The sequence below is a fragment of the Podarcis tiliguerta genome (genome assembly GCF_965153285.1).
Source record: "Podarcis tiliguerta genome assembly, chromosome: Z".
NCBI lineage: Eukaryota > Metazoa > Chordata > Lepidosauria > Squamata > Lacertidae > Podarcis > Podarcis tiliguerta.
This window is the reverse complement of record NC_139553.1, coordinates 29,949,955-30,458,291: the sequence shown is the minus strand read 5'-3', so window position 1 is coordinate 30,458,291 and position 508,337 is coordinate 29,949,955. Positions and strand designations below refer to the sequence as shown.

The 508,337-nt window shown below is 42.5% G+C and overlaps 2 protein-coding genes and 2 long non-coding RNA genes across 14 annotated transcripts; 2 read left to right on the top strand and 2 right to left on the bottom strand.

The window, feature by feature from the left end:
* The first annotated feature begins 96,083 nt into the window (after positions 1-96,083).
* Positions 96,084-142,586, top strand: LOC310669859. 3 transcript variants are annotated; one of them, XR_014507427.1, is made up of 5 exons: positions 96,084-97,072; positions 100,216-100,281; positions 133,004-133,282; positions 136,993-137,137; positions 142,258-142,586. It is a non-coding gene; the product is annotated as an uncharacterized lncRNA (long non-coding RNA). The 3 variants fall into 3 exon arrangements; XR_014507428.1 differs by lacking the exon at positions 142,258-142,586 and having other exon boundaries at positions 133,004-133,128; positions 136,993-137,312; XR_014507429.1 differs by lacking the exon at positions 142,258-142,586 and having other exon boundaries at positions 136,993-137,312.
* Positions 107,800-422,412, bottom strand: DACH2 (dachshund family transcription factor 2). Of its 9 annotated transcripts, none has more exons than XM_083424218.1 (14): positions 422,255-422,412; positions 255,149-255,264; positions 243,570-243,641; positions 213,633-213,764; positions 182,798-182,953; positions 177,953-178,125; positions 165,281-165,416; positions 162,505-162,585; positions 124,171-124,316; positions 122,220-122,367; positions 120,098-120,241; positions 118,627-118,692; positions 118,398-118,495; positions 107,800-108,754 (listed from the first exon to the last, which is right to left on the bottom strand). In XM_083424218.1, the coding sequence occupies exons 1-14, from the start codon at positions 422,284-422,286 to the stop codon at positions 108,653-108,655; spliced, it is 1,602 nt and encodes a 533-aa protein (XP_083280344.1). In that variant the 5' UTR covers positions 422,287-422,412; the 3' UTR covers positions 107,800-108,652. The 9 variants fall into 9 exon arrangements, with proteins under 9 accessions (XP_083280344.1, XP_083280338.1, XP_083280345.1 ...); XM_083424212.1 differs by lacking the exon at positions 422,255-422,412 and adding an exon at positions 406,064-406,883; XM_083424219.1 differs by lacking the exon at positions 422,255-422,412 and adding an exon at positions 265,092-265,114.
* LOC310669862 lies at positions 344,543-351,833 on the bottom strand. The gene is made up of 3 exons (XR_014507432.1): positions 351,576-351,833; positions 347,066-347,197; positions 344,543-344,775 (listed from the first exon to the last, which is right to left on the bottom strand). It is a non-coding gene; the product is annotated as an uncharacterized lncRNA (long non-coding RNA).
* Positions 422,413-437,220: 14,808 nt separating the features above from the next.
* Positions 437,221-506,747, top strand: CHM (CHM Rab escort protein). The gene is made up of 15 exons (XM_083424225.1): positions 437,221-437,370; positions 447,830-447,896; positions 454,189-454,261; positions 454,881-455,005; positions 458,663-459,065; positions 462,988-463,104; positions 465,025-465,145; positions 466,443-466,668; positions 480,290-480,367; positions 487,959-488,063; positions 492,297-492,360; positions 493,766-493,862; positions 498,850-498,942; positions 501,345-501,514; positions 504,505-506,747. Exons 1-15 carry the CDS (start codon positions 437,322-437,324, stop codon positions 504,694-504,696), a joined length of 1,980 nt encoding a protein of 659 aa, XP_083280351.1. The 5' UTR covers positions 437,221-437,321; the 3' UTR covers positions 504,697-506,747.
* Positions 506,748-508,337: the final 1,590 nt, after the last annotated feature.

Genomic DNA, 508,337 nt, shown 5'->3' with positions numbered 1-508,337 from the left:
ATGAAAAAAATCAGCAGACCATAAAGGGTGTATGTGTGTGTGTTTGTAATTTACAATTCTCCTATGGAAATGAAAAATTTAACCTCAGCACTCTGGATATCAGGAGACTGAAGCTACAGCCAGGATATTTATCAGCAAAACAGAGATTTATGCTCTTGCTTTTATGGGTTTAAATCAAATGCCCCACCACTCCTGTCACCTCAGGGTCACACTCCTGATCAGTTCCACCAAAGAGGCACCCCTATTTCATTTTTTGGGTACTCATGGGCCACAGGTCAAAGCCAGATATAACTACACGCAGTGCTGAATCCCCATCTCATTTGTTGCGGCTCTAATAGAAATCTCATTAGAATACATACATGTTGCAGTGTGTCCAGATGCAAGAAAATTGGGAACTAAATGAATTAAGGAGGGTGACAGGACTTGAGGGACCTAGGCAGCTTTTCTAATGAAGATTGTTACAAAAACACCGAAAGTAAAAACTCCTTAATCCATTTGTTAGGGCATGTGTGCAAGACGTCATTCAAAAGACCAAACCTACCATTTTCAGTGAGATATCTAGTGATGATGATGATGATTTATACCCCAATCATCTGGCTGGGTGACTTTCAGCAAAATATTAAAAATAATAAAATATCAAACACTAAAAACTTCCCAATACAGGGCTGCCTTCTGATGTCTTCCAAAAGTTGTGTAGTTCTTTATCTCCTTGAAATCTGATGGGAGAGCATTTCATAGGGAGGGCGCCACTGCTAAGAAGGCCCTCTGCCTGATTCCCAGCAACCTCACTTTTTGCAACCTCCAGAAGATCCTTGGAAGTGAACCTCAGTGTCCAGGCTGAATGATTTGGGTTGTGATACTCCTTCAGGTATCTAGTGAGGGTACCCAACCCAAACACACAACCTGAACTTGATTCACTTTTCAAAACATTGCATAGCATGAACTGTCAAAAGCTGTCAGCTCAGGAGTAAACTGCATGAAACGACAAGTCCCTACTCTGTAATGGTGATTATCTGCTAACTCTGCTCTCGTGCAGCTAATTCCCTTATTTTCTGAGAAACCACACAAAATAACCTGTAGGGGTGGTCACAATCACAGCTAGCGTGCTAGAAGCGACATGTCAACATACTGACTAGGCATTCATATATCCCATTTCTGTGGGACATTCTGACCCATTATACTGAATGGGAAGCTCTTAATGAAACCACAACTCATGTTTCAGAAATTAATTGTAAACAATAATATCTTTCTGTTGGTGTTGACTTTGAGGGAAATCAAGTGTTTTTATAAGACAACTTTACACCGTATAGAAATCCCAAAGCAGTTTAACAATAAATCGCTCTTTCCTTGGACCTGAGAATTGTAGTTCTGTGGTGGGAACAGATGTCACCTAACAACTCTTAGCACTCCTAACAGTTCCCGATTCTTTGGGGAAAGCCATGCCCTTTAAAAGTGGTATGATACTGCTTTAAATGAATAGTGCAGATAAAACATTTATAACATGCTTCTTAAAGAAGAAATTCACAAAGGGTATACAAATAACCAGTACAAAATCATTAAGAATAACCACAATTCAAAATTATATTTAAAAACAATCCAGCACAGCAACACAATAAGTCTTCCCAAGCCACCAGGCATGTCAAAAAGTAGGAACAGTATATTTCCAAGGACACAGACTTCAGTTAGGGCTGGGCGATGTCTGGTTTTCAACATTGTGACATATCACCAGCTAAACATTGTGATATATCAATATATCACGATGTCTGAAATAAGGATGGAACTATGAAGAGGCAACGGGACGCAGGTGGCGCTGTGAGTTAAACCACAGAGCCTGGGACTTGCCAATCAGAAGGTTGGCGGTTTGAATCCCCACGATGGGGTGAGCTCCTGTTGCTTGGTCCCTGCTCCTGTCAACCTAGCAGTTCAAAAGCACATCAAAGTGCAAGGAGATAAATAGGTACTGCTCTGGCAGGAAGGTAAACAGTGTTTCCATGTGCTGCTCTGGTTCGCCAGAAGCGGCTTAGTCATGCTGGCCACATGACCCGGAAGCTGTACACCAGCTCCCCGGGCCAATAAAGCAAGATGAGCACCGCAACCCCAGAGTTGGCTACGACTGGACCTAATGGTCAGGGGTCCCTTTACCTTTGCCTTGTGTAGAGGCAAACACTTTCCTCTGTGTTTGAGTCTCCCCCCACCAAAACCAATAATATTTTAAAGTTAATAGAAAAAAAGAGTCATTTCTATACATTATTGATCAATGGAGATTAATAAAACACATTTCCAAATGAAACTTTTACCAATTTATTATTTCCCCTCTTCTGGTCTGTTTCAAGCTATGCCGCTAGGGGGTATCAAAATATTTTTTGTGGGAAAAGAAAGCCTGTTTAGTAAGTATTTTCATTGCATGTCTGCTCTTCTAACAAGTAAAGTTGAAATCATGCTACTAAATGTTATTCTTCCTTCCTTTCTTTCCTCCCAAACCAAACCATTTCATCCTTTGTTTCCCATGCCATCAGCAATTTATACATTTTAAAAATTAATTTCTCATCATATTCACATAAACCTACTTCAAAGTTTGACTTTTGCTCTGTAAATCTATTCTTTAAATCCTTTTTATAGATTTTGTTTAATTGATGATATTGGAACCAGTTACCCACTAGGTTTTGTATTTCATTGAACTTTTGAAGCTTACATTCATTATCCTGAAAACTCAATAAATCTCTATAGCCCATAAACATCTGGCTGGACATTGTGAGAACACGATGCTAGCCTAGATGGGCCACTAGCCTGGTCCGGAAGCTTCTTCTTATGTTCTGAGAAAGTCAGTAATGGAAAAGTGTTACAAAATTTTGCATTTCCGAAAGAAAGATCAGAAATCAATACAGAAATGGCTTATAACCAGAGTATCTGAAGGACCATATTCTCCAATACAAATCCTACTCATTTATTCATATCCACAGCATAGTCTCTGACAGGGTCTTCTCAATGATTGTGCCCCATTTCAAAGTGTTCTGTCTGGCATCCACACTTTAAATTTTCTTTTTTTAAAAAACCACACACCTGCCTTTCCCCTTAAATCATGTGGATGTCTTTTGTTATCATTTCTGCTTCCTTTTGTTATGCCTCTGTTTTTATTGGTTTACCAGCTTTGAAATACATTGTATTAAATTGAGGGTTGGGGTGTTAATTAAAAAATCAAGTTGCTTTGAACGTGGAAAGTGGAAAAGTAGGTAGAAGTGTGTAGAACAAACACTCAAGTTAATAAAGCAAGCTGAAAAATCTGCAGCATGGACTCGCTTCTCCTAAGCTGGAGGTGCACTGGGTGTTAATTTGTTTCAAATCTCTGCATATATTTTGCATCTCATAGAATTTTTTTAAAATATTATTTGTCAAGTGGGACCTCTAGCAAAATGCTGCAGTGTGAAGTGCCTTCCCAAACTGGTCTGTTTTATGTCTGCAGTTTTTAATCCTTGCTGGCCTTTTAAAATCATTTTTAACACTGTTTTATGATTGGTTTTCTGTTCTATTTTATTTACCGTACGTACACTGCTCAGGGATTCCCTACAGTGTAGAGCAGTTTATAATTGTGCTCCTGTTCAGGGTGCCAGTCAGCCATGCGTTTTTCCGTGATGCTCCATTTCATACTACCAGGTTTCGAGATCACTATCACCACCTCTTGCAATAACCTGAGCATCCTCAGTCCTCACGGAACTGTTTTTGCTTCTTCCAATACCCTTGTCCCACCCTAATTTCCCCTCTTGGTATGATTTGTCCTTCTGCAAATCTTGGGGTTCCTCTCCATGCCTGCTGATATCTCTTTTATGTATGGATTATGTCATTTAGGGAGAGAGAAGAATTTGCCTTTAGTGTTGTTAAACACCACCTCAATCTGCACAAGATTCCAGGCACTCACCGAGGGTTGTGTTTCCACTGCAAAATCAAGGCACAGTGGAGTTTGCTGTGTCTTAGAAATGTGGTTTGTTCACACACATTTACACTTAAAGCCTTTGACAGAAGGGGTGCAGAACATGACACCCCAAGAGTGTCTCTTGTTACTCCTCTCGTGGCTTCAACAAGCTTGGGTCCAAAACAGCAGCCAGCCATGGCCCCCAGCCTCTCAGAGCAGCCTCTCCCAGCCAGCATGCATGGAGTTCTGCCCACTTCAGGCTGCAGAAAACAATTCTTCCCCTTCTGCTTCCAGCATCCCCTCTGTCACCCTGGCAACCTCCATTTCAAAAGCCTCCTGCAAAAAGCACTTTTTTTTACTGTGGTGACATCTTGCCCCCTGTAACCCTGGCAGCCTCCTCCTTTCTTATCCAATGCTGAATGCCTCACCTTTTGTCAGGATAGTGACTCTGCTATCACCCCTCTAAAGAAGCCTAGCTCCTGAGGAAGCTGGCTTGACTTCAAACCCCATATTTACTAATTTCAGAAAATATGGGGAGAACCTCGCACCCAGGAATTTTAAGGGATCCTTGCCCCCTGCAAACCCACAACAATATATTGGATTAGATGTTAGATAACAACTTGCATGATTGCTACTGTTCTGTTAGACAGGATTTCTTCCATTTTTAAGTTTTCTGTTAAATTTTCATTATATTGCAGACCATTGCACCTATTTTATGACTGCTGTGTTACCTAGTTTTTTGCATGTGTGTGTGTGTGCGTGTCTGTGTGTAAATTACAGACTAGTTGTATTTAATCAATCTTACAAACAGTATTCAAAGCATTTAACAACAGACAAAATATTTTCACAGAATCACAGACTTGTATAGTTGGAAGGGACGATGAGGGTCATTTTGTCCAACCCCCTGGAATGCAGGGATCTTTTGCCCAACATGAGACTCGAACTCACAACCCTAAGAGTCTCATGCTCTACCAAATGAGCCAGGGGTCAGCAAACTTTTTCAAGAGAGGGCCAGTGCACTGTCCCTCAGACCTTGTGGGGGGCCAGACTATATTTTGAAAAAAGAAGAATGAATTCCTATGTCCCACAAATAACCCATAGATGCGTTTTAAATACAGTGGTACCTCGGTTTAAGTACTTAATTCGTTCCAGAGGTCCGTACTTAACCTGAAACTGTACTTAACCTGAAGCACCACTTTAGCTAATGGGGCTTCCTGCTGCCGCTGCACCGCCAGAGCACGAATTCTGTTCTTATCCTGAAGCAAAGTTCTTAACCTGAAGCACTATTTCTGGGTTAGCGGAGTCTGTAACCTGAAGCGTATGTAACCTGAAGCATATGTAACCCGAGGTACCACTGTTTTTTGAAGCCTCTTCTGTCAGAACTCAGTGTTGTTAGCAGAGTACCAATGTAAAAGGACACATTCTACTCATGTAAAAACACGCTGATTCCCGGACCGTCCGTGGGCTGGATTTAGAAGGCGATTGGGCCGGATCCGGCCCCCGGGCCTTTGTTTGCCTACCCATGATTATTGAGCTATCTTAGCTCAACTTTTCTTGCCCCATTAACATTTGGTGCACTTTCTACAGTCATTTAGGAAACATATGTATCTATCAATATAAGGAAATTGAGAACATGTCTACAATTGTGCAAGTAAGTCCCATTGAACTCCACAGGTTTTACTTCTGAGTAGGCATGCATAGGCTTGCACTGCAAGTCTTGAAGTCCTTTAGCACTATAATGCAACCTCTTTACCCTTTTTAACCTTCACATATTTTATTTCACTTAGCAGCATCTCACATTGTTGTTCAACTGATGTGTGTGTGTGTGTTCTAATCTTTGAAGTATTTAGATCTTTTGAATTATTTTGGGAAGCTTTCTTGACTGCTTTATCTCCCATTTCATTTCCTTTAATACCCGCACAAGCTGAGATCTATACAAAAATGTCATTGTTGCTGTGACATATTACCATATTAGGGACATCAATAATTTCCAAAGCCAGACCCTCTTTGGTGATTGAAATTTCCAGGATGATATCAATGGCACTTAAAAGATCTGGAAAAGTGACAGATTGTAAAGGTTGCACTTTAGCAATCTAATTCAGTGCCATCAGAACGTCAAATAACTCAGCACTGAAACCTGATAAGTAATCTAACAGCCCAACTGCCTGAATTGAAATTTATACATACAGGGTAGGTGAATTGTTCCAAATCCAGGACACACACACACACACACACAGAGAGAGAGAGAGAGAGAGAGAGAGAGAGAGAGAGAGAGAGAGACTGGTTCACATGTATGTAGATTCAACACTTGGTAATTGCAGTTTTAAGTGTCCAACTCAAGTGTGTGAACAATTCACACATGCAACAGGATGAGCTGCCAGAATAGACTGTACCACTTCAAATGCCAATGGCGTAGTCACTTTTCTGAATACTCCCACTTAAAAACTTTCTGCAAGTATAAACAGTGGCGTAGCGTGGATTGTCAGCACCCGGGGCAAGGCATGTAATTTGCACCCCCCAACCCGTGGATTTGCGCCCCCTAACCCTAACCCTCAGATGTTGCGCCCGGTGCGGCTGGCCCCCCCCTGCACCCCCCACGCTACGCCACTGAGTATAAAATAACATTCTTGGGACTGGGTTGAGTTAGGGCCTTTTCCCTTGCTGTGATAGGTTGTTTTTGTTTTGTTTTTTCTTTGAAGTACGGTAGTTTGGTATTTTAAACTGGAATGGGGAGAGCATACGATATTGGCACACCCCCAGTCCTTCAGTGAGAAGTGGTATGATCCACTTTGTCTCTTTAAGGAGTCACAAAGCACTTTCATACAAGGTGTTTGTTGAGGTCTGTGTACACACTAGGGCTGGGCAATATATCAATATATCATCCAAAACTGGTTTGAAGTCCATATTGCAATATCAGTTTCATAATTTTTGACCTCACAGTATATAGTGAATTGTGTGTGTGTGTGCTATGCAAAAAAACACAATGTGGAGGAAATCTGTGAAGCCAGCCAATGCCTTGACATAGCTCCATCCTTATTTCAGATTTTGTGATTGATACATTGGTATATCATGATGTTTAGCTGGTGATATATCCCGATGTTGAAAACCAGATATCACAGGGCCTAGTACACACCATACATTTGAAGCACACAATTTCCCCCAAATAAACCTGAAAACCATTGCTTAAGGGTGCTTGGAATTGTAGCTTTATAAGGGGTAAAGTATAGCTCCTAAGATTCTTCAGCAGATGCCATGTCCTTTAAATATATGGACTGCATGCAGCCCTAGTTTTAAATGGGTTCAGTTTTCACAGTTGCAAGCTGTCCAGAGTAGGAGGGGGCAGAAATGCATTTGACATAATATATCATTTGGACCAGCTTGCCAGTAGTTTCCAAGGTATTAGAGAAAACCTGCAATTGACCCTGTAACCTTTTACAATCAAGATACCAGGAAAGTAACTTTAGACCAGGGGTGGGAACATTTGGCCCTCGAGATGTTCATATCCAGCCATTGGCCATGCTTGCTGGTCCTGATGGGAGTTGCAGTTCAGCAACATCTGGAGGGCCAAAGTTCCCCTACTCCTGCTTTAGAACTTGGGACTGGCGCTTTCTCAGTTGTATGACCATCCCCACTCATTTCAATGGGGATTTTATTTTGCAGGCGGACCTGCTCCTTCATTCTAGAATGGTTGCTTGAGATGAAGGGTACAATGGCATCCCCCTCCCTCCCAAATACTGGAGTAGCAGCTGAATCTAATCTAGTTTAGGAAGAGGCCTTATACTGAATCAGGCCATTGGTCCTTCTAGTTTATCTGCACTGACTGGCAGCATATCTCCAGGAATTCAAGCACGATAGTCTCCCAGCCTGTTGAGATGCCGGGGATTAAACCTGGGACCTTCATGCAAAGCAGATGCTCTATCACTGAGCTACAGTCCTTTCCCAAATATTGATGATGGAACAAGCATCTTCCATCCAACAACAGCAAGATGAGTTGAGGGTGGAGGGCAGACTGAGTAGAACACACAGCTTTGTCCTCTTAACATTCCACTTTCTAAATCCCCCAAGCATCTACCACCTAAGGTAGTCATCTCACTCTGCATATTTGTAGGACCAAACCAGCCAGCATATTCAAGAAGTTTGGATCAGGGCAAAGACCTTCAGTTTCTGCCTCTGTGTTGAGCATTCAGTATTATATTAGCATTTGTTAACCACAGTAGAACTGCCAACATTGGGTGCACATTCTCGTCCTTAACTAGAGTATTATACACTCAACGCTGTAAAATTCTGAGTCACAATGATCTAACTACTTCAAGCTTTATTTTTCAGAGGCCATCAGTTAAAACTAAAGTATGTTCGAGTTTTTTCCCTACTGTCTATAAATACAACACATAAAAAGTCCTTATTACAGAATGCTTTATTAACATCAGCAGACAGTCTTACAGCGTGATCTATGGATGATCGATTTGCCTGAAAGCCACTTTAATATGGAGGAAGAAGATTGTTCTTCTCCAGAAAGAATGACAGCCGGCAATAAATCATCTCCTCCATCATCTTATATAGCAATGAAGTTGGGGGACAACAGATCATAAGGACCTAAATCAGAATATGATCCTATTTTCTTTTTGAAATTGAAAAATGAAAAAAGATCTTTCAACCATTCTTGAGACTACCAAAACTACAAATATAATTATTACAAAGAGCTGAGCCGAAACTTCGCCCAGTTTCCCACCGATGTATTCAGTAGGTTAAAAAAAAAAGCCTATCTTTTTGACGATTCTTGACTTTCCTTGTGAAAATGGAGGCATATTTGTTTCCATTGCCTTCACTTGCTCTTGTGCAAATTGCTTTCATTTGCTGTCTGTTTTTGGCACTCCTTCTGATAATGGTCAACAATTCATTTGCATTGTTTTCACTCTGTTATTGTCACTTGCCCTCATTGACATCGTGACACAGTCAAACTTGATCTTCATAGCAATCAATTATCTCATTCACCACATTATCCCCGATTCTATCCGATCACCCATGTGACTATTCCAGGAAGGAGTAAGCTGTACTATTGGAAGGTGACATCACTGAATATGTACTTTCCAAAGAAAGCCATAACACCAAATGCCATTTTAAAAAGTAAGGTAAAGGTAAAGGGTAAAGGGACCCCTGACCATTAGGTCCAGTCGTGACTGACTCTGGCATTGCAGCGCTCATCTTGCTTTATTGGCCGAGGGAGCCGGCGTACAGCTTCAGGGTCATGTGGCCAGCATGAATAAGCCGCTTCTGGCGAACCAGAGCAGCGCACGGAAACGCCGTTTACCTTCCGCCAGAGCGGTACCTATTTATCTACTTGCACTTTGACGTGCTTTTGAACTGCTAGGTTGGCAGGAGCAGGGACCGAGCAACGGGAGCTCACTCCGTTGCGGGGATTCGAACAGCCGACCTTCTGATCGGCAAGTCCTAGGCTCTGTGGTTTAACCCACAGCGCCACCCGTGTCCCTTATTTTAAAAAGTAAATGTTCACAAAATCAAAGTGTACACTGAGATAAGCATTTCTAACCCACCAAAACCACTAGTTTCTACTGGAAAATCGCAGTGAGTCAAGGGTAATGAGTGTTGTGCCTTCCAAGTGCTGCTGGTCTCCAGTTCCCATCATCTCTGACCATTGACCAACAACATCTGGAGGGCATTGGGCTGCCAACTCAGCTTAAGTTATTACTCATATGTTGAGCTACGCAGAAATTGCCAAAGTAAAGCAGCATTCAAGCCATGTTCCCTTAGCTTGCCTGATTCTCTCTCAAATATTCCCAGTTCAGTTTAGGAAATAATTTTCTGGGCTATGTCTTAGAACCTCGTTGGAACACCTGGGGAGATGTTCCCTCGTTAAATCTGCAGGAAGGAATACCAGGCTCTTTTGTGACAAAAAGGCACTCCCTACTGTTTTGCTGAAGTTCTATAATAAGCAATATATTTAGGTTCTGTTTAAGGCTTTTAAAAAACAACAACACCCTTTTACTAGATTTATCACACTAAAAAGCGTTATTGAGATTTTGATTTTCTTCATATCTTAATGCAATAAAGCCACTTAGCATTGCCTTATCAAGTGCAACTAATTAACAACAAAACAGATATTGTTAGCTATAATCATCCTATGATCAGCTATATGAATGCTGAATTGGCTTTTCCAAGTCTCATTCAATACTCTCACTTTAAGTACCATATAGATTTTCCTGCCTTCAATAGCATCGTACAGTTATACAAGTTAATAATGCATATGCATTTGACTGGAAAATTACCTCTTCCTGAAGAACCATCAAACCTGTCTATTGACATTTTATAGAAATTAAAAGTAACACATACTTCTCGGCTAAACGGCAAGCTCAGTCAACCCATTCCTTTCCATCTGTGAGATGATAGAATGGGTATACATACGCTCACTGTACCATTGTTATTTTTTATCTGTTTTGACATTTATATCCCACTTTTCTATGATAATTCACATTCAATACCACTTACCAAAAAAAATGAAACATGTAAAAAACAGTACTAAAAAACAAACAACACAGTCAGGCATAGAAACTTTCAAAATGAAAGCTTAAATTCTTAGACTGAAACCCTTCCACCCAGCCCAGAGGCATTATGGGAATGACTTCCCAATTTCCAGCACACTACAGCTGCCCCACACCATCAGAAAATTTGGTCAACGGGCTGGCAGGCTAGATCACGCCTGCAGGCTTGCAGTTCAACATTCGTGCCTGAAATATACTCGGAGCCGAGAGTGGATTTCATGCTCTTTATTCAGCTCATAGTGGTGAGGAGGAATGGAAGCTCCCGCAGAATGTGTGCTTTAGATGCATTATTTACACAATGGGCCCCTCGTGATTGGCTAATTCCGGGATTCTCCTATAGGCCAATCAGGTTGCGGATTCACTTCCACCTGGAGCTGGATTGGGGGGCTCCTGTGGACCAATCAGACTGCTGCATTCTGGATCCTATTGTTCTAGGACCAATCAGACTGCTGCATTCTGAATCCTATTGTTCTAGGACCAATCAGACTGCTGCATTTTGGATCCTATTCATCTCAGTACATAACAGTGCCTTAGAATTTTGCAGTGTCATGTTTGGATCCTGCCTTATACCGAATCAGGCCATTGTTCTATCTAGCTCAGTATCATCTATAGTAGTGGGCAGCGATGCTTAATGGTTTCAAGCAGGGGGACATTCTCAGTCCTACCGAGAGACACTAAAGGTTGCACCTGGGACCCTCTGCATGCAAAACAAATGCTCTTTACTAGTGAGCTACAGCCCTCTCCACATTTCCTAATAGTACACCAACCAAGCATTTTTACTAGGGCACTTGCTGCTCTGCAAACCTAATGTCACATTGCTATCACAACGGTCACCTTGCGGGGTGATGGAATTCTTGGCACCGATTCCATAGAATGATGGCAGTGGTATAAACTAGCACCATCTATACTTAAAAGTGAAGTACAACGATTTCTACTTTTAAAAGTAGACTACCCACCATATGTCACTACTGTCACTTTTGAAAAGCACAGTAAAATAGAGCGATAGTCAAAAAGACCACTGTCAATTAAGCAGAGAATGGCTTTGTCACTGACATTCCAAGTGCACTGCTTCTTCCAGCACTTCAGGAAACTGGGTTTCTTAACCATTTCCCCTCTTTAACAAGGCTACGTATCCATTAGTCACCTCCCCACCCAGCTCAACTGCTTCCCTGTGCTCTGTTAACAGGGATATTGCTGCCCCCTGTGAATAGGAATGTACAAATCTATCGATTCTTGTTTGTTCCAGTTTCCCACTTTTCCAATGTAAAGTTCATTTCTCTGTATTCTATATCATTTTGTGGTGGTGATGATGATGATGTTCTTGAAGAGTCATCAGTGTATTTCCCCTACATGGAACTTTTATCAATCCACATTTTTGCAATGCCATTTCTGCTAAAAAATAATGCATTTTAGAATATTATTTTCACAAATATATGTATTGTTATGCACACTTTAGCATATGCATTTTTATACACAGTACTTAGGTGCAGAATTGCATTGAAAAATTACGAGAAGTACAAATTTTGAAGCATGGCTGTGTTTTGGTTTGTGTATTGTTTCAGGAAGTGCAGAATAAGTAGGTTTGCCTTTAAATGAGAATTGATCCAAATTCTCTCCCCTCCTCATAACCTATAAGTTAGCTGCACTTAGATCCCATTGAAATAAATGTGTAACTTAGTTACTTAACTTAAAGATAAATCCTTCTGATTTCAATGAGATCTGGATGAAACTACTTGAGTTTAGATCCAACCCAAACTCAATAGTCTCATCTTTAGCTCACCAGTAGGGATCTTGGGGAATTCTGATGTAAAGCAAAATGGGAGTGGAAATTGCTGGTGTTTATTTATCCCATGTCTGGGGTGGAAATCAATCCAGCAAATACAACTGGTATTTGCTATGGTTGTTGCTTTCAGTCTACAAACATTACATAACTGATTATGTGCTGTCTCTCTTCCCAGCTCCCGCCCCATAGTTCCATTGTCTTTCCTTTGCATTGAAATGAATGAGGTGGAACAATGTAATGATAATGTAGCCATGCAATTTATGCAATTACTTAAGTTATGAAATTTTTCCCCACAGTGGCAGTAGGACAAATAATGACCTTTTGGGCAGCAGACAAACTGCAGCAAAAGGAAAACAATGCTGCATGCAAGCAATACAAGTTGAAATGAAAAATGTGCTATTTTACATAGCTAATTAGTGTGATTCCAATATGGTAAACTGAAAATAATTTTTAAAAAGAGATTGACATTCAAAATCACTAAGACTAAAGCCCAGAGCTTCCATTCTTCCAGTGGAGGAACGGAATGATCAGTGATATTAAAATGGGGGTGACTTTTAAGAAAGGGATACATCCTCTGGGTCACCTTTTGTGAGACCATTACGGTTTTATGGCTCCTCTGGAGTTCCTTGAGAAATGCACAGAGCTGAGGCCAGAGCATCTGACAAGTTTTAATGTTTTGCATCAATTCTCAGCCATTATATATTTTTGGGGAAATAAAAAAGTCCCATCTTGAAGAAACACATAAAGGTCAGGACGTAAAGAAGATACATTTCCCCAAAGAGGAGGAAAGGTCAGCATGGTGTGTGTTTGTGTGTGTGTGTGTTTAAGTGTATCAAGACTAGTGTGCAGATGCCTTTTCAGCATACAATGATGATCACCTTGTAAGAAGTATATAAAACATGAATTAATGTGACAGAGCAGACACAGAATACACACTCCTGTTCCTTGCACTATAAAAGAAAGTATACTCTCTGGGAAGTGTGGGTGGAGGGAATGACAGGGATATGTGTATGCTGCAGAACAAATATCCCAGGACTAGTCCTGCAGTGCACCAGGGGTTAAATGACCCCCTTGAGTGGCACCATAAAGGAGTGGTAGCAGTGGAAACAGATGAAGACAGGCACTGCCTCAGGATTCAAAATGTCTTGCACAGTCTGCTATGGAGCAGTAGGGGCCAGCAGGGGAGGCAGAATCAGTAAATACAGAGAGGACCTGTGAGGCTGAAAGGACACCGGAACCAGAGCCACGACTGAGAGAGCCGGTTGCACCAGACCAAACAGCCCCATCGCAGCCAACATCCTCGGAACACAAGCCAGAACCCCTGGCAAGGGAACGCCCCAGGCCGCAACGCATATGTAGGCGGCCACGTACCTTGAGGACTATGAATGCAACCTCGCGGGAAGGACTGGAACTCAGAGGGGAGGGGTGTTATGTACTGAGTTGAATAGGATCCAAAAGGCAGCAGTTTGATTGGTCCTAGAACAATAGGATCCAGAATGCAGCAGTCTGATTGGTCCACAGGAGCCACCCAATCCAGCCCCAGGTGGAAGTGAATCCGTAACCTGATTGGCCTACAGGAGAATTCTGTAATTAGCCAATCACGTGGGGCCCATTGTGCAAATAATGTATATAAAGCAGACATTCTGGGGGAACTTCCATTCCTCCTCACCACTATGAGCTGAATGAAGAGCATGAAATCCACTCTTGACTCTGAGTATGTTTCACAGTCACTGGAAAACTCTTGCATAAAATATTATTTTGAGTAAAATGTCAAAAACCTCTTAATAACAGAGAATGTGCCATGTCTTGTTATCTATCTAATTTGTGTGCTATCCTGAATGTCATATGGCAAAAGCAGGGGTGTCAGGAAAAATCATTTTGTGTTCCACTCTATTCATTGCATGCAACCCTGTTTCCGCTCTGCTGCAGCGCTCCTTCTGCAAAAAGCTATGCTACTTTTCTCGCTGTCTGCTGTAGCAAAATCATGTGACCTACATAATCCACATGTAAGTTCAATTGTGCAACATTCCATAATTTACATAATTCTTTATTTGTAGACTGAAGTAGCTTAGAAATCCTAAAACTACAATTAAACAATAAGAATATCTGCTACCTAGGTGTTAATCTTTGATGGGCAGCATCAAGGGTTCTGTAGCTCTCCCTCCCTAAGGCTCTTTTATCTTGAAGCCAGACTTGGACAGCACTTCAAATACAGGGCACCTTCCAATAAAAGGACCGTCTTCTGGAAATTGGGCACAACCTCACTTTACCCCTCCACCCACCCCAGGGGGAGGTGTCCCCATGCCCATTTGCAACAGATGAAAAATGGAAGTTGATGCCTTTAATACAAATGCCATCACGGTGTTTAAAGATGAACTTGAGCTCTGATAATTCTATTAATCTGCCAGATGGCAATGAGTAATACAGTACAATTAATCATTCTGTCAGCTCCAGCTATCCAAAGCAAGCTGGTGTACATTTGAATATATACAAAAGCTGTTGACCAAGGACCTTACAAATTTTTCATGTAAATGCAAAGGGTGTTTATCCTTATCATGGTCCTTGCATATCATTTTTTTTTCCATGAATCCTTTCCTCTCTCTTTCCAAGGGAAAAAATATCTTCCAAAAGTGACACGATGAGAAAGAACATTTCTACTTGCGCTCACAAAAGTTGATCAAAAGTTTTCTAGGAAGTGCCAAAATATTATCACAGTATTTCTTTATTTTAAAAAGGGTTTATATGGAGTTAAACACTGTAATAGCAAAATTATCAAACAGCAGTACAGTACACAAATAATAATTTTACACAAATGATATAATTTATACAAGTGCCATGAGATTAATGTAATACAGCACCATCTTCTAAAAGTTCTGTTTTTCAGGCTGTGTTACCACAAAACTCCTTTCCTGAAGCTTGGCCTTCAATGTTGCTGGAGGGAAAATGGCCTCCTCTTGTCCACCTCGGCTCCACAGTGGTTCTCTCAAATGGGTTGGCACTTGGAAACTGAAACTTACAACCCATTACAGTGGTACCTGGGGTTACATACGCTTCAGGTTACATACGCTTCAGGTTACATACACTTCAGGTTACAGATTCTGCTAACCCAGAAATATTACCTCGGGTTAAGAACTTTGCTTCAGGATGAGAACAGAAATCGTGCTCCGGCAGCGCAGCAGCAGCAGGAGGCCCCATTAGCTAAAGTGGTGCTTCAGGTTAACAACAGTTTCAGGTTAAGAACGGACCTCTGGAATGAATTAAGTACTTAACCCGAGGTACCACTGTATAAGAAAAAAAAATCAGCTGAATGCCTTGAGGTCAGGATGGAATACATCTTCCAGCAGGATCTGGCCCCTGTGCTGGGCCCCACTTGTCTATCTACCTGGGAGTGGCATCAGCAAACAACCATTTACATTTCCCACAATGCCCTGAAGCAACTGTGTCATAACATTGTGAGGAATAAAATAGCCACTTCTCACTGACATTACTAAAGGCCCACCAACTTAGGAGAGGGTCTCCTCAGATCTGAAGCTGGTCTTGGACCAGAGAGCACAACCAAGTCCTCTTTTTTTCCTGTGTTCAGTCTACATACAGTTCATGCCAGTGTGGTGTTGTGGTTAGGGTGTGAGACCTGGGATTATCAGAGCGGTAGGTCAGTCACACTGTCAACCTAATTTACCTCACAAGGTTGCTATGGAGAAATGATATGGGGGAGGAAGCCATGTATAGCACCCTGAGCTCTTTGGAGGATGGGTGGGGTATAAATGCAATTATTATTATTAAACAATTATGATAATGTAACCAGCATTTCCCAATAGGGTTGCCTGCCCTGCAGAAATTGCTGGACACCATCCAGAGTGTCCAACAGTTAGAGATGATGAGAGTTGAAGCCAAATAACATATTAGAGGGCACCAGCTTGAGAAGGTTGGTGTAACCAAACTTTGAGAGCTGGTTTTGACACATATAGACCTCTGGCAAAGTTTTGATGAAATAAAACAATAAAGCTTTCCTAGAGACAAGGCAAAATGTAATAACCGTTTCTTGAGGAAGTCAACCTATTTAGTCAAATTTTGTAGCTGACGGTGCAACTGTGTCTGTCAAGTCAGGTTGCATCAAGGCACCAGGTGATGAAAAGGTAATGAAATGTGACTGATAGTACTTTGGGGGAAATGGTTACATATAGTAAGGGGGACGTGTCAGCATTTTTGCTGGAGTCAGGGAGGAATGCTGGCTTTGGGGCAAGATACCTTCAAAATTAAAGTACTCTCCACCAGCAGCAGTCCACTCCTGCTTAGCACTGATTTAGGTGCCTTGTCTGCCCATAGCTGTCAACTTTCAGATTTGAAAATAAGGGATCAGCAGCCTCAAAAATAAGGGATCAACAGCCAAAATAAGGGATCAGCAGCCTCACCTGTCCCAGGCACTCCTGTCTCCCACTGCCTCCCACAGTTTGGTCAAACTCATGCTGGTAGCTTCAAGAACACTGTCCAACCATCTCGTCCTCATGGTTCAATGTTACTAGTGAGCAAAGTTACCCAGTCAGGATTTGAATCTTGGTCCTAACTTTTGGGGTAAAGTTTCTATTTAGCTGTCCATTGATACTGACAAACTGTATCTCCCAGATCCCCTTGTAAATCTAAAGTAAATCTAAAGTACTGACCTCACCACATCCTACGGTAAAAAAATTCCCCAAGTTAATTACACACTGTGTGAAGGTAAGTGTGTGAAGCTACAGCGTTCCTACTATCAGCTTAAGTGACACATTCACTCTCACTCTCTCACACACATGCACACACACACACGCACACACAAACACAGAGTAGAGCCCCTCTGAGCCAAAGGCCCAAATGCAGAAAGCCCAGCCAGCAGCCAAACGAAGCCTCAAGCGGTGGTTCCCACAACGCAGCAACCCGGCAAAGGGATACAGCAGGGAAGCACTGAGCAAAGGCGAGTCCCCAGGCAACAGAGCCAATTTGATCGGCACAAGGCATGCAAGCTCCACCCCCCAGTCATTCTCACACTCCTTACTGGGCAGTTGAGCAATGCAGTTGAGGAGCCTCCCTGGCCAGCTGGGAGGGAGAGGAGCTGCTTCCTTTGAAATCCGGGAAATTTACGGGATATCAACAATCCGGGATAGCAGCAGGAAACGGCGCTGGAATAAGGTTGTTTCCTGCCAAATAAGGGAAGGTTGACAGCTATGTGTCTGTCTGTCTGTGTTTGTTTCTAATAAAAAGCACAGTCTGCTGGTAGCATTCAAACACTTCCATCTGATTGCCTTGAGGTCCATTTCACAAGGCATGCAGATCTTCTGCTTGGAATGAAATAGTTTGATTCAGTGCCTAGATTCATTAAAAGCACAGAGAACTGGAATCTTATCAAGACTATATGTGTGCCTGCACACAAACATATACCCGTAACCAGAAAATGCTTGTTATGGGACAGTTATAGAAATGCCATCAACATGCACACAAACATGGAAGCAAAGTGAGGCATGGCAAAATGTTGCTGTAAATTCTACTGGAGAAAAATTAACACGTGAACATTGTATACGTGAACACTGAGCACGAAAGCTTAATATGTTAATTTTGTGACAGGGAATCTTTATGGCCTGGTGGGCCGGATCGTTATCTGTTCCCACCTATGCAGGCTGACTTGAGTAGGACAGCCCAATCTGTCAATCGCCTAGGGGTCATTGTGACATCAAATGATTGACAGGTGGGTGGTCCTGTTCTCCTGTCAAAGTCCCCAGCACAGTGCTTACCAAGCACTATGGTTGTCAGGCACTTGGGAACTGTATTATAATTTATTAAATTTATATACCAACCTTCATCCAAAGATCTCAGGGCAGTTCACAATATAAAAATACATGATAAATAGAAACAAATAGAGCCAAAGACTTTGCCAGCCCTACGTTCAGCAAAGCTCTGAGCATAAGCCTGGGAAAGCTGTTTTCCACAGAAGAACTTGATTGAGCACCCTCTCCAGCAGGGTTGAACACACACCCCTCAGCTGATGCACAGTAGCTTCAACCCTTCAGGAATCTGAATGGCAAACCAGAACACTCACTATCTATGCAGCCTTTATTGGCATGATTTTTTAGACAATAAAATCATAAAAGAGAGGGGGGACCATGCATAAAACATTGGCAATCCAGAAATATTAAACACATAAAACATATAAAAGACTCAGTAGCCACCATTCAGTAAAATTGTTGTTGTTGTTTAGTCATTTAGTCGTGTCTGACTCTTTGTGACCCCATGGACCAGAGAACGCCAGGCACTCCTATCTTCCACTGCTTCCTGCAGTTTGGTCAAACTCATGCTGGTAGCTTTGAGAACATTGTCCAACCATCTTGTCCTCTGTTGTCCCCTTCTCCTTGTGCCCTCCATCTTTCCCAACATCAGGGTCTTTTCCAGGGAGTCTTCTCATGAGGTGGTCAAAGTATTGGAGCCTCAGCTTCACGATCTGTCCTTCCAGTGAGTACTCAGGGCTGATTTCCTTCAGAGTGGATAGGTTTGATCTTCTTGCAGCCCATAGGACTCTCAAGAGTCTCCTCCAGCACCATAATTCAAAAGCATCAATTCTTTGGCGATCAGCCTTCTTTATGGTCCAGCTCTCACTTCCATGCATCACTATTGGGAAAACCATGGCTTTAACTATACGGACCTTTGTTGGCAAGGTGATGTTTCTGCTTTTTAAGATGCTGTCTAGGTTTGTCATTGCTTTTCTCCCAAGAAGCAGGCGTCTTTTAATTTCATGACTGCTGTCACCATCTGCAGTGATCATGGAGCCCAATTAAGTAGTTTTAAATTTGACTTTTAAAATATTGGCTAAATATCCTGAAACAATCTCAGTAGTTTTGGGTATATCATCTTTCATAGGGTATATCATGGATTATGACTCTTTGCAAGTAGATACTCCTAAGCTTCAAAGGAGTCACCAGTAGGTCTCTCTGAAGAGAGGGCAGTCCACAAATCATATGGTGTATTGTATCTGTTTTATTCATACCACAAAAGCAAAGTCTATTCTGGAAGGGTATTTCTGGGAACCTTCCAGACAGTACAAATGAGGGGAATGCATTTAAATGGGCTAACATAAAAACTCTGTGATACAAAGGGGTATCTAAATTATATTTTTTAAAAAAATAGTTGGGTGTCATTCCATGATGAGGCTGCAAACCTAAATTCCCTTGTATAGTCAAGTAAAGCAGTCAGCATTTGGGGCCACAAAGGACTTTTGACTGTTTCCAGTGGTAGGCCCAAAGAGCTGGTTCCTGTGCCTGGAGGCTGATTGGATGCACATGACCGCCAAAGGTGGAAGCAGCTGGGAAGACAAAATGGACATGAGTCATCCCCCGTCCTCTCATTGAAGCCACCTATCATGCATCCAGATGGTCATGTGAAGAAGCTTTGGAACTTGAGGAGAGCGGTGTTGTGTGAAGGATGAGACGTATTAAACCCTATTGCCACCCCCATCCTTCCTTGGTGGATGAAAGACAGTCAGCTGTTGGTCTCGGGCAGATTAACAAGGAAGGTTGTTTTTTGTTTATCTGCCTGGTCAAGGACAATTTACAGTTCAGTTACTCTGAAGCAAGGACTTGTTGATCCGAGCACGCTCCTGTTATAGCTCCAGGTGGAGGGTGATAGATCGAGCCGTCAGTGTGATAAAGTGCAGCCTATAGGCAGGCAATACACAATATAAATAAAACACCCGTAGATCTGTTGGGTTCAGCTATTTAACAACTAGCAGTGGTATGTAGGCGCAAGCATCCGTGGAGGAAGTGTTGAGGCTTGAAAGCCCACAGCCCTACAGGCTTTTTTCATTCAATGAATAAAAAGAAAAAGCATTTCGGGATATTGCAGCCTTGCTCCTAAGCAAGCTTAAACACACACACACCTTTGCACAAAGTGCAAGTTCCATGGTGTTCACTGGGACTTAAGGGAAGGTCTGCAGTAGCAGAGCGGGTGCCTTACATGCAAAAGCCCCCAGACTCAGTTCAGGGCACAGTTCCACCAATCTCTGTCTGCCCCCAGCCGGCTACCCAGCCCACCTGTATACCTTCTTTCTTACAACCAGTCCAGAAGGTAGCACTGCCAGTTGCCAGAATCCTTCTCCTTAGCTCCAGCGTTGCCCTTGCAGAGCTCAGCAGAGAGGACAAAACTAGAATTAGTTTCCATCATCATCATCATCATCATCATTAATTTTAATTTTATTGGAATTTTATTTACAACATAACACAAACCCCCCACCCCCATTACACAAATCTACCCTCATTAAACGTGAACATAACATACAGTGAGCATAACATACAATAAAGGTAAAGGTAAAGGGACCCCTGACCATTAGGTCCAGTCGTGACCAACTCTGGGGTTGCGGCGGTCATCTCACTTTATTGGCCGAGGGAGCCGGGGTACAGCTTCCGGGTCATGTGGCCAGCATGACTAAGCTGCTTCTGGCAAACCAGAGCAGCGCATGGAAATGCCATTTACCTTCCCGCCGGAGTGGTACCTATTTATCTACTTGCACTTTGACATGCTTTCGAACTGCTAGGTTGGCAGGAGCAGGGACCGAGCAACAGGAGCTCACCCCGTCGCGGGGATTTGAATCACTGACCTTCTGATCGGCAAGTCCTAGGCTCTGTGGTTTAACCCACAGCGCCACCCGTGTCCCATAACTTACAATAAAAAGGTAAAGGTAAAGGTACCCCTGCCCGTACGGGCCAGTCTTGCCAGACTCTAGGGTTGTGCGCTCATCTCACTCTATAGGCCGGGAGCCAGCGCTGTCTGCAGACACTTCCGGGTCACGCGGCCAGCGTGACAAGCTGCATCTGGCGAGCCAGCGCAGCACACGGAACGCCGTTTACCTTCCCTCTGGTAAGCGGTCCCTATTTATCTACTTGCACCCGGGGGTGCTTTCGAACTGCTAGGTTGGCAGGCGCTGGGACCGAACGATGGGAGCGCACCCCGCTGCGGGGATTCGAACTGCCGACCATGCGATCGGCAAGTCCTAGGCGCTGAGGTTTTACCCACAGCGCCACCCGCATCCCATAACATACAATACAAACAACCAAATAAAATACTTCCTTTATCCTGTATCTGGCCTCCTTATTTACTTCATAGAATCATAGAATAGAATCATAGAATCATAGAATCATAGAATCATAGAATCATAGAGTTGGAAGAGACCACAAGGGTCATCGAGTCCAACCCCCTGCCAAGCAGGAAACACCATCAGAGCACTCCTGACATATGGCTGTCAAGCCTCTGCTTAAAGACCTCCAAAGAAGGAGACTCCACCACACTCCTTGGCAGCAAATTCCACTGTCGAACAGCTCTTACTGTCAGGAAGTTCTTCCTAAGGTTTAGGTGGAATCTTCTTTCTTGTAGTTTGGATCCATTGCTCCGTGTCCGCTTCTCTGGAGCAGCAGAAAACAACCTTTCTCCCTCCTCTATGTGACATCCTTTTATATATTTGAACATGGCTATCATATCACCCCTTAACCTCCTCTTCTCCAGGCTAAACATGCCCAGCTCCCTTAGCCGATCCTCATAAGGCATTGTTTCCAGGCCTTTGACCATTTTGGTTGCCCTCCTCTGTACATGTTCTAGTTTGTCAGTGTCCTTCTTGAACTGTGGTGCCCAGAACTGGACACAGTACTCCAGGTGAGGTCTGACCAGAGCAGAATACAGTGGCACTATAACTTCCCTTGATCTAGATGCTATACTCCTATTGATGCAGCCCAGAATTGCATTGGCTTTTTTAGCTGCCGCGTCACACTGTTGGCTCATGTTAAGTTTGTGGTCAACCAAGACTCCTAGATCCTTTTCACATGTACTGCTCTCAAGCCAGGTGTCACCCATCTTGTATTTGTGCCTCTCATTTTTTTTGCCCAAGTGCAATACTTTACATTTCTCCCTGTTAAAATTCATCTTGTTTGTTTTGGCCCAGTTCTCTAATCTGTCAAGGTCGTTTTGAAGTGTGATCCTGTCTTCTGGGGTGTTAGCCACCCCTCCCAGTTTGGTGTCATCTGCAAATTTGATCAGGATGCCCTTGAGTCCATCATCCAAGTCGTTGATAAAGATGTTGAATAAGACCGGGCCCAAGACAGAACCCTGTGGCACCCCACTAGTCACTCTTCTCCAGGATGAAGAGGAACCATTGATGAGCACCCTTTGGGTCCGGTCAGTCAGCCAGTTACAAATCCACAGAGTGGTAGCATAGTCAAGACCGCATTTTACCAGCTTCTTTACAAGAATATCATGGGGCACCTTGTCAAATGCCTTGCTGAAATCAAGGTAGACTACATCCACTGCGTTCCCTTCATCTACCAGGCTTGTAATTCTGTCAAAAAATGAGATCAGGTTAGTCTGACATGACTTATTTTTCAGAAATCCATGCTGACTATTGGTGATCACAGCATTCCTTTCTAGGTGCTCACAGATTGTTTGCTTAATGATCTGCTCCAGAATCTTCCCTGGTATTGATGTTAGACTGACTGGGCGGTAATTATTTGGGTCCTCTCTTTTCCCCTTTTTGAAAATAGGGACAACATTTGCCCTCCTCCAGTCTGCCGGGACTTCGCCTGTTCTCCAGGAATTCTCAAAGATGACTGCCAGTGGTTCTGAGATCACATCTGCCAGTTCTTTTAATACTCTTGGATGCAGTTCATCTGGCCCTGGAGACTTGAATACATCTAAACTAGCCAAGTATTCTTGTACTATCTCCTTAGTTATTCTGGGCTGTGTTTCCTCTGCTGAATCATTTCCTCCAAATTCTTCAGGTCGGGCTTTGTTTTCTTTATCGGAGAAGACTGAGGCAAAGAAGGCATTGAGGAGTTCAGCCCTTTCTGTGTCCCCTGTTTGCATTTCACCATCTTCTCCTCTGAGTGACCCCACTGTTTCTTTGTTCTTCCTTTTGCTACGAACATACCTATAAAAGCCTTTTTTGTTGCTTTTAACCTCTCTAGCAAGCCTGAGTTCATTCTGTGCTTTAGCTTTTCTGACTTTGTGTCTACACGTGCTGGCTATTTGTTTGAATTCCTCTTTGGTGGTTTCCCCCCTTTTCCATTTTTTGTACACATCCTTTTTTAATCTTAACTCAGTTAAAAGTTATTTAGATAGCCACCCTGGCTTCTTTAGGCACCTTCCATGTTTCCGTCTCATTGGTATTGCCTGAAGTTGTGCTTTTACTATCTCCCTCTTAACAAACTCCCAGCCATCATGAACTCCCTTTCCTTTTAGTATTACTGTCCATGGGATCTCACCCAGCACTTCCCTAAGTTTTATGAAGTCGGCTTTCTTAAAGTCAAGAAATTGAGTCCTAGTATGCTTGGCTGCTCCTTTCCGTTGTATAGTAAACTTCAGAAGAGCATGATCACTTGCGCCTAATGATCCTTCCACTTCTACCCCATTAACCAGGTCATCGACATTGGTTAGGACCAGATCTAAAATGGCTGTTCCTCTTGTTGCTTCTCCCACTTTCTGGACAATGAAGTTGTCTGCAAGGCCAGTGAGGAATCTGTTTGACCTTATGCTCTTGGCTGAGTTTGACATCCAACAAATATCTGGGTAATTGAAGTCCCCCATTACTACTATCTCCCTTCCTTTTGCATGCTTGGCCATCTGTTCCAGGAAGGCATCATCTATGTCCTCCGTTTGGCTTGGGGATCTATAGTAAACTCCCACAATGAGGTCACTATTATTCTTCTCTCCCTTAATTTTGACCCAAATGCTCTCACTTTGGCTTTGAGGTTCTAAATCTTGGATCTCTTCACAGGTATACACATCCCTGACATATAACGCCACTCCTCCTCCTTTCTTGTCTGGTCTGTTTCTCTGAAATAGATTGTATCCCTCCATTTTTACATTCCAATCGTGGGACTTATCCCACCAGGTTTCAGTGATGCCTATTATGTCATATTTAGTTTGCTGTACCAAGAGCTCAAGCTCATCTTGCTTATTTCCCATGCTTTGTGCATTAGTGTACAGACATTGAAGTCCATTAGTCATTCCCCCGTGTCTCTTATTTAAGGATTTTTTCCTCCCACCACTAGGTCTGCTTGCTGTTTGCTCCATTTGGTCTATGACATTTGGATGATCATCTTCATCAATTAATAGACTCCTTCCTTCAGGAGCACTGTCTCCCTCCCCCGCATTAGTCAGTTTAAAGCCCTCCTGATGAGGTTTCTTAGTTTTTTGGCAAAAACATTCCTCCCAACCTTTGTGAGGTGCAGCCCATCGCTTGCCAGAAGTCCATCCTCAAGAAACTGCAGTCCGTGATCTAAGAATCCAAACCGTTCCTGTTTACACCATTTGCGAAGCCAGCTGTTTACTTCCACTATTTTCCTCTCTCTCCCTGGGCCACGTCGTTCAACTGGGAGGACAGATGAGATGACAATTTGTGCATTTAATTGCTTCAATTTCCTGCCCAGAGCCTCGTAGTCTCTTTTGATCTTCTGGAGGCTATTGCTTGCAGTGTCATTGGTTCCCACATGAACCAAGAGGAAGGGGTATTTGTCAGTGGGTTTTATGATTCCTTGCAGTCGTTCAGTTACATCTTGGATCTTAGCCCCGGGGAGACAGCACACTTCCCGAGACATCTTGTCAGGCCCACAGATCACTGCTTCTGTTCCCCTCAGTAGGGAATCCCCTATCACCACTACACGCCTTCTCTTAGGTTTGGTCAGGGTTCTTCCGTGAGCGGTCCGTTCCAAGGTCGCCTGCACATTCCCTGAGGACTGACTTTGCTGCTCATCTTCATATACGTGATCGACTGTAATGAGGGAGAGATCCTCAAATGGAGCCTGCTCTTCGTCTTCCATGCTAGGGGAGAGGACCTCAAAGCGATTGTGTATTTCTAGACAATCAGAGCGAACCCTGGGCCTCCTACTTCTTTGAGTCACGTTTCTCCACATATAGGGGTCCTGTGTTGGTGAACTAGCCTCCTTCTCAGGGGAGTCCCCTGTCTCCTCCTTGGTGGAGACGGTGTGCTCTGATGCTTCCAAGAAGAGCTCCAGCTCTCTAATTCTTTGGAGCGTAGCTACACGTTCCTCCAGTTGCTGGATTTTGTCTTTTAGGAGGGCAATCAACATGCAATTGCTGCACGTAAAGCTGCCTGCAACCTTTGGCAAGATGGCAAACATTGTGCAGGAACCGCAGGCGACTGCAGCTGTTCCCTCCCCCTCCATCTTGAGAATGTGTCGTTGGGCTTGAGACTAGCTCCCCTAAATCTAAAAGATGGTTCAAACTGAATTCTTCTTATAAACTGTTTCCTTTATTACTAATTATTAAGATTTTTCTAATTATAACTTAAATATCCAGAAAGTCTCCTGCAAACATTAATGGAAACAAGTCCAGGTATGTATTTTAGGGCACTGTTTTGTGAAGTATTCCATGCATTTCCCCCATGCTTTTTGAAACTAGAATTAGTTTCCTTTTCATGGTAGTGGCTCCACCTGCCCAACTACCATTTATTTATTTGCAAAATTGTTTTCTATACTACCATATCCCGAAATATCAGGGTGGAGTACAGCAATAAAACATAAAACGCCATCCAAAATATATGAAGTATCATTAAAACGACTGGCTGATCAAATGGCTTGGGGTTTGGGGGGGAGAGGGTTTATGTTGCCCTTCCTGCATTCTATTCCAGGCATCCTAAGCAGCACCAGCTACCATGGTCTGTGCAGAAGCTTGTCAAGGTTTTAAATAAGTCCTTTCTAGCCCTGCCTGGAGATGCTGTGGGGCTGGCGGTGTGGGGTGAACCTGGGACTTCCTGCATTCAAAGCTTGAGCTCTGCCACTGAAGTCCTTTCCAAGATCATAGAATCATAGAGTTGGAAGAGACCACAAGGGCCATCGAGTCCAACCCCCTGCCAAGCAGGAAACACCATCAGAGCACTCCTGACATATGGTTGTCAAGCCTCTGCTTTAAGACCTCCATGGGGAGAAAACCATGCAAAAATAATTGCGGTGTATGATTGAATGAAGCGCATTAGGTAGAAGAAGAAGAGTTTGGATTTGATATCCCGCTTTATCACTACCCGAAGGAGTCTCAAAGCGGCTAACATTCTCCTTTCCCTTCCTCTCCCACAACAAACACTCTGTGAGGTGAGTGGGGCTGAGAGACTTCAAAGAAGTGTGACTGGCCCAAGGTCACCCAGCAGCTGCATGCGGAGGAGCGGAGACACGAACCCGGTTCACCAGATTACGAGACTGCTGCTCTTAACCACTACATCACACTGGCTCTCCACACTGGTAGCAGCAGTGGAGAGGGTGGCATCCTGTCTATGGAATGCTCAGCCTCAAGATGGTTCAGAAACTTTGGCTGGTGCAGAAATTGGTGGCCAGGTTGCTCACCAGGGCAAGACAGTTTGAGCATATTGCAGACTGTGATGGCATTCTTATCTATATTGTTTGCTTGGGCATTTTTAGGGTTTAATGGTTTGGTCCACTCTGCTGCTGTTTTATTTTTTAGTTGCCTCTATTTATTCTGATGTGGGGTTCTATTGTGTTGTGATTTTAACTATTTTTTAAAACAAAGGATATAAATAAAGAACTGTAGGGTTTTTAAATCGACGCACACATGAACAATGACAATGTGGGTGCATACCATACCATACCATACCATACCATACCATACCATACCAACAGCATACCATAAAAATATGACAATATGGGATTCCTAGTGCATCGGTCCTGCTTTGAAAACAAGACCTGTTAATTCAAAATTCCAAAACCTGTGGAGAAATTTGGGTACAGATGATTTCAGATCCTTCCTTAGCTTCAGGCTGGCATTTTGGAGCAAGATATCTATAAAATATCTAATGCCTCCAGGCTGCCAATATTTTGCAATTGATTAAAGTGCTTTGTAACCCCGTGCAACAAATCCATTCACAAACAAAACCTTGCATTCTTGTAGTTAGATGTAGGATGAATGAATGATTAATGTAAAGATGTATAATCAACATCTAAGCAAATCAGGGTGAATGCAGGATGAATGTTCATTGTGATTTAACCTTCCTGACAACAAATCGGAACAAATGGCTGTTGAAAACTGGACATAGTCTAACCTATACATAAGCTTTATGCAAGTAACTCAGGATGAAGGCTCAATAAGCAGGTCATTTGGAGGAATCCTCACATTAGTTCACTCTTTCCTCTTAAAAAAAAAAAAAAGGACCAAACTTGGATGAAATATTTAACTGCAAAAACTGAGTGAACTGCCAACCAGAGATGGAGAGAAACTTGACTCGCTTTGCATCTAAAGGTGAACCCATCTAACCCACCCTTTCTGAAGCAATATGCAAACCAAAACACAGACATCCTTTGGCATTCACACCTCTCTGAATTTTGCAATCCTGTTCTCCAACTAAGTAATGTGTACAAAATGTACATACCAGGGTAAAGTGTACATAAAAATGCTTATATTCAAGTAACATACAAAAGTGTTTTATGACAGAGGAAATTGATTGCCAGAAATGTGCATACTGTGAAAAAGTTGCATACAAAATTGTGTACATTAGGAGAAATTCACGTGACTCAGCTTGTGAATTTTCACAAGGACTTTAAAAGAGTATGAAACTGATGTGGAAAAGTGGAGAACTGATTTTCAAAACTGGGGAAAAATGAGAAACTAAAAGATATTGAAATGCTAATAGCATTGAGTTGTTGTTTTAAATAGAGATGGATTCCTTAATAGATTAATTAACTGCCAACACTGAGATTTTTAAAAATACAGCAAATTCCTTAACAGATGCATTAAGTAAAAATGCAAATATATCCTTGTTGGCTGTAGTAACAGCACAGGCTTGTGTGTGATGGATTGCACCTTTTCCATATGATTATGTGGAGGAAAACAAACACAAACAGATCCATGTTTGCACTCGAGAAAATTAAGGAATCAATGTGGAGGAAAGGAGAATAAATAAAGACAAAACCCAAATAGGCAAATATTCATGTATACAAAGATATGCAGATTTAGTGACGGAGGAGCAGGGGAGAGAAATTTCCCTCTGGTTCTACTTGGATATTTTATTCATCAGTACACACTTTTAAAGCTTTTGGGTGCCTGAACTCCACAGCATGATTTGATCAAGACCGCATCCATACTATACATCTAAGTGATTTTTAAAGCACAAGGCTTTCCCCCAAAGAATCCTGGGAACTGTAGTTGGGAGTGCTGGGAACTATAGCTTGGTGAGATGGTGCTCTTCAAAAAGGAAAATACTATCCAAATACTCAAAGGCTTTCTGGCTGCACATCATTTGTAGTTGTTTTCTATCAGAAGTATATTAAAAAAAGATTCTGCACACATTCAACAACATTTGGAGTTGTACCCATTTTTAGTTCAACTCAGAGTAGATCCACCAAAATTAAGAAACATCTTAGGTCTGTCAATTTCAGTGGGTTGACTCTGAGTAGAATTTAGTTACAGCCACATCATCTTTAATTTGTTTTCTTTTCACATACAAAAAGCCTGCACAGAAGAAACATGTTTTGTGCATGCTCAAGCACTCGTTCTAAAGTACAAACACTTTTTTGGGAGTTTTATTTATTTATTATTTTAAAATGAAGAAAACGAAGAAAACAAATAGTTAACACACAAACGAAAGAGCAATGAAAAGACTATAGAAAGAACAGAACACCAGGTGCAGCAAAGCTCAGTTGGTAAGAGCATGAGACTCTTAACCTTAGGGTTGTGGGTTTCGAGCCCCACATAGGGCAAAAGATTCCTGCATTGCAGGGGGTTGGACTAGGTAACCCATGGGGTCTCTTCCACCTCTACAGTTCTATGATCAATGGCATTTTTGTTAGGTAAACAGAGATGGGATATGTGGTATTAGAGGCTGTCTGATCCAATGTAGCACTGAGTCGAAGTCACTGAGCAGTATATGTGTTCTTCTGGCAAATTGTTTTGCCACAGACGCAATGGGGTGTTGTTGCACAAGAGAACACAGAAGCAAGTTACCAGTAGCTATGCTGTGCAACAGAATGAGCAATTCTGCTATGCACCGAGTTCCCACCAGCATAGCTATTGCCTTGGATTCCTTGGCCATGCAATATACAAATCACCTATCTGCTAAAACAGGAGAACTTGTGCTGGAGAATAGAGACTGCAGGATACAGCCCTAGGTCATTCCAGAATGATTATGTTGGATTGATGGGCACTGTACTGAGGGGCTGGATGTTTGCTATGGAATGGAATCACTGGTCAACAAAGTTAAGTGGGTGGGAATTATTATTGATGGCCATTTTTCTGATCAAGTTAAGTTCCCCCAAAATGTGGGAGACCCACATTTTCAAAAACAATGCCTTGCAGCTCTATAGGTGGTAGAAGCTGCCAACTGGTCATTAAAACAAGGTCCTTCTGTTCACACTACTTTCTTTGCACGTGTGTGTTTTATTTAACCATGCAGACTGGAAAAAGAATTCTTCGCCTTCTTGCCCACGTATGTCCAGTAGGGGGCAGCAAATGACACTGAAACAGCCCTCCTTCCCCCAAGTCTTTGCTTCTCTAACCCATTAGAAATTAACAACACAGGTTGAATGCAGAAAACAAAGTTGAATGAAGGTTATTTTAATTAAAGAAATTGGCAAAGCTAGCACAATTCCATCCACTTCCCTACCACCACCCTGTCAATTTCATAATGCTTTTAAAAATTCACAGCAGCCTCTCTCTAGCCAAACCAGCTTCTCCTTCTTCCCTAAGTACAGTGCTTATCTGTTAAAAGAAAACAACACAAAACACCTCCATGTACACACACAAAAACCCTTGACATTTTCTTGTTCGATGGTCATGCAAGGAGATGATTTATGGGTTAATGGCAAGAAAAGGGGTTAGTTATATGATCCCCAAGTACAGGAAACTTTTTAAATAACTTGAACCTGTTGAAATGCAGTGGCACGCATATAGCCTTGTATTAGAATCCAGGAAAATTAGCAGAAACACTAGTCTTCTGGGGGCTGTTGGAGCATTATACGGTGGTACCTCAGGTTAAGTACTTAATTCGTTTCAGAGGTCCGTTCTTAACCTGAAACTGTTCTTAACCTGAAGCACCACTTTAGCTAATGGGGCCTCCCACTGCTGCCGCACCGCCGGAGCACGATTTCTGTTCTCATCCTGAAGCAAAGTTCTTAACCCAAGGTAGTATTTCTGGATTAGCGGAGTCTGTAACCTGAAGCGTATGTAACCTGAAGCGTATGTAACCCGAGGTACCACAGTATTCTGATAGTGGTTGCCAACCACTGAGGGGAGGGGAGTCAGTCCCTGCCGATCGAAAGGTCGGCGGTTCGAATCCCCACGGCGGGGTGCGCTCTGGTTGTTCGGTCCCAGCACCCGCCAACCTAGCAGTTCAAAAGCACTCTCGGGTGCAAGTAGATAAATAGGGACCGCTTACTAGCGGGAAGGTAAACGGCGTTTCCGTGTGCGGCTCTGGCTCACCAGAGCAGCGATGTCATGCTGGTTACGTGACCCGGAAGTGTCTCCGGACAGCGCTGGCTCCCGGCCTATAGAGTGAGATGGGCGTACAACCCTAGAGTCTGTCAAGACTGGCCCGAACGGGCAGGGGTACCTTTACCTTTACCTTAAAGTCATCACACTTTAGCAGTCCCAATGAAACCACAGATTCATAGAGATGGAAAGGGAACTTCAAAGGGCATTTGGTCCATTCCCCCTACCACCACCCCCCCACTGATGCAGGGAAACCAATGCTACAACATCCCCAAAACATGGCCATCTGGTCATTCACACATCATATCCAACTAGCATACAGTCCACACACCCATGTATACAATAGTTGACCTGTACATACCATTCTTTCATACAAACATCTGGCGGCAGCCTTATATCTATGTTGAGTGTAATGTGTGAACAAACCCATAGAAACCTGAAGGATAACACACCACTTTCCAAGGCAATCCTTTCTGCTGTTGTGCAATCTGGAAGTTCTTCCAGGTGAGCTAACTTGTTGCATTGATTTCAATGGGAATAAAACGTGCCTTAACTCAAGCTGCAGTTCTAGACACACTTACTTCAGGGTACGTCCCGTTGCATTCAATGGGGAATTGGGACACTTTCTGAGTAGACCTGCACAGACAGCCTAGACTGAACCAAGGAGCATTAACTAGCCCCTTGAGATGTGCCCATAACTGTAAAGAAAGGGCCATCTTAACAGAACATTGTGATGTCATCTTATGCTTATTATGTACTTATTCCCAGATTAGTGAGTATAAGATTGCAGTCCCAATGAAGTAATGCCCTCATGAGAACACACCAGCATTTTAGTGTGAACTTCTTCTGATACACACATTTTTGTATGCACTTTTCTCGAATATACACGTTTTCCCAAAGCATACAGTATTTCCCCATATGTTTATATTTTTCACGATATGGTACACTTCTATATTCTATTTTCACTAACATATGCATTTATATATGCACACTCTACTTTCGCATACATTTCTGCACACATTACTTGACTGCTTTGCAAAAGTTGGATAAATGCAAGTTTCAAAGGATGACTGTCCAAAAGATGGTTCACGTACAGTTTCAGAAAGAACAAACTTGATAGCTTTGCCTTTAGATGAGTGCTGAATTGAATTTGACTTGAACCCCTACTTCCCAAAACCAAAATGTGCTTCATTTGAAAGAAGATCCAATATTGTGTTTCGTTTCCCTCCTTGTTTTGGGAAGGGGTAAGCAGAGATTGTGGGACGCGGGTGGCGCTGTGGGTAAAAGCCTCAGCGCCTAGGGCTTGCCGATCGAAAGGTCGGTGGTTCGAATCCCCGCGGCGGGGTGCGCTCCCGCTGTTCGGTCCCAGCGCCTGCCAACCTAGCAGTTCAAAAGCACTCTCGGGTGCAAGTAGATAAATAGGGACCGCTTACTAGCGGGAAGGTAAACGGCGTTTCCGTGTGCAGCTCTGGCTCGCCAGAGCAGCGATGTCACGCTGGCCACGTGACCCGGAAGTGTCTCCGGACAGCGCTGGCCCCTGGCCTCTTGAGTGAGATGGGCGCACAACCCTAGAGTCTGTCAAGACTGGCCCGTACGGGCAGGGGTACCTTTACCTTTACCTTTTTAAGCAGAGATTGACAACACATTCCTTTGCATGCCAAATTGCTGTACACCACACTGGAGCCGTAACAGACTAAAACAAGGTTAGATGTTCCAAAAAATAATAATAACCTGAAACCCCATTGAGTTCAATGGAACTTACTCCGGACTAAACATGCTGACAAAACAGCAAAATGAATCTGCAAAACAAAGTGATTCAGGGATTGGGGGCAGTTTATGAATCTATTTCTCTTCAATGGCATTTCCATGATTTTTTAAAATTTTTACTTAAGAGAATTTATGCCCTGCTCTTCTGTCAAAAAGTCTCCCAGAGCGGCTTACATTCCATCAATTAAAACAAGATGGCCCATAGTGGGCTTGCAATCTAAAATAACAACACATTAGGGAAAAGGGACAGAGAGAATAAAGGGGAGGGGAGTAAACTCACGCATCATTTCTGCTTAAGAACTGGTGCCTGGTTTTACTGTTTTCCTCTTCCTTCTCTGTTGCAAACGGCATAGAGACAGTCCAGGGGTAACAGGTGCTTGTTGGGGCTGGTCTTTTAGCAAACCTGATGCGATGAACCTGGCATCTATTTCTGGGTTAGTGGAGTCTGTAACCTGAAGCGTCTGTAACTCAAGGTACCACAGTACCGTCTTCTTCTTTCAAGGAGCTCAAGGTAGTGTACATGGTTCCCCTCCTCTCTATTTCATCCTCTCAACAACCCTATGAAGTAGGTTAAGCTAAGACATACGAGCCACCTCTCAGGGCCCATGGGGGCTTAGGCCCCCACAATAAAACATTTGAGGGCACCAGGCCTCCACAAAGTCAACACACACACAGACACACACACACACACCGCGTCATGTGATTGATTATGCAGGGCGGGGCTTACCTGGGCCCCCACAATATTTTATTCAAGTTGGCACCCCTGAGCTAAGAGATAGCAGCTGGCCCAAGGTGACCGAGTGAGGTTTATTGGCTGAGTGGGGGAATCGAACCCTGGTTTCCAAGATCCTAGTCCAACACTCTAACCATTATGCTACATTGGCTCCTGCCAAGTGACAGCTGAGAAATAGGAGTCCTGGTGGAGCTGAGACTAGATTGATGAATGGAAAGATGCACACACATGATGGAGCGGATAGAACAATACAGTGGTACCTCGGGTTACAGGCGCTTCAGGTTACAGACTCCGCTAACCCAGAAATAGTACCTCAGGTTAAGAACTTTGCTTCAGGATGAGAACAGAAATCGTGCGGCGGCAGCGGGAGGCCCCATTAGCTAAAGTGGTGCTTCAGGTTAAGAACAGTTTCAGGTTAAGAACGGACCCCTAGAATGAATTAGGTTCTTAACCTGAGGTACTACTGCATTCTATTTTCTGTTCAAAAGCCAGCTGGACAGCCAATTTAAACTTGATTCAACACAACAGCATCTACCACAGCTGAAGCCAACAAGCTGGCATAGGAGGTGTATGACAGTTCTGGAAGGCGATAGCTCAGTGGGAGAACATCCCTTTGGCATGCAGAACTTCCCAGGTTCAATCCCTGGCATCTCTAGGTAGAGCTGGGAATTTCCCCTCTGTGGAGGGCCACTACTAGTCAGTGCAGAAAATACTGAGCTAGATAGACTAATGGTCAACCTCCTACATTCCTGTGTTTGCTGTTGCAGTTGCACTCAGGTCCTACTTGTGGGCTTCCTGAAGGCCACCTGGTTGGCCACCATGAGAACAAGATGCTGGACTAGATGGGCCTTTGGTGGCCTGGTCAACTCGGGCTCTGGTTGAATGGTGAATGGTGGTGATGGGACTGCCACTGCCATCCACAGCATCTGCCTAATGGTACTTGGGCTGAGTCACTAGTTGATTGGATGGGTCCTTACTGATGTGGACCTCCCAAATGAACCCTGGAACTGCTCATCTTGAATAGCGAACACAGAGATCAAACTGTGGCAAAGAAAGTATTTGTGTGTGTGTGTGTGTGTGTGTGTGTGTGTGTGTGTGTGTGATTGTTTGTTTCAGGGCTTCTTTAAATGGAGGCGGCACTGCCTTTGGCAGAAAAATTTGCTGATGCCTACAGCTGGCCTTGAGAGTTTGGAAGGATTTATGTTCATCATTCTTAAGTAGTAATCAGTTTTCTTACAACTGTTCCCTCCGATTTCCAAGATTATTTAGTGTCAGCAGCCTTCCATCCTCATGATTTGCTTTCCTTAGTAAAACTTCGGCTAGAAATAAATTACTCAATAACCAATACAGCTTGAATATTTTAGCAGTGCTCCTTCAGCCGTTTGTTTGCTCTGAACTGTAATTTTTCCTCGTTAGCAGCCCACACAGCATGGCCGGTTAACAATCTGTTTATTGAAAAGTTGTTCCACCCATCATGCCGACGCAATGGACAAGGGCTTCTCTCTTTTTAAAGTAAGGACACGGAACATTGCTCCTTATGAAATGGCCATATTGAAATGATCAAGTGCCATTTGGTAATGCCAGAAGGTGATGCTTAAGGGCACCAACCACATTATTTGGGGAATGGTGCTTTGGATATGAGAAAGGAATGAAATGGAGTTTCTTTAACTGGGCCCAAAATTAGGAGAAACCAAGGTTGTATGATGTTGGGGCAGTTGTGATGAGAAGCTGAAGCACAAATTGAGAACTTCACTGGTCTATATATATGACTGCTATGTGTGGGGAGTCATTAAATTTTGGCTGCAGAATCTGCCTGGGCTGCTTAGTATCCTATAGGCCAGGGCAGTGTGTACCTGGTAACTAAACAAGGTGGATGGCTACCCATTGAAAGGTGATAGTGAAAAGTGCTCAAATGACTCAGGGTGGAGGGGCGAAGCATGTTGTTGTTTAGTTGTTTAGTCGTGTCTGACTCTTCGTGATCCCATGGACCAGAGTAAACCAGGCACTCCTTTCTTCCACTGCCTCCCACAGTTTGGTCAAACTCATGCTGGTAGCTTCGAGAACGCTGTCCAACCATCTCGTCCTCTGTCGTCCCCTTCTCCTTGTGCCCTCCATCTTTCCCAACATCAGGGTCTTTTCCAGGGAGTCTTCTCTTCTCATGAGGTGGCCAAAGTATTGGAGCCTCAGCTTCAGGATTTGTCCTTCCAGTGGGCACTCAGGGCTGATTTCCTTCAGAATGGATAGGTTTGATCTTTTTGCAGTCCATGGGACTCTCCAGAGTCTCCTCCAGCACCATAATTCAAAAGGGGGGAAGCACAGAGGGTGATGAATGGCGGTATGGCAGGGCCAGGCCAGTGGGGGTCCTGTTTAAAGCCCCGGGGCCTACAATCAATGCTAAACCAACCACTGGCACTGGCCCTGTTGAACAGCCAGGTCTTCCTGAACTTTAGTGTGTTCCCATTCACAAGGAAACCAAAATGCTCATTTACAAAGCCATTGTACTACCAACTTTATTGTACGCTTGCGAAACATGGAGCACTTATAAACGCCATCTCCAACTCCTCGAAAGATTCCAGCAAGGGCGTCTCCAAGAAAAATTACATATCACTTGGAAAGACAGGCAAACGAAAGCCAATATACTGGAAGAAGCAAACCTCGCCAGTGTCGAAGTAATGAGTCTTCATTGGACTGACTGGTCATGTTGTTCCAGTGCCTGATTATTGTCTTCCAAAGCAACTACTCCATTCCAAACTTAAAAATAGAAAGCATAATGCTGGTGGTCAACAAAAGAGGCTTAAAGACTGTGAGGCAGGGGAAGGTGGGGAATTTCCTGACACGTTCCTCTCCTGAACTGTCCTATCTTCCTTCAGCACCTCCTCCATGCCTTCCTCCACTTCAGACTGCCCTGACTCTCCCTTCTCCCCTGTCCCCTGCCTTGTGGGTGGAATAACATCCCACAAATCACTACTTCCTGCTCCTGGGTCACTCCCCTGGTCCCAGACCTCCACCACACAGACTGCAGGGCTCTGCCAGTCCCTGACAGGTTGCCTCCATGGTTTGAAATGAACCTGTGTTGGCATGGGGGCGGGCAAAGGCATATCCTTGTGTTCTGTGAGCCTGATTGTCACACCTCCACATCCCCACACAAAGACACTTTGCAACAACCAGCAGCTGATGGGAAAGAACTCTGCCAGAGATCTCAGAGAGCAGCAATACCTGGAAGGCCACAGATTAGCCACCCCTGTCTTAGTATAAAATGTGCACAATTTACATGCAGATTTTTAATTTTTCAATTTGCAAAAATCGCTAGGATGAATGTGCATGTTGGAGCGCATGCAAAACTGTCATGGAATGTCAATAGGCTGGTCCTTCTATTCCCTCAAAGTGTTTCTGCTTTCACTCTTCTTTCCTATACAGAGAATTTTACAGCAACTTGTTACAGACATAGTCATGGAATTTCCCCTACAGAAAAGCATGAATACACACACACACACACACACACAGTAATGAACATCTGGAGACAAAATGCTTTTTAGTACCAACTGAACAAAATAGAAAAGTAATTGTGTGGGTGAAAGAGGCAATAAAATCTTTTTGGCTGCTTGTTACTTTTGTAACTTCAAAATAGTTTTCCTCCCAATCAATATTATTCAAGGAAACTTTTCAAATGGTAACAATCATTAAAAAAAAAAAAACAAGGAGAGGGGTGGCGAAGGAAACCCACACAGACTAAACTACTCCTAAATCTGGATGTATTAATTGTGAAGCTTAATGGAACATTTTATGCGTCTGAACAACTGGTTTGCATAATTAAAATCTCCTTTGATCTGTGAGTGAATGATTTAATCATAATGCTCATTAGGCTAAACGGGTCTTCCATTTGATTGTATCAAGATGGCATGGAAAATTTTCAGGCCTTTTAGAGATTATTTGTGTTGTTATTAAGAAAGCATGGAAGCCTATTTGAAAGCTTTTCTTTTATTCTGATGAATGTAATTGATTCTGAAATCATTCAGATTAAAGCATTGTTTTTCTTTATCTGATTTTGTTTCGCTCCCCCCGCTCCGACGCCCAGCAAAAGCATTTCAGTGAAGTAAGTAGTTTCTCAGTCAATTTATGTTCCTTAAACACTTTGCTACAGGAATGACACATGGATAAAGCAATCTGATTGCTCTGCTCTTCAGAGAAAGCTGCTGTATTTCCCTGTTAAGAAAATGTGATTATTGACCCTTTGAAGTAGAAAAGTGATATATTAAATGGATGGCCGGGATTGTTAAATAGTGTGTGTGTGTGTGTGTGTGTGTGTGTGTGTGTGTAGTGGGGCTTGTGTGCATTGTCAATTTATTTATTATTCATAATGAGCTTGCGATAGGAGATTGATAATGAGTTCCGTAAGCCCTAAACCTTAAGACAATTGACTGGTTCAGACAAGGTCCTTGTTGTACATTATGTTTGTAATGCAAAGAGAGGGGGAGGCAAAGAGAGCCTGTTTATGCCCTTCCTTGCACAACTGCCTTGCAATGTAGGCCAGTTGTGAGCTAAACTATCTAGTAATACTGCCACCACACCCTTTATTAACCCGTATGACCTCCAGGTGGGGTGAAGTCTGGGAGACCAAAGCAACTGCTTCCAAAGCGACTCTGAGACAGAGCACCGTCAGCCAAATCCCTCTCAATTTATCAGGAATGGCAGGGCTAGCATTCATCTTCCTTCCTCACCCTGAGGCTCACTGCAGCCTGCTCTTTCCCCCATAAATTCTCACTCTTTCACTCAGGTAGTATGTTCCCAGTGGCTCAAGTTTGGCATAAACACACTTCAGACCTCCAACAGCCAAATCATACGAAGTTTTACTAAGGATAAAAAAGAAGAGATGAAGGAAAATAGACAAAGTAGGAGGTGGAAAAGGAACCTGTTTGTTCAAATTTATCTAACCTAATTTTAACATGAGCATTTTCTTCACACCTATGTGTTCATTTTCTTGTCTATTTCGTGCTTTATATTTATTTTACGCCATGTGGACCTGCTGGTGGAGTGAATTCATTTCTATTCCACTGCAGAAGCCGATGTTTTCTTGCACACTGACTCTGAGAGGAGCTAGTACTTAGCCTACACCATACTGAATACCTAGAAACAACAACATGCTATTTTGTAGTGAGCTGAGCCTAGGAGCATACCTGTTATCTCACCCACCTTTCCAGTTGCCCAAATGAGAGGGGACATTATTTCTTTACTAACCAATGAAGTTCTCTGGGTGGGTTGCCATAACCGTGTAATAAAACAGTAAAATATAGAAGAGGGGCTAAAATCAGGTAGGCTTACCTGGCAAGACTCCATATTGGGTAGCTGGGTAAAGCTATCCTTTTAATTCTGCACAACAATCTAGAGAGAAGCTAGTTCAGAGCCTTGTCAGAAATTAGAAGTGTGACTAGATCCATCTGCTTGGCTCTACTTGGAGCGCCAGAAAAGGAAAGGAAAATTAATGGGAGTATGGCAGGCATCAGCAATGAGCAGTGCCAGGGCACTGGTAACTGCCCAAGGCTGTTGGGTGTTGGTGCCAGCCCTGCCATGTGGCACCTATGTGGCTGTTGTGGTGATGTCCACCAACTTGGATGGCAAACTCATGTTCTACCTCCACTGCTGGAGGTGTTATGCCTCTGGCAACCGGTTGCTGGGAATCGCAAGTGGGAAGAGTATTGTTGTGTTCAGTACCTGTTTGCACCTGGATTCCCACATGCACCTGATTGGCCAATTCTAGAAACAGGATGCTTCTTGCCACTTTGGCCTGACCCAGCAGAGCTTTTCTTATGTTCTTTAAAATACATAACATGTATTTCTGAGGCTAGCAAGTCCTGTGGAAGCCTTCCCCTTCCTTTAACTCTTAAGACAGCCAGAAGATGCTTAACTAGGACAACCCAGAGAATAATTTTAGGACAGAAAAACCGAGTGTCATAAATTAACCTCCTGTTTTGGTTCGCTGCCACTCCTCCACACACTTATTTCTCTTCTTCTTTTACTGTAGCATTCTTTCCAGTTCATTTCACCTGCTAATGAGGACTTAGCAGTGACATGCAGGGGAAGGAGGATACAACTACAGACATCACCAAAAGAACCTCTCCTCTCAGTTGGGAGTAGTGTTGATTTATATATTCTAAGATTAGATTCTTAAAAAAGCTGTGACCCATATGTACAGCTCTTTAGGCCAGTAGTTCCCAATCAACTAATTACTGAGGACCCCCTATTTTTAAAAAGCCAAGCCAAGGACTCCCTACTTTTGAAAATTTTGATAACTCTAAGGTTACTGCCTCAGCAAAGCCAAGCCATTTTTATGAACAAAATAATAAGCAAAGCATTTTAGGTATACAGTGGTACCTCAGGTTAAGTACTCAATTCGTTCCGGGGGTCTGTTCTTAACCTGAAACAGTTCTTAACCTGAAGCACCACTTTAGCTAATGGGGCCTCCTGCTGCTGCCATGTCGCCGAAGCCTGATTTCTGTTCTCATCCTGAAGCAAAGTTCTTAACCTGAAGCACTATTTCTGGGTTAGCGGCGTCTGTAACCTGAAGTGTATGTAACTTGAAGCGTATGTAACCCGAGGTACCACTGTACTAAAAAAAAACACCAGACCATAAAATTTGTGATATCACCATGCAAAAATGACAAAAAATGGTGCATTCCACAGACCCCACAAGGGTCCCTGCACCCCTAATTGAGAACCACTGCTTGAGGCTAATGAGTGGTGTCCAGTCATAAGGCCAGACCTGCAATAAGGTAGTGTAAGGTTAGGTTGCAGATTCTGGGACTCATTATAGCAGGGGTGGGTAATCTGCCCTCCCTCAATATATGCCCCCCCAATGGAATGTGTGTGTGCATACATATATATTGTCTTTTTAAGAGAGCCAGTGTGGTGTAGTGGTTAAGAGTGGTAGTCTCGTAATCTGGAGAACCGGGTTCGCGTCTCCGCTCCTCCACATGCAGCTGCTGGGTGACCTTGGGCCAGTCACACTTCTTTGAAGTCTCTCAGCCCCACTCACCTCACAGAGTGTTTGTTGTGGGGGAGGAAGGGAAAGGAGATTGTTAGCTGCTTTGAGACTCCTTAAAGGGAGTGAAAGGTAGGATATCAAATCCAAACTCTTCTTCTTCTCTTCTTAAAAATATAATAATAATTGACCACTCTTCTGGACCTCCTTCTCTGATGATTAAAGGGAGGCAAATGGTAAATTATTTAACTGTTGTAAATCTGGGGCAACTCCACCTAGGGTTGCCATATTTTGAAGAGCAAAAAAGAGGACACATTTGCCAACTTCTACTTTTAACTATGGATCACCATATTGCCTCTCATTTTACATAACCATGAGAAAGAGCATGAGTCCTGAAAAAAGAGGACATATGGCAACCTGATTCCCACGCCACAACTATGGTGGAAATCCTTCAGGCTGTTGGGTTCTCAAGGCTCAAGACTAAACCAGATCTGTTATAGGTTCTCCTGCAATTTTATTCTTTCCTCCTTTTATCAAATAGCTGCTGGGTTCCCCTGGTTCATGAGGCCATGAAAATGCTAGGTTGGCAGGAGCAGGGACCAAGCAACAAGAGCTCACCCCGTTGCGGGGATTCGAACCGCTGACCGTCTGATCGGCAAGTCCTCGGCTCTGTGGTTTAACCCACAGCGCCACCTGCATCCCTTTGTACTGTTGTACTGTTGCATATTTTCCCTTCCCCACCACCATCACCATTTGGGGAGCTGCCATTTGCTGTAAGAGGGTATTTACAAGCACTATATGGGGCTTATCACATCCATCTGGGCTCTCAGAGTTCTTTTTAGGAGCAAGAGATAGCACACTCAGTGAAAGGGAAAGTTTATTGTGCCACAGGGACAGGTGGCTCTACCATTAGGCTGAGAGAGGTAACTGCCTCAGGTGGCAGGTCCTGTTGGTGACAGCCCCAGAGCAACCCTTAACTGTTCCTCCTGAGCTCCTTGGCCATTTCATTCTGTTGCTATATGGTCTGTCCTAGCCTCCCCCTTCTAACTGGCCTATCGCTTCAGGTGTAAAGGAGGATAGTATCCCATCATGTGTTGAAACATGATTCAACTGCTAGTTAAGTTAGGGGGAGCAGCACCATCTTGCCCTTCACCTCAGGTACCTCAATATATTGGGCTGGCCCTGACAACAACGCAAATGGGTTCAGTGCTAAAATAGAAAACCATCCAAAACAGCAAAACCAATGCTAACCACAATAAATTAATTTAACACATGTGGCCTAAAGCCAAACAAGTCAAAGCCAACCAGCCTTCATCAAACAGAAGGACTAAAAAAAGAGAACTCTTTGAAAGATTTTAAAGATGTTCACCTGATGTCAAAGAGATGCTAGCATAGGAACCAGGTGAGTCTCTCTAGTCAGAAGTGATGCAGTTCAGTGGCAGAATATCTGCTTTGCCTGCAGAAAGCTCCAGGTTCAGTCCCTGGAATCTTCATGTAATGCTAGGAGAGACCCCTGCCTGATATCTCGGAGAGCTGCTGCCAATCAGTGTAGACACTACTAAGGTGGATAGGGCAGTGGTCTTGATTCAGTGAACAGCAGCACCCTATGTTTTGTAAGCTTCTTATCAGAGCATTCCACAACCTTCCGCATCCTTGAAAAGGTCTTCTCTCTCAGGGGGGAAAGGGACACAATGTAGGGGCCTCCATAACTTGTTAAACTGCAGTTCCTATCATCCATTTCCCATGCTTGCTGGGGCTGATGGGAGTTGTAGTCCCACAACATCTGGGGTGCATCATGTTTCCTACCCCTGACGGGACAAATAACTGGTGTGGGAGGGTTATGGTAAGCAAGGGCTTGAGCATACCAGAAAATGGGTTTTGATCTGAAAGAAAGAGAGCAGTGTGGCTCTACCTCAAGCTCTGCTTACACTACCAAAAAAAAAAAAGGAGTCAAATGATGGCTGATAATTTTCCCACACTCTTTCTCCCTAATGCGTTTTTAGAAGTCTTTAAAAAAAAAAAGTGCTCCACCAATTTTGCCCTTTTCCCCATTTGATTCAAATTGATTTGTTATCCTGTTCCTAATGGAGCTTGAAATTAACACAACTCTCTTTATTTACTCTCTTGTTTGTGCGCCCAACATCACTGGTTAAAAAGAAAAAATCACATCACAACACAAAAAAAGAAAATGCATTACCTCTACCGTCCGCAGGCAATGGTCTGCTACTACTTCATAAGTAGTGTGAATTAGTTTATTTGTACTGGGGGGGGGGGGGAATCAGCTCAGATGGTGAGGGATAGCCCATAGTCTTGCTGAATTAAAGCCACACTCCAGAAAGATAGCACAGAAAAACCCAAACGCAAAGTCATTGTTATTATTCGTTGTATCTGAGTTTAGAACATTTGCAACCATTGCTTACAATGACTGCTCTCCACATCAAACAGAGGGCGCCCTTTGTGTGCCTGCATGCAGCACCCATGATCCTACATGATTCCCAGCAGAGCGATCCAGGACCACCTCCCCAACTCACAAACCTTGAGGTTCCTGCCAAACCTCAGTTCAAATAACCAATTGTGACTGGGGAGGTGGAGACAGGGGAGTGGACCAGGTAAGAGTAGGGTCCGCTCTTTAAGCATCAAAGGGGGTGGACTGCCCAATGTACATTTCTGCTAGGGAATGTACAGAGTCATATCACTAGCAGCCATTATACAAATCCAAACCCTCTTCTCAACTCTATTTGCATGTCTAGCAACCAAGCAAGAGCATTATCAGAGTTCAAGGAACATTCAAGTCAGGCAAAACACTTTGGGTGTGAAGCAAGGCTAATAAAGGGTGTGGCCTTAGGAGATTTTGGACGGCCAGACTGAGAGAGATCTAGAGAGCCACAGGCACAGACCTGAGGTTCCCCAGACCATATATATATATATATATATATATATATATATATATATATATATTCCAAAACAAAATATTGATTTTCCAGAATGTTAAACAAACAAGCAAACATAAATCTTAGCTGTACTTACTCCAATCTTAGTAACATTGTTAAATGACTTCCTCGCATCCCCCTGGCTGGGTTACAGTGTATATCATTGTAACAGTTTTCCAAAACCAAATTTCTCAGAAAAGTTAACTTAATCACTTAACATCTTTTTTTCTTTTCATTTAAACTTTAAACATATTATTCTCTAACATCACATATTTAAATCCTAAGTCTATCAGGTATTTGCAAGTTTTTCCAATTAAGTTATTTTAGCATATTTAACTAAATAGTTTTAAAATTTCATCCATTCCTTCTGGTACTCCTCCTCTTTCTGGTCACGGACTCTTTCAGTCAGGTTGGCTAGCTCCGAAAAGTCCATCATTTTTATCTTCCATTCCTCCACTGTTGGGACTTCTTGTGTTTTCCAATTCTTAGCTAACAAAATTCTAGCTGCAGCTGTGGCATACAAAAACAATCTAACATCTTTCTTGGGGAATTCCAGACCTACTATTCCAAGAAGAAAGGCCTCTGGTTTCTTAGTAAATGTATATTTCAACATTTGTTTTCAATTCATTATAAATCTTCTCCCAGAAGTTTTTCACCTTGGGGCAGGTCCACCACATATGATAAAAGGTACCCTCTTTTTCTTTACATTTCCAGCATAGATTATCACTATTATGATATATCTTTGCTAATTTTACAGGAGTTAAGTACCATCTATACATCACTTTCACAATATTTTCCTTTAACACCTTACATGCAGTGAACTTGACCCTTTTCCTCCACAAGCTTTCCCAGTCTTCTCCCCAGACCTATTATAGACCACATATTATTATTTCTAAAGAGCAGCATTCCCAAGCCATCTTATTGACGGTCTTCTTATTGTCTTCTGAGCTCTCTTTTCTGCTTTCTAGCATACTGTAACTCCATAGCCTCCAACTCTGCTATTCTTCCTAGTAAAATCCTGTTCAAATTCTACATGGATACTGGTAACACCACAGTGCTGGTGATGTTGACCATTAAAGCTTGGGATGATTTGTCAGCTTACCTGAAGTACTGCCTTAAGCTACACAATTTATTTAAATTTAATTTCTACGGTAGGCTAGACACATTTTCAGAGTTCGGGGACATATTCCAGCCGGGCAAAAACATTTGAGGTATGGAGCAAGGCATGGGAAAGGTGTGGTCTGGGATGAGCTCCATGGGCCTGAGGTTCTCCAACCTGGTTTTAGGATATGATTCTGGATACATTTGCCTAGGATGGCATTGCATGCCTCATTTTCATGTACCCATGCACTCTTTCCATTAGGTAAGCATTTTTCTACATTTTGCATCCTTTACATGGGTAGAATTACGAAGGGTATCTCAGACTGGCCTACAGGCAGAAGCCAGAAGTCAGGACTGGAGGATGAACAAGACCAAAGAATACAGGTACACAGCAGAGCTCAGGGAGATCTTGTTGCTCAAGTAAGGCTCAGCTAGAACACAAAGCAATTCCTGTCCACAGGGTCCAATGGCAAGCCTGTGCAGGTGGAGTCAGTCCTGGACCCAAGTTACTGCCTGCAATTTGGTGGTTTACCACATGGTGGCACTGCTCACAGATCCAGCAGCTCCTGACAATTGACTTAAAAAAGAGAGAGAAGTGGCCACAGCCCATTTTGAACCTCTTAATAATGTGCAGATTGCTTTATTTATTCAAAACCTAAATGAAATATAGAAGGCGTTGTGAATATATCTGCCAACAGATATCCAAATCAAGCTGAATGACCTTATTGCTAAAGCTAGCTGCAGTAGCCTTTTTCCATCTCCCGGCACATAGGGCAGATATTTTAAGAATATGTTTTTTGTTTCTTTGGCTCTCACAGCTAAATCTTTTGATGAAAAAGATACGTTTTAAATATTACCTTGAAGCTTTACCTCCCCACTCTGAAACAGGAGCTGTGATTCAAATGAAGAGGCTTAATTTTCCAATAAGCGCTAGGTTAGTTTTATATGAGCAATTCCCATCTATCAGCACACAGGAACACGAACGAGCATGTGCCGCCGCCACCCCAATCCCTGTGACCTGTACATCTGTGCTTTATTTATTCTCGTGAAATATTTTATTTTCTAAAATGTAAGCAAACTTTGAAAACCTAATTCAATTTAGTATTAATTTTGAGATTGTGCCGTTTGGTTTACAAAAGAACCGAAAAGGGTTTGAGTTCATTGAGTGCTTGTTTATTTTAAGCCTGAAAAGTCGGCAGCTGTCAGAAAGGGCGGAGGGGTGGAGATACCATACAGTCCTAGGTTCAATTAAGAAAACAGGTCGCTTTTATTAAATGCATGGTTCTTATTCATTTGCAATGATATTGCTCAGGAGAATACTTTTGCGTTCCTTGCCATGAAGTGGTGGCTCTCCCTGTAGGGTGGGTTGGTGGGGTTGAGTTCTTGACTGGAGACAATGGCCATGGAAAGGTAATAACTGTTATTTGTCTAAAACAGGGGTCAGGAACCTTTTTCAGCCAGGGGGTCCCATTCCCTCCTGGACAACCAGCAGGGAAGAGGGGAACAAGAGGGTGGTGGGAGACGCCAAAGTGGGGGGGGGGGGAGATAGGTGGCGCAACAAAGATATCTCTTGCCTTTGTACAGTAAGGCCTCATTTGCTCCACACATTTAAAGGCCGTGTCGTACCACTTTAAACAGTCATAGCTTCCCCCAGAGAATCATGGGAAGTGTAGTTTATTGAGAGTTGCTAGGAGAACCCTTGTCCCCCTCACAGATCTACAATTCCCAGTGTTCCCTTAGAAGAGGGATTGACTGTTAAACCACTCTGAGAATTGTACCTTTGTGAGGGCAACAGAGGTTTTGTCAGAACTCTTTACAGTAAGGAACACTAAGCAAAGCCCTGCTGCTGTCAGGATTGAATGTTGAGCTGGTAAGCTGAGGGTCCAGTCCTGCTGGGTTCTGATTCCCCAGTGCCTTTCCTCAAGGGAACACTCTGGCAAAAGCAGACCTGCAGGATTGAATTCAGTTCAATTCTGCTCAGTTTGACTGCGGCCATGTGCTCCCTGCTGGGAACAGGCACCCAGCCAAACTTCCTCCTTTTCACCTGACACCCCCATCCCCTGACACCTGCAGGACATCCAACACAAACGGAGGTGTTCTGGGGTTGCCCTCTTACAACTTAGCCAAGGCCTGGTTCTGCCCTGGTAGAGTTCACAACATTCACTCAACAATCCAAATACACCCAGAGGCTAACGAATGTTGGTGGCTCCTGGGATAGGGAGTGTGCTTCCTTTTGGTGGCGGTGGCCTCAGCAGATGCTGACCCCTACTCTTGCCCATGGTGGACCAAATTATCTGCACCTAACACATGTACCACCACGACTGCCAGCCTGAGAATTTGCTCCTCTTAGCTTGGCTTCTTGTTTTAGCTCTTGGGAATCAGGTTCTGAAAATAGATTGTTCTCAGGAAACAAAAATATATGAAAATAAAATTGATTCCTTGGATTCTCGGCATTAGGGCAAATTATGAGAAGTATGTGAATGGAACATGGAGAGATATAATAGCAATGTGCTGTATATTTGGCTTACAAGGGAGTTCTGTTGAAAGGTATAAGGGATTATGGAATGTTTCTTTGTTAGAACCACACAAACTGGCCCGGTCCTTCTCATGAAAACCAAAGTGATAACTTCCATTCCCCTTCCCACCTTCTGTCGTAATCCAGGGTTGCTGGGGCATAATAAACTATTTTAAACCAGAGGATTTGGCGGAAAGCCCCGTCCTTAGCAACTCTTCCAACTGGTTCTGATGCTCAGCACCTATTAAAATAAAGACCTTTTCTGCAAACAATCCTTTCTGAGATATAATCCAAGAGGCTGGGAAATACTGAAACTCAAAAGGCGGATAAATAGTACTTTTACTTTCTATGTGTTGTCTTGATTTCATTAAGGAAGCACACAGATGTAAAACGAGAACTTAACTGGATCAGGCCAGTGACCTGTTCAGTTCCAGGCCTCTGTTCTCACAGATGACTATGGGAAGCTAACAAGAAGAACATGAGCACATCAGCTTTCTCCCCTTTCTGTAGTTTTCAACAACTGGTATTCAGAGTTGTATTGCCTCCAAAAGTGGGGTCAGAGCATAACCTTATGGGGTCCTCGCTGCAAGATCACATTCACCCGGTGCTATACCAGCTGCACTGCCTCCCGGTGGAGTACAGGATCAGGTTTAAGGTGCTGGTTTTAACCTTTAAAGCCCTATATGGCCTAGGACCCTCGTACCTATGGGACCACCTCTCCTGGTATGTCCCACAGAGAAACTTACGGTCTTCAAATAAAAACATCCAGGCCACAGAGAGGTTAGGCTGGCCAGGGCTTTTTCGGCTGTGGCTCCGATCTGGTGGAACACTCTGTCACAAGAGACTAGGGCCCTGCGGGACTTGACCTCTTTTTGCAGGGCCTGCAAGACAGAGCTGTTCCACCAGGCCTTTGGCCAGGGCACAGCCTGACTCCCTCCTTCGGCAATCTTCGCGGAGCTCTGGCACAATGGCTGCCATTGGTTTGATTGGAATTAATTTTATAATGAATGATTTTAGAGTGTTGTGTTGTACTGTTGTACTGTTTTATTGTTGTTAGCTGCCCTTAGCCCGGCTTCAGCTGGGGAGGGAGGGATATAAATAAAATTTATTATTATTATTATTATTATTATTATTATTATTATTAACCGTCATGACTGTTAGCCATTGATATCCTTCTCCTCCATGAATTTGTCTTGTTGTTGTTTAGTCATTTAGTCGTGTTCGACTCTTCGTGACCCCATGGACCAGAGCACGCCAGGCACTCCTGTCTTCCACTGCCTCCCGCAGTTTGGTCAAACTCATGCTGGTAGCTTCGAGAACACTATCCAACCATCTCGTCCTCTGTTATCCCCTTCTCCTTATGCCCTCAATCTTTCCCAACATCAGGGTCTTTTCCAGGGAGTCTTCTCTTCTCATGAGGTGGCCAAAGTACTGGAGCCTCAGCTTCAGGATCTGTCCTTCCAGTGAGCACTCAGGGCTTGTTTCCTTCAGACTGGAGAGGTTTGATCTTCTTGCAGTCCATGGGACTCTCAAGAGTCTCCTCCAGCACCATAATTCAAAAGCATCTATTCTTCGTCGATCAGCCTTCTTTATGGTCCAGCTCTCATTTCCATACATCACTACTGGGAAAACCATAGCTTTAACTATACAGACCTTTGTTGGCAAGGTGAATTTGTCTAGCCCTCTTTTAAAGTCATACAGGTTGGTGTTTAAAGGCTGAAGGGGAGCACTGTGTATCATGAAATATGTAACTCTGTAAATGAAACGGAAGCTGTTTTAACATGTAGGCTTCCAAACTTCCAGTGCGGAACTGGGAGCACAGCCTTCTTTCCCCTTGTTCCTCACACATATTTGGGCATCTCAGCCAGGACTGGAACCTTTGCTTGGAGGAAAATGAGAAATAAGTAAGCATAAGCTAGCTAAGACTGTTCAGGGCAGACATGGCAACTGTTGTCCCCAGGGGATTGGGGTGTTTGGATAGGTAGGCCAAGGGGAAGGGTAGGCTATTGTGGAAGAAGGAAGTGTTGGTGAATTTGTGGCATACATCTGGTGAGAGGAATTTGTGGCATACATCTGGTGAAATGTACCGTGATAAAGTGCTGCAAGTGGCTGTGGAGGGCAGAGATGGAACAAAGCAGCAGTGGGAGACAGGATAGCTGCAGGACACAAGGGGGATCCAGCAGCCTGCAATGCCAAAGAGAAAAGAATGGGGGTATTTTGTACCCATGGAAATGGCTTAACAAGATGATATTGTGAAGAAATATACACCATTTGCTTCAGTGAGAGATATTCAATTTATATGCAATTCCAGGTACTATAAGACCCTAGCCTTATGCAGTCCCTGATTAAAAAAGAAAGAGGACATTAAAATTAAGAAGTGTCCTTGCATCTGTTTAAAGAAGCTCAACCATCAATTAAGCTTCACCTTTCTATTTGGAAAAAAATAAATAAAATCATTTTGGCATTTCATAAAGCTCCACTGCGGTAATAATAACACCTTTTATTATTATTTCCATTTTTATGTGTATAATCACCAGTTCCTCCCTTTCTTTCCTACCTGTAAATGGATAATTGTACTTTTATGTTATATCAGCAAAAAAAGCAAACTCAAAAGTGGGAATTAATTTTGCGCCGAGTCCAGAAAGTTCATTCTCTTTTGACATCAGTCATCCGTTTTCTTTCATTACAAAATTAGTAATATTATTACTTTATTTTTTAAAAAAATTACATTGTTTCATAAATAGCAACATATAAAACACAGTGCGGCAATTTCACGTTATGGTTGCAAGTCTACAAGGAAAATAAGCATTGCTTTGGAAATCCTTTTAGTTCATTGACATATGGAGTTATTGTAAAAGAAAAGGGGGAAAGTGGGAAGGAACATAGGAAGCTGCCTTCTACTGAGTCAGACCATTGACCCATCTAGCTTAGTATTGTCCACACTGACCGGCAGCAGCACTCTAGCGTTTCAGGCTCTCCCAGACCTACCTGGAGGGGTCTCTCCCAGACCTACCTGGAGATGTTGGGGATGGAATATGGGACCTTCTGCATGCAGAGTAGATTCTAAATACTGAGCTATGTCTACTAGGCTGCTCTCAGCTATAGCACTCATTATTTATTTTACGTATTTAGTCTTTTTATATTCCCCCACATCCTGCATTCTGGAGCACAGGGCAGCAAGCACCATCAAAAAAATAAAATCAATAAAACCACCCTAAAGACATCAATTAAAACAATTAAATTACATTAAAATATAAAAGGACAGGAGTGATGAATATCTACAGGACCACACACAAGATCCGAAAGCTTGGGTAAATAAAATAATGTCTTCAGGCATCTATTGAACATTTCAACTGCAGGGCAGCTGGATGTCACTTCGTTCCATAACTGGGAATGCAGTGAATGTAAAAGAAAATATTTATTTGCACAACACAAAATTAACGGATGGAATTTGTGGCTGCCAGGTTTGTTGATGGCCACTTGCTTAGATAACTTTAAAAGTTGGAATTCGGGGTGGGGGTGGGGGAGAAAGTTAAGTCTGTCAATGGCTGTGAATCCTGATGGCTCTATACAACTTCCAGATTCACAGATAAAATGCTTGGCAGTAATGAGAGCAAAGGGCTATTGCCTTCAAGCCAAGTGTGACTTCCCAGTTATTTCATGGTTGCTTTTTTGCTATAAAGACCCTCCTCAATAGAAGGGTCAAAAGTTCAAAGGAAGTTAAACATTTGAAGGGGGGGGCGTGTTGTGTTCTGGAAGCAGACCTGTAGCCAGCCTTCCTTCTTATGAGCAGGAGTGACATCTGGGTGGCCGAGGCAGGGGCATCTTACCCATAGAGGCTAGTGTTGTGGGGCGCCGGGGCGCCAAGTTCTGGAGGGCACCAGGAAAGAGGTGGAGGCTGGACGTGGCACCTCCTGGCATCAGCTAGCAGCCCTCGCCTGCCTCCACCAAAGCAGCGGCGCATCCGGAGCCTCTGTCTGCCATGGCCACCGTGGCACAAAGCAGCCAGCTGAGCCGGGAGGTGCCGCGTTCAGCATCCGCCTCTTCCTTGCAGGAGGAGCCGCCCTCCAGCTGCTTCCCGCCTCCTCCAGTCCCGCCGGAAGTGCCATTCTCTCTAAAAAAGGGGGGGGCGTCAGAGGGAGCTTTGCACCATGGTGCTGGATATGCTTAAGACGGCCCTGGGTGGAGGGCCCCCAAACAATTTTCAAGGAGGCCTCCTTCAATATTCCACAGCCTGCCAGGCCCTACTGGATCTTCCCACAATTGCAGCAGGTCCCGCAAGCCCTACCCTCAGCTGCTGTGGGCTCCACCGGGCTTTGCTGCAGCTAGTGGAAGGCTGAACCAGCCTGTGCAATGTCAGGAGACACTGCAGGGACTGGCACATCTGGCATGAGGTTGCACCGGGGTGTGCGGCATCTCCTTATGCTGCAGGGGCCGGCACTGTCTAGCAGAAGGCTGCACCAGCCTGAACAACATTGTGATGTCATGGGGGGGTGCTCCTATGCTTTGGGGTATGAATGAAATTTAAGCTGTTTAACTGTCTCACCCATTTTTGAGATACTCCCAGGAATACCAGACTGAGAAGCTTGACTTTGCATATAACTACAGTCCTCTTTAACCAGTGGTCTGCCCGCCCCCCCACCTCCACCCTCCCATATTCTGATTGTTCATGGATTGCACTACTTTGGTAATGACAATGATCTCCTGAGCTCGGCTTTTGACGCTGGGTAAATTTCTAGGGCCTCAAGGTATCAAGTTTAAATCTCAGGGCCCTCAGCTTGTCTAAAATTATTACCTTTAGATCTTGAGTTTTACACCAGTATTATTCTGAAAAAAATTATTATTATTATTATTATTGTTGTTGTTGTTGTTATTATTATTATTATTAATACCCTGCCCATTTGGGCAGCTCCCAACAGAGGACTAAAAACACAATAAAACATCAGACATAAAAAAACTTCCCTAAGCAGGGCTGCCTTCAGATGTCTTCTAAAAGTCGGATAGTTGTTTATTTCCTTGGCATCTGATGGGAGGGCGTTCCACAGGGCGGGCGCCCTGTGCCTGGTTCCCTGTAACCTCACTTCTTGCAGTGAGGGAACTGCCAGAAGGCCCTCGGAGCTGAACCTCAGTGTCCGGGCTGGACGATGGGGGTGGAGATGCTCCAGGTATGCAGGTAAACATGATTATTAGCCTTTTAAAATAACATTTTGAAACAGAAAATGTTGCATAAGACTTACTTATTTTAAAACCACAACAAAGTGTGCTGCTTCTAAAGTTTATTTCTGGTAGTTTGTATATTTTTGGTTCAAACACACACAGCAAACACTCATGAAGAAACGATATTGGTACACCTGTTTATGCCACTTCAGAATGCAGTTTTCTACACTACATTTAATGGCTCCTTTCAAGCACCACAAAGCCAGTCCAAGATCAACCAAACAAATGTCGATATCGATGGCTGATATCATGATATGCCAAATTAGCAAACAACAGGGTATAAAAAGTGGACAGTTGGTGGGTGGGTGGGTGGCTAAGCTTTCACCAGAAATAGCAGAAAAACACTTAAGTCATCTTGCTAGTTATGTGGGTGGTTAATCATCCCACTGGAACAGGATTTAAAAGCCTGCTACCCTGGGCTCTTTGATGTCAGATGCACTTCCACATTCACCAGACCAATCAGAATTCAATCAGCTTTTACTAACTAACTCATACATTCACACATTACCATCCACTTCAGACCTAAATTTCAAAGTGACTTTCAAAAGCTCCAGTTTACATTTGTCTCTTACGCAAGTCTCTCAAGAAAGTAACATCTGATTTATCATGGCCCATGATAAAGAGACTTAGTGGTTTTTAATGGTAGGCATTGTTGTTGTGTTGTATTATACTATCAATGTACATTGATTTATTTTTTTGGAGTTAAGGTTAGGACTGGGATAAATTGTGTTCACTGAGCCCGTATTTTATACAGTCTATATATGATGTTTGTATGTTAATTTGTGGTGTGCTATGCCTAATAAAGGATTTGAATTGGAAAATTTTCTTTATTCCTTTTATTTTTGGTACTACTTGCGCCTCTGATTGTTTCAGCTATAGGTTCTGTGTATTTTGCAAGACACGTGCAACACACCTTTTCTTATGACGGTACTCTCCACTTACCTGCCTGTATCTTACCACAAAATATCCAGGTAACCAACTTTTTCTTGTGACCATCCCATCCCATGACAGCCTTGGTTTGGTTTAGTTTTTATATTTCTGTTTCATGAAGTTCTATTTTGTTAGTTGGGTTTGTGTTGTTACTGTTGGCATCCTTCTGTCTTGAGAGACATTGGAGTGCGCCTCCGGGGCTGAAGTCAAACCGCTATGTTACCAGCACCAAAGTGTCCTCCCTGGGGTTCAAGCCTGGACATTGTGTGTGGAGGTCCTGGGCTGCCCAGATGACAAGATCCTCCTCTCAACCTTACTTGGCTGGAGGAGTTGCCAGAAGGAATAAATTAAAAAATTAAAGGTAAAGGGACCCTTGACCATTAGGTCCAGTCGTAGGCGACTCTGGGGTTGCGGCGCTCATCCTGCTTTATTGGCTGAGGGAGCTGGCGTACAGCTTCCAGGTCATGTGGCCAGCATGACTAAGCCGCTTCTGGCGAGCCAGAGCAGCTCATGGAAATGCCATTTACCTTCCTGCCAGAGTGGTACCTATTTATCTACTTGCACTTTGACGTGATTTCGAGCTGCTAGGTTGGCAGGAGCAGGGACCGAGCAACAGGAGCTCACCCCATTGCGGGGATTCAAACCGCCGACCTTCTGATCGGCAAGTCCTAGGCTCTGTGGTTTAACCCACAGCGCCTTAGAGACCAACTAAGTTTGTTCTGGGTATAAGCTTTCATGTGCCATCACACTGAGCCACCTTCCCAGGTTGATGAGCCCTGTCTGCCCTTCGCTTCCTGCTACAGCACATGCAGAAACTGCCTCTTGGCCCCACTATCAATCTTGTCTGCTCAATCTGCTGGAGCAAATTTGTGTATGCAGGAGAAGTCACAAACTCACTAAAGGTTTGAGACCCATTGGTTACCCTCCCCTGGTTTAGCCAGCCAGTTGAAGCTGTTCCTGGAGTGTGGCTACTGTTGCAAGCCGACAACTTCTAGGAGCCACAGGTGAGAGTTGAGTGCAGGGTGCGGACCAGTGTGTTGTTTTATTTGGGTTATATGAAGAAAAATCATTTAAAATACCGAAAACAAACAAACCCTCTAAGGACAGAGGTAACATCCCAGAATAGCACCAAATGGGTCCTGAGTCTGTTCAGTTGCTATGGAACATTTGGTGATGGTTGGATGAGTAAACAGAAGACCAAGCTGCAAGAGGGGAGGAGAACGGAATGGAGTATCCTGTAAAACAGAACCGTTGGCAGGAGTAGTACACACCACATTGTTTTAGTTGAAAGTCCCACTTTAAAAGTATAATTATAAAGTGGATATAAATTAAAGGTTAGCAGTTTCCAGTTAAGGTGGCTACTTACGCATCTCTAAAAAGATAACAAAGGGAACACCAATTTTTGTGTCCCGTCCCCCCTCCTGTCATTTTTTATAGTGTGGGAACAGAAAAACACTGACCTCCCATCTGCTTGGGGATCTGGCAGAATGGATCTTTTCTTCCTTTTGCTCCTGATGTCCTTCCATGAGAGTTGGGTGTGGGGTTGGGGACTGATCAGTTTGTGCTCCTATTTGCTGCAGATATTGTGGCGTTTTTAAAGATAAGCCAGTTCCTGAATTTAGAAGAGTGTGTACATGATTTGAAAATAATTCTCTGTACTTACAGAATCCATCTCCCCTAGAGCACCTCTCCTTAAAACTGAAGTGGGAATCTGTGGCTCTACTCGTTTGATATTAAGGCTCCGGATTTCTCCAAGCAGAAGTGGCATCAACCCAGAAAAGTGTCTGCTAAAGATAAACTCACAAAGTTCATTTGGGGGAAAATCCAGGTACTTTAAATTCCATGTATGTAGACGCCATCCAGTGTGGCCTGCTTAAATCTGGGACAATCTTGCACAATGTGGAATAAAGTGAGGGATCTATCAGTTCATCTTTTTGCAATCTGAGCGGAAAGTCCTATTTGTTTTCAATGGATTGCACACATATCCAGCAATTATCTTGATAAGGTGACAGTAGCGGAGCCCGTCTCAGTCAGAAACCTATAACCTGCCTACCAGTATATCTTTTGCCATAGCTTTATGTTAAAGCTCTGTGGTGCATTCTTGTGTGGACAGCCACAAGTGGAATTAAAACACTGGAGAAAGTGGACCTGGGCAACTCTGTCAATTTCTTTTCTCCAAGTTTCTAATTTTGACAATCTTAAACCCAGTTTTCCACATTTTTGCAACCATTTTCCTTTCTTGAAGAAAACAAAAAGAATCCTCAAGAAAATTAGTCAGCATTGTAGAGTAAATTTCTCCTAATATATTTCCGTATGCAGTTTTGACGTATATGCACGTCAAATGTACGTCGTCAAATGCACGTCGTCAATGCACGACGTGTATGCAAGCAAATCCTCCCCTAATATAATGCTTTTAAATGCAGTTTTGACTGTTTATGCATTCTAGTATACACATTTTGTATCCATTACTTAGCTGGAGAACTACATTGCAAAGGTCAGGGATGTGTAGACTTTGGAGGATGGCTGTTTTTCAGCTTGTGTATTGTTCTGATTTGAAATGTGCGTATCTAGCAAGTTCACCTTTAAATGTGAACTGAATCAAATATTGCCCCCATCTCTTCCACAGAGGCCCTTGCCTCATCCCCATTACTATGAAGCCTGGCTCACTCATGCTCTGTGTGATGCTAACCTATGGTGCTCCCAATATTTTGGCCTTTTTATAATGTTATTTTTCAGAACCATTTTGTGATAAATATTTTTTTTAAAAAATAAATAAATTGTGATGGTCATTTTGCTAGGTTTTTTTAATGGTGTGAGCATTACACACTCAAGTTCTTACTGTTGATCGATGGGAGTTAGGAATTCACATAGTCAGCTAAAGCAGCACAAAATGAACCTAGGCGTACCAGAAGCTGCCTTCTACTGAACCATGCCATTGGTCCATCAAGCTCCACATTGTCTACACTGACTTGCAGAAGCTCTTCATGGTTTCAGGCAAGGGTCTCCCTAGCCCTACCTGGAGATGCTGGGAATTGAACTTGTTACCTTCTGCATGCAAAGCATATGCTTTAAACCTTGAGCTACGGCCCATCTCCAACCAATGGCAAATACAAATCTGAATAGGCAGCTAGATTTGCTACTGTTTGGATCTGTAACAACCTTTTTAGAACAATTGCCAAGTCTAACATGAGCCATTTTCCTCTACCATTGCAAATTGTGGGCATTTGTATACTCAGGGTTATAGTACTAGATTACAGTCAGTAATTATTCATATATTTTTCCACATTGTTTTTCCTCCTCTTTGGGGGTTGTTGGATAAGAAATCACTTTCAAAATGTGTTGTCAGAAAACCGCCCTTAATGCAATAAAAATATTTCAAATATGTGCCCAGTGTCATTCAATATGTGTTGATCTGTGTTGGCTCATTCATTGCAATCTGTTTACGAAACGAAGGGGCAAGAACATAGCAGAGCGGGTTGATGTTTCGAAAAGTGCTCTGTGGAATGCTAAATTGGTTTTGGAGGAGAAAGATGGCAAGAAACACCATGTAGCATTTCGATTCACGGGTGTGTGTGTGTAGAAAATTGTAAATTTGCAAACTGTCTGTGTGGTTCTCTTTCTGAGCATTTGGAAGAAGGCTTCTGTCCTGTAAGCTTTGGTTTCAAATATGCACTCTCACTCAAGTGGGATAGTTCGTGAGTGTAAGTGAAAGGATGAGAGTTTGTGTCTGAATGCAGCTATATTCCCTCAGGGACCAAAGAAACCATCAGCAACACCTTGTGACAGATCATGGCATTAGGAAAACTGGAATTTTGTGGTAGAATTGCTAACCTTCCTAAAACAACGTTCAGTGGTTCCCCGCAAGACGAATGCCTCACAAGACGGAAAACCCGCAAGACGAAAGGGTTTTCCATCTGCAGAGGCGCTTCGCAAGACGAATTTCCCTATGGGCTTGCTTCGCAAGACGAAAATTGACGAAAAATTTTGAGTTTTTTTTTTTTGCTCCAAAACCCCTTTTTCTGAATTGCTAAGCTGCTAAAAGCATTTTAGCAGCAAAACGCTAATCCCTTAAGCCTTAAAAAGCCGTTTTTAGCCCTTAAAGTGCCAATAGCGCTAATAGCGCTAATCCGTCAATGGACTTGCTTCGCAAGACGAAAAAACCACAAGACGAAAAGACTCGCGGAACGGATTCTTTTCGTCTTGCGAGGCACCACTGTTTCTCCAACAGCTCTCCTTTTGGATGAAATGCTTATAGTTGCCGCAGTTAAATGTTATTTGGAAACCAATAAAGATTCTATATAAATGAAAGATTTTCATAGTAAACAAAATAAGAAATTATGGCACTTTTACATTATTCTCAAGTGTTAATATGTATGTATTGGGGGGGGGCACCACCTCTGCATCACCGCTTCATTCACCTGCCTACTCACTGAAGAGCTTATTGCAACCTTGGAGACTCCCTGGGCATTTTAGAAAATCAGGGCTATGGTGGGTAGGGGCAGAGCTCACTCCCTTACATGTTTAACTTCCTTAAAAGAATCACTTTAAGAGGGCCTATTATCACATCAACTTGTGAATCAACTTGAAGGACACATCTATTATTGTTGTTGTTATCACTTACCCACCCTTCATCATGAGCTCTGGCAGCAGGTTGAAACAGTATACAGTGGTACCTCGGGTTACAGACACTTCAGGTTACAGACTCCGCTAACCCAGAAATATTACCTCGGGTTAAGAACTTTGCTTCAGGATGAGAACAGAAATCGTGCTCCGGGGGCGTGGCGGCAGCAGGAGGTCCCATTAGCTAAAGTGGTGCTTCAGGTTAAGAACAGTTTCAGGTTAAGAACAGACCTCTGAAACGAATTAAGTTCTTAACCTGAGGTACCACTGTAGATGGAAATCAGTTAAAACAATTTATAACTTACAGTAAGGTGGGTCTCACATGTCAAAAGACCAAGGCCAAAAAACTGCATCTTCAGCATATGATGAAAAATACACCTTGAAGGTGCCAGTCACACCCCTGCAGGAATGGAATTCCACAGCTAATGCCATGCAACATGGCTTGACGTTTTATATCACATACAGTGATCCCCGTTGTCTGATTGCAGGCCTTTACATATTCAAAATGGCATCATCCATGCACAAGAAGGGGAGACATTAACAGGCCTGGGATTGCAGAAATGCAGAAAACCATAGGGGGGTAACCCTTGAAGGGGAAGGAGAGCCCACCCCCAACACCCCAATGTTAAGAATGTTAAGTGGACATAGAATGAAGACTGTCTTTTGGGGGTCAGCAGAAGAGACTCGAGCTTGTTTTAACTAATTTTGGCTCATGCTGATTACTATGAAAGCTCTACCACAACCCCCTCCGCATGGACAGCAGAGCCATCCCACTCCATGCAGTATATATTTCTTCTTGTTTTTGTGCTAAGGGAGACACTCATCCAGTAGCACAGTAAGATCCCATGTGGGCAGAGCAAGTGCTGTTTCTTACACTATTTATTCTCAAAGCTGCCTGCCATTCTATATTAGCCATGCACACCCAATAGAGAAATGACAGAGAGAAGTTTGAATTCCAGTGCTAGGTCATACGGAGATCAGAAGCAGAAATAAATATACACGTTAAATCTCTGTCTTGACTGGCTGCCACAGGAGTCATGAGAACCAAAATATTGAGAAGTTGTACCGAGCACTAACTAAAATATACCCCTTAACACATATTAAATGTTTCATTATACACGCTGCACTGAAACTGATTCCCAATGGAAAGGTCCCTTTCCTGCCTCCATTCCTCACTTCCAGTTAGATTTGGGGGCACCTTTTTCTGGCTTGTAGGGATGTGGGTGGCGCTGTGGGTAAAAGCCTCAGTGCCTAGGGCTTGCCAATCGAAAGGTCGGCGGTTCGAATCCCCGCGGTGAGGTGCGCTCCTGTTGCTCAGTCCCAGCGCCTGCCAACCTAGCAGTTCGAAAGCACCCCCGGGGGCAAGTAGATAAATAGGGACCGCTTACCAGCGGGAAGGTAAACACCGTTCTGTGTGCTGCGCTGGCTCGCCAGATGCGGCTTTGTCACACTGGCCACGTGACCCGGAAGTGTCTCCAGACAGCGCTGGCCCCCGGCCTCTTGAGTGAGATGGGCGCACAACCCTAGAGTCTGTCAAGACTGGCCCGTACGGGCAGGGGTACCTTTACCTTTACCTTTACCATTTCTGGCTTGTGCTAGAGAAACTCATTTAATGCAAGGATGGAGAAATGATTAGCTCCAGAATTTGGGGTGTTTTTCATGGGTGGTATGTGAGAATGAATGTATTTTTTATCAGAAGGAATTTGACTGCCGCAGACAGGCGTGGCAGTGCCTACTTCAATGCTAAACTAAGTACCCAAGTGTGCAGAGCCAGGTGAGGCCACCTCCCTCTGCCACTCTTCCCCCCCCCCCCAATCTCATCCATTCAGCTCTCAGTTCTATACATCATGTCAGCATTCACATCCATTATCAGATCATGGATAAGGGGGACCTTAGTATTAAGACCCCACTTCTGCAAGTAGAAGCCTAGTCAGCCAAGCTGCCAGTCATCATCATCATTTATTATTTATACCCTGCCCATCTGGCTGGGTTTCCCCAGCCACTCTGGGTGGCTCCCAACAGAATTAATGATAAGAAAAAAGCAATAAAACACAAGACATTAAAAACTTCCATGAACAGGGCTGCCTTCAGATGTCTTCTAAAAGTCAGATAGTTGTTTCTTTCCTTGACATCTGATGGGAGGGCATTCCAAAGGGCGGGAGCCACTACCAAGAAGGCCTTCTGCCTGGTTCCTTGTAACCTCACTTCTTGCAGAGAAGGAACCGCCAGAAGGCCCTGAGAGCTGGACCTCAGTGTCCAGGCTGAACAATGGGGGTGGAGATGCTCCTTCAGGTATACTGGGCTGAGTCACAAAGATGGCCAGTGATGTTGCTGATGCCCTACCTCAACAGCAAGGAAACAGGAGGGCAGCAGCACTGAGCAGGGGTCAGGTGGAAGAACAGCTGCCCTGCTCCACAGATTGTTCCAACCACCATGTCTGTTGAATCCAGGGCTTAGTTAAGCCCACTGTTATATTTTGATGTAGTGTCAAACTGGGTATATTACCATTTTTATGATGTTTCCAGCATAATTGGGTAATAAGAAATTTCACTGCATCTTTGAATAATTTCGTATTACATAGATTCGTATTACATAGTCTGCAATTGTTCAAGACAGCATTGACAGCATTCCTTGTTATTTATTTTTGTCCTTGACTATCCTGGCCAGATTCCATTCTAAAAATTGTATTTACATCCAGAGATCAAATTGCTGATTCAGTAAGAACTAGCTTCTATGTTCACGCTGCATCAAAGCATGCTGTATTTCTGTATACATGTTCGGTCTTGTTAGATATACCTGCTCAATAGCTAATATGAAGCATCACCTTTTTTTGGCACTTAGATATTATTTATGAAAGTCACACTTTCCCCAAATAGTAGTATAATAGATGGCACTATATAAATTTGCCTCCTTTGGTACTGGCTGTGCTGCTGTGATGTCACAGAAGATTCACAAGCCACTGGTCATGACTGAATGGCTCACTCAAATGATCATAAGAGATCAGTCAAGAGAAAGGTTGGATTGTCATAGTAAGAACTTCAGTTTCGTGACAGGACTGCCAGGGGATTTGGGGAGCAGGGAAGAGAGCCAAGTGTGTAAGTGAGGGAAATCAACACAGGACTTCGGGATCAGAGAGCTATGTGATACAGTGGACATGGAAGTCAGGGAGCCTGCAGACTGAAATTTGGGAGTCAAAGGAGGACAGGAGGAGGTTTGTGGTAGAGGTGGGCCAATGATTCAATGTCCTTTTCATGCACTTATCCATAAATCCAGTCTGTCTTATTTTAACATCAAATTTCAGTTTTTCAAAAAAGAATATGCATGAAAATTTACACCTCAAAATGTATTTTCATTCAAAATGCACATTTCAAAATGTATTGTTTATACATTTTCTAAGCTGAGAAGTGCAGAATATGCTAGATCGCCCATCTCTATTATCACACAGGCTGGCCTGGGAATAGGGCAGGTAGAGAGCGGGGCAGGTGGCAAAATTTGGTGGATTTGGTAGTGGGAAGGCAATCTGAACACTCATGACGGGCTGCACTGGTGAAACGCCCCTGACAACAGGCCATGGTGCAGAAACCCAAAAATCACAGGTTTCTAAACACACTTCTCCACCCAGTAACCAATGGGCATTATCACAGTTGAATGGCAGGTTCTATCCAGGCAAAACCTTTCAGGAAGCAACAGAGCAGAGACAGTGCCAGGTGAGTGGAGAGGTGTGTGTCCTGGGGAGAGTCTTGAGGGCCAAACAGAGAGCCCTGGGGATCTAATTGCGTTTGAAGACCCCCAAGACCTCCCAAAGAAAGACACAGTTGACAGCAATATTAGTTTAAGGTTATTGGCATAATTTTGGCCACAACTTTATTGATTACAGAATGTGAGTGGTTTGCTTAGGCACTGGTTCGACTAGCTGCACCTACACCTCCAGCAGGGCAGCACTGACAATGGGACACCGGCAAAAGTCAGTAAAGGTAAACATACTAGGGGAGCATTGCTCCTACCACAGACGCAACCTCACCCCAAAATGCTCCCAGATGCTCTGGCGTGGCCCTAACCCCTGGAAGGGGATCAGACAAAAGCATGGCAAGCACCTGGATTCCTTTAATGGAATACCCTATCACACATTGGGAGGGGCAGGTATGACAACCTCCCCTCCACCACACCTTGAACGAATGCCTAACCATCAAACCTTACAAAGTTGTGACGATTTGCTACGCGGCAGGCAAAGCCCAAGTGGCACCTGTTATGTACTGAGGTTCTCACCCTGGGCCAGCAGGGGGATACTGTAGATAGTTTTCACTCAGGTCCACATATGCAAATAAGGGATTGAAAGTGACGTTCAGTGATTGATAGTTACAGAAAGTGGTTACTATTGCGTTGTAGTGGAGCTCTATATAAGCAGGTTGGCTGAACCCTTCAGTTCAGTTCAGTTCTGGCCTGTGAATAAACAAGAGCTGTTTGAAGAATCGCTGTGTTGTCTGATATGTTCACCCACAACTTAACAGCACCAACCAATCAGCCAAATGGGAAAATTCCTACCAGGCCCCTGTCCCCAAAACAGACGACCCACGACAGCATAGCAAGGTCACAATGAACTCTAAATATAGGGAGGGAGGGTGGGTGATCCGATGCATGAGGCGCTAAGAAGAAGCTTGACACAATGTGCAGCGGTATTAATAGGTTCCCCGGCTGTAAATTCTCTCAATCCCATTGGCCAGAATTACCCCAGCAACCGAGGGACCCAATTGGGTTGTTGTGGCTATCTAAATGATCCCACCCACACAAATGGTGAGATCAGTCTTGGTAATCTCACAGCAACACATGCCCTCCATGATGTGGACACAATTTGGCCCATGGGATCAAATTAGAAAGGGAAGTAGCAAGGATCCAGCCACTGAAATCTACAGTTGAGAGAGACAGACACTTGCCTACACTTCACAACAAAGCCCCAGAACTTTCCCATAATCTCAGAAACTGCTATTTCTCTAGACAAATAAATGCATTATGAAATGTTTATTTTTGAATTCTTTCAACTTAAATCTCTTGGTATTTTCTCCATGTTTGTGTCCTGCCAAAAGCTTTCCTTTGCTTTAGTTTTCCTTTCAGCCTTTTAAGACTCTTGCTGATTTTTTTTTATTTTTTAGACCCATAGTTTTTGTTGTTGTTGCAGCGAAACATTAAGAGGAAGGGGGAATGCTAGTGCCAGATCAAAAGACGAAAGCACCGTTCCTTTGGCTACTAAATTAATTCCCTTCAAAGGTTTCATTAACAGCAGATTTCTTATCACTGAAGTCAAGTTTTAGATTGGAAGCTGGACAAATTTCTCCTTTTATCAATAGGGAAAAGATTTCTCCCATATTCCCACCCCCCTCCTTATGTTCATTTTGGAAGTTGAAACCTGAAAGAATCATGAAGAGGTGGCCACACAGAGAGGATGCATGACAAAAACAACTTTAATGCAGAACAGTTTATGGAGGGGTTAAACCATGCCAGCAGGGTGCTGCTTGCAGTGCAGAACTGAAACTAAAAGCACAGTGCCTGAGAGTTCCTGGTATGGCAAGCCAGGAGGGCCAATACTTTACAAAGCCCACACCAAGTTATCCCTTCTTCCTTCCTTCCTGATGGAAGTAGATCTCTTTACAAAACATCATCTGGCGCATTGAGCTGAAATGTGTTGCTGCAATATAAGAGCAGGTTTCAGAAAGTTTCTGAAATATGGAAGCAGATTTCGAATAATATTTTCCTATTAATTATTATCAGTGCTCCCCCCCCCCCATGAAAAATAGGTGCTGGTACACAGGTGGCGCTGAGGGTTAAACCACAGAGCCTAGGACTTGCCGATCAGAAGGTCGGTGGTTCGAATCCCCGCGACAGGGTGAGCTCCCGTTGCTCAGCCACTGCTCCTGCCAACCTAGCAGTTCGAAACCAAGTCAAAGTACAAATAGATAAATAGGTACTGCTCCAGCGGGAAGGTAAACAGTGTTTCTGTGGGCTGCTCTGGTTCGCCAGAAGCGGCTTAGTCATGCTGGCCACATGACCTGGAAGCTGTACGCTGGCTCCCTCGGCCAATAAAGCAAGATGAGCGCCGCAACCCCAGAGCCGGCCACGACTGGACCTAATGGTCAGGGGTCCCTTTAAATTTACCTTACTCACCGTGAAGTTGTTGCAGTAAGTGCCACACTTGTTAACAACAACAAAAAGAGGTGCCAGTACTGCGTACCCTTGAGTACCTCCTAAAAACCCCAAGCCCTGATTATTATTATTACTATTATTTAATTAATTACCTGCCCTCCAATCTAAGGTCTCAAGGCAGGTCACAACAACTTAGAATTCAACATTAAAAACAGGCCCCTTGGCCTCCTATACTTCTGAAGCCAAAATGGCACTGCCATTGTGAGGTGTGCAGTGGCAGCAGAGCAGAACTGTTGCTGGGGAGCTACTCTTGCCTGTTCCCCTGTGGCTCACCTTGGCCATCACTGTCATCATGTTGCAGTTCATGTGGTTGTCTCTTGACAGCTTGGGACTGCGGTAGCAGTAGAGAGCTCTTCCAGGGGATACTTCCAACCTGTAAGGTTATGCACGCCCCAAACTCACCCTCTCAACATCCACACATATAGGTCATAGTTCCTGGGAGGGGCACCGATCATGGGGAAGGGCTGCAGCTACAGCTAAGGAACAGCTCCAAGGCAGCTTTCTGGAGACCACACACCGATAATGGGTGTGAAAGTAGGTGTGGCCAGACAGACATACTTTCTATCCTCCATTATCAGAGTTCAAGGACACATTCCAGCTGGGCAAGATCACTAAAGAAGGGCGCAGAGTGGGGCCAAAGGTGGGTGTGGCCTGAGGAGGGTGTGTGGCCTCCCCTGGGCCTGAGGTTCCCCACCTCTTAGTTACGAGGATGCAGTAGCAGGTGATGTGAAAGGCTGTTCCCTGTCTCATCCAAGCAGAGTAGACCATACTGGGCTCAATGGACAAATAGTTTGACCTGACATTAGTGTGTTGCAGCCATGTGTGCATAGATCCTGCTTTTCGGAAGTATACGTGTTGTCATTCTCCCTCTTCTGCACACTTTTATGTGTGCATGGAGAAGGATTAGAAATACGAATGACTGGGAGAGGTGTTTAGAGCTCAGATCCCTGTCTTCAGTGTTTGGTCATGTGCCTCCCAGTTGTTTGCTCTCAACATCTGAGAGTATCTGAACATGACTGTTCCATGCAGCTGTCATAACTGATAGGTGGGCTTGCAGAGGCAAGGCTGGAGGTAAAACAGTTAAGAGGAGCTTCACATGAGTGGAGCAGGGGGAAGATGGATTGGCATGATGGTGGAGTGACCAAGTGGAAGGGACCTGTAGAAATGCCAGTTTGGGGGAGGCACAGTCCACCTCTGCAGATCACATTCTGCCTTGATCTTGTTTCTGCTTTAAATGCCTTGTGTCTGTTGAATGGGTAAACATTGTGTCTGACAGATTCCTCTCATTTTGTTTTTTGAATTTGTTTAGAGAAAGCCATTGATTTTACTTACTTACCTAATTTATTGTTACATTTATATGCCTCCTCTACTCCAAGAAGTTCAACGTAGCATGTCAGGTTCTCTCTCTCCTCATTTTATCTTCGTAACCATCCTGTGAGGTAGGTTAGGCTGAGATACAGTGACTGGCCCAAGGTCACACAGTGAGTTTCATGACTAAGTGGGGATTTGAAACCTTGTTCTCCTAGTCCAACACTCTAACCATTTCACCACACTGTCTCTCATGTGGATGTTCAAACGGAATGCTGAGCTAGACGCGCCAAAGGCTGATCGTCTCAGTACAAAGCCTGCATTATGTTCTCATATAATGATCCCTTGCTGTGATAATGCTTTCAAGCCTCCTATTTATAAAGGGGGAGGAGGAAGAAAAGAAAGATTGGAAATAGATTTTTTCCAATTAATAAATTCCAATACCTGATTTATTGCATTAGAAATGGAAGGAAGTTTTAGTCTTCATAAACGGAATTCTATGCCATGGGTTTGAACTGTGAGCTGTTGTTTTTGTATTTGATGTGGCAACTTAAAAGGCTGGTTGCCATGTAAACCAGGTGTTCTGAGTTAATATTTACACATGCTGCAGTGTAAAAAAATTATACAAGGCTAATAAATAGTTGAATCCCTTAATTAAAAAATGAAAAGGAAGGCACTGTGAAATCAAAGTCTTCATGCTTACCTTAGGTCGAGTATTATGTCTAGGAATTCATCTCTGAAAGGCCTTATGGCGTCTTTCATCACTCTCGGACTTCTGGGAATTATTACCAGTAAGTGGGATGGTGATTTTACTTAATAAATGGCCTATATGTGAAGTAAGTAATAGAGGTAAAATGAAATTCTCCCTGTTGGGACCATTGCTTTACAGAGTAGCTTGAAAAGTCAACTGATAGATAGTTTAAAGTTGCTATTCTCCGTTTAAATAGCCAACAGGGAGACTGTTGGCATCTTTTCTGTGAACAAAGCTCTCTCGGCTAACATCTTCAATGCTGCAAATGAGAAATCTACTTGCTCCTGAATGGGATGTGAAGCAAAAAATGACACTAAACAGTTCCATCTCCAACTCCTCATCACTTGCAGAAGGAGACACAGCTAGCTGTAAGCAAACTCCTCCAGGTGTGAGCCAGACTGGGACTGGCAATTATGAGCACTATTGGAGGATTTTAGGCCACCACCCCCCCCCCCGGGTTTTGATTGCTCTCACCTGGTGGTTGGGGCCATGGCTACTGCAGCACCAGCAGTATGAATCTGCCCTGCGAGTTGTACAAGAGACAAGTAACGACAGCCTTGGAAATGGTAAGGAATCAGGGGATATCTGTGCTCACTTGGAACTAAGGTGCTTCTCACCTTAATGGCCAATGCCAAATGGAATGAGACTGCCCTGCTAAAAATGAACGGATCATTTTATCATTGCAAAGTTCATACTCTGCTAACAACACTGAGTTCTGACAGAAGAGGCTTCAAAAAAGCATATACAGTGGTACCTCGGGTTACATATGCTTCAGGTTACATACGCTTCAGGTTACAGACTCCGCTAACCCAGAAATAGTGCTTCAGGTTAAGAACTTTGCTTCAGGATGAGAACAGAAATTGTGCAGCAGCAGCAGGAGGCCCCATTAGCTAAAGTGGTGCTTCAGGTTAAGAACAGTTTCAGGTTAAGTACGGACCTCCGGAATGAATTAAGTGCTTAACCCGAGGTACCACTGTATGTAGGATTCAAATATTTCTTTTTCTGAAAACATAAAGGCTTAGCAGTATTATTGTGTGCTGACCCATGTATTGTTTTCTTTTCGGTAAGCAAACAAAAATAGGTGAAACGCTGGGTGTGACACACAGGAGGAAGTGATTCATTCCAATGGGACAAATTCTTAAGTGTTGGTGCTTATTAAATGACTTTTGCAGAAGTGCCGTGTTCCTTTTGTTCCTCTGGAGGATTGCAGCACATAACATATGCTGAATTTCTTTCTTTTTATTTTATTTTTTGGAAGTCTTGTGTTTACAGAAGTATTTGCACATGAAATTATTTCACATTCCCCATGAGAGGAAATACTCACAGTGTTCAACCCAAATAGGACTGTTTTCAATAAAAGCTTTTGTCATCACTGATGAGAATCGATCAAATGGTCTCTTGAGGGTTTTTTTTTACCCCAGTGCTATTTTTGGGAAGAGAAAACAAGTGGTGGTAGCACCTGAAGTATATGATGTTAATAACAGAAACATAAGGAGCTGCCTCATAACAAGTCAGACTGCTGGTTTTCTAGCTTCATACTGCACAGGATTCTTTGGGAGGAAGCCATTTGTTTTAAATACACTCTAAATACGTATGGTATGGATGTGACCTAACACTCTACACCACACAGGATTTCAAGACAGCTGTTCGCCCTTGGTGCAACCCCAAACCATTCAGGAGTGAAACTGACTTAAAAGCCCACGTGGGCAGGGAGAAGCAGGTGGATTTCTCTCCCATTCAATCATTGCCCTCCCTCCTGGCTCCCTCACTGCTGTGGGTGTTTTGTGAATAGGCTTGTTCTTCATGCCACCACAAGGCCATTACTGAAGCATGCAGACAATTAGATTTCCAGAATGGGCGGGGGAGGGAAATGAGATATGAATGTATTCTTGACGTAAGAAATGTTTGAGTCCATTGGAACCAGGCTGGTTGAAAGACTAGCTTCTCCCATACAAGAGGACCTTTTCAGTAGTGGCACCCCAGTTATGGACCTGCCTTCCCATGGAGACTTGTCTAGAGCCATTGTTATGTTATGCTATGTCATGCTTTTTGCACCAGGTAACAGCTTTTCCATCCTCCTAGACCCACCACCTGTGGGGGGGGGGGTTTACTTCAGGGTGTGTGGTGAGTTTTGTTTTGCTTTATTTATGCTGTTATTCTGTTTTATTTTTATGAGATTATGACTTATTTTGTACTTAAAAAAACACAACCTTATTTTTAAAACCTGCCAATCTTTAGTTCTCCTAGTTTTTCATCCCCCCAACTTAAATTCAGTTCTCTGCATTTCTGCAGCAATATGCATCCTCTAAAAAAAAAAAAAATCCTTATGAGATTTCATTAGCATTTGAGTGCAAATTCCTCCCAAATTTTGTCTGCAGTTTTGACATATATACATTTTTGCGAGAAATATTCCTTCATATAAGGCATTTTGTATGCTATTTTTACTAATATATGCATTTATGTGCACACTTTGCCCTACTGTGTGCTTTTTCCTACACATGAATTGGGTGGCGAACTGCACTGCAAAATTCAGAAAAAGTGTGAATTTCAAAGGATGGCTGTGTCTTGTTTCCCATATTGGTTCAGAAAGAGCAAACTTGGTAAGTTTGCCTTTCAATCTAAATGGATTCAAATTTCTCTCTCATCCTGAACTGTAAATTACCCAGAGAACTTTATTTTATGGGGCAGCATACACAACTAACTAACTAACTAACTAACTAACTAACTAACTAACTAAATGAAATAAAGAAATGAACCCATAAAAAAGAACAGTTATCTCATCTGTTATCAAATTGATTTATCGTTTTAAAATTACAGGCTGCTACCCATTAAACTTCATGCAAAGTCTTCTTTTTAAACAAACAAACAAACAAACAAACAAAATATACTTCAGGCTTCAAGTTCTCCTTCAGTGAAGGACTCGTAAGTTCTGGCCAACAGATTGTCAACTCAAAATGTTGTGTTTAGCATTTCTTTTTCCAATGTCTGAAAAGCTGAGGTGCTGATTCTTTGAACATTTCTCTTGATCTTTGCAGCCAAAGGAAGGTCAAGGCTGAAGATGCTGAAATTATACACACACACAGAGAGACAGAGAGAGCACGCTTGGCTTCTTTCCAGCCATTGTGTCTCTTTTTATATTTGACAACAGTAATTGCCTTGTAGAAATATCTCCTTTTAAAAACAAGATTTGATTTAATGTTGAGAACAGGCTAGAAGTTTTCTGCCATGGTGCTGGAGAGAATGAAAATCCAAAAGATTTAAGTTTAGGCTTGAAAGTAGCTGGTTTGGATGAAGACAAAAGGCTTCGTGTTATGTAACAGTGCTCCTCTTATATAGCCTAGCATCTTGTCTTGGATACAAGCTCCCCTGGAGAACTCACAAAAATGGCTTAAAACAGTCTTCCCCAACCTTGTGCCCTCCAGATGTTGTGGGCTACCATCCCCATCAGCACCAGCCAACACCAAATAAATAAAATAAATAGTCCAAAACATCTGGACTAATGGAGATAGCCATACCTTGCTCCTTGTATGCAGAATCTGAGAATCACATTCCCTGCGGAGATAGATGTCTCAGCCCTCACTCACATGGATAATTGCCAGTGATAGCTGTATTCAAGCCAATTGTATGAATTAAAATAAATAAGTAAGCCGTACAAGCTGCAGGATCTTGTCAGACTGTGGACTGCAAGGATGGGAAAGATTCTCTCCCTTAAATGTTCCCTGTATTAGACAGACTGACCTTCCTGTTGAGGTTATTGCTACTGCTTGGTTATCGCTACTGAATAGCTTGTGTGTCTTGGAAGACAACAAGTGGAAATCATTGTCTTTTGGGTAAATCCCAAGGGCATCCAGAAACAGATCTGTGCATCCCGACTCAGATTTTGGGGGCTTTTAAGAGGTGGAGGCCTGGGGACGCGGGTGGCGCTGTGGGTTAAAGCCTCAGTGCCTAGGGCTTGCCGATCGAAAGGTCGGCGGTTCGAATCCCCGCGGCGGGGTGCGCTCCCGTTGTTCGGTCCCAGCGCCTGCCAACCTAGCAGTTCGAAAGCACTCTCGGGTGCAAGTAGATAAATAGGGACCGCTTACTAGCGGGAAGGTAAACGGCGTTTCCGTGTGCGGCTCTGGCTCGCCAGAGCAGCGATGTCACGCTGGCCACGTGACCCGGAAGTGTCTTCGGACAGCGCTGGCCCTCGGCCTCTTTGAGTGAGATGGGCACACAACCCTAGAGTCTGTCAAGACTGGCCCATACGGGCAGGGGTACCTTTACCTTTACCTTTAAGAGGTGGAGGCAGTATTATTGGGCAGGGTTGGTTTTCCCTTGACAGTATCCTACTAAGTTGCAAAACTGGGAATTTGGCCCTGGGTAGAGGGGATTGACACACCCTCCTTCGTTACCTGTCTGACTTAGCTTCCTATATTTGGTGAAGCAGCCATATCTCGGTGCTTTGCATACAGAAGGCCCCAGGTTCCATTTCCAGGAACTCCAAGTAGGGCTGGGAAAGGCTTCCTGTTCAGCTGCTGCTGCTGCTGCTGCCAGGGAAGGCAGACAGTACTGAGCTAGGTGGACCTATGTTCTGACTCGGCACATGGCAGCTTCCTATGTTCCTGTGAAGCAGCACCATCAAAAGGCTCAAAGAATCTTCCAAAACACTGAGCTCAGAACACAAATGCAATCTGCACTGTTTGATCAATGCACCACCAATATTGGCACCATCACAAAACATTATTTGGATACAAAAGCTGTTAGGTAGCAAAAACAACATTGTCTTTATGAGGGTTTGAGGGGGGGTTTTGTTTTGTTTTTGGTCAGACTCGATTCCAGACTTATACCAACACATTTGACATTTCATACTGCTCTGCAGAAAAGCATGTAAAATGAGTCCATGTTTTAAAACAGCAGGGAAGCTTCCAGTGCTACAATTAACTGGTAACATATGCCACTGTTGCCAAGAGGATTTTTTAATCCCTTTAAACATTAATGTAGTATTTCTGCTTCTGTCGCAATACGGCAGCCATCTGCGTTTGAACCTGCTGGGAAACCAGGGATATGATAACAGAGAGAAAGACTTAGAAAGAGAGAGGGAGGGAGGGAAGCAGACAATATTGGGTTTGTTTTTCACATCCAGCATCTAAAACAACAATTTAAGTGTTTTCTAAAGTATTATTAAGGAGTCAGATGGCTGCAAGAATGAGGCACAAACTGCTCATTGTATGGTAGGATGGATCCAAAACAAATCAAAACAACAAATATGTGCTTCCCTCTTTCCACACACATACCCCCCACACATCCCATGCCAAGCACTTTTTTTGGCATACTTTTGCATAACAAATGCTAAGTTTCTAACAAAGGCATTTTCCTGCCTGGGAAAATAAATACCTTCAGTGGTTGGTGTGTGTTGGGAGGGGTTGAAATCATATAGAAAGTTTAAAAGCATTTAGCAGTCTGAAGGTGAGTCTGTAGCTTGCTTACTCTGCCTGGTTTAATGCATGGTTAACTACAGTCCGTGCCATGGAAGCCATAGGCACAAGTGCTCAATGCTGTTTTCCAGGCCTCGCTGTCTAACCTCAGGACTCTCCCTAGGCTAGACCTGCTCCCCAGGCCACACATTGTCTGCCAGACTACTCCCCTCACCTATCCTGCCCTATCCTTGAGTGTTTTTGCCTGGCTGGATTGTGTTTTTAAATCGGAATAATGCTTCTTACTTGCCTTACTTACATTACACTCTACAGTGTAATGTAGAGTGTGAGCCGTCCATCCGGGATGACACACATGCTCAGTCCAGAAGTGATGCCATGCGTACACCCTCCATATGGGATGCTACCAAGCATGAACACTCTGTATGGGTTTCCACGAGTACTGAGCCCGGAAGTGATACCGCGCGTGCACTGTCCATACGGGATGCTGTTCGTTCACCCTCCATATGGGATGCCGTGTGTGCGCAGTCCATATGTGATGCAGTGCATGCGCATTTCCACAGTATGCTGTGCATGCACAGTCCCTACAGAATGCTGCATGTGCACAGGCCATCCGGGATTCTGCACGTACACAGTCCTTACGTCCATCTGGGATGATGCACATGCTCAGTCCGGAAGTGATGCCATGCATGCACCCTTCATATGGGATGCAGCCAAGCATGAGGAGTCCGTATGGGTTGCTGCAAGTTCTCAGTCTGGAAGTGATGCTGTGCGTGCACTGTCCATTCAGGATGCTGCTCGTTCAACCTCCATACGGGATGCCGCGCTTGCTCAGTTCCAAGGTATACTGCATGTGCCCAGTTGAACGGTATGCTGCGCTTGTGCTGTCCATATGTGATGTGGCTTGTGTGCAGTCCGTTATTTATGCCATGTGTTCACCCTCCGTACGGTATGCCACGTGTGTTGAGTCCAGAAGTTATGCCGTGCATGCACCCTCCATACGGGATGCCGCTGAGCGTGAGCAGTCCGTACAAGTAGCCACGTATTCTCAGTCCGGAAGTGATCTGGTAGCGTGCACCTTGCAACCTCCATATGGAGGTATTCAGCCCTTGCAACCTCCATATGGGGTGCCTCAAATGTTCAGTGCATATGGGGTGCCGCCATGCGCAGTTCGTATGGGATGCTGGGCATGCTCAGTCTATACGGGATGCTGTTCATGCATCCTCCATAAGGAATAACACGCCTTCGCCCTCCATACGGGATGCTGCTTGTGCGTAGTCCGTACGGGATTCCATGTATGCGCCCACCGTACCAGTAGCAGTGTGTGCACAGTCCGTACGTGATGTCATACATTCGCCCTCCATATGGGATGCCGCTCATGCACCCTCTGTCCAGGATGCTGCTCGTATACACACCGTACAGGATGCCGTGTGTGCACAGTCTGTATGTGATGCTAAGTGTGCGCCCACCGTACGGGGTGGCACGTGTGCACAGTCTGTATGGGATGCCACGCATGTGCACTCCGTAAGGGTTGCCGCACGTGCGTAGTCCATACGGGGTGCCATGCATGTGTAATCCATACCTGATGCCGCATGTGCACAATCCATATGGGTGCCGCACATTCATCCTCCGTATGGGGTGCCACTCGTGCTCAGTCTGGAAGTAATGCTACGCATGCACCCTCCGTACGGGATGCCGCACTCATACTGACTGTGCGCGCACTCGGCCGCTCTACTGCTGGGGAGAGGCAGGGGCCATCTTGTCACCCTTTCCCTCAGAGTGGCACCTGGAGCTGCCCCCCCTCCGCCACCCCTCGTATGCCCCTGCATCCAGCCCGTCCATGACAATGTGCTCTTTAAAACATACTCACATTTATCCTCACAGAGAGGTGTGTGTATCTGGAAACATCCAGACACACTCGTATGGCTACTGTTGAATGGTAAGAGTGAGAGTCATTGCTCCATCTAGTTTTGTCTCTGGCCACACCCACCACTGCCATGTGGCCCCTAGAAAGTGTTCCATGAGGGAATTGGAGCCCATGGGCTGAAAGGGTTCAACACTCTATGCAACTAGTCATACAAGTATAATCACCTGGTGAACTCTGTTGGCTGTAAGGTGGTCATGTATCCTACTTTACAGATAACAGTGGTACCTCGGGTTACAGATGCTTCAGGTTACAGACACTTCAGGTTACAGACTCTGCTAACCCAGAAATAGTGTCTTGGGTTAAGAACTTTGCTACAGGATGAGAACAGAAATCGTGCAGCGGTGGCTCAGTGGCAGCAGGAGGCCCCATTAGATAAAGTGGTACCTCAGGTTAAGAACAGTTTCAGGTTAAGAACGGAACTCCGGAACAGATTAAGTTCTTAACCCAAGGTACCACTGTATTAATCCTGTTTTAGAAGGCATATGGAGGAGAGTCTTCTGTTTGTCCAGTTCAAGTCTAGTTTAAACCTGAAGGATTCTAAGAAGGGACAGTTTACAGTGGCCTTGGAGTTCTCCATCCGCTGTGAGCACCTGAACAGCAGACTAAGCAGGTACACGGGTCACAATTTCCCCCAGCATTGTGAGATATTTTGCGTTCCTATTTAATTATAGGCCTTATTTCTCAACTTTTAAAAAATGCAAATTAGCGTATGCCCGTAATGTGCAAATTTGAGTCCCCTTTTCAACTTTGTTTTTTTGTTGATGCCAAATAAGCCACCGTAGCTTAGCTCTTCCCATCATGCACTGTTGTTGAGAGCTTCCCAAGAGCACCTGACTACCCTCTATTGGAGACAAGAGTTTGGTCTAATCCAGCAAAGCAACTTTGTTGTTCCATGCCCTTATTTGCCACAGGCACTTACGTTGTACTGAGGACATTTTAAACTGCCTTGGTCAGGCAATTAGCATACTGCTGAGTAACATCATTCTTCCAGTGTCCCTGTTCACAGATTAACATTTCTCAGTAATGTGTTCCACAGATTTCATACCTATTATGCAGTTATTGTTGATGTCTGTTCCCCCTTTCCTGGTTTTATACTTTTCCCAAAGAAAAAAGGAGAGAACTTAGAATTAACAAAATGCACCATTTGTTATTTCCTAGTAACTCCGGACTCTTCAACAAAAATTAAACTGTGCCTACAGGTATTCCTCCATTCCCCTTGAATGAGGAAAACACCTGTCTCATTAGATGTGCATTATCCTAAACCAGAGGCAGCTAACCTGTGGACCTCCAGATGTTGCTGGACTATAACTCCCATCATTGGCATTCTTGGTGGATTTTGATATTGAATTTTTATTTATTTATTTATTTATTGAAATTCTTCAGCCCTCCTGATGTTGCTGAACTCCCACCAGCTGCCACCAGGAAGGCCAATGATGGGAGAAATATCAAAATTCGATAAATACTTAATACAAGAAAATTTTTAAAATATATCTAAATTGTATAATCTGATCTTAGAATGGGAAACAAAGGATGAACTGGCTAAAGCATCCATGATTAAATGGGTGCAAAATATTGGGGAAAATATTATGTTCAAACAATGGGAAAAATTGTGGAAAGAAGATATGAAATTCACCATGTGTTATATATTGAAAGAAAATTACCTCAAAATACAACATAGATGGTATTTAACACCTGAAAGAATAGCAAAAATGAATAAAAATTGCAGCGATGTCTGCTGGCGATGCAACACCGGAAAAGGTACTGTGATGCATATATGGTGGAATTGTTTAAACATCAAACAATTTTGGGAAACAATATACAATTAAATGAAAAAAATGTTCAGATATTCATTTAGGAAAATATCGGAAGGTTTGCTACTGGGAATAGTACCAGGAAGTCTATAGGAAGAAGACAAGACATTATATTTATACGCAACAGTAGCCGCAAGGCTATTGATTGCGAAAAATTGGAAAAGTGGTATTATACTGACAAAAACAGAGTGGCTTGCCAAATTATTGGAGTATTACAATGTATCCAAAACAATGGGAGAAATTTGAAGGATCTCAAAAGAGAAGATAGACAAGGACTGGAAGGTATTTAAAGGATACTTGCAAAACCATATTGAAAAATCAGAACTCCTATTAGAATAAACAAGATCCATTTTAAATACTGAAATATTAAATAAGATGGATAACAATGTGTAATACAAAAAGAAGCAGAAAATTGGTTTAAAAGTGTGTGAAAGAAAGTAATAGAAGTGGAAAGAAATTGCAATTGAGTAGATTAGAAGTCAAACACAAAGGTGGGGTGAGGGGTGAGGGATGGTGGTAGGAAAAAGAAGTATCTGTGGGATTGAGTGTGGGTATGTATGAACACATTTGCATTTTTGCAAACACAAAAATTGAGTGCGGGTATGTATGTATGAGTGTGGGACGCGGGTGGCGCTGTGGGTAAAACCTCAGCGCCTAGGACTTGCCGATCGCATGGTCGGCGGTTCGAATCCCCACGGCGGGGTGCGCTCCCGTCGTTCAGTCCCAGCGCCTGCCAACCTAGCAGTTCGAAATCACCCTTGGGTGCAAGTAGATAAATAGGGACCGCTTACCAGCGGGAAGGTAAACGGCGTTCCGTGTGCTGCGCTGGCTCGCCAGATGCAGCTTGTCACGCTGGCCACATGATCCGGAAGTGTCTGCGGACAGCGCTGGCCCCCGGCCTATAGAGTGAGATGAGCGCACAACCCTAGAGTCTGGCAAGACTGGCCCGTATGGGCAGGGGTACCTTTACCTTTACCTTTACCTATGTATGAACATTTTTAAGGATTGTATGAAATGTATGTTTGTATGTTTGTATATTCGTAACATGTGTGTATTAAAGCTGAATTATTATTTTTTTAAAAAAAGGAGGGCTGAAGAAAAGGATTTTGGCCATCAGATGTCAGTCTCCAAACATCAAAAACAACAGGAGAGGAGGCAGTAAGCCATCTCCATTTCATACATTTAAAGCACATTGCTTCCCTCAAAGGAGCCAAGGAATTGTAGTTTACCCATCACAGGGCTACAATTCCCAGCAACATTAATGAACAAGAGTTCCCAGGATCCTTTGGGGAAAGCCATGTGCTTTAAGTGTGTTTTTAATCAGCAGGTGTCAGTTCAAAATATCCACGTCTGCCTCAGTTACACAGGCATTAACACATTAGAAGCATTGAATTATATATTTATGGTTTAATTTTTTTAAAAAAACTTATAGCCCACTCTCCCACAAGAAAAGGAAAAAAGAAAGAAACCCAGGACAGCTCACAACAAATTTTCAAAAGACATTAAACCACTCCGAAAAATTACCATTATCATAAAATCCAAAATCAACAAAATCAACAAAAAGCTTGCATTTCCCCCAGGCATTCTGTAGCTGAATTGTCCTTAATTTCTAACCAATACAATCTACAAGAGTAATAATAATAATCTACAAGGGTAATAATAATAATAATAATAATAATAATAATAATAATAATAATAATTTATTTATACCCCGACCATCTGGCTGGGCTTCCCCAGCCACTCTGGGTGGCTTCCAGCAAAATATTAAAATACAGTAATGCATCAAACATTAAAAGCTTCCCTAAACTTTATTATGCTTTTAATTTTTTTATGACTGAATTCATCCGATATATTTTTATATACTCTTGTTCACCACTTAAAATATTTTGTACCAAGAGGTTTATACATTCCTGAAACAAATAATGTAGCAAACAAGCAGCAAGAGCAGCAGTTCATAAAATTCAAAAATGCAAGTGAAGTGATCAGTACTTACCTCCCAGAAGCGTATTGCTCCGAAAGGCGCAATCGGTTAGATAACAGTTAGATTGAAATGCAATATGGCATATTCTTTGAAATCCAAAGAAGCAAACGAAAGGTTAAGGTGCAACCAGGGGCTTTGGTACTATGGTTCCCTAAGCTGGGCCAAAATTACACACACACACACACACACACACAAAAACACACACACACACACACACACACACACAGTTTGTTGGCTCTCATCCAATCCATCAGTGGCGTAGCGTGGGTTGTCAGCACCCGGGGCAAGGCAAGTAATTTGCGCCCCCCGCTGCACTGTCCCTCCCCCAGATAGTCCCTCGCTCTCTCTCCGCACCGCACCGCACGCCTGGCACCCTCCCCTCCACAGTGGGCGGCGACCCGGCGGCTCGGATCAGATTTGCACAGCCAGCACTGCAGTGAGAGAGAGTGAGTGAGCCAGGTAGGGGCAGAGAGCTGCGAGTGCGAGCGCGCCCCCTAGATGTTGCATCCAGTGCGGCCGGCCCCCCTGCACCCCCCACGCTACGCCACTGCAGTCCATTACTGAGACAAAACAATGGTCAAGAACATCCACTGCCTCCCCTGCAGATGTGTGAGTAGAGCTGTGTGTCATCAGCATATTGCAGACAACATACTCTAAAGTTCTGAAGGATCCCACTTAATGGTTTCATGTAGATGTTAAACAGGATGGAGGATAAAATTGAACCCTTAAGAACCTTATGTTGAAGGCTCCACAGGGCTGAAGAGCAAGCATCACCCTGGAAACACGTAGGACCAGAACCACTGCAAAACTGCCACCCACTCCCAACTCAGATAGCCACTTGCATGTCACATTTTTCCACCCTAGAGATGGCAGCATGATTCCTGTATATGCCAATTCACAAAGTTGTATATAGAAAAAAAGTAATCAAGACTAAGGAAGGAACTTGATAGAGAAGATACAAATAAATAAAATATAAATAAAATAAAATAATAAAATAGATTGATTTTGGAGATAAACCTGCAAACTCACAATGGGCTTCTTCACACACACCACAAGCAATTGTGACTTCCTACATTGTGGTGCATACATTTATCGCATGCATGCCCTGCACATGCTTTTCAATTCAAAGAAGTGACAGATATCCAGGGAGGACAGAAATCAAGGATGGGAAAGATATCCATGTATGTGGCTTTACCTGGGAAGCCTAACAGAGCCAACTCATGCTGTCAGCAAAATCACATGATATGGCTTCTACTCAGCCTGTGCCACCACATGGCAGAATGTTTACCAATGCAAAGGAAAATACTTAGCAAAGGCAACGAGTGCAACAGGTAGAAAATGCTGTTGGGGAGGAGGAAAAATGAGAGAGAGGGGAGGGGCTTGTATGTGCTTGGTTGCAGGGCACATGTTCACAGTTGCAGCAAGTACATGGTGCCCATAACAGTTTTTCCATTTTGCAAATATGCTTGGAAGGTCCCCGGAAGGTTTGCAACCACTGAACTAATATTAGTATAAGGGAGAAAATAATTGGAAAATTCTTGTATTGACAAATTTAATGCAAAACAAGGCTGCTATGGAGTATGGACTGTGGACTGCCCCCTGGACCTGAACTTCCCCATCCCTGGACTGAGTGCTCTGTCAGGTGACTAGACTGGCACTGCAGCATGAGTTGTGCTCTTGAAAAACGGAGCTCAGCCTACAACAGCCAGCTGCCTGCCCCCTTTATAATACTGTACAAATTACTAGACTTCCATGACTATTTTAACGATTTCAATTATTTAATTTCTCCATTAGCAGTTGCAAAAAAAGGAGAAAACTCCAATAAAGCCACAAGAGATGGCTTTATGATAGGCACTTTTCTCCAAAGAGAAACCTTTTTCCCTGAGGCAATGTCATTAACATACCACCTTGTGGCTTTTGAACTCTGCTTTACTTTCAGAGCTCCACTTAAAACAAAGGATGATGGGCACCTCCCCCCAAAAACAGAATCTTGTTGGGAAAAGGCAGATGTGTTTCACTAGGGCCATTGCAACACTTTAGCAGAAGGACCTGCTGGGCAATTTTGCTCCTTTGATCAAGAAAGCATCTGTTTGAAGATTACAGAAATCCTCTTCCTTTGAGCTAAACATCTGCTCTGCTGCAGCTGATGGTTTTCTGCAACTACCTCTGAACCCTTCATTCTTCACCAAATGTATGGAGGGAGAGACAGAAAATAGGGCAGGGCAGACAGTATCTGCCTGTGGGACCCACTGATCAGTGGAAGCTACTCCATTATGGCAGATGGGGCATTGCCCCACCAATCTCAGGCTGCTTTTACCCAGCCCCCATCTGCCCACATTCTTACAATCAATCAGGGGTAGCACTGCCTATCAGGTTCCTCTTAGTCTCAGAATTATAGAACTCAGCAAAGAGGAGGAAGGGAACAAAACAAAACAAAACTAGAATTAGTTGTCTCTGCCTTTCATTGGCTTTGACTCCACCCATTGCTGGCCTTCCTACTGCCTACCCTACAGGTCCCATTCATGCTGAGTTTTCCCCACATACCATCTTTACTACTACCTACCTCTTGCTTGACCCATCCTTTCCTCTCCTGCAATGTTAAACCTCTATCCTTCCCTTGATGCTCCTGAACAGCCAAAGTGCATAAGCCAATGTGGAACTGGGAAGGCATTTTTTCTTCCATCTGCTGAAGCTGCAGAAGCAGTGCCCTCTATGAAGAGTTGGACCAAGATTTGAGACCCACTGGCTACCCTCAACTTGGTTAGCCAGCCAATTGAAGCCATTCCTGGGGTGCGGCCACTGTCACATGCTGACAGCTTCTAGAAGTCATAGATGAGAGCTGAGTGCAGGGTGGGGACCAAAGGTGGACAAACTACCCCAGAAGCAGTACACTGTGTCCCCACCAGAGGAACTACTCATCCCCTAACACCCCATACACCCCTCAGCCTATATAGAGCTTTGGTTATCTGCAGAGACATATCTGGAGCTGTCCAGTGTCCTGAATGCTCTCAGTTTGACTTGGATTTTCAAGTGGTCATTATGCCTTCTTCTTCTGTAAACCTTGGTCTGTTGTCTAAGTTTCCAGTCATTTGCACACTTACCTGGGAGTAGGGATGAACAGATCTGTCAATTTTGGTTTCAGTTTGTTGTATTTTCACATTGGTTTGCATATTCTTTCTTACAGCTTGCACAAAAAAATGCAATGCACATTACTGCATCTTTTCCTTACTCACAATCATAGAATAGTAGAATTGGAATGGACCATGAGGGTCATCTAGTCCAACCCCCCTGCAACGCAGGAATATTTTTGCCCAGTGTGAGGCTCAAACCCACACCCCTGAGATTAAGAGTCTGGTGCTCTATCAACTGAGCTATCCCAATCCTTGTCACTGTACTCACTGTGGTAACTGGATAGCTCAGTTGGTAGAGCAGGAAACTCTTAATCTTAGGGTCATGTGTTTGAGACCCACGTTGGACAAACGTTTCCTGCATTGTAGGAGGTTGGACTAGATGGCCCTCATGGTCCCTTCCAACTCAACCATTCTATGATTCTATGTATCTTGGCCGATAAACATTTTTGTAAGTATCTTTCCCATATGATGTATTTTTGTAATTTTCACTAAATAAAGCACATTGGTGTGTGCGTGTTTTTTCTCCATTGGAGAACTGCACAACTGTGCCAACTTCAAAGTGTGTCTGTGTTTCAGTTCTGGAAGAGTGAAATAGGTAGATAAAATATTAAAATGCAACCAAATTAGTATCTCCCCTATCTTGTAAGTTCAATTAAACCATGGGTAGGCAAACTAAGACCCGGGGGCTAGATCCAGCCCAATCGCCTTCTAAATCCAGCCCGCATCTCTGGGTTATTTGTGGGGCATAGGAATTCATTCATCCACACACACACGCACACAAGGTCTGGGGGACAGTGGACTGGCCTCCTGCTGAAAAGTTTGTTGGCCCCTGCTTTACCAGGTATGAATGTAAGTTAAAGGTAAAGGGACCCCTGACCATTAGGTCCGACTCTGGGGTTGTGGCACTCATCTCACTTTACTGGCCAAGGGAGCCGGCGTACAGCTTCTGGGTCATGTGGCCAGCATGACTAAGCTGCTTCTGGCGAACTAGAGCAGTGCATGGAAACGCCATTTACCTTCCCGCCGGAGCGGTACTTATTTATCTACTTGCATTTTGACGTGCTTTCAAACTGCTAGGTTGGCAGGAGCAGGGACCGAGCAATGGGAGCTCACCCCATTGTGGGGATTCGAACCTCCGACCTTCTGATCAGCAAGCCCTAGGCTCTGTGGTTTAACCCACAGCGCCACCCGCGACCGCATAAGTTAGTTGCATTTAATTCCCATTGCAAACAGCATAACTCAGGGCTCAGCTATGTTATGCATTACTAAAATAAAATAAATAAAATAAAATAAAATAAAATGTATGGTTCTATTATTTTGTAACCAATTATGTGAAATGTGAAATTTAGGGTTTTTTAATTTAAAAAATTAGAGGCACTCACAATCTGAGGTCTTAATATAGCTAACTTAGCCTGTGTGTAAATCTGGTAGTGGTGGAACTTAAGTCATGACTATCTTGTTTCGTTAATTTTGATTGGGTCTAAGTTCAACTAACTCAATCTGGATCCACCCCATTGACTGGGGATTTAGTCCGAGCTCAATCCCCACTGAAACAAACACTTAGGAACTGGCACATGGAAGAAAACAGTCTTCCACTAAGCTTTTGAAGGGAGAGGCATGAAAACGAAGGCACATCTGATTAGAAGTGTGGGAAAGTATAGAATGTCTCAATCATTCTCAGAAACTCCCTTCCTTGTTTTGTCACCAAAATAGTAATCACTTAAGCATCTCCTGCTGTCTTTTTGTTCAACATCTACTCCTGCCCATCTGCCTATCGATTGGAAGGAAACTCCAATTGGGGATTTCATCTCATTAATCATGTCTCATCACAGGGCTTGCAATGCACACAAAAACAGAAAAATCCTTTATGCTCACAGCAGTCAGCTAATACCCAGAAAGATGGGAATGAATATGATAGCGGTGGAAAGTATTCACACTAATTGAATGTCATCCACTTTAAAACAGCGTATCCTGCTTGTTTTGCCTATCCAACCAGCTAAACCTATAGCTACAGGTTTTCTATCATTTGCATTTTTCTATTTTCATTACGCACGCACACACAAATACTGAGATGTGATGGCGGTGTACCCACTTCAACATCCAGTGGTGCAGTCAGATAATTGTAGATTCTGGGCTTAATGGTTTTACAGATAATGATCTCGTGGCTAAAAGCTACTTATCTCAACACCAGCAGCTTCATACCCAGCGTTGCTCGGGAAGTTATTAAAAAACCCCTCATCATTTTAATTTTGAAATCATTGGTTAAAAACAGTGCAGTCCTGAGAGGTTTAATCTACCACCTTGATTCAAAATAGCAACCAATTATATTCTTTGGGCCCAATGGCCAGAACCAGGCAGTGGGCCCTCTCAGCAGTAGCGCCCTCCTTGTGGAATGTCCTCCCATCAGATGTCAAGGAGATGAAGAACTACAACAGATTTTAGAAGACATCTGAAGGCAGCCATGTATCGGGAAGTTTTTAATGTTTGATGTTTTATTATGTTTTTATATTCTTCTGGAAGCTGCCCAGAGTGGGTGGGGTATAAATGAATGTTGTTGTTGTTGTTGCTGCTGCTGCTGCTGTTACTCCCTTGGGCTCTATCCAAAATTGGCTTGGCAATTCTAACTTACTAACAGGATGAACCCTAAAATTGCTCTTAGAATGATGTCCCCTGCTGCACTTCCAACATTCTATGATTCGAATCCTGTGTGCATGGAGGATTCTAAACACACTCAGCTGAATGCATGAATATTTCCCCTTCAGACTGCCCCATTCAATGTACAGAAGAAAGAGTGGAGCTGACAGTAACAGGAGTATGAAGGGTGGGACTAAAATACACAGCCTTGCTCGTCCCACAATGCACTGCAGGGGAAACAGGGCTTAAGCTGAACTGCATGCAAAGCAACAGCCTGCTTAGCAAAATAGTGGCAAGATGACAATTGTAACAGCATATTAACAACATGGTCATAACCCAATGGATCTTGTTGGAGCCAACATTGATCAAGCTAGTGGGACTGCCCACTAGTTTTGTTGGAGCTAATAAGTACATAAAGACTTGTCTATATGGGAGCCTTAGGGAATCACACATAAACTCCTCTCAGTTGAGCCAACCCAAGACATTTTTGTGCTTGAGGTGAAGGGCAAGATGGTGCTTCCCTTTATTCCACATTCAGAAGTCAGCTGGACTAGCAGATTAATCTTACTTCACCACTGGCAATAGGATAGCATCCCCACCACACCTGAAGCAGCAGGCCAGATTAAGGAGCCAGGAGAGACCATGTGGCCACAGAGGAGAATACAGTGGTGACTAGTCCCCTTTGGGACTGGTAAGACAGAAAGACAGGGAGGCCAACATTAGGCGACAGGCAGAGCCAAATAACTCTTTAAGTTTGTTCCCACTCCTACAGGAGTCAAGGAGGAGGGAGCTAACAGGCAGTGCCATCTTTTGAGCTGGTTCTAGGTAAGAAGGCAGGCAACTGGGAGACTGACTGGGAGCACACTATATTTGGTGGGGCAGTGCCCTATTCAGCATAATGGAGCAGCCTCCACTGAAGGAATGGCTGGTTGGTTCAGAATGAATACCCAGGGGCTGCTACTGCATTCCCAGAGCACTGCCTCCTGAGGCCATTGTCTCACTCTGCCTAATGATAGGGCCAGTCCTGACTCAGTCTTCTGAAGGAACACTGGGATGTAAATAAAATTAAATATCTACAGATTCTCCTTATCTCTGTGTGTTTTTACTCCCCCCTCCCACCACATAACAAAATCATATTCACAGCAAGAGGCTAAGGCTTTCCCCTTCTGCTTAGTCCCTAATATGCAAAAGAGAAAGCAATTAAAATGCAGAGAGATGACAGAACAGGTGAGTCTTCCTTACCTTCTGGACATTGTGGCAGATGAGCACTATATGCGCGCGCACACACACACACACACACACATACACACAGCCTTGGAAGACAGCCAACTTATTAATGAATTTTAACCATGCAAAAACTTGTTGCTATCCCTCTAGAACTTTGAATGCTGCACAATGATGCCATTGCCTAATTCCATGAAAATAGTTTCATATGATTTGGGTTGGGGGAGGGTGTAGTTCTTTTTGAATGAAAAATGAGAAATATTTTTGCAAGTGTATCATCTTGCCTTTCAACTTGCATTTGATGAAGTGGTCTCTAGTCTGCTGGATCAACACTAACAAAATTAATTTCAATAGGGACAAATGTAAGGCTCTATACTTAGGCAGGAATAACCAGCTGCACAAATATAAGATGGGGAACACATGGATTGCCAGTAGTAGATGTGAAAAGAATACAGGGGTCTTAGTAGACCACAAACTTAACATGAGACAACAGTGTGATGCAGCAACAAAATCAGCTAATGCTAAGTCCAGATCAAGGGAAGTCATAGTCCCACTCTGTTCTGCTTTCGGTAGACCCCACCTGGAGTGATTGTGTACAGTTCTGGGCACCACAATTTAAGGAGGATATTGACAAACTGGAATGTGTGTAGAGAAGGGCAACCCAGATGACCAAGAGTCTGGAAGCCAAGCCTTATGAGGAATAGTTGAGGGAGTTGGCTAGGTTTAGCCTGGAAAAGAGGACACTGAAAAGAGATATGATAGCTAACTTCAAATGTCTAAAAGTGTTGTCACATGGAAGATGGAGCCAGCTTGTTTTCTGCTGCTTCAGAGGGTAGGACCCTAACCAATGGATTGAAGTTACAAGAAAGGATTTATGAAATAAACACCGGAAAGAACTTTCAGACTCTAACAGCTGTTTGACAGTGGGAAAGACTCCCTTGGAAGGTGATGGACTCTCCTTTGTTGGAGGTTTTTAAGCAGAGGTTGCTTTAAAACTATCCATCTATCATGGATACTTTAGTTGAGATTTAGTTTGAGCAGAGGCGTAGGAAGGGGGTGTGGACCACCCCAGGTGTCTTCGCTGAGGGGTGACATTCGGTGCCCGCCCACGACTCCCAAGCTTACCCTGAGCTGTCGATGGGGGGGGGGGGGCGGAGTTCGCACCGGGTACCACCTGGGCTTGCTACGCCTCTGCTCAAAGCTAGAACATAAGTTGCTACATAGTGTAAATGGCTGCACATAACACAGGTTCTCAACATGCATACTAATGCAATGTAACAGATCACGGTGAGAATCAACACTGAATCAGCAAAATTGCCAGTGCTTATTGCACATGTGTATTAAACATGAAATGAGGTAATGATGTACACGATTGGTGTAAATTTAAGTGCTTTGTTTGAAACTTTATAAATACCACTGCCTGAACCATCGGGCAGGGTTGCAGTTTTGCGGAACAATCTGACTGTAACCTATTGCTTTGCAATAATCAGCGATGGACTCCTAACTCCTCAAGCTTCTGGGTTTTATTGGCATAAACTCAGGAGATGAGCCATTTTTGGCTTACAACATTTGGTGCTGTGACTCTTGAACCAGGACTATTTTGGGACATTTTTTTTCTTTTCTACTACATAAGTCGAGGTTGAGAGGATTTTCTTTGAAGCACATGCCAGGGGCTTACAACACAATCAAGCACACTATTAGCTCATAGAACTTTAAATGGATTATTATGATTCCACCATGCAAAAGGGGGCAACTTGGTTCAGCCCACGTTAGAACTTTATAAGACCAGAGTGTTGTTATATGGAGTTGTTATATGGAGCACCACTGTGCGCCATGACCAATTTTGACTCCCCGGAGAGAGCGCAAAACAATATTTTATTTTATTTTTGCACAGACCCCTGTTACCCCCTATTTCTCCAAAAATAGCACTATTCTGTGGAGAACTGAGTGTAATGCACATTAAAGCCAAAGCCCTTACACTAGCGCTCCCCCCCTCTTTTTTTTTTTGGGGGGGGGGTTAAAAATTATTTTTAAGCAGGTATCAGAATCTTTCATGACAATTTCAGAAGATAAGGCTCCAAACTTGTGGAAACGTGAAGTGCAGTTTACTGCCATGAGCTTGGGACTCTCTGCCCCCTTTCTTGTGATGCAGGGTTTTTCAGAGAGCTAAAGAATTAATACTCCAAAGGTTGAGAAACACCAAGATGCAATCACCAGTGGCTGACACCAACATCTGTCAATCTAATAAACTGTATGCTTCTTTTATCCAATTGTATCTATCCCTGCCAAGATATCTGGTAGATTTACAAATTTAAAATGAGGATAGCCTTTACACAGCTAAGACTAAATGTCCTTCCATTAGCAGACCAGACGGGCCGACATTAAGGAATTCCTAAGAAGGATAGAGTTTGTGACTGCAACTCTTTATCAATAGAAGACATAACTCATGTGCTCCTTGACTGCCCTTTTTGTGACGATCTCAGAAACAATTACATCCACCCATTGCTAAGATCACAGAAGGGAAGGTCGTCTCTTGCAAATACCTTTTATTTTTTGGCTGTCTGATGTTGAGAGAGAGATATCCTTTAGAACATCTAAAATTATTTTTATGGCTTTACAGATTTGTGTAACAAAACTTGAGGGGCGCACGAGAAATGATTTATCCATAGGGGTCGGGGAGTAGAAATGTAAACCATTATTAATAGCAGTATTCCTGTTGTTGTTGTTGTTGTTGTTGTTGTTGTTGTTGTTGTTGTTGTTGTTGTTGTTGTTGTTATTATTATTATTATTATTTTATGTGTGTAATGGCTTCTTGCTAAGCGCAATGAACCAAACTGACTTCCCCAACAATGCACGAACAGTAACACAGCCAGCCTTCGAAATCGGCAGTTCTCCAAATTTTGCCATGCGGTTCTCCAGCCAAGTAATGTGCTTAATGGATAACAAAGGTAAAGTGTGCAAAAATGCATATATTAGTGGAAATAACATACAAAAATGTATTATATAAGGGGGAAAATGAATATCATATTAGGGATAATACAGTGGTACCTTGGGTTACAGACGCTTCAGGTTACAGACTCCGCTAACCCAGGAATAGTACCTCAGGTTAAGAACTTTGCTTCAGGGTGAGAATAGAAATCGTGCTCCGGTAGCGTGGTGGCAGCAGGAGGCCCCATTAGCCAAAGTGGTGCTTCAGGTGAAGAACAGTTTCAGGTTAAGAACGGACCTCCGGAACGAATTAAGTACTTAACCCGAGGTACCACTGTATAAATATTAGGACCATATGCTTTTAAAAAATGTGTCTGTTGGGCAAAATTGCATAAAAATATGTGTATTTTAAGAGAAATCCTGAGGAATGTTAATGAGGGCTTTAATTCCCCCCCCCCCCCATGCTTGGACTTTCAAAAAGCTCTTAACAAGGTACCTCACCAAAGACTCCTGAGTAAGCTTAGCTGTCATGGAATAAGATGATAGGATCAGGAAATTGTTAATTAGCAGAGAGTAGGAACAAATGAACTGAATGGAAGGAAGTCGAAAGCAGGGTCCCACAAAAATCAGTATTGGGATCTGCACTTTTTGACTTGTTTATAAATGATCTAGAGTTAAGGGTGAGCAGTGAAGTGGGGAGATTTGCTGATGATACTAAATCGTTCGGGGGGGGGAGAGAGAGAGAGAGAGAGAGAGAGAGAGATTGTGAAAAGGACCAAAATGACTTCTCCAAACTGAGTGAATGGGCAAATGCAATTCAATGTAGGCAAGTGCAAAGTGATGCATGTTGGGGGAATCCCCCCCCCCTCTTAATTTCACATATATGCTCATGGGATCGGAACTGGCTGTGACTGACCAGGAATGGGATCTAGCATTTGTAGTGGATAGGTTGATGAAGATGTCACCCCAGTGTGCAACAGCTGTGAAAAAGGCAGATTCCATGCTAGGAAATATTAGGAAATTAGGACTTCAAAGTGAAACTGCTGTTATAATGCTGTTATACAAATCTATAGTGCTCCTGCATTTGGAATATTGTGTACAGTCGTGGCACGTGTACAGGATATTGTAGAGCAGGAAAAGGTTCAGAAAATTATCAAGGGTGTTGATTGACTCAGTTATGAGTAAAGGTTGCAGCATTTGGGACTTTTTAGTTTAGAAAAAAGGGGAATAAGGGGAGACATGGTAGATGTTTATAAAAGTATGTGTGGCATTGAGAAAGTAGATAGAGAAAATGTTTGCTTCCTCTCTTGTAACACTGGAACTCTTGGACACCCAATGAAGCTGAATGTTGGAATATTCAAAACAGATTAAAAAAAAAACTTCTTCTGGAAGTACATAATGAAACTATGGATTGGCCCATGGTAACCCAATGAAGTGGGAGGTGATTTGAACCCAGCTCTCCCAGGTCCTAGGACAACACTCAAGGGACTTAGTTCTTTTCTTTGTAGAGGAAGATACCTGTGAGAATCCTGCTCTGACTCTAGGCACCTGGTGGTCCAACAGGCTCTTGCCTGCCAGCCTTAGATTTAATGGCCACTTGGTCACCAACATCACACTCAAGTACCCAGTATGACTCCTTTGTTGGTGACTTTGTAGCCTCTGACTCTGTGTCTTGATCACTGTTGGACCCAGTCTTGAGCTTGGTTCTTGGCATTTCCACGTCAGCTTGTGATGATTATTTTTTAAAGAAGTCCTCATGAAGATTCATCAGCATTTTAGTGCCCATTTCTAATATACACACTTTTTCTCCTAATACACAAAGCTATTTCTCCTAATACAATCCATTTGTATGTTATTTTCACTACTATATGCATTTATTTGCACACTTTACCCAAATATATGCTCTTCGGTACATATTACTTGGCTGGAGAACTGCCGTGCAAAGTTCAGAGGCATGCAAATTTCAAAGGATGGTAGTGTTTTGATTCAGGTATTGTTCCAGAAAGTGTGAATTAGGGAAGTTTGCCTTTAAATGCAAACTGAACCGAATTTCTTCCAGAACCCTACAGTCCACACATTTGAAGCACATCAGAAGGGGTGCAACACATATGTCAATGCCTGTATTTATAATTTTGACAGGTGATGGGAGACCTGGTGGGATATCCCCCCCCCCCAAGGCTAATTGCAACAGGGAGGCAAGATTTAAACCTCACCCCCCCACACACACATACTATGGTACTGATGAAAATCCTGATGACTTCATCAGGCAAGGCCTCCTTCCACCTGCCTTGCCCCACCTCCTGGTCCTGGGATTCTTCATAAGGAAGCTATGCCTGGAGGAAGAACTGTGAGGGGAGAGCCTCCATCAGGCAAGGCCTCCTTCCACCTGCCTTGCCCCACCCCCTGGCCCTGGGATTCTTCATAAGGAAGCTATGCCTGGAGGAAGAACTGTGAGGGGAGAGCCTCCATCAGGCAAGGCCTCCTTCCACCTGCCTTGCCCTACCCTCCAGTCTCTGCTTCTCATTTTGTATTGTATTATGTTGTGTTGTGCACTGTGGTTTGCTGTTGTTTTATTAATTGGAGTTTAGAAATTACTTATTGTAACTGTTGAGTAGATTTCTGTTTAATTTTGAAATGCTGATATTTAATATTATTCTATATTGTTTAATGAATGTTGAATGATATTTTATTTGCATATTGTATATTGTATTATGCATATTGTCTTATTTATATGATGTTAGCCGCTCTGAGCCTGGCTTTGGCAGGGGAGAGCGGGATACAAATAAAATTTATTATTATTATTATTATTATTATTATTATTTTCCTCATCTAATGAGATTATTTTACCGTGTATGTTAATTATGGGTGTTTATCTTTTAATACTTCTGCAATTGGTTATATACTAGTGAACTACTTGGATGTCTCCTTTGTAATTAAACAGTATATTTATTTATTTATTAATTAAATAATAATAACCTATAATTAAAAGGGTGGAAACAGATGTCCTGCTACCGATACAAATTTTAATGTACTGTAGCTTCGTCCTCAGATTGCCTTCCCAACGCTGACAAGAAAATGGCAAGAACACTCCAGCAGAATGTACTCTCGCACAAAAAAATAAGTGAACAAATTCCAGAATCATTGGAAATGTTGCCATTTTGCAGGGATTTGTGGTGGTTAGCTGGGTAAGCCACACCCTGCACATACACTCACATTTTCCAAAGTGTACACATTTCAGACAGAAATCAGCTTCCAAATTCTTTGTTTTTCACGCACAAGCCACAAACCTCCTTTTTATCTGTTAAGAACATAAGGGAAGCCCTGTTGGATAAGGACAAAATTCCAACTAGTCCACCAGCATATTTTCACACTGGCCAACAAGATACCCATGGAAAGCCTGCAATTAAGGTGGGAGTGCAACACCTCCTTCCACACTTGTGATTCCCAGCAACTGGTATTACTGGGCACGCTGTAAAAGTGTAAATCATCAATTGCCCTCATGGCTAATAGCCATTGATTCTGGAACCACACACAGAGAGTTTTGGGTGAGACCACTTCCACCAGGCAGTTACAGGTATGAAATCCTTGCCAAGCCATATTTTTTTAATTTTCATATAGGAGAGGAGAATGTTTAGAAGAAAAAGAGGTACATATAAAGTCTTTCTCAGCCTACATGATCTAGCTTTCTTTCTTTCTTTCTTCCTTTTCATGGTGGGCAAAAGTTTGTCAACCATAATTTTATAAAGATGACAATTGAATAGGCCATCTGGTGAGAATTAATTTATGCCTTTCTACATTTTAAACAACCTGGCTATTTTTACTCTCTCCATCCCTCTCCAAGGAAGTGAGACGTAATGAAGCATGAGCTGGAGGAGGGCCACGCCTCAGCTGGAAAACGTCAAACTCTATCACACAGCCTTCCAAAACATAAATCATTGCCAGGGCTTTTGAATAGGTACAGAAGTATCAAAAAAGACAGGGGAACAGTCACATGAACACAGGACTTCTTGCAGTAGCCCAAGAATGCTTTGATGGGGAGACTTGGTTCACAGAAACAGCTGCAAAGAATGGGTTCCTCAGAGAACACTTTTATTTATTTATTATTCATAAAAATATTTATAAACCACTGTCTCATTTGGGTGGGGGAAGCATGATGGTGTACAACAAACCATTAACATTGTTTTCAGCAGTGATGAAATATCAAAAGTGTAGGTACTTGTCTGATTTTAGTAGGAAAGGTTTCATGGCATGCTTGGTGCTTCTTCTGTTTAAGTCATTATGGAAAATTATCTTTTTTTAAAGGGTTTATTCCTTCTAATGCACACATTTTTGCAAAACAATTTCCCCCAATAAAATGTGAATTTGAATGTTATTTTCACTAATATATGCACGTGATGCAGACTTTACCTTCATATATATGCATTTTAATAAACATTTCTTGCCTTCTCCTTGGCTGCAGAAGGTGCTTTGCAAAAATGAGAGAAGTTTGAAGTTTGAAGGACAGTTGTGTTTCAGTTTGTTTTCCAGAAAGCAAGAATTGGCCAGGCTCAACTTTACAGTGGTACCTCAGGTTAATATTTTTCGCTCTATAGGACGCACCAGACCATAAGACGCACCTAGTTTTTAGAGGGGGAAATCAAGGAAAAAAATATTATCCCCCCCCAGCCCCAAAGAGCTTCTCTGGGCAGTGGGGGAAGCCCAGGTTTGCCCCCCCCCCCCAGCCACAAAGAGCAAAGAAGCCAAGACAGCGAGCGGGATCCATCCCGCTGGCTGTCTTGGCTTCTGCCATAGCCGCACAACCTCTCCAGCCAGGAGCTAAACCTCTCCAGTGTGGCTAAAGAAGCGTGGCTAAAGAAGCCAAGGCAGCAAGTGCGATCCATCCCGCTTGCTACCTTGGCTTCCTATTTAGCCTTGTGCAGCCTCTCCAGCCAGGGGAGGTTGCGCAAGGCTAAAGAGGAAGCCAAGGCAGCTTGTGTGCGGCTCTTGGGGGCTTTTCCTGCCTGCCTCCCCCCTACATTCACTCCATAGGACACACAGACTTTCCCCCTTAGTTTTTAAGAGGGGAAAATTGCGTCCTATGGAGCGAAAAATAAGGTAATTCGTTCTGGAGGTCCATTCTTAACCTGAAAGTGTTCTTAACCTGAGGTACCACTTTTGCTAATGGGGCCTCCTGCTGCTGCCACCACGTGATTTCTGTTCTCATCCTGAAGCAAAGTTCTTAACCCGAGGTACTATTTCTGGGTTAGCGGAGTCTGTAACCTGAAGCATCTGTAATCCGAGGTACCACTGTAAATGTGAACTGAATTGAATTTCTCCCTCCATTCCTACCCAGGAACATAGGAACCAGCAGCCACCACTGCATCTTGTGGTCTACAAGGAGCTCAGATACTGAAAGGACACAGGGTCCAGACCCATAACAAAAATATGCACAACATTTGCATGCACTTTATTTATAGATGCCAAGCACTACTGTGCTTTGCTGAGTCCCCAGTTGCCCTGCAAGCAAGGGAAAGGTGCAAGGCTGGAGCCTAGCAGCCCTGTGGTGGTTGCCATGTATTAATTACATACGTGCAATTTAATTCTCAGCAGACTTAAGACAGTAGCCTAGTTTTTGTTTAAGAGAAGAGGCAAGCTGTCTCATGAACTGAGAATATTTTCTTGTCCTCTACAAGTATGTAATATTGAAAACGGTAGAGCTTGCATCAAACTTAAGTTGATCACACAGTCAAGGAGAATTACTCTGAGATCTGAGCACACCAGGAGGGATCGTTGTACATTGAATTTCTCAGTGTAATATGGTATAAATCTTCGTGAGAGGCTCAACTTTTATTGGACGCACAAAAGGTGCTCTTTCCCCCCCTTATTAAATGCACGAGATGCTCCCAAGGGATGCCTAGCTTTCTAAAACATCTCTATTAATTTTTTCCTTCCTGTCTACAAACTCCAGAAGGCTGATGGGTACAGTCTGGTAAATCACTCCCTCTTGTTTATCAAATGTAAAATAAATTACTTGTTTCCTGGTCTGAAATTTGCAGAGTCCCTCTCTTTAGCAATGAATACATTTTCATTTGCTTAGTTACGGTGTGTTAGCTTCTAAGATCATTCCAGAAGAAAGTAAATCTTCTAATAGGCAATAAAACAAAGTTTGCTTTGTTCAGTTGGGTTCTTCAGACTCAGGGGTGGCCCGTCCTGTTTCGCCACCTGAGGTGAAATGAGAGACGTGCCCCCCAGCCACTGCCCCCTGCCTGCCCCACCACTTCCGCTGCCCCACCACTTCCGCTGCCCCACCACTTCCGCTGCCAAGATCAGGACTGAGGGTGTTCTGGTGCTGGCAGGGCAGGCAGGGTCCTGTCTCTTGTGCTTCTGCCACCTGAGGTGTCTTCATAACCCCACCTCATGGGTGGGCCAGCGTTGTCCAGAGTGGTCATGTAAATGGGGTCTTTAATAGGGCTGAATGTCAGCCTAGGGCAGAGATCAGCAACCTTTTTCAGCTGTGGGCCGGTCCACTGTCCCCCAGACCATGTGGTGGGCCGGACTATATTTTGGAAAAAAAATAATGAATGAATTTCTATGCCCCACAAATAACCCAGAGATGCATTTTAAATAAAGGGACACATTCTACTCATGTAAAAACATGCTGATTCCCGGACTGTCCACAGGCCGGATGTAGAAGGCGGCTGGGCTGCATCTGGCCCACAGGCCTTAGGTTGCCTACCAGTGGCTTAGGGTTGCCATTTGTACATTGCCAAAAAGAGAGGAAATTCCTCACCAAAAGAAGAGAGGAGAGAACATCGAATTACATGTGCTGATTTAAATGCATTGGCTCACATTTAATTTAAATATAAGTACCTCTTATCCTAGGGGGATAGGATACTGTGACCAGGTGTCCTGCCTGCTTAGTCTGCTGTCCGGGTACCAATGGTGGATGGGAAATGTCTGGGGTCCTGATCTCTCTTCTTTGTGTTCTTCCACAAAGCAAAAGCTTGAAGTCTGTGATTCTTCCAGCAACTTTAATTATATATGGCCTACGTGCTACCCAAATCCCCCCTCCCCACCTTGATTTTGTAACTTAGGACAGCAGCCTGGAGAAAGGTGACAGGTAAAATCTATAACCATGTTTGCCACTCCAATAAATTATCTTGCGTATGCCACTGTGGGTAAACAACTTGGGATGAAACCAGAAGTTCCACCTGGTTTGAAGCCACCTATTTTTTATAAGCCAGACATTGCCAGAATAACAAAGCTGGAAAATGTATAATGAACACACACAAATCTGTCTTCCCCTTGGAACACCTTGTCTTCGCTATATCTCAGCAACGTCATCTGCCCCTTTCAGGCTGAGCTGCTGAACCAGGACATACTATTTGTTCTATGCTGAGGAACCCTCTCTTGGTCTTTCATAAGGCTCAAGCCATCCTTAAGTGTGCCTGCTGTCCAGTGACCAACAACTTGCCCTCCTCTTACACCCACACACACCCCTCTTTGAAGTGTATTAATAGCAGCACAATAACAAAACAATTCACACTGGGCATGAAATATTGCTACATATTCCACATATCCAAGGATATGGAAGAGTAGCTGGGGTAGTGGGACTGTGTCTGCAGGGCCCACCCTTATCCACCTGTTCACCCAAAACTGTATGCCAGAGGTGGCTGGACTACAACTCCCATCATCCCTGACCTTTGGCTATGCTAGTTAGGGCAAATGGGAGCTGGAGTCCAACAACATCTGGAGGGCAACAGGTTTCCCATCTCTGCTGTAAGCAGAGTTACACAAACTATACATGTCTCAGGTCTCCATGCAGTAATCCAAGGACAGACAATGTGGCATCCTTTCATTGTTTCGGATTCCAGTCTTCATCAGTGACAGCCACTACCACCAGTTTTAGTGTACAACATTTGGAGGGTGCCACATTGACTACTCCACAGTAATCAATCGTTGTACAAAAGGCTGGTTCTCCAGCTGCAGGGAGGGATTCCACATGCAATTTTTGTTTACTTGTTGCATTTTATCCCATCCTTCAAAATACCGAGGGTTGCATAAATGATTTTCTCCATGCCCATTTTATCCTCACATTAACCCTGTGAAGTGGTTCAGTTGAGGCAGGGAATCACAAGTTGGGAGAGTGCAGCCAAGTCCTGCTTATGGGTTTCCCATGGGCATCTCATTGGCCACTGTGAGCAGTGGCGGAGCTTTATGCTCCAGCACCAGGGGGCAAAGAGCAGGTGGGGCTGGCTCATGTCCCAGGGGTGTGGTGCACTGCCTGTGGGGGCATGGTGCCCAGTGTGAGTGGGGTGGCAGCCACAATGGCACCCCACTGGGATCGTGCTGCCAGGGGCGGTGCGCTCCCCCCGTCCCCCTCTTCGTCTGCCAGTAACTGTGAGAACAGGGGCTGGACTAGATGAGCCATTGGCCTGGCCCATCAGGGCTCTACTTTCTCTTAAGAAACAGAGTAACTAGCAGCCCAAGGTCACTTACAGCACAATTCAAACCCAGCATCCACCAGGGTGAGGGAGCTTTGACAGATCTTCAGCTTTCCCAGTTGAGCATAAGTCCCTTACCATGGCTCAGCCAGCTCAGCTGGGTCTCAGGCAGTGGAACTTAATCCAGCATTCTGGGACTGTGGCAGAGATAGCACAGGACAAGGAAAGACTTTCACCTCTTCCAAACCCCTTTTGGCTTGGTCACATGACACAGCAGTCAGCCTCCTCTGTTGGTGTTATTTGGGGGAAATGGGTGAAATTGTACTAAGTGCTTGGTCCATGTCTTGAGCAGCCCACTCCCATGTCTGAATTCTGTTTGTGTAAGGCCAAAAATTGGTACCCCCAAATTGATCTTTTCAGTTATGGATCTTCTCAATTTTGCACCCCCTGAGCTTGGTGCCCTGTGCAATAGAACTGCCCACACTGCCCACTGTATTAACTTAAAAACAAACAATAAGCAGTAAAAGACTACAACAATCATGATGCCATGTCACCAGACAGCTTACAATTAATTGCACAACGTACAATCTCACAATAAATTTAAAGAGGAAAAGTGGGGAGGGGAGTAAGAAGAAAAACCAACCATTGAGAAGAGCTGTAGCTCAGTGATAGACCATCTGCTTTGCATGTAGAAGGTCCCAGGTTCATTCCTTAGTGTCTCATTAGCATCAGGTGGAAGGCATGTTCACATCTTTGCTCCCCAGCCCCTCTTCTGTCTGCCATCAGGGCTGTGGGAGACCTTACGTCAAAGAACAAGCCAGCAGTAAATCACACCATTTGAAGTTGGAGTTAACTCTTCACAGACTTGGCTCAGTGTCAACACAGCACCTCTTTCCCTATAGGTCTTACTCCATGAAACCAGTTGCTGAGACTAAAGGTCCCCACCTTCCCACAGCCATCTGTGCCTCCTCCTCCCCAGGGCTTTTCCTAAGCAATCAGAGACTGTGCCTGCACGTAGCCTGTCTTTGCTCTACCCATTTCATGCCTCTCCTGGTTCTGGAAGTCACGGGGGGGGGGGGGAGGGGAACTTGTCACAGCAGGAGGGGGAGACATCCTTAACTCTTTACTAGCCTGTCTCGTCTCTGCCTCTTGGCCTCCCTCTCCCTCTCTCCTGCTTCAGCTTCTGACTCTGATTCTGGACTTATCTCTGCCGCAGACTCTCCCAGCTCACTAAGACTTGTTAGCTCTCATCACCTCTTCCTAGTCTTTACCCTGTGACCACTCACCATTATCCCCCCACCACTTTCCAGGGTCTGAGTCTTCTTCCTTGGTGGTTTCCACAGCTGGTTCCTCCCACCATTTCTCTGCATCCAGTCAGTCCATGATACCTTAACAGCAGCCACCCAATGAGGAAGCTGGGTGTGGCAATATCTGGAGAAAGTCCTGCATGACCAGAGAGACCTGAAGGGACTCATTTGGGCCCCTGGGCCTGAGGTTCTGTATCCCTCATCTGTGTATCCCTTGTAATGAAAGAGGAATGCATCCAAGTTCTGTTTTGTTTGCCTATGTAATAAAACCCATTCAAACATCACCAAACCCCTCTGTTGCTGATATTTTCTGCATTGCCCTGACTTAATGTTGTAAGCTTCTTTTTGTTAACCTTTGTGGGATGTAAAGCTGCAGTCAAGTGCAACATTCCGACAGAGGACTAACGGCCTCCATGTTCTTACTGGTTGCTGTGACAACCAGTTTGTCGGTTGCTGGTAGTTTTGAAAGATAACTGCTCAGTTGCAGTCACCTCAGGACCGACTTCCCTCTGGTATAGTTTATTTGCTTGTTATGTAACCTAAGCCTGCCTTCAGGTTCAGTTCTGTAAACCTGAATGAATCTGAGAGTAAAATAGTTTTATATTAACATGAATCAGATTTGTGTGTGTATTCTTTAAGAGGGATTCAAAGGGATTTTTAACCAGAAAGGCATCTTTATTAGTAGAACTCAGAGGAGTCAGCAACAAGCTGGTGGCTGCATAAACTTATAAAGGGGATTGTTTAACTCTGCTAAAGTAAAACTTCCCACAACCTTGAGTTTCAGGTACATATGCGTAAGTCTGGAAGTGGTGAGGAATTAATATGCAATACTTTTCTCACTTCAAAATGTAAGTCATCCTTGCTGAATTTGGACCCCTTTTGCTCATTTTACTGAATGAGACCTCTGAACTCCTGCCCCAAATTTCCACCCTGATGGTGACACTGAATGAAGATCGACAGTTTGTTCTCCGTCACCCACGGGGCAGGGCTCGATCTGAAGGGTGGGAGGGAGGTTTGTTACACATTTGTTCCCCCCCCCCAGCACTTTCTGCATCTGCCACCAGGGCCTGGGGCTATGAGAGGCAGCAGCAGAGCCACCCAGTAAGGAAGTCTTCATGACCTGTGTGGGAGGAATTGCTTCAGTGGTCAGCCCTAGGCATTTGTTGGAACATAAGGGAACAAGGAGGAAAAACTTATACAGTGGTAGCTTGGTTTCTGAAAGTCTTGGAAGTCGAATGTTTCGGTTTTCAAACGCCGAAAACCCGGAAGTAAGTGCTTCCGTTTTTGAACATGCCTTGGAAGTTGAATGGTTTCCGCTGCGTGTTTCTCAGTTTTCTCAATTAAATTTGCAGGCTGCCCTTTGCACCTGTTTTAGGATGTTTCGGAAGTTGAATGGTCTTCCAGAATGGATTATGTTCGAAAACCGAGGTACCACTTTCCAAACCTTTGTCCTGCTTGAGTGACTATTGTATCATTGTCTGTTTTACTCTGCTTTGAATATTGCAAGCTGCCTCAAAAACTTCCAATTTGTAGGAGGGGTAGAAATACTCCTCAATCAATCAATCAATCAATCAATCAGTCTCCAAGCAGAGCTGAGAGAGCTGCTTTCAGTCAGTGTAGACAGCACTGAGCTAGCTGGACCAATGATCTGACCCTGTGTAAGGCATCCTCCAATGTCCCTGTGATAAAATAAGGCCTTATGTTGCAATCACAAATTTGTCTCTGAACATACCCATGGCCTCCCCCAACTTCAGAACAGTTGCTTTTTTCCCTCATGAGTTAATCACCTGAAACTTATGATTAACCAGCTTTCAGATTTCTTTAATCAGGTGAAGCTCCAATAAAATGTTTCTTTCGCAAGCCTATGCCACAGAGTCTGGGTTTGTATTAATAGCTTGAGGTGCCATCAGCGCCTGGATTAAGTGAAATTATGTCCAACTTAAAATTGATCAGGGTGGAAGCTACAAGTGGATTTATCTTTCCTATTGTCCTCCTGATCTTTCAAGCAGCAGTTGAAGGGCCTGGATAACTCTCCCTTGATTCCACACAAGCCTCTGTAAAACCCTGTATTAATTTATAGGACTCTTTCCCCCTCTCCGTTCCCTTCACAATATGATTCAAGCCCATGGGCCCTTCCCTTTTAATATAGTGAGCAAAAATAAACAGTAAAAGCTTCTTCCCCCACGCGCCCATGTACGTTCTAGAAACATATGACAATGACATATCCAGTAAATACTCTTCAATGTTTGCCATGTTATTTACAAGCTGTCATCATGGTCACAGGAGGGTTAAATAAATACAACAAAGAAGAAACAAACAGGGCCCTCAAATCACTGCAGTGTCCGTGATCTGGCTGATACCAATTAGATTACAAGAGGCCAAGGTGTGGTTAGCCAGCTCAATGAAAACAAGAAGAGCCTTCAGACCACCTAGACCAGCATCTTTTTCTCTCGGTAGGCTTTGGGAAGCTTGCAAGCAGGAAATGAGCACAACAGCATTAGGGCTGGGCAATATATCACCCAAAACCAGTTTGAAGTCCATATTGCGATATTGGTTGCGTAATTTTTGACTTGGCAATATAACGCGAATCATATGTGCATTAGGGCTTGGCAATATATTGTCCAAAATCAGTTTGAAGTTCAGATCATGATATCAGTTTCATGATTTTTCACCTGGCAAAATATCGTGAATCGTGGTGTGTGTGTGCTTTGCAAAAAGTTATGATGCGGGACATAATTTTTATTTTTTAATTATGATGCGGGACCCCCTTCATGGATCACTGCCTTGCCGTGGCGAAGGGGCTTGAATAACTCAGAGAAGCTAAGAGCTATGCCGTGCAGGGCCACACAAGATGGACAGGTCATAGTGGAGAGTTTTGACCAAACATGATCCACCTGGAGCAGGAACTGGCAAGCCACTCCGGTATCCCTGCCAAGAAAACTCCATGGACAAAGACAACAGGCATATTGTCCGTATAGTTAAAGCCATGGTTTTCCCAGTAGTGATGTATGGAAGTGAGAGCTGGACCATAAAGAAGGCTGATCGCCGAAGAATTGATGCTTTTGAATTATGGTGCTGGAGGAGACTCTTGAGAGTCCCATGGACTGCAAGAAGATCCAACCTATCATGATATATTAGTATGATGTTTAGCTGGTGATATATCATGAAGTTGAAAACCAGATGTCTCCCAACCCAAAACAGCACATTCCTCACCTGTGATTCCCAGCACCTGTTATTTAGAGTTAATACTGCCTCTGGTCCTAATAGGCTATCCTTGATAACCTTACCCACCCCAGATTTGTCAGATTCCCTTTCAAAGCCATTCTGTGTACAAAAATCCAGAAATGTTTTAAAAGTGAAATAATAGTGGCTTTCTGTTACACCAGTTTCAATTCAGGGTGGGGGAAAACAGAGTTGGAAACAAAACCTGTTAAAATGAAACATCAAAATCTTGTGATTCCCAACAAGTGACATTCAGAGGCATACTGCCTCCAATAGCAGAGGGGAAATGTAGACATTACAGCTATGTCTTTTTAAGCATGGATTCAACAAGTTTTCCAATAAGGGCATTTTATTTAATTTTTCTGGTTCTTCAATGCCTGGGAAGGACTGATAGAAGTGTAAATGCAAACAGCGTCCTCCTCCTCCTCCTCCTCCTCCTCCTTCTTCTTCTTCTTCTTCTTCTTCTTTTTTTGCAGAACGATATCTAGTTTCAGAAAGCGGGTGTTTATGGAAAGTAAAATGCATTATAAAATTCAGTAAATGTAAGTGTGCCTTTTTCTACTCTGGTATGAGACTCATTTCAACATATTTTTCTTTGGCCTAATTTTTTAAAAAGTTATTGAAATTATCATAAACATTCCTGGCCATCAATCAAGATAATGTAATGGAAATCTGCCTGGCATAAAAGTTTTGGGCAGCTGATTTCTCCTTTGAATATCGCTCTGTGTTCCAGTTTATGTCCAGTTTACTGAATAATTAACTGAGAGTGAGGAACTGGCCAACAATGCAATAGCACCACAGCTATTGCTTAAAGAAAGTCTTTGGATCCTTTCTAATTTATTAAGGAAAATATGTACACAGGGACAGAGGCATAGGACAGAGACGGTGGGGGTGGTTTGCCTTGGGTGTCATGACCGAGGGGGGGTGACAAAATGGCAGGCAAGTGGGCGGCACACCTCGTGTCCGGCGGCAACAGCTCTTCTGACCCAGCGGCAGAGAGCAGCCCTCAGCTGTGGCGAGGCTCACACAGCCACAGCAGCTCCAACGCCGGGTAATGACTGACCCAGCTGCGGAAAGCAGGAGAAGAGTGAGCAGCAGCTTCCCTGCCCCTCTCCTACCCTGAACTATGGGTCATGGGAGGGCACCCTCCGCGCCCCACGCCCCTTGGGAGCGCACCCTTCCTGGGAGGGGGGGCATATGCTCTGCCACTGCACAGGAATTTGAGTGAGTTGTGTTGTGTTATTATGGCCCATATACTGCTATCGCTTTTGCCGATGTGATTCTCAAAATTGTTGCTTTGTTGGTGCACTGATGGTTGCATTTTTCTTTTGACTCTGTGGAAGGAATTTAGCAGAGTGCCTAAGGAGCTCACTCCATCTGTGCAAACATTTTTGACTTCCCCTCTCCTCCTCTTTCTGCATTCTGTTCTGGGGATACTCCCAAGCCCCTGAGACAATTTTAGGGGGCAAGCAGGCACACAAGGTAGGAGAGTAGGGAGGGGAAAGCCTCATTGCGCTAGCAGAGATCCTGACATGAAGTGCTGCTGCAACAGGTCTTTGTAGACAATACTGAGCTATATGGACCAAGGAACTGACTCAGTATAGACTCATAAAATTGTAGAGTTGGAAGGGGCTCTAAGGGTCATCTAGTCCAACTCCCTGCATCTTTGCCCAATGTGGGTAGGACTACTCAAGCATTCCTGTTCTTGCCCTACCTTCTGGCTGTGTGATAATCAGGTGAGGAAAAACTGCATGATCAGTCCCACCTATGCAGTGCTAGCCTTTCAGTACAGTTGTACCTCTACTTACGTATCCCTCTGGATACAGAATCTTTGGGTTATGGCCACGGCAAACCCGGAAGTGTATACTCCCATGTTTTGCCGCGTGCGCATGCGCAGAAGTGCCCTGTGCCCCTTGCGCATGCACATAAGTGCTCAATTGCACCACACAAGTGCACAGAAGCACTCAATCGCACCATGTGCATGCGCAGAGGCGCACCTCTATTTACATAATTTTCAGGGTGTGAATGGACCCCCGGAATGAATTAAGTTCATATCCAGAGGGTCCACTGCACTAGTCAAATAGGCAGGGGTACATATTAAATACACAAGAGCTGACTGAAATCCATACGGGGGCTCTTGATAGTTGGATGTATTCTTTTCATGGAACCATTTTATAAACTGCATTCTTTAATAAGAGACTTCTCCTGTTCTTTGCTCGATCTACTATCTACCTAGCACTATGTTTTAGAGAGAGAAAATATTGTGTATGTGTGTTACATTTTTATATGTTTGGAGTTAACAGCAGAAGGTTATGGAAGTAATTTCAGAGGGTTCTCCCCCACCCCCGCCACCCGAACTGTGTGGCTCTTTTCATATGTAATTATTCTCAGAGCACATTAGATAATGCTGCTGTTCCCACAGCTGTATACACATCTATAAATCATTAATGAGGCAGTTAACTGAAAGAAAACTATAAAAGATTTGCATTACCCAGCAGAACCCAGCCTTAATTGACTTCCAGTTATTTACAATTAATTTTTCCATTTGGAATAATAACACGTAACTTTCTTTTTCTTTTAAAAATTATTTTAATGGTTTAGGAATAAGATGCTGACTTCTCATCAAAAGTTTATACATTAAGGTCCCTGCTGACATGCAGATGCTAGTTTTCTGCTTGTGCACAAAGGGCACATGCAAAAGCATTGTTTGCAAATAACAACACATGCCTTTGTTTCAGTTTATACATTACCATAGGACAGGTGTGAAGAACCTTTGGCCCTCCATATATTGCTGAACTACAGCTCCCATTATCTCTGGTCATTGGCCATGCTTGATGAGGCTGACGGGAGTTGTACTTCAGCATCATCTGGATGGCCAAAGGTTCTTCACACCTGCTGTAGGACCTTCATGTGATGGAGCAGAAGAGTAGCTTGTTCCATCCACATAAATGATGTTGATTTTCTGAACTGGGGGTCCATTATTCAAATTCCCAACCATGCAAAGGCCCCATTTGCAAGATTGGTGTCTCTCAAAAGTTTTTTTTTGGGGGGGGGATTGCATGATTCATAGTTTTAATAATCTACATTAGGTATGGGGGAATCTGTGGCTCTACAGATGTTGTTGTGTACCAACTCTCATCATCCAGCATGGTCATGGTCAGGGCTGATAGGAATTGTCCTGCAACAAACAGATCTGGGGACAGCCCTAATCTACACAAAGGAGGATAGGCACACTATGGCCCCAATCCAGCTGTATCCCCCCCCCCATTTTTGATGGGGTCTTTCCCAGTCCTTCCAGATGCCAGCAATTGAAACTGGGCACTTCAGCATGCTACAACACATGTGCTCCGGCATTGAGCCACAGCCTTTCCACAAATGGAAAAGGAACATGGGAAGTGTCCTTATTCCAACGGAGTGGATCTGCCTAACTTAGTATTGTTTACATTGACTGGCAGTAGTATTCTAAGAGTTTCCAGCCAGTCTCCTCTCCAGCATTGCCAGGAGACGCCTGCAATGGAACATGGGACATTCTGCATGCAAGGCACGCAGTACCCCACTGAGCTCTGCCCCTTCCCCTATGTGAATTCATATCCTCAACCTAATCTAAAGGGGGTATCAAATAAGTTCACTGCAGCTCAGAGGAAACAAAATGATCCAAGAGAAAGCACTCTCCCATAGAAGAGCTTTTCTGTTCTTTTAGTTTAGTTTTGGGGGTGGGGAATGAAGGGAGAGGATGGTAAAATTTTGCATGCTATGAAGGAAGTGAATGATTTCCTCAAAAACACTGAGCACACTGGGGTGTTAGGGAATGAGTAGTACCTCTGGTGGGGTACACATCATGCTCCTTCTTGGGTAGTTTGTCCACCTTTGGTTCCCACCCAGCACTCAGCTCTCGCCAGGGGCTCCTAGAAGCTGTCAGCATGTGACAGTGGCCACACCCTGGGAACAGCTTTGAGTGGCTGGCTGGACCAATAAAGGTAGCCAATGGGTCCCAAACCCTCAGTGAGTTAGGTACTTCGTCTGCATGCAAAGACAGGCTGTGGTGGATTGAGATGAGACCAATAGTGGGTCCAATGGTCAAGAAGACGGTTTCTGCATGTGCTGTAGAAGGAAGTGAGGGGCAGACAGGGCTCATCAACCTGGGAAAGTAGCCCATCTAGAAGATGGAAAACTGTGCGCCTTGTGTGCCCCCTCCTGTCACCTTCCTGCAGCCAAGATGGTGCCAAACGTATTGCTCTGCTTTCCTTTGGACCACACTAGAGAGGCCAAGAGGGGGTCTTTCTGCCTGGGCAGCCCAGGACCTCCATGCACACTGCCCAGGCTTGGGCCCTAGGGAGGACACTTCAGTGCTGCAGATGCCACAGTCTGAATTCACCCCTGGAGGTGCCGTCCATTGTCTCTCAAGACAAATGCCAACAAGAGCAGGAGATTCAAAACCAGTGGAAAAGGAAGCCATTGACTCGGAGATTGGACAAATGGAGGAGATGGTAGAAAGGCTTATCAGTGGCTGTTAGGCATGTCCATTAAATGAATGGGATTGCCATATTAAGGCAGAGGCAGTATGCTACTGAACACCTGCTGATGGAGGGCAATGAATGGGAGAAACCCTCTGCCTTCAGGTTGTGCTTGTGGTCTTCCCAGAGGCCACTCAGACCCCAAATATCTGAAAGACTGCTTGTTGCCCCACAGACTCCCTCACATGTTAACAGAGGGGGCCCTCTTGGGAGTTCCAAAAAGTTTGGGGGAAGTGGCGCAGGACAGGGCATTCTCTGTCACAGCTCCTAGGTAATGGTATTCCCTCATTACAAAGGTGCTTCTGGCAACTTCATTATACAGTTTCATCGCATAATGAAGATCCACCTCTTTGCCCTGGTCTTTACCACCTCAGATGTTTTTTGGAGACCCACCCTATTCCTGTGGCTGTGATTTGTTTCAACATTGAGTTGTGTATCACCACTCTGGAATCTGCTGGTGAAAGGCGTGAAATAAACTTGATCATCATTCTCATCTGGTTAAATACTGTGTGAAGCAAGACCCTGGAAAAGATAGGCTGGTGGCTTCATCCATCAGAGGTCTTATGTTCCTTGTTCTTACTCATGATGCAGATGTGAACACTGATAGTGTTGTCTTGTGGACATTTCTCTTGCTGGTCTTGAGAAGTGTGTGTGTGATTAAATAATGTTAAAAATTCATAATCTGGAGCCCCATGTGTGCTCTCAACCAAAACTGAAGCCCAAGAGCTAAGGAAAGAAAATAGAAGCAAGAGGGAGGCAAACTATCAGAGGCAGTATATTTCTGAATACAGTTGCTGGAGTGGAGAAAACTGTTGCACAGGTCCTGCTTGCAGGCATCAGGTTGGCCAGTGTAAGGACAGGACGTTAGACCTTTGGCTTGATCCAGTAGGACTCTTCCTATGCTCTCATATAAGGGATAAAAAATGAAGGAGGAGGAAAGGGAGGGAGGCAGTGGAAAGAGGGACAACTAAGAGAGACATGGAGTGGCAAGAGCAGTGGAGGCTGGTTCATTAGCAGAAATGGGGAACTGCCCCACCAGCCTTAACAAGATTGCAACTGCTTGCTTCTTACAGCCAGACCAGGAGCTCCTGTTTGTCTATTTCTTCCTCCTTAGTCTTAGTGTTTTCCTTGTAGAACTCAGCAGGGAGCAGAATAGGTGCAAAACTGGAATTAGTTGGCTCTGACTCCACTTAAGAGTTGGTCTCTCTGCATTCTGCCCCATCAGTCCCAATGGGCACACACACACACATGTAAAGAAGGCAGAAGCCAACACTCTTAAATAGCAGAAATAACTCAATTATACATTGCATCTCGTCTTCCCTCTGAAGAACTTAGGGCTGTGAATCCATTTTAGCCTTGCAGGTTGCAAATTTGACATTCACAACTAGTCGGTGAGGTAGAGGAGGCTGGTAAAGCATGCCTGGCTCAAGGTTAACCAATAAATAGCATGGTTGAATGGATATTTGAACTCTGGTTTCCCCAGCAGCTGAAGCTTGACTGTCTGTCCATTATGCCACACTTGCTCTGTCAATCAGTTCTGACAAAGTTGTTGTTATTGGTGAAATGCTATTTAACGACATAAAAGTTAGGAACAAAACCTTGGGCACCTATTGTTTCGAAGGAGCTCATGCCTACACCTCTCAACATGGATGGTGAACATGGTCTATGTCATGCATTGTTTTAAACTTTCCCCTTCCCTAAACCTCATTTGCCTGTGCCTGACATTTAAAACTATTATTGGCAATTGTGCTTGCCAAGCTAGTATCAACATAGACCAGTCTTTGAGTGGGAAAAGGATGCTATGATCACTTTCCTGAAGTTGCTTCAAAGGATAAATTCAGTTGTATGCTATAGCTTATTCTAATCCCCACCCCCACCCCAATCTTGGTAACACAAAAAACACAAAAGAAGCTATGCTGCATCAAACTAAAGCGCAACAGAGAACTCAGAATCCTGTTCTCAATTTGAGCATCCAGATGTGCATCAGAAGTCTGCATGTAGGATGTGAACGATGTCAGTATTCAAAAAGAGTAAATATGAATCCTCTTTAATACCGTAAGTAAATACTCAGGTAATTCAAGATCACAATCAGTATATACCATGATGACTAAGCTTGATGAAGTGGTAGAGGACCTTCTAGGTATGCTGCTTTTATTATCTGTATTTTAATAGATTTGCTTTTGTATTGCTTTAATTTTATTATAGTTTAATGACTTTTAAACCATTATAATGTAAATGTTTTTAGCTTTCTGTATTTTATCTGTGTTGTTTTAACCTTGAGTCCCAGTCTGGGTGAAAAGGCAGGATATAAATGTAACAGTAACAGCAGCAGCAGGATCCAGAAAGCCATGAATGCTATAGAAGCTATGGTACTTCAGATGTTGCTGAACTCCCTACTCCCATCATCTCTGAAATCAGTGTTAAGAAACTGAGGTATAAAACCTAGGAGCTAAATGGCATCTTAATCCTAGGTTATGGGTGCAATAATGGAATGTGTAGGTGCACTTTTTTTTATAACCAGAATGCAAAGCTGAAAATGAATGAACTGCAGCTAAAATAATATGTTCTTTTTTCACATGGTCTAGTCCTTCCCCTGCCCACCCCCCTAATATTCTTCAGAGAGTCGCTGGAAGTGGGGAGGCAGAAAAAGCTCCTCCTTTCCTTCCACTCTGCAGTCTGAAATCTTCAGCACAGTACTGCGCCCACAGCTCAGAAACTGCTTGCGCAAATGAAATTCTGTCGCAAAACGCGCCTAGAACAATCGGAGTTTTGAACACTGCCTGAAATGAGAGTTAATATTGCTGATGCTTGCTTTTTCATACGATGTCCAGAATGAAAATCAATCCAGAAAATGTGATCAGTATCCACTGCTGCTCTTGTTTTCATTCCAAAAACAATACAAATGCTATGTGACTGATGACTTCCCGTCTCCCACCAGCTGCATTGTGTTTTCTTTGCACTGAAATGAATGGTGTCAGATAATGCAATCACCGTATTTTTCGCTCTATAAGATACACCAGACCACAAGACGCACCTAGTTTTTGGAGGAGGAAAACAAGAAAATAAATATTCTGAATCTCAGAAGCCATAACAGCAAGAGGGATAGCTGCGCAGTGAAAGCAGCAATCCCTCTTGCTGTTCTGGCTTCTGGGATAGCTGCGCAGCCTGCATTCGCTCCATAAGACGCACACACATTTCCCCTTACTTTTTAGGAGGGAAAAAGTGAGTCTTATAGAGCAAAAAATACGGTAATTGCTTAAATAATTATGTGAAATTTTGCTATGGCAGACAGCAAGAAAGTAACATTTTTGACGGAAACTGAATTGCAGCAGACTAGAAACAATGCTGCAATGAATATGGGCAGAATGAAAATCAATGCTTTCTTACATCCTTACCAAACACACACACACACACACACACACACACACACACAAGCAAGCAAACAAGCAAGCAAGCAAGCAAGCAAGCAAACAAACAAACACTGTTATGGCTTCTTCTCCCTTTGGCATTTCCCCTCTCCAACACTTAAAAAAATAATTCAATCAATTTCCAAAGTCAAACAAAATGTTTTTAATACTGCTGTTTTTAGCAAGAACATTTTAACAAAGATGTGTACTTTTAACTTAATATTGTACAACAGAGAAACTATACTTTAAATTTTCTATTGTCTAATATTCTACTATATAGTCATCCTCCCCTCCCCCCATTCTTCTTGAAAGACCAAAAGCCAAGCGGAACTGAGAATAATAATAATAATAATGTAAGAATAATAATGATGATGATGCTGCATCAATTTATAATCCCCTTATTACATCAGCTATTGTGGGTTGTGTTCACACCCTCTCAGATTGCTCATCTAAGGAAAGGACAATTTTTACATCGTTATCGTAATAAAAAATGTACATACTTTTATCTTCGAAATGTATTATATATTGAGTTTCAGCTTCAGTAAACAAAGCTTAAATTTATAAACACAATTGAAACGGCTCTATGTTGAGCAGTTTCAGTGCTAACACTGGACCTGTAGGACATACAGCCAGTGAAAACCTTTGCGGCTTGTTTAATTCATTGTGCCATTGCTATACTGTAATAGCTAACTCCTTGTGGGGGGGTGGGAAGTTAGTTATTTTGGGGAATCATTCTTGTGTGTGCTTAAGAGTTCTAGTATAACTTTTACCCCCTCCCTCTCTATCCTCTGGGGCCTAAAATGAATTGCTACAACAGGTTTGGTATAGTACAGAAAGCTTGAAAGAAGTCATAATATTTCTCAATGACATTTTGGCAGTTTTCAACACAGGAACAGTAAATTGCTTCACACTGTCCACATTTCAATGCTACCAATCCTGTCCTTCGCAGAACACTGAAGGCATCAAAGGTTAGAAGGGACTTCTTTCATGAGTTATATAGTCTTCAAATAGTGATCATTATATTTTCCCCATCCCACCCCTTCATTTTTACTGTCTTCAGTACATAATGGTAGGTTTGATGTATGCTCTGTTTTCTGGAAGAAAAAAAGAAGAACACAGCATGGTAATTACATAAATCTAATATTTGCACTTTTGAAAAGGCTGAGTTAAAATCAATATTTATGAATCACACACGTTTCAAATCTGCAAATGCAGGAATATCCTGATTGGCTAGAGTAAAAGTAAGACTTTGAGTACAGCAAGAAGTGAGACATGTACCATGGCAATTCCTTCTGAGTAAATATACAAACAATTATTTGTAAGGCTCTGTACAGATGGACATAGATGGTGAGCCTGTTGTGGATCCGCCTTCACTTTGCTTGGGTTAGACATACAACCTTCCTAAAAGAACTGAGCTCAGGAACAACCAATTCCTTCCTGATTCTGGCTGTGCAAAGTGCTGATTGGCTGGCCCTTGTGGAAGTTATGAACTCACTTCCCCTCCTCTGCATGTATCAGTATAATAGTAATAGTAGTGATGATGGCGATGATAATGATGATGACAGAAAACAACGGACCGGCTTAAAAACATACCTAGGTGCAAAAATAAACATTTAACCTGCTAAACATATCCTTCACACCCATTTTTTTACAGGCAAAGAAGCTTAGCCCTATTGGGGGGGGAGGTTTACCTGTACTGGATTAAGAGTCAGGTATGCATGTCATTAGAGGAGCAGAATTAGCTCTACAGCAGAAAAGCCTTCATTGGTTCCTGACTTTATACATCTGTCTTTATGGGTTAGGCAAAAGGGCTGAATTAGCCAAATAAGAGCAAAAGAGCTATGCAGAACATTAAAAAAGAAGTTCTAGTAATAATAATAATAATTTATAATAATAATTTATTATTTATACTGCACCCATCTGGCTGGGTTTCCCCCCAGTAAGACTCTAGATCCTTTCTAAGTTAATAAAAACAAAACTTTGCTAAATCCAAGGTGCTAGATAGTTCTGGTGGGAGGTCATGCACTTAAGATTCCATGCAAGACTTCAAGACCTCATCCAGCAAACTAGGAATCAACGACTAGTTTATGACCAATTAGATTTGTTTATATTTTTGCTTTTTAAAAGGCTTAACATTTTCTTTTCTGCTTAAAAGTATGACAATAAGCAACAAGTTTAAGTCGGACCTTGATTGGGGTGGGGTGGGGTGGAGAGACTTGGGATAGGAGCCATACCTGGAAATATCTGCCTTTCCAGAGAGCCCAGGGAACCAGCACTGCCAGCATCTGCCCTGTTCTCTTTTGAGGCGCCTCCTCTTCAGAACCCTTCTCGGTGTGGGAGGGCACCCTACTACTACCACCTGTCAGAGACCGTGCTGAGGAGGGCTGCACGGAGGAGGAATGGTGGGAGCCTCCCCTCCCCCTGCTCCTGAGCTGGATCCTGAATCTTCCCAGGAGCAGGAGGACGGTATAGATTTGGAACAGTGGTTTGCAGAGGGGCATAGTTCAGCAGGCAGAAGCTGGGAAATACTGGATGGAGAACAGGTAGGAGAAGAAACACTGGGAGAGAGAGGGTTAACAGATTCACTGTCTCTGGAAAGCATTCCTCCGCTCTCCCCAAGGTCAAGAAGAGCTGAGAAAGTGGCAGAACAGAAAGCACACAAAGCGTAGAGGGTACAGGCTCAGATTTCAAGACGTAGAAGTGACGCGGATGAATAGGGATGTAGGGGGGTGAGATTCTTAATTGGGAGCAGCACCATTCCTAGGAGATGGGTTCTTTATTCTATTGCTGTGATCATTAAAGTTTCTAACTGGTAAAAAGACTCCCTTTTCCTTTGTTCTGCTTATCTACTGTCACAAGGGTGGGGTTGATTCCCTGAAGCCTGACTCCACCAGACAGGACCTCCCTCCCTACCCCAGCCAATGCCTGAGAAACAGAGTACAAGCTCAAGCTCTTTCAGTCGCAAGCTTCCTCAGAGCGGGTGGAGCAACCTCTTTGGTGCAGGACTATAAAAATCCAGTTGACTTTGGACTATTGCTGCAACAACATCCTAACGTGCTGCTTTTAATGCCTTTACAGCCAGTCCATGATACCCAATCCACACAAGAGCTGACCGTGGTCCTGGTCTCCTGCAGCTGGCCTGCCCTTTAGCCAGGCCTTGCCAGTACCAATGTGAAGTCCTAGACTGAAACAGCTTAATTTATTTTGTTTTTGCATATATTCTTGAATAAAACCTGGAATACGAAATTGAGAGACCTAAAAAGGTGTTGAGTGAATCAAGTGAATACTTCCATTAGTCTACAAAGTGAATTAAGCTCATCACATGCCCAATCCATCTGCAAGAGGGCATATTTTAAAACATAAAAGACTGCATTACAAATCAGCATGGTTAGTAAATCAATATCTTCTCCTGGGATTGGGAGGAGAAGCCACTTCTATCACCTTTGTTTTCTGCATTCCTCTTTATCTGGAAAAGCAAACAGACACCAAGCTCTTTTCTTAATGATAAGAAATATGCTGTTTTAAGTTCAGGCAGTGGTGGTGGGGGTAGGGGGGGAGTCTACGGAGAGCCAAAAGGAATGCAAATCTATATTCCTATTAGTCTTAGAATACATTTAAAGTCCAAACAGCTGCACCAGCAACTACTGCTTTTGGAGGCTGTAGGAAAATGATCAACCCAACCGGCATGTGTATAATGTTGACATATCTCCCATTACTGTTTTACATATGCCAATACCAAATCTTCATAAGGAAAGAACCTGTATTGACCGGCTAACCGACACAGATCCTTGGAGCAATCACCAAGTTTTGCTACATTTCAATTTTGAAATGCATTTCAGCTATAATATGAGTGATTTATCATTTAACGGGAGCTGTCAAAGTAAACTCCTAGATAAAACAAAAACATCTGGAACTATAAACAGCCGAGTGCAGGAGCTGAATTTTAATCCACATCCAGCATGTTCACTCTATTACAAACAGGAAACAGCTAATTAGTAATTGAATGTTTCATGTTTTTAAGAGGGCTTGTGCTTTCCAAACAGTGATGATCTAATATGGAGCTTGGACATAAACATGAATAAATACCAGGGACAAATGATTGCCAGAGGAATGTCCAGGAGCCTGGGAACCTCAAAAAGGATGCCAGGGGAACTGGGCTGTGGAGGTCTTTGTAGTGGCACAACATTATTGCCATGAGATCCACAGGGGCTTGGGCAAAGAGTAAACAACTTTCAACATTTCACATAAGTGAAGAGTGCTCCTTTCCATGCGTCACAGGGCCCAGAATGGAGTCTAGCAGCCATGGGGCAAGGTCACTTATGGTGGACAATGATAGGTCAAGGGTATGGCCTGTATAAAGTATACAGAAAGCAGATTTTACAGAAAAATAATGAACAGATGATGGTAGGCAGATAATGGATATGTTCAGATATCATGACAGACCATGGTTTATTGCTCTGGGAATGAGCCTATTCTCTGTTAATCTGGGCCCTGCTAGGCATGAGGGCACAAGCCATTTCAGCAAGCTTCACCCAACAGCAGAGTAGCCATGATGGATCAAAATGGATGACAAGGATGGGAAAGTTCAACTCTGGTCCACTCTGCGAAGGCTGCTTGGAACTGTTAGCCAGCTCTCTCAGTGACAGTCATGTGAGACCTTGGCATCTTGGAAAAGCACAATGTTAGCACAATAAGATGCTAAAGAGCACAAAAAAGAAAAGAAAAATCTAACAGTGCTTCCAAACATTATTGAAAATAGAATGTGCTGGGATGAGTTGGATAGACCATGATCTTAATTAAGCAATGCTGGACAAGAATGGAGCCCAGATACACTTTCCCCTAGTTAGATTATGGACATTCAAGGTCTACAACTCACGTAGCTTGCCTACACAAGTCAAGTAATGATGGAAAAGATGGGGAATTATGTTCCATTTCCTGATCAATGCTGCATGAGAAACTACTTTATCCCTTATATACCCAGTAGGTCACTGCAGTCTGTGGGAGAACTTCTCCTTCAAGTCCCAAGTGCACCAGAAGCCGGATCCACAGTAACTCAGAGCAGGGCTTTCACTGTGGCTGCCCCTGTTATGTGGAACAGCATTCCTGTTGAGATATGACAGGCAACCACTATCTGCATTTTCCAGAAACAATTGAAGACAGTTTTGTTCCAACAAGGTTTCTCAACCAGATGACTAGGTCTCTGCCATGGGGGTCTACTTGATATTAATTTTTAAAACAATTGCTTTTAAAGCTGTTTTAATTGCATAGAATCATAGGATTGTAGTGTTGGAAGGACCCCAGAGAGGAATCTAGTCCAACCCCCTGCAATGCAGGAATCTCAATTAAAGCATCCTTGACAGATGGCCATCCAACCTCTGCTTAAAAACCTCCAAGGAAGGAAAGCCCACCACCTCTAGTGGGAGCCTGTTGAACAGCTCTTCCTGCTGTTTAGTTGGAATCTACTTTCTTGTAACTTGAATCCTCTGGAGCAGGAGAAAACAAACTTGCTCCATCCTCCTCCACATGGCAACCCATTAGATATTTGGAAATGGCTATCATATCTCCTCTTAGTCTCCTCTTAACCAGGCTAAACATATGCAATTCCCTAAACTGTTCCTCATGTTTGGTTTCCAGACCCTTGAACATCTTGGCTGCCCTCCTCTACAGACACTTCAGCTTGTCAACATCCTTATTAAATTTTGGTGTTCACAGTATTCCAAGGCAGAATTTCTATCTTCCATACCTTATCCTCATTTCTGTGTTTCTCAGCATGCATAGCATTTGGGAATAAAGTTCATTGTTGCCCAGGCAGAGCTGAGAGGAAGCACTTAATGAAGAGCTGAATAGGTAGCAACAATGAAAGAAGGAAATGATTCTCTGCAAATCATTATTACTGATGTTATTATTAACAATATATTATAAATTGCTTTCCATACACATGTCTCAAAGTGATGTAAAAAAAACCCCAGTTAATGCTATTCTATGCTGCATCAACAGAAGTATAGTGGCCAGATCAAGGGAAGTAATAGTCCCACTCTATTCTATCTGATAACTAGGTGGGTTGAAGGATGATAGGAGGCGAAATCTTCAGTTAAGAGTCGGAAATAGCAAGCTTAAGATGCTCATTCAAATGACTCTGATTGCTTTGTCAATGTAATTATAATGCTATTATGCCATTCTCAACCCGTATTATTTTCTAAGTACCATATTGCTATCTTTCATTGCTTTATGTTGCCAAGTTCCGTTTCAAGTTCAGAGTATCATTATCTTCCATATGAAGGTAATAATATGCTTTGAACGGAGCACTGCATGTCAATAAACTGATGGATTTGTTTCAGTTATAATCTTGAGTCTGTGGTATTTATCACTGGATATGCACCATTCCCTAATTCTCTGGTTTGCCAATGTGCAACTTTGAACTCTGATCAGATCACCAAATTAGCAGCCCCCTGACCCAGTTTGTTAGGAAGTTTGGAAACTTTTGCTTCTGGTTTCATTTAACCACAGTTCAGCAGTACATTGCAAGCCCAAATTGTGATTAATCTATGGTTTGTTGAAACCACAGTTTGAAGCAAATCATAGTTAAGATCATTTGTCAGGTTTGGATAATACAGCAAGCCATAATTAACGGAAAACAGAAACAAAAGCTTCCAAATGCCTCCTTGTAGCCACACCAGCTAAGATCATTCCATTATGACAAACCATTGTTTATGGTGATGTCTAGATGCAGCCAGTCAGTGTTATGTAGTAACAATTTCACATTAGCTGATATTAAGTATACAGGCTTTGTGTCCTATTACCACTATTTACCATTGCCTTGCTTGCAGAACACGGATGACACATATCTGTGAGCAGCCCATAGAACATACAGTGGTACCTCGGGTTAAGAACTTAATTCTTTCCGGAGGTCCATTCTTAACCTGAAACTGTTCTTAACCTGAGGTACCACTTTAGCTAATGGGGCCTCCCGCTGCCGCCATGCCACCACTGCATGATTTCTGTTCTCATCCTGAAGCAAAGTTCTTAACCTGAGGTACTATTTCTGGGTTAGCAGAGTCTGTAACCTGAAGCGTCTGTAACTCGAGGTACCACTGTACATTATTAGGTGACAATGCAAATATAAAAGATGTTGATGATAATCAATGTCACTGTGTAGGGAAAGAATGATTGAGGGAGTTGGGTTTGTTTAGCCTGGATAAGAGGAGACTGAGAGAATATATGACAGCCATCTTCAAAGATCTAAAGGGCTGTCACATGGAGTAAGCTTGTTTTATTCTGCTCTGAAAGGTAGGATCTGAACCAATGGATTCAAGTTACAAGAGATTCCGACTAAATGTCAGTAAGAACATTCTGATGGTAAGAGTAGTTCAACCGTGGAACGGACTCCCTTGGGTGGTGGACTCTCCTTCATTGGAGGTTTTTAAGTGGGGTTGGATGGCCATCCATCAGGGATGCTTTAGCTGTGATTCCTGCATTGCAAGGGGGTTGGACTAGATGACCTTTGGGATCCCTTCCAACTCTACAATTCTGTGTTACTATGATTGTATGCCTTTTCATCAGGCAAATATTTTTCTTTACTTTCCCTGGGCTTTTATAACTTGAGGAGTTTTACTCCATTTGATTTTATTGCTCTTTTTGTCCTACTTATTTAATTGTGGTGAGTTTTATTGGGGCTTGTATTTTTATTGATATGAGTTTTTTGTTGTTGTTAAACCACCATGGGAGTTATTGCATTTAAGAGTTGCATAGGTGTTGACTTTGAGATACAGATGGATGTTCAATCTGAGACTCACACATTCAAGAAGTACCTTGACGCTGCACTCATTCAATAGGGTGCATGTGGGAACCAGTCCTATGATTTTATGCCTACTACCTTATTTCCCACTTCTTTCCCTTTCCCAAATCCACCAAAATCTTTTTCATTGTTCAAGCTTGGTGCAAACTGGTTGAATAAGAAAAGAAGCTAAGGTCAAAAATTCATCCTGTATGGAATGTTCAGGACCTATTGATGTTTCCATTTTATGGCATTTTTTACTGTATTACATAGTGAAGATTTTAAATAAATCTTTGGGCCATAAACGTATTATTTTATTAGGTTTATCCCATAATCAAATATTCATTTATGTGGGCTTCATTCTATTAAAAAATGAAATTAGACAAAGGTGAGCCAAACTGTGGATTTACAGTAGTTTAAAGCATAATTTAATTCTCTAGGGATAATATTGACAATATAAAAAGGGTATAAATGATATTCCCTAACACTAAAATATGCTTATGAGCCCCCAGTGCATGATAGGCTGTTTTACAACCTATCGTGAAATGCATGACTGCCTTAATAAGCAAGACATTTAGAAAGGGTTTTCAGACCCAGTACATTGTGTAACATGAATAAAGATCTCACAATTTTGCCTGTGAGCCAAATCCTATGTTAATGATGGTAATTTCCCCTTTGGATGATATTTTCTTTCCTAACAGGGTTGTTATTTCATAGTATAGATGTCTCCCTCTGTTCTATATTTGGTATCATGGAAGAAAAGGGGGGGGGGACTCAGTAATTTTGGAGGTGGGACTCTTCATAGCAATCTATATACTGAGCCAGAGCACTGGTCCATTAGCTCACTACCATCCACACTGACTGGCAGCAGCTGTCTAGGGCTTCAGGCAGGGTTTGTTCCTCAGCCTTACCTGCAGGTGCCAGGGACTGAACCTGGCACCTTCTGTGGGCAAAGTAGGTGATCTTACCACTGTGCTGCAGCATTCCCCTTAATTCTCAGTGCATGCTCATGAGAGCACAGTAATTGGCTCATTTGATGTTGCTCAATCAAATTGCTGGCATTGTGGGCACATGCACACAACAGATTTTTACATTTAGTTTCTAATTTTGTGAATCTTGCCCCAAAGCACAGCTTCTATAGGCCAGTTCTTATGCTCTCTAGGGACTTGAAAACTTCAGAGTGTAAGTGGCAGGACTGCATGTTTGAATACACTGCTGTGTGTTCAAATCTCTCCCTACATGTAGAGTTTTGGCGATTAAATGGCAAGCAAGCAAATAAATAAATGCTAGGGAGAAAAGCTCTGCTCTTGTCCTTGATAGTCCTCAGCGAGGACCAATAAAAACTGTCCAATGAGCAAACTATAATGCTAGACTGTACCATTTCTGAAGGAGGGGGTCCCACATATTTGAACTGTTCCCCTTTACTTAGGTCATACAGTAATTTAGTGAGAAGGGGGTTTAGCAAAGCATACTAGCTGATTGGTGCTCTAACTCTATTCCAGATTACATACAGTAAAAACTGGAGCTCTCAAGCTTCAGTCTCATCTTCACCCTTTTCAAGATGTACAAAACGTTCCCCCTTCCAGTGATTCTTCAGGATGGGGTGGGAACAGAGACAAATAGTTTGCCAGTTCTGTTTCTGCCACTGGCCACACTGGTGGTACCCCATGTTGATGAGAGGCACCCGTTATTTCTTTTAGCTGCATAATGCAACATGAGAGCAATGCCCTCACTCTGATTTGGTTTCATGATGAGCCAACAAAGCCAATTCAGAGTGAGGACAATAAAATGGTTTTGTGATGATATCATGAAGCCAAACCAGAGTGAGGCTCATATTTTCTGCTGCAACTAAAGCAAAACATGGATGCTGAACAGTGGCAGGGAATGTGGTTACTGCTGCTGCCAGAACTACAAAGTGGTGGCAAAGAAGGGATACCTCCCTCCTTTCTAACTTTCAATTTCAAAATATTCTATTTCAGAAGATTCTGCTCAGGCCTTCTTTTAAGGTTTCACTGATTTTGACAAGACTTTCCAAATGAAATCACTGGCCTCTAAATGTGCTCAATTTAATCACCCTACAAGTTTGCTGTTATTTTGTTTTTTTAAACGTGAAGATTTTCATGTTTTCTGTGTTAGTACATCTGTAATATTAAGGAGTATTAACTCTTATTTTTATAGAAGAAGAGAAAGATGAAACACTAGCATGGGTTATTATTTTCCTCTTTTTTGCACCTACAGGCTCTTACTAAATGAAATATAATAATATACAAAAGTTAACTAAGGTATAAACATGCAAAAGGAGAAGTCTCCCTGCGATCATAAAATGATGTTATTTTCTGTTCAGCAGTTCATGTTACTGCTGTTCATGCTAATTAATTAAAGGAGCTGTTGCTGTAATGTGCAAACAGGGAATCTGAGAAACTGAGAGGGCTTTTAGGTCTCCGAGTGAAGTTAAGTCAATCTGGGTGCGAGCAATCAAACGTAATGAAATCACATGTCAGTGCTAAGCTTGCAAAAACTGTGAAGTTTGACTGGGGAGTAAAAGGATTATAATTAGATTTCCAATAGGATAATAACTAAATGGCAGAAAGCAGTAAAGAGAAAATATTACTTTGTTAGCTAATGGTGCTGCTGTTCGAGCTTCAGTTTTTATCAGCACCGCTTGTAGTTGTGCTAATTTAATTTGCTTTTATCAGCAAAAAATGTACCACTCGAACGGTACTTGAATGTCATTTGCAAAAATCATTGATCTGAAGGTGCACTTAATGACACCCAGTATGTTTATTTTATGGGAAACGGAGATTGGTTGATAAAAATTGGTTGATGCACCATCCCTGCATTTGGCCCCGCAAGTGAGTTATGGCAACTGAAACAGAAGAACATTCAAATGTGAATCTTTTCTTCGGCTTTACAATGCAACTGCCTGCTGGACGCCCACACAAGAGTGAAGAGTTAAGACTTGCATGCTGAGGAAACAGTGGTGGTTTCCAAGGGCAAGACCGGCCTGAGAGATTTTGCTGCTTGAGACAAACGATATCTGGAGGGCCACAGGTGGAGAAATCTGTGGAGAAATCTGTATGATTAGAATTTCAGAAGCATCTTTAGGGCTGCGTAGGCTTTGTTCCCATTAATTGCTAGCTTGCTGGGTTAGAAACGGAAAAAGGATAGAAGAAGAGCTGAAACATACCATACCTTGCATTGGCGCACTGTCATGTTGGGTTCCATTGCGTTCCGCCTCCATGTCTGGAATCCCAGCATCTGCAAAGCACAATTTGTAGTTTTATGTTGTGAATTGCCCTCAGATCTATGGGTATAGGGCAAATATACACATTTAATAAATAACAACAACAACAATAATTTATGCAACTGCAATATCTGAAGAAAGTTAAGCACAGATCAAAAAAATATTTCATTATTATGTTTATACTCCACCTTCTCTCCAAGGGCTCAAGCTTCCCTCTCTGTGTCTATCCTCACAACCACCCTGTGAGGTAGGAGTTCATGACTGGCCCAGTGAATTTTCTGGTCTTTGGAGATATGCTACAGACTGGTGAAAAGTTTGGACAGGGACAACTCTGTAAGCATACTTCCTGAACTGGGATTAAAAAGGATTCTAGATTGAACTTATTTGGGAGAAGTACATTTCCAGAGCAGTTTACAGCAGCAGCCTAACATTGCTGCACCTCATTCTTAGCTGTTCCCTTGATACAGCAAGGACCACTTTTTTCCACGCAAACCTGACTGACCAGGTAACAGGATCCACATCCACATCCACATCGAGAGCCAGTGTGGTGTAGTGGTTAAGAGCGGTGGACTCGTAATCTGGTGAACCGGGTTCACATCCCTGCTCCTCCACATGCAGCTGCTGGGTGACTTTGGGCCAGTCACACTTCTCTGAAGTCTCTCAGCCTCACTCACCTCACAGAGTGTTTGTGTGGGGGAGGAGGGGGAAAAGGAGATTGTTAGCTGCTTTGAGACTCCTTAGGGTAGTGATAAAGTGGGATATCAAATCCAAACTCTTCTTCTTCTTCTTCATCAGAAGCCCAGGAAAATGGATTTAGGATTGCAGTTGTGCAGCACAATTCAAACTCAAGATGAACTGATGGCATGCCAGAATAAATCCCTCTACCTGTCTTTGCTGGCTCAGCTGTTGGAACTTAAGAAGGCCTAAGTCCTGAAAAAGCTATGTGATTGGGAATGTGATGGTGCAAGGAGACACTTAACACTTATTCCAAACCTTTTTCAGCTCATTCACATGACCCGGCAACTGTGACAAAAGGTGTGGTTTTACATTAAGCTCTTTTTTAAAGGGCTGCTTTCCTTCTGCCAGGCTTGGGCCGACTCAGCCAGCAGTGGCCACACTCCTGTATGGAGTTTGGAATGCAATTAACTTATGCCTGCTTAATTTAAGCAGGTATAAATTCTGCTGGCCTCAGATACTTAGGATTGCTCTGAAAATCTGACTGATGAAGTCATCTGGCTTTTAAAATGTTCTCCTGTTGTGATCTTCTTATGTAGTGCTGCATTAATCTTCATCGAGACTGTATCTTTTCACACTTTATAAACTGCTTTGAAAGGTTGTACTCCTGAAAAGCAGTATAATATGATTTAAATGAACGAACAAATAAATGAATTCACCAGCGATGCCCGACTATCACGTTACCATTTAGCATCCTGAGACTATCGCCTGATGTTGCCTGTTTAAGTGCCTGTTCCGCTTGCTCTCTCCTCTTTGATTCAAACTCAAGAGCTTCTTGCAATTTTCTCTTGGCTTTCTTCTCTTTCTTCAAGCGCTTTTGAATTATTGCTGAAAGATGAAAACACAATTATGAAAGCATTAATGGGGCCTTCCCTGGGAATATAAAACAAATATATTTCTCTGCTAACATTCCAGTTCTGCTTTTGGTTTACAAGACTATTACACCCTCTTTCTCCATATAAACATTCTTGAAAATTAGATAATGGTGATTCTGCTTGCTACACGTTTGGGCATCAAAATGAAAATTTATCTATATCTATCTATCTATCTATCTATCTATCTATCTATCTATCTACCATCTATTTATTTAATTATTTAAAAAAATTACATCCTGCCTTTCCATGAATCATAAGCAGAGTGTTTAGCAACAACAATAAACAACAATAGTAATAGTAATACTGCTTTTAATCATAATAATACAATTAAAACAAAGACAGAATCTGGAATGTCAAATTTCTTTCCATTTGGAAAAGGTAAGCACACCTTCAAGGTTTTTGTTCTGCTTTTGCAAAACTCAGAGGATTTGATCTACTCTAGATAATTAGAGTAGACCCACTGAAATCCATGGGACTTTCTTTGTGGAGGAAAACAAAACAATGGGTTGGATCTACACTGTCATACTTAAGAGAATAAACTATTATATTCTCAAAGTATGATAGCCTCCTCTACGTAGCGCTAAGTCTGGATCCAACCCACAGTTTTGATTCCCCACCCCACTGCCATGATGCTGAATTATTTTTTGTGACCTGAATTTCATCACAATCTCTCAATTTGCTATGAACCTCAAATATTTAGCCAGTGAAATGTGAGCTGTACATCACATCTGAAATCTAAGTCTGTGGTATTATCTTCAGATTTTAATTTTATATTCCAAATTAATTTTTAGCCTATATATCAATGGCTATCAACAATGGGCCATTATTAAGCTGTTGAATGATTATTTGCATGAATTTGTATATATAAGCAGACATAAAATCCCAGTTGTTATAGATAATAAACACCAGTTTGCTATTTACCAATTCCATGCTCTTTATAGGTAAGCGGGATGTGAGGGATTAAATATGAACAAATACTGCTGATGAATAAATGTGAACATGAATCTGGGACATATGTAGGCTATATGACCTCAGTAAAGATTGTCACCCAAGCCCAATGATTTCTTAAGGAGATGTAATGTGCAAATACTTTCACTGCTGACCAACACTGCCCCATTAACTTTGGCAGTGTTGGTTAGCAGGGACAGTGCTTCCACTAGGAGTAAGTAAGTCAATGAATAAAGATCAATTTGTGCATTGAACAGACAGGTGACCATGATCAGAGCAAGTTCTACAATCCAGTTACAGTGCAGCATTGGTTTATGGTTATATTTGCTCCCATTATACAAGGTGAGCACTACAAAGCTGCATCTGAACAGAATAGTGACATTTAGTAGTGCTGCTTGCTCTAGTCCAGAGTTTCCCAAACTTGGGTCTCCAGATGTTTTTAGACTACAGTTCCTATCATCCCTGGCCACTAGTCCTGCAAACTAGGGATGATGGGAGTTGTAGTCTAACAACAGCTGGAGACCCAAGTTTGAGAAACCCTACAGTCTACCCAAAACCAGAGCCCATCAAAGTTGCTCCAAAGCAGTGGTGGAAAGAACATCAGGAGATCTGATCACAGGTTTCCTATGTTTTGACCCAAAGATGTCATCAATGTCATAAAAATGTAAGAGGAGCCTAGCTGGATCAGTCCAAAGGCCTATCTAGTCCAGCATCCTGTTTCTCACAGTGACCAACCAGATGTCCCTGGAAAGTCCACAAACAAGATATGGAGACAATAGCTCTCTTCTCCTGTTGTTCTCAAGTTTCCCTCTGGCAGCCTCTCCCTGTTTCCTTCTGTGATATACTAAGAGCACATATAGAAGAGGTGAGGCCATGGTGATCCAAATGAATTAGGTTTAGATGAAGGCTTGGTGGGTAGGAAAAAGGAAGGCTTCTAACCATAGGGAGCAGCATGCCAGAAATCAGTTTTTCTTTTGGCTTACCTCTGTTCTGCAGCTCAGCAGTGAGTTGCCTTTCCAGACTCTCTCTCAGTTCTCTCTCCCTGCACAGCTCCATCTTCAACTCTTTCTTTTCCTGCTGGATCTGTTTCTCCTGCACTCGAGCATTATCTACAGCAACTTTCAGCAACCCCTGTTAAAATAGGTGCACACAAACCGATCCTGAAAACAACTTTTTAATGGAATGGTAGGGCTGAGCTCAGGCGAGGGAACTATAGGTGATGTTTTATTTTTTTGCCTTGTCAACATGATCACAATTCTGGTGAATCTAGTGGTTGACATTATTGTTGGATGACATCTGGATGAACAATCCCATTCAGAGTCTGCAGGACACAGACGCTTTACTACAGATCCAGACTCTGGCTAATGCACACCCCAATTTCCAGCCTCATACACCAGTGCAATACAATATAGCAGCCTTTCTCAATCTGGTGCCCTCAATATGCTTTGGTCTGAAAATCAAATCTTTCCTGACCATTGACCATGCCAGCTCAGACTGATGGAAGCCATATTCCAAAGCATATGAAGGGTTCCAGGCTTAGAAAGGCTGCACCATTAACTAACACGGATTCCAACTATTATCTTAGCACAAATTCTCCAAATTTCAGCAAGTACTGGATTCACCCAAAGATTTGTGTTACTGGAAAAATAAATATATTTTAGGACCAAATGGTTTTTGTGGGAGAAGATTTAGCAGCAACGGCTTAATCATGTTCCGTCTAATGCTCATGCATCAGTCTTTTTCCAATTTAGAGGCTTCCTCATTTATTTCAGAACTTGCATACATTGTTTTGAGTTCTCAGTCTGAAATACTTGTGGAAGATTTTGAAAGTGGCGATACTCATGTGTGCCTGAAGTCCCTTGCATGTAAGAACTCCATGGGTTGGGGCATTCAAATATAGTGGAATTGCATGTATCAGCTGAAGTCTCATTGCTAAAATCTATTGATGAATGAAGGATAAGTGGACGTTGGCAGATGATCCATAAATAATCCGGCAAACGCATTCTAAGGAGAAGAAGTATTTGTTAGTTGATTTATTTAAATGATTTCCATCAAACTTTTTGACTATAAGATCCTCAAGACAGCTAAGAAAACAAATGACAAAAAAGCAAAAGGTGAAAAGTTAGGTTGAAGTGCTTGCAAGCATATAACATTTGTAATACAATATAATATCACACACAAACTTTCTACTTTTCACAATTCACATTTAAATCACCATCCATTTTAAAAAATGTGATTCTGAAATTAACAAATAGTTGATTGAAACTGAAGCCAAATTTTCCACCATAAAACAAACTTCCCAAATCCCGACTATATTATAGATAATAGAGATTTATCCTTCCCACATATCTGACCTCCTATACATTAGCACATCTTTCATATAAGGCATATGGGTTTACTACAGCCTGTGTATTATTATTCTAATACAAAATAAACTCAGTTTCTCTGAGAACATATTATCTTGTTTGCCTCCCTTCCCTGGCCCTGATTATATTTGTTCTTTTTACATGTATACTTGTCCCCAAGTTTCCCTTATCCAAACTGCCAATTCAGGAGGGTTTTTGAACTTGACATATAGTCATCATACCGTGTAGTCATCTGGGCAGCTGTTGCCAGTTGTCCTTTGAGGACACTACTTTAATAATAATAATAATAATAATAATAATAATAATAATAATAATAATTTATACCCCGCCCATCTGGCTGGGCTTCCCCAGCCACTCTGGGCGGCTTCCAACAAAATTTTAAAATACAGTATAAAATACAGTATACAAAATACTTTAAGATAATCAGACAGACTAGAGGAACTCTTGCTAATTTATAACCAATAATTTATCTTATATCTGTTAATATTTGATATCAATATAATTTGATTTTAAGTCTCTGTCATCTCAATGCAGGGTGGGATGTGGAATAATCACTGGGGCATTTTACCTGTATGTTGGTTAATAAAGTTTCTACGGAGGACAATCCATCTGCAAAAAGAAAAGGTGCACGGAAACCAGGAGGAACACTCTGCCCAGCCAGTTGGATCTTCTCTAGGGCTGGTGCCATTATTGGGATGCCAATCTGCATCTCTTCTGTAAAGACACGACAGAGAAGGAACAGGTTGTTACTTGGGGAGCAACTGAGGCAACATCTTTAAAAATGACCTGGGTGAAAGAATTGAGGGGATGCTCGCAAACTGGGAGGGGTAGCTAGCTTATTCCACAGAAGACAGAATTAGGATTTAAGATTACCTTAACAGACTCACAAAACTAACGAAACGACTTTCAATAGGGAGAAATGTTCTAGTCCAACCCCCTGCAATGCAGGGTTGTTGTAAAAAAAAAAAGAAGTCTGCAAATAAGCATGAAGAAATTTTCTGAGAACTGATGCATGAATCTGTGGCCTTGTTCTTGTCTTTGATGCTGCTTTTGCCCTTCTTTAAAAAAAATATATATTTATTTGGTTTTCCAAATTAAGATTTTACAATCGCATATCCAACATACATCATCAAAACAAGATTCCAAAGAATCTCCTGAACTTCCCTCCTCCCCTTTGTGGGCCCTATTGTTAGCCATTTCCTCCCTTTTATAATAATCCAAATCTTTTACATCTCCATTATAATCCAAAATTCACCAAGTGTTATTCCACTCCTACTAACAATTTTAACCGTTTACAATGATATTTTTTTTCAGATAAATTATAACCCCCCCCCCCCATTCCTTATTAAAATTTTGGCTTTCTGGAAAAAAATAAATAGGGAGAAATGTTAGGCTCTGCACTTAGTGGAGCATGGAAGTTGGGGCTTAGCTACCTATCCAGACCTATGAAGAATCACTGATGGAAAGGGGGCCCAATCAAACAGCTGCCCCTCAACCATAGTTGCTCTGGAGGGACAGGATCATCTTGGACTTCCCACTCAGGTAGGGATGGATCTCATTAGGGTCACAGGGATGAGTTCTTAATCAGTGGCACCTGAGTGGGCTACTTGGAGTCAATAGTCACCTTACCATTGGCAACAGGCCCAAGAGCATCACAGTCTCCACCATGGCCCACTACCTGAGGACCTCAGCCAGTGCAGCATTTGTGTAAGCTGGTTTAGCAATGGACATCATGTGTATTTTAATGAACTGAATGGAGTGAAATATTAGGAGTTATGTAAGAGTGGAGAGAGAGTTTGTGAACTTAACAGTGTTTACCTTGTTTACTTAGCTGCTATTTTGTTGTTAACATTGTTTTACAGATTATAAATATTTGTTGAATAATACGATATATAATATGTTATGTAATATATCTGTTATGTAATATGACCTTTGTGTAATTGTGATATTTAGATTGTTTTATACACTGTAATTGTTTACTGATAATTTGCTAATTACTTTAGAAATTGCATAGAAATACAATAAATCAAATCAAAATCAAATCAAATGAGGTCATCTTGCAGTTCCAGAAAGGAACAATTAAAGGAAGGAAAGAAATGAGATAACTTTTTTTTTAAACTCGGAGACTTCTTTGTCCTAAATAAACAAAGCAACATTGGAGTAATGAGAAGTAATTTGGTTCTAACAACAGGTATAATACTAACTATAATCATGTAATGTTTAAAATACAGTCAAAACTGCTGGCTTTTACATAAAACAAAGACTGTGTACGATATTCACTGCGTTGAGAGTCATTTTTGCTTCTCGTTGGTTATATTGTTTCACTCTTGCTGATTTAAAAAGGATTAAAAGAAATCTGATTTTTGCTCCATTGCCCTTTTTGATGGATGGATGAATTCAATGCTTAATTCTTTTTAATCCCCTTTGCGATACTCAGTGATCATGTAACAATGGTAATTTGGGGCTGTGTGTATTCTGTAACCACACTGTGCAAGTTCAGAAATTAGTAATGGGTGGACAGCTCTGTGTCCTGTATGAAGATGCCATACAGCCATGTGAGGTCAGACCACTGATTCATGCATCCCCGTACGTAAATATTTTATATTTATAGGATTGCTTTATTTCATATTTTAATTCTAGATGTTATATTTTAGTGGATTAATAGGATCGCTCAGTATGCATTTTAATTATGTATCTCTGTATTTTAATGTTTGTGTAATTTGTTTTTATTCATGTAAACCAGTTAGAAGCCTATTTCGGCATTAAGTGCTACACTAACAACAACAACAAATTCTAGCAATGATTCTCCAAGATGTGAGGCAGGGTGCACAGATTTTAGGGGTGAAGTTTATAGAATCATAGAATTGAAGAGCTGGAAGGGACCCTGAGGGGGTCATCTAGTCCAACCCCCTAAAATGCAGGAATCTCAGCTAAAGCAGCTATGAGAGATGGCCATCCAACCTCTGCTTTGTCAAACAGCTCTTCCTGTCAGAAAGCTCCTTCTGATGTTAAGTCAGAATCTCTTTTCTTGTAACTTCAAGGCATTGGGTCATACCCTCTGGAGAAGGAAGAAACAAGCTTGCTCCATCTTCCATATGACAGCCCTTGAGATACTTGGAGACAGCTCTCATATCTCCTCTTAAGTCTCCTCTTTTCTAGGCACACATGTTCCAGCTTGTCAATATCCTTCTTAAATTGTGGCACCCAGAACGGGACTCAGTACTCCAGGCAGGGTCTGACCAAGGCAGAATACAACAGTACTATGACTTCCAACTATACTTCTGTTGATGCAGCCTAGAATAACAGTTGTTTTTGCTGCTGCATCACACTGTTGACACATGTTAAGCTTGTGGTTTACTAAGACCCCTAAATCCTTTCCGCATCTGCTACTGGCAACCCGTGTGTCCATCATCATATATTTGTGTAGCTGTTTCTACCTGTCTAAGTATAGAGCAAAACATTTGTCCCTATTTAAATTAATTTTGTTCGTTTTGATCCAGTTCTCTAATCTTTTCAAGTCATCCTGAATCCCAATTCTGTCTTCTGCAGTATTAGTTACCCATTCTAGTTTGGTGTCATCTGTAAACTGGATGAACATCCCCACTATTCCTTCATCCATGTTGTTTATAAAGACATTGAACAAAAGAACCCGGTGGCACCCCACTTGTCCTTTTTCCAGGATGATGAGGGACCATTAGTAAGCACTCTTTGGGTTCAATCAGTCAAACAGCTACAAATCCACCTAACAGTTACCTTGTCTAGCCCACATTTTCCCAGCTTCTCCACAAGAATATAACAAGGAACTCTGTCAAAAGTCTTACTGAAATCAAGATACACTATGTTTACAACATTCCCCCGATCCATGAAACTTGTAACTCTCTACATAAAAGAGATTCATTTGGCATGACTTGTTTTTGAGAAACCTCTTCAGGGTCTTAGTAATCACAGAATCCTTTTCTAAGTGCTCACAGACTGACTGTTTAATTATCTGTTCTAGCACCTTTCTTGGTACCAACGTCAAGCTGACTGGTTTGTAGTTATCTGGGTCTTTTCTCCCATTTCTGAAGGCGAGGATGATGTCTGCCTGCCTCCAATCCACAGGGGCCTCAGCTTTTCTCCAAGAATTCTCAAAGATTATAGAAAGAGGCTCTGAGATTACATCTGCAATTTCCTTTAGTACCCTTGGATGCAACTCATCAGGCCCTGGAGGTTTGAATTCATTGAAAGTAGCTAGGTATTCCCTTACCACCTCTTTTCCTATCTTGGGCTGCAACACCCTCCTTACAATATTTATTCTGTTATCACCAGGCTGGGCATTGCTTTCTTTTTTGATGAAGACAGAGGCAAAGTAGGTGTTGAACAGTTCCGCCTTCTCTCTGTCACCCAATAGCATTTCTCCATCTTCTCCACACAAAGGACCTACCACTTGCTTGCTCTTCCACTTGCTTCAAACATAGCAGAAGAAACCTTTTATTGTTATTTTTAACCTCTCTTGCAAGCCTGAGCTCATTCTGAGCTTTGGCCTGCCTGACCTTCTCCCCGTAACTGTTGACTACTTGTGTTATATTCTTGCTTTGTGATTTCCCATTTTCCCCATTTCTTATGCATGCCATTATTATTATTATTATTAATTATTATTATTATTATTATTATTACTACTACTACTACTACTACTACTACTACCACTGTCATTATCACTATTATTATCATCTGATTATTTCTCAGAGTTTCTAATAAGATTCTGTCTTCTCAGCACATCAGTTTGGTTAATATTTTATGAGAAGGTATGATCAATCTTTCTGCTATTCCCCCCAACCCTATCCTCTGGTTACACACTTAAAACAAGTTCTTCCCAAGTCAAAGACTACATACCATTTCTCATGCTCAAATAATTCATATGCAAGGTCAAGTCATTAAAATTAATTGTTTATGCCCAAAACCACTCCTCTGTGAAGCAAGGTAAACTAAACGCATCTTGGAGAGGTTGGAGGGAAAGACGAGGGGGAGAGTAAGCGAGCAGGCGCAATGAATGAATTGTGGATAAACTGCTTAAAACAATCTAGAAACCTCAACTGCTTGGGAAGGGGGGGCATGGGAGGGTGGGGGAAAGTAATGCTATTAAAATGGCCAAAAGGAAAATTCATATTGACTGTAGAGACAGGGCACACCGTCTATGGTTAGTAATGTTGCTGTAGAGTAGATTGAAGTTTCAAAATGGCATTAGTCTTCTTTAAAGAGATAGACACGGCTAAATTAGGTGCTGCTGGCTGCAGTGAGGATCAAATGCAAAAAGAAATCATATTTCACCCGAGCTAGTCAACAGCAGGAAAATAAATAGAAATATAAGAGCTATGCAGGCAATGATTCATTTTGATAATCTGGCCCAAGAGAGACACAGGGAGACAGCATCCAGATCTAAGCTCCCCACCAAAAGACAAATAGGAGACGGAGGGTGGAGACTGGGATGACAGCCTAGCAGAGGTCACATCGATTTCTACCAGCGGTTTTCACACAGATGAGATAACCCTGCACTCCATTTGCCCCATTGTTCATATCCTACCTGTCCCACAAGCCATAAATTTCCAAGTCCCCGAAAAAAGGGGCAGTAAAGAAGAAGGATTCTACTTATGACTTCTTATGATTAAGTTTTTGTGCTAACCAAACATGGTTTGCCAACCAAGGTCACATTGCATGTTAAAGTCCGTAATAGCTAGGAAAAGACTAGGGGAAGCATATTACGGTTTAGCGTCTATGGGTGGGAAAGGGAGAGGGGGTGGGGGAGAAAAGAACCCCTGTCAAACAATTCATCATTTTCTCCTCCTGATTGAAATCACACACTGCGAAGATGAATGATATAAGCATTAGAAATCTATTTCAATCTTGTAATAGATCTTCACATCTGAATGGTGCCCCCCTTTAGGGCTACCTTCAACAGAAGCACATGGAGGGAGTAGAGCTGTATTTGTTAATTTGTTAAAGACATAAAAATCTTAATTGGCAAAGTGATGATGCCATGACAACCACAACAGAAAGGATAAGTATGGAATGTCCCTAAACAGGTCACTCTCTTTGTGGGTGGAATACAAAGGCTTTGATGTGTGTGTTTGAATTTTAACACACACTATTCACGATGTATACATTGAAAGCTGCCACCCGTGGGGTGGCAGAATAAACAGGAAATAAAACTAGGACCTAACCAAGGGCACAAGCAACACTGCATTTATGGAGGCAAAGGGGAGACTGCTTTTATGGAGCTTGTTTGCCATACCTTGTAATAGCATCCTAGATTCTATTCAGAGGGCATGGTTTTAATTTCTAGCACTCATTCCAGATGAATAGGCATCCTGTTAGGTTGTTGTTGTTGTTTTACATGTATTGAGAAAGAGAATATAAAGCAAAATACTCAGAATGGATAGCTCAGTTGGTAGAACATGACACCCTTAATCTCAGGGTTGTTGCTTCGAGCCCCACATTGGGCAAAAGATTCCTGCACTACAGGGGGATGGACTAATTGACCTTCACGGTCCTTTTCAACTCTACAGTTCTATGATCCTAAGCCCAAAATCACACCCAAAGCTGTGAAAGCATTTACTAGGATTGGGAAAGCATGTGTAGCTTTGAGATTTATTTTTTAAGTTTTAAGTTTTGTTTTTGTTTTTTAATTGTAAAAATTTAAAAATCCTCTTCACATAAGAGGATTTTACAACCAAAATAAACCATAACACAAACAAGAACATGACTTTTCTTTTCATTTATGTTAATCTTCTTTTAACTCCTTGTTCTTAACCTCTTAAATCACATATATATCTTTAACAATTTTCCAAATGCTGCCCTACACCTCCCTTCCCCCGTTCTCATTACTTCCCTTCACCCAAGTGCGATCTTCTTAATCTAATATTGTTTCTTGTTGTGTTAACAAAAGTTTGTATTTGTTGTTCCATATATGTCATGATATCATCTTGTATCCTTGAGCATCTTACCTATTGCATGTTAAATTTAAGCTCCAAAACCAAATCTTTCCATGTATTCCTTTATGTACTCCCACTCTTTGTACATTTTTTTGGTTGGAACAGCCTCTAATTGTTGCTATTAATTTTGCCATCTCCACAAATTCTCAGATTTTAGCTCATCATTCTGATATTTCTGGTATTTTTTCTGGTTTCCAATTTTCAGCCAATAATAATCTAGCCGCTACTGTTGCTTAAAGGAATACATTCCTTTTGTCTTGGGGATGTCACTCTTATTACATGTGTAGCTTTGAGATTTGGGATACACACACACACTGGACATTATCTTTGGCAGGGCTGTGCCCCAGTAGCCCTAGTGGAAGAGTTTCCACTGGATCCAATTCATCACAGCATTTCAATTTCAGTCAACAGCTAGCTGCTTCCTATCCATTTAAAGCAGTATCAAACCAACAGTCACAGCTTCCCCCAAAGAAACCTGGGAATCGCAGTTTGTTAAGTGTGCTGAGAATTGTTAGAAAACCCCTACTCCTCTCACAGAGCTACAATTTCCAGAGTGGTATAACCACCTATCCATCTTTCATTGGTACTCTGGAAACATTAGCTCTGTGATGGAAACAGTGGTTCTCTCCCTTAACAAACTACAATTGCCGGATTTCTGTGGAAGTCATGCTAGTGCTTTAAATGGATAGCACAGATACGGCCTATGTCTAACTCATTAGTGCGCAACCTGTGTCACTACAGGTGTTGCTGGAATACTACTCCCCATCGTTCCTGATCGTTGGCCATGCTGGATAAGGCTAATGGGAGTTAAGTGTGCAACAACATTTGGAGTGCAAAAGGCTTCCCACCCCTGGTGTAACTGAACTGAACTGAGTTCTTCTGTTTAACCTCTCACCCATCTTCTTCTCATCCCTCTCTTGCTTCCCTTGCACTGGGACAGGAACATAGTCTTTTCTTATTACTCTGTAAAGTGCCATTGACCATGATGGCTCAATACTACCATGACAAATGTCCATCTTATTAAGTGTCTACACTGTCACACACAAACGCGCACACAAAGATGGGTGAATCATTCAGATTAGATCCCAGCCTCGCAAATCAGCTTAGGACTCTCATCGCTCTGGCAGTGTCAGTGGGCGAGGGCTCACACGGCAGGCTCCGTTCACCCTCTACACCCTGCCCCAAGCATGCCCCGGGCACCGGCAACCACGCTACACCAATGCTCCTCCCCCCTCCATAGTTGAACATGATAGCTTTTCTAAGATATAGATATATAGATATAGATATAGATATATAGATATAGATGATATAGGTATAATTGCATTGTAGAAACATATCTCCCATTAGGCATTGGTAGTATTCAGTGGAGACTATTCCATTAGGGCTAAGGGGGAACTGTCCCACCCACCTCAGGTTGCCTTCAGCCAGCCCCCAAGTGTCTGCCTTCTTACTTACAATCAGTCAGAGGGCAGCACTGCCTATCAGCCTCTTCCTCCTTAGCCTCAGTAAAGAACTCAGAAGGAAGGAGGACTGGGAGAAATCTAAAATTAATTGATTCTGCCTGTCACTGGCTCTAGTTCCAACTACGGTTTGATCTCCATGCTTTTACCCTATCCATCCCAATGGGCACCAGACACCACTGGTAGTACTGAAATAGAAGTTTTGATTTCTCTTTCCATAATGTCTGCTCTTAACTAATGCTCTCTTTCCATAATGTCTGCTCTTAACTAATTTGGCCAATCTGCTTAGGCAGACTGCTGACTACCTTCCCTATGTGCCAGTGCTCTTGACTGATAACTACACAGACAAAAAGAGGGCTAGATTATCTTCCATTCTGGCCACTGCACAATCTGTTCAGGCAGACAAATAACTTCCTCCCAAGCAGAACTGAATGTATCATCATCATAATCTTATATAGTATCATCACCATCATTTTATATAGCACCATCAGTGTGCATGGCACTTTACAAGAGGTACAAGATGATAAGTTCATGCCCCATGGAACTTGCAACCTAAAATTGAACAAAGTGGAAAGAACAGAAAGAAGGGGAGGCAGGGTTAAGAAGGGAAGCTATATTAAGAACACGAGGAAACCCCTGCTGGATCAGGCCAAAGACCCACCTAATTCAGCATCCTGTTAACACAGTGCCTACTGGAAGCTGGCATGTAGGACCTGAGTGCAACAGTGCTCTCCCCACTGGTAATCCCCGTGAAACTGGTATCCAGAGGCTTACTACCTCTGAGAGTGGAGGCACAACATTGCTATCATGGCTAGTAACCACTGACAGCCTTATCTTCCATCAGTTTCTCTAGCCCTCATTAAAGCCATCCACGTTGGTGGCTATCACTGCCTCTATGGGGAGTTCATTCCACAACTTAACTATGTGCTGTGTGAATAATTATTTTTCTTTTGTCTTGTCTTTAATCCGCCAGCGTGCAGCTTCATTGGATGGTCCTGAGTTTGAATATTATGAGAGACGGATTGTATTCTTTAATGTAAACTTTGCTCGTGTGCCAGGAGAATAGGAAGCATGACAAACAATCAGGGAATTCCTGAGGTGGGAAGTGGGAGACACGAGCCACCTGGATGTGATCAAGACTGCAATTGAGCAAATACATCCCATGAGAACATCACAAGATGAGTGTAATGTTTAGAGCTGGCCTGAACAAGTACTTCCCACTGAGGCCAGCTCCATTGGCTCACCTCAATGTGCACGTCACAGAACTATCCTCTTTCACAGAAATTAGTGGAGATGTTCATTTGAGTGGAGGCTGTGTGCACATTACTGATGCGTGTCTACTTGGCTTTAGATAAAACTTTGGCATGAGGGCTAAGCTATGCTTCATATGGTCAAGGCCATCAATAGAAGTGCATCACTTGTGGGGCTGCCTGCCCTTATCAGGAATCAGGGAAGGGATGTCACATTGGACCAAACCACCTGTTGGCAGAACATGGCTCCTGGTGTCTCAAACCAGAAATGTTTGTTTTGCTTGAATATTGTATAATTAACTGTAATCGGAGCTTGTGTTTGGAGAGGTGGGGCGGGGAGAGAAGAGAGATTACAATGGTACCTTGGGTTACATATGCTTAAGGTTATAGACTCTGCTAACCCAGAAATAATACCTCGGGTTAAGAACTTTGCTTCAGGATGAGAATAGAAATCACGCAGCGGCAGCACAAGGCCCCATTAGCTAAAGTGGTGCTTCAGGTTAAGAACAGTTTCATGTTAAGAACAGACCTCCAGAACAAATTAAGGTCTTAACCCGAGGTACCACTGTACTTAGAAATATAGAACTGTAGAGTTGCAAGGAACCCTGAGGATCATCTAGTCCAACCCCCTGCAATGCAGGAATATGCAGCTGTCCCATACAGGTATTGAACCTGCAACCTTGGTGTTATCAGCACCATACTCTAAGCAACTCTGCTGTCCAGCTTATTAAATACCTGGGAGTGGGGGGGGGGGGAGCTGGGAATGACAGTCAGGAAGTAACAGTTGTTATTATTAAGCATGTTCTCCTTCATGGAGAGCACGTGTTGCGGTGGGGGCCGCCAGGACACTCCAAAGTTGGGGACGGGCTAATTGATCGTTGGCCACTGATGCGACTGGGGCTTCCCTTGGTGTTGGGATGAAGTTAATGTTGCCATTTGTTGATTGACAGCCAGAAATGCTAAAACTCCTTGCACGAGGCTAGGGCTTCCTCTTCTTGCCCGTGCATCGGATTGCCCGTCCCCCCCCCCCTAGAATTAGGGTTGTTCGCTTTGACCTTGCTATGCCTGTCATGTGGTCGTCTGCTCTTGGGGCAGGGGCCCAGTAGGAATTTTGTCCATCTGGCTGATTGGCTGGGGCCATTTGGTTTTTGCCTACTGCGTAGCAAATCGTCACAACTTGTAAGGTTGCGGTTAGGCATTGGTTTATGGTTTGGTTGGTTGAGGGGCATGGATTGGCTGTGCCTGCCCCTCTAATGCTGCTGCTGCAAGGGATTCCGTTAAAGGAATTGGGGGCTAACTATTGCTTGTCCACTCTGTCAAGGGGGCTCAGGCCATAGCAATGAGTTCCTGGTTGCATTTGGGCTGAGGGCAGGTCCCCTGCTCCGTCGCTACCCCCTATTCTGACTTTCGCATCATGCGGAATGTCAGTCTGTCTCCCATGGTGGAGGCAGATAGTCGCAACCAATGCCTAAGCAACCACTCACAAATTTGTATTTTAATAAAGTTGTGGCCAAAATTATGCCAAAAATCTTAAACAAAAATTCTGTGTGGTGTGTGAGTTATTGGGGTGTCCCTGGGGACCTTGACACACAAATACTATTATTACTTAGTTGCCTTACAAAAGTGACTCAGAGACTTGCAGCACAGTATAAATGCTAAAACCAACTACAACAAATGAATAAAAAGCTTTAAGAAACGCACCTATATGAATTTTTAAAAAACCCACGTCTTACTGAACCTGGCCCACCTAAACAGGAAACAAGTACTTAAAAAGCACTTGGAACCCTTCAAATTAAGGACCAAAAGATAAAAAAGAAAGTTTTTTGCCTAGTGCATTACAATAGATGAATATATGCTTAGGAGATAACTAGCTTTGGTTGACTTCAGTCCATAAATTGCCAAACAGCACCAGCAGCAGCTAAAATACAGTTCAGATCAATTACAAACTACACCCAACCCAACCCACTTTATTATTTTCTATTTTCATTGTCTTTTATGTTAGAATAATACATTTTTTGTTGCTGTAATGGGGCCTCTTAAACATGACATAGTTGGGCATGTCTTAATCCAGCCCTGCTCATTATAGTTATCAGATCTTGCTATCATGAGACTTACTTGGGGGGAAAAAAAGTCTGATGGAAATCCACATTCCACCCTGATTCCACCTCTGTGATTCCATGAAATTTCACATCCATTTTCAAGTCTTCAAGGACAAGGCTATCTACCTTCAATGACTTACTAGCGCTGCAACCTCCTCCCTCGCCCACTGCTTCTGCTTTCATTGCCTCTCTGCCAGGAGGTGAGTCGTTCTTTTCATCAGTGAGAAAGAGGGATGCCTCCTTCTAACCTGGCAGAAGTCAAGCCACCCCAAATTTACTGCTTTAACCTTGCAATTCAAGTGCCAAATTTAAAGTCCAGGCTGTTTTTCTTAATTACACCCCCTGAATGTGCAAAGGGGTCAAAATGAATGCAATTTGAGGAGTAGCTGATTAATCTGGTTGCTGAGTGTTAAATCAAACTTTGGGATCATTTTAACGGTATGATTTATATTGCCTGGTGCCATGGTGCCTTCTACCTCTTCCAGTGGTCCGATTTGTGATAAGGTGCTTAAGGAATGTGTGCACATTTCGAGGGCATCCCAGAAGCATTGCAAAAAGCATCAAATGAAAAAGACAGCTAACTTGTAGATTACCTTATTTGCCAGTTAAGCTTAGTTGCACCGCCATCTATTATTGAAAGCCGTAGGTATGCACAACATTATTTTTTACAGACAAACAGGAAGCAAATATCTGCCCCAAGATATTTACAATCTAAAATTCTATAAAAAGGGAATGATGAGAGGAAGAAGAGGAAAGTAAACAGGATGAAGAGGTGATTTTTTTAGTTGCACATACTTGCACATAGGCCCTAATACAAGTTCTGCCCATCAAGAGTAGGGCAAAGTGACTTATCTGACTTGTCCTCTCCCACACTAGCTATTCGTTTATTTCAATTTTGTTAAAAACCCATAAGCTACACGTGTCTACCCCTTAGTTACAGTACAATATGAGGGCTAATGGGTTGTGCTAAAGACTTCATGGGAAAGGTGGGTTTTGAAGAGGGGCTTTAAGGAACAATGAGACACCAAATGGGTGTTGCAGGAGGCATGTCCAGGCATAAGAGGCAGCAAGGGAAAAACAATGGAATCATTTGAAGTGTTTGTCTATTCATTCAAATCAATAGGTTCTTTCCCGTACAGGTATCAACTGCAATTTTTAACATACTGATTGTGAGGATTTTGTTCAAACTGTATTTCAAGTGAATCTGATCTGCAGTTCTTAGCCTAATACATAGATTAGAATGCAGTTATATTTTGTTTTTCACACTTCTCCCAATGCTGCAATAGAGTTCTCTGCTAAACAAATGTACAACAAAACTGCACTTTGGGAATAAAATGTGTGGAGAAAAAATGTGTAATTTAGTATAAAGTCCACACCAATATGGGTATTTTAGATGGAGTTGGGGGGGAATTTGATGCAGCTCACATTTAAAGATGAACTTGTCTAATTTGCCTTTCCCAAAACAATTGGCAAACTGAAAGCACAGGCGCACTTTGGAATTTAAACCTCTGTGACAGATTTATTCATCCTTAATATTAGAATACAATGCATATAAAACATATGTATTTTGTAAATAATAATGTTAATTTTGCGTGTATGTTTGTTCTCTTTAGTTTCAGATTGAGAGATTGAGGCAGAAACAGGACAGAATGGCCTTATCAATGAACATAGGCAAAACTGACATGGTCTGGGAATAGACTGATGCATCCTTGCGCGCGTGTACCCACCCACCGTTTTACAGAGCTATTCTTGTCAAAGGTGTTTTAAACAAACAATCACTTAGAAAATATCAGTACAATAGCACAAAGATTACCCTGCAATGCAGAATTATGCCAATATACTTGTTAACAATGATACCTAGGTAATTTATACAGTCGTGACATTTACCTGCATGAAGCTCCCATTAATAACACTGAAGATTATACCTATTTATAACTGGGTACATATTTAAAATAAATTTTGGTGCCATAAGTTCCTGTCAACAGTTGTGTGTGTGTGTGTGTGTGTGTGTGTGTGTGTGTGTTAAAAAACTAATTTGGACTTAAATCTTCATGGCGAGAGGGAACAGAAATATATGGTGAACATGGATAAAAATTTGGGGAGAAACACGGTTAATAAGGAGCTAAGATCAGCAAAGCCACAGAAACAACCAAGTCAAAACATTCAGTCTTCAGGGACGATGGAACTATTTTAAAAACTTAAAATCATCATGCAGTACGTGGATTGAAAGCTGATGTAAATACCATAAAACCCACTGAAAAACATTTCTGGGCAACAGCTCTTCCACACACACACACCCTAATCCATCATCAATTATAACACCTCCAAGTAATCCAGAACTTACTAATAACAGAATTACAAGAGGGACTGACAGTTGCTGTTGTCCCTGCTGTAAAGGAAAAACCAACAGCCCACCAGCAAACCTGTAGCCCCCAATGACAACCTACATAGATGAGCCACAAATAAACAACAGGTGCACCAGCATTTGGGTACCTGTAGAAAAGAGTCTCTAGATTATTTCTCCAGGAAATGCTTCTGCCTGTCAGAGTAGAGAGTACTGTGGGCGGGGTGGGGGTAGCAATTGCTATGGGGCACATTCCCTCAGAGACGATCTGTCAGAGGCTACATACTAGAAGTGGCATCAGGTCACTCTTTGGGTCTCCATGTCCCTGTCACCCCCTTTCCCCCTCCCTCTTTCTGCCACTTCCCCCCTCTGCTATTTTCTCGCTGTCTTTCCCTATTGTCAACCTCTTTCCCCCCTCTCCTTCTGCTCCCTCCTCCTGCTCTCCTCCCCTCTCTCTTTCTCATTCACCCCCTTTCCACTCTCTCCTTCATCCCCTCTCCCCCTCGCCTTCTGCTTCATCTCATCCATTCCCTTCTATCTCTCTCCCCGGGTCTCCTGCTACTTCCTTCCTTCTCTGCTTCAACCACCTATTCTCCCTCTTTGTTTCTCTGTCTCATCCATCCCCTTTTCTCTCTCCTCTTTTGCCCCTTCCCTTCCCCTCCCCTTAAAATAAGGGCAGGCGGTTTAGGCTTGCAGGCTGCCCATTTATACAATATGAGTACAGAGGGACAAACTGACCTAAGGCAGATTCCTATGTGTGTATAAGCTTCGCAAACCTATTTATATGAAACTTATCCCTTTCCAATACCCAAACTTCCCATGAAGTCTCACCCCCCCACACACACATTAAATAACATTTTTGTTTGTTTGTTTCTCACTATCATGGGTAGGTGAAACTTGCCCATGCGGGGTGGGGTGGGGGTGGGGGTGGGGAGAGAATTCTAAAGAATCTTGAGTTTCCTTGGCAGATTCAACCTTTCCATATTAATGTTGAGATGATTTTTTCCCCCTAGCTATTTTGTTGCAAATATTTATGACTCCATATGGAACAACAGATGTTCAAGGAAATGCATGGCAGAGAAGACTTCATTTTCAGCAATTATCCTTCTACTTGTTGTCACACTGTAGGTGGTTTTAGTGCATCTCTCTAAAAAAAATTAAAAAATAAAGTGAAATCCACCCAGTCCCACTCACACACTGTAAGGACATCAGCAGAGATCATTATGCTATCCTCCCCCTTCCTTCCTAAATACATTGGCTTCGGGGGGAAAGTGCCATTAATTTCACTTAATCGTAAGTGTGGGGCAGGCTGATACAGTGCCAGTTCTGCAGGGGGACCAATCTCCAACCCTATTCCCTCACCTTGCTGAATTCCCTTATCTGATCTTAGAATCACAGAGCTGCAAGGGGCCTTAAAGTTCTTCTAGCCCAACCCTCTGCCAATATAAGAAATATTTTTGGGTTTTCTAGCTTGTCGGACTCTACATCCTATTTAGATAAACAGAGCACCACTACATCCACCATGTTGTCTCAGCTCCACCAGGTTTTGTTGCACCCAGTATAGATTATGCTCTCCATGTGTTTTACCTATGGCACTTTGACCTCTTTGACTTGCTGTCATGTGCTCCAGCACTTACAGTTTAATTCCTTTAATCTACCCTCAAGAGCAACAGAAGATGAATTTGTCATCTATGCGACAGCCCTTCAGGTATGTGAAGAAGGCTAAATAGTGCTTGTTAATAATCTCTTCTCCAGGCTAAATACGACCATCTCCTTCAATGTTATCTATGAATGTACTTTGATATCCATACCACATATATAGTGGGGTGGCAAAACTTTGTTAGCTGAAGGGCTACACTGCATTCTTGGCAACCCTTCGGGACCAACTGGCAGTGATGGGGAGGGCACAAGACAAGTGTTTTCCCTTTGTCCAGTAGACATACACTCTCACAGCCTTCTCTGTCCTGCTTCCAAGCAGGCCAAAGGCATTATCAGAGTTCAAGGATACACTTCCAGCCAAGAGGCTGCAAATCAGAGCTAGTAGGGGTCATGCCATGCAGAGAGGTGGGTGGCTGTGGAAAGACTAGAGGGAGTCCCGAGGCCCAGAGAAAATTCATTTCAGACTGTTCTGAAGCAGATCCCTCCATTCTGTAGGGAAAATGGGAAAGGGGAACTGAGAGACAGCCCTGTCTTCATACAATCTGAAAATTTGCGACCCAGGGACACAATCCTGCACACCACTAACTGCAATTGCTGAATTAATAAAATGCATGATCCCGTGAAACCATCCATGAAATGGCCACGGTAAAAGATCAAGTTCAGACTTATCCAACAATCTTGCAAGGTTTAATGCTATTGTAAAGCTGAAGTTCTTAACATATTAGCAATATATGGAGACAAGTTACACCCCATGAACCCTACACACACACACACACACACACACACACACCAGATAGGAAATGGTGTTTCCCACTTCCTGTTTTATTAAGGTTTATTTTACAACTGTATTAAATAGGTTATAAAGGACAATCCCGCTATTATACCCTTCCTTGCTTAGACTTAATAAATATTATATCCCCACCATCTATTAAAGCCAAGCAGTGGAGAAAATAAGTGAGGTAGTAATCTCCTCCGCAGATGTAAAATACCCTTAATAAACTTGGGGTGTATAACAGTCAGGAACGAATTACTCATGTCTGCTTTAATAAAATAGTACCCTTAAAGCAGTATTACTCTTAAGGTACTGACATTCCCACTGGCGCTACAAGCATATCCTTTCAAAGCAACACAGCTTGTTAAAAACGGCAAGATATCTTCTTGCAATAGAGAGTTTGTGTCCAAGCAAGATACAAGGTTTGTCGAGAAAGTATCCAGGGAGCAATAAAGCTGATGGGAAGCATATTTCTCGGTGGTATTTTAGCACTGTGAAAAATTCAATCACGGGGAAAAAATGTTTAGCTGTAAACATTTGAAGAGTCATATAAAAGCAATAGCTTTCCTGCAACACCTGCTTAAATAATTTTAAGAGGTGGAATGGAGCCCCCCCACACACCCCACCCCGCTCCAATCTTTGAAAAGCCATTGAGGACATTGTCTATTAATTTCCCTGGTGTCATCATGGCCGGACTCTTGAAATCAGGCAGAGTTAATAGCAGAATTCAACACAAACCAAAGGCATTTGACCAATAGGGCTAATTTTAACACACACACCCCGCCACAATACCAAATATCTGTTCAGTATTAAGATAGGAAAAACTGTCATTCTTCCATAGGTTATTTTGCAATGGCTTCAAATGTACGAGCCAGTGGTAGAGTAGTTATATTATGAGAATATTCAAGGGGAGGCCTGGGTTCAAATTCCCTCACAGCCATGAAAGCTCTTTAGGTGACCTTGGGTCACTGTTTTTCAGCCTATCCTACCTCATGAGGTTATTCCGAAGATAAAACGAGGAGAGGAGGATTAACCTAGATTTGAACAAATCTTCCATCAAGAACCAAAGTGGGGTTTGTCCAAGCTAAAGCAGGCTCTCTCCAAATCACCCTGAACCAAAACAAGGACCTCTGAGATGCTTCAGGGCACTTTGCTAACTACAGGCGCTTGGTTAGGAAATGCTGGACGTGCAGTCCTCCTGCTTCTGAGCCATATGCCCCTACACATCCACTCCTGTCAAATCAGCTTCACACTTAGTTTCCGTGACTTCTGAGTACACAGAAGCCTGACGCTGTCCCACTCCCACCCTGCAAATCATCAAAACTCCTTAGCCCAACTTTCATAAAATTTGCAGATTAGGCTAGGGATGTGTCTGGCATATGCCTGTTTGATAATAAAATCACTGCTGAGAATATCACCGAGGGGGCGGGGGGAGAGAGATATAAAATCTAATTTAAAGGTGGTCAGTGCATAATCATCTGGGGACTTACATGTCTGTAAGTCGCCAGCTTTCTTACCTGGGGATGTATGCTTTCCAAACTGCGTATCGTGACATATTAGTGTGTCGGCTGCAGTGTGTAGGTGTGTTGTGCGAATGCCACCTCCCTGCCCTGCCCCGCCCCCCGCCTGGTGCTCCTCCAAAGGCTGGAAAAGGGTTAGTTTAACCTCTGGTGTGCTAGGGAAACTGAATTATTGTGTCATGAAATGGTGCATGTCTAAAAAGTGTGTCACCAACACGAAAAGTTTGGAAAGCTCTGCTCTAGGGTATAAACTCACATGGGTGGTTAGCCATACCTGTTGGCCTTTGCATTGCCAAATATGAACTGAGAGCACACCCTAGAACTGAGTGGACACCCTAAAAGCCACCCAAAATGCCCCTGTGGCAGGTGAAGATCAGGAGTGGTTGCAAACCAGCTCTGCATAGGCAGCAAAACAAGATAAGCTGGTAGAGAGAACTGTGACCACTACAGGTTGCGGGTGGGAGGTGTTCTGATTTTGAATGCTTCCCTACATTACTTACCAAAGCAAGTTTTTAAAAAGGTAAGAACTTGGGGTGGGGAATTCTAGCAAAGCCTACTCGCTAGGCTATGTTTCTACTTGCAGGGAAATTTGATACAAGGGAGCGTTCGGAAATGTGGGTCCTCACAGGCTTCCTGAAGTGCCTACCAGAGCCCAGAGCCCAGCCTACCAGAGCAAGCCTCTACCACCTCATTGTGCTGCACGTGTGAACCAGCCTCATTGCTTTTTAGTGAATCCCTTCACTGCTCTATACCATTGTTAGCAAAGTGTAAAAAAATTGTGTTTGCAAAGGTGAAACGAGCAAATATCCCAACGAACATTCAGACAGCCAAGCAATCATAATGAACTGGAAAGTTTATCAATCTTGATCATCACCTGTACAGAGTTGTTGTAGTAGTAGTAGCTGTCCCCCACCCCCCCACCCCCAATTCCTCCCACCATTTCTTGTGAAGACTGCAGAAAAAGGGAGCCATTCAGTCTTTCAGATTAATGAAGTAGTGTATAACCTCTGTGGTTCAATTGTTCTCAAACAATAAAACATGTTCCTGCTTTTACGGCCTATTCTGTTTGGATTTATATCCTACAGTAATAGCTTTTGACTGAAATAAGCTACTTCTACTATTCCTGAAAGGGCAGGAGGGGGAGGGGGGTCCTAAGACCATGTAAATTGGACAGCGAGTCTGGGAGTAAAATAAAAATAAAGTAATGAACTATATAAAACCTTAAATTACCTAAAGAAAATGTTTCAACTGTTAAAGAGCATGCAAGAATACTCACTTGCAGCCATATCAACAGCTGCTAGCAAGCCATCGTTAATGAATGTAACTTGTAGTAGGACACGGCTGCCAGCCAGATCAGTAAAACAGTGGGTTGTTTTTCTTCTTCTTTCAAGCAACTGCAGACCCACCACCGCATCTTGCAGGCACCACTAGGGCCCATCACTGAGAGATGCCCTGTGTCCTCCTCCTCCTCCTTTGAAAGAGCACACCTGGGATGAGGAGCTACCATTTTAATTTTTCAAAATTTCATAGAATTGAAGAGTTCAAGAGTCCACGAGGGTCATCTGCTCCAGCCCCCTGCAATTTAGAAATCTTTTTGCTCAAGATGGGTCTCAAACTCATGACCAGAGATTAAAGAGTCTCATGCTCTATCAACAAAGCTATTCCAGAGTGGGGAACATCAGGCCCAGAGGCCATAGGTAACCTCTCTGACTCTTCCCAAGCCTGCTTCCCTCCCCAGTCCTACTCTGCCCTGTCCCTGGGTGGTGTTGCCTGGCTAAAACGTGTCATTGGACTCTCAATACAGATTCTTGCTTGCCTGGATGGGGGGCAGAGAAGGGAGCGAGTGTGTGTAGAAAACAAGTCTACAAAACAAAGGCAAAAATTACATCAATTGCCCCTTCCACTATTGCCTCTGGCCCCACCTACCAACATCATATTGCTCCTGAAATTGGCCTTCAGGCTCAGGGGAGAAAAAACCTTAAAACTTGAATAACTGACCTGGAAAGACCACAAAAGTATGTCTTAAAAAGGCACTGAAATACAGTAAAAAATGGTGCCTGCCAAAATTCAGGAGCAAGATGATTCCATATTAAGGGGGCCATCACAGAAAAGACATTGTGCCCTTAGTGGACATCAGCTGTGTCTCCATGGGCCATGACCCACCTTGACAGATGACTAATAATAATAATAATAATAATAATTTTTATACCCCGCCCTCCCCAGCCAAAACTGGGCTCAGAGCAGCTAACATCAAATGTATAACACATTAACATAAAATCAGGCAATCAATTGAAATACATCCTAAAATCAAATCAGGATCAGAAAAAAATCCAATCAGATGGCAACCTGCAGATTGGGGTTGGGGACCTTAAAAGCTCACCAGGCCCAACTGTTTGTGCTGAGCTTATATGAGCCTGTGAGAAAAATTGGGAGGCCACTTTCATGCAAATTCTAATGAAAGGGGAGAGGGAGTCAGACTGAACCCCGACCAAAGGCCTGGAGGAACAGCTCTGTCTTGCAGGCCCTGTGAAAAGATGTCAAATCCTGCAGGGCCCTGGTCTCTTGTGACAGAGCGTTCCACCAGGCCGGGGCCACAGCCAAAAAGGCTTGGCCCTGGTTGAGGTCAGTCTAACCTCCTTGAGGCTCGGGACCTCCAAGATATTATTATTTGCAGACTGTAAGGTCCTCCGTGGGGCATACCAGGAGAGGCAGTCCCATAGGTACTGACTATGTTGGTCAAAAAAGGGGAAGATAAAATTATAGAATCTTAGAGTTGGAAGGGACCCCAAGGGTAATCTCAGCTAAAACATAAATAGAAGACCCTACGGGTACTCTGGTCCTGAGAGGGCACTTTGCCCCAATCCCCCTCAACCTGGAAGTGCCCCTGGGTAACTGGTGCTGCAAAGTGTGCCTGTGTTGAAAATTACCATATTTTTCACCCTATAGGATGCACTTTTCCCCCTCCAAAAATGAAGGGGAAATCTGTGTGCGTCCTATGGGGCGAATGCAGGCTTTCGCTGAAGCTTGGAGAGCGAGAGGGGTTGGTGTGCACCAACCCCTCTTGCTCTCCAGGCTTCAGGAAGCTATCAGCAAGCCTGGGGAGCCCGCGGGAGTTCCTGCAGGGCTGCGGATAGCAGCCTGCTGCCCGGAGTGCGGGGCGCGCTGAAGCAAAGCGCCCTGCGCTTTGGGCAGACATATGCAGCCTAGGGAGCCCTGCGGGTGTTCCCTCAGGGCTCCCTAGGCTGCGGATAGCAGCCTGCTGCCTGGAGCGCAGGGCGTGCTGAAGCTGCGGCTGGGGGGGGGGGAATAAATTTGTTTTCCTTTATTCCCCCCCAAAAAACTAGGTGCATCCTATGGGCCGGTGTGTCCTATAGGGTGAAAAATACAGTAGGGCATGCAAGGTTCTGCCCAGGCTCTAGCATGCTTTATAGTTAGTCCAAGTAAAGTGGAACATATCATATGGTATATCTGACTGATTCAGTCTTGTGGATAATCACATTGATTGGTCTTTGTGGGTTTAGGGGTGGTTGCAAGTATCTATGCGTCTCCAACAGGAAGGCAAAGATCGAATCACACGGCTGTATGAGCTGCCTTATAGGAACTACTGGTTTGCCAAGTCCAGCGTTGTCCACTCTGAATGGCGGTATATCTCTGGCCGATTACTTTCTCTTCACCAGCTACCTGATCTTGGAAGTGGATATGCCACAGAGATTAATTTGCAAAGCATTAAGCTATGGATGGAGAACCTGTAACCTTCTAGATATTGCTGGACTAGATATTGATGGGAGTTGTGTTCCAACAATATCTAGACGGCCACAGGTATCCCACCCCTGACCCTCCCCATTATAATGGTTAAATTAGCTTCAGGTAGGCGTGTAGATTACTGGCTTTCATTCTTGGCTACAGGCCTCATATCTCTTCCCAGCTGCTGCACCAGGAGGGACCCAAGTGTTTCAACTCTGATGTCTTTTTGACAACAGACTGCTTGAGCTTCGGTTGTTCTCTCTTGAAGAATCTACTTCTGTTGCTGTAGTTTAAATTATTATTGATGCCATCTATGCTTTTAAATGCTTAAATGCTTTTTAAACAGTAAGCTTCTCTGAAAGCCTGTGGGCTGAAGAGTGGGATGTGAACATTTGCAATTAATAAACAAACCAAAGGAAAATGCAAAACAAGCAAGCAAATGGACAAAGATACTCTTCTTTGTTCCCTCATAAGCAGGAGCCCTGCTGGTCTTCAGACTCCTTATGCAAAGTAAGACCACTGGTCTATCTAGTCCAGTGCTGTTTCTACGGACTGGTAGCAGTTCTACAGGGTTGCAGAAAGGGGCAATCCCAGCCCTGCCTGGAGATGCTGGGGATCGAACCTGGGACCTCCTGAAAGAAAGGCTGCTACTCTAACCACTGAGCTACAGCCCTTCCCTTTAAGTCCTATTGCCAGGTAGGGTGGGTACACATAGCCCCTTCCTCTTGCACATGTCCTCTCGAAACCCCACCTCTCCTTCCATGTCTATAATTTCATCTTTCTCCTCCTACTTTCTCTTTTCCTCTTACGTCTTCCTTCCCTGTCTGGTGTCTCCCCTCCTCCCTGGGCTATTCCCTTCTAGGTGCCAAGGACTGTCAGTCTGCTTTTCCACTCATGGCGTGAAGATGTGCAGTTCCCCACTGTGCCCTGGTGATGTGGATCACTAGGTGTCAGCACCTACAGATCAACTGCCCTCTCTTCAGCACATAGGAGGGCAGGGCAATAGCAGTGGCTGGTGGCCAGCAGAGAGGCCAACGGTGGTTAGGGTGGACAGCAGAGAGGCCAACGGTATGTTCAGTCAGAGCCAAGTAATTCCAGTTTTGTTTCCATCCTCCCACCTGCTGAGTTCTGTGAGGGCAACATCGGGACTCAGGAGGAGGAAGCTGACACCAGGGCTGCCCTCTGGACTGGCTATGAGTAAGAAGGCAGGTAGGTGGGGGCTTTCTGGGGGATGAATGATGCTAGAAGGGCAACCTCCCCCCAACTGCTATTCTGGGCTCCACCCCTGGGCTCCTTTCCCCTCTGCAGGGTAAAAGATGCTTGTTAGTGAGGACAAACATATCTGGAAACATACAGAAAAATAGCAACACATGGGGAGACTCAGATGAGAAAGCCACAAGGGTTAAGCACTCTCCCCTGATTTTTTGTAACTCACAACTGCAGCCTACAAAAGCTGTTTTCAATTTTAAAAATATCCTATTAGGGTTTGCTTGCTCTAGTTTTGTTTTGTAGAAGATGATGTTGCAACAATTGTCAGAGTTCATTAGTGACAAGACATTCCTTCTTATTCAAAGTTCAGGACAACACACTCCTTTTCAAACAATGTCATTTGGAATGGAGAAAATTTATTTTTCATGTCTTGCAGAGTTTCTGCCAGCTTTGTCCTGATATGATCCACTTTTTAATTCTCATTACAGCACAAATATTTTAAGATCACCATGGCTGATTTTGCTTTCTTTGTCGGAATGATGACTGCCTCGTACAGTGGCTCAATTATTTATTATCATCGCCATTCATTGAGTATTTTTGTAAGGAATGTACTCAAAGAGGCTTAACCAAAGTAGAAACAAACAATCCACCCCCCCACAATTAAACAATTAAGAAGCGGACAAAAACATAAAAGCAAAGCTTATTCCCCCCCCTCAACAAAGAAGCAGAAAGAAGCAGAATGCTAAACAAAACAGAGGATTGCAGGCCATAGGGAAAGTTGGGCTTGAACTCCCTCCCTCCTAGAAAGAATAAAATAGAAAGGGGGACACTGATTCAGTCTTATGATGTGCCTTCGTGAGAGTAAATCCAAATGATAAAGCAACAAGTATTAGTAATAGCAGCAATAATAAAAGGTGAAGCAGAACAAGTGAGAATGTGGGAAAGGTGAACCTCCTTAGTCCATACTTTCTGAGACAAATTTGCGATGTAGCTTCCTAAGCCATGTGTACAAAAATGCACACCCTGAGGTAAAGTGTGAACAAAAATGCACATTTTGGGGTGAAAATATCATACGGAACATTTGGTGAAAATGGCAAACAGAAATGCAATATAGTGCGGAAAATTGCTTTGCAAAACTGCATAGGAAAATATTATATTAGGAGAAAATTCACACCAAAATGTTGATGAATTTTCATAAGGACTGATCTGGAAATGTGGAGAACTGAACTGGAGGACTAGAAAATAAGAAAACTGAGAGAAACTGAAAATAACTCTTTGACCAGTCTCTAAAGAGAACACAGTAAGTGGTGGAAGCAGGTGGTTATGCTGCTTCTATGAACTTGCAGATAAAGAAGGAAGAAAAAAAGGGGGTGAGGAAGTTGCCCTAATAGTTCATTAATATTTGGATACCAGCAAAACAATATGGGAACTGTGGCTTCCCTTCCCTTCCCAAACATTCCTCCTTTCTGTAATCACCCCTTGTTAGGGAGATGTTTGGTGGCTGCTTGTCACGGGCAGCATCCATCTTCATTTGTATCTATCAGATCCATGTATAGATGTTCCTGTGATCCTAAATACTTGAGATGGCATATTTGTCGCCAACATTACAGTGATCTAACTGAAGTGCTGGTGAGAAGCATTTGGTGCTGGGGCTGAGTTGAAACATTTTCGCTATGAAAGCGGGTTTGGAAGAGAGCACCAACAAATCATCTGAAATGTCTTTTTTGCACAGGTTTTACTGCCCCTAGGCAGCTGCTTTGGCGTTCTTCTGGATGGCTTACCAGATCCAGCCAATAAGGGAACACATAGCCAGAATGACCCAGATTTCCCCACCACCTTCATGTTGAGGACACTCAAAAGCACCCCTTGGCTACTTCAAACATAAGCACACAACCATTACCCTGGCACCCTGACTCATGAGAATCTCACTGAAACACTCTCTCCCCTTTGATTATTTTCAAATGTAATTTATTTTCTCATGAATTGATGGATAATTGTCAAAAGAAGAAGGAAAAACGAGCAAATTTTTGGCAGGGCACACTGCCATTTTGAGCAGATAAATAACAGGAGGTGTAAGAGCTAAGCAGCTCCTTCCTGAGTTTTTTGATCTATGAAAAGAATGTTTCTAGAGAGCATGTTAAACAATCCACATCAGCTTGCTAACTTTAGAGGCAAGTATTCTAAAGACACAACTTGAGACTCCAAGAAACAAATGAGGCTAAGATTGAAGAAGGTCCTATCTTCCTGCCGCAATAAATTCTTGCATGGGTTGTTAATAGACATATGCTGCTAACCCTGGAGCTCTTTGGTGTGCGATTCAAGAAATATGCCTTTATTGCCAATGTAACACCCACCTACCCCAAATATAATAGCAAGTAATGTGATCATTGCCCTTGGCGGCACCATTAAACTGGGCAGTGAACTGCTGCAAATAGCTGTGAGTATTCAGCATCAATACAGACTTAAGGAGGTTGGGTTTTAACAGCCAAATGTGCACCACAGTCTACCCAAACATAAAAAAGCACCTTTCAAACTTATTTTTTTTTTTACTGAAATGTTAATGACCAGAACAAACTATAGGAGGCTCAAAAGAAAAGAAAAAACATTTCAGCGGATGAAAGGAAACACTAAATTAAAACTCCAGCTTTTAAAAAAAGGAGGGGTGGTGGTGCTGTAATTTATCTGCTTTAAGGAAATTGTTAGCTAAGGGGATGAGGAAGATATTAATCTTTCTCTCACTCACTCCTATTCTCTGGAAGAAGTGGAAAGGTTATTTATTTACTTAAACATAAAAACCAAAAACAGTCAACAAGTGAGCCATCTCTGAAAAGCTTTGCTGGAATAATAGTAACCTAATGGTTTCCAAATATACGTTCCCTACAGCTTTGTTTTAGCAATAAATAAGAGCACATTGTCACAGTGTCGAGAGAGCGAAGTCGGAATAAAACAAGTTTCTCTTTCATGTTCTAAATGATCAGAACAGAAAAGGAGAATGACACTTATGCGGAAATGTATTGCATTTCCCAACAGAGAAATATTTACATGTCTTTTGACCGTGAAATATTTACACAAAGCCATGAGAAAGAATGAAGATGACTTGGGAAAACTGGAGAGGGGAAACAAACTTCTGTGATTAATCCTGCTACCAATAAGTGCCCCTGGATATGCAGAACTAAAGGGAGCAAGGTAAAATGAATTTACCCAGGAGACAATTCAGGCAGGATTTCCAGTGTGGTAGCCCTATAGACCAGAATGACAGTCACAACTGCATAAATGGTTTTTCGACCAACTGCCCTTTTCAATGCAAACTGGAGATGGCATGGGGATTGCGGGTGATATGGTGCAAATCATCCTGTATTCTGCACACTAGAGACTTGCTGTTTTTCAAACTTTTCTTCTTCTTGAAAGCAGAGGTGGGGATCTTTTTTCAGTTTAAGGGCTACAATGCATTGCGGGCTCCAGGAGGCCACTTGCCAGAGGCAGAAAGTGAGCAAAGAAACAGATACGACTCTTGCACTTGTACATTCCAGCCATATAAAACCCACAGATTTCTACATACACACAACCGGCATCCAAGCAAGCAACAGACACAGGTTTCAGACACAGATCTTTCTCAGATCTACCTGAAGATGCATATCAAAACTAGGATCTTAAACATGCAAAGCATGAGATTTACTGCTAAGGTACAACATCTCCTCTCCAAAATGGGAGCATCCTACAGCAACTGCTTTGTTCAGCGTCAATGGATGCTACCACCTCGGACCTCCTCCATGCAAGCAAGCTTTATTCACCACTTGTTAAAAGGGACCATCTTTGGAATCACTAACAGCACCCATAATCTAGGGAGATGGCTGCTTCAGCTTGTCTATAGCTGTCTTTAACTAGAACCTATGCAGGATATGATTATTTTTACTGGTCTGAGAACTGTATGGTTCAAAACTTCAGAAACCACCCTCCCCAGATCCATTAGGGATTACATATCATCCCAAGCAATTTCTAACCCAAAATCTGTACAAATTTGTCACCGTGCATAATAATAAAATATATAGTAAGGCAGTTGTAATGCTTCACTTGTCATTGTATTCGATAGTAAATTAGTTTGTTGCCCCACCCTTGTAAATTACTGCTATTCACTTGAGCCTTTGAGATGCAGCAGGTTAAAGATCTTAAAAAAGAAGATAATAAAAAAACACACAATAAAAGCAACTCTCAATGGGGGAAAACATGGGCACCTGCATCTGAGTAGCAGAGTTCATAATTTCGTTTGACTCTCGAAAACTGCCAGAGCAGTATCTGTTCCAAACGATAAATCCCAGTGTTGCCAAGCTGAGATTGTTTGGTTGTACTGCTAGCATGAACACATCAAAAACAACTTTGTCAGGAAAGGCAGCAGCTTTTGGCAGCCGGGAGACTAAAAATTGTAAGTTTCTGCTGTAGCCGGCAAGGTATATATTTTATTATTTTCATTATTTTTTGTGGGGGGTGGTGGAAATAAATGTGAAATTCAGTCTTCCACAAAAGAAGCAGTGTCATGAGAAAACTTGGGACTCAAAAAACTTCTGTAAACGCTGCATTTTCAATATTGGAGTGTCAGTCTTCATTCATTCCTTGACAAGGTTGTCAGTCAAACGGCAATCTAGTTTTGTTAAGACTTTAACCAAAGATCAAAGCAATGATACTGCTGAGTTCACATTATCTTCCCAGAGATAACGACTCAAACACTTTCATACACTGCATCGATATTAACTTTGCTCCGGTCCATTCTTCCCGGGCAAATAAAATGACACAACGTTTTGGCAGCCTCTGTAGGCCTCACTGCTTCCCCCCGTCAATGAATCTATTCTCTCCATGCTTTCCCCCTTTCTTTCCCCCCAACCCCTCACCCCAGCTGCTAGCTCAATACTGTGGCCGGCCAGCCCAGCATTCAAATAAATGGATGACCATTTAAAAAAAGAAAGAAAATGAAACATTCTCTCTCCCTCTCTCGTTCTGGGTCTCCTTCTTGAAATATATCAAATGTCTTTTATTCAATAACAATAGTTAGGCAATAAAAAGATGAGTGAGCAAAAATGTGGTATATCATCATTTTGCTTCTGACTTTAGCCCAATGGCAAATGAAAGGCATCCAGAATCAATTCCAAGAAGCTAATAAATTCCACCAGTGAAAGCAGGGAAAATATAACTTTTGCAACCTCATCATCCAGCTGATTTGTAAGCAAAGCTGGCCCTCGTTCCTGAACAGTATGTCACCTACAGTTTCACTTCCAAGTGGGTAATATAACATTTCTACGGAGCTTATATTCAGAGGCTAAACATATTTATATCTTCTTTCCCAAAACATACAGCCAGCTAATACCACAGTAAAAATAAAAATGTTCTGGCGACGGGAAATAATCACATTGATTGCTATCAGTTATTTCACCAAGTAATGGTGACAGAAAGGTATGTCAGCATGCAAGGCTGTACAGGCCGGGCATTTTTTAGCTTTGCAATCATTGCAAAGATCTTTAAGGGTTTTACAAGGTGCCCTAAATTGGTTCCTGTGCACTTTACAATTGCAGAATGGTGTCTCCAAGGCCCACAATTGTGCGTGTGGAAATATTAATGTCTTGGTACACCCACTGGTCCAGTTCAGATGTTACGGGACAAACTATGGTTTGACTGTTGCTATATAAAGAGCCTTGGCCTCCCTCCACCCCCAGCCTTTCACAGGTTTCGTTTCCCTCCCTCACTTCCTGGTTTGCATGAAGTATAACTGGTTGTTGCACCTGTACTGAGCAAGCTAATATTACCACTACCCATCCCTCACCTCCAACTCAAAATCGGAAGCCTTTTCAAAGCATGGTTTCTATATCTAGTTTATGAAGAAACAATGGCTTGCAGTAATCCGTTTGTGTGATTCAGATGCAAAGATCAACTAAACTTATAGCAAACCAGGAGGTAAAGAAGATGACTGGATCATGCAAATGGAGGCTAAAATTGGGCAGAGCCCATCTCCCCAGGAAGACTGAATAAACCCACTAAAAATAGATGTTGGATCCAAACTTAGGTGTGCTTAGAGCCGACTCATTGCAATAAACAGGATTTAATATAGTCTGCAGGTTCAGTTGAGTCCCATGGATTTCAATGGATTTACTCTAAGTCTGGACCCAACTGATAAGAAGTTGTGCCTATCAAGTTTTATAAGTCCTGGGCCAAGATCATATTGTTACTATTAACATATATATAGCCCTAAGCATCTTATGACCACTTTACTCGTGGGATCACCTTAGCCCGCCATATGTGCCTGCTTGACCGCTTTGATTTGCATAAGTGGTACTGTTACAAGTGCTACACAATACACATCTTGCACTTGTATGAAATCAATCTTGTATTGTGGCTTCACCTACACTTTGGAATTCTCTGCCTATTGCTGTGCAATACTCTTTTTGTCAGCTGCTTAAAACATTTTTTTTATATCGTTATATATGTTTTACCTCTTTTTAGATACTGTTGATTTTAATAATCCCTTTAAATACCTATTTTAACCGGTGTGTGTGTGTTACTGATAATTTCAATGTTTCATTCTACATTTTTGTAATCCACTTAATAGTTTTGTTTTTACAATCAAGTGGTAAAAAGATTTTGTTAATAAAATAACAGAAGGGACCAAGCAAGAGAGAAAGAATTCACATTCTAACCTGGGAATTGGGAACTGACTGCTTTTAATGAAAGGGCTGGTACCATGCTGTTTTTGTGTGATTATTTGTATGTTTTAAACATACTTTATTTACATACATACCGTAATTATAATTATATTTAATTGTTTTAAAATTATATTTAATTGTTTTAAAGTATTGTCATTGTCTATGCTTTTAGTGATTCTTGTTTGTATCTGTAAATTGCATTGGGTCCCACCAAGGAAAATAAATCTATATAACAACAATGATAATAATGATAAAGATAAAAAGATAATGATAAAATGATAAAAGATCTATAAGGCAGAATGTGGCTAGAACAGCCCTGACAGATGGCTGCCCTCTGGAGAAACAGGCTGTGTTCACACGGCAGTTTGTTCCATCCTCATGTTTCCCTAACTGTTAATTTCTGCATTTACACGATGTAAAAGCCACTTCCAGAAACATCGTGGAATGCAATTGCACAGATTTAGTGCTCATTTATATGTTACTTGCTTGCAGAAAAAAATATGTTTGCTAAACTTGCATTTTATTCCACTATGTTTCTGGAAGCTAGCTTTTTTAATGTAATGTGAAAGCTCAAATGTAATGCAGAAATTAACTGTTAGGGGCAACCAGGAAAACTGAATAAACTGCAATGTGAGCCACAGAGAATAAACGTGCTCTATCTTCTGCATGTCACCTGCCCATACATCTAAAGATGCTTATCTTGTTTCCACTTAATCTTTTCCAGGCTAAATGTACTATGTACACAACTCCTTTAACTCACAGTACTTAATTTCCCAGTCCTTTACCATCTTGATTGCCATCCTCTGCATATGCTCCTGTTTCGTCAACATCCTTCATAAAATGTGGTCCCTATGTTCCAGATGTTGGCCTGAGCAGCATAGAATAAAATGGAACTATTAACCCTGACACTATTGCTTTAGAAACAAAATAAAAAAAATCCTTCCAGTAGCACCTTAGAGACCAACTAAGTTTGTCACTGGTATGAGCTTTCGTGTGCATGCACACTTGTATCTGAAAAAGTGTGCATGCATATGAAAGCTCATACCAATGACAAACTTAGTTGGTCTCTAAGGTGCTACTGGAAGGATATTTTTTTTATTTTGTTTCGACTACGGCAGACCAACACGGCTACCTACCTGTAACTAGAACTATTGCTTTTGTTAATGCAGCCCAACACTGCATTAACCCTTTTTTAGCAGCCGCACTGCACTGCTGGCTCATGTCCTGAAATAAGAACAACTAAGATGCTGACCTGGGCCAACCATGCTAAGGGAGGCCTGCTAAAGAAAAGGACATAATAAGTGGCAGGCAGAGCTGTGTATCATGCACCACCACTGGAAGGAAGGGTATCTATGTCACTCTCAGTTTCCATCTCACCCCAATGTTGGGTACAGCAGGGCATGCTCCAACTCCCCAGAGTCTTGCTTCAGACCAAAGATCCATATAAACCAGTAACAGGTCTGTCCTGTCTTTGTATTTAGTGAGAACCCCCACATGATGCTCAAAAACAGGGCACATAGGAATAAGCCATAAAAAGGTAAAGGTACCCCTGCCCGTACGGGCCAGTCTTGACAGACTCTAGGGTTGTGCGCCCATCTCACTAAAAGAGGCCAGGGGCCAGCGCTGTCCGAAGACACTTCTGGGTCACGTGGCCAGCATGACAAAGCTGCTCTAGCAAGCCAGAGCCGCACACGGAAACACCGTTTACCTTCCCGCTAGTAAGCGGTCCCTATTTATCTACTTGCACTTTGATGTGCTTTCGAACTGCTAGGTTGGCAGGCGCTGGGACCAAACAGCGGGAGCGCACCCCGCCGTGGGGATTCGAACCGCCGACCTTTCGATCGGCAAGCCCTAGGTGCTGAGGCTTTAACCCACAGCGCCACCCGCATCCCTGGAATAAGCCATGCAACACCCAAAATCTGGTAGTCGATGTCACACCATTCTTAACGTGATTTTTACTTACCGATTCTGTATTTTGCCTTTCTGCCATGGAGCTGTAAGCAGCATATGCTGTTCTCCTCCCTATTTCAGCACCGCAAACATGTGAAACGGACTGAGTAGCAAGAGATTCCAGAGGCTCCCAGTGAGCTTCATGGCCAAGTGACTATTTGAACCTGAGCCTCCCTGGTCCTAGCCTGACACGCAAAACACTACTGGCCCTAATATATTGCCACTCTTCTTAGGTTGTGATGCTCAGAGCTTAACACAGTGCACAATGCTCCAATGTATCAGGCAAACCCAAATATTCTGTGTGAAGTTAAAAACAAATAAAACCCAAGCCTCTCAACCTCTGAGATGTGATCATTCCCAGCGATGGCATTTAATAGTCTGCTAGTTAGAAGCTTTGTATTGATTAATGAAGGCTTAGCAAAAGACAAAGAGCCTGCAATGGTCCAAGATAATTCAACATTGCTTATGACATCAAAGATGTTGCTTAGGTTTGCGTGTGAATTACGGGATCAGCCGTGTGCAAATTAGCCACCCTCCATTGTAACTGTGAATCAACATCAATATCCGCTTTCTTTCTTTCTTGATGCGTTCACTAGAAACTTGAAAGACAACCTTGAATCTCTTTATTTATATCCTTCCATGGCCCCACCAGTCAGCCTTTCATGGCTGTCCTTGTGACACTATTCTAAGAGCTGATAGCAAAAGATGCCATTAAAAATGGTCTTAGCTACAGTGCGCATTTAGCGCTGGTTAGAGGAAATAATTGCAGCCAGGGAAATGCTAGCCAGTCAATTAACCCCTAAATCACATCTCGAGCAGCACAGTAAATAAAGGGTACAGGTTCAAGTCTCAATTAGGGTGACCGTTTCCCACCCACCCCGCTCCTTTAATAATGTAGTCTTGTGGTCAATTAAATTCCTTAACACTGGATTAATTGCTAAAGGAACAACGGGCAACTTCTCATTTAAAGGTTAGTTATAGAGTGCCTTAGCCTATTAGGTTTATTGTCAACTAGTTCTGAAGCATCAGTCAATTGTGATGGGAGTGTGGGGGAGATACTTGCCAATGCCACTGAACTAATCCCGGCAGCCTATTCCTGACCCTGCCAGTACCAGCCCTTATGCTGCCCTTCTTTCAAGCTGCAATCCTCTATCTACTTACCTGTGTATAAGCTTCCATGAACTCATTGGGCCTTACATCTGTGGAAACATGTATAGGATTCTGCTGCTAGGGTCACTTCACAATAGGTACTTCACATTCATGTGTTTTGCTCCCGGTGTTGTACTGGTGCGAGTGGGAGGGAAGGGAAGGGAGCTGGTCCCTTTGAATGTTTTGATTTATACCCCACCTTTGAGGATACAGATGGGAAACCTTCAGTCAAAGTTGAGTCTTGAAGGCCTGTTTAAAAGTGTAGAGGGATGTGCCTGATCTCAAGTGGTACTGAATCCCACAATTTGGGGGGCCACCACGGAGAAGACACTATTCCACATGCCTGCCAGCACACAATGCTCCTAACATTTTGTCTGTTCCAGCAGACCACAGGGTCAGCCTATAAGAACACAAGGAGCTGCCTCACACCAAGTCAGACCATTGGTTCATCTTGCTCAGTACTGCTCACACTGACTATCAGCAGCTCTCCAGTGTTTCAGGCAGGAGTTTCTGCCAGCCCTACCTGGAGAAACCAGGAATTTACTTTGGGCTTTTCTGCACTCTACCACTGAACTGCAGCCCTTTCCCAAAGCCATTGTTTTATTGTACAAATCGCCCCCTCACCAAATGAGTGCTCCACCATAAACTCAGATCTCTTTAAAAAAAATTAAAAGACTTCAGCTTATAGCTTTAAAAGCTATAGATGCTAAGCCCATCAGCATTTTTATCAGTTTGCATGGCATATTGGTGGAAACAGCAACTCAGGATATTAGTTTGCCTTTCCATCTGCTTGCCCTCTAGATTTGTGCCATTTATGAAGCACTTCTTTGCTACTCTTTTTTGGGGAGAATAAAGCCTGGGATCACCTCATGGGAAGCGAAAGACATATGCTGATATTCTAGACTGCGACTGTTTGAGGTGTGGGGGGGGCTGATTCTTCTTGGACAGCATTCTGTTGAGTAGGTGCTGGAATCATATAAAACAAACACACCAAAAAGGCAGAGAGAGAAGGAGTGGGGGGGAAAGTCAGCTAAGTTCCTGAGCCAAATCACTGATCTTTCTTATCTTCCAACTCATTAATTTTCACCCCTTGCTCAAAAATGAAAACAGTCCATCTGAAAGACTATTATTACTGCAACCCCTCCCCTCCCCAAAACTATTTCCAAAGTTTCTGAAAGCAACAATAACAGATGCTGGAACGGTTGAAAGTATCAGAAACTGCAATGCCACGCAGAATAAAACTTCAAAACAAAAAGCAGAGGGGGAGAGAGATTTGTACATTATCCCAATAACTGGGAATGATTTCAGGGTTTAAAGACACAGGTAGACAGTATTTCACCCCTTATATAATAAAACTTACCAAATCCAACCTAGTCTCTACAAACAAATGGGAAAAGGATATGGCCCTTTCACAATATTTGTAGGCAATTGCTTTTTCAAAAAACAGTGTTACAAATTAGCTTAGATATCTATTGCTAAAACTTGAGCCGCTTGAGGAATCTGGTGTTCGTAAAAACCACTAGGAACAGACTTCAGTTGTACCTTCCATGTTTGGTTTGGAAGTTAGCTAATTCCTGAAACTTCTGGAGCAATTTTTGGCTCAAAGTATGTTTGAAAGTGCATATTTTGAGGCAAAAATGCATCTTAAAATGGATATTTAAATATGTGTTTAAATGCTAAATTTTCATGCTCATTAAAAGAACAATTTAAAATTAACAGATTGAAGCACAAATGGAATTGACTTATGATGAACACATGCAAAAATGTCATGAACTAACTTACCCATCCTCAGCTAAACAAAAGTGCCATATATTCAAAAATGTAGAAAAGCGTTGGTGTGTTGTTTCCCTTGCCTATTTTGAACAAATTCATATTTTCCAGTTTATAGAGACTACATAATACAAGGGAGAATTAAACTTAAGGCTGCCGACATGATTTTTAGGGGACCAGAACACTGCATGTGAATTGGGCTCTCCTTCTCACACTCAAAAGTGTACAAAAACTTGCACACACTTTGTGCTATAAGAACATTCATACCCTCTTTTGTAGGAGGGATAGAGTACACAAAATAAAAAGTAAGATATATGACAGACAGAATGCCATCAGGTGAAGCTTTCCCCATAGATGTAAAGGTAAAAAAAGGTAAAGGATCCCTGGATGGTTAACCCCAGTCAAAGGTGACTATGGGGTGTGGTGCTCATCTTGCTTTCAGGCCAAGGGAGCCGGCGTTTGTCCGCAGACAGCTTTCCGGGTCATGTGACCAGCATGACTTAAACCACTTCTGGCGCAACGGGACACTGTGACAGAAGCCAGAGTGCATGGAAACGCCGTTTACCTTCCTGCTGCAGCAGTACCTATTTATCTGCTTGCATTGGTATGCTTTCAAACTGCTAGGTTGGCAGGAGCTGGGACAAAGCAACAGGAGATATTTCCATAATAGAAAAGGCCTAACCTGATGGATTTCTGCCTGCCATCCAGCTCAAGAGCCCTGTTCTTCCACCTGTGCCAATCCTGAATGGTGGAAAGAACTTAAGTTTCATGAGTTGTAAACTGGTTATGTTGCTGTAGACCTTTCGTCAGTAGATCTTATGTTAGCAGTACTAGATAAGAATACATTTCGGATGGGGGTTGGGATCAAAGGAGATTGATGATTTATGGCAACTAAGCCCATGCCTGGAGAAATCAACATTAAATTCTTAAAAAGCAAGCTGCGCATTCTAAAAACATTTGTTGTGATCATTTATTTTTTCCTTAATAACTACAGCAATGTTACCAGAACAAGTCAAATAGCTACCACTTTCTTTTTCTTGTTTTGAGCAAAAAGTATTTCAGTCTTTGACATGAATCTCTCCATTTACAAGTTTTTACCACCAGCAGCAGTGAATCCCCCTATTTTTCCTCTATGGGTGCTAAAGCAATTAATCACCTGCCTTGCCCATTGCTGCTATAAGTTTAACCCCTGCCTCCACCAACTGCATTTACCTAAAAGAGACTGAATAGCAACACTGTACTACACTGCAAGCGGATCATACACTACTTGCCCCCCCCCCCCAAATAAGTATAGCATCACTGGGCTACTTTGTAGGGATGACATAGCCTACACATCGTCGAGAACAATCCTCCTGCCCCTTGCAATATATGGTAATGATTGATTTTATTTCCATTAGCAGGGCAATTACTTGATACCCACATACTGAAGAAGAAGCAGAAGCAGAAGAAGATAGCATGAAGCTTAATCTGAGTTAGAAAGAGCATGAATTCCTGTTTTTGCTGCTACTTTTGAGAGGACACACTACTGCCCTGTCACCACAACACTGCAGTTCTTGATTTCTCTGTTGTTGTTGTTGTTGTTGATGATATTATTTGGATAGCAATCACTTCTCTATGGGAAAAGATGGGGAGGCAGCATCAAAATGACACAGAAAGTCCCTTAAAAATTAACAGGGCAGCCTTTTGATATTGTCTGATTCTAGAGGAAAAACTAGTTTGACATGTGCCCCGCCATCCCTGACCTAAACATGGCTTCAAAATGGCCCAGGAAATCTCTTCTGTATTGTCTGGAGAAGGGATTTCCTTGGCCATTCGGAAGCCATGTTTGTGTCTTCTCTGGTTTGTGTGACTTTATGCTTCTCTATAGCGTTTGTCAAACAGACCTCTGACTTCACTCACTGGTGAAACACACTGAAAGGTAAGGGTAAGCTCATAACTAACAAAGCAATTGCTTCAAATGATGCCTGCGCATTTTGCTTCATAACTTTCATTCCACATGTGCTAGGGACACCTTTTTTTTTTAATGAAAGCTCACAGTTTGGCTCCCCTGCTGGATCTGGGCCTGTAACCCCTCTTCCCTGCCCCTAGGTGGTCCTGATTATTGCGGCATCCTACAGGGACACACTCTGAATTCTGCTCCCTACCTATTGACGAACAAGATCACCTTGTCAGCATTTTAGTGCTTCTTAATATGGAGTGTTAACAACTATAGCTGGATTTTGCACAAGTTGCCCTGCTAATTGTTATGGAATACCAAACTTTTGGAGTTACATTTAAGACGCGGGCAAACACCTCTCCCTCACTCCCCTGCTCCCCCCACCCTGCCCCCATTACATGCTTTTAGTAATTTGCTCAATGACTGAAAAACTCCAAGCTACAGCAAAGCTGGCATTTTATGGCCTGCAGAGCTATAAATCATTTTAAAAATCATGATGATATTACTCAAACCAGATGTGAAAACATATGTTTGCCATGCTTGTGTAAATTGCTGACTTGTCATACTTAATAAATGTTGATAATTTTGAGTTAACTACATACCACCTTAATAATAACTTTGAAAACCTTCACAGGAATAAACACTATTATTATTATTATTATTTTTCTTGGTAAAGACAAACAGTCAGGGTATGAAAAATGAGGCTCACATTTCATACAAATATACAAATATTACGGAAGGAAATGCTGTATACAAAACACAAGTAACAGAAGTATATAGGTAAGCTACACGGCACAGCCCAGATATGACTGCAGAATTTGCACTCCTGAACTGGCATTCCCTATTTAATATTCATCTGCTTGGTATAATTTTGGTGGAGTGTGAATCAAAATTTGTATAATTTTGCCATATAACTTGCAATAATCTGTAGCCACAGGCTGACTCCAAAATGGGTGTTCTAGGGGGGGGAACTGTATTCAGAAATGCAACTGTCAGCCAACTTGCTGAGTCACAGTAAGCACTCAAAATCTTTAGTCATATTCATATTTAATCTATTTTTGCATACCATATTATACTTGAATTTATTTATGTAGACATGTTCACTCTGCTTTTCCATTCATATGGTCCTTCAAAGCAACAAAAAAACAACAACCAGAAAGCTCAGACATTGCAAAACACACACATACACTCTTCAACGAATGCAGCAACCAGAAAAACTGGGAAAAAGAAGCAGCGGCAAAACCAGGACTTAACTCTGATACGATGACCATCTGTTAGGCAGAAGACTCTGGTGACAAATGCTGGGGCACATTCCCAAGAGCCACATTGCAAGGGAACAGCCATAGCTCAGAGGTAGAACATCTCCTTGACATGCAGAAGGTGCCATGTTCAACCCGTAACACCTCCAGGTGATGCTGGGGATTATTATTATTTTGCCCCCTGTCTGAAACCTCGGAGAGCTGCTGCCAGTCAGTGTAGACAATACTGAACTAGGTGGACCAAGGGCCTGGTGATTATGTCCCTTTGTGCTTTTGAACCTATGCTGCACCCTCATCAATGCAGTAGCCTCAGGTACAGTGGAGGACACTATCCTGTTACCACTATCAGAGTAAGATTCAGCTGCCAAACTAGGCAGCTTCTGTACGTGGCGTGTGTGTGTGTGTGTGTGTGTGTGTGTGTGTGTGTCCTTCACCATGGACAGCAAAAGTATACTGAAAAAACAGTGTCTTGATCTGGTGTCTGAAGGCAAGACAAGAAGGAACCAGATGGGTATTTCAATACAGGGTTTGATATATGTAGCCTTATGGAGCTCAAGACCCTAATATCTCAAGGCTACCCCTGCACTACACTTGGTCTTGGTCCTCTAGAACTATTCGGGAATAGATACCGCCACCCAAGGGCATCAACATCTATCTTTGTGTTGAAATTATGTATTATTTCCGTCAACCTGTGTAAATGCTCTCTTCCCAATGAATAAAACCTGGCTCTTTTGAACTTCACGTCTATACTTGTGGGTTGCTTTTCTGTCTGTCCCTATCACTGGTGTGTTTATTTCCATGAAGCTTGAGGCCTCAGAGGTCTGGATCAGCTGTTTTACCTCTACATGAAAGAAGCTCACCAATATCCCTAACAACTGATTGAACCGCGTAAGCAGAACTTGCAGCCTATGAACCAGACAGGGTTTGTTTGTTTGTTTGTTCTCCATGGTTAGAAGACAGAGTACAGAGGGGGCAGGGGGCTTTACAACAAATGCCATCTAATTTCAATCTAAAACCAAAGGAAAACTACACACTTAGCTACTGTGATCATTTTTCAACAGACAGGAAGAGTGCAGCAAATCCAGTCTGTGATCCTTTGTGAAGAACGAAATATTAGAGGACATTACCTTTTTCCTTCAGGAGTTTCTTTGGGTTGGGCCCAGGCTCTTGATCCACAGATTCACCCTCTCTATTAGTTGGCAGCATGCCTAAAAGAATGGGCATGACAGAGTGAAGAAGGAAAAAGAGTGAGGGTCATTGACCTGCATATTTGCCAAAATTATAAACAATATCTTCAATGCACAACAGTGAAGAGCAATTACTATATTCTTGGGGGCGCTCAGTCTTCTTGAGATTGCTATTCAGGAACTGGAAATGTATTGTGCCACATACCTGCCACCAAGGATCAGGTTTTATAATGAACACTGCTTTAGTTAGTGGGTAAGAGATTTGTGAAGCCCAAGAGCTTCAACATAGCTGGCCAATTCATACAAAGTCAGATGGGAAAGGGCCTTCAGAGCACATCCTTTTAGTTATTCGGTGTCCTTTTTCCACTGGTGGCCCCTGACTGGGCTACATTACATCCCAGCCAGAGAAATCAGAATAGTTAACTTTATGGCCACTGCAAAGAATTCACAGATGTTCTTAAAGCTTAAGCCCACCATGATTGCAGTGTGGGATTGTGTCAACTGAAGCAAGCCTTAGCAGGAGGGATACCTACTTTTCCTACTACAGATGCTTTCACATAAATATTTAGTTGTCTCCTTTATCACCACTGATGATATTCTACTAATCTGCCTGAGGAATATTCAAATGTCAATCCATTTATGCTCTCTAAAATACCAAATAATACTATTTCCTAATGTGAGAGAGGTCACATCTCTAAGTGAATTTGCAAAATACTTTTCCTCACCTATGTCAGTGATAGGTAACGTGTGGTCTTCTAGATGTTGCTGGACTTCAGATCCCATCAGCCTGAGCCAATGGCCAAGGATGATGGGAGTTGTAGTCTGACATCCAGAGGACCAAAGGTTCTCCATCCCTGCTCTATGATCAATATTGGCAACTGGAGTCTAGTAATGGATGCCAGCAAAATTGCTATGGAACGTGAAAATGCACACCAGTTAGATCATTCAAATATAAACCATCACCATTTCTAGGAATTATCTTTCACTTTTTAAAAAAAATGCCCGGTTCCCATATTTTGTACCTTGTTGGACACATTCACAAGTTCAAAAAAATCCATATGCACCATTTGCTCATGCACCTTGTATGATCAATTCTGAAGTGGTTGTGTAAGAAGGCTCCTAGTGTTAGGAACCCACATTATCCCTTCCATATAAAAGTCTAACGCGTTAAAGGTAGACTGGGCCTATGTTTTCTGCCAACAGCTGTACTCCAACACCCCTGTGTTCTGCTACAATGGCATCTACATTTTCAGTGAATATCTGAAAGGAGCAGCCAGCTATATTCCCACTGGCCCCTTCGCCACATCACTGGGGCTCCCTATTACATACAGGGGAACAGGGGGCTCTGTCTTCTGTGAGAAGGGAAGAGCCAGTTAAGCACACTTGCCATGAGCAAGACCATGATGCTTAGCTCCATGCCACCCCCCAGGGTTTTTTTCAGCAGGAACTCACCAGAACTGAGTTCCGGCACCTTTCCAGTGGGCACCATTGCCCTTATAAGAGAACGAAGGAGGTGTTAATGGTGCGTTTTGGCACCTATTTTTCTAAAAAAATAGCACTGCGCACCCTCCATCCATTAGCCATACACATGAGAAATGGGAATCTAGGGTTATGGACAAAATGAATGGATTTTTTTGGGGGGTGGGGGAGGGAGGGAATTACCAATTCTTGCAGACAGGGGAAAATAAGCCTGCAAGCACAATACAAAGAAAACTACAAAGAAAGTGAAAAACTGCAGATGAGTTGAGACATGAGTGATTTCCTCTGAAATGTTCAGATTAACTAATTAAGAAGAGTGATTCATTGAAATCATTTCGGAAGAAAAATGCTTTTAATAGACCAGAGGATTTAAGGAATTGGTAATTATCTGTAATTCCTCTCACTTAATAGACAGATATAGACAGCTAGATGGTTAACAACCCAAACTGATGGATGACAGTTCAAAGACAATAATCTTTGCCACTGAGATTTTTCTTTTAATGTAGCACCTGTAAAATCACATGGATGAGGTAACTATATGATATTTGGCTTTCTTATTTTCTTTATTGATTAAAAATTACATTTGTCATACTTAACAGAACTATTAAAATTCTATTCTAAAATATTATTATTATCAACATACTTTACATGACTCTGATGAATGTTTGTTGTCAGAGAGCAAACATTTTAAAATAAATATGGCGATTTTCAGGTTGTAATCAGATTGCAGACTGAGACTATAGGAACGTAGGTAGCCTGCCTTACACAGAGTCAGACCATTGGTCTATCCAGCTCAGTATTCTTTACTCGGACTTGCAGGAGCTCTCCTAAACTAATACAATCTGTTTCCTAATTTTTTTTTGAAACCAACCAGAGCATATTCTGTAAGGAAGTACTAGTTATAACTGTTACCTAATTAAATTGGATTCAAGCTTGTATCATATTCCTCTCTCCACTTAAAATTGGGTGTGCAATCTTCCTTGGGAATAAATCCAACTGAACTCAGTGGGATCAACTTCTCTGAGAACAATCTTAGGCTTGTGCTCTTAAGTAGCTAATCTAACTGATTAAATGTTATTGCCACCCACAGTCATTATTTCTTGTTTGCATCCTTTGGATATATGCTCACTTCCTACAATTAGCTTTCTTTCCACCTGTCTCTTGTGAGAGATCTTTGACAAAGGGCACTTCCAGACATCAGTGGCATCGGAACAGTCGCCATGAATAGGGTACCAACCAATTCTATCTGATGTGTTGTCAAGCTGCGATGGAGAACTTGAAATGCTGCTGCTCTGGTGTGAAGAGGCATGACTCCCGGGCCGCTGACCCTCTTCCATGGATGGGGCTGGTGAAGGGCTGTCATGAATTCTCTCCTTTAGAAAGAAGAAGCACATTAAAATAAAGTATTTGGAGTACACCACTGCTGCCCCAGTTCAGACTGATGGCTAGGCCATCCCCCAAACATATCAGAACACACACAAATATCTGCCAAGACAGTACTATCCTAGGTGCCTCAGCTGAAGGGGCAGAGAAGGGTAGGCAAGAGGGAGAGCAGGAATGCATGCTGGCATGGCTCTGTTGCAGTGCCTTTGAATACAACGGGGACTCAAGACCTCAAGACCACTGGGAATAGCAGGTAGGGAGAGTGCTGTAGGCAGTCAAAAGGCAGTCAGGCATCAACCAGCTCCAGAGTGCTCTGGTGAGAGAAAGTCAAAGGTGGAAAAGAGCCCAGAGAGGTGTGCGGCAGGACAGGGATGCTTTAACCCTACTCCTTAATACCTGGGGCACAAGCTAAGGCAGTGGCTGTGTGAGATGACCGTGTCATAGTAAGCAATTAAAGCAATCAAATAGTATTTAGTGTTACTTTAGAATACACTTTCAAGATCAGTTACCCAAAGGACATTCTTTTTTTTTTTTTACCCCCAATGCATTTTTGTGCTGTACACCGGGGTGGGGTAGCCAGATCTTGCTGAACTACAACTCCCATCAGCCCCAAACAGCATGGCCAATGGCCAGGAATAGTGGGAGTTGTAGTTCAGGAACATCTGGGGAGCCAAAGGCTAGCCACTCCTGCTGCACAACTTTGCTGAATTGCTTTGTGTTCTGCTCTACGGATTGGGTCCACCTACATCTGCTAGGCTCTACCTCAAGGTTTGCCAAAGTCTGAGAGGCTCTGTCCTTAGATCCATCAAAGACCTCTTTCTCACCACCTGTTGCAGCTCTGATCTCTCTCCGTGCTGATGCCAGACCCTGCCCAGTGATTTTTTATTTTAGGCTCTGGCTTCCCTAGTCAGTAAGGTATCCTACTATACGGAATACAGTTCTCTGTTTCAAGTGCTGATTGATCCAACCAATTTAAAGATAAAAAAGAAGGGAGATCATGAGTCCTGAAGCTGCCCATCAGTAGCTAGCAGCTGGACAGCAGACTAAGCAGGGACACTGGTCACAGTTTCAACCCACTATTTAAATCACAGTAATTATTTCCAATTTTCTATACCTACAAATTAACACATGCAAATTTTATGTAAATCTATCCTCTTTGTGTCCTCTGTTATTGATACATGTCCTCTTGGGAGGGGAGGGCCACTACTCAGTGGTAGAGCATCTGTTCTGCATGAATAATGCCCCAGGTTCAATTCCTGGCATCTTCAGGTAGGGCTGAGGGAAAGTCCCCTCTGTGATCTTGGAAGCTGCTGTTGGTCAGTGTAGACAACACTGAACTGGATGGCCTAATGATGTGACTCACTATAAGGAAGCTTCCTCTGTTTTGGCAATGTGTTAAGATGCCACGCTACTAATCAGGCCTCATTTTTCAAGCTCAGCTTCCAGCAGGCTGGGCAGGGGGTCCTAGAACAGAGTTTCCTGATTGTAATACTGTACGTAGCATTTGTCTATTCCAAACACACGGCGCTGAAAATGTTGCCTGAAATTCGTTTTTTTAATAGGCTAGTTATTGGACATTCAATGCCAAGTGAACCTCAAAATCATGTAACAGATGCCTATCTATTATACAGTGGTTAATCCTCAACGGACATGCTTTTTAACTCATTATCTCTTATTTAATGAACATACAATAACTAATAAAACTTAAAAGAGAAGCATTTAATTGCTGTACTATTTGTCTACTAATTAAAAATATTTGTTAACCTTAAACAGATCGTAATCTATTCAAGGCCTTTTGTGCCTCTGTATCTTGAGGGCATTTTTGATTTAAATCAGTTTGAAACAAACATTGGGTGTTTTTTCCTTCTCTCTTCCCGGGGGACCTGTAGGATATTATTGCAGAGATTATAACTATATTGGTAAGAAAAGGAGGAGAACAATAGGCACTACTACTATTTTGGGTAGTGAAAATGGCCTCTGGATTAAATTACCTAAACTGAGAAAGGACCTGAGAGAGAAACAAGGAAGTGTTGGTTCTGTTTTTTGAATTCTTCCCATCTATTGCATGCATTCGAAGAGTTTTTTCCAATCCCTTACTCGCCCCAGAGAACCCCTTTGATTCAAGACTTTAAAGCAGAACCCGTGGGCCTCCAGATGTTGTTGGACTCCAACTCCCATCAACTTCAGCCAGCATGGCCAATGGTCAGGAAAGATGGGAGTTGCAGTCTCTGGCCTAATGGAACAATGACAGAACAGCTTAACTTGCAAATAATGAACCCGTTTGGAAAGAGAAAGCAAATTTGCATCATTGCTAACTAAACATGTGGGCACATGCTTGATGTGAGAAGGATTTCCATTTCCCAGGTAGGCAGCTCCCTAGAGGTCTGGACTCTTGACAAACTACATTTAGATGGCACTTGGTGATAAATGAAGACCCAGCAATGAGAACCAGGATGTGGATTGAGACGTTCTCTATAATGGAAGGCAGTTGTGATTCTCTTTTTGCCCCTTAATATATGCGAGCAGTTTCTTCTTTGCACGTAAACAGATCCATTTTTCAGCCCCGTAATCAGTATGCATCTATTAAGCTACTTAACAGCAATGAGCTGTGGTTCATTAGGTAGCTACTGTTGTGTCTCCGTCTAGTTAAAATTTCACAGCAAGTTAATCTATTTTATTACAAATGAGAACACAAGCGATAATGTCCCCGCCATTTTCCAAACACAGGGTTAACAGTATTTGTAACAAATCAATGAGGACATTTCAATAGAAAAATTGCAAAGCTCAAAGCCTGAAATCTTTTTTTTACACCTTGATGACTTCATTCTGTCGTTTCTGAATTTTACAGCCCCGTGTCACTCTTCATGTATTTCAGTTTTGTTCTCCTGAAATAGCTGTTGTTCCGCTAGCCCTATACATTAAAGGCTTCTTTCTGAATAGCGAATTACTACTCACTCAGAGAGAAGAAAATATCAGAAAAGCACAAGGGGAACGTGTGGTGCTTGGACTCCAGCTCTTGTCAGGTCCAACCAAGCAAGCATGGCCAATGGTCAGGAGTGGTAGGAGTTGCAGGGGAACCAGAGAGCCACAGATTCCCCATTCCTGTATTAGAAGACTGCTACAACAAAACTAAAGTCTGCTGTCAATAGGATTGCACTCTACTTGAAGGACCAGGGTTGCAGTCTGCAGGTGCTCCTGGGTTGCCAGGTGGCACACGTGGCCAGGGGCACATTTGCACAGCTTTGGCTGGAGTACCAGCTGCACCCTTTCCTATATAAAGTAGACCTGCATGGAACTACTGTTGAAGAATGTTTGGAAACTTCAACTAGTGCAAAACGCAGTGGCAAGGGTACTATCTGGGATTTGGGGGGGGGGGCACATTACTTTGTCTAATCTGTGCTGGCTTCCAGTTCAATTCTGGGGACAATTCAAAGTGCTGGTCGTCATTATTATTATCATTATTAAAATTTGTATACTGCTCTATATCCATAGATCTCAGGGCGGTTAACAACATATTACCACCATCTATATCTATCATCTATCTATCTATCTATCATCTGTCTGTCTCTCTGTCCATCCATCCGTTCATCCATCGAACCATACTAAAAATCAAAACAAAGACAACCAATAACCACCTTCCCTTTGACAACACATTTAAAAAGGCATAAGATGTCAATCAGCCAAACGCCTAGTTAAACAGGAACATTTTAGCCTGGCACCTAAAGGTGTATAACGAAGGCACCAGTCAAACCACAGATAATGCCCTCTCCTCAGCTGTCACCTGAAGAACTTCTTAGAGTGGCATGAGTCTTAAGAGGGCCGCTTTTCCAATCTTAACACCTGAGACGGTTCTGTAGGGAAGGAGGTGGTATTTGAATCTTACTTCAGCACTGGCAAAGGGACAGCGTCCTTCGCTGAACAGAAGGGCATCAGGATGGCGTAAGAATGAAAGACAACTCAACTGTGCACCAACATTTTGCCACCACTCCACACCACCAGCATCTGCCACCTGATGCTCCAGTAGCCGGGTGGCAGAGCCTTGCCTTCTATGCCACCATTCTAAAAGCATTTCTCTTTACCAAAGCTTTCCAAGATTAGTCTGAGTGTCATGTCTATTGCTGGTTATTGTGGATATGTGAAATTATTGCATTTCTTATTGGTTTCATATTATTTCATTATGCACCGTTCTTCTTACTTTTGGTACATTGTTTTGCATTTTTTAAAAGTTGAACAGTTTATATACATTGTTCAAAGTAAAATAATTAATAAATAGCTCCGTCGAGAAATCACCAGTTCTCTCTGTTCCTTTCTCATTCCATACAAACTGAAACTGCTGCCAGTTTAAAATAGACAAACACATATGGGCTTACTAATAATAATAATAATAATAATAATAAATAATAATAATATCATTTACCAATAAGTGTCCTATTTCCCTTTGCATCCCCCTTCTAACACATGTACAGAAATGCAACCTGCAGGACATTTTTCTCATACCCTACTCTTCTGCAAATGAACTGCTGAACTACAGCAGACCATCCAGTCATTAAAAAGCATTCAACATTACCTTTAGTCCTACTTTAGTGCTGTTAAGTGTGCGGTTGTGTGTGTGTGTGTGCACGTGCGCACACATGTGATTTAACTGTAGGAGTTTGAATGAGAACATTGATGTTTTATTTGCATTTTTATGTTTTGGTTTTAAATTCACCCATGAATTTGTCTGGAATGCACTGGCTAAGTGTTCCCACTAGATGCCAACACCCTAAAGGGATTCATACATGTGGAAGTATTGACATTAGCGCTCCCATTTCCATGGATGGAACCCTATGCATATACACCCAAGTCTGCTTCAAATAGATAAGATCATGCATCAGCCATGGGGGAGTGGTGGTTATCAGTAGTGTGTTAGTCCATGCATTCTGCATAGCCCCTTTATAAGTTCGGTACCAATGGGTACCACATGACAGAAGATGGCTTTTGCCAGGGCCCAAACTACCCATTCACAGTGATCAAGTCAGCCAAACTCACAACAACATATACATAACACACAGATACACACACATGCAGAGCATATCTATTCTTGACATAATCAACTTGACCTTAGTACTTCCAGCAGTGATATTTCATAGTATTGATCTTCACTTGTGTGCCAAGTGTTTAGAGGAGCTGTGATGCTAAGGCTTGCTTGTTTATTTTTATTTCTAGTGCAGCTATAATTACTCATCCAAATGTTAATCTATTAATGAGTTCCTAAAGGACTTAATGGCATTTCTCTGCTGACAAGTGGGTTTTGCAGCTCTGTCTGAATACTGGAAATTTTATTCATACATTTGTCTCGATATTTCTTTTTAATTTATGCCTTTCCTCTTGTGATCTTCTGGGCAGGGCAATGTGGGAGTTAACTCGCTAATGAAACTGGAGGCAGCATAACAACATCACCCTGCTTCAGGATCTTTCTGAAAACAAAAATGAAGAAACTTCAAGATTGTGATTTTATAGGGAAAGTATGGCTTCCCGATCCACACAGAATACCTTTGGTAATGTAAATTATCTCTTCAAAGTGATGTTTTCACTGTGGTGTTTTTAATGTTATTATACCTGTTTGAGGCTGCACTTCTCAGAAGGAGCTGAAGGCTGCATCAAGGGTAGCACTTTGGGTCAATCTTTTGACAACCAAATACAGTGGTACCTCTGGTTACGAACTTAATTCGTTCTGAAGGTCCATTCTTAACCTGAAACTGTTCTTAACCTGAAGTACCACTTTAGCTAATGGGGCCTCCCGCTGCCACTGTGCAATTTCTGTTCTCATCCTGAGGTAAAGTTCTTAAGCTGAGGTACTACTTCCGGGTTAGTGGAGTCTGTAACCCAAAGTATTTGTAACCAGAAGTGTTTGTAACCCGAGGTACCACTGTATCCTTTTGAAATAGTGTTTTCAAAGAACCTCCCCATGCATTCATAGAACATGTGAGAGGGAAAGATGTTCTGTGCCTTGCCTAAAGATTGGCACATCTCTCCGGCTATGCCCCCCTCCGGCACCCACATGTTCAGCTAAATTTGTGAAAGCAACATGGGAATAGTGAGCACTTTTTTACATTTAAATGGATGCAGAGGTATCATGGGGTATGACCAAATGAGCATTTCCATGTTGGGAGTGACTGGCCATCACATTCCCACTCCCCACAAATATTCAGAAATGGTGGAGCTCTGAACTGTTTTGCCCATGTAATCCTTGTAACCACACGAGAGAATCATCCAAATGTTCCACAGAATCCCACCACCAGGAAATGGCAACCATGCCACAGGTAAAGTATAAATCAGGCTTAAATTGGATGGATGTGTTTCAATTCAGAACCTCATGTGAGCTACAACCTGCATATTTAGCTTCAGGAATGTAGACTTTCTCATTCTTTTCAACACAGGGGGCAATCCCAATGAATGAAGCTCTTATGGTGGAGTTGGGGGATCTCCATGTACACAGCAAAGCTTCTCATCCACAGCATATCCCTGGAGCAATGATCTGAACTTCACACTTTTCTAACCTACCACTTGGTTTACTAAAGGCTTACCAGACTACTGTGTAACCATGACTGTCAGGGATCTTTCCCACTACTAACCACTTCTTGCTTTTAAACTTCAAACAGAAAGCTAACCTTGGACTTTCTGAAAGTGGATCACCTGCTCCAGCATGCAAAGAACATTCTCTACCACAATGTCGTTGTCCCTCCAGAGGAAGTAACTTTGGTATCAATAAAATGAATAATGCTGTTTAGGAATTATGCCTTGGGGGTGGGGCGGGGGGAGGACTATCAACCTGAAGGCATTAACTCCACAAGCTCATCTCACCCACCATTTCCCAGCGTTACCAGTTCCACTCTCTCTGTTCCCAACCTTCTCAATACTGAACCTACATAGAACGCTCAGCATAGTTGGGAACTCTGATAATCAAGGGTGTCTAACTGTATGAATACTTCAACTCATGTCCAAGTGAATGCAATCAGAAGCCCCTTTCAGACTTTCCCCACCCAACACAAGAAGATTAGGAAATAAGTGGATAGGATGTTTGGGGCAGAGCCAGCATAGATGGCCCTGTCCCCCTGCCCCCTACAAGAAGCATTTCCTGTTCAGACCCGAACTGGACTTTTGTTTCACTATAATCTGAAAGATTACCTCCACCTTCAGCATGCATTAGCTTTTAATACCAGATGTTCACTTACTAATTTCACTGCATTGTGACCATTTCTCATCAACTCATTAATTGCCAGCTGCTCAACCAAAGGAAAAACAACAACCCAAACAAACCCATAGATAATCAGAGGATATTGGTAAATAGCCAACCAAGAACACACCACTTTGGCAATTCTCTGTGAGTCGAAGAATAGTAACAGACATTTCCTTTGCGCTATTATAACATTTCCTGGACTTGTTATCAGTATTGCTACTCCAGATAAGTGGGGGGGGGGGGAATTAATGGCCCAACAAAGATCTTTGTTAAAATAAAGGTAAGAGGACATTTAATGCAGGGATGGGGAACGTCTGGCCCTCCAGATGTTGTTGGACTACAACTCTCATCAGCTGTGGTCAGCAATTAAAATGGTTGGGAATACTGAGAGTCACAGTCCAGCAACAGCTGGAGAGCCACAGTTTCCCCACCCCTCATTTGGAGGAATAGTCAAACTACATTATATGTCAGTCAACAACATATGTGATAAAATCCCATTAAACAGACAGATGGGTTCAGCAGGGGTGGCGTGGATTAGAAAAGTGGAAACTTGAGTTGAACACCATCTTCCTTCTGCACACCTTACTGCAATTTCCTTTTGGCATCTGGTTGGTCACTGTGGAACATATGAAGCTGGAGCTTTGCTCAGGTCCAGCAGGGCACTTAGTATGTTCCAAGTTTGCTTCTGTGGCATCTGCAACCCCTTGGGGAGAAAATAATCTAGAAGATTTTCCAGCTGTCTCTGCAGAACTAGGTGCACAGTGAAGAGCAAGTATCAAAATCCCGTACATACACTATTCCCATCACACAGCTGGGAGACCTTTTTTGCTCATTTGCAAATTATAGGAATTGGGTGGGCTCCTGTCCATCAGCATTTTGAATAATTTGTAGGCTAGCAGCAGCTTTATGTTCTAATAGGCTTATTCTTGGAAAGCAATTTCATTTTGTAAGGAAGTACTGAATTCAAGGTCCTGGAACAAATGATGAACAGTTTCTTTGCTAAGACTATGGCGAGGAGGACTGGTTGATGTGAGGCAGCGTTAGTGGTTGTTTCTCTGCCCATTCCATTTTCCTTGTCAAGAGAGAGAAAGCTAGAAAGCCTCCCAGCCTCTGCAAACTCTCTTCTATGTACAAAATGCTGGTGCGGGAGAGACCTTCCAACTAATACTGAACTCAGCCAGCCTATGCCAACAGCACTATAAGCCAAAAACTGGGCTACTGAGAAACTACTGGTGAGATCTGCCTATTTGGGGGAATTCCAAGATTTGTAGAGGTGCATGAAATAATTTAAAAAATTAAAAAGGACTCCAAAATAATAGCAAGAAACGAAGAACCGGTACACATGCGATCATATAGTGAAGGAACAGCAGGGGAGGTGAATGCATACTGAGGCTGTTAGCTGAGACTCAACTGGAGCTCAAGACATGTTGCAATACCCGCACCCTGCCATGGCCACCCATCCCCAAGCTCTGCACAGAGATTCAAGAGGCCAGAAAACCCCCCCACACCCTTATAGCATTGCTTTGGAAGTCCCATTTGCCCCTGGCTGCGAGAAACACAAGAAGGAGGAGAAAGAAGAAGTGAGCTGTACCTGTTGAGATTTGAGGATTGCCTTCCTCAAATCTGCATGGGTAAACTTAGGAGGGGTGAAGCAAGCCCTTCTAGGCATCTTAAATGCACTGTCCACCCTTCTTTTTGCCTAGCTATTGTTTTCCATCATATGGTTCACTTTCTTCAAACTAATTAGGCTTTTCTCTCTCTCGAGCTCCCTGCAATCTCTTTCCTACTATGAAAACATTCCTTATTTGATGCTGTGTCTGACTGATTAAATGATGTTTCCAGGCTTAATGACGTTAATGCTATTTCCAGCCCACATTAGGGCTATATTTGTTATTAACAACAAACGCTGGCGGCTGAGCCAACATTAAAAGGACCTGAAGCACAGTAAAAGGCTAATAAGCGATTGGTCTGACAATATTCCCAGGTTAGCTTTTACAGAAAAGCATGTGGATTTGCAACTCAAAATAGCTCTCCCAACATTAAAGACAAACACAGCGCATTGGTTATTATTTACCAGAAGCTACCACAGAGCTTTGGAAGAACTGTTATCTGGCACTTATGGGTCTCAAACCTGTATCCCCGAGGAAGAAGCATCGATTCCTCCTGCTATACCATCACAATGATTGCACAGCAAACTGAATAACTGGGAGATCTGCAGTGTTCTTACCATTAGGCATATGTATCAGTAAAACTACTACTAATATATTGATGCATTTGAAGTGCCATAATATCAAAGTGCCTCCTCCCCCAGTGTTGTTTTTTTTTAAATGAACGTAGAATCAAATGATTTTCAAGATTGCAAGGGATCTTGGAGGTCAACCTCCCACTGAGTGCAGGATCTATAATGCAGTATGCAACAATGGGAACAGTCTGCACCATACAATTAAAGCACATCCAACACGCATTTACCGAACCTGGCTCCCCACCCCGAACCTCAAGAACTGTAGTTTTCCATTCACAGAGCAACAATTCAATTAGCAAACTACAGTTCCAAGCATTTTGGGAGGGGAAGACATGCGCTTTAAATGTGTGTTGGATGTACGATGGTGCAGACCCTTCCTGTTTGTATCCCTGACAGACGGGTGGCCAGCCTCTGCTTAAATATCCATAGAGAGGAAGAGCCACCACTCCCCAGGGCAGCCTGTTTCCACTGTCAAGAAGATTTCACTGCCATGACATTTCTCCTAATGTTTAGCTGAAGTGTGTTTTCTTCCAATTTCTACCCATTAATAATAATTCTAGCCCTGCCTCATGAGGTGACAGAGAAAAAGTCTGTCTGAGCCAAAAGGTTGGCCAAGCTACAAATATGGCTCTTATCTTTGCACAATAATAGGCTACATTCCAGACCATGCAAAGGATAGGGGTTTACCTCCCCTCCTCTCCCCACACTGTATCTTTCATCTAGACAAGCAGGAGTGGCTGCATGTCACAGGGTGGCATGCTCACTAGTGGACACTTTTGAGTGCTAACCATCTTCACTTTTATTGGGTGAGTGGGGATTTGGACTGGGGCTTGTGTCGAAGCTCAGATTTGGAACCTAGGGTTTCCTTAGAGGAGGAGCAGAGGGAGCATAAACTCTCCCTCAGCAGATCTCCAGGCTGCCAGCAATCCTGACAATGGAGTCACTGCATCCAGTGACTGCATCATTAATGAAAATGAATTCAGACCAATGACAATGGAGTCCTTAGATCTAGGCATCAATAACAATGGAGTCACTGGATAAGACATGCATGGCAATGGATTCAGACCAATGACAGTGGTATTACTTCACCCAGAGGGCTCCACACCAGTTACCTAAATTTCTGGCTGGCTCATTCCAACCAGAGTCATAAGGAAAATGAAGAAGGTGAGCCAGGAGCTTCAGGGCCATCTGTGAAGTGCCCAGGTAGCTTCATGCAAGGCTACTTAGCAGCAGATTACATATACAGTGGTACCTCGGGTTACATATGCTTCAGGTTATATATGCTTCAGGTTGCAGACTCCACTAACCCAGAAATAGTACCTCGGGTTAAAAACTTTGCTTCAGGATGAGAACGGCTGTGCAGCAGCAGCAGGAGGCCCCATTAGCTAAAGTGGTGCTTCAGGTTAAGAACAGTTTCAGGTTAAGAACGGACCTCCGGAATGAATTAAGTATGTAATCAGAGGTACCACTGTATGCACCTGTATGGATCAGGTTCTGGTTGAGAATTAGGAAGGGGGTGGAGTCTCTGGCTCCTATGTAACAGCTCCAGTCATAACAACACAATACATTTAAAACACTATTATACCACCTTTAACAGTCACGGTTTCCCTCAAAGAATCCTAGGAGCAGTGAGGGTACTGAGGGTTGTAAGGCGACCCCATTCCCCACACAGAGTTCCCTGGATAGAGGCATTGATTAAACCACAATGGGAAATGTATGGTGTAGAAGATGAAGCCTCCATTAGAGCTTCAAGCATCCGTGCAAAGCCTTCCTGAACTGGGGAAATGAGAAATCTTCCCATTCCTAGTCCTACGATCAACAACCAGCTTACACTCAATTCAGTTCATTCTGCACTTTTAAAAGACATGCCCTGTAGAACAGAGAGTGCTAACATTTTGTTTAAAATTCTGATCCCATGGATGACTTACGGCAAGCCAAGATTCAAAGAGAGGAAGTTTCCTCAGTGGGACTGTAAAGGCAGGGATTTACAGTAGAGTTTTTGACAAAGAGTCTTTACTACAGAAGTGCTAGTAGGACCTGCTAATCACATTAGGCTAGATTAAAGATGGCAAGGAAGGCTTTCTAAATGGGCCTACTGTAGCTCTTCCTAATGTATAGTGTTCTTGTCAAGATGAAATCAAATTTCATAGTTATGACATTTCTTTCCAGAGTACTAAATGTTAACTTTGCTGAGCAGGCACATTTTGCAGCAGGGTAGTGGCGAAGGCAGGGAGAGGCAGCTTTGTTTTAGATAAATTAAGGCAAGGAGGGAGACACACATGATAACCTCATTCAAAGATGTCCATGAAGCAGACTCTTCTGACACTACAGAGAAGCAACTAACTTATACAACAGCTTGCAATAGGGTTTGCACAATTCAGTCTATTGATTGCATTAATTCCATTTAAACATTATAATTGAAGCGACATATAGACTAATATTGGTGAACATCAGCAAGGCCCACACTGATGCAGGCTCTGGGCTGTCGTTTAACAACAACATTCTTGATTCTGGAGTCTGCCATTTTTGTTTTCAACAATGTTATGGGTGATGACTCTATTCCAGGCATTTTATGTGGTGGGGGAGAGGAAAAGGCTGCTCTCAGGAACTGATGGCTCCACCATGATTAGCACACAAATCCACGAAGGCTGAAGGAAGGAAGGTCTCAGTAATCAACACTGTGCTCTAAGTACTTGAGATGACTCCATTCATCGTTTCTATTCATTTTCCAATTGCTCCATTTTTTGCTGTTTGGGGTTCATATATGTGTAATAACTCTTAGGATCCTGGAACTTCACTTCCTACTTCCCTGAGCTGTATGATTTGCAGAGCACATTACCTATGCATGACAACTCACTCCCCTAAACCTTGCTGACCTGAGAGACATTCCCCTTGAACTAGAAACAGATCATCTCATGGGAAAACCCAGTTTTCCTATATTTATTTCCTCTGTGTGGAAAAGAGCTTGTAAATATGAGGTCCTCCCTTCTTGCTGCCAGGGTATATTCTAACAAGAGCTGCACCATGTGATTATGTTGATTGTGTAACTAAGCTTGGAGCCTTACCTTTATAACTGAAGCTCCTGCTCTTGAAAGAGGACTGTGCATCTGAGCTGCAGCTGCCATGTTAGCTATAGTGTTGAGATGGTTCATCTGATTCATAGCCATTGCCACCGAAGCAGGAGGTAGGCCAACTGGGAGAAGTGGGTGAGGCATCATCATAAAAGGCAGATCTATTCCTGTAGGGGGGAAACAGGCTGTGGATCAGTTAAATATTATTATTTTTTTTCATTCCTTAATAATCCGACATTTTACTCAAGACTGCAATTGTTCCATGGAATTAATAATCTATCAGTTCTTTTCCCCAGCAAACTGCAGGTGGGGTGATAAGAAAATCTGTGGTATCTGTGGATGTTACAAGAAAACAGATGGGGATGGGAAGCTACATAAGAGCCACAGGGCACTTTTAAAATGTTGGAAGTTTTTTCTGTCTGCACTGGAGGAGATGGAAGAAGAGGATGTAGAGGAGGAGAAGAAAGTGAGGGGACACAGAGAGACCAGAAAGATATATAGAGTTCTGTGGCTTTTTCTTTGAGGTGCTGAAAAGGAGGTATGGAATAATGCCCATTCTTTTCCCATCTGTTAATCATATAGACTTTGGTCCATTTGGACTGCCCTTGACAAGCCCTCATCTGCCTGCCTTCTTACTTGCAACCAGTTAGGGGATGGCTCCCTGTTATCTCTGGCCCCACCAACTGTTGACCCCCCTGCTTATCACTGCACTAGTCCCAATGGACATTAGCCACCACTTGACACATATCATTAATAAAATACTGTGTTTTTAAAAAATGATTTAAGAAAGCCTAAAATGATTAAGACCAACCATTACTTCCCAGCCAGGTCAAAAGTGTATAACATCTTGACCTGGAGTCCAAAATCAGATAGAGAGGGAGCCAAATAGATACTCTGCAACATAAAGCTCCGTCCAAGACCATAACCTCCAAATAGCTTCCGGAAGAACTGTATTTTCTTGTTTCAGTTGTCATGCAATGGCCTGGACTGAACAGCTATAGGATATCTTGAATTTCATTACGGTGTGTTATCTTGGTTTATTTTTTAAGTATTGCTACTTTCCTCAAGCCCTTGGGGAAAGGTGAGGAATAGACGTTGAAATAAACAAATCCACACTGCAAACAGATGGCATTTTCAAGGGGCAAAGCTTTCTTAACAAAGATGGAGATAACATTTTAAGCAGAGTGAACTTGGGCATAAAACACTGACATAAATGGTAATTACAAAAGACCAGAAACACAGACAACTCAGGTGTATAACCCAGGTTAAAAATATGCAGCTGCAAGAACACAGAGTTGGATGTCAGTGGAGAAAATTCTTCAGTCAAAAAGATTCATTGTATAACTGACCAGCAAAGCGTTGGTTGCTCTTCTTGTTAAGTTTTACTGATGGGATGGCTTGCTTTCAAATTTATAATTATTATGAACTTATTATGAACTTTTAAAGTGTTTTTGTGACTGAGGGCATTTTTAGCTACCTTTATGGTCCTACACAGATGGAAAACAGGGCAAAAACATTTTAATAACTATTAAGGGAAGGGGTGATCTCCAGGCTCATTCACATTAATCCAAATCAGCTTTCACCAACCTGGCGCCCCCCAGATATTTAGGGCCACAACTCCCATCAGCCCCAGACTTCTTGATGAAGGTGACACAAAAACATTATTCAGATATCAACTGAAATGAATCTTGAGATCAACCCCCCTGCCTCCTACGCTTTGGGCTTGCACACATGCATACCCTTCTCTTCCTGCTCATGCGATACAAGGGGAAAGGAAATGTGCATTTTAACCTTAGAACATCTAGGACATCATACTGCAGTTTGATCTGGGCTTCTGTTACTTAACTGTGGTTGGAATCAACCACAATTCGCTGAGTTCATGAGCAATGGCAGCTTACTTTGAAGGCTTAGCTTTTTCCTCTCCTCCTCTCATGTGTGAAAAAGAAATATGTGTGGGGAATCTCACAGCCTGAGGCTTATAATCATACTAATAATTTTATTATTTGTACCCCACCCACCTGGCTGGGTTGGCCCAGCCACTCTGGGTGGCTTCCAACAAATACAACATTAAACATTTAAAACTTCCAAATGCAGGGCTGCCTTCAGATGTCTTCCATAAGTTGTTATCTCCTTGACATCTGATGGGAGGGTTTTTTGCAGGGTAGGTGCCACTACAGAGAAGGCTCTTTTCTTAAACCAGCGATGAGGAACCTGTGGCCTTCCAGATATTGCTGGACTACAACTCACATCATCCCATGTTGGTTGCCCCTGACAGGAACTGGAATCCAACAACAACTGGAGGGCAGAACGTTCTCAATTCCTGTTGTATATACAGGATGGGGAACTTGCACCCCTCCCGATGTTGTTGGACTCTACCAGCCCTATCCAAAATAATTAGTGGTCAGGGATGATGGAAGTTGTCATCCAGCAACATCTGGAAGGCCAGAGGTTCCCCATCCCTAGTATAGACTGTGTTTGTCATATGGACTCAATGCATTAAAGGGTTGAGTAAAGCAAAACCAGAAGGTGTAATTGTACTTGGAAGACAAAAGGAAGCCACTGTAGATGTTGGAGCACTAGCCCTCTCACCACCACTTCCAAGCACAGACGTGAAATAATTTCCACTGTCCCTCACAGGAGTAGCAGTTATGCAAGACCTTTAAAAAAAAAAATCCTGAGAAGAAATTTTGTGCTAGAGATGGACAGGGATGTATTACACATCCATGTTTAGCCCCGACCATTTTTATATTAATTTTTTCAGCACATTAATCTGTTTAAATGTTATGTGCACCACAATCTTTGAATTTAAACACAAATTAATCTGATTCATTGTTGGTCATTTGCTCTGCATTTTATGATTTTATAATTTTTCTGGTGTTTCATTGATTTTATTGTACACTGCTGAGGTTGCCAGTTTAGAAATGTTAACAGAAAATGCTAAATAAATAAATAAATTTAATTGGTCACTTAGATGGGCTGTGGAACAGTGTGTGTGACATCTCTTTTCTTTAAGCAGTTCTACAACCTCACCCAACCCTCCAAGCTCATACAAACGTAAGTCTTTGTTTCCTCATTGATGCCCCCCACAGCAGTCTGGTAATCTTTCCTCATACTCCATGGAGTTTTCAACCCTCCCAGACACCATCTGTCCGCACTGAGTTGCGTGCCTACTTAGAGTCCAATTGACATGCAAACTAAATGCAAACTACAAACGGAATTTAACAGCACATTGCCAGTTTTAAGGGACAATACATCAAGTGCTTTCAAAAGGGGGTGTGAAGGAAATGCATCTCATGTTCACAAATCAGACATAATGCCCGATATTCAATAAACCCTTGAATTGTCTTGCGGAAGACTGCTGAGTGATCAGCAAGACAACAGGGTGATCAACAATAATAATAAAAATAGTGAAATAATCTGAAAGGAAAGAAATAAATTTCATTTGCAGACCTTGAAAAGATACTGGATACTACAAATGTGTTGAACTCCTCAGTACAGAAAATGAAATTTAGCAGTATATAGAAGTTAGCTACTGTCATTCAATGCGACACAAGAAGTCTAGGGTCTATCTTTTAGCCAAATAGGGGACTAGAGAATGCATTATTATAAGAACCTGTGCAAATTGCTCAGTGTCTTTAACTAACGTTGGGAGTAATAATCAAGATACTTTGTATGTATGCATCACATATCCACAAAGATATGTATCCTAAGTAAATTGCATAAACCTACCTTTAAAATTTCGGAACACAAATTAAAACATTACAATGCAGATCTTATTTCTGCCTCATTCATTTGCTGTCACCCTTTCACAACTCTTTTCCTCCTTGTCGATCTGGCATGCAACTTATCTACATTCCTTTCCTTCTCCTGCCTGGACAAAATATTCTTTTGTGCACCAGCAAAGAAAGAAGGCTGTATTTTCCAATGATTTCAAACCACTAAGTTTGGCAGAATTACCAATGAAACTTGTACAACAAGGAATCATTCTTTCCAGCTTTATTTAAAAAACCAAATGTCCCAATAAAATGTTGTTGTTGTTTGTTGTCCACTTCCCATTTGTTTGCACACACAAAAAAGTAAACAAACCCAAGCAAAAGTGCTTAGATTTCAGTGTAACTCATGAAAGATCTAGGACTACAAGTTATAGCTCTGGTCCTAAGTATTAGGCCTAAGTTTGAGGGGGCTAATAACACCCCCAAAGATTGGATTAATGGGGTGGGTGAATTCTAACATTTTGTTAATTGTGGTCTCACCTTTAAATAAGGGACAGTCAAGGTTCTTTCCTTTCCTTTACCAAAATGATAAAGACAAATGATTTCCAAGGACAGTGGTGGCTGGTACACATTGCAACTGGTAGGGCAGAAAGAATGGAGCTCAACAGTAGGTGGAGCCAGATCCAAAGGCAGGTTGAGCCAACACATTCTACCTTCACCTCATCCTCCTACCCCCTGGATTTGTTGTAAGCAGGAGGTAGACAGGTGGGTTAGAAAGAATCAAGACTGAGATTGGTTGGGCCATTTGCCCCAAAGAACCAGCCTCCACAGCCCAGGGAAATTATGTTCCTTGAATGTTGACTGGGCTGTTGAGAGCAGCCACGTTGGTCACCTGAAGCAGTATTAAGGTTTTCCTGACGATGTAAATACCTTGTATTTAAGAACACCATCCTGACAATTCTTAGAATCCACTTGGCCCTCAAAAAGTTTCTAAGTATCTCCACACACTTTTGCAGGGGGTGAAAGTGTGGTAGGATTTTCAGCCCAGCTTTTTAATGTTTTCAGCTTTCTTCCCACACTTCTCATGGCCATGTGGAGGATGAAAAGGGGATACCATCATACATACTGTTTGTGAGCAGATGGTTTTGCTGCAGAGGGCTGAGAGGATGAGCACTTCCCAGACTTGGCTGCCCTGCCAGAGTCGCATGGCTGACCCCGTGATGGGATCCCGGTGGGATGGGTGACTGAAGTTTCTCTTTATCCCATGAAGATTCACTTCCACCTGGAAAAGAGAGTGCAAAGATTGGGTTTTGAGCAATTATTTTTCATCACTGGCAAAGGGTCATGAAAAGATTTCTTCCCTACCCTGACAGGAAGATTTTTTTAAAAAAAATAATAATAGTTAATTAGATGAAATGTTCAATTATGCATTAAGGTGGGAGAAAAACAAAAATACATACAACAAACAAAAGAAAGGACACAAATATAAGCCCAACACAGGACGTCTGTGAGGTGAAGAGTTTACTAAGATACAATCGGGCAGAAGAAAAGAGAAAGCCCATCTGTAAGGAGAAGAAAGATCTAGCAACTTCCATATATTCTTGGCTGCTGCTGATATATAGAACTGAACATCCAACATATTGGATTACAAAATAAAGTTCCGTCAAACAGCACTGAAAGGTTTGTAACAGGTATAAGTAATGGTTTTGTTTTGTTTTGGTTTTTTACAGTGTAGAAATAGACCCCACAGGAATAAGATGTTCAGAGACAATGGCTAAATGAAGTTCCTACATAATGGATTCTAGACTTGTGCATATGACATACCCAAGGGAATGGGGGGGGGGGAATAATGATGGAGAAGACTGACTGCACCCTCTGTCCATGAGCCTGATTTCCACAAATATGACCAAAGGACTGATTAAAGACTACATACGTACAGAATATATGAGCTCTGGCCAGGAAATCCACCATCCAGAATTCCCAATTATGTGGAAAGAGCCTATGCTGTATAACAGGAAATGGGGAACCAGTGACTCTCCACTGGGGTGCCAACTTTGGCCTCAGATTATGGGTGCCCAATAGCACCCGTGACATAATGTGATATCATGGCGTTGTGATGTCATGTTACATTGGCACTTCACAGCAGCACTTCTGAGGCCCTGAAGACCTCTGATGTGACTTCTGGTTTCTACCAAAAGTTGCATCAGAGATTTCACAGGACCTTGGACATCGCCTCAGAAGTCTGGAAGTCATGTCAGAGCCCTGGGGTGTGGGCCCCCTATAGTTGGTGCCAGTGTCTCCAGATGTTGTTGAACCACAGTTTCCATCATCTCTGACCATTGTATTGGCTAGTTGTGACTGATTAGAGTCGGAGTCCAACATCATATGGAGAATCATAGGCTCCCCATCTCTGGTATATAACGCACAGAGCACGGAATCTTTTCAGCTCTTCAAGTAAACAAGCACATCTCAGAGTGGGCAGCTGAAGAGAATTTGCCTGGAAGTCAGGGCCAAGCTGTCCCTTGAAACACCATTAATAGTTGATGGCCCTTCTGGACAACTAGAAGAAGAAACAATAAAACTAAAGACAACACAAATGTGTACCCATTGGCTGAATGTTCTATAGGTCAGAGAATTCTGTTTTTGTTGGAATTATTTCCAATTCACCTCTCTATTACAGTCATAGACGAGCATAAGGAATTATTTCAGATAACCCTGGTGCAGAATGTTGTGTGTGTCAAGTGGACTGCCCTGTTCTACGTGGCACATCTTGTTCCATGTACCAGGTCATGTGCATTTCCCGTTACAAGGCAAAGACAATCAAACTGGTCCCTCCCCCTGACTACTCAACCATTTTCTGCCAGCCCAAACCTCCCCGATTTTCTAATCTGGGCTCCCCGCTAAAAAAGGAATTAAAAACCTGAAATTCTAATTAAGGAATGCATTATTAATTTTGCCCATGCACTCGGTCCTGTGCCAATGTGCCACAATAATTTTCTACAGAGCAAAGTATTATGTTAATGTTAATCAAGGTATTTTCTGTTATTTTCCCTTTTCAATGAAAGCATTCGATTAGATTTTGTATTGGTCGAAGGAGCTGGGGGTGGGGGGTGGAGGTGGGGAGGCGCCTGTCTGGGTTACTGACACTGCCAGGAATTCATTAACTTGATTTCCAATTAGAATCAGTAATACTTTGTTGGTGCGTAAGGGACAGTGGCAGGAGGAAAAATGTATCTTAATTGAAGATGAAAGTAACAGCATAGAAACACTCAACATTCTTTATGATAAGCACTTGGCTAATAAATGTGATTAATGCTATCAAACAGAACAAAAAAATTGAAAGATCAATGATTGAGCAAAAAGGGAAACACTCCATCATTTTAATACCACAGCTAAGCTATGAATTACCTTTACTATTACAGATTTGTAATTTTCAAAAATGATGAGCAATGCAGTGACAAAGAAAGATACATTTATGCCAAGCTAAATTATACCATATGTTTTAATATAATGTGGCATAATTACAGCGGTGTTCAACAGCGCTGCTATATTTGCGTTAGTTGTGTCAGCACTTCCATCGTAAATTTAACACACTGTGCACTGACTGTCCCAAATTCACATTGACTGAAATAGGGTGCATTTCAAAGCATGGCCGTATTTGCATCTTCTGAAAGGCCAGTGTTCCAGAGATTAAACACAGTTGAACTAATGAGCACAACGCTAACAATATGCATTTTGCATTCTAGAATTAAAAAGTTCCTTTTCCTTGGAAGTTGAGTTCTTGTAGGTCAGCTTGCACCCACCTGGCACTCTCCACATGCTTTAGATTACAACTCCAATCAGCTCCAGAGTGGTCAGTTATCAGTAATGATGGAAGCTGTAGACTAAAACATCTGGTGGGAACCAGGTTGTGGACATTTTTTGACATTCTTTTGTGGGGTTACCTCTTCCCCCCATGAGATTATCCTCATCACCCATGAGATTATCCTTAGGAATGATAGAATAGGTAAGTAGCTTCATCAACTGCAGTTTTTAGATTTACACCCCACATTCAAAAGGGTACACCTAACAATAAAAGTAAAATATGGTCTCATCCTTCTTCTTTAAACTATTATATGGCAAAGTCAGGGGTTGCTTTACAATATGTGTGAGAGGGGAAGGATTCAGTCCCTATAAAAGAGCTGTCTTGTTGAACCAAATCCTTTCCTTTAATCACCAATTTTGTACTCCCTTCTCAACATCCGTTAATGTCAACAGGTCTACTCTGAGTAGGAGAAGGTTAATTGCCACCCCAAGCTTTCCCCCAAATAATCTTGGGAACTGTTAATTTATAAAAGTGAGCTGAGAGTTTTTGGGAGACTGTTGTCCATTCTCCCCACAGAGCTGCAATTGCTATAGTTCTCTCTGGGAATTGTTAACTCTGTGGTAGGAATATGGGTCTCCTGTTAAAGTGATATAAGAGCCCACTAATTCTGGTTTCTAAAAGGGTTGATCTTTTTCTTTTATTCAGAATGAATATGTGAATTGCATGTGCCATTATGTAATTATACTGTGTCTACAAAAGTTAGCTAGATAAAACGCTCACAAACAACACTCAATATGGTGTCTGCATAAATTAATATATCCATTTCCTTAAAAAAAAAATCAAAAATCAAAATGTGTTCTGGATTGTGGCCAAAGTTTTCTAACTTTTTAAATAATGTTGGCAGAATCAAATTAAAGTTTTAAGGGCTTGAGAATTTGATCTCCATCACATATTGCTAAGCACATTTTGTGTCACAGTAACTTAAGGGACGCGGGTGGCGCTGTGGGTAAAAGCCTCAGCGCCTAGGGCTTGCCGATCGAAAGGTTGGCGGTTCGAATCCCCGTGGCGGGATGCGCTCCCATTGTTCGGTCCCAGCGCCTGCCAACCTAGCAGTTCGAAAGCACTCCCGGGTGCAAGTAGATAAATAGGGACTGCTTACTAGCGGGAAGGTAAACAGCGTTTCCGTGTGCGGCTCTGGCTCGCCAGAGCAGCGATGTCACGCTGGCCACGTGACCCGGAAGTGTCTCCGGACAGCGCTGGCCCCCGGCCTCTTGAGTGAGATGTGCGTACAACCCTAGACTCTGGCAAGACTGGCCCGTACGGGCAGGGGTACCTTTACCTTTACCTTTAACTTAAAAAAACAGAGAGAGGCATAAACCACCCTTCCTCCAACAATGCAGTAAAAACCTTACTTGCTTTGGCTTTCGGGAAAAAGGTTATGCTGCAATTTCGTTTATTTATTATTCCATTTATATGCCACTTTTCTCCCAAAGAGCTCAGGAAACCATAAATGGTTTTCCCCTCACAACAACCCTGTGATGTAGGCTAGGCTGAGAGATGGCGACTGGCTCTAGGTCACCCAGTAAATTTTCATGGTGCTTTGAATCTTAGTCTCCCAGGTCCTAGTCCAACACTGTAATCACTCCCCCACACTTGATTCTTTATACAGTGGTACCTCTGGTTAAGTACTTAATTTGTTCCGAAGGTCTGTTCTTAACCTGAAACTGTTCTTAACTGAAGCACCACTTTAGCTAATGGGGCCTCCTGCTGCTGCTGCGCCGCCACTGCACGATTTCTGTTCTCATCCTGAAGCAAAGTTCTTAACCTGAGGTAATATTTCTGGGTTAGCGGAGTCTGTAACCTATGTAACCTGAAGCGTATGTAACCCAAGGTACCACTGTAGTGATAAACCAAGAGAGAGAAATACACAAACAATCTGTAGTTAATGCTAAAAGTAACTCTGACTTCATATTTTTTCTGACCAAAGGTGGCTAAACAAGAGGAAGAACTTTCTGACAATAAGAGCTGTTTGGCAGTGGAATGGACTCCCTCAGAAGGTGGTGGACTCTCCTTCATTGAGGGTTTTTTAGCAGAGGCTGGATGGCCATCTGCCATGGATGCTTTAGTTGAGATTCTTGCATTGCAGGGGGTTGGACTAGATGACCCTCAGGGTCCCTTCCAACTCTACAGTTCTATGATTCCATGTTGCCTTTGAAAAAGAACAACACATTTTCTATCATAATTAAGTCTGTCGAGGTCCACATCATTTACTAAACAGTGTATGCAGTGTGTAAATTAAGAAGATGATCTGTGCCTGGGCACGTTCCAGATGTCTGAATGATAGATGCTAACCAAGAGGAAAAGGAACTGAAACGCAGGCCAACAGGGACACTACATATAAAATTTCAGTCAGAAACAGAAGCCTTCTCTGATAAACAAGTTCAGCTGAGCTGGTTTCAGAAATTGTATGGAATGAAACAATACATATTACAGAGATGCCATCCATTCAAAGAAGGTGAAGGTGACCTCTTAAGAGTACTGTTTTATAAGCTGACTACAAATGTTGTTTTCAGATGTTTTCAGATCTCCCCTTCCACATGTAGAACAAATGTCTGTAGGGGAGATGAGGATTATGGCACCAGCCCTATTCCTGACACCCCCATGCGCCACTGGCCCCAATTCTGAAAAGAGGCCTTTTAATGTAGCTAGGCACCCCTTTTCTATACTTTGGCTCTCCATACAGAGTTGTGGTGTGGCAGTATGGCCAGCACTGGAGTCCCCAGTGTGGTGCTCGTGGGCGCCATAGCACCATCAGACATCCCCTTGTTGCCAGCTTAAGGTCCACCGTCCCTCAGGGGCTTTGGGGGAATGCAGGCAGTTGCCTTTATTGTATTCTTTGGCCAAGACACTTCGCTAGGATTTTTTAAAGAGGGTTTTATTTTCAGTTTTTTCTTCTGTGAAATGGGTTCCCCATCAAAATGTTGGGGACCCCTGGGCTTTTTGTTTCCTTTATATCCCACCTTTCCTCCTAGGAGCTCAAGCACATGGCCTTTCATCCTCACAACAACTGTGTGACTTTCCCTGTGTAGGAGAATAGCCGCCTCACACCGGCAGCATTTCCACCATAAAAATCTGTTGGGACAAATTCCTCAATTGCTTTTCGAAGCCAGGTTTTCTGGGGCGAGGAAGGTTCTGAAAAGGAACTCAAGGCATAAAATCAGGTGCCCACACTCCAGGTATCGATCACTGGTTCTTCAAACTCGCATCTTTCAGGGGAAGGCGACTTTGTAAAATGCAAATTTGTTTCAAAGTTTTAGATGGACAAGAGGGAAATAAAAGTTTTCAAAAAACCAATCTAAAGTTCAATCGGCTGACAGCACTTTCTCCTTTGGTTTCAGATTCCTTCTATCTATTTTTAAAATTGTGTGGTCTGTCTAAATGAAATTCACACTGTCCACTACATCTATCTGCGTTTGACATTTGATTTGTTGCTATACAATTCAGGGAGGGGGAGGGGAAAATTGAATCCCCTAGTTGAAAGCAATAATGTCTTCAGTGTCCATGCCTGGTGAATTCTCAGAAGCTGGTGTGTGTGTGTGCACACACACGCACACACGAACATGAGCATGCTAACAGCCCAAGGTGGGAAGTTCTGAAAACCTACTTTTTTTGTTTCCCGCGGCAAAATGAAACAACAACAACAACAAATACCGGCTTGCAAAAATAAAGCAAATATTTACACTTTGTCTGCACTCTGAATCCATTCAAAACTGAGCCCAGGCAATTGTGCCTTGCCCCAGAGGACACCAGCGGGAGCTGCAGCTTGGCAACTACCAGCAACGGCTGGCTTGGCTCCATCATGGGCTGAGAGAGTTTCAGCTGCTCAGCACCACTCTCTTCCCCCGGAAGAGCCCTCCAGCAGGCTCCGCTCCTTAGGAGGCTCAGGTCAAAGGGGAAATGCCACCTGCACAATCCTGGCACAACAGGCACAACATACTCTTTACGTCATGGATACCAAACTCGAATGTGATTTTATTGTGATAATATTTTGTAGGTTTCTCTGAGCGCCTCATGGAGAAGTAAAGTAGAATATAAGTGTTCTAAATAAATAAATAACCGACAGCAGAGGCTTATCGTGGCCTTTTCTTAAAATAGCCTTCTTCTGCCATGTGGCTACAACCTTCATGTTTAGAAAGGTTTGGGGGCTATAAATGGTGATCTTTTCTTTAGCTGAATAGTTGAGTTGTTTTTGACTTCAGGAAAACAACCAGCCTACTTTGGATTTTTATCAATTCATTTATTCCACAACATTTACAGACCGCCTGGTTTTAATAAAACCTCAAAGCGCTTCACAAAAAATTGATAACTTAACATTATTTTTACATCTGAAATTGTTCTACAATTTTTTTAAAAAGAGTTATAACTGTGTTGTATGCGACATTCTATTCTGAGTAGACTCATTGAAATTAACAGGAACTAATCAATCATGTCCATTCGTTTCAGTGGGTCTACTCTTAGTAGGATTAACATTGATTGCAGTCCATTGTTTGTATACATGAAATTGTGTAATTCTTTTTTTTTTCTATTGCTGATGTAGTTATTTTGAAATCCATTTAAGGTATTTCACAGGAAACAAAGCGTAAATGGAATTAATTAAAGAATTAAATAATAGCAGCTTTGTCATTTTTGTGGAGGGACAAATAGATTCATCAGTTTTGGTTAATTCAAGTTTCTCATTTTTCCAATCTTAAATTCAGTTCTCCACATTTCTGCAGTAATTTGTGATATTCTCTATAAGCCCTCATGAATATTCTTCAGCATTTTTGTGCAGATTTCTCCTCATAAACATATTTTTGTCAGCAGTTTCACTAATGTATGCATTTTTGCAAGTATAATGTGTTTTTGTATGTTATTTTCACTAATGTTCACCTTTGTGCACATTTCCCCGCCTAATATGCCCAATATTTCAACTCTGTGCTTTTAGCTGTTACATGTGCACTTTTTAAATTAATGTTATCATTTGTAATTGCTAACTGTCAACTGTCACAAAAATGCTTTCATGGTCTGTTGACTGCAAATAAAGAAATAAAAAGAGTAATATATGCATTTTTGGTAAAGACCGGTTAGAGGGCTGCACCACAAAATTCAGGTAAGTGCTTTAAATGCAAACAGAATCAAATTCTCCCCACCACTGGTCAGGCTTATGAGGCCCTAGAGAACAGATGGGAAACCTGTGGCCCTTCAGATGTTGCTAAACTGCAACTCCTGTCAGTCCCAGTCAGAATGACCAATGGCCAGGGATGATGGGAGTTGTATGTCAGCAATATATGGAGGGCGAAAGCTTTCCTACTTCAAGCAGGGACTTTAGGAGCCATGAGAATTCCATCTTCCCATGCAGCTCTGGACACTCCCTGCAACATCTAGATCTTAATGGAGATGGCTGTTGTGAGCCCTCCTTACTAACATGCCCATTAAGTTTGGGGAAAGGGATAGAGGTCTGCAAGGGCCACACACACACACTGAGATAATTTGGTGCCTGGAAGCTGCTTTTCTCTTAAAATTATATTTGGTACAGTATGTGTGTGTGCCCACTTATCATTCATTCGTTTAAATTTATATACCTCTTGATTGTAAAAACAAAAAATACCTCAAAGCGGTTTACAAAAAGATAAATGCAGAACGGGTATTATATTATACTGCACCTACTGTAGTGCCAGTTCTGCCAATTGAAGCAGTCAAGTGGGCATCTGTTAGTCAGTTTTTGCTCTGTTTAGGACTGAGTACACTCCTCCCCCCCCCCCATAAACTCTAATCAACATCATATAAAATTTCTAAACTGTATTTTCTTTCAGGTGTGTTTGAAAGGAGAGTAAAAGGGAAAGACTTACTTACAGAACAATCCTAATATGTTTACTCAAAGGTAAGCCCCGCTGAATTCAACAGTGCTTACCATGAAGCACAGGGTGATATAATTCTAAATTGACATGCCAACAATTTCGGTGAGAAAGAAGAATTGACATCCTTCTCCCCCCACCATGAAAAAGGCACCAGACATTTTGAGGTGATGGAGAAAGGATTGAGTTTCTAAAGGGGGAGAAGGGAAAAAGAGAGACTGGAAATCCTTTGGACAAAACAATTCCCCAAAGAACTAGCCTAGTAATAATCTGAAATGATAAATGAATGACTTACAAAAGGCATTTCGACATTTCATGCACCGGTTTGTACAGCTGCGTTTAGGGTGTTCTGTACTGTGCACTCGAAGTAAGCTATAAAACCGGTTAAGTTAAAATATTAAAAATTGAGAACTCTAGCGATGGCTTTACTGGTCTACTTCCAAAAAGTTATCAAGTGGTTCAGCAGATGTAATTACTGCTCAGTCCTGCCAAGGCTTTGAAATATGCCCATTAATTCAGCAATTCCCAGTCCGTCCATCAGTCAGTCATACTTAAAAAATATGTCTGTCACAACTTAGGTGTGGTAATCTATTGATAATTATATAATAAAAAGTCACTGGGGAGGAAGGAGGGGAAAGGCACCCAGAATATCATTTTTTCTCCCCAAACTTTTTGAAAACTCTTTCTGACTTTAAAAACTATCCTGACTTTAAAAACTCTTTCTGATTTTAGAAACTCAAACTGGGGGTAGGTGGAAGAAATTGCATGTCTGTCAGGGTATTTGATGCTTGTCATTAAGCTTCTAGACCATGAGCCACAATACTACTGAGTTGCACTGGAACACAGGTTGCCGTGTGCCATCTGACCATTGACCCATCTAAATCTACCACACCAGTAGCCAACCTAGTGCTCTTTAGACGTTTTGGATTACATAGACAGGCCAAGTTCAGATGATCATCTATGCCAGGCATGGGGAACACACACACACACACACACACACACACACACACACACACACTTTTTACAACAAAACATCACATAAAAAAGAAAAACCATACATCAAAACCTTAAAAAAACTATACGTATACACTATCCATATTGAATCCAAAACATGGGACTACTAGAATTTCCTGACTCCACACCCCGCCCCCGTTCCCTTGTTCTATGTTGTTCATGCATGTCCATAAATTCTTTACCTCGTTTTACTTTCCAATTTTATACCTAACCTATAATTATTATAAGCATTTTTAAAAATCCTGCTAATGTGTTAGCTTGTATACATTGCTTTTGTATATATGCAATAAGTCAGGCATGGGGAACTTTTAACCCTCCTGATGCTGCTGAACCTACAACCTCCATTAGCCCTAGCAAGCATGGCCAATGGCCAGGGATCATGTGGAGGACCAAAGCTTCCCTGCACCTGACCTAGATCAGGTATAGAACAGGGATGGGGAACCTATCCAGACGTTGTTGAGTTCCAAGTCCCATCAACCATGGTCAGCATGGCCAAGGGTCAGGGATAATGGGATTTGTAGCCCATAACATATGGACAGCATGATGTTGGCTATTTCTGATCTACACTATCAGTAATCAATTGAGGTTTCAGATGGAGGTTATTGTAGCGATACATGAAGATGCAGTAGGGGTGGGGGGTGATCAGTGGAAGTTGGTTATTTCATTATGTGTTTTAAGCAGCAAAGAATAGTTTGGTCTCTGACAGGCTCAGTTCCTTCTTGTGACTCCTAGTGACTTGTCCTTTATCACAGGGCAGGCCCTCATAGCAGCCATTTTGTGACTTGCAAGGCTCTCACAGACACCATTTTGCTGCCGTGCCCATTACAATTTCTCCTATTTCCAAATGTGCCCATAGTTTACCTGCTCCCATATATGTTGGCAACCTCTGTGTAGCTGTGGATTTCCTGCATCAGCAGGGGTCAGAATAAATGACCCTTGAAGTTCCCTTCTATAATAGTTCAAGGCCAATACCCCTTCTAAAGGGACTCTCTGGAATATATCTGAAATCTACATCGGAACAGTTTCCAAACTTTACTAACCATCTTGGCTGGGTTACATTCTGGTGCTAAGCAAGCAGCACCTTGATGATCATTTATAAAAATATTGACAGCTTGCGTTCTCATACCAGTGCCCAGCAACACATTTCCAAATGTTTTGTCCCATTTCTTGCAAAGCAACGCCATCTGCCAGAGGTGGCATTTCATAGCTATTTACTCCGACTACCTCCAAGAAGTCATCTGCCACTATCTAATGCTGCCTGAATAAAGGGGATTAAGACTCTGATGCAACAGAGACTATTGATAATGTGGTATAATTGGGAAGAAATGAAGATAAATGAGGTTGAGGATGGAGAGGCAATTAGTTGAGGCGCCCGTACAGCTGTGCTCTCGGCCTAACTCCCATGGCCTTTTCTTTGGTGAGGTATGTGCAAATTAAACATAATGACAAATGCTCACTTCACCCAAGCTCTTCATTTTGGGAAGAAAGTTGATGTTCATTCTTGACATCCCATGCAATAAAATTTATACTTTCTTAAAAAGCTATGTATCACAATGCCTTTTGTGGAGAGTGCATTATTTTGTTGACTTTTTCCTCTTTACTTATTATCACAGTCAAGCTGTGATCTTTCTGTTGAGCTTTCAAAGCACAGTTTGTAATATTGGGAGTGAACCTCAGCTTTATGCTTATTCCCACCCCCCCACCCCCAAATCATGGTATCTGATTTCTTGTCCGACTCCCTTCTCTGGTTCAGCAAACCATCATATGCCTGCGGTTTACAAGGACCACAGGTTGCCTTCATACCAGAATTGGAAAACATAGTTTGAACCAGAGCTGAGCAGAAATTTCTCAGAAGTTGGTTTTCGGAAAAGGTTTCTGATTTTTTTCTTTTTCTCACTACCCCACCAACTTAGAAAAAGAATGTCAATTCACAAAATTTTATCCGAATATTCTTCAACACTTTTGAGGGTGATGGGTACCATTCCTCTCCTTCACCACTGAATACTGCAAAATGATGCTGGGTCTCATGCACTGGAGGTGATATCGAAATATGGCCACACTGCAAAGACAGTAATTTATGCTACCACTTGCAATGGCAGCACAAAACAAAGCCAACAAACAAACAAACATCAGAAAGGAAAAACATAAAGATGCCACACTCCTGCCACTACTCATGATGAGCCTCACCCAAAGAAGCCATTGGGGAATTTCTCTTTCCCGTGGAGACATTTGTCACTTTCTCTGCCCGCAAACAGGTTGGAGAAAATCAACAAGTCATTTTGTACTGTATACTGTTTTTAGTTGGACTTGTCTAGAGGCAAACCTTGGCTGGTTTTAACCAGGAAAAGAAAGAAGAGAGAGTGTGTGGGAACCTCTACCATTCCTCTCTGATCTTTACAATCACGGTTTGCAGGATCATCTGAATCAACTCTGTGTACACGACAAGCGCATTTCCCTGTATTCCTCCACTGAAGTACCAGTTGCTAATATTCACAGGAGGGAAGACTGCTCTCAGGTCCCATTGGCATCTAGTTGACTTCTGTGAGAACAGGATGGACCAGATGAGTCCACTGGCCTGATCCAGCAGAGCTCTTCTTATGTGGCAAAAGGCATTTCTCTCTTTAAACAATGGTGGGAATGAGAAAGTCCTTCCCCAGCAGTTTTGACACCTGCATTTTACCCTGTATGAAGCATGCAGATGTTATAACATTGTGTGCAGCAGGGGCTGCAAGAAGACATCCAGGGAAGCCTGTAAATATCTTCCTAATGACACTGGGATCTGCACTTCAAAAATATTACGTAATACAGTCATTCCCGGACTATACCACTTCATCCTGCAAGTGTGGGACTTGGTATCTGAATGCACCCCTCATGTCAGAAACTTATTACACCAAGGAAGCCAGGTGATTTAGGAGAGCTAGTCTAGTCTCTCTTTTCCAGTGCTACTTTTCTAGTGTGGCTAAGGCAGGGGGGAAATAATGTCAGAGAGAGAGAGCATTCAAGCATGTGGTCCGCTACCTCAATACCACATTATTTCTGCCTGCATAGTTCAGCTCTTACTATGTAAAACCTTGCACCTGGTCAGTTGTGCTGTGCTTGTAGGTTCCAAAGGCATCTGTTTGGCCACCACAAGAATAGAATGCTGGATTAGGCAGGCTTCTGCTCTGATCTGGCATGGCTTTTTTAATGTTCTTAGGGTGGTTTCTTCATATCAACAACAAGTTTTATATAGATTGTGTTTGCTCACTGCACAGGCATTTTCCAGGGCATTTCCCAAACAGTGGGCAAGCTAAGACATTCATAACTTCAGATGTGCAGCAAGATCACATTATCCTGATATCTGCAGAACTTCTTCCTGCGGCTTCCCGGGTCAGACCTGCTGATCCTACATTGCCAACCAAACGCAGAAGTGAGAACATAGTTAAGCGTACATTGCACAAGAATGCTGCATGCAAACCTGCATTGAATTAATGGGTGCACCTTCTGTTTGGCACCCAGTGCCAGCGGGTGTACGTTCGGACTGGTGGGGCGAAAGGCAAGGAAGCCAACAGTAGGTGGCGCCAGAGCTAATGACAGATAGAGACAAAGGCAATTGTGAGACTCAGAAGGACGAGGGTGACACGCACACACACAAACACAAACACACGGAGGGGGGCTGTAAACAAGAAGATAGGCTGGTGAGGGCTGCTGAAGGCAGACTGAGGTTGGTGTGGACCACCTCCTTTCCCCAAAAATAAATAATTAGATGGCCATCACACAAAGCATTTTATTTCCTTATTCTTTTCTTTTTTAAAAAATTGCTTCACAGCGATTTGTTTTATTTTTTCTCTCATAAAGTTACATTACCACAATATCAGATTTTATCAATCCGTTGCATTGTCAGATATGTGTCTGGGTCAATCCCTGACCAGCAGACTGCCTACTTACTCCTGTACATTTCCCCCATCATCACATTTCAAAACGTCTAGCTGTGTGTGTAATTATACTAATGAGCGTTGCAAGGGTAAATGTGACCTTTACTTCGTTTCCTCTTAGCAGTGTTTCTACTGCGCCATCCAAATTGCACCCCCCTCCCCCAAATATGTAAAATGTTGTTCATGTAAAATGAACAAGATAAATGTTTATTATGGAAAGCTTTGATTTAGATCTTGTTTCTGCTACTTTAATGTTAGTGTTTTGCCAAATGCACAGGATCCCAGTCTGATTCTGGGACCAGTTCAAAGGCTACCTGAGAGGTAGTCTGTCTCCATTTCTGCCTTTCTGTACTTTGAGAACCTCAGCAGAGGCTCTTCACAGGATCCGCACAAACAAGATGGACTGGGGAAAGGACCTTTTCAGTGGTGATGACCTGGGTTTGGAATGCTTTCCTTCTTTTATGCTACCCTGAAGAATGTTCAGATGAAGAGTAAAGATAGGCTGCCCTAATTGTGTGGCATCCACATGAGAGTTCTCAATGTGAAACGGCTCACCTTCTAACAAAAATATGTAACCTGCCCCTTGATTCAGCCTCCATACATGAGGACTGGAAAGCAGCCAATATAATGCCAATTTTTACAAAGGGTTCCAGGGAGGATCCGGGAAATCTCAGGCCAGTTAGCTTAACATCTGTCCCTGGAAAACTGGTAGAAATTATTGTTAAAGATACAATAAAACTGAGCACATAGAAGAACAAGGGGAAATCTTGCCTCACACACCTAACGTAATTCTTTGAGAGTGTCAACAAGCAAACGGATAGAGGTGATCCATTTGACATAGTGTACTTGGACTTTCAAGTACCCCCCTGAAGACTGAGTAAGCTTAGCAGTCAAGGAATAAGAGGGGAGGTCCTCTTGTAGATCAGGAATTGGTTAAATTGCAGAAAGCCAAGTGTAAAAATAAATGAACAGTTCTCCAAATGGAGAGAAGCAGAAAGTTGGGTCCCCTGAGGATCGGTATTGGGGCTTGTGTGATTTAACTTGTTCATAAATTGTTTAGCGTTAGGAGTGTGCAGTGAGGTTGCCAGCTGAAGACACTAAATTGTTCATGGTTATTAAAACAAAAGGGAATTGCAAAGAGCTCCAAAATGATCTCTCCAAACTGAGTGAATGGCCTGATCTGGTAAGACATTCTTACATTCTTATGTCATGGGGAGGTCCTCAGCAACTCCCCTGGGTTCTCCTGTCTGAGGACATAGCTCTCACAGTTTCCTCAGTCCTGAAGGACGAGTCCTCAATAATAATAATAAAAATCCATCACCTCCACAGCATATAAGTCAACACCTTTAGAACTGGATAAGGGACCTTTAAGTCAACACAGCCAGCGCCATAAGATCAGGGGTCAGCAAACTTTTTCAGCAGGGGGCTGGTCCACTGTCCCTCAGACCTTGTGGGGGGCCAGATTATATTTTTGGGGGGAGGGGAATGAATGAATTCCTATGCCCCACAAATAACCCGGGGATGCATTTTAAATAAAAGTGCACATACTACTCATATAAAAACACCAGGCAGGCCCCACAAATAACCTAGAGATGCATGTTAAATAAAAGGAAACATTCTACTCATGTAAAAACACGCTGATTCCCGGACCGTCCGTGGGCCAGATTTAGAAGGCGATTGGGCCGTATCCAGCCCCCGGGCCTTAGTTTGCCTACCCATGCCTAAGATGGTGGGGACAACTGCAGTATGGGCCAGTCTTCCCCAACCTGGTACCCTCCAAATGTTGGATTCAAACTCTCACCAGCCGTAGGTGTCTTAGCCAATGGTCAGGGATGAGGGGAACTGCACTGCAGCAACATCTGGAGGATATCATGTCTGGGAAGGCTGGTGCAGATCTCAGCTACCTATGAAAGGCCTCAGATCTTTGCTGAGACAACATCCTCCAAAGCTCAGCCAGCACAATCCACCAGCAGGTGTCCAGGGTCCACAGCTACTTGGAAGAGTTTATTGATAGTTTCTACTGCCTCTGCGAGACCCAAGTTGTAACCGAAGAAAATACTCACTGGAGAGACTCATTAGGGCCCCACTCTGGTGATTTCTGGCACCAAGCAAAGCCTTTTAGTTTTTCCCCCCTCCATGTTTTAAAAACTTTGGCTGATCTGTTTTATTTGGATGATCTATTTATAGAGCGGATGGTTTAAGCTTATTTTAAAGTATTGGTTATTTTACAGTATTTAAGATATTTTTAGTAAGCTGTCCTGATCGTGCATTTAAAATGTGAAGTATACATTTTTCAAAAAAAGCTAAGAAGTTGAGGCTATAATTGATAACCACGTGTTATCTGCTCCAAGTTTTTTAAAGGAAGAGTAGACAATATCTCTCTATCTATCTATCATCTATCTATCTATCATCTATCTATCATCTATCATCTACCTAATATAAATAAAATGTATGCCTGCAGCTGTCTTAGGGACCAAAAGATACACACAAAATAATTTCATGGAAAACAAGTTGCTGAAACAGTATACACCCTTGAAGGTGACTTGAAAATAAGTACCCTCCTATTTATAATTCCAAAGCACAGACAGATTTGTGTAACTGATGGCCCAAGGTAATGGACGTGGACTTTCAAGTGGTCTTTAGAGCGCCTTGGTATTGTGCTGAGAACAAAAATGATCTAAAAAGGTTCTTCTCTCTTGCACCGACAGTGTCAAGGTTAATGAGCTAAAACTAGTTAAATTGATATTACCAAATTAATGACTTTTTTATAGTACACTGCATGGATTTTAGCAGAAAGCTTAATGTGGAATAGTTAGTCTTAATTGAATTAGAAGGTATCACACGCATACAATTAAGCTCACTGTAGACTATGGTATTTTAAGGTAATTGCATCCAATTCTAGAGCTATCTGGGCTATCCATTTGCACAATGGATGCTCTATAACTGCCACACAGTTGCCACGATCTTTTCTGAATGCAAGAGGCCCAACAGGTACACAACCAGCAAATGTCTTAACCATTGATTTCAACAAAGTGACATGATCCAGCCTCACATTCTTCTGAGCAACAGATACATGGGCATGTCTGAATCCACACAGATCTCCTAATTGTCTCTCTGCTTTGGGCACAATAAATAAATAAATAAATAAATAAATAAATAAAAGCATTCTAATTTAATTGAGATGCAGCATGAAGTCATGGCTTAGCACACAATCTCCTCTAGCGATTTTTTTCAGAAATCCAACAGAATCAAACAGTGGCTTAAACAAACCAGAGTTCAAACTACCCAGAGTTCCCCAAGTTCTGATGCAATGAATAACTCTGGTTGGTTTTGTTTTACAATTATAATAATTACTAACATTTATTACCCGCTTTTTTTGCCATGGCAAGTCAAAGTAGCTTACAATATTTTAAGCATAAAACAAACATAAGCATACATTAAAACCAGTGTTTAAAATAATAATCTAAAATGCCATTCTGTCTTTTAAAAACTAAATTAAAACATCCTACCCATGCAAAAGGGCCACAGATAACGTACTTTTCCACCTATAAGACGCCCCCATGTATAAGATTCCCCCCTATTTTGGGGGACTCATATTTAAGAAAGTGGGGCAGGGGGGAGATGGCTAAGTTGTTGAGCTTTGGGGGGGGGGTTGCACAGAGCTGTACAGCTTTTCTGCAACCCGCATATATTAAACAAAGTAAGCAAATCTGCATGTGGTGCATCTCATGTCAAAAACGTAAAATGTGTATGTTTTCAATTAGAAAAATCCATTCAAATGAAAAGTGTCATAAAATTAGAAGGGAAAATATGTTAGGCCTGACACTTCTGTTCTTGGGACACATTTGTGTTTCCTGGAAGCAACATGGCAGCACAACTGCAATGTTAATTAATGCTGATTTGGCAAATTGCTATGGTGTAGATTGGGCCAGGTTTTTAATAGTGCCAGATTAATGGGACTCACACCAGCAACCATCACTACCTGGTATGAAAACTACGTGCCAAAATGCAGCTGGCCAGCTATTACCTTGCCTTCTCAATGCATATCATAAAATGGTGACACAGATGTATACACACAGGATGTCTTCTTTCTATTTATTTATTTATTTGGTGCATCATTTGTTTTACCAAGTTTGCTTGGCTATTACACAGAAGTATTGGAGAATAGCATCAAGCAGAGATATAGTCAGTGTGGTGTCCTGAAGATGCTGGACTTCATCACCCAACACCCAGACCTTTGGGCATGCTGGCTGGGGTTGATGGCAGTGCATTGTGTTAGCTACCCTTGGTGCATGCTGTTGTTGTTCAGTTAAGGGTGGGGAATCTTTTTAGCTCCATGTGGTGGTGGTGATGGGGGAAATCACCCACCTGCCATTTGTGTCATATGTTCAACAGGTGGGCTGTCCTGCCAACTTTTCGAAATTGCTTAAGCAATGTTCCCAAGCATCTAATAGTAAGCTGGCTGGTGGCTGGTGCTTGGGAACCAAATCATAAGGCCCATTGCTAGCCCTATGCTCAGCACATTGACAAGTGCCAATCACTTTATCACTCCTCCTGATAGAGGGAGGGAGATTGCTTTCTCTGGCTACATGTGCCTATTCCCTACTGGGAACAAGTATGTGCAGGCAAGAATTGAATCCCTTTCCATCAGTTGTTGAGAGGGGGTGAAGCCCCTGCTAAAATGGGTGGGGGGCTTTCCTGTTCTCAGGGGGTTCCCATGCAAACTTCTTCTGAATCAAGAAAGGGGGTTGCATGGAATTCTACAGCACTGAGCAAGATTTAATTCCCAGCCAACGAGTAGCAGTCAAATCCAGCTGCCTTGGCTGCTCACACTGGTTCTATGCTGGGAACAGACATGCACAGCCAATGTTGGGTTTAACCCCATCCTTTCACACATCAGCAGGCTTGGACCAAACATGTCACCTGGTAGGTGATAGGATGGAGTGACTTCTTCAGCTTTCCTCTGAAGTGCAGTGATAGAAATAGTCATCTGCCTTAGATATTTGTTGTTAACGACTGTCATTCTTTTCAAACTGAAAAAGTAGTACAAATGAGCCAAAGTCCTGTGCAAAGTAAAAAAAATGTGCTGCAGATGACTAGGGATAGTTAGTGGGGGTGTCTTTTTTCAGTTTGCAGGCCCTAGATCCCCTCCACACCTTGCTGGTTATTTGTCAAGGTCCTTTAATGGTCTCTTGCCCAGGGCCTTCCAAAAGCCTAGAACCAGCTGGGTCTATACATATACATAAAGAAGCAATCAATGAGACAATTAATGTTCATGTTGTCAGGAAACATCGCTGCCTTCTACATAAATTAGTATTTTTTTTATTGTTGCATGTGGGTTTGATAAAATCAGCTCTGATTAAAATTGGCATTTATGTGGCTCCTGCTGTTGGCAGCTGTATAGCTGGCAGAAACGTCTTGCGCTCAGCATGGGAGTTGCAAATCCAAAGAGAGAATGCTCGTTCCGGTTTCAGTTTTGCGTGTGTGGTTGATCGGATGGGATAAACTGTTTAACATTTTTTGGGTTCTGGGGAGTGTTTTATTCAGATTTCATTCTGTCTCCCTGCTTCTGATTATGAAGCTAAAGATCTGGACTGTCTCCTTTACTGCTCAGATAGAATGACAGTATCACACACACGCATTCATACAGAGTAATTTCTTAAGTTTTAGCAAAGAGCTTCCACATCAGTAGATGTTTGGAAACACTAATCATTGTCATGTGCACCTTCCCAATGCAATAATTAGGAAATGGCCAGAACCTTCTTACTGCTTAGTTATGAAGCATAAGAAACCTGGGCTACTTGTTCAGGGGGCTGAAAAAATTAAACCAACAAATAAATAGGAATAACACAATTTCTCAGCTGTCCCCTGTGAAACTCATTTCTAGCAAAAAATGGAATTCAGCCCAATGATACATTCCCAACCCCAAACAGAGGGAGACAGAATGAACAGAGGTCATGGAAAGTGGTGCTCCCCTTGGGGAAATCTTGTAATCCAGCCTTTATGCATCCACTCCAAACCACTCTCACATAGAATTCTGATTCGCCAGAAGTGGCTTAGTCATGCTGGTCATATGACCCGGAAAAACTGTCTGCGAACCAATGCAAGCTCCCTCAGCCAGTAAAGCGAGATGAGCGCCACAACCCCAGAGTCGTCCACGACTGGACTTAATGGTCAGGGGTCCCTTTACCTTTATCTGTATTCAAGTACCTGGTCCAGGGTGCATGAGCAGCTTAACTCCTGGAACATTGAAAGAGCTTTGTACCTTTCAGGGAGAGCATCAGTCAAACAACTGCCAAGGGGTAACTCTTAAGGGCATCAGTGCTTTGTCGCCACGCAAAAAATTATTGTTCTTGCTATTTGTTTGTTTATTCCATTCTATCAATGAAAAATGAAAGGAGCCTGTAATCTAAAACACAACATAGGTAAGGAAAGGGACAGAGCTATAGGGAGGGGTAAACAGGGAAAGGATGGGACACTTTTTCAGCTGGATAGCTCAGTCAATAGACTCAGAGTTGTGGGTTCAAGCCCCAGGTTGGGTAAAAATTCCTGCATTGCAGGGGGTTGGATGAGATAACCCACATGGTCCTTTCCAACTTTACAATTTTATTATCCGAAAACTTTTGTTCAGAGATCACGTTACAGCAAGACATGAGAAGTAGGGATTCACAAGGGCTTCACAGTAAACCTGGTATGGGGAGCCCTTTTCAGCCCAAAGGCGCACATTCTAGGCAAACTTCTGCAGGCCACGTGCCAGAGATGTTCAGATGCAAAAGAGGGCACTGCAATTAATGCCAATTGTACCTCTGTTGAGTACACTCATTTCTACAAGCACCCCTCTCTATCCTCTATCCAAAAGGCTTTATCAGACTTTCTGGGACATGTTTGGGCCAGGTGAAAACACCTAGGGTTTGAAGCAGGACCAAGGAAGGGTGTAGCCTGTTCCAAGGGCCAGATCCAGGGGTTCCAGGGGCCAGATAGAGAGAGGCCTGGAGGGTCACATCTGGCGTTTGCAATGAATGTAGGTTTGAGAGAGCAGTCCAGTGTGACCGAAATAGAACTCACACTTTTTGCAAGCATTGCCTCACTAACCTTCCCACCACATGAGCTCCTAAAATACTCAGGTCTGAATGAAAAACAAAAACAAAATGGTTTACTACGTAAACCCATAAATAATTTGATGAGGAATAAAGCCGGATCAGACACACTCCTGCCTTTTTCTTTATTAAAAAAATCAATCTCTTATGTTTTCTATGTTTTCTCGGACACATTTCCTGTCAATAGCTTGAAAGATGATATAGATTTAGGAGGAGAGTGGTCTCAGTGTAGCATCTCTCATATTATTATTCCAGTATCATCTGTTACAAAGTAAGACCAATTCCCACATCTAATTACAAACAGGATTTCAGAGTCATTAAACAAAATACATTTCCATTAGTGCTGCTGTAAGAAGATAGCAGAATGGGGAGGGGGGGGTGAAGATTAGTGAATGCTGAATGTCTTTTCTCTTTTTTATGCTTTGAAGTGTTAGACCTCTGCACTCAAATACTATAAATTTGTTAAGGAAACGAAAAAATGTGACAGATATAGGCACTCTCTTCATTTGGAAGAGGCTTTTTTGTTGTTATTTTTTAAAAAAGTTCTGTCCCACTTGAATCTCATCACTATGCCATCTTATGAAACACTAAGATTTAATAATTTAATATTTTGTTGTTAATTTTTAGAGTTTCCAGCAAATTCCAACTTGAACAAAAATACAGGAAAAAGGGAAGCTGCCTTATTATACTGAATCAATTGATCCACCGAGCTGTGTACTGTCTGCACTGACTAGAAGTGGCTGCCCTGGATTCCAGAAGGGATCTTTCCTAGTCCCACCTGAAGATCCTGGGACTGAACCTGGGACCTTCTGCTTGCAAAGTAGATGCTCCTCCATTGAGCTATGGACCTCAGAGCGGGAGACCCAGGCTCACATGCCTCCTCTGAGTAGTGTGCTAGCTGACACTGTGGATCCACAGGATTTAAAGTCCTCTGACATGCACCAAGAAAGAAGGATGAACTAATTTATTTCCCTCCCACCAGAATAAATGCAAGGGAAATTACTCTTCATTTTTAATGGAATAGGAAGGGGGAAAGGGAGGAGAAATGTACATCCCCCTGACTCTCATGCAAGCATGAGCTTTGCAGGCTATAGGGGGGAAAAGTGGCTTACCTCCCATTGGTTCTTCCTTCCCTAGTTTTGGATTGTCCTGTTAGATATTTCTTTTAAAAAAGTAAAAAAAAAAAGGTACCAGAACTCAACATCAAGTTCTTACAGTGAGTGCCACACTTTTAAAATTTGGGTGTGGGTGCGTGCCGGTACTGTGTAACCTTGAGTACTCCTCCCCCCCCCAAAGCACTGGATATTCACATTTAAAATCTGTATTAAAATGTGAATTTCCAAGCTTTTAAAAAAGTAATTCAAATTAATGTAGAAGCAGGATTGAATGACCCAGGATTGAATGACCCATAAGCGACCCAGATTGGTTTCTAACTGATTCATCAAGCCATACCCTCATGTCCTTAAGTCGCAATCAAGATTTAACAATAAAAGAATTTTCTAATAAAGGAAGGAATTTCAAGTGAAGTAAAAAAATAAGGTTGTTAAGATTAGTCATGGGTGAATTCACTATTGTTTGGGTCAGTATTTCTGAGATTTCTTTGTGAGCCCAAGGGGAAAAGCTTATTATATGCATCTTGAGAGTTTTCTCCTGACTCATCCTGTTGCTATATTGACCACTAATGCAATCAAATGTATGTTCACTGTCTTACAGCTGCTACCTGGGGATTGTATTTTGGATTCGTCTGCCCTGTGCCCACGCCAAAACAGCAACTATGGTGGAAGGTTGCTTTGAAATAAGATCGTAAGAAGAACCTGCTGGATCAGGCAGTGGCATATCTGGTCCAGCATCCTGTGCTCAAAGTAGTCAACTAGATGCCCTAATGGGAAGCCTACAAACACAACAGCACTCTCCCCTCCTGTGGTTTCCAGCAATTGGTATTCAGAAGGTACACTACCACCTCTGACAGCGCTGGCAGAACTCAGCCATCATGGTATATACAGTAAATGAAGTGGTATAAAGGGACCCCTGACCATTAGGTCCAGTCATGACCGACTCTGGGGTTGTGGTGCTCATCTCGCTTTATTGGACAAGGGAGCCGGCATACAGCTTCCGGGTCATGTGGCCAGCATGACTAAGCCACTTCTGGCGAACCAGAGAAGCACACAGAAATGCCATTTACCTTCCCACTGGAGCGGTACCTATTTATCTACTTGCACTTTGACGTGCTTTCGAACTGCTAGGTTGACAGGAGCAGGGACCGAGCAACAGGAGTTCACCCCGTTGCGGGGATTCAAACCGCCAACCTTCTAATCGGCAAGTCCTAGGCTCTGTGGTTTAACCCACAGCACCACCCACATCCCTAACGAAGTGGTATATAAATGCCTTAAATAAATAATAACTAACTTTTATTTAAAATGGTGCTAACAGCTGGTGACAAGTTTGCAATGATATGTCCTTGATACTGACTCACATGGTTAACTTTAACAGTGCCATTTGGGTCAAATATTTAAAAGTGGACATGCAGTCTGCTTTCCCAAATATTCCTCTAGTACATTTGACTATTACACATGCCTTAGGGAATGACTGAACTGGTTCCAAATTGGCCTGGATGGATTTTTGCCACCTTACTCTTTGCTTAAGTTCGGCTTTAAGAATGGCAGCAGGCAATTTTTAATTTGATAACCAGGAATATGAACTGACATATGCAAATGAGCTGCGGCAAGCAAGCTTCTTCTCCCGGAAGAACTGGGCCATACATTTACTCACAATTCATTCTGGAGACATTTGTTAGTAGTGTCGTGTGTTACAGGTAGGTGTTGGCAAACCCACTTAAATAACACAGATGGGAGTCCGAAGAGGAAATGAATCCTGATAACACTTCACTAAGGAAACCTTAACAAAAACAGTGTATAATTTGAGAAGAAAGGAACAGAGAGGTTTTGTCTTTCTTACTTCAGGCCTTGTATGTAACAAGGAGACATTCAATCAAACCATGCAAAAGAAAACCCTCTTGGATAAACTCAGCCAATCAGAGCATGTGCTATCCCAGTAAGCATCCTGCTAATCTGGCAGATTGCTAAACTACACCTTTTGTGCAATGGGGGCATATGATGCACAGTATTTCCCATCTATCAGAGGGGTTCTCCCAAATATTTCTGTGGGACGGGGTATGATGGAAGCAGAGCAGCTTAAACAACAAAAGAAACATTTAACACCTATCTTCTAGTTTATTGTTATGAAAAAGAGCAAGAGTTCTAATCATTTGGCAGCAGAGAGTTTATTTTATTAGTGATTTCATTTATTTATTATTTTGCAAATTTATAAACCACTTCATAGCACTGTACAACAAGATATTAACAAGAATCATCTTATGGGATCATAATATTTGGCAAGAGGGGATCAAATATCATCTAGTTTAACTCCCTGCCAATGAGACATGACCCCAAAGTAGTGACCACCATGCGGACTTGGAAGCCACAGTAACAACAGCTAAAGAGCTAGGCTAGGTGATCAGGCGACCACTAAACCTGAAATTGCGGGCAGGAGCGTGATGGACCACATCCCATACATTAGGCCTTGTAGAACCAGAGTCAGGACCATCATGGGTGCCTTCCCATGGGTCTGAAAAACTGAGTGTCTCCAGCCCCACCGCACCAATCCAGCAGTGCAGGTGGAAGGCCATGGGGGGGGCAGAAGAAGTGCCTGCCAACAGGCCAGTGGGCCAGTCCTTTGAGAGACTCCAGTACTAAGTCCAGAAGCTTCAGTTAGTGAAGAATGTATCTGCCTGACAGTTGACAGGTTTCAGGCAAACAGATCATATAACACCTACTCTGTTCTAATTACACTTGCTGCAGGTACACTTCAAACCCCAATGCAAAGTGCTGGTTTTGACCTATAAAGCTCTTTACAGCTCAGGATCCCAGTACCTTCTGGAACACCTCACCCAATATGAACCTACCCAGACCTTTAGGTTTTCTTCTGAGGCCCTTCACCAAGGCCCTGCTGTGATGAAGGGTGGTGACAAAGGAAAGGTCAGTTTTGGTTGTAGCCCCCTACCTGTGGAATGCTTTCTCCAGCAAGATCTGTCTGGTGCCTCCACTGACATATTTTCAGCACCAGTCAAGACTCAGCATTTCTCTCAGGTTTTTGATAGACTGAAATGATGGTTTGTTACTAGTGTGCTGCCAAAGCTTCCAACAGTTGTAATGTACATCTGCTTCGTGTATATATGGATGGAAGATAGATAGGAAGGTGTGTGTGCACATGCGCACAGGCTCACAAATGCACACACACCTGGCAGGTGTTTTGTCTGATTTTTTTTAAAAAAATGGTATAATGTACTTCTCTTTATGTTTTTAAATGTGCTGTAAGTTGCTTGGAGATTTTTGGCTAACAAGCAGTTAACAAGTAGTAGTAGCACAGTACTCAACAAGGAGTTGAGTGTAGGAGAGTTGGACTAGGAGCTGTCCTTGGTGCTGCAACAGCCAGCCTGCCTTGCTCCTGTCAAAGTTAGGAGGGTATAAAGGGAGCTAAACTGATTTGCTATGACAACAACATTGATGCACACTGAAGAGCTGCCAGGATCCCAGGTGCATAGTAGGGTCTACTACTTGGCCCGCCTTATATGCCAAGCACACCAAGCAGTCATCCCTTTAATACCCCACATCGTCCCAGATCTAGGATCACCCCGCATGGCCTGCAGCCAGGGAAATCCACCGGGGCCCTGTGACAGAAGAGCACCCCACAAGAGAATAATTTACTAGGGGAATCTGAGACCTGGAGCCAGCCCCGTCCTTCATGCTTAGATGTGCAGAATTCCTGTCAAAGTGGCTTTTGAAATAGGGACAAGCCTTCTTTTGCTGACACCTGGACCTTTGTGGCTGGGGGGTGGGGTGGGTGTCAAAACAGGGCAGGGAGAGATGTTCAATGTCCATAAATTGTACCCTTGCCCAGAGTATACTTTTTGGGATAAGTTCTCTTACAAAATAATCACATAAAGATTTTTTTAAAAAAAATCAAGGTGCTTTTATTTGGCCATTAGATATATGTGGGTAGATAAAGATATATAATATGGAGAATTAAACATTGGCACCACTGGAATATAAAACTGTCCATATATCACCAATGTGTTTAAATAAGCAAAACATGGCCACATTATGCCTATTTTACTGATGGGGGTGGCGGCGGGGGGAACTACTTTAGGAAATCAGCAAAGGCATTAAAAAAAGATTCTTTAAAAAACAAAACGCACACACCGTGTTCTTAGATCTTGTCATCTTTATACTTACAACAAAATAACAGCTTAGGCAGCCTGCTTTTTTGAATAAAACACCTACCACTTTCGACTTGAGATTTTTAAAATGGGGATTTTTAAAGGGGGGGGGGGGAATGCTGACCGTGTAATAGCTAGGTACTTGTAGTGGGTGTAGAACATGAAAGGTTACAATATGGATCCATGCCTATGCTTTTTCTTTTCAACTCCGAGCCCCTTCCCTCCTGCTTCTGCTAACTCGGCAATCATACTGCTGACAGATTTCGAGGTTTTCTAAATAATGTATGGGATTTTCTTTTAACGTGTCAGTGCAGAAGTATCAATTCTGCCCTTGTGTCATTTCTGATGCTGATTTTTCTTGACAGCATTCCATTAAACCAATGAGTTTCTCCCCTCCTGATGCTCCTTTAAATATTCCTCTGAGTGATGTATTTGTGGTTTTTTAAACAGATCGTGAAGGATGTTTGCATTTAGGAGGGGCGGGTGGAACTGCATGGCAGGTACATGGGGGGAAACTCATGTTACACACACAAAACAGAAATTTATTTTATTTTTATTATTATTATTTACCCTATTAAAGAGGTTTCCCCTGGTTCTTGAACTGCCAGAAGCTGCACAACGCTTGCTTCCTTGGTTGCCCTGCTCCTTACTAATATATCAGTTTGCCTCAGAAATAAAGCAATGATGTGAAAGCATACTGGGACATGATTTATAATGAACTTAAGGAAGTGTTTAAGAACACGTTCCATAAGAAACCGGAAGCTTTCTTGTTAGGTTTTTTAGGAGAAGAGATTCCTAAGAAAGACCATACTATATTCTTATACGCAGCAACAGCAGCAAGGATTCTTTTAGCCCAGAAGTGGAAACAGCAGGAAACTCCAACAGTAGAAGAATGGCAGAGTAAGACGATTGAATATACAGAGCTGGCAAGACTGTCCAGGAAAATCCGAGACCAGCAAGACTAACAGTTTCAAAAAGACTGGAGTAAATTTGTTATTTATTTGAAAGAACATTGTAAACACTTAACAACGCTAACAGGACTAGTTTAAAGGTTTGTCAGTTAAAATTAGAAACTTATTTACAATGATAAGGAATTTTAAAGTAAAAGGAAAGGTAGATGACGGGAAAGAGAAATGTGGATGAAATGATAATTGGAAGCTAGAAAGTCAGTTGGGAGGGATGGGGGGGAAGTCGTTGACTCGAGAGAGTCAGAATATAGGTAATGTAAAGTTATGGAAAATCACACGATGTTTTTTAAAATGAAAATGCCAATAAATAGATGAAGAAGAAGAAGAAGAAGAAGAAGAAGAAGAAATAATCAAGCAATGATAATGAATATTTGCCACAAGAAGTATTTAATGCTCTATGGTGCTGTTGCTCAGGAATGCTACAGACACATATGTATTGGAGAACTTCTATTAAAATGCCTCCACCCCACTTCACTTTAAGTCAACTTTATTCCTTGCTTAATGGCTGGAATGGGCAGCTTCAATCTCTGGAGTTATATGTTGATGCTTCTTTGATTACAGCGCAATGGCATAAAGAGTCCTTCAAAGTACAACAACAAAAACTTGCAGGCAACAATCAGTTTGTTCACTTTTTATCTCCCTTTCATCCACTCATTCACATATTTAACACATCAGCAAAGAACCAAAAATAATGGTCACATATCATCAGGAGTGACATGACTGTCACCACTACTAGTTCTTCTAATTTCTGTGTTTTATTTATTCTGACAATTTATATAAGCACTTAATTACGGGTAGTCTCTAAGTGGTTGCAAGTTATGCCATGAAACAAAGAAGATAAAAGTAAGCGAAAAGTGTAAAAACAGAATTCAAACGAAATGCTTGCTAAACGATTTTTTTAAAAAAGTTTTAGTGGAACATTAGACCTGCCTGACATCAGCTGGAAGGGAGTTCCATAAAATCAGGGCCCATTTGTACTATACTTTTCAAAGCTGTATCATGCCATGTTATACAACCATGGTTCCTCCCCCCAAAGAATCTTGGGAATTTCAGGGTGCTGGCAGTTGTTAGGAGACCTGTAATCCCCTCACAGAACTGCAATTCCCAGAGAGGTTTAAGAATGAATTCTTCTTCCCAGGCAACTCTGGGAATTGGAGTTCAGTGAGGGGACTACAAGTCTCCTGACAAACTCCTCCTTATTCTCAGTTTTGTCCATGCAGAACTCTGCTAGGAGTGGGGGTGGGTAGGGACAAAACTAGAGTTATTTGCCTCTGCCTGTCATTAGCTCTAACAGCACCTGCTGTTTGTCTCCCTGCTTTCCACCCTCCCACCCACTGGTGGGCAGAAGAAAAACTGTGAGACCCTTGTAGAAGGGCACACTACATGTTCAACATCCTTCTCTCAGAAACTCCAGGTGTACTTTGGATTTGAATCTTAACAAAAGCACAATAATATATACTCAAAAAAGAAAGACACTGGCAAATACCATTTTATTCAAGCCCAATTGCCAAACATTTTCCTTGCTCCACTTAAACCATCACAAAAGGCAATCATCCAGAATGAAAAGGGTTTTAAAGGCATATCTTTTCTATCTCTCTGGTGGAAATCACTATGTAGCAATGAATGAAAGGACACACACACACACACACACTTTCAACATATATTTTTTTCAAGTAAAGAGGTGACTTCAAACTCTTTGTTCCCCGTGTGTGTATCTATTAAAAATCCAAAAGAATAACAAACTCTACCACTGTAAACCAATATTTCTGATTTGACAGCTATAGTTATAACCACTCAGGCGTCTATTTCCCACAAACTCTCAACAGCCATAACCTTTAGTGATTAATTATAAAGTTCCAGGAGCAATAGTACACAGACTAATTTCCTAAAACAATAAAAAGACAGAATTTCTCATTTGGAGCTAAATGAAACACGAACAGGTTGTTATTCATGCTGAAATCGAGATGCAGAGTCATGTTGCAGCCATTACAGAAGCTATTAAACACAACCTCGAATCAAAGAAACTGTAGGTCTGTCTCCTTAAAATAAAATGTTTTCTTCACTGACATGGCTCCTGGTTCAGTGGCTATGTTGCCGCCTGCCTTTGTTAAGAAGTCACTTTCAAAATTCAATCTCCTTTTATTTTTGTTTTACACCATTTCATTTTAGCAGTCATTTAGCCCGTATGAGTCTATACACACAAAAACACCACCCCAAACATTTGTTAAAAGCTTGAGTGTAGACATAGAATTATAATGGGCATACCATAGTTTCAGTGAAGTATCTAGAGCAATGTTTGTCAAGCTTGGGCCGCCAGTTATTGTTGAGCTCTAACTCCCATCAACCCCGGCCACTGGCTGGGAGATGATGGGAGTTGTAGTCAACAATAGCTAAGGAATTGAAGGTTGGGAAATGCTGATCTAGATGGCCTTGGGTGGTACAGAGAGCACCAAAAAGAACATGCACAAGAGATAATTGTTGGTATACACTTTATGACTGGGGAGAAGGGCATAGCTTAATGGCAAAACACCTGCTTTACACAGAGAAGGTCCCAGATTTAATTCCTAGCATCTTCTCATACAGGGGTAGCTTGTCTGGGATCCTGAAAGACAGCTGGCAGTCAGAGTAGACAGCATTGGGCTAGAAGGACCAACAGTCTGGTCTGGTATATTGAAGCATTTTGTATTCATATGATTTCCATAAGGAAGCTGGCAAAATCACCCACCCTCTTTGCATATTTCCCCTGCTGTAATAACTCACTGCATGGATCAAGATCAATACATTGCCCATGTTCGCACATCATGATAAGACTGCTGGCTCTTGTGCATTATTTGGAATGAGCAGTGTGCTGGTCCAAAGTGCTTGATCACTACTGCTTTTCTCTTCTTGCACCATGAGTGGGAGAAATGAATCAGGAAGCTGAACAAACTAGGAAGCCACAATTCGGTTTGGGGTTTTTGGGTGATGCCTGTAACAGTTTTACTACGTAGTGAACTGCCTTGTACAGGCTGCTCTTACAAATGAAGCTAAGTAAACAGTACTGTGAGCTGGGGAATCAATGATATGAGCCTCTTCAAAGTCAAGAGGGGTTGCTAACCTTTTCTGGGCCTTTGGAGAAATTGAAAAGTGGAGAAACTTTTTTGGACCTCAGGCAAAAATAGCTTCTCTTGGCTACAACAGAAGGCTTATTTCAAGTCTAATTTCAGGAAATGAGACCCTGCAGGCATATTGTGCCATTGTGGATTGTCAATCCATATACCAGAAAATCTTTGGCAAGCCAATATTCAGCCAGAGCTATGATATTAATGCATATAACGCAGCAACCTTGTGGTATGAATATGATCAGTGTCTGGACTGGGAGACCACTCAATAGTTTCATAACAAGACTGAGAGATTTAAAAAAATGGAATAATAAATCTTATCTCAAGCCTCAGCACCATATTTGCAACCTGGTGAAAATAATAGAGACCTATCTTAGAAGATCCCATAAGGACATTATGCTGATATACATTAAGTGCTCTCAAAACTTGAAATGTGCTAGATCCATGTTAATTATGATGATTAACACGTAAACACACAATCATTCTCCCCAAGGCTAAGCATTAAGATTGGCATTTGCCAAAAGCGAAAGGTGTGATCAACATCTCCCCCAAAGCTCATTTGTGCAACAATGACTTCTCCTGTTGCCAAAAAAGAAAAGAAAAAAATCCTCCATTGTGTGTGGACTTTTCCTGTCAATTATGGATGACTTCCAAAACATTCTAATTTTTGGAATGCAGTATGAGTCATCCCTCAGAAAGACAAAGGTGGAGAAGCGAGTTACCACCATCAACTCCATAATCTGGCAGCTTTTCCATGTGTGACTCTCGTAAAGTGGCTATTCGAGTTGCAAGCAACCCAAAATAGCAACTGCTTGACAATGGAAGAATTTCTCCTTCCCAGGAGTGAACAGTTAAGAGGTAAACTCAAAGAAACAGATTTCAGATTTGCTTACCTGCATTGGAATTCAGCTCCTCATTCTCAGATTCTGTCCCATTCTGACTCCCACTTCCATGAAGGCTATTCATGGCCATCAGCTTCATCTTCTGCAATTTCATCGCCTCTGCCATGGCAGCTGCTGTTAGACCTAGCCACAGAAATAAAGAGAAAAATTATTTAAACAAAATGACCAAACAGTCTTTCTGTCATTTCAACTTGCCTAAGAACATAAGATCCCTGCTGGTTCAGACCAAAGGCCCATCTAATTCAGAATCCTGTTCTCACAGTGGCCAACCAGATGCCTCTGAGATGCCTACAAGCATCTCTCCCCTCTTGTGATGTTTGGGTTCTTCACTCCAGCACAGGAAGCAGTGCATTTCCATAATGGCTCTCAGCCATTGATAATGTGGGCAGTTGCTTGAAGGAGTAAAGTGGGACTCACACAGCAATTATAATTTATAACCTGGTGCAAATGGAGTTATAGAACCAGGTGGGCACCCTAATAGATATTCACACATATATTCATACTTATATGTATTTTGCATTCATATTTATAGATTATGGATGATGATGGAAGGTTGTACTATTCTCTAACTAATTCCTCACACACCCCCACAAGTTTAGTAATTGGTTAGATGGTACCCATCCCTCTGCATTATTCATAAAGCTTTTCTGTCAAAACTATGAACGAGTAAATTAACTAAAGAGGAGCTATGAGTAATCCAATCTTGAGGTATGCAATTAATTAATTAAAATTGAATGGCAAGCCACACCGCCTGCACTGCAGTCCCTCATATCAAAACAAAACATTTAATTAAATTATCAAACTATTTGTAACTGGAAACATTCAAAACAGGGAGAAAACACACAAAACCACTAAGGCTCTGGCGCCGCTATGATTTCAAGTCCAAATTGTGCCTGGTTTCTGGGTGCTCTACCAGTTGTATGCGATATCCACATTCAAACCTGCTGTGGGTCAAGTGAGACATTCAGAAAGCAAGAACAATGAAACATCTGGCGGTATGAAATGTTAATGCACAATGCCATATTGAAAATAGGAGGGGGGGGGAGCCATGTTGCAGTCTCTGGGTCCCATACCCCTCAGAGATGAGAGCAGCTGCTCCTGGCTTCCTTCAGAAGCAGGCTGGAGTGAACTGTCCTCCCTCCAGATCAGAAAAATCTTGCTCATTGTGGGGTGAAGGAACCCATCTATAATTCTGCACTAGTTACTGCATGCTTTCCTCAAGAGGCAGATTGTGCCTTCCTCAGGACCAGGCAAGAAGAAGAAGAAGAAGAAGAAGAAGAAGAAGAAGAAGAAGAAGAAAAGGAAGAAGAGTTTGGATTTGATATCCCGCTTTATCACTACCCGAAGGAGTCTCAAAGCGGCTAACATTCTCCTTTCCCTTCCTCCCCCACAACAAACACTCTGTGAGGTGAGTGGGGCTGAGAGACTTCAGAGAAGTGTGACTAGCCCAAGGTCACCCAGCAGCTGCATGTGGAGGAGCGGGGAAGCGAACCCGGTTCACCAGATTACGAGTCCACTGCTCTTAACCACTACACCACACTGAAGGCAGATGCTACCTCTTGAGAGAAGATAGACTGTCACTGGGTGCCAGGGGAGCTAGCACAGGTCTGAAGGTGGAGGCAACTTCCTGAGCAGAGGTGGGGAACCATAGTCCTGAGGAACTTTCTACCTGGGTCTAGGCACCTTCCCCAAGGCCATACTCCTGCTCCTGATGTCTTACCATTCACTGGCCTTACTTTGTATTTTCCTTGAGTGTTTTCGCCTGGCTCAAAATTTCTCCCTTAATTCTGATAAAGCTTCTTGCCTGGATGGAGGTGTGTGGGTGTGTATAGAAACTAATGGACAAAGGTGAAATTTACCCTCTCACTGCACACACATAGATTCATAGAACTGTAGAGTTGGAAGGGACCACGGTCATTTAGTCCAACCCCCTGCAATGCAGGAATCTTTTGCACAACATGGAGCTCGAAGCCACAACCCTAGATCAAGAGTCTCATGCTCTTCTGACAGCTATCCCTCTTTCAATCAAGCAAAATCCAGGTTAATCCTTCAGTCTTTCAAATGCTCAGCCTAGCACTAGTGAGGAGACTGAAACCTAGTTTGCAGATGGATCAGAAAGAAGGGGGAATGAGTAGGTTGAGTTCTGGGGTGCCAGAATGGACTGCATCACTTATGACTGTATGGGGTGGGTGTCTTCTTTTTTAATGCTTTTCTATGAAAATATTTTGATACAAACTTTGATGTTCCAATTCCATCCTGGCTGTTTTACTTGGAGTTGTTAACTGCAATGTGGGGGCAGTATTAAAAAAAATGTTACCCACCACTTGCAGTTTTCACTGACTGCTCCCTCATTGGTTCAACCAATTCATTCTGCTTTATGTATAAGTCCTAAAATGGCAGAGATGGTTTTAGGATCTTGGACTGAACATGCCAGGGTGGAAGTGATAGATGCCAGGCTAAATCCAGCTAATAAGCAACTTATGATATTGCCCCAGCACTGATCAGGAGCTGATTGGAATCTGGCCTCGCCCTTCTCAGGGGAACTTCAGTCCCAGAATCTGAAATATACCTAGTGAAAATGTTTGTGTATTACTATTTGTATGTATCTTGGCATATTATTCCACCATGTAAAATGTTAAAATCAGTAAAATAACAATATTATCAACGATGGATGAAACATAAACAAGATGCATCCGTCTCATACTCTGAAAATCTTTTTAAGTTATATGATTGAGAGGAAATGACAAAATCAGAGTTGGAAAGGAAAAGGCCGGGTTAGATTGTATTTTCCCTTGCTTTCTTTTCAGAGACCCGCTTATGATGGTTGATTGATTTCATGACATTTTCCGTTCCTTTTAGAGTCTAGGCTATGGGAATGATTTGTCAGGATTGTAATACTTAATACTTTTAGTGAGCTCCACTCCAGCGACCTTTATCTTATTCTGTATAGTTGACTGCCTGACCCTTTCGGTTCTCAGGATCACAAAGATGAATGTAAAAAGGCAGAGAAAGGATTTTGGGCGATGGGGTTGAAGAGAGAGGAGGGGGAGGGGGAGGGGGAAGAAAGACTGGCTATCCAGAAAATCAGCAGAGTGTTCCATGTCCTATAATAATTGAACCTCTTTTTTAAAAGTGGCAACTGTCCTGGTAAATGCATTAATTGAAGACGAAGAATAAAAGTACTCATTGAACTTAGGTTTCTGTGGTGCTAAGGAACAAAAACTGCAAGCCTATGTACTCTCCAATTGCAGTAAACCCCACTGAACACAGTGGGGCTTACTCCCAAGTAAATATGTCACATGTGTGGTGTACTGGTTAGAGCAGGGATAGGGAACTTGTAGCTCTCTTGGTCAGGGCTGGGCAATAAATAGTTGCTGCCTGAGCTAAGGACAGGATGGCGCCCCCTTGCATCCACTCACTATGCAGGAGCTGAACAGATCAGTGTTGGAACTAGTAATGGGACAGCATCCTTCAACTGTACCTGAGGGCAGCAGCCTAGCCGAGAAGAGGCTTCAGGCTTTGACTATGTCACTCTGCCTGGTGGTGGAGCTGGCTGTGTTCCAGAACTTTGTTGGACAATAGCTCCCAGCAAGCCCAGTCACCACAGTCAGGTATGACAGAAGTGCAACTCCAGCAGCATCTAGAGATGTTCAAGTTGCCCATTCCTAGGTTAGAGTGTCGATAGAGCATGAAACTCTTAATCTCAGGGTTGTGTGTTTGAACCCCATGTTGAGCAAAAGCTTGCTGTATGGTATGGGGTTGGACGAAAGATTATTGTGGTCCCTTCCACACACACACACACTCACACACACACACACACACCTGATTATCATCTTTTATAGCAACCACTCTATTGGGAAACATAATGCCATATATGGGAAACAAAAGAGGTTTAAAGACACTCTCAAGGCAAATCTTAAAAAAAAAAAAGTAGTATAAACACGGACAACTGGGAATCACTGGCCTGTGAGCGCTCCAATTGGAGAACAGCCTTTACCAAGGCATCATGGACTTTGAAGAAGGACAAAAGGGAGAAATGAGCTAAGAAGAAGGGACATTTGGCAAATCCTCACCGTGATCAACTCCCGCTGGCAACCTATGTTCCCGTCGTGAAAGGATGTGCGGATCCAGAATTGCCCTCCACAGTCACTTATGAACTCAGTTAAAACCGTGTTGATGGAAAACAATCTCACTTTGCTATGAGTGATCGCCAAAGAAGAAAGAACAATATAGACCTCTATATAGCAGCTAGACCTAGAAGCTTCCCTTCTTGGCTTTGTTTCCACTATAGATGATGAATGTATGACTCTCTCATCGTTAATAAATGACACAGTTCTGAAGGGATAGGCTAAGGCAGGGACAGGGAACATCAGGCCCAGGGGTCAGATGTGACCCTCCAGGCCTCCTTATATGGTCCTCTGCAGGGCTGCGCCCTCTCTAGCCATTGCCAAACCTGGAGACCCAGCACCTAGTACACTAAGAACTATTTACGCTAAGAACTATTTACAGAAAGCATGCTACAGAAAGCATAATACTTTAAAGGTGTAAATAAAAAGTGATCATTTTAACATTATTGGGGAGGATCAAAGAGCTGGTAGTGGCTGTCTTTCTACTGGTACTGAAACCTGACTACAAGTCTCATAATTTAGGAGTAAATGAACCTTTTCCCTGATTAAACACCCGTCAACTTTGACTGATGAAGAGGAAACCACATTAGAAGCAACTAAGCTACCTGTTATCAAATTACAAAGCTTTTTTTTTTTTTTAATCAAAGGACTAAAACAGGCCATAGATCGACCAGCTAACAGGTTTCCAGTGACCTAAGGGGGATTTTCTTGTTCCAGTTAACAGCCTCTGAAGAATGCTTCCTTTTGATTCTTGTCTAAGACACAAAAATGATTGTCCCATTTAACCAGTGTTCTGTCGCATACACCAGAGAATCCTATTTACTTAGATGCTGGTGGAACATTAAAAACACAATAGTGTGATTGTCTTTGGAAGAAAATTTTTCAAGATTGACTTCCCCCCTTCTTTTTTGAAAAAGAAGGGGGGAGATCAAAAAGCTAACTTTAATAGATGTTTGACTAAGGTCAGACTCCTAGGAAATGGAACACTGAAGATGAAAGCGAACAAATAGATTTGGCTTTTGATCTCGGCCAAATCCATTTGGCATTGTTTAGCTTTTCTATAATGCTTCAATTCTGGAGTGATATCATGGCCGAAATGAACTGCCTTCTATTTGAAGTTTCTTTTTTAATAGCTTTTGTAAAACTTTAACATGTACCACAGAAGAAGTTTAGGAAACAAAACAAAACAAAACAAAAGCTTTCTAAGAATTTGGCTACAAGGTGTTCACACCCACCACACACCTGGTGGCTACTCTTATATAATACAGTAGCACTACTTTGTGTTTTCAGCAGAGTGGTTAAGGGTGCAATCTGAAAAGCACAAGTTCCATCAAATTAAGTGAGAGTTCATTTTACAAAAGTCCTTAGCTCAAATTTCACCTTTGTCACTGTTTCACTGGACAACCTAAATTAATGTTCCAGGTTAGTGAAAAGTAACAAGGGTGTTGGTCTAGGAATGGGGTAACCCAAGCTGCAATCCACATTTAGCAGTGAAGCTCATTAGGTGAGTTGTGCCGTAACTACATTGTCAGTTCCACCTGCTTCATAGAGTTCTCATAAGATTAAATGAAGTGGGGAGGCAGGGGAGTGAGAAACATGTAAACCTCTTACATTCCCTGGAGAAGTGGGATGTAAGTCCAAAAATGCTACAACCTCTCAACTGCAGTCATCTCCCCCAATTTCTAGCATAAGGACAATAATATTTACCTCCTGCATACAACAGTTATAATAATGACTGAGATAACATATGTAAGGTGTTCTGAACACTTCAAAAATACCAAGTATTGATGTTATGAGATGAGCTGGCATTTTGAGCTGCCAACCATGGTAATGTGCAGTTTCTCAATGGACAGCCCCAAGTCAACTCATCAACCATCTTCAACCAACCTGCCCTCCCTCCCTCTCCCATTGACTTAACACCTACATCTGCTTTTCATTCTATCTGCATCATCCCAGCAACCATCCCAATATTCATGAACTTTAGTGAGTGGCAGCTGCTATCCTTTGGAACTCTGTAAATATCAGAAAGACACAATCTCCATTGTCTTTCATTCTTTTTCAACAAGCATTTGAAGGGGAATTATTATTTTTTTAATTGAACTGGACTTGAAATGGTTTTTACATATGAAATTGTTTTAATTGCTTTTTATGTGAAATGTTTTCCTTGTTAAATTGTTTTCAGGTGTTTCATAAAAAGGGATTAGGTGTTGTGATAAACAAATGAGCCAATGAACAAATAAATACCCTGATGGTTATGTGTTTTCTGAAATTTAGGTTAAGAGTTTGCATTCCAGCCAATTTACTCAAATGTTTGCAAGCCATCTTGAAACTGTGTTGGTTGGGATTCTGCTTTGGTGGCAACCTGCAAAGCACAGACCATCACATGATGTTGGCTTAAGACATTACCACAAAACATGGTTTGGCATTAATGTCTGAATCATATCATTGTATTTTAAAAGCTACAAGGTTCTTGGTTGTATTTGATACAGAAGTCTAACACAACTCTGAAACAGAGCTTAGCAGTGTTAAAAGTAGAAACAAAATACGCACAGTTCCCACTTTCCAAATACAATGTGTTCCCAGGAAATTGTTCATTAGGTGAGCATTTGCATAACAAGCTGGCGATTTCCATTATTTCCTGTGGGAACATTTCTAATCTGTGATCTCTCTCCCCCCCCCCCCAATGGTTTCCTCCTAAAATGGCTGCAGTCAACCAGCAAAAGAGAGACCGGGGAAAAACTGGTTTGTTCAACCTCTCTTGCCCCCTGATTTGTCAGATATCCCTCCCCCTCCCTGCTTTCTGCCTGAAATGGCTGCTGTTAGCCAGCAAAGCACAAAGAAGTGTGCAAACTCCGGCTGTTTGGATATCTGGATCTGCCATCCAGGTAGTGAGGTTTGGGAATGATTCCTTGTGTTTGGATAACCAAGGTTTTGGATAACAAAGATTCCAAGAGCGGAATCTGTGTACACTACAGGCAACCCCCGAGTTGTGCATGGGTTGCGTATCTGTCTCCTGGGTGCATAAGCCCGCCCGCCCGCCCCACCTGTATTCTGCTCTCCTCTAGGTCCAAAGCAACCCATGCATTGGCAGTTGCACATTGTTTGAATGCGTGCAAAATGGTCACAGCCTGTACTTCACTAGCATTTTAAAACACCCCACACTCAATCCAACATGTCTGACTAGAAGTACTGGGAAGGAAATTATTTTCCCCAGTCCCTTCCAGATAGTCCCCACTTTAAAAGCTTGCTTCCTAGTTACCCATTTTATTGGGATGAAAAGAAATCCTATCATTATAACTGCAAGGCAGAAGGTTGGGTTTTTTTAATGGCCACGTGCCACTATGTTAAATCTGACATCCAAAGTTGCTTGAGTGTATATATTTAAATTTACACCTTAAAACAATTTAAAAACAGCACCAGTAGGCGAGGAAGATAAAGCAATCCCTCCACTGTAGTTGAACTTAATTAAGCAACTGTTTCCTACACTTTTAATAATTGTTATTGATGGGATCAATAAAACAAGCAAGTTGAGGGAAACAGATGGAAAGAAAAGCTTGTTGCTATTGAGTGCATTAATCTGAACACGTTTAAAGATGGTGCAAACATGCTGCAATTCGTAACTTGGGGAGGGGGGACACATAGGCAGTGGGAAAAGTCTGTGTGTCTCCTTACGCAAGATTTGATGAAATGGACAGGACTGAGTCCTGCGAGAGGACTGTGCAAACTGCTGCGGGGGCCAGTTGTGCCCCTTCAGGCTGCAGGTGGGAAAGGAGTGCAACTCACTGGCACAGAACACACTTTGCACACAAAAGATTCCAGATTCAATCTTTGGCACTGTGGCGTAGGGCTGGGGAAGACACTGAAAATTAAGCAAAGCTGCTGGCAGCCAATTTAGACCAGGGGTAGTCAACCTTTTTATACCTACTGCCCACTAATGCATCTTTCTTGATGGCAAAATTTTCTTACCGCCCACCAGTGCTCGATGGAAGGAGGATTCCGCTTGTGCCGTGGAACCCCCTACTGCCCACCTAGAATCCTGAACCAGGTTGACATCCAGGGACCAGGTTGACAACCCCTGATTTAGACATTCTGGGCCAGATGGAGCAATGGCCCAAATCAGTTATCAGCAGCTTCCTGTATCTTGATGTGCAATGTTTCTCTATACAAAGCAAATACCTGCCCACAGAAAACCAGCACACTAGAGGAAGGACTAGGCTGTGACCCTACTCCAAAACTCTTAAGTTTTGTTGTTGTTGTTGTTGTTTTTACAATCAAACAGTGTATAAATTATGAAATAAATAAATAAATCTTCTCAGAATGTGATGGTTACTTGTATATGAGAGAGTCTTTACCTGTAGTCTCAAGTGGTAATATGAAAGCAAATATTTACTGCCTTACTGAGAACAAGAACAGAGTTTTGACCACAGCTAAGTTTAAGAATGGAAGAAGGATCTTGCTGGATCAGGCCAAGAGCCATGTAGTCCAGCATTCTGCTCTCACAGTGGCCAACCAGATGTTGATAGGAAGTGTACATGAGCACAACAGCATTTCCCCCAATTGTTATTATTGGTAGTCAGAGGCATCCTTCCTCCTCAAAGCCTGCTGTTTGCTGGTGAAAACTGGAAGATATATGGAGGGGGGAGGAGAGCTGGTGACTCAATATGTCACCACCACTCACAGATACTTTCTGATCAGATTCCAGACTGGTTGATGATTAACATGAAACTTATTTTATTTATTCCACAAAATTTATGCACCGCTTGATAGTAAAAAACCTCAAAGTGGTTTGCAAAAATATTAGAAAATTAATCTACATTGGAGTTCAAGGGCCTTATAATTAGGAGTTTTCTTCAGACAGAACTCACCGGAACTCAATTCCAGCACCTCTCAGGTGGTCGCCATTGCCATAAGAGAACAATGGAGGCATTCATGGTGAGTTCCAGCACCTGTTTTTCTAGAAAAATAGCACTGCTTATAAAGTTGGTTCAAGTTCCTATTCATGCATGAAGATGCTGTTTGTTGCAAACAGTATAGTTGGGGGGGGGGGAGTAATTATTAGTGGAGGCAAACATGAGAGGACTTTGGCCCATGCCAAAGTTCCCTGCAGATCATACCTTCCCAGCTACTATTTCTTTCTTCTTTTAATTTAAACAATAAGAGTAGCATGAATGATGATGCATAAAACATATTCCAAGTATAAGTGTGGCTGAAATAGGTCACTGCCATAGCTTTACTGAGAAGTCATTCTTAAAATGCAACCAGATCTCCTCTTTCTCAACACAGATAGAAACTTCACTTCCTTAGGCTGCCTGCTTCAAACATGAAAGGCGATACTTATTCAAAGGAGCTGAAGTATGCCAACTGTAGACTAATTTGAAGAGAGGTCATCTTTGGTGAGTAACTTGCTAAAAAACATTTTGCCCATTCAGCAGCATCTTGGAGGGAGAAAAACTGGAGCTGGTTACATTATTTAAGGCTTCTGCACCAGACCACAAAGGCTTTGTCTGCTTTCTCAACTGGGACAAAAGTGTTGTTTTTAACCTGTTTTCTCTTACCCAGTTCTCCAGCAGGTGTGCCATTCCCTTCTGGTGCCCCTTGGAAGTGATAGGGTAGAAGGCAGGGAAGCCAGCAACAGGTGGTGCCAGAGCCAGGTGCAGCCAACTAATTATTGTTTTGCCTCATCTAAGACTAAGGAAGTATACGCTGCCACAGACAGTGCCACTCCCTGAACTGGGTGTAAGAAAGAAGACAGGCAAGTGGGGCCTGGCTGTGGGCATCAAGAGGTTGGTAGGGAAGTACCCCATTCACCACAACAGACCAGCTCTTTCATAGTACTTCTTCTGCCGATGCTAGCTAGGTAGTTTGGAAGGCAGACCATCACACAGACAACTGTTGTGGTGTGGCTTAATATAGATTTCAGAATAAGGAGTACATTCACAAGAGATCTTAATCCATGAAGGGAATAACACACTTCTCACTTCCCCAAAAAGTTTGTGCAAATTTGCCCCTGGGCTCAAGCAACCTATAGGTTTCTCAATATTTCCTTCTGCATCTGGGGCAGAAAACCTGCGACCCTTGAGATATTGCTGGACTCCAACTCCCATCATCAGTGACTATTGGTTGTGCTGCTGGGTCTGATGGGAGTTGGAGTCCAGTAACATCTGGAGGTTCACAGGTTGCTCCCCACCCCACCCCGGTTCTACATAGTGACAACCACAGGGATTGCAGAAATCTCGTTTTTCTCCCCTTCATCTTTAACGTCTGCATGGATACAGACACATAATTATGCAAGATAGAAGGGTGAGCTCAGCATTTCCCCTTCTAACGTATATGAAAATGATATGGAAATAAGCAAAATAATGTTTTATGAATTAGGTTATTAGTATGAAAATCGAAGGGCATTCCCCATCTGCTGGAACAGGCCATGTGACTGATTTATGCCATGCAGGCTGAATTATTGATACAGATGCTTATATATTATATTTTATATGGGGTATCATGGGATGAGACCATCTGGCACAGAGACATTAATGAGAGCACCTTTGCCTAAATAAACACTAACAATGAGATACCAAAAGCGATCACGCCGAGGTGCGTTTTGTTGTTGTATGTGTGCCCTTCTATGGAACTTTTCCAAGCAAAAAAAGAAAAAGATGAACAAAGCCACCTGCAAAGCAGGTTGAGTGTTTTCCTGACAGCAAAGGGCTCAGACTGCATAAGTGTCTTCATAAGACGCAGATTGACTCAAACCATTGGTACATCTAGGCTGGTACTGTCAGCACTGACTGGCAGTGGTTCGCCAGAGTTTCAGACACCTCCAATGAATGCCAAGTGCATTTTAGCATTTCAGTTTATCTATCTGCCATTTATTGTATTTTTGGACTTTATAGACTCTATTTTAAGTTGCTTCAAGACTCTTTCTGCCGTAAGGAGCAACACATATAAATTGGAATAGAAAACGTCAGAGAGATTCGGGTTGTGGTTGGAAGCATGTGTTCCTGAAAGTTAGGCTGTGGACACGCCATAAATTTAAATCACAGACCCCCCAATTAATCATGGGAACTGTACTTTGTTAAGGGTGCTGGGATCTGTAGCTCGGGGGGGGGGGGGGACGACAACTACAATTCCCTGGGTTTCTGGGATGTGGGTGTTCTTTAAATGTATGGTGTGTATGCAACTGCTCTCTTCTTCAAGAAGGCCTGCGGTAAGCTAAGGCTGAAATGCTTCTTTCCCTGATGAAGGCGAAAGTGGTGGGCTAAGGATGGGTTGGCTGTAGTTCAAAGTCCTCCAGCTGCCAACCACCACAATAGGATCTTTTGTTTATTCTGAGAAAATCTCAGAATGCAAAAGAAGGTTATCAAGCCTAACTTACAACACTCCCCCCACAAAGGATCTCCTGCAAACCAGTGCATGACACATTATTTTTGCACAACTGATTCCGATGGCAGAAATGCCACCAGAAGGTTATAGGAAGAGAAGACTGGTAGAAAGGGTTGCTGATTCCAAAGGAAACAAATAGTTAAGAAAAAATGCCAAGTCAGCAGAGGGAGAAAGACTTGGGAATGGACAGTCATCACTAGTTTCACATGGAATATTTTTATTCTTAGTGTCAGCTAACAATGGCTGCAATCAGACAGCATTTTATTTGGTTTTTGAAATATTCCTTACCTATTCATTTTTTCATATTATGTTATCTTTCACACGACGTAAAAACCACTTCTGGAAATCTAATGGAATGTAGCAGACATTTAGCATGCATTTCTATGTTATTTGGGGGAGGGACAATTTACAACACTCTTAACCTGAAAAATCACAGGAGTTTTGTGCTGTAATTGCATTAAATTAAATTTGGGGCAGTACTTTCCTGCCATTTAAAATTCAGTGTGACGTGGTGGTATATTTACTGAAAAGCAACAGTTCCATAATGCAACAGCTAATGCAGTGTCAAAGGAACAATAGGAATTAGGACATAAACTATAGAGTTATATGGGTCACAACATAATGCTAGCCGACTGGGAACGGTTATGGACCACTGGGCTAAAGTTTACGGCATGTAATGCCCTAAGAGAAAATATTATGAAAATGATATACAGATGGTACATAACACCAGTCAAACTAGCAAAAATTTATCATATGCCCGATAACAAATGTTGGAAATGTAAAGAAGCTGAAGGTACCTTTTTTCATCTCTGGTGGACATGCCCAAGGATTAAGACCTTTTGGGAGATGATCTATAATGAACTGAAGAAAGTATTTAAATACACATTCCCGAAGAAACTGGAGGCCTTTCTCCTGGGCATGGTCAACCAAGAGGTACGTATGAAAGACAGGATATTTTTTATGTACGCCACAACAGCAGCAAGAATACTTATTGCAAAGTATTGGAAGACACAAGAATTACCCACGCTGGAGGAATGGCAGATGAAAGTCATGGACTATATGGAATCCGCAGAAATGACTGGCAGAATCAGAGACCAGGGTGAAGAGACGGTGGAGGAAGATTGGAAGAAATTTAAAGACTATTTACAGAAACACTACAAGATTAATGAATGTTAAAATAACATCAGATTGAATGTATAAGGTTATTGGAGTAAAATTTTAAGGATCAGAAGACCCAACATTCTAAGTTCTAAGCATTGAATAAGCTATATTAAGACATTCAAATCAGAAAGGAGGTTAATTATGACAGAGGGAAGGGATTTGTTGTTTAATTGTATGAATTGGAATACAGGGAAGGGAGACTCGGGGAAGTCAGAGAAACAAGTTAATGCAAGATCAATATGAAGATAAGATTGTTTTTATTTCTGTTGTTTGTAGTATGTTATGTTTGTGTAATTTTGTATGTTTTTGGTGTATTGTTTGTTGCTTTTGTTTTGCTTTGTTGTCTTTTATGCAAAAACGAATAAAATATTTATTAAAAAAATAAAAAATAATAATAATAAAAAATAAACTATAGAGTTATAGCCAGTAAAACTAGCACAATCTACCCCATGTCTCAATGCAGCCCATGTTTCTTTTCTCCCCATTTATATTTGCAAAGCTAAAATTTATAATAATAACAACTCAATCACTTTTAAACATGGGCACATACCCTAGTTTATAGTAAAAACACAGAATAATGTAAAGGCAGGCTGCACATTTTAGAAATAAATATCTTAAATTGCTGGGCAGTAAGGAAAAGCGAAAAGAATAACAGGAGATACATTTTGTCCCAACGGTTGTAAACAACCAATTTATCTTCCCCTTTTGAACAAACAAAAAACAAAAACAAACAAACAGAAGAACATCTTGCTCTACCTAATTACTGTTTAAGGTAAGCACACAGCCTTATCAAAGCAAGTGAGCAATGGTTTATGTTTCATTGGAACATTTCGTGGCTTATTAGTTTGCTTTTGCATAGGCAAGAAAGCACAGTCTGAATCCTGGAGAAAGAAAAAGAACGATCTGTTTCAAGGAAATGAGCTCTTTCCCCCTTCCTAGAAGAAAACTCCCAATACAAATGAACAAAACAATCACTAATTATGAGATTATTATTTTTAAAAAGCAATGTAAACATAAGCAGAAACAACGAATCTATTATGCAGAACTCCCACCAGGAATCCTGGAAACAGGACAATTTGCTGTCTGTTCCTATTTTATTTAGTCACAGCAAAAATGAGACAAGAGAGGTTTGTGGGTCTGGGTATCAGTTGGCTTTAGTCAGAACTTCCAATTGCACTTAGCCCACAGCTGACTGATTGTTGTCTTCCATTCATCTATTTTTGTTTCTTTCTGGCCAAGGCGAACAGACGGCAAAGATGTCTTGCTTGTCCCCTGGTACATTAGTATTCATTATGGCAAAAAGTAAATAGTCCATGTTTCATCTTCAGAGCACCACCCAAAAAGGCCTGATTTTCATAAGATCATGCAAGTCACATTACAAGCCTTCAACACACATCAATAATAATGTTGTCATGTGTAATAAAAATGCAAATTCATAGGTGGCCAGAAAGATCACCAACTTCTCAAAGTTAGCAACTTCTCAAAGTTAGCAAATTTTCAAAGCTCTAACGGTTTTATGTTGCAAAGTTTTGGTTTCAAAACAGACTGACTCCCTTTTGAGGACCCAGCAACTGAGACTGAGGTCACCACACACCAGCTTTCCCCCAAAGAATCATGGGAACTGTAGTTTATTCCTCACTGTGGTTTATCCCTCACAGAGTCACAGTTCCCAGCACCACAAACAAACTGCAATTCCCAGGACTCCCTGAAATAAGCCATGTGCTTTAAATGTGCTTTAATGCATGGTGTGACAGAGGAGGGGCTGGAGCTCAGGGCTACAGCACCTGAGCTTTGCATGTGGAAAGTCCCTGGCATCTCCAGGTAGGGCTGGGATCTGTAGATCGGGGAGGACGACAACTAGAGAGCCATAGGCATTCAGTGTAGATAATGCACTGCTAGATGTATCAATGTTTGTGGAAGGGCAGTAGGAGAATCTGCTTTGAATATCTGGTCCCAGGTCTGATAACAAGCATTTTCAGGTAGGGACAAAAAAGTCTCCTGTCTGAATCCTGGAGAGCTGCTGCTTGGCAGAACAGAAAACGCTGAGCTGGAGGGTCCAACGGTCCAACTCAATAAAAGAAGAAGAGCCTTGGAGAATCCAGGGTGCAAAGCCAGTGTCAGAGCAGAGGCTGTCAATGTGGTCCTCACAGGTACAGTGGCACTGTTGAGACTTTTCCCTGGCACCTGCAAAAAGGCTCCTCCCCTCTCATACACTTACACTTACACTCACTCACTCACTCACTCACTCATTGCCCCCTTAGTCATGCGGTGGGGAAGATGGTTACATACTCTCCAACATTTCTCCAATGAAAATGGGCAAGTCCAGTGATATTTTTCTAGAAAAAGAGGTGCCAGAACTGAGTTCCGGTGAGTTCCAGCTGGAAAAAAGCCCCCGGGAAGTCCTATTCTATACCGTCCAGCATTTCTCTGATGAAAATAGGGATGTCCTGAGGAAAAGCAGGACATTCTGGGATCAAATCAGAAACTGGGACGGCTTCTGTAAATCTAGGACTGTCCCTGGAAAATAGGGACACTTGGACAATCCGTCAGGTTACCTTTTTCTCCCTGGAAAGTACATAAGACCTGAAGGAGGAAGAGTAACTCTCTTTTCACTTCCTCTTTCAGCGCTATGTGCTTTGCAAGGCTTGGATAAGTCCATTCGATTTGACTTTTACCAAGATCTCTTGGAAAAGCAAAGTGCATGTTCTCTCTCTTTCTCTCTGCCTGGGGGAGGCATCATGGGGAGGTGAGAGAACTAACTGGAGAGGGTGTTGCTCATAGCACTCACTCAAATGTGCTCACAGGCCTAAAAAGGTTGGCAACCCCTGAGTTAAAATCTGTTCACCTTGGCCAGGAATAAACAAAAATAGATGACTGGCAGACAACAGTCAGCCAGCTGTGGGCTGAGGTAGCATACGAGATCCAGAGCCACCAAGCATAAAAACTAAAAGATCTGAATTAATATTACACAATTAGCACCTGAACCATTATTTGCCAGTAAAGAGCCTATATATATTATACACATGTAACCTACCTATTCTTTAAAGAGCTCAAGGCTCTTTACAACAATCCTGTAAAGGTAAAGGTAAAGGGACCCCTGACCATTAGGTCCAGTTGTGGCCGACTCTGGGGTTGCGGCACTCATCTCACTTTATTGGCCGAGGGAGCCGGCGTACAGCTTCCGGGTCATGTGGCCAGCATGACTGAGCCGCTTCTGGCAAACCAGAGCAGTGCACGGAAACACCGTTTACCTTCCCGCCAGAGCGGTACCAAAGTGCACTTGACGTGCTTTCAAACTGCTAGGTTGGCAGGAGCAGGGACTGAGCAATGGGAGCGCACCCCGTCGCGGGGATTCGAACCACCGACCTTCTGATTGGCAAGTCCTAGGCTCTGTGGTTTAACCAACAGTGCCACCCGCGTCCCCTAACAATCCTGTAGTTAGGATTAAATATAGGAACTGCCCCGAGGTCACTCAGGGAGCTTCATAGCTGACAAAAGATTGTGCCTTGGTTTCCCCAGTCCAAGTGAGATACTCTAACCACCAGTGGTGGCTGGTGCCCATTGGAACTGGTAGGATAGGAGGCAGGCAGCCCAATAGTGGTTGGAGTCAGAGCCAACGACAGGCAGAGTCAACTAGTTTTCTCCTCATCTTCCTGTTTGCAGATTTCTACAAGGTGACAACGAGACTACGGAAAAGGAAGCTAACAGACAGTGCTACCCCTTGGCCTGAATGTAAGAAAGAAGGCAGGCACATGGAAGGTAGTTGAGACCAGATTGAGGCTGGTGGGACAGTGCCTCATTCAATCCAATGGTCCAGGCCTCCACTGCTAACCACTACAGCACACTAACTCCCCGGCGTTATTTGTGTTTTTTCCCATTTGCTGTCTTTTGTGTGTGGTTTTTAGACAGCTGCATTTTAAATAATTAGTTTTAATTGTGGATTTTACATTTGGTGCATTCAGGTCTTTTAACAGCCACTTCAGGAGCTTTTGTAGCTGAGAAACAGGGCAGCAGTATAAGAGTAAACAACGTCTCTCTTAAGGGGATGCAAGAAAAATGTTCATCTAAGTAAGGAAGTTGAGCTGCCTAAGGAATATACAAGATGCATGCATTGGGAGTATAAGCTTGGAACAAGCTGGAAAAAGAACATATTTTATTCATTATTTTAGTTCGTTATTTTAAAGTATTCATTATTATAACATAACGGTACATAATACAAGGCTGGAGAGAATATAGTGCAATCATTCACCGTGTAAACACACTTTAAAGCTTGCCTTCACATCTGCTTTCCACCTGTGCAGAGAAATAATCTATCTTGGTGTTAAAGGGCCCTAAAACAACAACAACACCACCAACAACAAAATTAGGGGTTGCATAAAGTAAGTGACTTTGCAGTTAACTGACAGTATGTGTTGGTCTGATAATGTCCAAAAGGCTCAGTTAAATACTTTTGAGCTTTGAGAAGGAAAGGCGGAGTATAAATTTAAGAAGTAAAAATATATTCCTTGGAGTTGCATGTAACATTGCACTGTGTTATCACAGGTACAATAGTGTTCATAAGTGATAGCCCAGCAAGCCCTTATGGTTTCAAAGAGTTATGCTTCAAGGTTTGAAGTATAAGCACCCATTATCCAGTAACGGTCTGAAGACTGTACTGCCCTTTCTACATTAGAATGTGCATCATATAATCATAAATACCATTTGCATATCTATTTGAGCATAAGAACTGCTTATATAACGATATATTCAAATTAGGATTATTCTTATTGTTAATGTGAGTTGATGTTGTTTCTTTTTGCTTTCTTTTTGTTATACTTGCAGTAAAATTTATTATTATTATTATTATTATTATTATTATTACTTTGGGGAAACAGATTTAGCATCTGGGTTTTAAGAGCTCCAGAACAGGAATACATTGTGAAAACAGAAGTGAATGTCAGAACATTTACTGTACTTTATTAATGCATAGTGTCTTTTTTGCTGCTGGTTTCCAGTTATGGTATATCTTACAAATAAATTAGGTTCAAAGTTAAGGAATAGTTCCTTGAAATAAGGGGAAAGTGGGGAAGGCTAGGCAGCTGCTTACAGAAACCAGGGGAGGTCTTGCATTTACCTGTTTAACTGGAAATGAATTGAATTGTTGTAAAAAGGTAAAGGGACCCCTGACCATTAGGTCCAGTCGCAGACGACTCTGGGGTTGCAGTGCTCATCTTGCTTTATTGGCCGAGGGAGCCGGTGTACAGCTTCCGGGTCATGTGGCCAGCATGACTAAGCCACTTCTGGTGAACCAGAGCAGTGCACGGAAACGCCGTTTACCTTCCCACCGTAGCGGTACCTATTTATCTACTTGCACTTTGACATGCTTTCGAACTGCTGGGTTGGCAGGAGCAGGGACCAAGCAACAGGAGCTCACCCTGTTGCAGGGATTCGAACCGCCGACCTTCTGATTGGCAAGCCCTAGGCTCCGTGGTTTAACCCACAGTGCCACCCGCGTTGAATTGTTGTAGAATACTACAAATTCCATGACCCACCCACACGTTTTGACAGGTCAGTTTGTTTGGAAGGTGCCTTATTCCCTGAACCATCAAGGCAACAATCAGGCAGAAGGCGTTATCAGTGCCATTCTATTGACCTGCAGCAGTTTGGCAGGATTTCAGGCAGGGTTCTTTCCGAGCCCTATGTGGTGAAGCTAGGGATTGAATTTGGAGTCTTCTGGGACCTGGAAGGCCACATGTAGCTAAACTGAGATTGCAACTGGCCCTAAACTTCTTGGTCTATGACTGATTCTGGAAGAGAAGCACCTTTTAAATGCCTACCAAAGGGAGAATTAAGCAAAGCTTGACTCTTTCCCCTAGTGAAAACAACAGGATACAAAAGTGCTTCAACTCGACTGGACTACATTCTTATTTTCTGAATATCATATAGCACAAAGGCATTTCATCATGTGGATCGTCTATTGAAAACAGACAGAAGATGCGTCTCTTTGCTAATTCAACTTCAACATTTATTCTCCAAAATGTTAAAAGCTATTCAACATCAAGTTTGGGCCTAATGACTTGCCAAATTGTATTTCAATCAAAGCCATTGTTTGGGTTAGAAGAAGTCTTCTCAGCCAGTGCATTTGAAAGCAATTAGCAGTTTCTTTTAATCTATGTATTTTTTTTTAAGTCAGAAAGCCAATTATTTAATTGAAAATTTATATGGAGGGGGGTAAATTACTCCCAGACTCCCAAGTCTTTTATAGAGCTGATTTCAGCAACTTTTAAAGGTGTTCACATTATGGTGAACAGAGTTGTTTGTAGTAGGGAAATGTAACTGTTATTAACAGTGATGTTAGGTGGTTCTACTAGAATAGACATTGACAACTTAATTTCATGCACTTTTATCTAGTCACATTCCTCCTGCCCCCAGGAAACAATGTGTGAGTTAATTGTCTCAATTTACCTCATTGGGTTGAAAAAGACCGAATAAAAAATAAATAAATCTGAATATCAAACATCCATTAGGTTAGTGAGGAGTTTCAGACTATTAAAAATAAGTATCCTCTTTATTCTTCAGGAGTAATGGGACATAAGTATGACAGTTCATTGTGGCCTCTGCCAGGTAAAGTAAATGAGCTTTTCAGGCAGAAAGACAGACAGACAATCTAGCCATCTTGATAAACAATAAAGCTGGAACAAATATCTGCCTTCTACAGGACCATTTGTCATCTACAAATGTGGTGGTAGAGGAGGAGCTATCTGCTGGCTCTCAGGTGGAGTTAGAGGGAAGGGATTTCAAGACCTTTTGGAAGGCCAGAGACATTTTCATGGGTAGACTAGAATGCCACTTGAAGCAACATGGTTGTTTTTCCTTTTCCTTTTGTAGTTAAGAAAGACCCTTGTCATCCAATATTTGAAAAGAACCCTGCCCATTCAATGAAAGGTCTTAGTATTCCATCCCTCAAAAACCAGATCAATCTTTGGGGGTTATGATTATGGCAGCCATATGCCCTACTTTACAAACGATACAGCTCTGTTTGTAGGAGCTATCTATTTGAAGGGCTGTCTGGTCCAAGTCTGGTTTAAAGATAAAAGATCATTAGAAGAGAAAGTAGGAGCCTTGAAACTGGCCCATCAACAGTGAACACCAGGACAGCAGACTGAGCAGCACACAGGTCACTTGACCACAGATTCCGCCACTACAGTGAGATTATTATTTTTTTATAGATGTGTTAATTGCCTTCCAAATATATGTCCCAAGGCAATTTATAGGTATATGCCTTTAAAAAAAGCTGAATTACTTTTAAAAACCAAGTACAATTTTAAAAACATGACAAAGTCAACATCTACAGCAAAGATCATTTCATTTAGCTGAAAAAGCTTGTTGGAAGAAAAATGTCTCCAATTGTTTCTGGAGGGTACACAGTGGGCATTTGACATATCAGGAATACAGAACAGGGGCAGCCCCACTGGAAGCCCTGCTCTGAAGGTTACTGTGCAGCAGGCTTCTGGTATTTCCAGTACTTCAGGGAGCAAGTACAGTGGTACCCCGCAAGACGAATGCCTCGCAAGACGGAAAACCCGCTAGACGAAAGGGTTTTCCATTTTTCGATGCGCTTCGCAGGACGAATTTCCCTATGGGCTTGCTTCGCAAGACGAAAATGTCTTGCGAGTCTTGAGATTTTTTTTCGCTCCCCACCCCCTTTTTCTAAGCCGCTAAACCGCTAATACCCTTTTAGCAGCTAATCCGCTAATCCCTTAAGCCTTTAATAGCTGCTAATAGCCGCTAATAGCCGCTAAACCGCTAATAGCGCTAATCCGCTAAGCTGCTAGTAGGGTTGCTTCGCAAGACGAAAAAACCGCTAGACGAAGAGACTCGCGGAACGAATTAATTTCGTCTTGCGAGGCACCACTGTATTCTGCAGAACACTGTGAACTACTGTGCCTGTAAGGTGGTCTCTCAAGTAACCTGGCCCCGAGTTGTATAAGGTCGTATACATTTAACTTTGCTGGATAGCTGTTTGGGAACCATTGCAAATATCACAAACAAGGTGTTATATGCTAGCAGGAGTTTGTTCCCACATGCAACCTAGTCACTGCTGCTGCCGCCTCTGAAGCAACCTCAAGAGTAGTCCCTCCGCAGAGCACATTGCAGCAATTCAACTACCAATGCTTTGAGTACTGTGGTCAAGCTAACCCAATTCAGGAAAGTCTGTACCTGCCTTACCATCTGAAGCTGGTAAAAGGCACCCCTAGCTTCTAATGACACCAGTGATAGAGCCAGATCTAGCACCCCCAGACTACATACCTGCTCCTTCAGGGAGAGAGATATTGTGCTCCTATTTACACTGGAATAGTTACAGTGGTGCCCCGCAAGACGAATGCCTCGCAAGACGGAAAACCCGCAAGACGAAAGGGTTTTCCGTTTTCAGAGGTGCTTCGCAGGACGAATTTCTCTATGGGCTTGCTTCGCAAGACGAAAATGTCTTGCGATTCTTGAGTGTTTTTTTTCGCTCCCCAACCCCTTTTTCTAAAGCGCTAAGCTGCTAATAGCCTTTTAGCAGCTAATCCGCTAATCCTTAAACCTTTAATAGCCGTTAATAGCCCTTAAACTGCTAATAGCGCTAATAGCACTAATCCGCTAATGGGCTTGCTTCGCAAGACGAAAAGACTCGCGGAACGGATTCTTTTCGTCTTGCGAGGCACCACTGTATTTCTAAATTTGCACCTATACATATGAATTAGCATGTGCAAACTGCGAATCAGTAGCCTCTGCTTTTTTTGGCAAAAACTTTTTCTCTTTTTTTCTGCAACATAGTAGTCATCCTATCTGGGCACATAGCTATCCCAACCGCTTAATTAAAAACAGTTTACACAACGTGGCATAAAATATTCATTTAAAAATAGCAAATAAAGACATAATGAAACTATCAAAATAAAGATAAAATCAACATATTTTGAAAACCAAATATACAAAATAAAACTGTGTGTCTGGGTAGGTTTCCCTAAACTAAACAATTTTAGCAGTTGCAGAAAAAGTACACAGTGAAGGCACCTGCCTAATATCAATAGGTAGGGAGTTCCAGAGTATGCAAATATTAGATAGAAACTATACTATATATATATATATATATATATATACACACACACACACACACACACACACACCATTTAACCCTTGTTAACATCTAATTGGATAGAGTAATGTCATGCACCACTTATTTCTACTCTCAGTGTCAAAGTGATATATTATGCAAAACAGCCTTTTCAAATTATGATTAAGTCCTTCAGTGGTGCCCATGTTCACACTAAACCTACTTATCTTAAATATTATCATTTCCTGCATGGTCAGTGGCCTCAGAGAGGGTAAGAGGAAGGTGGTAAAGAGATTACAATGTAGTCAAGTCTAATTGATAGATATCTGTAATAGGAAGCGACGGGGAGTACTTTGGATACATTAAAGGAAGTCCGATGCTAATAGAATTGAACAAAAGTCAGCCGGAACAAAAGCAAACCCTACTTACATTTGTTGAACGACTCCAAACGGATCAGTGATGGGAGGATTAAAAATATTACTTACCACAGACTGCAGATCTCTTTTTCTGACATCTATCCGAGCCTTATCGCGAAAGCTCAGGGGCAGGGGAGATAATATATGAAACAATGAGGAAGCCCGCTGCAAATCAGGCTCGCTAATATATGACTTGCTTGGCTTATTTCAAACCTGAGATGTGTGACAGAGGCTTCACACAGTACAGATGAGGAAGGACTGCTGCTAAGTGGTAGAGCACATGGCTTGCGTGGAGAAGGTTCAATCCCTGGCATCTCCTCATAGGGATGGAAAAAGTTCACTCCACTAGAGAGATACTGCCAGTGTAGACAATGTTGAGCTAATGGACTGAAAGGCTAACTTGGTAACAGTTTCCTATGTTCCTATAGGTGTTCTTTCTGAGCAACTATGGATATTAAAAATCTGTGTTCCTAACTTTTATTAGGGTAGGTTGTGTTAGATCTCGGGATGGGGAATAAAACTGGTTTAGTTCATGTTTAAAGGCAAACCTAGAACATCTGAACTTTTTAAAACCGTATGTGAACTAAAATATAGTTGTCCTTAAGAAATTCACACTTCTCTGAATTTTGCAATGCAGTTCCCCAGCTAAGCAACCTGTAAAAAAAAAAAAAGTATGTTTGTGTGCTATGGTAAAGTGTGCATTAAAAATGCATATATTGCTGAAAATAACATAGAAATGCAATATATGTGGGGAAACTAGTTGCAAAGATGTATATTTAATTAAAATCTTCGTTAGATTTTTTAAAAAATCAAAATCATTGCGGAAATTTCCACAACTAAATTTAACACTGGACAAATGAAGAGACTTGGAGAACTGAAACTGACAGATTTATCTGCAGTTAAATTTGCCTTTTTATTTTATATATATATATATATATATATATATATATATATATATATATATAGTTTTAAATTTTATTCTGGCTTCTATACTTGATTCACTTTGATCACTTAGCAGGTCAGAAGTAAAAAGTCAATGGAAACATCATGAAACAACCCACAACGAAAAATAAACATTTGTTACAGAAAGCACCATCCTATTCCATAGCCGTGGCAAGCACAACCGATTCCCATAATTAATCAATCAACAGGTTAAAATCTAAAAGTTGAACCCGGGCAACTAAAGGCTATTTGAAAGAGTGAAGTCCTTAAAATAACATAGTGTTAAGGTCTAATGACACTTGTCTAGATAAGGCACCCCACAAAGTTGGTGCCCTCATAGAAAAGGCCCTGGTCATAGTGGATGCCCACTGAATTTTATTCAGCAATGGCACTAGAGAAGGAATGGAGTGTCTATGGGCACACAAACTGATATCTAAATCCATATCTTAAGTTTCTGAGATGCCCTGGAAGTTCTAACTTGGAGTGGGGATCTGGAGTCCTCCAGACATTGATGGACTACGATTCTCATCATTCCTGAAACTTGGCTACACTTTCTAAGCAACATATGAAGAGAACATCAGCCTGGAGCCTCACTGCATCATAAATAAGTGTGAGAAGAAAAAGCCCATCCCACTTGCACTTCCTCTCTTGAAATTCCTTTAGAACAAAGGTAGAGAACCTCTGACCCACAGGGCAAATTTGGCGTGCCAATACTCATTTGGTCCATGAGGCCATTTTCCTCAAATCACAACTACCTGCCCCACACCTGATGTCATATGTGATGTCAGGTTGTGACGGTAGATATTGGCTAGATCAGCTGCTCACATACCTGAACTCTTCAGAAAGCAGGACTTCTCTCTTCACTTCTCAGTGAAGAGCAGGTGGCTTGAACAACCCACCTGTCAGTTACATGGCATGATTAGGACATCAGTTAGCCCATGGGGTGAGGATAAAATGCCAGCCAGGCCAAAAAGGTTCCCTACCCCAGCTTTAAAACATTTTCTGGGGCAGGTAGGAGCAGGATTGCCACTTGTTAAGTCAGTGCTCCACATAGCTCCTTGGTCTTCTACTGGGTTTCAGACCACGTGACTCTTCATGCAACAAGTGTGCTTGAAGCTAAACAGTTCCAGGTCAGGTCAGGTCAGTGTTTGGATGAGAGACCACCTGGGATTCCCTGCGTATACTGCTATGAATTCTGCAGCACAAGAAAGGGAGGCTATAAATGAAATAAATTGATACAACCCAGAATAAATTTTGCAGAATAAGCACTTTTAAACATAATTTTGTTTTTGTTTTTTACTATATTTATATCCTACTTTTCCATACAATATACACAAAATGGCTAACTGATTAAAGCAACCAATAAAAATGTCATAGGAAAACCATCGTTATGATAAAACACCGAAAGCAGCATTGATAATTCACGGGAAGGCATTTTAAAAGCACAGCAACCATCTGAGATCAAAAGCTTGCTGAAACAGACAACCCTAGCTGTTAATCTGGGGGTGGGGGTGGGGGGGATCCTAGGGCATCAACTTCCGCAATCCAGGCACTGCCACGGAAAAGGCCTCAACAATCTTCTAATGCTGGTGAGATAAAAAGAGAGTAGCTCTGGTGCTGGCCTTAAGTAGTCCTTAAGGCAGGTATACCCCCCCAGATGCTGCACACTTGCAACTGCCATCAGCTCCCACCCACAACATCTGGAGAGCACCAAATTGGCTACCCCTGGTCTTAGCTCATCCCAAGCCTCATTCAATTAAAGCAACAAGAGTTCAAGACTTGAGAGCAAGGTGTGCCCTCTAGCCCTGTTCCCAAACACCGTGTGCTTTGATTAGCTCCACCCTTTGGTGTCCATGGGCAAAGGATGAAAATGTGCAGGAAGGGGGCCTTCACACATGCAGCTGTTGCACAAATGCTTCCTCATGAACCCTGATTTTGTAGTATTCGACATCACATAGAACAGGCTTCCTCAAACTTGGCCCTCCAGATGTTTTGAGATACAGTTCCCATCATCCCTGACCACTGGTCCTGCTAGCTAGGAATCATGGGAGTTGTAGGCCAAAAACATCTAGAGGGCCGAGGTTGAGGAAGCCTGACACAGAAGCTTTCCTATGAACAAAAGGCCCCTGTTGGCACTCACACAATGGGTATGAATACAAGGTACACTAAATGCAGCATGGTGGCGGGGAGCACAGCTGATCAAGCTCAGTGGCAGAGCACATGCTATGTATGCAGAAGGTTCCAATTTCAATTTCTGGCATCTCCAGGTCTGACAGCTTCCTATGTCCCTACAGGGCTTCTTTGAGTCACTTGAAAGGGGGCTCTGGTTCTAAGCTATTAAGCAACCAGTTTCAGGATTGCGCTTGTTTTCTTTTTGCTCAGTCTCCAGGTGTTAAGTAGAGACAGTGCAAATGAGGATGCAGGACCACACCATTTACTGGCCTTCCCACAACATGCTGTCCTCTAGATGTCTTTGGACCTCCGACTCCCATCAGCTTCAGCAGCATGGCCAATGGTCAGGGATGATGGGAGTTGTAGTCCAGCAACACCTGGAGAGGGAAGGCTGCCATAATTAGACAAAGACACTGAGGGTAACACATTAAGAAGATTTCAGAGAGAATCTTCAAATGTAGGTATTTAAGTCGCCATCCTAATAATAATAATAATAATAATAATAATACCACTGCTGACTTTCATTGTCAACATGGCCATAGGACAAGGCTAATTATTACCGGCACCAGAAGCAGCTTGTGATTTTATATTACATTGAGGTAAATTACACTGGAATTAGAGTGGATTACTTTTATCAAATAGGGAATAAGCTGTTAATTAACTCCCTGCTGTAGCAATCTCTTTCAGAGCTTGCAACTGTTATTAGCTCTAGATTAAACTGTTGAATTAATTTCCCACTTACTTACTATTTCAAGAGGGGTTTTTTTTTTTAATTTACCTGGCAGCAGCTTTAATGGGAAATTGTATTAGCGAGCATAAATTGTTTTCTCCCCCTTTCCTTCCTATTTTCCTTTTGGTGGGGAGGGTAAACAGTTTGTGGTAATGTTTATGAAGTCGTTTTGTTTGAGCAATATGTATATATATATATATATATATAATTGTAGTTTTAATTAGTGCATGGTTGTCAGAGTATTAGGTCTGAGATTACATTATGGCTTTTGGAGAAAACAAACACTCAGGTAATCCTCACATTAAGAATAAGTTTACAAATGGGGGGGGACTCTGTTGGTGTGGCTGTGTTGGTGTGAGGGGGGGCAAACAAAGTTCGCTGTCTCTCAAAGTAGCCTTTGGGGCAGAGCCCAGCCTTCCCCAGATTTCTGCCTCCAGATGTTCTGGATTCCCATCGATCGCAGTTGGCACCCGGTGGAGGCTTCTCCAGTGGAGCAAATGCCACAAACCTCAGTCTGCCCTCTGCTGGCCCCCACCCTGCCTGCCAACATCCTTGGCCTCTGTGTTGCCCTTCTGGAACTCAGCAGGGAGGAAGATGGGGAACAAAACTAGTATTAGTTGGTTCCACTTTTCATTGGCTCTGGCTCCCAGCGATTTTTGTTTCCTGGCTTTTTGCCCTGCCAGTTCCACCACTGAGCATGGGCAAAGGAGAGGGATGGTGATGCTTGTAGTCTCACCACATCTGGAGGGATAAAGGGAAAGGGAGGCCTACCACATTTTGCTACAGAGCGAGATGAGTGAGCAACCCCAGAGAAGTCCGCAAATGGACCTAACAGTCAGGGGTACCTTTACCTTTTCCTTGTGGCCTTTTAAACCTTGTGTGTGGAGTATTGTTTTTGTTTGGCACTATGGTATGTATCTTCGTGGTTTTATATTGTAAACCGCCCTGTGATCCTCAGATGAAGGGAAGTATAGGAAGAAGAAGAAGAAGAAGAAGAAGAAGAAGAAGAAGAAGAAGAAGAAGAAGGAGAAAAGGTAAATCTGTGGTCAGTGGACCATAAATAAATTATATCCACATTTGGTTATAAATCTAGCATAACAAACCTCTAACAAAAGCTTGATTAGACATCTCTTCCTCTTCATTAGCACTGTAGCTGTTTTCACAAAGAACCCTATGGGGGGCACATTAGTCGCCCATCCCCTAACTGTAGGGGGGGGTGGCAGAAAGTGGTGTACAGTGGAACTTATTAAAACATAAACAGAAGCATTAAAACATCAGTTGGAATTGTTTCAATTAATTGCAGCCTCATTTTTATAAAGATTTAACTATTCATGCAAATAAAAACAAAATCAGAAATGAAATGTGTAGGGAAGGTGGAATGTGCTGACACACAACACAACTTTACAGCCTTTTAAAATACAAAAGTAATTTTAAAAATAATCTGTTTAAAATACCATATATATATATATATATATATATATATATATATTAGTTTTGTGTGTGTGTGTACTGTATACACACACACACACACACACACACACACACACACACACCCCTCTCAATTACTCTTTTATTACATGGTTTCAATTAGCAATTTCTCCCCCTTCATAAAGGTACAAATTGCTCTTTTCTTTTCTCTGGAGGAAATTACAAGATGATAGAAATACTAAACAGAAATCAACCAAATGCTAGACTTAAACTGAAAGCATACATTGTGCATGTTTGACAATTCCTGCACAGTGCACACATGAGATGTGTCCCTTGGCTATGGTTACACCTAATTTTCTACCCAAATCCACCCATTGCTCATTGCATTTAATATACACAATGCTTAAGAATTACAAACAATTCATGTTTTCAGTCTGAGCATGGGCGTGCTTCCTCTGAAGTCGTTAGGAAATAGGTTGTGGTATTACTTAAAGCATTTATGCTGGAACATGCATAAATTTTTTAGGTTACAGGTGCACAGGTGACTTTGCCCAGATGCTATGTGGCCACATCTGGAACCTAAACAATAGATTTATTCTCAGTTTCTTTATAGTGGAAATCTCATGGGTCAGAAGGAAAGTTTGCATTCACAAGTAAAAGTGCTACATGCGCTGTCAACATCTAGTCAAAGGATTCATGTTCCCAAAGTGTGCTTCCTGAACAAAAAAAGTGCACGGGGGGGGGGGGGGGGGGCGTCTTGGCTTCAGACGATGAACCCACAATTAGGCCTTGCACATTGTATGTGCATTCATTCCACTCTGAGGTTCTGTGGCTGCTAACACTACACGGATGGAACTATAGAACTAAGTGGGTTTCTCCAATTCAGTTCTGGGAGCAATTTTGAGCTTGGCTTAGAGATCTTAGTGTGCTCAACGCTGCATGATGTTTGAAGACCCACGGCACACAAGTAATTTCTACATCAGGTGTTCCACTTCTTGAATTAAACATCTGCCTCCAAATCAGTGGCTGCCAATATGCTCAGCAAGTGGACATAAATCAATATCGAAGTGCATGGAGAATGCTGTTCTAGAGCACACTGCAGCATACACAGAGAGAGATTTTAATGCGCTTTCGGAGGCAGATGACTAAATATCTGGCTTCCTGGCCTAGTCAGTGGCACAATTCTCCCTTTTGGAATAGAGGGTAAACGGAGCCATACCTTTTAGAAGCTGTGGCTCAGTGGCACAGCACATCCTTTTAAAAAGCCCCCAATTCTATCCCTGGCATCTATAAAGAGATGCTAGGAAATACTCAGGTCTATAATCCTGAACTGCTCTCAGTAGGGCACAGAGTAGACAACACTGAGCTAGATGAACTAGTGGTATAAGGCAGCTTTCTACATTCAGAAGAACCATAGCTCAAAGGAAAAGCACCTGTTTTTGATGCATGGGTCAGTCTCCATCAGTGGCGTAGCGTGGGGGGTGCAGGGGGGGCGGCCGCACCGGGGGCAAAATCTGGGGGTTAGGGTTAAGGGGCGCAAATCCATGGGTTAGGGGGCGCAAATCCACGGGTTAGGGGGCGCAAATTACTTGCCTTGCCCCGGGTGCTGACAACCCACGCTACGCCACTGGTCTCCATGTCTCAGTAGGGCTGCGAAAGACTCTAGTTTGAAACCTTGGAAAGCTACTGCCAGTCAACATATGCTGAGCTAGATGTGTCAATGGCCTGACTTGATATAAGACAGCTTACAATGGTTACATCACAGCTGGATCTATGGGGCCTCCTGCTCCTCTCTAGGAGTGCCTCAACCTTCCATTGCTTGCACCACTTGCTGGCTACTTGTGCCCTCCATATGTGTGAACCTACCTAAGTCAGTCCATGGCATTAACAGAGCAATACAGACATGGCCCACCTGGATACTTAAGGTAGCTGCCATCACCAAATCTTCAAGTACATGCACAGCACCTAGAAAAACCTAGCCCAAGTAAGTCTAGCTCCTATTACACTCCACCTTAAGACTATGAATTCATATATATTTTGTAGCTTCAACAATACCAGCTTCACATCCCTCCTGTTGCTTTGCTTAACCTCCAGCCAGCTAATAGGCTCTGGAGGAACTTGTTCATTATTTTGGGATATTCTAGCTGGTCGGTCAATATAAAGTTATTGCCCACCTATGGGTTTTGAAATTTCTCAGATGCACCAACACAGCTATGCTTAAACAAAAACAAAAACCCTCAGTAAGTTAATGATGTATTGTGTATAAGAAGAGTTTCTTTCCACTCATATCTTAACTGATTGCCAAGTCAGCTACACCAAAGCTTTCACCATTCAAGTGGTTGCAAGTTAGAATAATTCAAGGGTAACAGACAGAAATCATATGCATATGCAGGAATACAAACACACATGCTTTTTTATAAAATATATGTATGCAAAGTTATGTTCCGGGGGGGGGGGGGGATGTATGTGACACAAGATATAAATAGGAGTAAACACCTTGTATTTGAAGGGTCTTGAGCTCTGCAAACTTTATGTGGCTTTCATCAGGGAAAAACAAAGTTCTTATATCTGGAAAGAAAAACACTGTTAAAAGCCTTTACATAATATTGAATGGGAACACTGTCTTTTATGTCATTTTGTCCATATATACAGATAGAACAAGAAGAGGTGGGCATTTCAGATCTGGAAGGCCCTGCAAGAGAAACATTTGTTCATTCATAGATGACTAGAAAGCCTTCCCACGCATAAGGTATATGGTGGGACGTTCTAGCGCTGAGCTGAATTTCTCAGAAAACTTTTTTTCTTTTCTTAGAAAGCTTCTGAGATTTTTCCTTTCTTCTACCACCACACCTTTAAAAAAGTAAGGCCACTTTGCAGAGTTTCCCCTGAATATTTCCCAACATTTTTAGTATAAGTTTTCATTGCCCACCACCACCACATTACCCTAGGGTGACACTACGTTCTGGCGCAGGATGCAAAATGGCAGTCAGGTTGCCAACAAAGTTGCTGCTACTCCCACTTGCTGTGGGAAACAACCAATATATACCATCAAAAAAGAGACGAAAGAAGTTATGCCACTGTCACTACTAATGGTGAGCCCTACCTCCAATAAACGGTGGGATAAGTTATCTGCCTGCTGAAGAACTTTGGCAAAATATTCCTCCACCACCAGCATGACTCTTCCCAGTTTCTCCAGCACAATAGCATAAGAAGAACCTACTGGATCAGACCAATGACTCATTTAGTCCAACACCCTGGTCTCACACTGGCCAACCAGATGCTTGTGGGATACTCTTAAGCAGGACCTGAGCAAAAAAGCACTCTCCCCTACTATGGCTTCTAACAACTGATATTCAGAAGCAATACTACCCCTGACCATGGAGGCACAGCTCAGCCATGGAGGTGCAGCTCAGCCAATAGCTCAGCTAGTACCCATTGATGGCTTTATCCTCCATTTCCACAGGTAGGGTGGAGAATTCTGGGAAGCCACTTGCACACATCTCTAGTAAGAACTCTTTGTGTCAAAGCAAATATACAGATTCAGAAATACCAGTATGTGGCCTTTGGAAGAGAATGTGGCCCCTGCTTCAATGTTTTGGCTTATGAATACCTACCCAGACATATAGAAGTTACAGGTGTTTTATTTCTCTCTTTTTTTAGCTAGTGCTGATTTTAATTTTCTTTTTAATAGTTTTAAATACCCGATTGAACTATTTTTTTACAGGTAATTTTAATGTTTTATTTTATATTGTGGTAAACAGCATATAGCTTGCTGTTTTGCAATCATCCGGTATATAAATTTTGTTAAATAAATTAATATATGGCAATAGCTTGCTGCAGTTCCCACTTGTAAGCTATTCTACTATTCAAGACCTGCTTTATACACTCAATGCCCTGCAGTTGGCCACTTTGCAACTCCAGGCTGAAAAAGCATAGCTGGAACGTAAGACTTTGATACCCTATTAATGTTATTCTACTGAGAGTGGTACTGAGCAGTAAGTACATATTGTTTATAGATCCCATTTGAATACTGTCTTCCAACTGCATAATTTGAGGTTTGCTAGAGGAGAATCTGGAATTGTCGACACTCACAGATCCAGACCCCTTCTCCTGAATGACACCACCTAACAGCAGCTCCTACTGTTCCAGAAAACCTCTGGCTGGCCTATGTCTGCTTGTTGCATGAGTTAGGAACACTGTAAAATTTCAATGATGTCTTTAAATTTGAATGGTTTCAAGCTGTTGTAAACTCCTGAAGCAATCAAAAATAATCTGTCATGGGACTGCTGGGTATGTGTACACTGCGCCATGGCCTGATCTGATGTTAGATTTATTGGAGGGTAAATTATGTCATTTATGCATCAACGCACAGGAGGAAATGGGGAGGGGGAGCAATCCCTATGCAGTTAATTTAATAATAGAGTGGAAAGCCATGATTACTGTTTCAGGTACACCCGCTCTTTCAGAGCAATGGCTGGCCCACATCAACAACAGCAACCTTTGCTTCTCAGAGCCATGGGATTAACAAGTGTTTAGTGGAAGCGGGGGGCTTTGAGAGACACATCCACAAGTGGTTGAACCAGGAGCAAAGGCCTCTTCCACTGGGTTCTGCTGTGCAGCAGCTGAAACCTATCAGCCTCCTTTTTTCACCTTTCTGAAACTTTCCTCTATCCTCAATGTGGTGTCTTCCAGATGTTGTTGGATTCCTACCCCCATCATCCTTCATCAGAAACTGTCAGGGTGAGCTTGTGTCAAGCTGGGGTAAGAGAATAAGGCTGTGCCAAGTCTAAACTTGAAGTATGTTAATGGGTCACAGAGTATCACATGATCACATATCACATATCTATGGTTAAGATATTTCTTTGCTGGTCTGGTTGGTTTCCCTGCAGTTACCTCCCTTGGCTTGCTGAACTCCCTTAAATCCTAGGCTTAGGATCCACTGCAAGATGCCTGATTCCTTTCCCTCCCCTGACTACATCACTATGAACATTACAGGCATGAGGACAAATCCTTAAAAGCCCACCATTAATAGCAGAAAGGTTCTTCAAAGTGAGAACTGCCTCCCTCCACCAGCAGCCTTTCAACCTGGCCACATCAGAGGGGCAGCTGAGACAGCAAGGCTTGCTCTAGTGGCGTGGCATTCAGCTTCCCCTCTCCACCTAGTTACAAGTGAAATAGCAGCACCTAGGCTATGTGCTTAGCTGGGACCAGCTGCTGTTTTGCTCCCACCCTCCCAGAACTGCCACCCACAGCAGCTTTCCCACTTGTGTGAAGAACTATTGAGATGATTACATCATGGACAAACAAGAGACAGTGAGCCCCCTCCATTGGCCTGGGTGTGACATGACCAACTGCCATTGGACTCCTCACCTATTCACGTGGGCTGTCACCACAATGATGCATCATTCTTTAGGTACTGAGACTTCACTTTGTTCCTTTTTCCTCATAATCATTCCACACATTCCCCCCCCCCCTTTTTGATTCCCATCTATGAGATAGCATGCCATTAATTTAAACGGCAGGCTGCCTTGAGTTCACTGACTAGAAAGCACTATACAGATGCCAACAACTGAATAAGGCTGGTGATCCTAACCCCACTTACCTAGGAGTAAGCCTCACTGAATTCAATCAGACTTACTTCCAAGTAGGCACTGTTAGAATTGAGCTGTGTACAAATAAAATATGAATTGTCGTATACCCCCTCTCGGAATTATACCATTTTCACCCCTTATCTCCTCTCTCCATTTTTTAACCTTTTGCAAATAAAAAAAAATAAAGCCCTAAGATGAACCAAACCCAAAGCAAACCGCTGAAATTCTGTTCTCCCTATTTAGGTCATCCCTAGATTGGACACTCACTAAATTGGCAGCGACAGGCCCTCTGATATTTCAGTACAGCTTCCAGAGAAGACTGTACATCTGAAGTGACTCCTGGGGGGTGATGAATTCATATTTGCTAAACAGATTAGCTGAAATAAGCATAATAAATGAAAGTGGGTTTGTTTTGTTTTTAAAGAAAAGAAAGAAAACAATTTCACACTAAAATGCAGGCTTGACTTATAGGAAGTGGCAGCTTCAATGGCCCAAGGCCTAAGATTGGTTTTGCCACTTGATAATTTGACTGATTCACTTGAGTAGCCAGAAGAGGACATTTTCTGCCTGATTTCAGCATAATCGAGTCACCTGCTCCATGATTGCCGAGGCCAAGTCAATTGCACTCGGCTGAGCACCGAGGGTGTGCGATGCATTGCAAAAAAGGAACCTTTGCTGCATATGTGCGCAGAACTATTGAGATGTAAATGATAGTGGAACACAGCCCATTCCCGCATATTAGAAACAGCTTCTTTACCACTATATGAACCTTCTCTCTGGAAGACAGTTACTGCATTTTGCTCTCTTAAGGTTGGTTTAGATGGTCACAATCTGGAGGAACTGAACTAGAGGGGATCGATGGCAGCTGTAGCCCGAGTCAGACCATTGGCCCATCTAGCTCAGTACTGTCTTCACTGGCTGGCAGCAGCTCTCCAGGATATGAGTCAGGATTGGAGACTCTTCCAACCCAACCTGGGGATATTGGAGACTTCCTGCGTGAAAGACAGGCACTCTACCACTAAACTATGGCCCTTCCTCATCTGGCCTAGCTGCTTGCTCCAACAGCACCACTTCACACTAACATTCTAAAGATTATTTCATAAAAATAAGGAAATGGTGACAAGAGAGAGAAGTTGCCCATTTAGCAAGGGGCTCAGAACAGATCCCTTCAACTTGTACAAGATATCTGGTAAGAAGGATGGGAAAGAAGGCTGGATAGAATGGGTGACTCTGCAAGTACTCTGCCTCCTTTATATTACTTTATGGGTTGTTGTTGTTTTGTTTTTATAAGGCCCAGCAATTATCTTTCTGGCACTTATTTGAAGAGGGTGAGGTGGAGAAGACACAGCTAGATCCAACAAAACCCAATTTAAGAGTCAGATTGTTTAGCTACAGCTGAGAATCTGTTGGTGCTCATATGCTACTATGTGATAATGATTTAATTTTAGTAATGTATGAAAAACCTTTTACTTAGACAAAACACTGTTAATGGTTTATGTGTTTATATTACTTGTCAGTACCACTGCCTTTGCCGTGAGTCCCTTCGGAGACAGTAATAACCATTGGCATATAAAAGAACAATAAGAATCATATCAAAAATAGTTACATAACACAACCTGAAACTATGTGTGCTATCATGTGAATTGTACAGTGGAAGAAAGGCAGGTTATTTAAGGAAGTTTTTAACATCTGATGTTTTATCACATTATTATTATTATTATTATTATTATTATTATTATTATCATCATTAATTTTGTTGTGAGCTGCCCAGAGTAGCAGGGGAAACCCAGCCAGATGGGCAGGGTATAAAGAATAAACTATTATTATTATTATTATTATTATTATTGTTATTGTTATTATTATTCATTGAGACTATTTAACCATGAAAATAATGAGCAATGGGGCATAGACCACCAGAGGTGGCCAGTGATGTACATCTCTTGCTCACTCTGAACAGGTCTTCAGCATTTTATGGCAACTTAGCAGCTTTGGTCCTCACTGGGCTGTCTGGGCTTCCCTATTCCTACAGATCTTGGGGTTCCTCCAAACCTGATGATACCTCCCTCTTATGAACGTTGACACTTTGGCTTCATAGGCATCCATACGTGGCTTATTATTGATGTATATTACTCTCTGCTTTTGAGGGTAGTAGTCAGTATGAGAAAAGAGGCTTACTCAAAACTATTTTTCTGTTTTCCATCATTATCTGAAAAGCCCACCTAATCAAGCCTTGAATTACATAACCACACATTAAAGAACTGTCTCCATGCTTTAACAAATCATCCTCTGGTAAAAACAACAACACCGAAGGTTTAAGCCACCTCAAATTGATTCAACATTGTTTTAGTCTATTTTCTGTTTGACATAGGTTCCTGAACGATTTAGCCATATTTTTTCAGAATCAAAGTCCACGATCTGGCAAACCTAATCTGTTAATAAAATGAAAAGGTGGCCTTGCCTAATTTAATAAGTCAGCGCAAAAATACTCTTTCAACATGCTAAAGAATTCCAGAAAGGTTATCGTCTAGTTCTTTCAGAAGAGGTTGTTCTCTCTTTCCTAGTCTGTTTCTCCGAGCTGTATTTTCGTAATTGTTAATTCATTATAATTTTTAAAACCCTGTTTGCAATATAATATTTTGATAACAGCTTTTATTTATGTGACTGATATTAATAGGAACATATTACAACCTGCATCTTATTTTTGTGCCCAGTGCTGCCCTTGTGCCTTGCAAGGCACAGAGACTAAGGAGGAGGATGCTGACAGCCAGTCAGCCAATGGACTGGTTGCAAATAAGAAGGCAGGCAGGAGGGGACTGGTTGAGGGAGGCTGATGTTGTTGGGACAGTGTCCCATTTCCTCTAATGGGCCAACCTCCACTACATATGAGGAGGTGTGTTCAAAGAAGGCAAAAGTGGCTATAACATGGAAATGTAGAAAACTAAGGGAGCCTACAAGTAGATTAGGAGTCCTGCCAGGTATGGAAGATCTTAGGTCTCTCTGTCTGGCTTTCAGGACCCTCTCCAGGCCAAACACCCTTTACCAGTCACACCCCATCTCCTCAGAGCACATCTCCCAATGCCCTCCTTTGCACCTTCCCTTGAATGTTTTTGCCTAGCTGGTATGCGTTCATGAATTCTGATAATACTTCTTGCTTGCCTGGATGAAGGATAGAGAAGGGCATGTGAGTACCTCTAGAAACTGGCCTACTGTAGAAAGGTTAATTGCTCTGTTATTTGCTCTCTCCACTTTTTCCTCTGGCTCCTCCTACCTCCTCCTCCTCCTCTTCTGTGGCCCCCAGAAAGTTACCTAGAAGAGAATGTGGCCCTTGGACTGAAAACGGCCTCCAATTCTTGTTCTGGGGTCTCTAAAATCCTATCCCATGAACAAGATTTCAGAGTCATTTCTAATACCAGTGGTACCTCGAGTTACAAATGCCTCAGGTTACAAACTCCGCTAACCTGGAAGAGTTACCTCAAGTTGAGAACTTTGCCCCAGGATGAGAATGGAAATCGTGTGCCAGCAGCGCAGCGGCAGCAAGAGGCCCCATTAGCGAAAGCACGCCTCTAGTTAAGAACAGTTTCAGGTTAAGAACGGACCTCCAGAACGAATTAAGTTTGTAACTAGAGGTACCACTGTATGCACAAAAATCTGGATGATGAAAAACTCACCAGCCATCAAAAAGAAACCCACCACCACCACCTCCATCTTTTTTTGTTACTTTTTGTTACTTAAGTCTGACTGAGAAAATGAATAGCTCTGATACAAACTGCAGATCCCCGCACAATTCATAAATACGTGGAATAATTATTTCCCGGGGAAGTAGTATTTAATTTATTGCATTTTTATGGAGTGTTAGACTAACTTCTTATTTGTGGCCTGTCAAAATAGCAGCAAATTATGGCAAACATAACATTAAATGCTATGCTGTAAAGCAAATATTTATCTAATTTGGGATTCTGTACATCTTAAAAAGCATGATGGCTTGCTTTTCTTATGTCAAAAGCAAATAAACGCCTACTTTGTTCCTCTCAATTGTATGGACTAAAGGGGGTATCACTATCAGTCAAGTTATTCTAAGAGCTGCCATTACCACTTAACATTTTTTATGATAAAACATGACTCTCTTTTAGCTTCTAGTCTAGATACCAAGGCAATCCTTGAGCCCACATCCCAATGCAATAACAGACCACAAACTAGCAGGAGTGCTACTGCCTTGAAAATACAATAAATAAAAAAATGAGCAAACTATAACTTCCACATCTCCTTCCACAATATGGAACACTACTATTACAATTGTCATGCTTTCAAAATGAATTTTAATATCACCCTGTCTTAAGTGCACCAGTCCCCATAAATCTAATGCCAAGTGTCAACAAAGTCTTTGAGGCAGTGGTTGCTCTGGGGCACAGAAGCTATGGGGAACATTACTGTTTTTCTTTGTCCTTTAGGTATTTCTCTGACTCTGGGGTATCTTACTGCAGAGAAAGCTGATGATCTGTCAAAGCCCTGGTTTTGCTAAGCAGTTGACATGATTCCAAAGCATTCACTCCAACACTGTATTCTGGGGAGCTTGAGGCTCTGAAAAATGCTGGACAGAGACTCTAGCACAACTTGTACATGTCTTGCTCAGAAGCCAACCAAACACTGGTTAGCGTGCATAATCATACCTGCCATGAGGCAATGCGGGCTGCAAAGAATGATTATTTCACAGCTTGCATTGCATCCTCTAGTAGTCAGCCAGCAGAGTTATTTTAGACAGTCTGGAGGTTACTGCCTCCCACAGTAGGGAAGCAGTGTCCAAGTGGCTATATACTTTGAGGATAAAGCTGCTTAATTTTGGGTGACCTTGACTCTGCAGTTGTAGTTCCAAACGAAGCATGTAGTGCCATAGTTTGTGATGTGTTGTGGGATCCGTTTCAGTTTATGCAATCAGCCTCCCCGTTACCTACCACCATGCAGGTAACATCAAAGATGACATGGGGTCTTAAGTAATAGCAGCAGCAGCAGCAACCACTATGACAAGCTATTCAGTAATTACATTAAAAGTAAAAACAGCAGCAACAATCACCTCAAGGATTAGGAGTTTTGCATTAAATATGTTAAAAAGAACAAATCCACGGGCTTGATGTTTAAAGAAAGGAACAAAATGTTTAAGGAAGGTGGGACAGGAGAGGGTGAGAGAGAGAAAGAAAGAGACAGAAGTCTTGAAAGAAAAGAAATATTTAAAAACTTGGGAGAAAGGCAGTATTTTCAGGTGCTGCAGCGCAATCAACATACCTTGTGAATTCCCTTAACTCGCAGCCCCACAGATCAAAAATTTGCCCACTCCAATTTAGCTTCAGTTGATCAATTTAACTATTACAGCTTGCAGACCTAGATACTATTCTTGAACAACTTTGTTATCAGAGGAAAGTTTAAAAATAAAAATAATCAGATCTTCCTATGATCCCTGCAAGGCATCACTCATGAGCGTGCGATCTGTATAAAATACTTCTCATTTTGGATTAGTTTGAGGGCACACCAGATGGAACACAGGGTACTGTGGGATCTGCCATTTATCACAGTGACAGTGCGTAGGAAGCAACGATCCTCTCACCACAGGGGGAAAGGCAGGACTGCAAATGTAGAGAGCAGGAATCAAAAGATGGACTTTGTGGAGTTTGGCAACATTCGTGCTGCTCATTAACTTAATCATATTAATTTATTAGCCACAAACATCAAAGTAATTCGCAGCAGAATTTTTGTCACCGAGAACAAGTCTCCGCAGAGACAGTGGGTGAAAGAGTCGTTTTAAAGGAGTACTGTTTGCTTCACATTTTGTATCATATAGATGGCTAAAATGGTATGTCGTCTCGCATGCCACATGAAGCTGCTGCTTTTAATCGTCTCCACTTTGGGGCACGTAGCATATGTTTGGGGATACTGACCAAATCCTGCCTCCATTATGCATAACACTTAGATGTTTAAAGGTGAGCATGCATATGATGGCCATGTTTCATGCATTTGTTGCAATAAACATCAGCATTAACGCTAGCGTTTCCCATAGCTCTGAGTGTGTGTGTGTGTGTGTGTGTGTGTGTTCCTGCACCTTTAATTAGCAGCCAGCCATGGGGTAATTTAAAGCAGTCATTACACGGCAGTTGTGAAATATCTTTGTCAACCAGTCCCGATTTCTGCCCTTTTAATAAATGCATATTGGAAGTGATTTTGCATTTCTTTCACATCTGCCAATGTTCCCAGCTTATAAGGAGAATGGTCAAACTGAGTCCGTCCAATTCTTCCAATAGTTCAGCATTCTGTCCACAGGCCATAGTCAGATCACTCAGTAGGGGGGGGGATCTCTAAGCAGGGCAAAATGGTGGTATCCCATTTCTCTTTCAAGCTTTACTTAAGTCCAAACATACCAATCATCACAAGATCCTAGACTATATGACTTCATACTACATCCGGGGGTGGAGATGTTGTATGTTGGAAGGGTACACAAACATACCACAAGTCCCTGCAGACAAAAACCTGAGATCTTCAACCATCAATCTAAACTACTCAGGGAGAGTTTGATCACACAGTAACTTCCAGTAAAAGTCGAGATGGATATGCATTTGTACAAAACTCGAAGTCTGAAGAAGACTTTTGGGGTGCCCAAAAGCGCGCTCACAACATTTCACGACATTTTATCTGAGTCACAATAATGGCACTGGTATACATTGTGGTATTAGGTCCTTTGCTTTGCCTTTGAACAACACCGTACATTACAACTGTGGGAAATCCCTGAGCTGCACTGATGTTTCTCTCACAAAGCTACAGTCCCAGAGTGGTTAAAAAAGGACCAATCCCTCTGGGAATTGTAGCTCTCTGGGGGGAATAGGGGACTCCTGACAACTCTCAGCACCCGTAGCAAACAATTAATTTATAATTAATATCAATGTTTTTGCTTATTATTTTACTGAATTACAGCATTATGTATGTATTTTACTGAATTACAGCATTATGTACACAAAGTACATAATGGGTGCTGAGGTATCTCCTAATATTCAAATGAAATCTACCATCCTGTAGATGCAGGCATGCCCTCTGCGGCAGTAGAGAACAAGTCTTTGCCCTCTTGTACATGATACCCAGTGGTGGGGAACTCCCAGACCAGGACCTAATTAATTAGCAGCCAGCTAATGGAAGGGCATTTTGGCTAAGCCCTGCTGGCCTGTCCCCTACCTGATGTCAGCTGATCACTGGATCTTACAGTGCCCTGTGCATTGTGCCCTGCAAGCACCGATAATCAGCTGATTGCCAGGCCTTGTGAAGCACTGCACGCACAGCACACTGCAAGACCCAATCGAATGATCAGCAGTTTGTCGGGTCTGGAGGTTTCTGGAGGTTTCTCGTGTACACGCTCAAGTGGGATAGCCTTTGAGCTAAGAAAGCTTGATTGTAATTTTCTTTCAACACCAACCAATATTATTTAAAAGTGCCTACTCTGCCTATTTGGTAATCCAGCACTGGACGATTGGTTTCCATGTGTTTCGACAGAGCAGGCGAAAGAATAATTTCCAGGCAATGTGCTTGCCTTCATAGTTTGATTTCACCTGTCATTGTCGAAAATGGGTCAAACTTAGCCCATGGCTGGATCCTGTTACCCACCTCTGTGATAGCTCTCCTAGCACTGCCTACCCAGATGTTCAAAGGCATTATGTACACATGTGTATGATCTCTACATCTTGCATGGTCTGCCACAGGAAACATTACTGGTGTTACCCACAGCTATTACCATGCATGAAGGTCCTCTTTGATCATGGTTGCAGCACCGGATTAAACCCTGTGGCAGTCAAAATCTTTCTCCCCTACCGCCCCCCCCCTTGCAAATTATCTCCTAGTACTCACAAATATTCTATTAGAATCCGGAGTTGGCAGGAACTTGAGACACACCAACTCACAGAAAGCTTAGTTTCTGGAGGTTTCTCGTGTACACGCTCAAGTGGGATAGCCTTTGAACTAAGAAAGCTTGATTGTAATTTTCTTTCAAGACCAAACCAATATTATTTTAAAGGCCCCATAGGCCATTGTCTACTCTGCCTATTTCGTAATGCAGTACTGGACGGTTGGCTTCCATGTGTTTCGACAGAGCAGGAGAAAGAATAATTTTGCCCACGCCTCTACATTTAAGAGAAGGTATTCATGCAGCCTATGAGGCCGTTTGAAGATCAGCATCCTACCCCTGCCTCCGCCCGTATCATATAGCCAAGTATCTAATGGCACTTTCCCTTTAAGGAAATTACGATTAATGAAGAACTAAATCGCAAATCCATTAGGTTTTAGTCAGCACAGCAACACCACACGGGGTTTTTCATGAATGCTCAAAAAATCCAATAGCGTAACCTCTGGTAAAGCTTGAAAAGCCCTGAAGGACAAGGCAGTTAGATCAATATTAGTTTATTTCAACTGCTGTGCAGTACGGAGAGACAGAGCCGATCATCCAATGGATTTTATTACCTGTTGGGGAGATAAGTCCTGGTGATAAGAGGCCTGGTACTCCGTGGGGCAGTAGGCGCGTGTTCTCTTGTATTGCAACCCCCAGGGAGCGCTTGGGGGGTCTTCCTGGTCGTGAACTGTTGAAACAAAAGTGAAAATGAACTTTTCAGAGCTCTTTTGTCAAAAGGATTTGCATAGTAATGCACTCTGCATTGATTTTTTAAGGTCCTGAATAGCATAGAGGCCTTGGCTGTATTCAAAACCAGCTCCAACAGCCTTAACTCTTTCGGTACCCGATTCTGCCAGTGGCCATTAAACAAGTGTTGGGGGTGATCTGCTTTTCTGAACTTTGACATACCCTCCACCATTTCTCCAATGAAAACAGGGAAATTCTATTCCATAATAATGATTTTACTATTTACACTGCGCACATCTGACTGAGATGCCCCAGCCACTCTGGACAGCTTCCAACATATATAAAACATTAAACTTTTTTTTTTTTTTAACTTCCCTATACAGGGCTGCCTTCAGATGGCTTGGGGGGGTCAGATAACTCTATACCCCGCAAACATTTCTCAGATGAAAATGGGGACATCCTACCATACCTTCCAACATTTTCCCAGAGAAAATACGGACATCCTAAGGGAAAGCAGGACATTCCAGGATCAAATGAGAAACGGGGACAGCTTCTGTAAATCTGGGACTGTCCCTGGAAAATGGGGACACTTGGATGGTCTGCACGGGGGATAGGGGTTACGAACGTGGCATTCCATTTCAGAGAGCAAATATTCAACTTTACTAGATGACCCAGTGTTCTAATCTCATCTATCTACAAAATTTTGATTTCACTCTTTTTTCAAAAGGTTTAGGGCGGTATGTGGCTCCTCTGACTCACCCTCATAAGAACCCTGTGGGGAAGGATGGGCTGAGATGCAGCAACTGTCCTGCTAAGCTGAATGAGGATTTGACAGGTGAGAGCAGGATTCAGACCCCCATTTAGCCACAAAATTTACAGTGTGTGACCTTGAGACAGCTGCTACCTCTCAGCCCAACCTTCCCCAGGCAATGAGGATCAAAGCAAACAAATCTCGTCACCACACTGCACCAGCTCTCATGATTAAGCATGATAACGGTGGTTCTTCAATACCTTTGGTGAGAAAAGGGATTTTCTTAGTCATGCACCCTTGTTTCAGGGTGTGACTGGATGGCATTCTAGATTCTGATCCATGTCATTATTAATTTAATTGCTAGCCAACTTTTAATTTAATTGCAACCCAGCCCTTATTGATTTAATTGCTAGCTTTATCCCAAAATATCCCAGGGGTGGTTTACAACACATTCAAACAAAACACAATGATCACAATCCATTAATAAACTAAAAACAAAAACAAACAAACCTCACAAGCAAAAATATTTCAATTATCAAAACATTCAGTACAACAGAACAAGTTAAATACAGCAATCAGTAAAATATTAATTGTTGTCACAGAGGCAAGAAGGAAAAGATGTGACTTCAGATGACATAGGAATGGGAATAGTCACTCCTTCAGGGAAAGGGAGTTCCACAAATAGGGTGCCATGACAGACAAGGCCCTGTCATTGCAGAACAGACTGGCAGGGCCACCAAGCAGGCTATCCCCCATAAAACTCAAGGCTTGAGCTGATACATTATGTTGAAGAGCAGCTCCGGGCTCCCAGATGAATTGGTTTCCTGGTGGAGAAGGTAGAATTTCTATGTATGAAGCCAACTCTCTCCCCGCAACCATCACCTATGCTTCTGCCCAGGTACCCAGGTGGGCAAAGCTGGTTCACTCTTCTCATCTAACCAGGTCTCAATAAGACTCACCAGGTTAGATGACTCATAAGTCTCATAAGACTCATAGGAACCATAAGAGTAGAGGCACATGAGGCTTTGCCCCACCAAACCCAATCTGTCCCCAGCCACCTGCCTTCCTACTTGCAACCAGTCCAGAATGTGGCACTGCCTGTCACCTTCATGCCCCCCTCTGCCTAGTACTCATCTGGGGACAAAACTGGAATTAGTTGGCTCTTCTGGCTCCAACTACTGTTGGTCTTCCTGCATCCTACCAAACCCAATGGGTGGGCATAAGCCACCATTGACCATAAGAAGGGAAGATAAGGACCCTGGAGGTTCTCATCAACAGTTAGCTCTTATTCTCTGGTCATAGCCTTAAATTATGGAAATTATTTCTAAGTTTGCATTTATTCATAAATATTTACACATGTAAATTTTGTGCAAATCTTTGCTCTCTTCCCCTTCTTTTGTGGTGATGCATTTCATTTTTGCTTTAGGCAATGTGCAAATGGCCACCCTAATTCTTTGCTGTCTGACTCACTGGGCCCATCGCGGTGGAAGGAAACCAGCCTCCCTTCCATTTTGTACCCCCTTGGTACAAAAATATGTTGGTAAGAAACTCCTTCATATAACATTGTTTAAACCCAGTGCACCTCAAAACTCCCACCTGTAAAATGGAGCCAACTGACTTCAGAACGTATTTCTGGGATCTATACTAGGTTCATTGTGCTAAAATGATGTCGTGTCCAAGCTCAGTATCCTAGCTGAATGAAACTTGTGCTGCTTTCATGGGGCTCCTGAAACATTTTTAAGCATATTGTACTACAGTATAGCATACCACATTCCAAGAGCGACCACAGCAATTTATCTTTTAGGCTTCCCTTCATCATCAACTGATCGGTGCTTCTAAATGCTGTGCAATGGGCTCAGGTAACAACTCCAATCTAGCCTATCAAAATTCTCACATTTTTCAACCTTGGATCAAGCCATTTATAAATTGTGGCTAAGAATATTAATCCACAATGTAAAAGAAGGAAAGTGGCGCCCCCCCTCTCTCTCCCTCCCCTACTCACAGAAACAAAAGGTTAGGTCTTCTTGTCCATGAATGAGACCGCATGGTTATGACGCACCAGCCCCTATATTTTCTTTAAAATAGGGGAGAAGGACACAGCAGATCTGAATACACTCCAAGAATCCCCACCCCTAACAGATCAACCCACTTCAAGCATTCCTGTTTTACAAGCAATGGGACTTCTCAACGGAAGTTCAAGGTTTAAAATTAAACAAATAGAATATATTGTGTATAACAGAAGTGGAGAACCTCAGGACCTCCAGGCCTCTGTATCTGGCTTTTGGGACTCTCCCTGGGTCACATCCCTCACCAGCCTTGCTTTGTACCCTCATCTGCTGTTGCCTAGCTGTATGACCTTGAACTATGAAGATAATGATGATGCATGGAGGGAGGGACCTATGTGTGTATGTAGAAAGCTCAGTCTTTAGCACGTGCATCAATTTGCCCACTTTTGCCTCTACCTCTGGCCTTTCCCCTAAATGGTTCCCCATGAGGGAATATGGCTCTCAGGATGAGAAAAGTTCTCCAATCCAAGCATGTAACAACAAGGGAAGAGGCTGTATCCAATGTAGCACTAAGCGGAAGTCACTTAGCAGCATACTAGTTGCACAAGGGGAAATGCAAGCCCATTACCAAAGGTGGTTGCACGATGGATTGCATAACAAGAATAGTCTCTTGCACAAAAAGCTTCTGCTAGCACAGCTGTTGCACTGGATTCCTTTGTTGTGCAGCCTTTAAATTCCTCCACCCACTACTCCAGCGGTCCTTGTGCTGCCAGACAGAGAACACCGGTTGTGTTCCAGAGGCACAAATAAATGGGACACAAGCACTGTAACCTGGCCAGTAATTGTGATATGCAGGGCAAGTGATACTAAAAAAGTAGACTTAGGTCATCAAGCTAGATTTCCAATTAGACCTGCCACCCAAACAGGCAGACACTTGGACCACAAGCTTTCCTCAGATCAACTATGAACCAAATATGCATCCGGCAGAATTATTAAGAGCTTATGCATGTACACCCAGAAGCTTCACTGAGTTCAATGGAGCTAAATCCCAGATAAGTGTGAATAGGATTGTAGCCTAATTGTTAAATCATATATAAAACCACAAATCCCACATTGCAACTTCTCAGTGAGTGAAATATTCATGTACAAAAGCACCTGGAGCCTTTAGTACTCACTAAACAGAACACGAATTGGACATTCCCCCTCCTCTTATTTCCTACAGAGAAATCCATTCCATCCAGATGAGTAAAGAAGCTTTTGACAAACTTTGTGTTATACAGCCAACCAGCAACAATGAATGAGAGGTTCATAGCAAGAACCATTTCTCTCAAAAATGATTTCCCTTGTTCGCAAAGAAACGAAAGTTAAATTTCACTCCATCAAGCTTGCAGTAGCAAAGCTCTTTATCAAAAGGAGACACACTCAAGTGGTTAAATGTCAGAAATCTCTGGTACTATTGCACAGAGGTGCCATTACTGTATTCATACTTCCACAAAGAGTGTGCATAATATTTGTTTTATTATACATCTGTCTAGATCTCAGGTACACACACACATATCACATCCTAAAATCATTCTTGAGTTTACTACTTTAGGCCTATAAACCTTGTCCTTTTTATCTAGATTAATTTTTTAAGTCCCATAGTCGGTGCATTTTTAAAATATACTCTGGGGAGTCCTATGCAATACAATGCAGCAAAACACAATAAAAAACTTTGCTGTATAGATCAATACATTTTATTGCACAACAGTCCTCAGACTTTGGAGACCTGCTCTTGTGCAGCAGCAACTGAATGACAAGATCACTTGTTTTTCACATCACTGCAACATCATACTTACTAAGTGTGCAGTTTTACACACAGCCATCAATGCACACTAACTAAGCACCTTAAGTACTCGATCATGAGGAAGTGATAAGCTGGGTATCACCACAATGGAACAAACGGATCAGCAGAAAGTAACTTGAGTCAAATTGTATTGGGCCACAGCTCCCATCACCACTAACTACTGACCCTGTCTCTAGGTCTGATGGGACTTAAGAGTTCAACCACTTCTGGGGGGGCCACAGGTTTTCCACTGGTCTTCTCCTTGCAGCAGTCTTAACTATGAGGACCCTGTAAGAGCAATAGCCCCCTTCCCACATAACTCCAGCATCTCTTGAGGAAGGCAGGTTTTACCCCATTATGGCACCCTATGCACACTGCTGTATATGACACCTATGTTCTACCATCCACTTCTGTGTGAGAGGGAGCAAACAGTTAAGCACTATGATTGGGGGGAGAAAAGGTGGCAGTAACAGGTCCTACCCCTCTGGATTTACAGGAGCTCGCTTCAACCATCAGTGCAAGCCATGGCTAAGGAAGAGATTGATCTGAAACATGACTTACAATTGACCAGTGAAACAAAACTGGAAACCATGCTTTGAAGGAGTGCAAACCATGGTTTGGTGCAGTGGGTGAATTGACAAACCATAGTAGCTCCACCTCTGCAGAAACCACATGAACCCCAGAGAAGATTGAAGTGAGTAAGCAGCTCTATATTATTGCTTGCTGGGCAGCACACAAACAAAAAAAGAAATAGAAACTTCACAAGCACGTCAAAACTGTGCCTTGTCAGTACATTTGGAAGCCAATAGTATGGTTTTAGGTTCTAAAAATATAGCTGCACAAACCATGGTTTAGTGTGAAATTGAGCCATGTAGGCATTTACCTTACAGGAGGGGAAAGCGAACTTCACTGAAAGTCCAATGTGGCCAAAATGATACGAGAGTAGACTGTCATGTGATAGTCTAAAACTGCTGTTTTTGCAAACTTAAAGACAAACTTTTAGAAGCATTTTGTATGCAAATAGCTGAAAACATAGCCTTCCTGATGGAGGCCAAGGCTCTACTTTTAAAGTTACTAGAATCAGATGTAAATTTACATATTAATCAAGACAAATAAACATGTGGGGATTTAACTAGGAAACAATCTGATGGCAATTTAATCAGCACAGGTTGAAAGGTCCATCACTACCACATCCTGTTGCAGTGAAAATATTGATTGTGTTACTGATTTTAGTAATGCCTTGTTTTGCAGGGTACAAATAGCCATGTAATTATTCTTTAATTGAATGGTGATTGCTTGCTGGTGATTATTAAGGTTGCTTGTGTGTGTGTTTTGCTTAATTACTAGATTATTTATGCTTAGCAATATAAAATAATATTTCATCTGTCTTTCTTTCTTGGGAGGGAGGTGTAGGCTGAAAGACAATGAAAACCGACTTCAACTGTGATAACAGAGTAAGCACATATGTCCCCTTCCACATGGGGTCAAGTTCAGAAGTAATGATTTGTTGGACTTTGGATAAGTCATGTGTCCATACTCTCTCTCCTCCCCTTGTGAGCCATCTTTTTAGTTTTATAATTCATAGTTTCCTGTGACATCCAAACCAGGATTTAGCATTCCCTACAAACCAGGCAAGAATCAAACTATAATTTGGTATCCTGGTTCATAGAGGTTGCTCCAACAGCAGCTGATTTCGACATCATGAGAAACTGTGGATTAGCAAATCGGGAAGTATTAAAGTAAGGTGTACAAGAGATACAACCGGGAGAGGGAGCACACAACTCATTCCTGGTGTATCAGAAATTAACCGGATTAACTGTGTCTGAACCAAACCAAAAGAATTGTAAGAAGGCCCAATTCACACCTTCATTCCTTGTATAAAAAAAAAAGTGGGGGGAGGGCGATAATGCAACTTGAAGAGCTTTCACATCATACAATCACTTATGTATGTGATGAAAGGATACGCACACATACTTTTACACTACACAAAACAAAATTGCTGGCATAGTGAACCTATGAACCATATGCCCATCAAAATACAAAGCCACTCAAAACCCATCCAGATAAATAAAGTTGAAAGTCTTAAATCCTTTTGAAATCAAGCATTGGGGAGGGAAGTTAGTTCTGACTTTATGAAGCATATGATACTGTCATGTACTGAGTCTGATCACTGGCCCCAAACTGTCTCTTCTGACTACCAGTGCCTCCCCAAAGTGCCTCCTCCAAGGTCTGCTGGTGTCATGACTGCTGACCCTGGGACCTTGCAAGGAATGGCAGAGGACTCTGATGAAAATAAAGTTCAGGTCACTTTCACAGGGGGAGAACTGCCAGTACCATATCCAGGTCCCTCCCAACAAGAGGACACACTTCTGCCACCATCCTCAGACTCAGAGGAGGAGTCTCCTGCAGTACCTTCCATGTCACCAACTTCAAATAAATCAAAAGACTGCCTTTTAATAACCCAACTAGCTCCTTTAGGGTAGTGGAGCCAGTCACGGTACAGGTCGAGTTAGCCCACAATGTTTCAGTTGACTTCAGCTCCCTGCCTTTTAATAACCCAACTAGCTCCTTTAGGGTGGTGGAGCCAGTCACAGTACAGGTCACGTTAGCCCACAATGTTTCAGTTGACTTCAGCTCCCTGCTGGAACAACATCTTTCTACCTCAGCAGGACACAGCTTCAGTCATTTGCTGAGGCAACATCATATACCTACCTTAGTAAGAGAGAGCTTCAGCAATGAAGTTGTCATTATTAGATACTGTAGAGGATTGCATCCCAATGGCAACATACTGCCAATGGAGCACAAAGGGAAAGGGGTAGCAAAGTGATAGTATATACAAAACACATCAAGGCTCACGTCCTGCCAGACCAACCACTTGCATTGTGCATGCTGCATACTATTAAATTGCACCAATGCAACAACTCCCTATGAGCAATGAAATGTTAATGCTGAAATGATCACTGTTTAAAGCACTAGGTGGATCTGCAGATCTTTCAACAGTTCAGCTTTAAAGAATTAACATTAGATGTAGCATTTTGTAGGATTAATGGAGGGATACTGTCCCGCAGAAGCTTGATTTCCTCTGGGGGTCTAGCCCTTCATTTAGGCATAATTTAACCTGATGCTCTGCCTTTCATTTTCTGGCCTTCATTAGAGAAACTGAAATAGTATCCTATCCCCCTGAGTGCTGAGAATAAACCAACTGGAAATATATCTCAGCAGTACTTCATGTTTCTGAAACTGAAGTGGATTATCACCCAGCAACATTAACTCAGCAGCCTCCCTATAAACTTTGTGGGCTTGGCAGTTATCTAGATGAGAAGGGAAAGCATTGAATCTCTGGATGTCAATGAGATATGACACATTCCAAAGTATGTTTGCTACAAAAGGTGATAAATGAGGGAGCCAATATATTTTCCGTTAAGTTAAAAAAAAGTAAAAAATACTGGTAGCTACCTCATTTTTGACACCTGCTACTTATGAATTAATGCCAGACAATTTGGCAGTCTCTACTGATTTGGGCAGATTTCCACCCTATCCTCTATCCTAGGGACTCTGATTAGTAAATTACTTGTTGATCGCAGGAACCTATAAGGGGAAGGGTCATAGCCCAGTGCTGAGCTTCTGTTTTACATGTAGAAGGTCCCATCTTCAATCCCCAGCACCTCCAGGTAGGGCTGGGGGAGACCCTGGCCTGAAACCCAGGAAAGCTGATACCAGTCAATGTAGACATTAGTGAGATAGAGTAACCAGTGATCTGATTCAACATATGGCAGTTTCCTATGAATGTTTGGCTTGGCGAATTCTCGCACATCTGACACCATCAAAGCCACAACACACTTAAGCAAAAATCCTCTAAGACAGCTTCAGGTGGTGTTTCCATTAGCTTATATACAATTCATTCATCTCAACCAGGGTATTGATTGAGCTGTAAGATCCTTCCCTTTCTCTCAGGCATTTGCAGGGCATCAAGGTAATTTCTTAAGAGGCAGGAGTGTGCTACTTTACAACAGGCATAGGCAAACTCGCCCTCCAGATGTTTTGGGACTACAACTCCCATGATCCCTAGCTAACAGGAACAGTGGTCAGGGATGACGGGAACTGTAGTTCCAAAATATCTGGAGGGCAGAGTTTGCCTATGCCGGCTTTACAACAATTGCTTATACAGAACTTCCCCACCCCACCCCAAAAATATTCAAAATGTTTCTCATAATTAGCAGAGAGATTGTCCGTAAACTCTATAAGAAAATCCACAATGATCATCTCCATATTACAGCTGGGGAGGGAAATAAATCTCAGGGAGAAGCCCTGTTCATGAATTACTCACACTACACATTTAAATCATATTTAAGCGACATGGCCATACGACTCCCCTAGGAACTGTAATTTAAGGATGCTAGGAACTGTAGCTCTGTGAGGGTGAAACCACAGTTCCCATGATTCCTTGCTAAACTGGTGTAAATATGATTTAAATGAATATTGTGGATGTGACCTCTCAACTTACAGAAGCAAAGTCCATAAATTAATTAAGTGCAGTGTATTCAAATACTTTTCCATTGATTCGATTTCTCTGACCCAAGCAGGAAAGTATTTACTCCCATAAATTACTTTTCATTGATTCTCAAATTTGAAAATCCAGAAATTCCTGTTCAAAGAACAGAGAGAACTACAGTTCAAATTTAGTGACCATTGGAGGCCAGTTTCAATAGGTTTGGTTCGTAAGTATATCCAAATGGAATGCAAGGAAGAGGATGTGACGCGATGAGCATTTGAAATATTCTTTGGAGCTTTATCCCTGCAAAAGGAGTACACACGAACATGCACACACACATTACTCCTCATTCTACAAGTTCTTTATCTGCATTTTGACCTCAGAACATTATTCTCTTCACTTGGGCCTTACTGCGCACATTTCCACCCTACCAGATGCAGTTAAACTCTACGTGACCTTCTGAGTGTTTAGGAAGATAAAGAAACTATGACCTCTCTGCAACCCGATTCTGTCTCCTCTCAGCATTGGCAAACTGATCACTTGTCTAACTATTGAACCACATTGTATTACTAACCAGATCAAAGGCAACAGCAGGCCAATTCAGCAGCGGGGTGGGGGTGGGGAGTCAACCATGCAAAATGGGTAATTAACATTAATCATACATGAAGTTGTTTAAGCAGATAACTAGAACCTGGTCACCATAGCAACCCTCATAAAATAGGGCTTCACGCTAATGCTCGGACTCTCTCCTTACCACATCTTGTGGGAACGCCAGGCCGCTGTCTCCTCTTGACTTTAACAGACTAAAGTGAATTACTGTTGAGGGATGACCAATGGTATAATGACATGGTGCTTAGCTGCATACCACTGAGGCTTCACCCACAGCTTTGGAGCCAGTTCACACAATCATCAATCTTACAATCTTCTTTGGGTGGCAGGGAGCAGGTGTGCGTACACACAAATACAGGCCCAATCTGCACTGTGCATTTAAAGAAGTATCATTTGCAAACCAGGAGCCAATTTGTTTGCCAACCAAGCCATTCGGGAACCAAGGTTCCACTGTAATGGCAAACTGCCTAGGATCCACAGGCCTAAAGGCAGCTGATGTAGCTCAAGAGTAGAGAAATTCAGTGCCAAGCCTTTCCTCAGGTCTCTCCCTAGATCATGCCCTCTCTGCAAGCCACACCTCTCACTGGCCCTGATCCACGCCTTTCTCAAGTGCTTTTGCTTGTCTGGAATGAGTCCTTTTGGGGTCCATGTGCTCATGGCAAGTGCAGCCAAAGGAAAAAGTGGACAGAGCAGCAAATATATTTTTACCTTTGTCCAGTAGGCTAGCTTCTACCAGCACATACCTCTCTCCTCCATCTAGACAAGCAAGAAGCATTATCAGAACACAGGGACACATTCCAGCCAGGTGAAAACGTGTGTGCACATGTGTGTGTAGGGGTGAAAGAAGACCATCAAGGTGTATTCCAAGGGCCAGACAAGAAATGCCTAGAAAGTCATCCCCAGCCTTGAGGTTCCCCTGATCTCTACAGATGACAACCCCACAGTGCTGTCATTCCCATTTCCTTCATAGAGACACCTCCTCTCCTCCTAAGAAATGAGAAGGGCATCCACAATGAGTACTTAGGAACTATGGCATAAACACTTTGGCAAAATGTCAGAGCTAGCAAGATTTTCTAAGAGGCAGGTCATAGGGAAAGATGGAGTAGGACCCTCCTAAGAGCCTTGCTGCTTGAAGCAAAGGGCAAAGTATCTGACCTGATGTGCAGTTTAATCTTATTTCAGGTAATGTGATAGCGTTGCCACCCTAAGGTTACCAGACGTCCCCGTTTCCTGGGGACAGTCCCCGGATTTACAAATCAGTCCCCTGACAAAAACCTAACATTCTTACTGAAATTGAAAAGTGTCCCCAGATTCATTGGGGGAAAATATGGTAACCTTATGCCAACCACACTTGAGGGCAACAGGTCTGTTATCAGCATATAGGGCAGGCCCCATGGCACACAGAGCTCTGTCTTGTGCCAGTGAGCTCAGAAGAAATAGCCAGGAAGCTCTTGCAGCTGCCTCTAGTGGATTCTACCTGAGGCAGTTACATCAATTTGCCTCATGTTGAGCCGGCCCTGGGTGGAGGCTTGAGGATGCCAGTAAGAGTTAGGATCCTATTATCACTATCAGGTTCTGATTTATTCTGATTTATTCTCAACTGATTGTGCGGCATTATCTATTCTCTGACACTCCCTGCCTGTTAATAAGAACCAGTTCCCTTGGTTGTGGTGCTTCTGATTCCAGCTAAAAATCTTTCTGGTTTAGGAAAAAACAACTTAGACCTGTAATTTTATTATGTACATTAGTTTTTGAAATGGTTTGTTTTATCTATATGTGTTAGTTTTCTTAAATCTACTTGTTTTTTTTAAGTCTGTTGATTATATCTGTATGAATATTTTATATAATTTTATGTAAACCGCTTAAAGGGTTTTTTATTATTAAGTGCTATATTAATCTTTTTTCTTTATTTTTAATTTTTCCTTCATTAATTTTTAATAATTCATACAAACCATGCATAGTTTACATTGTCACAACCATCTGAAGAAAGCATTAAAAGATTAGTTCTCAAAAGGGCACCTAATATGAAATTATTAAATGCATTGCACTGTTACTTCTCTAGAATAAATATTACAAATAAATAACTATAAACACAATATTCAGTAACAATAATGAATACTTCAACTGCACTCCTGCTTGTTCTTCATTTAATTTAAACCTTGTGCCAGGCATATTATTTTCACTTCTTCACAGATTCATATAAATAATTCACTCCCCATACCCTAAGCAAGCAAGCAAGTAAACAAACAAATAAATATGACTACTTTCCTATATAGCCTCAGCCACCTCAAATACCATCAGCCCCTTGGTCCTCATCCATGTCAACAGGATCCACTAGACCAAGATGGAGTATGACAGAAAAACACAGAGGTGGTGGTCAGGGCTCAGCCTGAGAATGCAGCGGAGCTGAGTAACCATGTGAGCTAGAAAAAGGACAGAGAGTGGACCGAAGGAGGAGAAGGAGTCAGCAGTGAAATCCTACAAGGAGCAGCACCTATGGAAAGAGATTAACTTGCCAGCCCTGAACCACCTCAGTCTGATCATAGCCTGCCACTTCCTGCCCACCTTCTTACTTACAGGCAGGCCAGGTAAAGCCACTGACAGTCATCTTCCTTTTCTTTAGTCTCAGTGCTTCCCCTTGTAGAACTCAGCAGGGAGGAAGAAATGGCTAAAACCGGACATAGTGGTCCCTCCTGTCGTTGGCTCTTGTTCCACCTTCTGTTGGACTCTCTGCCTTTCACCTTACCAGCCCCAATAGACACCAACCACCACTGCAACTTGATATTTGTGGCCCTGCTGTGGAATACATGATGCTCCTCAGTGATCAGAGCTGCATCAACTGAGGCCGTTTCTGCTGCTGTCTGGTCTGGGCTCCCCTTTTCCAATGCTCCAATGAGCACTGAAGAAGTTTGGTGAAGCTATTTAAAATTGACTACAATGCCCCAGAGAGCTCCTGATGCGACATCATACAAAATTGATAAGACAATTTGTTTTCCAGGATCTCCTTCTTTTGAAACAAAGCTTAGATTGCAGTCCTAAATACACTTACTTTGGAGTGAGACCCATTGAATGTATGGCATGCATAGAATTGCACTCTCAATATTTTAAATATTAAATATCCCCAAGCCAATCAGATAACGAGCGTCGTACTACTCCTGTAAGTACAGAATTCATTTGATGTACCTTATACACAGGTCTTCTCCCTTCTGATATGTTAAACCTTTTTAGTTTTGCTGAGAATTCAAAGCTGCTATTAAAAAAGTTAACGGAACCATTTGTTGGCTTATCATGCCTCTGAGTCATAGCTCTATTTTTCTGCCCTGGCAGATTCAACAGAACCTTTTTTTTAAAAAAAGACATAGCCATAATGTGGAGAAATACCCCAATGTCCAATATTCAAACATACTTTTCCTTATCTAATGTCTAACCATAAAACCACCCTTACAGCCAGATGCGTCCTTTATAGCAAGTGCTAACCTTTCAAAAAACTTAAGTAAATTATTTATGAGGGAAAGGCATTTTAAAATATGTTTGAAAGCACTATAGGAATGCGCTATTAAATGTCTTGGAAACACATGGCTCTCCTCCTAATTGCCTCCGACTGAAGTTGGGCAAAAATGGGTGTGCCAATGCATAGCTTGATGCATCTACTCTTTGAAGTGGGACAGAAAGTATTATGCCCCTCCAAAGAGGCATCTCAGCAGGCTCAGAAGGGGTGAAATGTAGGCCCCACAGACCAGAAGAAGCCAATGTTGAGGCATCCACATGTTGAACTGTAATTCTGATCACCCCTGAACAATGGTCATGCTGGCTGGTGCTGTGACTTGCAATGAAACAACATCTGGAGGCCACTATTTTGGTTACATCTGCTCCAGACTTTTGGGATATGGGCACCTTCAGCATTTACATCAGGGACACCAGGGGATAGGTTCTGTCAACAAAGGACTATTTCAAAAACCTCTGATTTTGCACCAGAGAAGTACCCCACTAAATTAGACTGCAGTTTAGGTCTTGCTCAACATAATGGAGTATGGCCAAAGATCTTCCAGCGAGCTTCATGGGCTGAGTAGAGATTTCAAACAAGCTCTCCCTGCTCCTCTAGCCACTAAATCACTCTCGCTCGAAGGTAGGTGTGTGAGTGTGTGTTTGTCCATTCCCCAAAACAAACTCTTTCTCCCTCTGGGAGGAGAACAGCAGGATTTAAACCAAAACCTGCTTGTGGGCTTCTCATACGCATCTGCTGGCCACTTTCAAAATAGGATGCAAGACTAGATGTGTCTATTGGTTCTTTCTTATGACCTCACACATCCAAGCCTTTTGGCTCCTCCCTTTCCTAAATTGTTTCTATCCAAGCTGGAAATTCAAATGAATATTTTATGAATGAATGCAAGGATAAAGGCAATGTCACTTTAAGAACTGGTGCCTGTGAGTTTCCCTGATTTCCTCTATTTGAATTTACCTTCATTTACCCGTATTTTTCGCTCTATAACACGCACCCGACCATAACACGCACATAGTTTTTAGAGGAGGAAAATCCGTAGGCATGTCACCCGTAGGCATTCCCTCCATAACACGCACAGACATTTCCCCTTACTTTCTAGGAGGAAAAAAGTGAGTGTTATGGTGCAAAAAATACGGTATTTGTTTGTTTAATATAACTTACAACCTGATTTCAACCATAAGTGTCTCAAAGCAGCTTGCAGTAAGAAAAAAAGCATACACACTAGAAAATGTAAAACTTAAAATCAAAACGTCAGAAACAGAAACATGAAAAATGCACATATAGTGCTGGAATTCTACAATTCTATGATCCTATCTTGGTGTCTGAAACTTAACAGGCTGATTTCTAATAGGATGGGGTCCCATATACCTAGGCCCACTACACTTGAAGGCACAACTTCTCACCAGCATAAGCCATGCCCTTGGTCCATGGGGGTGGCCACTACTAGAACTCCTCCAGATGTTTATATTGATCATCTTGGGACATGTGGGGAAACATGTCCACCGCTAATTTCTTTGCCCATTGGAGTTGGGCTTTTTCATCAGGGATAGGCCTTCCAGTTTACAATCTGAAACCATGTGCTATACTTAAGAAATGTTACATACTTTATAAAATTAATATTATTTGAATCCTGTCCACACCACCTCTTCTCCAAAGTCTCGAAGCAGGACACATAATACAAGACCAGCCTAACAGTATACGGAAGAAAATGTAGCTGCAACAGGCACGGGCGGCGGGATGAGAACTAAAACTGGAAGTACACACCTGCAAAAGCTTGGTTAAATGATTATAAATTTAGGAGGTAGTAGTGGTGGTAATCCCAAGACGGAATTAAGATCGCCGGAAGAAATATCAACAACCTCATATATGCAGATGACACAACCTTGATGGCAGAAAGTGAGGAGGAATTAAAGAACCTTTTATTGAGGGTGAAAGAGGAGAGCGCAAAATATGGTCTGAAGCTCAACATCAAAAAAACGAAGATCATGGCCACTGGTCCCATCACCTAGAAGGGGAAGAAATGGAGGCAGTGAGAGATTTTACTTTCTTGGGCTCCATGATCACTGCAGATGGTGATAGCAGTCACGAAATTAAGACGCCTGCTCCTTGGGAGAAAGGCGATGGCAAACCTAGACAGCATCTTAAAAAGCAGAGACATCACCTTGCCAACAAAGGTCTGTATAGTTAAAGCCATGGTTTTCCCAGTAGTGATGTATGGAAGTGAGAGCTGGACCATAAAGAAGGCTGATCGCCGAAGAATTGATGCTTTTGAATTATGATGCTGGAGGAGACTCTTGAGAGTCCCATGGACTGCAAGAAGATCAAACACATCCATTCTTAAGGAAATCAGCCCTGAGTGCTCACTGGAAGGACAGATCGTGAAGCTGAGGCTCCAATACCTTGGCCACCTCATGAGAAGAGAAGACTCCCTGGAAAAGACCCTGATGTTGGGAAAGATTGAGGGCACAAGGAGAAGGGGACGACAGAGGACGAGATGGTTGGACAGTGTTCTCGAAGCTACAAACATGAGTTTGACTAAACTGCAGGAAGACAGGAGTGCCTGGCGTGCTCTGGTCCATGGGGTCACGAAGAGTCGGAGACGACTAAACGACTAAACAACAACAACAAGTGGTGGTAATAATAATAATAACAATCACAATAACGATAATATAGTGAAAGTGGCAACCCTAATCCATGAAGTTGAGAGGGGAGATTTTCCCTCACCCTTTGAAACATTAAATACATGTTTCTATTACAGCCAGCTAGTTTACAAGCACTTTACAGGCACAAATATTTCAGCTGAAACCCATCTTCAAATCCCATTTAAAATTAAAAAACAAAAGTGCCAGGAGCTTTGATGTATAAATAGGAGTTAGGTATATTTGAGCCTCAGTCTCTCCCCACCCCCCTTCCTGGTGTTTTTTTTATGTTTCTATTATATTTGTATGTGCATTCTATTATTGCCCTTCTTATACAAAAAAAAAAAGTAATTCCTCTGTCAGTTGCTCACACTGGATGCATTCATTTTCTTTAGACTTTCCTTGTTGGTTATTGATTTCCTGCCCCTTGAAGGGGCTTTGATTCTCTGCTCAGCAGGCCAGCCATTAGAATAAAGGTTGTTAAAACTAACAAAGAGGGGGGTTGGAAATCTAAAATTAGTTCTATCCACTTTCATCTAAGCCAAACACAAGCGACGCACTTCTGTTCCTGAGCGCAGAAATTAAAAGGAAGTATCTTTACGCCGAAGACCGGCTCATCCAGCAGTGTCATTATCCAACACTGAATGCCTATTTTCAAGCAGAAAATATGACCTTTTCCAAGGGGCAACTGCTGCTTTTGACATATGCATGCCAGGAGCTGTTTGAAAACAAAGGGGGGAAAGACTTCCACAAAAAAGTTAGGAGGCCTAGGAAGCTCATAAATCATCTCGATAAATAATAATTTCAGCAAATTCTCAAAGCTGGAATGTAACTTAGGAAAACTATTTTCATGAGGGGTCTGAGAGAATGAATGGACTAACTAGGAGTGTGAGCGACTCTCGTGTGAAAAGGCACTGTTGTTCTCCATTAATGGAAACACTAATCAGTTAAACAGTGGGATGGGCCAACCGTCTCCTTTACCTTCACTTCTTTCTTACTGTTGCCAGGATTGCGTAGCTGGCATTCATATCAGCTGACAGCACCTTAGTTAACATAAGGAGAGGCCTGCTGATTTCGATTAAAGGCCTATCTCAGAGGCTGGGAACCACATTCCTTCTGGCAACCTTCTGAGGTCCACCTCCCCATGGTGGGTGGAGCAAAGAAGTAATTTTACCTTTGTAAATTAGACTACTTTCCTTAGTTTCCTTACGAGAATGTGAATTACTCACATGCATTACTGTAAGGAAAAATGGCGGCCAGGACTCTAGCTTAAGGTTACTAGATGTCCCCGTTTCGCGGGGACAGTCCCTGGATTTACAAATCAGTCCCCATACAAAATCCACTGAAGTTGAAAAGTGTCCCCGGATTCATTGAAAAAAATCTGGTAACCTTACTCTAGTGCCAACTGTCAATGAATCTAGCAGAGAAGGTTTCTGGGTCAACAGCAGATTGGGTGGGAGAAATGGAAACAAAGCAGAACAATTTTGATTCATGACTGCGTGAATCACAGGAAAGGTACCTCTGAAACTTTCAAGGGTGTTATATAGCATTTAGGAGCTGCAGCAGTAGACCATTTAAATCCACGCAAGTAAATCTCTGCTCCATGAGATTGTTTGTGGCTACAGCTCTTCAGTGGGCAGAAAACATGGACATCAGAAATACATGAACACAATAGTATTACAGCCACAGGCAATACGTATAGCTGACCGCCAGCTAAAGTTGAATAAAGCAAGCAAAACCTGAGCAATCATCAGTAACTCCTCCCTTACATAATTATTTGCATGTGCATCTTTGGATTAAAAATATGTTTGGCTGCTTCAAAAGCTTATCATAGGCACCTAGAGTTGCAAACATCCAAGAAACTCTAGCAAAATGATACCCACATGCATATTGTTTTGCACACCCCACTCTCTAATTAGTGAGAGACTTCAGCCAGTGCTTACCCAGCATTTGGTTTCCATGGAATGAAGGTCACTGAAGACTATGGTGTCTTCAGGGTGTATGGTTTCATTTACACATACAGTATATATACAACCTGAACGTAAGATGGAAGGGCTCATAGCATTAACATCCCAGCAGATCTTGCTTCCCAATTAGATTTCTAGGGGAGTCCCCAAAGCTATTGCTTTGGATTCAGCCCAGAGAGCAAAATTAAGCCTCTCTGTCTTTTACAACTCCCAGCTTCACACAAGACTAAAATAAAGACTAGCTCCGCAGCCTATTACTCTCCTACCCCCTGGGATGCTATGGCATGGCATCCAGCCAGGTAATAGAGGAGGACGCTTACCCCCTGCCTCCTGAAAAAGCATTATACCAGTTGTGTCTATGGCAAACATCTATTCTTGAGGAACTCTTTAGACATGTAAATGGAGTGCTTACTGGCCCCACTAGGGCCATTAACTTAACAAAGAGATGGGCTTGACCACTTTAGCTGTCCCTTTTACTACAAACAACAATCTTGCAGATACAAAATCACAGACCCTAATATATCATCCAAAACACACACACCCAATCCGATAACAAGATAGATAGATGATAGATGATGATAGATAGATGATAGATAGATAGATACATAGATAGATGATAGATAGATAGATGATAGATGATAGACAGACAGACAGACAGACACCCCAATTTACTATGGGCAGGGATCAGAATATAACCACTGTCCTTGCCAAATAGATGTTTTTGAAATGCATGCAGTTAGTAAAACTGAGCTCAAACCAGAATATTAATCAATTTGTGGGACTGGGATGGTTTGGGACAGCAGAGGGGCAAATCACATATGTATTCTAGGGATGAGGAGCCTGTAGCCCTGCAAGGATTACTGGGCTGGGGCTGATAGGAGTTGGAATCCAGCAACATCTGGGAGGTCCCAGGCTCCTTAACACTGATATATTGTGTGTCTATATTGTAAAAGGAGAATTAGTAAACATTTACAGGACAGATCCCTCCCACCCACCTTTCTACAAATGTTTTCCTTCAAATGTCTTGTTTAAATATTAAGTATATACCATTTGTCCCTGAGATCTGAAAAGGTCACCCAGACAAGTTCAGTTTGAAAACCAAGGGAAGGGTCAGAATGAGTAACAGTTTTTGCCTTATGTCTCATTTACATTCACTTACAGGGAAATCAATCAATTTCGGAGTCCTCCACAGTAAAGAGCTGAAGAATCCTCTTTTTGTCAACCTCTGAGAGAAGGTCCATTTGTTTTGTATTCTAATCCTTTCCCTCTGTACGATTAGTGGCTGTTATTTAACTTAAACTATTCATTTTGCCTTCAGATATGCGATGTATTACAAGCTGCTTTTCAATTAATCTTAGCCCTTGAAGACTGCAGACTCTCTGACAGCTTCCTCAGGAATCTCACGGTTATGTGAACATTTCACAAAAATTACTCTTCATAACTGCACACATTATAATTTACACATTAAATGCAGCAGGTTTTCACCTTAGGCCTCTTGCCAAGAATAACCTCCCCCACCCCCACTTCCTTGAAATTTGCTCTCCTTTGATAAAATGATAATTATGAATGTGTAACTAGCAACAAAAATAAAGGTTTTTGGAAAGCATTTGGAATAACATTCTCTCACTTACTACCTAAAAACTAACATAACATCAGTTACTGTGGGGGGGGGGGCGGCAACAATACATCACAACCCTTAAGACTGTCATGTAAAATACAAAGGGCAAGAGACAGATGGTAAATAGATAGATGATAGATAGATAGATAGATAGATAGATAGATAGATAGAGGTAGCCAGCTTGAATAAAATATGGCGGCGCAGGTAAGCCCAACCCTGCATAATCGATCACATGACACACTCAAACCATTTGAATGGCAATGCCCACCAACTTTGGGGGGACCCAGCCCCCTCAAATATTTTATTGGGATGTATGTGTGAAATGACCTCAACCTTTAGAAATCGGCTCCTGTGGATGAATAGACAGACAGACATTATATAGCCACTCCATAATGTAAGGTCACAAAAAACAAGCATAAGAATTAAAGTACAATGTGAAACCTTTTTTCATTATTATTACTACTACTACTTTAAAAGTACTTGAAGCACGTATTTTTAAAATGAAGATTGCCAGCCCACAATTTTATTTTAAAGGCCAGGGTGAACAAAATAAGTTCTTCACCTGGCAGAAAGATGGCACTGGGCAAACCTCTACGGCAAGTCCATTTCTTAAGCAGGTTGCCACGTTCAACCACTGGAAACTGCCGTTCACAAAATCAAGCCCTCAGTCCACCTAGCTTAGAACTATAGACACTGACAGCTCTCCAGGATATGAGCCAGTCCTACTTGGGTATTCAGGTATTGAATATGGAATTTTCTGCATGCAAGGCCTGCTCTCAGCCACTCAGCCACAGCGCTCCCTTGAAAGGCCCTCTCACTCCTAGCTACCCACTTCACTTCGTTTGTCTGGGACATATTAGTAGTTAGTATCAACTAACATAAATATTATTAAGACTTGGCATCGCCTTGGTGTATGTTACACATGTGACAAATGCTGAACAAAAGTTCAGCATTACATGAGCTGTCCTCAGGCTTATGTGTTTCTCACCTCATACACGCAGATTCAGTGGCTTGGTTCAGATGGGATGAGAAGTCGTGGGTGGTATTCAAAGCAGAATGAGCAGAGTTCCCCTGGTGCAGTGGCACTTCCATTTCTCCTCCCCTTGTGCTCCCCTAAAATCTTTTCCAGAGGCTTCTCCCAACCTTTTGGAACTGATTTTGAGGGTATGCAGGGGAGGGACTGAAGGGGAGAGAGGGTGGGAATTTCATTCTGCTAGTGGACTTCCGCTGTGCAACCAGAATGATAGTGTTGGATATTTACTCCCCATGCCTTTCCTCCTTGATAATGAGCCACAGTGTGTTCCATGTCAGATTCCCGCTCTGATCTCACATTCATGAAGAATATCAAGCACGTTCACTTCTGACTTCAAATTAACCATAGTTTCCTGTAGTTAGGTTGAAATTTCTGGCTTCTTCTCACAAAGTGTACTTTGAACAAAGCACCAAATCCTTAAGTTCAGATTTCAAATGCTTGTCTTCTCATAGGTGCGAAAGAAAGATGCACACATGCCCAAAGCTCATTCTTCCAATGAAATTTCGTGGTTTCTCGCTATACCTGAACCAAGCCAATGAATTCTTTCCTGTTTAGCGCAGACCATAGTTTGCCATTGCACCAAACGAGTGATCTGTGCATTTTGCACTAACACTTCAACCCAGATTGTGGCTTGCAGGAATAGGACAAAGCATTGTTTGCCAGTGTGGACGCAAGGGTAAACTATGATTTGTACTAAAGAATGTGTGTGAAAACCTACCACATTCCTGACCTGACACACCATGATTTGGAAGAATGTTATATCTGAACCACACCCATTTTCTCAGTTAAACCTATCACAACCTTGCAGAATAACACAAATATTACCATCCCAAAGAGTAAAAGACAGCCACTTGTCTAAGGCTAGCAAGTAAATTGATATGTCAGTTGAGATTAGAGACCAGGATGTTCTCTCACCCCTCTTTCTCTTAGCTACTATGCTAAAACAGCTGTTGACACCTCAGATTTTCCTAACATTACATATGCACAAACAATATTTTATATAAAAGCACAAGAAGGCTGTAATGATTATCCATCGATTTCCGTTAGCAAAGCATAATGGAAAGTCCACGTGCAAAACAGTTATCCAAATACACACACATAAACACACACACAAACACACTCAGCCCCAACAGCACCACACATTGCTGTACCGGAAATAAGTAACACACTCTGTTTTTAATGTTACCACTTAAGGCTGCACAGTCTAATCTACAAGCCTCTTCCTCTACAAATACAGGTGTTTCCCTTTCACTAATTGAATGTGACCATTGAGGAATTGTTGATATGCTGAAAGCAGCATGTAATCCCTTTCAGTCAAAGGCTGTGTTTCCATGAAAGTCACAGGGCGGGGGGCGGGGGGAGAACACAGACTTTCCACAAAGCACTTAGAAAGTGTCAACAAATAGCTACAGCAATCTCAATTTGGTTAAAGTGGGGAAATAGTTGTTCATCTGCTAATTAGTGGGTGGGAATGTTCTTTTTTTGTTATCTGAGTATAGTTAATCTTGTTTGCTATTATTTTTTATGGTGAGTGCTGTTGTTTTCATCATAAATGTTATGTTTGGTAATATATTAATATATTATAAGACACATCCCCCCCTTATGGTATTGTGTGTGTATTACTGTAAGTCACTCAGAGACTTTCAAGTGACAAGCAAGTAATACGTTAGTTAGTTAGTTAGTTAGTTAGTTAGTTAAATAAATAAATAAACAAACTTTTCTCTATGTACTTTCTCCATGCCATGTTTTATTTTATAAACGTCTATCACCTCACCTCTTATTCAACTTTTCTCTGAGCTAAAAGCATGCAACCTTTCTTCTTAGGAAAACTAGTCATTGCAGAAGGCAGCATTCTGAGTAATCCAGCACCTGCTGAATTGCAACTTAATGTGGTACCTCGGTTTTCAAAAGTAATCCATTCCAGAAGAACATTCGAGTTCTGAAAAATTCAAAAACCGAAAACTCAGCTAGGCCTCAGAACCTTGCACACAGCAAAAACCGTGTGGCATGTTCGACTTCAGAGGCGTGTTCGAAAACCGAAGCACTTACTTCCAGGTTTACGGCATTTGAGAACCGAAATGTTCGTCAACGGAGATGTTCGAAAACCGAGGTACCATTGTAACAGACTTCTACTTCAGGAGATCTGGAGTGATAGGAAGGTACTAACTCTTTAGTGCTTTACTGGTGATGACTGCAGCATATAGCCTTGACTCACCACTGTAAATGAGGCAATTGTTATTTCTGCCCGCAGTGCCTTCTCCTCTTCGCTCCCCCTCCCTCCCATCGCCTCCTTCGTTTATGATCAGAAGGTGGCATGAAGAGTGAAGACAAGCTTTTCCGCTTTGCTGAAATATTCTCCAGGCTTTGATCGAGTTCCCAAACCCTCTGCAACTGCGCCCTCGGAACACTCAGCTTCTGTGTAATTGCAACATGTAGTTTGCCAACGCATGACATGCTTCGGGATTGACTGACAGCTCTTGCATTCCCAGGGTGGCCCTAGCCAATAATGAGGCATGTAGGATTGGGAAGCATTTCTCAAAAACATGAGCATGCAAATGGCAATGGTGGTGCCAAGAACGTAATTATCAATGTTATTTTAAGTTACCCCCACATGAGGCAGGCACAGTCATTCTCGTGTAAAGATCCCCAAACAGCTGCAGCCATATGTGATTCACCAAAGAGTGAAAATATTCACATTTTAAATATTTCAGGGGTATGTGTGTTTTATTTATTAAGAGGATTTACATCCCACATTTCAACTGCTGTTAACAATATTGTTGCAGGCTGCCTGGAAAAGAGTTAAGAGACTACTCAGAGATAGCACTCTGAAAGTCATGCAGAAGCCTTTGAAGCAAACTGTTAATAATGGTGATGAAAAAGAAGATGATACAAACCAATGAATTCAATTTCATACACACAAAAGCAAAAGTCAATAAATACTTAATTCTACAACCAGTATATGCAAAACTGGAGAAATTACCACACAATTTTCTCCCCCCCCCCGCCCCCCATTGACCTTTCTGCTTAAGAAAAGCACACAAACACACTTCAAAACCCTGCCTGGTAAATATTGGAAGTGGCTCATACTTTTTAAAGGAACTGCTCACACTCTTGAGGGCTAGAGTCTTTTGCTTTTAAACTAAATGAAACCTGAGGTTCTCAGAATGCTGACTTCGATAACAAAACTCCAAAAATTGCAATGAGATACTGCTATTTAAGAAGAACAGAATATGCTCAACCCCTATAGTAGATGCAGGGAGCCCAATTTCACATCTGACCACTGAGTGGGTGAACTATATACATTTTTACAGTACTAAATTGTTCCTCCTTCTTTGCCTACTCTCACATTCCCTATGAACTTGCTTTGGCCTCAAAAATTTGTACCACTGGATTCAGAGATGGATGGTGGAGCCCACTGGGACTGGAGAGGCAGAAGGTTTGGAGTAAGGTTACCAGATTTTTTTTCCAATGAATCCGGGGACATGCAAGGTGGGGCTGGGAGGGTTTGCCAGTGACATAGAGTAAGGATTGGGAATCAACTACATGCAGGGCTGTCTTAAGCATATGCGGCGCCAGGGTGCAAAGATCTGCCTGGCGCCCCTTCCCCCAGGTTGCCCAGCCCCAGGCACGCAGGAAGGTGGAGCCGGCCAGCTGCCTCAGTGTCTCGATGGCTTGGTCACCACTTAACCTGTGGTGCAGAGCCATCTGCAGCAGAAGAGCCCGCCATTGTGCTCTGACTGATGGGCAGGCTCTTCCCCAGACTCAGCTCTCAGACCCCAGACTCTCGGCCTGGCAGCCCTGAGAGCCCGGCACCTGGGTGCCCCGCACCCCTAGCGCCTATGGGTAAGACAGCCCTGGCTACATGATGGCTCTAAGATCATGAAGTGTGTTCTATTAAATAATAGTGATAAGGCCACTTGCTTGCCTGGATGTAGAGAGGTGTAGGCAGATACATCCAGCTTTTACAAGACTGGGACTGCACAAAAGGAAGAATCACATCCGTAGCTCTGTTGGCTTTTGCCTCCAAACTCCAATCATTTCCAGCTTTGGCTCCACCCACAACTAGTACATAGAGGGTCCATGAGGAAATATGTCCCTCAGGCTAAAAAGAAATCACCCCTGGTACAGAGAAAATCGAGGAAGATAAGAACATAAGAAGAGTCTGCTACATTGGGCCAATGGCTTATCCAGTTCAGCATCCTGTCCTCACAGTGGCCAATCACATGCCTATGAGAAATCTGCAAGCAGAATTCAAGTACAAGAGCACTTTCCCCTCTTGTGGTTTCAAGCAACTAGCAGCTTGTTTTGTTCCTAACTGGACCCACGCCCTTTAAGAAATATGGTGCAACTCAAAAATTCACCCTATAACTTTACAGTTACTGATAAGGCGGGAGGCAAGGCAGTTTCTCCTGCTAATTCTTCCCTTTCTTCCATCTCCTACCACTCTTCCCAACTTCCTGAAGCAAGCAGATCTATAGTTTCCACATACATATCATGAATGGGAAGGAGGGAAGGTGGAAAAGGGGGAGGTAGAGATAACAGAAGGCACAACTGTTTCATCAATGTCTTACATCAGCAGCCTAAAAGGTATTGGAAGAATTTCTGGGTTGGGATCTGGGAGGAGAGGTGAGAAGAAGTCTGAGTAAGCAGTAACAAGGAAATAAACACATTTCCCCCATTGCTTTTCAAGTGCGCGTCACAATGTTTGACACCTGCTACTTTCTGCCTAAAGTTTAGCCGTACCTTTCCCTTCATCTTCTTGTTGCCCATGTCTGCTAGCAGAGAAAATTAAAGATGATCAGAATCCCTGAGGCATCATCAAGACCGTCATCTCTGACAAGAACAGAATACTTGGTACTAAGCTGGCACTAGCAGCACTGTTCCTTGAGGCTGCCAGCCACCTTCATCTCCTCAATTTCCTGCCTTGGCCCAAGGCGATGTGATGTGGATAGGGCCAGGAATGGATAGGGAGAAAACCGATTAGCAAGGCTTGCTCCAGGTAGGGAAAGCAGCCGCTGTAATTGACTCTTGCAGTTGCTCAACTTGTTCAGGAAAAGGAGGGAAACAAAAGCTGGGCAGGGTTCAATCGGCAATGCTTTTTTCAGTTTTGACAACTATATTCATTCTTATATTCCTAATTTTTGTTAAGGGTGCTGCAAACAATTAATGGTACAGAAGTTCTGCCTGGGACAGGAGGACCAATGGCCTTCCAGATGTTGATGGGCTCTAACTCCCATCAGCTCCAGTCAGCAATAGTCAATAATGACGAGAGTTGTAGCCCAACAACAGCTGGAGGACCACGGGCTCCCTAACTCTGTTTTTAACCCTTTCGTCTATTTCCCCTATTAAAAAACAAAATATAAACATTATGAAATATTGCATCAAAATCTTGCCAAAAAAAGAGTAGCCGCAGGCCCAAGATACCAGGCAACACCATGTGTGGAAGAGAAGGACAATGGAGGAACAGCATTTGGTGGAAACACTGGATAGCTCCTGCTACCCTCAACATTTGGCAAAAAATTATGGGGATTGTAGCTGGTGGCAAATCCTGAAGATATGCACCACAATGGTGAGAATCTGCCCAGCCCCAGAATGAATTCACCATAAACAGTGGAGCAGTTCCGGATCTGCAAGGAAAGACCTTATTTTCCATTCTGGCTCTCCTGATGCAGCAGCTGATGCATAGGTAAATCATAGACAAACTAGCAAAATGGCACATGTTCATTTGGCCTATGAATTATGTATGCATTATGGTTACCACACACCACATTTGCAAGAATATAGAACGGTTAACATATAACCTGCAATTCTATTAAAGGGACCGAAGTGGGCAATGAGGAGGGTGGGGAGGCTGGTCATATATTTTTAGATTTCTTTTCCATTAATACACATTGTGGTTTCCTGGTTCTGAAGGCATAGCTCTTCCTTAAGTAAACACTAATGACAGAATGCATTCTCTCTTTATCTGAAGAGGTTATTTTGAGTTCTGTCTTAAATACAGTACGCTTGTCTTCAGGCTCCATGCTCTCCATTCTAAACAGTTTATGAAAGAAGTTCTTTCACAAACAGGACAAGTTTAATACCTTCATGTCTGAAGCCTATTTTCAGCCTATTACTGAATGAAAGCCTGATTTCCTTAACCTGTTTCAAAGTTTTGTGCTCAATAAACATGTTTTTATGGCAACAGTTTTACGATGGCCAAATAGATATAACTCCCATCATGTGTCTGGAGAGTCTAATAAGAAATACATGCATGCTGCACTATTATTTATTAGTTTTGTATGTGGGCTCCAAGATTCACCCTGTATCTGTGCTGTTGTTTTTGAAAATGCGAACCCATTTATGAGTCACTCTGTGCTCTATCCACTTCAACACGCAGTCTCAATTTCTGAGCCATTCTGTATAAAGCAAAGCTTTCACCACCATAACTTAAGGGCTGCATCTCCCCATAGGATCGAGCCTGGACCCTGTGATCATAATCTGAGGTCCTTCTTCGTGTGTCTCCTCCACAAGAGGTCTGGAGTGCAGCAACACGATAATTGGCCTTTTTTGTAGTTGCTCCCCATTTCTTGAATACTCTCCCTACAGATGGTCACCTGGTGCCTTCATTGCATATCTTTAGGCGCCAGGCAAAAACATTCCTCTTCTCAGAGGCCTTTAGCTAATTAAACCATCTAGGGCCTTTTAAATTGTGTGTGGTGTGTATTGTTTTGATTGTTACTGTTATGTACTTTTGTATTTTTATATTGTAAACCAACCTGTCATTCTCAGTTGAAGGGTGGTAAGTAAGTAAGTAAATAAGTAAGTAGAAATCTAAAAACAGATATAACTTCCTCTTTTTGGTTAAAAAAATAGATATACTGGTAAATCTCATCATACACAGGGGATATGATCCTGGCTATTGCACTTACAGGTTGCAACTCCTTTAGGCGCATCCAACAGGTTTTGGGCTACGACCTGTGCGGTGAGGGCTCAAATACCCACTCAGTCATGTGAACCTACCTTTGCCCAGGCTATTCAGTCAGATTTTTATTGCCAGTGGCCAATGACCCCTGACCATTAGGTCCAGTCGTGGCCGGCTCTGGGGTTGTGGCGCTCATCTCACTTTATTGGCATGAGCTTCTGGGTCATGTGGCCAGCATGACTAAGCCGCTTCTGGCGAACCAAAGCAGCGCACGGAAATGCCGTTTACCTTCCCGCCGGAGCGGTACCTATTTATCTACTTGCACTTTGACGTGCTTTCGAACTGCTAGGTTTGCAGGGCAAAAGGTAAGTTAAAACATACCAATTTTCGGAACTGCAAATTATCAGGTCTTAAAATTCTCCAGATCGTTTAGATTATGTGTTTAAAAACAAAACAAAAAAACCTAGGGAGTCGACACTGCTAGCACATACAAAGCTACCCTATAGGCAACACCAGACATCAACTAACTAATTCTGAAATCATTTGATTGACCTTTAAGGAAATTCAAAAATGTATAGAGGACTCAAAAGGGCAACACAGGACATAGTGAATAATGTCTTTGATCTGGCCTGATCTGCATACACAGAGTGTGTCAATTGTTGGCCTGTTACAGAATTTATTGGTCAAGATATTCTGTGGGTGTGTCTAATGGGGGGGGGACTTATTGTCCTTTTACGGTCAAATTTAATTTTAATATACCAAACTGAGTACTTGGAATCACGGTCTCTCAGCCTAACCTACTTTACAGGGTTGTTATGAAGTTAAAATGGGAGGAGTGATATGTGTAAATAACCATGTTTATCCAATCCTTCCTCCAAATCGCTCGGGGTGTTACACATGCTTCTGCATCTTCCCTTCCAACAACTCAGCTAGGCTGTCACAAAGTGGCTCACTTCAGATGTAGCATTCCTAGTCCAACAAACTTTGGTTTGTTGAAGTGAGAGAACAGCCATTCGGTTTGACCACTTCTTCCTACCATCTTCCCTTGCATGCCCAGCTGCAGAGGAGGCTTTCTACTTTTATTTTTTTTAAACCAGTTTCCTATAACATCTGAACCCTAAGACATCATGGTTTAAATGCTGCCTAGCCCAAACCATGACTTGCAAACTTGGCTTGGAGGAGATGCTTAAACCACAGTTTGGATATTAAGGACAAATTGTGTAACAAACAAGGACGTCTTATCTTAAGGCAGGCACATGAAATGAGGAAGAAAGGATCAGAATAAGCATTGAACCTATCACTTGGTGGTGCTCTGATTAAGTACAGCACCTTGGAACAGGAGGCTTGCCTGGTGCTGTTAATGTTTGCTGGTTGGTGGAAACAAGGCCATCCGGAAAAGCTTTTGAAAGTGGATACTGCTTTGGAAACTGAGTCCCTTTTTTGCTGATTGCTGCTTCTTGTTTAATATGAACACAGGGGATGGGTTGTTTACTGTTGTTGTTTGAGGTTTAGGATTCTATTAATTTTTGTATTGTTAGCCGACCTTAATTTGCAAAAGCGTATAAACTTATTAGGAGGAAATAATTACAGCGGCTATAGATGTGCAACCTTATTCAGTCACGTTCTCTTGTTCTGCAACACAGACTGCAGTCACAAGGAGTAGGCCCCTTTGAACTTATTGGGACACCCTCCTGGGTAAATGTGCATCAGATTGCACTGATTGCATAGGGGGCAAAAAGTAAACCGTGCAAGTAGATATTAGGACCCACGATCCCGCCCCACACCCTTTGCGGAGCGCAGCCGCAAAAAAACCCAAAAAACCCCACTGAGTAAGTCAGGGTGCCTTTGAAGATATTTAATTAAAATCTAATCCTGCATTCTTAAAGGCTCACATAAATTAAGCTGTCATTCAGGAGATTTATGCATTCACATTTGCATATTACATACAATTCATCAATTACTCATGTTTGAAAGCAATGCCTTTCTTGGGGAGCTGAGCTGCCAACCATGCCAACAGGCGCACTGAGACACACAAACGGTGCCCGCTGGTACCTTGGAGAAAGCTGCTTCCATATGTCTGTTCTTCCTTTGCACAGCCACACAGCCCCAAGCACGCTCACTACAATCATACTTTTAAACTTGATGCTCTCTTTTCAACTCAAACTTGTCAGTTCGAGATGAACCATCTTTGGTTCTGCTCAGGGCAGCCAGGCAAACAGCAAAGTTTCCGCTTTTTGATGAGCATGTTATGTATGAAATGCCTTGCACTTTTGCACCAGGTAGTGTTAGAGTTGGATAATGTGGTCAACTGCCTGGTCAAATATGGGTCAACTGTTATCAAATAATAGTCAAGGCTCTGTTTACAAATTATAAAACTGAAAACCATGCAAGGAGGAAAATAATGTTTTTTATAGCAATGAAAAATAAGAGATAAACAAGGACATGGGTGCATATGATTATCTTTATATAATATAAATATAAATCATATAAATATTAATACTATTGTTTTGCTTCTTGAAATAACTTCTAGAAAAGTATTTTCAATCGGTCATCAGATATTCCAACTTCTTCTAAACTACTCAAGATTGGAATGGTTATGCATTTCATAAGCGTCCACTTTTATCAAATATATATTTTTAGCAAATAATTTTGACTTTTCAACAATGACATCCGACTTGCAGCGTTATGTTTTATTTCAGTCAGTATCTTCCATTCTTTAATATCAAAAGCTTTTTCTAGACCTCAGTCCAGTCCCACACAGGATCTTTGCAGAACCGATCTGCAGATGATATGCTTCCCCCTTTCCAACAAGCAAGATGGAATCATAGGTGATACTAGGCAGTAAATGTTCCCCACTGAAGTTGGCTTGCTTGTGTTCCTGTTCAGAAATGCCTGCAGGTGGCCAGCAAAAGAGCTTCTGCTGTACTGTACTGGTATATTTACCCATCACTGCTACTGGGCTAGGGGGCAAACAGCCTTTAATCTTGTCCTTGACAATGGAATAAAAAAAGGGGGTAAACACAGTTGCACTTTGGGCTTCATGGAGTATTTGATCACAATCAAATAATATATGTTCAACTGACAATATAGGACGAAACAACTGACCAATGTGTCAAAGCACTGGTGCCCAACATTAGAAAACCAAACTTTTCTTTTTCTTCAACGACATGGCTAGTACTATACACACATTGATCTTTTCTCTGTTTCTTCAGGGGATGAAAATATTATATGAAGGAGTGTCAAGGAAACAGGTGAGGTCTTCCCTCTTGTGTATGTATGCTCTACAATTTCAGGAGAAATCTCCATTTACTTTCAGTTCCTCATCCCTCCCCCCCCCCCCCAACAATGAGGACTATAAACTTGCTTGGGAAGGCAAATGCACCCATACTAACTGCTAAGCTCCCAGGCCGTAGGTCTGCGTGGTTAAAGGCACATATGAAGCAAGGAGATAAATATCATGTCCTTAGTATTTTGACTGGCATATCCCCCCCCCCCACCAAAAAACACACTATTAAAAGTGCTTAACAAACAGAATACATAATGATACAATTTCATGATGGGTGGGGCATTCATCATTGCGTGTTATGTGATGGCTTGTCACAACAAGGGATGGTGCAGTCACTCACAAGGCACGATGCAATGTATTCCGATACACATCCAAAGTAGCTTTCATTTTACACGTGCTGTTTATTTATTCTCTGCAGCAGAATCCTGAACTGTCAGTAAGCATGCTGATAATCACATGATGAACCTCCTCTGGGTGAAAGCAGTTGATTAAGGTCTTGATAAAATCCTCAAATCCCAAAGGTTTGCTCTGAGGGCGTGGGGAGATTGTGATAGAAAATACCCTCTCAGAGGTGTGTAAATAAATAAACCTGGAAAAACCCAGACTTACAAACGTTAATACATTGGCAATTTGCTTCAGATCAATGTGAAATATGTGTGGCTAAATCACATCTGGAACAGGGTCAACTCAAGGCATTTGGTTACCCAAGAGAAAAGACCAGCAGTCACTGATGCCCACTGAAACTGGTAGGGAAGAAGGCAGGGAAGCAGATGTGAGTTATATTGTGTTAATTTTCCTGCTTATAAAGCTTCTCTCACATTTTGCAATGGCCCCCTCACATTGCAATAACTATTGTGTTACGGAACTGTGAACTTTTGACCAATATAACAGCTAGGGAAATGTCAAGGAAATTGAATAACCTGTCATATGAATGAAGACTATGGCCAAGGATGATTCCAGGATGAAGAAGCTGATGGCCAATCCCATAAGCAAGTGGGTCTGGCTGAGGTCATGCCAAGGTTAGCAGGGCACTGCCCTATTTGCCCTAACAGACTAGCCTCCACTGCAAAGGGCAAGGTGGCGCCCTGTCCCTTCCATGTAAAGGAACTGACAAGACAGAGACATGAGCCTTACTTCAGCACTGGCAACAGGACAGCGTCCTTCTCCACAATCAAAGGCAGCAGGCCATGTGACAGCACCTCCTGCCATTGCCCACCTGCTCAGCATTTGATGCCTGCAGCAGCTGCCTTAACCTATCTAATGTTTGGGCTGGCCCTGGCTAAATGAGCCAGCATATTCTCTGCATATTGTTTTTCCAAGGGTGAAGGTGAAAAGAGGGCAGGAAAATGCTCCAGGTTGATCAGGTTTCGATTGAAAGTTCCTGCTTCAAGCCAGGTAGGGTACCTCCCCAAAGGGGTACCGTCCCCTTGAGGTGAGGAGAGCAGAGTTGGAGTTAAATTGAGGGATTGGGTGTGAATAGCCAAAAGAAGGAGGCAGACGAGATAAAAGAGACGGCTATTTTGGCAAATATGGCTAACAAAGGGGAGCAAAACCAAGGACGAGGTGGAGATAAGAAGAGGGCATATTATGAGTTTTCCTTTCTGCAAAATTTCATGGGCACTTTAACACCAATTATTTAAAAGGGATCAAATTACAAGCCAGTTAGCTTAACTTCTGCTCTGGGAAAACGGATGGAAAGTATTATTAAATATGAAGTTATCAAGTCATGCTGCGGGGGGCGGGACCAGGGTGGTCATGCTTCATACTGAATCAGATCATTGGGTTGATGTAGCCTAGTGAGAGTGGCCGCTCCAGAGTCTCAGGCAGGGACTCTTTCCCAGGCCTAGTAGGAGATGCTGAGGTTGTGTGCAAAGCCACTGAGTCTTGGCACTTCCTGATTAGGACTGTGCCACAGTTTGGCTAAAGCCCCAAAGCAATAATGTGAGGTTAGGGACAAAAGGTTACCCAGTGCCCAGCTTTACTTCAACCAAACAATTTGATTCATTAATAAAATATACAGAGCATGGTCCTGCAATCCATTTAAATAAACAATAAAAGGTTGTTTTAACTTCTGAATTTGTCCAAACCATTCACAGAATCCAGGCATCTTATCTTTTGGGTTGCAGTACTAGTTGAAGCTGAAATCAACAATCTCTCTTGCTGCCTCTTTGGCCAGAATGGAATTTGTTTGGCTTCACCAGCTAACTCCAATTTATGGCCCCTATGTACAGGACTTGGCTAAGAATTTATAGATCTTAGCCTGTGAAATTGACATACTGACCTAAACTGTATCCGGAAGTTGACGGGGGAAACAAAGGTCAAGCCTGATGGCCCATTCAGGAAGGAAGAGGAAGGATAGTAGGAATAGAAGGTGGGACCTTGGAGTGCAACAACAGGTCAAGCATATGAGGCATTTTCTGTCATTTAACCTCAAACCTCTTAACTCTCTGAGAGTTGCTTTGTAAAATGAAGTTCACATTAACGGAGCAATGTTTGGGAAAGGGATGTAGCTCAGTAGTGGAACATCTGCTTTGCATCCATTTGCTGGTATCAGAGATGGAAAAGACCCCCTGTCTGAAACCCTGGAGAATTGCCCCCAGCCAGCGTAGACAATACTAACCTCAATAGACCAAAGGTGTGACTCAGAATAAGGCAATTTCCTATAATACATTTTCTTGTAGTACCAGTGAAAACCAAGCATGCTGTTTGGTTGTCAGAAGGCAGGAACTTGGGAAGGGAAACAGAATGGGAAAGGGCATGAATAGCTGGCTGGAACATTCCATGCTGCAACCGTTTATTACAGGTCAAACTTGTGGTAAGTAAAAGGAACACTAGTTGTTGCAGAATAGCAGAGGAAGAGGGTTATTGCCCTAATGGCCTCTTCTGTGCTTTCCAGAAGCAACGGGTTCCCCAGTATTGGATTCAGGATGCTGTACTGTGTGGACATTTTGTATGATCCAGTAGGGCTCTCTGTGTGTTCTTATTATTGGCACTGCTACTTAAAACATTATGCTGAAGTTTCCCACCTAATCAAGTCTGTGTCCTTCTCCAATACTTGTTGAAACAGACATCATTGCACATCGCTTGAGCTAACAGCGTAGCTCCTCTGCTTCCTATATTGCTTCCTGGAGTTTTCATATAGCCATCAAGATTTTTATTGTTGTCATCATCCCCTTTCTGTAATATTTCTCGGCTGGAAGGCGGGGGGGAAATCAATAACAGCTCATCTCTTGAGTAGCTTACCGAAGTAGCCATCAAACGAAAATGTCCAAATTACTTGCGATTGTGATACGAAAAGCGTCTTTTGCACTTTCCATGCTTATTTAAAGAAAAGCTGTACACCTGGCTTGGCTACTTCGATCGAAAGCGGCCTCTCAAAAAGCTACAGTTGTGCACACATCAATTTACTCAAGTATTCAAAACAAGCTACATTTTAGGGTTTAATTTTCAATTAAATAAACTCAAACATAGCTGCTGACTTCCACTGAGAATTTGAGTTGGCCAGCAGCCAGTTCAATCTATTCATTGTTTTCCTTTCTGCCAAAAAGAAGGTGGGGGGAGAGAAGTGCTATATGAATAATTTCCCAAACTCTGCATTTCAAATTTCTTTATTTATTTAATACTAGAATTTAGTACGGGGTGGGGGTGCTGAAAAGGAGAAACCCATAATCTCATCAAGTATTGGTACTATACTGTAGTCTTTTAGCCACACAGACTACAATCCTGAAAACACAGTATGCCTGACTGAAAGCAGGGACACTTAACTTATGTGCAAAAGAACAGCACTGCACATTTATTCATGCAATACACAGAGAACCGCCTGAAACCCTGGAAAGCCACTGCCTGTCAGTGTTGACAATACTAAACTAAATGGACCAACAGTTCGATTTGGTATAAGACAGCTTCCTATGTGCCTGGAACGGGTAGCAGACTTTGGGGTCTCAAATTTCAACAGTGCCCTGAGCAACACCAAAATTCAGCACCCTCTGCCTCCTGCTTTCCATTATACATCATTGTTGTGGCTCCCCCAAGGCTCCGCGCCCAGTGCTACTGAACTGGTAGCACTCACCTAAATCCCACTCTGCTAGAACTGGCAACTGATTCCTTTAACATTTAATTAAACATAATTATAGGGTAGGAACCTAAAGAGATCAAAATATGTCCCATTCTATACGAAAGATTATAAGCTTTGAGTGCAAATAGATTATCACCCATCTTCCTTTACTACTAAAGACAGATAGTCCAAATTAGCCATATTCTAGCCATTATATAGTAAACAGAGAACTTTTGTATGCTTCAGAATGTCTTGCTATGTCATTCAATATTGTTTTTATTTTGTTTTGATTCAGTTAGAGTTCGATTACCTTTTAATATTACCTTTTTATATTTTTTAGCTATTTGTATTGCAACTGTGTTTTCTGTTTTTATTTGTAAGCCACCTTGAGTATTTATGAGAGTGGGGGGGGGAGAGAGAGAGAGAGAGAGAGAGAGAGAGAGAGAGAGAGAGATCCTTCAGTAGCCCAGAGCCCAGGCAGGCAGGAGGAAGAGCTTTCGTTGGATTACAGAAGTGCTGTCCCAAGCCACCATTGCAAATGCTCATCCATCATGAGACTAAGTGACCCTGCAGCCTACAGCAACGGAGTAAAGTACCACTTAGCCACTGTATCTCATTGTGGGCATCCGAATGAACACTTTTTTATTTCTACAGGAGGAAGTATACCTTCATTTCTCTAGCTTCTACCACTGAAATGAGATTTGGGCGGCGGGGGGGGGGGTTTAAAACTAGCAAATGCTTTGAAAGGCTGAAAAGTCAAAACTAGTGTCAATGTCCCCTTGTGGCACAAATTCCAAGAAATATCATATACTTGTTTTCACAAATGGCTAATTATATCCCAGAAAGAAAAAGAGAAAGATAAACATATCCCCCAACCCCTCCCCCCCCCGCGTGCCTGGTTTGTTTTTCCACTTTTACTGCCTCGCCATCCTCACTCACTCCTCAATGGTCACATTTTGCTGACATTTACAAACATTTCATGTTGATCTTACGTGGGTCACATCAATCACCCATACAGTTTCAATGACACTCTGTTAAATAAACTGTCATGAAAGATTTATAGAGAATTTGATAAAAGGAAAGAAGATGTAGTTTAGCTTTTAAAGGTGCATTACTCCCTTTTTTCAGTGGCGTAATATCAACTCTAAAATACCATTAAGCTCTCTTCTGGAAAAAGTTTGTGAAGGGGGGGAAAGACTCATTTGCCAACACTCTTCTGATCTTTCCTCGGTTTCTCTGTGTTGTCACTGTACCCAATAACTTGTGCGAAGGCGAGTGATGAAGCACACAAACATGCATTTCGCGTTTGCCAAACTTTTCACCGTTCTGTAAAGAAATAGCATTCACCTTCCAACAGCATTCCTACCTGTGCACTAATGAAATAGCTGCGGTAATTCAATAATCAGAATGAAAGCCTCTGAGAACTAAGTAGAACCTCTGTCAGCCTAGTTGTGAGAAAATATGTTGTCCCCTTCTAAAGTTCTCATGAGACTTGAAAGAAACAACCATTCAAAACCAATCTCGCCAAACATCCCCTGATACAATTAGGAAGGGGTCAAGCTGTCAGTTTTGGTTCCTCCTAGCTTCTCATTTTTCCAATCTGAAGTTTAGTTCTCCACATTTTCACATCGTTCTGCAATTTTTTTAAAGTCTTCCTGAGCATTTAGCAGCATCTCCTAATATGCACATGCTTCTATGTAATTTTGCTTAATATACACATATTTGCAGAGCATTTTTTCCTAAAATATTGCTTCTTTATATTTTTATGGACATGTTACCCCAGTATATGTATTTCTGTATGCAACAAAATGGATTGGGATGGATGGGAGATCAACAACTCTTGATGGTGTTACACTTCCTCTGAAGGGGCAGGCTCATAGCTTGAGGTTACTCCTGGATCCTTTGCTGTCGCTCAAGTCTCAGATAGCCTCAGTGGCACAGAGTGCCTTCCATCAGCTTGGGCTGATGGCCCAGCTATGCCCCTATCTGTACAGGGATAGCCTAACCATTGTCATCTATGCTCTGGAGGTAGATTACTGCAAGGCATTGTATGTAGGGCTGCCTCTGAAGACGGTTCAGAAACTTCAGCTAGTGCAGAATTCAGCAGCCAGGTTGCTCACCGGAGCAAGACGGTTTGAGCATATTACACCGAACCTGGTCTGACTGCACTGCCTACCAATTAGTTTCCGGGCACAATTCAAAGTGCTTAAATGGCTCAGGACCGCAATACCTCAAGGACCGCCTCTTTCCATATGAACGTTCCCGGACCCTGAGGTCATCTTCTGAGGCCCTTCTTCATGTGCCTCCTCAAGAGGATCGGAGGGTGGCGACACAAGGATGGGCCTTCTCTGCAGTGGCTCCCCATCTGTGCAATGCTCTCCCCATGGAGGTTTGCCTGGCACCTTCATTATACAGCTTTTAGGCACCAGACAAAAACGTAACGGCAGCAGCAGCAACACTGGGCTATAGGACCACATTGCGAAATTTGGAGAACTGAAAATTTTGAAGCATGACTGAGTTTTGGTTCATGCAAATTAGGTAGTTTCACCTTTCAATCCATTCCTAGAAACAACTGCAGTGCTAGTTTTCCAAACGGCTACCATCACACAGTTGTAGAAGCAGCTGCCTGTACAGCCCACACATGGAGAAATCAGTCATACAAAGCAGGTCCTCCACACATTGCTGATTGGACTGCTGAGTTTTGCAAATCATTCCAGAGTCAGTTGCACAGAGGTCAACAGATGTACGAACCTGGCTTCTGATAGTGAAAAGGACAATCCATGTGCACTAAAGGGTCTCTGTAGACACACATCCAAGCACACGCAAAGCTCTGGATCTGAGTACTTATTTCTCATACAATCCTCCTAATTTGCTGCTTTCTCTGCTGCACTGTGATTATTCCACAGCCACAGGATGGCTTGAGTATCCCACAAGGGATTGAAGAATGCACTTTACTTATATCATGATTGTGTTTAATATGTGTGCTCTCACGGTGACCTTCTACACCGTTATCTCTAAACATCTGTTTCAGCATCGAAATTAGATAAAACTGTATTCTTCAGCTAGTATTCACATGGCTGATCTCATACAAGCCAAATGTCCTCTGTTGTTAGATCCCCTCAGTCCATTATCTCCTTCATTAATCACATTCCATCACCTCTGATGTTAGCTTTAATTTTCAGATTGAGCGTTACCCTTTCACATTGCTAACAGGGTCTTAATCTGGGCTGATTTAAAGACCTTGCTTTTTTGCTATCTGTGACACTGCATGGGCTCAAAGAGCGAAGAGTAAGAAACCCATCTGCAACATCCCCTCTCCTCACCAACACACACATAGAATTGTGTTGTTTTCCTTACAGAAAGAGTATTTATAAACAGAAAAGCAGAGGCCTCTACTTCTTAGCCTCTTTGTAGCACAAGTGTAGTCTTTATCAAGAGTGTTACATACATATATGTAATAGAGAAAAAGAGCTCCTCGAATTTAGAGAGAGGGCAAAAACCAATGAGGGGAAAGTGCCCTTTGGTTTCTAAGCTTTGCAGGGTGAGGCTTCCTCCTAACTGGACTTTTTTCATTTGGTTTTGTGGGTGTAGTCTACAAAATGTCTTTGACACAATGCAAAAAAAAAAAAAGAGGGAGGGAGCACATGTGAGACACAGAGTTATTCCTTTGCACACTTCATCCCAAACCAAAGCCTTATTCAGTTGTTTGCCCATGATTAGAATGACATGAAGGGGAGAAAGGGGACGAGGTCATTGGCTCCATCCCCTCTGTTGTCCCCTTGTCAATGATCCTCACCACTCTCCATGTTTTGGGGGGTGAATGTCTTCCGTGGGGAGCCTAGAGTGGGCTCCTAGTGCAACCACGCGCAATCAGGGTTCTAGATTGTACACAGAGCTTTCACAAGTAAAAATGGCACCCTGCTGCCAACATTAAGCCCCCCAAAGCGTGGAGGGCTATGGGGATTTGTAAAAAGGTTGTGAGAGAAGAGGCAGGACCAATGGGCTAATTCATGCTCTCCCCCTTACCCCTGAGTAACTGCTGAAAATAGACTATGAAATTCGCTCCTATGAGATGTAGTGCTGGCCATCCACTCAGATGGCTTTAAAAGAGGATTAGACCAGTTCATGGAGGACAAGGTGACCAATGGATACTGGCCACAATGGCTATACAGTATTCTCCATAATTGGAGGCAGTGTGCCTCTGAATACCAGTAACTAGGGATAAGAAGTGGGGAGAGCACTGTTTCACTCAGGCCTGCTTGCAAGCTTTCCAACAGACATCTAGTTGGCCAATGTGAAAACTGGATACTGGACAGGATGGAGCCTTGGCCAGATCCAGCAGAGCTTTTCTTGTGTGCTTTTGCCAGAACTGCCCCACTGCTCACCACCACCCAACAGCTTAATTCCCCTTCCCAATAACTTGTGTCCATTTGGCATTTTTATATCCATCAGCGAAACACTCCCAATAAGTGTAGAGTTCTCTCGCCACACAGAAAAGAAAGGGGTAACCAAGGCAGCTTCAAAAGGTGGAGAAAGTAGTCTGAGGGGTCAAGAAGGTGAGGACTAAATTTCACCAATGGATTTGGACAGAAGTCTGGCTTGAGACAGGGTTTCAATGTGAGCTTGGACCATTACAGATGCCTGCATGTCCACTGGAGCTTGTCCACTGTTGGTGCCTCAGGGATAGTCGTTTGCTGTACCCTTGTGGCCAAGGTGTTCCGAGCAGTCTTTCAACCTGACAATTCCAATTTGCCCCACATTCATGAGAATTTGTTAGAGGCTGCCGAGGGAACTACTGAATGTGATTTACTGATAGTAATAACCCTCTTTTGTCAAAGAGGATTACTGTCACTCGGCATGAAAAGGCAGAAACCCTAAACCATGGGTTTCTTAATATTCTCCCTAATCTTTCTGAATCACTTATTGGAGCAAAATGACATGGGAAGATGTAAGCATATGCTAGATTCCTTTTTCTTTTTGTACCTACAGACAAAAAAATATGGGGGGGGGGGAATATTGAATCAGTATGTTTCCTGTCACTTAAAGCCAGTTCCAAAAAACCTTTTGCTCTAAGGTTTCTTAATGCTCAGCTGACTTCGAAGTGTTGCAGATCGCTCTGATGAGACATGTTTACATGTCACCCAATGGTTCATCCTGGGCATCCTTGTCAATCAAAATCAAGCTAAGCAGACGGTGTTCTTTGTTTTAAACGAGGGTTCCCAGGTCATTCTAAATCCCCTTCTATTACAAACCTTTTTGAAATGTTCTGCAGTTTCAGGGTTTTTTTGTTTTGTTTTAAATGCTGTACGGTAATAAGTGAGCAATATTAGTCATACTCTGTGTATATCCTTTGAAATCTGATTCCAACAGGACTACTCTTGAGTCTTCTTCTTCTTCCTCTTTGACGATCACTTGGAGTCGAGGAAGATTGTATTCTATGAACATGGTCTTAACAGTGAGTCATTAAGCGACTGTGGAAGCCAATTCTGGATCCACACATCCTTCCACGGTGGGGACATGGGTTTCCAGGCGGTAGTTGATCATGGTGAGGGTTTGCCAAATGTGCCTTCCTCTTAGCACGCTTCTCCCTTTCGTCCTGAGTTTGAGCGTCTTCAAAGTCCATTACACCTTTGGTAACGGCTGTTCTCCAACTGGAATGCTCACGGGCCAGTGTTTCCAAATTGTTGGTGTTTATACTATATATTTTTAGATTTGCCTTGAGAGAGTTTTTAAACCTCTTTTGTTGACCACCAGCATTACACTTTCCATTTTTAAGTTCGGAATAGAGTAGTTGCTTTGGAAGACAATAATCAGGCATCCAAACAACATGACCAGTCCAACAAAGTTGATATTGAAGAATCATTGCTTCAATACTGGAGATCTTTTCTTCTTCCAGTACACTGGCGTAAGTTTGCCTGTCTTCCCAGGTGATATGTACAATTTTTTGGAGACACTGTTGATGGAATCTTTCAAAGAGCTGGAGATGGTGTTTATAAGTGGTCCAGGTTTCACAAGCATACAGTAAAAAATTTCTTCCATGTTTTAATCGGCATCCAGTGTTGGTGCACTTAAAATAGTACTTAAAATAGTAGTCTGTTGGTTTGGGGGGAGTTTAATTCAAAGGGTTGAAAGTCGCTCATTAATGCCAGTAGGGACTTCTGACAAGAGCTTCACAATATCTTTTTTTGATAGACTACTTTTGAGTATGATTTAGTTTGCTATCATCTTCTGGTGCTAAAAAACCACTGCATGAAATATAAGTGAACTAGCCTGTTAGAATACTTCTAAAATTTTCTGAAAGTCCTCCTTTTGTATTCATTGAACACAGTGGGACCTACTTCTGTGTCAACCTGCATTAGATGGCTGAGCAAATCTGCAAAATACACAAACCACTTTCCAGCAGCTGAGCAATATCTGGTTTTGGTATAACCAAATAAAAATTCCAGTGGTTAGGAATCCAGTGCCAGGAGTAACACTTTGCCTTCCCATGACTAGTCGGCTCAAATCTCCATAATGTATGCATGTTATAGAATTCAAGTTTCCTTCATATAGTATGTAGCCTAAATCACTGGCACCTCAATCCACAGAAGAGAATCTGCACATGGAACTGCACAAGGCGCCCATGCATATATCAGAAAGTGTAAATCAGCAGAGCACCTCAGTGTTGAAGTTTTCTAGCTACACTACATTACTTTCAACCAATGTGCATTTGAATGGGCACACTGGAATGTGCAACCGCATGCTCATCCAAATGCACATTTGGGGGGGGGGGGGACATGTGTGCAATGACATTTCATTTGCACTGGAACCTCAATCCATAAAAGGCAATCTGCACATGAACAAGGCTTTCATGAACATACTAGGAAACCAGAAGAGCATCTCACTGTGGAAATTGTCCATCTAGTACACTGCAGTACTTTCAATGCAATGTGCATTTGGATGTACACCAGAATGTACAAATGGATGCATATTAAAATGTGCACTGGAATCTGCATGCTGCTTAAAATAATTATGCAGATATAAACTAGAGATACATCTAATTTATTATCTGCTTCTGATCCACATGTAGAAGCCTTGTGAATCACCTTCTCGGGGTGGGGTGGGGGGTGAGAATGTGTACTATCCCTAGTGTCTGAATTTGCCTTTATGGAATCATACCTTATTTTGACAATTCCTTTTCCAACTTAATGAACTCAGGAGTTGATAGGTGGTGGGAGAAATAATTTTTGCCCTCCCCATGAGAAGCTTGCAAAACCTTTATTACAGTTCAGTTGTAAACTACAAAGGAAGGAAGAAAATAAGAGTAACTCTCCAGCTAAACACAGCTGCTATTTTCCAATTAAAAGATCACAAGGCCTAAATATTAATTTATTAGAACAACAATGTTTGGTTCAAGCCTCTCCAACTACACTCTAGCAAAGAATTCATGTGTTTTGTGCTTTTGTAAAAAATATATAAGAGAAGCTGTCATTATTTCTTTGACATCAGTAATTGAATATGACAAAACAGTTTATTGTCCGCTGTTGATATGCAAACAACTCTGTCCCATATTCACAATTGTGCTCAAGAGATGTAGCCAAGTGTAAAAGATTTTGTGTTTAAAAAGAAGGAGGGAGAAAACCCCCAGAATTATTGACATTTCTCCAAACATTTCCTGTAGTCAAGCATTAGACAATGGGAAGATTATCTTTTGATATCAAAAGAGGCAACTTAAAAATACAACAAAAACAAGCTGACAAATCTGTCTAAGCTTACAGATAAGGATGTCAAAATATAGGCTATACAAGTACAGTATCGATGTGGTTAATATATCATAGCTCCCCCTCCCTCCAACCATTTATTATCTGTCAACATTGTTTATTTCCAGCCAGGGGTTAAATAATGACCATGTTCCATGCCTTTGGGAAGTTACTTTGTCTTACATACTGTTCACCTGTTTACTTCAGAGCAACTTTTCAGTTGCTTTTGTTTAATTCTCTGTTTTCACAGCTGGCATTTATCAACTTCAAAATGGTCTTTATGGTAAAGACCTTGCTGAATGCTGACGCTAGATTTCTCTTATAGGTAGAAGATGCAACAGTAGCTCATCTTCAAATACCTATTTTGTATTGCGCTTAAGGGTGGGAGGACACAAGCCATTTAAAAAAAAAATCAGTGGCCCACAAGTGTTGAAATCTCCAAATGGCATAAAGTCAGTGGTAGGAAGAAGTTGGCAGGAATCCCACTATGCATACATTCTGCAACTTATATGCATGAATCAAACTAGATTGGGACTGCCTTACGTCTGGGATTTCCCAAACATATCCAGGATTCATCTGTTGAAAACAGCATGAAACCAGGGCATATGGCAACCCATGTCAGAAGTGTTGAATTTTTCTGGTGAATTTCCTTGAAAATAGCTCAAAAAAAACTTCTTTTTTTGAGATTTCGCACACAAAAAACCTCAACCACTCTGTCCTTGGATTTTCACTTTGTGAAATATGCCAACCTTAAACAAGATCGTTGAAGTTTATTCATAATATGATAGAGCCCTTCAGACACCTCACCGAAGCAACGAGGGAGAAGAAATAAAACATCATGGAGAATTAAATAAAGAGAAAAATTAAATTTATGAATTTGTGGAGGTCTTTAAAAAAAAAAACAGGAAGAGCTAATTAAGAATAAATGTGTCTTGTCAACATTTTAAGCCAGTTTGTAATTCTTTTAAAAAAAAAAAAACAGGCAGACTTTATCTATTCACTAAAAAATACCAAAAGATCAGGCTTATGTAGCAGATTCCCACCACCTTCAACAAAGCTCTACAGCCACAATTCAATGCAGCATCATATATGCAAAGGGTAGCCAACACAGTACTCTCTACAGTGGTACCTCGCAAGACGAAAAACTCGCAAGACGAAAGAGTTTTTTGAGTTGCTTCGCAAGACGAATTTCCCTATGGGCTTGCTTCGCAAGATGAAAACGTCTTGCGCCTTTTTCTTAAAACCATCAATGCATTCCTATGGGAAACCGTCAATGCATTTCCTATGGGAACCCGTGCTTCGCAAGACGAAAAATTCACAAGACGAAAAAACTCGCAGAACGAATTAATTCCGTCTTGCGAGGCACCACTGTAAATGTTTTGGACTACAATTCTCATCACTGACCATTGGTTGGGCTGACTGATGGCAGCTGCAGTGCAACAATTACCTGGGGTGTCACTATGTTGGCTAACCCAGCACATGGTACAGCTATTGGTTTCAAAGAGAACTTAGTCAAATGGGTATTGGGCATAGTAGCCAGGCTTTATTGGGGGGGGGGCAGGCTTGGGAGAGAAGCAGGACTGAGTTATCTGCATTACAGTTGGTCAGTTAGTTAAGTATTTTTATTTATTTACTTGATTTAGGTGGGCAGCTGTCCCTCCTCTGCACGCCCTGGCTACATCCGTGCGATGGGTTGCATCCAATCCACTTCCTATCCATTTCCCTTCATTCAGCTACTTCAAGGACCATATGTTCATGCCTTTTGACTCTTAAAACCTTTCATGGTGGAAAGCCCCTAGACCTAAAAGATTGCTTTTCCATATATGAATTTGCCCAGACCCTGAGGTGTCATAATCTGAGGGCTTTCTCTGTTTGCTACCTCCAAGGCAAATTTATATACGGAAAAGCAACCCTTTAGGTCTAGGGGCCTTCAACCATGTAAGGTTTTAAGAGTCAAAAGGCTTGAAGAAATGGTCCTTCAAGTAGCTGAACGAAGGGGAATGGATAGTGGGAAAGCCATGGAAGTTATGAAAAGAGGGACAAAGGAGAAGGAAAGGACCTGAGTGTTCTCCTCAAGGAGGGCACTGACCAGCCAGGCATTTTGTTTTCCAGACAACCAGGTAGGGCTTGGAAAAATGTCTGTCTGGAAGGCTGGAGAGCTCTGCCAATCTGTGTCAACAGCACTGAGCTGCGTTGACCAATGGTCTGACTTTCTATTAGGCAGCTTCTCATGTTCCTTTGCTTCCTAATTAAGCCAGATTGTCACTCCAGGGTAGAAGCAAAGGCAAACTCTTTGTATCAAACAATACGTAACTGCAGACAGCAGATGTACATGGCTTCTTTTTTAAAAATTTGCATAATAGGCATTTATTATACTTTCTTTAAAAACTGTGGTTATTAATCAAATCTTTCTATCAAAAATTATTTTTTGAATTTAAAAAGCCCATTTTTAATTTTTTTTAAAAATAGATCATTGCAGCAAGCTCTCTTCCCCATCTAGGGGCATCACAGCCATTAATAAAAAATTCCAATTAATAACGGAAGAACAGCTACTAATCCAAGTAAATGTTTGTGTTAATAATAAAAAAGAGCTAGTTTTCACTGACCAAAAGGATTAGCGTGGGCAATTAATTTTTAAAGGCTTATATTTTTCAAATGAAGTGCTTTATGAAATGCATTCCCAGAAGAGAACTTGAAGGCACACTTAACAAACCTAAGAGGGGGAACTGCTTGCAGTTGAAGGTTTACACCCTTTTATTTCGCAAGGTTTTAAGCAACACTAGAAGTCTAGTTTATCATTCCAAAATGTGTCCTCTGGATTTGCCACGAGCACCAGAAGTTTTACAGGGTTTGGGGGTTTGTTTGCTTTTTAAGTGTGACAATGTGCTTTTCACTGACAGCCAGCGCTGCCTAGAAGACCTTGTTGTTGCTTACATTCAAAACTTTTCCACAGAAGTGTTGTGAACACCAAAAAACAGGAGGCTGCCAAGAAGTAGGTTGCTATGGTGGCATCTCATAAATCATCAATTATTGTCTGTTATTATGAAGGTGACAGCCTCATAAAGCAATTTGCATTTTCAGCTAATTTTGAGGGTCCCCCCCCCTTCTCCAGACATCATTTGCTTTGTAAAAACAGCGCCATGACAACCATAGGACACTTAAGCTTGTTATCAGGGTGTTCAGGCGTTCACTCGGACCCTGTCAGTTTGGCATTTAACCATTCCAGACCACTTTGCATTATTGAGTAGATTATCTTTACAGTTCATAAATATATTTTGAAACATGGGGAGAGCATAATAGGCAAAAGCCAGCCAAAGAAATTGAGGCCTTTCTGGTTGCTATGACAACCTAAACTGATCAATTTCCTGTCACTGTTTTAAAAAGACCCACTCTCCTGTGGCCGTAAACACTAATTACAAATGCAGTCCGTTTTCTCACATGTTCAGTTTACAGATTAAAGCAGTTCATGCCTAATTTATCATTTAACATGTCCTCCCACATTTGTAGTGTAGAGCAGAATGAATAATAACTTTACTTGTTTACAGCATTTTCAACTTAATTTCACTAATTAGGTTTGCAGTCACAGGAATTCTGGATGTAACTGGCTCCGTAAAGGGAACATCTTTTTTATTTTATTTTTGTGAAAGAGCAAGAACTTTATATAAAAACAAATAATTTGTATCTGCATAAACCCTTCTCATCTTTAAAACAGCTAAATGCACAATTTCCCTTTCAGTGTTACTGAAGAGAAAAAAAAGAAGACGGAAAGGTTCTCCCTGTCATCCTGTGAGTTTTAGACTTTTGTTTTAAAGTTTGCATGCCCTTTGTAAAACCCAAAGTTTATGCAGTGGAGAAAAAGTTTATGCAGTAATTTAAATACTTTACAAATGGCTTTGCTGCACATGGTTGGTCATGAAAGACAGATGGTGAAATGTTCAGATTTGATTCAAGCTTTCTTCTATTCCAGTGACTCTTCCTTTAGTGTTGCATGTCAAAAGGATGTTATTGAAACCTAAGATTGCATACAAGTCTACTCAGAAGTAAGTTCCACTGAATTCAATGGCGCTGACTCAGAGTTAAATAGAGCTAAGATAGCAGCCTCAGGCAATTTTGCCAGATGGTTATCCAAATGTACATGTGTACACACACACACACACACAAAACAGAACCAATTGCGAAACAATTCTGATGCTCCAAATTTCTTCCCAAATGTTCTTAGAAGTTCTTTTTAACATACATGTTTTATATTTTGGCTTAGAAACAAAGACACACACACACACACACACATACACAAACAAACCCAGAACCAATTGCGAAACAATTTTGATGCTCCGAATTTCTTCCCAAATGTTTTTAAAAGTTATTTTTAACACACATTTTGGCTTGTTGATATTTTTTACTGTTAATATCTTCGCATTCTCAAATCTTATATGAATTTACTTTTAAAAAATTGGATGTATCAGTTTGAGAGCCCATTCTTGTATCAGTTTGAGAGCCCATTCTTGGATTAACAATCGGGATAGATGTTTTATTTTAAAAAAAAGTAAATGATGATATTCTCTCCCCTCTTGGAAATAAATTATTATTATTATTATTATTATCATCATCATCATCATCATCATCTTCATTATTAGGTTCTATGCCTTGATAGTTTACAATGATTTCTTGTTTAATTAAGTGGGATAGTTGAAGGGAAAAGAACACCAGTGGTTCTACAAATCAAGCTTACAGCCCTGCAGGAAAGATTTTAGAAAATGTATTTCAACGATGCCTTGTGCAGTACAGCTCTGCTCTTCATTAAGGAAAGATTAAGAGGGCTGGGGAACATGGTAGCATGCCTGCTCCAATGTGGTGATGCCACGATTGTGTTATATAATGCAATTAGAAAAGGTAAAATGCTAAAAAACTTGAGTTTCACCCCTCTGGGGATATTGGTTGCACCACCTTACTAATACTAATACTACTAATACTAATACTATTATTAGTTAAAGCCACTGCCCCAAATAATTGTAGGAAACAGGGAGAAAGAGAATTTCGGGTTCAGTGGCAGTCTCGCCACAAAGACGGCTGCTCGACAGCTCCTGCTCTCTGCAGCTCCTCCCTGTCATCAGTTTTACAAAAGGGCTCCTTCCCGGAACCTCCTGTTAATCAACAAAAATTATACATCCAAAGAAAGTTAAAACCCTTTAGTGGGTCCCAGGGGAGGCGACAAGAGGGAGCTGCGAAGCACCTCCAACTGCTTCGGAGCCCGGCAGCTGCAGCCTCAACACTCTAGGGGCTGGGAATTCAGTCCAACAGTCTGTGCTCACAGGTGCTCCAGGCTTTTTCAAGCACCAGCTCAGTGACTTTACGGCAGGATTGCTGCATTACCGCCGAGTCAAGGTTAAAGCTCCAGTGCCCTTATTTCAAAGGGAAATTTGGTCAGCATGAAGCAATGAAAACTAATCTAAGCACAGCTAGCTGTCGATCGGGAGCACATACTGGGGGGAAAGATGACTGACACACACACACAAACACACACACACACACCACCACCACCACTTCTACCACAACAAAAGGAGGCAATGCTGTGATTTTACTTTTTTCTGTAAATGTGCAGAGAGCTAGCAAAACAGAACTCTGTGTCCTCTCTCTCTTTCTTTCTTTAAGAGCCTTTTAAATGCTTTCCAAGCAAATGCATCACAGAAAAGAGCGCTACATGGGGCCGGGGAGAGATCAGGGTGGGGAGATGAACCAGCAGAAGTTAAGATCTTTTTGCACATGGTGCTTATCTTTATCATTTGGTTGGGTTTTATTAATTTATTATTCAATTTCTATACCCTCCACATTCTTCCCAAAGGAGCCCAGGGCGATGAATACTAAAATATTAAAGAAATACAACTAGGTGGGGAAATCTATTGAAAACAACAGCTAAGAACAATTAAAAACATCATATACCCCCAGAGCTAAGAATTCCAAGGTGGCCAGGGGCACTGTCTTCAACCACCAAATGCCTAAATGCGCAGGTGTAACACAGCCCTCTCCAGCCTGCTGCCGCCAGATGTTTTGGATGCCTCAGTGTCCCTCAATCTCAGTCTTTAGCTGTGATTCCTGCATTTCAGAGGGTTGGACTAGATGACCCGGGGGATCCCTTCCAACTCTACAGTTCCTATGATAAACACTGATGTTTTCGGTTCTTCCCACAAACAGGGAACTGCCACCAAGAAGGTCCTGTTACAAGTCAACATTGGCCAGGCAGTAGGCACCAGCAAAAAGGTGATCATAGAACCATGATGGTCAATACCAGCGAAGGAGCTATTTTATGTACAGATGACTCCCCACTTACATGGGGGTTACATTCCAGCATCCTGCACCCTTAAGTGAAAATCGCATAGGTGGGGAGCACTGTCTAAACGCTCTTTAAATACCCTCTCTGCCACTCTATATCCAATCCAGATCAGAAATACTGTGAATTGGGCTCTGTAGCTCATTGGCAGCCACTGTAGCGATTTCATGATCAAATCACACATTGTTCTATTGGCTGCACCACTGGCCAACCTTGTAGCTACATTCGTAACTAGCTGCAGCCTCCAGGCTGCCCTTCGAGGATGGTCCCATGTAGACTGCATTACAGTAGTCCAGATGGGAGGTCACTGACCATGGACAACTGAGATTAGGCTATCCTTTTAAGCCTTTCTTGGAACCAATGCACATATTATGATTTCCAGATTGCATTCACATGAACAAAATTAAACATTAAGTTCTCTGGCAGGGTCTGTTCAGAAAAATGTCCTTATCTCCTCTAGTCTTCACACGTCACATTAGATCGGGGAAGCCAATGTGATACTTTGTTTTGGACTACAACTCTCATCTTCCCTGGCTATTGATCATCCTGGCTGGGGTTGATAAAGACCATAGATCACAACATCTGGACAGCACCACTTTGGCTACCACTGCTTTAGATACGTACAGTACTACAGTCTCATTTCCCACCCTGCAAGGAGGTCAGCAAAAATACATGAAGATATTCCCAAATTCTGCACACCTTTGCCCTTGCCAGAGGATGTAGTCAGTTACAGCAGCATGCTGGAAGTACAGGGATGTCATGGGAAGGGGTGCTTAATGAACAGATCTGGAGTAGGAGGCCCTTCAAAGAGGAGCCCATACCCCTGTTCTCACTTTGCCTTCAACTGCTTCCTCAAGCTAGCATCAGATCTCAGAAGAACAGCATAGCTGCCATACCATTTGTAAGCATGTGGATACACTGAATCATGTTGTCAAATCTCTGAGCTCCTGCTGTCTCCCTCTAGAGGCTGCTGGTGACTTGCAGCACGATCCAGCAAATCCGCAAGGTTGCTGCTTACTCTGCCATGTAAAAATAGGCTTTCAGCAGAAATTCACGCACACTACAGTTGTAAGATCTGTAGCTGTCCAAAATGTATCAACAAGGGGAACAGATGTAGCTGTCAGAGGCGGGTACGAGGGTCAGGTAAGTAATTACTCACAAGCTGCCAGTGAAGTTAACTCTTTATTCAAATAAACAAAACAGCTAATGCCTGATAAGCCCAGTATTTCTCCCCAGTAGATCTTGCCCCAATGAGGCAGTTGTGAGGACTGAAGATCCCCGCCTTCCTACAGTTCCCTAAGCCTCCTTCTCCCCCAGGCCCTTCCCAAGCAATCTGAGACTCCATTGACGTGTCCATTTCTGCTCTGCCCTCTTCAGACCTCTTCTAGTCCTGGCAGACCAAGGGGAAGGGAGCTGGCTGCAGCAGGAGGGGGAAGCCCCCTGGCTTCAGCAGCAGCCTGCCTGATCTCTGCCTCTTGGCCCCCCCTCCTTGCCAGCCACTGCTTCTGCCTTTCATTCCGGAATGCTCTCTGCCACCGCCTCTTCCTGCTCACTAAACACTGTTACTTCTTCTGCTTCTGACACTTTCTCCTCCCAGGCTGCTATCTCTTCTCCCTCTGACCACTCATTGTTGTCCTATCACCAGTCTCTGAGCCTTCTTCCCTTGGGGCTCCCCTTGGGGGTTCTCCAGATGGTGCTTCCCACCACTCCTCAGCAACCAGCCAGTCCATGACAGTAGTTCTGTGTTGGAGCTCCTGCTCTGCATGCAGGTGGCTGTAGGTTTAATCCCTGGCAACTGCCAGTCCATGTTGGCCATAATGAGCTATATGGACCAATGATCTGACTCAGTATAAGCCAGCCTCCTGTTTTCCTCTGTACACCTTGAATGCAGCTAGCTTTAACAAGCAACAGAAGTTCTGAATATTAAGTGTGATATAAATATATGAAATGAATAAAGAAAGAAAAATAAAGAACTAAATGCGCACATGCTTTTTGACTGAAGTAACATTTTTGTGTAGATATGGCATTAGTATTTCAATGTGACACTATTTGTTATTAAGGAATGTAGCAGAAAATCTGTCTTTAAACTAATTAATGGTCCTCTTCAGATACTGAAAGAAGTGTGGGAACATTATCAACTTAGTAACACAAGACGTTAATGGACACAGTTTGAAGAAAGAGAAGTCCACCTCCCATTTCTCTCATTTCCTATTCCAGTAAAACAGCAGAGGTAAAATGACTTCAAAAAGTAAACAAGTGTGCCCTTAATTCTCAGCACCATCAGTTAACATTTGCCCTCACCAACTAACAATCAATCTTCGACTTCCATCGAATTTAAGCATACAACTATGCTTGGAATTACAGCCTCAAGCTTTAGTTGATTAATCCATGGATTACACTGATTAAAGCTTGTGGCAATTCTCATAATTGAGGCTTAGCAAATTTTACATGGCTGAACCTTTTTGGTGTGAAAAAGAATATCTTTGGAGACTGAAAAAAACGCCCCCACCACGCTACATTTTTGCACCATATTCACTCCTGTTTGGTATTTCTTGTGGCTACTCCTCCCCCCCCCCCATAAAGGGATTTTATCTTCTAGCCAATCAGAGATCATCTTTGTGTGATGATACCATGGCCCTGTAAAACCAATTATACTTGCCTTTGTGATGACATCAGAAAGTCAAGTCAGAGTGAGAACATTTAAGATGGTCAATGGCCTCTTCTAGCCAATCATATAACTACTGTGATGATGCCATGGTACCACAAAACTAATCAGACTTGGCTTTCTGGTGATATCATAAAGCCAAGTCAAATTGAAGGCATTTGAGAGGGGAAACAGCCACCACAGACAGTAGCTAAGTTTGGCTTCCATATGAAAGCAGCACTTCCACCCACCACTTAAATGACAAGAGTGGCGCTGGGAAGGGCAGTGTTGTTTACGCAGCTAAAAAGGAACTAGAAGAAAAAATGCTGTGTGGTTGTGGGCATGAAAGAGAGGGCATTGATGGCACTGTGTAGAGACTCCTTGAAGTCAGGCACCAGTCCTGTACAATATTAAAAGGAACCATGTTTAAAAATCAAAATATTAAAAAATCTCAAATACAGTAAAGCCAAAACTATTATACCACCTAAGACAATATATCCACTGAAAAAGGCTGGGCGAATAAAAAACTCAATCTGGCACCAAAAACAGTACAATGTTTGCACCAGTCTTCCTTCCTTTCAGAGGAGATTCTAAAATCAGAATGCCACCACCGAAAAGACCCTCATATCTATGGATGCATAATGCACTTCCATGATGGACAGAAGGGCCTCATTCAAAGATCTTAACTTAGAAGGAAAAATGCTGTCCCCCCCCCCCCGTTGTCATTCTCAAACAATTGCTGATTTCAGAGACTAATCAGTAGATCCCAAAGTACCTTCCTTCCACTCCTTTTCCAGGCTAGCCCATTCCTTGCTGTGCTACTTAATGCTGCCCTCTGTCTGTAGTCCAATCAGTCCACTTCACCTTCTCATAACTTTATATCACCTCATACTGCTGCCAGTGTAGACCAGGCCAAAAACGCTCAAAAATATTGTACATCAGATTCTTGTAGGTTCATCTAAATACTGAAGGACAGTTGTTCATAACCTTAGAAAAATGGCACAATTCCCAACGTTCTTCAATAGAGAATGATAATCTTCTCAGTCTCGTTCCTTCTCTGTCATTCAGTTAACTTTAATCTGCTTTACCACTTTAGAAAGATAAAAGAAAACAGCAACTTTTAATCTATCATGGATAGAAATGATTTAAAGGACTATTAGTACTTAGTAGGGCTGGTGGTAGTCAGGCCACCCAGTTTTCAAGAGTAATAAACAATCCATTAGCAAGATAGCTAAACTTGTTTTGACTGTGAGATTCAGTAGACCAGGTATGAATAACAATAATGAAAATATTAACCAATAAAATGACTCTGGTGTAGGACTGAAATTATAACTCTATATAACTGGTTACAGGGCCAATGATCAGGGATGATAGTAGCTGTAGTCCAACATCATCTGGACGGCATTGGGTTGGGGATAGCTCATTTAGCATGTTAATCATCACTGAAACCATTAGATAGCACAGGAAGTGAATGTTTTGTTATAGTTTTAACATGGGGATGAGCTTCTGCCGCTTAAAAAGATTATTATCCCATGGGAGGTCTCATATCAACAGAGAGCAGTTATTCAACTCTTCCATCATACACAGATGATCCCTAGCAGATGTTCTTCAACCTTAGAATTCCATTTCCTAGGAGAGTCCCACCACCACCAAAACAACTATACTTTATCTTCTGAATCAATGATTCTTAAAACATAGCCTGTGGACCACACCAAGTGACTCATGGCATGCTTTCAAGGCAGTTCAGGAGAGCTCAATGAGAAGAAAACAGTAAAATGCTAAAGGCCCTTTTGCAGGGCAAACAGTGAGGAAACACTGAGTTTAATCTAGGCTCTTCTTGCTCTTTCTGTGTGGTGTTGAACATACAGCAAGAAGGCAAAGAAGGCTTTACTTGACATGTCAGTCCTTGAACGGCAAATGGCTCTATGTAACCCATGAACCTATCTAGCAACAGAGCGTAACACACATGTCACTTCAGAATGACACATGTGAAGGTCACTTGCTTGGTCTCAAAGGAAAAAAAAATACTGTATGTGGCAAACTCTCTGGGTCTAGCTTGGCTATCTTCCCACATGCTAGCTTTCCCAATGCAAGAAGGTTTGACACCTTGCAAAGGATACATTTTTAAAAATGAGATCTTTTGCAGGCAAGAAATAACACTGTCTGGGGGTTTTCTTGAAGATCTGGATTGACTCTTAGGTTTCTAACATTCTGCAGTACTTTATTTTATCTTGGTACTTTATTGTTACACAAAACTTTTTTTCTTAAGACTAAGATTAGTTTTGCTCACTCCCAAAGCCTGACTGTTCTCATTTTGGAGTGGGAAGCAAAAGGAGAGACAGGAGCTAGTATGTTCTTCCTTTGGGTTATTAAACCAAACATACATTACTATGCTGCACATGGCTAAGGAATTTTAGTATTCACAGGATTATGGTAATTAAGTCTTCCTTCACTTTGGGTGATGTGACACTTGCTTGACTATAATGTCACTCCACTTAAAGGCTGTGTAAACAACATTATCTTAGTCACTCTGCATTACGTTTCCAACTGCGACAAAATTACAAGGTCAGAGTGGACAAGAATATAGGTAATCCCAAGAAAACATCATGTAAATGACTAGCTCAGGAGGTTCAAGCTGGGTTCTTAAGAGCAGTAAATGGCTTATGTTCTACACCATCATTTGGGTATTATGTTGTAGGAAAGATCAAAAGCACATTGCTTAATATCTTAACAAAGGAATCCATTCCTTAAGGGGATCCATGGTCAAAACACTGAAAGCCTTTCAGAGAATAGCCTCACCTGTCAAACATGTGCCAGGAGAGACACACTACTTCTGTTCCAGTGACATAAAAGGTACTAATTAATTTTCATATTAGGGAAACTGAAACGGCAGGGCTAAATAATTCATCCTTTCCTTGCTGGTGCAGGCTCTGAAAGAGGTCTGCATAACCCACCCAGGGAGTCTGTGGTACCATCCACATAACAAAAACTACCATAGAGGTATCAAAATTTTCAAAAGTGGGGGTCCATGACTTGCCTTTAAAAAAAATATGGAGTCCGCAGTACTTAGCTAATTAGGAACCACAGTATTAGAACTTTCCTGGTACCTATATTTCCTGAAAACCTCATGATGTCCTCAGCTTGATTTTCATGTTAGCATGAGAAGATGGGGAGACTATCTGTTCTCCACTTGACAGCTGTTTTGTCTAAGTACTTCCCTTAGAAACAAAATCAGTGACTGCACCAATTCTCAGGCACTCAGTAGCCAGCCCCCTTGGCTTTCCCTGCTTCAATTAAAGCTCAGAAAAATATTTCATGAGATAACTTTTCCCACTGGGGAATTTTGTCAGATCAGGAACTGCAGGCAGCTGGGGAGATTGCAGAAATGTTTAAGGGGAAGTAACAACACATACTACCCTGGGTCACCTTGTGACAATAAGGTAAGTTCAAGGCTGCAATCACCAAAATTATAAAGACATTCTAAAATGTCCTAAGAATGAGGTAGTAAAATAGAAGCCTCTAGTTCAGGGGAAGAAAGGTTTACATAAAACTGGAGGACAGATTTCGGCCCAGCAGGACAAGAGCTCTCTACAATGCTGCTTGCATGGAGTGCTGCAACAACTGTGAGTGATGGTGCAATATTGAACATGTGTGCAACTTCTTCTCAAGGCCTGGTGAGTTAGATTCAGATGTCAAGTCCCTTCACTTGCCCTGAGTGGGATTCCCATTTCTTAAATATTCAAAGTACAGTATTTCAAACGCTCAGAACTATACGTTGATAGTTCCTATCCAGAGCCCTGTACATGTTATTGATGTATGAGAAAAGCTTCTAAGTGTGAAGGATTCCTCACACACTGTGTTAGTGAAAGTATGGCTAGTATCACTTCATGGGTCCTGCATAACCAGGGTTCCAGCTGCTAAAATCTGCAGAAGCTCACTGGCGTGGACTACACACGCCCTGAAACGATAATCTAAATTAGATTACTAACTACATGCCACAAATGAATAAGGTGTTTAAAACCCTCATGGGTATATGTCTTTTAGGGAAGCTTCAAGGGGATGAAATTTGAAGTGGTGAAGGTTGGGGAGGACCTTAACTGTTTTCTATACCTGCCACTATTCAATTCCAAATCATCTTCCTCCACCACTTTCCACAGCAGATTATCTGCTTCCAAAGTCAGTCATGGTGCACATTTGTGTACTGCTTGCAGTTTTCTAGAAAATGTGGGAAACTGGAAAAGGGAACATGAACCCAACTCAGTTCTTTTCATGGGGACAAGCTCCAGTCCTTCTTATGCATTGATCCTAATAAGACTGTCTATCTTTAGGACATATAATTTCCTCCATCACCTATACAGACGATGAGAGAATCTGAGCTGCACAAAGGGAGGGAGAGGATTCACAAGAGTGCTGGCTAACAATCAACACTTCCATCACAACTGGCTTTTGAAAGAAAAAGAAGGTGAAGTGAAAGACAAATGAAATAACTGTTGGGAGGAAGGAATTATGCAAAATCCGTGTTCTCAGGGGATGCAAAGTTTTGTTTTTTTAACAAGAAGGAAATCCAGCATAATATCACATGGATTTATTTATTTTTTAGCAAAACTGATGATTTGTTATTTTGGTACCACATAGTAATATACTGCACAAAACAGACCATTTGTCTATAAAGCCCAGAGCTGCGGAACTTCTTCTGGCTTGAATCCTTAGAGCAAAGCACATACCTGATTAGGAATCTGCAACTGGTTGCTACATTCAAATACATAGAATCATTCCCGCTTGCAGCTCAGCTCTCGGAATACTCACCGCAATACATCAAAGAAGCCCAGCCCAGCAGCTTGCAGGAGACAGGCAGTCACTCAAAGTACTAACACCGTCCAAAGAAACTACTTGGGTGTAAAAATCTGAAGGAACCTATTTCTTTCTGCTCTACTTTCCTTTTCCTACCACAAAGAAATTCTGCATCTTGTTTGTGTACGTGCATGCACACATACAGATATTTAAAACCTCGAGTTAATATTTTTTGCATTTGCATCAAGTGCTCAGTCTAATGTAGGAGAGCAGAAGAGGGCAGCAAATCATGCTTAGAAACTTCTTCTGTTGGAAAAAAGAAATGCAAACTGCACTAAAAAAAATGTGGCCGGAGAAAGAGGCTATACTCTTTTTTTTTTTTTTACTGAAATTGCAGGATTCATAGCCAAACACTGATGTTCTAGCCTACCGAATTGTGCTTCTGATACGGTCTCTGTTTCTTCAAACACCATTCTATGACTGCCTAAGTGTGTTTTCTTTAAAAAGCTAGGATTTTTCAAGAGAGATTGGAATTTAATTGTTTCCTTTCTAGACAAACACACTGTCGGATTGATGCTGATGGAAAGGCCAATAGGATGTCAGAAAGACAACTATACTGTGGAATTACGTGCCAAGGTCCAGGGCAAGACAGGCAAACAAGTGAAGGTCTCCGATTGCTGGAAAAGACCCTTATAAAATAAATCTCAGATAACAAGCTTTTGTTTTATCCACCTCAGCGTTCCAATCAGCAGTTCAACTCAGCTTCTGTTATGCTAACTCCTTGGGTTACCTTTCTTATTAAGAAATGCTTCTGATAACATTGCCAGGCTCTCTCATCCATCCACACACATCTGGAATGCAACAGAAAGGGGAAAGTGATTAAGAGTAAGATGTCATGTATGTCATGGAAACACTCAGTGGTCTGGCTTATCAGGAGGACAGTTCTTTTTAAATCCAATTGAACCCAGAAGAAGAAGAAGCAACTGTCAGAAATGCTCAAGAGTAACTAGGCTACATCTGCACTATGATTCCACTTCCTCTTCAAAGAAAGTGATGGCTTCCTCTTCAAAGAAATCTAGGAAGTGTAGGTTGTTAAGGGTGCTGAGCATTATTAGGATACTCTTATTCTACCTGGAGAGCTATGATTCCCAGAGTTCTTTGGGAAAAGTGAATGTTAAATCACTTGAGGAACTGTAGCTGTGAGGAGAATAAGGGTCGCCTAACAACCCTGAGCATGAGCAAGACTCAGTTCCTACAACAGCAATGAGGGGACAGATGTAATAAATTACAAATAACCGAAGCATAATCATCTTCCTTTTCTTGTACATTTCTGCCTGTCATCAAAAATCGAGATTTGTTTATTGCAGCCACTCAATCCTTGTTTTTTCCTAAGCCATGATTTAAACATTCAGTTCTGGCCTTTGTGAAAAGCAAGTTTCCCTGCACTCTTTAAACTGATGGCTTTGATCTATTTCATATGTACAACAACAACAGATCCCTTTCAGTAGCTGTTGTAGAACTATTTAATCTCTATGAAAGTTTTCTTCTTCAGCTGATGATGGCAACAATGCTGGAGCAAAGGAGAAAGAAGGAAGTCACCCTTCCTATTTCAAAAAGGAAAAAAACAAACATAGTATCAGCTTGTGGGTGTAGCTGCTTATGTTTCTAACAAAATGCCCCAAGCAAGTCCTGTCTTCTCTGTTCTTCGAGCTTCCTTTTCCCAAAAGGGAAACTGTGGGGAATAATGGGAAGAAAACAGCAACATTGGCGATTTCTTTCTTTCAGAGTAGACTGTGCACCTGAGGCCATCTGTGATGCTTTACCCTTGAATGGAGTTCAAAAGCTTCTCACTCCAAAAACTTATGCTTAATGGTCATGATACACTTATATCAGTCTGTACTTGATCCACTTATTGGAGAGAGCAGCTGTAGCTCATGCAGAAGGCCCCAGCTTCAATCCCTGGGGTCTCCAGGAAGAGATGGGAAAATCCTTACCTGAAACCCTAGAGAAGGCACTGCCAGGCAGTGTACACCAGAGGGTGGCTAACCTGATGTCCTCAAGAGGTTGCTGAACTAAAGCTCCTATCAGCCCAAGTCAGCATGGCCAATGGCCCAGGGATGATGGGAGGTGAAGTTTGGTAACACCTGAATGGCCACAAGGTTAGCCACCACTGATGCTGACAATACTGAGCTAGGCAAACCTATGGACTAACAGAGCAGAAGGCAGCTTTATCTGTTGCTAATTAAGAGTTTCTAACCAGATGATTGGGCCATGTTTTGTGTTTGTTTTCATTGGCCTCCTGGGTGGCTGTCAGGTTTTTGTTGGTGGTGGCAGAGCCAGAATTTTTTATTTATTGTATTTATATTCTGGGTTCCCATCTGGGGAGGAAATTCAGATTGCAATCTACAAACTATTAATGCAAATTATTATAAAAACAAAACAAAAGAGCAGTAACAATTCCCCAACCACAAAATAACCCAATACCTCAGGAAGAACCACAATTTATAATCTGCAACAGGATACTATTCAGCTTTTTTTAAAAAAAAAAAAAAAACACACCCTTCTCAACAACTTGTACCTTGCCTTCTTCCAAAAAACAGAAAAGAACATGTTCTGGTGGAATACCATGTTGGGAATACCCAAGAGAGGGAATACCATATTTTGGGTGCCCTGTTTTGTACCCTCATAAACAGGGTTCAATAAATGCAATTGCCCATTCACCAGCAGCAAGCACCTATTCCTTTCTGGGGAGTACCTCTGTTCCCAATGCCCAACACAAATATTGCCTTCTTTCTTCAAGGGGAAAAGGAGGAATGATTGATAGCAACCATAAGTAATGGTTGGCTAGTACATCAAGCCAACAGTTGTGGACAGTGGCTGATTACAGGATACGTATCTGTTACTGGCTTCTTTACAAAAAATCCAATAAAACCTTCTAGAGAAGGGTCCTGATGACACTCTAAGCTAGGGAGGTGTGGGGAAGCACAGCAGGCCACAGAGTTGCTTAGTCAGTGATTCTCCTGCTGGACAGCTACCCTGCAATATGGAACACCTTGGTCCCTTCACCTGCTGGACAGCTCCTCAGCCTCACTCCTCAACCTTCCCATGGCAGGAATGGAGAGAATGGGACATGCCTTATAGCCAGCAAACGTCAATATCTTTGGGCTGCAATCTCTCTCTCTCAGAAAGCAAGGTGTCAGAATCTTTGAAGATGAAAGTGTGGACATGTTTCACCCTCCCCTTATGCTTAAATGTAACTACTCCCGATGAAGAGCCTGGCTTAGCTGTTTTATTAATTTGCTTAAAATCTCTCACTTGCACACCCTCTTCCCACTTTCCACAGATCTAAGGTGGCTAACAGCAAACCATCTCATACATTAAAAGAAGAAATAAAAAACAAGAAAAGGGGCAGATTTGACTGCCAGTTACACTGGGTGGGTCTGGTGAGATCTACAGTCCAAAATACCTGGAGGATACCAGGGTTGGGGAAGGGTGGTCAAGACCCTTAACAGAAACAGAAACTGTTTTCCTTGGCACTTAAATTATTAAGGTACAGACTTTGTAAACAGGCCTGGGGTGAGTAGTCCAAAGTCTAGGTGCCAGAACCAAACAGAACAGGCTCCACCCCCAGTAGCTTGATTCCTTTCCTCCATAGCTCATCTGCTTTGCATGCAGAAGGTCCCAGGTTCAATCACCCAGAATCTCCAGGTAGGGCTGGATATATTCCCTGCCTGAAACCATGGCCAGTCAGTGTGGACAATTCTGAGCTACTTGGCCCTCACCTACCTTGCCAGAATTAGAACTCAGTGGCAGCCTATGAGAAGGCTGTGTCTCAAAAGTGACAATGGGAGCACATGGTCTATCGACCCTTGCCCCAAACCACATTTCCAGCTCCTGTTTGCTAAAACATGTTTAGCTTTCGTTTTGGTGCCATGCCAATGTCAACATTTCTGTGATACTTTGGCTCTGTGAACCTTTATCAAAAGCAGCAAATGTATGCACAGAGGTCCACACAGCTTCTGTACTAGAGACACAAACATGGCACAGGGCCATCAGGTTTGAGCCACCATGGCTGTTCTACTGTGAATGTAAAATGTATCATAACTGCTAAGTGGGATGGGATGTGTAGGCCTAGCAAGGCACAGATTAGCATGTGCTGGCACCGCTGCATCCTTGGAAATGGGAGCAGAGTCGGAGCCAGCTTGACATCTTAGGAACCCAGGAAGCTGCCGTATGCTAAGCCAGTATTGTCTACTTTGACTAGCAGCAGCTCTCTGGGGTTTCAAACGGGGAATCTTTCCCAGCACTGCCTGGAGATGCCAGGGATTGAACCGAAGAACTTTCATGTGCAAAGCACATGTGCTACTGCTCAGCTATGGCCCTTCTCCTGTGATCTTCTCCTGATGCGGAGGGACTCAGGATATCTAGTGCCACAGGGGCAGACTGCTCTTCTGACAGGCAGCTAGTCCTTTCCTGGGATCCAGTTCTCCACCTCCCAGCCTGCTGGGCCTCTTGTCTGGGCCAGACTCCTTTTGAGGGTCCCAGTTTCTCCTCCCTTGTTCAACTAGGATCCTCCCTGAGGTCATCCCAACTCCAGCTCTCCAATCTCCTCCCACTCCTCCTCAGCATCCAACCACCCTCTCCAAGGAAATCACGGCACTGGGTCTGGTTATGGCTCCATCCCCTCCGCTCCAACAGCCAGAACTCTGTGGCAACTGAATTTTGTCCGATCCTCATTGGCCAGCTTTCCATCCCTCTGCTAAATATTTTCATACTTCTGCAAACCTCAGGGTTCCCCTGAGCCTGCTGATACTTCCGCCTTCTATGTGGCTGGTTTAGGCCAAACAGCGATCTGCTGAATGAGTTGACTGCCAGCGCACAGGATTTATGTACCTTCTTATCAAACTTCAGCACAGTTGCCATCTCCAAACCACAAGCACTACAACTTCTGCCCTTTTTGTTAATGAAAGCTGTGAATCCCAGGATGTCTTATGAAATCCCCACCCTCAGCCTCAGGCTCCACAGGAAGTGTGGCATGCCCACCCCCTGAATTATCACATTTATTCTCCGTTCTCTTACTGAGTGACATTCACACTCATTTCCTCCTTTCAATTCAGCCTGCGCTAATTGTTTTAATTATTCCAAAGTCTTATTCCTTTCGCCATCAAGTTGCATGTCACTTGAATTGGTTGCTCTTTTCGTGACATAGAAGGGTGGGTTGGAAAGGAGAAAACTCACGGATGCCCGTTTGAGTTAGCTTGCAGTGAAAAAAGGAGGTGACACAACCTCTCCCATTCTAGCTCTTGGAGCAAGTCTGTATTTTTCTCCAGTTAAACCCCTCTTCAACCTTTGCTCCTTAAAGAGCACATGTGTCTAACATTTTAGCACATCTATGCAGACCACAGGCCAATGTAGACTTGACATGGGGAGTCACTGAAGCTATTTCCAAATATATCCCCACCCCCAAAGAAAGGGCAATTTGGATCAGAGCTATGGACTTGGAGAAAGGAGGGATTAATCCCACCCCCACCCCCAAAAATAAACCTTTTTTATAATGGAAATTTGGGGCTTCTGTTAGTCACCCCCAATGCATATATGTGCCCACATTGTACCTCTAGGTTTTTATCTCTGTGCCTGGGGAGGGGGAAGTGGTTTCTAGGGCTATGCATGGGATCTGGCCAAAGCCTGAATCCTTAACTGAACTAGGAAAACCTGGGCTTTGGCTGGATCTGGTTGATACAGCCTCACACCTCCCTGACTTACTGCTAGGCCCTCATGCAAAAAGTTACAGCCACTACAGGAAACTTACATTCTACTCCACTGTCGCATATACCAGAACTCTACAAAACTGACAAAAATATACAACTTTGGTTTTTTTGTAAGGTGGGACCCTTCTCTCCTCTCCTCACTCCCATTCCAAATGTGGTATACATTTTAAACAGAAATTCAGTCACGTAGCACCATTTCGGTTAATACTCCAGGAAAGCAGTCACTGAGGACAAGTCCTTTCAGGGAGATCTTAGAGGTGCCTTCAGTGACCTTTTCTGCTTGGTCTAAAAGGAAAACTATCCAGGTGGCCGCCCTGCCTTTTCCTTTTTTTAAAAAAAAAGCAAGGTGATTGTGCATAATTCTGCCCTGCAGTTGGGAGCTGGGAATATCACAAGCAGGTAGATTTAAAATATCTGCTTCATAAAGCTTGAGAGAAGCAGAGACTGATAAGAAGACTGACGAGATGTTCTTTCATTTCTGGAAAGTTATAGGGTGTTACTGTAACATTTTCTTTTACTGAGGTTTGCCTTTTCAAAGCGTGAACTACCAAATGAATAATTTAATCTGTGAACTCAAAATGCTGCTTTTTGAAGAAAGCCTCAATAGATCCAGCACATCTAAGTTACTCCATTGCAAGAGATTAGATGGGATGACCCTCAGAGTCCTTTCCAATTTTATGATACTATGAAAACTCGCCTCAGGGAAACCAAGGGCAATCCCTTGAAATCCCATATGGCGATGCTGAGAAACCTGTGTGCCACCCCAAGGTGTCCCTACCCAAGGTGTCACTGTTCTGAGAGTTGGCCATACTGGAAAGCGCTGATAATAATAATCATATAATAATTTATTATTTATACCCCACACATCTGGCTGGGTTCCCCCAGCCACTCTGGGCGGCTTCCAACAAAATATTAAAATACGTTAATACATCAAACATTAAAAGCTTCCCTAAACAGGGCTGCCTTCAGATGTCTTCTAAAAATCTGGTAGTTGTTGTTCTCTTTGACATCTAGTGGGAGGGCGTTCCACAGGGAGGGCACCACTACCGAGAAGGCCCTCTGCCTGATTCCCTGTAACTTGCCTTCTCGCAGTGAGGGAACCACAAGAAGGCCTTCGGCGCTGGACCTCAGTGTCCAGGCAGAATGATAGGGGTGGAGACACTCCTTCATGGGAGTCAAGAGTCAAAAACATTTGGAGGGCCACAGTTTCCCTATCCCCGAATAACCAAACCAAAACAGAACAGAACAGAACACAAAGGGCACTAAAGAGATCCATGGGGATTTTCTACAACTCAAGAACTGGCTTGCAGAAGCAGACCAACAAGTCCAACAAGTCCGAACTACGGCTATTCTGAAATAAGCCCTGCCCTCTGGACCGTGTGTTACAATGATTCAGTTCAAAAATTGGGCCAGATCCTTGTTCAGGGAGCTTAAGTACATTTTGGCGTATCATGAGATGGTTTACAATTGGTCAACAAACTGGAACCAGAAACCATGTCTTGAACTGTGTTTGCAAGCCATGGCTTGTGCTAATTATTTTGGTGTGGCATCTGAATTGACACACCAGAGTTATGACCATCGGTTCCGCTCTAACCAGAGGCAACTGCACTATGCATATGGGGCGAACAGCTGAGTGATCAAAAAGCAAAAAGTAGACAAGTTACTCTTACAATGGTTTGGTTTTTTTCTATGCATCGCAGGGGGGTGGAATAGATGACCCTCGAGGCCCCTTCCAACTCTGTAATTCTATTACTCTATGTAGTGGCTGCTGCCCATTGTTTCTGGTAGGGAGCAAGAGCCAAGCAAAGACAACTACAGTGGTACCTTGGGTTACATATGCTTCAGGTTACATACGCTTCAGGTTACAGACTCTGCTAACCCAGAAATAGTCCTGCAGGTTAAGAACTTTGCTTCAGGATAAGAACAGAAATTGGGCTCCGGCGACGCAGCAGCAGCAGGAGGCCCCATTAGCTAAAGTGGTCCTTCAGGTTAAGAACAGTTTCAGGTTAAGAACGGACCTCCGGAACGAATTAAGTACTTAACCTGAGGTACCACTGTACATCTAGTTTTGCCCTCATCCTCCTCCCTGTTGAGTTCTACTGTGAGTCAGGAAGTCTAAACCGGCTGCAAATAAAAAAAACCAAGCTAGGGGCTGGCTAAGGGCAAACTGCACTTTGTGGGGTAGTGTCCTGTGCCCTAATGGACCAGCCATATAGCCCTGTTATTCAGGGCACAAGTCCCCTCTGCCATGGCTGCAAATGATACCAGTTGGCAACCATAAATTCAGTGATTGTATGAAGAAGGCCTAAAAGTGTACTGGTCCCCTTATCTTAGGCCTCTATCCCTGCTGTCAACTCTAGCAATCAAGATAACATTGGTAAGTAAACTTGTTTATATCAATTTTACAAGTAATAAAGAGTTCCTGAGTACAACAGCTGTCTGGAATAGAGTTGTGTTTATATGAAAAGTATAAAAGATCTTTTAGACAAACAAATACAGTGATCTCAAAAGGAAAAATATGGCTATCTTTTCATCTCATTAAGAACACGTACAATCATTTCCTTCTTCAGGCTCATTTAGTCCTATTGAAGGAAAAAACGCCAGCACAATTTTTTAAGATCGCCATCACAAACATAAATATCTGCACTGCCTTGTGAACAAATTATGTGGCAAGAAATAGGAGACTGTACAAACGGTTCTGCAGCAAAACAAAACCAAATTATTACAGCAGAAACAGTTCTCGAAAGGACCCAAAGATTAAAAGATTGTTGTTGTCGTTTCTAAAAAGAGGATTACCCCTTTTCACCTCTCAAGAGAACAATCTTGCAGGTCAGGTTGAAGATACATTTGAAGAAAATGGTAAATTGGAGGAAGGTTTTTTTGGCTGTCCTTCAAAACAAGATGGCAAATGAAAAACTGTATAAAGAGCAAATCAAACTTTTTATCATTCAAAGCAAGAAGAGTTTATGAACTTATTCTGAGTTCCTTAGTAGTCCTTTTTTTATTTGTAACCTTAAGTATAAACAGGATGCATACTACACTCAGAAAGATGTTCACATGCACATTATGGCTCTGAAATCTGTTTTACACAAGTCCTCAATCAGATTTTTGAAATCACTTCTTTTTTCTTTTGGGAAAGGGGGTGATAGAAGGAAATGGGCAAAAGGTTAAAATCCTGTAAAATCCAACTTCCAGACAACGTAAGGAGTCTTGCCCAATCACATCCTGATTTAGGTGGTTTCTAACCTGGTGGCCATAAAGGTTAGTTGAGCATAGGTAGCTGCATTACAGTCTTCAGTCTGAAAAACGTTCAGAAAAGGTGAGGGTGAACACCTGGAGTGGTCTCAGCTAGGGTTGCCACCTTTGGTCAGGCAAAATACAGGACAGGCTGGGCAAAATAAAAGACAGGTTGGGGTGGGATTGGGGACACATACACTCTCATGACTCCAAATCCTTGACTCCTTCTTGGAGAGGGGTTCCTCGCATTTGGCCTCTTGCCTCCCTCACCACCCTGGCCCCTCTCTCCCTTAATCTCATGTAGACAAGCAGAGGCCTGGGGTAGACAGCTGGCTCCCATGGGCAACTTGAGCAGCAGCTCCAGCCTCTCACCCATGCTGGTGTCGGAAGAGACTCAAGTGTGGAGGAGGAAGGGGGGACAAGAAGAGGTCAGGTTGGGGTGGCAGAGGGGGCCAAGCATCAGAGGACCCGTACTATGCTGGACTGGTTGGTGGTGGCTGAGGAGGAGCATCAGCGAGAGAGAAGGAAGGAGTGGGCGAGGGAAGGAGAGGAGGTCCTCCCTTCCCACTTTTCTCTCTTGTCACTCGTGCAACTGCCATTCGGGGCCAGCCGAGCTTGAATACGGAGTGGGGGGAGATGTCCTGTTTGAAGTCCAAACAAGACAAAGGACACTTCTGTCCAAAAACGGGGTGGCCCCATTTTTCTAGGGATGGATGGCAATTCTACTCTCAGCTCTGGGTCCATGCAAAAACATCCCTCTTCTCCCAGGCCTTTAGTCCATTGCCTTTTAAACTGGGGTGGGAGGGGGAGGAATTTGTTTGTTACTACGCTGTGTATTTTTGTGATTTTATATTGCAATCCATCCTGTGATCCATCAGATGAAGGGAAGTACAGACAAACACACACACACTCCAATTTTCAAGGGGGTTGCATTCGGGGTCATTGCGTGCGAAAGCAGAGCATGTACAAGCCTGGCCCATTATGCCCTTTCCCGCCACTTCTGGGTTCGCGGTGATGCATGACGACATAGCCATACATGCTTTGAGCACCCACGAAATGATTTGTTGCCTATATAGAAACTTAATGAATAATACTTATTATAATAAGAACAATATGGGAGGAGGGTTAATAGGTTTATTCCTTTCTTGTTTTTAATATGTATTTTGGGTTTTTAGTTTGTATTTTTATGCTGTGAGATCTTCAGATGAAGGGCAGTATACTAATTTAATAAATAAATTTATTTTATTTTATTTTTAAAAGCAAGGGCTTTTGCTGGAGTCTGAAAAGAGGAACAGGCAGAAATTCCTTCTCTATAGGCCAGGGAAAGGCAAAAGTGCTTATATACCAGGACTGGCCAATCCAGAGGCTTCATACTGTCTGTCAATCTGAGGGTCAATATTACACGGTCCTGTTCCCTTCTGGGGAAGGGCCATAGCTCAGTGTCAGAGCATCTGCTTTGCATGCAGATGGTCCCAGTTTCAATCCCCAACATCTCCAGGTGTGTATGAGAAAGCATCCTGCCTGAAATCCTGGGGAGAGTTGCTGCCAGTCAGTGTGAGCAATGCTGAGCTAGATGAAACAATAGTCTGAATCTGTTTATGGCAGCCTGCCTCGTTCCTATGTTCTGCACCTGGAGAGATCTCTGAGTGCAGGTAGTCTTTAGGCAAGCTCATGCCTCAGCCGATGGGATTCCCAGTTTAAGCCTCAAAATCTCTGGCAAGATCAAATCAAGGAACTCATAAATGCAAAGGATTTGTGCTTCCAGCTGATTCTTTTTTTCTTTCAGATTGTTAGGGACTGAAGGGAATAGCCGTACCTTTCCATCTCTGAAGCATTACCAGCCTCACTATCCCTTGCCAGGAGCAAAACAGATGGCGAAACACAGACATCCAAACGTCACTGCAGAAATAGCTGTCACTGTCAAGACATCACGAAAACAAACAGAGACTTCTCTGCTGAGCTGCAATATGATGTCTTTATGCACTATTCAGAACAATGAGCAGGAGAGTGTGTGTTGTGCACAGAGGATGTGGCTGCAAGGCAGCACAGTGAAAAGCTAAACATCGTCCGTGTGCACAAGGAGGTATATGGCAAACATGAGAATCTGTAAAGAGTGTCAGAAGTTTTATCTGGATTCTCAATGCATAAAATCCCTGCTATGTGTAAATGAGACAAAATCTACCCAACATTATTTTATGTATTTATCTAATTAGCCTGTCTTTCCATTTATCTTATTTATTCATCTATTTAATTTATCTAAAAACTCTATTACTGTGAATTTGTCTCAAAAAGGGAAATAGTGCGACAGAGGAATAGATGCACACAGACACACCAGAAATGTTGATCTCTCAGCTGCAAATATGGCAGCAGTTGTGTTTGTTGGGGGAAAAGGACGGCAAGTCTTTAATTATTAAACCAACTGCATTTAGCAGATGGTCAAAGAAAAGTACTTTTTTAAAAAAAAAGTTGCCCGGAGGGTTATATAAACGAACAAGCAAAAACAGCTGGCAGCTGGCACGTGAAATCAATAATGAGAAAATGAATCCTACTGTATCTTTGTTTTCATTGTCTGGCTGGAGACAGTGAAGATGCAGAAAGGGAAACTTCACAAACCAGCTTAACAGATCGCATGGATCCAATTTGGAAATTAAAACAAAAAAAAGGCAAAGCTTGAAACTGAGGGGCACAGAGATTGCAGGGAGAAAAGGCGGGTGTCAAGGTTCACAGAAAGGTTCAAAGGCCTCTGCTTCAATCTATTCAAGACCACATTGCATAAAAAAGGAGTGCCTTTTAAGACCATTATGCTCAACTTATAAGAATAACCAGAAAGAGATAGGGACTCCTGAGGAACATGTGGTTTCAAGCACCAGAGGGAAAGGGAACAGCTTCCTTGATCTCCCAAATGGCAGCCCAGGGATTGCCTCTGAACACCCACGGCAACCAGTCACAATGGCTACTATACCAGTTGCTGGCAATCACAATGGGAGAGGGTGATGTTTCACATAGATCCTGTTTGTAGCCTTTGCACAGGCATTTGCTTGGCCACTGTGAGAATAATAATAACAATAATAATAATAATAATAATAATAATAATAATAATAATAAATTTTATTTATATCTCGCCCTCCCCAGCCAGGAGAAGAACCCAGGGGAGAACCCAGAAGGAGGGAGGGAGGCAGCGGTGGCGCGGTGTGTGTGAGGGAGGGGGGAAATCGAATGGCATGGGGGGGAATGGCGCAGCCCGAATTAACAGAATCTCTACGCCAATCCATGGACAGTCCGCGAGCCGGATCCTGAAGGCAATTGGGCCTGATCCGGCTCGCGGACCTTAGTTTACCGAACCCTGTATTAATTCATGAGATATAAATTAAGTCAGTTCTCTTAAAAATGCAGACTGAAAGAAATTCTGCCATCCCTATAGATGGCTTGCCAGCTATCATATGATTCTTATCTTCTTCTTCTTCTTTTTAAAGCATCTCCCACCTGGTGGTTAGTGATGGGCAAGCAACTTGTGCAGAATCGCAACAAGTGTTAGGTCATATCTGCACTATACATTTAAAGCACTACGATACCACTTTGAACTTTGAATCCTGGGGACTAAGAACTGTTTGGAGTCACCTTTATTTCCTTCACTGGGAAGAGGGACTGATTGTTAAACTATTCTATGAATGTCAAACTATGCCAGATCCTGAATGCTGAGGGTATCAGGACACTTGCTTTGCATGCTGAAGGGATCAACTGATTAATCCCTGGTATCTCCAGTTGAGAGATCTCAGATAGCAGGTGATGTGGAAGACCTGTGCTAAGAACCTAGAGAGCAGCTGCCAACCAGGGTATGCAATACTTGGCTAGATGGACAAAGCTTATATAAAGGCAGTTTCTTATGTTCCTATAAAACATAAAAAGAAACATAAAAAGAAACCAGTAAGGAAAAAAAATTCCTTCATTTCTAAAATAGCAGTTCTGGCATTGAAAAACAAACAAACCAATAAACTCATTCTGGATCCTGGCTCTGATTTCATGGCTGACTGATGAAAACTCTTCATGCACTCAGAAGAACTCCCAGCTAAGGACGAGTAAATCGCTCTAATTTCTGGTCTGTGCTACTTCCATATAAGCCTGTGCTCATGCATCAGTCTGTTGCATCCATTTCCACAATAATCCAATTTTTAATAAAAAGATATACACAAAAAATGAGATATTTAAATATCCCACAATATGTGTTTCTATTTCCTCTCAGACTATTCATTTAAACTATTTTTATACACTTTTTAAAGTCAATAAGTGCACCAGAACATTTGGGAAGTGTGGATACAATGGGCATATGAGTCAGAGCTTTGCTGTGTATGTCAGTCTATATCAGAACTTATTAAAGGTCAAATTCATCCAGGATCTCTTCTTTCAGCTTCCCTGTCTCTTCACATCTTCTGGGACTGAGCCTTACAAAGCTGTGTCTCTAGGTCAGCCTTCAGCAACCTGATGCCTTGCAAATGCTTTGAACTACAACTCCCAACAGCAGAGGGCACCCAGTTGCCGAAGTCTGCTCTAACTAACACAAGGCGAGGGGGGAAAGATAATGGCATTACTAATTGTTACTGGAAACAAAACACAGATGGTCTGGTCTGCAAACATTCTTCCAATATTTTTAGCATACAAATGGTACTCTTTGTTCCAGCTAGGACCTCCCTCATTATTTTATCTGATTTTAAAATCAGCCGATGGGAACAGCTCTCCAACACGCCCCCCCCCCCCCCGCCCTGGTCAGCTGTTCTATTCTGTAGCCTATCATTTATTTAAGGAAGCAAGTAATAGTCTCTCCTGAACCTCAAGATTAGCTGTTTTCCCAATTATTATTGACAAGGCGTATTGGAAAGTTCTCTGCAGAACACAAAGACTCTGAGTTTGTACAAAGATGTGGAAGTCAACGTTTCCTGTAGACATCAAGGCTAGGACAATGCCTCTAACATTTGATCATTTCAGTGCGGGCAAGGGAGGAAGATGCATCCTGCAGCCAATAAAAATTGGCTTTTGGCCTTTTCACTAAAGGGAGGGGAAATAGTTTATAACAACCTAGCTAGAGCATGAGTAGGTTAGCAGAGCCACATGTTCCTAGGGCTCAGATAAATAAGATGCATGAAGACATCCATTTTGACAGATATTAGATTAAAAAGGAGAGATGCACTCTTTGATGTTACCAAGACTTGAAATTCAAGTCATCATAGCTTGGCTTCCACTTTTTTCCTTTTAAAAAAAAAAAAAAGATTTGTAAACAAGGTTTATTTCCAGAAGCTCAATTTACTGTCTGTTATCACATAAATTCTGCATAAATAAAGTACAGCAGTCAATTTTTCTCTCTCCCCCCTTCTCCTGCCTCTGTTTAGCAAGACTTAACTCTCAATCACAAAATATATAAAAATGTTAAGATTGCTGGCACCAAGCATTAATTTTGTCTGTTCATTTATTTAGGAATCCCGAAATAAGCTTCAGAAACATTGCTTACAGCACAACTGTAAACTGAAAGGGCCCTGGAATAATAAAGATAAGACTGTCCCATTTAGAAAGGGAAATTTTTACATTCCTGGGTAAACAAGGGGAGCTCATAAATCTTGCCATGCTGTTTAGCGCTGTCAATGTGACCTGTGTCTAGATGAACCTTTGTGTTCTCCAAGAAAACTTAATTAAAATATTTACTGTAGACTTGTTTTATCAAGGGGTGCGAGAGAAAATTTAACTCTTTCAGCACAGCACTGCTCTCTGTGTCGGAGTAGCATTCAAAACCTGGGTAGCAGGGGGAGGAGTAAGGGGAATAGAGCACCCATGAACTGCCATATGCGTTTATGTATTCGGCTGTGCTTGCAAGGCAGAAAACCTGGCTTGGCAATTCTTAAAATCCTGTTGTTGTTGCAACTGTCCGCCTGTTCTGTGGAGAACATTATTTCCTCACACAGCAGTCATCACTTCCAAGACCGATCATGAGGGTTTCAAGTCCTTCAAATCCCTCCCTGATATACAAAAAGAGATGATGCAGCTGTACCACTGGGCCAACCAAAAAGGGGAAAGAAAGAAAAAAACCGTGTGAGGTGAGCAGTGCTATCTTCCAGTTTGTCACCAAGAACAATTCAATGCAGACCCTCCAAGTCTCCCTATTTGCCAAGGACGTCCCTGATTTAGAGAAGCTGTCCTGGTTTCTGATTTGATCCCAGAATGTCCCACTTTTCCTTAGGATGCCCCTATTTTCACTAGAGAAATGCTGGAGGGTTATCCAACCCCTGAGCCATCTGAAGGCAATCCTATAAATGAAAGTTTTTTAAATGTTTAATGCTTTATTATGTTTTTGTATGTATTGGAAGCTGCCAAGAGTGGCTGAGACAACACAGTACTATGTGTGGAGTAAAAATAGTAAAATTATCATTATGGAATGGGATGTCCCTGTTTTCATTGGAGAAATGTTGGAGGGTATGGAGTTATTTGACTCCTGAGCTGTCTGAAGGCAATCCTGTATAGGGAAGTGTGTGTTTTTTTTAATGTTTAATGTTTCATTATGCTTTTATATGTGTTGGAAGCTTCCCAGAATGGCTGGGGCAACCCAGTAAGATGTGTGGAGTATAAATAGTAAAATTATCATTATGGAATGGGATGTCCCTGTTTTCATTGGAGAAATGTTGGAGGGTATGTCCAAAGTGCTGGGCATTGAAGACTTTGTGTTGAAGAGATAAGATACTGCACTCTAATAACCTTGAGACTGAACTATTGCAAGGTGCTCTGTGTCCAGGATATCAAAGGACCATCTCCTCTCATATGAGTCTATCCCATTGTTAAGATCGGCAGGAGAGGCTCTTCTTTATGTCCCATCAGTGACTATGGTAGGGCTGGCAAGCACACATGAAAGGGACTCCTCTGTGGCTGCAGAAATCCCTTCTAAGGAAAGCTCATCTTGGTCACTCTCCAGTGGCCCTCCACTGCCTTAGTGCAACACTTTTTCAGCAGTCTTTCAGTCAGCCGTCATAATTTATTTTTTAAAGCAGAACTAGTGAACCAGAGAACTTCCAAATGATGCTAGACTCCAGCTCCCATCAGCTCCAGTCAGCATAGCTCACAGTCAGGGATGCTGGGAGTTGTAGTCAGCACCTGGAGGGCCAAACATTTAATGGTGTGATGTTTTGTGGTGTTTGTGACTTCCCACCCACTGAGATCTTCAATGTACGGCCTGTTTTAGGTACTCCCTGAGTGTGAATTTAAGTGGTTATAGCTATCTATCTATCTAGCTATCTATCTATCTATCTATTTTTAAAATGTATCTTATTAGGCATCTTGGGCACATGTGTGGAAAAGGTGAGATGGAAATGTTTTAAATACATAAATAAACCTTCTTGGACATATTGATAGGTTTTAGACTGCCATATGATGAAAGAAAGAAAAAATGTTCATTAACCACATGAGTTTTAGTATTTGCACAATTTCCATGTAAATAAAAAACAGTACCCAATTAAAATTATGCACACAACTGGCATGGCAGGTACCACCTTAGCATTTCCTTCTGTATGACGGCCTAAAAACTTCAAAAACTTATCGAGAAATCCCCACTGAACTCAATGGTACTTTCTCTCTCTCTCTCTCTCTCTCTCTCTACACACACATACACATATATATATATGGCAAACACTGCAATCATAGTAGGTTTAGATTCAATCCTCTGACGTCAAGTTCATTGGGTGTCCTTAGGCTGCAGGAACAATGACGTGTAAGGGAGGAGAGGCCAACAGGGTCATCCCATCTCTCCCTCTCACTTGATGGTTATCATACTGGGAAAGCGTGTTCTCCAATAAATGAGAGCACGTGTTGCGGTGTGGGCCACCGGGCCAGGCCTCTTGTTGCCAGGCTGGTTAATAGTTATTGCCTGGCATTTGTGATTGGAAACCCGGGTTGCTGGGGCAAATTATATGTTGCAAATTGGGTGGGTGGGACCATAGTCTTTAAATATTGGTGCACTCTGGTTTCTCTTTCTCTTTGCAGAGTGCATCGGATCACCCGCCCACCCGCCCTCTTTTCCGGTTGACCTTGCTTTGCCTGTCATGGGGGTCGTCTGCCTTGGCGCAGGGGCCTAGTAGGAATTTTGCCATTTGGTGATTGGCTGTGCCATTTGGTTTTTGCCTACTACTCTGCAATTCGTCACAACTTGTAAGGTTGCGGTTAGGCATTGGTTATAATATGCTGGTGGTGGAGGGGTCTGAACAGGCGGTGCCTGCCCCTCCTACTGCGCTGAAGGGAATTCTGTTAAAGGAATCCTGGGGCTTGCCATGTTTTCGTCCAATCCCTGTCATGGGACCAGGGCCGCCCAATCCCTGTCATGGGAATCCTTGTCATAGGACCAGGCAATCCTTGTCATAGGATTATGGCAAGCTTTCGGGGAGCTGCTGGGGAGAGCGGCGTGGGTCCGACGCTTAGCTCAGGTGACCCCCCAGTTTGACTTTCTCTTCTACTGGCTACCGATCGGACCTCGGGATGCCAGTTCTGTCCCAGGCGGGGGGACAGATAGTCATAACCAATGTCTAAACAACCACTCACTGATTTTGTATTTTAATAAAGTTGTGGCCAAAATAGTGCCCAAAAACCAAAACTAAATTACGTGTTATGTGTGAAGTTATTTGAGGGGTGGCCTGGGGACCTACACGCGCAAGGGCGTTTGTGAAGGAGGGGGCACTCAAAGCAGTGTCTCCGCTGAAGATTTACCAATCATGCAGATGATTATCCTTCAGATACCAAGGCTCCCTACGGTATTCTGGGACTACCTGCCACCTCATGCAACTGGTTTGGCACAATGTTTTGGCTTAGCACATGTAGAGCAGTCAGACTGTAATCAAAGTCATCTGCCCAACATTTGTCAGTCTGCAGGCAAGCGGGCAGGTATTGACATTAGATTAACGAGAGATAAAGGTGTGGTGCCTAAACTATTAAATAAAGCATTTCTAACACAAGCAGCACTACCACTTAGACAGCACAATTACTGTCTGACCATTAAACCAAAATAATTCAGCCCCATCTTTTGATACACGACTACAGCAGTTGCAATACAGTTTGGTCTCATTACTCCTAAAGTAGGCTTTTGAATGTTCCCATTTTACAGATGGGTCATATCTCCATAATGTGTTCCATAATACATAAGCAATACCCCCATGACTGAGGTGGTACAGTCCAGAAAGGGTTTAACCACTTGGTTCTGTTAAATGTATGAAGCTTCCATGAAAAATACAGGGGACCCTAAATACCCTAAGGAATATTCTTGGTTTTCTTATTGTTTCTTTTTTAAAAAAAGATTAATGAAGAAACTCGGGGGAGAAAAAAAAGGAGATGAAGGGGGAAACCCCATCAGCTCACATCCATATTAATTTAAATATATACATATATTGATATAATTAAAACATATATTTTAATTGAAACATATATATTGATACCCAAATGTCCCGATAGGTATCCACCCGCAACTGATGTTTTTAAGAAATATGCTCAAATGCAACAAGGGCAGTTAGGGGCCACTGCAAAATAGACGGTTGGTCTAAAGAACATTCTAAAGTGCAGATTCTGAATTATTTTTGTTGTTCTTTTTCATCATCTTATTATTTATCGCCACCATCATTGTTGCTGGTTGCATGCTTCCCAGAGAGACATCCTAGTGGATGCTGAGAAAACAAGACATCTCCCTGGGCTCCCTTGGGAGGAAGGGGAGGGAAATAAATATAATTTATAATTATAAACAGTGATAATAATGACTATATTGACAATGAACCAGATGGACCTTTAGACTGATGCAGCAGGACTCTGATGATGATGTTAATATTAGGATGTTGGACCTCTGCTCTACAAATCTGCTTCTTCCCTAGTTTGTGTTTGTGTCCTGCCTGCACACACACACTCTCCCTCTCTCTCTCTCTCTCTCTCTCTCTCTCTCTCTCACACACACACACAAACTTCCTCTGTGCAACTGTATACAAACCTCACGTGCACCAAGGTCAGAATTTTTTTCTTTTACTGTTCTTTGATTAATGCTGAGAGCTGCAACGTGTTTAGACAGGGTCACGACCCCAGGCATCCATTTAATCAAATTTCTCTGCTGTGTGTCCCTACGGAGCCATCGCAATGAGAAACTCTCTCAATGAAGGAAAGGGGGAAAGGGAGAGAGGTGGAAAGAGATGGAGGGAGAGGGGAGGGGGGAGGGGAAGCACACTTCACATCTCACATTGTTTACACACTGTTAAGTAATTATTTCACTCTCCAGACCCCCACTGGCCATCAGCGGAGAAGTCACCTCCTTGGAGATCCTAAAGAGCTTATTCAGCAAGATCTAATCCATTTGTTTCTCGCCTGCATCGGAAAGCTTACTGCTTAGCTTAAAGACTTCTTTGTGAATACTAAAGTACACGGGGTCCATGCTAATGATCTCACTAATTATTACAGTATTTCTCCTTCCTGGGAGATGCAGACAAGGCAAGAGCAAATGGAGGCTTAAGCAGCACAGCCCACCCTGCCCCAAATGCACACACCTGCTCACCCCACAGGAGAAGACCGGGCTGGAGCAGCGATGGGCAAATCAATCTCTATCTGGTCCATGTCACTTTCACATGTCAACCCCCCCCCCCCATAAGTCAGTTACATCTTGTTCCTGCATTAAATCTGTGATTTTTTTTAATGGCACTGTATATATTTAATGGCACTGTATATATTTAAAACTTGCTTCCTAATTATGTATTTAAACATGGACTTTTAAACATACTTTTAAAATGCTCGTTTTAAACATATTTTTATAGGTTGGGTTGTTTTTTCCCTGAACTGTGAACTGCATTGCACCATTCAGGATGTGTAAACGCTGGTGGATAACAAAGTTCCGATTGGTTAGGGCAGAGCTTTCCAAACTTTCCATGTTGGTGGCGCACTTTTTAGACACACATCATTTTGTGACACAGTAATTCCATTTTACTAGCAAACCGGAGGTTAGACTAACCCCCTTTCCATCTCTGGGAGGAGCATTCATGTGACACACATTCTTCACACTGCAGCCGACACAATGACTAACTTGTCACAACACACAGTTTGGAAAGCTCTGGGTTAGGGCCTGGGCAAAGCACCAATACGCACTGGAACAGCCACATCTGTACAGTGGTACCTCGCAAGACGAATGCCTCGCAAGACGAAAAACTCGCAAGATGAAAGAGTTTTTTGTTTTTTGAGTTGCTTCGCAAGACGAATTTCCCTATGGGCTTGCTTCGCAAGACGAAAACGTCTTGCACCTTCCGTCAATGCATTCCTATGGGAAACCGTCAATGCATTTCCTATGGGAAACCGTGCTTTGCAAGACGAAAAATTCACAAGACGAAAAAACTCGCAGAACGAGTTTCGTCTTGCGAGGCACCACTGTAATTGTCTCCAACTAGGGCTAAGTGGGGGAGGCAAGGAGCTCATTGAGCTATTTAACATAGGGCAGGCAGCCCAAGGAAGAGGTTTTGTAAGAGACTGAGAAAGCCACCTCTACCTTCTGGAGCATGTCCCTTTGACAGTCCATACATTGATCCGGGGTATATGGTTCATGTCAGTCTCTATCTTGATTCACAAAAATCAAATTTATTGAGCATCCATAGTCTGCTGCAGCCTCATTGCAATGTGTATCCAGTCAGGAAATCCCTGATTTGAATGCTGCCCCTTCCAGGAACTCACTCAATGGCCAGAAAGAAAGTCCTTCCTTTCTTCTTACTTGCAATATGGTTATAAATACTTCTGTCCTACCTTTAGGGTTGTTGTAAAGATCAGAAGATAATGTATGTGAAGCCCTTTAAGTCCTCTAAAGTGCAATATACATTTTAGCACATTAATAATCCTGCTTTTCTTTCATTATGGAGCTCTTAGGTAGTCTTCCAACCAGACAATGATCAGACTCAGACCTACAGATCTATTTCTAACTTTGTTTAAATATGTGCCTTCAGAACATACTCAGAATGCTCCCCATCTCCCCACCACCACTGCTATGAGAAGACAGGTATAGAGGGAGAGTGGGCACATTTGAAAATAATTATAAGCCATGGTTTAGTGTAACATACAAAAGCAAGAATAAGTTTTATTGGGCTCACATGATTTTCCCTACATTAGCTTTTGCTTTAGTTAGCCACAATTTGTTGCCTAGTCCTTACCAATGAACTGTAATTAACCTCAACTGTGGTTTGCTGAAAACAATTCAACTCATCATTTCTAAAGCCAGCAGATTTTAAACTAAGCACAGATAATGTTAGCCACAGTCCCCAGTTAGGATTACTCTAGAAGCTGTAGTTCTTGAAAACTCTTCTCAGCCACATAAGAAGGAGAGAGGGAAAGAGGGAGTTAACTGTAGTGCCCAAACAGAGCCAGAAACAAAAAGCTCCACATTGCAAGGTTCCCACCTCTCCCCACCCACATGGGAGAAGACAAGACAAGACACAGAGGAAACAGGTCAAAGATCTATTAGGACCCTATTAGGATATTGTAATCTGAATCTCCTTCAATAACTTCAAATCTTGCTCCTGTGTAACTGGGATTTGGCATGCATGAACATCACACTGAAAGCTGTTAAGTGGGAACACCATGAAAGCGGCTTCACTCACTGCTTGAGAAAGTGTCAGGGCTGGAGTCAGATGCACATCAGCACTCAAGTAATTAAGTCACTGGTGCCAGTGGAGTTAACTCTTTATGCAAGTAAACCAAAATACAGCCTCTGCTTCAGCCTCAGAGTCTGAACTGCACTCTGCCACAGACTCTTCCTGCTCACTAAATCCTGTTGCCCCTCCAGCTTTCGACCAATCCCCCAGTCTTCACCGTCATCCCACCACCAATTCCCAGGTTCTGAACCTTCTTCCCCAGGGGGTTCCCTTGGGGGTTGCCCAGCTGGGGCCTCCCACCACTCCTCTACACCCAGCCAGTCCATGTTGGCATTTACAGTGAAATCAAACAGGAAGTCAACTGCATGCGCTGGCAACCTATACACAAACCAAGATGCAAATGGGGGAAAAGGAGGCTACCACCTTCCAGCGTGTCACTCTTGCTGCTGGCTAATATAGTTTAAGATAAGGGTTGTTTGCACCCAGCAATCTAACTCAAGTGTTTGGTTCCTGATTCTAGATACAGTGGACACTGGCGTAAGTAAAGCAGCAGTGCGCTGGTGAATTCTTCTCCATAAATGAAGTATACCAAACTATAAAGAGATTTCCAAACTCTACTACATGGGACCTCATTTCTTGGGCCAGTTCCAGAGGGTAACATCAATGGGCATTTGACAGGGCAAGACCAGCAGAGGGCTCACTTCCCTAACAACACTACTGTTTCCACTTTGCATCCAAGAAGATTAGGTTGTACGTTTACATGCCCTGTCTCTTCCAGATTGGGGAGGATGACACAGAGGGTGGCATGCTCAAGAGCTCTCAAAATCCTGGAGACAGTACTCGCCAGCTAAAACCACAAGAGGGAACTGTTTATCCTTCATGCTAGAGACTCAAAGGTATATTCTGGAGTTTGGTTTATTGAGGGAGGGAAAGGGAATGCTTCCCGACTGCTCGGTAGTGGCACCATTTTGTTTAAAAACATATTGCACCATCCATAATGTACTCCCCAACATGTGGAAACCTGTGGCACTCCAGGTGTTATTAGACTCCAACTCTCATCAGTCCTAGCCAGCAGGGTCAATGGTCAATTTACCAGCAGGCTAGTAACCACTATGGGCTTATTTACAAGTCTGCAGACAAGGCATAGGATGCTGCCTTATACTGAACTGAAACAGTAATCCACCTTGCTCACCACTGTCCACAGAGACTGGCAGGATTGAACCTGGGACCTTCTGCATTCATTATGGCTCTCCCCCATACTTTATACCTGCTGCCCCAACCTGGTGCTCTGATGGGAATTATAGGCCTTAAATATATAGAGTACACAGGGTTGGAGACAGCTGCCTTGTAATACTTTTTGTTTGCCCTCTGCAGTCACTCTTAACAGCAAAAAATTCTCCTTCTGCCCCAACTGCAGCTGCCCTTTTGCTGAATCTTTGCTGCTGCTTTTCTTTTCTGCTGCAAATACTCAATATTTGTCCGGTAGCTCTCAATAACACTCTGATCTTTTATGCAGCTCTTCTCCAGGGCAAAGAGCAGAAATGAGGCAGGCAGGTAATGAGGAATTACAGTTTGCCTTTATTTAATAGCTCCATCCGTCAGAGTAATAGAGATGGAGCAAATGGTAACCTTATTCACCCAACCCTTCCTAATTGCTAGCCTGAAAAGCAGCAAGAAAAGTGTATGGGGGGGGGACGACACCACACTGGATCTAATTGCAGTTCAGAAATTAAAGGTGAACAACTTGAAAGCCAGGCGTAAGCATAATGCTCCTGTCTTCTAATTCAAATGCAAACAGACTGCAGAAGGTAAGACAATTAGAAACCAAAGAGAAGGCAGCAAAGCAAGAAGAAGCCAGGGTCTGGCAAAAACAAAGTCCCTCTTTCAACCCAACTTGAACCCTCACCTTTTCCTCCCTTGGGCTGTTGGGATAAATGCATTCAGGACAGCTTGCTCATCTGCAGAGGGCACCTCCAACAATGCAATTCAGTCCCCATGGCTATTATTGCACACAGCAAAGAGGTTTGATCCCTGCTGAAGGTGGCAGATTTCGGGTGCCATTATGCAACTAGGAACCACAGGCGCAGAAAAGGCCTGTCAGAATTATCGAGGGGTTGGAGTGCCTTCCTTAGGAGGAAAGACTGACACATTAGGCTGGGGTTGGGTTCATCGAGATAAAAGTCAGGTAAGGTGGGGAAATAGGTCAGTAGTAGATGGAGAGCGTGCTTTGCATGCAACTGTTCCCAGGTTAAAGCCCTGACCTGTCTACGTAAACAGATCAGGTGGCAAGTGATGAGGAAGTCTGCCCAGGATCTTAGAGGGATGCTACCAGTCAAGAGTCAGCAAGCACGAGTTGGGCTGACTTGATGTGGCAAGAATTTATTCATGGAGTGTGTAGTTGGACTGTGGAACTCACTCCCACAAGACGCATTGATAGGCACCAGCATGGATGCCTTTAAAAGACTAATGGGCAAATTCATGGACAAGAGAGCGATCTGTGGGTACTAGCTATGTTGCTATGTACTGCCTCCAATCGGAGACAGTAGTGCTTCTGAATACCAGTTGCTGGAAACCTCAGCAGGAGAGAATGCTCAGGTGCTTGTGTCCTACTTATGGGCTTCTTGTGGGCATATGGTTGGCCACTGTGAGAACAGGATGCTGGACTAGATGGGCCTTTGGTCTGATCCAGCAGGCTCTTCTTACATTCTTATGTACTCTGACTACCAGCATCTCTCCAGGGTTTTGGACAGATAGAGGTGTTTTGAATGTTCTGGGCTCTGACCCTTTTAAGTAGAGAAAGGTAAAGGTAAAGGGACCCCTGACCATTAGGTCCAGTCGTGGCCGACTCTGGGGTTGCGGTGCTCATCTCGCTTTACTGGCCGAGGGAGCCAGCGTACAGCTTCCAGGTCAGGTGGCCAGCATGACTAAGCCACTTCTGGCAAACCAGAGCAGCACACGGAAACGCCGTTTACCTTCCCACTGGAGTGATACATATTTATCTACTTGCACTTTGACGTGCTTTCGAACTGCTAGGTTGGCAGGAGGAGGGACCAAGCAACGGGAGCTCACCCCATCGTGGAGATTCGAACCGCCGACCTTCTGATTTACAAGTCCTAGGCTCAGTGGTTTAACCCACAGCGCCACCTGCGCCCCTTAAGTAGAGAAACCATGCATTAAACCTAGAAGATTTTTCAGGAGTGCATGTACACCCAGACCTATATGTGTATGGAGTGGGGGGGGGGTGAATGAGAAAGAGCACCGTCTTCTTCATCCACTGCCACAAGATGTGATGCTGGAGTTTGGCTGAGATAGCTCCGAAAGAAGATTAGAGATAGATTTGCAGAAAATGTATTTATCAGTTGTTATTAGCCATGACAGCTAAATGGAATCACCATATTCAGAGGTAGTCTAGCATGAAATACCAGTTGCTTAGGGAGCGGGGGGTGGGGGGTGGGTTGTTGCCTTCATTTCCAGTTAGTGGGCATCCCAGAAGCATCTGACTGGCTACTGTGAGAAACAGAATGATAGGTGATCTTGAACCAATGGACTCACTTAGCAAAACAGTTCTCAGGCTTTCATGAGACATGATCTACCCAAGGGATTTTAGTGCCTGATTGTCAGGACTGGGTAGCATGCTGGTGCCAGGAATCAGGGTGAGAGGTAAACCAGGAGACAGGACCTGAACACAAGCCGGGAAGCAGGACTAGAAGAGCAAGACTAGGAGCAACAGAACCTTAGCAGTCCTTGTTCAAGCAAAGCACCATGGAGGCAGGAAGCTTTCATATATTTCCTTCCTACCAACATGCAGCCTATTGGGCAGAGTCAATACATCTCTGGTATTTACAGAGAGGATGCAGTTTTGCATTTCACCTGATGGGGGCAGTAATCTGTTGCTCTTGACTCTTTAGCAAGAGGTACCTCATCACATGGGGCAGTGGTCAGTAGATCCTGACACTGAACTGGAAATTCGAGATGGCAACATCCTCCCACTAACATGAGGCACAGTGTATAACTGTGAGACACCCCCCACCCCCGAAATCAGTGAGAGCTGTACAAAAACACACTACCTTTCTTCCACCAAGTAAATCAAGGCAACATGCATCCAGATGGTCTCCCATCCAGGAACTGACTGGACCTAGACCTGCTTAGCTTCAAGAGGGATGCTGCATCATATACCTCCAAACAAAGCTACAGGGGTAAGAAAAGGATTTGTTCACAACATACAAGTAACCTTTAAAAGGGCTGTTTGTTGCAAGGAAAAGCACAAAGGAGCATCTCTGAACTTCAGGTTCGTGCAACTGCACAATTATGATTTCTACAACAATGAATGAAGCTTTGGGGACATCTGACTCAGACACATGTTCTTCCTGCATGTGGGTGTGTTGGGAGGGGGGTTATCTTTCCTGCTAAGTGGCCCTTTCAAAATGTTACCCTTGCAGAAATGACTCTCAATAAGTGTTATTGCGGCACATTTTACAGATATAGGAAAGCAATAATGGCATTCTTTTAAGCCTCGCTGCAAACACAAAGGACCCATTTTATCCAAGGAGTGACACACATCTGAACGGCAGGCTTTCCACCTGCCACCTGCTAAATCTTTTGCAACTTAAAAGTTCTTATCATAAGCTGAGAATCCAGTTTTCATTTTAAATACAGTCATACCTTGGATCCTGAACTCGGATGTTTTGGCTCCCGAATGCCACAAACCCAGAAGTGATTGTTCCGGTTTGCGAACATTCTTTTGGAACCCGAACATTCAACGTGGCTTCCATGGCTTCTGATTGGCTGCAGGAGCTTCCTGCAGCCAATCAGAAACCACATGGTTTTTGAACGTTTTGAACGTTGAACGGACTTCCGGAACAGAATCCGTTCGACTTCCAAGGTACGACTGTTTATGCAAGTTCCTGGGCATCATGGTTAAAAAGATACACTTGACAATAGATATTAACAAACAAGGATTTGGACACCATATTTTTTATCGATGTAGCCTAGACATGCATCAGTCCATTTAGCTGCTGCCTCACACCACAGTCTCATGTTTAGCTGGCAATATTATGAAAATCAATAGATCCATTTTGCAAATTGTTGTCAAACCAGGGGTTTCCTATCCTGTAGCTGTATACCCGGTTCTTCCAACTTAAATGCAGCAATTTACATTTCTATCTATTACAAATCATTTTTATCACTTGGACTCAGTTCCCCATCCTGTCAAGATCACCTAGAATCCTGTTTCTGACTTCTTAAGATGCTAGTTATAACCATCACCCCAGGTTTGTGTCACCTGAAAATCTGATAAGCATCATTTCCACTGCTTTGTTCAAGTCATTCTTAAACCTGTTAAACAGCACTGGGCCTGGGACAGAACCCTGCACTTGTTGACAAGGAGCAACTTCTGTGGATACAGTCCAAGATCCAGCTACAAATCCACCTAAAAGTGTAATAATCTAACCCCCAGTTTAACAGCAAGAATATAATGGTGGGTCTTGTTGAAAGACTTAGTCAAATCAAGATATACTAGATCCACTGATTTTCCCTGATCTACAGAAGAATAAAAGTTGTCTGATATGGAGCCACACCCATAGTCCATCTAGTCCAGGGGTGGCCAACTCCCAAGAGGCTGTGATCTACTCACAGTTAAAAACTGGAGGTGATCTACCCCCTTTTGGGGGGGTTCAGGTCAAAGTTGTAGGGCTTTTTTAGGGGAGAAGAAAGCCACGTTTCTTTGGGGTGTAGGGCAAAAGGTTGAGCTTTTTTAGGGGAACCACAGTTGTTGAGCTTCTTCGGGGGGAGATCTACCAGTCATCTACCATAAACATCCAGTGATCTACCAGTAGATCATGATTTACCTGTTGGACGTGCCTAATCTAGTCCATCTCAGTACTGTACACTAGGATGGACATCTGCTCTCCAGAAGAGGTGCACTTGTCTAGGGTCACTGAGAGATTGAAGACCCGTGACTATTTCTGCAGCAGGGTCCCAGCCTCCAGCGTCTTACAGCCACCCTATCAGCATGAAAGGGGAGCCTTCCAGCCACCAAGAAAAAGCCACCTCACTCTTTGTGCTGATTCAAGCCAACTAGAGTGTGTGCACAGAAAATAGTAAATCTAGCTGAAAATCTAGTTGGAGTGTGTTGATATTTGCAATTCACCCCCAATTATTATTGTTGTATAATTATAATTGTATGATCTTAGAAGGGGTGTGGCTATGAGTGGGTGTAACTCTGACTATCAAATGTGAACTGCAATTAGTTCCCTTTTTGACATGCATGCTGAACTTCAACTAGCACTATTTCCTTTGTAAAATGAACTTTCCAAACTCTGGATATTTCACATGTTCCAAAAACACCATCTGTAGATACACATGCTTCGTAAAACACATCAAATACACCAGGTTTCTGCTGTGCTATGCAATAAAGAAAGGGCACTTTGCAGTTGAGTAAGAACTTTTACTATTAACATAAAAGAAAGCTATAGGCCTAGGTCTCCTTGTCTCACCCCCCTCCTGCTGAAAAGAAAGGGATCTTCCATCAGCCAATTGTCATGTATCATATATTTCATCTCTCTGAGGGCCAGGGGCTCAGGTTCTTTTCTCCAGAATAAAATACACCAAGGGGGAAATTTGTGTTGCACTCCACACCATTTACAAACTGCTTCCAAATAAATTAAAGCACTTTCTGCTATTCATTAATCCCTGGATGCTGCCATTTTTGCATTTGTGCTCAGTATCAGAAAATCCTCAACTCCTGGTTCCAGGAGTTGCACCTCTATCTCTCCTCTTCTTCCCTCCCCAAGTACACAGATGGTGACCTTTCTTAAGCGCACCCCAGAGATATCGCATAATGTAAGTCAGAAAAAGGAGAGTGAACAGGGCAGATGCCACCAGAAAGAAAATTCGGTCCAGCAAATGCAGCCAAAAGGATGAGAAAACTAAAGGGGGGAGGTGAGAGTTTAGTTGGCTATTTGTCAAATCCAGACATTAGGCTGGATCATCTCTATTCTGAAGATCTATTGTGTTTTGCATAAAGTAGGAACTTCTACAGTCCGTACCATCTTCCAAGTTTAAGATTCTGGTTTCAATCCCATAGTCACTGAGAGGCTGTTCCAGAGACCATGGGATTTTGAAAATCTCCTTCCCAGAGGGGAGAGAAGGAGATGGCGATTCCCCCTCTCAGCTGCAATGGAAAGGGCTGCCACCAATGCCCCTCTGTTGTCACTGCAGAGATAAAAGGGGGGAGTGCTCCAGACGTTTATTGGAATGGATCCTTTTGGAGTCTGGGTCTCTCCCATTCCTCCAAGATGGGTATGGGGGAATACACTAGCTCAGATTGGTTTAGCAATTAATCCCGCTTCCTGAGGAAGTCTGGGAGTCAAAGCTCTGTGAGAGGAAATTAACACCCTTAAAAACTGCAGCTCCATGATTCTTCGGGGGAAGCCACAACTGTTTAAAGAGGAATAATAGTGCTTTTAATGTATAGTGCAGCTGTACCTGGCTTCAACACTAGAGGTGCAACAACATCCTTCCCTGCATCTGCAGGAGAAGGCTAGTTTAAGGGGTTGATGACAGCTCTAATCTCCCATAGAGGACAATGGCTGGGGGCTCACGAGAAATAGCATGGGGGCTGTTGCCCCCACCCACAGTATCTACCAACTGATTGCCTCACTCTGTCTAATGGTAGGGCTGGCCCCAAGGGCAGGTATGAGTTATGCTTACTTGTCACCAATAGCATGTCTTGATCCAGCCAGAACAAAGGTGGACAGTGCTACTCAATGAAATCAATAGGACCTTTGGCACAGACTTCAAGGTGAGCAAGAGGAGACCCTCTGTCAACAAGAATTTCACTTACGTTTCCTCTCTGAGTAAGCAAAAATAATAATAAAAATAAAAATAAAATCCAGCTTGCTCGCACCAAGTTCTCTCTGTAAGAAACTATCCCCTGTAAGCATTTAGCAGACGGGAAACGGGACTCCATTTGTGTAGTGGCATCAATGCAAATCTAATTCCCGACATTAAACTGGAGAGGCAGAAGCACATTTACAAGGGCTTTGTGGCTGTATCTCTTCCTTCAGTTAGCAAAGTTAAAAATCATTTACTTTTGAGTACTTGCTGTAAAATGCTAATTGCCCTAGAGTCCTTGTGGGCTCCATCACTGCATCTGCAATGGCTTCCCCATACTCATCAATGGAGGAGGTGACTATGTGGACACAACGAGCTGTTTCCTTTGCTGAACTGAACATAAGGGCTAGCTCGGTGCTCTTTTTTCAACCATTCTCCACCTCTTATTGAGAAAAGAAATTGAATTTAAAACTGGAGTGAAATTCTCATGGGTGGGGGAGAGTGGGGTTTTTATGTGTTTGCTTTAACTTCTGAGATGGTCAAGAGGTGTTTTTGAGTGTCCTTTCTTCCCTTCAACAATTCATCCCCAGTCCGCAGCCATCCCAGGTGCCTTCAGTAATAGCCCTTGGCTATCACTCGTCTCATAGGGAGGAGTGATAGCCCTTGGCTCTCATTCCTCTTTTTTCAGATCAAAAAGTGTGGGCATCTGGGGAAGCTGAAGGTTACTGGAGAAATGTTTACTGTAAAGGAAAATACATACACCACCTTTGCCTACCTTGTGACAATAAGATGAACTCAAAATCCCACAATGCCTTAAATTTAAAAGAAGTCCTCAAATGCCCTAAGGATGATTCAGGAAACAATGGGAACTGCTTTCAGAGGGGAAATAAAACTATAGAAAACTGGGAAGACTGATTTGGGCAAAGCACAGAACTAGAGATGGGAAGGCCTGGGAAAAAACCGGAAAAATTGGGGGGGGGGACCAGGTTTTTTTCTGTTTCCCCCCAAAGCCACCCCCTCCCCCGAAAAACGGCTTTTGGGGGGGACAGAAAAAACCTGTCACGTCCCCCCATTTTCTCCCAGGCCTTCCAGCACCCACACTTCGGAGCTCCCTGCCGAATGACACCAGGCAGCTGCTCTCACAGTACTCTTTCTGGCAACTGCTCAAAACCTTTTCATTAGGGCCAGCCCATCTGAACATGTAGAAGCTGCATGTGATTTACAGTGGTACCTCGAGTTACAGGTGCTTCAGGTTACAGACTCCACTAACCCAGAAATAGTGCCTCGGGTTAAGAACTTTGCTTCAGAATGAGAACAGAAATCGCACGGCAGCGGTAGGCCCCATTAGCTAAAGTGGTGCCTCAGGTTAAGAACAGTTTCAGGTTAAGAACGGACCTCCAGAACGAATTAAGTTCTTAACCCGAGGTACCACTGTACTTCCTTTTAACCACTGCTGACTTTAATCATCTTTTGAATACTCTTAAGTACCTGCTTTTAACGGTGTTTTATCAATCATTTTAATGTTGTGTTGTATATTTTTGTAAACTGTTTAGAAGCTCTCTTACCATCATGTGGTTTATAATATATAATAACAAATTCAATTTAAAAAGCACACACACTCCTTTTCCTTTCAAACAGAGTTTGAGCCTTAGCGCAACATACTATTTAGTAACTGTATGTTGGTTCCTTCTGGGCCTGGCATGCAAAGTAGAGATGGGAAGGCCTGGGGGGGGGGGAACGGGAAAATTGGGGGGGGGGCAGTTTCCCCCAAAAAACTGCTTTTGAGAAGTCCATGAGAAAAATGACGAAGAGGAAGAGGAAGAAGAAATGGAAAATGATAGCAGTAGTTCAGAAAATGAGATAGAATAAACTGCATGTATATGTTGTGTCTTCTGTTGTTATTTTTAAAGCACTATTCAAAGGATAGACCCTATGGAGCTTAAATATTGAGGTGGACCTTAACTTTATTTGCTGTTGGTGGTAAGGGGCAAATCTGATTATTCTTTATGTTGATGGTTTCTTGCTTTTTTTGTTTTTGAGGGAAAGGGGGGTGATTACCTGTTTTATTGCAAGCACAATACTTTTATATACACCGCGTTTCACACGATTTGTAAAGCTACTCCACACTGAACTTTTTTTCATTTTTTTTTCAATTTCCCATTTTTTCCAAAATTTCCATTTTTTCCGGGGGGAAACGTTTCCCCCCCAAGGCTTCAAAATTTTCGGAAATTTTACATCTCTACACAGAACAAGGACTTTCTGTAATGCACCCCACATGGAGTGCTGCATCAGCTGTGAGGTGGTGCAATTTTGAACATGTGTTAAACTTATTCTCAAGGCCTGATCAGTTCTAAGCTGTGTGTCTTCACTTCTATCCTGTATATATGGCATGCCAACTTCCATCAGCCCTCAACAAGCATTGTCAGTCATCAGAGATAGTTGTCCAACCATATCTGGAGTGTCGTTCACTGCATGGTAGTTCCTTGGAGATTGTTGGAAGAAAACACTAGTTGCTCAACGAATCAAGTGTTAATCCTGACATTGGCACAGAGGAGGAGGAATGAAAATGGGATGAACATCTCTGGTTCCATTCTATGGGTTCATTCACTACTACATGCTAACATTCTGGCTGAACATGGTCAATTTCTAGAATTAATTCTAGAAATCGTGCATGTATAGTCTACCACAACTTGCATTTCCTTTCATTTACTCTGCCCTCTGCTCCTCTCTTAGAAATGCTCATGGCTGATGAAACATAGCACATATAGGTAGAGGCGCATCCAGTTGCCTTGTTCAGCTACCCTTTTATCAGTGTGTGCAAACATTTCTGTGCATTGGGCTGGGGGAGGAGAATGGGTTGAACAAATTAGCTGTAGCAAACTGCACAGGATAATGACAGGTCCCTAAAGTACTGCTATCACTCCATAGAAAAGACCAGGCAACTTGGAACTCCAAGATCAAGATTCAAAACCAGATGGGAGGATTTCAAAAGAATCCCTAGAATGAATGAGTGGGAAGAAGGGTTTTTATTTCACATGCTCAGAAACCATGCCCTCTTCTTTGGAAGCCCTTCTCCTAATCATAAGCGTGTCGAGAGGGCTGATCATGATTATGCAACACTGAATAAGAAGCACTCCATATATGCTCTAAGATCTCACTATTTTATATATTTTACTGGTGAATGGTATCAATAAAAAGGAGTTATGGCTAAGCCACACTCAGTCTTGTATGCAGATTAAGTCCAGCTAATAAAAAGAAAGGAAATCAAGGGATAGAATATAATGGAATAGGAATTCTCAGAGCAAAATCTATAAATACACATGTTTGGAAGAAAAGCAATTGGGAAAGGCCTCGGACATTTATTAGTTGGAGGGGGCCTCAAAATGTTAACATTCTTTGTTCCTATTTCGTGCCTAAAAGCTGCTGAAAGTGCAACCACCCAAAGCTTCAGAAGCATGGAGTGTTTGTGCTAAGTTGGAATGACTTCATATAAGATAACGCTGCTAAAATAAAAATTCAAACCATGTCACCAAAATGTAGTTGACAACATGTATATTATGCAATTATGACTGTCATTTTATTACTGTTATTAATTTATTAGTATAATTGCAATTTTTTTTCAATGTCATAATGTGATAATAAAGGACTTGTCATTACTGAGTTAACCTCAGAACATCTCTGACCTCAGGGGAGGGTGCTCTCCGCTTTCAGTCCAAAATGAGCTGTCAGTTACCACAACGACATTTTGATGACTACATTATCTTGTAATTAAGTGTCTCAACAAATTTCTCCTTTTGATTGACAGGTAGTTAAGACTATCTTTGACCACAGGGCAGTTCCTTTATATTTCAAGAATATTTTTCCCCTTAGCACTGAAAGAGAAAGATGAACATTTAAAAATTAAAATGTTGGAATATATATAACACTTAAGTTTTTATGTGTAAAACAATGGAATCTCTGACCAATGCTAATTCCCCCACTAGTCTCACACTATTGTGTCAATGTGACAACTCTGACAGATTCGGAAAGTCCTGAAGTTCTTTGCCAAAGTTCAAAAAGTGCACTGTTTTCTTTCCCATTGTTTTCTTTCCCGTTGTTTTCTAAATAAGTATGTACAGAGCCACAGAGAATCACGTGCACTGACAGCAAAGGGAATTAATAAAGTGCTGCATGACTGAGGACCAGAGAAGCTGAATGGTGGGTTATCTGGAACAGATCAAAGGAACTCTGCAAACTGCAGCTTTCAACTTAGAATCAGAAGTCCAATGATGTGTAGTCACTATAGATGGGGCAGTCTGTTTCAGACTGCATGTCAACAATGAGCAAAAGTAAAAGGGCTGGATCACTCCTTCCTTCCTTCTCTCTCTCTCTCTCTCGTTTTGCTGCTCTTCTATCTCTCCCACTCCTGTTCCACCTAGCAGACTCCCTGCAGAAAGAAGGGCAAAACTTGCTAGAAGTCTAACTACTCACTTGCAGAGGGCAATTAGGCAGTGGACAGTAGGTTGTCCACCCCTGCCTCAGAATATACAGAGGGGAGGAACAGCTGCCTACAGCAGGATACCACCCAGAGATGCAAGCACTGCGTCTTGATTGAGGTTGGTCTTCATAAGTTTGGTTATGGTCCAGTATTGTTATGCAGGTGAAACTGAGCATTTGCTCTCCATGGGGCTGAATTAAAAATGCATTGGATGGTTGAGGTGCACTAGGCCGTATTCTAGTAAGCTGTTAAATAAATGGGTCAACAATGCAATATTCATGAAGGTTAGGGATTAATTTTTAAAATATTTTTTTTAAATTTATACGTAAATATGCCTTTCATATTACCGGTGCTAAACAGGCAGGGGAAAAAACATTAAGCAAATGGCAGAATTCAATGTGGAATTCTAAAATTCAATCTACATCTGCAGAATCATAAAACAACAGGTTCCCTGAAAATATGGACTTATTCATTTCTCCTTCCCATCACCAGCAGCTGATGGGGGTCAGGTGGTACACAACCTTGGACCATTGAGCTGCCACTTCTAGGTTCCACAGCTAATTGACTTTTGAGTGGTTCTGATTACTTTTGAGTAGTTCTGCACCCCACCACACAACCAGCAGAGAGGGGATTTCCTGATCTGCAGAGCAATGCTATACATGTATACTCAGAAGTAAGTCCCATTGACTCTATCTGATCAACAGAACAGCGCCTTCCATATCATTAGGGATTTGAAGCTGGTGAACACAGCCTCCTGTTCTGAACTGGGCATGTCCCCTTGACCCCAGAATGGTCCTGCCAAAGCTTGCACTCAGAAATGTATATCAAGTCAGACCATTGACATCTCTAGTTTAATGTTGTTTACCTAGCCTCTTCCAAATTGGGGCTTCCCAGATGTTGTTTGACTGCCACCTCCCATCAGCCCCAGTCAGCATGGCCAATTTTCAGGAACAATGGGAGCTGCAGCCTAGTGACATTTGGAGAGCTCTAGGTTGGGGGAAGCTGATCTACAGTGACTGGCATTGGTTTTCTATAGTTTCAGGTAGGGTCTCTCTCAGCCCTACCAGGAAATGCCAGAGGTTGCACTTGGGACCTTCTGCACGCAAAGCAGAAGTTCAGCGTCCCTCCCATGTGGCATACTTGGCCTTCACAATAACATCCTAGGGTGGGTTATAACAAAGTAAAAATACAATATTCAAATTAGCTAAAAAAAATTGTAATTAAAAGAATGGGGCAAAAAGCTATGACATACTGAATGCAAAACAATTATGTTTTTTGTTTAATTTACTTCACCCTATTTTAGGTCTTTGGTTGTAATAAATATTGGTTTGCTCTCTATTCTGTCTTTCCTACCTTTACTACACATACACACCATACACACACACACACACACACACACACTTGCAAATCTACCATTTGCAATGCATAGATAAGTCTCACTGAATTCTGTGGAACTTGTGCATGATTTGCTATGCTCAGGGTTGCAATCTCAGTGTCTATGCATTTCCACCCTTCAGAAGCGTGTGGCAATTCATCAGCGATTTAACCTATAGACATTTGAAGGTTGAAGAGCACCTCAGAGGGGTCGTTGACCTTCAGCAACTGCAAGATTCGTAGCTTCAGCTACAGTCAATATATATTTATCTTTCTGTTGGGACTATTACAACTGTTCAAGTAATGCTGACCTTGAAACTTCCTGTGCTGGATGCAGTAGAATAACGATCCCTGAAGGAAAAGTATAAAAATATCACAATAGGATGTCTAAATCTAAAATGCACATAACAATCAAGAGCACAAGGATTCCAAATATACACCACCTGGAAAACAAAACAAAAGAAGAAGGAGGCTGATTTTTGGCACAGTCTTATAACTGCCATTTGCATCACACATGTCAGGCTCAAAAACTGCATATCCAGATGTATTTCTGATCAAGACTTGTATAGCTTAAGAGACCACATCTCTCAGCATGAATCAGAGCCCGTTCAGATGTCATACAGTAGGGAATGTGCTTGTACCACTGCATAAAAGGCAAGAGCAACCTCATTACCTGGTCTGGATGTACATAGTGCAGTTATATTGCTGAAGCTAAGCAGGTTCGGGTCTGGTCGGTACCTGATGGGAGACCACCTGAGCCCTCCACTTCCCATGGATACCACCTTGAGCCCTGCATTGAGTGAAATGTTCTACATATGTATAATAAGATAAATTTAAAGCACCTAATATTTTTATTTACTAAAGGGATTGCTGTCCCCAACCTCAGACAAATGCACAGCCCGGCTTAATAAAATAAAAGCAAATTAGAAATGCACTTCAGTTTGTCAATGGCTGTTATAAATTATAATGGATTTCAAGCTGTTTTAGTGCTAGTTTTGACCTTTAAGGCTCCCTTGTCCTGAAGGCTGGGTAATAATAATAAAAACAATAACAATACTACCGTTGTATAATTTTAAAGAAATATCATCAGCCATTTATGATTTGGGATCAAGGAACCTGGAAGAACACCTATTTCCACAAGGGTCTACCTGTCCACCAGGTATTGGGAATATTGTTCAACCTAAAGGCCATATTCAGGGACACGGGTGGTGCTGTGGCCTAAACCACAGAGCCTAGGACTTGCTGATTGGAAGGTCAGCAGTTCAAATCCCCGTGACGGACTGAGCACCCGTTGTTCAGTTCCAGTCCCTGCCCACCTAGCAGTTCAAAAGCACGTCAAGTGCAAGTAGATAAATAGGTATCGCTCCGGTGGGAAGATAAACGGCGTTTCCGTGTGCTGCTCTGGTTCGCCAGAAGCAGCTTAGTCATGCTGGCCACATGACCCAGAAGCTGTCTGCGGACAAACACCAGCTCCCTCGGCCTATAGAGCGAGATGAGTGTGCAACCCCAGAGTTGTCCACGACTGGACCTAACAGTCAGGAGTACCTTTACCTTTACTTTAAAGGCCACATTCACTTCCAGAACAACTCTCATGAGGCCCCATGCCAGTGGAAGGTGGAGCAAGAGGCAAAAGGGGCATAGCAACTTTTGTTAGAAACTTTTGCTTCTAACTTGCAAGGCTAAGCATATTTTGGAAAGAAGTTTGATGGCTGGTTTCTTTTAGAACATAGGATCAGTTCCAAACTGGAACTGTTTATAAAGAGAGACCTGGAGGGCCATACTTGGCTCTGAGGTTCCCTGTCCCTGCTGTAGACTAAGGTCTTCAGCAGGGCTCCTTCTACAAGACATTAAACCTTCATAGTGGTGGCACCCAGATGGGAAAAAAAGCCTTCCGTAGCAAAGTTCACCTGGAGCCAACTCTGCTGTCAACTAATAATAATAATAATAATAATAATAATAATAATAAAACTTTATTGTGGTCCAAAGACCCACAAAACAATTTCAAAACAAGATACAGTTAAAACGGCCATACAGACAGATGGAAGAAACCAAGGAAGTCATTTTGTTTCATCTAGGGCATAATGATCTTTGTTTCTTATAACCTCTAAAAGAAACTTTGTCACGGCCAGTGTAATATCATTTGACCTTTCTTCCAAAAGATATTTAATACGGGGGGCTTCGGATTTTCAACTTTCTTTTGGGAGAAAGCAATAAAAGTGGTATAATACTGTTTTAAATGTACAGTGCAGATGGGACCTATGCTTCCTGAAACTCATACTCCTGCCCACACCCCCTGTCTGTCATTCCACTTCTGGACCCAGAGCATCTTCTCTGTGGGTTAGAGCATGGGGCTGTTAATGCCAAGGCCGCAGGTTCGATCCAGCTTATTGGCCAGCTGCATTGCAGGGGGTTGGACTAAATGACCCTCAGGATCCCTACCAACTATTCTATTCTATTCTATTCTTCTATTCTATTCTATTCTATTCTATTCTATTCTATTCTATTCTACAGAAGCTGAAGTGGACCATACTACTAAAAGCTAGTATTCTTCAAGGAAGGTAGGTAGGGCTTGTAGCCAATGCCTACTAAGAGTAGAGACACTGAAATTTATGACCATGAGATTTATAACTATTACTGATGGATCCACTGTGAGTAAAAACTTCATTGGCTACAACCCTGGGTGACTTCTTATGTTGTGCACCAGCCAGCCCCCAAGACTCAGCCCCCGCCACCACACTTAATGTTTAAGAATTCAAATCTAGGAGTCTTATTAAAGAGCAATAACCTCCTCCTTTTTTATTCTTTTGTAAACTAATCAGAAACTAACGACTTGCACTAATTAAAAAGCTATAATTAGGAGAGACCTCATAAAACATTGAAACGATTTCGGGCTGAGAATCTTCAAGTGATAAGCTTGTTCCTTATATCAGTATCCATGCCTCACAGGCGGGGGGGAGGCCACAAGGATAAACCCTGATAAGGGAGCACTGTTTCTTAAAAGTTAGAATGCTTCCGTGGACTGATTTCACAGTGGTGGTAGTGATGGGGGTGACTTGGTATAATTACTTCATTCAGAATGACAATGCTGTGTCATTTTTACAGAATGGGATACTAACCAAATAACTAGTATTTTTCTGGTCTGATCAATAAAACCGCCAAAATATTAGGATCTGAGAAGTCAGTTTATAACTCCTGGTTCTGTCCCAGCTCCATCCTCTCATTTGCCACATTTCATCTTGGCTCATGGCCCCACCAGTTTCTCTACTCAAAGCACCTATTTGAAACAGGTGGGAAATTATGCAGGGATGAGGGGAAAGGTGAGTTTCCCCACTATTAGATCCTTCCAGTGACAATTTTCCATTCCTAAAAGGCATTATTTCCCAAAGTGAGTTGGTAACAGAACAAAAATGGACACAATACTGGCCATATTGAACCTTTTCTGTGGAGGAGAGATATTCCTTCATTAGTCCTCTAGGTCATTCTGACCAACTTCCATCCCTCCTGAATTCTATCCTAATCTTCTCAGGTTGCAAAATTCTACCCAATAGGGAAATAGGAAGCTGCCTTATACCCAATAAGATTGGACAGATAATCTCAGTACTGTCAACACTGATTGGCAGCAGCTCTCCAGGATTTCAGGGTTTCTCCCAACCCTCCTTGGAGAGGCCAGGGACTGAATCTGGGATCGTCTGCCAACAAAGGGATTTAAAGATTCGTTTGGTCAAGCTGCCTTCTCAGGGATGAGGAACCTGTGGTCCTTCAGATGTTCATGGATTCCAGCTCCCATCAGCCCCAGCTGGCATGGCCAACAGCTGATAGGAGCTATAGTTCAGAAACACCCGAAGAGTCAAAGGTTTTCCACCACTGTCTTAGGCACGCATGGGTGCTATCAGTGACATTTCTAAGTTTTGGAGAGCCACTGGAAAAGGCCCCTCCCTGTTAATTCATTAATCCAATCAGCATCAGTGCACACTATGCCTAGCTAATGCGCTAACATTCACTGGATTCCAGTCAAAGCTCGATTTTGCTCAGGAGCAACACAGTGAAACATGGAGTAAAGCTGCCAAGATAAAAAATACCACACAGACTGCTGAATGTAACTGAAACGAAGGAGCCTTATCAAAAGTAGCCAGCATATGTACAAAGCTCTAAACAGCTTGTACAGGAAAGACACATACACAGCATGTTGCCATTCATTTTGATCTACCATGGCTGCTCAACTGTGTCCATAAAATATGCCTAACCTTCTGGGTGTGATGCATACGGAGGCCTAGCAGGGCCTAGATTAGCATCTCCTTCCCTCAGCAAGTCCACCTTCATTCTCAGCTGCTACTGCTCCTCTTCCTCATCTTTGCTACCATGTAGGGAGCCAGTAAGGAAGCAGACAGTGGCCTTCACTAGTCCTTCTCACAGAGGCCTGGGCTAGAGAAGGAGAGAGGTTGGTGAATAACTGTGTTGCAATGGTTAAGACAAGGACTCATCCAGAGGCCTCTTGTCAGTGGGCCGCCTTCTTGGGTTTGGGCCCTTAGTCAACCTTGTTGACTTGCTCTACGCACCATGCCTTTACATCAATTTTAAACTATTTGAGTAGCATTGTGCTGGGATGTTATTGTTGTTGCTAATTTTATCGCTGGGCTGTACTATTTTTACTGTTCTTTTTGGTGTTTCAGGGCACCCTGATTCTGATATATTTCGCTTGGTATGTTGGTACAGTACTTACCTTAAGAGGAAATCACCCTAGAGAAGACTGCCTTAAAAATGAATAATAAAGCTAGGAGAATCTCAAACATTAATTCTGAAACAAGGGCATCTGCATCTCACCAGAGTTTCCTGTTCCTTCAGTTCATCTTGCCCTCCGCTTGTCTGATGGGCACATCTGCATTGATAAATTACTGCAAGAAAACAACTGGATGCACCCATCTGCTCCTACACCCTGGAATGTATAACACGAATAGAATATTGATACAATTGAATGTATAATCCCATCAATTTTGATAAGTGGGGATCCATGGCTTGACTCTAGAAAAACAAGGGGGGTCCACAGTACTCAGCTAATTATGAGCCACTGGTGTAGACAATACCAAAATAGGTGGACAGTCTTCACTTAAATCAACTTCTTATGATACAAGTACAGTTTTTTGTACCCCATTCAATTATGAATGCAACTCATAATTTCTATTTATTATTTTCCCTCAAAAATACTTGTGGGGATCTTTTAGTGAAAGCATTGTTACTTTATTTCCCAAGTTGTCACAAAATCCACTGCCATCATCATAATTAAACAGCTGCTATAATCACCATAATAAATACAGTTTAAATTACGTTTAAATTAATAGTGAGCTGTTATACCCAATACTATCTGTGAAAAGGTGGAGAGTAGTACCTTTTTTCTGGTTGAAATACAAATTAGGTTATATTGAACAAAGTCCTATTCAGAAAGTAATGAACCTAAGGCAATCATGTTTATTAACTTCAATGGGTCTACTCTGAGTAGGACTGACATTGGATACTATTATTAATACTAATATTTCTTTGTTTCTTGATACAAAAAAAAGCAGCAGCTGCATCTCTGCACTGCCCTGGAATTTGGGGAGGTAGTTTTTTGAAGATGTTGCTGTGACTTGACATGATAAACTACAAAAAGCTAAAACCATATCAAAGCAAAAAAGAAAGAGAAAGGAAAACAACATGCAACAAAAAAAATTCCTAAAATACTCATCCAACAAAACAATAATAAGACATACCCCACCTCACTAAAAGATGAGCTTCACAGCAGACACTAACTTAAGCCCTAGTAAATAAGTATGTTTCAACCTGGAACCTAAATACTGCCAATGATAATGTCAGGCACATTTCCCTGGGACGTGGATTCCACAAACAGGAGACACCACTTTAAAAAGCCTGCATATATATATATTCCTCAATACTTGTTTTCTCATAGCCGTTGCTCTATTTATTAGAGTATTATTGATTGATTATTGTTTGTTTGTTTTGTTATCCGTTCATTACTGAATTAGGCTACACTCTTAAACATACTTACTAGATCATAAGCTCCAATGGGTCTTAAAGGTAACGTTAAAGGTAAAGGTACCCCTGACCATTAGGTCCAGTCGCGAACGACTCTGGGGTTGCGGCGCTCATCTCGCTGTACAGGCCGAGGGAGCCTGCGTTTTGTCCACAGACAGCTTCCGGGTCATGTGGCCAGCATGACTAAGCCGCTTCTGGCGAACCAGAGCAGCACATGGAAGCGCCGTTTACCTTCGCGCCGGAGCGGTACCTATTTATCTACTTGCACTTGGACGTGCTTTTGAACTGCTAGGTTGGCAGGAGCAGGGACCAAGCAACGGGAGCTCAACCCGTCACAGGGATTCAAACCGCCGACCTTCTGATCAGCAAGCCCTAGGCTCTGTGGTTTAGACCACAGCGCCACCCACGTCCCACGGGTCTTACTTCTGAGTAACTATGAATGGGAGTGTACTGATAATCATTTCACTCAACATATCTTCTAGCAATTGTACTGCCTACTGAAGACCTTCATCTTCCAGCATGTCATTTAAGTAAGGATCTTTCCCAACCTACATCTGTATTTGATTGTTTTAAATGTTTTAACTGTTTCATATTTTGTGTGTTTGCTGCCCTGTGTTCCTTTAGGAGGAGGAGCATGACATACATAAATTTAATTAATGAATTATTTAATGAACATCTTAAGCGAGCAGGCGAATTTGAACCAGCAACAGAAGGGGAGTGGAAATCTGTTTTTCATGTTACAAATTTTGATTCTGGAAGCGCAAAGCAATTATTCTATGACAAAATTGTAAAGAAAATAAAACACTGTCCCTTCTAAATAAGGGAGGCATTTTTAGAATCCTGGAAAAATAAATGGGAAAGAAACAAGAAGGAAGGAGATGGAGGCATGGGGAGCATCAAGAGGCACTGGGGCCAAATGAGGCCCTCAGGAAGCAGGTTGACCTTCTTTGGTACATAGGAGGTGTGGGGAATCTCTGGCCCTCCAGATGCGGCTTGACTACAATTCCCATCAGCCCCAGCTAACATGGCCAATTGACAGGGATGATGGGAGTTGTGGTTCAGCAACATCTGAAAAGCCAAATGTCTGGATAAACCACACCTGATTTAAAGAATTAATACGCAAACGCCATTACAACTTGATTGTGTGGTTGGACAACCAAGGAAATGAAATGAATAAACTCATTACTCTATACAGCCAAAGTTAAGCTGATTTAAGCACTTCACATTTCATATGGATAGCTAAACAAAATCGCTTCCTTCCATCAGATGGGTCGGGCCTGCAGCCTCTTCAATTATTGCCCATTTATTGCCTGAGAAAAAATCTGCTGGTATTTTGACTTTAAACTAAGTGTATGCTCCTGTGTGTATCTTATGTTATATAAAAAGAAAAAATGCTGCTGCTAACTGCTGCGGTAAACTCTACCACTACCACAAAACCTCTGAAAAAAATTCCAAATCATTCACACATTTTTGTGGAGCTAAAAACAGATCCAGATAAGCCTAATCTAACTTTCAGTCCACCCCAACCTTGAAAACATTCCCAGTTGCATTGTATGGAGACTGGGAAGAGTTTCCACTGGAATGGAAATAGCAAGGGAGTGAATATATTGCAGCTCCTGAGATCTATGTGGCTGTGGAACATAATGTTTTATACAAGCATCCAACCAACTTTGTGCAGATGGTATGTAGCCTCTCCATCTTTATTACAAAGAATAAAAATGATGTACAGTATACCATGGGGTTATTCAACAAACAATTTCCAAGGATCACCTTTACAACAAAGTACGAAAGAGCTCTAGAATGCTTTATACGATGTCAGAGGTTTACGGAGCTGCAACAACAGACCCACAGCTGGTGGATATGAAAAGTCAGGCTGAACGGAGACGGATATGTTTTAGCTCTGCACAGTGCATGCAAATAGTGAACAAACAGTTCTTCGCAAGACATTCCAAATAGAGCAAAATCAGTATTTGAGCTTTTAAAGTAGTATCTTTCCACATCAAGGTCCAAGAAAGGGCAATTCCATGGGCAGGTGAAAGCGACACTACAGTGGTACCTCGGGTTACATACGCTTCAGGTTACAGACTCTGCTAACCCAGAAATAGTGCTTCAGGTTAAGAACTCTGCTTCAGGATGAGAACAGAAATCGTGCTCTGGAGGCGCGGCAGCAGCATCAGGAGGCCCCATTAGCTAAAGTAGTACCTCAGGTTAAGAACAGTTTCAGGTTAAGAACTGACCTCCAGAACGAATTAAGTACTTAACCTGAGGTACCACTGTATGTCATACTTATTTTTAAAAACACACACATACAATTATAAAACATATTTACATGTCAAAAGCCTGTTCAGGTGGTCAGTGATGTGGTAAATCCAAAAGTTTTAAGGCTGTCTACTAGCAGGGAATCCCACTGTAATTCCCTTGGCAGAGAATTCTGAATTTCCACAAATTCTGCTCTTTACAACAGTATGGACTAATGGCCACCAACTTGGGTGCCTTTAAAAAGAGTTTACACAAAAATCCAAGGAAAATAAAACCTAGTAGTGGCTAATAACCATCACGACTGTGTACAATCTTCACTGGCAGACGCAGCACGCCCCTGTTTACTAGTTTCTAAAGAACGCAATTGAGTAAAGTGCTGCTGAGCTCGTATCTTGCCTGCAAGGATCTGGTTCACCACTCAGCAAAAAAGCAACCCAAATCCTGGAGGTTTGAAAACTCACCACTGGCATGCCACTGAGGGACATTTGTTTATTTCGAAGACGAAGGTCAGCATTACTGTTTTGGATTCTTAAAGGTGAGAACGAGTTTGCTATCAGTTTGAGGTAGCAATGTTTCTGAATAACTGTTTCTGGGAACCACAGGTGGGGAGAACACTATCGCGCTTGAATTCCACTTGCTGGCTTCCCATGGTCAACTTTTCAGCCAGTGTGTGCGGGGGTGGGGTGGTATCACTTTCTTCCCCTGCATACATTTTAGAGTCTGTATATGCTTCTTGAAAATTAGGCAGTGCTCTTTAAACTTGAGTCCCTATATGTTTGTTGAGCAACAATTCTCATGATCTCTAGTCAGCTTATTCAAAGAACAAGCCTGATGGGAGTCGTATGCCAAAACACCCCACACATTTTGCGGCTGAAGGCAAGGCTGAAGCACACTCCTCTAGGGAAAGGACATGGAATAAATAAAAGACGCAATTTGCTTATTTATCAGTTACAATGCTATATCCACTTTTTCTCCAAGGAACTCAAGCCAACATGCAGATGACTGTTTTCTGTGGTGATAGGTTGGAAGAGATCAATATTTGCCTAACAGCACTCACTAAGCATCATAACCAAGGAGGGATTTCCTGGTCCAAGTACAATAGCATACTGGTGCCTACCTTCTTCAGAAGGCATGGCATTCAGAGAAGGCAGCATGGAGAGTCATGCCTCAATTTCAGTTCCATCTCAGGTCCTCTCCACTATGGATCCTCCAGTATCTGAAGCCTGGACAATAGGGGTTCTGCTATGTAATAGGCCAATAACTGGCAAATGGTCCATGCTCTGACCAGTCTAGGGTGGGCAACCTCAGACCCAGAGACCAAATGTGGCCCTCCGAGCCTCTCAATCTGTCCTTGGAACTAAATCCATTTTAGAATCACCTTGGCTGCTGCGTGTCACAGAGCCAAGATAATCCCACCAGAATCTACTTGTGCACTGACATTTGTTTGGGGCCTATTTCCCCCAAAAAATCCAGGGAGAGTTTAATTACAAAACCTCCTCATTAATGTTTTCTGCAACTGTTGTGAGAGTCCCAATATCCAGCAACTAAGGGAGATTAAGATAGTTTTCATTTCAAGGCACTGACGTTTTACAAGTTAATAAACCATAAGTAAACTCACATTGCCCCTTGTGAAGTGCACACAGAGTTGCTTTGACACAGTTATTTTATTACTGTCTCTTTTGCTCAAATGAAGTCTTACAGAAGCCGGTCTCTCCTCTGACATATTTACCTACCTGTTTCCTGATCTCAAGTACACATTTATGCATCTTCCTTGGCTTGGTTAAGACAAGAAGCACCTGCATCCTTGCAGGAAAGGGAGAATGAACAGGTTTTGTTTTATTTCTTAACAGCACAACGGTATGCATGTCTACTCAGATGTAAGTCGTCCCCCCCCCCCCGAATTCAATAGGACTTACTTCCAGTTAAATATGATAGGATTACAGCCTTCATTTATAAAAATAAATAAATTCTGAAGCAACAGCATATTGATGCTTCAGATAATAAATCATTCTTATTTATTCCTCCCTGCCATCAAGAGTTTTAATCTTCATTATGACTCACAGAGTCTGTTTTGTTGCAAACATTTGATAAAATAGTCAATTACCTTCTCCCACCCACCCTTTATTTTCTTTCATTGCAAGCAGTTTCAACAACTTGTTGGGCTGATTAAAAGAAGGGGGAGCTTCAATGCAGAAGATAAAGTGAAAATAATTTCTGCAGAACAAATGTCAGGGGCAGTTTGCAACGATTTTCTTTAAGTAGATTATTCTTTCACAAAAAATGACACAGCAATTCAATATTTAGTTTGCCGAGACTGTCATTTAAATATTGTTTGGCACCTGCTCCCTTCCATCTCTGCTCCTTAACGGCTCCCAATTTCAAGGGGTCGGAAAGCCAGATCTGAACTCTGCAACCTGCTTTTAAAAAAAAAATCAATAAAGGCGCTTCCTCCCTGCTGACTCCAATTGTGGGGAGAAAGACACCCTTACACTAAGCCTAGATTTATCATCTCAACCCAGCGTGTCCATTCAAAAATCCACAAGGCAGCAAAGCCATTGTTTTAAAAGCCCAATGTGCAAATATTATCACTACAACAATAATCAAGACGGCAAAATGAAAGTTGGCAGCAATTCACCACACATCAGGAAACAAGCATTAAACAGCAGCAAATAGGTGCCGATCCGGAGGAATCATTCAGCCCCAAAACCTCATTGGAAAAATACCAGTCGCCTGAACAATAGCAGAAAAGGAGGAAAGTGTGTGTCCTTAAGGACGGAGGTTCGACAGCATTGCCATCCATGCTAAGAATCATTGCTGCCACCACTTTGATTCAGCTGGAGAAGGCACATGCAGCAAGATCTCAGTTCACGGGTAGGCTCATATAGAAGAATCCTGTAGCCAACCAAGGAAGCCCAGAAGGGAACAGAATCAGATGCAAGAGTTTTTGCACCAATGAAACATCATGAGTATTGCACCCGGAGGTGCATGGAAACATCTAGTATTTCCTGTTGCAATATCTTAGGAAAAGTGCATGCAAGACATTTGATGAACTTGTGTAATAACTCAGAAAAAATGTGTATTCAACACAAGTGCCGTAAGAAAAAACTGCATGCAAAGTAAACTGAGTCAAGCCTGCAGATGGAAGCAGTAGAGCTCAAAAAAGGTTTACATGTTAGATCCCACTGAATCTATAAACAGATTCTTACAGTCCAGTCCTACGTACTAGCAAGTCCTATGAAATCCAATAGCAACCACTCTCAAAAAAGTACACAAAGGGCGGTGGCATTCATGATTTAAGCAAGTGTGAAATGAGACCCTTACACATTGTCCAGTTCTGGTTATATTTGTACATCTGTGTGCCAAAAGCATTAGCAACAAGTTCGATTTTTCCAAAGATGATAAAGATACAAATTGTGTTTTTCAGGGAAAGCAATAAATGATGGAATTTTCATAATGCAAATTTGCACCTCACAGAAATCAGCTTTCCTCAGAGTACAACTTGCATTTCCTGTATGTATACATACACACAATGCACACATACAATCCTTATTCCATGGGTCTTTTTAAAAAAAAGATAATCCCTACTTTCTGTCAATCTACTTTTTTATCCCTCTGCCCACCCACCTCCCCAGCATTAAGGCTAATAAACACTCATGTTTCCAAATCTTTCATGAGTGTTTCTTCTTCTTCCAAGCTTCCAGTAGCTCAATGCAACGATCATTATTGCTCTGCCAGTATAGCGACTCTGTTCGTCATGCTTCAAACAACTACAGCACAGAGATTAAATACAATCTATATCCACATAAATCATTGAATAAATGAATCATGAAATTAATATGTAAATTGTGTGTTTAACCTCTATTTATACAGCACTGTCTGTCACCATGTAGTAAATCTAAAACTAATTGCAAATTCACAACTCTGCAAAAAGAACACCATGGTAAAAGCTTGACATATTTATTAACTAAATGTTGAACTACATTGAGTAAGTAATTAACAGTCATGCCAGAACAGGGAGAGGAAAATTATATTTAAGCACAGATGTCACCTGTATGAAATGGCTAAAACTATTTTAGATTAGATTCTGATATTAATCAAAGAAATACCACTATTTAATTTTTGACAGACAAATCTGTTACCATTTATTCATGATTCCATTAAACAATCCATTATTTAAAATCTGCACGTCATGTCCATCACATCTCTCTCCATTAGTTCTTTTAAAAGGAAAAAAAACATCAGAGAGAGAAAGAGGCAGTTCTGTAGCTATGAATGAGTTGTAGGTTCCAGGCCCATGTGAAGTACCGTATTTTTCTGTATATAAGATGCCTCCATGTATAAGACGCCCCCTATTTTTGAGGACTCGGATTTAAGAAAATGGGGGGAGATGTATCCGTGTATAAGACACCCCCTAATTTTTGACATTATTTTTTAGGGGGGGAAACCTAGTCTTATAGACGGAAAAATACGCTATATTCTTTGAATTTGGGGATTTGAGAATCTGGCTCTTTTCCTTGTGGATATTTGAAGGAAGCCAATGTTTTACAAATGTAACTCCTCACAAAAAAAATAATACCATTAAATAATGTTAAGTCTATAAGGATAATGTGCCTTGGCTTACTCTCCCCACCCCCACCCCCCAAATCTGGCTACTGATCTGGAAAGAAGCCTTCACAAAAGGCAACATTCACAAGGGCAACTGAACCAGTCATATAGCCTAGATTATCACCACCCTTTTTGGGAGAGGCTTCCTTATTAAGAAAGGTGCTTTGGTAGTTGACCTTGGGACCTAATTAGCACTGTCTGAGGTGTCCTAATTTTTCATTCATGGTGGATGTTAATTGTTTAACAATGGCAAGCTGACTCAGACATTGGGTGAATCTACATCATTTATAGGACTAGAAAATAATAACAAAAATCTACAAGCATGGTGCCACCACAGCTAAAGCCCTGCACTGCATATTTACTGAGCTTACCTGTCAAAACGGACACACAACTAAACCGTAACTCATCAACCTGAAGGATAATATTATATATTCCCCAAGATAGGGAGAATTTAACTATAATGGGTCATGGCAGAGGGAGGAATAGAATTGAGAGAAGCAATCCTAATGAAAATTGGATACGAAAATAACATGCAATCTTTGCCAATCTGGTGTTCTCCAGCATTGTTAGAATACAGGCAACTTCATCACCGTGGGATGCACATAAGCTGCTCTGCCTGCTTCTGTTTCCAAAAAAGTGTGCGCATCAGTGGTCGCGCATGTGCCGAACATGCACAAACAGGGATTTTTCTGTACAATTCCAAAATGGGAAATCAGACCACTTGTCTGTCTAGCTCAGCATTGTCTACACTGGCTATCAATGGCTCTCCAGAATTTCAGAGAGGGGGTCTTACCCAGACCAACCAGAAGAGGCCAGGTTTGCAGTCTAAATGATCTGGAGGGCACCAGGTTGACGAAGGCTGCCGTAAGCAGGCCAAATCTATACTTTCTGGACCAATACATGGGATCAGAAATCAGTTAACCTTCATTTTTTGCAGCTCTGCAAATCTGTAGTTTGACTTCGCTCCCAGAGGCACACTCCATTGTCTCTTAAGACAGATGGATGCCAACAACAGAGTTCTCTGGAGGGAAAAGAAAATTACCAAGATGTGTATTAAAAGGTGTATTTTAGATTAAAAATACATACGAAAGAGGTAGGTGCTTGCCAGGGGTGGTAGAGCCACTTACTGGGGTGGTAAGTGTCAGCAGCAAGCAATGTCAACAGGATTATCAGGGCCCAGTACACTGTGTGATGGACTTTATCTGCATTAGCATCCACGGAGTAATTTTTAAAATATTTACCCATGGGAGAGGGTGTCACAATTTTTTGCAGGAAATAAAACCCATTACAAAGAGCACGGATCCCTTTCTTCGCTGCTGATGCTTTTCGTTTTGTTTTTTTTTAACTGACACACTACTCCCCAATCATAGGTACACTAACATTCTGAGTTCCTTCTATGGGGCAGCAGCAATCATTTCTCCACCAGGGAAGACCAGCAGAAAAGGCTTTAAAACATATCAAGACATTCTTTCCCTTGGGAATCAAAACACTCTAGCCTTATCTTGGTGCGGTTGGCTAGATCTACTTTCCTAAATGTGAATCATTGGCTAAAGACACACTGAAAGGTGGGAAAAGGCTAATTTCCCACAAAACCAGCACCAGCTCAGGACATTTTTGCCACATGAAGCAAAAACAGAAAATGCCAGGCCCCCCCCCCAACTCACCTGTGCCATCCCACCACCTCTGCTGCTTTCTCTGCTATCCCTTGCTAGTGTTATCAACTGAGACTCTGGAAACAACTCCTCCACTGGGAGCTGGTGTGTCCCCTCTGCCTCCTTTCTATTCCCCATGCCCCACAACCAGGGGACTTGCCCTATTCTGGATGGGGTGGAGAGTGATCCAAAATTCGCTGCCTGCATCATGTAACTGAGCAGTGGTTCACAACATTAAGGAGGTGAGATTCTCAAGCAATCCTCACACAATCTCTCGTTTCCTTAAACAAGCTCTACAGTGTTACCTTTTCATTAAAAAAGAGCCCTTGTACAGTGTCTCTTTCAAACTGTACATGCTGAAGGGAGTGCTTGGTCAGTAGTTAAAACACAGGGAGAAAAAGATAGTAAAGATTCATGGTTTCTATTTCTTAGTCTGCCACTCATTTTCCCTGTGACCTTGGGCCGGCAAATTTCTCACTCTGTCTTCATCGGAAACGGCACGTGTGCTGTGTCATTGACAAATCCTCACTAGGAATCAGCAGACTCCTTCCCCCCCCCTTTTCCTCTCCTTTTTAAACGGCTTTTGCACACACAAAAAAAGGCTCTTAACCACATTGTGTCTGAACCTCTCTCTTTAAGGTTAAAAAACAGAGCACATGAGGCACAGGGATTCTGCGAGGGTTAATTAATATTTATAAAACATTGATTGTTCCAAGCTAAAAGAGGTTTAGCATTTATAAAGGCAAGTTATGAGCTTGCTGGCTGAAGTTAAATAACTTCCCACAGGCTGAAAAACAAGAATAAAGCTGGCAATCAAGGATGGGGTGGCCGCGGTCCATCTGAATGTGTTGCCCAATACAAAACAGAAATTTAAATACATTGACCATTATCAAAATTATAAGAGCAATAGTTCCAGCTTTATCTTCAGAATTCCCTACAAGCAGGTGAGGCTGGTGTTTGCAGGGACAACTCAACAGGGATACAGCTGTTAACAAAAAGGGAATCCCCCACCCAAGATTAAACCCATGTGGGTGGCAGACCAGGGGCTACCCATGGCAATGAATTCCCAACAGGAATGCATTTTGCATGTGCTCTAATAAGAGTCAGATCAATGGGCTTTATAGTCAAGTACCCAGGGCATACTCTGACCGACAGTGTTTTGCTAAGGTCTTGGGCAAGTTTTCCCAGCTACATTAAAACCCTTTAGCTGAAGACGACAAGGACTGAAGCAAGCGCCTTCTGTTTGCAAAGGAGAAACTATATCACTTGGGTAGGGTTCTCTCCCTCACATACCAAGGCACACCCCTCCAAAATTAGGCAGCAGCATAGGGAGAAAAGGAAGCAGGAACCAAAAAGTCGTACTGAAAAATTCAACTTTTAGAGCTATCTGGCCCCAAGTTGCAACTAAGCGTTCTGAACTGGTGACTGTAATCCTGGTTTAAGAAGCCATTTGACATGTAGCTTATATCACACTGCTTCAGCCCATACCCCAGGAGCGCTATTTTCTAGTCACTGTCCCTGACAAACTATTGTACCTACTGCAAGGACACTCTGCAGAAATGTTTTAAAAACATTAACCTGCATGCATGTAGAAGGGGGTATGTCCTTTTCTATTCCCCCAGCCCACACCAGATAACTTCCAACCAAACAGTGCATTTTGCTGAAAATACTTGAGTTGCAGATCTTCTAGACTATTTATGAAAACTAGGCAGATCCTATACACACCCACATCTGTAGCCCCACTGAGGCCAGGGTAGTAGGGCAAATGTTATCCTGTTCCCTCCCACTGATTCTCTACATCTCTCTTGCTCTATTCCATAAAGTATTGACTTAACACAGGGAGTCAGTAGGGTGTAGTGGTTAGAGTGTTGGACTAGGACTAGGGAGACCAGGGTTCAAATCCCAACTCAGCCATGAAGCTCGCTGGATGGTTTTGGATCAGTTACTCTCTCTCTCAGCCTATCCTACCTTGTTAGGGTTGTTGTGGGGTAAAACAAAGAGGAGGATAACCATGCAAGCTCCTTGTAGGAAAGATGGGCTAGAAAGCAATAGTATCAGCAAAACAACACTGTGGTGGAGTAAACACAAGCAACATACGACAGGCATTTGTTGTGCTCGCTTTGGCAGCACATATACTAAATTGGACAGGCATTTGTCCGTGAGTAATATGGGATGGAAGAGAGGTTAATGCCACTCCTTGGTTCGAGAACAAGCGTGCTATATAAGCGGTAGAGCATCTGCTTTGCATGCAGGAAATCCCACATTGAAGACACAGCATATCTAGGCAAGACCAGGAACACTCCCTGTCTGAAATCATAAGGAGCCACTTCCACTCAGGATAGACAATCTTCAGCTAGATGGACCAATGGTATGACTCATATGTAAAGGTAAAGGGGTAGAGGGACCCCTGACCATTAGGTCCAGTCGTGACCAACTCTGGGGTTGCGCACTCATCTCGCTTTATTGGCCGAGGGAGCCGGTGTACAGCTTCCAGGTCATGTGGCCAGCATGACTAAGCCACTTCTGGCGAACCGGAGCAGCACACGGAAACACCGTTTACCTTCCCGCCGGAGTGGTACCTATATATCTACTTGCACTTTGACGTGCTTTCGAACTGCTAGGTTGGCAGGAGCAGGGACCAAGCAACGGTAGCTCACCCCGTCGCGGGGATTCGAACCGCCGACCTTCTGATTGGCAAGTCCTAGGCTCTGTGGTTTAACCCACAGCACAACCCGCGTCCCTCTATGACTCATATGTACCTACCAATAAAATAAAAAACAGGTCGCTAACCCGCTGTATAACGATGATCCTTGATGACAGCAAGCTTATTTTGCCCCAAGAATTAGACGTTTCTGATATGTCAAAATATATCCTTTTTCCATATAGACAGACAGATAGATAGATAGATAGATGATATATAGATATAGATATGTCCTAGTGACCATAAATGCACAAGAGGGCTGTAAAAAAGAGAGGGCCAGCTCTCTCCAGGGCCAGGTGGAACAGTAGAGCTTTAATCCTTCAGATCGCAAGAGGGTCCAATAGAGTTGCCACAAAAGATTTATGTTAAAAATATAACTTTCTCCACTTTTTTTATTTTATTTGTGGAGGGGAGGGGGGTTGCTTTCATCTCAGCTCCTTGTCTCGGTCCGACATTTCATCCTAGAAGGGGAGAAAGAGCCTGCTCATCTCTGTGGCAGGAAAGAAACAATCTTAGATTTATAACATGCTAGGAACCCATCACCGTGATAGAGCAATCTTTCCACCAGACATGTCTCCATTACGAGGGCTGATGCCTCTCTGCCCCGGTGCCACTTTTGGTCTGATCTGTCAGCCCCATCATCGTGGGTGTTAATAGCGCCTCCTCCCCGAGCTCTTTCTTTTTCATCTTTAATCCCAGTAAGCTCTGCCGTTCTTGCTAAACAAACCGCTACAAACTGAGGTTTCGCTAAGAATCGCTTTAAAGAAAGAAGGAAGGACACGTCTCCAGAAGAGAAGAGCAATTCTATCCTCGCTTTCTTCTCCTGTTTAATAATGACTGAAGTTTCCACTAAACTTTTTTTAAAAAACAAAAACATTCTTCTTGCTATGTTTTCATCCTCATAAAACCTCCTCTCAAAGGAGACATCTAGGCTGCAATGGCAAACCTAAGGTTGTGGGGAGGAAGCGAATGGTAGTCTTTCTGCATAATCTAGCACTGCTGGGCTCTCACAGGCAGGGTGGAAGAGATGACAAGCAAGTGCTCTTACACCCCTCCGTCTGTTTCCAGGATTTCTTTTCTTACTTTCCCCTCTCCCATTGTTCTAAGTGAAAAGGAAATAAAAAGGGAAGTGAATTATGCCAGCTCCTAGGCCAATGTAGTTTTCTTTGTAGTTTGGATCCACTTATTCCCTTGGCCCTCTCCTTGGAACGCCCCCCTTTTGGCCCTATAGAACAAGACCCACTGCAGCTTAGTGGTAGAGCATCCACTCGGGATGCATCAGGCCTCAGGTTCAATCCCAGGCACCTCTGGGCTGAGCTCCTGCCTGAAACCCTGGAAAGCTGCTGCCAGTCAGTGAAGGCAATACTAAGCTACAGGAACCATTGGTCTGACTCAGCATAAGCTTCCTATATTCCTAAAATAAGAAACGCATGGACAACTAATGCGTGGAGCCAGAGTAGAAAGTAGAAAAGTAGAAAGTACAGTGGTACCTTGGATTACAGACGCTTCAGGTTACAGACACTTCAGGTTACAGACCCAGAAATAGTACCTTGGGTTAAGAACTTTGCTTCAGGATGAGAACAGAAATCATGCGGTGGCAGCGGGAGACCCCATTAGCTAAAGTGGTACCTCAGGTTAAGAACAGATTTGGGTTAAGAACGGACCCCCAGAACGAATTAAGTCCTTAACCTGAGGTACCACTGTAGAAAATAGTACGGGTTAAGAATGGCATAGGATTTTTGTTTTAGCTGCAGTGTTTGAAGCACAATGAGGAAAGGGCAGTGTCCCAGTGATGGAGCAAACACACTTTGCATGCAGAAGGTTCCAGGTGTCTCAAGGGAGGGCTAGTAGAGAACACTACCCACAAGCTTGGAGAGCCACTGCCAGTCAGTGTAGACAAAAAGCTGGTCTAAATGGACCAATGGTATGTCAGTTTCCTATGTTCCAAATCCAACATGTGGCCTTCTACTTCAAGATTCAAGCTTTTTCTTTGTGTGGGATGCCTCGTGTTTGCAATGTGAATGGATATGAAGTGCATGAACACAAAAGAGCCTTGCAAAAAAAAAGAGGGGGGGCTCTTTTGTGTTCATGCACTTTATATCCACCAGGTGATTGACAGCCCCTGCTCACTTGTCAGAATTGCCCCACAGTGAGCAGGAAGTGAAGGATCTGGCCTGCTGGCAGGATCCACTTCTCCACCCTACTCTACACCTATGATCCATGGCGTCCTGTTGACAGTACAACTTATACCAGCGCAAACATTTACCTATTTCCTGAATGTGCGTTTTTCCCTTCCAGGCAGAGCGCACACATTGGCTACAGAAACTGCTCCATCACTACAGCTGTGGCATATCCTTTATGCACCGTGAAACTAGTGCCTAAGATTGTTCTGCCCATCACCTAATTAAGAAAAAAGGTAGGCTGTTGTTCATATTACCTTGGAAGTCGGCTAACAGCGGGAAAGCTTTTACAGTGCCAACGTTATGATCAATGCTGTGGGCCCAGGTGTTAATGCTTCATTTGCCTTTAAAAGCAAATGTAATAATCTAGGAGGATCAATATTGTACAACTCTTTTATACAGTATGAAATGGCTGTGAATCCACTGCACTAATATACTGTAGAATTTCAACTGTGACATTATATCCTAACAGCATGTTCAAGCTTCTTCCCCCTCCCTTCTTTTTTTTTTTTTTTTGCCTTCGTGGCCTTTTAAACTCCTTTAAAAAAAAGAAGACCGGCGGTGAACTGCAAGATTAATTTACAACAAAATTAACCCAGCACCATCTGTTGAATTTTTCATGAGTAAAAATAAATATAAACAGCAAGCTAATCAGGGAGAGGGGATCACTCTAAAAAGGTATGCGTAATGAAATACAAGCACTTCTAACAATGGCTGGTTTAAATACCGAATCTAATACGAATTTTGGAAAGTTGTTCCTTCTTTGTGTATTTGGAAGCCTCTTAAGTTATCGCAACCAAATTTTGCATGAAAGCTTCAGAGATCAAGGAGCAGTTTTAAACATAGTTTTAAATCTAGATGGTAGGCTTAGCCTTTCAAAACAGCACTGAATTTTTGGCTTCTTAGATTTCCTAAGCCACACCAAGCACGAGGCTGCTTGTGGGTCTATAAAGGGTGAAATCACATATGCAACAGATGTTATCCTAGGACAATGGGCAGAGAAATGTTTATGGTCCTGTTTGTGTGTGTGTGTGTGCACACAGAGAGAGAGAGAGAGAGAGAGAGAGAGAGAGAGAGAGACAGACAGACATAAACACAGAGGTACATCGGTTCTCAAATGAAATCCATTCCGGAAGCCTGCTCAGCTTCCGAAACGTACGAAAACTGAGGTGCAGCTTCCCATTGGTTGCAAGAGCTTCTTGAACTCAGCAGAAGCCGTGTCGCACATTCGGGTTCCAAAAAATGTTCAAAATCAGAAGCATTTACTTCCGGGTTTTTGGCGTTCAAGAACTGAAACGTACAACAGAGGCGTTCGGGAACCAAGGTTCCTCTCTCTCTTTCTCTCTCTCTCTCTCTCTCTCTCTGTGTGTGTAGCTCTTATCTGGTGCTGCTCTGCAGGCAAGAAAATGTCTTGACCTGACACAAGCCTTCACCAAGCTGGGGGTGAAAGCAACCCACAGGTGAACCGTGCCACATGCATGGCAAGGTTCATGCTTATGCTGTGGCAAAGCAGAGTGTTGATTGTCCCAGTTACTGCACTGCCAGAGCAGAACAAGCTGCTAAGCGAGTCTGTAGAACTTCCTTCCTTGAAGGTTTTCAGTGAAAGTAGGCTGGCATGTCAACAAGGTAGGACAATCAATGCTAATTGCAATTGCAAAGGAAGGCCAACTCATGTTCAGACTTCCTGTGGCAGGAAGTGGGAAGAGAAGTCACCTATTCTCTCTAACGTTGTGTTGCATTGTATTGTATTGTATTGTATTGTATTGTGGATGTAATTGTTTCTGCTTGTTACTAAATTATGCATTTTTGTGTTTTATATTGTAAACCGCCCTGTTATCCTCAGATGAAAGGTGGTATAGAAATTTAATGAATGAATAAGAAGAACTGGTGCCTGGAGTTTTCTTTTCTCCTCCTCTCTCCTAATCCGTTCCCCTTTGATGCCTATGCTTTTGGGATCTTAATCCCCAGGTTTAGAAATGTTTGCAAACCCATCTAGGAGCCTTTCTTTGGCTGAAGAGCAGGACAAAAAATACTTTTAAGTAAACAAAATAAATATGGCTATTACGGCCATACACACTGCTGTAAGATCACAGCATACTGCAACCAATGTGACTTGGTCTAGATGTTGCTGGACTACAATTCCCATCGCCACGTTGGCAGGAGCTGATGGGAGCTGCAGTCCTAAAGATCCAGAAGGTGCCATGTTGGGGGACATTTGTTCTAGCATCTCATCTCAACAGGGGTTCACAAATCTAGGTTTGATAGCTCACCACTGATTTCAAGTCTTTGGAGGAATTTGAAGTTGTTTTTAAACTATTCTGTAATACTGTGTCTTAATATTAATGTTGTAGTTTCAAGACAAACCTTGTCACAAGCCTCGCAAATCTGGAGCATAGCTATACTTTATGATCTGATAAAGTTGACAGATAAAGTTGGTTATTTTAACTCATGGGCAACTACTCTTTCTATGTAACTATTTTACAGCTTTGTTTTTTCATCTTTTAGTTTCTGTCTGTTGTTGTTTATACCTGTTCTCTCTGCTTTATGCACATTATAAAACGAAATAAAAGAAAAACTTTTCCAAAAATAATAATGATAATAATCAATGTTGTGTTTTAATTGTTGTAACGCAACCTGGTACCTTAATGTAAAGGGCACGTAATAAATTGTAGTAGTAATGATAATAATAATAAGTAGTAGTCAGCTGTTGAGTCCAGTTCTACCACAAAATGTACAGTGGTCAGCTACATATAAACATCCCTGATCATGGAAGGAAGAGAAAATCAGATGGGCAGCTGGCTCTTGTAATTACTCAGCTGTGATGAAAATGCACCATGGCAGTCCCAGCGAGGCCAAACATGTGAAAAGAAGGTATTCCATGCAGCATTCGGACACCAATTCCTGCCTTCATCTATCCTGCCCTAAGTGATTCCTGAAGCAGGTCACTTCACACTGATGCCCAACAGCAGGGCTGGCACTACATGGGCAGGTTTAATGATAAAAACTTTATCCCATGGTTACTTCTGAACTAGGCAAACTATGGTTTGCACGGAACATATTCTCCCCAAAAACTGTAAGTACCACTAAGGTATCATGGCATTTGACCACAGGGCTTATTCCCATAATATTAAACTACAATCTGAACTGTACAAGTGGTTTTTTGTGGGGGTTTTTAGGAAAAGATAAAAGCTGAAAATGAAAAAAGAAAAACCTAATATAAAACTCAACCACTTTCGCCCCACCCCAAAATCACACACATTCAATGAAATTCAAAGGAAACATTTCCACTTTTTTTTAGTGCTGATATTTTGATTAATGCCATGTTGCCATGTTAGATAAGACAAGAGGCCCCTCTTTCATTATGCTCCTCGACCAATTATCGCTCCTTTATCCAAGCCTAGATACTATCAGAGGAAAGCAGCGAGCTGTTTTATTAAAGTAAACACAAGCCGAAATACAGCTTTTTTCCATTACATAAATACTCCTGCCATATTTTAAAATCAATGGCAGCTTTTGAAGCTGAATCACGATAAATATTTTTACAGTCACACCGATTCAAAGTTTCAGAAATGTCAAAATGTGTGTGTTGCTGCTGACGTTTTCAAAAAAAAAGTGTTTCTCATGCATGCCTCAAATCAGGATTACACCGAGGGGGAAGTCCATGTTTTCAGAGTTATAGCCAACCAAGATTTACTCAAGCATAGTAAATTTTACATTTTCTACTGAGATCCATGGACTTGCCCACCTGCACTTCAGTGGGTGTACTCAAATATAAACAACACTGAATAGTACCCCCAGTTTTAAGATGCGCCATATTTCTGTGATTGTAAGTTGTGTGGTGGCGCTGTGGGTTAAACCACAGAGCCTAGGGCTTGCTGATCAGAAGGTCGGCGGTTCGAATCCCCGTGACGGGGTGAGCTCCCATTGCTCGGTCCCAGCTCCTGCCAACCTAGCAGTTTGAAAGCACGTCAAAGTGCAAGTAGATAAATAGGTAAATACCTTTCTGGCGGAAAGGTAAACGGCATTTCCGTGCGCTGTTCTGGTTTGCCAGAAGCGGCTTAGTCATGCTGGTCACATGACCCGTAAGCTGTCCGCAGACAAACGCCGGCTCCCTCGGCCCATAGAGCGAAATGAGCGCTGCAACCCCAGAGTCGGCCATGACTGGACCTAATGGTCAGGGGTACCTTTACCTTTAAGTTGTTTTAAACTGAATTTAATACTGCGTTTTGATGTTGTAACCTACCCTGGGACCTTAGGGTAATAGAAAATGATGATGATGATGAATAATCATATCAGATTAGCCCCACCGCTGTACCTGCACTGAGCTCTCTCTCCACCTCATCCTCTCAGGAACCAGCAGTGATAGTGTTGGAAAGGTAAGTGAGCAAGGCTGCCCTGAATGAACCACCCCACTGACCACTAATGGACTGGCCCATGGTCAGAGATGATGGAAGCTGTAGTCCATCAGCATCGGGAGGTCCCCAGGCCAGCCACCACTGATTTAATACACTCCTCAGTGAGAGAATAACTACTACTGCATACTCTTCCAATGTTTTACGGAAAAATAGAAAAACGTGGTGTACTTATAATCCTCGGGCTCCTGAATTGCCATTTGTGCCGATTCAGTGGGAAAGATCAGGTTTTTCTGGGGACAGTTGCAGAAAGTCCTCATACATGGACTGGGAAAATCTAGAATGACTAGAAGCGCTGGGCAAAATGTAAGTGTGGACGAACCCTTACTCTGAGGAAGGGAAGAGCAAAACAGCGCAATTAAAACATCCATTAAGTAGGGAAGGAGTTGGTTGTATTTTTTGTTCCAAACCTACTAAGCCATGCACATCGGCTCAGAGGAAAGTGAGAGAGAAAAACAATGTGGCTTTTTCATGAAAAATTCTGACCCTTCTTTCCCAGCAATTTTGACAAACATTGTCTTCCATGAAAAATGCATAGATGTATTGAAATTCCAGACCGAGGCTTTAATCTCCAGTCACTTCTCTAAGAGGGACAGATCAGAGGAGTATAATTTGCCCTTATCATCCTGCTCATCTCCCGTGTTGACAAAAGAAATACTCCTGTTAGTTTTTCTTAGACAAATGTGACCCCAACCTGATAGGACACTTTATTTTTGCAGCTGTGTTAAAAAAAAAAAAAAAGCCTGCACATACCAGGTGCTTTTTAAGCTCCCTTATCCCTTGCACTGTTGGGGGGGGGAGGCTTCTTTAGCTCTCAGCAGGGATGGTGCACGAGGAGGGGTGGGGAGAGAAGTCACCTTTCAGAGATTTCTAGGCAGGAGACTTAAAGGGAAAAAAAACACATACTAAAAAGAAAAAGGGAAATGTTATAAGATTTGCTGAGGCAGCAAATAAGGACTAGTTCCCGGGTAATATTCTTTCCTCTATGGAGAAAGTTGGGGAAGGGAGAAATCAGTTCTGGCAAAATCCTCAAGCCAATATCTATCAGCAGGCAAACCAATTGGTGTTCACTCTTACCCACAGTTCTTTCTATGTAGATAATAACTACCAGGACACTAGGTAAAGGTAAAGGGACCCCTGACCATTAGGTCCAGTCGTGGCCGACTCTGGGGTTGCGGCACTCATCTCGCTTTATTGGCCGAGGGAGCCGGCGTACAGCTTCTGGGTCATGTGGCCAGCATGACAAAGCCACTTCTGGCAAACCAGAGCAGCGCACGGAAATGCCGTTTACCTTCCCGCCAGAGCGGTACCTATTTATCTACTTGCACTTTGATGTGCTTTCGAACTGCTAGGTTGGCAGGAGCAGGGACGAGCAACGGGAGCTCACCCCGTCACGGGGATTCGAACCACCGACCTTCTGATCGGCAAGTCCTAGGCTCTGTGGTTTAACCCACAGCGCCACCCGCGTCTCTTACCAGGACACTACATTTGCAGTAATTCCCCAAGAGCACAGCCATGTGGTATATGACACAGAATACTGTGTTCTGAAAACTGGCATTCAGGTCACTAGTTCTTATGATACATATTTTGAGGCATGATGAAAATGTCAGCCAAAATCTCAGAATTCTGGATGGGTGAAAGAATTTAGACATAATGCTATGGTTTACAATAACCACAGTTTAGAATCCCAAACGGCTTGAACTTCCCAAAGAGAGGGGCCAAACCATGGTTTAGAGCTGCTTAGCATGTTCTGACTTCTCAGCACCTCATCCCCACGTAAGGTAGCCTCAGGTAATGATGCAATGCTAAGTAGGGCAGGGCACAAAAGGTTAAGCATGCTAGGCCCAGGTGTCCTCTGTATTTTGAGCGCTGATCTCTGCAGGAATCGTGCCTCAGCGGCAGAGGATATGCTCTGCACGCAAATAGTCCCAGGTTCAGTCCCTGGCATCCAGTGAAGAAGGTCTGGTAGCATGTGACAGGAGGGACTTAGTAGCTCCCCAGAGCTGCAGGTAGGCAACAGTCAAAAGAAGACAATCCTGAGTTAAGTGAGCAAAAAGCATAACCTGGTATAAGGTAAATGCCTATGTTTACATTCATTGGTCAAAATGCTACTTTAAGTTTCAATGTTGTTAGCGTGTGGGGTGTGTGTGTGTTTTGAGTACTTGCCCTCATTTGAATGGTACACCGTAGCTTTGGATTTATAGCCCTGGTCTTCAAGAACTGGACTTTAAATATCTGACACAGTTATATATACACACACACCAAGCAGCTATTGGGCCTTCAAAGAAAAGCAATAAAGTATCCAGCTTGCTCCCTTTCATGTTCCTTAATTCATTTCATTCCATTTTAACTACCCGGAACAATTTCACCAGCCATTAGCCTGGAATGAAACCTTACAAAGCCTGATTGTTGTTTTAAAGATGGGTCTCCGCTCCTTTACTCCCTCCTCCTCATCCTTTCCTTGCAGACTTGTTAAGGGCAAATAAGGTGTCTCGGAAAACTGGTACACTCTAGAATGGTCCACTGGGTCACGGGGCAGAAAATAAAGGCAATTATTAATAATAAATACGAAAATCTTGGCAAGTCCCCCCACCCCAAGCCAAGCTACTTTGATGTCATCACTTCAAAGACTCCAACGATATGAGATGTTTCGGCAGAATGTTTATGATCCTTCAAAGTGCAGTTTGGAAAATCAGGAATGAGCCCCTTTTTGGAATACTAACTCCTCCCTATGTACTAGTATGAGCGGCAAGGTTTTTGTGGGTGGGGCATTGGGCAAGATGACCTCAGGTGCCCACTGCTCTAAGTGAGCCCCTCCTCACTACCTCTGCCTGTTTTCCTTGCTCTCTCTTCCTTTCTTGGCCCAATCCTCACAACCACCAAGAGAGAACACAAGGAAAGTGGAGGAAGTGACTTCCTCTCCCCAACATCAACAAACTCAGAATGCTAAAATTCCCTAGCAAATCCCCTTTAAAAATGAAAGATTATTACTTGTTGAAATGACTAAAACAAAACAAGGATGTACAAATCTGAATAAAACCAGAATGAATCAAAGCATGAACAAACTTAGCATTCTGAATCTCCCTGGCAAAGCACAACACTATTTGGGTTGATGTCATGCACTGGGGTGCTTCAGGATTAAGCAAGTCAGCCAATGGCCAAGACCACCTGCTGCTGCACCTTTCTGGGATTTCAGGCAATGAACTTCCACAGCCGTCACAAAATCTCTTAAAGCAGGATGGGGAACCTGAGGGCATCCAGATCTTAGCAGGACTCCAACTTCCATCTTCCCTGATAACTGTCTAGGCTAGCTGCAGCTGATGGGAGATGGAGTCCAACAACATATGGAGAACCATAGGTTCAACATCCCTTTGCTAATGGAATTACAATCCAGTCATACCTCTTCTTGCGAATGCTTCATGTTGTGTTTTTTAGGGTTAAGAACGCAGCAAACCCGGAAGTGAGCGCACGTGCAGAAGAGTTCTGCGCAGTTCACCCATGCACAGAAGTGCTCTATCGTGCTTTGCACATGCGCAGAAGCGCAGCTCTGGTTACGGACTTTTCAGGGTGCAAATGGCACCCCAGAACAGATCGTGTCCATAACCAGAGGTACCACTGTATAAAATTTCATGGAGAATTAAAGATTGCTTTCTTCTGTTTAATTGCTACATATTTCCATACTGTGTGTTGGATTGTAGCCAAGGAGCAGTGTCTAATTTTCCCATCCTGCCAATCATCTGAAGAAATGGCAAACCAATATACATTTCCAAACTTCCTGCCCACTCCCTACCCTGCAGCAAAAACTTTTTCATTCATTTCTATCAGAGGTCAGCTCTGCACACAATGGGGAAAAACCCACTCAATGTGAAATCATAATTTCAGCGGTATGATTGTTCTGACAGAATGATGAATAAGAGGAAACAACACTATGATGAATCTCCATCTGGGTTGACATTAAATGATATAAGAAATCCTTCCATGACAAAAACATTTGGATGGGTACTCTAAGAGTTGCCCGTTCCTTAGCAAAGATGGATCTCCCCAATAAGATGTGAAAAACCATTTTAAATCCATGCAAATATTCCCAAGGGAACTCTATTGATCATTATATTTTCTAATCATTGAAGAATGTTAACATCATGCTAAATGAGTAAATAGCAGAAGCTGTAGTAGTCTCCAGTGCTGTAGTAGCTTCCATTGCTTCCATGCCATAACCAGTGGAAGAGTAGCAGCAGCTCCTCTCTTTCCCCACCTCAAAATATTTGCACTCGCAGGCCAGGCTACACCAAAATTTGGAGCAGCACCTCCTAATCAAATTCCAATTAATGGGTGGGGGGGACATTAAGCAGTTTGACATTTTCAGCATTCTAAAACAAATGCTATGAAGGGGTTTGGGGGAGTTTTGGTTACAAGAGAGCATTTCAGTCTAATTGCTTTAATCTATAAAGCGATTGTAAATTTCTCAACCTCAAAGCCCTCCATGTTGAAGACTAGATGGGAAAGAGACTTGGGAGAAAGGATTGATGATGGTTCATGAGAAGGAATGAGGCAAAAAGCCCCCTTTCGAGCTATTTCTGCCCGAATAAGCTAACCCACAGATGGTACTTGCATCCCACATTGTTAAGCAAAATAGACAAAAATATTTCTCCGCAATGTTGGAGAAATTGTGGGAACGAAGGAGCATTTATACACATGTGGTGGAAATGCCCATTGATTAAAAACTTCTGGTTAAAAATATTTCAGGAAATGGAACAAATTACATCTGAATCGATCAATTTAGATCCCAAAATAGTATTGCTTTCTATATTTGCAGATGAAGCACAAAATCTTAGAGACAAAGACTTAATTGTGCATCTTATAACTGCAGCATGTCTTGCTGTTGCTAGACACTGAAGGACATTAAACATGAACCTATATGAAGTTTGGTATGCTTATGTCTGAGAATTAATTTTGATGAAAAGTTAACAGAAAGGGTACGTGAAAGAAAACAATGTGAGAAACTACGTAACTTTTACATAATGTGGTCCTCCTTTATTACATATGCATCAAAGAAAGAACATGCATTTAAACCACCGAAGACACATGGGAGCATATGGAATGCTATTTTTTAAACCAGCAACTGTAGAAATAATTTTTTATTTGATTATATTACTAATGTAATTACCTGAACATAGTTGGGGCTGTTAGGGGGGGGAGGTATGATAAAACTTTACAGTGGTACCTCGAGGTCCGTTCTTAACCTGAAACTGTTCTTAACCTGAAGCACCACTTTAGCTAATGGGGCTTCCTGCTGCTGCCACACCACTGGAGCATGATTTCTGTTCTCATCCTGAAGCAAAATTCTAAACCCGAGGTACTATTTCTGGGTTAGCGGAGTCTGTAACCTATGTAACCTGAAGCGTATGTAACCTGAGGTACCACTGTATTTGATTGCTTGTATTTGATTATATGTTGTTCTTATATTCAACTAATAAAATATTCAAGAGAGAGAGAGAGAGCATTTCTGCTTTCAAAGAATCACTTCCAAACTGGCCTATCAATAAAGCACTGAATGCTACAGTAGCTTCTGTTAGCCTTCGCACCATCCCTGAGCATTGGTCATGCTGGCTGGGTCTGGCAGAAATTGTAGCTCAACAACATCTAGAGAACCCCAGGTTGTGGGAGGTGGTATGGCACATGCGTAGTTTACGGTCCAGGCTAGATCAGAAACTTTGCGTGAAGGCTCAATGTCTATTTTTTTTCCAGTTAATGGGATCGGGGAACAAGTCATGAGAAAGACTTCTGGACCCAAGACCCTGGACAGCTGCTGTCCATTAGAATAATAGAATTGGAAGGAACCCTGAGAATCATCTAGTCCAACCCCCTGTAATGCAGAAATAGGCAGCTGTCCCTCTGGGGATCAAACCTGCATCCTTGGTGTTATCAGCACTATGCTCTAGCCAACTGAGCTATGAAGGGAATGAGTAGAGAATACTGGGCTAGACTGGCAAGAAGTCTGACCTGCACCTGCTTGTGCTCCTCCGACTGTTGGACCTCACAACTGTCCCGTATGAAACAGGTTTAAAACAGAGACAGGGAACTTGTGGCTCTCCAGATGTTGGGACTCCAACTAACACCAGCCCTAACTGACTGGGGCTGAAGAGGAGTTGCAGTCCAACAACATCCACCCCACCCCCATCTAGAGGGCCACACCTCCATTCCTAGGCTGAAGGAAAGTTATTTGGGTGAGGTTAAAATCATAGCCTGAGAGCCATACTCCATTGTAGGAAACATTCCAGGGGCCACCTAGCAGTTTCTACAGTAGGCTATATTCCAACCGCACAAATTCATAAAGTATCTGCATTTTCGAGCATTGCAGGGGGTTCGATCAAATGACCCTTGGGGTCCCTTCAAACTCTATAATTCCATGATTCTGTGATCTACATACAGAACACAAAAAGTCTCCATAGCACCTTTTGCTTGCCTGGACTGAGTATCACAGTCCAAAGACGCATTCCAGCCATACAATAGGACTTCAGGAAGGTGGAGATCAGGACTGGCTTGGGGGGTGAGGCTTGGTGACACATACACAGCCATCACAGGGCCCTGGTGCGCTTACCTGGCTGTCCAAATTCATTAACCTTTTATCCTTTTCCCTTTTTTTGAGCTATTATTCAATTGAATGGGGAGGGGGAAGTGACAGGCGCATTCTAAAGAGATTTAAGCAGCATAATGCCCTTCGCTGTTGCTTTTCAGTGGAACAAAATGTTGAAGTCTGTTGCTGTATACTGATCCAAGGCACATAATAGTCCTGCTGTTGTTTGATGGGGGGGTGGGGGTGGGGGGGAGGTCACACTGAACGTTCTGTCAGGGTTATGATAAGTTTCACCCTCAGAAGGAGTATTATCTAATAGTCTTTTTAATTACATTTGCTTAAAGGCAAGAGTTAAGTCACAAATATAGTCTAAAACAGTCCAATAGATGTTTAATTATGACACGGTCCCTGGAGTCAAACTCTTCATGTATTTTGATAATAAAGCCCTTGTTATTCACAGAAGAGGGAAGCATCTCCTCTTTGCATAGTGGGGGGAACCCACAGGATCAGACATAATAATCACATAACTCCACAAAATGAACTTCTCTGACTTCGCAATTAATTCAGCACACACAGGGGAGGGATTTGTTCATCCCACCAAAAAGAGTGGGGTGAGAGAAAACCAAGGATCACAGCTTTCAAGTCCCAAGAAGCTTAGCATCTGCTGGTGTAAGACCTCGGGTTATTTTGTTTTCTAAGACCTGATTTTTCACATCATTTCTCAGTTTTCTGTCTAACCCTTAGGGCTGGCCAAAGGCATTTGCTGCCTCGGGCAAGCGACAAGATGGTTGTGCGCGCGCACAGTTCTACATACAGAACCTGACTGGACTGGCAGCTGAATCTTGCTTCAGCACAGAGTGCTCCCTGAAGAGCAGTCCCTGTGGACTAACCTGGCACCAAAGAAACCACTGCATTGCCGTGCCTCCAATGTCCATCCTGAACTGTCAATCCAGGAGGTTACCATGGTCCATGGAATCAAAAGCCACTGAGAAGGTGAGAGCAACAGGGCCAAACTGCCACTTCACCTACCACAATAAAGACCACCCATAAGGGCAACCAAAAATGACTTGGTCTTAAAACCAGTCCTTAACCCAGATTGAATTGCATTCATACATGGGATTAATTGCATTAGTTTCACTGATTATAAGGCTAGTGCTTCTGTCCTATTTTTGAATGCTCCTTTCATACTGCACATGCCTGCTTTGTCACATCTTGACCATGTTGCTGTAAATCAGGGATCACCAACCTAAGGCCCATGGGCTGGAAGCAGCCGCGGAGGGCATTTGACCGGCCCACAAGCCACCCCCAAACTGAGCTGCCACTTGTGCACTGTGCTAAACTCACTTCTGTGGCGCCAAAAATCGCATCTGCGTATGCGCAGACACTGAAAATCATGGGCGCGTGTGCTCATGATCCTGCCCACAGAGAGATCTCCGCGGGACCAATCCGGCCCAGGCAAGATAAACCTTGCCGACCCCTGCTATAAATGTTACTCATACGTGTCATTCCTCCATGTTACCCATTTCCCTCTACCTTCTGACAGTCTTCTAGGCTTTTGCCTTTTTGGCATAACTTTCTATGATGAAATACCAGCATGAGGTGGTTTTTTTGCCACAGGGGAGCATCAGAAAGAATGTAGTCAAGGGAGCAATGTGCTCAGAAAGGTTAAAACTCTGAGATACAGCAGGCTCTTCTAACATTCTTAAGGATGTGTTCACAATACCCTGGGCCCATCTGGCTAGCCACTCTGCTCCAGCTAACTTTAACCATTTGGAAAGGGCAGGAGCCCATTCAAATGGATTGTAGGAAACATTTTCTTCCAAAACAGACAGGCGAGCGAAATTAGGGTGACACCAAAGCATGCAATTCCTTCTTCTAATTCCCTTCTCCCAAGAGAACCCATGAATTAAAACACATATAAAAGTAGTAGCTCTGCCAGATGATTTCCTGTTAAATTTTTTTAAATATCTTCTTTAAAAAGATCTAAGCGCTCAGCTTTAACTACCTAACTTGACAACATTCAAGAGCAGATCTTTCTGTACAGTATCACAGTATTAACAAGAGGAAAGGAGATATAACATTCTGTCTTTTAAGCTCTTGCGAAGATTGCAGTGCCTTTTTCACACACAAAGGAGCAGGGACATAAAGTACCACATTCAAACACGGTAGTAGTCGTGGTAATCACAGGATCCTTTTTAAAAGAGGCAATGTAAAACAGAACACAAATTTTGCAAAGGGCACCATCCTCTTGATTAATACCTGGGGAATCTATTGTGCCAGCTTCGTTTGTTTACCTAAACTATTTTGCATCCCACCTTTCAATCATAAGGTCCCTCACAAGACAGTTAACAAATCAAAACATTAAAAATGAAAAGGTATCATAAAAACCCACAATCAACACCCACTGAAGAGCAATGAATTAACATGAACTAATGAGGCAGACACTGTCAAGAGGGAATGAACCAAAGCAAAAGTCCAGCAAAGGGTATGCAGGCCTTTTGTTCCCCAAAATCTCAAGGGCTTCCTTTGGTATACTCTCTTAGGCAGAAATCCACTAACAAGAACGACTGGTTCTTGTAATCCTTCTCCAGTCCCAGGGTCTGTGTGCAGAGATGATGCTTCATCCCAAAATGGTATATCAGATAGGCCAAGGACTCATCTAAACTGGTCAGTTAAAACGTTATAAATGCGTTATAAACATGTGAAACCAGAGGGCACTGTAGAGCAATTAAAAATCGTCAATGTAAAATTGCATTGAGAGCCATATAACAGTTGCTGTTTTTTAGTGTTTTTACAATCAGTATAGATCCAGCCCAAGTTGATGATGCAGATGCTCTCCATCATCCAGAGGTCCTGAACAGTCTTATGGGAAGATTCTCCCCCAGCCCCGTTGGGAGTTGCTGGAGGTTGAACCTGGGACTTTTTGCATGCAAAGCAGATACTCTACTGGGAGCTCCTCTGTTCCTCCTTAGTACCACGGCGCAGCTCTATCTGCACCAACTGCAGACACTGCTGCCTATCAACCATGTAGCCTTTCTGGAAGAGAAGCTTATGGCGGCATTGCCAGAGGAAAGTTCTTGCTCTGTACCTGCTCTGTGGTTCGCTGCCCCCTGCAGGAGAGCAGAGTTGGCAAAGCAACAGACAAAAGCTGGTTTCATGTTGTTTATCTAGAAGGCAGATATTTTGAATCGGTTATCGCGATGTGGATTTTCAATTATTTATCACTAAATCGTGCAGTCCTACCACTGAGCTATGTTTCCTGTAATTATGTCGTTGCAGTGGCAAAGAACCGTAACTGCCATGGACAAGAGTTGGGCAAACGTAGTGTGGTACCCTCTTCAGTCAGAATGGCCTGTCTCTCACTTGCTTGTCCTTAACGGACCCACAATGCATTGCCAGAATCAGCTGGACACATCCACTTACCTCATGGCCAACGATCAGATACGATGGGAGCTGTAAGGCAACATTATCTAGAGGGCTTCAGGTTAAGCCAACCCTGCTCTATCTCACAGTGAAGCTGCCTCTGAAGAGTTTCCACAAAAGGAATATATTTATATTCATGTTACATACACTTCAGGTTACAGACTCCGCTAACCCAGAAATAGTGCTTCAGGTTAAGAACTTTGCTTCAGGGTGAGAACAGAAATCGTGCTCTAGCGGCGCAGCGGCAGCAGGAGGCCCCATTAGCTAAAGTGGTGCTTCGGGTTAAGAACAGTTTCAGGTTAAGAACGGACCTCCGGAATGAATTAAGTACTTAACCCGAGGTACCACTGTGCAGGCATAGTTTCCAAAAATGTATTGTAGAAAAATGGCCCTTTTTGTATTTTCCATACAGATAAAAGCACATCATCGTTTGCTGTTGGAGGTGGGCAAGGAAGGGACAAGGAGGTGTGCCACTTTATTTTACTCAAAAAAAAAAAAAAAAAGGAAAAAGGAAAAGACCCAAGGTCACCTGTCAATAACCGAACAAACCTTCCGTAAATCACAACACTTCACAAATAAATTCCTCATCAGTAATTAAAACCAGGCCTTGCTGGCCCCCGTGTTATCAGCTCATCAAATTCATTGCTCATCTAGAATAACAGATCCACATCTGCAGTCATTACAGCACGCCAGATAAATCAATCCTTTCAATGATGCTTTGAGCCATCTCTGCTCCCTTTTAACCAGCCCGATATTTATTTCCCTCTGACACTTCTGACATTCTATTTACTGTAGGCAAATGGAACTCATACGGCACCTTGTAATGGCTTTACCAAATCCCATTGTGGGGTGCATCTTTGAAGACGGATGGTGGCAATAAACAAGGTTTTTATGGTGCAAGTGTGAGCATCCCACTCAACACACACACACCACCTTTGACTTCTGCAGGATTTTTGTAAAAGTTTTTTTTTTTTTATGCATGATTACAGGTAGAGCAATGAGGAATCCACAGAATACTTCTTAGACAATTTGGCATTTTGAAATTTTTGTGCAGGCCAACAGAGCAAGGCCAATGTAGACAAAGCAAGAGATAAAAGGTGTCACTCCGCTAAATTTTACTCAGAGTAGATCTATTGAAATTAATGGATTGTGTCCGTTCATTTCAATTGCTCTGCCCTGAGTAAAACTTAGTTGAATGCTGACCACTAACTCTCGTTAACCAGATTTCACTGTTGGTATTTCCGAATACCAATTATTTTAAAATTTCATCAGGGAAATAATATCTGTTCTGCACAACACACTATAGCACCTCTGCTTTAAGTGTTCATATCTACCATGCAAGCTAATATGTCAAAAGGCATCTTTTTCCATCCTTGAGAAAAATAATGAGATTTTAAAGCACGAGTCCATTCAGTCTCAGCAAGAACCAGAGTCAGGTGGTAGCGGAAAGCCTATAGGAGAGAGGGGTTTAAACTGTGTTGTAGGAAGCCTCTGGTTTGGAGATATTAACAACGGTTGCCAAGCTTTTATGAATGCCACCTGATCTTTCAAAATGCCAGTTTGACCCAGCAAAGGACCAAGAAAAGGATCCCCAGCAACATCAAGGTACTACAGTGGATGCTCGGGTTGCGAATGTGATCTGTGCGGGAAGCACGTTCACAACCCACAGCGTCCGCAACCTGCAGCACTGTGTCTGCGCATGCGCAAAGCATGATCTAGCTCTTCTGCGCATGCGCAAGCACCGAAATCCGGAAGTAACCCATTCCGGTACTTCCGGGTTCAGCGAGTGCGCAACCCAAAATTGTGCAACCCGAAGCATATGACTGTATATCAGTACATCTGAGCTAAAGAGCAAGGGCAAGTTGATGCTCAGTATGGATCACATAAGCTGGATGCAGAAGGTGGTTGCTTTTTTTCATTCCAAAGCAAAGCCTCAAGGCCATGCACATATTAAAAATGTGCAACATACAAAAGTAAAACTAATATTAAATATTAAAACTGAAGTATGAAGAATAAAAATACTTCTGCAGAACACTAGGAAAAGAAGAACGGAAACTGGAATTACACCTGAATAGCTAAATAATTATGTTTTAAGGAAGTGCCAAAATAAAATCAAAGATGGTGCCTAGAGATGTAAGAAGGCATCATTGTTCTCTCATGGCCTTTATTCTTTGCATACAGCACTGTTTCCATAATGCTGCAGATCATCTTACACTGAAAATGTTATTTCTCTCGCTGTCCATCGGGGTGGAATTATGTAACTTATATAATTTATGCAATTAATTACATAAATTACATTGACACTCTGTTATTCCATCCCATTCATTCCAATGCAAAGGAAGCACAATGCAAATGGGAGAAAATGCCACTGGTTATGAATCACTTGTGGACTGAAAACAACAATAGATAGGAGTCTTTGCAGACATTAAAATGGTCAGTGTTAACTCTGGATGTTCTGTGACTGCCTACTAGATACGCTTGAGGATTTTGTTCAGTCTGCATTTTTAAGTAAATCAACTTGATTCTGGACTAAAGCACAAATCAGGACATAGTTATCCTATGTTTTTCCCACTTCTCCAAATTTTTTGATACCATTATTGGTTTGAAAAATGTATCAAATGAATGTGAAAACCTGTATTTTAGGTTTAAATGCATTTTAAAATGGACAGTTTGTGGAAAAAAATACATTCAAAAATCATGGATAGCATTCAGAAAAGTCCTACTCAAATATTGAAATATCTGCATTGCAGGGGGTTACTTCCAACTCTACAATAATATGGAATTAATGAACCTAAATTAGTCATATCTACTAAATCTAATGGGCCTATTCTGAGGAGGACTAGCACTGTATACTGCCTGATGTGAATGTTTGTGGGTTTTTTTAAAAAAAGATAGACATGGAAACAGGGCAGGGCAGACTTATGAACACACCTGACACCAGAATTGTGGTGATCTTGTGATCCACCAGATTTTCTTGGGCTCCAATGCTCATCAGCTGCTAACCAGGATGAGCCCCTGCTCACTCTGACCATCAACCCTGCTGCCATCCCCCCCCCCACACACACATTAACCCCTTTCCCAGGAGTGAGCCAGCAATAAATCACACTGTGTAAGTTGGAGTTAACTCTTTGTTAACAAAAATACAATCGACACAGAAGTGTCAGGCCTAATATGCACAGCAGCACATCTCCAGGAGGTCTTGCCCTCTGAACCTTCTTTGCTTAGGGGCTCCCCAGCTGGTTACTTCAACTGTTCCTCTGTGTCCAACCGCTCCATGTCAAAAAACTTTTCTGAGTGGGAGCTCACCTTATAAATGTCATTCTGACCCAGCAAATGAGTGGGAGGAATGGATTACCAGTTGTTAAGGAGTAAGGTTGCACTCTCAGTTCCTATGCGCTAAAGAGCAAGGAAAAACAGATGCTCAGTGGAGATTACATGTGCTGGACATAAAAGGTGTTGTTTTTATCCAACAATGCCACCCTGAAAATGTCAACCGATTGAATTTTTAAAAGTCTTAAGGAGGTGCCTAAAATAACACATTGCTGGTACCATTCTGATTTCTAAGGGGCATGTGAGAAGAACCTTAGGATGAAGGATAAATTACAGATCAAATTTTTACTACTAAAACTGATTATTATGATGAATAGTAATGATGAACTCTCACTACAAAGTGTGTTCTCCTTCATGGAGAGCACGTGTTGTCGTGGGGTCTGACAGGCCACCCCCTCAGTTGCTGGGCGGGATCATTTAGATGGCCATTGGCAGTGATTGGGCTGTTTGGGTTACTGGACTAATTTTGATGTTGCCAATTTGTGGGATGGACCAAAGTTTTTATATGCAGGGCACGCAGAATTGAGCGTTCTATTTTGCTGCGTGCACCAAATCACCCGCCCACCCTCCCTAATTTAGGGCTCTTGTGTTTGACCTTGCTATGCCTGTCATGGGGCTGTCTACTTTTGGGGCAGGGGCCTGGTAAGAATTTTGTCCATGTAGCTGATTGGCTGGTACCATTTGGTTTTTGCCTACTGCATGGCAAATCATCACAACTTGTAAGGTTGTGGTTAGGCATTGGTTAGTTTTTGGTTGGTGGAGGGGATGTGGTTGGAAGTGCCTGCCCCTCCAATGCTGTTGCTGCAAGGGAATTCTGTTAAAGGAATCCGGGGGCTTACCATGCTTTCGTCCGAATCCCTGGCGTGGGGGCTCGGGCCACGCAAGCCCCTGGGAGCATGCGGGGAGAGGTGAGGGTCTGGTGCCGGGCTCCATTTTCTCCCCAATATTGTTTTCCCTTATTGGCTTTTGCTGGAATCCGGAAGTCAGTTCTGCCCCTGGGCGGAACCAATGCCTAAGCAACCACTCACATTTATGTATTTTAATAAAGCTGTGGCCAAAATTATGCCAAAAACCTTAAACAAAAATTCTGTGTGAATTGTGATTTATTTGGGGGTGGTTTGGGGGCCTCAACGCACAAGCTACTGTTACCAGGATTTTGGGGGGAAACCATGACTGTTTAAAACGGTATGATGCTGCTTTGGAGGTATGATGCAGGCGGGTCCCAAGAGTGAAATTTCCACTGCCATCCACACTCAACAATAGCCTTTAAAAGGAAGGGAGTTTGCACCCAGAGCATGCATTTGCAGAACACAATCTGGGTTTCTTAGGCTTCGATTAGCTGCTGACTTAAGCTGCTGACAAGATGATTTAATTATCCATTTCAATTAATCTCTTAAAACACACCAAGAAATCAAGAAGTTGCCAATTTCTCCTCCGTTTGCTGCAGGAGCCAGGAGGCTTGCTCACCAATGCACACTTACAGAGGGAAGGGGGGAGAAGTAGGCTGCCCAAATAACAGTCTCTATGAAGAGGAAGGGTGGTGAATGTTCTACAGCTCAAAGGCCACATCACCTATATGCAACCTCCCTTGGACCACATGCCTGTGGTGGGTGAGATCAGAGGGAACCTTCCATGTCCCTTGCCAAACATTTTATATCCGTATGGATCAACAGGAAAACACCATTTAAATTTCTACTTTCGCCAGAAATACAGAATCTACTGATCAGTCCCTCACCTTTTTCACTAGGAAAAATCGCAATTTTAATGTCCATGTGCTCCATTCATTTTCATTTTGCACACAGATACCATGATTATAAATGAAGTAGCCTTTGAATAAAAGGGTTTTCATAGATTTAGCAGCCACAATAATTCTAGCTATGGGAAGTGCAATCCTATATGTATTTATGTAGAAGCTCCTAGTGTGCTCCGTGTGACTTACTGCCTAGTAAATGTGCACAGGACCGCAGTCTATACAGCAAAGAACAGCTTTATATGTGGTTCCACTGTTTTGAAAATGTGTGTTTTTAAGTGGGTGCAACACTCCTGCTCCAAGTCTAAGAACTTTTCAACAGAAGCACTGGCATACAGGCACAACTATCAGTCATATTGCTTTGGCCCTGTACGATTCGATATAATAAATATTTTGCTTTAATACAGCCAGTGGTCTTTTTTAGAGTTAAAGAAAAGGAGGTACCAGTACTCCTATCTTAACAAAAGTGCTGTGACTGACAGCTGGTATTCCGCATCACAAGTACCATCTCACACGAAAAGCACCACAGACAGCACATCCAAGAGCCTAAGAAAGTACCTTTGGTACATTCTTGGGAATCCTTAAAACAGCCCTGCAAAGTGGGCCAACATTATCATTTCTGTATTGCAGACAATGAAGTATCTCTTCTAAATTACTACATGCTTTGTCTACATGTGATGCCTACAAAGCTACATTGAATCTAGCACTTCATGTGGTACCAGAAGTAAAATACATGGTGAGAAGGAACTATGGGATGTTTAGTGGGCGCCACCTCTTTTATCTCTCTCACATGAGGCAGCTCAGGAATGGAAGCTGAGTACTGAGTACAATCATACCTCGAGTTGAATGTGCTTCAGGTTGAGGGTTTTCAGGTCGCGCTCTGCGGCAACCCGGAAGTAATGCACTGTGTTACTTCTGGGTTTCACCGCTCACGCATGCACTCAAAATGACGTCACGCACATGCGCAGAAGCAGTGAAACGCGACCCTCGCAGTCGCGTCTTATGTTCCATTCAGGATGTGAACAGGGCTCCGGAACGGATCCCGTTTGCATCCCGAGGTACCACTGTACTGAAAGGGGAAAGGTGTCTCTTTTAAACAGCAGAACTTCGACAAAAGTGGGGTTAGGAACACTGAGAGAGGCAATTGGCAATTTTAAACAACAGCAGAGGTTTGAGTAAAGCAAGGATAGGGGATCACTGAGACGGAAATGATGGTTTTAAAAAACTGTGTGAAAGGTACTTTATTCAAATCTCTGCTGTTGTTTAAGACCAAAGTTTTCCTCTCCATTTCCTTTTTACGTTGCTTTACTCAAACTTCTGTTCTTGAATTTGAAAAGCTTAGCAATGGTTGACAGGTGTCAGGAGTGAGCCACCAATAAATCGCACCATGCAAGTTGGAGTTAACTCTTTATTAGCAAAAACACCATCAACACAGGAGTGTTAGGCCTACTGAGCACAGCAACTCAACTCCAGGAGGTCTTCACCCCCTGAAGCTGTTGCTGAGACTGAAGGTCCCCACCTCCCCACAGCTGCCTAAATCCTCTCCTCTCCAGGTTTTCTGCCAAGACTGTGTCTGTGCGTCACCAATTTCTCCTTCGCCCTTTTCATACCTCTTCTGGTTCTGGAAACAAGGGGGAAGGGGAGCTCATCGCAGCAGGAAGGGGAGACACCCACGACTCTTCACCAGCCTGACTCATCTCTGCCTCTTGGCCTCCCTCCTTCCACTCTCCCTCCACTCCAGCTTCTGCCTCTGATTCTGTACTTCTCTGTGCCAGACTCTCCCAGTTCACTAAGCCCTGTTACCTCTTCAGCTTCCAACACCTCCTCCCACCAGTCTTCTCCCAACTTGTTGTCCCACCATCAATCCCTGGGCTCTGAGCCTTCTTCCCCAGCTGGTTACTCCCACTGTTCCTCTGTGTCCACTCCATGACAACAAGCATTTCTGCATTTGAACTCACCTTGTAAAAGGTCAGAAAACAAGTAGGATTACAAGGAATAAGGTTGCACTCTCAGTTCATATGAGCTAAAGAGCAAGGGCAAACAGAGACTCAGTGGAGATTACCTGTGCTGGATGCAAAAGGTCTTATTTTCATCTAACAATGCCACTCTGCAAAGGCCTGGTTGAATTTTTACAAGTCTTAAAGAGGTGCCTAAAATAACACATTGCTAGTAGCATTCTGATTTCTAGGGGACATAGAAGTGGGACATTAGGGTAATGGTCAATGCTGTTGTCCAACCTGCCTTCATTTTTGCTTCCCTACCCCACGCTGTATTTATCCATAACTGTGATGCAGCACTATAAATCCTCCACTGGGGTCTACGTGACAACATTGTTACATTATATTATATAGTTCATTTTAAGACTAGAATTCATAGTCATATTCTGCTAAGCTGATTAGGAGATTCAGGACAAGAGAAGGCATACGATTGTCCACTACTGGGATCAGGATACCGGACAAAGATCTGGTCTCATCTAGGGTTGTCTTACGTCCAGAATTTCCCAAACGTATCCAGAATACTACAGGCAGCAGCAGTGTCTGGGATAAATGTCTGGGAAAAGGAGCTCTGTCCAGATTTTCACTGTTTGAAATATGGCAACCCTATCTGATCTAGCCTGATTTATAGGGTAATATGATTTGAAACAGGAACTTCTTGCTTCCAATTCACCCCCTTTCCCTTTGTGCTACATGCAGGTCACTGTTACTCCTAATCATTTGATGATCCTTAACAAGCAAAGGCTCATCAATGGTGCCTGTTGGTAATTGTGTGAGCAATTCACAGCCGGGTCAATAGAATACCGTACATCTTAAATGTCCTCTTCAAGGCCTAAAAAATGTTTAAACAGCCAAAACTCTCTCAGTTTTGTTGAGTGGACCTGATCACATGCTTGAGAATTAAAATGTACCAACAGCTATTCTTGAGAGGGACAACAGCTTATCTAGATTGCAAGCACAGGTGTATCGGCCAAAGATATTCCTCAGCAAGCACGGATGGTAAATAGCTTCAGCCATTGAGTGTAAATAACTTTCAAGCCACTGAAGATTTTCCCCACTTCCTTTTTAATATATTTTTAATGTGGTTTCCATTTTAATTAGCTAAATACATTTCAAAATGCACAATTTATCTCAGCCCGCAACTTGGAGACCTTTGTATGGCTCCCTGCTGGAATTTCACAAATAAATCACAGCTAATAAATAGGAGCAATCGGTGTGCCAGCTAGCCTTTCTTGAGGAAGGAAATGTCACTATTTGCAAGCTAAAATTTATTTTCTCCTTTTCATCTTCAAAGCATTTTACAAGCATTAGCCAGCTGACACAGGGCCTTTGCATTTTCTCAGAGTTACATTACTGTTTGTGGGGGGCACAAGTTTTTTTGAGTATGCCTAATTCCCCTAAGTAAGATAATATTGGCATTTATTGGTTACAGCTCGTTTTCCCCAAACTGAGCAAGGTTAACACTGGCAGTTCTAAGGTAACTGTGTCCTTTGCAATAATGTGTGCGATGAATAATCATCTCCCACAAAGGGAGGGAGCACCCGGCAATATTTTGTTCAAGTTGGTGTTGAGAGGAAGGAGGAAGTCACTCTGACATCCTTGATACTTCCTGCTGTTAAAAGATGCCAATGTTTGGGATTGCATGAGGACACAGAGGACCAGAAGGGGCCTCTCCATATCCACTTTCCATCAGTTCAGAGAGCTGCTGCCACAGTTACCCCAAGGCCCCACATGGGGCTTGGTTCATAGGCCGCTGTATGAATCTGGTCTTGGGAATCAACAAAAGGAATACTCAAGTTGGTGGAGGTCATTTAGACTTTGATGCAAGTCATCCTGTGCACAGAGCCATGGAGTGATTTTACTCTATGAGATCACGTACTGAATAATCCAAGTCGTATGAGCCGCATAGTGGGACTATTTTATGGGGTAAAAAAGAACTCGTGTTTCCTCCTTTGCAGGCTCTTTAACTAATTATCTTAAAATTACTGCTCTGGGGGCTAACCTATGTACTATTTCATTAGCATTCACCACCACTGTCACAGCATGAAGGGGAAGATGTAGATACAAAGAGAGACACAAGCTGCCCAGGATTATCATGTTACATGAACCCTTTTTATTTTTGCATGGCAAATGGTTCAGAGAAGCATGAACACAGCTCGCTTGAAGTTTCCCTCTGCCTAGATCACACACCTAGAAAGAAAGATCACACCATTTGCAGCTGTCTTGGAAGCTAAGATGACAGGTGTGCATCAATAATAATTCAAGGGATGCAGCAGCACCATAAAAAATTGGGGGGGGGCCAGAAGTGGCAAGGTGCGTTTCTGACGCAGTGGATCGTTTTGTCCCACTGTTTCTGAAATAAATGGAGAGGTTCACATTCATGTTCCCATCCTTAGCCTGTTTCATTGCAGGTAAGTCCTGTTGGTTTAGATCATATTATATTTTGGGTAAGTCAGCAGTACAGTTTGTAAATTTTAAGATTCTAGGCCTGCAACAAGGGATTGGGGGGGGGCAGGATTTGATCTGGTTCACATTTAAAGGTGATCCTAACTAATTTGCACTTCCTAAAGCAATACATGAAGTATAACACAGCAATCCTGTGTTTTATGCAGTTCTCCGGCCAAGTAATATTTCCAAATACCTATACTGTACGGGAAAGTGTGCAATAAGTGTGCAATAAAATTTAATTTAATTCTCTCAGTTTCTCATTCCCACAATCTTGAATTCAACTCTCCACATTTCCATGTCAGGAACAACAACAACAAAACTTAAGTAATCATCAAAATTCAGTAGAATTTTCGTTTGAATTTTTCCTAATACAGTGGTGCCTCGCAAGACGAAAAGAATCCGTTCCGCGGGTCTTTTCGTCTTGCGAAGCAAGCCCATTGACGGAGTAGCGCTATTAGCGCTATTGACATTTTAAGGGCTAAAAACGGCTTTTTAACGCTTGGGAGATTAGCGGTTTTGCTGCTAAAATGCTTTTAGCAGCTTAGCGATTCAAAATAAGGGGTTTTGGAGCGAAAAAAAAATCAAATTTTTTCATCATTTTTCATCTTGCGAAGCAAGCCCAAAGGAAAATTCGTCTTGCGAAGCGCCTCTGCAGACGGAAAACCCTTTCGTCTTGCGGGTTTTCTGTCTTGCGAGGCATTCGTCTTGCAGGGCACCACTGTATATGCAAATGCAGACATGACCAAACGTAGCCCTCCAACTGTTTTGGGACTACAATTCCCATCATCCCTGACCACTGGTCCTGTTAGCTAGGGATGATGGGAGTTGTAGTACCAAAACAACAGAAGGGCCAAGTTTGCCCATGCCTGGCCTAGTGTAACTCACTGTCTATGTTATTTTCAGTAACATATTATTTTATATGGACACTAATATATGCATTTTTGTAGATATTGGTTGGTTGGAGAACTCGACTGCAAAATTCAGCAAAGTTTGAATTTTGAAGGATGGCTATTTTGTTTCAAACATTGTTTTGGAAAGTGTGGATTAGTATGGTTTGCCTTTAAATGTGAACTGAATAAAATTTACCACACATCCCTAGCTCTTCCTAACCTAGCATAGCCATAAATATATCATATTTTTCGCTCTATAACACGCACCCGACCATAACACGCACGTAGTTTTTAGAAGAGGAAAATCCGTAGGCATGCCACCCGTAGGCATTCCCTCCATAACATGCACAGACATTTCCCCTTACGTTCTAGGAGGAAAAAAGTAAGTGTTATGGTGCAAAAAAATACAGTACTTACCGGTATATGTCACAGGTAGCTGCTAGAGCAGAGCCAGAAACCAGATGCTGCACCACAGAGTCAGAGGTGAGGAACCAAGGCAGGATTCACATCAAAATGCTCCCAAGCCAGAAACCACAACTGCCCAGACCCCAACCCAAACAGAGCCATAGCTCAGTGGTACAGCATCTACTTTCCATGTCGCAGCTTCAGGCCCTCGTATCTCCAACTGGGCTTGCTGAGACCCTTACCTGAAAAGCCTGGAGCGCTGCTGCCAGTTAGTGCAGGCAACACTTAGCTACATGGACCAATGGACTGATTCGGTATAAGGCAGCTTCCTAAGTTCCTATAGACCTTGGTCTACAAGTGCCCAATGGCAACCTATGGCAAGAGAAATCAGTCTTAGAATACTTCACTGCCCTAGTGAAGGGCACTGCCCTAGTGAAGAATACTTCACTGCCCTCACCATAATGGGCTGAGGGTTTCTGGTTCTTAACCCAGTAGCTTAGGTAATTTAGGTCTTCTCAAAATCAATTTTACTCTTCCTCTGCCTCAATACTTTTGATGCTCATACCTGTAACCAGCATCACTTCTTTCCTTCCCTGTTGCTATCTGCATCAGACATGCAACAGAGTGTTCCTTCCCAAACTTTGCTTCCCAGTATTTGTTGGGCTCCAATCCCCATCATGCCCAGAACAGCCAGTGGTGGATCTTGGAGTCCAGCAACAACTAGGAACCCAAGCTTGGAAAAGGCTACAATGGGGACTGGTTCTCAGCATTCAAAGCAACCCAGTCCCCTTTTTATAATTATCTCTGAACCAATGAACTCAATACAAAGCAGTAAAATGGAAGTGGGGAGCCTGTACTCCTCTGATGTTGCAAAGTCCGCTTTCCATCATCCCTAGTCAGCAAGGCCAATGGTCAGAGTGGATGGGGACTGAGAGTCCAGCAAGATCGCAAAGCAGCTCCTTGAAGTCGGGCAATGAATAACTAGGTGCTAGACAACCCCTTTTAGCATAACACCTGCACAGAGTGTAACAAGAGCTTTTAAGACCTGCCATCCAAAGCTGTCCCTGCATTAGGGCTAAAAAATTAGTCCTTCCATGTCTCATATTCTCTCTCTCTCTCTCTCTCTCTCTCTCTCTCCAACTCTCCCCTCCCAATTCAAAACTGTCCCTTTAACACATCACTCCTAATTAGATGATTACTGCTTGGAAGGGCAGGAGATAAGTCATTTGCATAATTTAATCATAAAGAGAAGTTAAAGATACAGATTTTGCTGTTCGTTTGTACAATTATCTTCCCCAGCCCAGAGGCGGGCAGGTGGGGGGGGGGAGGAAGAGAAGAGAGAAAAGGGGAGGGGGAGATATTAATGTGATTAAACAGTATTTCTGCAAAACAGGCAACTGTGTGTCCTGTATTAAAAACAGAGCTAGAGGCAAATGAAAGATTAATTTCAGAAGACAATCAATTTTATTCTACATGACTGTAATAAATAACAGCTCATCTGCAGACAAGTCATTAGGCCTTGGGTGGGTACATGTGTCACAAAGTCTAAATGACACACAAGGCTTGATATTCCACCCAAAGAGCATGTGGAATAAACAGTCCTCCAGCTGGCATTTCAACATAGACATTTAGAGGGCTTCTGAGAAATGGCAGCAAGAGCCAGATTAAGCAATAAGGGAAGGACTCTATAGGAAACAGCACCTCAGCCAACGCATTACCTGCTCCTGGGTGTTACTTATCCCATTTCATATTCCATCCATTGACATCAAACTAACACAATGATATGAAGTCTATATGAAGTTGCAATCAATATGCAGGTTTTTAATCTTCTGAATCTGGCAGTGTTGGAGGAAGTAATGGGCTGGGTGAGAACTGATAAACTGAGTCTTAATGCAGATAAATGGACGGTATTCTGGGTTGGTGGGTCTTGGGGACACTGAGAAGGCATCCTGTTGCTGATGTGGTTGAACTCTCCTTGAAGGAACTAGTGTGTAGCTTGGAGGCACTCCTTGATTCAGCATTGTCACAAGGAGGCCTATGTGGAGGATTCACAAGCCATTTGTATACCATTAGAGCATGGGAAGGCAAACTAAGGCCTGGGGGCCGGATCCAGCCCAATCGCCTTCTAAATCTGGCCTGCGGACAGTCCGGGCATCAGCATGTTTTTACATGAGCAGAATGTGTCCTTTTATTTAATATGCATCCCTGGGATATTTGTGGGGCATAGCAATTCATTCATTATTATTTTTCAAAATATAGTCCAGCCCCCCACAAGGTCTGAGGGACAGTGGACCGGCCCCCTTGCAAGGGGAAATTATGTTCTGAGAACCTTCTGATTAGACTACTGTAATGTGTTCTGCGTGGGGCTACCCTTGGAGAATATCCAGAAGCTGCAGCTAGTGAAGAGTGCTGCCACCAGAGTTCTGAGTGGTTCAAAATAATAGAGCACAAATTCTGAAGAGAATAAGACATGAAACACAACCCTAAACATACTGACTCATTAATAACCTCCACTGAGTTCCAGTGGTGCTTAGTAACCAGTAAGTGAGGTTAGGGTTGTAGGATGAAGTTTATTTCCATACATCTGATGCTACAGCGAACTAATTTACAAAACTACACCTGTCGTCACCAGAAAGTAGAGAGGGTGGCCGTCTGTATGCTACATCGTCTGTGATATTGCATGTATCATACAATCAATGTATTGTGTTTTATATCCAAACAGAAACAGCTGCATTAAAAAAGAGAGAGAACATGCCAAGTCTGGGATTGTCGCGGGTTTTACAATAAGTAAAGGCGGCAACCTTCCCTAACAACAACTAAATTGCCTGGGGTCTCAGAGAGAAAGCTTCATGCCATAACAGTTATAACTGTTAATCCAATACACCTTTTATACAAACCAATAAATACACGAGTGGAAAAACAGCACAGATGTTCATCCCTAATGCAATCTCCATTCAATTTCCTAAGTGCGGTCCCTCTGTGCAAACTAGCTTAGCGTTATGTTTAGCTTGCAAATTCTTTTAATAAATAATGAATGCAATAAAACCAGTAGATCAATGGCAGGCTTGAGAAATCATAAAGGGGTTGAGGGGAGGGAAAAAAGGGAGAAGCCTTTTGTGTTTGAGCTGTTACCGATTTAAAAAAGAAAAGAAAACTTTAATCCACAGGCAGATCAATATTACTCTTTTCCTTTTTAACCCAGTGCATAAATAGCGTGTTGTCTCTAACTGCAGTTTAAATGCTGTTACCAGAGATCAGCCACGAGGAACCCGATATGATCACTGCACACAACAGTAATTGAACATTTTGTAAAGCTTTAAACGTTTGCGAAACTACATTAGAACTACTGATAAGGAGCAGAAATATATATATATATATATATATATATATATATATATATATTCCTAAAAGGAAAAGAAATGTTGCATGGACATAAGAACTGCCGTTATGCTGTCAATTTAATTCTTTGGATTTTTTATTGAGAATTCATAGAGCTAGATCAAGAACATGGGTCTGGTGCAACGCACTGCAACAAGGAAAACAGGCTTAGGAGGTCAAAATAGCATACAGACATAAGAAACGTAATCTCCTTACTCTCACTTACGGCAGAGAGACGACAGAGAAGTTCATGTGAAAAAGGACATATACAAGGGATGCTATATCGCTAGGTCATTAATTACATGGATATAAAAAGGCACACACTGGAACCTTTCAGGGAGAGACCTAATGCCTTTAGCTGTGGTTATTAATATTTCTAATTCTCCAGCTGTAGAATTGGTGGGAAAAAGTTTCTCCCTGAACTCGGCTGCCTTTCAGAAGCGTGCGTTAACCGGTGGCCACGGAGAGCAAAACCGCACTGCCCCTAGGGATGTCTGTAATATATCAAGCAGAATAAATCTGTAATCACTGAGAACCATTACATGCTAGACTAGCTGTTGCACTTAGTAATTCATGTCTAATCAAAACACTCTTTTTAAAAAAATAAAAATAAAAATTGCCCTGCACATGCATAGCAAAGAATGCGCCCAGCTGCACCACTGGAGCTTCTTTTCAGAGCACTAAGAATTTGTGGCTTTTCCAATCAGGTCTGTTCTTTCTTCACAACTTGTTCTCATCGCAGGGACAAGTTGTTGCTGAAACTGAGATTTTGAGGTCAATAGCAAAAAAAAGAAAAAGAAAAAATGCCTACACAACAACTGAATGAGGTGTAGCGAAGGATTCCTACAGGATATATAAAGGGGCTTAATGAATGGGAAAGAGAACGCCTTTGGCTGCGGGCCTGTAAACAGTTAAGCTGCATGAGCCCCATTAACTTCAGCGGGATTTAAGCTGCTTCATTGCATGTGCAGAACTGCAGACATAGGGTTGTATCTGCCTACGTCCAACTCAGAGCAGACCCATTGAAATTAATGGGTCTGGGTTAGGCATGCACATTGATTTCAATGGGTCTACTCTACATAGGACTAGCATTAGCGGCAACCCTTTGTTTGGAACATCAAGAAGAACTTTACATTTGCTCAGGTGAAAATGCAGGTGAAGGCACAAGGCAAAAAATCTCCTCTTTACAAGTGTCCTTACACCAGTTATTCCATTTAATATATATTGCAGGTTTAAGCAGTTGAGGACAGGTTTTTTTAAAAAAAAAAAAAAAACTTGCATCAGGAGTAATGGGTTCAGATAAAGGGCTCAGATAAAAGAAACATCTACTCAAAACTGAAAGAGAGATGGAAAACTTCAACTGATGTAAGGAGGAGGAAGACTTTGAAAGTCTCAGCAAAGGAAAAAACGCAAGCACATCACAACAATATCATCTATGACCATATGACTATTTTAAATACCACTGGTTCAATGACGATAAACAAATTCCATTGAAAGATGTTGTCAAGGTTTGAACATTAAACTAAGCTATAGTTGTTTAGCCAAAGCATGGCTTAACCAGAGTTAGTTTTCTGGAAACAAACTGCAACAGTTTTTTGTTGGCTCATAAACCATGGCGCTGTGTAACTGTGGTTTGGTGTTATGTCCAAGCCTAGCAGCCTCACTCAACCATAGTTCGTTTGGCCAGCCAACTCCAAATGCTCATCAAGATATAGAAGCACAATGGAAGAGAAGCAGGAAAGTGACCCAGACTTTGGAGCATGGGTAGGCAGACGGTCCGGGAATCAGCGTGTTTTTACATGAATAGAATGTGTGCTTTTATTTAAAATGCATCTCTGGGTTATTTGTGGAGCATAGGAATTTGTTCATCCCCCCCCCCCCAAAAAAAAATATAGTCCACCCCTCTACAAGGTCTGAGGGACAGTGGATCAGCCCCCTGCTGAAAAAGTTTGCTGACCCCTGCTTTGGAGCATCTAGCCATAGTTCCTTTGCCTGTAAGATGGCTCACAGTTTGCTGAACAACCTAGAATTTTAAATCAGACCTTGCCAACCTGGTGCCCTCCATATTTTTTGGGATTACAATCCCCACCATACTCAGCCAGCGTGGCTAAGCGTTGGGTGAAAGTGCAACCGGTAATTATTGGATTCCATGTTAATTACAAATTTAATTCAGCATGTTTGTTTTACTTATACTGTGTTTAATAAACAAACCTACAAGTGCTTTCGAAACTGTCAGACTGCCTTAATATCACATTTGAAATCAGCACCCATTTGTTGTTCCTAATAAACTTATTTTAAATATAAAATTTTCCATAGAAAAATAAAGCACTAGAAATTTTTTCCTCCCACATCGTTTGGCAGGGCACTAAGGGCATGATCCAGCCAACTATGAACACTTTTTAAGCCCCATCAATTTCAGTAGGAGATGGACTGAAGTGCATGCTTAATCCCCCCTTGAAATTAACGGGATTTAAAAGTGTTCAACTATGGCTGAATAACATTCTAAAACCCTTAACGCAGACAGAAACAGATCCCATACAAAGTACTAGTTTCTCATATGTCAGTCATAAGGGTTGTGGGGGTGGCAGGGGGTCCGAAGAGGCCATTAAAATATTATAAGCCAGGTAATAAATTGAATTTAGTACGCTAGGGTGAAATGCTACAGTGCAATAACCAAGATATCTTTCCTTTTCCACCAGCATGTTTAGAATTTAAAATAGCATGCTCTGTTAAAAAAGCAGCAGCCGTCAGGGTACTTTACGCAACTTTATGATCTGTGATCCCAAGTGCTACTTCTGTAGGAAAAGTTACCAGAATGTGCCAGTCAACAAATGTTCATTAATATCCAACCATGGTATTGGTGCATGTGTGGGACCATTTTAAATTAGTGTAAAATTGATGGATTCAAGAGAAGCAACCTAAGAAATGTCAACTCCAACTGAATTAACCCCCACCTCCAAAATGAGAAATGCCCACCCTCAGCCACGGCAACAAAAGCAATCAATTTAGTTCTGTTTTCAACATTTTCATTTTCAACATACTTAATCTTATATTACTTATCCTGGTCATCCTTTTTTTTTCCCTCCTCCTTTTCCTTTTGCAATGAAATATTAATGTTGAGAAAATGGTTACGCTATTAAAAGACCTTGTGCTATATTTAGGTACATATATTGATTTCTGCCATTGTGCAATAATTAATCATTCAGAAATAAATTCTTACAAATTTAACCCTGACTTGCTGGCTAATCTAGAGGTTAATTCCCCTTCTTCACCCACCCTCCAGAATCATCTTACGCCACAGTTAAGTTTATGGCTTTACTTATGGTTTCCTCCTCTTCCTAAAAATACTGTTTTGGGGTTTTCTGGAGGAAAAATTGTGAGGTTTTTTTCCCATTAGAAAACCTGGAGAGAGGGAGGGAGGGGGAGAGAGGTTACCGCCACTTTAAAAGCTTCAATCTCTTTGACATTGCTGGCAGTGTATGGGAACATTAATGCATCTGTCACGATAACAAGCTAAGAATAACATCTAGACATCAAACCGAGCAGAGAATCCATCTGAAGTGATTCATTCAGATCCGTCTCGTTGATTTATTAAACACAGGGCAACATCTGCAGCCTCACAGAGCTGCTTGGCAAAATTAATGCAAGATCAATTCAAATGGAGGGGGGGGGCCGAAAAAGAGATAAATCAAAACACAATTTGCATTCAGTTCCACAATCAGGCTTATTGGGTGCAAATGCTCAATTTCCCTTGCCAGAGCCAATGAGTTTTAAAAGTGTGCGCGTTCTGATCCCTACATCTTTTCAGAATTGTCGGATTTGAAGTGACGCTGAAGAGTTCTTCTGCAGGTTGAGATGGTGAAAAGGAGAAAAAGAGATGCGGAGAGAGGGAAAAACGCTTCCAAAGACCTTTTGAATATGTGGCGAGAACATCATTAATGCCTAATTATTTTGCTTTGGCTCCAGGAGCACAGAATGCCGTATTTTGGGGAGGGGGAGGAGAGAGGAGGTGGTAGGGAGAGTTTGTGAAGAAATTGCTTCCATAAAAACTCAAACATCTAATGGAAACGTACAAACATTTCCTTTCGGGGGGGGGGGGGGAGAAGCATTTCATCTGCAGCTGGAGAAATCTAGAGCTCTCAGAAATTACAAGATTTGTTTTAAATCACTGTTCCTTCAAATTAGATTTCTTTATCAATGAGCCAGTAAGATATTCAGTGTGCTGAAGCCAAACAAATGCCAAAACTGTTCTGAAATGCACACACAGAAGCACATTAAATCTCTGGAGATATATATATAGAGAGAGAGAGAGAGAAACAGTTTTATAAAGTATTGATAATTTCTCATAAGAGAATTGGGGGGGGGGCTCTTTCTCCATGTCTCTAGACACGTAGGCTGCAATCCTAAACATATTTACTAGGAGGTAAATCTCATTCATTTCAGTGAGACTTGGTAAATAAGCTTATACATATGCTGGTAAAATAATGCTACTAACTATGCAAAGCATTTCTATAGTGTATATTCAGTGTTCAAGATGTTTCACACACATTGATTCTAACAGACGTGTAATATGGTGCTCAAATTTGAGGGAAAAGGCAGAACAAAACTAATCGTGTTGTCTTTTATACTGGCCCTTTTTGCTACTGTATTTCAAATGCCACAGAGGGGAAATAATTTGGCTAGTACAGGGAAGTTTCCCAGGATGTATTAAGCATCAGCTTTCCTTCTCATAATTTGACCACCACTGTAAGGTCGTTCAGTATTAATATTCCCATCTTACAAATGGTAAGAGGTGGAGAGTAAGAGAACAGTGGTTTCCTAAAGCCACAAGGCTGATTTGTGGCAGGTTAAAGAATTGAACTGAAGGCTCACTTCTTAGCCACTACATTACATGACCCCAAGACTGCCACCCCCAAATTCACATCCGTGCCCAAACCAGCAAAATTAACACTTTCCACATACAGCTTGGGGCAAGTTTAAATCCCTGCTGACAATTTATGTAGGGAGAAGCATGCCATTTATTTAAGTGAGCATTGACGAACAATGTGTGCACTGAAATCCATAGAGTGGCACATAAGTCCTGGAATTATAGCTTTTTCTCATTAAAAAACCCCAGCAACTTTACTGGACTCCTTTTAACAGACCCTACAACTAGGAACAGTTAGAATAAAGTATGTACAGGCCATATTCAGGCGAGTTTCTTGGTGTTTGTTTTTAACAATGCTTCCCCATTATTAGTAGGGAAAAGAGCGAAAGGTTTAACATTTACAACGTTCTTTGTAAAACTTGTTAGCTAATTTACAGTCTCTATTCTACCAATCACCCTTCTTTGCTTATGTGAGAAAAGTTTCTTCTAACACTGATTCTAAAATTCAGGCTGCAAGTAAGAAACTTCTTGCAGTGCGATCCTATGCATATCTACTCAGAACTCAATGGGGCTGACTTCTAATTAAGCACGTGCAATATATTTCAGCCGAACACATGACCTTACCCACCTTGCCATTGGTGATAAGAGGTGAGAATAATAAACAACATGCTGACTGGTGGGATTTGAGACAACTCTAGAAATACATGCACAAAATTATATTCCTGCTATCTCCAAAAGCTGCATGTGCTCACACAAATATATGGGTACATAAGCAGATTATCATTGTCTGAAATCCTAACACATAAACAGCACCTTATTCTGAGTCAGACCACTGGTCCCTCTAGCTCAGTACTTCCAACACAGACTGGCACCAGATCCCAGCAGGCGAGAGTCTCTCGTCATCTTACCTGGAGACACTGGGTGTAGAACCTGGAACCTTCTGCAAAGCAGATGCTCTAGCACTGAGCTACAGCCTTTCCCCAACATTAAATTACAGCAGTGTATGTTTTCAACAGGACTTCCATGGAACACTTCGGATCTGAGTGCATGAGATGCTTGCTATAGTTTGTCACAAATTCAGTAGCTGAGTTCCACTTTAAAAATCAAAGAGACACATAAGGAAACATTTCTCCCTTGGCTTAGCTTAAGGTACTCCTGTTTAATATTTCATCCTGCTGCACGAAAAGGATGTGAAACTTCAAAACAGCTTTTCAAACCCCCACTGAAGTTGACATTATATCAGGGCAATCTGAAGTGGCTGTAACTTTTTTGTTGTGGTGGTGACTGGTGAGCAAAACAGCCCATAACTTGACTTTTGCAATGACTGAGCAATATTTTTGAAGAATGCATACAGGAAAAAATTATCCCACCTGTTCAATAATATCATCTTGACAATTTCACTTTCCAGGTGCAGGCACTGAATTAGTGTAGGTGACCCTGCAAGAGGAAACTGCTGGATTCATGTTATATGCATGGATCTAACTCAGAAATGTTGACATAAGAGAAAATTCTAGTACATATGATCCACATATGTAATGACACAGATTTGAAATCAAAATCTGAAGTAGATTTGTTTTGATGGATGGATTCATTTGATCTGGTGGCTGAGTCAAAACTGAAAACAAGTATCTCACAGGATGATTAATATAAAAATGCAGTAATTCATTTCCAGCAAGATTGATAATTGCTATCAGAACAACTTGATCAGAGAGTTGAAATTAAGCAGAAAGCAGAAACAATTAGAAATAATAACTACAAGCACCACTGAGTTAGCTGTAGGAGCAGACTTGAAAAAATCTAACTAGCAAAACACACATAACAGTTTTGAGTTTTTCCTGTTTCACTTTGGGAGGCAGCAGCTGTTTTTCCCTATCTCTGTATTCCCTATCTGCTGCGCAAATAGCTCTCCCATATTCACATTTTATGTTCCTCCATGCTTCCAAGCCTCTTGCTTTCGGGCTGCCCCATCAGATTGATCCATTATTATACCCGATTTCATAACTCCCCTCCAGCAGGTTTTGTCAATGGCTCAAAGAGCCCATCTCCCACTCAGTGCCAACTGGACCCAAGAATGTAAAAAGACTTTTGTTAAGAACTTTGCAATTCCCACTGGATTTTTTGCAGTTATGTTGTCAGCAAAATGTGCTGCCCTGTTAACGAAGGGCAGTGGTCAACTAGGATGGTGCCGGACACAAAATTAAGAACCAGGAACCGGATCTTAAGCAGGCAGGGCAGTAAATCTACTGGTAGATCTTCTAATTTATATTGGACCTGCAAAGATTCCTGTCCCTTAATTGTTTAGCAAGGACAGCAACAAAAAAACGTTTTCCCCTTCTCCCCCCTCCCGAAAAAGTACTGTGAAATGAAGGAAGGTAGGAGTAACTCAGAGTGAACCAAAAGCTCCATTTACTTAAAAGAAAACCCTGGGCTCAGAATTGTTTTGTTTCAAAGTGTTTGTATGCTGCACTTGACTACAGTTGGGAGATCTCAGAATTCTAGTAAAACACCAAGAAAGTCCTGCAAGCCTGAAGTCTGCATCCCTCAATCTAAAGAACTACCCAGGAATTTAAGCCAACCTGTGAAATTTTAAACTCTTTATTCTTGAAACAGACTCCCTGCCCGCCCGCCCGCTATATCACAAATTGATTTGAGAGTCACCAAGCAGTTTGTATTTGGCATGGGAGCACCACCTTTGGGTGAGTAGATCAGATCATGATTTTGAGTTACTTAGTGTGTAAGTAGATTTCACCTGCTAAATAAAAGCTAGACATTTTATATGCAGTGTTCTCCATTTGTTTGAACCTCAGACTTTGCATATAAACAATCAACCCCGAAGTAGAATTTGTTCCGTCACATACGCACCTAAATTACTGAATAGATATGGATGTGAGCAAGAGTTAAGTGCTCTGAGCAGCTCTAGAATTTTACCTGTTGCCAAACCGACAATTAACATGTGATGATCAAGAGCCTAGTCTTGCAGAAATTATCAGTTTCTAAGGGAGTAGGACACTTCCCCAGCAAGTGCATAACGTGTTTTATCCAAGTCCCATTTTTGTACGTAAGATCAGCACTTTCCTATAGTAACATGTAACCAACCACCAGGCTCCTATTGCGGTCAAAAAAGTTGCAAAACATTTACCTCACAATGAGTCACAATAGACCTAATCAAACTGCCATGTGGTTTTTTCAACTAACACATGCTTTATTTGCTCATGTGCAAATGTATAATAGGTTTTTAATGCAGGTCCTTCCCTACAGAAGAAGATGGGAGTGGGGAGGAATCTAATAAAAATTATTTAATAGTTTCAGGTTTTAGGATCCAATGCAAGCTTTTATTTATTTATTTTCATCATAGAGTCCTGAAGATCCTTGCTTACATTGCATGCATTTATCAATTAATAATGGAATTAAGCACCCTAAAATTTGAAGAAGCTTCTTCACAGTTTCCTGTACCCGAGCTGCTTTTAAACAGTTCCGAAGGAACAGAACAGAACAGACCCTCTTAACTCACTGGGCTAACTAGCTCATGGTACTGCTCCAGAATTATGCTAAGCAACAGTTAGTCTATAAACTCTCCTTCAGTTCCTATCTCACAATGCTCTCTTGTGAATTTGAAGCACTAATGAACTGCTTCAGCATCACAGGTTATGTTCACAACCTCTAGCAAGATCCTAACAGGTAAAGTTTCACAGAAAATAGTATCTAACAGGGAACTTTCTTCATCTTCAGAGGAAGATGAAGTATGCGTGTGCTGTTTTGATGCAAAGAAGTATATCCTTTCATGCACGTTAAAAACTATTGCAAAAATGATTGCCAAACAATTGCAAAAGAAAAAGAAAGAAATTTATTACTACACATTTGAAAAGCGCACTCCTCTCCTTTTAACATTCACCACAACTGTGAACCTTGTTATTCTCTGGACAAGGATACCAGATACATGAACATCTCAACCCCGTATATTCTATCACTATTAGGAAAAGTTGGGACACACTTCTTTGCATAATGTAATTCAGCCACAATCTCCTTTGGGAAAAGAGCATCCTAATGAGGACAGAAGATTTAGGGTCAATGAGATTTAGGGTCAGTGATTTGAAGAGACCATATGGGGGTCTACACCAGGCAGAGCTGGTACAATAAGACTTTCACTGACAGGGAAGAAGCACCCACAAATTCCAGATTCTGGACTGACCAACTTTGCACCATGTTTGGAATCTTACAACACAGAGAAATTGGTGCACTTTTTTGGGTGGGGGGATGAATACAAAGAGACTCCCTGGCCTGCCACACCATTTCACCTACTGCACCAAGGATATATGACAGCAGACACCAAGGTGCCCCTGGGGCTTTTAGTTGCTTATACCCCAATAATGCTACCTGGCAGGGCAGGCGTTCAGACCACACGCTATACAAAGCTAAGAAAAATGGGGCAGAGGGGAAAAGAATAATCCATGTTGAATTTATCCTGAAATGATGAAAAGGATAAAGAAGAAGATGGGGAGGGGGACCCTCTCTACAGACAAAAACTTGTCAGGAAAAGCAATGGGAAGCCAGGCAGCATCTCACGGCTCCTGCAGCTACTTTTCCTAAAACTCAGGTGCAGGTATGCTCACCTGCTGGTTCGTTTAAGCTGAAACCCTTAATACACATGTTCCTAATATAACATGCTAATTATTGCATCGTAAGGGCTGCAATCAGATAACCACGTACCTGGGAACAAGGCCCATTGAACTCAATGGGATTCATTCCTGACTGCACTTTTAGGCTGTGATCTTATGCACACTCTATCTGAATGCAAGTCCCATTGAACTGAATGGGAGCTACTTCTGGGTAGACACAAATAGGGTTTCATTATCAAAAGGAAGAGGCTGGTCCTCAATGTTGAAAACTTTACCACTTTTTACAGATATAAAAGTTGCATTCCTTTCGTTTGAACTTACTTCCTGGTAAGCGCATGCTAAATCCCCTACTCCTAACCCTATTTGCTTGGGGAAACAAAATCTGCTTGTCCCAATCAAAGTAGCTTACTTTCAAGGAAGCTAAGTTTTAAACAACCACTCTTTAAATGCCTGCAGTTGGAAGTAAAGGTTGCTGAAATCAACAAGATATTCCTCTAAGTGCACCCAGTGATGTTCAAAGAACTATATTGCTGATGCTAAGTATTTCCCCTCTGAAAATTTTTCTACCCTTGGAGAATTTTCCTACCAAAGTGCGTAATATTGATCACCAGGCAAATATAAAACCCGTCATTTATATACAGGTACTAGGATACTACCCACAGAACCAGTGTCCAACATAATGTGTGAATTGGCCATACATCCCAGTGTTTCCCACTCAGTTGCAGGTAACAGCACCCAGCACAGGGCACCTGTGATAAATGCATTTGTCTGAACATCTACTAATCATTAGATGTACTGGGTCAAATCAGACCAATTTTGATAAGCACTACTCCTGACTAAGATTGCCTACAGTTGCAGCCTAATTTACTCCTAAATAAGTTTGCCTACAGCTGCAGCTTGTTTGCTTCCACGCAAACAAGCCCCACTTAGGATTCTGTGAGCCTAATGTCCAAGTAGGTCTGCTCAAATCTACCCCAAATCATCAGTGATGAGCACCACATGCTTCCCTACCAACTCCCATCACTTACAATGCGGTTAAACTTTCAGAAGTTAAGTTTGCCTAAGGTTCCCACCCACCCGCCACCCCCGGCCCACTGATTTTAATTGCAACTCCTCCCGGAAAGTCCCTTCCAAAGCGTTTTAAAATAAATCCCTCATTCCCTTCCAAATAAACTTTTTTCTTTCTTAATCAAAACCCAAGCAAGTTGCACTTCACAAAGACCTGTTTGCATCTCTCACATCAGTGGTTCCTTACTCCCTCGTTTTCCTGTTTCAAGCAAATTGGACAAGGCTTAAAACTTTTTTGTGCACACGTGGGATCTTCAAAACACAATTCTCTTGACCTGCCCTAGGACTTTGCAATTAGATGGATGTCGGATTTATACAGAACCGTGATCTGATGCAAAGGAAAAAAGCAGCGTACCCTACTTTTTAAAGGAAGCATCACAGAAACCTAACGGGATTTGTTCCCAAATAAAAAAGCGGGTGATTTTAAAAAGAAAAAAGAAGCACGTAACATCCATTCAGCTTCAGGAAGACAACGAGCTAAGCACTTGGGATACTTTCGATGTCCTACTCATCCTCGGAAAGGGGCGCTTCCCTCAAACGGCCCCGGTTTTTGCAGGGAAGGGAGCCGTGGCCGGAGGGACTCGGACCTCTCTGCTCCTCACTACGGTCGGGACCCCGGTGGAGGGGGAGGCCTGAACCACCATATCCTATGTCCCCCCCCCAAAAAAAATACACCCCTCACAGGCACAAACCCACACACGCACGCACGCGCTCTTTCTCTCTCTCTCACCTGGCATTGGTGCAGTCGTTGTACAAAGTTTCGAAGTCTTTCCTCGTGATGAGTTTGCAGCGGTTGACGCCGGGCTGGATGGCGCCCAGCCCGCGCAGGATACGCACTTGCTCCACGGTGCACACCACGGGCGCGATGTCCAGCCTCTTGAGTTTGGTGTAGACGGTGTGCAGCCCTCCGACCAGGTGCTTGAGGAAGAGGTCGAAGACCTGCGGCAGGCAAATCAGCTCCTGCCCGTCCACCAGGAATGAAGCCACCTTCACCCCGTGCAGGTCGACCATCTTGCACTCGTTCCCGCCGCCGCCGCCACCTCCTCCTCCTGCTCCAGCTCCGCTGCCCGGCACGCCAGTGGCGGCGTTGGCGGTGCTGGCGATGAAGCTGTGGATGAGGCTGCTCGTCAGGCGCGGGGACTCCGACGGGCTGGAGGGATAGAGCGCGTCCGCCCGGAACAAGCCCCCAGCGCTAGCGGCGGTGCTGGCGCTGCCGGTGCCGCCGCTGCCCCCGCTGCCGCCGCCGCCGCTCGAAGTTGCCGGGATAATCGGGGGAGAAGACACGGCCATGCTTTCTACTCCGCCCCGGGCGCCTGGATCATCGGCGGCGGCGGCAGCGGCGGCGGCAGCTACAGCATCCAACCTTGCCGGCTCCACTTTTCCACCCGAAACTGTTTGCAACACTCGAGGAAACGGAGGAGACGGAGACGCAGAGCGAGAGAGGAGAGAAAGGGGAAGAAGTGGGGGAGAGGGGAGGGAAAAAACACCCCGCGCGCACTCCCACGACCCAGCCGCTCGCGGAGTCGCCTCCCACTTCCCAGCGAAGGGGCGGAGGAGGAGCGCGGAGCGGCAGCGGCCGGCGGCCAATGCGACGCGTCGGGGTCTCAGCCTGGCCGCCAGCCACTGGCTAAGGATGGAGAGGGAGGCGAGGCGGGGCGGGGCGGGGCCCTCTCTCCCTTGCCCCCGAGCGTTGGGTACCTGTGAATGGAGCGCCGGGACGCATCAAGATGAGGGTACCGTTCCCACCCAGCTGGGGGAGGAGGGAAAGGGAAAGTGGAAGAGAGTTTGCGACCCGAGGTTGCGTTTTTAGGGAAAGGGCTGAGCGTTCTAGCTGCGGGAGTGAGTTGAGGGGGACGCCTTTTATGACTTAGAGAAAGAGAAAACCGCGGTGGCGGGGGGCGGGCAGGAAAGAAAGTTAAAACTTGAGGTGTGGCGGGGAAGTTTGCGCGCGCCCCCGACCAGAGGCACAGGTGACTGGGAAATAAAGGCGCGAGCGCGCTTGAATTTTCAACTGGATTTCTGAGCCAAGTGCGCAAGAGCTGCAGCCTGATCCTGCGAGGGCGACCCTCCGCCGAGGATCTCGCTCAGTGGGACTTAAGGCATCCGACTGAGGGATGCGAGATACGGAGAGCTGCCGTCTCGTGCACGCTTAACCTAGGAGTTAACTTTCTGAGTACTCACTCAGCGCACAACTGCTACAATTCTGAAACCCTGTGCCACGTTTACCGGGGACAGAGCACCCTCGAACACAATATGTATACTGTATACACTTATACATTTATTGCATTTATTATTACATTTATTTATTATTTATTACCTACCACCCAAGCCTACATACATACATAGAATAATAGAGTTAGAAGGGACCCTGAGAATCATCTAGTCCACCCCCCCACCCCCACAATGCATGAATATGCACTTGTTCCATATAGGGATCAAACCTGCAGCCTGGGTGTTATCCGCACGATGCCCTAGCCAACTGAACCATCCAGAAGATGTGGTTCACTAGTGGCCTCCCATCCTGACCAGACCCAGACTTACTTGGCTTTATTAAGGTAGTAGCCTCAAACCATACCCTGGAACCAGGACTTGCGTTTGAGTAAACATGAGCAAGATTGTGCTGTAAGTAAATAGGTTGGACTTTTTTTCCCCATTATGTTAATCCCAAATCCACACTATCAAATTACATTTATTAAGACCAACCGAAATATTGCCAAACCATTAGCAATATTTTTTTGTTCACTAGAACTCTTTGTTTAGCTCAGATGAAGGGAATCTTTGGCCCTCCAGATGTTGCTGAACTACAACTCCCATTATCCCTGTATAGCATTTGCTGTGTTAACTGCATGAAGCAGATGGGAGTTGTAGTTCAGGAAACAGCAGGAGTGCGGGTGCACTGGTGAATTTACCACTCTATGGAGGAAGGAATGGGGCAGAAATTTGATACAGTACTCATTTACAAGCAAATCTTTCAAATTCACAGTTTCCAAAACAGTATGTGAACCAAAATCCAAACTTATATAAATGTAGCAATGCAGATTTCCAATCAACCAACGTTTACCCAAAATGCATATATTTGGGGAAAGTGTGCATAACAGTGAAGATATTAGTGAAAATAACACCCCAAATGCATTATGTTTTGGGAAATTGCTCGCAAAAAGTGTACATTAGGGAGAACAGCATACAAAAATGTCTTTTTAGGGAGGAATCAGCACTAAAAATGCTAATGAGTTTTCATAAGGGTTTTAATAATATAGTAATAATAGTAATTGCTGCAGAAATGTGGAGAACAGAATTTAAAATGAGAAATGGATGAAACTGAAACTGTCAGATCCTGCTACTCCTGTTCCTCCATAGCCCCTTTTAAGATTACTCTGCCCTTGCACCTACTAGACCTCCCACCTTCAGTGCAATGTACCCCTGGGTTTAGGATTCCAAAGCTACATTGCAGCCATTCTATCACTCATCTTTACAATAACCCACCAAGGGAGGTCATTGTGACACCCCCATTTCCCAAGAGAGAGAGAGAACAAAAGCTGAGAGATAGTGAGTTCAAACATTCCGAAGAATTCCTGGCCAGCCAAAGGATTTTGTCCCTCTTCTTATGTTCCATCCACTTTTAAGGTTTGTATCTTCAGCTGCAAACAACAAAAACAAAAACATGCAAAGGTCTTTGAGCAGGAAATATAAATCTGATTTATAGGTTTTGCATTGTTGTTGTTTTCCTTCCTTTCCTCCCTTTCAAGGAATTTTTGCTTGCAGATTAATGAGACTATCAAATTCCACTCTCTGGGATTTACCCCCCTCCCCAGCTTTGGACTGTAATGCCTTCCATAGGCTAAATATATTTCTAAATAAGGCTGAGTTTTTGCAAGGCCAGATGAAGTCTTGCGCATCACCCCCCCCAACTCCCTCCCACCCTGCATGTTAGAGTGGCATGCAGCAATATAAAATCATAAAGGCTGTAGTAAAAAACAGTACCCTTGAGAAGCGACTATCCATGGAGAAGGGAACTGCACTTACTCTAAGGAAAGGCTCAAGGTTTGTGAATTAATACCAGGCGATGGCCCAGCTCACCTGAGCATGGAAGAGCTGACTACATTAGTCCGCAGGATTATTTCCCATAATTTCTCAGGGTAAGACAAAGATGCTCCAACATATGACCCAGTTTTAATATATTGGCAGCTTTAAAAATACTCTGAATCTTTCGTGTATTGACTGTGTTCACACGTAAGGATGAGCCAAGCGATCAGAGATCAAGGACACAATAAGAGTGCATTTCTGGTGGGTTTATACTGGACCATCCACGCCTCATTCTGCTTTGTTAGTTGCCCTGCGATGCTTCCCCAATGTTATTGCATTATTGTCACCTGGAGGGACACACTTGCACCAGCAAAAGAAGGACATACACCTGGAACATCTGCCGTATGAAAAGTTACAGGATTTCAGCAGAAATGCACCAGTTGGAAATGAAGCTATAGGTCTGCCCTGAACCCTGAAATGTTCCTGCCCTGAAAGCATGAACAGTGTTGAAAGCAGGATCGTGTACAACCGCTCCGGTTGCAGTCATGATCATGGGCACAAATCATCATGAATGCACAATAAAAAGGATTGGGCCCCTGGCTCCAGGTGCCATCTTAATTTCCCCAGATTATGCATCACTTTGGACTCTTGAGAGAAGTGAAAATGTTGGTTAAAAATACTGCTGCTCCATTGCCACCAGGTAAGTCTGTCAGCTCTCACTGATGGAGAAGGGGGAACATTGTTCAGGGGCTCCTTAAACCTGTACCCAGACCTACCTATCACAATCTAGAATTCAGGGGAAAGGGAACTTGTGGTTCTCCTGATGTTGTTGGACTACAGCTCCCATCATCCCTGACCATTGGTCATGCTGGCTGGGCCTAAAGAGAGGTGGAATCTTGGGGGGCCACAAGTTCAGACCAGTGGCCCATCTAGTGCAGCATCCTGTTCTCCCAGTGGCTTATCAGGTTTAATTAGGCATGCAAGCCAGAGTTCTCCCACCACACCTCTAGTCCACACTGATTCACAGTAGCTCTTAGGGTTTCAGATGGGTCTTTCTACGTACAAATGCCAGTGATTAAATATGGGAGTTTTTGCATGGTAGGTCTGGAGGTTCATACACACACACGCGCGCGCACACACACACACACACACACACAGAAAGAGAGATTCAGCAGTTCTGAAGTCTGGCCACTCCTGCTGTGAACTGAAGGCACCCTTTTCAACAGCAGCCTCCTGGGTCTGGCAGCTTATTTAGGCTCCCACCAAAATGGAGGCCCAGCAGCCTCACATCACAATTGATAGTTCTTAATCTAATATATCTCCCCATTTGAGCTTTCGAAAACTAACTTTTAACCTCTCCGCTTGATATTGGCAATCGGGGGGAATATCGGAGCACTTTTCAGTACAAATAATTTAAAAAATGGATTGACAGCATCCATGCTACAAAAAGAGCAAGTAATTGGGATTTTGTTTTATAGCAGACAGAATAGCTGGATTGGGGAGGGATTTGTGAGACTGCAAACTTCTGGGTCCCTTCAGACCCCAATACAGTGGTACCTCTGGTTAAGAAATTAATTCTGGAGGTCAGTTCTTAACCTGAAACTGTTCTTAACCTGAGGTACAACCTTAGCTAATGGGGCCTTCCAGTGCTGCCGCGCCACTGCCGCACAATTTCTGTTCTCATCCTGAGCAAAGTTCTTAACCCGAGGTACTATTTCTGGGTTAGCGGAGTCTGTAACCTGCAGCATCTGTAACCTGTACTCGTACCTTCCAACTGCTGCCTTTTTACCATGAAATGTCCCAAAGTAGTTGTCCCTAGTAAAAGCATTCTCCTCAACCCATTTGGGAGAAATGTTTTTGTGTGTTCCAAACAGCCTTCGCTGACCTGATACCCTCCAGATGTTGTTGGACTACAACTCACATCAGCCCCACCCAGCACACACTGGTTGGGACTGGTGGGAGTTGTAGTCCAACAACATCTGGAGGGCATCAGGTTGGCAAATATTGATAGCATGCATGTATGTGCAGTAGGAATCTCCAGAGTTACTAATTTAAAGAATTTATGTGCTGCTTTTAAGAACAAACCCCTTGTAGGCAGCTTCGAACAAAACTAGCCAGAACATGGCCCTTAAGCTCTGTTCACCTGATATGGTGTCTGACCTCTACCTATGACGATGTCTTCAGAATCTACCCCAACAGACTAAGGGCAGGGGAGAAATTTGGTTCAATTCCTCTCTAGGTTGTTCATACTGAAACAATAGATGAACCAAAACACAGCTGTCTTTCAAAATCCACACTTCTCCAAATTTTGCAACACAGTCCTCCAACCCCACCCCAATGTACAAAAACGCATACATTATGAGAAAGTGTGCATTAAAAAGCACACATCATTGTATACATGTGGTGTTAGTTAGTCAAAATCCATAAATATTCTGTAGTTTCTTGTGCAATACAGTTGTTTTGCCTAATTTTCCCTCAAATTGGCTTCCATCCAGTTTAAAGACATAAGCCATGTTCAGTTCCCAGTAAGGCTGATGTGTGTACCTCTGAGACAGCCATTGCACATGTGCAGATGGCAGCTTCATTAAAAGGAGTTCTGGGCACTGAAGGTGTGTGGATACAGGTAGTGTTCATTGGATGAAGACATCCCTGCCCCCCCCCCCCGGTGTGTACAGCAATGTGCAAATTGAAACCTCGCTGCATTTTAAGCTGTTAGTGTGTATGCAGCCAGCGATACCAAAAAAATATATACATATTCAGCAACTTTGTTTGCAAACACACACACAAAATGCACATTAAAATACTGAAGAATTTTTGTGAGACCCTTTTTCTTAAAATACAAACTCACTGAGAAATGTGGGAAACTGAACCAAAGAGTGGAAAGATGAGAAGCTAAGCAAAAATAAAACTGACAGATCAACCCATCCCTATGTCTGATGAGCACCATACAGTGATAGATTCAGAACGTGCAGCAGTCTCTAGCAATGCTAAGATGCAGATCTGAGGCTACTACATTGAGATGTGCACATACAAGCATACATACTTAACTGTCCACACATAGGGATACTTACGGTTGGCCTCACCAACCTATCTGCTGGCTGGGGATGATGGGAGTTGTAGTCTAAAACATATGGAGGGCACCAGGTTGGTATTCCACAGGTTGGTACTGCTAGAAGTATATCCTAAAACTCTATATTGAAATGAAATTGGGGGGGGGGATGAAATTGACTCAAAGCGTTGATTGTCAATAGAGAAATGATACCGTCTCCTGTGTAATTAAATGCATTGTATTAATATGTGCATAATGCAAAATCAATAAATAATGAATTACTCTTGATTGTAATTGAATGTTTTCTTAATTTTATTGTCAGCCATGATAAATAATCAGTCCTTTTATACTGCATTAAATTAATTAGAGTGTCATTTCTATTACATACATCAGCAGTGAAGTAATGCAGTGACATCTGTTTCTAATATCTCTAAGATGTGGCATTCCTTATTAAGTATTAGGTATGCTCTTTTGTGATTGACAGCTCTGTTGATGTTAAGGGAGGGGTGGGGAGAATGCTAAGGTGGGGGGGGGGTTGGATTTGCATTCCATGCAAGTGTATAGAGGCAACCAACAGATGACATTTTGAGCACCAACAGTCACCGCAGTGTTGCAAAAGTTCCTGGGGTGCACTTCTCAGAGCTAAAAGCTACATGCTGACATCCACTGTCACAAGAGATAGTGTGCTATGGTGGTTAGAGTGTTGAACTACGACTGGGGTGAGCTGGATTTGAATCCTTATTCACCAGCGATGTCATTCAAAAGTCTGAAGTGCAGGTGCTCAGTATGACAGCTTCCCCTTATACACACCTAGCCATGCCCCCAAGCAGAGTCCCTAGTCACACACCCAAGGGGAATCCAAAAATGCAGTCATTGTGTTGACCCTGTAGTAGCTAGAGTGTTCGATTAGGATCTGAAAGGTAGGATGTATAATAATAATAATAATAATGTACAGTGGTACCTCGGGTTACAGACGCTTCAGGTTACAGACTCTGCTAACCCAGAAATAGTACCTCAGGTTAAGAACTTTGCTTCAGGATGAGAACAGAAATCGCGTGGCAGCAGTGGGAGGCCACATTAGCTAAAGTGGTGCTTCAGGTTAAGAACAGTTCAGTTTAAGAACGGACATCCGGAATGAATTATGTTCTTAGCCCAAGGTATCACTGTATTACTAATCACCTTCCATGAGGCATCCTGAGGTGATTTACAATATAGTAACATATACAAAGCAGTTACATATACAAAAACAGTTAAAATCTATTGCAAATTTCTCTCTCTCTCTCTCTCTCTCTCAAATACACAAACATAGCATAGTGGCCAGTCTATTAGGATCACACAACCATAATAAAATTACAATTTGGCAAGCAGTGTTTTTAATGTTGTGCACTGCCCTGAGGTCTTTTGATAAAGAGTGATATAAATTATTGTAGTAGTAGTAGTAGTAGTAGTAGTAGTAGCAGTAGTGGTAATACATTTTATAATCATCATCATTACTTAGCCTAGCAGACTTTGGCTGTAGAGACCTACGTTCACATCCCTGGCATGCCACTATCTGACTTTGGGCCAGTCACTGTCTGAGTCTAGCCTGCTGAGCAAACCTACCGTATGCCGTCCTTCAAGATCAAAATATTGGCAAAAAAACCTCCAGTAGATGACAGCATCACTCCTGCCATAGATGAAGTGGCAATGCTACAATCCTTCTCCATAATCCTGCCCCACTACATCACTGTTGCTCATGGCATCAACAAAGTGTTTTTGCTAGTGCTAGGATTTCTGTTTGTGCAACAGAATCATAAAATCACAGAATCATAGAACCATACAGTTAGAAGGGAACCTGGGGGGTCATTTAGTCCAACCTCCTGCAATGCAAGGACCTAAATGAAAGCATCTGTGACACATGGCCATCTATCTGTTATTGCACCTGTGATCACTCATTCTTGAGTGGCCACTTATGCTCCTAAGAAGTTGGGCTCCAACTGCTCAGGAATGGCATAACTAGTTGGCGTTATCGGAATTGACCAGACATATTGCTCCACCAACTAAGAACGGCCATGCACCCCGCCCCCCGTCCACAGAATCAAGAGCTATCAATCTTTCCTTGTCCTGGCCAGGTGAGCTTTCCCGTGTTGAGTCAAATTATGCCACAGGCTCCAATCCTGGTGGTGTCCTGTCAATGCCTTTAAGTTTCAGCTTTGCAACCATACTCCCGTGGAGCCCAAAGACTTTGGTTTTCCAGAAGCTGTCCAGCAGGTCATGGGAGTAATGGCACCAGATCACCAGTCAGCATAATTTATGGACAGAATTATGACAGTATCTGATCATCTTCGAACCTCCGACTTGCGTTCTTGATTAATGAAAATGTTCTTGGCAGATGCTTTCACTCCTGCCCCCCATCCACTGCATCTTCCCCAGATCTGCTCCAAAGGGTTGGGAGGGGGGCAGAGAATAAGGAAAAGGGAGTTCTGTGGCACAACTCAAAGCCCTTGTGCTAGAGGAAGCACGCTGTTTGAAACCACTTATGGTGTTAGGGCTGAAACCTAAGCAGCTTGTCAGAGGTGCATCAGAGCTGAGGAGCACACCACAGCCAAGAAGATCCATTGTTGCTCAGGCAAAGGTCCAGCCCAAAGAACAAGGCTTTTAGACCACATCCTGTCCTGGAGCGCCAGTCACCAGCTGGGGTGGCTATTCCAGACCTTGAGAAGATGTTCCAGGCCTCAGTAACAGCAGCCTGCCACATACAGAAAAGATGGTTCCCATTTCTTGCTGCAACAACTCCAGATGTAGGTCCAGCCACTGCCGCAGCCTAACAGAGTGGTTGTGAGCATGGAGGGGGGCAGCCAGGTACACTTGCCCCGGGCCTCAGAGAGCTACGCTGGCTGAGATGGGGTGGGGGGCCTCCAGGGGCTGGCTGCTTTTTTTATAAGAGTTTACTACTTTATTTTAACAAGACTACCATCCTGGGCCTCAGGCAAGCTGTACACAGGTCTGGGTGGAGGAACAGGGCAATGTGCCTTGCCATGGGTTCCTTGCAGGAAAAGTGTGCTAAAAATGCCATCAATAGGTAATGCAGCAGAGGATGCAATGTTGAGGTTGGGACATGAGTCAGAGCTTTCAGGGCTTTTCGTTGCTTCTGTTCTCTGCTCCCCAAAGTAATTCTGTGTGCCAATTACTGATAGAGGGTGTGGGGAACTGAACAAGGAAGCGTTTTAGATTGTCAAAGGGGAGTGCAGCCGTGCTTCTCTGTCCTAGTTGACTCGGGTGCAATCAGATTTTAAACTATATTTTGCACTGGTATGCTCTTTTTCTATTTTTTTTTTATCTCTTTAAAAAAATAAACAGCATTACAAAGACAGAGAAAAGCAAAAATGATAAGGAACCATGGGGATAAAGAACAGCACAAATCATATATCTTATTCTGTGGCAAAAACCCAAAACCAATAAAGTTAACTCAAGAGTTCCAGATCTCACAAGGAGCCAGTGTTAAGTTGCTGCTGTTGGTGTTCATTTGAACTCAAGGTTAAAATCCCGCAAGTATCCAGCCTAAAAAGTACACAGTGTAGTTGTGCCTTGCAATGTTCAAAGATGGAGTGTAACTTTTTCCAGAACAGCAATGTTCCAAACATTATTGCTCCAGAGCAAAAGTTTATAGAATCAGAAACTGGAAGGGACCCCAAGGGTCATCGAGTCCTGTAATATTTTCCATTTGGGCACACGATAAGGGACACAGTAGATGAGGGGAGGGTTTGGGTTGGTTCATGTGGGTAAAGGCAGTTCTTGGTGTATCATCACCACCATATCATATGAAAAGCAAAGCAAAAAACATAGAATCATAGAATCATAGAGTTGGAAGAGACCACAAGGGCCATCGAGTCCAACCCCCTGCCAAGCAGGAAACACCATCAGAGCACTCCTGACATATGGTTGTCAAGCCTCTGCTTAAAGACCTCCAAAGAAGGAGACTCCACCACACTCCTTGGCAGCAAATTCCACATAATATATTACATATCCTGATAACTTTTCTGTAAATGTCAGTTTTCTGGATGGGTATCATTTTTTAAAAGGGTGTAAGGAGCAACAAGTTTTCATCATTTCATGATATCCCCATACATGAAGCTGAGTCTGCATACACCTCATACATTTAATACATTCCCCCACCCCTCCCCACAAAGAATACTGTGAATTGTACTTCTTACAGAACTACAGTTTCCAGCACTCTTAACAAACTACAGTTTCCAGGATTATTAGAGGGTGTTTTAAATATATGGTGCATAATAATGAATAGAGTTGGGGCAATAACACAACCCTGTTTAACACCTGATCCCATGTGCTAAGAGGAAGGCATGCTTGGCAAATCCACACCGTGATCAACTCCCGCCCGGAAACCAATGTCCCCACTGTGGAAGGACGTGTGGATCCAGAATTGGCCTCCACAGTCACTTACGGACTCATTGTTAAAACCGTGTTTACGGAAGACAATCTTATTCGGCTGTGAGTGATCATCCAAGTAGAAGAAAGAAAGAAGAATGGTGCATATCTCTATTTCTGGAGGCAAATGTTTCCGATCAGAAAACTGTTAGGTATTCTCTAAGACATTTTTCATCCTATTTTTCCCTCTCTCCCCTTGCAAGATAGCCAAACATAATACAATCCCCAATTCGTGTTGTCTGTATCTGCCATTAGATTTCGTGCAGCCCCTGACCCGAAAGCACTGCCACCTAGCGGCAAGAAAACGCCTTGCTTGCTTTCCTCTCCATAGTGGTAAGGCAAACACGCAAAGAGGATGGGAAACAATACTCTGGTCATTGGACTACAAGTCCCATCACCCCTGGCCATTGGTTATGCTGAGTGCAGTGGATGGGAGTTGAAGTCCAACAATATGTGGGAGTCCAGAGATTCCTTCTGCTATAATCTTTGTAGACAGACCGGGTCTGATGGTACCTGAACGCTTCTGCACCTACTATAACCACTATTGTTACATATAGAAAAGGGGTATTCTTTGCCACATTCTGTTTTCATTTACTCCAAAGTAGCCTGAACTCATAAAGGATATTATATAGTCGAAAAAGTTTCAGGGGAAAAGGGCAATCGAAATGTCAAGGGGATGGAGCAAGTCCCCTATGACGAAAGTTTGCAGCATTTGGGACTTTTTAGCTTAGAGATAAAATGGTCCCCTGGACGGTTAAGTCCAGACAAAGGCGACTATAGGGTTGCGGCACTCATCTTGCTTTTCAGGCCGAGGGAGCCGACATTTGTCCACAGACAGCTTTCCGGGTCCAGTGGCCAGCATGACTAAACTGCTTCTGGCACAACAGAACACTGTGACAGAAACCGAAGCGCATGGAAACACTATTTACCTTCCCGCCACAGCGGTGCCTATTTATCTACTTGCACTGGTGTGCTTTCGAACTGCTAGGTTAGCAGGAGCTGGGACAGAGCAATGGGAGCTCACCCTGTCACGGGGATTCGAATCGCTGACCTTCTGATCGGCAAGCCCAAGAGGCTCAGTGGTTTAGACCACTTAGAGAAAAGGCAAGTGACATGATAGATGTTTATAAAATTATGCATGGTGTGCAGAAAATGAATAGACACTTTCTCCCTCTCCCATAACATTTGGGAGGGGGGAGAGAATTGAGGGTCTTCTTCTCAGCACCCTTAACAAACTACATTTCCCAGGATTCTTTGGGGTAAGCCATGACCATGGAAGCCAACTCCTAGGGGCTGAGGAGTCTTCACCGCCCCCCCATAAAAGATGGTGGGCATTGCCAGTGCTTTTTTTTCTAAAAAAAAAAGTTTAGGAATACTCTCATTTTGATTCAAGAAAATCTCCATTTTATAGTTCAAATCGCAGAACATAAATACAGTAAATGGACAAAAGTACAAAGATTCACAGAATGTTTTGGGGAACAGGTACTCCTGTGTCCCCCCAGAAAAGAAGCACTGGGCATTGCCATTCAAATGGCAATGCTGTGCCATTCAACACAATGCACAAGAACGAATAACTAACAATTACTAATAGCAGCAGCAATCGTATCATCTATTTTCCTACTGCAAGCATTCCTATGATGTATTTCCCTTGTGTGTGGGAAACAAAAACAGACCATTGGGGACTGAGCATGCCCAGAGGCTGCAGAATCCTAACTGCCTGTTGGGTGCAAGGAAAAGGAATGAAATGGAGTATCCTTAAAAGGGGCATGGCTGACTGGCACTCCAGACAACAAATCATGAGACTCTCAATCTCGGGGTTGTAGGCTTGAGCCCCACATTGGACAAAAAGATTCCTGCATTGCAGAGGGGTGGACTAGAAGACCTTTGTGGTCCCCTCCAAGTATCATTTCTATGATACTTAAACATTTTGTTGCAGGTCCTACTTCTACATTGTTGTTTCCCAACTGTGCAGAATTGAAGCTATGAAGTGTATTTTTTTTAAAAATGGGGAAATATTTTAAAAATTACAAACAACGCCATAGTTTCCATTCTTAGACTCTTTCCTTTTAAATGCTTGTTAAAAGATGACAGCTACATTGTGAAAAGTTCAGGGGCTGAAGAAAGCAAGTACCAGCTTCAAGCACATTGCCACAAGAGAGAATCACAATGGCATGTGGGGGGAATATATATTTTAAAATAATTCATCTTGCATCAGCCACTTAGACTTACAAAAAAATAATGATGATGATTATGTTGATGACAATGACAATTATAATCATCTCCAAATAATTCACTCCATTTGATTTCATACAAATACAAATTAAGATTTCACTTGTTTAATAGGATTGTGCCCATTTTAAGCAATCTTTCCCATTCTTCTCTCTCTCTCTCTCTCTCTCTCTCTCTCTCTCCCTCTCTCTCCCTATCTTTTGAAAGCATGCCTTGAAAAATCTAACTTCTGCAGTAGGGAAGTCTCAGCAGTTCTGTCAAAGTACAAACACTTTGCACAGGAAGAAAAAAAAAACCCTATCAGATAAATCTCATGCACTTCAAATCAGAAGTCAGCTTCACAGAGCTCAGTGGGACATGCTCTTAAGTAAGCATGCACAAGATGGTAATTTCAATAGAGGAGATGCATTTCTTGAGCCACTCATTCACATTTCACTAACTGTTAGGTGAAACATTTCTTTTTTAAAGTCAGGAACAACAGTGACCATATAATATCGGTGTCTGTGATCACACCTCTAAAGGTAAAGGGACCCCTGACCATTAGGTCCAGTCACGGACGACTCTGGGGTTGCGGCGCTCATCTCACTTTATTGGCTGAGGGAGCCAGTGTACAGCTTCTGGGTCATGTGGCCAGCATGACTAAGCCGCTTCTGGCGAACCAGAGCAGCGCACGGAAACACCGTTTACCTTTCCGCCGGAGTGGTACCTATTTATCTACTTGCACTTTGATGTGCTTTCGAACTGCTAGGTTGGCAGGAGCAGGAACCAAGCAACAGGAGCTCACCCATCACGGGGATTCAAACCTCCGACCTTCCAATCAGCATGTCCTAGGCCAGGGGTCTGCAACCCGCGGCTCCGGAGCCGCATGTGGCTGTTTTACACCTTTGCCGCGGCTCCTGGGCGGATACTAGCGAGGGGAGGAGGCGCATTGTGCGCCCCGACACTCCCCACTGTGGCGGGCGCTGTACTGGCTGTGGCGTCGCATGGGGGCGGTGCGTGCGTTAGTCACGCACCGTCCCGACGTCACCTTCCTGCCCGCTGTCAGATCGGAGGGCAGCGGTGCGCATGCTTTAAATATCGCAATGGTTTTACGGCTCCCAGGTTTTTTTTCCTTCAGAAACGGGTCCAAGTGGCTCTTTTTGTCTTAAAGGTTGCAGACCCCTGTCCTAGGCTCTGTGGTTTAACCCACAGCGCCACCTGCGTCCTGATCACACCTATACCATGCATTTAATGCACATGGATTTCCCCAAAGAATCCTGGAGCTAGAATTTACTCCTCGCTGAACTTCAGTTCCCAGCACCATTAACAAATTATTGTTCCCAGGAATATTTGGGGGAAGCCATGTACTGGTCTAGACTCACATCAACAACCATACATTTAATGCAACCTTATGCTACTTTAACAGTAACGGCCTCCCCCACAGAATCGAGGGGACTGTGGTTTACTATGGGTCTCATAACAACAACAACGTTATCATTTATATCCCACCACTCTGGGTGGCTTACAGCACACAAAAAATGGTAAAACATTAGACATTAAAACATTAGACATTAAAAAATTCCCAATACAGGGTTGCCTTAATGCCTTTCAGCATCCTTAACAAAGTTTCCCCCTTCATCTCCACACACAGCTGCTTCTAACAAAAATGCAGAGCAGCCTTTTCCAACCTGGTGCGCTCCAGACATTTTAGAGTACAACTCCCATCAGCCCCAGCCAGCACTGTGCTTGCTTGGGCTGATAGGAGTTGCTGTCCAAAACATCTGGACAGCACCAGGTTAGCAAAGGCTGATGTAGATAGTTACATGGTCAAGAGGAGGGGCAGCTGTGGGGTGCCAGCAATATGTTCCCATTGCTTTCAATGGGGCCTATCCTCAGGGAAGTTGGTATTAGACTGCAGCCCGATCTGAGATTTCCAAAGAATAAGTAGAAGACCGTGGAATGGAAGCATGTTAGGCAAACCTGAGCACAAAATCCCTGTGCTTGCAGTCTGCTGTGAATGACCTATGCTCATTTAAACAACCGCTTTTTGTAGAGAAATATGCAGAAGCAGTCCCTGGCAAAGGACCAAACTCCTGTGCAGTGATACAGATAGGCAATGTAAGACTCTGGAATTAATGGTCTTCCTTAAATGGTAGTGTGTATCACATCACCTTTTTTTAGCCCTCCTGTGCATTTTGTTGAGCGGTGCCCAAAGTCCTGGTGGCACTTGCATTTTCCACAGGAAAAGCAAAAGTGTTCATACACCATGCATACAAGGGACAAGTATTTTCAACCCGCATACCCACACGTCAGTACAAAATCTACTGTTCTGGCTCTAACGTAAGCTTCTTCCCAAGAATCTGAGCTTGCAAGAACCCATTTCTTCTGATGCCTTTATAGCTTTTTGTTTATGGTTTCTCTCTTGAAGCCTAAGTTAAAATACTGCATATGAGAGACATCAATTCACTCAACTTTATGGATCACCTTAAACCTTTTTTAATTGTATGATGATATTTATGGTGCGTTTTCTGAAGGAGCTTTTTAGCAGTTTCATAACTTTTTCAGATTAACAAATTCTCAGCTTTTCTCCTTCAACCCCCTTCCTTGTGTTAGAATTTTCTAAGCAAAAGGTTTTCTTTTCAAGGGCTGGCATTTTATGAGCTGCCTTCTGCTGACACGCAGTTGATGCCTCATAGTTTTTATTCCTAGGCACAACAGTGCAAGAAGAATAAGAATACGGAGTTCCACAACTTAAAACCTGTAGCTTTACACATTTCACACCACAGTTGTCATAAATTATACATTAGCCATATACCCCACTCTACAAGATGGACTGGTGTGTTTCGAAAATGTTTGCTTCATATGAAGTATGCATCAGAAATATATCTTCCTATCTTCCTCTCTATATTTGCCACAGAGTTAGGCAGTACCAAAACTGTGGGGAATTAAATATGTGAATCCTGTGGACCCACATGTGTGGGTGAAAAACAAAGCGAAACAACTGGGTGCCTGGATTCAAATTGAAGGACTTGCACACAGACAGTTCCAGACAGAGTATTAAATGCACAAAAATATGCAGCACAGCGAAGCACTAGGACTATAGGTTGTTAGATCTGTCTTATCCCATTCAGCTGCACACAGCAGTTGACCTCTTTTTACCCCTCTTGCAATGAGCAGATTGCACACTGTTAAGTAAGTTCAAAAGGCTTTACTTACAGATTCAAGGTCTCAGTCACGCATTGTTCCATGGAGCAGCCAGCATAACACAAGCAAAATACTGTGGGGTAGAAAGTGCAGAATATAGTTCCAAACACATGCTGTAAGCTTGGGAGAAAGCTTACACATGTGCTGCTTGGTGGATTACAGGATGGAGAGCAAGAGACAGTCAAAGAGAAAAGAAGTAAGCTTCACTTCCTCCCTGAGAGGGGGCGTAACCTAGCTGAGTCTATCTAGCAATACAACTCTGTGATCTTTTACCCCTTCATGCACTAACTAGTTCAGTGCTTGCTAGTTTGCCTATACTGTATCCCCAAATTCATCGCTCCAAGAGAGGGCATCCCACAGATACCACCCTTTCAGGAGATCCATTCCATATGAGGTAGGAATAAGGGCTTAAGGAATAAGGAATAAGTTGCTGCACCTGCTCCCTCCCTTTCCGTATCAGATGGGCACCATGTCTGTTGTGTTTTTGGGTGCCTCCTTTTTCAACAAGCCTTTTAAACTAAAATCTGTTTGTGAATCTGGATTGGATTTGAAATTGTTTTTACATATTTATTTTGTTTTTATTTAACAGTGGGTAAAAGCCTCAGCGCCTAGGGCTTGCTGATCGAAAGGTCAGCGGTTCGAATCCCTGCGGCGGGGTGCGCTCGCGTCGTTCGGTCCCAGCGCCTGCCAACCTAGCAGTTCGAAAGCACCCTTGGGTGCAAGTAGATAAATAGGGACCGCTTACTGGCGGGAAGGTAAACGGCGTTTCTGTGTGCTGCGCTGGCTCACCAGATGCAGCTTTGTCACGCTGGCCACGTGACCCGGAAGTGTCTCCGGACAACGCTGGCCCTTGGCCTCTTAAGTGAGATGGGCGCACAACCCTAGAGTCTGTCAAGACTGGCCCGTACGGGCAGGGGTACCTTTACCTTTACCTTTACCTATATACCACTTGATCGTAATAAAACGGCTTACCAGAAATATTAAAATCATCAATAAAAACAGTATCCATAAAAAATATGCTTAAAATATTTTTAGGCAAACCTATCTAGACATGCAGAAGTTACATGCATTTTATCACTTTTTGAAATTTTAAATATCAGTATCAACTGTTTTTTTATCAATACATTTAGTATTTTATTTTATATTTCTGTAAACCGCTTAGAGGGTGGTCATTGGGTTTTGGGGTGGGCTTTTTTTTGCAATCACATGGTATGTAAATCATGTTGAATTAAGAATCAAAGTGTTTAACTGTTTTTATAGATGGAATAGATGGGCTCAGAGGAGTCCATCTTAGAAGCACCAGCACAGCCAGAATCTCTCCTTCTCTGTAGGACAAAAGAAGCTGATGGAGAAGGCTGCCCCCTACTGAGACAGAGAGGAACTGTTGCTGAAGCAGTGTCTGAGCTCTGCAGTCATGCGGTGTGTTAAGTTGCGGGTGAACATATCAGACGACACAACAATTCTTCAAACAGCTCTTGTTTATTCACAGGCCAGAACAGAACTGAACTGAAGGGTTCAGCCAGCCTGCTTATATAGAGCTCCACTAGAACGCAACAGTATTCATTTTCTGTAACTATCCAATCACTGAACGTCACTTTCAATCCCTTATTTGCATATGTGGACCTGAGTGAAAACTATCTACAGTATCCCCCTGCTGGCCCAGGGTGAGAACTTCAGTACATAACACGGTGTTTAGTCTGAGCGCTTCATAAAGCTGTTCAGGGTACCCTAGCCTCACCTTTGCTAAGGTCAATACTCACATCAAAGCAACCTAAACAAGTAAAGCAGGTTTCCTATTGCAGAAGTTCAGCCCCCAATGTGTGAAGGGCTGTGGAAGTGCCAATGGGGATGTGAGGGAAGGGTGGGGCCCACAAATCATGCTCTTCCCCTTGCGTCATGGCAATAATGTGGGTAGAACTAGTGTCTGGAACATAGGAGCCAACTCCTAAGGGCCAAGGTCTCTTCACCCCCCAATAAAATATTTGAGGGGGTACCCCCCCCCCCAATTTTTTTGATTGGCATCACCAATCAGATGGTGTGCATGTGTACATCTTGTAATCAATTATGCAGGGCAGGGAATAACTCCCTCTCCCAATATTGTATTCAAGTTCACACCCCTTGCATGGAATGAACTAGTATGGCTCAACAAATTGTATTGAATTAGTTCAAGAATCTCTGATTCACATGAAAGCAGTTCCCACCATTGCCAAGTAAACTGAACATGAATTAAGTTTGTTTGGTGGGTAGAACTTTCAATGATTTCTGGTTCATCTTCAAGTTCATTCCCTTACATGTGTTTTTTGTTTACTCTTTAGAGTCTTTGAGTCTTTAAGCTTCAATATCATAATGGCTGGGAGAAATAAATTAAACAATTCTCATTCCACTCTCAGTGTTGTTATTTAAGTCTTCTTAAGTATATTTTATACTTCAGCACAGCAGCTCATAACATTCTCATTTGCCAATAATTATTTGGATGAACTTGAACCGAATGTGAACTGAATGAAATGAACTGGAATTAGTTCTGCTTTGGATTATGTTAAATATGATATATAACTAGTTCCTTAAAAAAAATAACTTTCCAGCTTCTCCATCATTATTATAATCATTATTATATCCTCTTTTACACACATGCATCAAGGTAACATGCAAAATTCAATAAAAACAACAAAGAAAATAATGTCCAATAATTTTTTTAAAAAGAACAAGTAGACAGCCATGGTAGAGACCTATTTCTCCAGCTGAGAAGGCTTGCTGGAACAATTGTCTTCAATTGTTTCAGGAAAATGCAGATAGTGAGCACCTGTAGTAGCTTGACAGGAATACTATCCCAGGGAGCACTAAAAGCCTTGTTCTGAAGTACTGTGGATCAGGCTTAGGATAATTTCAGAATCTGAAGGATAATCTGAAGGAGAAGCTCTTTCACAGAGCACCACAGTAACCAGCTGAGTTGATAAGGGCTAAGAATGTCTGAAGAGTGCTGCTGTTTCTTGGCCCTGGAGCAATAAGTTAGGCTTGCCATACGTCAGGAAAATTCCTGATGTGTCCTGTTTTCAGGTGTGAAAATGGCATCAGGGGGAGTTTTGCCGAATTGACAAAATGGAAAAAGCAGCAGAAACATCTTAAAATCACTATTTTGGGGGGAAATTTCCCTTAAAAAGCTCAACAATTTTGGTGGTTTCCTAAATTTTAGGAATTTTACTTTTTGAAATATGGCAACCCTATGTACCGTATTTTTTGCTCTATAAGACGCACCAGACCATAAGACGCACCTAGTTTTTGGAGGAGGAAAAGAAGGGGGAAAAATATTCTGAATCTCAGAAGCCAGAACAACAAGAGGGATCGCTGCACAGTGAAAGCAGCGATCCCTCTTGCTGTTCTGGCTCCTGGGATAGCTGCGCACCCTGCATTCGCTCCATAAGACGCACACACATTTCCCCTTACTTTTTAGGAGGGAAAAAGTGAGTCTTATAGAGCAAAAAATACAGTATTTTATTTTTTAAAAGAATTCCCACCATATTACACTGGCACTCCCAAAGGCCGTCAGATATAGAAGTGATAGGAGAGAAAACACCAATCAATTGTGCTTCCTTTTACCCTGCTTCCAAAACAATTTTCTCTCACACAGACATCTCAAGAGCAGCCTGGCCTCTGCCGCCCGCTCTAGCTTACCCCCGTTGCCAGCACCAGTACAACTGATTCAAACATTTCTGAGATATTTCAATCTGTCATTGAAAATGGAATAAAATAGTAGAGTAATACTTATTAATAGTACAGCAATACTTATCCTAATAAATCAAGATCTGTGAATTATCCCTGTTCACAAATCTTGATTTATGGCCCAACTTTTACATGCCCTCTGAAGAACGCCACACTTCTCAGACAATTTCATTTTCTGTCTGTGGCTTCCTTCCCTGCCATTTCTGAAGGGAAATGTCATTGCAAAAACACACTGGCTTCGCGATGAAAAGATGGTGTGGAATAGTAATATGTGGATAAGGTGACTAGTAGGACAGAAAAGGGCCAGGCTGAGCTGTCAATTATACCAAGAGAAACAGAAATATACTGCATAGCCCACAGGTTTGCTGAGATCAGCAGCTGGCCCTGTTGTGAGAAGAGATACATTGAACGAGCCAGTGATGTAAGGCACAGGGAGAGGTGGGTCTCAAACCAGGACCTGTAGTGACCAGTGCCTTGTTTCTTGTGCCACCCTTGCTCTGGCTTTTCAGCAAAAAACTCATGGATCAAGGGTGCCTGCTAGACAGTTTTCTGATTGTCAGCTGACTCCACATGGAATCATGGAGGCTATCAGTAGCTTCTCGCCATGATGACTATGTTCTACCTCCACAGTGTTGGAGGCAGTAGGTCTCTGAAGATGATTTGCTGGGAATCACAGTTGTGGAAGGTGCTGTTGCGGTTGGGCCCATCTGCACTTCCCAAGAGGTTGACCACTCTGAGAACAGGATGTTGGACTAGATGGGCCTTTGGCCTGATCCAGCAGGACCCTTCTTATGTTCTTATGACTCACCAGACCCTATAAATTGCCTTCATTGTCAGCACGTCTGGATAGTCTTGTCTAAACAAAATGTTTTAAGCAGGGATCGAAAAGAATACAGTGAAGACACCTGCCTGATGTCAATAAGCGAGGAGTTCCAACTGTGGGGTGCTGCTATAGGACAAGTATTATTCAGCACCTGTAACTGTGTCACTTTTGCAGACTGAAGTAGTTGACTGGGCATATACAGTGGTACCTCTAGATACGAACGGGATCTGTTCTGGAGCCCCGTTCGCATCTAGAGGTAAATGTAACTAGTGACGGTGCGTCTGTGCACGCGCGTGTCGCTTTTTGCCACTTCTGCGCATGCGTGTGGCATTATTTTGAGCGTCTGCGCATGCGCAAGAGGGGAAACCTGGAAGTAACGCGCTCTGTTACTTCCGGTTTGCCAAGAAGCGCAACTCGAATGCGCGCAACTCGAAGCATATTTAACCCGAGGTATGACCGTACAAGGCAAAACTGGACTCAGGCTATTAAGGGCTTTATATATTAATAGTAACACATTGAACTTGCCCATTAGTGAATGGATCACCATTGTAGATCTCTGAGCAGAGGTGTTAGATGTAGAAAGGGTCTCAGCCATAGAATGCATTGCAGTAATCCAATCTATCCCACAAGCTACAGATCCCTATCCCTCGTCTCTTTCAACATCCTTAAGTATTCTCACCTTTTAAAAAATAAACTTGGTCTGTTTAATATACAGCAGATAGAGGAGAGACTTTAGCATCCAGGATCCTCTTAGTGTTTTCCCAAGTTGCCTTTGCGTGACTGCAGGCCTCAGCCATGCAAAACAATGCACATCCCAGGCACATCAGTAGTACTGTCTTTTGTCTGTGCCGATATTAACTAGCTGGTGTGTTTTATATTGTGGTTGAAGACCACCAGCTGATGGGAAGAATAGAGTCATAGTTAGCCCTGTCACCTCGCGCTGTCTCATAAATCATCAGCTAAACTCACAAAGTGAAGAGGGTCATGGTGTTTGCCTGTTTCACACGTCTATTGAAAGTAATAAAGAGGGCTTTCCTTTCACTGAGCAATGAGTGGGATGGGTGTGTTTGCGTGTGTTTCAGCGTGACACTTTTGTGCCGAAGTATCACCTACAGTCTGGAGATTAATTTAAAAGCAAAAACAAAAACCCGCATCAACCATTAATTGGAATGTTGCAGTCTGATTCATCAACTGGTTGAAAGCAAGAGCACTAACCAACTGGAAGATTTACCAGGGTTGCCAACCCTAAGTTAAATAGTACAATGTGGCCTATGAATTTTAAAGTGTGTGAGTAGGTTTTCCTGCCTTATTGTCTGAGAACAATAGCTGACTTGGTACAGGCTTTTATGTGGGTTGTGTTGATTTTCAAATGTGCTTTTAATTATAGTATTTTAATTTTTTAAAAAATTAGACTGTAATCCTACACACACGCACTCGTTAGGAAGTAAGCTGCATTGAACCTAGTTGATCTTATGTCTGAGTAAACAGGATTGCACTGTCAATCTATGTTTGCAACTACCGGTGGACAACAGTGAAACTGGTGAAGTATTCTCCAAAACTGCATTTGCAAAAGTCACCTGGGCCACTGTGCAACTTCTGTCTCATAGTGAAATGGAAATAAAAATATTCAACTAATTTATAGTCAAATGAGGCACGGGAATGCTGAGTCCCAAATATTACTTCCTTTTAACAATGGCGACAAACAGACATTTATTAGTGTGAGAACTGGAAGGCTAGCCCAAAAAATTGTGTTCTGTGATTTCCCCCTGCCCGTATGATCCCTGTAGTTTGCTCAAAGCCATTGCAGTAATGGGAAATCACTTTTAAAGGGAGCCGCTTCTGAATGTAAGAAGAATTTAAAAAATGGAATACTAAATCCAGATTTGCATGTTTTATTATTTCTCTCCCCACCCCCCCTCCTCCATACATATTAATTAATTGCACTTAAACGGCTCATTTGTTAAAATGCCATCCACGGATTACAAATGATTCCCAACTTTTGCCGATTAAAAATGTACAAAAGAAAACAAATTAATTTATTGAATGCAAATGGCTGCATTTTGCATTTAATCTTGCTCATTCTTGAATAGGTTTCGGCAATTGTAATTGACTGGGGTGCTTGTTCAATAAAATATAAGGATATTCTTCAATCACGCCATTGAATGTGCTGTTTAATTATGTCGGTGGGCACTTCTATTTGTTTCTAATGCAGAGAATCTATTGGTAAAATGAATGCCCATTTTGTGGTCTGTTATGCAGAAAATGTTTAATCCAGTGTTTGATTTACTCTGTTAAATCTTCTTTATTGAATGCGCTTATTCAGCCGTGCAGAATTGGGTATGCTGCTTTCTGTTACTATGACATTGCAATTAAATAGCAAAGGGGGGGTGGAACAGTGTATGACATTTTTCTAAAGGGCCATGACATTCCCATAAAAATTATTCATACATTGTGTCTCTCTCACCCCCTGCTTCACACTTTCTATTAGATTTTCACCAGTTGATGCTGATACTACAAGCTAATAGTTTTGCACTGTAGAAGATCAACAAATCCTGCCGTTAAGGAACCTAGATAAACATTTGGCTAACTCAGCCGGTACTAAGAAAGGTTTCTGGTTCAGTGACTAATGACTGTCATCATGAAATAGAATTGCATCGACTGCCATCTTATGAATGAACTTAACAGAAACTCGGGGAAGCAGCCAGCCAATAGCATGTTCCGCTAGGATAAATACTCCGATACTTTGGAAACCAGGATATGCTGACAGCAAAATAATTCTCCCTTTGTATATGTTATAAAATAGCTCTCACTTTAAAAACACGCACGTGTGCACACAACAAATCTTGATGTTTGCAAGCATTCCAGTTTGGTTGTTCTACATAAGGTAATAACTGTGTCTGGTCTTAGAAACGTGCAAGGTTATGGTTACTAGAGAAGTAACAAGGGGTGGGATCTGCAACAAAATGTTGCAGTGTAATTTTTTTGCCGTGAAAGAGGACGTGCTGCTGCCCAGCCCTCTATGCACTGTTGCAGGATATAGTGGTACTTTGGGTTACATACGCTTCAGGTTACAGACTCCGCTAACCCATAAATAGTACCTCGGGTTAAGAACTTTGCTTCAGGATGAGAACAGAAATTGTGCTCCGGCGGCACGGCAGCAGGAGGCCCCATTAGTTAAAGTGGTGCTTCAGGTTAAGAACAGTTTCAAGTTAAGAACAGACCTCCGGAATGAATTAAGTACTTAACCCGAGGTACCACTATACTACATTCTGTCCCCACCCCACTTTTCTTTCCCAATTGCCATTCAAAATTCAGTAGTTATTGAGCGTGATTTGCCCTAGTTTGGTTTTTTCTCTTTCAAGGATTGCCCCCTCAGATTTTGGGATTGTGTGTTGTGTATAATTTGTATTGCAGCAAACTTTGGGGTTCCCATGGGGATGCTGATACCTCCCTCTTGTGGCTCAGTGGCTGGACTGCAACTCTCATATTCCCCTACCACCCTCCAGATGTTACTGGACTACAACTCTCATCATCCGTGCTCATTGGCTGACGTCGATGGGAGTTGTCGTCCAACAACACCTGGAGGGCCAGAGGTTTCCACGCCCCTGCAACAAAAGCTTCTTAATCAATCCTGCTCTTTAGCCTGAGCAACAAAGAGATCAATCTTAGAGCCAGTGTGGTCTAGTGGTTAAGAGCGGTGGACTGGTAATCTGGTGAACCAGGTTCGATTCCCCGCTCCTCCACATGCAGCTGCTGGGTGACCTTGGGCTAGTCACACTTCTCTGAAGTCTCTCAGCCTCACTCACCTCACAGAGTGTTTGTTGTAGGGGAGGAAGGGAAAGGAGATTGTTAGCCGCTTTGAGACTCCTTAGGGTAGTGATAAAGCGGGATATCAAATCCAAATTCTTCTTCTTCTACAATCTTGTTCAGGCCTCTGCCATTGGCTTGGCTTGTCTCTAGCTCAGGGAAGGGAATCAACAACATCTAGAAGGCCACAGGTTCCTCATCCCTGAGGAAAAGGAAAGACATATCAGTGATGGAGGCCCGGAAAAGGTTGACCTCTGCTGCTCAGTCCAAAGAGCAAGGCCTAGATCAGGGCTGTTACTGAACTCTTTACTCCCATCAACTCCACTCAACATGACCAATGGCTAGGGAGAGGGAAGCTGTACTTCGGCAACATCTGGAGGGCCATAGGTTTTCAACCCCCATTTTAAATAACTCAAATCCTTCTAATGGATATTGGCAGGTTTATTGACTGGCTTTGTTACTTTTACCTTTGTGGCCTTACTGCTGTTTTGCTATTGTGTTTTTATTGTGGCGCACCATTGAAAGTCGCCTCAAGACCATTCATGGCAAACAGAGGGATTTAAATTCTTTATAAATAAATTACTCTGGTGTTAAAAAAAAAAGTTACTAGCAGTTTGAGGACAAATTGGTATACTTCTGCCATGTGTGCACATGTGCATGGGTACAGTGAACTAAAGTTAGAATAAAACTCCTTTCACTCGTTCTCCAGAATGGTAGGCTAGTTGTAATTTAAATAGATAAATAATCCTCTGTACGCTTATTTGAGAGTTAAAGCGGTAATGCTTGCTTCCAAGGAGAGTGGGGATTCTAGACAGGGTAAAAAAGGAAGCACATTGATCTATATTCCAGATTAATAAATCCATGACACTTCTAGTTCCAAGTAGTGCCCTTCTGCTGCCTCCACTTGCAAATGCTGTCGTGGCAGACCTTGGGGCCTCAAATTTAGCCGTGCCCTGTGCAATGCCAAAATTCGGTACCCCCCTGTCTCTCGTATTCCATTCTACATCATAGTTGCAGCCGAACCAGTCATGCTCCCCTAAATCTGCCTTTGATGTTGTCCTTGGCAGATAAGAGGTTGGCCACTCCTGCGATAGGTGATAATGCAAAGAGGCCGCTTATATTTCTTATTATCATTACTATGTGTTTGTGTGTTTGTGTGTTTGTGTGTGTGTGTGTGTGTATATATATATATATAATACATCCCTGATGCCAAAATAGGCTTCTAATCTACTGACAACTATAAAGTTCAATTGCACAATCATATTTGTCTAATTCCCTTTCTTAAGTGGTGTTGTGTCAGAGAATTTATTCATTAAATAATATGCCACTAACTGAGCTCCAGCCCTCTGGTCATTTTGGTTGGTTACCCTTTTCTACAATATTCTTATTATTATCAAGATGGAAATCCCCTTGTTTTTTTCTGTCTCTGAGGTTTCTAGCCAGCCTGACAACAGGACTGTGCATTAGCCGTACTGTGCCTAACAGATTCCTAAGGTTGAAGTGGTCTCTGGTTTCCATTAGTGGTTTTGTGTTCTCTTGTGAATAAGCAAGGGGCTTATAACAAGGCGTTAATGGGCTGCCAGTCAGGTTATTACCCCTTATGATGTCGGGTGTTAAGACTTGAGTATTTCCTCACACACATTTCGGAGGCCCAGGCCTGCTAAGCCGCAGCTAGCACAACATCCTGCTACTGGCAAGCAAGGCAGGCCTTCAGTCAGGAAAACTTTCCTGACTGTGAAGACTGAAGAACATGGACAGCATGAGATGATTAAACAGGGATCATTTTTGATCTGAGATTCCCATAGGAAAAAATAGAAAGGTGCCTTAAAAAGGTAAAGGTACCCCTGCCCGTACGGGCCAGTCTTGACAGACTCTAGGGTTGTGTGCCCATCTCACTCAAAGAGGCCAAGGGCCAGCGCTGTCCGAAGACACTTCCGGGTCACGTGGCCAGCGTGACATCTCTGCTCTGGCGAGCCAGAGCCGCACACGGAAACGCCGTTTACCTTCCTGCTAGTAAGCGGTCCCTATTTATCTACTTGCACCCGAGAGTGCTTTCGAACTGCTAGGTTGGCAGGTGCTGGGACCGAACAGCGGGAGCGCACCCCGCCGCGGGGATTTGAACCGCCGACCTTTCGATCGGCAAGCCCTAGGCACTGAGGCTTTAACCCACAGCGCCACCCATGTCCCGGGTGCCTTAGACTGAGTCAAACCATCTACTGGAATACAATAAGAGTCCTGCTGGATCAGGCCAAAGGTCCACCTAACCCAGAATCCTGTTCTCACAGCTTGCCACCAATGCAAAAAACCCTCAAGTGTGATCTGAGTCAAATGGCACTTTCCCTGCTTGTGACTCCCAGCAGCTATTAATTGGCACTAATTGGCACTATTGCTGGCACTAACTGGCAGCAGTTCTCCAGGGCCTTGGATAGGGGATGTTTCCTAGCCCTACCAGGAGACACTAAGGATCAAACCTGGAAGCTTTTGCATGAAAAGCACATGGTTTTTTTCTATCACTGCGCTGTAGCTTAGCTATTCTGAATGCCATTATATTATGCAATGGTAAAGAAAAGCTGATGTAGCACAGGGGTCAGGAGCGTAAGACTGGAATCCTAAGCATACTCCCTAGTAGGGTCGTCGTGGGTCCTACTTTGCAGAGGATAGTCCTCTATTTCAGCCATGTCCAACTCTTTAGAGACTGCGATCTACTCCCAGTATAATAAAATTGGCAGTGATCTACCCATTGTCATTGCCCATAGTCATTGATCTTTTTTGGGGGGGGGGTCTTCCCCCCACTCTGCCACAGATGAAGTGAATCAAACTTTTAACGCCAACACCAATGGCGCAGATAGGACGTAGTGCATCAGAATCGCTCAGGAGCAACCGGGCAATCTCTTTTTTAACTCCTGCAATCGACCTGGAGAACCCAGGCGATCGACCTGTTGGATATGCCTTATCTCTTTGAAGGAGTCCTTTGCTTGACTTTGTCTAGTCTATTGTTCAGTGTAAAGATAAAGAACACTAAAAAGGGAGAGCTTCAGAGGCCTTAAAGTTGACCATCTATATTCATTAAGCACGCAAGTAGCAGCAGAAGAAGGCGCATAGGTTATCTGGGCACATTCCTCCCCATTTTGGTGAGATGTATCTCTTTCAATTATAGTAATTGGAACACAGAATGTTTAAAACCTGCATCTGTGCATATAACTTAGCATACACAGGAGAATACTTCTCCACCTGTGGAATTTATTTATTTATTTACTTCTGTATAAAAAATTATACAGAGCTTGATTTTTTAAAATAAAAAACCCTTAAAACTGTTTATGAAAGATAAAACAATACAATCAGGAAAAAATTCACAACCATACTTTAAAACTTACAAAAGTTAAAATATTAAGACAGAATAAAATTACTTCAACTTTCTAGGCATCTCTATGCTCTCCACTGGGAGGTTTGCCTGGTATCATCATTATATAGTGGTACCTCCGGTTGCGGACGGGATCCATTCTGGAGCTCTGGTTGGATCCCAAGGTTTCCGCAAGCAGAGGGACTGCTTCTGTGCATGTGCGCGCGGCGGTACACCGCTGTTGTGCATGCATGCACAGCGAAACCCAGAAAAATACTTCTGGGTTTGCTGCGTGCGTATCCCAAAGGATACGTAACCAGAGGTGAACAAAAGTAGAGATACCACTCTATATCTCTAGGCACCCAGCAACGCCCCTCCCCCCCCGGACATTAGCTTTTAATTATCTGTGGCCTCCTTCAGAGGGGCGGATGCTTTGATCTTTTAAAAAAATATATATGAATGTTTTCGATTTTTATTTGTTAATGTATGTTATTTATTTACCTTTACAAGTCGCTGTGAATTGTTTTTGTAAAAAAGAAGCAACTAATAACCTTAATAATAATGACAACAGACGGGTTGTAAGGGTGGAGTGGGGGGGGGGGAGCTAGTGAAGTCAGACAATAATGAACTGCAGAAAAGTTCTGATAATGGCAATTTGTAAGAACTCAGTTGTTTGGTATGGCAGCACCTACACTTTGGAACTCCCTGCCTATTGATATCAAGGGGTATCTTCACTGTACTCTTTTTAGTGCCTGCTTAAAATGTTTTTGTTCCACAAGCCTACCTAAATGCTCAGGAAGCTGAAGTAATTTAAATCTTTTTGGCATTTTTACTTTTGCATGGTTTTCTTGAATTCTTGTTTTATCTTATTGAAAACTGCTTTGATGGTGATGTGTTTTTTAAAAAATAATAATAATCAAGCAGAAGAAGAAGAAGAGTTTGGATTTGATATCCCGCCTTTCACCCCCTTTAAGGAGTCTCAAAGCGGCTCACAATCTCCTTTCCCTTCCTCCCCCACAACAAACACTCTGTGAGGTGAGTGAGGCTGAGAGACTTCAAAGAAGTGTGACTGGCCCAAGGTCACCCAGCAGCTGCATGTGGGGGAGCAGAGACACGAACCCGGTTCCCCAGATTATGAGACTACCGCTCTTAACCACTACACCACACTGGCAGTGTATAAATTTTATGAAACAAATTAATAAAATCAGTAGGGAGAAGTGGGGCACATTGATGCATGGGGCACGTTGAGACACTGACAATATTTCAATATCGAGAAATGTTATTCGCGTCGCGACAGCACTAAAACGTGTCTATACAGGTGTGAGTACAACAGTTGCGACCACACCGCCTGCCAGTTAGTTGTTGGTGTTTGATGAGAGTAGGTGTGTTTTTAGCTTGGCCAACTAAAAAATTACATGAAATGTAAAAGTGTTCCAACACTGTTTTACGTTGTTTAGTTAAGATTTAAAAATACCAAAGGTAAGTTATTTCACTCAGTACAGGTAAACAGGATTACACATAATTTTTAAATAGGTTCAGTGGTTTTAGTAATAATTGTTAGTTTTTTTGAAAATATCTGTTGGGGCACTTTGATACACTAAGCCACGGGGCACATTGATACATATAAAAGTGCCCCGCTAGTGTACAATAGTGCCCCGATATACAAGTTTGTATGAAATCTCTCAACTCATTAAATTTGAAAAGAAAAAAACTGTTGTTTACTACGTGGCCAAAGTCATTTCTAAATATAATATGATCGATTATCAAGTGTCATATCTCTGGAAAAACCCAGGATCTTGTATGTTTGTCTTCCCCATTGTAGAAGATAAGGCAAGTGTTGATTTCAAGGATGTTGTTTTGGCCTTGCCAAAACCAAATTTCCCAATGGTTGTTATTTGCAAAAAATTAATGAAAAACAGTTTTTATTATGAGAGATCATAATCAACCTTACAATTTGCTGCTTAAAATCTAAATGATCATAGACTATGGCAGGTTTTCTTAACAAAACATCAAAACTTATATTAATCTTTCCTCAAACACCTATCCGTTTTTTTTAAAAAAAAACTTTGGAAAAACTTAAAAAGTATAAAAACTCACATTAGGTAGTCAAAAAATAGTAATCTAAACAAAAAGCTTATAAAAAAGAAGGTAATTACTTGACGTTTAGCTTCTATTGCACATTATATCCACTTAAGTCAATAGAAAAAGTATAAAGAGATGATGATGTGCCCTTTCCCATGCAATTTACACTTTGTATCAAAGTCTCCCTCCAGTGTATCAAAGTGCCCCAGAATGATACAAAACCCATTTTTTACTGAAGTCATTATACTGTATTCTCATTATCTTCTAACTTCATGGCTCTTTTGATTGCTATTATAATATTGATTAGTTATGTCATGTATCATGCCAATTTTTTTTATTATTTGACTCATGTTTGTTACATAAAATATGAGATTGAATTTTTCTGAATCAATCTGCCCCGCTTCCACCTAAATTCAGTTAAAAACTGAAATGCACACGAAACATACACTTGGCAACCCTTTGAAACAGCAGTGTTGGGTGATAAAACAGCCCATGATTTGAATAGGCATTAACTTTTTTCGTCTACGTATGCAAGTATGGAGAAGGCAAAGAAAGGAAGGAACTTTGCTTCTGGCAATATTATTTTTCCCTTATACCATTGCAGGTAAGGAGCGACAACAAAAGTTGTGTGGTTTGTGACAATCCAGAAATATGGTGGCTCTAAGATAAAACGTTTTTTAAAAAGCAAAGCAAAATTCCATCCAAGCAAATCGACACTGATCAGCATAGTTTTAGTTTACATTAACCGAAGAGAGGTTCAGTTTTCACGATTTTTTCACGGGCTGCGAACTGATGGTTATTTATATAGGTAAGTACTATATGCAAAAAAGTTCCCGCCAGACGTTGCTGGACTACAACTCCCATCATCCCTGCCCATTGACCATCCCGGCTGCGGCGGATGGGATTTGGAGGCCAGAGTATCTGGCGCCACATTAATTAATGACATTTGATGGGGGGGGGGTGATAGTTTTTTTTCTTTCGTTAACTTAGTATGGTATTGTTTTTATACTGTAAAGCTCCCTGTACACTTCAGATGAACATTTACATTTAATAAATAATAATTCCCGCCTCTCTCCCTCCCTTTACCTTGGAGAGAGGTTTTTTTAACCAGGTGAAACTGTGTTTCGTGAGGCCTAGGCGGACGACTACATCACCCACAATGCACCGCCACCCCCGCCAACAACCTCCGCTCCATAGCGTCCGGTGCCCGAAGCTAGCTCGCAGCTTCACTTCCGCCAGGAGTTGACACGCAAGCGGGGCGAAGGGGCGGGGCGTTGCCGTATGACAGCGGCCGCTTTCCCCCTCCCAAGATGGCGGATAACCTGCCCTCGGAGTTTGATGTGGTGGTCATAGGAACGGGTAAGGGCGGGGTGGGTAGGGTTGCGCGCGTGTATATGTAACGTGGGAATCAGACGTGGCTGGCGGGTGGCCGGTCTTTGGGAAGTGAGAAGCTGGAGTGAGTATGGAGGAGAGATGGGCTTTGGGGCAGCAGGAATGAGGCGCACAGGGGAGACCCCGGCCCGATTTTACCTGCCCTCCGTTGCCCCCTGCCTTTTCCCTACCTCACGCCCCTTTCCCAATGGTGCAGCCTATTCAGAAGTAAGGGCAACTAGTGGAGGCTCGCTCCAAGGTAAGTGGGTTTAGGATTGCAGCCCCATCTACCTAAAAACACAGTAACCTATTTTAAGAAATGCCTGTTCACAGGATTTTAGAGTTGGAAGGAACTCTGAGGGTCATCCAGTCCACCCCTCTGCAGCGCATGAATCTGAAATACTGTAAAGCCTCCATGACCAACCTCTGCTTGAAAACCTCCAAGGAGAGCCCACCACCTCTTGAGGGGGTCTGCTCCACTGCTCATGTAATCGGCTTTGGTAGATTCAGGGAAAGCCCCTTTCAGTTCATTAAATATAAAAGGTAAAGGTACCCCTGCCCGTACGGGCCAGTCTTGCCAGACTCTAGGGTTGTGCGCTCATCTCACTCTAGAGGCCGGGAGCCAGCGCTGTCCGCAGACACTTCCGGCTCACGTGGCCAGCGTGACAAGCCGCATCTGGCGAGCCAGCGCAGCACACGGAACGCCGTTTACCTTCCCGCTGGTAAGCGGTCCCTATTTATCTACTTGCACCCAGAGGTGCTTTGGAACTGCTAGGTTGGCAGGCGCTGGGACCGAACAACTGGAGCGCACCCCACCGTGGGGATTCAAACCGCCGACCATGCGATCGGCAAGTCCTAGGCACTGAGGTTTTACCCACAGCTCCACCCGCGTCCCTCATTAAATATAGGGCGTCTCAAATACTACAACTTTCCTGCCTGTTTGATATCATTATTGTTACATATCCAATTTATGCCCCACCCTTCATCCCAAAAGAACAATCAGATAGGAGTATCTGAGAATAAACCTTGGTTTGTTTTTGGCTTGTGGTCAGCGTTCAGGTGACATGGCAAGCCATAGTATTGGCTTGTTTGTGAAATTATTAAATTTGTTTAATGAATAAATTTCATTAAATACCACCCTTCATTCACAGATCTCAGGGCAGCTTACAACATAAAAATGCAGTCATAGAGCCGCACAGGAAGTCACTCTCACAATTAAACCATAGTGTGTGACAAACTGTGGCTTACTGTGTTGTTAAGGCCACGTCATAGAATCATGGCCTTGAAAGGGACCTTGGAGGTCTCTAGTCCAACCCCTGCTTGATGCAGGCATTTAACTACAGCATCTCTTACAGATGGCCAGCCAGCTCTGCTTAAACACCTCCAGCAAAAGACAGCCATTGCTTGAGGCAGACCTGCTAACAGTCAAACAGCTCTTACTTGGTATAATTCCTATGTTTAATACAGTATAATTATTAGTAGTAAAAATAATAATTTGCACACCACCTTATGAGTTGTGCAATGAAGCCCTTGTGTTCACTTTCACAAGGTAATTATTGTTTTTGAGGTTTGGTTGTATGTGTATGTTTCTAAATAGGGTTTTTAAAAACCTTTTCGTGATGCAATAAGGCAAAAAGAAACCAATGTAAATAAAAACCTAGACAGAGAAAAGAAAATGCAGAGTCTTCCCTCAAAAGCAACGCTTAACCTTTGTCTCACACAGAAGGTGATGTAGCCTCCCAGCTCTCACTCGGAGCTTTTTCTTCTTCTCCCAGTGTCTCACCCTGGGAGTTCTTTGCTTCCCTGCCTCTCACCCAGGGTACCTCCACCAACCATCTGGGGTTTTGTGGTTGTCTTTACAAATAGGAAACTGAAGCTGAAAACAAGCTGCTTGCTTCCATTTACCCACACATTCTACAGACAAGCAAGGTTTCGAGCTAGTGTTGTCAACCTCCCTTTTTGCAGGGCCTCCAAGTCTTGTTATGAACAAAAGCAGGTGAAGCTTTTTCCTAGCCTGCAGATGAAGTGATGGAAAAGTCTTCACCAGCTGAAATTCTGATTGTTGTGACATTGCATAGGAGGCATGTCAGAAGTGAAATTGGCAATCCCAGTAGTACATGAGACTCTTAATCTCAGGTTTGTAGATCTGAGCCCCATATTGGGCAAAAAGATTTCTGCATTGCAGGGGCTTGGACTAGATTGCCCTCTTGATGCCTTCTAACTCAACAATTTTATGCTTCTATGAATCCCAGTTAACTCTTGCTGACCATGGCCAGAGGTTGTGTATGAAGGATGTAGCTTCACCTTGTGTTCACTTCTCCCCTGGCCTCCTCCCCCATATGTTTTTTTCTCCTGTATCACAGCTGCTTGTGCATCAGACCCTAACAATCTCCTTCCTCTCACCCTGGCTTCTCTGTTGGATCTTGAGAGAATGCATTGTCCCTTATGTACCCAGTAAGCCATTGCAGCCTTCAGGAGAGCTTCTCCTTCAAGTTTCAAAGATATTGGAAGCCCACTCCACAGTAACATGGAGCAGGGCTTTCGCTGTAGTTGCCCTGTTCTGTGGCATGGCATTCCTGTTGAGATATGACAGGTGTCTCCCATCTGCACTTTCTGGAAAAAATTGAAGACATTTTTGCTCTGACAAGCTTTCTCAGCTGGATGAATAGGTATCTGCTATAGGTGTCCACTTTGTATTGTTTCTTTTTTTCATCTTCTGTTATTTTTGGTGCTGTTTTTATTATATTTTTGTGTCTCACAAATTTTTTGTGCCTCATAATGTGGAAGGTGATTAATGAGTAGCAACAACAATATTCAGTCCATGAAAGCTAATGCCATAATGAATTGAATTTTGTGTGTGTGTGTGTGTGTGTGTGTTTGGATGGAGACGTTCTGTTAATACTTGTGCTCTGTGTATATCAAATAACTGCTGTATGCTGAATGTATTTAAAATAATGTTCCACAGCAGACTTTCCCTCGCCTTCCAAATAGTCTTGTGTGGTTTGTAGGTAGGTTAGTCCTAATGCTTCCCATTTTATGAATTTGGGCCTGAAGTTGGGAGATAAATGACACAGAAGAGACTTTGCATGCCGTCTAGTCCAGTTCCCTGCTCAGTACAGGAAATCCAGAAGTTAGACAGCTGTTAGTTGGGGATGCTCTAGCTTTCCCCGAATATTTCTATGGGGGAGGGCCCACCATTCGCCTAGGTCAGCAGTGGAGAACTTTAGCCTAGGGAAGTGAATGCAGCCTTCCAAACGTTCCTCTGTGACCAGTGGTCAAGGATGATGGGAGTTGTAGTCCAGCAACATCTGGAGGGCCACAAGTTCCTCATCTCTGGGACAAAACATTGGCATTAGACCAGCGTTTTCTCAGGTGCTTCAGTCGCACTGGTTGTATCCAGTTAAGTTCTACTTGGAGTGAACCCATTGAAATTAATGGACCAAAGTTAGTCCTGTTCATTAATTTCAGTGTGTCTGCTCTGAGTATGATGAACATTAAATATAACCCCAAGTCATTTAGGACTTTGTTTACTAATAGCAGCATCACAGTTGAGCTTTGCCTCCTACCCAGTCCTCGGCTCCTGGCAGAAAGTAAACAGTGCCAATGAGAAGCCTCCGTCTGGCACCTCCAAGCCTTTCTCTCTAACCCTCAGAACTCTCCTCAGGGAATGCCTCCTTTACATATGGAGAGATGTACATGTAGAAGCCTCTGACTTTTGTGTAGTTGGAATGTAGCCTATAGTATAAAGATAAGAATCAGATATGTTGCCCCACCCACCACTGACAGGAAATGTGGCCCTCCTCTTTACCTTGGTGGTACATTGGTACCACCAAAGTTCTTGTTACTCCAGTTTAAATAAGGATGCTTGTATTAGTACAGACTTGTGACTAAGCTGCCAGAAGTAACTAGCCTGCGAAATACAGTGGTACCTTGGTTTAAGAACAGCTTAGTTTATGAACAACTTGGATTTAGAACACTTCAAACCCGGAAGTAGGTGTTTTGGTTTGTGAATTTTGCCTTGGAATAAGAACATGTTCCACTTCTTGTTGTGTGTGTTCCATTTGTAAATTGAGTCCCCCGCTGCTATGGGAAAGCACGCCTTGGTTTAAGAACTCTTTGGTTTAAGAACGGATTTCCGGAACGGATTAAGTTTGTGAACCAAGGTACCACTGTATGTATACACTAGTTTGCTGGGGACTGGCAGACGATGGATGGAGAATTCTGCCTCCTGGCTGCCCTCTGTGTTTCTTGTTTGTTGCAGAGGAGGAGGTAGTGTTCTGCCCCTTCCCTCCCAGCCCTTTCACTCTTATATATGGAATTTCATACAGTTGCCTTCACTCAGTTCCTTGTCGCCTATGGCTTAAATACAAGGTAATATTGTGATCAGTGGGCTGATTAGCTCCAGCTGCATGCTTTTGAAAGTGTTTGTGTTTTTCACTATTGAATGCTACTGTCAGATATTGTAGCTCAGGAAGAGGGAACTTTTCTCTCAGTCTGAGAGCCACATTCCCTTTCAGGAGCTGTGTGCTGGGGGTAGGCAGACCCAGAGGCAAAAATAAGCAAAACAATGAATGCAAATTTCCCTATGTACAGAAGCTTAGTTTCTACAAATTCACATATCCCCCCTCTGATCTAAGGATGCATTGTAGCCAGGCAGAAAAATTCAAGGAAAGTGCAAGCCAGGGGTCATGAAGGTTGTGGCTCAGTGTATGTGTGTGGCCTGGGGCAGCACTGGGACCTTAAGACTTGAGGTTCCCCATTCTTGTTCTAGCTCACAACACTAGTTGACTTTGGGACATAAATATATAATTCCTAAGTGCAGCCTTTTAAGTAGAGTTTGATGGGACTCATTGGGGAGCTAAGTTTGGATTCTGAGAATGAAAAACTTTTAAACTCTAGGGCTGTAGGTTGAAAATGCAAGACTTGTCTTCATTCTGTATTTTCCCTGTTTGGTTTTAGCATTGTTTGTTTCTTGTGGTATTAATAAATCACACAACCCCCTCATGAAACTTTGGATAGTATTCACCATACCATATGGTGAATCATGAGGTAATATGCGGAAAGGGTGAGAGAATGGCAGCATGTGTGATGGCATTCGTTGTTGTGTTACTGCTGAAATTTAAGTAGTGTAAGAGGAACACGTGTCCTGGTTCTCACTGAATGAAGAACTTGAACTCAGATTGTGGATATGAATACTGCATATAAATTCCTAATTGCTGAAATTGGTACATAGTAAAAAAAGAAGAAGAAGCAAGAGTTAGAAGACACAGTAGGTTCCATGCAAAGCCAGTTAAGCTAAGATGTTGATCCAGTAAGTGACATGCCCCCTGCAATTCCATTATATAGGAATGGGGCAGGCACAACTTGGTGCTGCAAATCAGGCTGTTCCTTGGACTGGGCAATCAAACAAACACTCATTGGAGAAGGCTGAGCCTGCATTGTCTGGTCATGCCTACTCTGGCTTCTCCATGACCTAGACGACAGAAGAGGCATTAGCAACACTTCTGGAGAAGATGGGGCAGCAGGCTCCTCTTGGGAAAGTAAGCTGGGGGCAGGCCCTGGTAGTTCTGGAGGTAAAGCCAGATTCGGGGATGAAGCTGGCCTTGAAGCTGCTGACAAGATGAGCACGAAGCACCAAGGTAGAAGATAGGGAGACAGAACGGGGTGTGGAGAAGGCATCCCACTGCATCCCTCCCCAGAGCCCTCCTCCCTTGATGACTTCTTAATTTTCTGGGACTATGATATGACCAGCTCTGTTCCTCTGGGTCCATCCCCAGTTATCCATGGTTACGCCTACCCTTCACCCTGATCTGACCGTCTTCTCCAGCACAGGAACCACAGCTTGAAATGAGGACAAGAGTCCTAGCATTATAACCAGTAAAACTAAACCGCAAATCTGTTAAGTTATCAGATAAAACACATTACCTTCTGGAAAGAGTTTGGGTTCTCTTTCTTTGTGCCCGAGTCAATCTATTCCCCCCTCTTTTTCTCTCTCTGAAAAAGAAGTTATTCTTTAAAAAAAAAAAAAAAAAAAGGAGTCACTGTAAATTTCCTGGTTCCATGCATTTCCCCCCTCTTTTCTTTTTCTAGTCTTCTCTAGTTATAAATAACACATGAAATGACTTTCAAGGTAGAAAGCAGGGATCCATTTTGAAATATTCTATAAAATAAAGAGTGATTTATGGCTCCATATGATTTTGGCTGAAAGCATTTGGGCTTTGCCCAGTCATCAAAGTCCTGTCAGGGGAATCTATTATTTATTGTTCGATATGCCGGGAGTGGTGGTAGTACTTTATTTTATGTTTATCTTATGTAAGTATAGTGTTAAGAAAAATCAATTCCAGATACTAATACAGTTTTAAAAATCTATTGTGGCAAACTAACCAAAAGATGAGGTACAAAGTGAAACATTGGGGGCGCCAGTTTTAGCTCCCTGCAAAACACACACACTCTCTCACACACACTTTCTGTCACACATACACAACCTTAAATGTTTTGATTACTACTGAATATTTGGGTGCATGATCTTCCTCAGTTTCATCATAATGCATTTCCTGCTGTAATGTTTTCATAGTTTAAATTTTTGTAAGCAAGTGGGTTTCATTTTACGCAAGCAAATATTTAAGCATCTGGCGCAGGAGGGAGGGTGGGGAACTTTCAAAACTAGATGGTGTGAACTTGTTTTTCATATTGTCATACAGCTATTTTATTCAATGCCATACAGATTTGTGAGCTTCTGAAGCAGGTTATTGGCTTAAGTTCTAGCTCTGCTTGCTTGTGATGCAAGGTTAGCTAAAACTCTGTGGAGATGGTTGGCAGTGGTAAGGAAATCTGTGGCTCTTCATTTGTTGCTGGAATACAACTCCCATCAGCCCCAGCCACTGGCCATCCTGACTGGGGCTGATGGGAGTCCAGCAACATCTGGAGAGCCACAACTTCCCCATCCCTGAGCTAGAATTGAGACACATTAATCCTGGAGGCCTGAAAAAGATTTGCCACTTTGTTGTAGGGCTCACCAGGAAGATTTTATAAAAAAGCGTTGAGGAAGCTATGGCCCTTCAGATGTTGCTAGGTTCCAGCTCCCTTCAACCCCCACCAGCAGCACCAATGATATGGGGGGATATGAGTTGCATTCCAACAACATCTGGAGGGCCACAGTTTTGCCAACCCTGTGTTACAGAATAATAGAAATGTCTCTGTGGCGCAGTGGTTCAGTGTGCCTGGCTGTTAAGGTTGGTGGTTTGAGCCCACCCAGGGATGGCTGTGGGCAGGAATTTATAAGGAAAAAGGTGCAATCCCAGGTGCTCTGTTTAATTTTGAGCCCCACGTTGGGCAAAAGATTCCTGCACTGTAGGGGGTTGGACTAGATGAACTAGGATTTTACTGAACTAAATCATATTAGAGCAGCAAAGGAGTCAGTTCTCTAAAATTAGCAGGAATATCTCACTTGAAGAGCCACAGTCAGTGTTTTCTTTTTGGGGGGAAGGGGGGTCCATTGTGTAAACCATTTTTCTGTTTGGCATACTACCCGTTTGCAGGATCCCTTTCTCAATCTACCTTTTGTACTGTGGGAGATGCTGCAGCTTAATGCCTTTTGGGCTGTGAAAACAACATCTGATGCCCTGAGGCAGCCCTGGTGTGCACTGAACCTGGCACAGGGGCACCCCATTACAGCTCTGTGGGTCAGGAAAAGTGTTTAGTGCAGTGGCCCCCACATTGCTAGGGTGACAAGACAAGGAGTACTCAGGTGGAAAGGGGCTGAGGTCTTAGGAACTGCAGTTTGTTAAGAGTGTTGGAAATTGTAGCTTTATGAGGGCCCCCTAACAACTCTCAGCACACTTAACAAACTACAGTTTTCTGGGGAAGTCATGGTGTAACAGAGCTTTAACTGGTTGTTAGTTAGTGCTCACATTAGTGTGTAAAGCCCGAAATGACTCACGTCCCAAATACTTGAAAGAGCATCTTCTTCCCTACAGATCCTCTTGGGCACTAAGATCTGCAGAGGGTAGTTTCTCTGCCCTCAGAGGCTCAGGGGTGGTGACCTGGGAAAGGGCCTTCTATGTGGCAGCCCCTAAGCTGTGGAGCTTCTTCCCCTCACAGGTGCATATGTCTCTTTCATTATACAGCTTTCAGTGAATGCTGAAGACACACCTGTTCACCCTGGCTTTTGACACTTGAGATGTGTATTTTTTGGACCCACCTTATTTTTGTTCATACAGTGTTATATTATGCTTTAATATTAATGCTGTGTTTTAATTGTTGTAACCTGCCCTGGGATCTTCTGGTGAAGGGTGGGTAATAAATTGTAGTAGTAGTAATGATGATGATGTATGGTGTCAGTGTGACCCCTGACCACAACAGGTGCTTTTTGGTTGTTGTTTTTTGGTCAGGTTGGAGTTGCAGTACCTTGGATAGCTCCAAGCAGACCTTCTATGCTCCTCTGAGGCTCCACCCCCTTCCTGATGAGCAGTCCTCCAGCCTAGCACTCCTTTGCCTCTCAGTCAGCTCCTGCATTGTATTGTCTGTGCTGGCAAGCAGGCACTGGGGTGCATGGGGCCTCTGGTGTAAAGGGAGCTGGTTCTTCCGGGAATCCCAGTTTAGGTGTCTCTGGCTCAAGATGCTCCTGGCTGGCAGGCTCACTGTGAGTGTCTGGACTCAGCACCCTTGGGGCTTCCACCACTGGTGACATGCCCCAGCACGTTGAGAACCTGGCATGCTAAGTAAAGTCATAGCATCTTCTTGCCCACCCACTATGTGGAAAAACACCCTTTGCCCCTTTTCCACATTCACTGTTTTCTTAATCCTTTCCTGTTCATCTAGAGGCCGTGTCCATGGTGAGCAGCTTGCTGCATCAGCACATGGCATTTAATAAACTTTGTTTTCAGTACCATGATCATATGTTTGAGTCATACAGTGTTGGCTGCCATTTTGGTTAGGACAGCCTGGTAGAGTGATGTATAAGACCAATCTGAGGCCTGAGTTATCAGTTGTTTAAACAATATACCAGTGATATTATGACTAGCTCTTTTCCTCTTGATCAAACTTTGAATCTGCAACTTCCAAGCTCATCGCTAAATATTTATAATGCTTCTTGGTAATGTTTTAAGTCAAAGCTCTTTAGACGAACTCAAATTTAGTTGGAAGGTTGCCCCATCCCAAATTGGAAAAGGGTAATTTTGCCTCCTTTTCCTTTACAGTTGCATCCAGCATTCATTTCCTAGATTATAAACTGCTAACAATTTATTAATATTACTTTCAAATCTGACAGCAAAAAGCCTTTTGTATTAAACCCGTAAAATAGCTCATAGGGATTTCTGGATGAAAGGTAGCAAATGCAAGGTGGTTGTTACTTGATTACAGATGGTGATTTTGAAATCTTGGTATGCATTGCTTTAAGATTTAAAGGTATTTGAAAAGCTCGTGTAGCCAAACAAGCATAAACTACAGGCGTTGTCTGTTGCAATGCACCATTCCCAGAAACCGGCAATGTGTCAACGAAAGTAGCTGGAAGCTTCGCCCAAATAGTGTTTCTTCAATGGAAATCAATATGCTAATTGGCTCATAGAACTGGGGACACTTGTGTAAGTTTGAAACACTGCTAAAGGAAAAAGGATCCTAGCCTGTGGTGTGAAACTCCCAATGCCTTCAGAATTGTCTACTAGGCAAAATAAACTTTCATCTATTCCTAGCATAGCAATCCTTTTTCTCCTCCCCACCCTGGGGTAAAACCCAAGTGTTAAAATGGTGTTCCATCACAACAAAACAGCCATTGATGTTGGGAACTTGCATTGAACCTTCATAACTCCCCCCCTCCCTTTTGCCAGCTGAGATTAAATCTTCCACTATCTGTCAAAAAGGTAGGCCTTAAAAATGACTAAAAAGTTGCTGAAAGTCTGAATTTCTACCTTAAGGGCACCTGAAGATATGAAATAGATTAGAATGCTTCCTGGTTTCATACCGATTTCTGATCTTGTTATGGAGTCATTTTGCTGAACTTGCGTAAAGCTCATCTACAAGGCTTCGGCTTGGTCTTCTTTATGGTCTTACGTGATAGACAGCTTTGGTGTCGCTTTCCATTACAGTGCAGAAGCAAAAGCAACCCTGTTATGTGCACATAGAACAAGGGTGAGGAACCTTGAGCCATGGGGCCAAATGCAGCCCTCTGGACTGCTTTATATAGCCCTTGGGACTCAACTTCCCCATGCAGCACCCTTCCCCACTCCTGCTCTGTGCTCTTCTTGAGTGCTTTTGCCTGGCTGGAATGTGTGCCTAAAGGCGGGGGAAAAGAGGTAAACAGGGATGGAAAAGAGAACTTTAAAATATTAGGACCCCCCCCCCATTAAAAGCTTCATGATTCCTTCCTCTGAATGTAGGGAGGATGTGCCATAACGGGCAGCTCTCAGCTGGTCTGGTATAACAGTGGTCCCCATGTCTCCCTCCCTTACAGGTTTGCCTGAATCTATCATAGCAGCCGCATGTTCAAGAAGTGGCCAGCGGGTTCTCCACGTGGATTCGTAAGTCTTCTAACTAATTGCCATCTTTTGTTACATGTTGTAGGACTTAATGCTTGTCTTCTTGCGCATATCAGATTGTGGTTTCACCTTGTATTAACTGTTGTATGATACCTTTAGGGACATTTATTTTGGTTGTGGTCACTAAACAACATGATATTATCTGAGACACATTCCCCTGGAATGAGTTTAAGTATCCCCCTTTTCTGCAGTTTACACCGGAGCTTTTGGGTGAGATTCCCTCACCCCTTTCAGTATCTCCTTGGTTGTATGGGACCTTGTGATGAATGATGGATAAGAAATACTTTAAATAAATAAGTAGGAAAACATGGACTCTCATATGTCAGTTGTTCACCTCTTCCAGGAGTGAGAACATTTGCGGGAGAGTGTGTGAGAGCCTGAAAATCTCTCCTTAGCCATGGTATTAGCCTGTGAGGGAATAACAACTGAATATCACCCTTCTCTGAATTGGGACTGGCAGAGGATTGGTAGGGAGGCTCAGACTTAGGCAGCACCTAACCCTATTTTACATGTTCTTGAATACACTTAAAATAGCCTTCTGATTTCAAAACTGTGCATGTATTTTCAGTGAATAAATCTATTTATATACCGTTACTCCTAAAGAATATCAGAGTGGTTTACAACAATTGTACATATAAAGCCATACAGTAAAAACACTATGAAAGGTTACTGTCAAAAACCGGCTAACTATTGTGGAAATACGATGGCTTAATTGCCTGCATAAGCTTGATGGAATAGAGAGGTTTTCAGTAGGTGTTTAAAAGGTGGCACAGAAGGTGCCTGTTGAATCCCTGTTGGAAGAATATTTCACAGTACTGGGCCAGTGGCACTACAGGTTCATTTTATTATTGTCAATCGAGCCTCAACAACTCAGTGAACAACCAGTGATGCTCCTGCAGTGATTGAGCTGGGATAAGGGTTAAATCCAATCAAAGACAACTATGGGGTTGCATTTCAGGCTGAGGCAGCTGGCGTTTGTCCACAGACAGCTTTCTGGGTCATGTGGCCAGCATGACTAAAACGCTACTGGTGCATGGAGGACCGTGATGAGTACCAGAGTGCATGGAAACACCATTTCCCACTTCAGTTGTACCTTTTTATCTACTTGCACTGGTGCGCTTTCAAACTGCTAGGTTGGCAGGAGCTGGGACAGAGCAATGAGAGCTCACCCCATCGCGTAGATTCAAACTGCCAACCTTCTGATCAGCAAGTCCAAGAGGCTCAGTGGTTTGGAGCACAGCGCCACCTGTATCCCTTGATTGAGCTGGGATATAAGGATTCAGGCATAACTTGTTCAGGGCTTTGTAAATTGATACAAGGAACTTGAAGCTGGCTGAGTAGTAGATGGGCAGCCAGTGCAGATGCTTTAACAATAGTGTCACATGTTGTTTGCCAGATACCCCCATCAGCAATCCATATGCTACATTCTGCTCCAGCTGGAGCTTTCAAACCAGGCCGAAGGGCAGCCCCATGTAAAGTGCATTGCAGCAATCCAACTTTGAGGTTACCACCACACGAACTACAATGATCAGGCTATCCCTGTCCAGGAATGGTCACAGCTAGTGAACCAGGCTAAGTTGGTAAAATGCACTCATACCCACAGAGGATACTTGGGCCTCTAATGACAAAGATTTATCCAGGAGTACCCACCCCCCAAGCTACACTCTTGCTGCTTCAGAGGGAGTGCAACCCTATCCAGAACAAGTGGTTTTCCAATCTCCTGGTAAATGAGAAATGGACTTGGAAAAATGTATTAAGAATTGTCAGCTGTCTAAAGCACTGTCTGAACACTTTGAGTAAGTAAAACGTATCTAATAATTCTCATCTTCTATTAAAATGCAGCTTACAATGGGATGTTTCCCCCTCCCGTTACAGTAGCTATGCGTTTTGAGTCCTTCCAGATCAAATTGCATAAAACACATTTCCCACTTTCATTTATACTGGCTGGACAGCTACCTGTTGCTTCTAAGAGCGTTTGCAAGACAGGGATAGGCCTCCATCAATAAATAAAACTAAAATTTGGAGAAATAAAAGATGAAAACTACCAGTTGGATTTGCTCCTCAAAATTTAAATCCATAAATCCTAAACAATATTCTTGGGTGTTATGGCATACGAGAAGGAGGAATGGAATATCGGTCCCACTTGTAAATCTGATCCTCGCTATGCTGTGTAAACTTTAAATCTCTCCTTTCTGATAGGAGTTAGATAGAAAGCATAATGGGAGGGGGGCAGCGAGAAGCTGTGAGTCAAATGAAACTTTTGAAGTACTTTGTGTGCCAGTGCTGCCTGGATTCATTACCCTGGGTGGATCTTATTACTTTTAATCTCCTGCCACTGTTTTGCGTTTATCATAATATACCGCTTATGTGATGATGGTAGATGGTCTGAAGTGGACCATTATAAACCACTGAGTAGCACCTCTGTTGATTTATAAACACTGTCCAAGCATCCCCCATCAAGAACAGCTAATCTTATTCAAAATAGTCACTGCCATTGCAGCCTGGCCATAAATTCTGGTAGTCATGTTTTAAAACCAAAGTTAGCTTCTGCCAAATTGTAATTGAAGGGGGCTCTATTTCTGGGTGCTAGCTATCCGTCTCAATAAAATGTTTTTGAAAAAAAAATGTGGTTCTTTTTCAGAGAGCTACATTTACTGTAGATATTAATGAGCTGTTGACGTGTGAAATTTCAAGGATAGATGCTAAGTGATTTAGAAAAGTAATTTGCAATTCGGAACGTGAGACTTGGCATTGACTTTAAATTTGAAGTTGTGAAAGTTGAGAATTGAATGCAGTTGTGAAAGCGATTTGTTTATGCATGAAGATCTTTCTTCCTAGTGACCTCCCTCCTCCCCTCCCCTCCCCCTCCCCCAAATGTTCTTGTTTTAGGGGACTTTGCTCTTGTTCGTAAATTCTGGATGCATTGGTGGAATAACCAAAGCAAAGGGAAGGCAGCATATTTCTTCAGGTTGTCTATTTCGTGTCTGACAGTAAAATTTGGTTTATGAGTCTAATCATTTTGTCACAGTACAAAGAAATAAGCTGTTGAACTAGGGATGTAAAACCTCCAGAAAATTTGAAGCTTAGGGTGGGGGATTTCTTCCTAGTTCTTTTTGTGGGGGCGCTGGAGATTTTGGGGAAAATATAAACATATGCAACACTTTCTTTCTTATCAAACTTAAACTTATTACTGCTTTGACAACATAAAATGGTTTCTTCATACCTTAGTTGGCATATAAAATTGTCCTGTTTGGCATATTTATGAAATTTACATAGCAGTCTGCAAAATATTGCACGCTTTGTTTAGTGGAGCTTGCTCCCAGCTAAGTGCACAAAGGTTTGTAACCACAAAGTAAAAATTGCTTTGGCTCCAACCCTTTATACACTTACCTAATTTTAGTTGGAAAACTGGGGGCAGGTGGGAATAGATAGGTCCTCCCCGCTTCCCTTCACTGCTCTCTAGTCAGGTTACTTGTTACATTCATAGAATCATAGGATTCTGGAGTTGGAAGGGACCCTTAGGATCTTCTAGTCCAAATTCCCTGCAATGCAGGAATAGGCAGCTGTCTCGCTTTGCTTTTTTAATCAGTTAAACCATTTGACATAAAAGTAAGTTTGGGTATTACCGAAACCTCAGTATAGTTGCCTTAGTGAAATACTAGATATAACAGAATAGTTCCAAGCCAAATTTATCCCTCATTCTTGGAAGGAAAGTCCCTCTTTTTAATATTTTTATTTTTGATTCATTGTTGTGGTAGTGTACCGGTTGTAACATATGAGGGTGTTTACCCGAATAGCCACCATGCCATGCAAATCTACCTAGTTATCTTTGTGGGAGGCTCAAACTTTATTTTCTCATTTGTTGGGCAGGGATAATCCATAAAATCAGCTCTGATGTATGATCATCCTGATCTACATGGCAAAAGCCATATGTTGGTCATGTAGACCAAATACTAGAAAAGCTCATCCTGTTCCAAATTTCTGATCTTGCCCTTTTTGAGTAGAAGCAATCACAAAATGGCTTTTTGGGCACACATTTATTCTTACTTCACTGCCACATTAACTTAGATGGCATTAAAGGGGAGAGGGGGTTGGATAGATCTGTCTTCCTAGTATTTACCAGCATCTGTTGACTATGACAGCTACATGGAACCTCCATTTGGCCTTGAATTTCCTCTTCCCTCGTGTGTGTGTATGGAAAAGCTGAGGAGGTTGGTGATGAGCTTGCCAGAAGCACCTGATCTTTTCCTCAGTGGCCACAGACTGTTGGACCATTGGTCTGGTCCAACAGGTTGTTTTTACACTAAGGCTGACCCTGTTCTGCTGCTGATGTATGAAAACGATCAAACGTTAGTAATTAATTGTTTCTTTTTTTCAGTGATACGAAAAGTTTAAAGTATGAGGTGTACAAAGAAGCTGACTAGCCCTCATACCATTTTGGGATGAGATGGCAATCATCTGCCCTTCAGATCTTGTTGAACTCCAAATCCCATCAGCCAGCATGGCCTATGACCAGGACTGATGGGAACTGTAGTCCAACAACAGCAGAAGGGCTACAGGCTCCCTATATCCCTATCTAATAAGTGCTTCAGCCAAGTGATTAGTTAAAATTTAGGATTAGGCCCAGAAGTCCTTTTACAATCTTGCCTTAAAATCAATTTGACTGAGTCGGTAACAAGAGACAGCTTATTAAGGTGACAGGAGACATGCACACACACTCCAGAGATCAAACGGGAGAGACAAATGCAGGCCGCTCTCTGGAGAAATCATAAAGCAGCAACTTCTTCTCAGGCATTAGCAGCCTTGATTTGTTTTTTCAGGACTATTACAGCATCGAGAGGTGTAACTTTCCTAATTGACATTTACAAAAGAACTGTTCTTGCCCCCTCTTGCAAGTCTACTGTTAAATTTGCATAAGTGACACAGTTCTTTTGACCACACAGTTATGAAGGTCTCCTGTCTCTGTCAGACAGAAGCGTGCTTCAGATGTAACACTAATCCATGGTTCACATTATAAAAGCAAGCATGCACAAGATTTGGGCTTGCATGCTTCCATCCTCTCTTTCCCCAAATAATCCAGGGAACTGTGGTTTACCCTTCACAGAGCCACAGTTCTCAGCTCCCTTAAATGATAGTTCCCATGATTTTGGGGGGAAGCCATGTGCATTAAATGTACTTTAAATATGTGCATGCATATGCTAAGTGGGATTTCCCGTGAGCTTGGATTGGGGTAACCCTTTAGTGCCCTCTGTAACTCCTTGTGCTTCTCTGTGGCAAGCTGAGTACATTTTGCACAGCACACAAATGCACACTTAATTTGATGCACACTTAATCCTTTTATCAGGTCATATAACTCAACATTTCTTTGTGCAACCTGTGTTTTTATTGTTAAATGGGGACAAAAAAAGCTGTTTGTAGCCAACCTAGTCTGAGTTGCTTCAAGAGGCTCTGTTGAAAATTTAGAAGCCACAGTGCCCATGTTTTTCTGTAGTGGCCCTTTCCCTCCAGATGACCAGGGGCTTTCAGCCTTCTACAGATTAGGCATATGCTAATGACAGAAACTAAATTAAGAGTTAGAAGAAAACATGGCCCTTCTATTTTCTCAACTAAAGAGCAGCCTTTGATGGTGCTGCTGTTCTTGAATGATGCAGAGGCACTTGACAGTGGCTATGCACAGAAGTGCTAGGAATATCATATCTTATTCTTTTGTTCTACAATTGACTCTCTTTTTTTGGGGGGGGGGTATCATTTTTAAGGTGGAAAAATGCAAATGCATTTTCAGAGTGTATGGGTTTTATTAAAAGCAGAAACAAAAAGTCACCCCCACACTCAAAAAACATCCAGCCCAAAATTCTACCAATGTTACATGTATATTAAGTAGAAACTGTAAACTTTGCTTATTTGGGATTGCTATGGTGTGTTTTTGCTTTTCTTTTAACCTCTTCTGTTCCTGTATACACATGGAAGCCGTTTCGGTAGCAGAACTTACTCACTTCATTTTGCCTGTGAACCATAAGATTAGACCCTGTGTTTATTTCCTGTTTTTATGTGCTTTTATACTACTACTTTTACTGACTCTGCATTGTATATTTGCTTTAATGATATTCATTTTTTTCTGTTGTTCACTGCAAAGAGGTTTTTTAAAAAATACTAAGTAGTTTGTAAATTATGTTTAAATAATTGCAATAGAATCTTTGCAAAAATGAAAGCTTACTTCATTAGCTATTCTTTTTTAATTTTCTCTCCCCCTTCCCCTCCCCCATCTCCACAATAGAAGACAATACTATGGAGGAAACTGGGCAAGTTTTAGTTTCTCTGGATTATTGTCTTGGATAAAAGAGAACCAGGTAAGCAGTAGTGATTTTGTATCGTGCTAAATATTCAGCTTTTTGGTTAAAAACTTCAGAAAAAAAATCATTCAATATCTATTTTAGAATATGTAGGTTTTATCAACCATGCTATATCCCATATGTTTTTATATCCTTGCAAAGTGTCACCTGCTATATCTGATTTCCAATTTCTTGCTGTGACTAGTCTGGCTGCAGTAATCATTGCTGTTGCAACTTCCAAGTTTTCCTTGTTTATTGTGCCTTTCAGATATTTCAATAAACATTTTGGTGTTAAGATTCTATTGCTGCTCAGAATCTCATTTACAGTCCTCTGCAGCTTCTTTTTTAAACTACAGTATGAACATAGGAACCTTCCAGATCTGTTTACTTCGAACTCTCATTTCATAAGCACACACCTGCAGGATACATAGACTGGAAAAATTCAGTGTATGGAAGGGGTCTGGTATAATCCCTGCTCCTCACACTGCTAAAGAAAGTGAATTAAATATTTATTTCTCCAACTTCTTAACATTTAACACATCATTTAACACAAAACATTTAACACAAAACATCATTTACTCATTTTTTTAAAAAGTTTAATGAAATACTTCTGTTCTTTTTTGCATATTCTTGAAAGAAAACGGCTGACCCCTGTGAGGGAAATACCTGCTGGGAAGAACTGATCCTTGAAAACGAAGAAGGTATTCCTCTGAACAAGGCAGACCAAACCATTCAGCATGTTGAAGATTTCTGCTATGCCAGGTGAGTGCTTCCTGTCCTGCACATAAATGGTGTATGTGGAGGCACATTTTGAACAGGGAAACCAATGGGCCAGCTGTGTGAGCTTGCTCCCCCAACTTAGACCCGCTAAAGGAAGGTTTGGGGCTCACTGCTGTGGCCACAGCTGGCTTCAGAGATGCCACAAGCAGTTTGTTTTATTTTATTTAGAATAGTTGTAGCATATCCTTCATCTATACAGATACCAAAGTGGGTTGCAGAACATAAATAAAATCATAAAATGTCCAACAATAAAACACACCGTTGAAAAGAAACAGCTAAAAATGTAATTGCAGGTTAAACAATATCAGCTTACAATTCCTGGGCAAACAAAGAAGCTTTAACCATAGTGTTGGAATGAAGGCAATTTCTGTGTGTCTGGCATGTTTGTGAGTGTAGGGCATTCTGTAATTGGGGTATCACTATAGATAAGGCTGTCTCATTCCACTGCTTGACAAGCTTCCTTCAGTAGTGGAGTGTGGAAAAGAGCCTCCCCAGAAGATCTCAAAGTACAGGCAGGCTTTGATAGGGAGAGGAGATCCTTCAGGTACTTGGATCTGAAACACCTTGAACTGGACTCAGAAGTGAACAGTGAAATCCTGTAAATTCTTTAGACTCGTTGTTTGGCTTCGTATTGTGTCCAGAATTTGGCTGACAGAATGTCTTGCTTCTGGTAAACCACAAGCTAGAACCAAGGTGTATTCTTGGGTTTATAGTTTGTGAGTTTTTCCTGGAGGCATACATTGAGTTTGGATAATGTACTTAACCAAACTGAGCATAGCTCATGGCAGCACACCTGCAAGAAGGCCAGAGGAAGAGCACAATTCCTCTGTGGGAACCCTTGTGCATCCATGCTAAAAAATGGTTTGGCTTAGTGTTACATGTGAACCAATTCACTCACTTCCTGGTTTAAGCAAACCATATCCAAGGCATGCAGACCAGCACTGAAGACAGTTTGCCTGTTACATCAGAACAGGCTCTTTGTCTTGAATAAGTGTTATTTGATTTTTATGTTATGTATCTAAAAAATTAAAATTGGAAATAAAAAACCCTCTTTCTTTTAATAACTTAATGTTTGAGAGAGAGAGCTGATCACAGCAGTTCTGACGGTTTACATGCTTCGGTTAGTTTTTGCCATTGTTGCTTAATTTCCCTGAACTCCTATGAAGTTGCCATTAAACATTTATTTTGAAAGAATAAAAACAGCTGGGTTGCAGTGGTAATATAGTGCACAAAGCCGAAATGAATGGCCACAGAACAAAGTGCATCCATCAAAGTGGAAGAAAACCATCTCCGCAACAAGCGGTATTGAAAAAAAGGCAAATGGTTGAAAAATAAATAGTGAACACCTGTGCTGCATAAATTAACCAGCTGGTTGGCAATTTTTCTTTTGACCTATCGGAAGGGGTGGCTGTTACGAGGCATTAATAAGACACGTTGGCTTTGAGAGATTCTTTTGTTAGTACCATTAATTAATGAATGACGCTAGATAATGTTCAGAATTTACACCACAATTTGTGCTGCACATGTATCCTTGTGAATTAGTATTACAGGTTTAAACAAACAAACAAACAAACCTCCATCTGCACATAAGATTTAAACTTGGGTGTCTCTCCCGCCCCCCCCCCCCCCGAGCCCAGTTTTTATAGCCACAGTTCTGTTGAAGAATTAAGTTTTATACAAAAATATTTTGGTTGTTGTCATAAGGTTGCTGGGAATCCTTGAATAGTCACACTGTCAGCAGGTTTAAAAGCTGCAGCTAATGTACTTTGAATGTAGCTGTGTTCACATATTGTTTTAGAAAGTGAGAATTTGGTCAGTTTGCATTAAAATGAGAACCAAACTCCCATATCTGTAGTTGGGAGTAGGAGGTTGTTCCATAGGCTTCCTGGAAACTGTAAGTTTTGAGGATAAACTCCAAAGAAGCCAGGGAGGCATTCTGAGAACAGCCTCTGTCTCTTCCTTTTCCTCCCCTTGCCCCTCCCCTCTTAGGGCCAATGGCAGCTTTCAGGGGAGGAATGATTTTAATCGTGGAAAATGTAGAGAGGATAAAAATATTTCTCACCTAGTATTGTTTTCCCAATTCAGTTTGCAGCCCACCCTTATCCCTGCAGCTGTGTCAAATATATATATATGACAAAAACCCCTCAGCCCTGAGTTGAAAATACATTGTTACTGGCAACAATATTTCTGAAATAATACATTTAGGTGAAGCCCATAAAGCTGACCTGGGCCGAGGGATGTGATGAGTTTTATTTCGGCCCAGCTCACTCAGGGGCTTCTCTTGCAAAAAAACTAGTGTGGCTGCTAATTAGATCAGAGATAGACATAAGAAGACCTAAAAAATTAAATAGCTTTTACCTCTGGCAACTGGGGAAACTCTGCCTTTTATTGATAAGTACTGAAGTTTTACTGCTGTATCATTTCAGATCACCTTTCAGATTGCAGTTCATTTGTTGACGGCTAGGCTTAAAACATTTACTTGGAGGATTAATGGCTAAGTGGTTGAGATAAAAAGATAATGCAAAATGGTTGCTGAACTCTTCCTCTCCCGCCCCCCACTAATAATGACACTGATTTGATTCATCTCTGCTGGTAGCCTAAACTGAAATCCCAAGTTCAAAAGTGCTAGTTGCTGAGGTAGACTTCATTGAAGTTGAAGATTAAAAAGGAAAATGAGCTTGAAATGTGGAGTGTGGCCTTAGAAGGAGAATGTTAAGGATTTTGCCATTAAGGAAGAAAGGAGGATGCCAAAGACTTGTTGCATCTGCTGACCTTGCTCTTTTGACCTCCTTACCTTTATCATGATAGGCAGCCACAAGATTAATGGTCACAGCAGTAAGATTTAAAGCATGCCTTCATTATGTTTCATTAAAGGCCATGGGTGGATCGGTAATAAAGATGAAGATTTTGTTTCCATATATATGTGTGCGCGCATGTACACATAAGCCACTTTTAATCATGGCTTTGCGCACAATCCATGATGCACAGCTCCTTCTATCCACAGTCCCTGTGGCGTGATATTCTTCCATCCAAGCTGGTCATTCACTTCCCTCAGCAAAGCTGTATTGTATTTGTTAACATTTTGTTGCTGGCACCTACCCACTGAGCCCTTTGTGAACATTCTATTACATCACAGCAGTTCAGCCAATCAGTGGCTGGGGTGAGACCTGTGCACATGCACCCTGTTCACACTGTTATTTGGGACTTGTAACAAAATATTGCATTGTGGAATGCTGCTATTCAGAACTCCAGCCGCTTTGCTCCATTACACCATCATTGTCATCTTCTGTCCCTTCTGCCCAACAACAGTCAGTATCCTTTAGCCAATGAGCATGTTTTATCCTAGTGGGTCTATTTTTCATACTGCTGGGGGCTTTCTCCAAACTGATTGCTACCACTATCTTAATCGGTTGTGCTGTTTCGGTAACATAAGCAATGACACTCGCACTCTGAATGTTAGAAATAGAGGAGATGGTATGTCTTGTCTTGTGTATCTGTGTTGACTAGGCAAAGCAGACATGGCTCTTATAATGTTTCGATCAGTTGGTTGAAATAGCTGTTGTACCCAGAAAGTTGCAAGATAGCTTTGGGGACTGATTTTCATCTGTTCTCTCCCTCTCTCTCCCCTTGAAAAATCAGTCAGGATCTAGCTGAAGATGTGGAAGAAGCTGGTGCACTTCCAAAGGCCCCTGCCTGTGTTGCTTCTGCTTCTAGTGAGGTTATAGAGGAAGTCTCTGGCACCCCAGAGGCTGAGGAAAAGTGCTTTCCTTTGGAGGATCAGCCGTCGGGGACCAAAGATGAAGAAACATTCCCTGACAGTGCTGCAGGAAGTGAACCGGAATGTACAGCTGACCGCGAAGCTGTTGAAGTGACCTCTCTGGGGGAGAAACCCTGTGACAATGTAACGCCCGGTCAATCAGCACAGGAAGTGGAAAATAACGAAGCTACATCAATAGTGGAAGCTGCAGCTGAACCAAGGAAAATTACTTATTCCCAAATTGTTAAAGAAGGAAGACGATTTAATATTGATTTAATTTCTAAGGTAGGGAACTCATTGCCTATGTTTTCTTTATTAACCCTGTACCCTATGTTTGCTTCATTGAAAATATTCCTTTGGAAACTTCACAGGCAATGCAAGATAATTATGATGATACTGGGACCTAGTATTCTGCTCTAAAGAACATAGGTCACTTTATAAAATAACATTTTGTGGGGGTTTTAAATAGACACACATGCTCTCTTAAAAAAAAATGATCGAAAGCTAAAGTATCTGCTAAAAGCACACTTTGCTTTTGGGATAGAACAAACATATTGGGTCTCAAAACAAGACACTTCTTGCACCTTTTACTTTAGGAATGTTGGTCTGCTGATCAGGGATTTGGGTTTTTGTAGGGAGAACCGTACTACATATTCTCTGAAAGCTATGTGCTTTTTAAGAAACGGTAATTCCAGAAAACAAAAAACAACTTCTACTGTGCTGTCGTACTATTCTAACTCTCTTCTACCTTGCTACGAGAAATATTATTGCAGGATGAACCATTGGGGAGAATCAAATGTTATGATTTGGTACACATGCTTAATGATAGTCATTATTTTTGCCTTATGATGTCATGTGAAGTTGCAGACATAGTACTTGTGGCAGTGCTAAACAGAGACAGGGTCCAAAAAGTCCCCAAACTAGGCCTGTGGCTTCCAGATGACATTGGATTTGAGTTTCCCAAACAGTCCCCACACTGCCCCTATAGCTCAGTGGTAGAGCATCTGCTTTGCATGGTAGGAGAAAGTCCCAAGTTCATTCCTCAGCATCGCCCGGTAGGGCTGGAAAAGCCCTCTGCTTAAAACCATGGAGGGCCACTGCTGCCCATTCCAGACAATACTGAGCTAGATGTACCAATGGTCTGAGCTGGTATAAGGCAGCTTCTTATGCCCCCCACATTCCACCTGTTGTATCTGTGGGGGTTTGCTGGCAAATTAAGTCACTCAGTCAGAGCTCTCCCAGATTCTGCAACTCTGGCCTGTTTTGCCCTATTGTGCCCCTGTGAGCTTCCTTTGGATTTCGTTCTAATCAGGCAACCAACCTCCCACATCTCTTGCTAGGCCTTACAAAGTTCTCTCCTCGAGACTTTGAGAGTGATGGCATTGCATAAGTAACTTTCTTCAGTGGAGCATTGCTTCTTCTTTTTTAAAAAGTTAAGTCATCCATCTTACACTGTGGTTTTTTACATTCATGTCCTTCCCAGAATGTGTAATAAATTTTTAGCTTATATAAAGTGAGCAAAGGTATTAGAAGATTAAGTTTTATGGTTTTAACTTGTAACCGTTGTGAGCACACTGCTTGCTGGGATATTGAGGAAATGAGGACAGTAGTTTAAGCCTCAAAAAGACGGAAATTGAGGGAGAGAAAATGTATAAAGAATGCATAGAAATAATGGCATGAGCTTCATGAACCTGCATGGAATCACTTTACTTGCCCACCCACCCACTTAGCACAACCAGGGGAACAAACCAGGAAGCCACCATTAACTAGAGCTTCCCATCACCCGCCAACGGATAAGTGTAAGGAAGTTGGTTTTCAAAACCTGGCTGGTTTGGAAGCCATTAACCATAGTTACCAATTGACACATAACAGGACACATTGCAGCCTCTTAGTTTGTTTTCCCTGCTTGCACAAAGGGAGGAGTCAAAGAGGTTTTGTACAGGTTGATAAAAGCTAATGCATTGTCTAAATGCAACCAGAATGTACAAGTTTGAAACCTACAAAAACTGGCAAGTATGTTATGCAGTAGAAATGGGAAGAAGATCTCCAGCTATTTCTTGATGGCATGGATAGCTCCCATAAGATTCTCTATTTTTATTTATCAAACCTAGGGCACTTCCTGACTGCCAGTATTTTGGGGTGTGATTCAGTTGCACCCTGGTAAAATTCAGATTGTTCAATTGATTTCACACTCTTGGGCAACAAACCTACTTCCCCAAATAATCAGATTTTATGCTTTAAGGAAAGTGAAAAGAAAATGCCCTGGGATTACACTTGCTTTAATGCAGCTCCACCTAACCTCCACGCAAATAATTTGAAATGAATGCTCATTAAATAGCCAATGTCATCTGATCTCCCTGCAAATAAATCAGGATGAATGCTGTATAAACAAATTGGTTGGAAGTACCCTGTGTTCCAGGAAGTTTAGTTCCTAAGGATAAGAATACTGTATAGGAAAAGCCCTGGTGGATCAGGCCAAATTCCCATCTAGTTCAACATCTTGTTCTCACTGAGGCCAACCAAATGCCTATGGGTACTCTCCATTCTGGCAATTCTAGTAACTGGTATTCAGAAGCATATTTTATCCTCTTTGGTTCTGACTTCAGGGAGTCTAACAAGAAATATGCCACATCTTTTGAAAGGATATTGGGTCTCGAGTGCTCTTTCTCTTCCATTGTCCTCACCTCCAGGTAGACCAAACTGGCATTGGTTGCTGCCTCCCTTTATTTCTGATTACCAGATGGCTTGCAGCCTTTCTTCTGCTCTTTTCAGTTCCTTGGCTGGGATCACATTCTCTGCATTTACTGTTTTGTTCATGCACAGAGGCTCTCTAGCTCACCACAAAACTGCCCTTCCTCTGCAGATTAAGGTGGCCTTTTGAAGCAGCGCCCCATGAGGCAGCCCAAAGTAAATACTGCACCCCTGAAAGTGCTTGAAACTCACATATTGGTGGGGGTAAACCATTTGGACCCTAGTTCGTGTGTTGCGGGTCTGGATACCCAGTAACTCACTATATAAAACAAGTATAGCCATTGTGGTACCCTCTACCCGCTAGATCACAATTTGCATCATTCCTAGCCAGCATGGCCGGGGATCAGGGATGATGAGAATTCATGATGACTATCCCTGATGTAGATGACTTCTTCTGCCAAGATTGCATGAAAGGATTTGTGCCTCTTCTCTGACTTCCCCAAGACTTTTCTCTTGACTATTTCAGCGAGAACCTATCCTTCATCTCTCTCTCTCTCTGCTTCTGGACAACAGTCAAAGCAGCCAGAAACTATGTGTGAATTATGTGTCTTCTCCTCCTCCTCCTGGATTTAGTCTGTAGTAGATTCTCCCCTCCCTCTTCAGGTATGACCTGGAAATTTGAAAAGCATGAGTCTCCCACTTACTCGGGCACTCATAGAAAAATCAGAAGCAGCCCTTCCAGGTTTCAACTCTTCGCATTTTACCTTTATTCTCCATCTTTTCTTCACCTTGAAGCCTCTGGCTTTGCTTCAAGTGAGCAAAGAAGTGAACTTTTCAGTAAGGTAAAGTCAAATATGCAGCAGTTATTGCCCATAGAGCTATGGAGTGTAGGGGAGCATCCTTATTCCCCTCCACCAAATCTGGAAGAGTATGTGCCTTTTAATATAAGTCCTGAGCCAAGTAGGAATGACCCTGCTAATAGCTTTACACCCACACTGAAGCTGGAACTTTTGTAGTATATAGTATTAGTATATAGACAAATTCCAACTGCAACAAAATGTTGTTGTGTATCTTCCATCCTGAAAGCGATGCTGCTGTTCCAGCCAACCATTCTCTTAAAGCAGGGCATTTCATCTCGTACTCTTTTACAGCTGCATTAGGTGGTTGTTTCATTTTCATTGGGCAGTTTTATTTTGTTTTTGCAGGGTAGTGGCGGTTTGCTCCTTCTACTTTTTCAAGAATAAAGGGGAAAATCTCAAGGCTCTCCCAAGCATGCTGGCATTTACCTCTTGTTTTTCACTTGTCCTACTTTGGCTATAGCTCTGGCAGCATTTACTACTGTTATTCAAAGGCTTAAGATACAGAAATAGTACTCCCACTGTTATCATATAAATGACACTTTTAATTTGCAAAAATGTGGAGCCTTGACAGTGTGTTCCTCTTCAACAATGCTAGAAAGAAGATAATTAAAATTAAGATTGTCTTCAAATATATATGTATGTTTTCTTTTATGCAGTTACTGTACTCCCGAGGATTGTTGATTGACCTCCTAATTAAGTCAAATGTTAGTCGCTATGCTGAGTTCAAAAATGTCACCCGGATTCTTGCATTTCGAGAAGGCAGAGTGGAACAGGTAGGTACTGAAATGGACCTAACTGCAAAAGCTGAGCTTGCAATTCATTTGAAAGTGCAAATTTGACTAACATAAGTTTTTATGTAGCTATAATTCCTTTCACTCTACCACTTTCTCTGCTATACTGTATGTTCTTTCATTCTTGGACTGGTTTGGATATAATGACCAGACCCTGATCTGGCTCGTCTAAGCAGGAACAGCTGCATGTTTTGAAGTGTCTTGAGTAAGTTGCTGTCATTGGGACCCCCTTTCTGAATGGGCCCATCTACTCCTCACCACTGTCACTGCTACCCACTCACTTGCTTTCTCCCTCTGGTCCCAATCTTCACAACTTCCTAGAGGAAGTGTACAAGTCAAGTGAAGGTCCATGCTATATCCACATTCCTCCCTCTTATCTCTGCTTGCATGCCCAGTGGCACTAAGGAAGAGAGATAAGTGGAGCCAGGAGGCACTTGGGGTTGGCAGTGTGCTCTCAGTAGAAGCATGGGCTTTGGCACATTCCTAGTGATACCAACTGCTGATGCAGGCCTGGGATCAAAGTTTCAAGCTCACACACACTGTTTCCCCTCTACCCTCTCTCTCCCCCTTGTACATTCCATAGTTGGAAACTATGGTTTTAAATGGCCTTGTAGTTTTGGTTTGGAGGGCAAGTGCAAACTAAAAATTTACCAGTTCAGATAATAATGGTTTGTGCAGCAAAAGGAGTTGGGAAGGGAACTGGAGTGGAGAAGGCTAGAGGAGGGAGCACATGTACCTGAGGTTTGGGAATATGTTAAGGAATTGGAAAAAGAGAATTAATTTGATTGGTACTCCAAATCTCCCATTCTCACCAGTTGACTGTTGATATAATAAATCTAATATTAGCAACAGATTTCCAAATAGTGCAGTTTTCCAAATTCATTATTTGCATTCAGTTGGGAAGGAGGTGCTAGAGCTTATTAGCAGAACTAAGAAAGGAAATGCCTTCTAATGTAACTCTGCAGTCAACAGGATGCAGACCGGAAAATCACATAAACCAAAATCATAGTTTTTGTGAGGACAATTGTGTCCTTGAAGGACACAATTGCCCAGCATTAAAGGTTGTTTAAAATGAAAGACCATCACATGAACCAACACCAAGTGTTTGTCTAGAAGAATAGCATATTAGTGGCTTATTATATGGGAGAAGAGAAGTCTAAGAGGCAGCAAACACGAGTTTTTGCAGACATCATGGTGCCCTTGGGCAGAAAAGACAGGAAGTTTGCATTGATCTAAACACAAGTTTATAGGACTAGGAAAGAGCTGCAAGAGATTTCTCAAAAGTTGAGTGATTGCTCAAAAGACAATCCTTAAACTTGTTGAAATAGCACTTTTTAAATTCATAAAATCAGGCAGTTTCCCTCTGGAAGGAAGGTAGGTTGTGATCCATGCTGATAATCTTCAGAATACTCTGAATTGGCTACGCCTGTGTGTAATGACTGCTAGAAGGCTTGACTCATAAGGCAGGCGTAAATGTAATGTCCCCATTCTTCTTTACCATGGTTAAGCAATTGGGCTGTGGGATCCCTTCCCTCTCCCTATGTAACCATGATTAATATTAAACCAAGGTTCCCTCTTAATCAGCATTTAAATTTTGAGGAGCAAGCCATGGCTCTGAGAGGGCAGGAGGTAATTTGTACCTGCGAAGCATGGGACCAGGGAAGAGAGTGCAGAATCCCACAGCACACTCCAGACCTCCACTTAAGCATGGTTAAGTTATCTGACTATGGTGTTTGCAAGAGATTACATTTTTCACACAGAAAAATCCCATTTTAAAATTAATACTAAAAGATAATGGTTTTTCAAAAAGTTACAGATTTCTCCAGTTCTGTGACATAGATCATTTCCTGGCCCTGACTGTGTTTGGAATGGTGGAAAATGAACCTCCAAATTATATTTCAGGTTCCATGTTCTAGAGCTGACGTCTTCAACAGCAAACAGTTGACCATGGTGGAAAAAAGAATGCTGATGAAATTTCTTACATTTTGTCTGGATTATGAGCAGCACCCTGATGAATATCAAGGTTTGTACCTATTTGTTGAACAGGAGAATCTCACAGGGCATTTCCATTTGATCTTTAAATGTCTGCACCTTTTGGCTGTCAGATGCTATACAAGATCTCCCTATTACCTCTGATGTGCTGAAGGAAGCCCCATGTGTGCAGGCTTTCCATTCACTTTATTGTTGGGGGATGCTCTGGGGCATGTGTGGAACCTTCCTAATCATTTGAGTTGATGTTGAAGCCTTTGAGCATGTGGAGCTCTGAGCATTTCTCCCCGCCCCCCCTTTTATAATATTTTTTTATTTGGTTTTACAAATTAAAATGTATATTAAAAATTATAAGTAATAAAAAGGTAAATAAACAAAGATTTACCCCAATCTCTGGGCTTCCCCCCACCCTTGGGTTCCGTTGCTAGTGTTTTTTCTGCTGCATATTGTCACTCCAGTTTTTAAGTATCCCATATATCCCTAGTTCTTGTTACACTACAAGTATTATTCAAATCCTGCTAAAGAGTTCAAGTATTTACAGTGGTCTCCAAGGTAAATTATAAATTTTCCCCATCCTTTGTGGAAATTCTGGTCTTCCTGGTTTCTGATTTTCCCAGTCATTTTCACCATCTCCACACAATCCATCAGTTTGGTCTGCCATTCCTCTCTGGTGGAAACTTTGTCTTCCTTCCATCTCCGGGCTAAGAGCATCCATCTAAGTGCATTTCTAATTCAGGCAATACATGTGGTTCCAATGCTGTGAGTGATGATTTTGTTTCTTGAGGCAAGAGAGAACAGCAAAAATGGGGTTGTTGGTTGTTGTGCTTTAAAAAATGGGTAGGGAGGGCTTGTATCCAAAACAGTGTGAGCCAGTATGGTGTAATGGTTAGTGTCAGACTAAGACCTGAGAGATCAAGTTTCAATTCCCCACTCAGTCATGAAGCCCACTGGGTGACTTTAAGCCAGTCCCTGTTTTTCAGTCTACCTCGCAGGGTTGCTGGGAGGATAAAATGGAGAGAGGGAGAAGAAGTGTGTGTATGACCTTGAACTCCTTGGAGGAATGGTGGGGAATAAGTGTAACCAATAAAGAAAAAACACAAAACCAGTCCCTAGGCTTAGTGTTTGAGTGTTTCTTCCCTGGTAGAGTTCAGAGAGATGCCTGAAGCCTAAAAGATGACTAACACAGCATCTGACATAGTACAGTCCTTCTGTGATTGTAGTATGTAGATTGACTGGCTGGTTTTTGTTGTTGTTGTTTTGTTGCTGTAGTTGTAAATAATTATCCGGAACGACTAATTAATGCTTGACTTTTCTTTTATTACCCGAAACAGGTCACAAGGACTCTAAATTCTCAGACTACTTAAAAACTCAGAAGTTGACTCCCAATCTGCAGCATTTCATATTGCATTCCATTGCAATGGTCCCGGAGGCTGACTGCTACACCATAGATGGCCTGAAGGCGACTCAGAAGTTCCTCCAGTGCCTTGGGCGTTACGGAAACACTCCCTTCTTGTTTCCTTTGTATGGCCAAGGAGAGATCCCACAGTGCTTTTGCCGGTAAGCAACGTTTTATTTCTTTTCTTTTTTAAAAGCCATTCAGTTGGGAATACTAACTAATCTGATTTAATCCCTTTTAGACACTTAGCTGTTTTCATTTCCCTGTGTTTACATGTTTGTACGTGGAAAATAAAGCTTTTTAAGAATTCAACACTTCCTTAGGGCTTCCTTTGTTTAGCGGTGAATCGTGTGGAAGAACTAAGATGACAACAGTATATTAAGCTTGTGGCTCCTCCCCTCCCCCTCATCACAATAGCCTATGAGGGACACCCGCACCCCTGTGGACTGATCCAATCCCTAAAGCTCTAGTACATTGTTTTCTATTATTAATTCATTAACTGGAGCTTTAAAATATGAAACTTTAATTTGGAGCTGTCCCTTGGGAGCAGTTAAATGTGGTGTTGCAAGTCATCTTGTCTCTCTCAATTCAGTTTGCAGCCACCATCTATGTGTTTTCCTTTCCTGCCAGTAAAATTTTCTTTTCCTACCTCTCTCCCATCAAGCCTCAAAGCAGCTTTTTGAAGGTTCTCCATAAATATAGAAAGTTGCTGTTGGTGCAGGAATGACAGCCTTATGTTTTGATGTGTGATACTTGTCTCTTACAGGCAATGGGTAGCCTTTGTGAAATCCCTGTTTGTGTCCAGAGGTTCTCAAACGGTGCCCTGTGGTCCACTAGCAGTCCTTGAGCTGCCCTCAGGTGGCTCATAGAAAGGTTGTGGAACAGCTGAAAATACCCACACCTTGCTCTGAATTTGGTTGGGTTTTTTTCCTGCTGATGGAGATAAACTTCACCAAATGCTGCCTACAAAACCAGACACATATCCATTGCATTAGAACAGCAAGACTACAATCATTTAAGATATGACTTATGTAAGTTCTTTGATTTGCATAACAACAAAAGGTGTGTGTGTTTTTAAGTGGTGTTTCAAGACCCATGGCAGCTTTCAAGTGGTCCAGAGGAAAAGTTTGAGAATCACTGGCCTAACCTATTTTAAAGGGTGCTTTGGGAAAGCGGCGCAGCTCAGAGGTAGAGCATCAGCTTTGCATGCCGAAAGTCCCAGCATCTGCATGTAGGGCTGGAAAAGACTTGTCTGAAAGCCTGAAGTGCTTCTGCCAGCCAATATAGACATTGTTGTGCTATATAGATCCTGAGTATATGGAGCTGCTTTTTAACTAAGTAGGTTCCAGTGGCTGAGAGGCTATACTGCCATTTGGCAACTCCTTGGAGGAAGGACAAGTAGCTCTAGGCTGAAGGGGGTCCTCTTGGTGCATCTCTCATGTCAGCAGCCAGCCAGCCAGCCAGCCAGCCCCTGTCCTCCTCCTATTTCTTTCCACCAGACATGAAGGGTAGGTGAGGTGAGGCCTACTAGAGGACCCAGGAGGGTGGCAGCAGTTGTGCTTCTACAATGAATGCTAGGCTGCTGCGGTTCTGATTGCCCATGGTGCACCAGAGTGACGTAGCATCAGCGACATGGTAGGCAATCACAATGGTGGCTGCCTGGCACTTATTGGAGTGCCAGAAAAGGGAGACCTGGGCACTACTGGCAGCAGTGATGGGCTCTTGGCAGCTGTTTAAGGATGTTGGTGCTGCGTCTGGTAAGAAGGTTAATTGCCTTGCATTAAAAATGAAAAATATTTGTTTAAAATGCTCTCTTAGCGCACGATCAATTAACTTGGAAGGTAGCCGCTTCCTTCCTTAAAGATCTCAACTTGTAATGATTCTGTTTCTTATGTACAGGACCACCTTTGCCCCAGCTTGTGTTGCTAATTCTTAGCAGCATTTCTAAGACTTCTAGGATTAGTGTTCAGTCAGTCTTCCAAGTGGTAACATCTCTGCCTATACATCATACCCTACAATTTTTATCGCCAGGTTATCAGAATAAGGTGTCACTTGTCCTGTGATTTCTAACCACCTCTTCATATTCTGTTTTAATGTAACCCTCTTAAGCGTTTCTTGCAGTCAGTTACCCTGTGTGTTCTCATCAAGGCTACTGTTATAAATGGCAGGTATGCATATTTATGTGAATGATTCAAAGACATTTGTAAGTCATATCCTTCCATTCTGAATGAATTCTGCATAAACTCTACAAGGCTCACTAGAACTGTGGTAGTCCCTTGAGTGAATAAGATTGGTCCTTATTTCTGAAACTGCTCTCAGTGAATGGGATTCTTTTTCATGCTACAATGTAACTTCCATATGCAAGGTTCACATTTTTGTTTTCAGAGCTTATCAGAATGAGATTTATGCAATAGAAACTGGGTTTGTGATTTTGCTTTTTATCCATGGTTTTACAAATATACCATTACTTTCTGATGAATGGATGTTTGTAAGATCAGTGGGTTGGATTCATAGGCTCCCTTCCTCCATTGGAAAGAGTTTTGATTAGAACCTTTGGATCCAGACTAGGGTTTCTTAATAGAATGATGTGAAAATATGCTCGGTCACAGAAATGAAACTCTTTCAATCCTTTATAACGGGTGCATAATCTTTCATTTTTGCTTTTGTTCAAAACAGCAGCTTTGGACCCCTTCTAACTTGGGTAATTACCAGCCAGTTTTAAATGTTCTATTTTGGTGCTCAAGAGCATTGTAGCAACTCTGCTTCAAAGTCTGCTTGGATAGTGCAATTCCCTTTCAATCAAACTATGGTTTGTTGCCATAGTAAACAACTTGTAATGGGAGACCAACAGTGGGAGAATGAGCCTGTTAATTCTTCTGGATTTATCAGCAGCTTTCAGTACTGTCTGCTGTGATATATGGTTTTGACTTGATTGGTTGGTTGTATTGCTATGCTGCTTTCCATTCAAACGAATACCGAAGCTGCTTACAAACAATAGATAACAATAACATCACAATTACAGCATAAATCATATTCTGTAATTAACAAATCATCAATAAAACAAATACAGGTTGGAGGAGTTGCCCATTGGTGACAAGGGGTCAGGTGGTTGGGACTAGCTGCAATGGAACCACCCAAGGATAGAGTAACAGGCAGGGATTCAGCAAGCCATCTCCCAGGCACTCTGGGCCAGCCTCACCTCCAGATCCAGTGCCACTCCTTGCACTGCTCTTTGCCCATGACCTGGATGACCCTCCAGTCCCCAAGGAGGCACCTGCTCAGTCTGACTGAGCTGGCACTGACACCTTCTCTATTGCTTAGGACATGGAGAGATCCATGCCACTGCAAAGAGACCACTCAGGTTTAGCCCACCCAAAGGCATTCCTGTTTGCTTGCCCAGTCCAAAGAAATGTCCCACTTGCTGCACTGAAGCAGTACCTGTCCTGCTAGTTTATAATAGGAGCCAAGGGTGTGTGTGTGTGTGTGTGACTTGTTGGATCAATGTTTAGCTTGTTAGGCATGTCTTGCACCTGCTGTGCCTTTGATACCTGTTTTGCTTATGTATTGTTGTGATTAGAGCATTAAAGCTTTTAGTAGAAACATCTGAGTTCTCCATCCAACAGTTATTATGTGGTCCTACTTTGCGTCCCATGCTTTTTAAACATCTGCATGAAACTTCTGGGCTGAAATGTTATCTGTATGGTGATGACACACAACTCTATCTCTCATTCTCATCTGAAAGGAAGTAGACCTGTAGGACTGGGTGGTAAAAGCTTGAATGAATATAGATGAGATAGCTGGCATAGCTTGGAATAAAAAGCTCAGACTATCTTGTTTGAAGCTTAAGTGCATGGAAGATGTCAAGGATGGTCATAGATCATTGATAAGATGAATATGTTTGGCATGCAGAAGGTCCCATGTTCAGTCCCCCACATCCACTGTTAAAAGGATCAGGTGGACATAACCTCTGCCTGGAGAGCTGCTGAAAGTCAGAGTAGTCAGTACTGGGTTAAATGGACAAATAGTCTACAATGGCATAAGGTGGTTTCCTATGTTTGCTACTTTCTGAACTTTGCATTGCTTTTTCATTTTTTTTAAGCAGCATATTTATCGTTAAAAGAAATTGTTTGGTTTCAGCATTTTCTGTTCTTAGTTTTGCATTGATGACAGATATAAGGGTGTGGATAGCAGGGTGTGATTGGAGTTGGCTGGTGTGCCCCCCTCCCTTGAGAAGAGAACCTTAGTTTGGGACAAACATCAGTGAGGTGAGATAATCCATCACTTCTGAGCCCTGTTCTCCAGTGATGGATGGATAGATTGGTAAAGTAACTCAATAATCTTCATTTTTTTTTTCTTCTCGGGTTATTCACAGATCAGTGAGCGCTGTCGTTAATAAAGCTATGGAATGCTTTTGTGTCCTTGCCCATATTATTTCTCAAGTTTTGACAGGACAAGACTTTTAATTTGAAAATAACCTTTGTGTTGAAACATGCCCTCCTAAGCATACAAAGTCCTTTGTGAGTGTGGCACTCCACGATCCCATGTTGAGCAGTGAAATCCTTCTCGCAAAACATTGTTTGGAATAATTCTAGCATTTAAGAAATAGCTGCTGGCTTGCAGATGCTGAAGCTCTCAGAGCTGAACTGGATGCTTGTTTTGAATATATTGGATAAATGCTCTGATCATGATGCAGAAGTTGGTGCTATTGATTTCAATGACGCTTGTTCTCATGAAATGAGTGCAGGGCAGCTCAAATCCCATTGAAGCTATATGAGGCTTAACTGCACTGTTTAGAGCATCTCCATTGAAATTCCTTCTAGAAAGTACAGTAATTAAGAGAGCCCATGTGGTTAAGGGACTAGGACCAGCGGGAGCGAGGTTCAAACCCTTATTCAGCTTTGAAGCTCCCAGGGTGACCTTGCTCTGGGCTCTTATTTCTCGGCTTATTTTTATTTATAACATTTATATCTCCCTTCCTCAAAGGAGCTCTACAGCATACATGGTCTCTGCCCCACTTATCCTCAAAACAGCCCAGGAGGTAGATTGGGCTGGGAGAAAATGAGCAGCCCAGGGTCACCTGATGATAAGGTTTTTGAACCCGAGTCTCTTTGGTTGCAATCCAACACTCTTAACCACTACACCACACTGGCTCTTGACTTGGTTTGTGGGGATAAATATGAGAGTGGGCCCAGGGGCGGAGGAAGGGGGGTGCGGTGGGGGCAGGCCACCCCAGGTGTCACTACTGGGAGTGGTGGTGACAAAATGCCGGGCAGCACTCACTGCGGGGCCTGCAGTGCACCCGAGCCACACATCTCTCCTGGGAGTGACGTGGGGGCTTGGGCACCTGCAGGCTCCGTGCTGCCCCATGCTATAGGGCGGCTGAGTGGGAGGAGGCAGGCAGACTCCCCAGAGGCCCCACGGAACATCCTGCCCCAGCTGGCCCCGCCCCTGGGTGCAGGGCACGCGTGCTGCCCCAGGCGCCCGATCAACTTGCTCCGCTGCTGTGTGGAGCAAGATAAAATACATAGAATGTTGCATACTTCTTGAGGCAATGGTGGGATGCAAAATGCATTTCTCCACCTATTATTATTATTATACTGCATAAAATAAATCACAGTGGTTTGCATATGTAAAATACAGCAGCAGCAAACCTATAAAAACGTTCATGTTCTTACTTTCAAAATTTTAAAACCCAAAAATAGATGTTCATTTACGTAACCTGTTCTCTGTGGGAGTTGGGTTGCCCCACTGAAGGAGAGGGGAGGTGAGGAATGGGCTGCCTCCCCATCTCTGTTTTGGGTCCCAAATGCAGGTGGCAGGTGGGCTCCCAGCAGATTATCCCAACAAAATGTTGTCCTCAATGCAAAAAAGTTCTCTACCCAGACCTAGGCTTTTGATGACCTCTATTTAGTTACTTTGTTTCTTTTAATGCTAACTTTATTGGCATTTTATTAGTAGCTGGATCTTCCTTTGTCTTGCTTTAGTTCCTGTTTTTGTTCCTAAGAGGTTATGGTCACATCTGCACCATAAATTTCACATGCTCTTGTACCACTTTAAGAGTAATGGCTTCCCCTAAAGAATACTGGAAACTGAAGTTTGTTAAGGGTGCTGGGAATTGTAGCTCTGTGGGGGGTGGTCTCCTAAGAACCCTCAGGAAATTACAGTTCCCAGGATTCTTTGGGAAAGCTTTGTCTCTTAAAGTGTTGTTGTTGTTGTTTAGTCGTTTAGTCGTGTCCGACTCTTCGTGACCCCATGGACCAGAGCACGCCAGGCACTCCTGTCTTCCACTGCCTCCCGCAGTTTGGTCAGGCTCATGTTTGTAGCTTCGAGAACACTGTCCAGTCATCTCGTCCTCTGTCGTCCCCTTCTCCTTGTGCCCTCCATCTTTCCCAACATCAGGGTCTTTTCCAGGGAGTCTTCTCTTCTCATGAGGTGGCCAAAGTATTGGAGCCTCAGCTTCACGATCTGTCCTTCCAGTGAGCACTCAGGGCTGATTTCCTTCAGAATGGATACGTTTGATTAAAGTGTTACAAAAGTGCTTTAAATGCGTGTTGTGATTGTGATCCGAGCTGTGCATTAGTTCAAATCTACTCTCTGCTATGAAGTTGTTGAATGCACTTAGGCATGCCATGCTTCCTCATTCTCAGTACCTGTATCTGTAATATTGTTGATAGTAGTTAATACTGGCTTATCATGCACAGTTGTTGTAACCAGATAATTATCTACCTACAACTAGATAATGCGTGTGTGGTGTTTTGAACAATTAAAAACGCTTTATTGTTGCTTTCAGCTGCTTTTTGGAGATCTTTGCTATAAAAAAGGATATATATATATATATATATATATTTGCTTTCGTAGATTTTCACGGGTACAGGAATGCAGGTTTTGGTGTCCTCGGGTGTCTTCCCGTGTAAAAGTTGGGGTGTCTAGGCGACGTTTCGACGAGGTCTCACTCGTCATCTTCAGGCTGGTGCTTTCGGCTTCTTGTTACTGGAACAGAGCAGGATCTCAGTGTTTGAGTTCCTATAAATACTGTTGAGGAGGTGTGGTGTATAGCCTCCAATGTTCTGGGCAGAGAGGAGGTTCCCAGGCTAGTGTGCCTTTTCTTCTTTTGTTCCTTAATTACTTGAGGGATATCTTGAGTGATTTCTTGAGTGATTTCCTGAATCCCACTTAGGTGGGTCATTAGGTGTGACCAAGGGGTCTATGAAATACCCTGCAAAGTCTGCCCAGCCACGTACATTGGACAAACAAACAGACGAATAAATGCACGTATCGCAGAACACAAGAATGCCGTCAAAAAAGAAGAAAAAACTTCCTCTCTTTTCCAACACATGAAAGAAACAGGACACGAAATTAATTTTGCAGATTCCAAATTGCTCTTTAACATGGAACATCACCACAAGAGAATAATCATGGAAGCCATCGAGATAGAGAAACACCCTCACAACATGAACAAGCGTGACGACACATCCCGCTTGCCAGACATCTGGAAATTAGCCCTCCCCACAAAATCTGACACCAGATCCAGAGGCACACAGAACGCCATCACCAATCAACCACACCAGACCCAAACCCAGACCCTCTCCACAGATAAATTACAGACACCATCCAGTAGCCAAACCAGGGTGGCACCTCCGGATGCTGCACCCCCCTGCAATCCCTACACAGATCTGGCTGGCACAGGCCACAAAACCACAGCTCGCCCCTATACACGAAGCCAAGCCAGAGCACAACCAAGTGCAGTACAGCCATCTTCTCAGAAAAACTCTTCACAAAGTTCAAGAGTTCAAGACACGAAGGCTTTAGCAACTAATCCACACCTAATGACCCACCTAAGTGGGATTCAGGAAATCACTCAAGAAATCACTCAAGATATCCCTCAAGTAATTAAGGAACAAAAGAAGAAAAGGCACACTAGCCTGGGAACCTCCTCTCTGCCCAGAACATTGGAGGCTATACACCACACCTCCTCAACAGTATTTATAGGAACTCAAACACTGAGATCCTGCTCTGTTCCAGTAACAAGAAGCCGAAAGCACCAGCCTGAAGATGACGAGTGAGACCTCGTCGAAACGTCGCCTAGACACCCCAACTTTTACACGGGAAGACACCCGAGGACACCAAAACCTGCATATATATATATATATATATATATATATATATATTTTCCCACAGGCCACCTATTTGTTATCCAAACAAAGCATGTGTGTTTATGTGTGTGGTGAGTTAAAAATCAAGATGTCAGATAGACATCTGCATTCCCCTTCCCCAAATGCTCAGGTCCAGGAGTATCACATCACAGTAGCATAGTCCTCCTGTGGCAAAAGATGCAGTAACCCTGAAGCCTCTTTCTTTCCTTGTAACATTAGTGTTTTAATTAAAGAAAACAACCAGTTGGAGGCAGTTACTTTCTGTGAAATGTAATGAAGATTTATTTTAGGGAGTGACCTTCACTGTATTAGCTCCAACAGTAATCAGTAGAATTAATAGAATAATCAAATTATATACAAACTCATAAATCACTGTGAATGTGCTGTCAAAAGTTCAGCTATTAATGGGGTCTATTGTTTTGCAGCTGTATTTGAAATTGCAGCTGCTGATTCCTTGGCTTGATAGGAATTGAAATGGCATTTAAAGGCTAGAGATGATTGGGGGCGGGGGGCGGGGAATTACTAGGCCAAAATTTTTCGCAACTGTTAATTTAGCTGTAATGCAGTTTGATGTCACCAGGGCAAAGTTGAAACACAGTGCGTAACAGGCGCGATCTTTCAGCAAAACCTGAATTATTGGCTGAGACAGTAGCCAGTTAATTAGAGGAGAATCAGTTTAAACGTCTGTCATTTAGGGTTAATAGTATCAGAGTTACCTTGTACTTTGGTTCTAGCCAAATCAGCCTATTGTAGAATAAGAAATTGACAAGACAGTTTGCTTGATTTTCATATAGATTTCGACTTTTAAAGAGCATTAGAGAATTAATTCCAAATTGTTTCACCTGTCTTATTTCATATATTTACTACAATTACATACAGTCTTGTTGGCATATAATCAAATAGTTATGGAACAAAGGCAAAAAGGGTGAGATGGGAAGAGGAAAAGAAGCAAGTCTGGTACCAGTTCTTACATTGTGTTACATAGGAACCAAATAGAAATTGATCCCAACCAAATTAGTAATGGGGGCTTTGGTGTTTCACCTCTCCCTCTGATACAGCTACATCAGTGTGCTGGTGTAGTCAGTAGATAAGATGGCAAATTGTTCATTTCCATTACAAACTGAAATGTCATGGCTAGAGCATTGGTCAAGGACTAAGGAGACCCTGGTTGTAATCAACTTTACATCATGCAATTCACTTGGTGATCTGGGATTACCTTACTCACCATTTCTCACCGTAACCCAAATCATAGGACTGTTGTAAGGCTAGGTAGGAGGACAAATTACATGCATGGGACAAAACTGTAACATAAAAATCCAGGAGGTGGAGCTCAGCATAGCACTAAGGAGATAGTTCCATCACCTCAGGTATTTGTGCCTGCCTGATGGAATAATTTCCCCCTCCTCCCCCTGCACTCTGTTCTGAGGGTTTCCCCCACTATTCAGAGCAGATTTGGAGAAGTCACAGAGGCAACATGGGAAGGAGAATAGGGGTGAAAGTCCCATTGAGCTAGCAGGAGTCTTTGTGTTGGCTTCCATTAGCAGCAACATCTTAGTTGTGTCTTGCCCAGAATCTCCATGGCTTATATCTAATTCTAGACCCATGGAAATTAATGAATAGCTTAGTCCCATTAATTCCAATGGGTCTACTCTGAATAGGACTTGGTTGAATACAGCCCTATATGTCTCTAGGAGCCTTTGATATTCCTTGCACTGCAAAATGTTGTTGGCAGGGAGCTGCCCTTGCTATTGAAGTGAACAGGAAATCCTGAACACCAGGGTAGCTTTCCAGATGTTGCTGGAGTACAGTTTCCATCTTTTGTAGCCATGGACCATATCGGCTGGAGCCTGAAACATCTGGAGGGCCCCACATTCCCTGACCTTGCTGTACACACGGGATGTTAAACAAGATTCCCACCTATGTTCAAATGCTCATTTGCAGAATTGAAGCAGGCACAGCCCACTTCAAGTGCCCACCCCCTGCCCAGATTCTGTTCACTCCCCATCAGCCCTACACTACTGGATATTTGTTTTATGTGTCTGTGTGATCTCCATTTAATAGATTAGCAGGGCGTTGCCGGGCACTACTCAGAAATCTGTAGAAACCAAATAAAAATAAGTTATTTTTTAAAGAATCGTGTAACTTGTGAGTTTGGATCCATCATGCCAAAAAGTGGATAAAGTCATGTCAAAGTCACATTTTGGTCCACCATATTGAATCAAAATAGCACCTAACATTAACAGAGACCACTGCACCCACTTTGGGAATCCTTGTGCCAAGCTTGGTGACAATACCTCAGTAGGATACAGACTTGTGCCCCAAACCGAGTGATGTCATGATTTTGGTTCACCATCTGGATTTAAAATGGTGGCTAGTGACCCAGTGTCAACAAAGATTTCTCCCCCCACCTTGGTAACCCCGTACTGAATTTGATGGCAATATCACAAGAGGTGGTCAAACCTATGGAGAACAATTGGACAGGCGGGCAGGCAAACTACTTTCCAAAAATATATAGTAGATTAGATTAAGATACCCACTTAATGTGACCCATCCCTGAGTCTTTTATAATAAGCTGTTTTGTGCATAAGTTGTTCACCTACGACTTCTCCATTCGTTCAATGCTGGTGTCTAATCATTGTTTAATGGTAAGCCACCTCAAACTCACAGAATTGCAAAGCAGGGTAGTTATTTTAAAATAATATATAATATTTGCCCTTGTGATTAACATGAAACCTCTGCATTTGCCAGAGGTTTGGTATAGATACTGGGCAATTTGCATTCTGCCCTTCCCTGAAGCTTCATGTGCTTCATTTATGCGCCCCATCCTCCAGCAACTGATCTCAGGGCTGCACAGTTGGAAGGGTTCAGTTCAGAGTTCAGTTATTAATAAATAATGTAATATAGTGTAGCATAATATGTGCTGTCTGTGTGTGAAACATACGCAGACACATGTTTAAATAAATTCCAAGTACAATACTGTGCTGGATATCTGTTCTACATATTGATTCATCTAGATGCTGCATAAAAACCTCTAGGGCTGATTTAATTGAAAAATTGACCGTGCCTCATTGCTTCTATTAGATCTTCACTCGTTAGTTTACCGTTTTTAGACAAACATTTGTCTAATAAACACACATGTTTGGCTGGCTGTGTTGAATTGCCAAACACCCTGTCTCCAGTTATGTGAGCAAACAAATCTAATTGATTTTCCTATGGAAATGTTATTCTTTTTGAATACACACACACACACACACACACACACACACACACACTTTTAAAGAAAAAGACCAGGACCTCTTTTATTTCTTCGGTGCCTCTTGGTTTCTCCTGAGCATTTTCTTGTGTGTGTTCAGTTTCTTAGCTATTTTAACTCCCTTTCCCCCTGTTTTGTGACCTTGCTCTCAACTGAGAGAGAATTGTTTGACTCACTTTTTAAAAGTCATCATCCACATGTCTTGATCACTTATGAATGGATCTGATTTTCATTTCCTTTTATAAAATCAGAAGTGAATGGCCACAGAAATATTAATACAGGAATGCTGTTTTAGGGTTAGATTTATTCTGGTAGTGCAGAGAGGAGCAAAGTACAGTGGTACCTCAGGTTAAGTATTTAATTCGTTCCGGACGTCCGTTCTTAACCTGAAACTGTTCTTAACCTGAAGCACCACTTTAGCTAATGGGGCCTCCTGCTGCTTCCACCAGAGCACGATTTCTGTTCTCATCCTGAAGCAAAGTTCTTAACCCGAGGTAATATTTCTGGGTTAGCGGAGTCTGTAACCTGAAGCGTATGTAACCCAAGGTACCACTGTATATGGCAAAGTTATCTTGGCCAGCCTGTTTTATTATGGTGTGCAAGCAGCTCCATCTGAAACGAACTGCTATTAAAAGGTGCATGGCTAATGGTGATTGGATTGTGGGGGCAGGGTGGGGGAGAGGCAGGGATTTGGTGGGGTGGCTGGGGAGGTTTGATGGGTTGAGATGGTTAGTGGATCCTTGCCTGGTTTTTGGGCCTTGCTCAGCTTTGGTTTTTTTTTAATCCATAAACAAATAAAAATGAATAAATGAAATATTAAATAAGCTCTATCTTCCCATCAAGTGATGGTTTCTTAAGAAGTCTAGAAAGATTCAAATTGGCATTTGCACTGCAGTTCTTGACACGTTTACTCAGAAATAAGTCCCACTCTGTTCCATGGAGAGCATGCATAGGATTGTGGCCTTCATGTGGCTTTAGTTACATAACGTACATCATGAATTGTTTGAATCATTGCAAGCTACCTTGTTTAGAGAAGATAGAATTCATGCCCGCTAACATTTCTCTGATGAAAATAGAGATGTCCTATTCCATAATGATGATTTTACTATTTATACCCCACACATCTTACTGGGTTGCCCTAGCCACTCTGGGCAGCTTCCAACATATGTAAAAACATAATAAAACATTAAACATTAAGCTCTACCTCACTTTCAAATCAGAACCAGTGAAGGCGGTGAAGGTCCTGTGTGAATGCCTGGAGGCGGTTGGAGGATGGATGGCAGCTAACAGATTGAGATTGAATCCTGACAAGACAGAAGTACTCATTTTTGGGGGACGGGGGTGAGCAGATGTGGGGGACTCCCTGGTCCTGAATGGGGTAACTGTGCCCCTGAAAGACCAGGTGCACAGCCTGGGAGTCATTTTGGACTCCATGGAGGCGCAGGTCAGTTCTGTGTCCAGGGCAACTGTCTACCAGCTCCATCTGGTACACAGGCTGAGACACTCCTTGTCTGTCTCGCTAGAGTGGTGCATGCATAGTTATCTCCCGCTTTGAATAGTGCAATGCGCTCTACATGGGGCTACCTTTGAAGGTGACCTGGAAACTACAACTAATCCAGAATGCGGCAGCTAGACTGGTGACTGGGAGTGGCCGCCTAGACCATATAACACCGCTCCTTAAAGACCTACATTGGCACCCAGTACGTTTCCAAGCACAATTCAAAGTGTTGGTGCTGACCTTTAAAGCTCTAAATGGCCTCGGCCCAGTATACCTGAAGGAGCGTCTCTGCCTCCAACATTCAGCCCAGACACTGAGGTCCAGTGCCGAGGGCCTTCTGGCGGTTCCCTCACTGCGAGAAGTGAGGTTACAGGGAACCAGGCAAAGCACCTTCTTGGTAGTGGTGCCTGCCCTGTGGAGTGCCCTCCCATCAGATATCAAGGAAATAAGCAACTATCTGACTTTTAGAAGACACCTGAAGGCAGCCCTGTTTAGGGAAGTTTTTAATGTTTGAAATTTTATTCTGTTTTTAGTCCTCTGTTGGGAGCCACCCAGAGTGGCTAGGGAAACCCAGCCAGATGTGCAGGGTATAAATAATAATATTATTCTTATTATTAACATTAAAAAAACCTTCCCTATACAGGATTGCCTTCAGACGGCTCGGGAGTCAGATAACTCTGTATCCTTCAACATTTCTCTAGTGAAAATAGGGATGTCCTAAGGAAAAGTGGGACATTCTGGGATCAAATCAGAAACCAGGATGGCTTCTCTAAATCAGGGACATCCCTAGAAAATAGGGTCACTGGGAGGGTCTGGGAATTGAAATTTATTTACATCTCACCCATCTTTTTTTAATTTTATTTCTGATGTTCTTCTAGGATGTGTGCAGTATTTGGTGGTGTCTATTGTCTCCGCCATCCTGTGCAGTGCCTTGTGGTGGACAAAGAAACTAGAAGGTAAGGCTAGCAAGAATTAACCTTTCTCTCCTTTTTATATAAATATATATACACAGAACTGCAAGATGAAAAATGCTGGAGTCAATTTTTTAAAAATGGTTCTTCAAAGATCTTCCTTGGTATTAATAACACATCAACCTTGATTAAAAGTAATTTGTGTATAGGTCCTCCAGAACAAGGAAAGTGGGTTTAGAATATAGAAACTAAATTAATTTCCCTGCGATATTACTGCAGCCTCCTTCCTGATCACCCAAGCTTGGAAGACAAATCATTTCGGTTGCCGGGGGTCTGGTGATGAGTGATGTTAGTTTTCCTTGTGGCCTTACCTACTCTAATTGATTTTCATCAGATGACAACAAAGCCCTCTGTTATTGCATTTTTAAAAATGAAGCTCACCCAAAGACTCATCAGATTAATCTTTGCTGATAATGCATGTCACTCTAAGAGAAAAGGCTTTAATGAGTTTTTAGGTAGATTGTTGTCATAAACTATGCTGCCCTCTTACTGTAGGATGAATTCTTTTTACAATAGTATCGGGCCTCTGGGCAACTTTTTAAAAAGTTGGAACAAAATTGGCTGATTTTTTTTGCTGTGGGAATGGAATTCACTCCTGTGAAAGGGTCTATTAGAAAGAATGTGTTGGATCCAGACTTATTCTGCTTAGAGGAGACCTACCAAAATCAGCGGGACGTCTGCCGTAATGAACATAAAGCCCACTAATCTCAGTAGGTCCACTTTAAGCATAGCTAAGTCTGAATCACACACAGCATCTGCATATGTTGGCTAGACTTGAGACTAAATTCTCATCAGTGTGTGTGTGATGTACTACAACCTAGGCTTCCCCCAACCCCACTTAATTAAGCAAGAGCAACTCATGCACAATTTGCTTGCTTGACAGCCTGCCAGCTAAATGCAACAACCATCAGTTAAGGAGAGATAGTAGTTCAGTGGTACTACATGCTTTGTGTGTGGCAGGTCCCAGGTTTGATCTCCGGTTGCTGAAAATATACTGGAAAAACTGGCAGCTCAGGGAGTAAGGCAATGAAAAGTTCAGTGACCTCTGATGTTCTGCTTAGATAGTCTTCTCCTGTAGAAATAGCTTTTGCCATCACTGCCCCCTCCCCCACATTATCTAGTTAAAGGAGATGAGGTTTGCAGGACCAAGAGAGATGTCTACCTAGGACCTTGGGCAACTAATCCCAGCAAGCATTGGCAGTAGTGGCTTAGACAGACCAGTGGTATAAGGATTTTTATGAGCAATTGGTGGAGTAGACATATCCTTTATTCCAAGTAAAGCAAGTTGAGGGGAAGGTTGTAGGCCTGTTTTGTATATTAAATTCAATTCTTTAAATACCAGAACCAAAAATAGGTAAACAGATTTGCAAAACCACCACATATCTATGTAAGACCCAGTCTCCTCACATCCCTCAGGAGATGGTGGACTCTCCTTACCTGAAGGTTTATAAGTAGAGGTTGGATGGCCATTTGTCATGGATGCTTTAGTTGAGATTCTTGCATTGCAGGGGGTTGGACAATATGATTCTCAGGGTCCTTTCCAACTCTACAGTTCTATGATTCTATGTAGATTCAGTCACCCATACAATTAAGATTTCTACAAATGTGATCCACATGGCAGTGAATGGAGTGATTTTGCTAGTTGTTTCCTCCTACAACTCAAGAGAAGGACAGTGAAGTGGGTTGAGACGGCCACCAGTTTAGATGGCTTTTAAAGAGGATTAGACAAATGCATGGGAAATAAGGTTGTCAATGGTTATTAAAGTATTTATTTAGATTTTTAAAATTTGTTAAATTTCTATCCCAACCTTCCTCTCAAGGGAGCCCCTAATAGCTTTCTTCTACCTCCACTGTTGGAAACAGCACATCCTCCCGTTGGTGAGGATCACAAGTGGGGAGAGTGCTGTTGGACCCTAGTTTTGCTTGCAGACTTCCCATTGGGTCATCTTGTCAGCTGCTTTGAGAACAGGATGCTGGACTAGATGGGCCTTTGGCTTGATCCAGCAAGCCGTTCTTATGCTCTTTTGTCCTATTGAAGATGGGGAAAAGCAAGATTGTTTACTGTTCACGTCATATATGATGTCGGGTGCAGGGCAGCAAATGTGGGTTTGTAGTCACCACTGATTAGTGGTTCCAGCAACCTCCTTTAAGTTTGCTGTGCTAAGCAAGGCCTTTGCAAGGGCCAGTGATCAGCCGATAGTACTTGCAAAACCCTTGCCTAACAACATGCTTTAGAAGTCCATTGCTGCGCTTGCAAGCTGATGTTTTTCCTCTCTACAGTGGTACCTCAGGTTACATACACTTCAGGTTGCATACGCTTCAGGTTACGGACTCCGCTAACCCAGAAATTGTGCTTCAGGTTAAGAACTTTGCTTCAGGATGAGAACAGAAATTGGGCTCCGGCGGCCCGGCGGCAGCAGGAGGCCCCATTAGCTAAAGTGGTCCTTCAGGTTAAGAACAGTTTCAGGTTAAGAATGACCTCCGGAACGAATTAAGGACTTAACCCGAGGTACCACTGTATTTGCAGGTGTGGTTTGAATGTAAATGGGCTTGAAAGGGGTACTTTGAAGCTGTGCTGTCAGTGCCAACTGACACTGATATTATGCCTTCAAAGAAGCTCAGTCTCAGTTGGCACTGAAAGTTAACCCCTCTGAAGTTGTCTCCTGTCATAATGACATCAGGTGATTGGCAGGTGGATGGCTCCACCCACCTGTCACAGTTGGCCATCGAGGGTTGGGGCAAGCTCCCCACATGGAAGTGGGGAGACTGAAAAGAAGAGGAGCATGCCACATCAGCCTCACAGATAAATCCACCCATGTTAATGGCACGTCTTGTGCAGCAGGGTCTTTTCACAGTGGCCAGCCTGATGCCTGTGGGAAACCTGCAAGCAGGAGTCAAGCACAAAAGGACCCTCTCTTCCTGTGGTTCCTAGCAACTGGTATTAAAAAACATTGCTACCTTCAACTGAGGAGGCAGAGCATAGCCAATGTAGCCATTGCTCGCCTTCTCCTCCGTGAATTGGTCTATTTCTCTTTTAAAGCCATCAAAGTTGTCTATCCCACTTTCTCCCGTGGGAGCGAGTTCCATAGTTCATCTGTGCACTGCATGGAAAAAAATACTTTCTTTTATCTGTCTATAATCTCCCAGCATTCAGCTTCATTGGATGTCTCTGAGTTCTGGTTTTATGTGTGTGAGACATAAACTTTTCACTGTTCACTTTCTCCATGATCCTGGCCCGTCACCATCGGAACCCCACAAGTGCATGCAAAACGAACATGCACCACATTACACTTGTTTTCACTGAATTGCATTTGCCATTTTACTGCCCATTCACTTGGTTTAGAGTGGTTACTAGCTATGAATATTGTGCTTCCCATTTGTGGCCTATTCACATTTGTGGCCTATTCTGAAAGTGGGGGGGGGGGGGACACTTTTTCCCAAATGTCTGAAAACTTCTTTATGTGCTAATATAGAGCTAGCTATATTTAGGCTGCTTTATAGATTGATTTTGTGTGTGTATATATTTCTGACCCAGAGGTTCTTTCTTAGGTTTGGGCAGAGCAGATTTGGGTAAGATTAGTCCTTCAATGAGATACTGGGGAAAGGTGGCTTATAGCAAAGGAAATGAAAAAAATGTCTGGTTACCTTCAGTGTAACGCTTATTATTTTGAAGCGTAACTTCCATTTTTTTAGAGGATGTCATGTGACAGATTACAGGAACGCTCAGAAAGAATGCTCTTGTCACAAAGATTTAACTCTGTGCAAGGCATGTCCTGCAGTTTCTCTGCCATTAAATCACTGAAGCTGACATAACATGGAAGCAATGGAATGGCACTTCCTGAGATTAAGTAAAGTAATCATAACCTTTTTATATGAACTGCATCATATTGCTTTCATGCAAAATGACAAAAGGTGGAAGGCATCTTGAGGACTAGCGTTAATGGAGGATCAGAATCCCACAAGTATTGTTTCTTTCCTAATTTTCCTGCCATGGGTTGAAAATTTTGGGGGCGTACCAAAGCACACATGGAGCTCTTTTCAACCTGGGTCATCTCATTCTCAGCAATGATGTTGAGCACTGCATGCTCAAAGGCACACAAGAGCTTTTCCGAGCATGAGAGAGAGAGAGACAGACAGACTGAAGTTCCATGTACATTCCACCCCCATCCCTAATATTTGAGCTCCATGGGTGTTTCACTGTGAGCATGGAACATCCCACATGTCTGGTCTGCCCCATTAACTTTAATGGCAGGAGTGAATTGCAAATACAAAAGGAAATTGGAACATTTTCTTCCATTGAAGTGAATGTGGAAGCCCTTGCAGACACAAAGAGCCCTAGGAGCGTTAGAGTTCCCATGGCCCTAGGAAATGGCTGTGTGAGGCACATAGCAGATCAGGATTTACAGCAGGTGTGAGGAATCTTTTATCCTCCAGATGTTGCTGGACTACCACTCCCATCAGCCCCAGCAAGCATGGTCAATGGCTAGGGATTGTGGGAGTTAGAGTTCAGCAACATCTGGAGGGCCAGAGGTTCCACACACAAAATTTGTAAGTTTAGCAGTCCCTGTCTTGTCTCTTAATTATCTCTCCAAGCCACAGAGCCCTGGATTATTATAGATTATGTTTATGTGCCCCAGTAAGTGAGGATGTGTAGCTTTATATCTTAAACAAGATGCTGAGGAGGGAAATAGGAGAAAAAAGTTTTTTTCATATACAGCATTCTAGTTAAAATAAGGGGGGTGGGTTTGTTTCGTTTTGCTAATGCCACTGGATACCCATCAAATTTGTTGCTTGCTTTGCTTGTGAATGAGAATCTCCTCATGACTTTTGCCTTTAGGGGGACGAAAATTGAATTTCCGCTCCCTATAAGCTTCCTTTCCTTTGTAATTTTGTTTCTCAGTTCTTTTATGCTGCATAGATCTTGCTTATGTGGCTCCATTTGATAAGATTTAAGGTATTTTAATTTACGTCTGTATATTTTGAGCAGGCCTTACATTAAAAATAATTGCCCGCATTTTACTTCTAGCACAGTTTTAAGTGCGTTTTCCAATGAAACAATCCCGGCCTCCAACTGAAGAGATGTGACAAATGTAAATTTATATTTCCATAGTAAAAAAAAGATATAGCAAACACTGTAATTTACATATCTTTCCTGAAATATTGCATAGTGGCTTTGTCAGTGCTGGTAAGTCCATTTCAAGGATGTCGCCCTTAGTCCATTAGTTTGGATAATGAGCCCTATAAAGTACATTTATAACTGGTGGCACTTGGCAAGGAAATGGATTCTAATTTTCATCCTTTTATCTAGACACATTGAAGAAGGTCAATGGAGGGTTCTGTATGATTCATTGTCCTAACACATATCAGATGACAAAGACCTGATAATGTCATTGCATAAGTGTTTTCCTTATTTGAACGTGGCACTAGAAAGAATTCTTCTGCTGATCACCCCTTTTGAAGTAGAAACCAGTATTAAAAGATGTGTGCATACACTTTCCCTTCCTACTTTTTGGATAAAACCTTACTGTATGTCTGACTTGTTAAGCATCACTGAATGAAGGAGAAAAGGGGGGGAAAGTGGGGAAATAAAGAACTAGTGACTTGCTTTTTTGCTTATTTTGAATGCTGCAACATGACATTTAATCAACCTCCGCTCTTCCCACTGGAATATTCAGAGAGAGGGGAGAAATTGTTTCATAAACAATAGAATAGCTTATAATTAAATATGAACTGTGCCAGCTTGACCAGACTGTTTGTTAGCAGCATTTAAATGAGCAACTCTAAAGCGATCTTTTTTAAAAAGTTAAAATTAAATCAGGATAACGTTTCAAGCTGAATAGATGATCCTATATGTCTGCCCAATTCGGTTTAAGTTATTTCTTGGTTTTCTGTATTTATGTGCCATCCTTCAACACCACAGTCCCCCAGGGCGCTTTTCCAATGAGATAGTATTTTTCTTCAGTTTTACAATGAACAAATAAAGCTGCCCAATTTAAAATGGCAGGTTGCGCTAAAACTCAGAACTTTTAAAAACTTTTAAAGGCCTCAGTGAACAATGAGGTCTCCACGTGGCATCTGAAGGATCATAGGACAGTGCCAGGTGAGCGACTCTGGGGATGGGATTCAAGACAAGGAAGGTCTCGTGTTCCCCTACCTCATATTTATTTATTTAGATTATTTCAATTATTTATTTAGAAAGATTTATAAAACACTTGATCACAAAGCTCTCATAGCTGCAGTGGTGAGTAGTACCCATCTGGATTTGTAGAGCAGGAGGCCAACAGTAGGTGGAGCCAGAGCCAACGACAGGCACAGCCAACTCATTCTCGTTTTGTCCCCATCCTGCTTGCTGCTGAATTCTACAGCACAGATGGAGGAGGAGGAAGAGGAGGAGGAAGCTGCCAGTCAATGTTTTCTCCTGGACAGGTTGTAATTAAGATGGCAAGCCGGTGAAGGCTGCTTGAGGGCAGGCTGAGGCTGGTGGGGCAGTGTCCCATTTACCCCCAATGGAGCTGCCTGCATTGCTAAACAGTGTACATGGTAGAGGTGTTCAAAGAAGAACCTCTTCCAAAATGATGGGGTACGTCATTGTGAAACGATGTATAAATAATAATAATACTTTATTGCGGTCCAACAACCCATAACAACCCATAACATGGATTCAGAATAAAATACAGATTCATACAGACAGCCCCCCAGGGAAGGGAGACCGAAGCGTTATTTGCTTAGTCATGGGTATGTTGATCTTTGATTCGTATGACAACTGAAAGAAACTTTGCCACGGCCACAATGTATCAAATGTTCTAATACATTAATTATTTCACTTTAGTAGGTTATGTTTATAACATAGTGATTTGGCAAATTCAGGGAGAAATAGTTAAGCCCATTGAATGGAACTTGCATTTGTTTTATTTATTATTTTATAATAAATAAAACTAAGCTATTGCCTGCCTTTCTTTTCTGAAATCAAATCAAAGTAGCTAACAAAATATAACAACAACAACAACAACAACAACAACAACAATACATAAAGCAGTAAAAACAGCCCAATTACTAAAATCAGTTTCTTGCAATAAAACCATTTTGCTTTAAAATCAGAAAAGTCAACTTTAACCTATGCTGAAAGTCTGACATGGAAAGGTTGAAGAGTTAAATATGTATAGCCTGGAGAAGAGATAATTAAGCGGTGATACGAGAGCTGTTTTCAAATATTTAAAGGGGTGCTGCACAGATGATTTCGACAAAACATTTGGACAAATTCCCAGATGGTGCAAACAGTTCAGCTGTGGAACAGATTGCCTTAGGTGATGGTCATTCATTAGAATTATTTAAGCAGGAGCTGGATGGCCACCTATCTGGGATATTCTATCAGCACATCTCCTTCGTCACCAGCAGACTGGATTTGGTGTCCTTTGGAGTCCCTTCCAACTCTTGATTTCTTAAAGATTTTCAAAATAAAAAGTGCTTCGTAACTTGCCTGAAGCATAAAACGAAGGCCTCCTCAATTTGCTTTTCATAAGTATGCCTGTCAAAAAGAAATGATTTCCCCTCTGTCTGTCCATCTTTCTCTTAACAGGTGCAAAGCAGTCATTGATCATTTTGGTCAAAGAATAAGTGCCAGCTATTTTGTTGTGGAAGATAGTTACTTTTCAGAGGAAACCTGTGCAAATGTGTCCTACAGGTACGTATCAAGACAGAAGAGAAGCCTAATAGGTATTTCATGCCCCTTTCTGCCAGCCTTAAAGATTACAATCACCCATTCCAGGTCTTCAGTTGTCACATAGTGCTATGTCAACTACTATAAAATGAATGCAAGCTATGTATAGATGTCCTACATATGTCTTCATTTTCTTTTCCACTCCCTAACTCGCTACTCTTGTGCATACATGTACTGGAGACACCCTCCTTCTTAAGAAATTAAGTGTAACATGCCCCAAGAGGCACTGCATTCATTCAGGCATAACATCAAACCACGGTGTTAAATTAGACTAGCTCTCATGACCCACCCTCTTACTGCTCCAGCAGAAGGTTCCACTTAAACTGCTCTTTAGCATATTATCTGAACCCTAAACTGTGGTTAATCTTAGCTATGGTTAGCTGAAATAAGCCAGCTTCATAAACTGTGGTTTGAAGTTGTATTGTTTCCACAATCCATTTTAATATTAACTGCAGTTTGGGGTACAGATGACATAGCTAGCTGTGGTTAATATAAAATGGAAGTGAAAGCTGCAGAATTCCTCCTTACAGTTGTTCTGTGGGTGATTAATGCAAGCCTAATGCAGTACATTATCAGAACACAAAACAATGGTTTATCAAGATCTCCAAACCAAAGGACTATATGCCAAAATTGGCTTGAAAGCAGGGCTTATAGCATCTCCCAAGGAAATGCATATGTGTAAACTGGTGAAGTGGTAGGTTAGGAAAGCCAGATACTTATATCCGTACCTGTCTTCTTTCCTTGGTGAGGCTATTAGCAGCTGCAGCTTTTACCTAAGTGTTTGATTTCAGACAGGGAAACTCAGAAAGGGAAAGGATTGCACCTCCCTGAGCATTTGTCTTTAAGCTTTGACAAAAAACGTGGGAAGATCTGATCTTATGTGCTACATGTAGCTTAGCCTTCCAACTAAGGGGAAAAAACTCTTCTGTATTATATTGCAATTCGCCCTGGCATTTTTGTCCTTGTTCAGGTTCTGGACCAGTTACCCAGGAGAGTAGCTCAGATGCCTCTTGAAGGCACAAAGAATTGAACTTTCCTGCATTTTACACCTATTCCCTCACCCCCTCCCTGACTCTGCTTCATTTATGCCATTAACCTTTGCTGAGGCAATTAGTAGCCAGCTAATGGCTATTTAAGAATGTTAAAAAGCTGCCATAGTGCTCTTGAGGGTCAAGCCAATGGCCTGTTTGATCCAGTCTCCTCTCTCTCTCAATGGCTAATACTGGATGCTTCAGAAGGTATTTAACCAAAACAAGGTAATTAAAGGAGTGATACTTCCCCCCACTTTCCTTCTATGTCAGCTCACTGTCTCTATTTATAAGGAAAGTTTCAATCATTGCTTGAACTTTAGGTCAGCTTCAAACATTACTTTGAAGAGCTGAAACGGGAACCAAGAGTCTAGCTGCTGCTTCCCATGCTTTTGGGGTAGCAAGCAAACACTGGAGTGATAAGAACCTAGTAAGAACCTTACTCTCAGTAATAGCTGATCGGATGCTTCTGGGAAGCCCACCAGTGGGTTGTGAGGGCAATAGCCCTCACCTGTTGTTGTCTCCCAGGAACTGGTATTCAAAGGCATGCTGCCTCTGCATCTGGAAGCACCATGCCTTGTACTAGTTGCTGAGAGGCAAGAATGAGGGAGAGCATCTGGTTGGCCACTATGGAGATGCTGGACTAGGTGGCCCTATGGTCTGGTGCACCAGGGCTCTTTTTGAACGCATTGTGATGTCCAAATAAAAAAAGAGCCCCTTGCTTTCTGAAAACTTAGTCTTTTCCTCTCTCTTTTTTAAAAAACACACCAATTAAATTTATTGAACCTTGTAGCCATTAAGTTCTTATGGATAAACTCCTGGAGGAAGTAATTCTGGCTGTTTACTATCTCCAGTCAAAATGCCTCTGAATACCAGTTACTGAGGGGGAAAAACAGCAGGATAGGCCTGTTTCACTTACCTCCTGCTTGTGGGCTTCCCCAAAGCATTTGCCTGGCTACTGTGGGAAACAGGATTTCTTACAAATGTGGTACATACACCTCATTCTTCATCCTCGTTGTAGATGAAGATATCCAGTAATGTGATAGCCACTATTGATCCGTGCAGAAGTCTCCATTTCCAGTCTGTCATAAGGCTGTTTATTACTCCTCCTTTGCACACTCCTCCTTTACATGTACTTCTTTAGCCAATTTCAAGTTCATCACATTACATTATTTCCCCCCCGGGGAGTGGTTTCAGTCTCTTCAGTAAAGAAAACATAAGGAACTAGATCAAAATTATGGCTTGAAGTCCAAGAATCTTAATTACAGAGGTATACCTTCCCCTTGCCTATGCAGCCCATTATTTTATCAAATAAGGAAGCTTGGTCCGATGTGTCTTTTGAGAAACATCATGTTGATTGCCAAATAATCGCACTTCTGCCCCACCCCCCTTCAGTTATGTTGTGCTGCTTGTTCTTCACTAACATATTGGCAAGATGCTATCCATATACAGTGGTACCTCGGGTTACATATGCTTCAGGTTACAGACGCTTCAGGTTACAGACTCCGCTAACCCAGAAATAGTACCTTAGGTTAAGAACTTTGCTTCAGGATGAGAACAGAAATCGTGTGGCGGCAGCGGGAGGCCCCATTAGCTAAAGTGGTACCTCAGGTTAAGAACAGTTTCAGGTTAAGAACGGACCTCCAGAACGAATTATGTTCTTAACCTGAGGTGCCACTGTACACTTCATTGATGGCAGAGCTGGGTTGAAAGCAGCTGCGTAGTGAGCCCCAGGAACCATAATCATGATCCAGTGAGTAGTGCTGTTGACCAAGCAAATCTACAGCCTGATTTGGGAGTCTTTCTAGTCATTCCTGGTGAGAGGAAAATGAAGGCTAGCATAGGTAGGCAGAGTCACAAGCCCAGGAACTATCCAGGAGAAGGTCTGTAGCTCAGTGGTAGAGCATTTGCTTTGCATGCAGAAGGTCCCAGGTTCAATCTCCAGCATCTCCAGGTAGGCTTGGGAATGCCCCCTATGTGAAACCCTGAAGAACTGTTATCAATCAGTGTAAACCCCCTGGAGAACCATTGGCTGTTCAGATGTTGCTGAAATGCGACTCACATCAGCTGCAGCAAGTGTAGCCAATGACCAGGGGTGGTGAGAGTTGATCAGCAATATTTGGAAGGTGAAATGTTCCTCACACCTGGTATAGACAAGTACTGAACTAGAACCAATGGCCTGACTCTATAAGGTAGCTTCCTATGTTCTATGTATATCTCAATATAGAACAAAGCATGCAACCCTGGTGACTCTCCATGTGAATCAACAGCACACAGACCCATGACTTCTATCTGCAGCAGCTTCTAATAGTAGCAGACTACTCCAGCAGATTCTTGCACCCTCCACACACTCTGTTTTGTTCAGTTGGTGGTGGCAGAAGTGCCCTTGGCCTTAGGTTCTCCTACTTTCATCATTTGGCAGTGGTTCCACATTTATAAATTTCTTATTCTTTTCATATTTGTAGTGGCAAAGATCCAAATAGCTATTTTAGGTGAACATAAGGGATGAAGAACCTGCTGCTCTCTTGGTGTTGCTGCATGCCAAGACTCATTATCCTTGACCATTGGCCATGTTGGTAGGGGCGGATGGGAGATGGAATGCAGTGACACCTGGATGGCTACAGGTTCCCTTCTTCTGGCCTAGAGAAATTTTTAAAATACATCAGAACCCTACACCTTACTGCAGGCTGCTGTTGAATGTCATTTCAAAGGTAGTTTGCCATGTGGCGTGTTGTGGAAGAAACATAAGCCCAAAGCCTCTAGGTGTATTCCCACTAGCTGCACAGTTCTTTGGCTCTCAGTCATTGGCTGTATTGGTTGATGTGTTTGCATATTTCTACACTCTAAAACAATTTGCTATTAGAGTGATTCTGTGATGGGTGAAGTAAACATTATGTTCCATACGGAGTACTGAGTATATTCATTATAACTTGATAAATATTAAGAGTCAGATCTGGCAGCCTTCATATATGCATGCACTTGAGTCATTGTTAATTTCTTAGCTAAGCTGGCCATATGCAAATGTGTCATTAGCAATGTGCAAGCTGGTGGAATGTTAGTTTCTCATGGTGGTAATAGTTATTTTTGGAGAGAGAGAAACCCTGAATCCATATGGCTGCTTTCTTCTTATGTTTTGGTGATAGACCATAATTGCTTTATTCACTTACAGGCAGATCTCCAGAGCGGTTCTCATTACTGAACGGTCGATTTTGAAGGCAAGCTCAGATCAGCAGGTTAGCACATCCATTAAGCATTGGTAACTTTCTGCCTTATAAACAGCTGCTTGCTTGTGACTGTATTTTCAATCACAATTTCCATTCATTGTAAAGCCATTTAAGTGCCTTTGTCACAATTAGACGCATTTGCCAGGAAACAGGAGAGTTTTTAAGTTTGAATGCTCAAAACTTGGAAATGGACAAACAAGATCATAGATGCTTGATCAATGAAGTTAATTCTTAAGTATAAGCAAAGGTTATGTATTGGATCCAGGTTAAGTTAATCACACTTTAGTCCCATTGAAATCAAAGAAGCAAGTTGGACACAACAACTTAACCTGGATCTAACCTGCCTAACAGATAGATGGAGCTGATAAACATCAAGTTAGAGATCTGGTCCCACTTCTCTGCACATAATCTATATATCTCATTTATATTTGGATCTCTATTTTATTGCAATTATAATTCCAGCTTTCTTCCAACATGGTAGTCTTCAAGCATGTACATCTGGGTTCCCAAGCAGTCTCCCATCCAAACACATACCAGGTCCAGACAAACAACAGGTTGCTTGAAACCATGGCCTTCCTTCAAGGGAATTGGTATACTTGGATGTGATCCCATTGTAGTTTTACAACAACCCTATTGGTAGATTAAACCAAGGCTATGATTGACCTAAATTTGCCAGTGAGCTTCATGGCTGAGTGAGGATTTGGACAAATGTCTTCCGGATTCAAGGTCAACGTTCTACACCCCACTGCATTTCTGTATAACTTCCAAATCTAAAACTATAAACTGTAGGTTGTAACAGGAACAAGTATACAGATCAGCTTTGCAAATCAGATAAAACCAGACATCCTTTAAAATAATCCTATTACATAAGTATGCATATAAAGTTGCCTGGTTTAAATTTGGAAAATCTCTGCGGCCAATGTAGATGAAGCTACTTGTCTAGGAGGGCGGGATACAAATAAAAATTATTATTATTATTATTATTATTATTAATTTATTTATTTCTAGTCTCACTTTGAATGAGACAATCAATTGTAGAGCAAGGGATATGTTCCACCTCTACAAATACATCCCACGTGAACAAGTAAAGCCTCCAATCACATTTCCATAGTGGCTATTTCCTTAGTAGACATTGTTTATTGCTGAAATCTAAATGCTGCACTTTTCTTAAGCAAAGCATACCATTGAGAAGAGCACAGTGGTTGTGGCTTTCAATAAAATAGGCATAATTAGGCAGCAGGGGCAAACATCCCTCAGTCTCTTTTTGAATAGCGCTTTGGCAGACTTGGGTTTATAATATGCTAAATATGCTGGTGCAAAGGCGAAAGGGCCTTGCATTGTAGCCTGCAAAGAACTACTAGATGGATTCTTTTGGAAGACTTTTTAAAGAGATTCTGTTTTCTTTGCTTTCCAGATTTCCATTTTGACTGTCCCACCTATGGAGCCAGGTCAGCCTGCTGTCTGCCTCATAGAACTATGTTCTTCAACCATGACATGCATGAAGAATACATGTGAGTACATGTTCTGACTTTGTTCTTTGTTATTGTGGCAAGAAAGGAAATGCCAACTCTCAGTGGGAATGGCAAATACCCTATAAATCTCAGGAATGTAGCCAATACATGCTTGATAGCAGCATGCATATTTGTCCTGACTTACACTGGTGTGAAAGGGACTTGCAAGTAGTAGTAGTAGATACAGCAGGAGATACACTCCAGGAATACACTGTCACCAACAACTGCTCTCTGGCATAGATTCCTCTGTGTGTGTTCTTAGGGATGAGCAAATCTGTCAATTTCAGGTTCTCTCTGTTTCTTTTTTTCTATTTTTAAATTCAGTTTTCCACATTTTTTTGCAAATTCTTTTTTTTATATTAAAAAAAGTTCTGAAAATCTATATATACATTTGCAAGCTGTTTTTCCTAATATGGTGCATTTTTGTCTGCTGTTTTCACTTATATACCCTTTTTTGGATCCTTTTTCTAGTATATTTATTTTTGTTCCCGTTACTTGGGGTGTTAGGGGAGAAGTAGTAACCTCTGGTGGGGGACACACCATGCTCCTTCTGGTGTGGTTTGTCCACCTTTGGTCCCCACCCTGCACTCAGCTCTCAATTGTGGCTCCTGCAAACTGTCAACATGTGACAGCGGCCACACATCAGGAACAGCTTTGACCTGCCAGCTAGACCAGGTGAGGGTAGCTGATGGGTCTCAAACCCTTGGTGTTCCCCTGCATTCAAATACATGCTCTGGTGGATTGAGCAGTCAAGACCGATTGTGGGTTCAGTGGTCAAGAAAACAGTTTCTGCACATGCTATGAAGAGGCAGATAGGGCTTGTCAACCCGGGAAGGAAGCCCATCTAGGAGAAGGAAAACTCTTATCCTAAACCTTGTTGGATCCTTCTCTTTTGGGAGTAGAAAAGGCTCAGGAGTAAACCCTACACAAATCTGGAGTGGAGTCCCTAAGACGCTTGGATGGCGCCTTGTATGCCTCCTTTTGGCAGCTCCTTCAGCCAAGCTACTGCCAAACATATTGCTCTGCTTTCATTTGGTACATGTCATCTGGGCATCTCAGGACATCCACACACACTGCCCAGGCTAGCACTCCAGGGAGGTCAGCTAATGCAGCAGTTTTAATTCACCTCTGGAGGCACACTCAGTTGTCTGTTGAGACAAACAGATGCCAACAAGAACAACTTAGAGAATAGCTTTGCAAAATTTGGAGAAATTTGATAGAAGATTCAATATAAAATTATCCTATATCCCCAGTATTTCTGCAATCTTCTGTTTGCATCAATCTCCCGAGCCCTTTATCTGCCAGGCCAAAACCCAATATGTAGCCAATTCTGTTACCTATTTAAATGGTTGCAGCTACAAAATGTAGCAGCAGTGAATGAGATTAATATATATGTATTTGCATAAGAATAGCTTAAAGGAAATGGGACCTTGTTAATACAGCAATAAAGTTTTTTGATGATTTCTGTGTTTTAACAGTATATAATATATTATATAGAAAAGTAATGACATTCCTGAAAAGGGCTTTGTGGCATTTCCTCTAAGAGATCTCCTTATTAGAAAGGTTTTTCAAATAAACTGCATTGAAATGCGGATGTTAAAGGTTGGAACAAATACTTGCCCAGGCAATTTAATTTCCTATCCATTTGCCTTTTCTTGACAACGGAACGTTTACTATTAAAGTTCTACTCTGAACATAATAAACTAAGGGGGTCTAAAACATAACTGTTTCCAGTTGCTTTGGGAATTTTTTAAAAAAATTGAACTTCTGTATTATCGGTGGTATATTGACCTTGTGTGGGGTTCATTTTACAGGTAGAACTATCCTGCTTGCACAATGGGATGGGGGGTGGAAGTTGGAATAACTAGTGAGAGAGGAGAGACCTTTCTCATACCCAGTTGCTTACAGTGTTGGGGGGAGACAGGGCAAGTATCACTTAAGGACCTTTCCAGTTAGTGTGTCATCAGCTGCTGTCTCAAAATACCACAGGCTCAAACCAAACCTTCTCATTGTGTGTCCCAAAAAACTGAACTGAGACACCCACTTTCCAAGATTAATAAATTGCAAACAATGAAAACTAAGGAAGTTCTGCACTAGTTTGAGAAGTAGCTGTTCTTATGATCTGCCTATAGACTTTGTGTGTTTTCCTCACTACCACCTTTTGTTATTAAAAATCACTTTAATAAGCTTTTATTAAAAAGTCTATAATTATGTATTTACACTTCAGGTCAATTGGACTGCTAATGCTCATTCATTAAAATGACAGGTGGTTAGCTAATTTTTATATATATAAAAAAACTCTATTATAGCACACCGCAGGAAGCCCATATCTGCAAGGCATTAGCACTTAGCTTTTCTTCTCTAGTCAATGAGTTTACAACTGTATTGCCAAATGGAGGGTAAACACCCATCACATTCCTCTGCCCTGCTTGCCCCATCTGGTTATGGCTGTTCTCAAACATTTTTAAAGTGTTCCTTTAGCTTCAATGGGTGCAGTTCCCCCTCCCCCCAAGTTAGCATATATGCTTTTTTCCATTTTGCAAACTGTTTGCTATTGTCATTGTGCTGTCATGAATATAGCTTTCAGCTTGGACATTGAGTTCCATGTTCAAATCTCTACCTGGCTATTATTTATTAATATATTTACCACGTAGTTTTCTAAGCAGTTTACAAGTATATAATTACACAAGCATATGAAAATACAAACATCTATAATTAAGATGTTTGTGAGTTGGCCAGATGTGTATGAATCTAATTGTGTCTGGATTTTGGACAAAGCATAAAGAATATTTCCCTTTTCCTTTTATTTTGTTGGATGTTTGATGTTAATGGTTATTAACATGGCTGATCTCTTCCACTCATTTATGCAAGATAAGCATGCAGATACACCTGACCTTGGGTCACATGGTGCAGAAGACAGGCATGTAACTGATGTTGCCTGCTGAGTGGAACCAAACTCCCTTCTTCGTGCCCCAAGTACTGAGAGCACTTTCCAACACTAGTCATATTCAGAGTTGACCCATTGAAATCAATGGGCCAGTGTAGTGTAGTGGTTAAGAGCAGTAGACTCGTAATCTGGTGAACCGGGTTCGATTCCCCGCTCTTCCACATGCCGCTGCTGGGTGACCTTGAGCTAGTCACACTTCTCTGAAGTCTCTCAGCCCCACTCACCTCATAGAGTGTTTGTTGTGTGGGAGGAAGGGAAAGGAGATTGTTAGCCGCTTTGAGACTCCTTAGGGTAGTGATAAAGCGGGATATCAAATCCAAACTACTACTACTACTACTACTACTCTTCTTCTTCTTCTTCTTCTTCTTCTTCTTCTTCTTCAGTCCATTGATTTCAGTGGGTATACCCACAGTATGACTGATGTAGGATTTCCCTTAGGCCAGTTGTTCCCAACTGGTGGTCCATGGACCCCAGGGTGTCCACGTAACCCATACAGTAGAGATATCAAAATGGGGGGCCCATGGCTTGGCTTTTGAAAATCAGGGGGTCCACAATACATAGTTAATTGGAAACCACTTCCTTAGGCTATACAGACAGGGTGCCCTCCCCAGCCCTAAATGAATTACTCAAAGACCAGCAGTGGCACACTATATAACTAATTTAGTTAAACCCAATTACATCAGAGACACACTGCCAAGGCAGTGGGGTGGGGGGCATGCTGATGGCTCATAGCAGTAACATCACATGTGATCAGATAATTATATAGTAAATTAAAGTGAACTTCAATTATCGTGGTTTTAATAGGAAAAAAAAAGATTTTATGGCAAACGTTCTACAAAATAGCAAATGCTTCAGTTTTCTCTGCATTTGCTTATTTATTTATTTATTTTTAAAATTATATCACTCCTTTTTATTAATTTAAGAATTCTGAAGGCATATGGGAAGAATAGGTTAAACAATAATAAAAGTTAAGCATTAAAATGTAGATTCCAAAAAGTCAAATGATAAAACAAGCAAAGCAAATAATCAAGATAAAACTCAAATTTAGAGTGTGGACAGGTGTGGTGTTTTTTTTAACCTAAAAAATGATTAGAATGCTCTGGGGAGCATCCACAGAGGTGCAGCAACCAGCCACAGTGGCTGTAGTTCTACCTCCAGTTGTCACAGTATGACTCTGAATGCCACTTGCTGGAAGAAATTGCAGGTGGGGGAGTGTGTGTTATGCTCAGGTTCCACTTGCAGTTTTCTTTTAGACATCTGGCTGGCCACTTTGAGAACAGAGTGCTGGATCAGATAGGCCTTTGGCCTGATTCAGCAAGGTTCTTCTTCTGCTGTCTATAGAGCCTTCTTATTTGTGATGATCACTTCTGGAGACCCTGCTCTCGGAAACCTTGGAAGGGAATCTAGACAAGGAATTGGCCATCACAAGATGGTAGAGGAACTGGATGCTATTGGGGCATTCAATGGCAGTGGCCAGACTCAGCATTCGAAAGTTCTCTGTTGCTCATATTCAAAATGCAAGCTTCTTTCTTTGAAATTTTTATGGAGAGGTTGTTGTTGGGTTGTTGGTTTTTTGTTTTTTTAAAAAAGGCTTATCCAGTTATTTTAGAAAGTGGGGAGGGACAAAGATTGATTTTTGCATATTAATAGCTGAAATAGTGTTTAAGGTATTTTACTCATGACTTGATTTCAGTTGGTGGTGCTTGCTTCTTCTTCTTTTTAATTGTTGTCACCTGGGTTGGAAATTATTTTAAATTGCAAAGCTATGTGCAATTTTAAATGCAGTTCAGGGTGGATTCACATGACCACGTTTTAGTGCAATGAGGAAGTTTACCATGCCATATCACTGCCATTGAATGTTGTTGTCCCAAGAAAGTTGCAGCTTCTTCGCCCCAGAAGTCTGACCTGATAAACGCTGCACTGTTTCCACGTGATACAGCCCAGTTCCAAGCTGACCTACACTTTTAACACTAATAGTCAAAATTGTGAATACCAGGCTGTGGAGGATCCTAAAAGTGCCTTTCTATCCCATTCCAACAGATTTGGTGCATTTAACTTGTTCGTCCATTAAAACTGCTAAAGAAGATTTGGAGCCTGTTGTGGGCCAGTTGTTCAGTGAAAGTACAGAAACAGGTAAATGCTTTGTTTTGTTTTACTTTAAAACAAAAGTCATGCTTTACAATCTTCTCTCTCAGCCCCAGTTGATTGACAGCCATTCCACCACTTAGGTATCAGAAGTCACGTCAAAAGCCTTGCTGATTATGTGTGTGCATCTTTTTATTTACTTTATGTTTTATCAGACAAAATGAGAAGCTAGTTCTATGTGCATCTCTGGATGTGCCATGGTCCTCCTATGGTGGCTGTCCAGGTTCAGTATTGTCTGGGGAGGCACTTGCTTTGGAGTGCCATGGGACTTAATCATGCAGAATAACAACAAATTACACTATAAATTTGTAGGGCTATTTATTTATTTATTTATTTATGCAGGTATTACTTTTTCAACTCCCATTAGCAGACCAGAGTGACGGTTCATATAAACACTGCAAATCCATTTTCTATTGCTCCCAATTCATCTCCCGTAATTTAACTTAAAGAGGGAAAAAAAACCTGAAACCAAACCAGCATTGTACAGATCTGAAAAAAACACACCTCGGAATACGAAAAAGTGGTTAGATTGCCACTTAGCATCATCTTGTCCTTTCCCTCCTGCCTCCTTCTTAACATTAATCTTAATGCTTAAAGTGATCTGGTTTTGAAGTGATGTATTGTTTAGAAGCTGCCTGAAATTCTTTTGGAGGAACTCTGTGATCAGGAGGGTCCTCAGGTGCACTGAGGCACTGAGAAGCTAGTTTTCACTGACACATAGGCCTTTTTATCATCAAGATGAGGTAGTGGTCATATTTTAATTAAAATGTCAGAACAAATACTGTTGGAGTTATTGAAAATGAATCACCAGATAAAGTGAGCACTGGGCCATGGCAGGTCAGAGAAGCAAAGTCACCTGAAGAAGAGGACTCTATTCATTTTCTTGCCTAAATGAGGAAGAAGTAACTTCTTTTTTTTTTAAGAGTACTAGGAACTTTTAATAATATTTTTAAAAGAATGCACTGCGTCAGGCTTTATGCTGGTTGACTATCCCTTCCAAATAGATTGGAAAAGGTAAACTGCTCTCTCCTTGAGAACAGTCATTATACATCTGTTTAAACACACACACACACACACACACACACAGAGAGAGAGAGAGAGAGAGAGAGAGAGAGAGAGAGAGAGAGATTAGTTGTCCTGTGCTTGCCTTTTAAAAATACCTTCAAACCTCTGTTCTTATCCATTATGAAAGGCTTCTTTCTTTCTAAGCAATGTGAGCATAGCATTTGTTTTAAATTTTATTTCAGGGGTGTGTGTGTTTCCCCCTCTTCCCTGCCTTAAAAGCCTCAGGGTTGGTTACCACTTCTTTCCCAGTCATGTACACATAATTAAAATGCAGAGCAGCAAGACTTAATATTCCCAAACAGAAAGCCAACAACGAATCCTGGTTGACTGCTCATGGTCTCTGTGTATGGGAAATGAAACAAGAGCCCAAGTTCAGATGATACAGGTGTGCTTGTGTTGTCTGTGACATGGCAGAGCAGGGGAGATGTACCACAGGAAATTTTGAGCAGGGTGTACCAGCACACTGCTTGTGCATGTTAAACTATAGTTTGTTATAACCTGTGGTTTAATATGATGTGCAGTTAGGGCCATAGCGACTGACCGCAGGTTGCCTAGTGAGCTTCATGCCCAAGTGTGGATTTGAAGCCATATCTTCTCAGTCCAACATACCACCCTCATTGCTACAGAATTATATATACACACATCTGTACAGGGACCCTGAAAAGCTATCTGTGTGTGGAAAATACCACCTAAGTAAGATCCTGTGTATGAGGTCAGCCACTGCTTCCTGAGGCAGTAGAGGCTGGTATCCTCCATTGTTTTGAAGGTGTGCTAGTCTGTGGCTTGCTGTATATAACAGCCTGTGTTGCCTTGGTTCCATTTTGAGCCCTAAAACCCATACTGGAGTGCTTAAGCAGTGGTCTCATCCTCCTTAGTTGATCTCAGTGCTCATGAACACTCTCTGCTCTGAGTGAAACCCCTTCTAGGAGATGCTCTGAATCTCCTTGAATATGGTTTTCTACCCGGTTTGAGGTTCAAAACTTTCTCAAGGAACTCTATGATTCCCATGGGCCCCTGAATTAATCAGTCTGATGCTTTGTTCACTGTATGCAGCTGTAAGTAACCACATTAAGGTTCCTTTTCACAAAGCCATATTTAATAACCAGAAGCAGGGGGGCTCTCAGATGCTTTCAGATATCCATTTCAGAGAGACTTATTCCACAATCAGGGTACCAGCAACAAAAGGGCCTCGTCCATAATCCCCAAAGGTAGGAGAATCTAGAGCACAACCTCCAATAATTTGCCTTTCCAACATTTTGCTGTACTATACACGTCTTGCTGCCTTTTAATTCTGGTGAGTAAAGTCTTCCCCCCCGTTGTTGCAGAAAGTGAAGGCGCAGGAGAAGGGCAAAAGCCTCAAATTCTCTGGTCGGTATATTTCAACATGAGAGACTCCTCTGGTGTAGACAGGACATCCTATGCCAATTTGCCTCCCAACATCTATGTTTGTTCTGGGCCAGACAACGCATTGGGAAATGACTGTGCTGTCAAACAGGTAAGGGAGGTGTCCCACATTTTTCAGCTTTTGACTGAAGAACATTCAGGGTGATGGTTTACTGCAGGGTTGTAATACCTATTTTGTTTTGTGGGCCAGTCAAGAAATAGAGGCAAGTGGGGTTTCTGCAACAAAATCTGCATGTGTTGGCTTACGTAAACCACTTAGAGGTTATGGATGATTAAACCACATATAAATCCTGTTAATTAAAATTGAAGTAAGTTAGATGTGACTCAGGGGGCTGAAAAAAGAACAAGCTAGCATCGAAGACAGGAGTCCTATTTACTTTTAGAACTGCAACCAATGTCTGTTGCAAGTACCAGTGGAGCACAAGGCTTCTGCATGCAATTGAGTGCTGGACTTGGCCTGGGTGGAGGTCTGAGAGCAGTAAACTGCCTTTTGCTGCAACCTGAGAGAGGCAGGGGGGTTGACTGAGACTCTAGACTCATGGTTCCCAATGTGGGGCACACACCCCATGGGAGGCAATTTGATTTTTAAGGGGAGGCAATTCGAGAATGAGTTATTAACAGTGAATGGCCTTTTAGGCTTCCTCCATGTGAATAGGAGTTCACTTTATGAATAATAAGAATTATATGTCGGGGGGTGGGCATCGGGATTTTAGAGATGCTTAGGTGGGGCATGGCCAAAAAGAAAGGTTGGGAACCACTTCTGTAGACCAATCTAGCAAAACGTACCGGAAGAATAAGAAATCAAGATAACAAACTTTTAATAAAAGAATGGAAATGGTTTATCGAATATTTACAGATACATTGCAAACAGATAAAAACATTAGCAGGATTATTGTAATAACCTGCAGTTTCATAAGAATATGTATTTAAAGTAGATAATTTAATGAGCAAATTAAATGAATTTGGATATGCAGAAGATATTAAAAAATAAATTTCAGGAACTGAAGAAAGAGGCGGAAGGAAGTCAAACTTTGAAATGTTAAATTGATTGTAAAACTAATGAAATGCATAAATTTGGAAAGCATAAAAACTTAAAAAACAAGAGACTCTAGATCAGTCTCAGCCCCTCCTTTGACCTACAGTGTGCAGAGTGTATTGTATTGTATTGTATTGCAGCGCTGCCTTAAGCTACTCTCTCCCTCTCCCACTTGCTGCTCATATAGCAGCGAGCCACACTGCAAGCTTGTTTCATGCTACTCTCACAGCCCAGCCTGCTAAATGGGGATAGGAGAAATAGGGAACACTTTAGGATTGTTATAAACCATTCAGGATTGTTATGAACAAGTCTGACCTGCAGTATTCAATGTTAAATACACCATGGGGCTGTCTAAAGCCACTCTCTCTAGCTCTAGGCCCTTCCAGCCCGCCATATGGAAACATTAAACTGCCTTTGCTTTGGAATTTCTGTTAGCAAGGCTGTTAGTTAAATGCTTCACACAGTAAGAGCTGAGTTACAGAGAGTGAGGAGTCTTCTCTATTGGGTTTGGAGGGGGCTATGTGTCTCTTGGATATATCAATTGATTGTCTATGGGCAGCTCTCACTTCCATACCCAGGGACGTTTAATTATAGCTTCTTAATGTGAACTGGGAAATGACCTACCCTGACAATGGGATGGTTCCATCAGCCCTTTTTTATATGCGCAAACGTTTTCCCACACCCTCTTCTGCTGGCTCATATGGGTTTGAGGAATTGGGGGTGGGAGGAGGGAAGAAATGGAGCAAAGGTAGACAGCAGAAGAGAAGGTTATATAGAATAGACAGCCTCCTCTCTCCTTGTCTGTGCTGTTTCCTTTCTTACACCCTAGTTCCATTATGATGGAGACAGTTGGTGTGTTGTAGGAAGACAGGTGGGTAGAGATGATTTCTCCAAGCCTTCAAATTTCACCCCCCCCCAAAAAAAATTAAACAACCTTTCTTGGTCTTTTGGAAGCAGGGAGGAAGCTTGGGCGTTTCCCCCCAAATTCATCTAAGAGTTCACCCAGTTTTAGAAATAAATAATCTCCAGCAGTATCTTTTTTATAAAAAAGGAGGGAGGAAAAGATAATTTATTAATATTATCACAGAAGCCGTCTGCTTCCAATATAAGTCTTTGATCTTCATCTTTTATCCTCTTACCAGTCAAATTATTGCCTTGTAAAACAAAATTAAGGCTACTATTAGCCTTTGAATATACAGATCAGATGTGAGCATTCAGGCTGTGTCAGCTGTTCTGTTAAAAAGCCCATTGATAACGGCCATAGGGAGGGCAACTGCAGCTGCTTAAAATTTCTTGCATATATTCTCACTTGGCCTGAGTCATTTAAAAATTAATGGTTGCTATAGCCTTGTGAGTGTAAGAAGTTGTGCATGTTATCCTTGCATGCTCACTCGGACAGACATGGCTGAAAATGTTTCTATGTAGTCCTATCTGGTTATCAGAATGTAAAAGTATATGCTGCTCACTTAGCTCTCTTCCATTTGAAATCAGTGGGATTTAGAAGTGTTCAACCCTGACAGCATTGTGCCCATAATTATATATATAGCTCTTAATCTTTAACTCAGTGGTAGGTGAAATGATGCATTTGTTATGTTCCCCCTGGCACTTATGAAGCCTTTGAGTCCCAACTCTCTGCCCTTCTTGGTCTTGAGATGGTAAGGGTGGCAACCTTTTCTACCTTGAAAAATACATACAGTGGAAGGAGGAAGTTGGAAGAGTGACACTCTTTCCCACTTCCTCTTTCAGCTCTGTGTGCTTTTCAAGGCTCAAATGAATTCTACAGCTTTTCCAAGGGATCTGAGTAAAGGCTAAGCGTGTGCATGCACACATTTTCTCCCTTTTCTGTTTCTTAGGGAGAGATGAGTATGAATGAATAAAGGAAGTACTTGGGTATCTCTTAGGAGCAGTATTGTGAACAAGCACGTGGCGAGGCAGATGTGAAATACGGTTTTGTTGCTTGTGGACACACAACAATATGCATGTGGATTGGTTTGTAATCTCAGCCAGTAAAGAGGTTAACTAAATGTTTGCTTCCTTCCAAATAGGCTGAGGCCATATTTCAAGAGATGTTTCCCAGTGAGGAATTCTGCCCACCACCCCCAAATCCAGAAGATATCATCTACGATGGAGACGGGACTCAGCCAGAAGATCCTGGGTTTGGTAATCCATCTGAGGCCAATCCAGAGACTTTGCCTGAGAAAAGCACTGAAGAGAGTGAAAGACCCTCTGAAGAGTGAATGGATGGCAAGGCCAAGACTGAACTCATTTCACCATGGTGTCTGGGGAAGCTTGACCCAGTCCAAAGTGCAGCCAAACAACCAGTTTGTCATACACAAAATGTAACCCCAGCAATCCTAGCGGGACTTTACAGAGTTGCTTAATAGCTTGATTTGAGTTGGCACAGGAGAGTCTTGTCCAAAGCTATGTCCTGAAACATAACTCCATTCTTGACTCATTTTTCCTGGAAATACAGTTTATCAGTTTGTAAATAAGGCATTCCGTCATTCCACAGAATTGCAAAGTTTTGCCAAAGTCAGCAGCAGCACAACATATGGAACTCAGTTTGCTCTACAGGAAGTGTGGGGGGAAATTCTATTAACTGAAAACAGCTATTGGGTTAGACCAGTAGGTGCTAGGCCAGGAGTAGCCACTGTGGTTCCCTTCAGTTGTTGCAAGACTATAGTTCCCACCATCCCTGACCATTAGCCATGTTGGTTGGGGCTGATGGAGCTGGAGCCTGAAGTCTAGAGGGAGACACACTTGCTACTCCTGCTCTAGACACTGAACATTCAGTTGTTAGTGATCTAGCAGAAGCTCACCAAAAGGAAAAGATCCAAGTGTTTTCTGTTTTTGTTTGTTTGTTTGTTTGTTTTGTTTTGTTTGTTTGTTTGACTGGCTGTGCAGAATATCACAGAAGTGGTTTTTAAGCTTTTCTGTCATATACTCAGTAGAAATGCAAAATAAATACATCTTTTAATAGATTTCTTGGAAATGGTTGTTTGGTAGCACCTGGGTGCCAGCTCACTGGATCACTTTCAAGAACTGAGCTATATTTCTCACCATCTATTTGTTTTTGTTTTGTTTTTTTCAAAGACAGCACAAGTTTACTTGGTTGATGCTCAAAAGTACTGAGCCAAAAGTATTGGTTGAAAAGTACATCTCTGAAGCAGGGCTTGTTTTTGCAAGTGCCCTCTGAGAAACCTCATAGCCACTAATATTCTTTCTTAGTTATGCTAGAGTGGGAATGGGAAACCTGTCACACGCAGTATTGTTGGGCTCCCAATTCTCATCAGCCCAAGCCAGCATGGCCAATCAACTGGGGTGATGAAAGTGGTAGCCCCAACAGCATCTAGGAGGCCACATGTTCCTCATCCTTGAGAGATAGTTGGAAACTGGCCTTTGTAAATATATAAGACAATCTGTCTGAGAATCCAATACAGGAGAAAAGGACAAGAGGTGATTCTGTGCTGCTGAATCTAAAAAGCCAACTAATAAGTCAGAATTAGTAACCATTTGCACAGCACTTACATTATGCAAAAATGTTTTACATTCTTGTTTGTTTTTCCAGTGGTGCTATCTTGCTATTCCCATTTTACAGGTGAGAGCCTGAGGCCCAGGATGAAGCAACAGATATATTTACAGTTAATATTTGTAAGAAGAGACAGGCTGTGGTAGACAAACTCAGGTAGCAGAGCTTAAATTGGGTTGCGTGAAGCCCAGGTAGCATTTCAGCTACTGTGTAGCTCACTGCACTGATGTTTTAAAATTCAGCTCCTTAATAAAGGCCACAAATGCCCCTCATGATCAATATGCAGTTTGGGTGGGAGATAGCTAGGTCATTGGTCCGTGATACAGCCCTTCAGTGCTTGAGCCTATGTGATTGCTTTGTGCCACAAAAGTAAGTTTATTCCATAAACATAACAATTACGTTCAGCACAGTAAAGCAAGATGCAGCTATCAATGACACACAGCCTTTCTGTACAAAAACGGTGGCTCAAATTCATTTCATTCGCTAGGTAGTTCTTGTGGCGTTTGCAATTAAGCTGTTATTTATGCTGGGTAAGAGAGAGAGTCTGCCTATTTTTCCTTCGCCATTGCTGTTCCTATGCATAAATCAGAAAGCATGAATGTAGCCCAATTATATTTGAACGTTTACAAATCAATACGGGAGCCAAAACGAGGGCTTGCTCCCAAGAGCTTTCAAGAACGAAGTTCCTACAGAAAATTTCTTTTCTTTTTTTAATTTGGAAATGAACTTTAGTATAAGAAATTAAAGGTTTGCTTGCAAGCGTGTTTCCATGTTTCATTATGGTTGTGAATATTAATGCAAAATGGTGTGTCACTTTATTTTGTTATTGTTTTGTGTAGATGTTCTGTTCAAATTGTTTCATGGAACTCCTTGCCATCTACAAAAACAGCAGCTATCTTCTTGGTTTTTTTTGGTGGGAGGGCAGATAATTTTGTTGAATTTTTCAGGGGGCAGAAGGTTGGTGCTTAACTAAATATGGCCATGGGGTTTTTTCTTTTATACTTTTTCCTTAAAAAAAAAAAAAGCCTCTCACACTCTGCCATCTCCACAGGCTCCCTGTCCACCTGCCCTTCCTGGATTGCCTATGGGAGAATGTTAGATCATTGTGTTCTTCTACTGAGACTCCAGGTATGGCCAAGGAAGCTGCACAGATGCAGAGTGGAGAGAGGCTTTAAAAAATGGGGGGTAGGAAGTAAAAGGAAGAATGGTCCCAGGTCACATCGTAATGGGTTGTATCCTGTGCTAGCCCTACAAAGACCACACCTGTTGAAATTAATTGACGTGACTACTGGTCTGAATAGAACTTAGTTGATCCCAACGCTTATAAACTTCACAAAGATTCTCCCACTCCTCCCCAGTTTTCAGGGACAATTTCTACATACACAGCTGACAAAAGCTACCATTGAAAGGTAGCGGGCTTCAATCTTGCTTATAGGCTGCCCTAAGGAATCCAGTTGGCCACTGTGAGAAGCAGGATGCTAGATATGTTTTAGGCTGGAGAAGAGAACATTCATAGGAGATGTGACATCTGTCTTCAAATAGCTGAAGATCTGTCATGCAGAAGATGGAGCAGACTAGTTCTAATGGGTGAAATGGTGAGGAATCATATTAACTGACCATTAAGAGAAATTTCATCAATGGTGAGAGCTATTCAACAGGGAAGATGGGAGTTGCATCCAGCTTTGTAGATGTAGAGGTCCAGAGAAGATCACTTCCACAGTCCTGTCCAATGTGAATCTGACTACTCAGCCTGAATCTGATTACTCAGCCTGATCAGAGGAGAGGAATCGGTAGTCCTGATTTTGTTGGACGCCAACTACCCCCCAGCCTCAGCCAACGTGATGGAAGCTGGACCATTGGTCTAATCTAACAGGTTTTCCCTTAACATGATCCAGGTGGGGCACAAAGGGCCTGTTGGAACACAGGGAGATACCAGTAGGTTCAGATCCAGGTTCAGTCTTGCTTCTATAGCCACATCCTCGGATTCAAGCAGAAATCAAGCACAACTCTCACTCTCTGGCTTCTGCCTGCTTCTAGCCCAGCTCACTTACATACCCAAGTCTGCCACAAGCTAACACTCCACCCCACAGTGCAGATCAGGGGTTAGAACAGCTAGTCCCATTGCAGTAGGGCATAGGATCAGAAACAAGGGGCTAATGGAAGCCTTGGAGCCAGGGCTCATCAGCGTGGCATCCATCTGCACTCACAGAGGCCTTTCCCAGCACTCACATGGTCCCCTTCCCCGCACCTAGCTGAAATTAGGCTTGAAAGAAGCATTCTACTGTAGCTGATAGAATGGGCTGCAGTGTTGTAATTGGTGCTGGTGGGGCACAACAATTTATTTGGTTT

What these genes read in the sequence shown, in the direction of transcription:
- CHM (XM_083424225.1), top strand. Translation starts at nt 437,322, where the DNA reads ATGGCGGATAACCTGCCCTCGGAGTTTGATGTGGTGGTCATAGGAACG. An exon ending in ATCCCACAGTGCTTTTGCCG is followed by an intron (nt 466,669 to 480,289) that starts GTAAGCAACGTT and finishes ATGTTCTTCTAG; the next exon opens with GATGTGTGCAGTATTTGGTG. An exon ending in CAGTGAAAGTACAGAAACAG is followed by an intron (nt 498,943 to 501,344) that starts GTAAATGCTTTG and finishes CCGTTGTTGCAG; the next exon opens with AAAGTGAAGGCGCAGGAGAA.
- DACH2 (XM_083424211.1), bottom strand. Translation starts at nt 406,623, where the DNA reads ATGGCCGTGTCTTCTCCCCCGATTATCCCGGCAACTTCGAGCGGCGGC. An exon ending in GGAGCTGAATTCCAATGCAG is followed by an intron (nt 182,954 to 213,632) that starts GTAAGCAAATCT and finishes TCTCTTTTCCAG; the next exon opens with GTGGAAGTGAATCTTCATGG. An exon ending in CAACACATCAGATAGAATTG is followed by an intron (nt 162,586 to 165,280) that starts GTTGGTACCCTA and finishes CCATTCTTTTAG; the next exon opens with GCATGCTGCCAACTAATAGA.